Raw genomic sequence first — 576,716 nt, 5'->3', positions numbered from 1 at the left:
TCCTTCTCATGCTAACTTTTATGTGACCTAAGAAAGAATGACCAAGATAAAGCTGAAAAAACAACACATGTTTAGTGATGAGTAAGAAAAACTCTTCAAAATCAAGACATTTAAGCTCAACAACTCAAGAAACAGAAATAATTTTATGAGTCCTTATGCCATATCAAACCATATTATTTTCTTTCAAAGCTATAAGCACTCTTCAAAAGTGTCAGGTAAGAAGTACTCATAATAAGGAAAACAAGTCTACTTGGAAAATCCCATTAGTTAAGTTAATGGTGAAGTTAATAATGTAGCTAGATTTGAAGTATCCCTAAAGAATACACTTCCTGAGCCAGATTGCAGCACATAGAAGGCAGATTATTCAAAAGAGCAGACACCAGCAAACACAAGTAGTGACAAAGTGAAAAGGATTCTCTGTCAATAGATTTTATAACTGCTTGGTCACGTCTGGTTTACAAGAATAGTATTGATTACAATGTAAGTAGTCATCATGGTGCCATTTTCTGGCTCCTTCTGAAATCTGCTTTTCTTACACCTATATTTCTCCCCTTCTTTCATTTAAAAACCATCTGGGTTAATGTAGTAAAATTGAATGATAATTTCAAACATGATCCAAATTTTCTTTCATGTGATCTATGAAATGAAAAGTGCACATCTTAGTTAAGAAGTCATACTTCACCTGTGATGTATGTACTGAATGAAGAGGCAATGCTTTTCCCTTTGGAGATGGCTGATGATTTATTAAAAAGCAGTGTGCTCATGGCTGCCTTCCAAATTTAGCATGGTTTTTTCACAAGCTCTTGTAAAACTAAACTTTAGGAGAGGGCACATTTCATCATCATCATCATCATCATCATCCAGCCTTCTCTCACATCCTCCCCCTGGATTGAGAAAATAAGCAGAAGCCTAGTATTTGACATTCTCTTCCGCCTCCTTCCCCTTGCCACCAACAAACTGTGCTGGCAGCTCTTGCTGTTGCCAACAGAATTGGAACTCAGTGATAGGATAAGGATATGTGAATAGCCCCATGACCCTGGACAAGAAAAATTGCCCATGACCCTGGGGGAAAAAAGCTTGTAACTCAGGGCCATCCTTGCCAAAATAAAACATTCAGAGAAAACTATCTGGCGTGTGAGCTATAAGCTCTTTGTTAATAAAAGCTATTGAGAGACTGCATTTGATAGTATACCCAGAACACCTTTCTTGTGCTGTACAAGTTCTAAATAATAAGTCTATCACATTGTTCTACATAGATTTCTGGAACTGCATAATCCTGTCTCTTAGTTTGCAGTGAAAGTACATAATGAGGAGGAACAGAGAGAGAGAGAGGGAGGGAGGGAGGGAGAGAGAAAGAGAGAGAAAGAGAGAGAGAGAGAGAGAGAGAGAGAGAGAGAGAGAGAGAGAGAGAGAGAGAAAGGAAGGAAGGAAGGAGGAAGGAAGGAAGGAAGGAAGGAAGGAAGGAAGGAAGGAAGGAAGGAAGGAAGGAAGGAAGGAAAGAAAGAAAGAAAGAAAGAAAGAAAGAAAGAAAGAAAGAAAGAAAGAAAGAAAGAGGGAAGGAAGGCAGGAAGGAAAGAAAGAAAGAAAGGCAGGAAGGTCAGAAAGTACAACATAAAAGTGAACAGTGATGAAAAATGAAGCCTTATTGTTGCCCTCTTGTTCACATTTGGATTTTTAAAACTACTTTCTTCCTCATTTTCTTGGCCCCAATTCACTCTTCACACTAATTCCCAAGTCGCCTTTTTTTAGTGGTTAAACTTCTTTTTATCTTAAAGACTTGTACTTCTCTGATATTTACTTGAAAATTATCAATGGCTTCTCACTGGTTGCCATGTATGTATGTATGTGTATGTGTGTATAGATATGTATCTATGTGTATACATATGTATGTATGTATATATTTCTGATTCTGTCATCCAAGGATTCCATACTTTACAACTCAGCTTAATTCTTCTGCATTTCACTCATATACTCCAGTCCTCCTTTTGTTCTGCTTTATGTCATGTGGAATGAAATATATTTAAAATGATAAGTCCCTCTAAAGAGATACAGAAAAGTACCTTGAGGGTTCACAGAAATGAGAGGTTTAATCCTATTCCTTAAATTTTTTAGTGATTAGAAAAAGTTTGGTGTAAAAGATGGCATTAAAGGAAAGCTTTGCAGGATAGGTAGGGTTTCATTAGTTGAAGCTTCTCTAGGAAAGGCATTACAGGCAAAAAGTGTATCATGAACAAATGCATGGAGGTAGGAAAGCAAGGATTCAGCAAGAAAGTATATGTATGGAAGTAATAAGAAAAAAAGATGGAAAGGCATATTGGGGAATATTGTGGAAATTAGGTCCTTAAGGATTAACTACATTTAGGAGCAGAAATAATTTATACTGGACTAACTCCTGAAATTTAGACTTGAGTGGCAGGTGTGTACATAAAATGTTGATAAATCATATACATACATATATAATATATACATTTATAGAGAGACAGAGGGATCTCACCACCTACCCCAATCATTTCTCTGATTTCTATCCATCCAAATTACATTCCAATTAAAAGAGCCAGGTAAGGACATAATTCCCACTTAGTTATGAATGTCCATATGTCATGCCAGCTTTGTTATGACTGTCCACATGAACTGTCTGTCTTATCTGATAATTCTTCATATGAATATTTCATCCTCTCTTGTGTTGTGATTTTGATAAATCCTGTCAATATTAAATATTGTCAATATTTCTCACTTTGTCAATATTAAATATTGTCAATATTCGATATCAATATCAATTAAATATCAATGCTTTTACAGTGAGTAAGTCAGTTGTTATAAGTGAACTCTTAATCACATCCTCCTGCAAGGTTTCAGATCATAGGATCACAGATTTAGCAATAAAAGGGCTTTTAGAAGCCACCAAATTCAAGTGCCTCATAATACACATGAGGAGACTGCAGCATAAATGGCTGATTGTATGGGATCACATAGCTAGTAAGTACCCATTTCAGAATTCGGACTCAAGTTTTCTTGATTCCAAGTCCAACATTCTATCTAGTATATCACCTGGCTGTCTCACTGTAATGAAGTACACATCCTATGAAAGAAATTTACAACTTATAATCAATATTATAGGGAGATAAAAGAAAATTATTTGCATTTAGTATTATTTTAAACTCTAGGTAAAGAAAAATACAAAATGAAAATACTGTGTCAAAAATAGAAGTGTTGGCCAATCTCCCTTTAGCATTATATGTTAAGTTAGCAAAATATAAAGATTTTTAGAAAAGAAAAAGGAGGCTGTTTTTGAAAGTGACAACACAGGTTTTTTTGCATGTTTTTTTAACGATACCATATCCCATCCAATAAACATCCCCTTTTAACAGAGAAAAACAGTTAGTTAAAAATGAATCAATACAGCAACCATGACAACGTTTGCAAATTCCTGTACCCATAGTCCCCCACCTCTCCAGCAAAAGCACAAGGTACTTAAATGTTTTAGTAAATAATTTTCTTAGTCCAGCAATATCAAAAGTTTTCCTAAAATATTTGTAAAAGTCAAAGAACATTCATTCCAAACCATCATGTATGTAAACCACGTAGACTCTAACTCACTTCCTATGAGCATGATGCTCAATAACCACACAATCAAAATGAGCAAATTGGGTTAGCAATAGTCATGCCTACACAGCAATCCTAGAAGTTAATTATCTTAGGTACATTTTATGACCCAAGACTATTCTTCAGCTTCCCTCTTTACGCTAGAGTCCTACATGTTTCAAAGTAGATAGGATGATATTAGATCAAATCTAATTGCTAGAAATATGCTCAGTACACATGCTATTCCAGGAAAGCAAAGAAAGGTCAATGCAGTCTACACATGAGAAATATCAGACTCACCCTCCCATTAATTAAACCCAGAAAAAGTTGACTCTTCCCAAGCTGTTGCTAAAGTTTCCCTAGAGGATGGAGTGAGAGTTACTCTCCTCTTCAGTAATAAAATGTAGATGTGTTTCAAAATGTCAAACTTCAGGTGTATAATCAAAAATTCTATTAGATCATTTACAACAAATGTGTTTATTCAGTCAGCTTCAACAGAGTCCCCAAATTATAATCTATTGATCATCTGAAGTTTTATAAGCTGCCAATGTGCATTTCAACGCACCAAAGTCTATATGCAGTTTTTCTTTTTCTTGAAAGAAGTTTCCACAGGTTACGAAGTAGGGTCTGACTAGATCATAAATGAAAGAGAAGCAATTTTTGATAACAGATTATGAGCTTCCTCCAAAGCCTTTATGTGACTAAGACCTGAAAGGCTATGTGACTAGCACTAAACAAAAATCTGTGCAGCTTCCTCTATAGGGGTTGACCTTTGGTGGTCTAGAATCTTCTGGATTGTATCTTAAAGAGCTTGTACAACAATTTGCTTCTGTAGGTGCTTCCAGCCCTTTCATCTATAATTGTTCCCATATCAGGGAGAATTCTTAGAAGCATAACACTGTCTCTAATTATGGGTTAGCATTGCATGACCAACATTCATTGAAGAATGGGAACTATTGCCAGCTTTTGAATACCTTCTCCTAGACATTTTCAATTTGTTTAAAGTAAGGAAACTGAAGGCTCGATACATGTGCATATATTTTTTTTGGAGAATAAGAAAGACCTCTTCAAGATTCCCATACTACAGGCTATGCTTAAGTAACTGTATTCAAGAAATCCCTTGGCACATACCACAGATCACTGTTGACATTGTTCATTTGTGTTTGATTCTTCATGACCCCATTTGAGGTTTTCTTGGCAAAGATACTGGAGCGGTTTTCTATTTCCTTCTCCAGCTCATTTTACAGATGAGAAAACTGAGGCAAGCAGGGTTACATGACTTGTTCAGGGTCACACAGCTAGAAAGTATCTGGGATTGGATTTTAACTCATAAAGATGAATCCTCCTGACTCCAGGCCCAGTGCTCTATCCACTGTGCCACCTAGTTTCTCCCATAACTCATATACATATATTCATATATTTATATATTCATATTTTATATATTTATATCTATGTACACACATATATACATACATATCTTGAATTCAAATTGATTTAATAGGCATTTGTTAAGCATTTACCATATACAAGGTACTGTAGTAGGCTACCTGGGATACAAATGAAAAGACTTCCTGCCCTCAAGGAGCTTGCATTCTCTTGGAGGGGAAAAAAACCTTATCCATTAATGTTATTAACAGATAAATCAATAGAAAATATATACAAAGTAAACATCAGGTAATTTTTTGAGAGGTGGAGAGCGTGATAAGTGCTAACAACTAAGAGCATGGGAAAAAGCCACCTGAGGAAAGTTGTATTTGAGAGGACCCTTAAAGGAAGCAAAGTTTTCAGAGGCAGAGGGGGGGTGAGCATTACAGACATGAGGAAAGACGGTGGACAGTTATGCAGGGATGGGGATGGGGAAAGCAGCAAGTAGTTTAGTTGGACAGGGAGGAAGAGTAATGTAAAATGAAGGTTTTTAGATTCCAGACTGAGGAAGCATTTAGAACTTTAGTTTTCTTTCTAGCCACTCAGGATCCACAGTTATCAATTACAATTATAGAGAATAACTTGGTAAAGGAATCCCTTTTTCATTTATCTGACAACAAAGATGCTGAGGAAAGGGATAGAGAAAAGATGCTTACATCATCAGTCACTCTACCAAACTCAAACTTTTCCTTAAGTTGAGTTCTGATTGCTAGCTATAAAGCAATGAGTAAAATGTCATCAGGGAACCATGTCCGATATAAACAAATTTAAAATGTTTTATTACACTTAGCACTCATCAGTCTGCCCCCCGGAAACAAAAGTAATTACAACTGGAAGATAAAACTTTAAGTACACTGATATTTTAAGTATAGTGCTCCTTTTCATTGCACTATCGCCCCTGAGAAGAAAGCTTTCCTAAACGCACCAGAAACTATATAAACCACACACACGCAAGCATCAAAAAGAATGTTAAATAGAAAAGCCAATCTGCTACAGAACACATAATTCCACTTTTGCATGGTCATACCACCAAAAAGCAGATTAAGAAAAACTGTTAAACTTTTTTTTTTTACTGCATTAAAGCCATTTCAAATAACAGATAGACTCATGGAACTATTGCAAATGTTGTAAAATCCCATGAAAGCCTGGTAAATAAGGAAGTTTTAAATTACTGCTCACATAAAACTAAGTGATACAGTTCATCATTGCTCCAGTTGGGTAATGTGTTGCATAAAGAACACTGAAAAGAAAAAAAACACAAGCAAACAAACCAATGACATCAATCCAAAATCTAGATTGTTTTTAAAATACAATTTATTTGTTTGAATACCTTCAAATCTGTTTCAGTGACCCTAAACTCTTTTTTTAAAAAAATGTTTATTCCATTATTTCCCAATTACATGTAAAACATTTAACATTTTTTCTCTCCCTCCCTTTCCTCTTCTTGAAAAGGCAAGTAATTTGATATCAATTACATATGTGAGTTCATGAAAAGCATATCTATATTATCCATGATGAAAAAGAAAACCCAGACCAAAAAAAAGAAAATAGAGAATTTTTTAAAAAGTATGCTTCAATCTCATTCAGAGTTCATCAGTTCTCTAGAGGTAGATAGCATTTTTCGTGGTGGGTCCTTTGGAATTGTCTTAGATTGTTGTCTTGATTGGAGTAGACAAGTCTTTCATAATTGATCATCTTTAGAATATTATTTTGGGGCAGCTAGGTGGTGCAGTGAGTAGAGATCCAGCCCTGGAGTCCAGAGGACCTGAGTTCAAATCTGGCCTCAGACACTTGACATGGACTAGCTGTGTGACCTTGGGCAAGTCACTTAACCCCAATTGCCTGGCCCTGCCCCCTCCAAAAAAACCCAAAAAACAAACAAACAAAAAAAAGAATATTATTTTAACTTTTTAAAATGTTCCACTGATTCTACTTTCTTCATTTTACAGGATTTCATACAAGTCTTCTCATTTTTTTTTCTGAAACGCTCTGCTCATCATTTATCAAACAATGGTTTTCCACTGCAATCATATATCGCAACTTGTTTAGCCACTCACCAACTGATGTGTATCCCCTCAACTTCCAATTCTTTGCTAACACAAAAAAGAGCTGTTATGAATATTTTTATACAAATAGATGCTCTTCCCTTTTTTTAAATCTCTTTGGGATACAGATCCAGTTGTGGTATGGCTGGGTCAAAGAGTATGCATAGTTCTTTAGCCTTTTGGGCATAGTTTCAAATTCTATAGAATAGTTAAAATAGTTCACAACTCTAACAACAATGCATTAGAGTCTAATTTTTTCCACATCCCCTCAAGCATTTGTCATTTTCTTTTTCTGTCACATTAGTCAATCTTTTATGTGTAAGATGGTACCTCAGAGTTCTTTTATTTCTTCAATCAGTAGAGATTTAGAGTATTTTTATTTGACTACTGATAGCATTGATTTCTTCTTCTGAAAACTGCCTGTTAATTTAACCATTTTAAAATAAGGAATAGCTCTTATTTTCATAAATTTGACACAGTCCGCTATATATTTGGGAAAAGAAGCCTTTATCAGAGAAACTTCCTGTAATTTTTTTTCTCAGTTTTCTGTTTCCCTTCTAACTTTGGCTGTATTAGTTTTGTTTGTTCAAATGCTCTCTCTCTCTCTCTCTCTCTCTCTCTCTCTCTCTCTCTCTCTCTCTCTCTCTTTCTCTTTGTGTGTGTGTGTGTCTCCATTTCAAGTATGTTTCTCATAAATAACATATTGTTGGAATCTGGTTTCTAATCCATTCTGCTATCTGCTTCCATTTTATGGGTGAGTTTATCCCATTCACATTCAGTTATGATTGTGAACTGTGCATTTCCCTCCATCCTATTTTCTTCTGTTTATCTGTCTCTTTTTCTTTTTATCCCATCCTTCCTCTAATATCTGTTTTGCTTCTGATTACTACTTTCTTTTATCTGCCATCTCTTTTATCACTATCATCTTCCCTTATTCCCTTCCCATCCAATTCTCCTGTTGGGTAAGATAGATTTCTATTACTAACTGAGTATGTGTGTATGTATATATGTATGCATACTTATACAAACATACACACTTATACATGCACACATGTGTATGCACATATGTGTGTATATCTATATCTATCTATATCTATATAGTGTGTGTGTATAATTTTCACTTAGGCAAGTGGAACATTTTCTTCGAGAGAATTTAGTATATGCAGTCTCCCTTTGCTCTAGACTAAAATCAGGCAATTCTGAACTTGATCTTAAGTTATATAGTTATTGTTGTGTATTCTAGGACAGAGTCAGCTATAATTCTTGTATCTATTGAAATATAATGAGTTCTCATTCAACAACAAAGTTACTTTTAAGAAGTATAATAGTTTTGTAAATGGAGGCATTCATCCAATCCTCTTGCTTGAAGTTTCTGTTGTTATATATCTCAATTAGCAAAATATTTGCTGCTTGTCACCTACCAACATGAAGCAAGAAAAAAGTCTCCTATGTATCCATACTATTATACTAAAATCTTCAAAAATAAAAAAAAGCAAAAACTGATAAGGAAAGAGAGTTGTGTGACAGGAGTATTATGTATATAGAGAATTCAGTTAAATTTAATGCAATTCAAGAAATATTTTTAAAATACCTATTTGCCATTTTTTAGTAATATAAATATTAAAAGAGATACAAAGGATGAATTAGGAGTAAGTAGACATTAGAATTATTTAGAACTGAATATAAGCTAATTAATGAATTGGAGATTCACTAGGAGGAAGGGAGGGAGGAAGGGAGAGACAGAGACAGAGAGACAGAGAGAGAGACAGAGAGAGAGAGAGAGAGAGAGAGAGAGAGAGAGAGAGAGAGAGAGAGAGAGACAGAGGCAAAGACAGAAAGAGAGAGAGGATGAGAATATGAGTTTCTGTTCTCAAGGAATTCACATTCTCCTGACATAATAAGGTAATGGAAGAAAAAACTTGTCATAGAAGTTATCTAATTGAATTTAAAAGATGAAGGTTGAATGTAACATATGATCTGCCCAAGCTCATACAGGTAGAAGAGACAGGATTCAAATTCATGGTGTTTGGCTTCAAATCTATTCTTCATTCCTCCACTTTGTGTGACTTTTTCTTTTTTAGGTACCTGAACAGTTAAATTGTTACAGAAAGAAATTGTAGGATTTAGTTGAACACCTATGTGGTCTGGTAGAAAGATCAGTTCTAGTCCAAGTTCTGCCATTAACTGTGTGAGAGTACACCAACTTCTCTAACCTTCAGTAATTTCCTCAATTAAAAAATGAAGGGTGTGGACCCCAGACAGACTTTAAGTCCCAGTTCTATATTTTTATTTGAATAACCAAATCTGAAACAACTGTTCAGTGTTATATGATTGTATTCTGATGAAAAAGTCAAATAGTGTGTTTTTCAATGAATTGAATCCAGTACTTTTTCACTCTGCTTTGATAAAATACAACTCTATAATAGCACACTATTATGTTTTGAATTCCTCTCATTCTTTTCTAAAGAAAAGTATTAGTTCTACTTACCTCTTATGTCAAATGTACAAAAAGAAAGTTAAACAACAGGTGCATGTATGGGTGTGTGTTTTCCCCCAAGAATTTTATCAGAACAATTAAAAGTGAATATAAGCTAATTAATGAATAGGGAATTAACCACCTAAAAAAACTAAGAGACAAAAACTTGCTACTTTCATGTATTGAAATGGCAAAGACAAATCAAAATCGAATTACCAAATCACTGTAACTATATAAATGTTATTCATCTTAGAATAGTTTATATTTTTGAAATAGTCTTGCCTTCAACTTGCTTCTTGTGATTTCATTAAGGGTCCCTCTTGTCTGCTTTTCATTTCACTTCCCTGACATCTAGACATCTAATCTTTCTTTTACTCTTCTTTATATAATTCCAAAATTTTAGGGAATTTAAGTTTTAAAAATCACAGGAAGAAATGTAGCATGATATCTTCAGACACACTAAATATGTAAACCAGAGACTGTTATTCTCACTTGCCTGAGAATCAATGTATATCCAAGTAGGAAAATTATAGCAGCCTCCAAGATGTACCAACAGAGCTGGGAAAAATCGCACAAAGAAGGGGATAGTGAGTGTTTTACATTCAGTGTTATGGAATATGAATATGTACTTTTCATTTAGCAAATTGTTATAGATCCCAAAAGACCCTCTGTTAACCATGCCATGTTTCAGAGAAGGCTCAGCAAAATTTCCATAGTGGGACTCCTGGCAGTTGGGAAATAAGAAATGTCAGAACGAGGATAGTCGATCACCAGGGAGAAGCACCTTTGCTTTTCTGTGATGTATTCTGGAAGCAGCTCTAGATTCTCCATGGGAAGTTAGTATTAGCTATTATTTAACAATTGCAAGTTTTGCTTTTTAGTTATCTTTCATAGTTAGCACTTACTATCTTTAACATTTTCTTGGCACCCCCAAACCTTATTTATTAGCACTTAGAATTTGCTCTTGTCACTCAGTGAAGAGTTTTTCAAACAAAGAACCACATTTTTCAAGCTTTAAAGCCAAAATGAGAGAATATAGAAAAACTAAAAATGAAATAGAAGAGAGGAAATAACATAGCTTGCTGCTTCTTTCTCAGATGGATCTTCAAAGTGTGGCTTAATTTTTTGTTTAAAATATTATAAATTCCAAAATCACTGGACCCATTAATATCCTAGAAATTCCTAACCTCTCATCCCAGCTCTAATCTCAAGGATTCAAAGACTACTGACATTTTGACCAGCATTTCTCAATGTCATTTCAATATGTTTATAAATGAACTTGTGGGTTCTTGCTTTCAGTGTCTCTAGCTCTATCAAGAACACCATAAACAAATGTCCAAAATGCTAAAGTCTAGTAAGGGGTCGGAGACATCTTCAACTTCATTTATTTCTTTAATTTCATGTACCTCAGAGAGGCACTTGTTTTGACAAATTTGTACTTTTAATCCCAGGGCCTAGCACATAGCAGATGCCTAAGAAATTTGTTAATTCTTTAATTCCCTCCACTAGAAAAGATTTTTTATATCTATTCCTTTCTTTTGCTTTCAATCTGATCAAGTGATTTTCTACCTCAAACCTAAGGATACTTCAGTAACATCTTAAGTGGTTTCCCTGACTCCAAACTGTCCTTCTAAGCTACTATGTTGTACAGTGGATAGAGCACTAGAGCCAGGAAAATGTGAATTCAAATCTGACTTCAGACACTTAGTAGCTATCTGACCCTGGAAAAGTTATTTAACCTCTGTTTGACTCAGTTTCTTCAAATGTAAAATTTACTAAGCATGGAGGAAGGGACCACATTGATGAAATCATTGATACATTGTATTATTAAGTATCAGTTGCACAAAAATCTATAAAGACTTTGCATTGTTATCACATTAGATCCCAACTCATAGTATCATATATCAAGAGCTGGAAAAGTTCTCAGGGACCATCTAGTGCAACCCCTTCATTTTATACATCGAAAAACTGAGATTCAGGGCATTTGACTGATTTGCCTAACATGAGACAAGGGGTCAGCTTCAAAGTTGGGATTTGAACCAAGACCCTTTGATTCCAGTGCCAGTGCTGTAGCAATTATCCCACATTAACTCCTTTGTTTACCTTTCTAGATTTTTCATAATATGGTATAAATCTAAATATTCAACTTATTTCTTCCTATATCCCTTATCATATCACCTTAGTTTCTGTATGACTTAAAGCAACCCATTTCATTTCCAACTCTATGCCATCATGCTTTTAGCTCCCATTTCAGGAAACCAAGAAGGAAAAGTTGAGCAATGCACATGAGTGTCCAGAAAATTAGGGTCAGGGGGATGAAGAAAGGAGTCTAGGCATTCCCAGTTTACCAGTCTGCAATTAAAAACATAGAAATCAGGATCTGGATTATTTTTATTGGGAAAACAGAAATATAAGTAAGAGACAAAGATGGTTCATATAAGGAAGGACCAAGGAAAATATCATGGCTCAGGTCCATAGGTAGATTCAGAAAGGTAGATTTCTAGTAGAGAATAAAGTGCCTGAGGACCCAAGAACCTTAAATATCTAGCCATCCCAAGCATCATTTCATTTTACACCTAACGCAGACTCCCAATTTAACCTCACCCCATCTATTTCTTAGAAGGACTGACATCCCATCCTTCACTAGGTTGATCCAAATTTTCCTTGCAAGACCCAACACAATTCTGATCTCCATAAACTCTTCCTTATTCTTCCTAGCCCGCAAAGATCTTCTCTTTCTCTGAATTCTTACAATGCTTATAGCTCATACGTCCCAATTTTTTTTTACTTAATTTGCTGCCATAGATATTTGCTGTTGGTGATGCTATTGGTTTTGTCTTAAACTTCTCTATTCTCCACTGTGTTGAATATATCATATGTACACAATACAATTTCAACATTTTGTAGCTTATCTTCCTAATCAGTGTCATGAAGCTCTCATTCATTTTTCACATCTCTGCTCATATAATCCTCCTAATGCACTTTTTGATGAAATTATTTTACTTAAAAAATTCTAGAGAGCTTCCCATTATCTAGAGTAACTTATAAATTCCTCATCTTAATATTCAAGGAAAAGGAATGCCTCTACAATCTGACTCTCACTGCTTTTTTAGCCTTATCTCATATTTTCACCTTCAACATGCTGAAATATACTTCAATCAAGCTGGACAGCTATCTACCATGCTTGTCTTGTCCTTTCCTGTTCCCATGTCTTTACTCAGGCTTATCCACCATTCTTTCCCAATTTCTGTCTTAAAAAACTCCTATTTTCAAGGATGAATTCAGGTATTCCCTCACCTTGATAAGTGTTATCCCTTCTCAAAAACTCAGAGTTCTTTGCCTGGTTCTCCCATTTGCATTTCTAATGTTTTACACTGTGCCTGTTATTTGTATATTTGGTTGAGAAATGAGTGGGTCTTATTTCATCTTTGTGTCTCTAGAGGCTGATGTGGTGGCTTGAACATAGTAGATACTTAATATTTTTTTAAAAAATTAGTTGTATTCGAATGCAAATAAAAGGAAAATTCCAAAGTCAAATTATGCAAGATTTTTTGGCTTAGATAAGATAGTTTTTCAAATTATCTGGATTGTTCCATTTTCAAGGAAATATGTTTTAGCTCCTAGGTCCCCATTGTACACCTCTAAAAACTTATTGACCAAATATTTGAGAGGGAAAGAGAACCACTTATAAGAGATGATAATATGGGAGCACACATATTCACATTTGGAAATACTTCAGCAATGGTTGAGTCCTATTCATATCAGTGCTAGTCATTTATAAGCAGGATGGAAACAATAGATTCCATAAAGGATTCTGTTCCAATGTCATTCAGTTAACCAGTGATTTGCTAAGAGGTCTCTCATCAACAGAATTTCTGCATCTATCCCTTACCCCTTATATTTAACAAGAACTAGATAAATAGAGGCAATATGCACATAAGCAATGAAAGCTCTTTGTGTGTTTAACTAACAGTTTGATAACTGGAAAATAATGCCATGTGAATCAAACTAAAAGGCCAATTAAGGAGGTGCCTAGATATAAAACAATGCATTCTTCATCAGTTTGAATTCTAGATTTGAAAACATGAATTCTAAAACTCTGGTTTATTGCTGTTTTATGCTTATTCCATTGGATAATAAATGTGAATTGAATTGCTGTACAAAAAAAATCACAGACAACAAGTATGGATTTCCTAAACCAATGTTATGTGGCAATATAAAATATTCAGAATTAAATGGTAATGGACATATTCAGGACACTCTTTAAGTTCCTTCTCTACTTCCCCTCCAGCCCACATAGAAAATGGGCCAGCAAACTGCAACACTCAGTCAAATTGTGAGATAAGCAAAGTTGTTCCTTCAGTGCTCCTCCCTTCCACAGGCCTTCTTTTAAAAAGAATAAAAGCATGCATTTATATAACACTTTGTATACATTCTCTCACCTGATTTTCATAATAACCCTGTAAGGTAGGCAGTGCAGGTGTTATTATCATTTAATAGTTAGGTGAACTGAGACTCAATGAGGTCGCGTGGCTTGCACTATTAGTGCCAGTACTCAGTCTCTGGCTAGAATCCCAAACTCTGCCTGCATTAAGTAACTTTTACACTACTTACACGCTGGTCTCCAGTAGCCCATAATTCTGCATTAAGCCCTCCCCACACTAAACACCAGGACGAATGGTATATGGGATCTAACTAGGTCTTTCCTTCCGGTTTCCTTATCAAAAGAGAATTATCCAGTGTCTCATTCTATCAAGTCCCTACTTTCCACTCAAAATGTATTAATTTGAGCTAAATTGTTTACGGCTGCACAATGCTTATTGCTTTGATTTACTATGAGTGTTATTATCTTTCCTCTTTTACATTTGAGGAAATTAAGGCTTATAGATTTTTAGTAACTTAACCATGGTCATATAATAGTTGGCTTCAGAGATCAGATTCGAGTCCACATTTTCTTTACTCCAAATCCAACAATCTATTCCCCAGTGTTACACTTCCACCCCTACAAGTTGTTCAATATGTAAGAAGACAACAGGTTATCCCAATTTAGACATGCAACTTTCCTTTCTCAAAGGATCATCCAAAGGACCACAACTTGTTTACAAAATACTTTCCTTTGAGTAAGTCATTTGCATATTCAACCACAGAAACTTATTACTACTAATTTCTACCAACTTTGTCATTGATATGTACATGAAAGTCTATCTAAGCTACTCTAATTCTATGAGAACCAATCACACATTCAATACTTGCTGTAAAGAGAATTGGTAGAACAATATTGAGTAAAAAGCAGACAAACGATCATCTGAAGAATACAAAGTGAATACTTCACCAAAAAAAACAATGAGGCCTTTGGTTGTGAGTTCCTTCTTTCCTCCAACACTATCTTCCAAATGATCTTAATTACACTCTACTTTTGCAGAAGATGTGACTGTCCTAATCTCTCTACCTGTGCTACTCATTCCATTCCATCTCATCTCCTCTGGGAGCTTTCCCCTTCAATTTCATTTTTTTCTTCTCTCATCTTCGAATTATCCTTATCCATTATTTCTTTTCCTACTATTTACAAATATTCCCACATTCTCACCATTAAAAAAATTCTTTCTCCTAGGAAGAATTTTCTACACTCATGGCCTCTCACTTCTGACCTCATACTTACTTCTCAAGCCCCTGGAATACAATCCAAACTTGCCTCCACCATTAAAAACTCATCCATGAAGTTTACCTTGAGAAGTAGCTAGGTAATGCAGTGAATAGAGCACTGGTCCTGGAGTCAGGAAGATCTTAGTTCAAATCTGGTCTTAGACAGTTAATAACTCTCTGACCCGCACTGCATGCTCTAGCATTCTCATCTACAAAAAGGGGATAATAATAGTACCTCCCTCACCAGGCAGTTGTGAAGAGAATCAAAAGAAATACTATTTGCAAAGCATTTTGCAAACCATAAATTGCCATATAAATGCTAGTTATTATTATCTCTGGCCCCCTCCCAGTTACTTGTAAACTATCTTCTCCACCCACCAATTACTTCATATTAATCAAAACTGCTGCATCTAAGGTTATCAGTGATCTCTTATTCTTTTTAAAATTATATTATCTTTTTAAATTTTGAATTTAACAATTGATAAAATTCTTTTTTTAAATTTTTTAAAATTTACTTTCTATTTTTAGTTTACAACACTCAGTTCCACAAGTTTTTGAGTTCCAAATTTTCTCCCCCTCCATCTCCCCCCCGCCAAGATTATGTGTAATCCAATATAGGTTCTACATACACCTTCATGTTAAACTTATTTACACAATAGTCAAGCTGTAAAGAAGAATTATAAACAATAGAATGAACCATGGATCTCTTCATTCTTAAACCCAATTTCCTTTTTCTCAGTCATTACTCTACTTAACCTCTCTGCAGCAACTGACATGGTTGACACCTCTTTCCAGGTTTGGCTGATCCTACTGTCTTCTGATTCTACTCCTATTTGTCTGGTACCTCCTCAGTCTCCTTTGCTAGGTCATCATTCTTCTCCTATCCTCTATGTAGGTGTACCCCAGGGTCATCTTCTTTCTTCTCTTCCCTACATTCACTCTTTTTGTGGCATATTCCATATGATCTATCATTCCCCTGATTCTCAGGTCTATAGATCAAAGTTTCACTTTGCTCCAATACTCCAATCCCAGATTACTGATTATAAAACCTCTCTCAAAGAATGACTCATAGGCATCTCAAACTCAACATGTGTAAAATGAGTATATATACATAGATTCATATATACATACATACATATATGTATATATCAGTGTGTGTGTGTGTGTGTGTGTTTGTGTGTGAACTTCTCATTTTCCTAATTCCAGTTCTATTTCTAGAAGGGTACTTTCCAAGTTTTCATCCACCTATGTTTACAACCTAAGAATCATCCCCAACTCCTCTCTCTGCCTCTTACCTTTAACATCTAATCAATTCCTAAGGCTTGTCAATTTTATCTCCACTGTAAACAGTATCCTCAAAATTTTGAGGCAGTTTTCGATTGTAATAATTTAAAATTGCTCTAAGACTTAGGGACCACCCTATATATTCTCGTACCTTCATTTCTCCACTTAAACAGGCCCTCATAAACCATTGCCTCACTTATTTCAATGGGTCTTCCATCCTCTACTCTGTCTTGTCATCAATCCATAAAACTTCCACATATAGATATTTCTAAAGTACAAATCTAACCATGCCATTCTCCTGCTCAAGAAGCTCCTCTGGATCTCACTTGTGTCTAAGATAAAATAAAAACTTCTCCGTTTCTATTTTTAACCCCTTCATGACCTGACTCCAACCAACTTTTCTAGACATTGCCTATTACTCTTCTTCATATCAGCTACATTCCAGCTAAACTGGCCATGCCATCTCAAAGGCTTGAGGATTGAATATACTTCCTTCTTGATTGTGACTCATAGAATCCCCAGTTTCCTTCAAAGTTTAGTTGCTTCAGGAAGTCTACCCTGGTTGCTAATACATTCTCCAATCTCCAAAAATTACTTTTTATTTACTTTGTATTTTATTTTCTATGCACATGTTGTGTCTCCACAGTAGAAGCTAAAATGTTTGAAGGCAAACTCAGTTTCTTTTCATCTCTCTGTCCCTAGTAACTCATCTCAGTGCCTGGCACAAAGTAAGAGTTAATGAATGAATGCTTATGAAATTTAAATGTTGAACTTAAGCCAAATAATATAAGTATCTTTTTTGTTCATAGAACTCATTTAGGTATTTCCTACTGGTCTAAAGTCATTAGAACAATTCAAGTTGAGTAAAGAAGAATGCATCATCCTTTTATATGGTAAAATACATTGGATTTAGATGCAGAGAACCTAGTGATTCCTAGGTCCATTAGCTGTATGTGCATGACATTAAACAAGCCACTTAACTTCACTGGGCCTCAGTTTCTTCATTTGAAAATTAGGATGATTGACTAGATGGCCTATACAATTTTTTTATGATCAGAATTTATAATTATATGATCCTAGAATCCATTAAGCAAAGAAACAAAAACAAAACAAAGGGGGATTATAGGTAGGGCTATAATCATTGCACAAATATGAGGACATTTTTAATCTCCATGGAAGAGACTTTAGGATATACATACACACATGTGTGTATGTGTGTGTACATACATTGATGTATGTACAGATGTGTGTGTATATTCATTTAAATTTCCCAACATCCAAGTATCTTTGTGTAAGACACAGACTACAATATTGTAATGTTAGAAACAGAAGGAATCTTAAAACTCATTTGGTTCCCATCTTACAGATGAGGAAACTGAAGTTCATAAACGTTAAGTAACTTAGATATTAAAGGAGAATGTAAAAGGCCAGGTCAAAACCCCAAGTCTCCTGACTCTGAGGCCTTTACTTTTCCATGACAATAAGCTGTTTCAATATAATTCCAAGGGAAGACCTGGGATTTACTTTATTTTTGTGAACATTTATTTTCTCCAAGTCTCAGCATTTTTAACTGGCAAATAAAGATAACACCATTATATTGAAGACAAACTAGATGGCACTTATTTTGACCTTTTTCCAGTGAGGTGTAAATAATCAACTATACACAAACATCACAGGGCTTTGAAAGAATCTTGCCTTGCATGTGGACAAAACATCCTACAGTTTTAGTGACAACTTCCTCCTCCGCACTCCCCACAAATAAGCTTGTTAGTATACACTAAATAAAGAAAAATGTTATTAGCTAAATTTCACAAGGAGTGAAGTTTAAGTCAAATATTTTAAACATTTTTCCTTCTCTGTTCACTTCTATGAACATTCGATAGAGATGCTGAAGTAGGTTTATATGCTCTGCCACACAGAAGAGAAATGTAGCATATTCCTTTTTAATGTCCATTCTAAGACCATGAGTCAATGGTCTTATCACTTATATATAATTCAAATACCAAGTCCAGAGTTCTACTTCAGACCTAAATAAACCATTATTTAATCATTTAACTCAAATAGTCAATTATGTAGAGTTTTGGTTACAATTATATTTCTGAGGATTAATCCTTTTTCCCCCATTGTGGTAGAAAACAAAACACACCATTAGTTTTCTTAACTACTACAGACTAAATGACCATTTAAATTGTTGTGTTCATCCTTAGTTTTTGAAGAGGACCATGGCATCAGGAAAATTGGGGTTTACTGACTAGATTCCTTCCTTCCTTCCTTTCTTCCTTCCTTCCTTCCTCCAGCCAGGTAGGTAGGTAACTCAGCTTCACCTTTCCCTCTCCTTCTCCTCTCCAAAGGGAGGTAAATTTTGATGCCCCTGAAGCTCTCCAGTTAACTTGGGATTTACTGGCTAGATTCCTTCCTTCCATCCTTCCTTCCTTCCTTCCTTCCTCTCTTTCCTTCTCTCTCTTTCTTTCTTTCTTCCTCTCTTCTTCCCTCTCTTTCTCTTCCTTCCTCTTTCTTTCTTCCTTCCTCTCTCTCTTTCTGTCTCTTTCTTTCTTTGTCTCTTCTTCCCTTTCTTTCTCTCTTCCTTCCTTTCTTTCTTGCTTGCTTTCTTTTTCTGACCCATTTCACTCTGAAGCTCATAGATTGGACCACAAAAGGTCTTTGCCCAAGCTCTACTTAATGGCTGTATTTTGGGCCATCCTGGCTTAGAGTGAATGCCAATTGTAACTGTTTCTCTTTGGAACAGCAACCATGAGGATCTTCCCCTCTCAGTTTGATTTTTTTTCTCTTTCTCCTCATTTTAAAGGGGCCATCCATTGACTAATTTCTTTAAAAGGACTGTTCACTGAATGGGTGTTACCTCACTCAAAATGACAGTTTAAATATTATGGGAGTTAAGAACATCCTAGGAGCAGCCCAAGAGTGAGAGTCCTTCAGAGCCAGTGTGATATGCTACATAACGTACTGGACTTAACGTAAAGAAAATGTGTGTTGAAATTCTACCTTTGTCTATTTTTTTAGCTAGGCAACCTTGTAACCTCTTTGAGCCTCAGGTTCTTTACACACAAAATGGGTATATTAATAAATACAATACCAACTTTACAGTGTGGCTGTGATATTCAAGTAAAGTAATGTATTAAATTGCTTTACAACCCTTAAAGGTTTATTAAAAAGTCAGCTTTATAACGGTAAGAAAAACTAGGCCTGCATTTATGGAGATATGATTAATCAAATTATTTTTCAAAGCATAATCATGCAAATTTTGCTCGAGAAATTAAAATTAACCAGATAAATGTAGAAGAATAAAAAGTATTATTTGAAAACTAATCTTTCATCTCCTTAACTTACACTTCTTTGGGGTATATACTATTTAATCCAATGCACCAATTTGAAAAAAAATAAATTGAGACTTTTTTCTCAATATCATGAAAAGTAACCATTACGACATAGAAAAATAAAGTGTGGAAAGTATAAAGGTTAATACTTGAGTTTCATCCTATCTGAACATTACTTTAGTTGTTTTCTTACCATCATTTGAGGCAGCTGATCATTTTGTTTAATGGAATTCAGTACAGGAAAGAAATGTTAATTTTTTCATACTAATTCATTTATACAAAGAGGACAGTATGTTAGAACTGCTGTGCCATGAAATGAGAGGCGTTCAATATCGGACTGCAATGATTCTAAGGGCAATTGCATCATGATGTACCATATAAGATAAGAGTTGAACATCTGATAAATTCTTGCCTCTCCTTGCTCACAACTTCATTCCATATAAAATGAATAGAGAGATTGATTCTGCTACGATACAATTCTGATAAGGGAATGGCAGGAGGGAATGAACCTTTCCACAGTACCCATTATGTGCCAGGCACTGTACTAGGTTCTTTTTAACCAATATTTTCTCATTTGATCTTTACAACAATCCTACAAAGTAGGTCCTATTATTATCCCCATTTTACAGTTGAGGAAACTGGGGTAAGTAGGAAGAAATGGTAGAGTCATATAAAGAAATGGTAGAGTCATATAAAGATACTGATAGGCTTCAGGGGGGCTCTTTGAGTTCATATTTTTTAAGTAACTCAGAAAATATGAAAGGATGGAAACACAAATTAGAGAAATTGTCCTGCAGGAATAGTCTTAGAAGATAAAAACTCAGAAGGTACTGAGAAATCCTCCCCTAAAATATGTGTGGGTGCATGTGTGAGCACAAGTGTATGGTTGTCCTTTGTTCTCAAAGAATACCAAAATGACATCACTATGTTAGAGTCAAGTTACAGTGTGTCTGACTATGGATAATCAGACCAATAAAAACTCATAAGGCTCTACCATAGGATGTGTACAAATAGCACATATGAACAACTGTAACAACAATGCTGCTTGCCGCTACTGTGGCTGTGTATGATCAACACCACCAACACACAGGAAGGCTGCTAGCACAGCAACTTTAAGGGGTTAACAATCTCACTTTAATCAAACATAAATATATCATTCATTTAGTTCAAGAGGAAAAGCCAGCACCGTGAACTTCAGAGAAAACAGAAATTACAAGCATACTATTATATAAACAGAGCAAATAACACACAGAGATCAAAAGACAGGCCTCTTATCTGTCTGACCAAATTACAATAGTTACCAGAGAGAGAAAGGCACCATCATCTGGGTTTCAAAGCTGGAAGGCTCAGACAGCTATTGCCCAGAGTCTCTTCTGGCCAAATCACAGGGTACTCTTCCAGTGAGTGAGAGCCCCAAACAAAAGGCTAATCTCTGAGTTTATATACCTTTCTTAGGGCCAGAAGGCTTCACACCTAATCAGCACAAGGGTGTGGGCCTGTAGCTTCCCACCTAGTAAGACTTAATCAAAGGCTCTTGATTATTTCATCATTCTAAAAGAGAAAACAGTAAAAAAAAAAAAAAGTCCCAGCCTTAATTACCATTACCACATTTGGGATGGATTTTCTAAATTTGCACATCTCCCATTTATTTTCAGCTATTGTGTTTTCCTCATAGAGCACAGCACCTTCTCTGATGAGGGCACTTCATGCTGGGCAGTGCTGTTGCCAGTGTCTCTCATGTCATGCAATCAATTCCAAAGTTCTTAAAAGAGATCTTGAGAGTGTCCTTGTATTGCTTTTTAAAAAAAAAAGACTAAAAGATAATTCCCCTAAAATGCTAAGTAGGACAAAGAAGAGTTTTTAAAGCTAGAATTGGTGCAAGAATAACAAATAATGGGTGCGTTGCCTGGGGTATAAGATAGGAAATAATGACAAAACAGAATTACATAATCTCAATTTTGCTCCCATATTAATTGTCCATAAGAATGATTGTCACATTAGAAAGAGTAAAATAAATAAAATTTGAGAAGAAATTTAAATCCAGTAAAAATAGAGAGGCACTGTGGTATTCTGGAAGGAGAACTGGTCTCTAAGGAAGAAGTGAATTCAAGTCCTACCTATTACACATATTGGTTGTGTGGACCTGGGCAAGTCACTTAACATCTTAGAGACCTAGGTAATTCTCTATTGGAATTAATATGTTTGGAAGGGGTAATCAATATACTTAGTTTCAGAGTAAGAATTTTAAAAGATTGAACAGTCTGAAATTTAACAGACAATATAATAAGATGTAATCAGAATAATATGATTTCTTATACTAATGTTTAGAAATCAATTACATAAATACAAGGGGGAAGTCTGGCCAAATAGCAATTCTTTTAAGAAACAGGTGATTTAACGGATTGAAAGTTATTTAACAGTGAGTGATATGAAGTCACCAAAAAATAAAAGATCATTATGAGTATTATGCTGCACTAATAGAAGACTGTTGCCAATGATGATGATGAGGAAGATAACTATCTATTTTAGATGGTGCTTTTATAATTTCCTTATGAGGTATATAATAGTAAAAAATATTATGATTTCTATTTTACATCTGAGGACAATTAGACTCATAGTTGTTTAGTGATATGCCAATTATGACCCAGATAGGAAGATGTGGATGTGGCATACTAATTGGAACAATAGAGGTAACAGTTTCACTGTACTCTGCACAAATCAGACAACATTTGGAATATTATGTTAAATCCTAAATGTCAAATACTAAGAGAAGCATTGGTAAGCTGGAGTATGTAGAAGGTACTCAACGTTATGAGGGTACTCACATGATGATCTCTTGAAGATACTGGGCATGTTATGCCTACAGTACAGAACATTTCAGCTGGGGGGTTGGGGGAGAAGCAATAGCTATCTTCATATCTTTGAAAGGCTTTCATAGAGAAGAGAAATTAGATTTTTCTATGGGACTCCAAAATAACAGAGCTAAAGCCAATGGGTAGAAGAAAGTCTCAGAATGTAGATTTTGGTTCAACATAATGAAGGGCTTGCTAACAATTAGAGGTACTGGAAAATGAATAGGGTGCACCATGAATTGATTAATTTTCCAGCATTCAAGGTTTTAAAGTAGAGGGCAGATTAAAAATTTGTGAAGAAAGTTTTAGAGGATATTCATGTACTAGGCAGAGAAACAAATGAGAAGATTGTGATGACTTCCAAATATCAAATTCTATGTTTCTGTCTTAATGGCAATTTATTTATAGCCTATGTACTCTACAAATGAGAAAACTAATCTTTTTCAGTACTTCAAGATCAATCTGTACAAGAAAGTACTCCTGAAATAAACCAATCACTCTTCTAGAATGTTTCAGTTCCTCTACACTGGAGGTGGGGGGGCGGTAAGGAATGGATGGGAGTGGACAAAAGTAACAAAAAGTAATCTATTTTTCAGCCTCATCTCTATTTCTCCATGGAAGGATGTTTCTAGCTGACCCTCTTCCAGAAATATCGGCCAACGTGATGATAAAAGGTCATTTCACAACTTCACACATTCCAGATGGCATCTCTTCAGAAATAATCACTCTCTCTGGCAATAACTGGAATAGAAGAGGCCTCTTGCTACTTACTACAGTTAATCTTTCATATCCTGCCAACAAACAATCAAGTTCTGACATTGTAACAAGGTATTTGTTTCCCGGGTTACCAGACCAACACAGATACACAATATAGCATATACAAGGGGGAGGCGAACTGTGGTTTAGTGAAGAGGGACTCAGGAAATCTGGTTTCTAGTCCTAACTTTGTCACTCTCTTTGGGACATGGGCTAAGCCATATAATCATGTAATTGTGTACAACTCATTGAAGATTTAAGAGAATTTTTTTTAGTTGCTCAGCCACTAATATGGAGATAGTAGTGTTATCCTTGCCCACCTAGCAGAACTGTTTTAAGGATTCAACAAATAACAGACATTTATTATGCACTTACTTTGTTCAAGGCAGTATACTGTAGTAGAAATGGAGCTAGGTTCAAGTTCAGTCCCAGAAACATATTGGCTATAGAACCATAGATGAGTCATAATTTCTCAGTACTACCAAAAAACTCCTTAAGAATATATATTGCAAAGGAAATGCTGATATGTATTATTACAGAAAGTTCATACTCAAAAGCTTCCAACTCCCATGAAATCACAGGTTTAGTTAAAAAAGAGGAAATATGTTAGGCATTGAGACTATAAAGACAAAACTGAATCATTCCCCAACTTCAAGGAACTTACATTCTGTATTTCCCAAAGAAGAAATATATATATGAGTGTCAAAGAACTTTGAAAAGTATAGAATATCTATAGAATTATTTATACATATCATATAAAAATGATAAAAATGCCACAAAGTATCACCAAAAGCCATTTCTTTTGTAGCTAATTTTTTGCATTAAATTTCTTTTACGTTTAGAAAGTTCCTGTTAGAGAAATCCTTAGAATATTATGAGTTATGACAAATATTCTGGGCACTGGGATCTTGGGCAGGCAGGAAAAAATTCTGTCAGTTGAGGTAAATAAAATCATCTATGTAATCTTTCCCTAACTCTACCCCCAACCACTGTATCTTCACCTCTGCCATCACCAAGGCAAAGTGGGTCACATAGTTCTTTCACACGGACCCCTTCATATCTTACACTTTTTCAGTTGCCTCTGTGTCTCCTCTTCCCCTTTAAGGATGTCCTTAAGGTTCATATTATCGTTTTACCTCTACAAAAATGCCAACGAAGGAGAACGCTAATGCTTTTCCCCAGGTTGCATAAACCTCTCAGAGTGGATATAAGCCTGGTGTTCTACCATCTAAGCAAAATGCACTATATCCTTATAAAAGACATTGAGACAGCATAATGAAACAGGAGTAGAAGATATTCACATTCTACATTGGTTTAGGACACGTTCACTTCAGAGATAAAAGGGATGGGGGTTAGCACATATAATAAAATCCAAATTAGGTATTACCCATCCAACCAGAACCCTCAAATAAGTAGATTGGAGAATACACGATGTGTTTAGTAGAGAATCATTTACAATAAATTAAGGCCATATCAGTGGTTTAGTTAATAAGCAACTTGTGGAGAGTGGCATTGAAATTAGCATATATTCAACTCAATAACCTATGATTTTTGCATGTACAGTGCAGATTGATGAATTTTAACCCTAGGGAGGAACAGGATGCTGAAACATCAAATAATAGCTTATGTTCATAAAATATTACTGCCTAAAATTAAAATGTGGACTAAGCTATTTTAAAAGGGTTTCAATAGGAATTAAAACCAAAAGGGTTTTCCGAGAACTCTCAGTTAATCACAAAATGTTTATACACACACATATATATATGTTTGTATGTATGTACATATAGTGTGTATATACATATAAATATATATACACACACATACATACATATACACACACATGTGAAAACTCTATTCCCTAGAGTCTTCTGTTTACTGGGTGCTTTTCTTTTATTCTATCATCAGGGTCACAACTCAGTAGCAGGAAGACCTAAAGATGCATGAGATCAAAGCAGAAAAGCTAGAATGGATTTCAGAAGTTATTTATTCCTCACTTTAGAGATGAGTGAACTGAGGCCTGGGGAGGTTAAATGAATTGCGCAGGATCATATGGGTAATAAGGTTAGGCTTTGCTCTCTATTTTAATTAATGTGAATATACTTCTTGATATATGAGACTACACTTAGCTGCTAGAGCAATTTGCAGGAGTAAAATTTGCTGTTGGTTGTTTAAGGCAAAGAAAGGTTAACCTGCAATTATTACCTGTAGCACTTGGAAAGAGAGGCTGAAAAACGTGTGGTGCCACTGTCTGAATAAAATACAAAAAGGGGGGGGGCATAATTATATTGATTAGTCACTTGGTTTATCCCAAAGATCCAGAATGTTTGAGGTATTACTCAGAATTTACAGCACACACAAAAGCTGTCTTCTTTTTAGTACATTACATTCAAAGATAACATGCTTATAATATGCAAATTTGTCACTTTTTAAAACTTTATTTTCGTGTGTTCTTATTGGTTTTTGTTATTGCTTTTGTTAAATCATTTTCAGTTGTAAAGCTTCAAAAATTATTTTAGTTTGGGAAGGGGTGTGTATTGGGACACAAGAAAGTTGCACAAAATCCTTTTCTAAGGGCATTAGTAATTTTTCCTAAAGATATTTAACGGTCAAGGTGAGGGGCTGGGGAAAGGAGAGATCAGAGAAAGAACAAGAGTACGGTTGTATTAGGGGGCTATATGGAATATGGAGGAGTTTTAAAAGAGTAAATAAATGGGGGAAATTACTTCCCAATGGCATGATAAACTGAAGATGGTATGTTCTGTCCAAGATTTTCTTGTGTCTGCTTTATATATGTTATATATGGACATATATGTATAAATACACACACCCAAATATGTGTTTTGTACATAACTACAAATGTGCATGTTATCTCCCCCGTTAGAATTCAAGTCCTTTGAAGGCATGGAGTGCTTTATTTGAAGTCATTGTATCCTTAGCACCTAGAACATTACCTGGAATATAGTAGTCACATTAAAAAAAGTTTGATTTGAATGAATGATGGGTCACAAGTATAACTGTACACTATATTACTCTCCTTTAAGCATTCTATATTCCCAGGAAACTGCCTTACTATATAGTTCCTAGATGTGAAATTCTATCGTCTGCCGTCACTTGCACAGATCATTGCCCATAGCTGGCATGCTCACTGGTCATATATCTCCCTTGCAGAATCTTAATATCTTTTCAAGGCTCAGGTAACATCTTCTCTGTGAAGCCTCCTTTCCTATTTCCTCTCAAGTGCTACTGCAGTTTTCTCTCTTTGAATTACTTTGTCTTTACTTACTCGTATACATGCTGTATCACTCAAACAGAATACAATAAGTGGTGCTTATTAAATGTTTGTTGAATTAAATTGAACATTCTATGAAGAATGGCACTATGAATATTATAAGTCATATTAAGTGACACCTGGAGCATTATAAGAATATCATATTAAAAAAGCACTATGGTCCTAAGTTATGTGTGCATGCAATTTTATTTAAAATATATTTTATTTTTGTTAAATATTTCCCAACTACATGTAAAAATTTTACATTCTTTTTTTAAAAAAAAATTAATTCCAAATTCTCTCCCTCCCTCCTACCACTACCCCATTCTTTGAGAAGGCAAACAATATATTGATTATACATGTGAAGTCATGCTAAACATTTACATATTAGCCACGTTGCAAAAGAAAACACATCCAAAAATATCCAAGAAAAATTAAGATAGTTTAGAAACAAGTATGTTTGTATTTGTACCCATAGTTCATCAGTTCTCTCTCTCTGGAGATGGATAGTATTTTTCATCTTGGGTCTTTTGCAATTGTCTTGGATCATTGTCTCGATCATAGTAACAAAATTTTTCACAGCTGATCAAACTTACAATATTGCTCTTACTGTGTATGATATTGTCCTGGTTCTGCTCATTTCAATTTCATCAGTTATATAAGTCTTCCTAGGTTTTTCTGAAACCATCCTGCTCATTTCTTGCAGCACAATAATATTCCTTCAAAATCATTTACCACAACTTGTTCAGTCATTCCCCAGTTGATGGGCAGCCCCATAATTTCCAATTCTTTGACATCACACATAGAGCTGCTATAAATATTTTTGCATACATAGACCTTTTCCCCTTTTTCTTTGATCTCTTTGAGATACAGACCTAGTAGTGGTATTGCTGTGTCAAAGAGTGTGCACAGTTTTATAGCCCGTTAGGGATATGCCTATGCAATTCTTAACAGAAACAAAATATCATTATGATTAGAGAAGATTTTTTGCCTTTAATTTTTTTGCTCTTTCTTAACAGTAGCCTGGAACTAGGTTAATTGCTGGATTTTCCCAAAAAGGGGGGGGGGGCAAAAGGGAAGGAAGTAGAGTCTACAAAGTATATGACAGCTGATTCATCTTTAGCTCCTCCAAAATTCTGAGATGTAATATTAAAAGTATGGTTTGTAGATACTTGAAAAAAGGGAAACAGTGATCACTGAGGGTCAGGATTAGTTTACCAAGAAAAGCTCATGACATGACATACTAAACGCATTTCACTTTTTGCAGTGTTATAAGACTAAAAGAGCACAGGAATGCCATTGATAAAATATTCCTGAATTTCAACAATGAATTTAATAAAAATCCTCATGATATCCATACGAAAAAGATGAAAAAGTGAGCTAGACAATAGCATAGGATTTAAGAACTGATTGAACGACTTGCCCTAAAAAAATTAATAGTTTGAGGTCAATCTGCAGGGAGATTCTTAGCATAGGGTCCTTTACTTGGGTCTATTCTGGATTACATTTCCTCCAATGACTTGGATGAAGGATTGTTTGGAATGTTTACCAAATTTACAAGGGATATAAAGCTGGGAAGGGTAGCTTGCTGAATGGCAAAATCAAGATCCCAAAATATCTTAATATGTTAGAATGGTGGGTCAAAGCTAATAATAAGAAATGTTATGAGCAAATTTCAAATATCAGTACTACATACAAGTTCAAATTATCAATGGCACAAGTATGGTATCCTTACCAGGTAAGTATAGATAGATAACAGTCCACTTGGAAAAGCACTGGCAGCGTGGACTGCAAACTAAGATGAAATAATGATTTGACACTGAAAAGAATTTGGGTGTCCAGAATATGGGAGGTGATAGTCCCACTCTATGAAACCAAATGATATTGTATCTGAAGTACTATATTGAGTATCTAGCACATTTAAGAAACACATTAACAAACAGGGTCTATATCTATATTTTGGCTATATCTGGGGATATAAACTGGAAAAAATCCAGAAGAGAATAACTAAGATTACTAGAGGAAATAGAAAACATGATAAATGAAAATCTTTTTGAAGGAGGTAGTGCTCCACAAATTGGAGGAAAGAAAAGACTGAGGACATGAAAGCCATTTTCAATTATTTGAAAAGCTGTCTTTTAGAAGAATTATTAGAGTTTGGTGCCACCTATCACCACAATTAGAAAAGAATGGTTTGATGGTGGGGCAAGAAGGCATTTGTTGTTGCCAAAATAATAACAAGAAGCACAGATTGCCTCTCATTTTAATACTTGTAATAAATAGTAAATAAAAGAAGATATTCTCCAGCTTTTTAGCTGGTGTTTATATTGGACCTTTACACTGCAGTGATAGGGCTGAGTGTTTCAGAAGGAAGAACAAGAGACTAAAGTGTTATTTTTTGTTGTTGTTAAAAGGGCAGTGTGGCTCTGAAGGCTCTGGTAACTTAGGTGGTTTTTTTGTGTGTCTGACTGTGTTTACCTGGTCTTGGGTATCTTCCATGGAAAAGTTATACACTGTACTATCCAATAATTTGATTGAATTCTTGAGCATAGTGTACATTCAGAGTCTGGTCAACAAATCTGTCTCAAGCTCAGCAATAATGGATTCATTAACCAGCTCCTGAGCTCATCTCTATTCTACTCACATGCCTGTGTTAGAGGTCCTGGGACTTGGATAGCAAAAGGTAGAACAGTTAATAAGGGGTAGGAGTTGCAGAGAGACACACATGAGCTCATTAAAAGCCAAAATTCCCTAACAATGAAGGTTGCCTCCAATTGCAATGGGATACGTCTCATGGCAATGGGGAACTCATCACTGGAGAACACCAACAAAATTCTGATGCTCATTTTTTCAGGATACTTTAGGAGGAATTCCTGTTCTAAATGACTAGAAAATCTCTGAGGTCCCTTGCAGTGCTGAGGTTGTGACTGAATGTGGCATGTGTTTGACTTTTGATACTGTTCAACATTTGGGGTTGAGTTAAACCCTTTGTTTCTTCCTAAAATCAACATTTCCAAGAACAGAAATGGTCCTTCACATGAAAGAACTCATCTGACTGCTCCAGAACATGGCAGTTCTGGTATTATTGGTGGACATTCTGGAAGAGTTCAATTCACTCATAATGGAGCCCTGGAGAATATCAAAGGAGGAGAAGTTATGTATCCCACACTCCTTGGTACATTATTATTTCATAATACCTTGATAGCTTCTCTCCCTCTCTCCTCTCCTTTCATGCCCTTACTTAGGGGCATCCAGAACATCCACCTGTCTCTTCATCTTGAAAACCTGCAAGAGCTCCAATGGCTTCTAGGCACCAGGAGAGGAGAGGAAGTTGCTCACTTTAGGAACTGCACTGATGGTAATAAATCCCATTATTAATAAATTAAGAACCTCCTTAAAAGCTGAAAATGGGAGAAAGAAAGGAGGGAGAGAGAAAGAACTCTAGATTCATTGAAAAGAAGATTCCCTAACAATTGTAGCTGTGAAAAGCAGAGTGGTGTGCCTTGGAATGTAATGAGTTTCTCATCATCAGAGATTTTCAAATGGAAACTAGGTGGCCACTTATTAGGCATGGAAATTTGTTTCAGGAAGGGGTTGGGCTAGATGACCCCTGACATGTCTTCCAGCTCTAAGATTTTATGATTCTAGGAGCCATCTCCGGTGCTAAGATATGGAAGTTGTCACAGTTTGATCTAATGGCTCCTGTGAGTCTCAATGGTCTACTCTTTAATTGTGTAATTACAAACAGTTAAAAATGCATGATATGTAGTGGAGAGAAAATAGCTGGTGCTCTGGGAGCCATTATAGATTATGGTTTATGAAAATTTAAAACTCTGCAATATTTATGTGAAGCTGGCTATAGTTGGTTAATGTGGAAGAGATACACCCTAATTTCAAGGATGTCTTTACAACCACTTTCCCCAAAGCCAAGAAATGTTCCTTGAAACACCACTGGGCCAGTACTGGAATGGGGGTCATTATGATGTCAGGGTCTAGAGACAGAGCTAAACATTCTGAATTCTTTCCTTCCAGGTGCCATTTTATGACTTCATGATTCTAAATCTATATCTTCTAGCAAATTAGATCTAGCAAATTAGAAATTTATATCTTCTAGCAAATTAGAAATTAGATCAAGAAGACTGTAAAATTTTAATTCACTAGTCACATTCCTTTGACAATGAATACAATGATACATGTACGGATGACCATGGGTATTTGCAAAATTATCATCTCTTATATTAGGCTAATCCATTGTGTATAGATTGCGACTTCACATTAAACTGCCATAGTTGTCATGTATAGAGTGCTATATTTGAGGTGCAATAATTGAACACCTGATTTCCAATCACCCCAGCAGACTAGCAATGTGATCATTAACGTTAACAAACTGAAGTACCCCCAGAAGAGCATAATTAAAATTAATAGAGGAAATGAAAACTATGATAAATGTGGAACTATTTGAAGGAAGTAGAGATATGTAGGCCAGAAAAAAGAAAGTCACTTAACCATCCTTAGACTCAGTTTCTCAATCTGTAAAATGTACATCAGTGTTTGTGTAAAATAGGGATCCTACATGTAGCATTCACATCAAATGGCTGTTGTGGAATCAAATGTGATAAGATATCAAAGAACTATATGAACCTTAACATTTTGTTTAAGTGTCAGTTATCAGTTTTATTTGGGAGCCAATCCTGTTATTTCATGGGTGGAGATCTTATCTTACAGTACAAGTTATATGTTTTGTGAGGTTGCAATTTGTCCAGGGTAATACATCCAGTTTGTGTTAGAGAAAGAGTCTGAGTCAGAGAATTCCTAACGCTGAAACCAGTTCCGTATCCACTATGGCACACTGCCTGTCAATATCATCATCATTATCTCCATCATCAACACTACTCCTCCTTACTCAACTGCTATTACTACAGGGTTTCCATGTTAGTTAAATACAATTCAGGAATGATCAAACATTGCCATTTTAGCAAAGGACCAGATATCCGCATGAACATACTGGGATTGGGAAAGGAAGGAGTAACAAAGGAATGTGAGTATGTAAGAGACCTTTGGTCTCTTGACATTACTTTGTTACAAATGTAGCACACTGAACATCCATCTCTTAGGCTCCCCACTCGCTACATGAACCGGCTTATTTCTTTTCCATTCATAAATCTTTTTGATGATATCATTTATCCCTCTTCCTCAATATAAATCTTCATTGGTAATAAGGGCAAGTCACAAACTCCCTAGGCCTGTTTCCCCATCTGTGAAATGAGAGGGATTTCTTAAAGTCCCTTCTCGTTTTGACATTCTATGAGTCTATGGTTAACACCACTCTATTTGCATTTTTAACAACTGAAAATATTATCACATGCATATTATTATATTGAAATGAGAACATACTAATCTAATTTTCATAGACATAGTAGTATTTTAAATCATTACTAATGAGGTAGAAAGTGATTAGTGTTGGGGGATAAGAAGTGAGTAGATTTTGAGATGACCATCTAAAGAATCCAAATGCATCATCTCTAATGTATGTTTTCATTAATAAGATGACTCTAGCATTATGTTGTTATCGCTTGAATAGGCTAAAAAAATCTGTAGAATACCTCTTTAAAAGTATGTGGTAAAAAACAATTAAAAAGTAAATCAAGGAGAAGAACCCTTGACTATCCCATTTGTAAAAATGGTTCATCTCGGCTCTCCTTTATCTCTGATTTCAATTACAAGTTCTGAATGAACAAACTGCTATTTTATCTTATGTGTGGCCCCATTCTGTTTTCTTTCTGATACAAAAAGAGATTCCTCAAACTTTCTCACCAATTTACTTCTATTTATTTCAACAGTTAATCAACTGGGAGGGCTGATTGTCTAACAGGAGCTGTACTTGTGTGTTCCATTACAAAACCCAAGCTACTGCTAAAGGAGACTACAAATTCAATGACAAAGTAAAGCAAAGACAAAAAGGAACAGGGGGAAAATGGCTTGTTTGTTTTTTATCAGTCCTGAGAATTAAAGGCAGAATATATTGATGAAGAGAGAAAAGTAGCCCTCTGATAAAGTGAGATGATATATCAGTGTTTTCCATGGTCATCAATTAATAGACGTGACTGTATGTAAACACTGATAAATGGTGGGAATGTGTGATTCCTTAATGACCTAATCTGTATTCTAGAAGAATGTGAGTTGAGCCACACATTTTCCTTGGACATTTTACCCCCAAAATGTTTAGGCTGCAGAATGTGTTATTTATTTTGACAGTAAAGAATGATACACATCTCAGTTATTAATTGCTTGTAAGACATTTACAATGGAAATAACACTTTCTAACACAGCTAGAACCGAACCTCATTATTTTCTAAATTAATCAGAGTAACAGAAATGGAAGATGATTAGGTCATAGAATGGAGATGTATGCATGAGTGATGGAGATAAGGAAGAACACTTATGATTTGAGGTTCTTCCTTATGAATGACATCCATAAAATCAACAAAATTACTTACTGAATGCCTACTAGGTTCCAGGCACTGTGCTAAGTACTGAGAACAAAAAGATGGAAACCACTACAGCCTTTGACCATGTACATGATGACACGTACACAGGTAAGGGTGGTAGGGTGTAATGGGAGCAAAATCCCAAACAAAATAGTCTGGGAAACTTTGATGAATAAGAGATGACTTTCAGCTGGGAGTGGGGCTATGGGAGATCAGAGAAGCCTTCTTAGAGAATGTGCCAAGGCTCAGAAGGAAGAGAAGAGATATTATGATAAATGGATGGAAGGAAGGAAAGAAAGGAGGGAGGGAGGAAGGAAGGAATGCATTCCAGGCATGGGTGCTACCTTGCATGTATATACAGAAATGTGAAATACTATACAATAGTGATAGAAATAAGGACTGAATCTGTAATGCCACTGGTAAAGGGAACTCCTTTGTGTTCCTTTACTATGCAGGTTGATCCTTTCCCTGCAACTCACAATCCTAGAAAGTTGACTACAGTACTGAGAGTTTAAGTGTCTTTCTCAAGGTAACACAAGCAGGATACATGAGAAGAGATACTGGTTAAGAGGCTGGTTCTCTATCCATCATGCCATGCCTACTTATCATACCGTAATAGGTTGTAACTGGGGAACAGGTGGTCATTGAATTTGACTAGAATTCACAACACAAGAACAGTAGTAGTACTTCAGAAAAATAAAGTTGAAGCCAGGTTACAGAGTGGCTTAAATGGCAGGCAAAGGAGTTTGGATTTTACAACTGTTGGCAATAGGAAGCCACTGAAGGTTTTTGAGCAGAAGAGTAGTGTGATTGACACAGTACATTAATAAGATTCTGAACTTCTTTTCCCTGTAGACCTTAATTCCCTACCATCATTGCCACATCTTCATCTCTGTATACCTACCATCAAACCCCTGTCTACTGATTTCTTCTAATCAGAGTTCTTCCCCTTCCACCATTGATTGTTTTTGGTCAGTTGTTTCAATTGTGTCTGGCTCTTCTTGACCTCATTTGGCATTTTCTTGGCAAAGATGCTGGAGTGGTTTGTTACTTCCTTGTCCAGAAAGAAACTAAGGCAAACAGGGCTAAATGACTTGCCAAGGACACACAGCTAGGAAGTGTCTGAGACAAGATTTGAACTCAGAAAGATGAGCCTCCCTGACAGCAAGCCCAGCACTCTATCCACTGTACCACCTAGCTGCCCTTTTTACCATTTGGTCTACCTTAAAATGGCAAACTGTTTGCAGATTGTTCGAGTTAGCTTCATGCTGAAAAATTAACTACTTGGCACTTAAGGCCACAATTATCCACAAAGAGAATGTTGTAAATAGTAAGTAGTTTAGAAAAGTCTACATGGCTTAGGATAACAGGTACTCAAAAATTCTATCCAATGACTAAAATTGCCAATAACAAGTCACTTTGCCAGATTATTTCCCAGACCTTCCTCCTTTTGTGACATCATCATGGTGAATAGAAATTCTCATGGGGATGTTCATGTATGCCAGTCCAGTATACACATCATGCACCCAAAGCTAAGCAATCAAGACTTAGAGAGATCTGTGCTCAAATCCAGCCTTAAAGATACCTCACTGATTTGTAGCAGCTAAACCTATGCTTGATTTCCAGTCCCTAAAGCTGATCATCCAACATCAGCATGAGACATTTGACAAGCAAAAGTACAAAATGATGTGTGTAACATGGTTGTGAATTCTGTTTACAATGAATTGTCTTTGTGGGATTTTTCTTCATTATGTCCCTCAAGATTTCACAGCAAATAAGTTCAGGGCCAGTTTTAGGGGTGTACACATACAGTCTTAGATAATAACATATTAAATATACTGATTTTAGTTAGTGGGCTAATGTTTCTCTGTACAGAAACCTTCAATTTAGTCATTTCCTCTCCCAAAGTGATCTTTAAATGCATATATACTACATTTCTAAATAGGAAAACTTAAATGTGTGTTATTGTTACCTTAACTTATTTGTATTATAACTTGGAATACTTGATGGAGAGCAACTATTTCCTAATGAACTAAAAAGCTGTAAAGCATTGTTAGAATGTGTGACTTGGAGGGAAAAAAAATCTTTTCTCATGGTTTTTTAATACAGTACAATGACATCTAATGATGTGGCCAAGCCACTTCTAATGTACAGAATTTACATCTCATAGAAATACATTATAATGCTCTATGCTTTCTTTTCCCTTTCTTAAGGGTAAAGAAAAGAATCTGGAGATTATTGGAATGAAGGCTCTGTCATATAGTATTAAACACACCCATGCAACCCCACCACTACACCACTACAAAAGAAAAAGAAAAAAAAAAGGTTCAGGGTTGATAGACTCATAAACCCTAGAGCTTTGAGCCTAACAGGCAGCTGAAATCTTCCATTTCAGACATACTAGCATGATGTTTCAGTTTGGTTTGTATAACCCAAATTTTCCATATCCTGCACTGGCAGATCCATTCACTGGACAACCCTAGGACACCAGCTCAGTTTACTAACATCTTCAATCTCAGTTTCTTGAACTTTGTCTGCTTTATTTCATGGCATTTAGATCTGGCTAGAAACTTGATCCAGTTCATCATTCTATACTGTTTGTTGTCACTACTGTTGTAGATTCCACATTGTTGTTTTGAATCATTTCCATCATGTCTGACTCTTAATGTCCCCATTGGGAGTTTTCTTGGCAAAGATATTAGAGTGGTTTGCCATTTCCTACTCCAGTTCACTTGCAGTTCAGTTAAGATGAGGAACTGAGGCAAACATGGTTAAGTGACTTACCCAGGGTCACACAGCTAGTAAGTGTCTGAGGCTGGATTTGAAGTCAGGTCCTCCTGACTCCTGGCCTGGCCCTCTACATACTGCAATGTTGCTCCTCTTCCCCTGAGCTACAATTAGGAATTCTGTCATATGAAATAGAGTAGATGCTTATACAAGGGAAGACAGGCTATCCTGATTGACCACAGTCATAGTGGTACAAGAGAAGCCTCCCACCTCCCTAAGAAAGTGCAGACACAGATGCCAAGGTATGGTCAGCAATCATCTTGCTCCCAAATCCCAGGGTACAGATGGGGAAAGATGAACTCCAGAAGAGAAATGAGATGATTGGGAAAATGCTTCATGTTAAAGATAGCAGGTCTTCAGACACAATAGGGAGAAAGCATGTCCCCTTAATGTGGGCACATTGGTATAAAGCACCAATAACTCTACCCCAGTTACGTTTCTGTCTCCTGTCAAGTTTCTTCTCTAACAAATGAGTTTCCCATTTTTTGACTATGTTTTTAAGTGCTTCATTGAAATAAAGCTTTCATCTGAGTGCTATCTTGCCTAACTAACTTGGGATTTGTGTCATCACACAGGTTGATCACATAATTGGGCTATAACATATATGCCCCCAGATACCTCACTACTAGGTATCATGGTGAAATGGAAAGTATGCTTCAGTTAAGATCGAAGAACTTGAGCTCAAATCCTAGCAAGTCACATAAATTTTATGGCTTTCTCTGCAAAGTGAGAGGAATTGGACTAGAAGATTTTAAAGTTTCTTTTCACACAGAAATGTCATCCTTCAGGTGGGGCAACTGCTGATCAGCTGAATCAGTCCACTTAACACTACTTAATTACTTTAATAAGGTGAGAATAACTTTATTGAACCAATTCAAGACATTAAACTAGATTTGAAAAGTTCTCAATCAATTGGGAAGAAATAGAAATCATACAATGAAATGAAATGAAATGATACTACATAGGAAGTATATTGGGATTTACTAAAGAGACTCAGTCATGGTTTGTGGGTCTTGAATAAAATAGGAAGCCAGCTGAGAACCTGGACATTCCCATACCTTGTCAGTTCAGGAGTAGAAACCATTTCTAGATAAGACACTGAGAGGAAGTTTCTTGGGGGTAGAGACAAGAGCTTCTATTTCCTCCCTACTTCTCCCTACCAAAATATGATTTTGTGAACTTCAAAGGTTGAAGGATTTTGGATTTTCCCCCAGAACTATAGCAGTATGTGTTGAACAGCTCTGGGCAGTGTCTGCACTGGAAACAGAAGAAAACCTAACCCCCCCGATGAAAAGCAACCTCACGACTTTACAAGAAGCCTAGCAGAAGAATAGGATACTGAAGAGAAATTTTATGAGTGTTCTTCAAAGGGACTTACAGTAAGTAGGAGTTGGGAGCTGCATGGGCTCTATAAACTTGAGCCATCTTTCCACTGGCCTCTATATGTACTTGTGGGTGAGGGTGCCCCAGAATTTGGGGGAATATTTTTGTATCATCTGTTTTTACTACACCACTCAATTCTAACAGCTAATTAAATATTGCTTGCTAATTGATATTAACTGATAATCACTAGAAGAAGTGTTATCAGTGGTGGCTGGAGAGTAGTAATAGTGAAAGTACTCCTTAGGATCCTCTAGAACCCTTGGGGAGAATGAGCAGCTGCCTTCTGGGAACTTAACATGGTGCCATGAATGGGGGTTTAGGACAGTGATCCCAGAGCCTCTGCTAAAATTCTACAGCTTTGAGACCTTAATTCAGGAATCCCTGGGAACCTCTGACAACCTCATACAGAGTAAAAGCATGAACTGAAAACCCAGAAGACTTCATCAGTGTTTAATCAATCACCTCTGCAACTTTGCCAGATCATTGCAAAAAGCCCTCTGAGGGCTTTTTTTAAGGAGATATCATCCCACAAAGATGCCTATATACTAAACTGTTTAGTCATTGCCTTTTACTTCAGAAAAAAACAAAACATTAGAGATAGAGTGCAAATATTTGAGAAAATATTTCATCAAAAAAGTTTTTGAAGCATAGTGATATCAAATAAAGGAGACTCAAAGTCATACATGCATCCATACTGCCCACTGGGATTTAGAACATTTGAGTCTTGTTATGCATGTACATGTATGTATGATTATTTATATGTGAATTTGAAAATCAAATTTCAACATGGAAACCAGAACCAACGAGCAGATATGCTACCCAAAGAGCTAGAATCCAAAGGTCCTTGGGAGAGAAAAGCTCTCAAAATCCTCTTCTCAAATAAGAATCTCATGATCACTCATATACACCTTAACTAACTGCTTTTATCTGCCCACAAAAGCTATAGGACCCATATATCCAAGCTAAACTCATGACCCTACCCACCAAACTCTACTTCTGTTCCCAAGAGAAAGAATTCTTCTTACACAGGCTTCTCTGTCAGTAAGGTCTTTGTGGTGACAGGCAAGTAGCTACATTTCAATTATACCATAACAGGGAAGCAGATAGAAAAACTTGGAATAATTTAGTCCAGGATTGTTTGAACACTTTTGAAATAGACCCTTTTGGCAATCTTATAAATAATGCTTTTAATTGCATAAGTGGATTTATTTTGCTTGACAATGCTTATTTTTGTGGGGTATTTTGGTCATTATCTTAATTATTAGAGGGAAAAGTATAAGAGAGAGACTAGGAATAGTTATACAGATCTAGGAGTCAACCACATAGTCCCTTTAGATTACCAGTTTCTTGCACTATTAATCATATAGTAGAAGAATCCCTGGCTTGGGAGTCAGAAATCTTGACTATGAAAACTTGGATCTGCAGTTCACTACCTGTATGTCCTTGAGCATAACATTTCTGCAGTGAAATATCTTCAGTTGTAAAATGAAATGGCTAGATTAGATGTTTCCTGTGTCCCTATTTCTAAAGCCTATGCTCCTTTAAAATAAAAATGACTATTTTTTACATCATCTGTCATGTATGTCCAGCAACACTTACATGTGGGACTTGGCAGATATAACAACTTGTAAGAGTTGTAAACTCTTTGGAGAGTGTATGGGTACCAAGGAAAGCCTGGGTCATGCTAAGTGTTTTAAGCATGAATTCATTTATCAGATTCATTCTTGATAATAGGTTTTGATAGGCACAAGTGAGCAGAGTAACACTGATCTAAAACTAACGGGACAGAAAAGAGGTCACTTATTTCCTGTGAATCTTATATAAGCCACTTAAACCCTCTGAGCCTCAGTTTCCTCATCTAAAAAATAGTGGACAAGACTAAATTATCTCTAGCATTCCTTTGAGCTCTAAAACTACAATCTCCTAGTTGTATGAATGTTGGAAACAAAATAGGGCCATCATGTGAGTAAGAATCTGTTGAGGTGTTACAAAGACAGCTTCCTTGGATAATTGTTCTAATTTAAACTGGCAGTATATTAGAAGATAATTATTAAAGAAAATGTGTTGAGAAACACAGGGTAACCAATATCACTTCACAAGGGACTTGTCAGAAACCATGTTCTTCACAGTTCATTGTTAAAAGAACATCCATTTTCTGCACTTATTTGAACTATGCTACCTGATGTAGGTACCTTGTCACTAACTCCCAATGGAAAAACTCCATGGCAATAAGCAATACCACTTTTTTATAAGTCTTTAGGCATTGTCAAAGATTTGTTCTGGAAAATATAAATGTTAATTTCCCAAACTGTTTAATCAAAATGTTTGCTCAAGAAAGCACCAGAGTGAGTTAAAGCTATCCCTAAATGATGCTGTTTGTGTCTACCAAAATATCCCCATAAACACTTCAAATGAAATTATTTCAATTTGTAATGTGGTTTTAATCAGCTGCATCAATCTTCATTTTGGCAACATCTGCAATCTTGCATAATATTGTACAATGTGAGCAAATAGCATTAAAAATTAATTGCATCAGGTTTAAGGGCAACACTTTACGATAAGTGGACAGTTATTGTTGCTAAATTACAGAAGACTCTCTGCTGCATTAGATATTACATCTGTATTAGGAACAAGTGACTTTATCATGATTAATGATACTACAAAGAATTCCAAGGGAATTAAGATGATTAACTATTTATTCTGTCATTGACATTTTTCCCCCATTTCAAGCAAAACTTTGTAATTAAGCTCGGGCTTTCTAAGTTACACTTAAAAATAAATATATTTCTTAAAATAAGGTAAATTGTTTTGATGTGTGAGCATGGAAAGAAATCCACTCAATTTAACTCCCCCTTTCAGGAAAGTGACAACAAATGAAATACACAATGGTCCAGTTACGTTAAACAATACAACAGGGTAATTAAAACACTTAAGCATAATTAAAATCTTCATAATACTTCTTTTGTAAAACAAGCTAGGCAATACAGACTGTGGTAAGCAGGAAATTATGCAATTTTCATTAAATTTTGTAGCTGCTTAAGAGATTATGAAGAATAAAAAAGATAAACTGAGGGTTATAAAATTTACCTTGGCTATATATTTTGCTTTCAAATACTACCAAGTAGGAAACTAAGAGGTACAGTTGAATCATTATAGGGACTTTGAATATGTCTGACAGTTTTCAATGAAACAAACTTTCACTGAAACTGAACTAGCTTCTTTTACTATTTCAATTTTGAAGTGTATCAGCTTGTAAGACAGGTACAGTCCTGTGGAAGTCAAGACTTTGCCAGTTGGGACACTTGCTATCCTTAACCTTGAGAGTTACTATGACATTACTAAATAACAAAAGTATTAGGAAAGAAAGCATCTCCTGATAGAAGAATAGCCTCTGACTAGGAGTTAACAAACCTGGTTTCAAATAATCACTATGCTATTGACTCACTCTAACTTGGCTACTTTACTGTGACCTTCTATATTTATTTTGGCTTTGGTTTTCCCTTGCCTTAGCTCTGTTTAGAATAATTGACTCTCAGGGTAATATCAAAAACCTGCAGGTCTATTTAACTTTTTAACTCCATAGTTTCTGGAATTCTGAATTTTGATGTTTTATCCATCAGTTTTTTCCGTACTCATGAAAGCAAGGCCAGGAAACATGCTAAAAAATTTCATCCTAGCCTCCAATTTCAAGTTGGCATTTTGTAGTCCTCTTTTCCAGAGTACCTTGAAATTAGAATCCAGTTGTCAAGGAAAAATTGTCAGAGGGACCACTGACTACCATTTCTGAAACCAGTCTTGGAGAGGTCCATTATCTCTACCTAACATTGAGGCAAGAGTCCAGCTATCTATACCATTGTTTCAGATGATCAGAGCTTCCATACTAAACATATTTTGAATGGTACGTGGATGACTGTATCTTGATCAGCTCATAACTACTGAGGGCTAGTCCCTCACTCACTACAATTCCAAGTGATAAGGAGTTCTAAACTTGAGGCAGTGACCAAAAAATGCCCAATATTATGAACCTTGAGAAACCTGCCATTGTCAGCTAACCCCTAGATATATGGCCTTAGAGCTCTCACCCTATCACTCAGTGGCTACTCCTCATTCCTCTTGGTCCCAAATGTGCTTTCTATTCTGGTGTTCCAGTTTGTCACTGAGCTGAATGAGTATATCCATTGGGCCCAACAGATTACCCAGAAAAGGATGCCCTGAGAGTAAATCCCGGAGTACTTCATTCTTAAACATTTCTATTAAGTCTGGGGATGGGTAATTAGGAATCAGTAAAGGTAGCAAAATTAAGAAAAATAGCTCTAAAATGAATTGGAGCAGAGCTTCTATCATCATTTACTCTTCTCATTGTAAGGCATGCTATTTATAAGTACTAAAACATCATAAACATCAAGTCTGGAATAAATGAGAAACCTGGTAATGTCCATATGGAAGCTAGATGGTAACACAAGGGTCAAACAACTGAGAAACAAAAATCACAAGTGTGGCAGCTTCATTGCTCCTCACAGCCTCAACTGGCCTCTCTTCACTTGCTCCACTCAATCTCATCGAGTGTTGTTGGACTATCACCTTCATACTGGTTTTATCCAACTTGTACTGACTCCTTTCCCATTATCTGAATCCCCTAAAAATTTCAGCAGAAAAGCTTATGCTTGCCTGTCAATAATCTGGCCTGTCCACAAAATTCCATGTTCTTCTATCTCTGTGGACCACAATGTCTGATTCTCTCAGAAGAGGATTTTGAGAGCTTTTCTCTCCCAAGGACCTTTGGATTCTAGCTCTTTGGGTAGTAGTAGGAAAGGTTGGCAGAGCTTATAACTGATAGATATATTGCAAAAGGTGATAAAATAATTCATGTCTCACTTTGCTCTACTAGGCTTTTATTTCTCTTTTGATCAAAATGTAAATAATAATGATCATTTTAGCAGTTCAAATACCTGTGATTCTGTATCTCAGAAATATAAACAAAATGCTGTCTCAAGAAAATTATTTACAATAAATTCCTTGGCACAGGTTTGTGATTAGAATCACATTCTCCCATTTATCTTCTTCTTAATATTATTTTGGACATATAAAGGTGCCAAAAACAAATGACCATTTACAAAGATAAAGTAAGGTATTAATTATGGTCAAGAAAATAAAACTTGAAGCCTACAATAGATCACTGAGAAAATAACTTCCATAATTAAAATTACAATAATTATTAATAATATCTAGCATTTATATAGTACTTTAAGATTTGCAGAATGCTTTGCAAATGCTATCTTCTTTTATCTTCACAACAACCTCAAGAGGTAGGTGCTATTATTACTCTCATGTAACATAAAAGGATACAGAAGAAAATGGAGATTAAGTGACTTAACCAGCAATAAGGATAGATTTGAACACAATTATTCCTGACACCAGGTCTAGTTCTCTATTCACTGTGTCACATACTTGCCTATCATATAGCTAGGAGCTCCTTTTGATAGAATATTACGTTTAGTGTTGCATATGTTATACCCTTCCCCATTTTATACAATAAGAAACTCAGACTCTCAGGTTAAATGAGTTTTCCAAGGTCACATGAGCAAATCAAGCATTTGAACCCCGGTCCTCTAATGAAAAACTAGGTTTTTCTGCACAGCACCAAGCTTTTAAGTCTTTACATCTGTAATGTTAATCAGGGCAGGCTTTTTTTGCTATTTTCCCCTTAAGTGTCTTTAATGAGTCTGGCCTTTGTTTGAATGGGGCAGTTAAAGTGGCATCTTTTTTGCCTTAGAATGTTTCTCAGCACTAAGTCACAGCCTAGTCATCTAGAGTCATTGAATTGTATATGATGTGGTGCTGGTGGTTGGAGCTTCTCCACACTCTGGTGTTAGTGATTTCTCACACCTTAAATGGTGAGCCTGGAGCCCTTAGGGCCCTGTACACCATTATATGCACTGGAAGGTTAGCTTTTCACTTTGGGGAGTACACTCATTGAAAGAATGTGGATGAAGAGACTCTGGGCAAGTCGTCAAAGCCACCCCCTGGCTTTGTAACCTAGATGCTGGTGCTTCTCTGGTATCTATGAATTGTTGTTTGAATCAGACAAGGTCTGTCTCTTGATGTTTGTAATTTTTGTTTGTATTTGCCCTGAAGTTCAGGGGGCTGATCTTTTCCCCCTGAACTAAGTGAATGATATATGTATGTTTAATTAAACTGAGATTGTTAACCCCTTTAAGTTGCTTTCCTTAGAAAAACAGATCAAAAACCTTTGTTGCCAGCCCTTCTGCATGCTGTTCTTGTTGGTCTTACATAGCCTCAGTAGCTGCTAGCAACATTGTTGTTACAACATCACATTCTGGGAGTATTTCAGTCTACACTTGCGTAGTAAGACCAAGTAGAACATGATTGAAAATAGTCTATGTTGCTCTCGACCCAAGAAGCAAGTCCTCATCAGTAACATGGTATGTCACAGTTATGAAAAAGCAGTATCAGTCATTAAGATCTATACCAGATAACTACTTGGGAAACTGCAACTTTTATCTTGATTCTTTTCAAAGAGAAAGTGAATACTATAAATTAGAGATGAGCAATCTTCATGTTAATCTCTGGCACAATTTGAGACCTGTTAATTAAATAGATTGTTTATGAGTAGGTCAGAAGAATATGGTAATAACTAGGTCCTATTATGAATTCACTAAGAATGTCATGACAGACTAATCTCATTTAGTTGTTTTTTTTAATAGCTCTTAGGCTGATAGATTGAAAGTCCTCCACTGAAACAGAGTATAAGGATTTTAGTTTCCTAGCATCACTTATATTATCAGTATATATAAGATGGATGAATGTTGCCTGGAAGATAGTAGAGTTTTCGGGATTTCTGATTGATGAAACCTCTTAATCCAAAGTCAGATTTAGGGATCTTTGTGACTAATTGAATCATTTTATTCTCTCCTCTCTCAGAGAATTAGTCACCCATTTGGATAAAACTAAGCCCCCTGACTTGACCCCCTTACCTTTAGAAGATCATCTCCTCTAGGACTTAACTCCATTGGTCAACTCCTTTCTTTCATCTTCAGTCTTTCCTTTTCTACTGTCTTCCTCTCCTATATCTACAAGTATGCTTAGATTTCACACATACTTTAAAAGTAATTGCCAAAAAACAAAAGCTCACTTAAATCCAATTTTCTTTAGCATTTTCTCTCTCTCTTCTTTCCTTCTTGACATTGCTACTGCATTTGACAATGTAGATTGTCTTTTTCTTCTAGATACTTCGTCCTTCTGGTTTTTATAAACACTGATCTGTCCCATTCTTCTTTTTTTTTTTTTAACCAGGAATACAGAACCCTCTTGGTCTATTTTCTAGGATCAACATCAATGTACCGCCTCTTATGTGTGTACCCCAGACTTAATCTGTAATGTCATTAACTTAAATAGACTCAATCATCATCTCTTTTAGATTAGTCCTAAATCTTCTTGGCCAGCCCTGCTTTCTCTTCTGAGCTTTAGTCGCACAACTTCAACTGCCTGTTAGACATCTCTACCTGGATGTCTCATATGCATCTAAAAGTCATGTCTGAATCAGAATTCCTTACCTTTCCTCTTAAGACTACCTCTCACCCAACCTTCTTTATTATTCCAGTCTCCCATATTCATGATGTAGGAGGCATACTCAACCCTTTACTCTTACTTACCACCCCTCCTCCATTACTTGTCAAGACTTGTTGATTCTACCTCTTCAGCATCTCTTACATCCCTCCCTCCCTTCATTCACTCTAAAACCATCTTTTCTTCTATTAATTGATTTTTAGTTTTCAACATTCACTTCCACAAGATTTTGAGTGCCAAATTTTCTCCCCATCTCTCCCCTCCCCCACCCCAAGACAGCATGCATTCTGATTATTACTTGCCCCAATCTACTCTCCCTTCGATCAGCCCTCCCCCCTTCTCTTATCCTCTTCCCTTCTATCTCCCTGTAGGGCAAGATAGATTTCTATACCCCATTACCTGTATATCTTATTGCCCAGTTGCATGTAAAGACAATTTTAACATTCATTTTTAAAGCTTAGAGTTCCATATTCTCTCCCTGCCCACTCACTCTCATCGAGATGGCAAGCAATTCAATATAGGTTGTGCATGCGCAGTCATGCAAAACACTTGCATAGCAATCATGTTATAAAAGACTAAGTATATTTCCGTCCATCCTATCCCTCCTCCCATTTAATCTATTCTCTCGTTTGAGCCTACATAAGTAAGTATGCTTAAAATATTTGCAGAATAATTACAAGATGAATTTTTAGAAAGGGGAGACACAGTGTTTGCTTCTGATTACCCCCATCCTCCTATTTGCCCTCTCTTCCATCACCCCCACCCTTCTCTTATCCCCTCCCCCCATACTTTCCTGTACAGTAAATAGATTTTCAAAAATCAATTGAGTTTGTATGTTATTCCCTCCTTAAGCCAAATCTGATGAGAGTAAGGTTCACTCATTCCCTCTCCCCTCCCCCCACTTCCCTTCCATTATAATAGCTTTTTCTTGCCTCTTTTATGTGAGATAATTTACCAAATTCTACCTCTCCCTTTCTCCTTCTCCCAGTACATTCCCTCTCTTACCCTTTGATTTTATTTTTTAGATATCATCCCTTCATATTCAACTCACCTTGTGCCCTCTGTCATATATATTCCCTTCAACTACCCTAATACTGACAAAGGTCTCATGAGTTACAAATATCATCTTTCCATATAGGAATATAAACAGTTTGACTTTAATAAGTCCCTTATGAGTTCTCTTTCCTGTTTACCTTTTCATGCTTCTCTTGAGTCTTGTATTTGAAACTCAAAATTTTCTATTCAGCTCTGGTCTTTTCATGAAGAATGCTTGAAAGTCCTCTATTTCACTGGATGTCCATTTTTCCCCTGAGGGTTTATACTCAGTTTTGCTATGTAGGTGATTCTTGGTTTTAATCCTAGCTCCTTTGACCTCTGGAATATCATATTCTAAGTGCTCCGATCCCTTAATATAGAAATTACTAAATCTTGTATTATCCTGATTGTATTTCCACAATACTTGAATTGTTTCTTTCTGGCTGCTTGCAATATTTTCTCTTTATCCTAGGAACTCTGGAATTTGGTGACAATATTCCTAGGAGTTTTCATTTTGGAATCTCTTTCAGGAGGTGACTTGGTGGGTCCTGTCAATTTCTATTTTCCCCTCTGGTTCTATAATATCAGGACAGTTTTCCTTGATAATTTCTTGAAAGATGATGTCTAGGTTCTTTTTTTGATCATGGTTTTCAGGGAGTCCAATAATTTTTAAATGATTTCTCCTGGATCTATTTTCTAGATCAGTTCTTTTTCCAATAAGATATTTCACATTGTCTTCTATTTTTTCATTCTTTTGGTTTTGTTTTATAATTTCTTGATTTCTCATAAAGTCATTAGATTCCATTTGCTCCATTCTAACTTTTAAAGAATTATTTTCTTTGGAGAGTTTTTGGACCTTCTTTCCCATTTGGCCAATTCTGCTTTTTAAAGCATTCTTCTCCTCTGACTTTTTGGACCTCTTCTGCCATTTGAGTTAGTTTATTTTTAAAGTGTTGTTTTCTTCAGCATTTTTTGGGTCTCCTTTAGCAAGCTGTTGGCTCATTTTTCTTGCATCACTCTCATTTCTCTTCCCATTTTTTCCTCCACTTCTCTTACATGATTTCAAAATCCTTTTTTGAGCTCTTCCATGGCCTGTGACCAATTTGTGTTGTTCTAGGAAGCTTTGGATTCTACAACCACCTTAATCCAAGCCCTCATCAGCTTTCACCTTGATTACTATAATAGCTTCCTAACTGGTCTCCCTGAATGCAGCCTCTCCCCTCTCTAATTCAGTCTTTAAACAGCTGTCACATTTGTGCAGAGTAGATCTGACTATGACCTTCCCCTGCTCAAGAGTCTATAATGCCTCTCCATGCCTTTGAGATACAAACTCCTTTGACTTTTAAAGTCTTCTTCTGTATAATATAAATATATAATCATTAATAAATTAATGTTGCCTTGGTGAGAGAGTGCAATGGTGTACCCTAGGGATTAATTCTTGGCCTTGGACTGTTCAACACATTTATCAGTACTTTAAATGAAGGCTTAGATTGCATACTTATCACATTCCAAATAATAAAAAGTGGGGAATGGGGTTAATAGAAGATAAACATACTTGCTAGAAGGGAGAGTCAGGATCTAAAAAGATATTGCTGGGTTTGAATTACCAGTTAATGTAGTAAAATCAAATTTAATAGCAATAAATGTAGAGGATATAGTTTGGATTGGAAGTATCCATGACTCAAGTACAAGAAAGAGGTAGAGAAGCTAAATATAACTCAATGAAAAAGAGATCTGTGCTTTTTGGTGGACTGAATAATCAACATACCTCAACAACGTATCATGTCATTCCCCCCAAAAAGTCCTGATATACATTTAAGCTCTATTTTAAGTGGCATAGTGTTCAGAATAAGGAATTCCTTTTATTCTGTCCTGGCCACATCATACCTGGAGTATTGTATTTAGTTACGGGAACCACATTTTAGGAAGGAAATCAACAAAATAGAGTACATCTAAATGTGGGTTAACAGAATGATGAAAGGATTCAACAGTATGCCAATTCAGACGAGGATTGGTTGAAGGAACTGAGGATTTGTAGTCTTAAAAAGAATGAAATTGGCAAACAGAACAGGAGAACTGTATTCAAGTATTTGAAAAGATGTTTCCTGTCCTTTTGAGTCTCATATGGCAGAAGTAGTAGAATGGGGAAAAAAAAAAGCTTCAGAGGCATATTTCAGCTTGATGTAAGGAAAAGCTATTTAAAAGTTAATGTTGTCCCAAATTGTAAAAAGAGCTGCCTTGATAATTAATCATTTGCCTATTACTACAAGACCTGACTAAATGATTATTTGTTAGGTACTTGAGGAGAGGATTCCTAATAGGATACTAGCCTGGATCTTCTCTGAAGTAACTTCCACATATTCTATGAATCCTCTGTCATGAGTTTTTCCTATAATTCCCATTGGCCTTTGATGCTTTTGACTATCACACTATTAAATTCAAACCAGTTAATGTCTATATATTGAGCATCTTGGAGGGAAAAAGCACTTTACTAGGCACTAGTGCCAATATCAAACTGTGCACAGTCCCTGACTTCAGGGGCTTTACATATTGAAGGGAGATACAAGCTGGACAAAGCATGTAATCAAACCTATATCAATAAATAAAATCAACTCAGATTAATAAAAATAATTGCTAATCTAAACAACCCCAATTTTCCTTATAATTATGTGAAACTGCTTCAGTCCCACCTCTTATAATCCCTAATTTCCCTTAAAACTCAGCTCAAGCAATATCTTCTACAAGAAGCATTTCCTGAACCTTACTGCTGTTAGTGGTTTCCTTGCCATGGTAACTGCCTTTTCTTTATTATGGAATAATTTGGTATATACTTACCTATATACATGTTGTCTCCCTCAATAAAATATTAGGGGAGGAAAGAGAGAAATTTTTTCGTGCCATCAGCAGCTAACACAGTGCCTAGTACAGAGTAGGCATTTACTGAATGCTTGTGGATTGATTCTTCCTCAAGAAGAATTGATTTATGCCTGTTTCTCACCTTCTGGGAGCTTGCTAACTGATTTTTTTTTATTATACTTACTTGTAATTTTCTCTTCATTCAATTACATTTCCTTTGAATTTATCAGGATAAGTTACTTTAATCTTCATAAATTCTATCATCATATTTTATCATGTCTTTTTCAGCTTCCTCATAAACTTATGAAATTGTTTCTTTTCTACTTCCTTTCCTCTATTACCTCTCTACTGCACATTGGTCATCCAACTGAAAACTAACACATTCAACAGAATTTGCCCCTAAGAAACCTAAACAAGATCAGACAAAATTAATGTCATCCTTCTGAAATGCCACAGCACTTATTCATTTAGTTAAAAGTGATTCATACATCTTCTTTTCCCATCACCCTCTTACTTGACCTCAGGAATATCCTAGGCTCTCTGCGTCAGAGTTTAACTTCCACAGTAGTTATGAAAATTACTCTCTGCACAAGGGCAGAATAATTTAATATTTAACAAGGAAGAAGAATGCTATAGATAGGTGCAAAATGGAAGCGAAAAGTATAATTTCTTCTTGACTGACATGGGTGAATTTTTCTGCCCTCATATCACTTTTGTGGTTGAATTATTCTGTGTATGAATGAAGAAAAAAAGGAATATGATGGACATGCCTCTCCAAAAATTCTCAGTTTTTTAATTGTTTTTTTTTTCCATTTTGGTGTGCACAAATGAATTTTTGTTCTGTTGTTTTCCCAATAAGTAACCTAGTGATACTCAGAAATTTGAAGAAGCAATCACTGTCTTAATTTCCAGTCTATTCCTTCATTTCAAGTTATTTAACACATTAAACCAGTGGGACTGGTAGATTAAGACATTTCAAATTCTGGACATTTTTTAGACAGATGTTTAATCCCACCACACTAGTACTGCAGATCATTTAGCACTATGAACCTCTAGAAGCATAGCAGTGCCATAGGGCCCTATTTTCCACTCTGATTCAAATTTTCCTTTGCTAAATTTCTTTTTGGATCAGGACCTATGATCATTTACAAGTCTGTACTAATCTATCCTTCCCAGCAGCTTCTTTCCACTTGTCCCATTATTGAGCATCACAGTTACCTTTCTTTATCTTTACTTGTCCTTCATAAATTCTCAAAGATAATTGACACTGGTTCTAGTAAGAGTTTTAGCACATGCATGAATTTCATCAGGGCCTGATGATTTCCATGCATTGCAATTATTTAAATATCCCTTAACCTGTTTCCTCCAGATGTGAACTCACCCACTTCCTTGTTAACTATTACTGTGTTAGAACCCTTTTATTAGTAACCTTTGTAGTGAAAGCTGAAACACAGAGCTATTAAGGATTTCATAGCTTTCCTATTGGATTCCCTGTTCTCTCCATATTAAGTAGTAGATTTATTATTCTGATGTTCTTCTCTTCTGTCTTATGGACACATAGAAAGACTTCTATTTCACCTCGTTATCTAGTTAAGAATCCATTATGTACTCTTGCATTTCTAGCTCTCCTTTTGCTTTTTCTTCTGATTAACCCTTGACTAACCCCACCCAACGCCAAATATAATTATCCCTTTATTTTCTCACCAAAACATATTTGTGCACTTGATTTTTTTTCCTTATAGACATTAGAAATTACTGGAATGTTTCATTCCATTGGTTATCATTCTTCTTTACAACTTGACTATTATGTAAATAAGTTCAATGGGAAGGTATATGTAGAATCTAAACGGGATTATATGCTGTCTTGGGGGGAAGGAGGGAGGTGAGGGAGGGAGAGAAAATTTGGAACTCAAAAACTTGTGAAACTGAGTGTTGTAAACTAAAAATAAAAAAAAATTAAAAAAGAAATTGGAGCTAGACAAAAAAAGAAATTATTGGAGGCTTAGAATCTGCTCTTGACATAGCAATAAATGAAAAATCGCTTCTTAGCTCTATGTTTTTGGAAGAAAATTAAAAATCAAATACTACATTCTTATTTCATTCTAGTCTTAGAATTCTGAATGCTAAAGACTTAAGGTAATTCATGGGCTAAATACATGTTTTCAACCAAATCTTTCCTGTTGAATTCATGGCCATGCTTTTTCACCCAGTTCCTCTTTATTCACCTTTGCGTGTTTACCTCCTCTTCCCAAATCGTGTCTATTCTTATGTTGACAGAATCAAATGTTCAGTTCTCATATAGAATTGGTCATATTATCCCAGACCTGGAACTGGAAGAGAATTCTGAGGCCCTCTAGTCCAAACCCCCCATTTTAAAGATGAGGAAACTGAGGCCCAAATAGGGTGACTTGCCTCAGGTCACACAGGTACTAAGTAAGTATGAGGTGAGATTTGACCTCATGCATTCTGGATCCAGAATCAACATTGCTTCCATTGTAACAATAGGGAAGGGGAAGGGAATGTACATTTATATAATGCCTAATATCTGTCAAGGGCTGTGCTAAGTACTGTTTACAAATATTAGCTCATTTAAACCTGACAACCACCCTGTGAGGTAGGTAGCCACTGTTATTATCCCAGTTTCGCAGTTGAGGAATCTCAAACAATCAGATGTTAAATGACTTGTCCAAGGGCATAAAAAAGTGTCTGAGGGCAGCTTTGAACCAAGGTCTTCCTGACTATAGGCCAAGTATTCCATCCATTGTGTCACCTAACTAATATAATTGACTCTTTCACCAAGTTGACAGATTGTTTGACTAATGTGACTAAACAGACTGAGCTTTTTCTATTGTTAGACACAACCTAGTTTCACTCAGCCGATAATCCCCAAAGTATGTGAGCATGTGGGCAGAAGGTTCTAAGTGAAGATTTAATTAACACTTTTTCCCCTCTTAAATTTGGATATGCTGCTAATGCTAAATCTAAAGTTCTTCTTATTTTAAAAAGATTTTCAATATCTTTATATTAAGTTTTCACAGCAGTAGAAACAAAATATAAATCATATTTACCCAGACTACAGCCCTATTTGTGATTTTGTCACCTGTATGCATCTCATGTCCTTTCTTCCCCTTAATAACTGCTCCCCCACTAATTTTTTTCTCTTTAGCAAAAAAAAGGAAAATATTCAGGGGCAGTCATTGTGGGAGAAAGAAAACATAATCTCACTAGTGCATCCTAAATATGACATTCTTAAATACGAGGATGGACTCAGCCCATCCTGAGAAATCTTTCAGATGATACTGGAAGAAAGTTGGCGGCTTCTTGAGTCCAATGTTAGCAGTTACCTGGTTCTATTCCTCTTAGTCACAGAGCAGAAATAACATTGGGAAGGCTTCAACATTCATGTTATTTTCAGTCAATCTCTGGAGGGTAGAAAAGTACACTGCTCCATGCATGTGGAGCTTTTCTCTACTTGATGACTAGAGTTCATCTGGTTTCCGGAAATATGACAAGTAATATTTAGATGATCATTTCTTATTATAAATCCTTGTTGATCTTTTATAGCAAATCCTTTGTTAATTTTTTCCCTGGTGCTTTGTGATATCAGCAGATTTCATGATGCTGAAATTTCAAAGTTGGTTAGAGACAGAATAAATAATGCAGCAGAAAATATCACTGAGCCTGGAGTAAGAACACCTAAATCTGAACTCTATCCCTACTACCTACGTGTCCTTGGTCAATTCCCTTTACTTCTCTGATCCTTAGTTACACCATCTCTAAAATGAAGGGATTGAAATAAATAGCACCTAAGGTCCTTATTAACTCTATATTGGTGATCTTAAAATTCTATGAGTTACAAGAACAGCTGTATTTAGCTAAAAAGGATCATTAGGATAGGAGAAGTCTCAATTCTTAATTCAAGTAGTGGTAGAAGAGAGAATAGGATGGGAAGAGAACCTCTGGAATAATGTAGGTAGTTGCCTTGCAAAAGTTTCCCCCCCCAAAAAAAGCTATTATATAGCCATGTAATTTAGATATTTAAAGATCTTAGAAGCCAATTTGTTCAGCCTTTTCATTTAATGGATGCCAAAACTGAGGCTCAGAAAGCTTAACTGACTTCCTTGAGAGTAGATATTTACCTAGGGGCAGTACTACAGTTTGGGAGTAGATCTTCTGGTCTTTAAACTACACCACAGGGTCCCCTTTCCTTTACCTCAAAATCAATTCCTTTGCCACTTAGCCTTAGAATGTGTTTTTCAAGTTGATTTTTGATTACCAACTTCACAGAATCACTGTCTACATACAATTGGCATAAATTGAATCCTTACTCAAATATATCTGTGGAGCTGACTATTTAAAGGAATGGGAAAATCTTTTATGAAATGAATGATCTCAGCTGAATTGTATGTGTATAAACCAAGATTTTGTAAAATTGGACCTTTGTGTACATTTTTCCTTTCTATGCAAAGGTGGGAAACCATGGGTATGAAATATTGTTTATGGTAGATTTGGTAGATATGTTGGTAAGTTTTGCTTCTCCCACAATTTTGTCTTTGTTCTTTAGTAAAATGAAAAGTTCACTAGGTTGGGGAGGATAGAGGAATACAGACAACATGTAAACTAAAGATATCAATTTTTTTTTAAACTTAAAGTAGACTTTTAAGGAACTCCATATGCATGTGTGCAAAGTATTATGGATCATACAGTTAATATTTCAAACACAGGTATTAGCTAATTCTGGGGATACCATAACTGGGTCAACACCATTATCTTAGGATATGCTAACAATAAGTATTTTGAAATATGATAGACACAACAATCTTCACCGTGCCTTATCTAACAAGACTCTTCCTGGGGTCACTAACCATCTCTTCACATCATGGATATGGTTTCTGTGGAAAATTTCTATTTCTGAAGCTGGAAGGGACCTTCTGGGTAAGCTAGGGCTAGGCTATCTTTAGGTTACAGGAAAGAATAAAATAAAATTATGACACATTAAAAAAAAAACAACCTCAACTCCTCCCTCCCCCATAACTCACATTCTCATGTTAATTCATCTATCTGGGCTGGAGTTTCCACACCCATAAAATAAGAGGATTGTACTATGTGTTCTGTAAGGTCTCTTCTAATTTTAATATTTTATTATTTTACATTAGGCCACCTTCACCATCAGAATATGTGTGTTTTATATCTAACATGAATCCTTTGTGCTCATTTAATTTAGTCCCCACCTGTTCAGTTTTCAAAAGATATGAACAATTAGTCATCCTCTTTTAAAAAAAATAATTTAAAAACAATATTAAAAAAATAATTACTTTGAAGACAACCTCAGTGGATATAGCTCTGTATCTGGAGTCAAGTACTTAAGTTCAAATCCAGCCTCTGATACTTCCTTATTATGTAATGTCAGGCAAGTCATTAATCTCTATTTGCCTCAGTTTTCTTAACTGAAAAGTAGGGCCAACCCTACCTCAGAGTTGTTTTGAGGATCAAATGAGATATGTGTAAAAAGCTTAGTACAACTCCTGGCACATAGTAGACAATCTGATTCCCTTCCCTTCCTTCCCATCCCCTTCCCAACTGAGTTTCTCCTTTACCTTCCCTAGGCCACACAATTCATTTTCAGACAATCTAATAACCAATATCTCTCAAGTTGGAAATTACTGACACTTGGTTAGAGAACCATTGTGGGTGGTAATGGTGAGAGATATCCAGTTCCAATTTAAAAAAAATAGAGAGGGAGACTTAAAAGACAGAATCGATCTCATAGGGCTATGTACAAAAACACTCAAGTGCTAGAAGGAAACTGAATGCAGTAAACTGAGGAAACTTTGTCAGATTCATGCTTCAATTTTACATCTTCTTAGCAAAACAATGAAGCCTAGATTACAGTTTTTTTATGTATTCTAATCTTAAACCTGATACTCATCTTGCCTCACAGTTCAACCATTCTTTTCCTAGTTTTTGACCATGAATTATCATACAGCATTCCTGACCCCCCAATTATGAGGGAGCACAGTGATCGCAGTTTTCTTTTGTTCTCCTATTAGGAAAATCCACTTTGCTCAATTTTAGTGCATGTCAGGTCTTGGCCCTCCAGGGGGAATAATAAAAGGATCTTGGTTTCGATTTTAAGAGAGACCTGAATGGTCCTGAAAGTTAAGTTGCCACAACAGGTTCAAATATGATAATCTCCTATTTATAAATGTCAGGATTGCATCTATCTTTAAAATCACTGATGTTCATTAAAGGAGACCAAGGCAATGGAGATAGGGACAGGATGTATGATTTCTTTACTATAAGGAACTCCCAGACTAAGTGATTTGCCATGGGTCATGCAAGAAGTATATTGTTAGAAGTGGAACTTGAACCAAGGGCCTCTGACTCTACCATTAGTCTTTTATCAACTATGTCTTGCTGCCTCCTCTACCTGCTCTTCTGAAGGACACCAAATTTTGTTTTTATAACCCTTTTCATTGTCTATTTTTTAAAAGGTCATTTCAGTCTTTCTTAAATTGCACCATTTTATAGACTTGAGATAAATTTTGCTTCATTTTTCTATATTCACCTCCTTTCCTAAATTTCTAATAACCTAATAACTTTCAACTGCTTATTCTTACATTAAGATTTAATGTAAGAAATTTCTTTATAGTAGAATTTCCCTGGCTGTATATAAAAAAATTAACTAAATGCCTATTTAAGTAAAATAAGATTTTAAGGGTTTTTTTTAGTAAAAAGACTCAAAATCAAACTATTGTTTAGCTTTCCATTATATGATCTGATATATTTAGCCTCATGATTAAGATTTTAAATTCAGACATCAATATATATTTAAGAGCTGACCAACACATTCTACCGAGTTATTCTGAAGTACTGGTCACCTAATTTTATTTTTCAAAAACGAAAATAACCCTAGTCATTCAAAACTGTTTTGAATGACACTGAATCAGCAAACCTGAACCACTAAAAAGTTTTGTGGTGGAGAGAGGAGGGGAATTCACTCTTGCAGTTAATCTCTCTCTCTCTCTCTCTCTCTCTCTCTCTCTCTCTCTCTCTCTCTCTCTCTCTCTCCCTCCCTCCCTCCCTCTCTCTCCCCCTGCCTCTCTCTCTTTCTCTGTCTCCATCTCTGCTCTCTCTCTCTCTCTCTCTCTCTCTCTCTCTCAGAATTTTGCAAATATATAGATAGTAGCAAACTACAATACTTTAAATTCATGCTGTCGCTCTGTTTTAATTTGTAATAAAACTGTAGAGGCTTCAAATCTATGTATTATTTTAAGCACCTATGCCATATGTACTGAAACACCCAAGGACAACAAGATGACTTTAGGGGCTGTCTTTTTTAAAATCTCTTTCAAACTTTGCTTTTTTTTGGTCAAGTGATTATGAGATTTAAAAGTGACTAACATTATTTCTATTAAGCATCCTCTATGGAGCTAAATTAAGGGCACTTTTTTGTCTGGAAAGAAAAAATTACAATATTTCTAGCCAAATAGACAATGAAGAACCCTAAAATAGAGCTCAGGAGAAAAACAACAAAACCCAGCTTCACAAATTCAATTACTGTACCAAGTAGCCACATACTCATACATGCAAATGTAAGCATTAAAGTAAATAAATTATTCTAGTCTTCCCTGTGGCTGAATCAAATTACTCATTTCTTTGGACCTGATACAAGGAGATTTCAAAGCAAATAAGAAATGCACCCAAAAAGCAATATTCATTACTCATCTCTCTGTCAAGAACCAGAGCTTCCTATTAGCTTAAACCAACCATACCCCTGCAGGTGTTTACGAAACGAAATCATGTTGGTTGAAATATCATCAACCAAAGAACTTGGTTGTTCTCTTTGTGCTAAGGAACCCGAAATCTAAATCCCATCTCCACCCCTGGGCAGACAGAAAACCACTTTCCTCACCCTGTTCTCCCCTTTACCCAGGATTACTCCTAGCTGAAGGGGAGAACTATTTGGCTGCCTAGGTGAATGCCAACTGACAAGCATCTGAGATATCTTTCTAAATTAGGACAATGATTCCAATATAACAGAAGGCTTATATGTTCATCCTTAGCATGCTCTCTATATAACCAGCCTGACTCCATACTCAGTCAATCTACTTCTTTATTAGCCATAAAAATCAATCCACAGAGTACCTATTATATGCTCAGTCTTGTATTAGGAAATGGCAGGAATATACAAGACATCATTTCTCCCTCTAGAAAATAATCTCATTGAGAAAACAAATTATGCATATGTAACAATTAGGGCAGCATAGCATAATGAGGGCAGCTAGGGGGCACAATGGATAGAGTACCAGGCCTGGAGTCAGAAGAGCTGAGTTCAAATCTGACCTCATGCACTTACTAATTGTGTGACCCTAGACAAGGAACTTAATCTTATTTGCCTCAGTTTCCTCACCTATAAAATGAACTGGAGAAGGAAATGGCAAACCATTACAGTATCTTTGTCAAGAAAACCCAAAATGGCAGTCACAGAGAGTCGGATACAACTGAAATAACTGAACAAAGCAGAGTGAGGAAAGGAACAACATAAGAGTCAATTAAAGAGATCATGCTATTAGTAACTAACTCTATGACCTTAGTTTGACTTCTATTTCCTTATATGTAAAATAATGTCATCTGAATTAGATGATGTATGGATCACCTCTCATCTCCAACATATAGGATTCTAGGAATTAGAGGCAACATAAAATTGCAAAAGATCAGATAAACTAGGAGCATTTAACCTGAAAGAGGATACAATAGTTATCTTTAAGCATTTAAATTTCTCCTGGAGAAGAAGAATTTGCTTGGTTCCAGAGGATAGAATTAGGAGGGTGCAGAAAAGCATATATCAGTTGACATAATGAAAAATTTTGTAGCAATCAAAGCTGTCCCAAAGGTAAATGAGGTCCCCTGCAAGACAGGAGGCCCTCCATCACTGCAGATCTTGAAGCCAAGGATGGATTAGTACTTGTCACAAATACTGCATGGAATATGAGTTAGACTGAGCTCTTTAGTATGGAGTATTGGACTTTAAAACAATAAATTGCATAATAAATATTTGTTAATGTGTTAGGCACTATACAAGGTATTGTAGATGCAATGGAAAAAAAGCAAGAAAACAGTCCCTGTCCTCAAATAACTTACAGTCTAATGAAGTATATAGGATGTAAAGGGTGTCCCAAAGGTCTTAGCTTAGGATTTTTTGGGTTTTTTTTTTTAGCTTTAATGGCTTTATACTGACTATTTGGATATCCTGTATATAAATTGGTGGAAAAGAAGAAAATATACATATGGAATATATGGAAGGTAACTATAAAGGGTAAATAATAAGCAGCTGGGGTAGGGGGTGGTAAATGGGAAAGACCTCCTGAAGAAAGAAGTATTTAAGTTGAATCAGGAAAACCCCCTCAGACACTTTTAAGCTTTGAGATGAGAATAATACATTTAACTTCTCTGAATCTCAGGTTCTGCTTCTGGAAAATGAGGATAATGATGCCAGCAGTATCTACTACAGAGTTCTCTGTAAGAATAAAATGACCTCAGTGGATAGAGCACAATATTGAATAACAGGGTGATAATGGGCATCCTTGTTTCACCCTTGATCTTACTGGAAATGTTTCTAGTTTATCGCCACTCCATATAATACTTACTGGTGGTTTTAGTTAGATGCTACTTATTATTTAAGGAAAACTCCATTTATTCTTATGTTCTCTAGTATTTTTAATGGGAATCAGTGATGTATTTTGTCAGAAGCTTTTTCTGCATCATATGATTTTTGTTTATTTGGTTGTTGATATAGTCAATTATGCTGATAGTTTTCCTAATAATGAACCATCCCCGCATTCCTTGTAATATTCCCACCGGGTCATAGTGTATTATCCTCATGATAAGTGGATGTAATTTCTTTGCTAAAATTTTATTTAAAATTTTTGCATCTATATTCGTTAGGGAAATTGTTCCATGATTTTCTTTCTCTCTTTTGGCTCTTCCAAGGTTAGGTTTCAGCATGATATTTGTATCATAAAAAGACTTTGGTAGGACTCCTTCTTCACCTATTTCCCCAAATAGCTTAGATAGTGTTGGAATTAATTGTTCTTTAAATGTTTGGGAGAATTCACTTGTGAATCCATCTGGCCCTGGAGATTTTTCTTCTTAGGGAGTTCATTGATGGCTTGTTCAATTTCTTTTTCTAAGCGGGGTTATTTAAGTATTTTATTTCCTCTCCTATTAATCTGGGCAATTTATATTTTTGTAAGTATTCATTCATTTCACTAAGATTGTCAAATTCATTGGCATACACTTGGGCAAAATAGCTCCCAATTATTGTCTTAATTTCCTTTTCATTGGTAGTGAATTCACTCTTTTCATTTTTAATACTGGCAATTTGCTTTTCTTCTTTTTTTAATCAAATTAGCCAAACGTTTATCTATTTTATTATTTTTTTCATAAAACCAGTTTTATTTACTACTTCAAAAGTTTCCTTACCTTCAATTTTATTAATCTCTCCTTTGATTTTCAGAATTTCTAATTTGGTATTGTAGTCATAATGTGATTGAAGATCTTTCCCACCTATTCAATAGGCCTCAGGTGGGCCAGTTAAGACAGGCAGACCCATACCTTTATGATGCCAATCAGTGATTAAAGATCTTTCCCACACTCTTTTGCCTATTGGGCAGAAAGCCCTTGGGCCCTAAAAATAACATATACACCCAGAAGGTAGCTATTGAGAATCATGAGAATTCAGAAGTCAGAAGAGAAGCCACACTTCAGAATTCAGCCCAAGGAGAAGGAGTAAGAACCCCCGAGTCCACAGAGCTGCAGAAGAGAGTGCTGAGAGGATAGTGGAGACCAGAGAGCTGTAGACTGAAGGACTGAGGGGAGAGAGGACACAGGCAAGCAAACAGGATTCATGAGTGATTGTTTATGGGAAGGCCCTGGGGGAGGGGGAGAAGGTTACAGAATGACTTGGCTCTTTGCTGTAATACTGTGTTTTAATTTCCTTGTTGCTACATTGACATGGGCTTACTGATTCTGGAATGCAAGTACTGCTATATCGAATTGGAATTACTGGTTCTGAGATTTGATTCTTTGGTTCCTAAATAAATATTATACTTCCTCTGCCTTCTACCTAGAGAGTTTTTCATACTTTGCAATTCTGAACCATACAGGCATGTTCATGGTCATCCTCCAGGTCATGACTCTTCCCTTACTGATATAGGTATTGCATGGGGTGGATAATTGTGAAGACTTCACAGGGTATGTCTAATGGAGAGGTTTGGGGATTTGGCCTTGTAATTTTGGGAAGGGAAGGCATGCCCTTCCCTCTCTCTCTCAGATGTTAGAAGATAATGAACTTCCTGTGAGCTATTTGTTCTCTGCTCCGGGAAGGGTCTCTCCTTCCCCCATCCCATTTCTCCTCCTAGACTTTCAGACGCCACCCTGGCAGTTGAGTTCTGACAGGGAAAAACCTGAACGAACCGGATCAATCTTGGTCCCCTGTGTAGTTTTCACGCCTAGATTGTAAGCCCGCCTCTCAGCCAATGGTGAGAAGGGAGAGAGGTGGGTGGGAATCTTTCTCATTAAGACTATAAATTAAGGCAGGTACCCTTTTACCTCGCCTCCTTCCTTATGGAGGTGTGCCCAAGTCTTGCAAGGTTTGTATGATAAATTTACTTTGTTTCTCTTAAAGATGTCTCTCCTGTTATTTAAAGATTCTGTCCCATACAGTATTTAATTGAGGATTTTTAATTTGTTCATCTTCTAATTTTTTTTTAGTTTCATGCCCAATTTATTAGTTTCCTCTTTCTCTATTTTACTCATGTAAGCATTTAGAGATATAAAATTTCCCCTAAGAATTGCTTTTGCTGCATCCCATAAGTTTTGGTATGTTGTCTCATTATTGTCACTGTCTTAGATGAAATTATTGATTATTTCTGTAATTTGTTATTTGACCCACTTATTCTTTAGGACTAGATTATTTCATTTCCAATTAATCTTTAGTTTATCTTTCCATGGCCCTTTATTACCTGTAATTTTTATTGCATCATGATCCGAAAAGGATGCATTTAATATTTCTGCCTTTCTGCATTGTATTGTGAGGTTTTTATGCTCAATGTCAATTTGGTCAATTTTTGTGTAAGTGCCACATACCATGGAGAAAAAGATATACTCCTTTCTATCCCCATTCAATTTTCTCCAGAGGTCTACCATATTTAATTTTTCTAAATTCTATTCACCTCCTTAACTTCTTTCTTATTTATTTGGTGATTAGATTTATGTAGTTCTGAGAGGGTGAAGTTGAGATCCCCCACTGGTTCAGTCTTGCTGTCTATTTTTTCCTGTCACTTAATTTCTTCTCTAAGAATATGGATGCTATAAAACTTGGTGCATATATATTTGGTATTGATATTACTTCATTGTCTATGGTACCTTTTAGCAGGATGTAGTTTCCTTCCTCTCTTTTAATTAGATTTATTTTTTTGTTTTTGTTTGGTCTGAGATCAGGATTGTTACCCCTGCTTTTTTTTTTTTTTTTTTTTTGCTTTAGCTGAAGCATAATATATTTTGCTTCGGCCTTTTACCTTTACTCTATGTGTATCTCTCTGCTTCAAATGTATTTCTTGAAAACAGCATATTGTAGGATAATAGTTTTTAGTCTATTCTGTTATCCACTTCCATTTTATTGGATAGTTCATTCCATTCACATTAACAGTTATGATAAATAACTGTTTCTTTCTCTATATCTTATTTCCCCCCATTTATGCTTTTCTCTCTCCTTTTTCCCTTTCTTTCCTCACAAATGTTTTGCTTCTGATCACTACCTCCCTCAATCTGCCCTCCCTTCTATCAGTGCCCCTCCCTTTTCTTTCCCCTTTCCCTTGCTACTTCTTCCCTCCCTTCTTCTTTCCCTTTCCTCTCCTACCTATTATAGGATAAGACACATTTCTATACCCAAGTGACTGTGTATGTTTTTCCCTCTTTGAGTAAAATCCAATGAGAGTAAGGTTCAAACAATGCTTGCCTCCCTCCCATCTTTTTCTCTACTGTAATAGGTCTTGGCACCTTTTTCTGTCTCCTTCTTTCCTCTTTTCCCAGTACAATCTTTTTTTATCCCTTAATTAAATTTTTTATCATCACATCAAAGTCAACTTATACCCATGTCCTTTGTCTATGTATGCCCCTTCAAAATGTCATAATAAAGATATAGTTCTCAAGAGTTACAAGTATCATCTTCTGATGTGGGGATCACACATATTCTTTTAGAAACAGGATTTTAACCCCTATGCTGGCTGTGCACGTGAATGGACAGCAAGATAAGAGCATCAGAAGCTTTTGGTTGTCAACACCTAATTATACTTAGGTGTTTCATACATATGGTGCTTTGACAGATCATTTAATTAATGTAATAATATCCAGCATGGTGTAATGAGTAGAATGTTGGGCTAAGAGGCTAGATGGTCTGATTTCAAACTCTACTCTGGGCACCTACCCACTGTACAACCACGGGAAAGTCTCCTTAATGTACCTGAATGTCAGGCAAAGGTCTAAGACCTGATCCACTAAATTATAGATGAGTTGAAACTTTCATGGGTAGAGAGTTTCCAAAGTGAGAAAATCACAGGTAATTAATGTATTGACATAAAGTTTCTTTTTTGCATAGAAAAATAATTTTTCCCTCATAAAAACTTAGAGATAGTCATGGACAGTAATAGGTTGCTGGTTAGACAAGTTACCCCAAAGGATATTATATAAAGTGAGTGGTCAAGGACTAGTTTCATTTGTGTGAGACTTGAATAAAATTTTTTTAAAGAAAAAAGGAAGAAAAGAAGCCATTTAGAATTAATTTAAAGCACATGTCAGCTACCAATCGCTCTGTTTCAAGTTGCTGGATATTCTACCAGTGGTGCAGCTATCAGGTAAAAACATATATCTTCTTTATAATATAGTGATCCCAAGTTAAAAACATCACAGAAAGGAAATAAATAACCTAGCTCAAGAAATATAGTAGAAAGCAAAACTATACGAAGTGAACAAAGATATTTTTGCAGGTATAGCTATAACATTTCACATGACTTTTGTCTTCCATCAGATGAGAAGTGAAAGAGTAAATATTCACTAGGGGAAAAAAACAAATTAAATAAACAAAAAAATATGAAATTTTGACAGTTACAGACAAAACCAGCAGGGGTAGGCCATTCTACACAAGGATGATCTGTACCCTAGAAGGTTAACCATGCCACTTTTGGCATTTGAATCTCTATAAATGACAGGAACCACTGAAATATCTTACAATCCTAGTATCTCAGTGACTCAGACTCCTCTCTTTTATATAAATCTCACCCCATCCTAATTTTACTTAAATTATCCTTAGAAATTTGTAACTATAACATAGGAAGAAAAAGAAAACACTCATAGTCCATTTCCTTCGGCTAAATAAGATTTTAGAGACGGGATTGTTCATAAAAAAATTCTTGGAAAAAATAAATATGGGTCTGTGACTCTGCTGAGTAAAGCCCTTCCCTCAACAATCACAGTTAATCGTTAGCAATTATTAACTTTCTGTATTAACAGGCACCTATAGAAAAATGTCTGGACAAAAAAAGTCTGCCTCTAAAGCAGCATTGAATCAATCTCAGTTGGGGAAGAAAGGGGAATCTAAAAATCAGCACTGGTACAGATATGTCTAAAACCCCTGTACCTCTGGATCCACACTTCCTTCAGGCTTCATCTTTTTACATGTTCTCAGCCATCTGCCACACTTGCATGATATTGTCTTCTAATACAGAACAAATAACTGAAGGTTCATTGGGCTTCCAGGAGAAATTAGATATCTTGGTAGTGTAACCACCATGAATAAATAACATTTCTGGTGGCCTATCTTCTGCATCTTCAGGGAACTGCTCCTATCCAATTTTACTCCAGTTCCAGACTTGAGCCAGTGGTCAATGCCACTGGAAGCCAAGATGGTTTCATTGTGAAGAGACCACTGAACCTGGAATACCTCATCCTTATATGACTTAATGGAATGCAACTTCAGCTATAGATTTCTCATCTCACACAATGCAAGTGTCTTCTCAGTTTATCCGGTGGTAAGAATGAACTCCCTATAAGGACTGAAAGACAATTTACTTCAGCAGGTGGACATCCACTGAGTGGCTTGGTTTAGAAGTATTGTTTCCCAGAGCATAGGCTTCTGATCATCAGCAACTGATCCAAAGAGAGATACATTTAGTAGGTACCAAGAAATATCTTAGACTACTGCTGTGTGTCCTATGAATATGGTCTTTGCATCCACTACTATACCTTCCTTGGAACTTCACTGATGTCCCATAAGAAGATGGCAGAGTCATCTGATGCACTAAGCATGTATCCACTGAGATTTGGGTTCAACCACAGCCTACAGCCCTCCTTTTGATGTTCACAGAGATGCAAATCTGGGTTACATTTCCCAGAAGAATCTGGTTTTGAAGGGTACTTAGTATATTCAAAAACAAGGACATTGTTGGATGGAGCCTTTGTTGCAATGAAGCAAAGATTCTAGGGTACATAACAGGCCCCATTCACTTTTCCTTCATGGCTAATCTTGACTGCAATTTTAATTTCCCCACCAATGAGCCAAAGCCTCCAAACTATTTTTTCTCACTGTCATCCTGAGAGGGATCAAACTGAGCACCATCGTTGGTCAGCTGCACACTAGCTATCACAAGATGATACTTTTAATCTGATATGTATAGCCAGGAGAAGTCAATGAATGCTGAAATCTTTCACTTCAGGTCTGGTTGCATCTGGGAGCCACAGTGCAGTCAGACTGGGCTACTCTAGGGCACAGCTCATTACTAAGTCTTGGAGAAATGGAGCATTTTTCCCATATATATATATAATATGTAATATATATATATATACATAATATATACATATATATGAAAGTACAGATGGAAAGTCAACCTATTGGTATGATTTTGAAGACAGAAAAAAACTGAAAGAAAAAATTTTAATTCGGTAGCAGGAATTTGTCCTTTTAATTTTGTAGATAGAAAAGTACTTGGCAGTTTTTTCATGATTGCTGAAAACAATCCTGTCATTTTAGTTGGATTTCATATTTTCCTCTATTCTGCCATCACTTACCCAGGCTGCCAGCAATGATTCTCCTCTTCACATAGAGATGAAAATATTCAATAACAGAGCAGGGAAGTAGGTTTCCAGAGGTATGTGATGAGTTGCCCAATAGTGCTAAGAATTCAGCACCTTTGAATTTCCACTTGGTTGATTTTATCTTCCTGCAAACTCCATCTCTCCTTACACAAACACTTGCTCACACAGCATAGTCTTATGTTTTATTTTATTAAAAATGGAAAATATTGGCTCTCTGAGGATCATAGACAGTATTTATTATACCAGTATTTATGGTAATCAGAAAAAATGAGTTATTTTATAGAATTTTTCAGAGCAGAAAGGAAACTTAAAGACGGTCAAACTCTGTCTCCTTATTTAACACACGAAAAGCTACAACCTGAGACGGTAAGTGGCTTGCCTGTGGTCCCATATCTAGTTAGTAGCAAACCAGAAACTTGCGCTTATGTACCTATTATGTGCCAGGCACCGGGCTAAGCATTTTAAAAATACCTTGTTTGATCCTCACCTCACCCTTGACTGGTAGGTGCTATTATTATCCCTACTTTATATTTGAGGAAATGGGCACACAGAAGTGAAGTAACTTGTTCAGGTTTACATAGGAAGTACCATCTCCAAATCCAGATCCAATGCACTAATAACTTTGCAACCTAGATGTCTCAGACTAAATGGAGAATTGATCCAAATTTATTTTCAAAGAGTGTCATAATATGAATAAACAGCTTTCAAAGGAAAAAGTTAATTTCTTAATAACAAACATATAAAAACACGTTACAAATCATTAAAAAATTAGAGAAATTCAAATTAAAGCAACACTCACATTTTGCCTCCTACCTATCAGAATGTCAAAGATAGCAAAAAAAGGAAAATAACATTTGTTGAAGGAGCTGCCAGAAATCAGGAACATTAGTGCATGTTTGGCAGATATGGAAACTGGTTCAGTCATTATAGAATACAATTTAGAACTATGGCCCAAGAGTCACTAAACTGCATTTATCCATTGAGCCAGTGATATAACTTACTGGACTTGTTCACTAAAGAACTCAAAGAAAAAGGAAAATGACTTAGATGTACAAAAAATTTATATAAAATTCATTTGTCATGATAAAGAATAGGAAAGTAAGTAACAATAAATTGGATCATTACTGAACAAATCATCTTCTATGAATATAATGAATTATTATTGTACTATAAGAAATGGTAAAGGAGATAGTTTCAGAAAGACCTAGAAAAATTTGCAAGAAATGTTGCAAAATGAGTTGAACATAGCCCACAAAATAATTTATATAATATTAATGAATAAGTTAAAAACAAAAACAACTTTGAAAGATTTAAGAATTTTGAGCAATGCAGTGACTAACTCCAATTCCAGAGGCCCAATGGTGAAGCGTGCTACTAGGTGGCAACCTCACAGAGCTGACAGACTTCCACTGCAGAATCAAGTGTGCAGTTTTGGACAAAATAATCATGAGAATTTGTTTTGCTTGACTCTGCATTTTGTTAGAAGGGATTCCTTTTTTATCTTTTATTTTCAATAATAGGCAACAAATGCCTATTTTATTGAATTAATGGATCAAACTACGGAATAAGCATTTATGCTGAGCCTACTATGTGCTAGGCATTGTGTTCAGTGCTTTTTTACACATATCATTTCAATTGAATTGGGAATGGAGGAAGGAGAAAAAAAGAAGTGCTTGTTAACTAAAAATAGGCAGGTAGGTGGTATAGTGAATAGAGTGCTGGGCCTGGAGTCAGGAAGACTTCTGTCTTCATGAGTGCAAATCTAGCCTCAGACACTTACTAACTGTATGACCCTGGGCAAGTCACTTAACACAGTTTGCCTCAGTTCCTTATCTGTAAAATAAACTGGAGAAAGAAATGGCAAACCACTGAAGTATCTTTGCCTAGAAAATCCTAAAAGCTATCATGAAGAGCCAGACACAACAGAAAAATGACTCAACGACAACAAAACTGACAATAAATTTTTATCTATGCTACTTACTACCCTTGTAAATTAAGCAAGTCATTAAATCTTTCTGGGATTCAGTTCCTTCATCTCTAAAATAAGAGCATTGGACTAATATTCCATATACCTCTAAATATAGGATCCTTAATCTTAAGGGTTGATTCTACTTTATAGTAGATCTGACCTATTGCAGTGATCTTTGATTCAATTCAGGCTGTTTATAGACCATGAGGCATTCAACACAGAACCTATGGGTCAAACATGACCCAACTCACTTTGGATCTATTCCTATCCAATCTTCTTAGTTTGAAAATAGTTTTATATAATTAGGTTACATATATGACCTGTTCAGCCTGTAAGGCCTTGCCCACATAAAATTTCTTGATATCCAGCCAAATTCTTGGTCCTGCTTAGAACTACTGAGTTTTGTGAAAGTGACGAACAGCCCGATATGTTACAAAGAGTATTATATTGGTATCAGAAAAGACCTACATTTGAATCTCGCCTCCAATTTATTAATTCTGTGAACAGAAGTAAACTTTTGAAACACTTTAAGCCCATTTGCTCATCTATAAACCAAATCATAACAACAGCAACAACAAACTGTTACAAAGTTTTAAAGTTTACCAAGCTCTTTACGTACATAATCTAATTTTTTTGTAAAGATCAATTAAGACCATGCTTATGAGCCCTTTGCAGACAGTGAGGTGCTTTACAAATGCAAATTATTATATCACTCTCTAAAACTGTTGAAATTCAAATTGATAGCAACTATTAAGTATTTTGAGACTGAACACTCTCTCCAATTCCCAAAGAACTATTAAAAAGCAGTTTTCTCATTGACTTGATGACGCTTGATCAATGCCTCGCACTAGGCTTATCACTGGTCACTTCTTGTATGAATAGAGTAGGTTAAAGAGTTTTATAACTCCTTTTGGAATACCTACCAAGAACCCTACTTCAACATTGTTATCAACAAATCCAGCCAGGCCTGAGCATGTAATTTTTTTTTTCTAATCATGCAGCCTAGTGCTAGAGAAAAAAAAAAGAAAAGTATATGCCTCTTGACTAGACACATAGCATTTAAAAATTATAGCAAAGTTTTGACAACATTAGGTTAGGTTATAGGCATAAAGTCTTCCACAGAGGTTTCAGGTTTATGCTACAAGCAGTTGCTAGAACTCTGGGGACCCTATTGTTAAATTTTCTACGGGAGCATTTGCTCCTCAGACATCAGCTAATTCAAGCTGATCAACTGGTTAATCAAGCCCTACGAATCAGGGCCCAAGTTACTTCTTTGTTGTTATTGTTATTTTAATAGACTGATGAAAGTGATGAGGATTAGGGTAATATTAATAATGCATATTAAATTTAAGACTATATCTGGGTGCATTTTTTTCTCAGAGAGCCAGTTAAACTTTTACCAGAATACTGCCTTTCTATAGATACAATAGTTTATATGTCTTATGAAGGCAGAGACTGTTTCATCTTGGCATCCTCAGTACCTACTGCTCAACATTATTTATAGTAGGTTCTTAATAAATGCCTACTTTATTGAATTAATAGGTCAAAATATGGAATAAGCATTTATGTTAAGCCTACTATGGGCTAGGCACTGTGCTGAGTGCTTTTTTACAAGTGTCATTTCATTTGATCCTCACAACAACCTTTCAGGTTAGGTGCTGTTATTATCCCCATTTTACAATTGAAGAAACTGAGGCAAACAGGTTTCATGACTTGCTCAGGGTCACAGACTTTAAGGCATATCAGTTTCACTCGTGTAACAGTTCTCAATTATTCTCTCTTCTCTCCTGTGACACTGCTACCATTCTAGCGCAGGTCTTTGTCATCTCACGCCTAGACAATTGCAAAAGCTTGGTGGTGGTTCTGCCTCTCTCAGGTCTATCCCTGCTCCAATCCATCCTCCATTCAACCACTAAAGTGATTTTCCTAAAGCACAGGTCCAATCATGTCACCCACTATTCGGTAAAATCCAGTGGCTCCCTATCACCTCCAGGAGCAAATACAAAATGCTCTGTTTGATATTCAAAATCTTTCATAACCTAATTCCCTCCTATCTTTCCAGTCTTCTTACACCTTATTTTCCAATATATGTTTTTGATCCAGTAACACTGATCTTCTGGCTGTTCCATGAACAAGACATACCATGTCTTGGCTCCATGCATTTTCTCTGGCTATTCTTCCATGCCTGAAATGGTCTCCCTCCTCAATTCCACCTACTAAATTTGTAGGCTTCCCTTAAATCCCGACAAAAAAAAAATCCATCTTTAACTGGGAGCTTTCCTTGACCTTTCTTAGTTCTTAATTCTTTTGTAATTCCTTCCTTCTAGTAATTATTTCCCATTTGTCCTATATATAACTTGCTTTGTATATTTTTGTTTGCATGTTCTCTCCCCCATTTGATTGTAAGCTCTTGAGGGCAAGGACTACCCCTTGCTTCTTTTAGAATCCCTAGCACTTAACACAGTGTTTAGCACATAGTAAGCGGTTAATAAATATTAGTGGCTGAGATTGGATTTGTACTCAGGTCTTTGGGACTGCCAGCCCAGCACTCTATCCAATGAGCTATTGGGGGTCTCTCTAAAATACCATGTATGTGGGCCATAATTAATGGATTTAACCAAAAATTACTATCAAAATCATGAGCATAAACCAATCAATTAGTGAAGTTTCTGCCAGACCAACTCATCCATTCACTTACCAAATATTTATTAAGTACCTACAGGCACTATGCTAGGTGCTGGGGATATAGAGGAAAAATAACAAAACAAACAATCCTGCTCTCAAAGAGTCAGAATTTTTTAAGATGAAAACAACATGGCCATAGAAAAATTAGCACACAATTTTATACTATGTAATTTCTGGGGAAAGGATACTAGCAACTGGAAAGATTCACAGTATCTTCCTGTTTGGGGTGGAAATTGAAATGAGCTTTAAAGGGAGGCAGAATTAAGAAGGGGGTGTATTTGAGGGATGGGGAATACCTGAACAAAGGTATAGAGAAAGGAAATGGAATGTGTGCATGAGGAACATCAAACAGATCAGTTTGACTGGGAGAGAGAAAAAAAATAAAAGAGAATAATGTATTTGTGAGCCTAAATAGGAGGCTAGAGCCAGACTGTAAATGTCTTCAAAAATCAAAAAGAGAATTTAGTGGTTATTCTAAAGGAGAGGGAGAGAAAGAGAGAGAGGGAAGGAGAGGGGAGGGGGGAAAGAAGGAGGGGGAGAAAGAGAGAGAGAGAGAGAGAGAGAGAGAGAGAGAGAGAGAGAGAGAGAGAGAGAGAAAGAAATAGATAAGACAGATAGATAGAGACACAGAGACAGACAGACAGAGAAAAGGACAGAGACAGACACTGGACTTTCTTGCGATGTAGACAGGTGGTTGGCTGTGGGATTGCGAAGATCAGACTTATGCTTTAGGAATGTAAATCTAGTATCTGGGTAGAAAATGGACTGGGTAGGGAAAGAGACCCACTAGGGGCTGGAAGACCAACTAAGAGGTGATGAGGTTCTATGTTAGGGCAATGACTGTGTGAGTGGAAAAAAGGGACAGATATGAAGAATTATAGAAGTAGAAATGATAAGATTTGGCAATGATTGCATATAAGTCAGGAATCATATTACAAGGGGATACAAAGTTGGTTTCCTATCTAGTATGCATGGCTCTTCTATATAAACAGTTTTTAAGAAGTTTTATCAGAAACATGTAAGTTTCCTTCATCTTCCATATACACAAAATATTCATTTCAGCTAAATTGTCTGTACATTTGTTTGAGTAAATGCTTGCTGAAGACTCATTACTTTACTTTTTAAAAAGCCATTCACTTATTTCACTTTGGAATAAAAAGAGATCATGAGGTTTGGAACTAAGAGGAACCTTACCGATCACATGATCCTACCCCCTCATTTTACAGATGATGAAACTGAGGGTAAAGCAGGGGGAATGAGCTATCTACACTCACATAGGCAGTAAGTGTCAATTCCTGAATTCAAACTAAGATTTTCATTCCTCTCTGCATTCCACTCCTGACTCTTCCAATATCTTTGATGTGCCAGAGTAGCTTTCTTATCCTAGAAGTTCACTCTACTCCTGTGGCTCCTCCTGATTGGTCAGGTTCTCTTAGAACCTTTTTTTTTTCCTTATGATCTTTGGATTTGACTTATTCACACTGAGGGCATAAGACCTTTATTAATAAATTATTCCATGAATGTAAGCCTATGAGTAAAAAGGTACAGTACCTAATTTCCACAGAAAATTCCAGCTAGAGAACTGGTATACATAAAGTTCAAGTTAAGAGGGATGGAGGACATTCTGGTTAGCAAGCATTATACCGAAGGAGATTCATTGAAAATGAAGGTATGTCAATTGTATGACTTTCAAAGGACAACAGGTCCCTTCTTAATTTTTTTTTTCCTTCAGGGCTCAAAAGAACTACAATACTTGGGAGTTCTGGGTCAGAATTCTTCCTTCAATACATTAGCTATATGACTACGGACAATAGACTTACTTCTGAGCTTGTTTCCTCATTGGTAAAAACAGGCATAATAATACTTGCATTCAGTTTGTCAGTCAAAAAACATTCATAAGCACCTCCTATATGCCAGGAACTGCACAAGACTCAGAATTCTATATAAATTTCACCTATGATTATTATTAAACTATCAGAATTAAATAGGTGTGTCACTGAGAATGTAGACACTATCCTTGATTTATCTCAACTCCATCAGACTACAGATGTACTAGCAATAGTCAGAACTTCCAATATATTAACAATAAATTAGGTTTCTAGCTGCAGTGGGGAAGTCTCTCTAGCCATTTTCCTCACTAAATCAGGCCTACCTAAAAAATCAGGGTCTGTAGAATCTACGAGCAGTTCAAATCTAATCTATTAGACTAACCTGTAGTGTATTGCCTGATAACATCTCATGCACTTTTGGTGATTGTTTGTGAAAAGGCAATAGACTTGTAAGCATTATGTATGTCATGCATATTGGAATTATACTAAATATATTACTGTTCCACCAGGGACTCTCTTGACAATATCGTGAATTGCTAGGGGAATGAGAATCAATTCTTGCCGCGTTCCCCCTAGGCCTCTTCCTGGGCCGGGGGTCGCGGGCAGTCCTCCCCGGGGGACCTCTTCTGCTCCTACACCGAGCCTTCGGTCGTCACCGGCCGGCCTGGCCTCCACCCAGACCGGAATTCACCAGACAGAACGCCAGAGGATCTCGCTCACGGTCTTTATTGGTACATCTTCCACGGCGACTGCTCGACTCTCACTCCCTTCCCCTATCCCCGTACATTATATAACCTATTGCAGCCAATCCAGTGGCGAGAGCTATAACATTGCCTTATATGGACGGGCTTCATCCTAAGCCGGCACCGCCCAGCGATATACCCGGAAAAGCGTTATACCCGGAAAGCTGTAGTCCCTGCCCCACCCTCCACCCAGCCCTAAGCGGCGTCCCACCCCCACCCAAATCCCAACAATTCACCCCTTAAACTAAAATTAAAAGGAGATGGCAGAGAGAACGCAAACTTGGGGGTGTCTTTCGGGTGGAGGGGAATGGAGAAAAAGCAGTCCTTTATGTCCACCACGGCCAAAGGCCATCCAGCCGGAATGGCCGTGGGAGAAGGAAGCCCGGGCTGGAGCTTCCCCATTGGTAACATAATACGGTTGATGGCCCGCAAGTCCACCAGGAGTCTCCAGCGGCCTTTTCCACCGCGTTTTTTAATGACAAAGGCAGGAGAATTGTAAGGGCTAGTGGAGGGCCTAATTTGGCCCTGAAGGAGCAGACCCTGGACAATCTCCTCCATTACGACGAGCTTGTGCAACGGGAGGGGCCACTGGTCTACCCACACTGGCGTGGTAGATGTCGGGGTGTGGGGGTGCCCGTGTCACGATCAGTGGCCCTCAAGAGTTTAAAGTATCCGGGCCGGACAAGGTAACCTCGAGCTGTGCAAGGATGTCACGACCCCATAGTGCATAGGTGAGACCGGGAACGCACAAAGGGCTAAACTGGCCCTCAAGCGCGTCCCGTCTCCAAGTCATAGGCCTGGCGGCCTCCCATGCCTCCACTACTCCTCCCACTCCCTTTACTGGCTTGCCAGCTCGTCGGCGTGGAATTTGAGGAGGCCACTGGTTGCGGGGCAGCGCGGAGCGATCGGCTCCCGTGTCTACGAGACCCCGCACTGGCTGTCCCTCCACCAGGAGGATCATCATGGGGCGGTCCATTGTGATCTTCTCCATCCAAAGGCAAGAATCAGCCTCTGTGTCCTGGAACGGCACTGCCTGAGCGAGGACCTCACCTGGAAAAATATCAACTAGAATAGGGTGTGGGTTAACTACCAGTAACGGGTCACCGGGGGCCAGCACCTGGGTGGGAACGGTATAGCGGGACTGAAAAGGGTTCCCCGTGGCCAGGAGCACTCCTGCTGGCCCTTGGACCGGGATTTCTATTGCCCCCCACGAGGGAAGGGTGGTTGAGTCTCGGGCCGTAAGGACTGGACCCGGGGGGGGCGAGTTGCCCGCTTTCTCGGCCCCCCGTGCTCGTTTCCCGACTCCTGGGTGGGGTTCCTTTGGTCGGAGCAGCAAAATTTCGCCATATGGCCAGGCTTTCCGCAGCGGAAGCAATTTGGGGTGCCTCGTCCCGACCCGCAGCTTTGTGGACACTGGGCCCGAAAGTGACCCAGCTGACCACATTTAAAGCACCGACGGTCGGATCCGGAGTCCCGGGAGACCGCGAGGCGGTTCAAAGCCTCTACCAGGGCGTCATTTCTCGCGGCCTCCTCTTTCAAGCGATCCCTCCGGTCCCGTTCTATGGCCGTCGCCAAGACTTCCATGGGACAGGGAGGAGCGAGGGACATCACCTTTTCTATCATTTGGTCCGGGGTGGCGTCGGGGGGCAAGGCCGCCAGAGCTGTCTTCGCCTCCCCCCGGAACCCCTCTCGGAGGATCTGCTTAATGATGAGTTCCCGGCCCGGCCCTGCAAACGTGCTGTCCACGTATCTCCGCACTCGCGTGGCAAACTCAAGTGTGCTCTCCCCTGGCTTCTGGCGCATATCGGCCAGGCCAGCTGGGGTTCCTGCAGAGGTACGCCCCAGCCTTTGCCATGCCTGTTGATGCACTACCCGCACATCCTCCAGCTCCTGGTTACTAAAAGTGGCCTGTACCCGGGGATCACTGTATTGTCCCCGGCCCAACAACAGGTCTACCCGCCCCGGGGGCCCCTCGGTGCGCGCTTGGAGCGCTCTAGCCTCCGATTCTTTGATAGCCTGGAACGCCGTGTAGTCCACAGGGCTCAGGACCCCCAACGCGAGGTCATCGAAATCACGCGGGGTCCAGACTGTGGAGACAGTCATATTAGAAAGAAGGCGCTGTGCCAACGGGGAAGCGGGGCCATTCTCCTGCACCGCCTGCTTAAATTCCCTAATGGTCTTCAGCGGCAGGGGCTGAAAAACTCGGGTACCATTATCCAGAAATAATGGAAATGCCTCAGAGATTTCTGAGTCCACCACCTCTCCGGACCGCATAGCTTCGCGGATCGCGCGAGGTATCAGAGGAAGGTACCCGCCTGATCTATCCCCCGGGCTGAGCCGCTCATAGCGGCTTTCGCTTTCGCCGTCAGAGTGGGGAAAAGAGGAAGTAGATCTGCGTTCCTGTTCTGGAGGGCGGGGCAGTGGGCGGCCCTCTGGCACACCACCCCTCCCTCGCGCCTCCCCTTCCCCGCAGGAGGGAACCGCCCGCGACTCCTCCCTCAGCCGGAAACCGGCGCCATCTTTGCTGGGTGCGCCCACCGCTCCAAAAAGTCGAACTGCACCTGAAGCGTGGTAGCAGTTCTCCGAGACTAGTCTTTTCGTCCCTAAAAGGGGCCATTGTCCTGTATGTTCCGCCTGAGGCCGCTCATTTCCCGCCTCCTGCATATCCTCCCAAGGGTACAACGGGGGAGCAGAGGCCGCGGGCCTTGGCCCAGTTACCACCACCTCAGTCAGATCAGTCTCCCCTCCCGGGCCCCCACCGAGCGGCCGGGTCTCCGTCTGAGTCTCTGCCGTGCTGGTGTCCGGAGGAGGCCTGGGGTCGAGCAACCCCTTATGGCGGCCATCAAGCCAAAGTCCTCCGGAAGAAGAAAACCCGGGCACTGTTTTTGATAAGACAGCATTTGCTGCTGTAAGACCGGAAAACGGTCCGGCTGAAACCCCGAGTGTATGAGCCACGGAGCCACCACCAGCAACTTTTCCACGAGCCGCTTTAGCTGCTCCGTGGAGGCGGACAACCCCCGTTTAGACAAAGCAGTTCTGACCTGTAAAGTTAATAAGTCCCGATCCTCTGGCCGCAGCAAAGGGAGGCTGCGCGCTTGCCCCATCTCCGGGCCTTTCCCCCGTTACCTGCACGGAGAAGCTGTCTGGTCCGCCCTAGTCGGGCTAGTCCCCCCTATCACCGGGGCTCTTCCGGAACTCTGCAACGGTCCAGCCGTCCTAGGCCGGTCCCTGTTCAGGCGCCAACCTGCCGCGTTCCCCCTAGGCCTCTTCCTGGGCCGGGGGTCGCGGGCAGTACTCCCCGGGGGACCTCTTCTGCTCCTACACCGAGCCTTCGGTCGTCACCGGCCGGCCTGGCCTCCACCCAGACCGGAATTCACCAGACAGAACGCCAGAGGATCTCGCTCACGGTCTTTATTGGTACATCTTCCACGGCGACTGCTCGACTCTACTCCCTTCCCCTATCCCCGTACATTATATAACCTATTGCAGCCAATCCAGTGGCGAGAGCTATAACATTGCCTTATATGGACGGGCTTCATCCTAAGCCGGCACCGCCCAGCGATATACCCGGAAAAGCGTTATACCCGGAAAGCTGTAGTCCCTGCCCCACCCTCCACCCAGCCCTAAGCGGCGTCCCACCCCCACCCAAATCCCAACAAATTCTCAAAGTGCTCTTGACACGAAAGGTGACCGCTAGCCTTCAGGAAAAGGGTTCAAAGAAAAACTAGCTCATTTAATCTAGATATTCGTAATAACAATAGTGAAAAAGGCAAGGCATTCTTCCCCTTTCAATGATACCAGGGAATGATGGAAGCCAGATTGAAGCAAGGTAAGCTGTATATGAACTTGCCCCTTGAAGATGGATTGGGAGTGAAATCAATTTTGTCATTTTGTGTTCCCCCCCCCCCCATCAAACTTAGGTCCCTACAAGGCTAGTGGAAAAAATTGACTTTTATAAAGAAGAGCAAAAGTGTCTAGGTGGAAAGATTATTAAAAATGTTAACCTCTTAGGCTTTCTCTGCACCAGTACAAAGGGAATTCAAGTCCTGTGTGTTATCTGGCAGATCTCATCAATATCTGGTCAAACTGGATATACCAGAAACTTCACACTTAGTTCAGGATACCTTCATTTGGTTGTCTGTGGAGACTGACCAACTGTATAATTCAAAAATCTCCATTTCATACTGGGAAAAGATAAAATCAAAAGATATGGATGTAGCCCATGGTCTCTCTAGACCCTACTGTGTTCCCTGGCCCCAAGACTCCAGCATCAAATTGGCCTGGATTCAATCCTAGAGGATGATCTCTGAAGCATAATTTTCTCTCTTGGGATATTTGGCCAGTTATTCTAGGAAATCTCCAAAATACATAAAGGTTTTCCCCATATGGGGTAGAGTTCCTAGCTCAAGTTAGCAAGTGTAAATTAGGTATGGGGTACTTTTTTTTTGTCCAAATGGAGAAGATACACAGGACCCTCAAAATCCCAGAAAATGCATTAAAACCTATAAATACCTGCTAGTTTCACAGACACATGCATGGGCTCATGCATGTATGCATGAATGTACATACACACACGCACGCACGCGCGCGCGCGCACACACACACACACACACACACACACTTGCCAGAATAAAACTTAGGATTTGCCAGCATGGCAACTGGAAATTTTTTCCCAATTTTCCCAATGTCTTTTCTACATATTCCCTACACATTCTTTCCATTTCCAAAAACTAATAGCATTTTAAACTGATTTAGACTACTCCTGGAAGGATAACATATTCTAGGTGCTACTGAATAAGTTATCATCATTATCATCATCATCATCATCATCGTCTAGCATTTGCATATTGCTTTGAGTTTTGCAAAGATCTTTAAAAAATTGTCATTTCCTCTTTTTTAAAATTACTATTTATTTAATATTTTTAGTTTTCAGCACTGATTTCCACAAGAGTTTGAATTACAAATTTTCTCCCCATTTCTACCCTCCCCCCACTCCAAGATGGCATATATTCTGATTGCCCCATTCCCCACTCAGGCCTCCCTTCTGTCAGCCCACTTCCCCCCATTCCCTTTTCTCTTTCTTGTAGGGCAAGATAGATTTCTATACCCCACTGTCTGCATATCTTATTTCCTAGCTGCATGTAAAAACTTTATTTTGAACATCTGCTTTTAAAAATCTGAGTTCCAAATTCTCTCCCCTCTTCCCTCCCCACCCACCCTCCCTAAAAAGGCAAGCAATTCAACATAGGCCACATGTGTATCATTATGCAAAACCCTTCCACAATACTCATGTTGTGAAAGACTCAACTATATCTTGCTCCTTCCTATCCTATCCCCCTTTATTCAGTTTTCTCCCTTGACCCTGTCCCTTTTCAAAAGTGTTTGCTTTTCATTACCTCCTCGCCCTATCTGCCTTCCTTTCTAACATGCCCCCTTTTTATCTCCTTCTTCTTTCTTTCCTGTGGGGTAATAAACCCAACTGAGTGTGTATGCTATTCCCCCCTCAGATCAAATCTGATGAGAGCAAGATTCACTCATTCCCCCTCACCTGCCCCCTCTTCCCTTCCAACAGAGCTGCTTTTTCTTGCCACTTTTATGTGAGATAATTTACCCCATTCTATCTCTCCCTTTCTCCCTTTCTCAATATATTCCTCTCTCATCCCTTAATTTGATTTTTTTTAGATATCATCCCTTCATATGCAACTCACCCTATGCCCTCTCTCTCTCTCTCTCTCTCTCTCTCTCTCTCTCTATATATATATATATATATATATATATATATATATATATATGTGTGTGTGTGTGTGTGTGTGTGTGTGTGTGTGTATTCCCTTCAGCTACCCTAATACTGAGGTCTCATGAATAATACACATCATCTTTCCATGTAGGAATGTAAACAAAACAGTTCAACTTTAGTTGAACTTTAGTCCCTTATGATTTCTCTTTCTTGTTTACCCTCTCATGCTTCTCTTGATTCTTGTGTTTGAAAGTCAAATTTTCTATTCAACTCTGGTCTTTTCACTGACAAAGCTCAAAAGTCCTCTATTTTATTGAAAATCTATATTTTGCCTTGGACCATTATACTCAGTTTTGCTGGGTAGGTGATTCTTGGTTTTAATCCTAGCTCCAATGACCTCCTGAATACCATATTCCAAGCTCTTTGATCCCTTAATGTAGAAGCTGCTAGATCTTGTGTTATTCTCATTGTGTTTTCACAGTACTGGAATTGTTTCTTTCTGGCTGGTTGTAGTCTTTTCTCCTTGATCTGAGAGCTCTGGAATTTGGTAACAATATTCCTAGAAGTTTTCTTTTTGGGATCTTTTTCAAGAGGCAATCAGTGGATTCTTTCAATTTCTATTTTACCCTCTGGCTCTAGAATATCAGGGCAGTTTTCCTTGATAATTTCCTGAAAGATTATGTCGAGGGTCTTTTTTTGATCATGGCTTTCAGGTAGTCCAATAATTTTTAAATTATCTCTCCTGGATCTATTCTCCAGGTCACTGCTTTTCCCAATGTGATATTTCACACTGTCTTCCATTTTTTCATTCCTTTGATTCTGTTTCATGATATCTTGATTTCCCATAAAGTCACTAGCTTCCACTTGCTCCAATCTAATTTTTAAGGTGGTATTTTCTTCAGTAGTCTTTTGGACTTCCTTTTCTATTTGGCTAATTCTGCCTTTCAAGGCATACTTCTCCTCATTGGCTTTTTGGCATTCTTTTGACATTTGGGTTAGTCTATTTTTTAAGGTATTATTTTCTTCCGTATTTTTTGGGTCTCCTTTAGCAAGTCCTTGACTTGTTTTTCATGGTTTTCTTGCATTACTCTCATTTCTCTTCCCATTTTTCCTCTACTTCTTTTACTTGCTTTTCCAAATCCTTTTTGAGCTCTTCCATGGCCTGAGACCAGTTCATGTTTTTCTTGGAGGCTTTTGATGTAGGCTCTTTGCCTTTGTTGACTTCTTCTGTCTGTATGTTTTGATCTTCTTTGTCATCAAAAAAGATTCTAGAGTATGAGCCTGAGTACTTTTTCCCTGCCTGTTCATGTTCCCAGCCAACTACTTGACCTTTGAGCTTTTTGTCAGGATGTGCCTGCTTGTAGAGAGTACTTTGTCCCAAGCTTTAGGGGCTGCGCTGCTGTTTTCAGAGCTACTTCTACACAGCATGCTCTGCCACAGCAGCACTCCTACTCCCCCAAGAACCACCAACCAGGACCGCGACCAATATCCAACAGGGCACAGCAAGAGAACCTGCCTCTGCACCAGCAAAGCACTCCCTGCACTCCCACTCTCATCTGCTGCTTGATTCCTCCCACCATGTGAGCCTGGGACTCCAGAAGCATCTGATGCTGGAGCTCTGGAAGCAGCCGCAGGAGCTTTCTGCTGCTGCTGCTGTCACAACTGTGCCAAGTCAGCAACCCCCAGGGCTGGGGCTCGACCACTGTCACCCCTATATAGCAGTTTTCCCACTAACCTGTTCTGTGATCTTTGGCGTTTGTGGCTTGAGAAGTCTGGTAACTGCCACTGCTCAATGATCCCTCAGGCCTGCTCCGCCCCACTCCAGGTATGGTTGGTCTTGGCGTGGCCCATGCTGGGCTGTGCTTCGCTCCCAGCACCATGTGATAGACTCTTCCCATTGACCATCCAGGCTGTCCTTGTCTGGAGACCTGCTTCCCTCTGCTATTCTGTGGGTTCCACAGCTCTAGAATTTGCTCAGAGCCATTTTTACAGGTGTTTGGAGGGATTTGGGGGAGAGCTTAAGTAAGTCCCTGCTTTCCTGCTGCCATATTGGCTCTTCCCCCTCTTTAGGACTTTTTAACTGACTCTGTTATGATCATATTTCGATTGAGGAAGCCAATAATACCTGGCTCGTGCTTAGAAAAATTTTAAGCCAAGGAAGTCCCCTTTCAGACCTTACAAGAAGCATGTATAAGAAGCATAAATCCTTATGCTGTATATTGTCATTAATTCCCCCATTACTAAGTCACAGGTCTGCTTTAAACCACTTAAGATAAGTTAAGATAAGGTTACAAGAGAAGGAAGAAGAAAAGGGAGAGGCAAAAAGACTGAGAAAGAGAGAATGGGGGACAGAATAAGATAGAGAAAGAAGAAGAGAGAAAGAAAAAGGGGGGAGAAAAGCAAAGTGGGAAGAAGGAGGGAATTAGAAGCAGGAAGAGATGGCATGAATAGAAATGTGTTGGTGTCCAGACCCCCTTGAAAGACTTACCTAGTGAGGTGGCTTTTCTGACAAAGGTCTAATTCCCTGAGTCTGAATCTTAGACACAATTTGAATAAGTTGTCTATGTGCTCCAAGCAGGGTACCATTAGGCCTGCTGTCCTTCATGAGAAGGTGCCCTTCAGATATCACCACAGTATCACATCCTTTATCCTAAAGTAGATTGTAGTAGTTACCAGACTGATCAAGGACTCCTTATCAATCAATCAAGTACTTATTAGTATATATGTGTCATACTTTTAGGGATATAAAGACACAAATGGAATAGTGCCTCCCCCAAAGGAGTTTACTTCCCAATGGAGGAGTACATATTTTTGAGAAAAATTCACTAGCATGGCTCATCTAGCATCTCTGACTGAAGCCAACACCTAGAACAGTGCCTGGCCCATAATGGCCATGAACAAGCATTCATTAAAATGAAGGTATTGAACTTGATTGTCACATAGTCCATCTGATCAATTCCAGTCAACTGGTTGGTTAAGATGCCTGCAAAGTTATATACTGATCTCCCTCAACACTGATTATCTAATATTACAAGACTATGTTTGTTAGCTGCTGAAAGTAGAAATAGACTCTATAGAGACAGCTTGACCTTCAAAAACTTTGCAGAATCAGGATGAATATCACCACATTCCCTATTACTCTGAGATGGCCATTATTTATGGCTTTTGTCTATTCTAGGCAATATAAACTTCTCTCAGATATAGTCTGATATGTTGACATAATTCAGCTTTTCGATGGAAGATCTGGTTTAAGAAATTCTTCTGATGACATTCTGTTACTGTATCTGATTAGGATTAAATTGAAACAAAACTTTTAAATGTCCAAGGAGTGTACATCAAATATGCTATCGCATGATGACAACTCTTAAATTGTTAAAACTATTGGTATATTGAACAGAACACTGATCTGGTCATCATAGGAGCTGGTATCAATTATTAATTCTTTGCCCTCTTATTTTATACTAGTTTAATAGGTGACAAAATCCTCTCAATTTCTACTTCCTCATTTGTAAAATGGGAATAGTATTTCCTTCCCTGCATACTTCAGTGAGATATTGTGAGGAGCTGTTCAAATGTGGATGCGTATCATAAACAGTTATGTGCTTATGCTAATTCAAGTTATCAACATCGATTTTTATGGCTCTTATCAAGAATAAAATATTCATTATTAAATAAATTATATGAAATATCTTTATGAATTCAAGACAGAATGACAGAACAAGTAGACCAACTTTGGAAGCAGAAAAACTAGGGTTCAAGTCCTTTGTCTTACATATATTAGTTGTAGACTCCTTGAAGAAAGGAGCTGTTTGATTTTGATTTTTCATATTCCCATTCACTAAGAAAATACCTAGAAAATGGAAGGTACTTACTAAGTGCTAATTATATGAATTATTTGTGAGTGACTCTGCTCCAGTCACTTGACCTGTTGGTGCCACCACGGAACTCTCTAATATCACGAATAGGAAATTACTTACAAATGGGCAATGATGGACTGAGTTTTCATGCTGAGAGTTCCCTACATTGATGAATTCACAGTTCTGCTTCAGGTACCCTCCATCCCTTCCCAAAAATGAAGTAAGTATTTAAGAACCAAACTCATATTGAACTTAGAATTTACACCACTGTATTCGTGTTAATCACAGAAGCAATACTCATTATTTTATATATTGCAAATGGCAGGTGAAATCTCTGGTCAAGAGAAGATAATGCAATTTAATAAAAATTATAACACATTTCCTTCATCAGATCCCTATAGCTAAAATAAGGCTAATTCTCCACTTCCTTTCCATCAAGTATCTTTAACAATCTGAAGCAGTTTGTTAGCAACAGAAGTAAGAATATATGAACAAAAATATCTTAACTGAATTGTTTTTCAGTATTTAAACAAAGTGTTTCAAAGAATGTTTCTTTCTAGTATTTACAATCAGTACCCAGAGATGTACTCTACAGGAACACATTTATTAAATGTACTGCCAATGGACCAAAATAATAATCAAAACAACAATCTACACTGCTTGGATTGCTGCTCTTAGATTTATCCCCTATACATTCATAGACAGACTGATAAAAACACTATCTAAGAGTCATAAAATACTCTGAAAGTGAACTTCTCCTAAAGAGAAGTACTCTTTCAAATGAACCCAACTCCACTTACTGTCCTCAAGGAGGGATTCTTTCAAAGACTACTCTGAATAGGTAACTCATCTTTTATGGGTGAAAACTGTACCACAGATTGACAGAGTAAGACCTCTAGGCTCCTCTCTTTCTCAACCATCTCCCTTCAGAGAAAGCCTAGCTCTTCTGAAAGGTATGTTAAAAGACACTCCTAAGATGTTAATTCCCATCTCCTAAGGAACTCCATCACTATGTATAACCCCCACTGTTAGGAAATCTTTCAAATTTTCTAACAAACAAAAATAAACACATATAAACAAATGTCTTTGTGTTGCAGTTTAAGACACTTGCCCAGCAAAAATAGAGAATTGTTTATTAATTCACAAGATACTTATTGAGTGCCTACTATATACAAAGTATTTATTTGCTAGGTACTATAGGAGTTACAAAGTCATATATTTTCATAGCCCATTAGCTCATTATCAGTCTTTCTATGATAATCTTTATAAATGCATCATTAACAATGATTTTTTGGTATATATGGAATGCATCATTTTCATACTCTGCATATTCAGATTCTTCAGATTGAGGAAAAACACAACAAAAAGGAAAATTTATTTTATTTTTAAAAAGAAAATTAAATCAACTCCCTATATATTCATCAACCAATTTAGTCAACCAAAGAGAGCAATTACTATGAATGATATCCTCTGGTTGGATTGTTATTGGAAACCTAGACACAGTTCTAAATCACTATCATCATCATTAATGAATATTTATTGGGTACTCACAAGTTGCTAAGCACTGTACAGTTTTGCAGAGCCATCAAGTGTGTAGGGGTATAGGCTGTTTATGAGTCTATTCCAGCACAACCGACTCTGACTGTGCAGCAGTCTTATAGCTCATGATAAACATTTCAAAAAAAATACAATTTATGATCCTCAGCAAAGGATATGAAGTGTAGACCACTATATGGTCAGTGAGTTGAGTCCTAGCCCACACCCTTTGTCTTTGTTGACTCCAGAAACTGGGTAAAATCAAATCAATTCTCAATGTTTTAGTTGTCTCACTGAAAAGACTAATGAATAGCCAATTATATTCATTAGCCTCATAGGAATATTTTATTAATTAGTTAACCTGATAATAGTTTCACTGAAAGAGCATGTGCAAACTTGGATATGAAAATTTCATCAGAGTTATTTTTATGGGGTGTCTTGAGTGCAAAAAACAAAAAAACAGCAACTCACTTTTCATGAAAAATGATGGTACAATTTGGAAAGGCACATGACCCAGCATATAAGAGGCAGAATAGGGTTGTGCATAGAAGGTTAGTGTTTTAATTAAAAAGACATGGGTTCAAATCCTCTCTGGCATATACTACCTATATGAGAGTATAACTTATCTTTTTGGTACTGCCAGACAACTCTGCAGAACTATACATTATATATAAGTTGGTGATCTGCATTAGCAAGAAGAGGAAACACCAGGTTTGTCTAAACTGATGATATCACATCACCACATCACCAAATTCACCAGATTAACCAAAAATAATAGAAAAAGCAGTCACATATAATAGTGGAAATAGTGCTAGATTTAGAATCAAGAAAGTCTTACTATCTAGAAGATCCCTGCTAAGACACCTAACCTCTGTACAACTCAGGTAACTCCCTTAGAGTTCCCAAACTTGGATTCCCCTACAATGACAATATCACAGATCTTTTATGTATTTGCATAATTAAGTTTGGAGGTTCATATACATATATTCTACAGTCTTCTATAATATATATCTATATACATATATTATAGATATATACACATATGTGTCTAAGTGTCTTTGTTATATTAATCATGGGATCTGAAAGTGAACCATAGTAGAGAATGCAGGATGGTGGTAGAATGAAAGGCTGTATCCAGAGTCTAAGTGCCTTTGTTTGAATCTTGGCTTGCTATGTACTTCCTCTGCAAATTGAGTGGAGCAAGCCATTTAACTGCTCTGTATTTCTAGATCTTCATCTCTGAAAAGGAAGAGTTTTCTACTATGTCATTAAATATAATATTTACTATTAAAAACAAGCTATATGCATCAGAAATTGTTTCATCTGTGATTCTCTTTCTGTTCTTTGTATTTAGAAATGTTTGTGGATATATTCACATTTGTTGATGTTTGTAAAGTTCAGAATTAAAATAAAAATTAAATTAAAAGAAACTAACTTTAGAAAAAAAGGAATTAAAATAGATTATTTCTAAGGGCATGCCAGCTCTAAATCAATGATAAGAATTCCAACTTAAAATGCATGGCATCTAGAACAAAAAAAACACTCCCATATTTAAAGCCTACCTTTACTACTAAGGTATAGGTTCAGACTAATTCCTAAAAGATGAATAATTAATGACTAAGATATGGTTTTTAATTCATAAACTAGTTACATGGAGGAGAATTTATTTATTGGAGTCACAATGAACAATTTTGCAACCATTTTAACCTGAGGCACTGTACCACATATACACCAGATTAACAAAGAACTGAAGAATGACCTCTGCCAATACTATTTAGAGAAAACAAAAACCAGCAAGGACAACACTAAAAAAAATTATACTTACTGGTTTAATTGTACACCTACTTGTTATTCCTCAAAACTGATAACTGTGCATCTGAATAGGCTATATTCCTGGTATACTAGTACCTTCTCATCTTCACCTTAAGTATCCCTTCCGTTAAGACAACTCATGCAGGGCAGCTAGGTGGTACAGTGAGTAGCGCACCAGCCCTGGAATCAGGAGGACTTGAGTTCAAATCTAGCCTCTGACACATGACATGCTTGTTAGCTCTGTGATTAGTGGGCAAGGCATTTAATCCCAGTTGTCTTGGAAGGCTTCTCCTGATTCCCTTATATATAAGTTTTCAGATGATTTATATGGTTTATGGATCTCCCCTCCCCCATTGGAATGTAAATTCCTTGAGGGCAAGAATCATTTTTTACTTATTTTTCACATATTCACAGCACCTAACATAGCATCTTGGGTATAGTGGAAATGTTTGTTAAGTTCAATTGGATTTAATATTGGTAATTTGCTGTGGAAGCAAAGTTTGTTTGTGTTTTGTCATTGCTTATGCCATGCATATTTACTTACATAGGTGATTTTTAAATAAAAGCAAAGCTTTAAGTTATAACATTCTGTTTGTTCTGGATTTCTTCCCCCATGAGTTTAGGGTGAGCCAAATTTGGGGCAAAGCTGGTAATAGAGGAACCTGTATGATTATATTCACATCTGGAATTTTTAAAGTCCCTTTTGATAGTCAAGCTTCCCTGAATTTTATTTTGGTGTTTCACAACAAGAATCTACTTTGCTTCTGACAATCTTTCAATCTCAATGTTTCCAGGTCCTCAGTGACCAAAATAAAATAGTGTCAAAAAACCACCAAAAATATGGCCTTTGAAGCATGGATGACATAGCATTATGGGAAGGCTCCCAAGTGCTTTTTTTTTTCTTCAATCATGGAACAACAGTACTTGGAGCAAAAAGAGAAATAAGGCAGATTCCATCTAGTACATAAATTCTACATATTAGGATATTGAGACCTAGAGACATTGAGGGACTTGCCTGAGGTGACACATCTTCTACTTCATGCCTAGAGCTATAACCTAGGACTCTTATATCCTATTCAAGAATATCTTGGAACAATTTTGAAAATAAAAGGAAACTACATGGTACAGTGGATAGAGCTCTGGATCTGGAGTCAAGAACATTTGAATCCAAATACTGCCTCAGAAACTTTCTGGCAATATGACCCTGGGCAAGTCATTTAATATATATTTGCCTTGAACTCTTTGTCCGTAGTATGAGGATAATATTTATACCTACTTCTCAGGGTTGTTGTGAGGATAAAATAAGATACTATTTGTAAATCACTTTGCAAGGCCTAAAGCATAAGAATACTAGCTATGGTTATTATAAGCACCCTTCTTGTGCTGATTAACATAAGGTATTTGCTTAAATATCACCTTAATGAATTATTTCTTCAAATGAAATAATGTAATATAAAGTGCTTTGCAAACTTTAAAAGTATTATGTGTATTTCATCTCATATTAGTAGTAACTACCTGTAAGTAAGGTGGATTTTAGTGTGTGTAAAGTAGATTTTTGTTATTATTTCTTAAGAGTTCAGTTTCCCAGGATCTATGGCTATAACAACCTCAGTTTCCCAGGATCTGTGGCCATGACAACCTCTGTTTCCCAGGTATTAGATATGAGTTCCCAGGCTCATGGTTCAAAACACCTTCACCACACTTGTGCAGCATTATATAAGGATAAATATTATAAACGTGTGCTGAAGCTGTAAACATCCACTGTGACTGCACAGTGAGATATAGGGGATGAGGTGATGTAAACTTGTGAGGCTATTGCTGGCAATATGCTTTCTTTATCTGATGCCCTATAAAACAAGTGGTCAGTGTTCAGTGAGTTGGGGAACCGTTATGGTTGAATGAAGGAGCTGGGATGCTGTGTGCCTTGATTGGTCCCATCAAGGGTTGGGAGGGGGAAATCTGTGTTTGCCTCAACCAGCCCCCATTGAGGCTTGAGGGGATTTAGGGAAACCCTTAAGGGTTGGATGCACAAGTTGTGCCTGTCTCAACCGACCCCACCGAGACGTTAGGGTTAGTTGCCTCCTCTTCTTGCTGGCCTCAGTAAGAAGGGTGATTAGGGAGTACTGTAGGAGTTTGTGGTGCCTGTGTACTTTCTCCATTTCTCAATCTAACTGGCCTTCCCACACCACCCCTCCAAAGTGCTACATATAAACTGGACTCTAAGCACTGGAGTGCTAAGAAAAATACTTATGACAATGAAACATAGGCTCAGTTACATTAACTAGGTAAGAAAAAATTGCAATTAAAAAAAACTCTTCCATCTGCTGTATTTTTAAAACAATTTATCATAAAACCAACCCCACTCTGTCATTTTAAAGCTCTGAGAGATTTACACAGATGTAGAGAGGAGAGGTCTCAGTTTATAAGGCACCTCAGCCAGAAATGTTGCTGACACCGTAAAAACTGCAATTCCAAATCAATATGAAATTGCCCTCCAGATTCATTGAGAGGAACAAGGCACTCAGGAGAGGAGGCTCTCCATAGAGGTGAAAGTTGGTGAACATTCTGAGATATGAATGAAGTAGAACACCACAACCACTGACTGTCCAAAGGTCAATTGTGACCACATTGTCCATCTTCTCATGTTCTAGCCTTATAAAGACAGAAAAAATGTCATTTTAATATGGCATACAGGACCAGAGGAAGGAAAATGTATGTGGCTAGAACTGGTAGGTACAGATTATCTTCTTTAGTTTACACATAGACACATATAGACACCCTCCATTCCCCCCAAATACACAGAAAACGATTCTGATATCAAGTGCTCACAGCTTCAAAACAACAGGAGAAAATAAACCCTCGGTTTCCATAAAATCTTACTGAGTCAGTAATGGAAGCAGCAACCATTAAGTGAGTCCAGCAGTAAAAAACCATCTCCTTTTAAGTCTCCTTGAGGCTTAGCATACAGCAGACTGCACTTAGCTATAGCAATCAACTGTGATATGAGAAATCCCTGTAAGCAAAGAAATAGCTGCAAGGCAGTGAGTAACATTGCAAGAGTAGAAGGTCAGAGCAGCTTTGGAGAAGGGCTGCATGCGTGGGGAGGAAAAGTGTGAATTCCATTCAATTAATTTTTAACATCTGAGGTCAATTAGTAATGACAAAGTAACTTCACTAAGTTGCTTTACTTAGCTTTGCATCAAATGCTTGTGTGCAGAAATAAATGACATTTAACATTTCTAGACAGCAAGTAATATGCTTAACTCTATTGCATTTGATAGGTTGATCACTGATGTGTTTTTTTTTTACAGAATAAAATATTTTCATTGGCTCTGATTTATATCTGGTATACTACTGGATAGGCTGATGATAGACAAAACATATATCAATGGTCAATTATGTATATATCAAGCAACATTTATTTGCCAGATACCATGCTAGGTATTGAAAATACAAAATTAAAAATGAAACTGTCCCTGCCCTCAAGGAGCTTATACTTTAGTATGGAGATGACACATCAATATATGAGAGTAAAAGTGGTAAGGAAAGGGATAAGAACTGGAACTTTGATTTCCCCAATAAGAACTCACTGCCTTACCAGTGTAGGCCTGCACCTTCTCTGCAACCGGTACTCTTACACATGCCTATAGCACTGAAGGCTGAAGTGGCTTACCTGGGGTCACACAGCCAGCATATGTTAGAGGTGGGATTTGAAACAAGGGTTTATTGGCACAGCTCTCTAACAATTAAGGCTATGCTTTTTAGTATATTTTCAATGTGCACAAAACAAATATAAGGAAGTTTTAGGAGAGAGGGTAGTGGCAACTGGAATGAGGGAAAGCTTCATGTAGAACTTGGCACTTGAGTTGTGTTTTGAATAAGGCAAGGGATTCTGGGGGGGGGGGGGAGCGAGGGGGAGAGGGAGAGGGAGAGAGAGAGAGGGAGAGAGAGAGAGGGAGAGAGGGAGAGAGAGAGAGAGAGAGAGAGAGAGAGAGAGAGAGAGAGAGAGAGAGAGAGAGAGAGAGAGAGAGTTGTTACTATCATCAATGATGAAGATGATAATGACGAGCAGAAGCAGCAGGGTGGCATGATGAAGACTCGATCCTTGAGTCACGATAATCTAGGTTTGAGTTTCACCTCTGATACATAATGGTTGTATGAACCTGGGCAAGTCACTTAATCTTGCAATTTAACCTAGGCAACTCTTGAAGACTCTAACTTGTAGAGAAGTTGCAGGTATGCTCTGGTAAATGGAATTTCCTCATCAAGGAACTCTTTTTACCCATAAAATAACAGGGTGTGTCATTAAGACATACATACATACTTGCACACATATGTGTGTATACACAAACAGGCATGCGTTTATACAAACAATAATATCCTATGATTCATCCCACTTATTTATGATTCTCCTAGGTCCTAGAACATCTATAGACCTAGGGGATATTGAGTTAATGTTAAATTATTATTTATTATATTGTTATGTAAATCTCTTTGTAGAGTATATAAACCATGTGTGGGGCCAAGGATGCCAAATCCTGAGGTTACTAGCTGACTTTTCATACATTATCTTCCCATCCCATGTGGGAAGTACCTGGTTTGGTCCTCAGTTTCTTTCTTTATTTCAGATAATTAATTTTAACAGTACAGTAATCTGGACACATTCACTGAATGGTAAGATTGCAAGGCTTTCTTGTGGTTTGGGAATCTCTCTTCTACTGATAATCTCAGTGTGGATTACCGCTTCATCAGAAGAGTCCAGCTGTAACATGACAAAAATGTAAATGTATTTTTCTGGTAAAACTTTCAACAGGATGGAAATTAGAATGCAAATCAAGTTTTTATATCATCTGTTTATCTATGCTATTCAAGGTCTCCTCTTTCCTAGATGTACTAAGAATGACATGCATATCTTGTCCCATGTATTGGTATAGTACCTGCTGCCCAACTTGGAAGAACTTATAAGGAATATAAAGTTCTTTTTGATCAACCACATGCCATTTGGAAAGGTGCAGTTCTATTTTACTAATAGGGAGGAAAGGTGGCATAATGGATAGAGTGTCAACTGTAGAATCAGGAGGATCAGAGTTCAAATCTGACCTCAGACATTTACTAGCTATGTGACTCTGGGCAAGTCACTTAATGCTGTTTGCCTCAGTTTTCTAATCTGGAAAATGATGTAGAGAAGGAAATGACAAACCACTCCAGTATCTTTGCCAAGAAAACCCCCAAATGGGGTCAGAAAAGGTCAGACCTGACTAATTGACTAAACAACAACAAAATTTTATTTATAGGGACTCTCAGTAAGAGAAGGTTTAAGTTGTTTGACACTGTAGTCACTGTATTTTATTACCCACAGTTGGTCTCACTACTTGCTCAGTCCTCTGTTGAACAGGCATTGTCAATGCTTAGAAAACAGAGCTACACCAACCACCACACATGCACCAAAAAAGGAGAACTGTGAAGTTCGCCGTCTGAATGTTATCTTCAGTGATCATTTCAAAGTTGTCTGTTTCTGACAGGGATGTACTATCTTCATGTTCTGTGATCACGAGCCTTTCATGAAGGCTTTAATTATAATAGACTGTTTAAACAAGCATTGCTAGAAATAGTCTAATAATCTGAGATTAAAATGGGAAAGGGTATCCAAAATGGTTCACTGGCTATGCTCAAATTATTATATAATTATCTGATCTGTTATATATACTTTTTAAAAATTCTTTTACTGAATTACTCCAGTTTCTGAATGTAATTGGCCTTGAACTTTCCACTTTAATGAAACTCTACATAAGAAAAATTCCTACATTAAAAAGTATTTTCAAGAACAGTATGTTCAACTAACAACTCTCTTTTTTTCTTTTCTGAACGTGTGATTATTTCCCCTACTAGGGAAGGCACAGGTCTTTTCTTTTGTGTACCTTAAATCTGTGTGGAATTGGAACATGATTTACAGCAGATGACCCTGTAGCATATAAAAATAATTTACTGTGCTGTGTGTCTCAGGCCCTTTAAATCAATAAAGGAACTATAGAGACATCTCAATTAGACAAGTGCTGGCATGGTAAGATCTGCCCTCGCCTTGCCTATATTCTCAAACTGACAACTATTTTGAAGAAATGCTTGGTTTGAAGTCACCTAAAAATGCCCACATTATTTTAAGTTGCTGATATAACATGATCGTTCCCATCAAACTCACTGAAAAATAGAACATGGCCTTGTATAAGTAATGGCCTGGGAGGGCTTAGACACACATTTGTTAAAGTATTGATCTCTGCATTTCTATAACACCTCTCATTACCTTGGGTGTACCAGGTGCTTTGACAGCATGTTAAATGACCATACTGAGCACCATGGCATAAGTTAAACCTTCTAGCACTGTGCATTCCAATCAGCCCCTAAGCCAAGTCAACTAAGGGTGCAGATTTTTGACCTGAATGAAACCAAGGCCAGATAGTCTAGCCCTGATCTTTGCTTTTTCTTGAACTCATGTTAGGAGGCTTCAGCCATTCTGGAATAATATAGCCTTATCTTCCTTTTGTCACCAGAGAAGGATAGCATGGCTCTGTTGATTTACAGTTTCCTTGTAAGCTTCAAAACAGCTCTTTATACTTTGGCATTAGAAATACTCTCAAGAGGGGGAATGAAACAGGTTATAATTTTCCTAATTTTACAAGTGGTAAAGATGAGACATGGAATGGTGAGTAGCCTGTCTAAGGTAACACAACAAGAGAATCCAAGTGTGTTAAATCACAGGAAAGTTTGTACTCTCATTTTAAGGTAAGAAATACAAGCAATATATTGTAGGATAAAAAGTGCAGCATTTAGAGTAAGAAGTCTAGAGTTCAGATCCTATTTCTAATGTGTAATATGTGTTTGATTTCTCACATGGCACTTTAACTTTCTGGTACTTTCATTTTCTCATTGTTAAAATTAGCTGATTAGAGGTATTATGGCATAGTGAGTACAGCATTGGACGGGGAGTCAGAAAGACCTCAGTTTGAATCCTATCTCAGACATTTACTAGATGTGTGATACACAAGTCACCTAATCTCTTTGATGCTTAGTTTCCCCATGTTTAAAACTGCTAAGATCCCTTCCATCTCTAATTCTATGATATTTATGAAAGGGTTGCTATAATAGATGTCATATCCTAGACCTTTCCCCCACGCAAGGTTTTTGTTTTTTTCTTCCTTAAAAAGTATCAAAAACATCCCCAAGACTTTCTTTTCCTTAGGCTAGTTTTTTTCCCCTAAAAAGTTTTGAAAATATCATCACGACTTAGTTGGATTGAGGACTAAAGGCTCAGGGTATTGGTATCATTTCTTGGTTGTCTGAGCAGAAATAGACAAAAGAAATTCTCATTCTCTCTCTCTCTCTCTCTCTCTCTCTCTCTCTCTCTCTCTCTCTCTCTCTCTCTCTCTCTCTCTCTATCTATCTCTATCTCTCTCTCTGTCTCTCTGTCTCTCTCTCATTTGGCTGCCAGACCACCATGGATAACTCAACAGCAGGAGAGCTTCAATTAGCTGAAAACACATAGTAACCTCAATGAATATCCCTGATGAAGATCCTTCCCCTGTTATGACTCAATACCTCCTTTTGTTAACTGCCGAATTACCAACAGGTGTCTCATTTTACAGCACTATCAATTCTAATCTACCAGTCACTCCCAATCCAAAATAATTTAGACAATCTCTAAGGTCCCTTCCATCTCTATATCCTATAATTCCCTTTTCATCTTGTCCTTTCCCAGCCATGTATTATCAAGGATGGGAAGCCTAACATTTTTTATGACAAGAGAATGAAATGTAAAACATAGTTAAATATTCAACACTCTTTCAAATTAGTGTTATCTCTTATAAAGAGGGCAACTCTGAGATTTTGCTTCCCTCTCCTACATAAATTAGCCTTCTATGCTTTGAGTAATGTAACTCCCAAAATGACAGGACCTATTCTTTCATACCTTGTCTGAAAGCATTAGCAGTCTAGACTGTGATATCATGCCCAAATTGCTATCTTCACATAAAGTCTTGCAAAATTTGGAAATTGTTCAAACAAAAAAAAAAACATCAGATGAAGCAAAATCAATCAGCATCAGTGAGGTACCAGGCTCCATATTAGAGTTATAACTTAAGGCCTACGTCAAATGCAAATGAATGGTACTAGAAAGATGGTCCTAAGTAGCCAGAACAACAGAGGGGTGGGTGAGAAAAGATCTGCCCTGGTAAGAAATGATCTCAAATGAAATAAGAGATTTCATAACAATATATACAGATATAAACTTGTAATTCAAATGACCCATTTCATTGGGAACACACGCTTTTTCCCTTCTCCCTCAAATTAGTCACCTCATAGACCCCGACACCTTGTGATATGATCTATCCATATTGCACATAAAGTATACCTTGAAAACTGCTGCTGCAGGCCACGCATTTGAACTCTACTTCGCTCAGACTCCAATGTCACCTCGCGTAAACGTTTTTCACTTTGAAGTCTTAAGTGTCTCTCTTCCTCCAATTCATGTATCAGCTTCTCATGCTGGAATAGCATAAAACAAAGGGTTTTAGATGATGAAGAATTTCTTGAGACATATGGCAAGGTGAGACAATATATGTCATTAAACAACAATCACACATCAAATGCATCAGTGATTAAAGTGACGTTTGTAAATGGTTTAGAACTGTATGACTTTTAGAGCCATCTAAAAGTGGATCTAGATGGACAGATTCTGCTCTGGCAGTACCGCATAAAACATGAAAAGAACTTCCACTTAATTTGACCTATGAAGGATCCACTGAACCACATGGACAAGTATTACAGAGGATAAGTACATTCATTGATGTGTTCTGATGTGTACCAGGGGAGGTAGTACTGAACCAAATGTTTGAAAACATGAAAAAAGTGTTGACTCAGCAAACTAAAATCCGTAGAGCAAAATTTGCCAATGATTTCATAGTATTGTTACGTGGATTAGCATGGGATATTATTGGCAAAAAATTATCGAACATGCTCTAGACCTCTTATACTCGCTCAGCATTTCAACATTTAAAAAGGAAAATTACTCATTATAACATATGGACCAGTTACTTCAGATGGCTAGTCTACAATGCTAATGAGGTATGAGTCCTAGATTAAATCCTTCTAAGGTCCATTAAGGTTAATACAGAGAAAATAATGAATTACATAACCATACATTATACAAGTAAGTCTAGCTTTCTGTCTCCTCCTGCAGGATGCCAAGAGTTACAAGAGGAATTAGGAAAAGCATGAATGATTCAACATAAATCTATTCATACAATAAAAAAATCAGCATACTGTTTTTCTGTTTTGAATGATGAGTTAATGATGTCACCTTCCTTTACGAAGGGCAGTGAATTGCTATCATCTTGAGTTTTAGTAAGTGAAGAAGTCCTATTTCCCATTATGTACAGCAAAGACGTAACACCTAATTATGATGAGCTGACATTTGAAACATCAGAGAAAAAAGGGAAAAACATAGAGGTCAGAAAACCAGTAGCCTATACATTAGGTTATCTATGATGGGGCAACTCATATCAAATAGATCCACAGACTACCAGGATGCCAGGTCAATATGCAAATTCTCAGCTTTCTACATTGTAGAAAAATGCTGTCCTAAGAGCTAGCTAAGTAATACAAGAATATCTTGATATCAGAAAGAACACTGGGCTTAAAGTCCCAAGTCTGATTTCTGATACTGGTTGTGTGACCCTAGCTAATTTGCTTAATCTGTCTATGCCTCAGTTTCTTCATCTGTAAAAAGATGATACTATTTGCACTATTTCATAAGATTACTGTCAAAAAAGGCATTTGAAGACCTTAAATCAGTATACGTAGTGTCCCAAACGACTTAGTAGTTTTAAGCTACTAAGGCATATGAAAGCTATTAAAACATGAAATAGCACTGACTTTTGCAACATCCTGTATATTATTATTGTTTTCTAAGATGACCCCCTGCCTTTTGAACATGACACTCAGGCATTTCTACTGCTGCCCCTTGCTCACAGCATTCTTCCTGCTTGGCAAGAACCTCTCATCCAAATCCTTCAAGAAAAAGCACAAATCCTACTTCTTTCATGAGTCCTCCCTTATATCATAGCTGAAAAAGATTTCTCTATCCTTTGTATTCTACTAACGCTTCCTGTTTATAATACTCTTCAGTGACACCTAATTTACTGCTTTAAGTATCTTTTTTTAAGTTTATATTTTGGATTACAAGCTTTTGACAGCCAATGTTTCATACTTCCCTCTATCACTTAGGCTACTCTGCACAGAGCCTTTTATATAGCGAATGTTCAAAATACATTTGTGGGTGTGACTCAGTTCTGGGGATAATCTTTCCCTAACCCAGACTTCCCACCCACACACTCATCCTTCAAATGCAGCAGCATCTTTTCACACTGACTACTTTCATCATAAATAGAGTAAGGGGGTCACACTTACATCCTGTTACTTACAAGTTTTGGTTTAATAAAAAAAAAATTGGAAAAGAAAGCTGTAAAAAAGAAAGATGGAAATTTTAAGAAATCTAATAGCTAATATATGGATTTCAATTTTCAGTGCTGCCCTGGTCCATTCCCATTAGTTCAGATTATAAAGTCTTTGATACACACACAGACATACTCAATGGCATTTGCTTACAAATAATTTTTAGTGGTCTTTATATGGCTATAGCAGGACAGGTAGCAAAACGCAGGCAATCAGCCAAGTCAAATACAAATCCTATGAATGATGGAGAATCCAGCACAAGAAGTATTGACATTTCTTTTGATAGTAAAAGATAGCATATAGATCTATTCAGTAAGTACAATGCAAAGACACTTCCTTCCAACCTGATTCAAATTTTAAATTTCTAATATACTCCCATAGGGAAAGTACTTTCTGTTCAATTATTTAATGATAATTCAAAATACAAAAGTATTGTAAACAAACTACATCAGGGCACACTTTGAGGATTATAGGATTTGTTGAGACCATAAAGGCCAAGGCAATTCCCTAAAGCAGGTTCCCTGAAAACTTTAGCAGATTTGCTGTCATCATTGCAGTTGGCTGATAATCATGCAATTATCTACATTTTCCTTCCATCTTCTAGGTTCTTTTTTTCAAAATATAAGCCATGACTTAAAATCCCAAGTGAAGTACTAATTGTTTCACCAAAATGGTGCTAGCCAAAAGGGCAGACAAATTCTGAATAATTGCAATGACTGATTTTGTTCCTAGGGAACAGATGATAAAACACATTTCTCTATTCTTAGTAGACAAAGGGGACTGTGGATGTGCAATGTCACATATACTGTCAGATATTGTCAATTTGTTTGAATGCTTCTCTTTGCTAATAGGGAGAATTGGAATGGGTGGGTGTATCAAAAAATTCTTGTATTAGAAAACAAAATGTACAGTCAATCAGCAATGATAAGGCATTTAATATATGCCAGGGAACTTACTGGGTACTGTAGAGTCAAAGAAGGCAGAGAAAGAGTCCTTACCCTAAAAACCTTACATGCCAACTGGAGAGACAACATGAATACATATGGGCATATACAAAAATTTTGCAAAACACATGTGGTAATGAAACTTTTTTAAACATGGTGTTTTCAGAAGTCATATCATGATATTAAATAATATTCCCTATTTCATCTAGAATGTAATTCGTGAGAGAATACATATGTGGGTGTATATATATATATATATATATATATGTGTGTGTGTGTGTGTGTGTGTGTGTGTCTATGTCTGTGTCTGTGTATGTATACGCATGTATGTATGTATATATATGTATATACATATATATGCTTGAGTATTGATGTACTGTATTAATTTATAACCATAATGCTCTAAAGAGAAAAGTAAAACATGTCATAGAGACCTGGGCTGCACATTTCAAAGGGTCATATTCCAAGCACTGGGCTACAAGAGATATTCAGAAGCTATCTAGTATAGCCTTAAAATGATTCATTTAAATATCATGTCTACAATATCCCTACTATATTTGCCAAGATAACGACTTAGCATCCTTCTTCAGTTGTCTTTCTCCTCTTGGATTCCTATATCACTAGGCTATATGTATTGACATTATCCAATAGGCTGTTTCCGTGAGGTGACAGGAAAGTAATGTATGCAGGAAGAACTCATCATTATCTTAAGGTTAACTTATCATTATACTCTTTCTAAGCATTTGCTTCCACTTTGGTTTACAAATGCTTGTTTGGGGTATTTTCTGGTCAAAAGTCCCCTACCATTGGATATTTCCCATTCTATGCTGGTGTTAAAAAAATACATATTTTATTGATGCCTTTTGCCTAATGTCAGTAATTTCCCGGTATTCATTCTCATGCCAAATAATTTTCTTTAAGTGAAGATCTGACCATTTTACTATCACATTCAACCAACTCCTGTGGCTTCCCATTATCTCTAGTATAAAGTATAACCTACTTTATTTAGCTCTATAAAGACCTATACAGTCTGGCCTTAATCTATTTTTTCCAGCCTGTTTGGATATTACTCTCTTTGCAATACTTCAAATCCAACCAAACTGGCATTTTCTTTGTTCCTCACATGTAGGGCTCTAACTCTCATCTCTGTCTCTTTGTATTGGCTAATCCACATCTCTGGAATGCATTCCATTCTTATTTCTGCTTCACTAAATCCCTCTTTTCCTTTAAGATTCTGCTCAGGAACCATGTTCTGCATGAACGCTGAACTACTAGTATCCTCCTTCAAAACTTCCTTTTTTAAATACTTGTATATATTTGTTCTTAGTAATTAGCAAATAAACATTAAATATTTACTAAGAACCAAGTACTGTGCTAAGAACTAGAAATACAAAGAAAAGAAGAAGACAATCACTCCTAACAAGGCACTCCCAATCTAAAGGGGGACACAAGATACAAACAAACTATTCAGGGAATAAATTGGAATGATCCACAGAAGGCTGTAGAGTTAAGAGGGATGAATGTGATTGTGTATACACACATGCACATACGTATTTCTATTTACTTGTCTCCTGCATAAGAAGGTAAGCCAATTCAGAGCAGGGATTGCCATTATTCTTTGTACTTTTATCCCTGCACCTAGTAGGTGCTTTAGGAAAAAAAAAAACTTGATTAATTGATTTGATTGATTGATTTAATTTAACTAATTGATTAATTTATTAATCCAGACCAAAACCTCTCCTATAAAAAAAGTTAGGCAAAAATAATTAAGGAACCATGCCTATAAGTGTATACAATATTTTATCCACAGACCTACCTCTCTATTAAGAGGAAGTGTGATTGACAGTTCTCCAATGCCTTAATTTTTCACTGATCTTCTGCATGTCATGTAAAAGACCTGTGATTTCACTGGTGAGGATATTCTATCTGCTGTAGATTATAAACTATCAGTACTTTAGCATAGCTGCCTGCAACCTTTTTGATTTTGTAAATAATCAGCAAAATAGTTGACCATATCCCCATATTTGTATATTTATGTATAAATTATATACATGTAATATTTGTTTTAAATAGTATTTTATTTTTTCCAATTTTAGCATTCATATTTTTATAAAATTTTAAGTTCCAAATTTTCTCCCTCCTCTCTAAAATAGTAAGCAATTTTATATAGGTTATATATGTGCAATCTAAATGTAATATTGTGTAACAATACTATATCATAGTGAGGGGGTGCTTGTGCTTGGACCCTAATTCTAACAGCCTCTGCTTGGGTACCTGTGCCAGAATCCCAATTCCAAAACACATCTAGTTCTCAAAACATATTCCCTCCCAGGCTCTCTCTCTCTAGCTAAAGGGCAGCATGCCCCAACTAACTTATCTCTGCTTCTTGTAAGCAGCTTTGCGCAACTATAGATTGATTTCCAGATGCTGATAACTGACCATACACTGAGTCATAATCATATTTACTATTTACTGACCTTTCTAACATGCATCCCAGACATAGTATTTTGTATAACAAAACACTAGATGAGAAAGTATTCCCCTTTATCCCAGACCAACACTGAACTTAGTGACATTTCACAGTGAAGACCACACCCCTAGTAAACCTGCTGTGGGCTATTTCCTAGAGGATTCTGGGTAATATGCCTGCACAGTAGATACTATATGTGCATGTTCCTTTAAGAACTAACCACTCCCCAATCCCACCCCCAAATACCAAACTGACATGTTTCCCCCTTTAATCTTTTATAAAATCTCTCCCTATACCCCTCTATGGTTGCAGGTTCCTTAAGAACTCTTGCCCACTGAAAAGCGTAATAAATCTTCACCTCCTTGACTTAAAGAATGCTTGGGTCTGCGAATTCATTCCAGGCAGCCTCGCCCTGGGAACTTTGGTTTGGGATCCCTGCATCCCTGGGTTTCTTCTCCCCCTCTACAATAGAGCTTAACAGAAATTTTTTTAAAATGACATAAAGATAAAATAATATTTGTTTCTCAAGTCAATAGGGAATCAAGAGTGTTTATTGAATAAGAGAGTGACATAATTAGACTGAGCTTGAGGAAAATAATAGTGGCAGCTGTGTGGAGAATGGATCAGAGAGCACAGAAATTTGAGGAAGAGAGTTCAATTAGAAGGCTATTGCAATAGTCCACGTGAAAGATTGTGAGGCCCTGAACTAAGGTGGTGGCTGCATGAGTAGTGAGTAGAGACAGGGAGAGCAAAGGGAGACACGTAGAGCTAAAAATAATTTGGGTCAACTGATCAGATATGTAGGGTAAGAGAGAAGGAGAAATAGGTAAAGGTGACATTGAGGTTGTGAACATGAGTGACTAGAACAATGGTGGTGCTTCAACAGCAGTGGGGAAACTCCATCCATGTGTGTTTGTCCCATGCTATTCTGTCCTATTCAAAAAGAAAAGAAGTCAAGCAGGGCTCTTTCTAACTGGACACAGACCAAAAGAGTGGAACTCCATAAACAAAAAAAATCATTTGAATAGGAGAGGAACCTTCCAAGGTGCTACTGTATATATTCAGTGTTGGTTAGGTTGCCCCTTAGAGACAGTATATGTTTAATGACTCTTTGTCTGTTGACTGCTTCCAAACTGCCTACAAACAATTCCAAGTCATCCTCCATCATCAAAAACTTCTCACTTGATCTGCCCATTCCTGTTATTTACCATTCCATATCATTCTACCCTTTGTCATTAAACTCTTTGAAAAGGTCATATTCAACCAAGATTTCCATTTTCTTCCCTCTCACTAATTCTTAATTCTCTATGGTAGGGCTTCTGACTTCATCATTTGACCAAAACTGATTTCTCCAACATTATTAACAATCTCTAAATTGCCAAATCTAATTGCTTTTCTCAACCTTCTTCCTTCTTGACCTGTCTGCACTCTATTCTTATTGATAATCTCCTCTCTAGGTTTTTGTGGCACAACTCCCTCCTGGATGTCCTCCTAACTCTGTGATTGCTCCTTCTCAGTTATCTTTGCTAGCTCTCTGTTCCTGTCCTAACTGTTAGCCCTGGGTGTCCCCCAGGGCTCTGTCCTAAATCCTTTTATCATCCTCCTTCATGCTATATCATTTAATGATCTCATCAGCTCTGGAGGATTTGATGATCATTTCTATGATCGATGATTTATTTTCTATGATAATTCTATGCTAATGATTCTTAAATCAGTTTTTCCAGCTAACCTCTCTCCTAATTTCCAAAATTCATCTCCAGCCATCTCTTAGACAATCCAAATTGGATCTCCTCTACATATTTAAACTCAATGAATCCAGAACTAACTTTCCCCTCAAACCATTCCTTCTTCCTAACTTCCCTATTAAGTTCAAGGGCACCACTATCCTTCCAGGCATTCAACCTTGCAAAATAGGTGTCATCCTCATTCTTTTGCAAACTGCTCTCCCCTGCCCATATCCAATCTGTTCCCAAAGAGACCTTTGTAAAGTCTCTTTTCTATGTCCCCTTCACTCCTCTAACACTGCCACCACCCTTGCACAGGCCTTTATCACCTCATGTCTGGACTACTGCAATAGTCTTTCAGTTGGTCTTCCTGTCTTAAGTATTTTTCCCCCTCTAGTCCATTTTAACCAGAGCTGTCAAATGGATTTTCTTAAACCATAGGTTTGACCAAGTCAGCCCTTTCTCCTGTTCACTAAACTCCAGACTCCCTAACAGTATCAAATATAAAAATCCTGTTTTGCATTCAAAGCACATCACAATCTGACCTCTTCCTATCTTTAGACTTCTTAAAACTCACTTACTACCATAGATTCTGTGATCCAATAACACTTGCCTTGCTGTTCCTGACACACAATAACCCATCTCCTGACAGGCATTTTCACCAGCTATTCTTCAAACCTGGAATGATCTTCCTCTTCAACTCCACCCATGGCTTCCCTGGCCTCTTTCAAGTCCTAGCTAAAATTTAACCTTCTACAGGATCTTTCATGATCCTACTTAATATCAATTCCTTCTTTCATTATCTCCCATTTGTTCTGTTCTATAGCTTGTTGGTACATAGTTATTTACAAATCATCTCTCTCTTAGATTATGAGTTCCTTGGGGGGCAGGGACTTTTTTTTTTTACCTTTCTTTACCTCCCCAGCACTTAGCAAAATGTCTGGCACATAATAGGCACTTGTGGGACCACATAATACATGCTTCCTGACTTTCTAATTGTTGGTCAATTGGCTGTTGCTATAAGCCTCTCTGAACTTAGCTAAGCTATTCTTCATATAACAAACAAATAATAAATAAGTTTCTTGCTGGGTCCATGCTCTTAATTTTTTTTTAATGTAAGAGATAGAAAGGATTTTGGAGATAATCAAGTTCCACTTCTTATTTTGAATACAAGGAAACTGAGGCTCAGAGAGGTAAAAAAGATTTTGTTTATGGTCATAAAGGGTATGAATGGAAGAAATCAAGTTTGAACTCAGGTCTCCTGATTCCAGATCTAATGACAGTTCTACTGTAACTCCTGAAAGAATATACCTAAGTCATTACAAAATAAGATTCTATAATCTCTATGCCAACACGTATTCTTTATGCCTAGGGACCCTCTCCCATTTTTGTCTTTCCTTTTCTCCAAGTTAAATCCCTTGTATTACTTCATAAATTTATTTCTTATTGTTCTCTTCTTAGCAGGAACATAAAATAGTGTGTGCCCTTCCTTTTCCCATCATTACCCAGAGTTCTGGTTGAGAAGAATACTGGGGGACTGAAATAATCCAGCCCATGGTCATATATTTATTTTCAGTGGTTTTAAAGGTAAGAGAGCAAACTTCTTATAAGGTTTCCTTAAGCCAACATATTATTAGAATTTGTCTTTACCAATTATTGAACACTGAATAAAATACTGCATATCCATAATTTAAAGAAGCAAACAAATTGTCATTTTACTAGTTTGGATTTCATAGTACATACTTTAATGCAAGAATAGCCAGGCTAATTTAATCATAAATGTGGCCTATATCACATGTATCACCATGTAGGCTTTCAAAAGGCCATTTTTAAATATTTCCACCACCATTTGACTTTATTTAAATGGATAGCTTTACATACCCTGCACCAAAGACTAATTGAAAGCCTTCAAAACATTAATATATTATTTTGCAATGCAATGGATGTAATGACTCACCTCTAGGTTCTAATTGTATTGGATTGTTCTGAAAGTATCAGCGTGAGATGGCATTGACCAAGCCAATTAAAAAGTGACCAAGCAACTTAGTCAGAACATGGTTTCCCCCTTGTAAAAGCTCAGCCTCTGTCTCAAGTGCCCAAAGATAAAGAGAACTGCACATCATAATGTTAACAATATTGCATGCCTGTTTTACAAATACGGTAGATGTGACAGTTAGATTTGTGTTCTGACATATTATTTTGATGTGTCTTGTAGCTGATTTTAGGACTTGAGATATATATTCCAAAAAAAAATGAAAAGAGGAATTCCCCAAATGGTTCTGACACAAAATCACAGAAGTTTCCAAATGTTAGACCAATAAGTAGATATGATTATTTGTTCTGGTATTGCCACTATAAATCTCATTGGATAACAATTTATAACCAATAAAATGCAGGGAATGAATATGTGGATATTCCAAATGTGGGGGAGGCCCTTAAAGACAGCAATAAATAAGCAAGTGTCATGAGGGAAGGCTACATAAGATTAAAGAACATTTCCATACACTAGCGTAGAATATACAGATTCCCCAAAACTATCATATAAGTATATATAATAGGGAATTTCTGAGAAGTTGAACAGATCTATATTATATGATTATATTATATTTGCAATATATGCAATATATGCAATATATTTTTTATATATATTTTTATGCAATATATAATATATTATATATATATATATTATATATTAATGATATGGAAATAAAGCAAACTAATAGGATATGATTACTATTCTAGTACTTTTCTATCTCTGTTCATTCAAAATAAATTACTAATTGATATTTTTAAATCTCAATTCTGGACAATATACTGCCTCCAAGATCTAATATACACTGAAGTACATTAAGTAAACATATGCAGACCTACAACATTCATATTATTTCCCACGCACAACAGAATTATGCCCAAAAGAGAAAACACATTTTATTCCTTCAGAGATCTACAAACTAAGGATATATATATCAACAGTAACATTAGATTGCAACTTTTCATAATTGTTTATCTCCTCCAAAGAACTATATATTTTATATCAATTTTATAGCAAATCAGTATAAAATGAATCTAAATTAATCTCAGCTATTACTGCTAATTATAGCCTCATCTAAATTTTTTATTCAGATCTCAATATTTTACCCCTCATGAAGGCTACAATCTTCCCATTAGTTATGAGAGATTGAACTATACTGGAAACAAGGAGTTGTGTAGGAACTTCTGGAGTTGCTAAAAACAAGTCAATGTTGTAGGCAGAAGTGGAGGAATACAAATCAGAATAAAGACTGGACAACAGAGACAACTATGTGTGTCTCAGCAGTACCGATAACATCATTCACAAGGGGCAAAGCTTTTATAGAAACAAAAAAAAAGTAACATACTCAAAAATGGAGAAAAAGAGAGAGGAAAGAGGAAAGCAATGGTAAATAAACTGGTAAAGATAGAGAGGTACAGAAAATCAAATAACTAAACAGATGGACAAACTGATGCTCCTCAGTGTATAAACAGACCTTGAAAATGAATGCTAGATTACAGGAAAAGTTACACTGGTGAATCACTTTCTCCGATATAGTGATTTTCTTTATGCAAAGATTATGTATATATTTATTACTTAGTAGAAGAAGACAGATATGGGCTTTATGGGATTAATACTTTTAGGGCAGATTGTGCAGAAAAGCATGACAGAACTAAGGCTTGGCAAGTCAGGATTGATATGGATTGTAAAGGCATGTTCAGAATAAACATAATAGGCTATCTGGGTTCCTAACAAGAAAGAAACAAAGGAAGAGGGAATGCATTGTTTGTTAGTAGCCAATGATTAGGGTAATTTATTTACCAGAGAAAAAGAAAAGCAATATTATGGTACCTTAGAGACTCTGGAATATAAATTTAAAACTCAAAGACCAGGAGTAGTAGTATACAACACTTCACAGTAGGGAAAGGCAAAGAGGGGTGATACACTCTACCAAATCTGCATTTTTCACGAATTGAAGATTTCCATCATTTTCCTTATCACCTTTTATTAAGCGCCTACTTTGCATTGTGGAAAAAACACAAGAAATCAAGAGGTATGGCTCTCAACAAACAATAATTAGCTGAGTGACCTTGGACAGACACAACAACAAACACAACAACATATTGCATTTACATGACCTTTTAAGGTTTGCAAAGACTTTACAGTGATTGTCCCATTTGAAATATTTTAATTTCTATCTCTTATTTCTTTTATATCATAAAGACTTTCAATTCACTCCTTCTCCTCACTGCCAGAGAACTGTCCTGTTTGACAAATAATACTTTCTCTCTTTATTTATTTTAGCTTTATCTGCTTTAAGGCAACTCTTCTCACCCTCAAACCACACATCCCATTTGTCACCCACTTTCCAAGCTTTGAAGTTTTGCTTAGCTTATCAATTCTTTTTTTTTTCTTCCTTTTACCTAGCTATGTAATTCTTACCCTCTTTTTTCTCTCATTAAGTAGTGTAGTGAACTCCCTCTTCCTTTTTTGCTTTTCAACTTGTTTTCTTTGTTAGTTTTATTTTAATTTCATTTTCTGCGCCTTCAAAAATATTGCTTTCATTCTTCATTATTTTTCTTCTCTTTCTATCTATTCTAGACTTTCAAAATTTGCTACATAGGCCTTATAATTATTTATAATATCTCTAGTCCCAGTATCATCATGAAATTTAAGATTTTAAGTTCCTTATTTTAGTTTCTTCTTCTTCTAAAGAGTTTCTATGTTTTTGCCTTGAGGATTTCATACCTGTCTCTCCATTTTGTTGTATCTCTCTCTTAGAAGTGCCAGTTGCTACAGGAGATAGAGAAAATAGAAGTGTTGTCCCATGTTAGGAATTTTCACTTGTATATGACTGTCCATTTCATTACTATCCACTTGGCCTTTCCCATAACTGTTTTTTTTTTCTCCCAGTTTTCATGAAATTTCCTCTCTGGGTTCAGGCCTTCACATGCTAGTAGGAGTTCCACTGAAATTAGATTTTTTCCCCTTGCTTTCCATCAATTTCTCAATTCACCCATTCTCCTATAATTGTTGTTTCTAAGAAATCATAGATGTCATTTTCCCTTCATTGTTAAACTCTGACTTGATTAGGGTCACATATTCCCCTCCATCTTCTTCCTTCTCTCTCATGCACTCACCAATTCTATAGTTTATTCTCACAAAAATACTATAAGCAGTGCATTATGAAATTTAATCCATGATTTTTCAGGCATGTTTCTACACCATCACTCCTATTTAATTTCTGCTTTCACCCTTATCTCCTTGTATACTCATTTCTCATGTAACCAAGAGATTTCTTAATGGTCTCTGTTATGTCATTGCTTTGTTAAATACATAAATAGCTTTCTCTTTATGATTTTTCCCCTTTTCTGGGTGTAGAAGGAATGAGTAACTTATCTCATTGTTGTCACTTGGATTATTAACCTTAACTACTCTGTGTCTTAAGAGTTTGTAGCATGTTTTGACTTTTTATGGAGTTTTTTATTTATTAATTTTTTCATTTGGTACTTTGTTTCTGTGTTCAGAAAATCTGAACAGTATTCTTGTATTATTTCTTATATAATGGTTGTGCTCTTCTAAGAGCCCTATGATCCTTAAGTTGTGTCTATATATTCTGTCCTCAAGATCATTATATTTTGCTTCTTTAGAGATTGTATTTTCTTTTAACACCAGTACTTTTTTTAATTCTCTTCTTCCAAACTGCCCTTCGCGTCGTTGTATTTTCATTCCCAATCAATTTTCTCTTTTGTTTCTTGCGTGAAGTTTGCCACTGTGGATTCAAGTTGCTGTTTTTCTATTCTGCTGATTATTTCTGATGTGCAGATCATAAATTCTGCTTTTACCAATCTAATTTTTCTCTTAAATCACTTAGAAATATCCTGCTGAGGTGCCATTCTCTTTTGGAAATCCACAGTGTGGATTCATTTCCATTGGTCTTGCAATATATATTTAGAGGTGTCTGAACTCATTTAGATTTTCTGAAGACCATATTACCTTCTATTATTGATGTCTTCACTGTTGGCTAATCTGCTTATATTTAAAATCTTTAATAGAATTTTCTTCTTCTTGAGATCTTTGGCAATTCATTACATTCCCATATTGCTTAATTTCTGACTCATTCCAATTTGATGGCAGTTTCCCTGGAGGCTGTACCTCAGAGCTGTCTCAGTCTCCTACCGTGCCCAAGAATTCACTTTTCACTGGCCGCAGTCTCTGTCTCATGTGACATCTGGACAACAAAGTGGCCACAGCTATGTGCCACTTCCCTTTACTTTGGGGCTGGTGGAATTCCCCTTCCCCCTCCACACACACATATTGGCATTGCATCTCAGTTGTCTCCATTCATTAGGTCTCAAATCCATAGTGTCAGGCAAAACAAACAAAATTTAAAAACTTAGACAAATATATCCATAATAAAAATTATGGCTACCATTTGTGTAGCACTTTAACATTTAAAAATAACTCTATATATATGCTATCTAACTATCTTCCTCTGTGAGGTAGATATTGTTTCTCCCATATCACACATGAAGAAATAGAGGCTGAGAGGTAAAGTGACTTGCCCAAGGTGACACAGCTAAATATATCTAAGTCAGGATGTGAAAACAAGTCCTTTCAAACTATGCCCTAAGTGACACAATACTATCTTGATAATCTCTATACTTAGGCTTGACTAGAAAAGCTGGAGATGAGGCCCTTTCAAGGAAATGTGGAAGTTTTTCAGTAAATAGAAATCCGCTTTAGAATATCACTAATTGCCATTACTTACTTATATTCCACCCTGATTCTGTACTTTTGAGGAGGTCTATTCATAGGATTCACTGGCCCCCTGATTCTTTGTCATCAACAAGATTCTACAGAAAAGATCTTCCAAGTACTAACACCAATGCCTCCTGAAGAAACTGATGGTATGAATACTTTCCACTTAGTGATTGCCTTCACTGCATTTACACTGCCAAAAGGAAGTGGAACTCTTAGTAATTAAGCAGATATTGTAATATGATCCATGTAGGCAGCTAAATGGTTTAATTTCACACCAAGCCTTCTCCTCAACTCTAACCTTTCCAATGAACTATCTGAGTAATAAAAAGAGCTCTCCATTTTACTTACCAAGTGTGGTTATAGCCTCATTTCATGAGCCAGGGGGCACTTTTACAAGAAATCAATGACTCATCCCTTTCCCATGGTCACAGATTCTTCTCTGTTGTCATGTTAATTGATCACGATTAACAGTAGCTATTAATTATTCTATCCCCTAGAGGATGTTTGGAAGTCAATTTAATTAAGTATCTTCCCACTTGATTGAAACCTTACCTATAGGTTTTTCCCCAATTGAGAGAAGATTTTAAACTGAGAAAAGGGGCTGACTTTTCATTTCTGTTTTACTTTGAGTGACTTCCATTTCCCTGATTATTAGGAGTACCCCACTGCAAGAGCCCTTTCTATCTCCAGCAGCAGTCCACCCTTTCCTTCTTTTGCACTCTTTTTTTCTTCTTCTTCCTTATCCACCAAATGGCAGAGATTTGGGGGATATTTGTATGGGTTAAGAAATGAGAGGGAGTCTACTTCTTTTCCTGTACTAACTCTCATCCTGAAATACTTTATTTCCCCCCTTTCTTCTGTTCTACATTCAGTCACAATCTGGAGATATCTCTATCTATCTATCTATCTATCTATGATATAGATATACCTATATCTATATCTATCTATATGTAGATAGACAGAAATAGATATACATATAGATATATTCTCCAGCATATCTGGAGATGGTTGTCATGCAAAAAACAAAAGGTATCAATAAACTGATTTTAAAAAACCACAACAAACCAAGTTGAATTAGACTCAGGGTGTGGTACATGAGTTTTAGCCATAAACACTCATATTTTTGCAGAATGTTTATATACAATTGAATTATCCAAATTACTCTGTATCCCACTACTGGTCTGGGTAAGATGGGACACCAACACATTAAGTCCTATTTGGTGACTTTGAGAGTGATCATATTTCAAAGAAGTGAACTTCTGTTATAATTCTCTATCATTTCATTTCTTCCCTCCCTCTCTTTCTCTCCTTTATCCTCATGCATTTGGAGTTGACCATCCATTTGAAGCGAAAACTCACTAACTCACTTTCTCCTGTTAAAACCCACCTAAAATCATATTTGGAGGGTTAAATGATTTCTTTAAAGAGTGACCAAGATATGATTAAGTAGAACAATATAGCTTGCTATTTTCTGTTTGTTTAGTGGTTTTTCTGGCACATCCGAATCTTTGTGATCCCATTCAGGTTTTTTTCAGCAAAGATCCTTGGAGTAGTTTGCCATTACCTTCTTCAGATCATTTTACAGATAAGAAATTGAGGAAAAAATGGTTAAGTGACTTGCCCAGAGTCACATAGCTAGTAAGTGTCTGATGCCAGATTTGAACTCAGAAAGATGATTCTTCTTGCTTCCAGTTCTAGAACTCTATCATTGTGCTTTCTCTTTACCCATCAACTAAGAGTTCATAGAATAATAAAGGGAAATGCTTATGCAAATTAAGAATTTTTTCTCATGATTAGGATTCCTGTATCTCTATCCTTCTTTACTGAATATGTGTAATTATATGTATTGGAAATTAGAGGATTTGCTATGGTAATTATCCACTCTTCTAAAATAGAAGAATAATTATCATGTCAACAACAGAATATACAGAGTACTGGAGCTGAAATTCTAAACCTGTTAGATAGATGGTTTCTGGACCTTAGTAATTAATATTAATTTCTCTCAAAAGCTTTATAATTATTGGTAAAACATACCAGAATGTCATCATGATCCCTATTTCATTTTGGAGTGTCCTATTTGAACATCTATTTAAATCATGGCTCTATGATAATATCTGGATTCTTTTATCATATTTAAGTGAAGCTTATATACTTTTACAACAAAGGCTTAATTAAAAATCTGCTATTTCAAGCTCATTTATGTATTCTAATAATCTTACTTATCCTCATTAGTACATGTGTACTCTCACCTCTTAATAGTCTATGAATTATAAGAAGCATTTTTTAAATTGATGTGAAGTTGATCACAGGAGTTAACTGGAAACTTAGTATTTTTTTCAGACAAGACTCAAAGTTGGAGGAAGTGTAAAGTACTATATGAAATATTTTTTTAAATTTTGATGGATAGGGCAGAAAATAAATCACTTTAGGAGAAATAGAGGTTTTTAATGAAAATACTACATATTCTAGATAAGTGTCAGAAGTACCATCAAACATACATGAAGACATCTTTTAAAATGTCAAGGTCATCACTCCCTCTAAAAAGGAAGCAAGGGGAAAAGTAAGTTAAGGCAATTAAATTTCAGGAAAGAGTAAATGAGGAACAAAATATGGCTTCAGACTATAGATAATCCATATGAAAATAGTCAAATGCTAGTGTGGCAAATAAGAGTCAGCATCAGAGTCGTGAAGCCCAGACTGGGGTTCAAGTTTTGTCTCTGATACACACAAGCAGTATGACGTTACCTAGTAAGGTCTCTTAACTTTTCTGAGACTGAGTTTACATGTGCTAAATGGAGAAGTTAGAAAAAATGAATTGCCTCCACTGACTGTCAGCTCTAAAATGATTATTTTGTGATACTAAGATCACAAAAATGGAAGAGATAATGAAGGTAAAAAATATAAAATGCTAGATATTCCTCTGATCTTGTAGGATAGATACCAAGGAGAAAGGGAATTAAGGCAGTTAAATTTCAGGAAATGGTGAATGAGGAAAAATATATATAGTCCCATACTACAGATAATCCATATGCAAACAGTCAAATGCTAACTGTAATTAAGGAAAGTGATGCTAACAATGGTAACCCACTATTTGTAAGACATTTAAGTGCCTTTTAAATGGATTTCAGTTTGCTGAATTCTAGGAACTATTGCTCTCATTCTCTTGTTCCCCTGCATTTCTGACTAATGTTTAAATCTTAACTCATTTGCAACTTGATTAATCTACTTTGAATGACTTTAAAATTTTGTAATAATTAACCTCTCCCTCCCCCCAAAAAAAGGTAGGGATGGGATCAGATGTTCTCAGGAGATTCTAATCAATTTATGAATCTTCACTGATACAGACACATATTTATATATTGTTGATATCATGATCACATTATATTTTCATAGGTCTTTTTTAAAGATAAGTACAGTGAAAAAGGTGCTGAATTCAGAGTCAGAAGACCTTGGCTTGAATTCTGAATTTGCCACTTACTCCCTATGTGACCTGGAGCAAATCAGGTAATGTCCCTAGACATCAGTTTCGCCATCTGTACATTGATGGGGTTGATCTAGATCTGTGGTATAAAACTTGATTCTTGTAGGCTCTATATTGACATAGAAAACCACAAATTATTACATATGTTGTATTATACTTTTATTTATTTTGTCAACATTTTTCAACCATATTTTAATCTGTCCTGGGGAAGCCCTGAATCTGGGCTTCTTAAACTTTTTCCACCCACGACATCTTTAGTGCTTGTTAAACTGTGGGTCACAACCCTATCACTAATAAGGTCATTTCCATTTCTAAATATATGATCCCATTACCCTCTCACCATCTCCATGAAGCTTCTCTTCACCAAAAGAGATGTTGAAACTTCCAAGTGCAAAGTAAAGGGAGCAGACCCAGGAGAATAATTAATGCAATATTAACAATAATGTAAAAATGAACAAATCTGAAAGACTTAGGAGCTCTGATCAACACAATAACCAATTCCAATCCCAGAGAAGTCCTGGTGAAATACCCTACCCATTTCCTGATTGAGAGGTGGACTCAGAGTATAAATTGAGACATACTTGGATGAGAGGATATGGCTAATACATTTGTTTGCTTACCTATAAATGCATATAATACAGGAAAAAAAGAAACTTCCAAGTAAACAAGTAGACAGCTACACTTGGCTTGGTGAAGGTCCTCCTTTCTAAAAATCTTGATAAATAAATGAGTTCCCTTTTCCAATTATATTAACTGAAAATTAAGCCACTCAAGAAAATCCATAAGGTTGGAAAATCCATTAGCCCTACTATGAATTTTTTTCATACTAACCTATGGTATTAAAGTCCCATCAAGTGTCCTTTTCCCCCACGCATTTTTAGAGGCAATTTTGAAAAGTGTTTCTTCTGGGAGACAAAGTCAAGATGGAAAAGTAGAGAAAGTACTAATATGAGCTATCTCAACATTCCACTCCAAACAAACTTAAAAATAGTCAAATCAAATTCTGGAGTGGTAGCGCCAACAAAAGTTCAGAGGGAGATACTCTTCCAGGCTAATAAAACATAGGAAGCAAGAAAAAGAGATCTGACATGGGGGAAGACACTGACTGGGAACACTCTGACCTGGAGCCATCTATTCATGTGGATAAAACACTAGTAGTGGGAGTGGGTGGTGGTAATAGAAGTAGCAACAACTTTGAAAGTTCTCAAACTTGAGACAATAAGGGGACCTGGGAAGGGGTCAGTCAGAAAGAGACTACAGAGAATTCTTGTGCTAGCACTCCACACAGTACCAAAAGCTGTTTGGAAGTCCATTGCCAATACCTATTTCTGGCTCATAGCTCAAGGGCAGAAAGGAGCATATTTGGTCAAGAGGGAGTGGAAGCCCCGAGGGACAGTATTAGTTCGTGCTCTAAAGAATCAGAAACCCTGAAGAAACCCTGGTCCCAAGGGAGCAGGAGTCCCCAGGAATACGATTGTTTGCAATCTCAAGGGATCGGGGACTCTTCCTGGGTAAAGACAAAGTGCAGAACAGGAGGGCAGTGACCATACCTTTCCCAGGATCATACCACCTAGGAAATACCAAAAACTCTCAAATCCCTAGAACTAGCTCTGAAAGTACCAGAATGAAAAAGCCTAAAACTTGAGACAGGAGCCTCCCTTGTTCCCCATGGAAACAAAGCCCAAAGGAAAAAGTTCCAAATCAAGACATAGGATGGAAAATGAGGAAATGACCAAAAAGAATATAAAAAGCTACTATGGTGAGAAGAAAGATGAAGATGAACTCAGAAGAGAATGAAGTCAAAACATCTTCAAGCAAAGCCTCAAAGGAAAAAAAAGTGTCAATTGGACACAAGTCCTACAAGAATTTCTGGAAGAGCTAAAAATGATTCTCAAAATCAAATAAGAGTGGTACAGGAAAAAAACAGGTAAAGAAATTAAAGTAAAGGAAGAACATTATAAAGATAATTAACAACTTGGTAAAAGAGGTGCAAAAATTCAATGATGAAAATAACTCCTTAAAAAGCAGAATTGACGAAGTGGAAAAGAGGTACAAAAGATAACTGAAGAAAATAATTTCTTAAAAATTAGAATTGGGCAACTGGAAACTAATAACTCCACAAGGTATAAAGAAAAAATAAAAAGTCAAAAGAATGAAAAAAGTAGAAGAAAATATGAAACATTTCATTAGAAAAACAACTGACCTGGAAATGGATTGAGGAAAGATAATTTAAGAATTATTGGATTGCCTGAAAGTCATGATCAAATAAAAAGTCTATCTTTTTTAGGATAGGAAAACTATATTGATACCTGTAAACCAAATAGTTAAAGAGAAATTGAAAGAATCTACCTATCCCTACCTAAAAGAGATCTCAAAATAAAATCTCCCAAGAATAACATAGCCAAATTTTAGGTTTCCAAGGTCAAAGAGTAAATACTTCAAGCAGCCAGAAAGAAACCATTCAAATATTATAGAACCACATTCAGGATCAAAGAGGTTGAGCAGCTAGCACATTAAAGGAGCAGAGGTTTTGGAATATGATATTGCAGAGGCCAAAAGAGCTGGGATTACAATGAAGAATAACCCACCCAAAAAACTGGGTATAATCCTTTAAGAGAAAAATTGGATATTTAATGAAATAGAGGACTTTCAAGTATTCCTGATCAAAAGACCAGAGGTGAACAGAAATTCTGACTTTCAAATAAAAAACTCAAGAGAAGCATGAAAAAGTAAACATGAAACAGAAATCTTAATGGAATCAATAAGGTTGAACTGTTTACTTTATATATGGGAAAATGATCCATGTATCTTCTAAGAACTTTACCATTATTAGGGCAGCCTGAAGAATTCTATATAGAAAGAGGGTTTAGGAATGAGTCTATTATGTTGAGATGATGTAAAAAAAATAGACAAGCAAGAAAATGGATACCCTGAGAGAAAGGGAAGAGACAGAAAGAAAAGTGAAAGTTATATAAGATAAAAATACATAAGCAAGAAAATGGAATACCCTGGGAGAAAGAAAGAATGGTGAAAGTTATCTCACATAAAAAAGGTGTGTACAGACAAGTTTTTTACAGTGGAGGAATAAATGGGGAACAGACAATGAATATCCCTCATTCGCATCTAAATTGGTTCAAAGAGGGATATATACATATATATGTACATATATATAAATATATACACACACACATATGTGTATGTGTGTGTGTGTGTGCGCGCAGAGATGCATGCACTCTCTCTCTGTCTCTGTGTCTGTCTGTCTCTCTCTCTCTCTCTTCCCCCACCCCTTCCTTCCCTCTCTCCCTCCCTTGGTAATAGACATCTGTTTGACCCATCAGGGAAGTAAGAGGGTAAAGGGTGTAACAACTTTATCTGCAGCTGCTGTGGAGCTATAAGGCCAATAACACTAGTACACAGGAGGGCTGCTAGCACAGGTATTTTGATCTGCTTTTCTAAGAAAAGCAACTTTAAGGGGTTTACTATCTCACTTGAAATAAACATACATATATCATTCACTTAGTTCAGGGGGAAAAGTCAGCACCCTGAACTTCAGAGGAAACACAAACAGAAATTATATAAACAGAGCAAATAACACAAATCAGCAGATATGGCTTCTAAGTGTCTGTCCATAGCAGTACATACATAGTTACCAGAGAGAGAAGCACCAACATCTGGGTTTTCAAAGCTGGGAGGGCTCCTTAACAGCTACTCAGAGTCTTATCTGGCCAAATCACACAAACACTCTTCCAATGAGTGAGCCCTCCCAAAGCAAAATACTAACCTCAGCATATATATATACACTGCTTCAGAGTCAGAGGGCTTCATAACTATGTGACTCAAACTCATGTGACTTACGCTTTCTTGTGACTTAAGCTTGATTGCCTTAATGCTGAGAAGCACTCCAAAAGGAAAAAAAAAACAGCAATAAGTTCCACTTTGCTTGCCATTACAGAAGCACTTCAAAAGAAAAAACAGCAAAAAGTCCCATTTTGCTTTCCATTACAAAGGGAAAGTGGGGAATGATAAAAGGTAGGGTGGAAAAAGAAGGCAGTGGTCAGAAGAAAAACATACTTGAGAAAAGAGACAGGATAAAAAGAGAGATAAAGATAAATAGAAGAAAACAATATGGAAGGAAATGTACAGTTAGTAATCATAACTGTGAATGTGAATGGGATAAACTCAAACATAAAACAGAATAGCTTAGAACCCAGAATCTACCAATATATTATTTCCAAGAAACACACTAGAAACAGAGGCACACAAAGAATTAAAATAAAGAGGTAGAACAGAATCTATTATGTATCAGCTGAAGTGAAAAGGCATGCGTAGCAATCTTGATCTCAGACAAAGCAAAAGCAAAAGCAAAAACATTGTTTTTGCTGTTGCTCAGTCATTTTTCAGTTGCACCTTAATTTCTGTGAGCCCATTTGTAGTTGTCTTGGCAAAGGTACTGAAGTGGTTTGCCATTTTCTTCTCCATCTCATTTTACAGATGAGGAAACTGAGGTAAACCAGGATAAGTGACTTGTCCAGGGTCACACAGCTAGTAACTGTCTGAGGCTAGATTTGAAGTCAGGGAGATGATTTTCCTACTCCAGCACCAGCATTCTATCCACTTCAATCCACAGATGCCAAAAAGGCAAAAAGAGACTTAATTGAAAGGGATAAGCAGGCATTTTGCTAAAAGGAACCATAGACAATGAAGTAAATCAACACTAAACATCTATACAAGAAATGGCATAGCATCCAAATTCTTAAGAGAATAGTTAAATTAATTACAATTGGAAATAGATAGTAACACTATACTAGTAAGAACCTCAACTTTCCCCTATCAGAGCTAGATAAATCTAACCATAAAATAAATAAGAAATAAGTCAAAGAGAGGAATTAAGACTTAGAAAACATATATGAGAGACCTCTGGAGAAAACTGAATTGGAAAAAAAAGGATTCTACTTTTCTCTCAGCTGTAAATGGTACTTTCACAGAAAAGAATGACCAACTATCAGGGCATAACAATCTCACATCCAAATGCAAAAAAATCAGAAATATTAAATGCACTCTTTTCAGAACACAATGCAATGAAAATTACATTTAATAGAGAGCTGTGGAAGCATAGAACAAAAGTTAATTGGAAAGTAAACAATTTAATCCTCAAGTATGAATGGATCAAAGAACCAGTCATAGAAACAATCCATAATTTTATTAAAGAGAATGACAACAATGAGACAACATTCTAGAATTTGTGGGATTCATACAAAGCAGTACTTAGAGGAAAATTTATATCTCTAAATTCATACATAAATAAAAGAAGAACCAGATTAATGAATTGACAATGCAACTAAAATGTAGAAAGAGAACAAATAAAAAATCTCCAATTAAACACCAAAATGGCAATCCTGAAAATAAAAGAAGAGAGTAATAAAGTTGAAAGTACAAAAAAGAAATCAAACTAATAAATACAAGTAGGAGCTGGTTTTTGTGGGAAAAAAATTAAAATAGACAAACCATTGATTAATTTGATTTTAAAAAGAAGAAAACTAAATTGCTGGTATCAAAAATGAAAAGCGTGAGTATACCACCAATGAAGATGAAATTAAATCAAGTATTACAAAGTGGTAAGTAATGAAACAATCTGGTATTGGCTAAGAAATAGAGTGGTGGGTCTGTAGAAGAGGTTAGGTACACAATACACATACTAAAAGACCATTGTAATCTAAGATTTGACAAAACCAAACATCCAGTATTTGGGGGGTAAGAACTCAAAACGTTTAAGAAAAATTTGTGGGGAAAATTGGCAGAAACCATGATGAAAAATGCCATTCACCTCCAAAGAGAACTGATGAACTATGAATGCAGACTGTTTTGAACTTTATTTTATTCTTTTCTTTTATTGGCATTTTGTTTTGTGTCATGGCTAATATGGAAATATATTTTTTATGACTTCAAAAAAAAAGAAAAGTGAGTTTTCTGCTAGTCTTTGAAGGGCAAGAAACATTGCCTTTTCGTCAATCCTCATCAACAATAGTATAATGCCACCTGAGAAAATATTTACATATATAATATCTATTAGGTCTCCTCTCTAAATTAGGGAGAAACTAAGGTTTAACAACTGAATAAAGTAATGGTAACTTATTGTTAATAATCATCCTCAAAAACTCATGCATAAAATTATAGGTATAACAGGCATACTTAATTAAAAACCACAGTGAAAACCATAACAGATCTTGACATCAGCTAGACAGAAAAAGAAAAAAAATAATATTGGCCAGTGTAAACAATATGGTGGTATATCATTAACAATGATGGAATAAGCAGTAGATTTTGGCACTGTAAGAACAAAACTCAAATTCATATTGCTGTTATTAGATGGATGTTTTAGGCCATTGTTATTTAACTCCTCTGGACATCAATTTTCTCTTCTGTAAAATGAGGCACTTAGATTAGATAAAGTCTAAGGTTATTTCCAACTCTAACACTACGTGATTCTACTCTGTCAATCAAAGAGATATGATATACAAGAAAGTTTCCCATTTAGAATTAGTGGACCTGGGTTATAAGCTCAGATATGCTGTTAACTACCTGTGTGACCTTGGAAAGAACACCTTAACCTTACTTCTCTGGGGCTAGCTCTTCTACTTGGTAAAATGAAGGGTTTGAGTACATAGATCATTTTTAAGGTCCCTTCTGGCTCTAAAATTCTAGGATTCTATTATCCTTAAGTATTTCAGCAGCTTCAAAGAAGTCAAGGCAAGGTTTTCACCTTCAAGGAATTTACAATCCAGTTGGATAGACAAGATTAATATCAATTAAACAATTAGAAGTGTGAACAATTCTTCCTTTTCCCCCCACTCTTTAAATGTTGGTATCTCATTAAGAGGAATCTGTCTTAATGGCACAGTTCTCTAGAACATGATTTTTTTGCTTAATTTCATATTCTTACCAAGTTTTACTGGGTAAGAGAGATATTATTAAGAATCCTAGATGTCACAACTTTTGCTCATAATGACAAACATCCCCTGCATTTGTGGAAAAGAATGAGTTCCAATAATCTCTGGAAAATAAGTCTTGGTTAAGAATGTTACTAGGAATAGGAATAAATCTCATGCCTGAGACACCCATTGTCAACTCCATGTTATAGTTATATAAGACTTTTTTTTTCTTTGCTCTACTATTGATGATGAATCTTTAGCTTCTTTGGTATTATGGAAAGATTCTTTTCCTGTTTGTGTTACATGAAATTTCCATTTTTAGCTGCCAGTGTTTATTACCATGGGAGATAATTTAATTTAAAAATTATCTGTAAGATGCCAATGCTATAACAATGTTATTAGATTATTTCAGAGAGCTTTTTATATCTACATATAGAAAAGCACCATATAGGCTTATTTTTGTATTGTTTTTGTATGTGATTTATAGTAAGTCACTTAATGTCTCTGGTTCTCAATTTCCTCAATTATAAAATAAAGGATTTGCACTAGATTACATTGAAAGTTTCTCCAATCTCTAAATGTGTTATTCTATAATTCCACAATAGGTTTACATTCTTGGCCAAACAAAACTTTGTTGGTGATGATTTTAAACTATATAATCCAAATATAAATATTCCAAAATTGTAATGCAACCAAATGAGGTAGAGATGAACAAAAACTTCAAGGATTTTTCATCATTTTAGATGACCAAGTTATTAAGCCTTACTATTAAAAAAATAACAGCAGATGAAGAAAGGTACTTACTCTAAATTGTAAGAGAAAAGTGAAATCCTTCCCCAAAATAATCTTATATTTATTGCCGATCTTATTTTAATTAAGTTTTTTTTGCTAAATATTGCTAATATGTATTTCTCTAAATCTGTGACAGGACGGAGACAATGGAAGATTGGAAAAGTTTCAATCATATCATGCTTTGCCACTTCTCAATAATTTAATTTTACGGATTGTGCCTTTAGTTTGATTTTAAATATTCCAAATGTTGGACCATCCTTTTGTCTATTATTCATTGATTGCTGTTAAACTAAATGTTTCTCATTCCTTAATCAATACTCTTTTGCAAAAATAAACCCAGGCATTGACAAACAACTGCAGTATAATGCTGCTTTCCTGATAGTGGGCTTTGACAGCATGAAGAACTACTACCCCAAAGAATTAAAAAAGATGGCATTGACTTCAGTGCTTATTACAATTTTTACAAGCTGCTTACAGCTGAATCATTCCACTGTAACAAGACTTTATTAAATTAGACAGCTATTGAATCGTGAGCTTTCTGAGAATAACAATTAATATGCCTTTGTCCTTTATTACTGTTTCCATCCATACTGCTGACATTCATTTTTAAAGTTTCTTCACTGATGAAGTTATTGAAAGGCAGTATCTAAATAAGTATCAGATGATAGAACATAAATAATAATGTTCTCCATGAAGTTAGCTTTCCAGGTCATTTTTCTAAACTGAATTTCTTATGTATCTTTTACAAAATAACACCAAAATGAGTTTGACTGGCTGGAAGGTGAAACTGAGACTTTATTTCACACACTGTAAGCAGAAACTTCCTGGCCCCTTACAAATATTTCTCATGTTATTTTCTCCCTGGATGTTTCTCTGTTTTAATGCCAATTCTCCTAAGAATCCATGATGGACACAAAATAGAAGCAACAAGCAACATCTATAAGCTCCCCCACTCCCCGAATGAAACATTCTGTTTCTCATTCTAATAGCCTTTCTTGAGAAGGTCAGTTTCCTAAAAGCATAATCCTAATGCCATAACTGGAAGTCTTATTCTGGGAAAGCGTTTAAAGAATAGCATCAAATGAATTTCTAAGCACCTATAGCAAACAGCAAAACAAGCACTTTAAACTCATGCATCCTAAGTAAGTTGTGGCATATCCTTGTCTTTTCCATGTTTATAAGCAACAAATTACTCAATGATCAACAATCGCAAATCATTTGAACCTTGCATATATTTATCTATGACAAACAGCAACAAAGCAATTTACAATTTTTGTTTGCAGCAGCTGATGTTCCCTGCCAAGAGAGATGGTTTTGCATTTCGGTGAAGCAATTCAAGCAAACTCCAAGGTTTTTCAAAAGGTATTTACTGTGCCTGGGATACTGTATACTACCTCTAGCTATGCAATAGCTCAAAATTGCCACCAAGTGGCAGGACTGTCACTAATATTCACTCTTTATAGCTTAGGCTGTTCTGTATATAGGTAATTCTACTTTGGGAGAGGGGAGGATAAAAAAAATCAACCTGCAAAATTTACTGATCACACACTGTGTGCAAAGCACTATTGTAGGTGCTATGGTTCTTACATTCTCACAATGAGTGTTAGTACTCATTGTTAGAGCTATTCCTTCTGCGGTGCTACAGGTGCCAATATTCTATGGGTTTTAAAATGCAAATTATTTCAATTACATAAAAATATCCCCCAAGAAAGAAGTAAATATTAACACCCAGTAAGAGTGTTACACATCTTGTAGAAAGCTTTCTCCCTGCCAAATAGCTGTTTAATTATGTGAAGCTGGAAGCCCAGCACACATAAAACTAGAATCTCCTGTAAAATCACTCATAGTATTCTAGAGACTAATAAATTGGAGGCTACTATATGGACCTTTTTTTACAGTCTTTCATGGAGACACAACTCCAGACAGAATGGTGGTAATATACAGCCCGTAATAGGAATATAAACTATTTCCAGACAGACCACATGGATGAGAAACATTTGCATTTACTGCTCCAAAGGTAGGTGTCTTTCTGTTGGCATTTCCTAACCTTCCAAGTATCAAAATATATTGTATTTTCACTAGCAATGGAAGGGAATCTACAAACACATTTGATAGTATGATTCCTTTAATGAAATATCTAACTTATGCAAATATATTGTTCAGGGTCTTATTCAGATTGATACTAACCTTCTAGCATGATTCATTTTGTCCCATAAAACATATATTCTCTTTGAAGCATAGGCACCAAAAGGAGGAAAAAAAACCTTCTTATGGGTATAGTTGGATCTTGGAATTTTTATCTGAAAACCATAAAGCTTTTAAAAATGAATTTGCAAATGTAATTGAGCTTCTAATAGCTTCTACTGATAGTAATTAAAGAAATCTCGTTTCCCTAAATTAAACATAATGAAATGTTTTTTAAGATCAAATAAAACTAAAAATGATACCAGAGCAGAGTTAATTTGTATTTGAATCTGGCATTCTAAAGTTTGCAGAATAAGCCTAAACTACTGGCAGAAAGCATTGACTTCTAGTAATAATGAGTTATGTGAAAATCATTTTCACTACATCATGTCAAATTTTATTGGTTGGCAACAAATTTGATAGTCAATATACTGGATGACTTCACATCTCAATGATCGTGTGAGTGTGAAAAAATTCTTAAAAAGCAATTCCATTAGCTCTTTTAAAGGGTTTATATTTAATTAAATGTTGCCAGAATGCTCTCATTTTCATTTGTGGGTTTTAGGAGTCTAGCTAAGTGCTAAAATTGCCTTAAGTTTTTGTGCAAGTCAAAGTTGGAACATTAAGGTATTTTCCATTCAATCATGGAACGTTGGAACTGGAAAGATGTCTTCAAAGGCCTTCTGGCTCAACCCTCTGCCTATAGGTAAGTGAATACACAAACTTTTCAGGAGTTATACATCTACTTCTTTCTGAGAATCCCTCCTTGTCTGGGTAAATTTGAGCAGGGCATCTCAAATATAATAAAAACATCAACAACGAAAACAAGAATGTGAAAAACAAGAACTGTACAATATCAGGCTTAGTGCACATTTTCTGGACTGTGCTATTGGTCCAAAACAGATTTGGAAAGTTATCTTTAAAATCTTGCCTGATATTAACAAAATAGAGCCTGTCATCCTAAAATAGTTAAAGAAAGATTGACATGACTTTACCAATTGAGAAGAGGATTGATATAGATTAAAATCCTATAGAAATTGTTTTGCAACAGGAAGATATCATATCCATGGGCAACAGACAAGGCTGATAATAGGTATGAAGTATTAGATACGTTAAATATAACTGAAAGGGATTTTATATATATATATATATATATATATATACATATATATATACACACACACACACACACACATATATATACATATACATACACATATATATATATATAAAATTTATTTTAAACTTTCTTTTCTTTTTAAATTTTAAATTCCAGATTCTCTCAAACCCCTCTCCAGCTCACTGAGAAAGCAAACAATATGATAGCAATTATGCATGTGAAATCATATGAAATATATTTCCATATTAGCCATATCACACAAAAAAACCAAATAGTGAGAAAATTAAACTTCAATTTGCATTCAGAGTTCATCAGTTCTCTCTCTGGAGGAGGATAGTATTTTTTTCCTTGTAAGTCCTTTAAAATTGTCACTAATCATTGTAGCCAAGTCTTTCACATTTGATGGATACAATATTGCTGTTACTGTGCACAATAATCTTCTGGCTCTCACTTTACTTTCCATCAGTTAATATGTCTTGCCATGTTTTTTTTTTTCCTGAGACCATCTCTTCATTGTTTCTCACAGCACAATAGCATTCTATTACAATCATATGCCACAACTTGTTCAGCCATGCCCCAACTGATAAACACACTCAATTTCCAATTCTTTGCCACCGCAAAAAGAGCTGCTATAAATATTTTTATACTTATAGATCCTTTTACTCTTCGAGGTTCAAACCGAGAAGTGGTATTGCTAGATCAGAGGATATGCAGTTTTATAGCCCTTTGGGCATTGTTCCAGATTGTTCTCCAGAAGTTGGACCAGTTCACTACTCCAGCAACAATTCATTAATGTATCTATTTTTCTTCACCCGCTCCAGCAATTGTCATTTCTGATAAGTGTGAGGTGGTACTTTGCCTTTTTCTAATCAATAGTGATTTAGAACATTTTTTTAAATATGAATATAGATAGATTTGATTTCTTCTTCTGAAAACTGCCTGTTACTATCCACTGACCACTTATCGGAATGGGTCTTATTTTTATAAAGTTGACTCAGTTCCTTACATAACTTAGAAATGAGGTTTTATGACTTGCTGCAAATTTAATATTACTTCATTGTCTATGATATCTTTTAGCAAAATGCGTTCTCTCTATCTCTTTTAATTAGGTCTATTTTTACTTTTGCTTGTTTGAGTTCCTGATTGCTACCCCTGCCTTTTTTACTTCAATTGAAGCCATTCCCTTTATTTTAACTTTATCTGTGTCTTCTATTTCAAGTGCATCTCTTGTAGAGAACATACTGTGAGATTCTGGTTTCTAATTCAGTCTAAATCTGCTTCCATTTTATAGGTTAGTTCATACTATTCACATTCACAGTTATGATTATTAACTGTCTATTTCTCTCCATCCTATTTTTTTCTGTTTTTTTCCTTCTCTCTCGTTTTATCCTGTCTCTCCTCAAAAGTGTATTTTGCTTCTTACTGCTACCCTCCTTTTGTCACCCCCCCACATATCTTATCCTCTTCTCCTCCCTCCTATTTCTCTACTGTGTAAGATTTATTTCTATACCTAACTGAAATGTACATATATGTATGTATATATGTATATGTATATATTACTCCTTTTTTGAGACAATTCTGATGAGTGAGGTTCAAGCATTACCTGCCACCCCCTCCCATTTTCCCATCCACTATAAAAGTTCTTGCTTACACAACTCTTTTATGTGAGAAAATGTTTGCCATTCTACCTTTCTCTTCCCTCTTCTCCCAGTGCATCCTTCATTCTCACCCCTACATTTCTGGGGAGAGATCATCCCAACATCATCAACTCACACCCAGACCCTCTATCTATGTAGACTACTGGGAGGCAGCTAGGTAGTTAAATGGATGGATCACTGGACCAGAAGTCAAGTAAGCCCTGAGTTCAAATCTGCCCTCAGACACTTACTAGCTATGTGACCCTGGACAAATCACTTGAGCTCTGTTTGCCTTAATCCAGTGGAGATGAAAATGGCAAATCACTACAGTATCTTTTGCCAAGAAAACATCCACAGGGTCATGAAGAGTTGGATACAACTGAATGACTAAACACCAACAAAAACTGCCCCAACAATGATAAAGTTCTTAGGAGTTACATGTATCATCTTCTCATATATAAATAGTTTAATTTTATTGATTCCTTTATGACTCCTTTTTTCACCTTTACAATTTTATTATTCCCTTGAGTCTTTTTTTTTTGAATGTAAAATTTTCTATTCAGCTCTGGTCATTTCATCAGGAATGCTTGGAAGTCCTCTATTTCATTAAATTCCCCCCAAAGGATTATACTTAGTTTTGCTTGGTAGGTTATTTTTGGTTGTAATTCTAGTTCCTTTGCCTTCCAGGATATCATATTCCAAGTCCTCTGCTCCTTTAATGTGAAAGCTACTAAATCTTGTGTGATCCTGACTGTGGTTCCAAGATATTTAAATTGCTCTTTTTTTCCTCTGGCTGCTTGCAACATTTTCTCATTGACCTGGGAGCTCTGGAATTCAACTGTAATATTCCTAAAAATATTAATTTTGGTGATCTCTTTCAGGAGGTGATCAATAGATTCTTTTAATTTCTGTTTTGCTCTCTAGATTTAAGATACTAACAATTTCTTGAAATATGATTCTCTTTGTGTATCATCAAAAAAGATGACAACCAGACAATAACAACTCCCCCTAAATTCCAACTAATATTGCATGTCATAGAGAGATAAAATATGGAAGTTCTAGTGTGAATGTTTAAAAGGAATGCTGTCCAATTGGCCTCTGGAAATAACACTGATTAATACACTGACAGTTATAATAAAATTCCTCCTCTACATCTAAAAAGTTGGCAGCGTAGCTTGGAGTTGCAGGCTAGCCGCATTTGAAATTGTTGTGATGATCACTTTGACTGTGAAAATAGCAAGATGGTGTCCCTTTGTGTTCTCATACCATGAAGACAAGATACGACTGAAGAAAAATGATAAATACAAATATACAACCTGCCAGAAATGTTTGGGATGATACCAGTATCTTGAACAATTTTAAAAAGATGATGGAAGTACTTAGACTGGCATTATCATATGCCCTTATTGAATTTGATATCATAAATACCTCCAACCAGACACAATATAGCAAAACAGATTAATTTTTAAAAACTGACACCTGCTTTAATCATCACAAATAAATGCATTTACCCATAGTATTTTGCAGGAAGTTCACAGATATTGTAGGATAACAGTATGTGTGGCACCCACTGCCATGGTAAGAACCAAAGAAGAGAAAACATAACTGTCAAAGGTTATCTCCTAGTGACAGGCATGAAACACTGCCATGGTGCAGTAACATAAATTAATAAATATCATAATAACAATAATTCATATATAATCTACTCTATGCCAGGCACTCTGCACTTTACAAATACTATCTCATTTGCTCCTCACAACACCTTGGGGGGGGTAGGTACTTTTATTATTCCCATTTTTCAGCTGAGGAAACTGAGTTTATACATGCAAGATCACACAACTAGTAAATGGCTCAGGCTAGATTTGAACACAGGTCTCCCTAATGCCAGATCCACCACGATATCAACCGTACCACATACCTGTCTCTGTCAATCTTTATAAATCTATTGAAGATCCCCAGAAAGGCTTTTGAATATTATATTAATATCTAGATATAACATGCAGCAGAAAACCTGAATACTATATTAAATATTTAAAGGCACCAAAAAAAGATGGAAAGGGATATAGAAAAAAAATATGTCAGATGTCAGGAAGTCTACTCTTCATTAATCAGACTACAAGGAGGGAGTTTATATTCAAATATTTTTATCCAAATATAATAAGCAATTATTTTATATATTCACATAATAATAGAACTATATATATACATATATATGAGTATTTTTAAACATAAATTTATTTTTCACTTTTAGTTTACAACACTCATTTCCGCAACTTTTTGGGTTCCAAATTTTCTCTCCGTCCCTCTACTCCCCTCTTGCCCCCCAAGATGGCATGTAATCCAATGGAGGTTCTACATATACCATCACATTGAACTTATTTACATAATAGTCCAGTTGTAAAGAAGAATTATAACCAATGGAATGAATTATGGGAAAGAAGAAATGAAACAAAAAAGATGGGGTAAAAAGGAGAGCAAATAGTTTGCCTCAATCTGCATTCAGACTGCATCATTCTTTCTCTGGATGTGCATAGCTTTTTTCCATCATGAGTCTTTTGGAGCTGTCTTTAAGCCTTGCATTGATGAGAGGAGTCAAGTCTACCAAAGTTAGTCCTTACAGATACCGTGTGTCTGTAATCATGTATAATGATCTCCTGGTTCTGCTCCCCTCACTCAGCATCAGTTCATATAAGTCTTTCCAGGTTATAATGAAGTCCATCTGCTCCTCATTTCTTATTGGAAAATAGTATTCCATTACAACCATATAGCACAATTTATTTAGCCATTCCCCAATTGATAGGCATCCTCTTGATTTCCAATTCTCTGCCATCACATAAAGAGCTGCTATAAATATTTTTATACATACCAGTCCATTTCCCACTTGTGTGATTTGGGATATAGCCCTAGAAGTGGTATTGCTGGGTCAAAGGGTTTGCACATTTTTTGCCCTTTGGGCATAGTTCCACTCTCCAGAATGGCTGGATCAGTTCACAACTCCACCAACAATGTAGCAATGTTCCAATTTCCCTACATCCTCTCCACCATTTATCATTTTCCTGTTTTGTCATGTTAGCCAATCTGCCAGGAGAGATGTGGTACCCTGAGAGTTGTTTTTATTTGCATGTCTCTAATCCATAGTGATTTAGAATATTTTTCTATGTGTGTTTAAAGCCATGGAGTAACTTTTGTCAGTATTCTCTCTATCTGAACCTTCCTAAAGGGTGAGGTTATAATGAACTGCTGAAAAATATGAAAATTAAGTGAATAATAATAAATATTTACATAGTGCATAAGGTTTCTAAACTGCTTTACATTTAATATTTTATAGGATATATAATATTTATACATCCATCACTCTATGACATAATATTATCATTATCCTCATTTTACATATAAAGAAGCTGATGCTAAGAGAAGTTAAGTTACTTGTCTACAATTACTCAGCGAATGCTAATCATAGGTGAGATTTGAATAAAGATCTTTCTGACTTCAAGATGAGCACTCTATACCATTCCACTCTGCCTCTCTTATCAGATTTATATTTAAAAAATCAGCATAGACTAGTGTGCATTAGCCTAATTAACATGTTCTTAATTTGATTTAGAATTTACTTCTAGTATTCAAGTCACTCCCCTGAATAAAATCCTTCCAAACGTGGCAGGGAAACCATATAACAGAAAGATAACAAATAAGGCTTTGAGTTCTTCATTTTTCCCAAATGGGCAGTTTCTTTTTGGAAAGGTGGACCTGTGGTACCACTAAATTTTGCCAAATATTTAGTACAGATATATGTGTTTGTGTACAGTCTATAAACATAAGTAGATTTCAGAACCTGCATAGCAGTTTCCGGTGACCTTACTAATTCAGAACCATAGACAACACCAAATTACTTATACTACAATAAAATGTCTATTCATTTTGTGAGACTCTGCAGGGACAGAGAATCCACAACTTGCCATGTAATTAGTCACACAGACAGTAAAGGATTTCTTCTAAATGTCTGGCTGAAATAGTTCTCATCTTAATTTAAGCTTCTCATCAATTTGTGATCTTGTGGACATAGAGAACTATGACTCATCATCAGATTTATTTGTACAAATTTTGCATCTATTTGAATGGAAGGCTTAACACCTTTTAGCCTAAGCTACCTTTTTGAAATATTATTTTCACATATTTAAAATTATATTCAATTCATAAGGTAAAATAGATCCATATACAACTTTTTAAAATAATGTTAACACATATCTTCAAGTGTGACTTCTTTGTTGATGGCTCCAAAATTAAAAACATTATCCTTGATCTAAAATTCCAGTTGTATATCTTTAATCACCTGCTTTGATGTCCTGCAGTTTCTTTAAACTTGGGATGCCCCAAACTGAAGCCATCATCTTCTCCAGATTTCAACTCCTGTATTTCCTTATTTCTGTCATCAAAGTTCAAATGCTCAGTCATATTTTTCTCTTCTTCATTCATATTTAATATCACTAAGTTATATTGATTATTTTTAATCCTATTCATATTCACCCCTTTGAATTCCCATCACCAATATCCTAGTGGCTTAGCCTATGCCCTAATCAAATTATATCCAAGTTATTCCATTACCCTGTTAACTGCCCTCCCTCCCTCTAGTTTATTCCTTGACAATCCATGACATATGGTGGCACTAGAATTATCTTCCTAAAATGTCATTGTCATCATGCTGTTTTCCAGCTCAAAAATTTTATATACCTCCCATATTTCCAAAGGCAGTATTTTTAAAACTTGCATGAAATTTTCTGCACCAAACACATAAGCATTCTGTATTTTTATCCAAATGCTACTGATATTTTTCCCTATAAAATAAAAAAGAATTAAAATGAAATTCTATGCATATTAAATATTACTCAACTATTTTTCAGCATGAAAATGGGCTCATTTTCTTCTATTTTGTTCCAAAATGTTCCTAATACCCTGAGGATATTATCCTATAAGACAACATCTGTCAGTATATTTTAAGCCACAAAGTGTGAAATAATCTCTGAGACCCTGTTACTTCAAACTTCTGATGTCCTTTGTTCTACGGTCAAATTAGTTTTGGAAGAACCGGCCTATAGGATATCATTTTACTTTGCTAGCCTATCATTTCAAGCCTTTTGTAATGTAGTCTAAATAGCTTTTAAAACTTTATCTCTCAGCATTCTACAACATGAATTCCCAGGTCCAATCAGAATGATCTTTCTACCAAGGGCTGTCCCACCTATGACTTGATTATTCTGATCTTCTTGACCTTAGTGATGTTTTATATCTTCATAACGCCTTCATATTCCTCTTCTACTATCAAAACCTTACACAGACTTCAAGGCCCCATCTTAGTTCTTATCTGTTATATAAAATATTCCCTTACCACCATGGTCCATGATGATTTTCATTTCTTTTGAACTTCTAAATTATTTATTCTCTATTCCATTTAATTGGCATTTAAAATTATAATACCTACTGTCATAACACAATATCTATATATCTATATCTATCTATCTATATATATATATATCTATATCTATCTATATATATATATATATATATATATATATATATATATATATATATATCATGTCTTTAATGTTACCACATGCTCTCTGAAGGACTGTTTTTAAGTTTTTATCATGCATTACACTATTACAACCCCTGTCAATGTATCAGAATAAGAAGCAAGTAACTCAGAGCAAACTGTCAAGGATTTAATCTTAACCAACTCTAGGTCACAGATTTCTCAGAGTGCTTTGCACACAGTAGTTACTCAATAAATACTTAATGAACTGAAATGAATCATAACAACCCATTTTTGAGAGCCTACATACCTAAAGCCTAGAGATGATCATTTAACAAGAAAACAATCTGAGTAAACACACACATTTCACACAACTTCCCCATAATCTATCTTGAAGGGAGAGAAAAAAAATCTAGGCTGATCATGGCTAAGAAACAAAAGGATAAATATCTAAATAATTCCCTAACCACATTTTTCTCACAGTATTGCTATATCACTGTCTTCCTCAGACATATTTTTTATTCCCAGTAACATTCTTTGATGGGAGCAGAATAATTAATGAGCTAGTCTCAAGATCAAATGCTCAACTCCAGCACTTTAGACTGATCATTGAATTATGATATGCTTACTGATTATAACCAAGGAGAAGCATTGGGACATTTCTGGTACAAGAGCACTCATTCCTTCCTATATTCAAATTTAAGCTGTGCTGCTTTCTTTATTAAGCTAAGAACATTTTTATATCTGCTATAGTACCTAGTGCAATGCTATACCCACAGGAGAAACATGTAACAAATGAACTGAATGTGAAAAGATCTATAAAATTAAATTAAATTCAACAAATGTTTATAAAACATCTACAGTTTGCCAGGTGCTGTGCCAGGCAATGAGTATATAAGGACAAAAAGGAAACAGTCCTTGCCTTCAAGGTATTTACATTATGCAAGGGAATATATATGCACAAGAAAATATAAAGTAATGCAATTAAATTTTCAAGGGAGTATGCTAATAACTGGGGAGTAAGGAACTAAGTTGGCTTTACATAGGAGGTGACACCTTCAAAGCAAGCTAGGAGTACTAAAATTCTATAGAGATTCCATTATGTGCAACAAGTTATACCTACATTACTCAAAATGTCCTCCAACTAGACATCATGAATAAAAAAAATTATTGACATGTGAAACTCAACATGTCCAAAATTTAACTCACTATCTTCCTCTTCAAGTCCTCCCTTTTTCCTATTTTTCCTATTATTGTCAAGGTCACTGCCATCCTCCCATTCACCCAAGGCTTGTAACCTAGATTTCATCATTGACACTTTGTTCTTCCTTGACTCTCTGCATATTGAATCAATGTCTAAGTCTTTAAGTCCCATCTTCATAACATCTCTCATATACACCCCCTTCTCTACTCTGGCACTGCTACCACTTTGGTGTAGACACTTATTACTTCACACCTGGTCTACTGCAATAGACTGCTGATTGGTTTCCCTGCCTCAAGTCTCTTTCCCCTCCAGTCCCTCCTTCAGTCAATTGTAAAAATGATCTTCACAAAACATAAATTTGACCAAATCATTGCCTCTACTCAATAAATTTCAGTGGCTCCCTATTAACTCCAGGATCACACCTAACATCCCCTATTTTACTTTTAAAGCCCTTAGCAAACTAGTTCTTCCCCACCTTTCATATCTTCTTACACTTCACTTATTTCCACATACTCTGTAATCCACTGGCACTGACCTTGCTGTTCCTCACACACAACACTCCATTTCCTGACTCCAGACATTTTAACTAGCTGTCCCCCATGCAAAGAATGGATAGATGCCTTTCCATTCCATGGATTCCAAATGGATGCATATTCATCTCCATTTCCTGGCTTCTCTGGCTTTCTTCAAGACCTACATAAAAAAGCACCTTCTACACGAAACCTTTCTTGATTCCTCTTAGTGCCATCTCTGTGCAATTATAGCTGATTTATCCTGTATACAGCTTGTTTCTACCTAGTTGTTTACATGTCGTCCCTCCCATTAACTGTTTTTTTTTTGCCTTCTTTGTATCCCTAACACTTAGCAGAGTGCCTGGCACATAGTGGGAACTTAAAAAATTCTTGTTAGCTTGACTTGAACAAGTAATCATTAAGTGTAGATTATGTGCTTAACCCTGAGACAGAGATCATAGGAGATAGAACAGTAGAAGACATAGTCTTTGAGGCCGCTTTGTCAAGAGATAAGAAAGCACCATAGTAGGTTTAAAGTATTTAATTATATTCCCCTATGTGTAAAACACAAAGCATGTTGGGAATGTAGGGGAAAGAGAACAATAGAAGTCTTGGTCCCTGTTCTAAAATCACTTACAATCTAATCATAAAAAAATGGTGGTTGTATTCTCTGGAATTAAATGCTTACTTGTGATTGTTTAACATTTCTGTTTTGCTAAAAAGTCTATATTAATCCAATGCGCAAAATATTTTCCAGTTGAGTAAAACATTACCAAGTTCCTTAACTAAATGACAATTATAACCTCTGGTTTGCTTGCTCTTCACATCTCAACGAAACAAAGGGTGGTTGTTTAAAAAATACAATAAAAATATTTTATGCCATTTACCCAATGGTTCACGTCCTCCTAAACAAAATAGTTTATAGGTAGTAGAAGAGATAAGCACAGACCCATGTACCTAAAGCCTAACAGAAATCAGGCAACAGAGGGAATTTGAAAATTCCTCTATCTCCCTTTTCTTTCCTCTTAGGGAGGTTTTTATTGGAACTTTCATTGTTTGGGAACTGGAAGTATATTCGTCACTAACATCCTTTCATCCTATGCTATAAGAAGACTTATAGGAAATGGGTAGAATGGGCAAATGATAGTCAACCCCCCAAATTCTGATGGTTGTATTTTTTCTGGTTAACCATAAAGGAAGTCTCAGGTAATTATAAATTTTACTTTATTTTTAAGAATCTGTACATCAGCCAATGGGGATTTCATTATTTTCATTTTACTTGTCAGCTATATATTATTGGAATTCATTGTATTTACGAAATATTTACTTTAATAAAACCATGCCAGGATGGGGTTTTTTTCCTTTTCACATTAAGAGGAAGGATATTTTCTTTCACTCCATATTTACAGGAGCAATGTAGTACATTACCCTGTCAATTCATTCTTGTCTTTTTGAGATAGTCTTTTTGAGACAGTCTCCCTGCTTCTGTTTTCTTACTGCTTGAATTAGCTGCATACAGAGTTACAAGGATAATCTTTCTGCATATTTTTAAATCATCATTAGTCAAGAAGCTATACTGAGTACCTATTAACTCCATATTAGTTACTCATCAATTTGATTTACCAAACATTTCCCAAGTACCTGCCTTGTATGAAACACTGATACTGGGAGATACAGGGGTATAAAATATAAATGAAATCATCAACAATTTTAGTACTGTTGAAAGAGCCACACTGTCACACATGAAGCAGAAGCAGTGACATAAGGAAGTTTTTAAAATAATAAGTATTATTAAATTATTATTAAAAATATTATGGTGGACAGGATATGTTGTGAAGAAGATAGAAGACAGATGACAGACAAAGGAGGCTTTGTGAAGCAAGAAGGACTTTAACTGTACTGTGAAGATTTAAGTAAGTGGGAGGAAGAAGAGAAAACATATGAGAAGAATTTTTTAAAATGCAGAAAGGCAAGAGAGGGTATATATTCCATGGCTATGAAACACTGAGTAAATTAGCCTAACTGGGGCCTATTTTGGTAAACTCAACTATCACAATCTGTCTATTATTGACTAGAGAAGTCTTATGGAGTTATCTCAGGTTGTTACTGACTTGCTCAATATCACAAATCCAATTAAAAGTGATAAGTGGCATGTAAACCCACGAATTCTAGGTCCAGGATTCTATTTCAAAGTTTCACTGTCTCTATATTACTAAAAAAAAAGTTTACTTCAACGTATAAATTATATATAATATTCAAATGCCTCAATTCATTGTCTTTTAAATCTAGTAAATCTTTAACATCTTTTTTTTACTATGTTCCAAATCAGTTTTTTATCCTAATGATTGCTTGCAATCATTTTGAAAAATATCACTTCTCCTTAGCAGCATTCCTCTTCTCTCTCCCCACTTCAAAAAAGATAAAAATCATCTCTTTTTGGAAATCTTCCTGAATTAGCATAATCCCCATTCTGACCACTCTTTTACTCTATATCACATCAGCATCAGTTATTCAATACACTACGTATTTGTGTTAGCTTTGGTGACCTGTTCCTTAGAACCTTTTCAAATTACTCCACATAAGAATTAGCCAATTTCAGATAATTTCTTTAAGCATCAATCATCTTCTAATGGCTTGATTTCTCTCATATCTAGTACATTATTTTTACATCCAGGAGGAACATCATACATGCTTATTAAATAACTAGATTGGCTTGTCAACATTTAATTCAGCTTGTAAATAATTAAAATCAATGAATATAAAGATGTTGGTCAGCTACAGACCTAGCCTTCACCAAGTAGAAAGGAAAGCATTATATTCTTGATTTCAAGTGTTTTTAGTTTAATCTCAACATTTTATTCAGTGGTGTTGGTTTATGGTTCTGAACATCAACTGCTGCTTCCTTTGCCTGGTAAACATTTTATACTCTATAATACAATCTCGTATTGTTTATGCTCAGGCTGTTTGGCTGAAAGTCAAAATACCAACCAAAGCCTTATAGGCTCCATCTAGTGCTAAAATGTTATCAGTGTTGACACACTGAAGTATCAGTATGCCACTTCACAAGACCTCCACAAGAGTCTATCTTAATGCAAACAAGTTTTTCAAGTGGGAATTTTAAGATGCAAACATTTTTTTTTTAAATCTAGGCCTGATACACAGACAAGGGAGTCAGTTTCTCAAAATTAATTGAATCCATAAGTCCAACCTTGCCTTGAAGAATGTAATGTGTTTTAATTTACACCAGCACACTAGACAATCTACACGGCTATTGTGCTCCATTCAAGAAAAATGCGTCATCCAAAGACAGAGTCTGCAAAATCCTAAAATTGCAGACATGTCCTTTTTCCTTCCCAATCTCATTTTCGATTTAGTTGCACAAGCACAACAATGTTACACATGCACATGTATTGTTCTGAGCTTTCTAAAAATCTGCAACACAGCAGTTAGAAGCAGAGCTTGTACTAGCTTGTACTCCCTTCATATTCTTATCTTGGGTATGTATGCATGGTTCACCTGAAGAAATTATAATAAAGCCATAAACAACTTTGAAAGCAGATTTTTTTGTGTGCCTGTATCTGAAGGTTCCTCAGAGAGGACATTCTATGTTAGAAGCAAAATGCCAAGGAGGACTAGTTCATTAGGCCTAGATAACTCCTACTAAAGTCAGAGTCATGATGGCAAAGGAGTATGTTTTTTAAAAATATGGGGCATTTGATTACTCATGGCTTAAAACTGGCAAATAGCCTACCATGTTGCAGCTGGGAGTTTTTCCATGGAGAACTGTTTCAGAAACTAACAGACAAACAAAAAAAACTACTGAAAAGGCATTTGCAAGACTTATGGCATTTTCAAGTATGGAACCGAAATGAAAAATCTGTAAATAGCAACATCATATTTATCTTCTGAAAAGATACATAGTAATTAATTTTTTATTAAGTTAAATGGCTTACTTGTAACAAGGAAACAAAAAAAAAGAGAGATCTATGTAACCATAATGACACATAAACCTTCAATGAATTCTTCAGTTTCTTTAGATTCTTTACCTATTTATCAAGACAGCCTTAGATTTGTAAAGGAAAAGCTGATAGAAACACAACCATGGTCCTGTCATAATGGGCTCTGCTTCATGATGTAAAAACACTTTAATATTCGCTTTTTTAAAATGTTGAGTTAAAAATTCTCTCTCCTTCCTTTCCCTCACCCCTTCATGGAGAAGGCAAGCAATTTTTTTGCAGGGGGGAAGACAGGGCAATTGGGATTAAGTGATCTGCCCAAGGTCACACAGCTACTAAGTGTGTCAAGTGTTTGGGGTTGGATTTGAACTCAGGTCTTCCTGACTCTAGGGCAGGGGCTCACTGTGCCACCTAGCTGCCCTGAGAAGGAAAGCAATTTGATATAGGTTATACATATTCAGTCATGCAAAACATTTTTCCATGTTACTCACGTTGTGAAAGAAAACACAGACAAAAAAGAAGAAAAATAAATTTTAAAAAAAGTATGCTCCAATCTGCATTCAGACTCGATCAGTTCTTAACCTGAAGATGGATAGCATTTTTCATCATAAAGCCTTTGGAATTGTTTTGGATCATTATATTGCTAAGAATAGCTAAGTCATTCTCTTAATCATCGTACAGTATTGCTGTTACTATGTACGATGGTCTCTTGGTTATGTTCACTTCACTTTGCATGGGTTCAAGTAAATCTTTACAGGTTTTTCTGAGAGCATCCTATTCATCATTTCTTAGACAGTAGTATGTAATACTATAGTATTATTAGTATAGTGCAATGCTTTAGTATTATTAGCATAGCACAAACCTATAATTACTATACTGTATACAATACTATAGTATTATTAGTATAGTACAATAGCATTCCATAATAATCATATACTGCAACTTTTTCAGACGTCCCTCAGTTTATGAGAATCCCCCTCAATTTCCAATTCTTTGCCACCTCTAAAAGAGTTGCTGCAAATATTTGTGTACATATAAGTCCTTTTCCTTTTTATCTCTTTGGAATATAAACCTAGTAATGGTATTGCTGGGTCAAAGGGTATATATGGTTTTACAGTCCTTTAGGTATACTTCCAAGTTGTTCTCCAGAATGGCTGGATCAGTCCACAACTCCACCAACAGTTCATTAGTGCCCCATCTTTTTTCCACATTCCCTCCAACATTTGTTAGAATAGCCATATTTTCTATCACATTAACCAATCTGATAGGTGTGGAGTGGTACCTTAGAGTTGTTTCTCTAAATGATAGTAATTTAGAAGATTTTTTTCATATGATTATAGATGGCTTCAATGACTTCATCTGAAAACAACCTGTTCGTACTTTTTGACCATTTATCAACTGAGAAATGATTCTTATTTTTATAAGTTTGATTGAAGTCTTCGAAAAATTGAGGAATAAGGCCTTTATTGAAAAACTTTCTGTAAACATTTTTCCACAGTTATGATTACTGTGTATGTCCCTCTGTCCTACTTTCTCCCTGTTTATCTTACTTTATCTCTCCTTTCAGCCTGTCTATCCTCAAAAGTATTTTGCTTCTGACAACCAACTCCCCCCAGTCTGCCCTCCCTTCAATCAGCACCCTCTTTTTCTTTTCCCCTTCCCCTTCTACTTTTCTGTATGATAAGACAGATTTCTAAACCCAACTTAGTGTGTATGTTATTCCCTCTTTGAGCAAATTCTGATGAGCATAAGGTTCTCATGCCCCACTCCCACCTCCACCATCATCCCCTCTATTGCAAAAGCTCTTTTGCACGTATTTTATGTAAAATAATTTACCCCATTCTACCTCTCCTTTTCTCCTTCCAGTGCATTCCTCTGTTTCACCCCCTTCATATTTGACTCACACCCATGCCCTCTATGTATACTCCTTTTAACTGCCCTAATAATGAGAAAGCTCTTAGGAGTTACAAGTATCATCTTTCCACATAGGAATATAAACAGTTTAACCTTATGGAATGCCTTAGAAATCATTTAGTGTTCCCAAATTTTCATGCCCTGTTATGTTAAACTTAGGAATCAAGAACCTCAATATAACTTGTGACTATTCTTAAAATACACTACTTAGCATAAACATAGATGTACTACATTGTATGTGTGTATATATATATATATATGTATATATATAATGCACATGTACAAGTATACATATATTGCATTCATACATGTATGTTTATATAGACATGTTTTACATGTATACACAATGCAGATATATGCATACACATATAATTATCCATACATATGCACACAAATGTGTGTATGTGTGTGCATATGCCAAGTACACTTCAAGGGCAAAGCCCCCCCCGCCAAAAGAGTCAGACATTACTTTCCATCATGGGAAAAAATAGGTATTATTATAGTTTTAGCTGGTGAACCAAAGAAAGACTAAAGGCAGGGGTTTGACTTCCATAAGAGAAGTGGTTAAAAAAAATCATTGCCCATCATGTCATGTCACATCTTGGCTGTGTGTAAAAATGCTTTAAAATACTCTATTTGATATCGTTTTTAAAAAAAATAAAAAGAGGTAAGATTAAACTGTAAGAAATGAGAAGTCGAAAGAAAACACCAACAACAGCACTTTGAACCCACTTGAGAGAAATTAAAGTGCTATCACTTCAGATGAAAAAATCTTAGCACTTTCCTGGCTGTATTGTGCTATTGCTTGATTGGTCCTACAGGTGCCATAGAGATAAGTCCTCCAGGAGAAGGATCATTTCTTGTGGTTCAGTTAGATTGTCTCTATTTGTAGAAGCATAGTGCAGGGGGCTCAATTCATCATTTATCTGAGGCTCAAACTCCCACTGACGTCATCTGTGGTTAAGATCTTTGTAGGCCTAAGGCAAGTAATAAACTAGGCCCGTAGGAAAGAAACAGAACTTTGCTCTGTTAAATATTTATTTTGCCTCAATTTCTCAACCCTGTTTAAAAAAAAAATATATATATATATATTATTGCATAAATTTAATCTTGGTTTTGTCCATCAAAATAAGATGGATATATCATTTGGCCTAGATTTGAGAAGGTAAAATAGTTTTGCAATGTAAATCCAAAATGCTTATTACCTTATGAAGAAGATATCTAACTTAAAGATCCTGAGATTTCATTTCTCTCTGCAAGCATACTTCACTTTAGAAAACACATATGCCAGTTCGGCACTTTTGCCAAGAAAATCCCAAATGGGGTTATAGAGATTTGGACATGACCGAATGACAAACAACAACAATAGGATGCCTTCTGCCTAATCAGCTCTTCTACCTAGCACCTTGCTTTATTCTCCAATATCTCTGCTCATTTAGTTCCTGATAATCTGGCTGATTTATACAATATCTTGATTTATCCTCCAGTGCTCCAGAATCTGGAGCTTCTGGATTTCTATTTAGCTGGTTTGACTGACTACTTTCCTAGAACTGATTCCAGTGTGCCTAATGATTGTTGATTACCTATTATTTCCTTATCTTGCCTTGACTTCTATTATCAAGGTACTCTTTTATTCCTGTCAGCTAGTATCTGATCTACTGCTTCCCTGTGATCTAGAAACAGCCTGGCTCCCAATTTATTTGTCTAATTCCTGGCTTACTGCTTTGTTCGACCTACAGTATCTTCCAGAACTTTGCTGTGTGCTCTGACCCACACAGTGCCTGTTTAACTTCATATTTCTAATTCCTCCTTTGATCTTCCCCATTTTTATGCCTGGTATTCTTGTTGTTCCTTCATTCCCTGACATTTCTCCCAGTCTTCAATGCCCACTTTGTTTGCAATCAGTTGCTTCCCAGTGTCTCGATATGACAATAAGTCAACACTCAAAGTAGAAGTAAGCACTCTGAGGGCCAGGATCATGTCTTGCCCTTCTTTTATACATCTGATATCAATTACCATGGTACTGAGCACATAGTAGGCACAAAATAACAACAGTAATGACAAAAGGTAGTATTTATATTAAACTTAAAAGGTTGCAAAACACTTTTTATGTGTTACCTCACTTCATCCTCAGGGCAATATAATAACCCCATTTTACAGATAAAAATAAATGGAAGCCCTGAGAGGTTAAGTAACTTGCCCCCTTGTCCAGTTAGTATCTGAGGTAGGATTTAAATAGAGCTTTCCTAGATTCCAAGACCTGAACTCCATCCATTGCACCATATAGCTGCTTATTAAATTCTCTCTGAATTCAATAGATATATAAAAAGAAGAAAAAAATGAAGTGCTGTACCATACCACAGGGCTGGAAGTTAGAGGCATCGTATCTGTTTCTCTTCCATCATACCCTACTTTAATGTTTTTGTGTGCTTCCTAAGCCATTTAAGAACAGAAAATATGTTAATATTTATTTTCTGTCAAGTATTTAATATATTCCTATGTACCCAGTCCTGATCTTAGTAGAAAGGAGCTCACATACCAGGATTTTTTTAAAAAATAAAACTAATATGATTTTTGGCTGCATTGTGAGGCATAATGTTCAGGACTAAGGAGGTGACAGTGCCATTCTACTCTTACTTAGAACACAACTGGAAAATTATATTTAACTCTGAGCAACATATTTTTGGAAGAATACTAAATCTGACTAGAATATAGATGATGGAAACAAGAATAGTGAAGGACTTTAAAACCATGCTATATGAGGATCAGTTGAAAAAACTGGCATTGTTTAGCCTGAAGAAGTGAAAACGGGTTGGGAGCATGATAGCCGGCTGAAAGCATGTGAAAGACAGTCATATAACAGCACTTCAACTTCTTTCTGTTCCAAAAAAAAAAAAAATGACAGCGAGCAATGGGTAGAAGGTGCAAAGCAGCAAATCTGGGCTGGATAAAGGGAAAATTTCCATTAACAAATAGAGTTTTCCATTAAATGGATTTCTTTGGAAGGTAGAGGGTCTCCTCTCTTACTGTGGCTCCTTAAGTAAAGACTTGAAAACATTGAAAAGAGGATTCTTATTCATGAGCATATTGGATTAGATGGCCTCTGAGAGTCTATCATTTCAAGGATACAGGGAAGATCTTGTCTCCTCAAATAACTTACTCCCCACAATTAGTAATTCATCCTCTTTAGCTTATGTCTTTTTGCCAGCTAAAATGAAAACATCCCTTGTACAGGTAACCCATCAAATTTTTATTGGTCATTTAATTGCTTGTGTGGAAGAATTTATTAGTTCTTTCGCTAAGAACAAGTTTTTTTTTTTTTATTATAGATGAAGTGGGAATGGACAAAGAGATGAGGATTAAAGAGGTAGCATGAGGACACTGTGCACCATGAAAAAAGGCTTTGAGCACTGCCCATCCAGTGTTGGAAAGCAACATACACCTAACCAGAAACTTTCTGAGGACCATCTTGGGTAATAAAGCCCAGAGGAATAGAACAAGTTTGTTGATCACATAGATAACAGTGTGGTAGTGTTGCATGAGAAGGATCCGGAGAAACATAATTTTATAGGCAGAGACTGGAGCAAGGTGGAGTGTTGAAGCTGTATGAGTCAAGTGAGACAGTGGAGGAGAAGGAAACCAATCATTAGAGATTTTAGGTAAAACCAAAGAGCACAAATTTGAATGGAAGGGTAAAGGGTAAAACAGAGTATTTGGGGTGGAGTGGGATAACAACAGGGAGTGGGATTCAAATAACAGAATAAGAGGAGCTAGATTTTATTCTTCTAAGTATTGGTGGTTCAGCATGGTTTTTACATAGGGTGGGGAGAAAAAAGGTAGAGCAGAGACTAGGAAGCTAAGTAGTTAGTTGTATTGTTATACTAACCCATAAAAATTATATGCATGTTACTATTATAATGATTATTATTATTATTATTATCAATCTGAAAAGGTAGAATAGTTACTACAGAGGAAGGAAAGTACAGAAAACGAATACCAAGGGTACCAAAGACAAAGGGTGGATTCTTTCCATTTTTATCTCAGCCTATCCCTGTAAGCATTTTATGGACAATTGGTCTACTTGTTCGATGCTTAATCCTCTAGCCAATCATGTTCCCTATAAAAGGGTTGTTGTTGTTGCTGTTGTTTTTAATCAATGATCATACTGGAGCTTGGGAAATTTCCCAAAGTATTTTTCCCCAAGACCTTTATGTATGTATGGAAGGGAGAAACAGATGCCATGGATAATCATTTTCATTAAATGGCTGGCATGAAAAGCTCTATTCTGTCCTGTTTTTTACATTAACCTATGCTTAATAGCAGATTCACCACATTTCCGCCCAAATTTACCTCTTACTCAGGACTTCCCTATTTATGTTCATTGATGGAATCATCACTCTCCCAGTCACACAGCCTCAACATGCTGAATTTCTTGACCCAAGTCATTCACTTATCAGATCAACAGCCAAATCCTATCATTCTTTTGTAACACAATTCACATCCATCACCATGGAGGAGTTGAAATATTAGTGCATCTGGGAGTCAGAGAACCTAGATTGAAATTCCAGCTTTGCAACTTGCTAGCTATATGACCTTGAAAAAGTCACTTTACTTTTCTGAGCCCCCATTTATTCATCTGTATAACAAAATTTGAAGTGAGGAAGACCTGGGTTCAAATGCCACCTTATACACAGTAGTTAGATGACTCTGAACAAGTCACTTAAACCATTTTGTGTGTCAATTAAATCATCCATAACATATATGAGGTGAATTTGATGACCCGAAAGGGCCTTTTCAAATCTATAACCTATGATCCTATGACTAGACAACCTTGATCTCTCTATCAGAATACTGACATGTATCCTATTCCTGATTGCCTACAGGGAGATTTGGGTATGTTTCTGTGCACATACGCAAGCCTACCAAAAAACAGTTTGAATATAAAGCATATTTATACAAGCATAAAAGGAAATAAATGAGACTTACTCCTGAATCTAGTAGCAGGGTTAATAGGGCTATATTCCTCTTCCCTCTGCAAAGAATGAACTCCATGACCTTGATATAAACGAATCCACAAAACCAATAGGCAAAATCTCAGGTATGTGAATAGATGAATAATGTGTTTCTATGCTGTATCATAGCCTGCTTCTCCTAGTCTTATCTTCTTTGCTGCAGGTCCCATGTGCCAAATTTGGAGGCTCTCTGCTTCAGTCCTGCTTCTGCCACTTCTGATGGCCACAATAATCCTGGATGCCTCTCTCCTTACACTGTGTGGCTGCTTACCCCTTGCTCTTAATAATCACAGTTCTCCCCTAATTACAACCTGAGATATATATTTGTGGCATCTTGAGAAAGTGCATCCTTATTCTCATATATTAAACAGCCCACTTTGGGCCCAGGAGATTACAAGACAGTGAATTGTTTTCTATAGGTGTCAGACCTCAGGCCTAAGGCATTACAGGAAAGTGAATTGTGTCTTTTCACTTCCATTGTTAATGCACACTACATCAGTTTATTTTATTATTTTAAAATTTTAAGTCTATTATATTTATAAACTAACCTACAGGATAATGTTTGATTTCACAAAAAAATGTTTAAAAAATCTTGGATGGATCTCTCAGAATGAATTTATATTTCTGTGAAGCCATAGCTTCTCTCTGATGAATCCCAAGTAGAATTCTTGAAAATGATGATTGGAAATTGAGAATAAATAAAATACTTCTTACCCCACCTGCTGACAAAACATTTGAGTCACTAAGTTCACAAATACTTGGCCTGGGACTGAGATCCACAAAACTACTTTATCTGCTCTCATTCCAGAAAATAAGCAGTTTTCTGTTATTGTTCACCTTAATCAGTTTCATCTTTAGAACTCTATGGACAATTTCAAGTTAAGCAAACAGCTCACGTCATATGTGCCATAAAATGGCATCCCATTCAGGATATTCTCAAATTCTGCTTAAAATTCTCCTCACTTGAATTGAGAGGGGGGGACAAACTGAACTAGAGATACTGAAAAGACTTTGAAACTTGAAATCTGGTTTTAGGGAACTGACATTTCTCCAGCCTATGATTTAAAACATGTTTTTCTTCTTTGTAATCTCTGGCAGTCAACCTCACATATTTTTCTTTTGAGATGGTTTATGATCACTGACATCAGGCCACCGTATATATTACAAGATTACCTGGGACAGTCTCTGAATTAAGCACTGCTACCCTGAATCATGACCAAATGTCAAACTTCAATATAAAACTATTATTATAACTACGACACCCTTCAAGCCTTGGGGTTAGCTAGCTGTTGTCTGTGATGGGAATTCCCCTAATCTTCATAGTCTCCCAGAAATCCACTTGGGGCATAAAAAGAAAGGACAGACACAGAATGAAAGTAAATCTAAGTCCTTACTTTATGACCACCAATGATTATAGTGACAAAAATCATTGCCACTGATGACAAGAAGGGACCTATGAGTTAGTATTCACACCCTTGATCTGCTGCCCCTGGAGTTCTATAAATCAGTGAAGATGTCCTTGACGCTTAACTGACATTTAACAATTATAACTTCCAGAGTAAACTACTTCCATTGATAACTATCATAATATAAAGCATTTTGAAAATGCCTTATTGTTATTAGGGCCAGGTCTCTAAAGTGAAGCTTATTTTAGAGTAAGTTGTAATACAAGAACAAAAGGACTGAGAGCTAAGAGACTAGAGTTGTAGAATCAACTCAGACAATAAATAAGTAACCTCGGGAATGTCAATTAACAACTCCAGGCCTCAGTCTCTTCATCTGTAAAATGATGAATTAGTGTAATTAAATTCCAAGTTTTGACCCAAACATTTCATGGATTTGTGAAATGGATTTGTCTCTTTACATGGAAACACAAATATATTATCAACTTCAAATACAGATGAAGAAAATATCCCCAATTCAATCTGGTTTTAGCTCAATTGAACCCTGAACTCAGGTAAATTTTTTCTTTCCTTCTTTCTTTCTCATCTTTCCATCTCTGTTAATGTGCATGAGCCACACTGGATTAGTAACATCTGTCTTTATATTCTTTCTGGGGGATGAGCTGTACGAGTATTAGACAAATGGACATTCTGGGTAGCAATAAACCTACTTCAAAATCACATCTTATTTATCACTTGAGGTGAAGATCAATTTGACAACATTTTAAGACTGATCTTAAATGGAGAAAGGTTCTTATCCATTGATCTAACCTTGATTCAATTATCTAGACCAGTGGCATAAATATATATTATAGGCCTCTTAGGAGGCTGCCTACTTGGCAATATCATAGTAATCAATTAATTATTGACATGTTATTATCTTCCAGCATCAAGAATGGGGGAAGGAAAAATAATGTATCTCTCTTCTACTTGATTTAAACCAAAATGATAGGTCTCAGAAAAACTGTTTAAAGACATGTAACATGTATACCACATTCCATGTTCCACCTCCATCCCTCTTCACAGGCTGCCTCCCATTCTTGAAATGTTCTCTCTTCCTCACCTCTGCCACTTGGAATGCCTAGATCTCCAGATACCTAGTTAAAGTGCCACTTCCTATATAGCACTTTTATGGCCACCCCTAATTGTTAGGGCCCTAAGTCTTTCCATTATGCACATCATGCCCCTTACTCTCTGCCACCTAGTAAAACACATAATCTCCTTTAGGAAAGGAGGATTTCCTTCTTGGTCATTGTATTCCCAGCCTCTTGCATAGTGCCTGGCACATGGTAGGCACTTAATATATGCTTATTGAATGGAACTGAGGAGATGACTTTCTGACACTAACAGGGACTGACATGTACTTTTTAAAAAAAAAGGAAAGCAACCTCAATATGCCATCTAATATGGCAAAAAAAAAAGGCAGTGGCAGGGAGACACAGGGTAAAATGGAAAATGAGTAATTTTGGCCTCTAATCTTCAGAGGGAATTAACCCACATTCCACAAAAATTCTAACACAAAGTAATCAAGAGCCAAACTATCAAGAACAATGGAGGAAAACTGTATATTGTACTTGTACTATATCCTTCAATGCCATCTCCTCTTTAAGAGCCTTGTTAGGTTACAAAATCATAAGATCATGGATCTAGAAATGGAAGGGGTCTTAAACACTATCTAGCCCAACCCCCTCAACTTAAACATGAGAAAATTAAGGCCCAGAGAGGTTATATTACTTGTTCAAGGCCACAAAAGTAGTTGATATTAGAGGAGGGATTAGAACTTACATCCTATGATTCCAGAGCCAGCATTTCCCACTGTTAAGAGGAAATAGCTTTTTCTTCCTTTCCCTTTTCTTTTTTTTTCTTTTTTCTTTTTTCTTTTCTTTTCTTTGTGTTTTCCTTTCTTTTCTTGTGTTCTTTTTCTCTGAGATGTTAGGCAGTTTCAAGTTCCTGTCTATACGACAGAGTTTATGACAAATATCAATTGTAATCACCCTACATTCTATTTTCAGGAATCTTTGTGAATCCATATTTTTAGGATTATTTTCAAGAATTACATTCTTAAACAACAGACATCACCTTAGATTGATTTGCATGTTTGTACTCAGATAGAAAATTAACTCGAATCCACATTCCTAGAAGTTCTCAGTAAATAGCCCTCTCCCTAGCAAATCTGTTTTTTTTTATTATTTTGAGTGTGTGATCATCAAACCACAATTTCCTATCTTCTACTAGTTAAAGATTCTGAGTTCTGTTGGCTGAAAAGAATCCCAAAATCCCTTCCCAGAGTAGTGGTCATAATAGGACACCAAATGAAATTGTGCCAAGGATCTGAAATCTTGAATGGGGAAAATGGGATTTCTTTAATGATCTCCCAAGTAACACAGGAACTCCTTGGACAGGGGCTCTACCTATGGAAAGCAATTTATAGAAGAGATAGAAAAAAAGTCCACACGATTTTTCACATGGGTTTTTCTATCTGTGGAAATGAGTACTATGGTTAAAGAAACATCATCACTGCATCTTCCTCCATCATGCCATTATGCACTTAAAAATCTCATCACTAGGAATCCCAGCATCCTACAATAACCACTTGGTCTTGGTTCTTGCACTTCATCTGTACCTTCTGCTCCTCTGGTTGAAGTGCAAAGCTATAAATTCCAAAACCTCCATTTTAAGAGGAGGCCCAAGCCAGCCATCCCTTAATTTCCCACCTGGTTGTGCTCGTTTGAATTTCTTTCAACTTCTCAATCATGCCCCCTCGCTGGATACCTTCTCCACCCTTCCCTTTTTGTCATATATTGTCTTTACCCTTTACATTGAGAGCTCTGTTAGGGCATTTGTATTTGTATTTCTACCCCCAGCACTAAGTTCAGTTACAGTGCCTGGCTCTTATTACGCACTTAATAAATACTTATTGGCTAACTGGACAGCTACTCTAATATCTAATTTTCAGGTTCCTTTTGGGGTAGTTTCACTATATGAGACTATACAGATCACACCACTAACACAAAAAGGTACATAGATCTTGATTCCACAAACACGATAGCAAAAAATTTCTGAGTCATTATTTATAAAAGGAAACAATAGTTAATATTTAGTATCAATTTCTTTCTCAGTGGGTAAGAAAGGAAAAATATTCTCATTCAGACATTGAAATACAGTAAGTATTTAGTGATACAGTCTTGCTGATATCTAAGTAGCTTTATTTATGTTACTAACTGGACTTTTGAGAAAGCTTACTTCTTCTTGCAGGTCTGTAAATATTCCATGCATGCAGTGCTCCTCAAACCTTAAAAGGGATGGAAAGGTAAACTCAGTGAAGATTTACTAGAACCAACAATTAAAATTGTCTTCCTTCTCATTAACCAAGAAGGAAACTGGCACAGAAAATTAACTGTGATTACCTTTTATAAGTAGCAACTCAGCACTTTTTTCCTCTCATGTTTGTGAGATACTCGTTTCCACAGACAGGAAAAGCCTCTTTTGAAAATCGCTTTACAAATTTCTAGGCTGCATAGGTCTTTCAGAAAATGCTGGGATGAGGGTATGGATGAAGTCATTTACTTACCATGAGTAAGGCTTAGGCTTTGAATTCCTTTTCTAGGAACAAGTATGGACCTGAAATCAGCCTGGTGTCCCTTGTGAATAATGACATGGGATCATGAGATGGCTAACTGAGGTTAGGGCTTTGGCATATGGCCCAGGACCACAACGTAACTCAAATCTACATTTATATTCACACCAAACCCTAAACAATTGGCGTACACAACAATAACCAATCAAGGGATGGATGTAACAAATGTTATACACTTTAAACCCTAAGACACAGATACGACCTTTTCACAAAATCTACCAAGACTCCACAATCTTCCTTGACCTTGGCCTGGCAAAGATCATCACACACAAAAAAAAATCAAAGACTGACACACCAAACACTCTATATATTTAATGCTGCTTCCCTGAACCCTGATACTAGTTTGAATTTAGAATTTGCAATAGAGATTACCACAGTAAATCTCCCTTTCACTAATCAGGATGGAAATCTTTTCTTTTCCAATTAGGTCCAATGGCACAGGCTAAGCTGTACATCTGTTTGTCTTTCAAGAGAGCTCACCCAGGGAGTCATGGTGCTTTATTGGCATGTCTGCTGGATTGTTTATCGTATATCTTTTCCTCTCAGCACATTTCTGCTATTTTCTTTGGATGTGTAGTTATTTGAAGTTTCTGTTTTGTGACAATATTAACCCAGTACTGCTGCTGTAAGCATTCACCCTCCTTTTGCTGCCTTGAGGGAGCTCTGATGAGGCTTTATCAGGATTGCTGAGCTCAACCCTTTACATTAAAGTGGCCACTACTCACTATTATTAGTGTGTGTATGTGTGCGCGCGCGCACGTGCACGTGTGTGCGCCTGCGTGCATCATTCCAGTTAACCACTGGAGTGCTACCCAAGGCAATGGAAATCTGTTTCCAGCCAGCAAATAGGATTTGCTTCATAGTGAATTTGAGTAACTAATCTGACATGAAATGAATCTGGTTGGGTTGGAAGCAAACTGCATATTCCTTGGTTTTGCTGTCATTGCCTGTAGGGTTTTTACCTGAGGCTACTTTTGATTTTTCCACCTTTGGGCACTTGATTAAAAAAAATACTAAGTACCAAAACCAAGGAATGCTGTAGCCTCCACATATAACATAAGGAACCTGTAGTTACCTTAACCTGCCTCTTTGGCTCATGCTTTCCTTCTGGTGGTTTGGCCTCATTTAATTTCCCTGTGAGTCAAGCTACTCCTATTTCTTCCTATCCCACAGTTGGAGGGAATTCTTACTAAAATAGGACAGGTCCCTCAAAAGTACAGAAACTAGCGGAAGATGTTGAAGTTGGACTTGTTTTCTATGGGAAATGAGAAATTGCCTAACAATTGGGTTGTACTTTCTTCTCTCCTCAAGCAGAAATCTGACCCAGATGGTAAATATGTTTTGTGGGAGAACTGATAATTATTCATTTTTTCAGTTGGTAATATTTTCTTTGTAACCCAGAAATGCAGTCATTATGCACTGTTCTATATTACTTATCTAAACCATTTCTTATCCCCCTTCTAAGGTGTGTTTCATCAATCATCATCTTAACAAAAGTGATCATAACTAATACTGATATAGCATTTTAAGGTTTGCAATGCTCTCTCTATGTTGGTTGATCCTGAGTCATTTTTCAGTCATGTTTGACTCTTTGTGACCCCGTTTAGGGTTTTCTTGGCAAAGATTCTGGAGTAGTTTGCCATTTCCTTCTCCAGCTCACTTTACAAATGAGGAACTGAGGCAAACAGGGTTAAGTGATTTGCTCAGGGTCACAAGCTAGTAAATGTCTGAGGCTGGATTTGAACTTAGGAAGATGAGTCTTTCTGACTCCAGGCCTGGCATTCTATCTCCTGTACCACCAAGCTGATTCCTTTCTCTATACACACATACATATATACATACGTATGCATATGTACATATGTATGTATGTGGGAACATTAAAACTGTACATTTTAATGTGGTACATTAAAAAGTAAAACACCATATATGTGATGTCATGTGTATATATATATATATATATGATTGATATTGAAAGTTCATGCATATATATCCTACATATATATGACACTTTCAGGTTTACAATGCACTACACAGCCATATATGGATGGGTGGGTGGATGGATGTGTACATATACCACACATATGTGTATATACGTGTGTATCTGTGTCTGTGTAGAGAAAGACATAGACAGAGACAGAAACAGAGACAGAGAGAGAGAATGATTTGATCTTTGCAAAAATATTCTGAGCACATGGTGTTTTTAACCCCTTTCTACAGATGAGGAAACGTATAGGAAACTAGATGGTTCAATGGATAGAGTGCTGGGCCTGAAGTTAGTAAGATCTGAGTTCAAGTCTAGGCTCAGATACTTAGTGTCTGTGTGACTCTGGGCAAATTGGCAAACTTCTGTCTGTCTCAGTTTTCTCAGCTGTAACTTGGGGTTAATAATAGCACCTAACTCCTAATGTTGTTGTAAGATCAAATGAGATCATATTTGTAAAGCATTTAATACAATGCCTAGAATATGGTAAAAGCTTAATAAATGCTTGTTTCCTTCCTTTTTTACTTCCTTCCTGAATCCTGAAGTAATTAAGTCACTTGCTCAGGTCACATGTGAGAGGCAGAATTCAATCTCATTTCTTCCTGTCTGCCTCATGAGGACAGGGGCTATGTTTTTCATAAACTTTGCATCTCTACCAGTGTCTAGCTATGCTCTACAAAAAACAGATGTTTAATAAAGGGTTGCCAAAATAAAGTAATAAGAAAAGGCTGTAAATATAGTCATAAGACTTTAATTGGACTCTCAGATTCAAAGTTTATTGGATGTGTGACACTGGACTTAACCTTAACCTCTTTCAGTCTCAGTTTGCTCATCTGTCAAAGAGGATAATGATGTTCACACTGGCTACCTCAAAGGACTGTTGTGAATGAAAATGTTTTACAGCTTTAGAAATATATTATTACAAGTTGTTGTCTGGTATGTGTAATTTTTTTTGTAAGAAGGACAATGGCAAAAACAAAAGTAACTATCATCCAGAGTCTCTGGCAGCTCCATCCAATTATTTGGTAATGATACAGATTTGTCTTACCCGATTTGTAGGAAGAAGTCTCTGCACTTAGGGCTGAAAAATGGAAATGGACAAGGAAAACTTAGGCAAAACTATGAAGCAGATGGAATTCCTCGAACCATTTTGTCTGTTAACATCTCTTCTTTTTATCTCTAACCATACACTAGGCCACAGGGCCCTTATGTTGCACCTTAATTGCAGAAGGCCTTACTAAGGAAATGGAGTCAGTTCTATCCTTCTGAGCATGCTCTGAAACAGCATCTTTTCTTCTCATTTATGGACAATTACTTGCATTGTCACACTCATTTTCAATGATGAAAATAGGGAAGATAACAAACTAATTTGCTATAAAGTGTTAAATAAGTATAAATGGTTAATATCTTTCAAGGGACATATGCATTTTAACAGTCAGGCTCATAGAGGTAAAATGTATTCTTTCAAAGAAATTTGTTATTGATATCGGAAGTTTCATAAACCCTGAAAGGTAGATGGAAGACATGGGTATTTATGTGTGGCCTGGTTTGCCTGTTTCTACTGCAAAGTTAAATTTAATGAATGTGGTTTGTTCTGCATTACCATTTAGGCTGCACCATTACTTAATCAAAATTAGATTATCAAATGCTCAATTAAAGATGTACAACCTCCTTTCTTACCCACATGCGTTTCCCAACAGGGTATATACTTAGGTTCTATAGAATCAGGTACTGTACTTTGAGAATGACTAACATCTTAATTTCCACAGGATTATTCATTCTTATATTCATAAGAATCAGCAGCTCACCTCAAAGAAAGTTTTACTCCTGCATCTAAAGACAGAATCATCCCTCTTCTGTTTCACAAATATAACATCTGAAATAAACTGTGCAAAGGATAAACTGAGTTTTGATTATGTGTTATTTTAAATGAATATGGCTCCCTCTTCTGGTAGAAAGGCTGAAACCAATAATATGAACCACAGAGAAGGAAGAGCAGGGGTATAGTACACAGAAACACGGAATATCTGAAATGAAAGGAACCTCAAAAACTATCTAACACAATAGCCCCAGCTTGTGATCAATTAGCCTTTGTTAGAAGACATTTAATGACGAGGATACCCAGCATCTTCCATGTCAGTCCAATCCACATTTAAATGGTTCTAAATGCTAGAAAGTTGATGCTTACATCAGGTCCAGGTCTGCTTCTCTAATTGCCACAAAGCTTGGCTTACTGCATTCCATCCACAGTCCCAATTCAACTATAATCTTTGGTACTTGTGGTACAACCAACTCATTGCAACTAATTTAATTTGATGTGAGTCATGCATTTTGCTATCTGGTTGGGTGACCATATTGAACACTTGAAAAGAGAAGGTGGAAGAAAATATTGCTCTGAAAGAGGGGCAGAATAGACAGCTCAATGGAAAGGAACTTACTAGAATCTATATCTAAAAGAAGGCATATGGGGTGAAAATATTTGAAATCTTTCTTTAGACCACAAGGAAAAGTCTTTTGGTCTCTGTGGGGTAATATACATATAAATATACACACATATAAACACATGTGTGTATATATATATACTTTCAAAATAATGTTGCTGGTGGTGTAGTTCCTTTATGGGGTAAATAGAGTTTGGAAACATAAGATGCAGAGATAACTAATAGGCTTCTTGCTCTGGAATTTGTCCAAATAAACATCATTAATTTATTCCATTTTCTAACATTTTTAATCCTTTAAGATTTGTGGAGGAAAGCTTCCCATCAACTTGAAAAAGAAAATTTCTTGGTCTGAAATGAAGGGAAGATCCCTAGATACATAATAACTCACTAATATACTCTCCAAATGCCAAAAATCTAAAAAAGAGTGGTACTTCAATATCTAAATTAAAAATAAATTTTAGTATGAACTTCAAGTCAGGAAACATTAATGATGCAGGGATGATGTACAGCCTGTGCCATTTCTTAATTAAGCACAAATAGTTAGCTTCATTACTGCAGAGACATAAGAAATGGTTAGAGACTAGAAGAGCCATTTAGACTCTCGAGTTTCATCTTTTAACACTTCATTTATTGCTAAATAACATCCATTCCTGAATGACCCCAACGCTTCTACATTGCCCGTCTCGCCACTTGCTGGAGTCTACTGTACAGATTTATACTTCTAGATAAAAGTGTCTCAAGCTGAAGGCTGTGCATTGTGCTGCCATGCATGAGATTTAAGATCAAGGAGGACTGCAGACAGTGTACTCCCTAGTGGAGAACCAGAATGGCCCAGATGTCACAGGCTTGATCTCTGCTGGCTGACCATACTGTGTGGATGAACTCTAACATTATTAAAGGGGACATGGGGGAGGGCATTATCAGGAGCAACTTGGGTTGAAGCCATACTGTCTGTCCTTCCATATGGAGGAGAATGTTTGGATGGTAGAGCTGGAAAAAAGGGAGAAAATGAGTATAGGGAAGTTAAGAATTCTTTCTCTCTTCAAATGATATATTTGCCTAAGCAATGGAAACAAGAGAGAGGGGAGAGTAGAAGAAAGAAATAGGTATATCTGAAGATGATTTTACTTGAGTGATGCTAAGGTTCGCTAGGGCACATATAGGATATTTTCAGAGAAACAAGACCTTCTTCAGGAGATTTCCAGTGATTTGGATCTTCTACTGAGATTCAGAACACTTCCAAAATTGCCTTGATTTTTCCTGTTCTGAACTAGACCAAGAATTGCTTTTTTGAGGCAAAATAAAAGACAGTTAAACATTTCCAAGCTCAAGTAACTGATTCTTGCATCACAAAAGCTTTTGTTAGAGCTTTATATAACTCCAACAGATTTGAGGGTCCCTAGGATACACATACACATAATAGTGAGCATGCACGTGTTCATGTGCTCACTCACATACACACACATGCACAAACAGATGGGAAGCTGGAACCTAAATGATAAACAATTGAGTTAAGAGTAACAACTGAGTGATTTACTGCCAGGCCCATCCTTTATTTCAAGGAAACGTCTACACTTCCACATACCCAAGCCTCTTTGTAAAGCACTAATGCTGTGACCATGTTGAAACCCATTAATACAACTTGCTTTCCCATTATTAGCACCATCTGAGCCTGTTGAAAATCTTAACTAGGAGTTTAATTTCTCCATAGAGGGCTTTAAATTAATTAGGGGGTTGCATGCTAACAAAGAGTCTGAGATGTTCATAAATCAATCTAGTGGAGAAGGATTACTGAGGGTGTAAGTCTATTCTCTGAGGACCTCACATCCAGTTCTCATGGTGTGCCCCTAACAAAAGGGTGCAGGTGTGAAATAGGCCTCCACTCCAAGGAAGCCACAATAATCGTTTTGCATCACTTAAGCCACAGCAGGTAACACAGCAAATCAAAGTCTTTGGCCTCTGTAAGTGAAACTCATGTAAATGTGAAAGGCCATATCTTATCATGTTAGCCTTCATAAGCAAATTGCTGGGACAGTATGATTTATTTTCAACAAAGTCAAAGAATTTTTTTTAAATGATGGGAATGATTTATTTTTGTTAAGATGTGGAAGTAACAGATGGAAACTTTTTAAATTAAATATACAGAAATATCTTTGTAAGAACCTTTGAAACTGTCCATGCATTTGAATTAAATGTGCTAATTTCCAGGTTTACTCATTCTTATGATCTTCTGCGTCTGTAGGGTCTACACAACTGTGCCATCTAAAATAATATTCAGATTTTTTAAATTAGTGGGATAAATGATACCAATACCCTGAACTCATGACCATTTTCATTCTTTACAACTTAAAAAAAAAACAATTCATCTTCTGACTAAAAATTTGATTGGCCTTAGTTAAATTTGAGACAGTTTCTTTAACCATCCTTTTAAAATAAAGAAATGATTTTTAAAAGCATGCTTTACTGTGCAATGCTAATTCAAGAATGATAGCCAAAACATTTCATAAACATAAAATGGACATATCTATCAAAATTTCAGTGAATGTGTATAAGAATTGGCTAAAAAATAAGGAAGTGAAAATACGCATTTTTCTCTAAACATTGTTCCTGATACAAACAGTAGGTATTTTTCCCCTGAATATATCACATTTGTGTACCTACACAAATTAAGGCTTCAACAGCCAACATTTGATCACTAGCACATACTTCATGCCCTATCCTCTCTGACATGGTAGTCGACAAAAGTAGTGAGCTTTTCTGAAAACCCCCTTGGCCTGAATTGTAAATACAGAATTAAGGACAACATATTGAGAGGAGGGAGCATGCCAGTGTGGATTAAATGTGTATGGGTGGCAAGTTTCAGGCAGTTTTTAGGTCTAGCTACTCAGAAGACTTTCTGTTCCTTCTAGGTCCTCCAAAATTCACTATCACCAACCCTCATCCTTTAAATTGCATACATGCTTTCATGAAACCTTTCATGATATATTGCCAAGATGTGCACCAGCCCATGCCATACCAAAACAATTGTTCACCATCATGAAGACAGTCTCTCAAAGTGGAACTAGAAATGCATCTACTAAGAAGTTATCTTCTTCATGACTATCCCAACTCTGCTGCTTACTAGTTGCATGACCCTGGTTAAGTCACTTAAGCTCCCAGAATCTCAGTGTCCCAATCTACAATGCAAAAGAACAATGGTTCATGGGATCACTTCACAGATAAGAATACCAACACTCACAAAAGTGAAGTAACTCACCTAAAGTTTACATATTAGGAAGAAGCAGGGATGGAAATCAAACCTGGCTACTCAGACTCCAAGTCTAGAGCTCTTTCCACTGTAGAAATTTATGTATACTACCTACTTCATGAAAACATTATGTGTAATGTACTTTGTAAACCTGTAAGTGCTATATCAAAGCCCGTTAGGGTGATTTTTTACTGAATGCCCTAGAATTCAGTCCACATAATTATACTTTTTTCAATGACTAGGCACTTAAATTGCATTTGCATTTATAAATGTTATAAATATCTAATGGCAATAATATTAAATGTGAATTTTAGCACATGCAGTCCTCTCATGTTTTAGACTTCATTTTCTCTTTTAAGAGGATAAGAGAAATTAAAAAAAATCTAAAGAAAAATAAATCAGTATAATGGGGGAAAGGGCAGAAAAGGAAAGGGAAAAGTAACTGAGGTAGAAACAGAACAAGAAGTTTATATATATTTAAAGTGTCTCTGTTAAAGGCAACCTGACTTTGAAGTTCCAATTTTCATATTAAATACCTGTTTAAGAAATAGTTCATTAGAGGTGTTTTAAGCCTATATATCCTTCTGATAACAAAATACTTTTGAAGTCTCAGTACTTATAATATGCATAGAAGTTGCTTAATATATAGCTAATTCACTCACAGCCATTTCTCTTCCTGAGTTCCACTTTTATGTTGCAGATATTGAGGGTGCCACTATCCTTCTAGTCCACTGGATTTGTAACACCCTAGTCATTTTGAAGTCTTCATTTGTCCAACACACACACACACACACACACACACACACACACACACACAATCAGATGTCAAGTCAGATTGATTCAGTTGACAAGACAGATTCTTCCTCCATACATCTAACTTCCATCCCTTTCTCTCCACTCAAATGGCCCTGAGCACAATGTTTGCTTGTTCAAAAAAGTCCCTGTTACTTCTAGGATAAAATATAATTGTTTCTATTTGTCATTTACAGCTCTTTACATTTGAAACCTGTCTACCTTTCCAGGTCTCTTGTATGTTACTGTTCTTCCCACCCACTGTGTTCCAACCAAACCAGCCTACTTGCTATTCTTCATTCATTACATTCCAATTCTTATCTTTAAGTCTTAGCAAAGGCTATTTGCCAGGCCTGGACTGCTCTCCCACCTTTTAAGCTCCCCACCTCTATTTGAAGCTCTGAAAAAATGCTACCTTATGTATGAGAATTTTCCTGATTTCCTGTAGTTGATAGAATTCTTCCTCCAAATTAATGTGAATTTATTTTGTGCCAGAACCAGCACAGTATCTGGCACATAGTAGGCACTTAATAAATATTGACTGATTGACTTTTTTTTAACATAATCTATATTTATTTAGGTTGTACAGTGGATAGAATGTCAGGCTTGAGGTCAGGAAGACCTGTGTTCAAATACAGCCTCACATACTTATTAACCATGTGACCCAGGGCAAGTCATTTAACTCTGTTTACAAGCCTGTTTCCTCACCATAAAGTGAGCTGGAGAAGGACATGGCAAACCACTCTAGTATCTTTGCCAAGAAAACTCCAAATGGGGTCATGAAGAGTCAAACACAACTGAAAGGATTGAATTACAACAATATATTTACATGGGTATTACTTCTTTTAGAAATGGAGCTCCTTGGGGGTAATGACAATTTCATTTTTGTCTTAGTATCCCTAGCACCTACATAGCTGGTACAAAGCAGGTATTAATTAAATGTTTTTAACACATTCGAACTACACATTCCTCACCCTCCCATGGTCCTCAGAGATTACCAGGTCTTTGAGTAGCTAAGGTCTAGCTAGAACAGAAAGCTGTTGTAGCAGAGTAGTAGGGGAGAAGACTGAAAAGTTAGGCAGGGGCTAATTTTCTAGAAACTCAAATGCAACGATAAGGAAGCTTCATACATTGGAGAGCACTTAACATTTTTTCCAACAGGAAAGGGACACAACATGAACAGAGTTTTAGAAAGATAAACTTACGAGCAACAAAATAGATACCTCAGACCAAGGAGAATCTAGAGGCAAGGGAACAGAGCAGGTAAATCAAGTAAAATCAGTAAATCAAGGATAATAATAATAATAATACAGCCTTTTAAGGTTTGTTAAGCATTTTGCATATATTATTTCATTTATATATTCATATCATTTGTGTTTATATATTTATATCATTTATTTATTTAAGGATATTCATCCTTACTCTGGGAAGTATATGCTATAATCTCTATTTTAACACCATGGGAACTGAGGCTGAGAAAGATTAAGTAATTAATTTGGGATCACACAACTAGGAAGTACCTGAAGCAGGATTTGAACTCAGGTCTTCCAGACTCCAAATCCAATATTCTAATCACTGTGCCACCAGGTTGCCTATGTATATTGTTTGTCCTTTGCTCTCAAAGAGGAACAATGACATCAGGAAGATTATATGCAAGTGAATTAAATTTAAGTGGGACAGGGTGTGCAAAGTCACCAGCCTCACTCTCCTCCACACTCATCTGGGTCCAATGGCAAGACAGAGACCAAGATGACTGGAGATGGCCCTTCCATGGAGATGGCAAAGGCAACTCTGGCCTTTTTTTGGCCTATGTATGAAGTGATGAGGGAAGAAGCCATGTGGTATAATGACTGACACACACTGGAATATGACCCTGGGCAAGGTATGTAACCTCTCAGTCCTTCTCCTCTTTTGGAACACCCACCTCTAACTCTCAAAGACTATAAGTCATAAAGATGCCAATCCACATTTGGAAAGGAAATTTCTATTAGAGAGATCCATACATCAATGAAATCAATTATGTGGTTAAAATAGGGGCATTTATTCATATTGTGGCAGCAGGAATATACAAAAAAAAATGAATGGATGTGAGGAATATTATGCAGGGTTCATTACAATGTGACAAGGCACTAGAGGTACAGTGGATGGAACACTGGACCTAAAACCAAGAAGACCCGAGTGTATATCTGGCCTCAGATACCAGCTGTGTGAGCCCGAGCAAGTCACTTTAACTCTCTCTGATTTAGTTTCTTCAACTATAAAATGGGATGATCACAGCATCTACCTCTCAGAGTTGTTGTGAAAATCAAGAGATAATATTTGTAAAGCAACTATTATAGTGCCTGGCACATAGTAGATGCTATAGTGTCTGCTGTTCCTTGTTCCTCTCACAATGTAGTGACTGATTGTGGAGAGCAAGAAGGGGTAGTCAAAAAGATACACCTGAGGTTTGGAGTGCACACTTTAGGATCAAAACATTGAGAGATGTAAGGGATGTTGGAGAGAATCCAACACTTTCATTTTATAGATGAAGAAACTAAGGTCCAGAGAGAGGATATAACCTGTCCAAGATTACACATGTAATGGTAAAGCTAGATTTCCAAGCCTGTTATTTTTGACCACCAATGAATATATACGAATAAATAGAAGGATTCTACCATATTCCCTGACAGATAGTTTCCATCGAGGAGATGTTAAAGTAAGCTGGAACCTATAAAAGAAGTATTCCATCATGGAGAACTGGATAGGGACAGCTCTGTTGCAACCCAGCTTAAAAGGTACTCAATCCCAGCAAGATCTCCAGACAAAAGTAGTAAAAAGCTACATGGAGTCAGAAATGGGGAGTAACTCAGCTGACTATGAAGAGGTTTTCAAACAGCTGCTTTAGTAAGATACATAATAATTCCTCTGCTTAGAATGATGTACTCTCCATTCCCACCATTTGAGTCCATGAATGTCCTTTTCTTACTTGAAGGCCTAACAGCTACAAGAAGATTTCTCTAAATACTGCAAAAGTGAATGTTCTCCCCTCCCCCTGAATCTTCAAGCATATTATGCTCCTCTTAAAAGTTATCATGTATGGCTTTACTGTATATCAACATGTCAATAAGCATTTCTTATATGCTTTGTACTCTATGGAACTGTATAATTAGGAATATAATTAGAATAAAAGAAACTTGGCACTGAAAGGGACCTCAGAAAACAATTCATATGACTCTTACTTAAAGCACAAACTACATCCATAATGCTTCTAACAACTGGTCATTCATTTAAATAATTCAGCTCCACATTTCCAAACAGCTCAACTCATTAGGAAGTTTTCCTTATTTTAAGCAGTAATTCTTTCTCCACTGGCACTAGTTCTAACCATTCCAGTTCAAATACTATCTAATCCCACTTCAGCCCTTCAAATCTTTGAAGAAAGCTGACAGTGCTATCAGTTGCCCTTTCCCTAAGTTTTCTTTTACACAGGCTAAAATATCTCAGTTTCTGCTGCAGATCTTTATATGCCATGGTTTCCAGTTCTATTATTATCCTAGTCAACCTATTCTGAATACACCATGATTTGCCAGGCTTCCTCCTATATACTGTTGACTAGAACTAAATGTGATTATTGTAAATATTATCTGACTAGAGCAGAGTACAACGAGACCATCAATCTCTCATTATGCATATCCTGATTGCTTAGGGTAATGCTTAAACCAACCCATCTTAAAAATATCTTTAAAGTAAAGTGGTTAATCATGGAGAATAATAAAGTCAAATCAATTTTTTTAATTCAAAAGGTAAAAGATTGCATTATATCTGGCACATTCTACCACTAAACCCAGCAGCTGCAGGAAGAGCATCATACAAATAATACATTTAAAAAATAAAACATCTTAAAATAGAGCGAGGATAATATCAAAAGCAGTTCATACAGTCTTTCTAGGCATGAAAGAGTAATGAGAACCAGGATAAGCACCGGGAACATCAGGATCCACCAAACAGATAATGGTATTTCTAATGCTACCATTGGATTCCAACATAGAAATTAAAATACCTAAAATATCATAGGCCACTTGCATACAATTATTTAAATTTACTATGTGAATATTAGGACTCATCTCATACTGCAATACATTCAGTGTATTGGCCCATCAGCCAACACCTCGTCTCCCTGAAAAACTCATCAGAAGGATGGCACCAATTTTTGACCCCTTGAGAAGGCTCTGTTGATGAGCTACCCTTTTCTTTAATTGAGGTTTGATGAATATTCCCCTTCACTTTCACTCAAAACTAAAAATTCCATCCAAGTAGGCTAAAAGGTCCTCTTTTTTTCAGAAGATTCCTTATCACCCTTGTTATAGATAATTTCACCTCCATTGTATCGTTAAAAGCAAATGCACCTTCCTAAAATTCCATCCCTTGATCCCTCAAATTCTTTCCAGAAAGGAAATATCTGAACCTGGCAATTAGGGTGATTTGAAATGTTTTCCTAAGTTGTACAGAACTCTTTGAGGGGGAAGAAATATTGAGGCCTAGGTGACTTTGGACAGAGGATGGAATAAGGAAGGGAGAGAGAAGATTAAATGACACTATATCCAATAGTAGTCCATCTTGATCAGGAAAGTCTCCCTGAAAGCCATATCCAAGATACTTAGACTACAGATATGACCTTGAGCTATCCATTCAATAGCAACACATAGCAACAGTAGCCCAGTAACATACAAATAATTCTTCAAAATATAGTATATATAGTGACTGCTTCAAACACTTACAGATCCAACCATTAGAAGCCTAATGTTCTACCACCACATTGGTTCTTGTCAAAGGCTCTATTTAGACTGGTGTTTATTAACAGAGACCTCTGAGAACACAGGCCCCAAACTACTGGGAATATTACAAAGCAGCCTGGGAGAAATTAGTTATGGATTAGCATATTCACACCATAAACCAAGAAAAGCTCCAAATGGCTCCATGAATTAGATATAAAATGTCACATTAAATTAGAGGAGTAAGTAAGAAATTATCTTTTGAATCTACGGGGAAGAGTTCATGACCAAATAAATGAAGAAAAAATGACCAATTTTTATCATGCCAATGTAGCTGAAATTAGAAAGAAAGCAGGTAACTGGGGAAAAGCTTTAATGCAAATTTCTTTAGGTCTTAAATGCAAGATGCATGAGGAACTGATTTGAATTTTTAAGAACTGGAGCTATTGCCTAATAGATAAATAGTCAAAGGATATAAATAAGCAGTTTTTAAAGGATGAAATGCAAGCTATCAGGAACTGTATGAAAATGTTGCATATCATTGATAATTACAGAAATGCAAATTAAAGTTAACTACAAGGTTCTACCTCATTCCTATCAAACTGACAAAAGTTACCAAAAAAAAAAATGACAACTGTTAGTAGGACTACAGGAAAACATTCACATTAACGGACTCCTGGTGGGGCTGTGAATTGGTATAAGCCATTCTGCAAGGTAATATGGAACTCTATGTAAAAACTCACCAAATCTTACATATCATGTAACACACAAATAAGCCTATTGTCCAAAGATATCAAAGAAAGAGGAAAATGTTGATATGTGTAAAAATATTTATAGCAGCCTTTTTGTAGTAGCAAGCAAGAAAAAAACTTGAAACTATGGAGGAGTCTATCTATTGGAAAATGGCTAAACAAATTATAGTATATGAATATAAAAGAATATCATTGCCGCCCCTCTTTCCTGCCCTCCCCACAAATAAAAAACTTGAGGACATGGATGGTTTCAAAAAATAGACCTGTATGAACTGATACATAGTAAAGAGAGCAGAACCAGGAGAACAATTTATTCAGTAACTTTTTTGAGAGACACAACTTTAAAAGACTGACTAACCAATGAAATGACAAACCATAATTCTAGAGAATTAAACATGAAATATACTACCCACTTTCTGACAAACATATGATAGAATCCATGCAGAATAAGAAACATTTCAGAACTGGGCAATAAGGAATTTACTTTGCTTGACAATGCATATTTGTTGTGAAAGTATTTTTGTTGTCCAATTAGATGGGGATTGGGAGAAAGAGAAAACAAAAGCTTGTTAGTTGAAAAAAGGAATTTAAAAACCCCTAAGCCCCAAAGTATCATAAGAACCAAAGAGGAGAGATCACAAAATAGGCTGTGTTGGTTCTCTCAAGGGCTACTCTGAACACCACTGAAAAGAAGCACATTTTCAAATGACTCATTAAATAGTGGCCATCAAAATACCCAGATGTGGATGACAGATTCTCCAGAACTGGAAGAGTCCAGTGAGCCTCTGGGCTTCCTTCTTAGTCTGGAAGAAGGGAAAGGGAGACATTACATGTTAATAGATCAATATGGAATGAATTAGGAGTATTCCTTTCAGATTCCTCCCCAAACCTCTCTAGGCCATCTTAAAAGGTATCCAGAGTATAAACCTTTGGGGCTAAGCAAAAATCTCTAGCTACAATTATTACAACTTTGGAAGCATAAGCATGATATTGCTCTGAACGTGACTAAACGTCCATCCGAAATGATGGCCAAGCTTCTACAACAGTTTGAGTTAATCTGAGGGGCTCATTAACATCCCTGGGTCTTTTCCATCTAAATCACAGTCTAATACAGAGTTTCAATTATGTAGCCTACAACACTCCCAACTACAATCTGAACCACATTAAAATGTAATTGGTAAATATTTAACAAAATAAAGTACAATAAAATATGGAGATTATTCTATTTTAAAACTGAGTCAACATGTAGCCCACAGAGATTCTTATGTACAGAGTAGCGGCCTTATTGTTATTTGCATTTGATACCTCTGTATGTAGATATACCTCTCTTATCTTGTGCTTGAACAGTTTGCATTTTTTTGACTCAAGAATAAGATTTTCCTTTAATACCTATTGAAAATTATTAATTTTATTAGTTTTACCTCTATCACTCTAGCTTGTTGAAAACGTTTTTTAGGTTCCAACTCTGTTATCCTATGTTATAGCTATCCCTCCCAGCTATGGGTATTAGAAAATTTGATAAGTATTTCATCATATATGCATTCATCCAAGTCATGGAATAAATATTGAACACCACAGCATGAAGGACAGAACATTTGGATCCTCTATTAGAGATCTCCTTCCAGAGTAACAAGAATGTATTTATTACCACTCTTAGGGTTTGTTCCATCAATCACTAAACCATCTAAATGATAGATTTTCTTCTTAAATTAGAGAATAACACAAGGCTTAGCTCTTTTCTATTCTATTATTTCAATTCAGAGCTTGATAGTTTTTCTTATGCTTACAGAATGTAAACATGGAATGGTTAATGTCAAATTGGGATGTTCATCCACATCTTCATTTTCAAAGTTTGAATGAGTCCTTCTCTTCCAACTCTTTATTTATTTATTTAGGTAATCCAGACCTGTGATATTATTTGTTTGGGGAATTTTCAGTGTAGAAACTCATTCAACCTATGGATTTCTACTACTCTTCTACATCTCATCACTTTAGAGAGTTGCCCAGGGCATCAATATGAAATATGTGTAAAAGCAAGAATTTAATACAAGATTTTTCTAGTTCTAAGGTCAGTCCTCTATGTAATATGCTATACCACTCCTTCTGCAATAATTCTTAGAGGTCGCTTAATTTAGTTTTATTTTACAGATGAAGTAGCTGAGACCCACAGACTAAAGTATACTGACTTCTCCAAGGTCATGTAGCATAGCTAGTGAGTAGCCTAGAATCTAGATTTTAACTCCCCCTGTTGAGTGTTTTTTTCTATTATATTAGAAACATACCTTAAATAGCTGAATGGCAAACTTCAAAACAATTGACTGTGAAGCATGTGAGCACTTACCAATTTCTGGGGCATGGGTTATCCATGTGGTTGTCTTTCCAAATGCTTTCAGGGGTGGGGAACCTGAGGCCTCAATGCCATATGTGGCCTTCTAAGGTCTTGGAAGCAGCTTTTTGACTGAGTCCAAGCTTTATAGAACAATTTTTTTATTAGGGATATTTGTTCTGTGAGGGCCAAACTTGAGGACCTAGAGGGCCACATATGGCCTCAAGGCTGCAGATTCCCCATCCCTGGGCCTCAGCTTATAGCGATCTACCTGCTCATTTGTACCTTTTTCAGAGGGAAGACTAGAGGATACTCAATTCTGTTCATTTTTCTTTCACTTTGTTACTGTTAAGTGACCAGAGTTGGGAGGTGGAATGGAGACAAAGGAAGAGGAAACCATAACTCTTGGCAAAGGGAGCATTTAGCTTGTGTTGCATTTAGATTCATTTAGCTAGGCATTCTCAAACTTTCCTTAATTTGGATCATCATGAATTAATTTTATTGAAAATGACATCTTTTAGAAAATTCAAGAAAAGAACTTCTTTAGTATAAAGGCCTCTTCACACAATTACATTATTTTAAATTCTAATTTCGCCGACCTCCAATAAAGCCCTACTTTCTTGCTTTACCAAGGAATGTGGACATGCATCTGAGTTCTTGAATGCCAACTATACTGGGGAACACAGTATACTACTAAGCTGGAAGGATTTCACATAAAGAAGTCCAGTAATGAAGTGTGCATCTGTCACTCTGGAACCAGTCCTACTAAGTTTAGAAAGGCTCATTACCGGAAAGTTGGACAATGGGTGATGGATTTCTCCTTTAAAAGCAACTCTTAAAGAGTGTCTACCAAGTCTTAGAGGGGTTGTGATATGCTTCAGTGGAAGAAGAATTCATATCAACCATGTCATAGATCCTTAAATTACCCATGTATCAGAGTGGTCTAGTGGAAAGTGATCTAGAATGGAAGTTAAAAGACTTGGGTTAGAATCTTGGCTTGACCACTTACTGTGTGACCTTGTGCAAGACATTTAACTAATTTCTTTAAACTTCAGTAACCTCATCTATAAAATGAGAGACTCAGGCTAGAGGATCTTTAAATTCCTTTTGAGCTTTAGATCCTAGGAAGTATTCATTCAACTAATCACATAATCAAATGAAAATTGAATCTGGTTACGAAGGTTAAAAATTTTGATGGAAAATATTCATATAAAATCAGAATGCTACTTGTTCCTGATATGTGTGACTCTGTAAAGTAACGAGATTGACTTCATAAGTACAAATGGCAGGTTCATTTCCTTACTACATTCATATCTGTTCAAGCCTTAGTCTGACCGAATTCTTTTTGTGTGTGTGTGTGTGTGAGTGTGTGTGTGTGAAATGTTCCAAGACACTGGAGGAAAGAAAGTATGGAACTGAACTCTCTCTCTCACGCTCTCTCTCTCTCTAACTCTTCGCCATTACTTCAATTGTCATCCACATACAGAGATGATTCCCAAGTCAAACTCTCATCTTATACCATGAAACCCATTTCCACACTTCTGCTACTTGAAGAACATCTTCACCTGCACATCCCACCAGTAGCTTGAACTTATGATATTCATATTTGAATTAATCATTTCCCCTAAATTTACTCTTCTTCCCAACTTTATCACCCTTGTACGTAGCACCACCATCCTTTCAGTTACCCGGGTTTGAAACTAAACAGTCCACTTTGACTATCAATTCACTCACCCCCCCACATACAATTAGTTGCCAAGATTCTGATTCCATATCTTCTATACCTACCCCTTCTCTCTAATTATACAATCACCTTTTTCGTTTTGGCCCTCACCTCCTGAGATGAGCATATTAAAATGACTTCCTAAAGAATCTATATACCTTGAGAACTAGCCTAGTTCTACAATACGTGTCAAATCCCTTTCCTCATTATTCCTCAAATTCTGATCCTTTAAAGGTGCCTGAAGGACAAAGAGGTTAAATGACTCACTCACTGTCACCCAGCTAGTGCTGGTCAGAAGCAAGACCTCAACAAAAGTCTTACTGACAATGAGGTCAGTTCTCTATCCATTATACTACGATTCATTATTAGCAACATTGTCATAGGACCCAAAATAAAGATGACCATTTGCAAATCCATGGTACCTTTAAATGAAAAGTATATATTTTTAAAGATACATTTTGTTTCCCTAAATTCCTGCTTTAATTTAAATGGTCAGTTTTCTTTTTTAATTTTTGTTTTCTGTAAGGTAACCTAAGCACTTTGATTGTTTCTATGAGGGATTCTATTAGTGGGGTATTAAATTGGTCCAAAGTAGAAGTGCACCCTTTATTGTTAGAAAGATCTTTTTGTTTGTTTCTTTGTTTTAATACCAAGAAACAGTAGCATAGAAACATACCTAAATACTATTTGAGGAAAAATAACACTTATAAGTCCTATATTTTCTCTTGGTCCATGGCGCTGACTACACCAATCTCTTTAATAAACCACTGAAATCAAAGGTTCAGTCACTATCTCTGCCCCTTTCATCAATATATCTATTTTTCTTTGGACTAGACCTTTGAATTCATTGGTGTAGAGAAATCCCACAAAGGAAACTCTCTCTATCAATGCTGAGCAGCTTATACTGTTACAGGCTTGCCTAGGGCACTGAGATGTTAAGTGACCTGGTGGGTCACATAGATAATATGTGTCAGAGACAGGACTCAAGTGCATTTATTCCTCAATCCGAGGCCAATTCTCTATCTAATCTGCCTCTACCACATCAATGTGAGAAGGAAAAACAAAAACAAACCCTTTTTTCCCTTTTATGCCAGATTAAGGTTACAACCACCACAGTAATAGGAACAGCCGCAGAGGTGGTGGCAGTACTATTGGTCTTAACGACAACGATAAGAACAGCTAGCATTTATAAAGGGCTTTACAAATATTTATCTCATTTGATTCTCACATGAACCTTGAGAATTAACGCTCTTATTACCTCCATTTTACAGATCAGGAAACTGGAACAAACAGGGGCTAAGTGACTTCCCAGCATCACACATATAGTAAATAGCAAAGAATGGCTTTTAAATCAGGTCTTCCTGACTCCAGATCCAATGCTCCAACCACTGCATATGAAGCATTGTGGAATAAGTACTGAATCTGGAGTCAGAAACCTGCCTTCAAAGTTGGGTTTTTCTAGTCACATCATCTCCGGTCCTCTATTCACTCATCTATAAGATGAAATGGGCTGAACTGGATCTCATAAATCCCTAAGGTCCTTTCCAGCTCTAATTCTAAAATCCCATGATCATTCAGGATTGCTACTTTATATAGAAGGACTGAATATGCTGAAATGCCTGAACCCAACAAGCAAATATTACTATTTTAACATTATATCAGTATCACACCATGAGAGCCACTGAATGCTATAGAACTTAATAGTACAAATGCTTTATTGAGATCCCTGCCAAATAGATATATAATCCTCTCCTTTATATCATCACAGAAAACATATATTTCCCAATAATCAACCATTTATCAACATATTCAGCTGTACTCAATTTAACATAGAAGGCATGATTAGCTTTTATAGATCATCATATAAGTTTCATATTTGCAAATCTTAATTTTCCCTCCATTTATTAGAAGGAAATCTATAGAAACCCAACTTAAACTTCTTGCATTCCAAAGAACACTTTACTTTTTTTCTCATTCACTTCACAACATGAAACCTCTTGCCAGAGTCCTGTACATTTTCAGTGGAATAAAAAGAAATTAGACATTTTCTCTCTATTCTTTCCATTTCTTTCTCTACTCCTTCTAATAGCCAATATTACGCCACAATTCTCTCAAAGCTTCTCCTGACTTTCACTTTTGGATTCTAATTTAAATGTTTTCACCATTTGCATTTTCTCCCTCTTTTTCAAGTTAATAAAACCTTACATTTGTATAATTGTCTCATAATTTCTAAAACATTTTCTGATCGATTACTTTATTCTCACTAGAATCTCATACAGTTTTATGAAGAAAGTAAAACTAACATTATTACCCCTATTCTACATGTTAGAAAATCGAGGCCCAGCGATGTTAAGTGACTTGCATAAAGTCACAGAGATCTTTAAGATCAAAGTTGTTATAAAATGTAACTCTCGTAACTTAATGCACTTGCTATACATCATACTGCCCTGATTCTCTGAATGTTTGATTTATTGAAAAGAAAATACTCCTTTATTTGAAAATGTAGCTCTACAATAGAGACTCTTCCTACTATTTCTTCTATGCTACTTCTCTACATTCAGAGGAAGAAAGGGGAAAGATGTAATCATAAATAATCTTCATATATAAGAAGTGATCTTTAGCAATTGGGTAGTTAGCAAGCAATTCTCTATTTTTATTGGACACGTCCAAAGGAATTGGATTTAAACAGAACAAATTAAGATAATGTTATCCAACTGATCATATCATAACTCTGAAAGTATAAAAAATGTTGCAAACAACAAAAACCAAAACGCTTTTTCCCCTTTTACACAGATTAAGGTAACAACAACCATGACAGTAGGAGGAGTAGCAGCAGCAGCAGTACTATTGATCATAACAACAACAATAAGAATAGCCAGCATTTATAAAGCACTTCACAAATATTTATGTCATTTGATAATGAAATATCTCATTTGATCTAAAGATAAATACAAGTTTTTCATAGCTGCCTATATGGAGCTATCAACTCTTACTCAGCCCTTCACTATCCACTGCCATATATACCTCCCTAGTGTTGTAGATCCCCCACCCCCACTTGGCTCTCTGCAACCCAGGGTCTTAAGCCCCACTGATTTTCCACCTCCCCCCTGGTGCACAATGATCATGATGTCCACACAGCCACACCTGGAGTGAAGTAAGAACAGCAAACACCTGACTGGGACTCTGTGGGAATTGTGCACTTCTCTCCCTCCCCCTGGGGACAAACCCTGATCTACACTTGGATGGGGGAGGGGTATGTGTTAGTGACAGAGAGGGAGGGAGAGAGGGAGAGTGAGAGAGAGAGAGAGAGAGAGAGAGAGAGAGAGAGAGAGAGAGAGAGAGAGAGAGAGAGACAGAGAGAGAGAGAGAGAGAGAGAGAGAGAGAGAGAGAGAGAGAGAGAGAGAGAGAGAGAGAGAGAGAGAGACAGAGAGAGAGATACATACGGAGCATGAACTTGCCTGCTAGCCAGGGAATGGTTGCCTTTCTATCCTACCAGGCTGTTGTTCAGATAATTCCATCACCTTCAAGAGGACTCAGCCTCTGACAGGTGTTCTTGCTTATCTCCCCAAAGGACTCTGACAGCCTTCAAGTCAATTGGTCTACATCTGGGGAGTTTTCTAAAATACCAAGAAGAACGTTTGCTCTCTATGCCTCTGGACCTGGACTCTGTCACGCTTTTGCCTCTTCTCTATACTGTTACTTAAAAGTGATAAGAATAGTGAGAACGGAAGAGGATACCATGAAAATGAAGTTAAGAAGCCTGGCATCAACAGGATTCTGGTCTTGATAAATCAAATCAAGTAGGTGGCTTCAGCTGAGTCACCATGGGGGAAAGGGAGAGGCAGGATTACTGGGATCTAAATCATGGATGGATTTAGAAGTTTGTTCTCCCTCATATGGAAAACCTCAGAGCCCTTTCAGGATTAGATTTGGCTTCTGGAACAAAAAAGTAAAGGAAAAACTCTTGCCTTCACTGAGGCTGAAAACATTCTACTCACTTGCCATTACCAGTGGATCTACCATCATCCACTTCCACTCCACCTGAACTTAGGGCCCTGGGACTAACAAATTTCCATCTCACCTTCAAGGATAGACATATCTCTTAGGTTGTCTCTATTACTTAGACTTATGGACTTTAATACTCATTGTTCCTTCTTACCACCTGTCATCTTCCTGTGCTGATACTACTTAGCAACCTGGTGGCTATTTACTAGCCTCATCTCAGGTACACTATATAGTCATATATTCTCTGCCAATAATCACCAAGGCATCACTGACCAGAATCTAGTCTAGGACAATCACTGTTAGGTATGCATTTGGGTTATGAAACCCATTATGATGACACTTTACCATTCATTTTTATTTGAAATAGTTTTCTAAGAATTTTTGAAATTGAGAATGTAGCATCCTATAAAAATGTTTTTAAAATGTTGAATGTTCCTAGTACAGTCCACAAAAACCTACTTTGACCCATAATAAGTTGTATTAATGACAATGTTTCTATTGAAAATAAATTTCATAATGTTTAGAAAGCACCATGACATTACTGTGGACTCCATTGTTCTTTAAAAAATAGTTTATATGTATATGTATGAATGGCTCCAAGCTTCCAGGGCAATGAGTACAGCTGGTACAATCTTTAAGTTAACCATAATTACCAGAAATAGCAAGCTAAGGTATTTGTGGGACATCACAACTGGAAGTGGTTGTACTGGGTTTTTTAGTACTATGCTGGAGGGTAAACAGTGGCCATCCTGGATACTTACTAGCTTCATTTCCAATAACGTTGATAATGTAAAACAAGTCATTCCCATATTAGTAGCTATTGCCCTACAATACTCAATACTGGGTTGAAGTTACATGTTTTTAAAAGGTAGGCTTTAAATGTTTCCACAAATGTTTTTAGTTATATAGAACAAAAAAGTTTCTTGGAGGTGAAAACCAAAAATTCAAATGGCTTATTAATAATAACTGATACCAATTAAGACATACAAGGCATAAAGACGTATAAAGTATAAAGAACTCGCCTTAAAATATTTTTAAAACAAAGCAAAGATAAAAACAAGAGAAATAAATATTCAATCATGGTGAGGGTGGGAGGAACAAGCCAAATACAGGGTGTTCTTAAAGTCTGGACATAGAGGCAAAAATGCATATTTTCAATAAATGAAATGAATGAAATTTTCAACAACATTTTATTTAATTGGAATATTAACAAATAACATCTTCAATATGTTTCCATCATTTGTGATGCAAAGCTTGATGCACTTTGCAAGATTCATGTAATTCATGTGAACTCAATGCAATGAACTCAACTCCACATTACCACCAATTTCAGCACATTCACTCTTTACACGTGCAACCAAGCATGTTGCATCTGTGATTTTCATTGAGTACACCTTTCCTTCCTCAGAAAAAGAAGTTGCTGAACAACACAGAGTCTTCGGTGAAAGGGTTAATGAGATGTTAATGAAATTTCCTATGTGTCCAGACTTTAGGGACACCCTGTACAATGCACAGATATTAGAAAAAGAATAAAAAAACTCACTTATTATAAACCGGTTAATTTCTTGTGAGATTTTTCTTTTCAAGTGGGAGAAAGGAGCTTTTTCAATTAAAATAATGAAAGTGTTTTTTTTTCCCTCTATGCCTGTTTTTTTTTCTTTTTTTTTTTAAAGAATGGATAGACACTGCCTCTCAGACCATTTAGGTTCAGTCCCTCTAGAAGCCAGAGCCAGACTCTTTTAAGGTTTGTTCTAAGACTCTGAATCTCTAATGAACACAATGAATAGGTTAGCTGCACTGAATGCTCTTCTCTGGCTGTATTTAGATATTGACAGAACAAGCTGCACATCACAGATAACTGTGAGTGTAAGTGACTATAAAACCTTAATTCAATAAAAGAGAGTTTCAGAGCCATACAATGGTAGAGGCAGATGGGATCTTAGAGGTTATGTAATGTAACCCCTTCATTTTAAAGATGAGGAATCTGAAATCCAGTAGAGATAAGTGACTTATTTGAGTGAATAATGATATTTAAATATTATGATAATAGCCTGATTTAATGTATTTCTTACTACATTGAAATATAAAGTCCAATCTGAAAATTCCCCATGCAATGTATTTGATTAATCAATTGACTAGCTTAATTTCTGCCCCACTCTTTTAAAACTAATTTTTCCAAGATATTAGTGAAGTTTGGCTGTGTTTTGTTTTTGTTTTATATTCACAACTCCATTTGTCTTATAGAAAACATCTAATTAAAGAAAATTAGATTAAAGAATGTCATTACTAACAGCTTGTCATCCAACCTGTAGACATCTGAGTGTATATGTTAGGTCATATTTACATTTGTAAACATTCTTCATGAGTTACTATATCTCCAAAATTTGGAACAATCATTCCTCTGTATTTGGCCTTTTGTTTTAGCCCTTTGCTTACTAGCAGTCAGGCAAGTTTATCTCACAAAATTTCTGCCTTTTAAACAGTGGATTTCTAATTAGCATTCATGAAATCACATGATTATGACATTAAAGATCTGAAAATATCACTTTGAAAAAGGAATTTCACCCCTAGAAACTTTCATAGACCCTAGTTTTGTCATATATGGAAGAAAAAAAAAGGCCCCAGGGTCTGTTGTCTCCGGGTAGCAGTAGCAGTTAATCCACAAAAGAACATTTTGTAGGTCCCAGGAGAAACATCTTTAATGTTATTAGTGTACAAACAGCTACTTTGGCAAAAGACATGATATAAAGTGAAGATTCTGTGAACCAAAACAATCTCATCGATTTTAGAGCAATTCAAAACAAAGAAACATCAGTTTTCTAAATGGTACAAGAGGCAAAGGAAAGGGAAACCAATGAAATAATGGAAAGTGAGGAAGCATGCAGGATTATAACATTATCAAGCACCTTACTCTCTCTTTGCATACATACCCACCCAGCCCTCTTCTCTGAGCTTGGAAAACAGGAATAATTGTTACATATCCTAATTTGGAAGTTGGATATTGCTCATTTGTGACCATGGTGTTCCTAGAGTTTGTGGACTGGGGATCCAACAAACCATCACAAAATGAGGCAGAATGACCCTACAATTGAGGGGAGGGGGAGAGAACCTTTCCAAAGTGGTTGACTTTTTTGGCAAACAGCAGAATTGTCGAAGCTACATTATAAACACATCATTTACCAAAACATCATTAAGTTTGACGCAAGACAAATCATTTCCTGAGCTCTCCGTAATTAGACAAAATGCTTTCTGAGCCACAAACCCTTGAATGGGAAGCATCAAATCAGAATTTGGAAAGAGAACAGTTAAGGCTCACCATTGTTCCTTCCCTTCTACTTCGGGCAACTTCCCGCTGCAGGCGAGCCACAGCCAACTTCTCCCTGGGAGGAAGAAAAGACCATGAATAGTTGCTCATTTTCTTCAGGGGAGACAAAATGAAACATTTACATGGCACTGTTACATTTGTCTGAGATCTCCAGGGTTACTCCCTCCTTGGCAAAGCTCTCCTCCCTGATCATGTTTGTTTTACAAAACTTTTGAGGGGCTATATAGAACTATTGTTTCCATTTGACGATCATGAAATGTAAAATCACCTCCCCTTCCTGATCAGAAGGTTACAAAGTAGTATTAAATATATCCCATGTGATTCTTGCTTTATATTAATGTTGGCATATCATTCATAAATTGTTTTTCTTTGTCATGTTTCAATTTTCCTTTGTTCAGCAAACCTTGCTGATATCTTTTTTTAAAACACTTAGATTTCTCCAGTTATTCCCCTACTTCTATTCCATCAACAAATAAAAGAATGCACATTCTGTTCCATTCATAAAAATGTGATGTGTTACATTCCAGCATGCATGAAATATGAAAATGTGTATTTGCAAAATAGCATATTTGTAATACAACAGTTTACATCATATGATTGAAATCCTTGAGTTTATTTAAAGTACTCAAGTTATAACAATTGTTTTTGCATTTGACATTTTAGGAACCCATTCAGTGCATAAACTGATGTCCACCTGTATTTTCAGAATATATCAATTATAATCAACACTCCAACAATATTTAGTAAAAAGTAGCCTTGGAGGAAAGAGCCTTGGACTAGGAATTAGCCATTGACTATTCCAGGTCTAATACTGGCCTTCTCAATAGCTAATTTTATGTATGCCTTTAAGCAAATTACAATATGTTGCCTCTCTGGGTCTTAGTTGGCTCGGTTCTAAAATGAAGTGAAAATAATTTTATTCGTGTTATTTATATTAATACCATGTTGAAGATAATACTGAATACTACAGAGAAGCTATAGATTTGTCAGTGCTATTCTGGTTGTTCTAGAATTGTTAAATTATTTATTTATAACTGAGATTATTCAGGAAGAGATCCCCACATGCCATACTCATCTAGAATTATTCATTAGAGAGGGAGAAGAAAAGAGGCAGTATTTCATAGTAGATAGAGCACTGGACTTGGGGTCAGAAAGACCTGGGTCCAAGTCCTACCTCAAGTATTTATTAGCTATTAGATCCCAGAAAATTTACTAAACCTCTGTACCTTAAAGATGTCAACTTTGTCTAGGGCTATTGTCATATATTCTATATTTCAGTCCTAAAATCAAGCATAGGGAGCTTCAGGCCTACTGTCTGGATACACACCAATCTAATTTCATCTAGTTTATGGACTAAGTCACTTGAAACAGTATCCCCATTTGCATTTATCATTACAAAAGTGAAACTTATTTTTAATCCCCAGGAGAAATAGCCTAAAAAGTTACAAAGATGGATTATGCCATGAAATCTGATTCTGTGACTCTTTTTCTCTATGTACCTGCTTCATTGTGCCTGGCCAAGTCATACACAAACATCAATACACACAAATCAATTTTTAAAAATATATATTTATATTACATTATATTTGTATGTATATATGTGCATATATATACATATACACATTATATATATGCACAGACATATGTGTGTATATATGAATATACCAATTTACATATACACATACACATGTATACATACATACACTCTCAAAGTATTCCATGGACCAGGAAAATGTCCAAATTCTCTGCAGAGGGTTATTCTAACCTCCCCATCTTTACTGTGATTGATCTCTGCAGGTTCAGGGAACAAGGATCAGGAGCCTTGAGAAAGAGAAAATTGGTCCTAAGAAGAGCACACTTAGGAGCAGTGGCATTTAGTACTCCTTAAATGCTAGTTGATTGAACTCTTTAATTTTAATCAGTTTGAGTATTGCTGACATCTTATCAGGAAGGTATCAGCTAAAGTGAGTACCAGCATGCCCAGTAATGTGGAGGCACAGTTAGATTACTTGTGTTAATTAAGTAAACCAGAAGAAGTCATAAGATAGTTACCATGAGGCAGAGTTTCTGGGCCTACTAGGAGATAACCTCTATCCCCTCTTCTAAGAGTTATTTTTGTTTTGTTTTGTCTTGTTTTAGAACAAGGTCTGAAGGGCAAGGCCTGAATTTGACCCATGTAAAAATATGATAAGGGACATATATTTTAAAACCTAGAAACTGAGGGAAGAACTATATTTTTTTTCCTTTGGCCACAATATCAATTAAACTATAGTCAAATAAAAAAAGGATAGTCTAGTGATAGACTCGAAATGAGTTGTACATAACTCTTTAACTTAAATTAGAAATGTCTAGGGTAAAAGACCTTGCTAAAATTATGTGTGTGTGTGTTTGTGTGTGTGTGTACACACATATATATAAAGTATATGTGTTTATATATACATATATATTTAGTGTTTTAAAGGTTAATTAGAAGACACTATTCAGCTTTTATAGGAGCTAGCCCAAATGATGGCCAATTCTTGTACTAGCTATTTTCACATTGAGTTGATATCAGTCATCTGCTAATATAGGCCAGGGGAAAAGACATTTTTTGCAGGGGGGAAGGCAGGGCAATTGGCATTAAGTGTCTTGCCCAAGGTCACACAGCTAGTAAGTGCGTCAAGTGTCTGAGGCCAAATTTGAACTCAGGTCCTCCTGATTCCAGGGCCGGTGCTCTACTCACTGTGCCACCTAGCTGCCCCAAGACATTTTTTTAGAATAATTTCAATTGTTCTGAAGTTTTTAGTGAGAAAATTAGTTAATAAAATATAAAAATTACTGGTTCTTACCCTCCCATCCCAACTATACCTTTTTAAATTTTAGAGTTTGGGAAGATGCCAATCCCTTTAAAGTTGTTATTCATTAAAGTGACAACATTAATGAATCATTGATTTTGTGAAATATCAGACAGGTAAAACACAAGTAGGAACTGTAAAATTACAATGTAAAATTACAATTCCTTGAATCAGGAAGAGCTGAGTTCAAATCCCATCTCAGCCACTTAGCTATGCAATTATGTGTTTTTTAATATCTTTGAACCTTACCTTCTTCATTCATAAAATGAACACGATAATCCCCACAGTTACTATTTCACAGAAGTATTGTAAGGCCAAACACAGAAAATCAATGGAATGTGCTATACTGATATCATTACTGTTGACATAATATGAACAGAGACAGAAAAGTCCAAAACTATAATTATGTAGTGTGCGAACACCGAATGCCCTAGGAAGGCATGCATTCCTGGAAAAGATACCCTTGTCTCCCAAAGTTAACACACACACACACACCATAGACACACTGTTCAGTTGTTTAGGAACTATACCATTCTTACATAGGTTTTGAAGTTAATGAGCACAAACTAGTAGTCTCAAGCAGAAATTTATTGAAAAAATAAACATTTTGCCAAATGGATTTAAACTATAATTTCTAAGGAAACAGGAATATTAATTGAATCTTGCCTATGTCCAACATTCTGTTTTCTCCAAATGCTTTTCCTGGAACTCTTTCCCTGTCTCTCCGTCTCTCTGTCTCTGTTTCTCTCAGTGTCTCTGTGTTTATCTCACTCAATGTCTGCGCACGTCTGCCTCTCTGTATGTCTCTTTCTGTATTATGTGTCGGTGGTGTTTTAAGGAATCTTTTCTTCTATACTGATATTCTGGCACTTTTGGTTTAACATGGAAGAATGGATTGAAGTTGCTGAGTAGAAAATGGCGCCTGCTGTCATATTTTCAGGTTTGTAGGTTTTGCCATCTTTATGTTCCCTCCATCAGCGAAACCAAGTGTTCCTTTTTTTTTTAAATGACACCTTTGTATTTGAGTCTAATCATTTCCTTACATTTGGCTCCACTGGTCCTTCTAAGATTCTTCTATTTTTAAGAGCTATGTATAAGACTGGATTACTAACTAAACTTTTTCATGCACATCCAAAATTCTTCAGCACTGTTATGTGAAAAAGTAAGACACTTGACTCTTATGCTACCAAAGGTAAATGACACAAAAATGTCTAATCCTTTTTTAAGACCTTATTTCACATGCTGGAAAGTGTCAATTGCCACTTAGCTTTGTTAAGATGTTTTAGTAGAAGCTGGAATGGTATATTACAATGTGGGGGAGTGACTTTTAATTACAAGGCTTAAGGTTGTTTCAGGAGGGACAGGTACAAGAGTTTTTTGTTTTTCTTTATAGTAGTAGAAAAGGAATAAAAACTTTCACATGGTAGAACAAAAGTGATCATGACAAGATCAACCTTTTGTCAATAAAAATATGAAAATCTCTCTTTTCTCCCCACAGAAGACCCTTTAAATAGGGTTCCTATCCCCATTCAATTTTACACCTAAATGGAGTTATACAAAGGTTTATCAAATCCTTCAAGATGGAGAAATCCCCATTTAAGCATTACTTAAATATAAAAACCTTTCTTCTTGTGATTCAGGAATTTTCAAGCACCAGTCACTTGCCTAAAATCAAAGACGATATTTTTTGTCCATGTTTCCTTGTGGTGTGTGTAAGCCAAGGATGTTGGCAACATATAAAATCCTCCAAATGCCAGTATCAGAAAGATTTGTGCATGGGAGGGAAAAAAAAAAAACTTTCTCCAAGGAGAAAACAGCTTTTGAATTGGAATATACTCAGTTCTTGATGTGTGGAGACCTCAAAGTTAAGGGCACTACGTAGCCATCTGTTGCATGAGTGTCGAAAGCCAGGCCTGTCTGGAGACAAATCAATTTTATGTTACCACTTTAAATGAGCCCTGCCAGCTCATCCACCCAACCTCTGAATGAAACTACTGTGTACTCAAGTCTTGCGCCAGGCAGATGGTTACCCTCAGTTAAGATGCCCCCGATGGAAGAACAGAAATGTCACTCTGTTTAAGTGTGACAAATAAGGTTTTCTACTATCAATCTCCGTTTGTGAAGAATTGTTTCTACACATTTTAAATCTGATTACCTCAAAATACAGGAGATGAACAATTCCTATGTAAAAAGTTGGCTTATGTGTGAATGTGTGCCTCACTTTAAGTAAACTGAACATAGTGAATTCTCATTTCTATGTAATCTAAGCAACTTGAAACTACTAATCTCTGCCATATATTTTATGGCCAATCTATATATTTCTCCATTATTTTGTAAGAAAGAGACAAATGATAACTAAACAACTTGATGTAAAAACAAAATAATCACGGATTATTATTTGTTTAATTGGCATTCAAAATCTTCTAAAATGAGAATTCTTAATGTGGGATCTGTGAATGGTTTACAATGATTTAAAATTATATTTTGATAAACTTAATATAATTGGTTACCTTTGAAATGTTATATGTTTTATGTATGTAAATAATTTTGGTTTTTGTGAAGGCATCCTTAGGTTTTAGAAGACTTCTAAAGGGGACCATGACATAAAAAAAGGTTAAGAATATTTGCTCTATAATCTTCCACCAGCCTACCTTTCCATCTTCAGCTGCTATTACTGGACTCTATCCCCTTTCTACTCCGGGCAAAGCACACTGTCAAGCTTCCTGAAAATGGTGCTATGCTTTCCCAACTCTTTGTCCTCTACACCTGGAAAACTCTCCCTCCCTCTCTTCACCCAATGAATTTCTGCTCATTCTTTATATACCAACTTAGATGCCACTTCCTTGATGGCACCTTCCCTGACTACTCTTCCTTCCCCATTGACAATTACATTCCCTGAAAAAACATAGTACTTTTTGAGGCACCTCTCTATAACAGCAATCATAGAATAGGAGGTATTACAGATAACTGTTTTTATTTCCACCTGCTATACTATAAGTTGTATGACACCAGGGACCATGCCATAGACTGAACTTTATATCTCCTTCATTTCCTAGGAGATGACTCTGTATATATTAGGACCTTTAATAATTATCTCTTGGATGAATAAACAAATTAATAATATTGTTAAATATTTAGTCAATGTCTTTCATCTTATAGAAACCTAGATTTTTAGATATGGAAAGAAACTTAAGAGTTCCTCTAGGCCCACTTTTTATATTTATAACCTTTGACAAAAATAACTGATGATGTTAACCAGGATGACCCTGAGGCACTGAAAGAGCTAAAGAACCTTCTAAATCAATGAAAGATTAAATTATGCTTGCATAGTTTTAGTTTTATTAATGGAAGTTATATGTCTTTTATGTGTGGTGATATTAATACAATCATATTCAAATAGCCAGAACATTCAATTATTCTGGACCAATAGGAGTTTAATATATAGGAAAGCCTATAATTATAAAAAATATATGGCAAAAGGATAATTTTTAGCAAAGTATTTGCCTTAGAATGTCTTTCACTGGTAAATTCTGTTAGTTAAATTTTCATTTCATTTTAGGGAGAGATGTAAAGTTATTCAAAGACATTAAGTTATGATCCCTCACACACTTTCAAGCCACTATTTACCACATAAAGTATAGTAATCTTACATATTTATTGAAGACCAAAAACATTTCCTCAGGCTCTCTTCTAGCTACTATAGGCATGTTATTCTTCTACCTTATAAAACAGTGCTATGGAAAGGGATTTGGAAGAGCAAATGACAGCCTTTCCCACCAGCAAATCCTAGGATCCTTTAAAAACAGATGGACACTAAGAAGCTAAACAGAATATTTGCTCAAAATAAAAAGAGAAAGGTGTGTATAATGGATGTTTGTAAGCACATGGACTCTGAGGGAAAGATCAGCATAGAGATGAAAGGTCTAGGTCAGCATATGGATGAAAATCTATCAAAGTACGTCTTCTATTGAGCTTGTGATTTTTGATATCCCCAAAGATGGACACATAATTGTTTTAATTATTTTTCTTTGTTAAAAGAAATGGTTCTATGGTAGGATAGGAGTGACTATCAGAAAATGACTATGCAGAAAACAACAGACATCAGTAAAACTAATAAAAATGTTTTAACACAAACACATTTGCAAAAGGGGGATGATATTAGATAACAGATCAATATCTGTCCAGGCCCAGGTTGAGTATTTTTTGAGAAAAGGCCACCAGAAAAGAATCCAGAGAAGAAAAGAGAGGAATCACTTTGTCTCTTTACACACTAGAGAAGAGACACAAACCTGAGGCCTTTAACATACATACCAAAGGAAAAAGAAATAATCCTTCAAACTAGATCGGAGTTCTGTTCTAGCCATTTCATGGTTTTATATCAGATAACTGAGTCCCACCCCACTTACCTTCTCCCCATATTATCTTGCCCACTCTCTGTTCTTCTCAGGCTGACTTTTGTATCATCCCCTTTGTCTGTGTTTCCCATGCCCCTCCTTGCCTTTTTCCGTGTACTACGACCAGGCTAGAGCAGCAGATTTCACCAAATACCAAATGAACTATGGGATCACAGAATTAAAACCTGAAGATAAATTAGAGATTATCTAATTCAACCTTTCTATATTTTACAAATTAGGAAATTAAGACTTATAGAAGTCCTAAATCACATGCCAGTGACAGAGCTAAAAAGTCCTCCATCTGTGAATAAAGTGCAAGGTTCCTGAAACATTTCATTCCTTCAAAGACCTCCTGAAATCCCATCTCTGCTTCATAAAGCCTCCATTGACTTTAGAAGAAAGAAGGTAATGTTTTGTTTTCTCTCAGCCAAATTCATTTCGACCCCATCTTTTCTCTATATTTGTAGCTTATTTATTCCACTACATTTCTGCACACCTCAGGAACTTCATTAATTTTGTTATTACCTTTGCTGCTTGAACCTTATCAAAGATACTACCACATGATGTGATCCTAGGTAGATATTTACAGATCATTCACATATCACATTTCACTTTCACAGCCAATTTTGAAAGGGCTATGGAAAGACACAGTAATATAATATTGGAATTACATTAGAAAAGTAGCTATAGGAGAGGATTCAGGCAAGATGGCAGAGTGGGTCACAAAATTCCAAGCTCTCCAGAATTCCCCAACAAACAAGACAAAATAGCACCTCAGGGAGAATGTAGAGTGGTAAAAAATAAAGAAGAGTTGGAGCAGAACAGTGGTCCTCGTGGGACAACTGGAGAAGAATGGAAGAAAAATCTCAGGACTGAGGTTTGGTTCCCGTGAAGTCTGAACACCTCCAGGCTAGTTCCACTGAAACAATAAGCAGAGAGCCCTAGGGCTAGCTGGCTTGGGAGGTAGCCTCTGTCCCAGCCACAGGAATTTTCACCTCCCAGGCCTGAGCAGGGGAAGATTGAAGGAACCTCTGCTGATAAGGGACACCAGGCCCAGCAGTGCTGCCCAGATGCTCCCCCGAGTGAGAAGGAACCAGCAGAAGCCCAGCAAGTGCAGAAGCAGTAGTGAGACACCACTGGCTGTGGACACTTACAGGAGTTCTCAGTTTCAGTTCCAGGCCACAGGGGAAAACTGAAAGAGGACCTAAGGCCAGAGGCATCATCCCCCACACACAAGGACTAGAGGTGAATAGAAGAAGTTGCTACAAATTAAAGCAAAAAAAGGGTAGGCAAAGGAAAAAGAACCCAACCACAGAAAGTTACTATGGGAATAGAGAAGACTGGGGTTCATCTTTAGAGGAGGATACCGAAACAAACAAAAAAACTCTCCTACCCCAAAGAATAATATCAAATGGTCACCTGCCCAAAAAGAATTCATAGAAGAACTTTTAAAAGACCTTAAAAATCAAATGAGATTGAGGAAAATTTTAAAAAAAGATCAAAAAAACCCAAGATCATGAAAATAAAGTTAACAAAATGGAAAAGGAGATCCAGAATCTTAAGAAAGAAAACAACTCTTTGAAAATTAGAATTGGGGGAGGGGGAGCCAGCAAAATTATAAGAGACCAAGAAATAATAAAACAAAATATAAAAAAATGAAAAAAATAGAAGAGAATGCAAAATATTTCATAAGAAAAACAATTGAACTGGAGAATAGATCAAGCAGAGAAAACACAAGAATAACTACCTGAAAGCTACAATAAAAAAAGAATCTTGATACAATAATAATAGAAATAATTAAAGAATATTGTCCTGAAATGTTAGAACAAGACGGTAAGGTAGAAATAAAAAAAATACACCAATCACCACCTGAAAGAAATCCTACAGGGAAAAACTACAGGAATATCATAGCTAAATTCTGAAACCCCCAGCTCAAGGAGAAAATATTATAACGAACAAACAAAAAAGAAACAATTCAAATATGGCAGAGCCACAACTAGAATCACACAAGACGTAGCAGTGGCTACACTAAAAGACTGCAGGTCTTGCAACATTATATACTGAAGAGCAAAAGAACTGAGGTTGCTGCTGAAAATATCATACCCAGCAAAACAGCAAAATGCTGAATGAAAAAAAAAAGGACATTCAATGAATTGCCAGACTTTCAGGATTTTATTCCAAAAAGACCTGAACTTAATAGAAAAGTTGACATACTAGATCCAAGAGAAATATAAGGTAAACATCAAAGACTAATTACAAGGGATTCAATAAGGGCAGACTGTTTACTTTTTACATGAGAAAATGTAAACTGTATGTCTACGATTGCAATTAGTAATTGGGTAGTTTGAAAGAAAGACTGGGGTAGAGCTGAGTATGATGTGATTCTTAAAAGTAATATCACCTAGGAAAAGGTTAAAAGAGTTATTATCTTATGCAAATGAAGGGCAAGAGGAAGGATAGACACAGGAATTAGATGGGGAGGAGAGCTAGTAGGTGGAAACCTACTCACATCAGGAATGGGTTAAAGAGGGAACAATATGTGTGTGTGTGTGTGTGTGTGTGTGTGTATGAGGGTGAGGGATTTTTAGAGGGAACCCCACTCATATCAGATCTCAGTTAAAGAGAGAAAAATATATACATTTCAAAGGGAATAAATGTCCTTTAAATTTACAAAGAAATAAGAGGGTGAGGAAATAGAATGGGTGGGTGGGGGGGACAAAAGTGTGTTTAGATGCACGGGAATGGGATAAATAGGGAACCCCATATATATATGAAAGGTTACAAAAGTCTAAATTCAGATAGAAACAAGAGGGCAAGATAAAAGGGTCGGGGTGGGGGGGTGGGAAATAAGGAAGGGATCCTTGGAGGCAGGGTAGGTTAAGTAATAGGATGCAAGGTAGAAGGTAGAAGTAAAGTAGAGGAGGTAGGAGAGATAGGAAATAAAAGATACAAACATAAAATAAAGATCAAGAGAAGAATTTATTGGAAGAAAAAAAACCAGGGATAGTAATCATGATCCCGACGAAGTTAAAGCTAAAATACAAAAGGATACAAAAAATGAAGCTAATCTCTGGGAAATTGTTATATGTAATCTTGGTTCTGAAGAACAAACAATGAAACATACCTCCCTCTTCTCAGTAGGGAGTCAGGAAATCAGGCAGAAAGTTGTAGGCATCATCAGACATCAGGAACTGTTATTCTTTATTTTTTTGCTTAACAGTTTATCTTTGTTGCAAGAGAAGGTTCACGCTCATGCACAGGACAGGGTAGAGGATAATTCAGAAAGGTTGTATTGTAAAAACAAGACGTCAATAAAACTTTTTAAAATTTATTTTACTTCTGCTGTTTCAGACAAAATCACTGTATTTCAGTGGAAAGAGCACTGAACTTGGGGACAAAGAGCATTGAATTGAGTTCAAATCATTATTATTTTACAGATGAATAAATGAGGCTTAAAGGAGTTGAGTGATATGATTTAGCATGACATAGTGCCTAGAGATCTGCTGTTGCAGTCAGAAAGGCCTGGATTGAAATTCTACCTCAGACACTTATTAGCTGTGTTACCTTCGGCAAGTCACTCAATTTATTTGGGACTCAATTTACCTATCTATACAATGGAGAGGTTGGATTAGATGACTTAAAAAGTCCCTTCATGCTTTAAGCTTATGATCCTATGATTCATTCCAGCTCTAGACACAGGATCCTATAAAATGTAGGTGGAGTTTTCTTTGTTGCTAGAAGGAATGTTACTATGGTTGCTACTATTATTCAAGGGGTAGTCACAGAGAGAAGTCAGTAATGTTTGAAATCCCCAAAGACAGAGACACACCTCCATTTTTTAAATGTCAAATTGATAAAGTTATATAGTGTTTGTCATACTTGATTTTATTTCATGGATACCTTTTTATCTATCCCATGCAAAAGACACATTTTAATTCACTGAATAGTGATTCTAATTCATGTCATTGTTACTGTTACTGTTTCATAATTTTATTAAATTTAAGATCAAAAGAGATCTCAGGGTGCATGCGATCTAATGCTCCAACTTTACAAATTATAAAAAAAATCTGAAACACAGACACATTCACAGAGGTGCAGAGTGCGCCCCAGTTCCTTTGGGGCTATTTTTTTTATTTGACACTGGTAAATGTATTTTTTCCTCCTTTGTATTAAATAGACTGATCTAGTAGTAGGGGTGGTAAAAGGAGAGGTAGAAACTATCAATATCATCCATACAATAGCATCAGCTTTCCACTTTGCTTTTATAGTCAGAAGTCTAACAAGAATGATCTCATGTTAAGCCTTCTCCTGGCTCAGTGAATTTCTTTTCTTGGGTCTGTGGGAATCAGTGCTCTTTTCCCATACAGATACGTATTATTACCTACAGCAGTATCTATGGCATGAAGACTTCTAGGGAAGCTTTCTCTGCCAAGATATCTCCATACAACACAATTATTTCGTAGGTTTGTTGAATTTTAGATCTGGAAGGGACAAGAGAGAGGATATAGTTTGACTTCTATTTTATAGATGAGGAAACTGAAGTTCAAAGCCATGGTGGTGATGCAACTCCATAGTAATTTTGGCTTTAATTATAATTTGTGGAACTTTGTCTTTCTCCACATTGGCTAGAAAAACCAAAAGATGTCTTATATAGAACAAATTGGTTTTTATCCACATTTCTTGTGTTTCTAAAAATCAAAAAGAAAACTGTGGCTGACACATTTAGAGTATTATCATGTCTGTTTCCACTTATCATTGTTTCAACTCTTCTCCAAGGCATTCCTTATTTGATACGATACACCTGTTCTTGAAAAGAGTTGTGTAAATCATTTATTTTATGTATGTTTTTGTAAATCAGATGCCACAAACGTAGCCTGTGAGACACTGTCCCAGACAACATTGTCTCACGCTAACTTTATTAATACCTTGTAGCCAACACCCCCAGTTTGAGTTCATGAAATCATATTGTAACATTTGGCAATCATATAAGGATAGACTTGTAAGTCTAGTGATGATCAGAGCTAGGATTCAGTTCATAGTGGCAAGATTCTCATGAAGGTCAGTTAGCTTATAGCTATCATGCTGGTTAGGTTTTGTACAAAAACACTGCTCCTATGAAACTGACTGCTACGTGTAACATCTCTCCCAAAGTCAAGTTTTTATGTAACCAATTATTTGGGGATATACAAGTATATCAAAAGCACTGATTATCTCATGCATAGGCCTTTAGTAATATGAAAAGTTCTCGCAAATAACCATCTTTCCATTTATCCTTTAAAAAAATAAAAGTCCCAATGTCCATATTCTTTCCTAACTATGGGGGTATGATCAGAATGTATCTGACTTAGTTTCTGCTTAGGTCAAAATCCTTGAGGAAAATAGAAGGAAAACTACCCAATCTATTTATTTGAGAGAATTGTGTTCTTTGAATTCTCTGTTCAATACAGTAGTACAGTGGAAAAGAGCATTAGATGGGGAGTCAAAAGCCCCAGGTCTTAATTTTGTAATTTCTGCATATAATTTGTTTAACTTAGGGCAAGCAACTTCCACTTTCTCAATTTTAATTTCTTCATTTCTAAAATGAAGTCATTGTACAAGAGAGTTTCAAAAGCCGTTGTCCTTCTCCCATCCCCACCCCAGCTCCCAATACTATGAACCTGTGATCTCTAACATGTTGTTCACACAAAAATGGCAAAAGGAAATCTAAATTTTAATAACTATTAATTTCACATGTCAGGGACCTTTAGGAGCACCCTGAAAGGTTGATGAATGGGGAAGCCAAGATTAAAAAGAAAACATCATCATTCCAATTTCTACCATGAGCCAAAAGAAGAACAGTAAGGCTGTAATCTATAACTGATGCAAGACCATGGCTGAATGAGTGGTTACAAGCCATTCTCTTCTCACACTAAGGCCTACTGGGGAGCCAGACACGCCAGAGGGTACAGCAATGCTTAGCGCCAATTGCACCTGTCAAATGTGCAGATGGAAGAACCGGTGGCATAATGCTTAAATTAATTAGCCTTTCCTAAGCACATCATTTAATTACTAGTCCCCTCTGATATCCAGTCTGTGTGGAGATTTGAGAGAAACTTCAGGCAGGAGTTGGATTAGCACAATTTTCTCCAAACTTTTTTTCCAACAAATAATGCTAGTGTTGTCCTAAAACTTTAAAATACCAAAAATTACACTTTTATTACATGCTTTAGGGAAAGCTATTAACTTCAGCAATGTATAAAAGTCAGTGGGTTTATAGTGCTTTCTAAATTGTTGACCTTTACACAATTTTGCTCAGCAATAACCAATAGTCAGCATGAAACAAAACGGGGTTGACATATACACCCCACTGACTTCAAGACCTGTAACTTTAATAATGTTGTGTTGTGCTGATTAAGAAATAAAAGAAAGGATTAACATGGAGGCTGTTTTTAAAAATCCATGTGTCAGAACACAAGACTAATAACTTGAAAAAGGAATCCAGAAAATGAAATTCATCTCAATTGCCTGCCTTTTAACCATAGCTAAAGGCCACTTTTCCACATCTTCATCCTTCTTGACCTTTCTGTTGCTTCTAACACAGTAACTAATCTATTTCACTTTTGTCCCCTGCCCATTATACAATTATAAGTGCTCGTCCTATCCTGGTTTTTATCCCATTTTTTGAGAGGTAGTTATTCTCTTTTTTGCCAGATGTCATGAGCATGTTTCAGGGTAGATGCAGCTCTATAGATTTCAGGGCCAAAAGCAAGGTGGCATGGTGGGGAACCATGAGAATAGCGGGTAGGGCTAATTAGGAGGGAGGGTCACCAGCTGCTCTAGCTCCATAAGGGTAATCAGAATTGGCTGAGCCAAAGTCATAGTCAAGTGACTGAACCCAAAGCCTAGCCAAAAGATTGAATTGGAAGCTGTAACCAAGCAGAGAAAATGAACCTTTGAAGATATGAATGAAAGGATGTTCCAAGAGGTTCCCCTGAGTGCAACACTACAAGAAACTATGTTCTATCTATTTTTATCACCATAGGAGACAATACAGGTGTTGTCATACAGATATTGTAGGCCATAGTAGATAAAATGATGGAATTGTAGTCAGGAAGGACTAGGCTCAAATTCCATTTCTGACACTTACTAGCTGTGTGACCATAGGCATGTATGGAGCCTCAAGTGTTCATCTGTAAAATTGGAATAATCATATCTAGAGCACCTACCTATTTTTTGTTAGGATCAAAGGAGATAAAGTACTTTGTAAGCTCTAGGACATGGCAATGTCATTATTATAATCACATGATAGGTACAGAATCAATATTTGTTGGTTAAATAGACAAATAAATGAATGTGTCCTATGGTTTCCTTGACCTTCTTTGCTTCTTCTCTGAAACTTACATTTTTTCACTAGCTTAGTTCCAATTAACTGAGCAAGTTAACTTTATCTGGGTCAAAACAGACTATTTCTGCATGTGTTTATTGCAGAGAATGTGTTTCTTTTATATGCTCACATTCAAAGCAGCGAAAAAATGAATGAGGTTCTCACCTTTATTCTTTCTTATTTGAGTCACTGCAACGTACTAAACTTTTTCCTTCAAAATCCTTCCAAATGGATCCTACAGAACCAAAAAAATAAATAAAGCCTTTCTCCGTAATTTGGTTATTTGGGTTTTAATTACTACAACACCATTGTCTTTCTTAGTTTCAAAATCTGTTCAAAATATTCCTTCTAATTCCGTGTTCTCTTTGATTTACTCAAGAACCTCTTAAAAGAATAAGCATGATGCTATTGAACAACTCAGACCTCAGAACAAAAACCATCTAGTATTTGTCTAACATTTCCTTCTTCCATCTGTCTTTTCTTATTTTTAGATTAAAATCCCACTAGAGAAATATGGTCCTCCCAGAGAATTTATGGAATGCAATAGAATTTTCTTAATAAAGAAGCCTACCATCTTTCACTACTAATGCTTCATTACAAGTATGTACTCTCTACACTTAGATAAAAAAGGAGATTCTTCATAAAAAAAAGTAAATCATTGCTTTGATCAAGTCTCTAGCCACCTCACAAGGAGCATCACATACCTGTGGCAGCAGTCCTTATATAGCAACTAACCAGAGTCCTCAGCTTTCTATTGTCAGTGGCCCAGAAATTTCATTCTGGCTGTATTTTGATAATGAAGGCCCCAAGATACTAGCTGTGAGCTGTATCAGGCCATCTGTCCAGAGGAAAAAAAAACAGATTTCTGATTTTTATTGAAATGAATTAGTGATATCTAGTGAATGGGAATTTGGCAAAATGAAAACATATCAAATATAATTTAATTCATTTGACATTTAATAAATACTCTGGGTAAGTCACTATTAAAGTAGATAATAAAATAAAAATACTCTCTAAAAATATCCTCCCTGGTGTAGAATAAGTCACAAATTCTAGAGATAAATTCTATTGCCAAAACTTTTCTTTTTTTATTTGAAGATATTGTTTCAGGAGCCAAAAAGCATCAACTAACATATTACTTCATAGTTACAAAGTTCTAAACTAACATTATCAAATTTAATCCTTATGGCCACTCTGCCAGGCATATAGGATAATTCTACAGAGGTTAAATGATTAGCTCAAGATTAAACAGCTGGTAAGTGCCAAAGCCAGAACTTGAAGCTTGGTCTTTTTCCATATGACTGTCCCTTGAGTTAAATGATTTCTTACTACAAATTACCTTGAATATCAAGGGAATTTACTTTTTAAATATTGTGTGTTTTATTCAACAAATGTTTTGAAATCTACTATGTATAACAGCATTGGGCTATGAGCTAAGTGCTGAGTAGGTCACAAACATGATTAAGATCTACTAACTCTCATTCAGAGCTTCTCATAAGCTTATTTGAATAATGCAAATGGAATCATTAATACTGAAAAACCTACATGTGCCTAGCACCATATCAGTGCCATAAATTATTCTGATATTTGTATAATCTATAACATTTGGTTAAATTTAATATGATGTCTGCAGAACTCTCACTTATGACCCACAGTAGTAGCTAATATACTTCTTCCCCCACCCCCTCACCTTTGTGGGAACTATTTAAACTGACTTATCCATGAGCACTCTTCTACCCAGTACCGCTTAGGATAAAGATATGTATTTGTCATGAAACTAGTGAGGAAAAGTGATGTGATCAAACCAACCTGTTTACATAGAAACTGAACCTGTGGCTATAGTCTCATGACCACAATATTCTCCCAACCATGCATTTACACACACAACTGAATGCTGGGAATGAAAAATAAAATCCTAAACTTCCTCCAAGGCTCAACTCAGGTGCTACCTACTACCAAAAACATTTGTGTTCTCAAATTCTCTTGCATGTAGTAATCTGTGGAAAAGGCATATCCCTACCTTACAGAATTTAGCACCTTGAATCCAGGAAGTATTTTTCTTCTTGCCTTTTTATCCCCATATTTAACACAATGCTTGGCACATAGTAGATAATTAATACTGATTGAATTAAGCTGAATTGGGGCAAAAAGAAAGGTGCCATTACTTGTTCCTAGAAAATAGGCCTCAAAGCCAGGAAGAGCTCCAGTTTTGCTTCTGACACAAACTATGTGACCCTAGGCAAATCACTTAATCTATCAGTGCTCAAGGCAAATCTCTAAACCTATAAATAACAGAGAATGGGCCTATGGCATTGCTAGAAACACTTTTCCCAATTAGTTCTCTCTTTATCAATGAACTCGGAGCCAGTCCCCATCCCTGCTGTTCTTCAATCATTTCAGCCATGTCCAACCCTTTGTGACTCCATTTGGCGTTTTCTTGGCTTGGTGGTTTGCCATTTCCTCCGTCAACTCATTTTACAGATGAGGAAACTGAGGCACACAGGGGTACATGATTTGCCCAAGGTCACACAGCTAGTAAGTGTCTGAGGTCAGCTTTGACCTCAGGAAAATGAGTCTTCCTCACCTCAGGCCCAGCACTCTATCCACTGTGCCATCAAGCTGTCCAAAAGACTCAGACGTGTAAGTCTACAATTTCCTAGGTCTTCAGAAGAACTTATAGGATATAAAAGCAATAGATTTTTCTCTCTTTTTTCCTCCTTTCAGAATTTCTCATTTCTTTGGGCTTTGTTTTACTCATTTATACACTTATTTTCTTATTTTTGTTATGATTGAGACACTTTTATATTCTACAGAATCTTTTTTAAGATTGACATTCTGACATCCTAATTAATTTTCATTTAATATCACATCAAAGAGTGCATGTACTTATAAACCAGCTACTTTCTAAAAAAAATATTTTATATTCCATTTTTAGCCTTTTTAAAACATTTTTATGTACAAAGCATTTTATTATATAACTATTTATTTTCTACCTCTATTTCCTCACATTTTCAGTAGACATTCTCTTTCCTACCTATATCTTATATGTTATAAGATTATAGATTTAGAACTGAAAGAGACATCAGAAACAATCTTATTCAATCCTTTCATTTTATAGATGAGAAAATGAAACTAAGAGAAGGTAAATGACTTGCCAAAGTAATAGTTAGCAAAAGTAAGCTTTTTTTTTTTGGAGGGGGGAATGCAAGGCAATCAGGGTTAAGTGACTTGCCAAAGTAATAGTTAGCAAAAGTAAGCTTTTTTTTTTTGGAGGGGGGAATGCAAGGCAATCAGGGTTAAGTGACTTGCCCAAGGTCACACAGCTCATAAGTGTCAAGTGTTGGATTTGAACTCATGTCCTCCTGACTCCAGGGCTGGTGCTCTATTCACTGCTCCACCTAGTTGCCCCCAAAAGTAAAATTTTAATCAGTGCTTCCAACTCCATATCCAGCACCATTTTCATACTGTCTCATACTCTGCATAATCTTTTTTTCTTAGTGTTAGTACTATGCGCCTCCCACATAGGAAGTTAATAATAAATGCTACATTTTCTTCATTCCTTCCTAATGCTGACTTTATCACCTCAATATAATATGTATAATACGTTATATGCTCAAATACACATTTTAGCGTACACAACTATCAACCTGAAAAAATATTTATTTTTACTCGATATTCTCACTTGATTTCATCATCAGATAAAAGGCTAACACTATAAGTTTCATGTGGTATAGCCTCTTCTAAAAATACCCATATTTAATTTAGAGAGGATGGGAAAAAAGGAAAATCCTCTGTCTTCTTTAAAAAAAAAATCAAATCTTTTTCAAAGACAGGTGAAATACAATTAGCACCTAGCTTGAATGTTGGCTGAAAAGCAACAAAACAGGTCAATGATGGGAACCTCAGAGGGAGAAGTGAAAGTACCTGATAAGAAAACAAAGGTCCTAATGTCAAATAGATGATTCATGAATTGAAATCAGACTGTGAAATAGATTAATGTACATTACACTAGATGAGATCCTAAGAGGAGGAGAAAAATTACAAAGAAACAAAAAGCATCAAAATATGTCATGGTCTAGGATATTCTCAAGGTGGAGAGAAAAGGGAATTTACAGAAGATGGAAAAAGTAACTTGTAATGAAACAACAGCAGATGTTTTCTTAAGATAATAAGAGCACAACAGCCAGGCAGAAAAAAAAAATGAATTCTCTTGAAAGGAGATCATTGTAAACTTTCTATTTATACATAAGTACATCTAAGCATTCTTGAAAATTATCATCTGTTTTAGGGACGTGGTGTGAAGAAACAAAACCAAATAAAGGCATCCTTTATGTATTGGAAAGGGGAAGAGAAATGAACCCAGTGGATTAAACAAAGAGATAACAGAAAGGCTGTTTAATGATAGTAGTCCAACTGCCTACGGAAAAGTGGTGGCTAGAAATGTGAACAGTGGTGTTTGGGAGAAAAGGTTTTGGCCTGGAAAGGTATTTCAGTCAACATATGCTATGGAGGATGAAGATGGTCTCTTAAGACATACTTGAGTATCTTTCTAAATAGATTTGATTGTTCAGGCTATAATGTGGACAATGAACTGTTTCCAAAAATTTCATGTAATTTCTTTGTTTTTTAAACACTCACTCTGATGACTGGTGGCTTCAAGTTCTAATTTTTTTTCCTCAATATTCCAAAGAGAAAGGGTAGAGAAGCCCACATAGTATAGCAGATAGGCACTGTGGTTTAGTGGATAAAGATTTGAACTTGGCATCAAGAATATCTGGGCTGTAATACCACTTTGGATACTGACTAGCTGTGTGACCCCATGAAAGTCACTTAAGCTCCATTTCTTCATTTGTAGTTACCTTATAGAATGTCATGAAGATTAAACAAAGCATATTTAAAGTGCTTTGCAAGGCTTAAGGAGTAATATAAATGTGAAATACAATTTGATTGAAAGCAGGGCAGCCATCATGGTGAAGGAGAAAATTAAAAAAAAAGGGAATGTCTATAACGCTAATCATACTTTTCCTGGCTTCCTGGTTCCTTTCAGATTCAATCTCTTTATTTAACTAGATGCCCTACTTATCACATTACTCCCACTTTTATCTACCCAGTTACCTCTTCTCATTCTAACAATTCTATCTCAGTGGCAGTAATCTGGGGCTCCCATACTGCTGACTTAAAACACTTTACCAAGAATTTCATATTAAAAGACCCAGTTAGAGTAAATGCAACCATGAAAATACTGCCACCCATTATTGTGGATGTTCATTCCCCATCTGCCACATATAGAAGATGGAAACCATGAATATGAAATCAAGGAACTATTTTCTAAGAGAAGTCATGGATTACAGTAGTCTCAGTAGAATTAGAATCAAAGACCACGTATTAGAAAAGGAAGAATGCTATGATATTATACCAAGACACCTCAGAAATCATAAGAGCTATAGAAACCATTTACTATAATACCTTAATTTATAAAAGAGGAAACTAAAGTCCAAAAACAGTAACATATTTAAGGTCATACAACTATGTCGTGGCAAAACTAAGATTATAAGCCAGTTCTCCTAAATCATGTTCAGTAGTCTGTCAACCTGACAGATTCAATAATCACTTATGGATTAACTACTCTAGGAAGGCCTTAGGTACAAAAGGGCTATAAAGACAAATAATACATGATCTTTGTCATCAAGACACTGGAAATTTAGTACAGGAGATAAAATGTATAGAGAAAATAAAACAAAATGGACGAAGCATTCAGAGAAAGAAATCAGGAAAGGTTTCATGGAATAAGTGACATGAATGGATCTTTAAAGAATAGATAGAATTTCCAGGAAGAAAGAGGTAGAAATAGAGAGAATTCATTCAATGTAGCACGATATGACACAGAGGCAAGGCACAAGAGTACAGCGTTTAGTAGAGTGTTGATCAAGGAGACCTCTGATCAACTGAGTCCTCCTAATCTACTTGAGAAAGTTGTAGGGCATGGGCTTTCATCAGAGGAAGATGCTTGCCAGGAACCATACTTGTACTCTGGCCACTTGCTGAAGGACATGGCTGTTATAGAAAAGAACATGATGTTTGCTCAGTTTACATAAAAACTCCAGGCTGGTTTCTGTGGACCTCCATGATTAGGGACATTAATCAGGGGGATTTCCTTAAAGATGAGTTAGAACAGGATAGATTCATTCATGAATTTCTTCCCTTCAGTAGTTTATTACAGTGAAGCTCTACCACTCAGTTCTTTCCCTTTGGGGTGTTTCACTCTTTAGATTTCCAACAAGGCAGACACAAAGTTTCTTTCCTCCTTCCGCCAACACAGCTATAAGCACATGGCAGCCAGAACTTGGAACTCGGTGAACCTAAGCTCCTGGCTACCATTTTCTTTCTGCCTTTGTTTTCTTCTCTAAGAACAGTTCAGATATTGTTGATCAGTTTTGGCAGCTATTTTGTGAACTTGCATGTCCTTCATTTGGAGATTTAGTCATCAGCCAACCAGAGAGTGGGGAGTTTCTCAGAGTAGGAGATGACCCCCACTAGCTCATCTTGCTGCCAAAGGCCTAAAGAAAGCCATGCCCAGGCCAGTCAGAGGTTGAGACCTTGTGAGCTGCTCAGCCAGCACAGATCCATTATTTTTCTCCAGTCCCTCAAAATTGTTTTTATCTTCTAGGGGAAGTAAAAAGTCTAGTCACTATTTCAGGTGTTTTATATTTTCATATTTACCATGACATTGCCAAATACTTTCTGTTTGGGGTAGTTTATATGAGTGGAGGGAATAAAGAGCTGTCTAAAATCTGCAGTTTATATGAGTGGAGGGAATAAAAAGCTGTCTAGAATTTTCATTGTACTTTTATGCCTTTCCTGAAAGAGATCCTGCTATCAACATTTCAGTGAGACTCTAGACATGAGCCATCGTAAGTTTAAGGTTAGAGAGTTCCTTAGAACTTTACAATGGGATGGGGACAATGAGTGAGATATAAAAAGAAATCCCTCTGACATCAGCCCCCACTCACCCCAGAATCAGTCTTGGTCAGTGTAAGTGTCTGTGGGAAGAAGCCTGTTGAGCTGTGGGTCAAACAAATAGTTCACTTTGGTGGAATATGGCATACGTGAAAAGGATTCGCCATCATATAGGCTTCATATGGATTGAGGAGGTCCCCGAAAATCAGATTAAGTTGTAACTACAGCAATTCCACACTATATTTTCTTGGATTTCTATTGTGGCTAAAGGAGACAGAGTGAGAAAAATAGGGAGAGGGAGAGGGTGGAGAGAGAGAGAGAGAGAGAGAGAGAGAGAGAGAGAGAGAGAGATGGATGGGCAGGGGGGAAAAGGACAAGGAGAGGGAGAGGGAGAGGAAGAGAGAGAGAGAGCAATATCATCCTTATGGGAGTCCCACTGCATCTAGCTCTCATCATTTTGAAAACTTATTGTCCAAAAGAGAGGGAAGCATGTAGAATACGTCATGTCAGATCTTGACTTCTTTTCATTTGAACCACTGAAAAGTTGGTGAACTCTAACCTAGGCATTACAAACTACAGTAAAATGATCAAGGCTAAATAGTCTTGGTCCCCTAAAGTCCATAATAATGTTCTTAATAATAAAGTCCATAAAAAGTTAGCTTACTGTGAGCACTCTTCCTGGGCATTTTTTGTGGCTTATCTAGATTGATAAGTTTGATGGGGACAATGTAATTCCAATTTACCATCACTTCAGGAAAGCACACACACACACACACACACACACACACACACACCCCATATTTGCTATGTGCCAAAGCAAACAAGATAAATGTCTCAATACCATCAAACTTGAAGTCATTATAATGCTAGAATTGAGAACTACAGGCACCTTGGAGATCACCTGATCCAAAGTCTCTCTTTTTAAAAATGTGGAACTGAGGTGCAAAGAACTTGTGACTTGCCCAAAAAGTGAATCCATACTGTCTTTAGGAAGGAGATTATTAAAATAACAGCTATTAATTTGACTTCTCATGGATAGTAAAGAAAATGTGGGAAAGGATGGGGAAGGCACAGTTTCTAGGGTTAGTGACTATAATGAGCTCCAAATTCACTTCTCAGAAAAGAATCAGCTTTTTAAGATTTTCACAGCACCTACTACCCACATAGTAAATAAATCTCAAGATAAATAGAAGCTATCCTTATTTGAGGGATTTATTCACTTAGGTTTTGATTCCAGTCTTTTCCACAAAGACAGGGAGAAAGAAATTCTCCAAAGCCCTTTGTGCCCTAGACCTAGATTGTCTCCCCAGTAACTAGATAGGAAAGAAAAAGAATGGACTTGTAGTGGATAATGGCGAAACTGAGATTTGTAGCTAACGCCATCCTTGAGCACAGTTCACAAAAGCATCGTGTGTTTTCTCTCATCTTTGCCTTTTCCTAAGTTCTCATTTTCTAAAAGAAAAATAGAAAAGAAAAAGATTTAGCAGGTATCTATACACAACAGGGTCTGATCATTTAAAGTCTGAAAAAAAGGTTGATTGTCATAGATGGGAATTCCATTAAAGAAGGAGAATCTATCTATTTTGAAGAACTGCTCAATCAAGAAGAAACCTACCTAGAAGAGACCAGGGGCAGAAACAAATTCAAAATGTCAATGGCAGAATAATAAGCAGTGTCCTTGCTAGCCCAAGAGAAAAGAAACCTCGTTCAAATAGTCTCTCACAAACAAAATAGAGAGGTCCCTTGAAAATGTCTTCAGGACAATACAATAAGCCTGTTGTATGTGAAAACTTGCTTAGTTACAAAAACAGAAACAACTTCACAAAAGGAAAAGAAAGGAAGGAAAATTCACAACCAGAATAAATAAAAGATTGATAAGAAAGTTTCAAGTGAATAGCAATGCTGATTAAACCTGACCAAGGAAAACAAGATAGCTGTTATATCTAGAACACTAGCTGCCAAGCAGATGCATACTGCATTGTCTATTGTTGGAAAAACTGAATTAAACTGAATTGGCATTGTCCTGTTTGGCACTGTGATTGCAAGAGATTCTTGTGCTACTTTTAATATTAAAATGATTTATATAAGAAGAAAGTGATCTCCGGGTTAAAAGTCTGTGTGTGTGTGTGTGTACCTCATAAGCAAAGAGAATTTTTTGTGCACTATCTAGTTTTTACAGGAAAAAAAAAGAAATTCTCTATAGTAATGGTAATTTCAATGTATTCAGTGAAGATAAATATTTTCTTAAGGAGTCTCCATTCAATCACTTCCTGACAATAGTATTTCTATCGTGTGAATCCAACAGCAGCAAATAAATGCTGCACTCTGATTAAAAAACAAACTACTACTCTAGACATCCACCAAAAAAGACTATACAGGTGGGTAAAAGCTTTCATTATACAATATTCATCACTGAAGAAGAGGAAGGTCATTGTTGAAAAGAAACAGCTTTCATATAACTATCACATTTTTTGAAACGTTAAACCAATTCAAGCCTTTGCTATGCATTCTCTATATGCAAGGCACTGTGCTAGATGATGAAGAAAAAAGTCACTGAGGAAGGGCAGTCATGGACAGGTTATGATTTGTATTACTGAATAGAATATTCATATTAGTGAGATCACAGATACAATGGAGGAATGGTGTCCATGTCTTCACTGAGCTTAATAATATCAACTGGGGGAGTCATGATATAAACAAATATAACAGACATAGTAGCCCATATGAGATTCTTGAACCCAGTTAAATACAAACAAATGGAATATAAGGTAGAAGTCAATGCAGCTAAAGGAGAGATTCAAAGTGTCGTGACAAGGGGAAAAAAATTAGTATGGAGAATGGACAGATCTCCAAAGTAAGAAGGAATAGTTGGGGATACTAAAGTGGAAAAAGTCTTGAGCTGAACATTGTAAGATGAGAAAATTCCACAAATAGAACGGAGGAGGTAGTGGACTGAAGGCAAAAGTGATGACCTGTATTTAGTATCTAATGAATGCAAGGCACAGTCCTACTAGATTCTCTAGGAGATTCAATTTTAAAAATGAATAATTACTATTTTGGTTCATCTATTTGCCAGTAATTTAAAAAATAAATACTATTATGTTCATTTCATTACTGATGCTTGCTTTTATAAGTACTTGTCTATTTATTAGTTAATTTATTGAATTCTTACAGTTAGTCACCAAATATTTATTTAGCTTTATGTCTGAGGCATAGTGGTAGGCACAAGAAGAGGTACAAAAAGAAGTAGGACAATAAGCTCGACCCTCAAGGAGTACATTATCTATTATGCACAAAAATAAAAATATCACAATACTGATTGAGTTATCAATGTATGGGAAAAGAGCAACCGAATTTCCACAATAGTACAGAGAAAGGAGAAATCTCTTCAAGCTGAGGCTACTATTACAAAAGTGTAGATGAAGGTTAGACAAATACATTTCAAGACCAAGATAAAGGGTGAATGCAGAAAGCAGATAATAAAGGACAAGTTTGGAAACTACTAAGTCGTCCAGATTACTTAGAATATTTCAAAATATATGAAAAGGTTAGAATGGGGTATTGGCTAAGAGGCATAATTCCTTTGGGGAGCCACCATGGGGCAGCGGAAAGGGCATTAGAATCGGCACCATTCCCAGGTGCCAAGCCTTGCATCTGCCTTCAAGGCCTTAGGCAAGTCACCAGAACTCTCTGGGCCTCGGTTTTTAAGTGTAAGATGAGTGTCTTGAATTAGATGATTTAAATGATCCCTTTAAACTCTCAGTTTATAATCCTATGACCCTTAATATGTTCTGTCCTCAATATAACTCACAATAAAGATATTCCCATTCTCAGCAGCCAATAAAAAATTGTTGATTACTTCCTCTTTACCAAGAGGCTCACTTAGCTCTCTTGTACAGGAAATTTAGTTTATGTTTTTTGAATTACCCTCGGTAAAATGCATAAATTACATTGCTTGTGCAAAAGTCTACAGTGAGTGAGAACAAGGGCAACATCCTTTTTATCTTCTTAAACTCCCAGTTGTATTGGGATTATTTTGTCTTTCAATGAAGAGAATGTGATCAATAAACTGACATGCTTAAATTCAAAATGTAACTGTGTTGAATCTCTTGCCTTTTATCCAAGGGATAAAATCTGTTGTCTGAAGTAATTTATACTCTCTGAAACACTCTAAGAGCCCTCTTTGTTCATGTGCCTTTTTGCTGAAACCTCTTTAACAAGTGTCTAGATCACTTGGCAATGTACCAAGGCATCATTTTAATATATCCCATGTCTTTATCCCTATCAATGTGATGGCATATGAGAACAGAAACTTCATCTTAGAACAAAGACCCAATCATAGTCACCAATCCTTCAGTTCCCAAGGGCAATATATCAATGAAAAGTGATTAAAACTCTCCATTAACCTCTAAAATTCAGCAAATTGCCTACATGGAATTCTTTTTAAATTTTTTATTGATGTTGTCTGTTTCTTCATCACCATAGTATCCCATACATCCTTTCCTTTCCCCCTCAGAGAGCCATCCCATGTGACAAAAAGTGGGTGGTTTTGTTGTTTTCATTTTTTTAAAGAGAGAGGAAAAAGTCAGTACAACTGATTGATACATTGAGAAAATCTAAAATATGTGCAATGTGTAGATCTGCTACCTCCATGAAGGGGTAAGTTTGGGATGTTTTCTCATCTCTTCATTTGAGTCCTGATTTATCTTCGTAATTTTGTTACATTTACTTTTGATTGTTTGGCATGTGGTGGTTCTTTCCACTTACATTGTTGTAGTTAATATGTGTATTGTTTTCTTGGCTCTGCTTATTTCATTTTGTATCAGTTTATATAGATCATTCTGTGCTTTTCTGTATTCATCACACATCATTTCTTATAACACAGTAGTATTCCATTACATTCATGTACCACAATTTGTTTAGCCATTTCCCAATTGATGGGCATCTACTTTGCTTCCCATTTTTAGCTCTCACGGAAAGTGCTGCTATAAATATTTTGGAGTATACACAGACTTTTTTCTTATTGATAGCGTTCTTGGGATATAAGTCCACTAATGGAATGTTTTATTCAAAGGATATCAATATTTTAATCACTTTATTTGCATAATTCCAAATTGCTTTGTAAAATGGTTCTACCTTTTCACAGTTCCACCAATAACATACCCACATAACATGCTGTAGAACTTAACAAATTTTATTACATCTAATCCAACACTAGTCCTCTCCTTTCCTTCTCTACCCACCAATAAATGGCAAAAAGAGTGGGGGACCGACATCAGAGATAGTGGAAAACTGTGTTAATAAAGAAAGAAATTGTCTTGCTTGGATTCTATCCATTTTGGAATCTCCTTTTTTCCTAAGGGGCTGACAAGGACTTTTGAATTACCAAGAATTTCCATCAAATCATTCCCATTGAATACTCTTTTCAACCTTCTACTCAGCCTCTTCCTACTCTGCCCTATTAGCCTCATGATTCAGACATCCAGACCTCAGACACTTACTGTGCTTCCAGTTGATTATGGGAAAATTCTAAGAATGAAAATTATGTTGGAGAACCAAAACTCCTATACAGCTAACAGCCTTCCAATTCTCAGAGAATACATATTTAACAAGAAATAGGCAAGTATTTTTAAAAACCTTTTCCCTCCAAATCAGCAATTCATTTCAAAATTTGTCAATTATTATAAAAGTAACAGAAGGAACCGTGAAGTATTGATGATTATAGTTGCCATTGTCACCAGCTAAAGTCCCCTTTTGTACAGTGGTTTGTTGTTGTTGTTGTTTGCCATGTTCTCAGGTAGTGAAAATTTGAAAATGCATTATACAATAAACACTTGCTTTATGTGTGCAATAAGCACTTGCTTTATGTGAATGTAAGCTTAGAAAGTTAATAAGCAATGCAGCATACCCACACATTATACTATAATAAAATATATTCACTTAAAGAAGATTTGAAAACAACACCCATTTCTTTTTGTCACTCCACCCCAATCTAAACTCCTTATATTAAAAGAAAGGTTTTTTTTTTTTCCAGGAGATATATTATGTACCATGATTTAATTGCTGGATTTTGTGTAATATGTAGTCTTTTGTTAAGTTTCTTTCTACACATAAAAGATACCTAGAAATAAACACAAAAAGCGTCCTGCATGCTTGGCTACTTTTGAATCTGCTCTCAGCTAAACTAGTCTAGGGCAGTTGGAGGAAGGTAAGAAAGGACCAGTTTCAAGTTATTCCATCTCTGGAAATATTCGAGCTCAGTTGAAATGAATGAATTGGGTTTTTAGAAGCATTATAGTAAAACCAAAATAAAATGATCCCGCATCCACATTAGGCAGTATATGTTGCTAAGTTAATCTTCAAGCCTATGTTCATATAGTCTCAAACATTAAAAATAATTGCAAGCTAATGGCATGTAATAATTGTTTATCCCACCACTATGCATAAGTCAGCGAGACAAAGTCAAAGTCGGTGTCCTTTAGATCACTACATGCTTTGACAAATTAGGTGTTCAATTAAAAATATCAAACTCAGAAACACCAAAATTTGTTAGAAGGGGATGAATGAGGTGGGGGTGGGGTGGGAGAAGGAATTGTTTGAAATAGCTTATTGTCTATGACTGCCTCAAAGCAAAGAAGCTGAGTGAGGAAGGCAATAAAGTATATTATTTAGAGTTAATCAAAGAGTATCTGAATTACAAGCTGGGCTATTGTTAGCTGAAAATATGCTGTCAACCCCGCTAATTAGAAAATCATGGAGTCCTTTATGTAAAACCTTTGTTTTTATGCCTACCCAATTAAAATAATGAAACAAACTATAGCACATCAGTAACAACTTTATCACAGACATATAGCCACGTAACAAAGCTTGTCTGAAAAGTAACTAATGCTTCTTTTCAACATGAAAGGTTCTCATAGCATGAAATACACCAAACACAGTTTCCTGCCTAGTGTACTGATAACAATATTCTGTGTTCAATGTAAACGTAACTGTTCGGTAAAGCAAAACAAAACAAAATCTTCCCCCCTTAGCAAATCTAACGAGCTCTATATAAGCAGAGAAGCTGCTGTCATCGTTGCTTCTGTGTGTAGGCGTTGATATTACAATTAAGATTTATGGGATCATAGGATTATACACATAAATCTGAAAGGGACCTCAGAGGCTATCTAATCCAATACCCTCATTTTACAACTAAAAAAAACAGGCTCAGGAAAATCAAGTGTTTTGCCCAAAGTCACAGAAGTAATAAGTACTTTTTGAAAATTTTATATTTTATTTTTTCATACTTATATGTAAAAAAACACATTTCAATGTTCATTTAAAAAATTTCATTTCCAAATCCTTTCCCTCCTTCCCTTCATTCCCCCTCCTTGAGAAGGCAAGTAATTTGATACAGATTATATATATGTAGTCACGCAAAACATATTTCCACATTATCCATGTTGCAAAAGAAAACACATACAAAAAAATACCAAGAAAGGTTTTTAAAAAAGTGTTTTGATCTGCATTCAGACTCTATTTTTTTTTCCTCTGGAGGTGGATACCATTTTTTTCATCATAAGTCTTTTGGAACTATCTTGGATCATTTTATTTCTGAGAATAGCTAAGCTGTTCACAATTGATCATCACACAAATAGCTTTGACTATATACAATGTTCTTCTGGTTCTGCTCACTGCATTTTACATCAGTTTATATAAGTCTCCCCAGGTTTTTCTAAAAGCAAAGTATGATCACAATCATATACCACAACTTGTTCAACCATTCTCTAACTGATGGGTATGCCCTCAATTTCTAATTCTTTGCTGTTACAAAGAGTTGCTATAAATACTTTTGTACATAATAGGTCTTTTTCCTGTAAGTTTTTGGTTCTTCCAAGGTGGTATGATCTGAGGAAAGGTGTGGTCACTGCTCTCCTGCTCTGTGCTTTGATCTGTGAGTGACCACAGGCACTCTTCTCTACCCTGGAACTGTGACCAGGGCTCCTGCTCTCCTGCAGCCACAAGCACTAGTGTTCCTTGGACTTGAAACCAGGGCCCCAGCTCCCTTGAGAGCAGTCACAAACACTCTTCTCCGAACTGGAACTATGTCTAGGGCACCCCATGTTGTCACAAGCCCTAGTACACTAGTGTCCCTCCTTACCCTGAGACTTCTACCTGGAACTGCATGTGGACAATGCAACAGGGTCCTGCATCCATTGCCAGCAAAGGGCACCCTACAACCTCCTTCTGTCCAGATGTCCAACTGCCTTGTCATCTGTAGACTGGGAGATCCTGAAGCTGTTGCTGCAGCCACCTCCAAGGCCTGCTGCTGGATCGCCAGGCATAGCCTGAGTTACACTGTGCTCCAGGCCTGACCACCACCCTGGTGAAACAGACATTTCCGGTTGACCTCCCCAGTTGTCTTGGGCTGGAAAATTGTTTCACCCTGCTCTTTTGTTACTTCTGTAGCTCCAGATTTTTGTTTTGTCCTTCAGTCTTGAAGAGGACCATGGCATTGGGACAGTGATATCATGACTTGCAAGTGAATTGGATTTAAATAAGGCAGGGCTGTGCAAAGTCAACAACTTCACTCTCTGCTCCAGAGCCATCTGGGTCCAGGGGCAAGACATAGGTCAGGATGACTGAAGATATCCCTAGATGCAGTGGGAGACCTTGGCCCTTTTTTTGCCTGTGTATGAAGTAACAAGGAAAGAAGCCATGTGGTATGGTGACTAGAGAGCTAGCCTCAGAATCAAGAAGCATGAATTCAAGTCTTGCCTCTGACACATACTAGGTATGTGACCCTGGGCAAGGCATTTAACCTCTCAGTCTTTCTCCTCTTCTCCATCACCAACCTTTAACTCTCTAAGATTGTAAGTCATAAAGAAGATACCAATCTACACTGGGGAAGGAAATTCCTCTTAGAGAGATCCATTCATTAATGAAATCAATGATGTGGTGGTTAAAATAATGTAATAAGGGCACTTACTCATATGGTGGAACAGGAGTACATCAACAGCCACCATACCAGATAACAAAGTGGATAGAGCACTGGGCCTGAATTCAAATTGCCACAGATACGTGTTGTGTGTGACCTTGGGCAAGTCACTTTACCCCTGTTTGCCTCAGTTTCTTCATTTGTAAAATGGGTATATTGACAATGCCTACCTCTCAGGATTGTTGTGAGGATCAAATATGATAATAATTTTAAAACACTTTAGCACAGTGCCTGGCACACAATAAGTGCTACCTAAATATTAGCCATTGCTATCATTATCATTATCATCATCATCATCATCATCATCATACTGGTTACCCCATTAATTTATGCTCAGCTATTTTATTTTTAAGCTAATTTATGCTAGCTTAGACAAGCTAGATTGGAGCTTCCATCTGTTCAGGCCATGGACCAAGGAATATTGCTGAGAAAACGTTTAATGTAAAAGACCCTGAGAGAAAGTAATGTTTATCTACTTGATATTATTTCATGACTTAAAGGATATTTGATTTTGTAGGTGTGGGTACTCCCTACACCCACACATATACTAGTATTCCATACTTAGTTCTCCATTAGAAGTGTCTTCACTATTCCATGGCCAGTTTGATGATCAATATCTACTCACTCAGCTAGGATGGTCCTCATATAACAAACATATAAGCTCTCACCAAGCCCATATTCACAACTTTTTCAGGTTGGTATAACCTGGCAAAACTTTCACAGTCTTAATGAGCCCAAGACCACCTCTGTACTCTATGATTCCAGAGGAAGGCCCACATTTACAAAATACATATTTTTCTTATTTAATCTAAACAACCCTATTATGTTTTGACTGTGAACATTATTATCTTCATCTTAAAGATGAGAAAGCAGAGGTTCAGAAAAGTTGTTTTTCCAAAGTCAGAGAATTACTGATAAGCTTAGACTCCAGACCAAACACCTCTGACTCCAAATTCTCTATTCTTTCACCTAGACCATCCAGTTTCTCGAAAAAAGAACAAAATATTATTAAATCTTTGAAAATATAGTTTACATAGAAGCAAATGAACCAAAATTATGAGTTGGCAAATTTCTTTAAATGTTAATTGCAAAACATTCTTTACCCATTACTTAGGAGAAAAACTTCTACTAATGGGGTTCTTAACCTGAGGTCTAAGATTGGTTTTTCAAATATTTTGATCATTGTATTTCAATGTAATTGGCTTCCTCTGTAATCCTATTGATTTTATTTTACACATTTAAAAGCATTCTGAAAAGATGTCCATAATAAGCTTTGCCAAAAGCCAGAGAGGTCTATGAGACAAAAAAATTAAGATGTCCTGCAATTGCTTTGCTAACCTAGTTCTAGTTACTGTGTGTCCTTAAAAGCAATGCATTTCATGTTTTTAAGGAAGAAAGGCATGTTTCACTAACTCAGATGCTCCCACTGCATCCAGGGCTATCTCCAGTCATCCTGATCTATGTCTTGCCACTGGACCCAGATGGCTCCAGAGCACAGAGTAAGGCTGTTGACTTTGCACAGCCCTGCCTTATTGAAACCCAATTCACTTGCAAGTCATGACATCACTGTCCCAATGCCATGGTCCTCTTCAGTCTACAGTTAGTATGAATTTTGGAGATTTTACTATCTTAGTAGGCCTGAGATTTCTTCTTAACCATACTTCAGCAGCTTTTTCCCAGTAGAGTTCTTCCTGTTCCTTCCATTGTGGGGAAGAGCCCAGGTAGGCAGTCCGTCATTCTCTAGGCTCTACCAGAGCCAGTACCAGAGCCCTACCCCTTCACACCACTTACCAATTTTCAGTTATCTTTTATGCTTTGTCTTTCCCAGATTAAGGTCTGAGACTCTCGTGGCAGGGGACTGTTTCTTTTTTGCTTGTATTTGTATCCCCAGTGCTTAGCACAGTGTCTGACACATAGCAAGTGTTTAATAAACGTACTACTTGCTAATGCATACTGATTTAGAGTGCTAAAGGACCTTCAAAAGTCATCTAGTCCTTCTGTTTCATTGTATAGATGAGTTTACCCTGAGGTCCAGAGAAATTAAATGACTTGCCTAAAATGACAAAAGTAACAAGAAGCAGAGACAGGATGTAAACCTGGTTGTCTCATTACCACAATGTTCTGCCATCCCACTCAGAAGGCATCTCCTAATACCTCTTTTCTGCTCCACACCATCAATGATAAATTTTTAGGGCAGTATATATTCTTTGGAGCAGGTATATGACTTTGGTAATCTCAAGGCAGCAAATCAACTAAATCTAATCTTATAAAAGCTAACATTTCAATTTAATCAGTATGTACCGGAGTCCTGACACTTTATCTTTTCATGCAATAGCATTATTTAGGTGTGCATTTCCTTTTATGGGATCGAGTATCTGCATCAGTCAGCTACTTTTGACTTTGAGCTCCTAAAATAGGAGTCATCAACTTAGTAGATCAGGAAGTCAAATACTTACATGGAATGAATAAAAAAGGGGGATAGGAAGAAGCATTTATATAGTCCCTGCTATTTTCCAGGCACCAAGCTTTTTACAAATACTTTCTCATTTACAAATACTATTACAAATATATTTACAAATACAAATACTATTTCATTTTATCTTCACAACAACTCTGCGAGGTAGGTTCTGTTATTAGCCCCATCTTATAGATAAGGAAACTGAGGCAAAGAAAGATTATGTGACTTGCCTAGGGATAGCTAGCTAGTAAGTGTCTGAGGCAGGATATGAACTCAGGCTTTCCTGACTCTAGTCCCATCCCTCTCAATCCACCATGGCTCCTAGGTAGGACAGTGGCATAATCCTTGAATTCCCAGAAATCAGGGCTCAAGTCCTGATTCTGCCCCACATTTTGTGTATGAATTTGGGCAAGTCACTGAATTTCTTTGATTCTTATTTTTCTGCTCACTAAAATTAGAATAAGACTTACCTATGCAATCTACCTCACAGGATTGACATGGGAAGCATACAACAGAATGCATGGAATAGTGCTTTGTAACCACAATATAAATATAATAAAAATTATATAGAAATATATATTAGAATATAAATTATATAATATTAATTAGAATTCTTGTTTCCCAAAGCTATTTCCTGATGGCCACACATCCCTCTCAACAATTTACAAAATTTACCATTTAGGAAGGCCTCCTGTCCTGATTTATTCAGGTATTCCATGGTCAGCTACATAATTCAACCCCCCAATCCCAGTTAATTTAAGGCTTAGGAAAAATGTAATTTAATTCATTCACACCCCAAAATTGTGAACTTCTATTCTAGAAGACAAAGCTTCTTTTAACTTCTTTTACATATTGCCTAATGGAAATATAATGAGGGTAGAGTAACCAATCCTTTGAGCTGACATTCAGACGGTGCTGGAGTACCTGTGTACTTTTACTCAAAGGCAAGAGCCATTATATATGGAAATTCACCATCTTGTCAACTGTCAACATACCAAAAGCACACTGAGTTCTTTTTTGTGACACTTTAGTATGTATAAAGCATTTTCTTCACAACATTAATGATGTAGGCAGTGCTAGGGTTATCTTTACTTTAATAATAAAGAAACACAGAATCAAAGAGGTAAATTGGCTTGCCAGTCCTAAAATCCATGATGTAAACTTAAACTCAGCCCTCACTAACTCTGAGCCTCATATTCTTTCAGTTTCTTGGGGACTCTTACTATTGGCATAACAAAGAAATGACAAATCAGACTCATTTTCTCTTGACTAACAAATACAGTAGATCAGTCAACTAAAAATATCCTTAAGCTCTCCTCTTTGGTTAGACACAGCAATTAGGGGTGTGCATTACTAAGCCAATTTCTGGGGTTTATCCACCTAAACTGAGCAGCCACAAACATCATAAGGCTGGAGGGTGGATTATAAGGATTTGGATCAGGAAAGTAGAATAGACAAGTAGTTCTGATGTCTTTGGGCAATAAGCTTGGTTAATGGAGAACCCCAATGCTAGTACTTTACAAACTTTAATGTGCTATATATAAAGGTTAGCAGATTCATCAGAAGTACTCAGGTTTTTCCAAGGCACAAACATGACTTTGTGATTTGTAAATGACTTTGTGCTTACCACTTGAGTGCTCGTTTTCTCCCATAACTTGTTAGTGTGTTCTGAGGACAAAGAATCTGTCTTCCTTCAAATGTAGTTGCTAGTCACTGATGGAAATGGGGAGGGAGTGGAATTTATGCCTCCCCGTGCTCTGGGAAGTATAGGGAAGATTGAATATAACAATGATCAACCCTTCCTAGTGACCCTAGCTTGCCTAGAGTGTCTGGGTAAGCTGGACACCCTGAATCTCATTTCACTGACTCTCAGGGTAATTGGGGTAGAAAGTACCCTAATTCTTCCTCATTCACAAGCATGGTAGGTTCTCATGAGGCTGAACCCAGTGACTACCCCTCAACCTAATGATAAGGTATAAAATTATAGAATCAGAGGGTGTTAGAACTTAAAAGGTCCTTAAAGGTCATTTAGCTCTATAATTTTATAGATATATGAGAAAATGTGACAAGCCCAAGGTCACATAGTGACAAGAAATATACCGAAGATATCTTCTGTTACAGGGCTACTAACTATTTGATAACTGAAGTATTACTGGTGACGCATTTTCAAAGGAATATACTCAGCACCTTAGAACACAAGCTCACAATATTTTATTACTATGTGCTTTTTTTCTAATCGTTCTTTATTTACTATTCCCCAGTTTACCAAATTATTAGGATATAGATCTGCCTATATAAAATATACCTAATTTTCTGAGAACCACAAATTCCCAAACCAAAATGAGACTAGAAAAGAGATGCAGAGTATAATTGGTTTTAGGCCAGTTGCCTAATTTTTGTTAGTTTCTACTGCCTTATTTCTTTAGGCTTTGCTTGGTCATGAGCTAATTTTCAAGGTAGTTTTGAAGAAATGGAACTTTATGCTGTCTTGGAACATTGCTTATCCAAATTGGTTGTGACTACTAGAAAATTATTATACATTGCATTGACACTTTTCCAGTTACTGAGACAATGTACACACACACACACACACACACACACACGCATGCATGCACACATCCTTAACAATGTTTCCATATGGTATTCTCTTTCAGTTTCTGCTCACGAGATTTAATTATTATATGTTGCCAAAACAATCTCTATCTTGCCACATTAAGATGAATCAGTCCTGACACATTTTCCTTAATCATCCTCTACCAAAAATAAAGTCAGATTGCCCTATAACGGAATAGCCAACCTATAAAACATCAATAGAAGAGCCCTTCTAATCAACAGCTGAGAAAGGAAAACCCCATTATTGTCTTAAAAAGTATCTATTAAAAGTTTAATTTTGCCTAGCACTGAGTTAAGCATCATATAAAGGGAACCATATAGTCTTCATCCTCTAGGAATTTGATATTAGAGAAATAAAGCCAACATACTTAAAAAAAATACAGACAACAGAATGAAAATATTTAACCAGTGTACCATGAGCAGTGAGTACACACGTGCTCACACGCTCACACACATGCACACATACACACATGCATACACAGGTTTGTGTATGTATATATGTTTGTGTATTTATGTATGTATATAGGACAAGGATAAATCTTAAAGTTGTAGGAAGGGGTGAAAGATTGTTGTTGCTTGTCTGATTAGTACATAATTGAAATGGAAGTTGCAGAAAATACAGTATGAGTTCCAGATCTGGTTGGCAGGGGCAATTGACTTTAAGGAAATGTCTTCCTGCAATCATATGAATCAGTGAAAGACAAAAAATTAAGTTTAATATCTTGCATTCTTTCCATACAACATCCAACATTTGGACTATGGAAGTAGGTACATCACTAAAAGTATATTTCATTTTCACCCAGATTGCTGGCATCTTAAAGAAGCAGGCTTTGATTGCCACTTGGTCATGCTTGTTATTTTTGTTGTCTTCTAATCTTCAGTTGATCTCAAAAGTCATGATTAACTTGTTTAATGAGGAAATTAAATATGATAGCCAATTGTGTATAGATTAGCTTAGCCATTTACCATTGGCAATACTTTAAGGATCTCTAATTTCATTGGCAAGCTCTGCAGCTATGTAGATCTCAACCCTTCTACATCTTAAAAGACAATTTTAATTAACTGTCAATGTGCTGGGGTGAAAAAAACTATCACTTAATGGCCATCTTTCTAGTAATGATCATTTGTAAGGTGAGCTATTCTGGTCATGGTACGGCGATAACTAGAAACGTTTTCACTTGAGGCAGAAATATTTGAAGAGGGAGAAGGAATCTGCATTGAACAAAAGACAATTCATTTACTGGCAGAGTCATGGTGACAGAGGAGGGTAATATTGTGTTCACCCCTAAAATGGGGATCAGTGAATGTAAGGACTGTAGTTGCTACAAGAAGGATATATAGACACAAATATCCCTGGGAGGGATGGTCTTCTACACTAAGCCCCTAGTTCCCTTCCTGGCCCCATTCCGAGCTTCTGGACGTCAAAACCACACTTCTGCTTCTGTTTCACAGTGGAACTTCCTTCAGCACCTAGGGCCTCCACATGCAGGGACATTCAACCACCCCTACGGGCTTCAATAGTCCTGGGAAAGACCCAGTACTTTCTTCTCTTGGTGAGTTCCTCCTGCAGCTTCCATTTCCTCCATTTCTGCAGAAGCTTAGGCTGGCCTTCAATCTTACCTCCCGCTCTGGCTCCACACATCACATTCTCCCTCACCAAACCTTGCTCCCCACCCTGATTTTCAGCTTCCTTTTGCGTTTTATCTTTTCAGATTAAAGTGTAAGTTCCTTGAGGGCAGAGACCACATTTTTGTTTTGCTTGTATTTCTGTCCCTAACACTCAGCACAATACCTGGCATATAATAAGCACTTAATAAATATTTGTTTCCTTATTTTTGTTCCTGTCTTCATTTTCCATATGAAGGCATCAAGGTCCAGATAGGTAAAGGGATCTATTCCTTAGAATGTTACTGGTAGAATGGTAGCTAAACTTTAAATATCCTAACTCTTCATTCAACTCTTCAATCACAGAAGTATATTTAATTACAAATGAAGAAAATATGTGGTAAGAATGCTTGGAAGGAGTGGTTCGAAATAAGAAAAAAACTAACTCTGTCTTGATTTCACTTGTCTTCACTCCCAAACAAGCCCCAAAATTTAGATAACATCCATGAATATTATAGATAGAAGTTGTCTGTGCACACTGGGAAATAGTCCTTCTATACTTCCTTCTGTTTAGACTCATCCTGGAGTCAATCTTGAACCACTGCATCATAAAAGGATGCCAATAAGCACTCAGATAAAGGCAAACAAATTAACTTAAGTGTAGAAAGTAGTATAATATTCATACATACCCCCAAACTCCAAAATTTCAAAATTCAAACAATGAAAATAAGAAAATTGATTCTCTCCTCCCAGGCATCTATTTGTAGCTGTCCAATGTACCCTTTAAACTATAAAATTCACTGGATAGGACCCACGTGGCACTGGCCTGAAAGTTAGGAGACCTAGGATCTTATCACAGTTCCAGCCTTCACTTGCTGAGTGACCTGGAAAGTAATGTCCTATCTCTGGCTCCCACAGTCTTTATCTGCAAAAGGAAATTGGAGCGACATGAAACAACATTAAACAACCTCTGAGTTACTTTTCCAGGTGGTGAATTCTATGTCTTTATATGATCCTTTGTTGTGCCTAATGGTTTTAACCTCTCTTCATGTTAAATGGTGAATGACTGTAATACCCAACTTCATGATACAAACAGAATTCTCTGTAGGCTAATGAAGGGGATAATCAACTAATCAACATGTTTAATACCTCCCTGTAAATTAATTTGAACAAAGCTGACTACTACCTAGCGATGTTCCTTTCATGTTTCTCTCATGTAGTAGATGTATGGTGCTCTTACTTTTGAAATGTAGTGAAAAAGCAAGAAAAATCATTTTTAAGATGTACTACTAGTATCTTTTTAAAATCCCCTGAGCTTTAAACTCTTCCATAGGAGAACAGGTCAGAGCATCCTAGAGCCAGATTCTTTGGTAATTTAAGTAGAATACTTTTTTAAATAAAAAAATAGTATCCCTATTTTGGGAGAGCTCAATGGATACATTTAGTGAGAACCATCCCAATTGTCTCTTCTGAATGGATTGACAGCAGCAGTCATAGGCAGCATGCATGATGTGAGGATCACAACAAAGGAATTGTCTAGATTGAAGCTTTTCACAGAATTTCAGCTACCCACAACTACTGAATCTACTGAAAAGTACATGCCTTGATGGCTAGCTCAAAACTATAAAGGTACCAATGGGGAAAAAATGCTGCCACAGCATTTTCTTTTGATTCAGTGTGGTAGCTATGGAAACCATCTTTTAAAGGCCAATTGGCCCTCATCCCAGTACCACATAAAAATAAAACTACTACTTACTCTTACTGATATAATGTTAGGTACCTTCATTTGTTCTCAACCAGTCCAACTTATATTAGCCCTTTTTCTCCTTCAGCTCAGGTCTTTGCAAGCTAAGACTATGATATCAGCTTGATCCTCTAGAGTGATATTAGAAAGCCTGTTAGGGTGTTTACACATAAGGATGCTAGAATTCAGAATGCCCATATAGAAGAACCAAATATTTCTGAGATCTTCTCAAGGGGTCCTCGCCAGCTTTTTGCATTTATATTTGTTTACTAACCCATTTTTCCAAAATGAAATTCATTTTGTTAATTCCTATTCTCTAATCACAATGGTCCACATAGATCATTCGCATTGAAGAGGGTCTACCAATTCAATGTTGAGGTTTGACAGTGATTCTTCCCTTGTAATAACTAAGTAGGGAAATGGGGGTGGGGGAAAATGAAGAGAGTGGTTCTATATTTTATCTAGCCATTTGCATCTGTTCCTTTCAGACTATCATTCCAAAAATAAATTCCTAGTCTCATGGCTTTAACCTTCAACTTCATTCATATAATAGGCATTTTATTAAGCACTGTCATAAGTACTGGGATAGATACAAGATACAAAGATAAGAAACACTTCCTGCCCTCATCAAGTTTACAAAATTGTCCCATTCATTTCCCCCCTTTACTCTTCCTTATGTCCCTTTTTGTTACCTTGTTTGATAGAAGCATCTATTCATTCTAGGTTGTTGGGTTTTTCTTTCCTACTCCAAACACAAGAGGTATGATATCCCAATTTCATGACTTCTTTGCCTCATTCAAACCCTATCTCAAAACCGACTTTTGTAAAGACTTTATCTGAACATTCAAAATCCTCAGTTCATGAAAATTCCATAGAATATCAACAATATGATTGACAGCAATAGTTATATCCTCCCAGTACATATAAAGCACCTCTTTTCTTAGTGTCTATACTTATGCTATTTTGCATACACATTCAAAGTTAGGCAGCTAATATAGAGTCCCTTTTTATAGCTTTATATTACTCATGATCCAGAAATAAACAACATAATCCCTGGTCTCAAAGAATTAGGTGTCTAACGTGAGAGACAGAATACACACACACACACACACACACACACACACACACACACACACACAAAATAACCTAAGAATATCAGTAAGACATATCAGTAAAGTCCAAGGAAAGTTCATCTATTAAGAATCTACTTTGATGATGTCAATCAATTGGGAAATAGCTACATTAATGAAATGGAATATTATTATGCTAGACAATGATAAAGAATTAAAAGCATAGGAAGGCATATGAACCCACGAATAATAAAATAAATAGAATAAAATATACACACATATACACATATGACTACAAAAATGTAAATTGGAACAACACAATAAGAAAAATGAAACTAAATGCTGAGTAACCTTGGTTTCAGTGAATGGTTGAAGAAATATTCTTCCTTCCCTTTGGAGAGATGGGAGAATAAAGAATAGAAACATGGAATGAAAATTATGGAAAAAAGAGAAAGAAATATGGAATATTGCATATTCTATAATACATGGTTAATGTAATAATTGGTTTTGCTGTACTGCTTTTTTCTTCTCTTTATTCAGGTCTTTGTTACCAGAGTTGGCTTACTGAGTAAGGAAAGAAGAATGGTTCTATTTTGGATTAAAAAAATAAGGAATAAGGACTGGACCTGTGGTTTCCTTGGCATAAGGAACTCCTACATGAGGACATTCCATCTACCCATGCAAAGTGCCACTGCCACTTCCATATATATGGTTAGAGGCTTGTTCTAGGGCACAGAGAGATCAAGTCACTTGCCCAAGAGTCACACAGTAGTATGTTTTAGAGGGACTTAAACCAAAGCATTCCCAGATCTGGGGAGACTCCCTAGCCATAGTCACACAGCCTCTCCTTGGGAATAAAGGTAATATATAAGTGAAAGATATCTACTTTTAAAGAGTGTACTTTGGAACCAATATTATATTTGGAAATATGGGAAATAAAAAAGGTTGAAGAAACTATCACTCCTCTTAAGGATCTTGAAATTCCCTTGGATAGATAAGAAATTACAAGGAAACATATAAATACACACACATGTGTATAACTATATGTAGGTATATGTAAATATATGCAAATGTGCACATACGTATGTATTTACATGTATATGCACATACATATGTGTATAGGTGTCTGTACATATACACATGTGTATGTCTATGTCCAGAAAATAAAACCAATTTTTTTCAGTTCCTTGCTTCCAAAATGACCAAGAAAAGGAGGAACAATGGGCACACCAAGAAGGGCCATGGCCATATGCAATCCAACTGCTAAACTAATTGTGCCCCTGTGTGCCCAAAGACAAAGCCATCAAGAAGTTTGTCATCTGCAACATCATAGAAGCTGTAGCCATCAGGGATATCTCAGAGGCTAGCATCTTTGACTCCTATGTGCTGCCCAAACTGTATGTGAAACTACATTACTGTGTGAGCTGTGCGACTCACAGCAAAGTAGTGAGGAATAGCTCCCATGAGGCATGAAAGGATTGGATACTCCCAACACAATTCAGACCTGCAGTGCTACCCCCAGACACCCTCCAAAGCTCATGTAAAGAGCTATCTGCCCATCAACATTCCTGAACCAATCAGAGGAAAATAAAATGGTTGGTCTATCTTTTAAAAAAAAAGAAAGAAAAGAAAAAAGAGAAAATAATACCAAAGCTCAAATAAGGAAATAATGTGCTAGACTGTGTGTATCTTAAGGGAGGAGAATCAGCATTTCTTTTTTTGTTCTCTTCCAACCTGTACCTAGTACAATCCCACTGTCTTATACCTCAATAAATGTTCTTTAAATAGTTTGATACAATCAGGTATGTGGTTGTAGGCTGCAATAATCAGAGGTAGTCTAATTAAGGAGATGGGATGTGAGCTGAGCTTCCAGGAGATTCTGAATTGACAGAGCAGGGTCACGTGGAATCAGTACAGATTTTTGAACATGAGAGTCATAGGATGAAAACAATGTTTTTGGATCAATCTTTTTTTTCCTTTGAAGCAATCAAGTTAAATTACTTTCCCAAGGTCACACAGCTAGTAAGTGTCTAAGGCCAAATTTGAACTCAGGTCCTCCTGACTCCAGAGCCAGTGTTCTATCCATTGTGCCACCTTGCTGTCCCTGTTTTCAGATTAATCTTTCAACATTTCATAAAATGAATTAGAATAGATACTTATAGTAGTCTAAACAATATAGTAAAAACTGATTGAATAAGCATTGCTACAATGCAGAGTAAATGAATGATCAGTGAACTAGAGTTAATAGACTTAGATTAAAGGATACATCTAAAGAAAGGATTCTCTTGTGCCCTGTTCAGGGCAAAAGGACATCAGACTATTCTATTCCTTAAGCATCTTATTGCCACATATATCTTTAAGGATTTGTCAGGGTCCACACACACACAAAAATAAACTCTCATACATACAACGTTAATAGTAAAATAGGTTTTTAAATTAGGGGAGGATTAGGCAGATTACATATACGAATATAAATATAAATATGTGTATATCTATGTATGTCAAGAACCAGTTATGCTTCTTTTACCCAAATACATGGGGAAAACCTGTGACAAGAGCAAATTGATCACAGGCTTTGAAAATCAAAGTCTGAGGAATCATCTAATGAAGTGGAGCAGGGTAAATAGGTTATAACGGTAATTTCACTTCATGTTGGGGTTCAACAATTTGGCTTAATTGTCTATGTTGTTCAAATTAACTGATTAGTATTGTGTGTCCACCTCATTTTTTTTTATCCCTGGAACTTAGCACAGTGCTTTGGATACAATAAATGTTTAATAAATATTTCATTCACTCACTCGCTCATTTGTTTTTCCCAATCCAACTGTGCTTTGGGGACAACCAACGACTGATTTACATCATTATTCATTATGTTGTTAGCAATCTTACTAATGTCCCATTCTGAAGTCTCACTGAGACCTGGCAAGAACCTTTGTCTCTCAGTTCACCACAAGGCAATGATTTTTTTTTTTGGAGGGGCTGGAGTTCAGTTCAGCGATTCAGAAAATTTTCTACTCATATATACAGGGGTTGTGATCTATTCCTCTGGAAGGTGTGCATACACTGATTAAATCTTGGAACTTTAAAAGTGGTGAGACATTGGGCTGGATTTGTGTTTAATTCCACTGGTGTAGAGAATTTCCTGGTGAGGAAATTCCCTCTATCAATGCAACTCAGCATCTTCTTTATAGCATATTCCTAAAGAGTTGTGAAGAGCACTGAGAGATTAAAAGACTTGCCCAGAGTCGCACAGCCTATATGTTTCAGAAATAAAATCCAGTTCCTTATGGCCCTGTAGCCAGTTACACTATGCTGCCTCTCACGTTAAGGAATATATTGGGGGCAGCTAGGTGGTGCAGTGAGGCAGGAGGACCTGAGTTCTAATCCTACCACAGACACTTGACACATGTACTAACTGTGTGACCTTAACCCCAATTGCCCTGTCCCCCCCAAAAAAAAGAAATATATTGTTAGTTCTTTGTTGTTGTTCAGTCATTTTTTCAGTCACGTCTGATTCTTTGTGATATCATTAGGATTTTCTTCGCAAAGACACCAGAGTGATTTGCCATTTCTTTCTCCAGCTCACTTTACAGATGAGTTACTGAGGCAAACAGGGTAAAACAACTTTCCTAGGGTCACATAACTAGTAAGCGTCTGAAGCCAGATCTGAAGTCAGGAAGATGAGTCTTCCTGACTCCAGGCCCAGTACTCTATCCATTGCACCACCTAGCTGCCTCATTGTTATATTTGTGAGTTTGTAATACTTCTTCTAAAGATACTGATGCAATAAAAACCAAGCATTCACAAATATATAAAGACTTTCTTATGATAAAATCATTTCTATAAAGCATTTCTGTCTGGATTCACTGTAATCCTCCAAAATCCTTTAATTTGTTCAAACTTGGCAATATTAAGCTGCAAACCCGCAATAGAAATAATATTGATCTTTCCCCACTCACACAAAGCGAAGGAAAGAATATAAACCTGAAGTCTACAGAGGTAAAAAAAAAAACACCTAGGAATGCTAAACTGTTGTACCAAACATTTATATAACAATGTTTCAGCATTAGAAGTATGATGCCTCACCTATGGTAGAGTATTCTGAAACTGGTGATGCTCTCCATTCATCATGAAACCTAGTTTGGCATAGAATGTCTGAACTCTATCTGCAATTGCTTCTCTGTGTAGGTTTCTCTTCTGCCAGAATGTGCTCTCTCTCCAGACATGACTGCAATGTTTCATGTCATACTTGCTTGGTGATGCTGTGATACTACCTGAATCCAAAGGAGTTTCACATAGGTTATGACTGCATTAGCAAAGGAAACTGCTAACACTCAGTTTACATGAAGTTTCTTTGGCAGCAAAGTCTTGTGTCATTCACTACCAAATTGATTAATCATATTACTGCTGAGGTGTTCAAAACAGTCAAGGGATTCTGTCCAGATGACAGCACCATATGTTTCTTCTGGCAAAACCAACATGCTACATGAGCTATTGTTCTTTTGTTAAGGAAAATGATTTCAAATCATTAAAATGAAGGGCAGCATGATATAGTGAAGAGAGGGCCAACCTTTAGATAAGGTAGATCTGGGTTTTTCTCATGACTGACACATACTGGCTGTGTGACCACTGGCAAATCATTTAACTTCTCAATACCCCAAGGAAGCTATGAATATAAATTACAGATGGTTTGCTGATAGAAATTGGTGGAGAAAGTTTCTGCACTGATAAAATCATAGGTCTAGACCTGTCCTAATGCTCCAAGATCAGACATAAAAATGAAATTCTGAATTCAGTATCTATGAAAAATAATACATTGTTCAGCCATTATGTTTTTCTTCCTAGAATAAAAACCAAGAAGAAATGGACTTATTTACAACATAAAAGTATCTTCATCAATTGAATGATGGAGTAGAAAGAATATCAGAGACCCAAAGATTTAAGTTCTAATGAATTCTGGCTCTGCCACTAGCTAGCTGTGTCACATGGGGACAAATCACAGTTTACCTCTTTGGGCACCAGTTTCTGTGTAAAAAAGCCCCATACCTGCATAGCCACAGACTCTCCTAACTACACTTCTCCATGAAGTTTTTAAGGCACAGAGTGGTGCCCTCTGAGCATAGGACCTGAATATTACACCCCAAAGGTCATGTGTAAGAGAAGAAGAATAGGGTAGTATCTAAGCATTGAAGGCTTTTTAAGAGAGAGCTGGGATGGAAAAAAAAAAACCCTGAAGATTATTACATCTGTGTCTAATTCCTGCAAAGACTTTTGCAGGATCAAATGAGATCATTCAATCTGACTAAAAACATTCTCATGATGTGAATAAGAAAACTTCAGGGGTCAGGGACTGGACTTGTAATTGGGAAATCAGGAGTTAGTTTATGGGTGTGAGAAAGGGAATCTATGGGATATTGTGCCCTTGTAGGTATGGATTGTTTTGCTAGTTAATTATTTTACCACAATCTCTGTATTTTGCTTTGAGCTATTCTTGGTCTGGTGGTAAAAGTAGCTGCGTAGGGATTCATGAGCTGTGATATTTAGTCCACAGTGCCCCAAAGAATGCTGGGAACCTGGGGGTGACTTTGGGGAACTGTAGGATGTGTGAAAATTAAGGAGTCAAACCATATGACCTCTATAATCGTCTTAGCTCTTAAATTCTAAAACTATAAATGTAAAACTTTTTAAGTACAAGCTTTTTCCTATATAGGAACAGCTCTCTGAACTTTGATATACAGCTAGATTCTCAATGTTTAGAAGATCATAGATTTAGAACAGGAAAGAACTTTTAGAAATCACTGAGTCCAATCCCATCAGTTTACAGATAAAGAAATTGGGGCCCAAAGAGGTTAAATGACTTGCACAGTGTCACACAGCTGGCTGTAAAGTCAAATTTCACATTCCTCAGAAACAACTGTCAAAAAAACTAAATAATAAATAGATAGATAGATAGATAGATAAATGAATAAGGCTGATCTCCATTCCTAAGCACCATAGAGGTGAGAAACTAAGTTGATACAATATTTCCTGTCCTGTCAGTAATAATTAAAAATGACATTCTACATATTTCTAAATGGACTTACGTAATCATGTCTCACTTTCTCCAAACTGATTAAAATATTAAAATGCTTCACCTGCCCTCTATGTACAATGCAATGAAATACCTAGAGTGAAATTTAAATACCCTAACAGGACCCAAATTCATAGCTTCACCAATTTATGAGCTTTAGAACTGGAAATTACCTTGGAGGGCATCTAGGTCAACTCATTCATTCTTCAGATGAGGAAACTGGGGCCAAGAGAGTTTAATCATCCTGCCCAATGTTTTATAGATGGCACAGGGAAGATAAAAAGCCCCAGTATGTTTTGTTAATTTACCAACATTTTTGATGAATAAGGCTGAAATTGAAATGGATTTCTTGAAATGCTTATTGAAGGGACATTTGTACCTTTTCTTTTTAATCCAAATTGAGTAGAAAAATATTTGAAATATCAGCATTATGTGGATTTTTAATGAAAATTTCATATATTTTACCAGATAATAGGATCTATATTTTTTAATCATCCTATAAAATTGGGACTATTAATGCTTAATGGTAATGAGAAGTGTTTTGTAGTGCTGAGCTTTGTGACTTAAGGGACAAATTGTCAGCTTTTCCTCTGTGAACTGAATGAATGTTGTCTACAATTAGACATAATGACAAAATTCAACAACAAACAATATGTACAAATGGTTAGTTAGGAGTGCATTTCAGTCTGCAGGTGCAATCAGCCATTTCCTCCTTGTTTACAGGGTATAAGTGGCCAATTAAGGGCAAAATTAACCATTTGTATGTGCAGAAACAAAATAAGGATGTCCACCAATTTGATGGAGTCTGGTCAATAGGTAGTTGTCTTTGTGTGCTGAACATATCAACAAACAACTGCATCTCACATAATTGTCATTTTATTAGCCTCATTTAGAAAAGGTGGTAAGGAATATAATTTATAAAATACACCAAGTTTTGTGGATTCATCACTAAAGCACTGTATATGTTTTGAACTGTTTATCCCTGTAGAGGAGCAGATTTAGTTGTTCTTTATTATATTCTGAAAGAATGTTCCTTTGATCCATATGCTACAATAGTTACATCATCCTGGGTAGTACCTTCAAATAGTACATGCAGTAGAAGAGATTAAAACAATTTAAACCTGGAATGGTCCTTAGAGATAATCTAGTTCAGTGAGTGGATAGAGCACCACGCCTGGGAAGACTCATCTTCCTAATTTTAAATCTGGCCTCAGACACTATCTGTGTGACCCTGACAAGTCACTTAACCCTGTTTGCCTTAGTTGCTCAGCTGTTAAATGAAAGGGAGAAGGAAATGCAAACCACTCCAGTATCTTTGCCAAGAAAACCCCAGATGGGGTCAGTAAGAGTCAGAAACAACTGAAATGACTGAACAACAGCAAGAGGAAACGGGTCCCAAAATGTTAAGCAACTTACTCAAAATTGCAAGTAGTTGTCAAGACTTGAACCTAACTCTTTTATAACTCCAAATTTTTGGCACTTCTTACTGCACCGCTCTTCAAGTATACCAATATTGGCCTCTGATTAATATCAACAATATAAGATAAAACCATTTTCTCCCCCTCATTAGACTAAATAACATGGCTACTTCTACTCTTCTATTGAATCTTTCTTAGAGAGGAGGTCGTTACCACATTTTATATTCTGTGAGATATCCAGAGTAATATGCTAATTTGACTGTGTGAGAAAAAGGTGTGAGAAAACCACAAGCAAAAAGTATAAAACATGATGTAGTAGAAAACCAAAACAACTACACGAGAACTTATCAGTTAGTTTGGACTCTAGTCTGGAAACTGCCTTTAAATGGTTATGTCACTTTTATTGAGTCATTTTCTTCTTTGTGAAATAAAGGGATTATAATAAACAAACTAGAGTATCTCCTGGCCCCCTTCCCTCCAGAAACTTCATTAATACCCTACAGAAGAGTTTTTGGGGTGTTGTGTGGGCTTCTGGACAATCTATCCAGCCTACTTCTGATATAAAATATCTGGTCAGTTAAGAAAATGGTTCTGGTGATTATTTAAAATACCTGGGAAAATTATACCCCTCTGGAAACCTTAAGCACTGGAAATATTTTGGTGGAGGTCTTAAAATTAAGGCCTTACAATAGCAATGTAAGTGTAAGTTAGTGACCTAACCTGGAGAGGCCAGGTTGATAGAGACATAGATTATCTTGGTGAAGAAAAGTCTGAGTAAAAATGTGATCTCTGAGCAACAATGGATGCTGCGTATATGGGTTTTTTATTTGTTTTATCAACATCCTACCAATCATTATAGAGTAGGAAGGAAGTTGAGAAATCACAGGATCTTAGATTTACAGCTAAAAAGGAACTTAGGGACCCTATTGGCCCAGTGGGTAGAATGCCATGCCTAGAGTAAGGCTCATCTTCCTGAGTTCAAATGTGACCTCAAACAGCTACTAGCTGTGTGACTTTTTAGGTAAGTCACCTTTTCTCCTCAGTTTCCTCATCTGTAAAGTGACTTAGAAAAGAAAATGACAAGCCACACCAGTATTTTTGCAAAGAAAGCCTCATATAGGGTCACAAAGTGTCAGACATGACTGAAACGACTCAACAACAATACAGATCCCTCAATTTACTCGTGAAAAAGGAATGAAGTGACTTGCTCTAAGTAACACAAAGGCAGAATCTGAAACCAAGACCTCTGCTTCCAGAATTAGTCCACTTTTCACTGTACATTCAGCCTGAATCAGCAAATCTTTAGTAAATGCAGAAAGGGAAGAATAAGCACTTATTAAATTCCCACTGTGTGCTGGGGATTATGCTAAGTGATTTACAAACATCTAATTTGATTCTTGCAACAATACTGGGAGGTAGGTGCTATTACTGAGGAAGGTGAGGCACAGAGAGGTCAAGTCATTTGTCCAGAATCATAGAGCTAGGAAGTATCACAGAGCTCGGAGGCTGGTTCTGAACTCAGGTCTTCCTGATTCTAGGCTCAACCTTCTATTTACTGTACCATTTAGCTGCTTTAATTTATACAACATTTATTGTATGCAAGGCACAAGGGGAAGAAATATATCTATCCATCCATCCATCCATCTCTCAATCTATCTATCAAGTTGCTACCCTCAAAGTGGCCAAAATCTACCATACAAGGTTACATCTAAACCAGCTGAAGCAAATTAATAGAGTTCTTATTTTCAAAGACTTTGCAGGAAGGAAATGGGAAAAAGAAACTTCCATCACTGCTACTGACCTTCATCCTTATGGCAAGGGTCTCCAATATTAGGATTAGAATTATTCCCTCTTGTTTTCCCATCTGTAGGCATGGAGGTGAGATCTCCAGAGCCTCTAACGACTTTTTAATGTATTTAGAGGGCTTTATTGGATCATACTTCATACTTCTCATCACTAATCTTGATAGTCCCAAGTCTTGAACTAGAATTTTATAAAAAGAAATCATTTTGGAGTTCTTTTTTCTTGCTGAAATAAAAAATGATGTAAGTGAGAGTTAAGTCTAAATACTAGGCATGTGTGAGCTACATATCTCTTCACCAGGTTGCCCAACATTTAGCATTTTAAATCATTTAAATAACTAGACCTTGGAATATATTTTATTCAGTTATGAAAATGATATTAATGGAAAGGGAAACAATAACCTGAAATGTGTCCAGAAGAAGGCAACCAAAATGGCAAAGGGGCTAGAACTCATCCTATATGATAATTAGTTGAAGTAGCTGGAGATGATTAACTTGGAAAAGAGAAGACTTAGAGGGCACGTGATCCCTGTCTTCAAATATCTCAAAGGCTGTCATAAAGAAGAGGAATTAAATGTGCTGTTTGGCCATGCAAGGAAGAATGTAGATCAAGCAGTGAAAGTTAAAAGAAAAACACTGAGTTTGATTCAAGGAAAAGCTTTCTACCAGAGCTATCTTATATTGGCATGGATTGTCTTAGAGGGCTGTAAAGTCACCAAATATATATAAGCCTTCAAGCAGAGACCAGTTGACTGAGTATTGATTATGTTATAGTGAAGAATTACTATTTGAGTATATGTCAGACTAGATGGCCACTCTGGTCCCTTCAAACTGAAATTATGACACTTTGTAAAAAAAACAACTCCTTCTTAACAAAAATAGCCGTCCAAAAGTGGCTGAAACGGGTTTAGTCTCCGTTGAGACCTTCCAGCAAAAGCTAAATTACCATTTATAAGACATGTGATAGAGGGAATTCTTTGTCAGGTACTGGTTGGACTAGATAATTGGATAACTGATTCCATGAATGGCTATGGTTTATGATTTATGTAGCAGAGATACACATTTCCATTATGACCTGTCTATACTATTTTTTTAAATGTAGTGACTTCATCTACATTTTCTAAAATCCTAGACCTAAATTCTTATTGGGTAGAACCTCCTGACATTCCCTTAAAATTTGGGAGAATATTTTCTGCATTAGCTTTCCAAATTGATGTTTGTACATTACCTGATCATAGTGAAGGACCCAGATCATTGCTGGTGCTGAATTACATCAATGCAGGTGAGTGGTTCAGAACTATCTGGTGTGGTGTATTTTTTCAAGCAGATGTTTTCATTGACAATACACAAAGCAAGGTTCAGAGTTACTTTGTTTTAAACCTCTGATACTCTTTCACTGTAAGTGAGGGAAAAATCAAGTGAGTTGACTCTCACTTTTGGATTTGCATGAACTAGATTCAGAAGCTTCTGAAACAAATTCATCCTAATGGTAAATGAAAGGGTCCCAGTAGGGAAGCTTCAACTAAGTATTAGGTAGATGGATCTCTTCATCATGGGCTAATTCACTTCAATGTCTGTTCTGCCTGAGTCTCTCCATACTTCTTGCCTACAACCCTAGAAAGATGAGACAAGGGTTTCTTCTATGATAAGAAAGGAGGCACATAAAGGATGGGTGCTTCCATATTCTTTCTGATGGAGAGTCTCTGTGTAAAGAGGCAGAGAATTTCTATAGAGGGAAATAAATCTATGATTTGAAGGCCTACCCTGAGTATTGGCAGCCTAACTACCTGAGAGCCCTTCCAAATCTCTCACAATAAATTGTACTTCACCTCACCTCTCAAAGATCCTGCAACTTATGACACAGGCACACTTAAAAAGGAAGAGGAAAGACTGAGAAGTTTTCATGAAAGACATAGCTGGCTATTACTGACTTCTTGTCGGTCACCATCACAATCCTTTTCATTGTACTCTTTGCCCAACCCCTTGGTTATCATTCAGTATGTCTGCTGCACGAGACTGAGGATCTTAGAGCTTGACATGGAAAGAACCTTAGAGGTCATTTCATTCATCCTAATCACTTTAAAAATGAGGAAAATAAGAGCCATGGACATGAAGTAATGTGCCCAAATCCTCACACATGACTAATCAAGGGTACATTTTGACCCGACATTTGGTTATTCTTGAGCAAGCTCTTCTGCCTCTGTGCCATGCTGTTTCCTTCAAAGACATATACAACACACGAGAATGGAACACACAAATAAAAAAGCAAAAACACCCTGCGATATCTGGTATCCAATGTTGCATTGCCATGCCATAAATAGATCTCACTTGGTTCTTTTGGTCTCCTTCCTTCCTACATAGTTCTACAACTACAATCTAGCAGACTATCTTATAGCAAGGCACTGATCCCTGTGGTCCTGGATCTCTCTGCTTTTTTGTTGTTGTTGTTTGCATATAGCCTCTAAATGCAAGTACTGTTTCTTTATTAGGACTGTCGGCAGAAGCCTGCCCGCCTGTCTTTGTATATCCAGGGCCTTTTTTCTCTGATTGTGATAGCATCATCTGGATGGCAAAATGGGGTCACCCAGTTTTAGATAACATCAGTAGCTTATGGCTGCTAAAGCTCTTCCTTTAATAACCCCTGGTTAATAATCCCCACTCCAAAGGCACAGACTTGTCAGATGATGTTCCCTGAGCAATGACTCTGAGTTTGCTCTCTGTCCAACCTTTGCTGTGTCCATTCAATAGCTGCTCCTGAAAACTAAGTTCTTTTGGGCCCATCCCTGGGAGAGTGGATCTTGTGGAAGGCAGGACAACTTAGCAATACATCCCCTTGACATGTAGCTGTCTGGTTCTTGCCATGCCATTTTGCTCTGATGTATTCTCATTTGTTCCTCTTTATTCTCTCTAGTGAGACAGTAAGTACATAAAAAGAAAAAGATTATTGTTTTTTTTTTGCCTTCCCCCATAGTATAGGCTTCTACATACAACTGCTGCTCGGGCAGAGACTAGGTGAAATGATAAAAGAGACTTTCCATCCCTCTGCAATGTGGTACAATGGAAAGATCAAAGGAATTGAAATCAGAAGATCTGGACTTATGTCTAGGCTATGAGGTGTAACAGTTCTTTGCCTAAACTTCAATTTCTCATGTGTAAAAATAGTTCCCTTGTGTGAGAAAACTACTTAGTAAATTCCTTAACACTTTGGCCTCTGCCTCAGGCTACCCCCACCAGTAGGCATACTGTTATGGGAGCCCATATTCCTCTTCTTGTCCTGAAAGAACCGGTAGATGTCACTACTAAATATCAGTGATAGTTAAAAGATCATGGAAAACAATTGGTGGTAGCACAAGACTGGAGAAGGAAAAAGGTTCTTCTGATTTTCATAGAATACATTATGAAAACTATAGTGCAGTGAGATTAACTTTAGTTCCTAGAAAATTCTAGACTTTTAAAGAAATGGTTAGTGAATAATTGGAGAGGGAGATGGTGATGATGATGAGCTAGCATAACTTCAGCAAGAGCAGAACATGCCAGACTAACTTAATTTCTTTTTTTTTTGACAAGATTACTATACTTCTGGATGGAGGTGGGGAGAGAAAATCATGGCTATAGTTTACCCAGACCTTAGAAGAAAGCTTTTGAAAACTTATCCCACACTATTCTTGTGCAGAATATGCAGAGATCTGGATTAGATGATAATGCAATCAGATGGATTCACACCTGGTTGGAAGGAGAGATTCAAAGAGTAGTTGTTAATGGTATTAGAATAGCCATTTTTCAGGTGGTAGCCTGTGAGGGGCCAGGTTACAGCCTGGGAGCTTTTCTCGGCTCCTCACCTTAGGGTCCTAGCAAAATTACCTACTACCATCTACAGTTGAGAGGAACTTGAGAAAGATGAGACATGGGACAGGAACAAACCCATCTTGATAGACTTTGTGTTTCCCTCTGTGTGAGGAAAGGTCCCACTGACCGTTCTCTTTAACATCCCTTCCCCCTGGGCTTCCAGTCAAGACTTTGAGTAGCCACTTCTTCCCTAGACTTTTTTAGTCCTAGGAACTGCAATGGGCCCAAGATACTGCATGGTTCAAGGGACTCTCTTCCCTTTGCTGTTTTGCTTTTGGGACCACCCAAGGAGCACCTGTACTGGGATGCCATGTAGTGGAGATCACTACATAATCTACAGATAGTGATGACTACTAGGTGAATTCACAGCCCTTGGGTGTTTACCTCTTTCTCCCCCAACCTCTCCCCACCCCCAATAAATTGAAGATCAGGAAGACTAAGTGATTTGCTCACATTCACAATGCAAATTTTATGCAATCTTCTGGAAAACACTATAAGACAAATCTTGCAAGGCATCTTCCTCTCTAATTTGCATAAATACATGCTGTCCTAATAGAAACATAGATAAGACTATAGCCCCTCCCCTACTTTTTACTCCCAACTTTACAGTTTAAAAACCCAGAAATAACATAAATCAAAATAAGAATCTGTTAAGGACCAAATCCCAACATTTTATGGGCTGCCATTACAAAGCTAAGTCCTAGATTTAGTTTGAAATCAGCTATCAAGTAGACCTTAGCACTGTCTTCCATTCTTCTGTCCTATAGAAATACAGGAGCCAGTTTTAATACTGGTGCTTCAGTGTCAGGTTAAGTGAAGATGGTTTGGATGACTAACTTGTATACCTTTAAGTTCATCAACAGCATCAGGGGTATAAGGGTAAATATTTAACAAGTGTCTTTCAAGAAATGTGTACAGGATATACTTTTAAATTTAATCTATCTTATTAACATTTCTCTCTATCACTTTCTTAAGTCTAGCCAATCAACAAAATAATGAAGGAAGCCCTGAGTTTTGGCATTTGCTGATTTCCAAGGTTTCAATGCTCACAATGAAAATTTAACAATAGTCTCACTTGAGGTCATTGAGCTGGCTCTAGCATGCTAGAGAGAAGGTGAGGAGAGGAGGAGATAGAGAGGAAGAGGGAATGAAGAAGAGAGCCAGGTTAAAGTTCTTTACAGTGATTCAAAAGACTTGCAGGGGTCTTAGATTCCTGGGTGACTTTCCCTGTCTGCTTTTACTTGTATTTTCCCTTTCCCTTGAGGAAGACATGTGTTAGGCTGTTCTATAAAGCTTCCTGAAGTCCTGGTCACTGTGAACCCTGAAAGTTTTGGTGGCTGATGATCTTTAGGTTACAAAGTCAGTAAAAGCTGTCACCCAGACAACCCTTTCTGAACTTATTCTCACTTCTCCCAACTATGTAAGAGGTTATAGGATGCTGAGAGTTCTTGGAATAGAGCACAAAACCTAAAATCACTCCTTATAGTTTTGGACAAGAAGTGATAACAAACATGAATTTAGTGTTCTCATAAGCATGGTGACTTAAGATTTGTGGATTCTAAACTCATTTCCTTCTAACAATTATCCAAATTCCTTTTTGCAGCTATTATTTTCTGTTAGCAACCATGCCATCTGAATCAGTGTCAATGTCCATCATGTTGAAAATACAAGCCAGTAGCTATCTGAAGAAATAAACTCTCTGAAAGGCCAACCTTAAAATATAATTCTACTAAAGAGCAACCTACACACCAGCTTTCGGGCCACAGAGATGAGAGAACATAACAGAAGCTGTTTTGTTTTTTAAAAAAAAATTAATGATAACCTGAAAAATTTCCAAGAGTACAAAGTATATTCATTACCACATGTAAATTCAAAAATACTTACTGATCTCCCTCCCTTCCCCCCAGGATGATTTCATAAGATTTTACAACAGAATAAGAACATGGTTCAATTAATTTTTTTAGTTATGTCCAACTCCTCACAAACTCTTTTGGGGTTTTATTGGCAGAGATGCTACAGTGGGTTGTCATTTCCTTTTTCAGCTTATTTTTTAACAGGTGAGACAAACAGGGTAAGTGACTTGCCCAGGGTCACACAGCCAGTAATTGTTTGAGGCCAGATTCGAACTCATGAAGATGAGTCTTCGTAACTCCAGGTCTAGCATTCTATCCACTGAACCACCCTAACTGCCTAGGAACATAGTAGGGGTTCATGGACGAGAGGGAAAAATGGCTGCCCTGACAGAGAATCAGAATGACTTATCTACAGTTTTATATATAGAGAAGAGTTAATGTTGGGAAAATGATCCAGGTCTCCTTACCTTGTACATATGGCTCAGTCATTGAGGTAAAGTACTATTCCTACATCATGCATAACAGATACATGTTTATACCTATATGGAACATCTTAGACTCAATTATGTAATAGATGAGAGATATATTCCTATAAGATATCACATATGAGTTTTAGTACGTGATACCCAAAATGAACCATTAATTTAAATACTAACAATGAATTAACTTCCTGGAACCAGATTGTGAAGGGCTTTTAATGCCAAACAAAGGAGTTTGTATTTTATCCTATTGGCCGCCTTTTGCTTCTAGGGTAAAAGACAATTTCATATGTTTGGAATTAAAAGCCCTTCACAATCTGGCTCTGCCTATCTTTCCAGACTTCTACGTGTTATTCTTTCATATATAGTGTGAAAAGTTCATTGAAAATTGACCTATTTGCCTTTCCCTGTTTCTGAAAATCCACCTCCCATCTAGTTGTCTTTGTTCAGGCTTTTTTCCATGCCTGGAATGTCCTCTCTCCTTGCCTCCATCTCTTAGTTTCCTTCCAAGCTCACCTCAAGTGCCTCCATCTACATGAATCCTTTCTGATGTCCCCAGAAGCTAATGCTGCCTCACCCCCCCCAAAAAACATCTTGCATTTATTTTGTATATGTTTGCTTCCACCAATTGAATGTTAGTTCCTTAAAAGGAGGAATTTTGGTTTTCGTTTTGGTTTTACACTCCCAGTATCTAATAGTGTCTGACACGGTACAAGTGTTTAACAAATTGTTATTGGGTTATTAGTACTGAGCACCCTATGCAAGAAGACATGCTCAATGTCATTTAAAATGAGTTGTTCAATCTTTTGGGCTTCTTTTTTTTTGAAAAAGGAAAGAAATAAAGAATACAAATTATTTTATACATAATATATTTATTAAATTGTCTTATTAGGGAAAACATATGAATGTGGCTCAAAATAAATTGGTGAAGACATTTAATTACAACTCAGGCATTGATTATTACTGTGTAATTATTGGGGATAATGAAGCAAAAACATAGCAAGTCAATTAAAGACAAATAAAATTTCTGATTTAGCTCTAAACCATTAGGAGTCATTTAAAGGCACCTGTGCCACACATCCCTGGGAGAAACAGATGTATCCTCTTCTCTCTCCCCTGCCCATTATTTTTTCTCTCATGATACTAGTCACCTCCACTTAGGTTTACTTGGGGACTGAGGAACCAGGTAGTTGCAGTTAATCATTTATTGAGCATTAATTACATGGTGGGTATTATAACTTGACAGACCTCGAAAGGAATTTTTTTTTGCCCTCTGTAGTCAACAAACAACATCTATTAAGTACCTACTGTCACTCTGCGTATGAAGCACAAAAGGAAGGGGAAAACTGGTAATTATATGATTGATTTAACCACTATGGACAACCAATATGAATAATACCCACCCCAACTGATTTTTCAGTGGAGACCTATATTTTCCTATCTAGCTGTCAACACTGACAAATCCATGCTATGTAGACATGGTATGAGGATATTCACATGCTACAAGACACAAATTTGTAGAATCTTCCAAAGAAAGAAAAGCACAATACAAATCACTAAAAGATTTCTGGGCCATGTAGAACTGTTAAGAAAAGAAAATGGAATCTAACTGGTCCAGCCAAATCATTTTAAACAACTAAAAGAAAGTGTAAATAATCAGAAATATCAACACTATTAACAGAATCAACTCTGTTTCATTTATAAGTTACAGGAAACTATAAAAGAATACAATTGTCACAAATAGAAGGAAGCAAATTCAGAGGAATGAAAAAAATGTTGAAGTGTAACTAATATTAAGGTGAATAAATACATGCATGAAACGGCTAGACTATCCGAAATGACCTTAAATTAAGATTTCAAGATTATGCGCTCTAAAAAATGGTTTATATAAGACCATGAAATAGACAAAGTAATTTATTGGGGATTCATTTTATATGTATGTCTGTGGCATCTTCTTTTAAAAGAACATTTCCTAATAAAATAGAATAAAGATGATCTCCATTATTTAGGACTCACAAAAAGAAGAATTATCATTTTTTATGGTCCTATGGGACTCAGTCCATAGACAACAGGAAAACTGGATAAATTAACAGAGATTATGTCAAATGAGGTGCTGGAGACCAAATATGCATGGGATCCTTAGGGATTCTGCACATACATAATCTGGCCCACACAAATTGGCTGGTCCTATTATAATGGGTTATAAGCTCCACACCTCTAGGGAAGGAATGGATTTGATACTAATGGAAACAACATTTGAATGATCTTCCCAGTATGCCAATTGCCATTCTCAATGAGGTTCCTGATTTAGGAAACTGTGAAGGTGCCAATGTGTGCGATGACATAAACTTTGATCTAGCCCCCCAGAGTCAGCACTGCAATCAAAATTCTTGGAGAATTATAAAAATCCTAGTTTCATTATCATACAAGCCCAGTTTTACAGGCAGGGAGATACTGAGTCACTTTAGCATTTCCACAGGCCCAAGGTGTTGGAGTAGGTAGATAGTGCAATGAGTCTGGAATCAGGAAGACCTGAGTCCAAATATGGTCTTAGATAATTTACAAGCTATGCAACCCTGGTCAAGTCACTTAATCTCTGCCTTAGTTTCCCTAATTGTAAAAAGGGGATAAAAGTAATGCATACCTCACATGGTTGTTATAAGGATCAAACAAGATAATATTTGTAAAGCGCTCAACACAGTGCCTTACCAAAAGAAAGCACTTAAAAAATGCTCGTTTCCTTCCTTCCTTCCTTAGCAGGCATGCACGAGACAAATATCATTAACATGGACTTTAAGTGGATATGGTAGTTCTTTTGTTGACAATATGATACAGTAGAAAGAATAGTTGATTTTTAGTCAGAGAATATGGGTCCAAAAACTATATTTATTATTTATTATCTGTGTAACATTAAGAAAGCCTTTTTCTTCAACTGAGCCTTATTTTGTTTGTCTGTAAAATGACAGGTTTAGCCTAGATGACTTTAAGGTCCTTTGCAGCCTTATACCTATGACTTTATGAATACAACAGAGGCAGCATGCCATATTTGAAAGAGCAGAGTTCAAATATTTCCGTTGGCCCTTATTGGTAATATGAGCACTTGAATTCTATATTGGGCTAATTTACAGGACTTACTTATTAAGTCATCAAGAAAGTGCCATTTATATTCATAGAAGGGGTTTCTATACCCAAAGTTCTTCTGAGTATTCCATTTTGAAATCATGTTGTATCCATTATATTACTTGAAATAAGAGGATCAAACATTTGTTTTATGGTGATTGCAAGAGAAGTGATTTCATTCTACAAATATGGTGCATATAGTTTCTAAGCAAAACAAAGACAATTTGCTTAATTTCTGCAGTTGTTCAAGCTTTGTTATGAAACCATGCAACATGGTGCTTGAATGCTTCATTAATAAGAAACAGCATAGACAAAGATCCCAAGCACTGTATGTCCCGTGACACATCCATACGTACGACATACACATATATCAGATAATATATCACATGCCTCCTTTGAGGGGGTCAATGCTTTGTGACCCAATTTTTTTATCCAGAGTCATTTGGCTATTTGCCTATGGATCCACAGATTTAGAGGGAGAAAATGAGACAGAATATTTGAAATGTGGCTGTTGCAAAAAACCTATTATGTATGGTCAATGGACCTATAGAATACCAAGAAACAGACTGTCCTTCAAAAATACTCCAATCTAATCGACAACATGGCTATGTTCCTGGTACCATAATTATTTTTATACATGTTATATTTTCCCCATGCACTCCATCAATGTGAGGGACAACCATGTCTTATACCTTCATCAAAAAGAGAATATATTATTAAGTAATTAATATTTATAGCAAGATGAGGGGAATCAACCAAGAACAACTTGATTTATTTATTTTCAGAGAACTGTTACCCCACGTGTTAGAATGAAATGAACTAGAGTTAATACATCTTGATTTCACTAAAAATATGGGGTAAAGTCGATTGAAATTATGAAATTATCAATGATGTATCTAGGAAGATTTTCACATAGGTAGAAGGTTTATAAAAAGGGCAAGAATACCAGGCTGCTAAGTATCTGACATGGTCAAAAGCATGCAGCAGGGATCAATGTTAAGTTGGTGGCATTGTTTGACATCTTCATTAACTAGCTGGAATTCAGTCTACACACTACTTTAATGAACTCTGCTGGTCACTGCACTGCAAAATCTGGACATATTTCAAAGATAATTCAGGATTACAGAGAGTGATATGTGCAAGAAATGATTGTGAAAATGATAGGCTAATAACAAATGTATTTCTTTTTCTTGCATATAGTAATTTCCACTTTTTAAAATGGCATACCATACATTGTTCCATTTTATTCCCATAACAGCCCTGTTGTACATGTCCTATTTCAATTTTGTAAATGATGAAGATGAGATACAAAGAGTCAAAGTTATCATTTCACATAATTACTTAGTGAGAAAGCTAGGAAAAAATTCAGGCCATATGAATCTCTCTCTGTCAAAATATTTTGTATTTACTTATCCATGTAGAAGCTGCATTCATTAGTAGAATGCAAGTTCCTTGAAGGCAGGGGCTGTTTTTCATGTTGTCTTTTACATTTCCAGTGTTTAGTACAAATATTACCATCAATAATTTTTGCTGAATGAATAGATAATTTATTAGTTAGTGTTCTTTCCACTATACCATGCTACCCCTGTTACATTTAGAATTATATGCAAATTTAGTAAGCAATACCTTAGCATAACTTAGCATAATGGGCAAAACCTGAGGTTGATTCTCCATGAGAGCTATAAAAATTATATTGTGTGTATGGAAGTTATCAATTGGCATGTTGACTTAAAACATCATATATTGAATTTTACGACTGACTAGCAATTGTCACCTAAACTTAGAACGACATACTCATCTCCCTTCAGTCCCAAGAACAGTAGTACTCAATTTTTTTTTTGGTCTCAGGACCTCTTTATGTTCTTAAAAAATACTGAAGACCACCCTCAAGAAATTTTGTTCGTATAGGTTATATCAATTGATTTTTATTATAGTAGAAATTAAAATGTTTTAGTATTATTAGGAAAATAGTTTTGATATTGTGGACACTTAGAAAGACTCTTAGAGATCCTCAGGGGTCTTCAGATCACACTTTGAGAACCACTGCTGGGCACTGTGACTTCTGTGCCAACCAAATATATGTGTTTCTCCTCACTCTTACTTTCCAACTATTAAGCACACTGACCACCTACTCTCTCAGGATTCTAAGCAGAGTAAACAAGGTACAGAAGGGTGAGAAAGTCCAAAACAATGATGATATTGACTTTGCAATGATGAAGAAATTTGCCTTGTGGCAAAAAAACAAAACAAAACAAAAAACTGGAATATCATCTCCAGAAAGTCTTCTGATAATATCCGCGACCTAACCTAACTCTCTCACTCAAATCATTCTATCATTTCTATTTTGTTTGGCTTGATAATATTTATAGAATTGTGGTTTTAAGCTGAAGTAATTTTATTTTGTTTCCCTTACAACACTGTTATATAATCAACTTCAGTCTGTTAATTCCTTCATAACCCCTTTGTATAATGCTCTGATTATAAGCTAATTCTGTTCATGGACAGAATTTTAGAGATCATACTACAAAGAAGTGCCCAGCTGTACTTGGTATGCAAGAAATTTTCAATTCCATTTTTAAGATACTTATTAAATACTTATGAGATATTATGTTGCTCTTTGGTTCAATTAAGTTGCTAATGTAGAAACTTGCTAAATAGCGTTGAAGATAATAATCATTGGCCCCATAGAGTTTCCAAGTCTACAAATTGGTCCTGGAAATCACTGATTCACAAGGTAGAAGGAGAGGTATAATTAGTCTGAAGAATAGTGATAATTATTTCTTCAATACTTCAAAAGATTTGTGATTTCATAAGTATGAGAATTCACTCAACTCTGCACCTGAGGAGATGGTTCCATATGTTGCTATGGCCAAAAGACAAACAAAGAGTAAATTACTGGCCAACCTCTTGGCACATAGTAAATACAAGAGTATAGCTATAGTTTTGAGAGGAAATGGAAAAGTATTTCAACCGGAGGAAGAGATAATTGTAGATATCCATTTCTCTCCTTCTCTCACCTTAGATGCAGGTATTACAAGACTAGGGCAGGATTTTTGGTAAAAAGGCATGAAGGGGTTAAAATATCAGTGGCTCTAGAACTCATCTAGGCTATTGAGATACAGCAACCCTTTTGAATCAGGGGGACCATTGAGTCTCTGTAGCATTAGAGGTCAAGGGCATGAGGCTTTTCTCTTACTCTGGAGGGCTGGAGTACTGGCAAGATGAAAGCAAGGAGTTATTGAATTGCTTAGGATCACTCTAGGCTCTAGCCCTACTGGATAGAAGTAAAGAGAATACCTTGAGGATGTCTAGCCCAGTTTAATAGGACAAAATAAAAAAGAAAAGGATTTCAGATAGATACTTTATCCAGTACTGAAAACTGAGACCCAGATAGGTGAAATAAATTGTCTTCTGGTTGTGCATTTAGCCAGAATTTTTAAAAATGGTGCATCCATCCTAGTAGACTGGATGGGATATAACAGAATGAGGCAGAACATGTTATGGTGGAGACTATGATGATGAAAATAACATTTTCATTTAGATAGTTTTGATTATATAATTTTCATGGTAGGCATGCATGCATTCAAACATGTAGCCCATGCTATTATTAACCCTAAGATATAAATTTCCTTGGGGAAATAAAACATATTCTTTAACTCTATGGCTGTCCATAAAAGATTCAAGTCTGATATCACATATCATTGTTACAGCATTGGAATTTGGAAAAATTTATAACTTTAATCAAAAGCATAATTTATAAAAATTAGGAAAACAGGAATTAATTGCTCAATGACTCAAAAAGGAAGGAGAGGAATACACATAGTTTAATCTTAGTGTTTTTAATTCATTGTTAAAATAGAACTATAATAATAGGATTATATAGAGTTCAATAAAATAAAATTCCAGAGGAAAAAAAAGAAATGAGATAAAGAAAAATAAGAATGAGACTGGGAAAGGGTAAAGTTCTCTTGTAAATTAAAATCAATTGCCTTCTGTGGGATGTGGATGATATATTAGCTTTTAATAGAATTTCACTCTTATACATATATACACATGTGTATGTATGTATACACATGTGTATATATGTATACATATGTGTATATATGTATATATGTGTGTCTATATATGAGAAAAATAATTGGAAAAGAAATTAACAGCTTCACTCAAGGTACAAAATCTTGACTAAGCAACAAACTCTCTAAAAATTAGAATGAATCAAATAGAAACTAATGACTCTATAAAACAACGAGAAATATTAAAATAATGTCAAAAGTCTAAAAAAGAAGAAAATGTACAACTGACAGAGGAAATAGATCAAGAAGAAAAAAATAATTAAGAATCAGTGGACTACCTGAAAGTCATGTCCAAACAAAAGAATCTAGTTATAATATTTCAAGAAATATTAAAAGAAAATGGCCCACATCTGTCAGAACCAGAGGACAAAAACGGAACTACAAAGAATCTAACTGTCACCTCCTGAAAGAAACCCCAAAATAAAAACCTTCAGGAAAGTTCTGAGCAAAATTCAGAGGTTTTCCCGGAGGAAAAAAAAATACTTTAAGCATCTGGAGAGAATTCAAGTATTGGAAATATAGATTCATATATGATTTAGCAACCACTACTCTAAAGGAAAGCCTGAAATTAAATATTCTAGAAGGCACATGATATAGACTTAAAATCAAGAATTATTTAGCCAGTAAAACTGAATATAATCCTAAAAAGGAAAAAAAAATAGATCTTTAATGAAATAGAGGACTTCTAAGCAATCCTGATGAAAAGACCAGAGTTATATATAAGTCTTCAAGTACAAACAGAGGAGTCAAGAGAAACATAAAAAAGGTAAACATGAATGATCATAATAGATTAAATAAGGATAAATTGTTTAATTTCTAATATGGGGAGATGGTACATGTGGCCTCTGAACCCTATCCTCATCAAGGGTCTGAGGGAAAGGTTATTTGGAGAGAAAACCTGGCAATAGTAGGTCTTGATGATCTTAAAAGAATAATGGGAAGAGAAAGGAATCAATCAATCAATATTTATTAAGGCCTATTACGTATTGAATTCTCCTAATTTGTACTAGGCACAATTTTAAGTGCTCTACAACTATTATCTCTATTGATCCTCACAACAATCCTGAGTGACAGGTGCTATTACTATCCCCATTTTACAGATGAGCAAGCTGAGGCAAACAGAGCTTAAGTGATTAGGCAAGGGTCACACATCTAATAAGTGTCTGAGGTCAAATTTGAACTCAGGTCTTCCTGATTCCAGGACAGCCATCCTATCCAATGCACCACCTAGCTTCTCAAATACTATTGTTTTATAAGACATTATGAAGAGGGTAATTTTTAAGAGACTCCTGGCGAGGTTTATGTGATCTGATACAGAGTAAAGTGAGCAGAATTAGAACAATTTGTCCTACAATAGCATAACGACAATTTTGGAAGACTTTAGAACTGTGACCACACATGATGACCAACCAGTAGTCTAGAGGATCTACAATGACATGTGTTATCCACTGCCTTGTAAGAGAGATGAATGATAGAGATTCTTTTTGGGGGGGGGGTGAGGGAAGATGATGCATTGTTAATGCATAAGGTTGTTTTGTTTGAGTGAAGTTTTTTTTTTTCTTTCTTTCTCAATTGGGGTGGGATGGGAGGGAGAGAAGACAATTTATTGCCGATTAAAAAAGTAAAAATTTAATCTAAAAACTGGTAAGCAAAAACAGAGGCTGTGTGGATACTGGCAGTGTTGGGGAATCCTTCTTTTCATTAGCAAATTCCTATATTTTTTTTTCCAAAAGCTGCTTTTACCCATTTATTACCCAACATTTCTCAATCCCTTACGATCTGGCTTCTGACTTGACCTATCTACCAAAACTGATTTACCTGTTCTTACCGAATATCTCTTTACTGATAAATCAAATGGCCTTTTCTTAGTTCTCATCCTTTTTCATGATTACCCTTACCATATGCCGCTTAGAAGAGGTCATTCTGATGCCTGTTCCGATGCTGCGCTTAGCCATCCAAGCTTAGCTCAGATACCATTGCCTATAGTAAGCTTTTCATTATACTATAGTGCAACCTAATCCATCAAGAAGACCCTTATTAAGTAGCTAATATATGTAAAGAACTGTGCTGAGCAATGAGGGATACAAAGACAAGTTACCTTATATTTATATACTTGTATCTAACTTGTCTCTCCCATAGTACTGTAAGTTCCTCAAGCAAAGGGACAGCTTTTTTTATTTCCATCTCCTAGCATTATGCCTTCTGCAAAGTAGGCATTTGATAAGAATTTACTGAACTGAATTGAATTTAACCATCAGTGACCAGGAAACAGTTCAGTGATGACAACTTAGGTTTAGATGTCCTAATGAAGAATCTTGAAAAGGTAGCAGTCCCAATCTATCCTTCTGGAACCCTATTCCACACCCTGGATTGATAGGGGATGGCCTAGTCCTCCTTAAACCAGGTCATGATTTTACACTAATGTGGAAGGACTAATCTCAATAAGTGCCATTTCTACTGAAGGCAATATTAAGTTCTCCTATAAATATAATTTGGTTTTATTTATCTTACAATTCCTCATTTATAAGCCTTTTTTGTTCTTTTATCTTTTGGTTGTTCTGAATGTGAAGGGCAATAGAGACAGTGGGAAGATTGTTTTACAGGCGTTAAAGGAAACTGGGAAATCTCAATCAGGGGAAGAATCAAACCTTCACTATACAACTGAGTTTTGTTTTCTCTTTTTCAACTAGGTTATTTTAAACATGTTTTATTGATGTCTTTGTTTTTATATCATTCAGTTTTTGGTCTGTTTCTCCCACTTAGTCCTCCCTTCAAACAGTGAAAAAGTTATTTTGGAAACAAAAGACAAAGTAACCAAATTTGATAGTATATGCGATATTCTACACCTATATTCCTCCACCTCTTTTGAGAGTTGGAAGGTATGTCTCATTATCTGCTTCCCAGGATTGAGACTATTATAATTAATAAGAATTCACTTACTTTTACTGATACAACAATAACTTTCAGGGATGCTATGCAGTACAGAAAGTCTTTCTTCTCTTAAGGGTCACAGGAGAGGGAAGGTTAGGAGCATGGGACATGCTGTCCATGTGGTAGAACCTAGATTAAGGCATCCTGGAAACTAGGGTGTACTCTTTGCTCTAGAAGAAATATCTGTGCCACTGCCTAACCACTATAGCTCCTGTGTGGTTTGCCAAGAAATCTTCCCTCCAGAAAATTACTGCCCTATAGGAGGAAGAGGAAGAGAAGAAGGAAGAAGGAGAAGGAGAAGGAGGAAGAGTTACAAGAAGGAGGAAGAGGAGGTGGAAGAGGAAGAGGAGAAGAAGGAGGAGAAGGAGAAGAAGGAGGAAGAGAAGGAGAAGGAGAAGAAGAAGGAGGAGGAGAAGGAGGAGGAGGAGGAAGAGGAGGAGGAGGAGAAGGAGGAGGAGGAGGAAGAGGAGGAGGAGGAGAAAAAGGAGAAGGAGAAGGAGAAGGAGAAGAAGAAGAAGAAGAAGGAGAAGAAGAAGAAGGAGAAGGAGAAGGAGAAGGAGAAGGAGAAGGAGAAGGAGAAGAAGGAGAAGAAGAAGAAGAAGAAGAAGAAGAAGAAGAAGAGGAGGAGGAGGAGGAGGAGGAGGAGGAGGAGGAGGAGGAGGAGGAGGAGGAGGAGGAGGAGGAGGAGGAGGAGGAGGAGGAGGAGGAGGAGGAGGAGGAGGAGGAGGAGGAGGAGGGGGAGAAGAAGAAGAAAAAGGAGAAGAAGAAGAAAAAGGAGAAGAAGAAGAAAAAAAAGAAGGAGGAGGAGGAGGCAGAGGAGGAGGAGGAGGAGTGGTAATAATAATAGATATTTTTATATAGCACTTACTATGTGCCTGGGCACTGTGCTAAGCACTTTACAATTATCTCATTTGATCCTTACAACAACCTTGGGAGGTAGGTGCTATTATTATTCCCATTTACAGTTAAGGAAACTGAGAAAAACAGAGGTTAAGTGAATACCCATGGTTGTGCAGGTAGTATGTGTTTGAAGCTGAATTTGAACTGAATCCAAGCCCAGTGATCTGTTTATTGAGTGACCTAGCTGCCTCTAAGAAGAAGGGAGATTGTTGGAAAGATCCCTTCACCATCCTCTGACCACGTCTGAAAACTCCATATTAGATCTGACAGCTCAAATATATTTTCATTAACTTGACACTAGTCCTTACTCTTAAGCCTAGCGATAAATGAAAACAAACCAGTTAGCAAATATGAAGTCTCCAAGTAAAGTTCAATGACATAAGTAAACTTCTGCCAAGCAAAAAAGACAATAAAGAAAAACTACAGCTCCAAAATTTCCCACGTTGCCTAATGGTATGTAGCAGTGGAAAGGTCCCTCGCTCCATAGTCTCCCACAATAACAGACCATGCCCCTATGTTTACTTTTACAGCTCATCTATAATCTAGCAATGTATATAGCCATATCTCATAATGTAAATCACTTTTTCTGAAATGTTACCTTTCTTTAAAATTCCTTTAGTAAACTTTTCAAAATGATAAACAAGGGTATTAGTATTCCACCTCTTTCTCTCCAACCCTCATTTATGAACCAAAATTCATAATCGTCAGCTGGTATTCTGCAAACCATTTGCAAAGTAAAGCTAAGAGTGGTATTCAAAGCTATGGGAGTCCAAGAAGGAACTGAAATGCATGAATGCTGAAGAACAGAACAGAAGTAAAGCTATGGGAAGGCCTTCTGTAGATTCTTTTTCTGAAGAGCAAGCATGTACCCTTTTAGGAGATCCTGTCAAATAAGACAGATGTCCTATTTTTGATGCAATGGAGAAAAATTGTCCTCACCATGCCTCTCTTCTTTATATCTCATAGACAGTGCATTCTCTCATTTTTTTAAGCTATGAAGTACTGAAAATTGTTACATTTTTCAAATGCTATGTATCCTGCTTTGCAAATTCCACAAGAAGGCCTTGTGACTAAAGACAGATACACCATGGCCTACTCATTTTGTTTCATTTGCCAGGGCTCAAAGGATCTTCAGTATAATGTTTTATTCCATGTTAGTGCCACCGATGGATCCAAAAGCCCAGATTTCTCTACTGTAAACTGGGGCAGGGGATCTTAATGCAGTGATTTATAAATATGGGAAAGCTTTCTGGATCACATCTTGGTCTTTTATGGATGTCATCTCTGCCCATGATGTTTTTCTGATAATGTGCCTTTTACATGCCTGTTCAGTAACTTACTCCCAGCTGCATTCCTCAAACTGTCCCATAATCTGCTTCAGAAAATCATATTCTTCGTTTTAATACCATTATGGTGACTTGAAATCTCAACCCTCTCCCCTTTTCTTTTTAGTTAAATAGGAATGATAACAAAATAATCTGTTTTGTGGATTCTCTACTATAATTTTTTAAAAGAAAACAGCAAAATACTCTGGCTGATTCAGATGCTACACATGGGGTTAAAATGTTTACCAACATGATTTTCCAAGTTCTTCCCCAAAGCAGAAAGAACTTGATAGGTTAATTTACATGACTGACAGGCAGTATAGAAGTTGGGGGAAGGGGAGATAAAAGATTCACAACACCACTTCTTCCTACTAGTTCTAAAAAAATCTGTTCTTGAGGTTTTCCAAAAGTAGCAATGATTACTAAGCTGCTATGGATTGGGGAAGGGCTGTTTTTATCATTATAGCTCAGACATGAATCCCACAAAAGATAAGGAGGGGAGAAGAGCACACACAAAAATTAAGGGAGAAAAAAACATCAGGACACTTAGCATTTTCATCAAGCATCTTCTTACATGAACTGTACACCTCACAGGGGTATGAGCGCAGAAAAAAGAAGTTACTAACTAGAGTAAAGGAAATGGGGGGGGGAAGAGGACAGAAAATAGTATATTTTCTGCAATAACTTTATTTCTGGGAAATAGTTTCCAGAAAGGTTGAAAAAATCTTTCTGGGTCAGTAGAGGGTAGATCTATTTCAGTAACCACGCAATCAGAAACACAGAAGTCAAATTACAAGGGGAAGAGAAAGAACGGGAGGGGGGAGAAAGGAAAGGAGTGGGGTGAGGAAAAGCCACATTTATCTGACTCAACAGAAGCAGTTATGATCAAGAGTGGGAAAGGAAGCTCAGGGGCTGCAGACTGTCACTGAGAGAGAAACCAGTCAGATAACAAACGAAGACACTGGGTTTAATCTGAGAGATTAAAACATTCTAATCGGTCCCTTCTCTGCATAAAACGGAATGGGGGAGGAATAAAACTGAGGGGTAGGAGATGGGAAGGCTAGTGGGCTACCACGGAGGTCTCTATCACTCCTCGGCAGCGAAGCCAGAGCACTGACTGCTCCTGGCTCTCCCTCTCTCTCTCTCAAAAAAAAAAAAAGAAAAAAAGAAAAGATCATATTTCTGGGCCATCAATCAGCATTAAGCTGCTTAGGGGTGCAGAGCAATTCGGTACATGCAGTTGCCAGTAGCAACAGGGCACACACTCATTACGGGGTGAGGAGGGAAGTAGGAGAGAGAAGGCCTGAGGTGGGGGGCGGCAGAGAGTAGAGCCCAGGAAGTGACAGGTCAATGGGTAAAGTGAAGGTGCAGGAGGTGCCCATTAGAAGAAATGGATTAGATGCAGCAGGCGCTTCAGCATCTGGGCAGGGAGTTCCCAGGTCCTTTACTCCACAGAGAGCTCTGCACCGGCCTCCAACCACAGTCAGTCAAGTCTCCCTACTCTCCATCTCCCCATCGTCTAAAGTCCTCATAAAACAAGGGCAATGCCAAGGGGAAGGAGCAGCCCACTGCTTTGCTTGGGTGGCACCAGAGTCACCGGGAGAGTTCCCAGGCTAAGGATCTGACTCTCCTCCCCGCCCCCTTTCTGTTGTATGGGATGTGCCCCGTGAGGGAAGGTTCATGTGTGAATGCGTGAGAGCACTCTCTCTCTCTCTCTCTCTCTCTCTCTCTCTCTCTCTCTCTCTCTCTCTCTCTCTCTCTCTCTCTCTCTCTCTCTCTCTCACACACACACACACACACACACACACAGACACGTGTGTGTTTGTTTCCATTTGTGTTTCCAGATTTTTTAGCAGGTTTCCTGTATCAAAGCAAGGACCCACAGGTGGAGGACGGGGGAAGGGCAACTGCTGCCTGGGCAGATCTGAAAGGAAATGACTCCCTGGAATGGGGTCTTGGGAAAAGAACACTCAAGAGCGCACACACACACACACACACACACACACACACACACACAGAGCCATCACGACCCTCAAATCACGAAGGCAAAGACTGGGCACCTCAGGCCATCTCTCAACTTCTCCCCCTTGCGTGGTAAGAGGGAAAGGAGTCTGGCATCGGTAGATGGAGTGGAGATGAGAAGATCTGGCTGGTCTTCGACAGGGAGGGAAGGAGGAGAGACTAGAGAGAGAGGGAGGAGGGGAGGAGAGAGAGGAGGGAGGGGAGGGGACTCTGCAAAGAAAAGTGGAAACGAAAGGGATCAAGGGATGGGGGCAAGAGAGGACGCGGGGACCGGTGAGGAGGGGGGCCGGTGGAAAGGAGAGGAAGGCCACAAGGCAGAAGGGAGAGAAGGAAGGAAGATGGAGGGCTGGGGGCAGAAAGAAAGGGGGAGAGAGCCTTAGGTAGGATGAAGGAAGGTAGAGGGACAAGGATCTAGCTCCTTACCTGGCCTGTGCTGAAACATTTTGAAGCCGGGAGTGGAGTGGGGGAGCTTCCCAGCCCAGGGCAGACACTGTAATCCTATAAAGTCTGGGGAGGCAAGGCGCTGGCCGGAGAGCCGGGAGTTGCCAAACTTCCCATGTCCAGAGCGCACGGCCGCAAGCAGCAGCGGCGGCGGCGGCGGCGGCAGCAGCCTGAGCGAGCCCTGGCAGCAGCTGCCCAGCCTGGCCCGGCCCTAGCCCCCCTCGCTCTCTCCGCCGCCACCGCAGACAGGGAAACCTCTCACTCTCTCTCGCTCCCTCTCGCCTCTTCCGCTTTGTTGTGCTTCACTGGCTCTTTTTTTTTCTCCCCCCCCCCCCTTTTCTCCTCTCCCTCTCAGGCTGTGGGACGTTTAACATGTGTTTGGGGAGGGCCACTCGGCTTTGAGGTGCCACTTTCCTTGGGGACGAGAGCTTAAAGAGCAGATCAAGAGAGCGCCCGGCTGGGGATGCTCCGTGTGTGATCCTGCTCTGTGACTCCGGCCCATTAATTCCCGCCCCCTACCCCCTTCCCCTCCCCTCCTGTCCCCAGCCCCCGCATAAGAAACTGCTTAGGATCGGGGCTGTCAAATCCAGCCCATCTGCTGCAATCATAATCAGTCTCAACTGAATGGTTCTGACAAATCTGTGCCTGCAGCCGGAGTTAGGAAAACCAGTGTGAGATAGTAGCAAGGAGGAGGAGGAAGAGGAGGGAGGTGGGGGAGAGAGGAGAGGAGCTCAGGGAAAGGGTCTGTATGGGTTTCTATTGTCTGCTGTGAACTGAGGAACTGAAGGGGTAAGACAGGAATTGGGAGGGGAAGTAGAGTTTTCCTCTCTCTATTTCTAGTAGGAAAAATAAATACATCCTCCCTAAACCTTCAGCCTTGGTTGAACAGATCTCTGGTAATGAAGGAAAGGAATGGTTCCCTTAATCTGATTATCAGTGTGTCTATCCTGTAGGCTTCAGCAATCCTTTGAAGTCCTATCCTTGGCAGGTAGGGGCTGAAAGGACTTTAGTTTTATAGCACTCTAGTGTGGGCTTGGGAATAATACTTACAACAGGAAAATTAGGCATGTGATTGGAGATGTCTGGCCATTTGCCAACTGTTGGCATTCTTTTAGGGAGCATGGACCAGCTTGTAGGTGAGAAAAGAGGAAGAATACCTACCTACTATAAATATCAGAGTCCTTCAGGGTGTTTCTTTTTGTCTGCTATGTTAGCTTTTTATGTATTTATTTTAAATTCAATTAGCAAGCAATAAAACCACATTTAAAACTAATTTTCCCTTCTCATACATAAAGTTTTTTATTGTACATAAAATATTGCTCTATTTTTAAAGTAGTATGCTCTAATCAACCACTACTATAACCTGCTGCTTTTATATAACTATTTCTCATCTTTAAAGAATTGATGGAAAATTTAAAAGCATAGTAAACAAATATAATGGTCCTTTTAAAAACTTTACTCATCTTAGAGCTGGGAAGAATAAAACCAATGGAATCTTGGCTATTTGTGTATGTTTCTTTAATGATGGTAAAAATAATATTTAATTATCATGAATGGCAATCTATGCTAGTGAAATAGTTTATATGGTAAAATATCAGTTATTGAAAGCTGAAGGGGAAAATATTCTTGGGTATTCAACCAATTCATTCTTAGAGGTATATAAGTTCTGCAAAAATGTATTACACCATGAAGACTGAATAGCATTTTAAAATAGTGTTCAAATGACTCTTTTGCTTCATATGTGAAGAATATATGCAAGCCACATTAAGCTCTCACATATCTAGGCAGGAACTGTTTCTTTTCCTTATTTTATAAGTCAGTGGTGCCTAAAAGAATGTCATGCACTCAATGCCTAATGACAACAGGAAGATATTATTGAGGTGTTTTGAGTAAAATTGCGTACTCCTATCACAGTGGATAGGTGAGGGCAAAACAGGGATTAATTGTTCATTTCCCAAAACATAACCAAGCACAGAATAGTTATATTGCTCATCGTCAAATGTTTTTTGTTTGTTTGACTAATGTTGGAGAAAGATAAAGAAACCTGGTTAAAAAATAAATTCTCTGACCACTTTTTTTAAACTTTGTCTGCCTTACAGAGAAAGTATCCACTGAAAACTCTTTCTAAAAATATGTACTTTTTTGATAAAGTACCTTTGTACTTTAGCATTTTCATAGACACTGAAATCTGGTAGAAAGAGGGTCATGTCAGGATAAGAAGTACTTTCCACAATTCTATTACTCTGATGAACATGATCAATTCACATTAACCTCTCAGGGACTCAGTTTTCCCATCTGTAAAAGGAGGATAGTAATACCAGACCTAGGGATAAATGTGGTTAATAAAATATAATGTGACCATAGAGAGGTATATAATGCCTATAATATCTGTTTTCAGATGTATCTTCTCTTGTACATGTATACCAGATATTCAGCATGGCAGAACAGATAGCTAACTTTAAAGTGAGAAAAGCCCCAGTTAAAAACCTGAATATGAGGCCTGCCTCTGTCAAATACTAACCTCATTGGCTGTGTGACCATGAGTAAGTCATAATCTCTCAATGCCCTATAAAACCCTAAAACTGAGTTGCTAATTTGCATCAGTAGAGGGAGTTTCCACACTGGGGGTTACCTACTCTGAGGAAATCTCAGGTCTAAATCAATCCCCCCAATATAAGTTGAAATTATTTTAGAAGGCAAATAGTACTACATAAAATGCAAGCTAGTATTACTTCTAATCTACTTAATCAGTAAAACTAGACTTACATGAGTTTTTAATCATACCATTTTTAGCTTATATCCTGAGATTCACCAATTATTGTTGTTCAGTGATGTTTGACTCTTCATGACCTCATTTGCAGTTTTCTTGACAAAGATACTGGAGTGGTTTGCCATTTCCTTCTCCAGCTCATTTTACAGATGAGAAAATTAAGGCAAACAGGGTTAAGTGACTTGCCCAGGGTCACATAGCTAGTAAGTGTCTGAGGTCAGATTTGAACTCAGGAAGATGAGGCTTTCTGATTCTAGGACTGGTGGTCTAACCACTGTGTCACCTAGCTGCATTAAAAAAAAATCACCAATAAAGGTTATAAAAATGTTTGACGATAAAGGGGAGTGAGTGAAATAAACGTGTGTAGTGAGATGTAAAAGGTGTTGTTTTTTTTTTAACACATAATAATGTAAGGCAATCTTTCTGAGGTAAAAAATAGACATATCTGATCCTGGGAGACAGTGTTCTGTTGATTTTACTAATATTGTCAATATACCAAAGCTTCATATATTCAAATTCATTTCTATTAAAACAAATAATATAGTGTAAGAACATTCAGGAAAATAACAAACCAGTGACCAAGGAGAAGAAATCCATCATCCAATCCTTTTTACTCTTTCACACTATTGCTTTTCAAATTTGGAAAAACCCTTTCATGGATAAATTTCTGAATGGTCTTTTTATTGGTAGAACATTAATCAATCAACATGAATTCATTAAGGGTTGTCTATATTTCAGGAACTACGTGAAGCACAGAGGATATGAAGACAAAAGTGAAAATAGTCCATGACCTCAACGAGCTTACAATCTAGCCAGCCATGAAAATGCATGTGTATATAGGTATAGAAAGATAAAGAATAAATACAAGATGATTTGAGGGAAGGCACTAACATCTGGGGAGAGCAGGAAAGTTGAAGGTGGGGCTTAAGCTGATCCTTGAAGTATACTAGGAATTCTGAGAGACAGAGATGAGGTAGGAGTGCCAATTGAAAGATCAGGAGGCTAGAGATGAAGTATGGTGAACATAGATATAATGTGCAACAAGGTAACATGAAGCTAGGTTGAGAAAGCTTTAAATACCTTAAGGGAGTTTGAAAGAAAAGTAGTTGTTGGTTTGGAGGTAATCACAAAAGGGAAGTCAAGGAAGCTATCTATGCAGAATTGCTACCAAAAGATCAAGTAAATGATAGCAGAGGAAGAGGTGGGGTCATCCTGCTAATTTATCTGCCATAAGATCAGTAGTAAAAGAAACAGAGAAAGACCACTTTTCCTTAAATCTAAGATTAGAGACAATTTAAATCTCTAGGATCTTGCTGAGTTACTAAAGTGAAGTTAGCAAGGAAAAACTCTTTGTGACTTTGCAGTGAGAATCTGATAGTGAAAAGCAGCTTGAAACTAAATTATAGGCCATTACAGACATAATTAAAGGTGAGAACATGAATATAGGGCTCCTACAAGAGGTGCTGAATTCAGGGAAAGTAAGTGAAAAGAGCAAGAAGATGGCTAATAAGCCAGTCTGGAGTGTTACAGACATTGTTATGAAGAAGCAGCTGTATTTGCTGAGGAGTTTTTTTTTTTAAGTGTAAATGACATCATCTCAGTATCTTGAAGATAGCTGCTATTCCCTTATTTCTAACTCTACAAAAAGAAGTCAAAATTTACTCCTTCCAATAGGATTTTCCTGAAGCACTCTGAACATGGTCTGGGTTACTTTAGGGCTGTTAAAGACTTATAATTCAAGAGTTCTGCATCTCATTTCAATTCATAATATATTTCCCCTTCCCTTGCTTCATGGCTTATCTAATCTGTCAGTTTTGACTCTGAAGCCCCTGGGGACTGGAACAATACTTTGCACATAATGCCACATATCATGGGGGCTAAATACTTATTATGCTGTAGGGAAATAAGTTTATGGGAAAATATTATTACATGATCAATATCCCTTGCTTTGAGAAAACATTTCAGATTCAACTCATATTATTTCCTAGTATACTGTACTCTCACCATTAAACTATCCTCAAGAGACCATATTCTAGCAAAGACTATCTTATTGTGAGATCTTTGTGGTACTTCAGTAATTAAATCCTTTGGCTACCACACCAAATATTCCCACCTTTTACTATTTTCTGCTCTGTAGAATTAAAGTCAGATGCCAATGTATTTTCTACATTTCTTCAGTAAAGATGTTGCAGTCTATTATTTTATTATAGCTTTCATTCACTCATAAAATTATTATTTATTGGGCACCTGCAAGGCAGCACAAGCTATTGTAATGGGGCTAGAAAATGAATTATGAAGGGACACAATCCTAGCTATGCCACTCACTCAGTAGTATTGACTGAATGATGAATAAAAATTAGTTCATTGCCTCTAAATGTCTTTTTTTAGCAGACTAAATTCTTTGAATTTGTTCTCCAATCTCATACCCTAAGGAGATGGTATTTAACTTTGAACACATATGAAACTAAGAGGGGAAAATAAAGTATATTCTCTTTGGTACCCAAACAGCACAACGGAGAGAATGCAGATCTTATAGTCAGGAAGTCCTGTGTTAAAATTTTGTTTCAGGTAACTACAAGCTGTGTAATCCTGGGTGAGTCACTTAACTTCTCTATGCCTTAGTTTCCTTAATTGTAAAATGGAGATGGTAACAGCACCTAACCCACAGCATTGTAGTGAGCATCAGGTGAGTTAATATAGGTAAAGCATTTTGTAAACATCATTGTTGTCGTACAGAATACCATTATGCTCATTTTACCAATGGGAAAATCCCCCCATATTATTTTTTCTTTTACCTCTCTTGCCATGCTTTCCCCATTCTACATTTTCTTATAATTATTTCTATATAGTATATGTCATATCTCTCTGATTAGATCATAAACTATATAGAACAGAGACAATATTTCTGTGTCTAATACTTCTTTGGCATTCCCTAGTAGTTTCTCAACAAGCAGTTGACAGTAAATATATATTGTTTGAATGAATGAGAGAGAGAGAGAGAGAGAGAGAGAGAGATCCAGTGACATCTAAAACCACAAGGAACCACTTGCGCAGGTGAAAATTGTTATCCAACTTTCCTCCAGGGGCTCTTCTTGCAAAAGTAATCTACTTCTGAACCTCAAGTTTTTTTCCAGGTATAAGCAGTGTTGCCTTGTGTGGTTACACAGAATGTGTCTGCCACCTGATCATCAAATTCTACCCAACATTCCATCAGATGTTAGGAATACAGGACTTGAAAAACAATGAAATTTGGAAAACCTTAGGTTAGACCATACCACTTCCCAAAATCCTAACAATAGTTGAAATATATACATTTAAAAAACTATTAATGATTAAAATGCTAAATAACATTTCGCAACAAAATATTCTAGTTATATCTACTTAATTATAATGAGTTCAGGTTCTAATTGTATATAATATATATGGCTAAGGAAGTCATAAATATTCTATTCTTAACATAAAGAATGATACTCTGTTAATTAACTTTAAAAATTAAACTGAAATTGCTTTTTTTATAGGCAGCAATAACTGCAACCAAAATTATTTTCTGATCATTAAAAAAAAGCAATACTCCTGATGAATAGTTTTTCTCCAAAGCTTTCTAATTTGAGACTACTGGAATTATAGTTTCTTGACTTATTTTCTCTAAAATCAGGTGAAGACTACCAGAATTGACCCTCTATTTACCATATTTCATGTGTTCATGGATTTGAAAAGAAATCATTTCCCCATAATTTGAACATATTTCATTTTCATATACATCAAGTTTATAGCCTATCCTTTATAGTATCCTTTATTTTTAACAACTGAACAAATAAAGTCAACCCAGGCCTTTAATATAGGACACAAAAGATTACTTATAAAGGAATAAAATTTGAGAAATTCAGTTATGGATACACACACATGCATACATGCACACATATGTAGGCTCTTTAGTTTTAAGAGTCAGTTTAGGTTGGAGTTAGATTTTCTTCAAGAGAAAAAATGATCAAACCACCTCAAATCAGAGAGTATACTGGAGATATCCTCTTCAGTAATCAATGCCTCCACTTAAAGGCAGAATCAAATATGCTAATACTTTTATTGAAATGCTGCTTAACATAATAAGAATAATAACAGCTAACACATTCATGGCATTTTATCTATGGTAAAATTCAATACTGTCAAGTGATAGAAAATTCTTTAGTGGCAGTGAAATGCCAAGGCATTGACAAATTTCAGAAAATTCTTTCTAGACAGAAAAGTGGTGGATCATTGTTAATGTGGATTATCACACACACACACACACACACACACACACTTAGCAAAAAAGTAATCCAAACTCCACCAAAATATGATGGACTTGGAACTATTAGTTAGAACTTTTGAGAAAGAAATGGAGGTAATTGTAGACAATTTCTTGAAAAACTAAACCCAATGTACTTCTATATTCAAAAAGACTAGTAAAATACTGGAGTAATGGAAATAAAAGGGCAAATCTTATTTTATCCGATGAAATCACAATGATTCCATTTGCCCTTATGATCATCTTAAAAAAGACATAAAGTAGGTGAAGAAGATTTACATAGGACAAGCAAATTGACGAATGGAATGAGGAAAGGATGTTATCATTTGAGGAGATAATTGAGATATTTTAATAGTTTATCCAAAACATGGGTTCATGTGGAGCGCATAAAATTATTAAATATGATAACTATATTTCAACATAATTGGCTTCATTTATAATTCTATGTATTTTATTTTATACATTCAGAATATTCTGAGGAGTCCAAATTGCCAAAGGGGTCCATGACAAACAAAGGTTAAGAATTCCTAGTCTAGAAAAACTAAAATGAAGGGATTATTTGGTATCTTCAAAAATCACAAAAAAAAAGTAGAAAAAAATTAACCAAATTCCAGAATACTTAAATAAGAGGCCATTCCTTGAAGACTGAAAGAATTTAGGACTAAGAAAAGAAGAGGCTATTACTCAGAGTAAATAGGAGTCTTGTGGAACACTTAAGAATTGCCCAAGAGGTGACAACACTCTATACATAAACTAAAAATGGCTTGATTTAAAAATTAATGCACCAAAATAGTGACCTAGGGAAATATGTGTGTTGGGATAAATCACTAGCCTTTGAAATTGACCTTAAAGAGCACCAGCATGTGCTTCTACAGCACATCAACGGATAATTCTGCCAGACCTACGGGTCTGCTCCTGTGGGAAAATTCTTAGCTTCTTACACAGCACTGTGGAAAGCAGACATGACCTGGAATGCTCCTCTCTCCCCAAAGCACAACACATTGGAAACTATGAGAAATGAGTAGAGTTCATATAGAGTAAGATAGAGTAAGAGGATGACCTAAGAAACTGACCAATTCCCTACCAAAAGTCCAACCAGAATGATAATTTTTCAAGTATCAAAATGTCACTTCTTGTTTCCAAACAGAAACAGAAGTGATGCTTCCAGTTTTCTATCTCAGCAGAAGGAACTAAGGCTTTGAAATCCCATGAGAAAGTTTGCATAAGAATTTATTCAGGCTTTGTACTTAGGGTTGTTAAGATGAGAGTCAGGAAAGCTTCCAGATACTATGAACCTCTGAACTTTTTGTGGTTTGTTTATCAATATATATACAAACATTTCAGAATTGTATTAGCATACTTCCTTGTAACATATCTGAACAGCTTGAGCAGTTTCACCAGAGACACATTATAGGCAATGAGCCTAGCTGCCTGCTTCTTGGGCCAGACTCCTACCTCCTCTTACCCCTCCCCAAAACTAGTTTATATTTATTGTTTTCCAGAATCCATGGTCATAAATAGTAACCTTACTTCTAAAAAGATCATTTCAGCCCCTCTTCACCTAGTCAATTTCGCCCTCAGAGTATCACCCTGCTAAAGTGTGACTGAATTTCTTCCTTTAATCTCTGTGAATGTCAGCACAAGTCTTCACAAGGCTAATATGCAGGGCATAGATCTCTTATAATGATGCCTGCTAATTAATCCACTCCAGTCCCATAGCCATTTGACAGGAATAATAATAGATCCTATACTTATGGTGAAGTGATCGCCCGCATGACAAGGATATATATGAACTTTACATATAATCATTTTTCTACTGTTATAAGTTTAAAGTGATTTTCAAATGTTAACTTTAAAAATATGTAGGGTAAGATAGTAGCTGCACTTTAATTCTTTCTAGAAATAGATCTTCTGCCCTTATAATGGCTTCCCACTGAGTCAGAAAAATAAATATGTAAAATGTTTTAAATAATGTTGTGGACATTAGAAACAAATCTCTAGTTTTTTTTAAAGCTTTTCTTGGCTCACCAAATTAAGTGATCTACAACATAAATCATCTTCAAAAGGTAAAATGCTCCTTTCTATAAAATGCAAAATTATTCCATGATATCACAATGTAGATGAAAATACAAAAAATCTCCATGTAAGCAACAGCAAATCAGTTGATCATGACATAAAGGATGCCTGTCCCTAATAAGAATCACCTACTCTGAATAAATTTTATCTCAAGGCTTTAATATTTTCCCCTTTCTGGCATTATCCTCATTTTTTCTGTTGCTATTATTTACCCTTCCTGCTCTAGCCATATCCTTTCACCTTATCATGTTAAGTGAAATTAACTTTTACACTTTTTCAGTGATAATGTAGAATTCTTCTCTTTCTTCCTTCAGGGGGCTAAATTGTTTCACAAGTAGAATAACATAAACTTGCGCCAATAACAGGAATGATCTAATTCACTTGTAATTATAAATTCCACTATGATCTCTTAATCATAATTAACATCTGAACATTACAGATAAAGTAGATCTGAAACAGTATACCATTAGTAAAAAGAATCCAATGGAGACAGGGAAGAGTGAGGTATATTTTAAATTTAAAACACTCCTTGCCATTTCTTGAAATAATGATTTATATACTCTGTGTACACAAAGGGGTTATTGGATATGGATGATGTAATAATGGAATTTCAGGTATTTTGCCTAAAGGATATTAATACTTGCTACCAAAAACTTGGATTCAGGGTGTAAGAGAAATTTAAAATAAGAATAATAGATCTTTCTTATGGTTACTTTTGTCATAGAACAGTATCATAATAGGCTTACTATAAACATATACTCATACATACATGTATATGTATATATGTATGCACATAATATATGCATATACATATGTGTATATATGTGTTCAGTATAAAGACTTACATTTTAATAGAAGTGTTGATACTCCAGGGGTGTCTAGACATAGGCAACCAGTGTAGCGATGATTTTGGAAACCATGTCAAATAAAGTATAGTGCAAGGAAGTAGGCATCCTTAGGCTGGAGAAGAAAACATTAAGGATGGACATGGTCTTCAAGTATTGAAACTTTTAACTGGAAATGACCTTAGAGGTTATCTAGCTCAAAGTTCTATACAACACAATGAGTGTAGTGTAGTCTTGGTAAGTGATAACAACAACAATAGCAAGTAGTAGTAGTAGCAGCAGCAACAGCAGTAGAAGCAGCAGCAGCAGTAGTAATAGTGGAGGTAGTGGTGGTAGTGGTGGTAGTGGTAGCGGTGGTGACGGTGGTGGCGGTGGCGGTGGTAATCATCAATACCATTTCTATGGTGTTTAGAGGTCTGCAAACTGATCATTAGTAGATGGCCATTGAGCCCCCACTTGTAACAGTCACAGTATCATACAGATATATGTATGTACATATAGAATATATAAAATTATGTAATTGCCAGGAAACTCAGAGGCAATCTAGCTTAATCTTTATTCAAATCAAGAATCCTCTTTTATGAACTGATGCTGAGTGAGGAGAGCAGAACCAGGAGAACATTATGTATGATCAACAGACACACGGTATCTGTAAGGACTAACTTTGATAGACTTGGCTCTTCTTATTAATGCCAGGTTCAAAGACAGCTCCAAAAGACTCATGATGGAAAAAGCCATGCACATCCAGAGAAAGAATTAGAGTCTGAATACAGACTAAGGCAAACTATTTGCTCTCTCTCTTTTTTTCATTCCCTTTTGATTTTGTTTCTTCTTTCTCATGATTCATTCCATTGGTTATGATTCTTCTTTACAACTTGACTATTATGTAAATAAGTTTAATGCAAAGGTATATGTAGAAACTATGTTGGATTAGATGTCATTTGGAAAGGGGAGGGAGGAGAGGAAGGGAGAGAAAATTTGGAACTTGTGGAACTGAGTGTTGTAAACTAAAAATAAAAAATAAATAAAAAAAAAAAAGAATCCCATCTACAAGATCTGTCGAATCGTCTAGACACAGAAGTCATTGTTACATTGTTGGATAGTTTTTATAATTTAAAAATAAAAACAACCTCTGTTAGTCGAGCTCCTTGTTTCTACCCAACTATCCTAGTTCTGCCCTCTGGAACAATAAAGAAAAGTTATTTGCCTCTTATACAGGGAAGTATTTCAAATATTCAAGAGTCCATTAACTTGTGTAAGATTTACACATGTTTTATTTTAACATATTATTTACCTACTAAAGTACTAATTCAGGTTTCATATAAGGCCATGGAAACAAAAACTATTCAAATAAAACATAAGCTAAGATGTCCCATTAAACTCAAAGAAATTCCCACACAGTCCCAGTGATACTTTCTGATGCCTGAGACCCAGACTTGCTAAATGCAGAGAGATTCATCAACAGAAAATTGGAAACCACATAATGATTTGGGGGAAGCACTTCAACTCATGAAATGGACAAAAATTTTAAAAAAAGTGGGTAGTGTTTTGTGTGTTCTTCATGGAGTCACAAATACAGGCACTGATAGAATTGGTTTCATTTTGAGCTCAAGAGCAACAGAAAATAGACCTCTCATGTGACACTTGGCCATTTTTGCTTTGGAATGCTTTCGAATGGTGATGATAAGAATCATCAAAGAGAAGAAAATACTAAGAACATTTAAAGGCATCATAGAGAAAGAGGTAGAGAAATTCTATCATGAACTTGATAAAATACTTCAAATTAAATTAGGTATACTTAATTGAATTATGTATACCATGAAAATACTTAGTGGCACTAGCAAAAAGTTGGCACAAAAAAGGATGATGAAAATTTTGTTAGAAAATATGGCTCAGGATCCAAGAATGAAAGCTACCAGAAGGCTGGATGCTCCTCAGAAACCTTATACTTGTGGACATCATGAATACTTTCTTCAAGAAATGGGAAGTCAAAAAAACACCAAATAACATGACAAAAATTCAAGTGACTATATTGTAACAGGAAATTCTTGGTCACAGAAAAAGCTTTCATTTTAGAATAAGCATTCTATTTGCATGCAGCCTGTTGATTGAGTAGAACAAAGGTCAAAGTAAATTGGAAATAAGAAGAAAGGTTAAATATAAGAAGACACCATATATGATTATAGCAGCTTCAAGCCAACCCAGCTTACACAAAATACTAACTCTGAAAAATGGAAATAGACAAAAGTAAATGCAATGACTTTAAGTATCACTATTTGTGTAAGAATTTTATTGCTAAATAATTGCTTCAACAAGGAGGCCAAAAGAAACTAGGCCCTGCAATTATGAGCAAACACTTCTTATTTTTTGTGAAGTTGAGAGTCATGGAAGCCAAGGGTAAGTTCAGTATTAAGTCATTTGATAAGAAGTGGCAGTATGATGATGGAAGATATAGATAGACGATAGATGGAAATACATCAGTATAGCTGCACATATGTATATCTACCTCAGCTGGTCTCCAATCTTGCTCATTATCTTTCTCCCTAAGCCTTCTATCAGTCCCACCTTGCATTTTACTGTAGAGGGCAACCCCATCCTCTCAGACTCTCAGGCTCGAAATCTAGGATTCCTCCTTGATTTCCTATTATCTATTATCTTCTACATCCAATCTATTGCTAAGGCTTATTTGATTTCACTCTTGCAACATCCCCCTTCTCTCCTCTGACACTACTACCACTCTAGTACAGGCCCTCATCACCTGACACCAGGATTGCTGCAGTAGTTTGCTGGTAAGTCTGTTGACCTCAAGTTTCTCCTTATTCCAACCCATCCTCCATTCAGTCACTGACATGATTTTCCTGAAGTGAGGATCCCAGTCATATCATCCTCCTACTCAATAAACCCAAGCGGCTTCCTATTGTCTCTAGGATCAAATACAAAATACTTTGTTTAGTACTCAAAGCTCTTTATAATCTAGCTCCATGGCTGCTTTTCCAGCCTTCTTACACTATACTCCCTGACACATAGTCTTCAGTCCTGTGATACTGGCCTCCTTTCTGTTCCTCAAACAAGACACTCCATCTTTCCGCTCCAGGTATTTCCTCTGGCTATGCCCCATGGCTGGAATGCTCTCCCCTTCACTCCAACTACTGACCTGCTTGACTTTCCCAACTAAAATCCCACATTCTATAGGAAACCTTCCCCAAGCCTTCTTAATTCCAATGCCTTCCCTCTGTTAATTATCTCCTTCCTTCTCAAAGAGGACTATAATATCAGGGAGGTGATGATATGACTTGCAGTTGACTTTGATTTGAGTGAGGGAGGGCTGTGCAAAGTCTCCAGCCTCACTTTCTCCTGCAGAGACATCTGGGCCCAGAGGCCAAATATTCATCATGATAACTGGAAATGGCCCAGGATGCAATGGCCCTTTTAAGCTAAGATCTTTTCAGGTTCTCACTTTGAGTGAGGTAAAGCCCCTTCAGTGAATAGGTCTCTTTAAGAAGTGAGTCAAGGGATGGCCCCTTAAAAAAAAAATCAAACTGGGAGGGGAAGACCCTCAGTGTTGCTGGCCAAAAGAGAAACAGTTAGTATTTGGGATTTACATTCACTCTGTCCTAGGAAGGCAGGAACCTATTATCCAATCTATGAGGTCCAGAGTTCTTTGAGAAACAAATCAAGGCAGAAAACCTCAAGTTAAGGAGGCAGCTTTCAGCTATCAAAATGTAACTTCCTTGGGGCAGTGCCCCCTCAGGTAAGGGTAAAAGAGAGGATTGGGGGGGGGGGAGGAGAGGGGAGGAGGGGAGGGGAGGAGGGGAAGAGGGGAGGGGAGATTTAGTTTGCATTGCTTGTATTTCTTTTTATGTTATCTCCCCCTTTAGATTGTAATCTGCTTGAGGGGAGGGATGCTCTTTTGCCTCTTTTTGTATCCCCACCACTTAGTACTAATAGCACATGGTAAATACTTAACTTTAATTGATTGGCTGAAATGTTTCTTGTGAATAGTAATCTAGGCCTCAAATTGAGGAGTGGGAAGACATTAAGCCAGGCTGCACTTGGGAAACCACTGCTCTCTAAATTCTTGTCACTACAAAAGCCTATCACATGCAAAAATACAAATATTCTCCATCTGATGCTACATCGTGATACAAATTATGGAACACTATAATTTCTGGGGAGAATTATAAGCAGACCCAAAGAGGATGAAAAAAAAAATACATGCTAGACTTAAGCAAGAGCCGATAGGTTATTCAATATTATTTTCATGCATGAAGTAGCATAGGCCATATATATGTAATGAAAATGAAAGTGAACAGATAGATATCAGCAACACCTCCAAAAGATACAAAAAGAGCAAGAGATAGATGATAAATAGAAAGCTAGACAGATAGAGACACATAGATAGATCATTTATTAAGGACATACTATGTGCCAGTTATTTTGCTAAGTGTTGGCAATAAATCCAAGCAAGTGAAAACAGCCCCTGACCTCAAGAGGCTTAAATTCTAATGGGGGAAAAAAAAAGCAATATATAAAATCAAGCTAGAAAGTTGAGACTGGGGAGGAGAGAACCAAATACCTGGAGGAATGTCACAGAAATGGCCTGAAAGTATACTGTGGAGGCATGGATCTGAGCAAGTTAAGTTCAAAAGAGGTTTATCAGAGTCCAATGAATTTCCAAGGTTTCTTAAGGTTTCAGAGGTAGAGATGATGGTCCAAGTGAACAGTGCAGTGATGGCTAGGAAGATGTCAAAAGCAAGACCTTCATTTTATTGAGAAAAAGAAGGCCTTCATTTTGTGGAAAATTAATGTAAAACCTGGATATAACTTTCATTGTATAAGGCAGCATGAAGAATTTGCAATGTTCATTGGTAGAAGGGGATAGACTAATTAAACCACAGATCTGCCAAAGTACCAAAATATTAGAGAACCTACAGAAGTGTGCTAAATTGCACACAAAAAGGAAATCACTGAGAGCCAAAGGAATCAAGGGAGATATCAGACAGAAGTCAGTGTTTGTTGTTGTTTGCTTGTTTCAAACTCTTCACCATCCCATTTGGGATTTTCTTGGCAGAGATACTGGAGTGGTTTTATATTTCCCTTCTCTAGCTCATCTTACAAATGAGTCAAACAGGTTAAGTGACTTGTCCAGGGTCACACAATTAATAAGTGTCTGGCGCCAGATTTAAACTCAGGAAGATGAGTCTTCCTGATTTCATATGCAGCACTTTATCTACTGTGGCCACCTAGCTACCCTATGCATGTGTTTTGAATATCTAGAGGGAAGAGAGGAGTGACTGGAGAACCTCAGGGACAAAGACAGGACCCCCTAAATAGATAAGAGGGTTCATGGTAGGAAGAAGTGAAGAATAATGTTGAATACATCTTACAATGGCCTTGCATGTTAAGCAAGGTTTGAATTAGATGTGGTAGGAAAAGGATAGCTATTGAAGGTTGTAGTTTTTTTTTTAACTTCTCCATAAAAATTTACTCATTTCTCTCCCTTAGGGGCATATTCTGCAAGACAAGCCACATTTTAAGGGGTGCTAATAGGGTAGCATGCTCTCTTTCTTAGGTATCATGTATCTATTTTAACAGAATCACCTGAGAGTTATCTATAATAAAAGGGTAGTCATTTTGGGTATTGTAAGCAGATGAGATGGGATTTCTATTTTATTTTTTAAGGGTGGCGGGCTTTTTGGTAACCCAACATTAGAACATAGATCACACCACTTACCGTTCCTTTACTCTGGCCCTGTTCTTAGACTGGAATTCTTAAACTACAAGGACAGTGCCCTATTATATGAATCTCACCCAAATGCTAAGAGACATTGTTCTATTTTGACAGTAGATCTTTTAATTCTAAGCCAAACCTATTTCAGTGGTGTCTCTCCTAATCAAACCTGTTCATGTTTTCATTTCCAAAGCTGGGGACTATGACAATTAGGTAGCACCAAATACTTAATAAAGACATGTAAATAAACATGGTTAGCTTTCAATTAGCCACTGAGAGTCACTAGTCTCCAGAGAACCCCGAAGTCATCACTAGACAATGCAATTACCCTGAAGAAAGAGTATCGCCCAAGCGCTACATGGGTTTTATATTGTGCAATTGGCTTTCTCCACCATGCTGTGCTCATAGCGTCTGTAGAAAATTAAACATTATTCAATCGAATGCTTTCCTGGACAACTGTTTGCAAGTGGTTATAAACTCCAGCCTTGCACTGGTGCTCTGTGTCTGCCAGCAAGTCATTTAATTACCATTGAATGGATCTTTTCCAAGAGACAAAGGGCTGATCATAGTCTTCAAGACAACTATGTACCAAAATATTACTGGTTTGTTAGATCGACTTGCCAAATTACCATGCTACAAGAGGATGACTGCCTCTTGTCACTATAAAGAGTAATACGTCTGTCTCTGTGTTTCTCTGTCTGTATTACTGTCTCTTCTGTCTGTCTCTCTGTCTCTGTCTCTCTCTCTCACATCATCTCATTCACCTAGCAATATAATCATCAAGATTATTTGTAGAATTCATAAAGGAAAAGAAAAAAACTGCCAGGGACTTTGAATATCATTCAGTCCACCCCCTTCATATAATGCATAACCCAGGGAGGCGCAGGACTAAAGTCACTCAGCTTATTAATGACACAACAGAATTAGACTAAGTCTTCTGCCCCATACTCCAGTGTTTTTATTTTTCTCACTATATGACCAGAATTCAACTATATTTTATATCAACAGATGATGTAGCCACTTGCGTTTTAGTAAAATAGTTTATTTGTGTCCTTTAGTCATTTGTAGCTTATATAAAGCAAAGCAAACAATACTAGCTCTGACCTTGCAATTTTAGAAGCTTTAGTAGGTTGTCTATTATCCCTCCATTTGAAAAGGGACCAGAAGTCTTTGTTTTAATTCTGTGTCGCTAAGGAGCTAAGTGAGTTAGTCTAGAAGTATACGCCAGAAGGCAAAACTTAGGCTCCCTCAGACTATTACTCCCACTCTGTTAAGGACATCACTTCATATTTCCCTGAAAAAAAATGAGGCTAGTCACTGAAAGCTTCCTCTTCTCTCCTTCTCTTTACCTCATGTCATTCAGACATTCTTCACCCATCCCTATATCCTCCTTCACTCACTCAATTTTTGAATGAAGATGAAGCCTTTCTTGCCACAACCATCCTCTCTACATGAACTCTTGATCCCTTCACCTCCTTTATTCTACAGACTAAGAATCTCCTCTACAATTTTCCCCAGTGAGTCATCAACCTTTCTTTACTTGAAGACATTCAAGAAAAGATAATGTATTTCATCAAAAATTTGTATCCAAGTTCAGATATCCTGCTTTAACAAACTGACTGATGACACAAAACCTCTGATTTCACCCATCCTACTTCGGAATTACTCATATTATAAATCTTTAAATGAAGATGAAACCTTCCTTTCTGTACCTTCTACACAATGCTCCTGGTTCTCTCCCTCTGGCATTGAGCAAAATAAGGCTTTTCCCTATATGACATCATTTCAAGTATATGAAGAAATTCTTATGTCTCCTCCCCTCTAGACTCAACATCTTAAGTTTCTTCAATTAACTGTACAGTATATGTGAGGCCCAGCTTATCAATGTCCTTATTTGTTTTTAATATGGCACCCAAAACTGAGTACAATTTTCTAGATGCTGTCCAACCAGGTCAGAATCCAATATGACTATTACATCCTGCTTCTGCAAACTACTGTATATTTTTTGATGTAACCTGACTGCATTTTTTTCACTTTTTTTTTTGGAAGGGGGGTGGGCAGGGCAATTGGGGTTAAGTTACTCGCCCAAGGTCATACAGCTAGTGTGTCAAGTGTCTGAGGCCAAATTTGAACTCAGGTCCTCCTGACTCCAGGGCTGGTGCTCTACTCACTGCACCACCTAGTTGCCCCCATTTTTTTTCACTTCTATAGCACAATCAACTTGGATTGAACTTGCAGTCTACACAACTGTCCAAATTTTTTTTTTCCAGAGTAACTATTTGCTCACCCTCTCCCATTTTGTTTTTCTGAAATTTTTTACCCAAATATTCAATATCATAGCTGTTCCTACTAAATTCCATCTTATTTGAGTCATCTCAATGTTCTAGCCCAGGAGTGGGGAACCTGTGGCCTTGAGGCCACATGTGGCTTTCTAAGTCCTTGGGTTCAAAATTTTGACTGAGTCCAAGTTTCACAGAACAAATTCTTTTATTAAAGGGATTTGTTCTGTGAAGTTAGGATTCAGTCAAAGGGCTGCATTTGAAGATTTAGAGGGCCACCTGTTCTAGCCTACTAAGACTTTTCTCCCCCAAACCTTACTTTGTCATCCAATTTATTAGCTCTCCATTCCAACTCTTTATCAACTGCCTCCTATTAGCAGGGGCAGGGCCTGTGCCCACCATGTCAGCTGCTGTGGGGGCAATTCCTAGGCTCAGTTCAGGGGAGAACCAGTAGTTAATTCATTTGAATTCCACCACTGCTGATAAGCAGTACAGGACAAAGAACAAACCCTTGGGAGACTCCACTTGATACCTCCCTCTGAGGTGACAGTGGCCTATTAAAAACTATTCTTTGGATCCACTCATTCCATTAAATCCAAATCTACCTAAGTCTACAACTGTTTAGCCCATAGCAACACAACCTGTCCATGAGGATATCATGAAAGACTTAGTCAAATGCTTTGCTAAAATCAAGATAATTTATATTCCTCTGATCTGCAATTCTAATAGACCTGTTCAGCAAAACAAAACAAAACAAAAAACCAAGGAAATGAGATCACATCTTACACTTACACGAATCTTCTGCAATTAGCTGGGCATAGTCCTTGAACATACATCTGTTGCTCAGCCTGTCCTTGAAATTTTTCTCACTGAGGAAGACATTCCAGAGTTGGTGCTCTACTGGCATAACTTTTAATGACCATAACTTTACCCTCATGATATGAACACTAGAGTAGGAGTTGATGGAGATAACCAAATTAAAATATACTGAATAATAAATAGAAGTATCTCCAAATGGAGCAGGATGGGATTAGGGGATCATCCTCCATATTTTTTAAAATGTGTCCAAAGATTTTACTTAGGTCTGATAGTACAATTAAATTTGGGCCTTACCCATAAGATGTATTATAAACCATGTGACTTTGAGTATAAGAGATGGAATTTCAAGACACTACTCAGAAGGAATTGACAAGTATTTGCATATTCTTTGTCTAGTCCTGATTTAGACATTATAAAAGACATTGAAAATTTAAAAGATACATTCACAAAGCTTAGAGAAATTATATGTGAGAATTAAACATGTCTATTTATATTTATGTGTACATTTACATGTGTGTATATACACGTGTGTATATATGTATATGTACACACCTGTGAAGCAGAGAGATTGCAGAAGTGATACAGAACTGGTCTTAGAGTCAGCAAGACCAAGGTACAATTCCTCACTTGAAGCTTCCAAAACTGATGAAATCATGTCTTCTTCCTCACTCCTAAAAAAAATGAAACTAAGGCAACACAGTAAATGAGGCCTGCACAACGGCCCAGAGGTGGTATGTTGTGCAGGCCTGTATCTGCAACCTCCAAATTTTTCGCAGTCCTCCTGAAATCCTTTGGCAGGCCATAAGCGGCATGCAGGCCAAATGTTGTGCAGGCCTGCAGTAAATGAAAAAGGCTAAATTTATTATAAAGGGAATAAATACCCAGGGGGTTAGAGAACTGAAATCAATGTGGGCTGGAAAGAAAGACTTCAAGGAAAGGAAAGGGGAATTTATCCAGAAATGATTGTGATATAAAAGAGGGAGCTAAGTGGCACAACGTATAGAAAGCTAGGCTTGATGTCATGAAAATCTGAGTGCGAGCCAGATTCAGACACTTCAAAGCTATGCCACCCTGATAAAGTTATTTAACCTCTGTCTATCTCAGTTTCCTCATCTATACCACGGGGACAATAATAGCACCTATGTCTCAAGATTGTTGTGAGGATCAAGCAAGTTAATATTTGTAAAGTACTTAAAACAGTGCCTGGTATATAGTAGCTGTGTAATAGAGGTTTGTTTCCTTCCATAAAAAAGGCAACACTAGGGTGGAGCCAAGATGGCAGCTGGAAAGCAGGGACTTGCTTAAGCTCTCCCCCAGGACCCTCCAAACACTTATAAAAAATGGCTCGGAACAAATTCTAGAGCTGCAGAACCCATGAAATAACAGAGGGAAGCAGGGCTCCAGCATAGGAAAGCCTGGATGGTTGCTGGGAAGGATCTATCGCATGGAGCTGGGAGTGGAACAGAGCACAGCCCAATGTGGGCTGCACCAGGACCAACCAGACGGGGAGCTGGGTGGAACAGGCTGTAGGGCCCGGAATCATTGAGCTGTGGCAGTTCCCAGACTTCTTGACCCATAAACACCAAAGACAACAGAGAAGGTTAGTGGGAAAAACTCCTGGAACACAGTGAAAGAAGTGCGCAGTTGGCCTCAGCCCCAGGGGCATGGAAGTGGTACAGCTCTGAGGCTGCTTCCAGAGCTCCAGCTGCAGTTGCTTCTGGCCCCAGGGCCCACGCTGTGAGAGGAATTAAGCTGCAGATCAGAGCTGGAGTGCAGAGTCTGCTTGGATCTGAATCCAGGTCCCGGTTGGTGGTTCTTAGGGGAGGAGGAGCACTGGTGTGGCACAGCTTTCTGTAAAGAAACAGCTCTGAAAACAGCAGTGCAATCCCTAAAGCTTGGGACAAAGGACTCTCTACTCTACAAGCAGTCATATCCGGAGAAAAAGCTCAAGGGTCAAATAGTTGGCTGGGAACATGGCCACGCAGCGAAAACAGACTCAGATTCAGACTCAGACTTTGGAATCTTTTTTTGTTGGTGACAAAGAAGAGCAAAACATACAGCCAGGAAAAGTAAACAAAGTCAAAGAGCCTACATCAAAATCCTCTAAGAAAAATATGAATTGGTCTCAGGCCATGGAAGAGCTCAAAAAGGATTTGGAAAAGCAAGTAAGAGAAGTAGAGGAAAAATTGGGAAGAGAAATAAGAGTGATATGAGAAAACCATGAAAAACAAGTCAATGACTTGCTAAAGGAGACCCAAAAAAATACTGAAGAAAATAACACCTTAAAAAATAGACTAACTCAAATGGCAAGAGCTCCAAAAAGCCAATGAAGGGAAGAATGCCTTGAAAAAGCAGAATTAGCCAAATGGAAAAGGAGGTCCAAAAGACCACTAAAGAAAATGCTACCTTAAAAATTAGATTGGAGCAAGTGGAAGCTAGTGAGTTTATGAGAAATCAAGGTATTATAAAACAGAATCAAAAGAATGAAAAAATGGAAGACAATGTGAAATATCTCATTGGAAAAACCACTGACCTGGAGAATAGATCCAGGAGAGATGAGTTAAAAATTATTGGACTACCTGAAAGCCATGATCAAAAAAAGAGTCTAGACATCATCTTTCAAGAAATTATCAAGGAAAATTGCCCTGACATTCTAGAGGCAGAGGGTGAAATAGAAATTGAAAGAATCCACCAATCACCTCTTGAAAAAGATCCCAAAAAGAAAATTCTGAGGCATATTGTAGCCAAATTCCAGAGTTCCTAGGTCAAGGAGAAAATATTGTAAGCAGCCAGAAAGAAACAATTTGAGTATTGTGGAAACACAATCAGGATAATACAAGATCTAGCAACTTCTACATTAAGGGATCAAAGGGCTTGGAATATTATATTCCAGAGGTCAAAGGAGCTAGGATTAAAATCAAGAATCACCTATCCAGCAAAACTGAGTATAATAGTACTCAGGGCAAAATATGGATTATCAATGAAATAGAGGAATTTCAAGCATTCTTGATGAAAAAAATACAAACACAAGAATCAAGAGAAGCATGAAAAGGTAAACAGGAAAGAGAAATCATAAGGAACTTAATAAAGTTGAACTGTTTTGTTTACATTCCTACATGGAAAGGTCTATAGCTCATAAGACCTTTCTCAGTATTAGGGTAGTTGAAGGGAATATACATATCTATATAGACAGAAGGCACAGGGTGAGTTGAATATGAAGGTATGATAGCTAAAAAAAATAAAATTAAGGGGTGAGAGAGGAATATATTGGGAGAAGGAGAAAGGGAAACATAGAATGAGGTAAATTTTCTCACATTAAAATGGCAAGAAAAAACTGTTATAATGAAAGGGAAGACAGTGTAGGTGAGAGGGAATGAGTGAATCTTGCTCTCATTGGATTTGGCTAAAAGAAGGAATAACATACGCACTCAATTGGATATCTTACCCTACAGGAAAGTAGGGGGGGAAGAGGATAAGAGAGGGGATGATAGAAAGGAGGTCAGATTGGGGGAGGAGGTAGTCAAAAGCAAACACTTTTGAAAAGGTAGAGGGTCAAAGGGGAAAACTGAACAAAGGGGGACAGGATAGGATGGAGAAAAATATAGTTAGTCTTTCACAACATGACTATTATGGAAGTGTTTTGCATAATGATACATGTATAACCTATATTGAATTACTTGCCTTCTCAAGGAGGGTGGGTGGGGAGGGAAAAAGGGAGAGAATTTGGAACTCAAAATTCTAAAAACAAATGTTAAAAAATTGTTCTTATGTGCAACTGGGAAATAAGATATATAGGCAATGGGGTATAGAGATCTATCTTGCCCTACAAGAAAATAAGGGGAAAAGGGATGGGGGGGGAGGGGGGAGTGGAGTGACAGAAGGGAGGACAAACTGGGGAAAGGGGCAACCAGAATACATGCCATTTTGGGGTGGGGTGGAGGGTAGAGATGGGGAGAAAATTTGTAACTCAAAATCTTGTGGAAATGAATGTTGAAAACTAAAGGTAAATTTTAAAAAAGAATAGGCCAGTTTAAACACATCTGACAGGAAGCAGTACAAACAGGACACACCACCTCACAGGCAGCAGTTGGGATGCAATGTCCAGTCAGGAGTACACCCAAGAGAATGCAGTGCCTAAGAAAGAGCAGGCTCAGCACAGTAGAGAGATGACAACAATAGAAGCCATCACAGTAGCCCTACAATATCAAAGAACTGAGTTACTTATTCATTCATCGGTGTTGGCCATGTATCTGCCCAGACCACATGTATGCATGATCCCTATCCACTCTTCCCACTGATAGTGCAAATTATTTGTGTGAGAGTGTGCCCTAGATTTATGAGTGAAAACAGACTATTACCACTTTCCTTTTTATGCTATTTTATTAAATGCTTTTGCTTTGCAAAAAAAAAGGCTTGTATTTCGAACTCCCAGCTCTTTCAAACTAGATGTTCTCTATCGTCTTCAACTCGAAAGTTTAAAAACCCACTCATTTCTTAACATTTCTCCATTTCTCCCTAGGGTACCACCATTCTTCCAGTCACTCAGGTTTACAACCAGGGTATGATGTTTGAGGCCTCATTCTTACTCATGCCTTGTATTAAATCAATTCTAAAATCTCATTTTTATTTTCACAATATATCTTTCATCTATTCCCATGTCTATTTTATAATTCATTATGTTACTGTGAACATAATATATTATATATAAAATTATAAACCAATTTAGGCCCTCATCACACCATTTTTATGGCCTCCTACTAGCTATTCCTGGCTGGCTCAAGTCTCTCTCCACTCTAATCCAACCTCAGGATACTTACTTAAGAGAGCTTTCTAAAATAAAGTTTGGATTATGTCATTCCCCTTCTCAATAAATTCCATTGCTCTTTCTTATAGGACTGCAGGATCAAATGTAAACTTCTCTGTTTTTTAATTCCTTCATAACCAGGCTTTATCTTGCCTTTCCAAACTTATTATAAATTACTTCCCATCCTGCACTAGGTAGTCCAGTAAGACTATCATTCTTGCTGTTTCTCACATAAGTCACCTCATCTTCCACCTCCAACATCTGTGCTTTGCATTGCTTGCACTCGTACCTGAAATGCACTGTTTCTGAGAATCCCATGTTTTCTTCAAAACTCCCAAATACCAGACTGCTCATTAAAGCTCTGCTACTCTTCCCAGAACCTAGCACCTTCTCTAAATCCTTTCCCTTAAACCTTGACATTATTTTATTAATTCATGTATACATGCATGCATACTTATATAGATACGTGTTATTTCCCCCAAAAGACTGTTACCTGTTTTAGATTGGTATTGCTTTTTTTTTTAATTTGTACTTTGGTACCTAGAACAGTGCCAGTCAGATGTAGCAAATGAAGAATTCCTTGTTGATTGATTTCTTTGATATAAGAATTCTTTGCACAAGCACACATATCTACCACTAGGATTTTATAGCACATTTTGAAAAAAAAAGTTCTGTAGAAAAATATAAGAACAGTTTAAAAAATATAAATTAAATTTAAATACATTTGGGGGGGGGATGGTTGCTGTTTTGAGAATTTTGTGCCATCCTCTGCGTGGTATAAACTGACGATGAAGAATCATAGAGCCACTGTTATTCTATGACTGAGACCTGGAAGGGACCCAGGAATAGTCACCATAATACCCTCAGCAAGTGGTTGTCTAGTCTCTGTCTGAAGATCTTCAGTTAAGGGGAGTCTCCCACCTCTCTGGACAGCCATTCCTCCTTTCCTAATTATTAGGAAGCTTTTCCAAACATCAAGACTCAACTTGCCTCCTTGCAGTTTTTCTTTTTTTTTTTTTGTCCAAGGACAAAAAGAACAAGTCTAATATTGTTCTTCCACATGATGGTCTTGAAGACAGCTATTATGTCCTTCCCAAGTTTTCTCTTTTCCAGGTTAAAATTTCCCAGTTGCTTCAACTGATCATAATATGAAATAGAATTAAGAACATTTACCATTCTGGTGGCCCTCTTCTGGATATATTTGAACATATCAATTCACTTCTTAATCCATGGAACCCACAACTAAACACAATACTTGAAATGAAGTGGGAAAGGGTAGAATACAGTAAGTCACTCACCTCCCTACTCCTGAAAGCTCTGCCCTTTACAATGGAGCCCAAGATCACGTTACTGTTTTTGGCCCCCTCATCCTACTACTGACTCATATTGAGCTTGTAATTCACTAAAACCCCCAGAACTTTTTCAGATCAGCTACTCTTTATCCATGTCTACTTGCAAAGTTCGTATTTTGTACCCCAGGACAAAACTTTTTTTTTACATCTATCTCTATTGAATTTCATCTTGTTATATTCAGCCTGATGCTAGCCTAGGCCTGTCAAGATCAGCCTTTTGGATTCTGATTCTGTCATCCACTGTGTTAGCTATCTCTCTTATCTTTGTGTCATCTGCAAATTTAATTAAGCATGTTATCTATGCCTGTATCTAAACCATTGATAAAAATCTCAAAGCCATACAAGGCCAAACATAGATCTTAGTGTACTTTACTGGAAACATCCTGCCAGGTCAACCTTGAACCATTAACAACTATGTTGTGAAGTCTGGCCATCCAACCAGGTTTGAATCCAGTTGTTTGTATCATATCTAGTCTATATCTCTTCATCTTCTGCAAAAGAATAGCATGAGATACTGTATCATTGGATCAGAGACAGAATGTCATGGAATCAATTTGATCTGTCCTTATCACTGCTTTTTATTAAAATGAAGCTGCCTCACATCAGAAAATACAACACTTGTAGCAATGCCATACACACCAGGTGTTTCCAAATGATAGTTTCTGACTGAGCAGTCAATCTTTCAAGTGTGACCCAGTTAACTTTAGTATGTCAGCCATGAACACAGATCTTTACCCATGGCTTACAGGAATTTCCAGTGGGATTACATATACTTATAGGCAATGTGCCCTTCCTTTCCTGCCAGAAAATGCCTCTGAGCTGCAGGAATGGATATGTCAAACCAGCAACATCTTTTCCACTGTCTCCACCCTCCTCCATCTTCTCTGCTCATATATTCTGTTTCCTGCCACACTAGCGATTGGATTCCTGGCAATCTTTGCAATTAGAGGAAGTGAAATGTAGATCCACTACTGCTGGAAGATTGGCGGTCCTTACCACAGGTTCTTGTTTTGGAAATTCTATGATTTCTGTATTTGGATCTAAAGAAGAGTGTGTGGGAGAAAGAAAAAAGGAAGATTAGAGATCCGTTCATTTTTCATGTGAAGACTCAAGTCCAAAACAGATTCTCCAGGAGCAGAATAAAAATAGCATCCAAGTGTTTATTTTTATAGTACATTTTTCATTTGACTTTAGTTAAGCTTGAAGAGCTGAAGCTATTTAAAACACAGAAAGGCCATCCAAATCTTTATTCCCTCAAACACGTGCACACACACAAACTCACTCACTCCACCATTTTTTTCTTTATGTTTACATATTCTACTGTAGTATGTGGGGTCCTAGGGTCAGTACTATCCTTATTCTCTTAGGAAAATCCAAGGCATGTTGGAAATCATATTGTGTTTCACTATATGCCCAAATCTCCCCAAATGCCCCACCTCATCCTAATTCTTAACACATAAACTTTTTTGTATAGGGGTAGGAATAAGGACTGGGTCTATGACTTCACTGACATAGGGAACCACAAGGTGAAGAAATTCTCTCTAACAATGAATGTTAATACCTTCTTGGTAATTAATAGTGTATAGACTAGAGGCAACTATTTGCAACTTATAGGTAGTCCCTGAGTGGACTGTCTGAGAGTTTAAAGTGACTTGCTTAGGATCACACAGATTACATGTGTCAGAGGTAGGACCTGAACTGAGTTCTTCCGAGCTTCAAGGTCAGATCTCAGTCCACTATGCCACAAACCATCTCAGGATAAAGGGGGCTTAAAATGAACATGATGAGCAGTCTTAAAAGGAAACATAAAGGCTGAAGAGTGAGGATGGGAATAAAGAAAGGGGCATATGTGTCAGGAGGGCAGAAAAAAGGAGACCTCTTTAAGGTTGATTTTATTAATATGTTATGATCTTCACAGTTTTTTTTTTTGTTTTTGATTTTGTTTTTCCTTTTTTAAGCATCAGTTGAAAGAGCTACTACCTGACTATTCTGTTGTTGTTGTTGTTAAGATGTTTCAGTCATTTCTGAGTCTCCATGACCCCATTTGGGGTTTTCTTGGCAGATACTGGAATGGTCTGCCATTGCCTTCTCCAGCTCATTTTATAAATGAGGCAACTAAGGCAAGAAAAATTAAATGACTTGCCAAGGGTCACACCGCTATTAAATGTTGAAGGGCAAATTTGAACTTGGGTCTATCCACTGCACCACCTAGCAGCCTATGGCTATTCTTTTGAATCATGATCACTAGATAGTATAGCAGGGGTGGGGAATTGTGGCCTCAAGGCCACAGGTGGCGCTCTAGATCCTCAAGTGTGGCCCTTTGACTGAATTCAAACTTCACAGAACGAACCCCCTTAATAAAAGGATTTGTTCCGTAAAACTTGGACTCAGTCAAAAGGCTGCACCCAAGGAACTAGAAGGCCACATGTGGCCCTCGAGGCTGCAGGTTCCCCACCCCTGGTAAGGTATTCCAAAACAGGTCACAGGAAGACTGTCTGGATTTATAGCGCCCCAAGAACAAATTTAATTGGAGAGAGAACATGCTTATGTAAAAACCAGCATCCACATTGTCAAGCATTCTCATTAAGAAATTCTTTTCTGCTTGTTAACTCCATGGTTCTTTCAATCACTTTCCTAAACTATGGAGATTTTCAGTGTAATGCTTATACTCTGAAGCATAAAGCTTTTCAATTCCATGACTTAAGGAACTCAGTTCAGCTTTTCTGGATTTATTCAAAAAAGAGTAAAGCATGCAGTTTCCTATTTTTTCCCTGGTGGTAACTGAGAGAAAAGTGACTGCCTTCATTTTTGTTCTCCTTTTAGAAGAACCAAAATAACTGAACTCAAAAACTTTAAACTTAAAGTTAATGTATTCCTAACTGGGGATTGCCTGATGTACCTTAAGGTTCATCTAAAAATAGAAGTGTTTCTTGAATTAAATAGCACCAGCCAAACCCAAGGCCCAGATGATTGTTTTTCCCTAGTGGGCAATCCTCTGGCTCAACTATACCTTCAGTCAGAAGCCATGGGGCTTCTGGCTTTCCCAATGGGTGGGAGAGGAATGGAAAGTAGGAAGGGGGGAGGGGAAAGAAGACAGGAAGCAATAGAAAATCGTAGCTCTTAATTTAGGCCCATATTATATCTCACTTATGAAAATAAATACAAAGCTGCACAATTATTCTTATGGGATACATATATATGTATTACATGCATACACGTGTGCACACACATACATATTTACATACATGTGTATCTAATATAATTAGGCTACGTGCCCACAAGTGTGTTTGACTATTTATATACATGTATTTGCATGTAATACATGTGTATAAATATATCTCATAGGAACAATTGTTGAGCTTTACATTCATTTTCATAAATGAGATAAGATATTTTCATAAATTGTACATACATATATCAGAAGAAGAGAGTTAAGAGTCTTTTAGCAAGATTAACTTTTTCATGTTGTACACATTGATTCTCCTGGATTGTTAACACAACAATGGGTGTTTAGGTCTCTGAGAGAATATGAAATTTTATGTATCTTCATTTTGGAAGCCCATGTATATTGCTGACCAAAGAAAATCTGAACATAGAAGGCTCAGAGAGATCCATATTTTCTTAAATAAGAGCACATGTTAAAGAACAGATGGGCCTTCTTCTTAACTCCATGCTCGCCCATGTTGGGACACAGTCCCACACATATGCTGGGCAGAGTGCCCTCATGCTGCACTGTTGTGTAGAATTCAAAGACTGAAAACTGTTTACCATTGGTTTTGTGTTAAAGACAGCCCCAGTTAATTATTGTATCCACTTTTCTACATTTTAAAACTCTCGCTATCCCCCAAGTTACAAGTATCTCCATGCACAAACAACTTAGTGGATTTTCCTCCATTTAAATTAAAATTAAATAGTTGGCTATGGTAGATTACACTTTTCATGTCTTCTCCTAGAATAAGGTACTTATTCATTCTTTACTGTGGATACACTTCAGCTTTAATAAATGCATTTATGTCAGGAAGGTCATTTATACTGTTGCCTGCTGGAGCTTTTCTTCTTTCAACTTAGTAGGGAATATTTGTGATCTTTATTACCCCAAATAAATCTAAGAAATGACTTTTGCTTGAGGCTCTTTATTTCAATTTCAGAGAAATAAATCATTTTAGGCTTCAGGCCATATTAAGACATGGAGTGATCTAAAAACAACCCTGCATATACATTTTAGGTACATGTTTTCAGTTTTAGTGGTGGCTAATGTCTATAGGTTTTCTCAAATCCTATTCGAGCTAAATTTTTGGAGACATGAGACAAGTTTTTAAGGAACAGAGACTTTCAAGGACAAAGAGGAATAAACTTAGTTGGTTGATGGACTTGTTTGTTTAGCCATACCTAAGTTATAGAATTGAAGATCTAGAGGTGGAAGGGACTTGAGAGGTCATCTCATCCTCATTTTACCAGTGAAAAACTGAAGGCCATAGAGGTTAAGCAGCTTCTCTATAGTCACATGGGTAGTATCAAGGCAGAATTTGAACCCAAGTCCTCTAATTTCAAAATAAGTGTTCTTTGCTCTGTGTTGCTGCTTACATCAATCACCTCTCTATTACTACTTTTATATTTAAACTTCTCAGTTTCATTATGGTAAACTTTATAAATTTTTCAGAGTAATGGCAAGGTTTTCCACTGTGATATAATAATACTTGTTAAACGAGATTTTACAATAGAGACAGAGAAACATAGACCTATAAGGCTTTAGTGCTCTTCAGATGGCCACGGAGTTTTGTCAATATTCTTGGGCATATGGCAGTGTTTGAGTAACTGGCTCTGATTATTTACATCATTGATTTATAGACTACGAAACCCTTATGGATCAGGGGCCCTGTTATTTTCTGTTCCCTATCCTCAGCATATAAGTGTTCAATCTATGTTTGTTGACTCAAGTCAAGATAACTAGACAACCTGTCCACTGCTTTGCCCCAGACTATTTTCATCATGAAATTATAATAGCTATCCGTATCAAATCTGAAATCCCTGACCAGATATTCAAAACTTTTCAAATAACATGAATAATGATAATAATAATAATTAATAATAAAATTGCTTACATTTTATAAAGGCGCTAAATGGTATAGTGGATACAATGCTAGACTAGGAATCAGGAAATTTTTGATTCCTTCCAAAAACACTTATCTAATTCTGTTATCACTTGATCTATCTTAGCCCCAGTTTGCTCTTCTATAAAATGGAAATAAATTATAATAACTGTAGAATATACCTCACAGGATTATCTTGAGGAGAAAGTGGGGTATGATATATGACTTTTTTCAAAATTTATATAAATATTATTATTATATTGTTTTACAGTCTATAAAATGTTTTCCTCTCAACAACCCTGCAAAGTAGATAGTAGCAGTGATATGATCTTTGTTCTAAATATAAAGAAACTATGCATTGGTGAGATAAACTGTAGCAACTCAAATCTCATAATTATTTGTTTTTTGGGGGTTTTTTTGGAATAGGGGAAGGCAGGGCAATTGGAGTTAAGTGACTTGCCCAAGGTCACACAGCTAGTACATGTGTCAAGTGTCTGAGGCTGGATTTGAACTCAGGTCCTCCTGACTCCAGGGCCAGTGCTCTACTTGCTGCACCACCTAGCTGCCCCTAAATCCCATAATTATTAAGAGCCAGACTCAAATCCAGGTCTTCAACCCTCAAGTCCAGTAGTTTTTCTACAGTACTATACCACCCTCTCCAGACTGAACCTTCTTCCCCTGTGATAAAGAAAGTTAAGAAAAAAATATCTGATATAGTGATATCATACCTAGACATTTATACAATATTTTGTCCTAATAGTCCCTCATCTCTGCTGTGAATCAAAAGATACGTTTTAATTTCTATTTTCTCTGATGATTATTGGTTTTTCAGTTACTCATAATTTAACCCCCCTTCTCTGGTCTTTTAGCTTATATTGTAATCATTATGTATATTATTTTCTTAGTTGTGCATCAGTTCTAACAAATCTTTCTCTTTTATTCTGAATTTCTCATAATCATCATTTCTTAATATTTAATAATATTCCAGTATATTCAAATAACACAGTTTATTTTTCCAGCTACTCCCAAACTAAAGGAAAGCCATGTAGTTTCCAGTTTCTTATGAGCATAAAAAGTGTTGCTATAAATATTTTGAGATATATGCCTAGTAATGGATCTGTGGACCAAAGAGTATGGTCACCTTTCTTGTGTAATTCCAAGGTGACATACAAAACTACTAAACCACTTCACATCTCTGCTCACTGTACATTATTGTGCTCATCTTCCCACAATCCCTCCAAAACTATTTCTAATTTATGACATCCCTATTAATGTACAGAGCATAAGATGAAGCCTCAGAGTTGTCTTTATTTATTATTAGTGATCTGGAGTCTGATTCCATGTGGTTATTTTTAATTTGCAATGCTTCTTTTTAAAAACCATTTATATCCTTGGATGACATCTGTTGAGGAAATTCCTTTTAGTGTTATACTTTCATGTTATTTTTCTAGTGTAGCACCACCCTCTGGTACCCCTTTAAAACATTTGAGTAACGGTTATGGACTCCTCCTAACTCCCTTTCCAACCACGTACTTACGTTCTCTGTCTGTCCCTGAGGACTGTATAAAATACTTTGGCATATGTGGACATCTTCTGTGTAATTTGGAGTGTGATACTTTTGAGAAAAGAGAGCTTCTGTCCAGCAAATCTCTATGTATTTTTCTTCCTATCAGTGATTTGAAGCCTATATTTATAGTTTACAATGTTAAATAGACCACCAATGAGAAGACAAGATGTTATTCTAGTCGAAAGTAGAGGAAGGAAGGGCTCTTCCTTACCTTGGTATAATGGAAGATCCAGATCCCTCTGGGAAACTTACACTTCCTTGTAAAATATTAACTCAACCACCTGACTTATCTCTCTCTGCCTCCCCTCTCCCCCCTACCCCAGCCCTGCCCCTGCCTCTCTATCTCTTTGTCTCTCCTTGTCTGTCTCGGTTTTGGTCTCCTTCCCTGTGTCTATGTCACTGTCTCTGTCACTGTCTTTGCCTCTCTCTGTGTCTTTTTCCTCTAGCATCCACTTTGTCATATTAAAAGGTACTGGAAAGCCTGTGAGTGCCAGCACCATGGCAGCATCTATTGGAGTATATGCAGTGGCAGCCTAAGTAATAGGATCAGGCATGTGACAAGGAAGCATTGGTATCACAGAAGAATACCTCTAAAAGACAATCCCACTGGGTACTTAATCAGACTGTGCTTCGTGGAAGTAAAGTGCAGAATTGATAAGAAGCTTTGAAATGAAACTATTTGCATCCCAAACAGGTTTGAATATTTCACTCCCAAATGACTGTAGTAGTAGTTAATAACTTCCTGGATTCTGTTCTAATCATTTTAAGATTGTGCAGCATTCCCTTTTCTGTATGAGAATAACTATCTTTTCCACACCTGATTTATATTGTTCACTGAATACTTCCTTTACTTCCCCATTTGTAGCAGGTTCCTTTGAACAGAGTCAAAGATAGATTTGTTCCTTAGGGATCCAGGTACAGTGCAATGAAGCACTTGGGGAGGCCAATTTTCCTAATAAGAAGTCAGGGATCTCTAGGTCAATGAACCCAGGGCAGATAAAGTCCACAGATTAGTTGACACAAATTGCCAGCCTCTGTGACCTCAGCTAATAAGTTTCCTCTGGCCAATATGCTAGAATATGTATTATAAACATCAGATTTTTATTGGTGGTATTCTATGCAAATATTTTTCCACTCTGCTTTTTCACTTCTATATTTTCATTGATTTTAACTATGAGAAAGATGAATTTTATAAAGTCATAATGTTTGATTTTTGTATTTAATTCTTCATTTCTCTTTTGTTTAGCTAAGGATTCTCCTCCTAGGTACAGTTATGAAAAAGATCTCTATTTCTGAAGAATAACATTCTCTATTTCTAAAAATAGTATGACCTGTTATAATCAAATTGAATATCCATTTTCTGATAATTGTGGTATAAAGTGTAAGATGGCAGTCTAAGCTAAATTTTTGCCAAATGCTATCTAGTTTTCCCAAAAAGTTTTTCCAGAATGGGAGTCTTTTTTTTTTTTTTGGAGGGGGGAAGGCAGGGCAATTGGGTTTAAGTGACTTGCCCAAGGTCACACAGCTAGTGAATGTGTCAAGTGTCTGAGGCTGAATTTCAACTCAGGTCCTCCTGACTTCAGGGCTGGTGCTCTACTCACTGTGCCACCTAGCTGCCCCGGAGTCTTTCCATCAATAATTTATGTTCTTTGGTTAATTGCATCCTGAGTTTCTGCTATTATTCACTTCTGTTTCTTCTTTATGTAATCGTTTCTATTGATCTATTTTTTTTATTTTAATGAGCATTGAATAATTTTAATGACTATTGTACTCTAATATAGTAAAGATCTAGCAATACTATGCCCTTTTGTTATTTTCATCATTTCCTTCAAGATTCTAAAACTTGTATTTGTCCAAATGAGCTCTACTATAACTGCTGTTATTTTGCTAATTTTATAAAGTATTTTCTAGGTAATTTGAGTGTTAAAGCATTAAATCTATAAATTAATTTTGATATCATTTTATCATATTGGCATGGCCTAATCATGAACAGGGAGCACCAGTTCCTCAAGAGTAACATCTTAGTCTGCTTCCTCATTTGTATTATTTAAGATCTCCTGTCCCTAACACTTTGCACAGAGCTTATTAATCAATACTTGTGAAAAGAATTATGTGCTAATTTCTTCCAATAACAAATTCTATCTTAAACCAGTCGAATTGGTGGAATGACATAGAAATGCCTTCTATTATTTCAAATTGAGATACCTTTATATCTGCTGATTGTGGGATCTCTGAAAAAGACCATGGATAATAGATGTGAAGAATTCTGTTGCTGGCTCAGGTGAAGTCTATCATTCTCTGTGTACTAAATTTTTAAGGCTAAGAAGAAAGAGTAACTTTTATTGATCTTGGTTTTTCCTTTACCAGAAGATAGCTTAATAAGCTGCTTGTTTACAATAGGCACTAAATGAAATAGTCTGTTGATAACAATAAGTCAAATTACATAGGTTTGAATATTGCTCTGCCACCTTAGCTGTATGAGTTTGATCAAGTCACCTAATATCTCAGGACTTCAGATAACTCATTTATAAATGGTACATGCAAAAGAGTAGGGGAGGGTAGAGTTGGGACAGCATGTCCTCTAAAGAACCTCCCAGCTGTAAATCTATGATCCTGAATCTGTTGGTAGTGACTACGATGATGACGACAATGATGATGATGATGATATGGCAAAGCAACACTAATACATTAATCTGAATAGTTGGAAATTGTGAGGATTGATAATATTTTCATTGCTTGCTCAACTAATCATATTTTTCTCATTTTGCTTTATTTTCCAAAATTCTCTACACAAACCCTCCCCTCTAATCTGCTCACTTTCCTGACAAACCTTGTACTTTCCTATCTCTGTGTCCTTGCCCAAGTTATTCCTTTTTTTTCTCCTATCCTTTTATGCTGATCTGTACTTTTCCTTCCTTTCCTTTTCATCTCTCAAAACTCTACTCATTGTTTAAAACATAACCACTTTTAGGAAGTCTTTCCAGTCCAAAGCTCCCCATCTTCTGTCTTCATTAGTGGGTAATATCTATACCACTCACTTAGAAATTCATTATGTACTACTTTGTGCTACCTCTTCTCACACAAAATTACTTAATTTATACTTGTTACTTAATTTTTAATTTACTCTCTTTCCAACTAGATTGGAAGTTCCTTAAGTAAAGTACTCTGCCTTATATTTCTTTGTATTTCTTACAGTGCCTAGTACAATGCAGTCTTATAAATAGTAGATGTTCAGCAAATATTAAGGGAATGATTGATTTTTCTCATAATGTTGACATAGTTATCTTTGATTCTGTGGGTATGGGGAAGCAAAATGCAAGAGAAGAGATACTGCCATATTCTACTTCCTTTCCTGGAAGTGCTTAGTGCTACCTGCTTATTTTTATGTTCTATTGGATGGGAGGCAACATTATATGTACAGTTGTGTATTTTGTATGTGTTTACATGAGCATGTGTGTGCATGCATATATATACCTGTGTGGGTGTGTTATCCAACAATGTAAAGCATATGCAAATTGTGAAAAAAACACTTGGCCTTGCACATTACCAGGGTTGACCTTTATCATAAATCTTGAAATCTCCCTCATGTGCCCCTAAGTTATACTGAACAGAAATAAGATGGTTTCCTTTGTGAATAATCTAATGGTACTGTTTTTTTTTCTTTTCTTTCTTTTTCTTCCTTTCTTTCTTTTTCTTTCCTTCTTTCCTTCTTTCTTTCTTTCTTTCACATATCAAGGGCTCTAAACTGCCCTATTCAATGCCAAATTTATGTTGACCTAACTTGTTTGTAATTATGATAAAATGTAAAATATACTCTCTATGGCTTTTTTTCTGGGAAGCCTGGGTTCAAATATTGGTTAATTCCCCATGTTGAAATATCCATGGATCAGAGTGGTATGTCTTTGCTAAAATTGCAGGGTTCAATCTCTGAGTTGAAAAAGGGTGGCTCTGTTGTATTCACTCAATTCAGAGAACTGTATTCTATTATATCCCCTCTTTTGTTTCAATGGCCAGTGGAATCACACACAAGGGAGTGATATTACTTAATCAGTGGCTTATTATCTATCAGAAGTGGTTTTAATGATATCCTCCTTTAAAAGCGTGTTGTCAATGTACAGTATTGTTTGGGTTTTTAACTACAATTCATACTTGGTTTCTCATTGTCAAGGGATTACTGAGTCAAGACTACAGAAGCCTATGTTAATGCCCCATTTTAAGAGCACTGATTTATTCTTTTTTTTTTCCTGAGAGGAAGGCATAGCCTTAGAGGTAGGGTACTTATCCTGGTTGGGGGGCTGGAGAATGTCTGTTACTCTTTGGAAAAACCCCTGATGGGTGATTGAAGAGTGGCATTGATGGGTTTTAAAGGAAGTCCCATTTAGTTGAACTTGCCTGAGGCTATAACTATAATTTAGAAAAACTGAGTCAGGATTAAAATGAGGGTAACATAGTGGATGCCCAGTAACCCCTATCTCTTCTGATCTTAGTTCACCTGTCAAGGAGTGGGCAGAGAGGAAAACAGTACTTTCTATGATGGCATCAAATAAAGTCCCCCCCCCCCAACATTTTTTACTTTTATTATAGAGCATCAAGCTCCCCATTTGTTTGCTACATTTTAATTCCCCAGAGTTGACTCTTTTACTCTCCTAACGGTTCAAAAAACAAACCTCAGTTGTTATTTTAATCTGTATCCATCATTAAGAATTTGTGCAGAATAATTTTACTTATTACCAACTACAACTCCCAAGGGAAGTGTATGATTACAGCGAAGGCAACCTGTTCGATGCTTAGTACCTCCTTCATCAGGATATATTGACCCTTTGAGGATAAATATATGCTAACACTTGAGATGTGTGGATAACATACATATACAAAACAGTATGTTTAAAAATCTGCACTTAAGAAAAGACTAGGCTTCACTGAAGGAAGCCTATGTTGTAAATTCATGGTATTTCTTACCATAGCTTTGCTTTTGAAAGAATTAATCTATGCTAGACAGCACAAAGAACAAGGGTGTTCTTCTCCCTAGGCAGAAAACTGCACCTACAATTGCTAAAATTGTAAAGTATTTTGTGTATTTCTTAGAATCAGAGTCTTCAAATTGGATGAGTCCTCAGAGACTTGGCCCAATAGTTTCACCCAAGGATTGCTAAATACATCAAAACAATGTAGAAAATGAATGGGTTCATCACTAGCGTGTATAATTTTTCAAACTACAACTACTCAAAGTTTCCTCTGTTCATGATAACAAACATTTTGAATCACATTACACATTCTGGCAAAATATGCATACTTCAGGCAGAGGATGTTTGGACAGTGTCATAAGAAGGAATACAAATAAATCAATTTAGGAGCCCATTGGTTTTTTTTTCCATTTCTTCCTATATATTCACAAGCAAATGCATGGTTTCAGAAACTTTAGGGCATCAATGAAAGTTGCTTTTAAGGCCTCTGGAAATAAAAAGCATGATCTAAGTTTTAAGCTGAAAGGAACATTAGAAGGGCCTGTTACTCCTTTTATGTAAAGATGTATACATGGTTTATAATTATACAAGAATCTATAAATGCTTTACATTTTACTATCTAACTTCCTTTGGGGATGCAGGGAATCATTAGTTACCTCCTTAAGGAAACTAAAGAGATAGTGCCTTATCTGAATTCTCATAGAAAGAAATTAATACTTCTAGATTTTTTTATGGAGTTAGTCCTGAGGGGTAGCTTGGGGAGGGATGGGAAGGGCTGCTGCTAGGAAAATTATGCAGGTCAAATTCATTTTCTGCACCTGCCTACTTTCCTGTTTTGGTAATTCATCCCATATTCTCCCCCACTCTCAACCACCACCATCTTTAATAATGAGTACCTTGTCTACTCCTGCTGTTATACAGGAACCCACCACAATTATAGAATCCACTTAGGTCACTATTTCCTTATAAGGTCTCTTTGATTCTCTACATCTAAAATTTGTTTTCTCAATATTATTCCTTACTTGTTCTATTCTAAAATTTGTCTCCTGTTCTATCCTGGCTATTCTCAGCCTCACTGAGGTTGATCAGTCCTTATATGAACAAAATATCTATGCTACAATGTTAAAAGGAAATCTCTCTCTCTCTCTCTCTCTCTCTCTCTCTCTCTCTCTCTCTCTCTCTCTCTCTCTCTTTCTCTCCCTCTCTCCTCCTCCTCGCCCTCCCTCTCTTTGCTTCCTTTCCCCTTTCCTCCCTCTCTCTCTTTTTCTCCCTCCCTCTCTCTCCCTTTCTCTCTCTTCTCTCTGTCTTCTTTCTCTCTCTCCCTCCAGCCTTGCCTTTGGAAGATATGAATATATGAATGGAAACCTTCTAGAGACAATGATCCCCATCTGTCTTGGCTGTCTCAAAGAGATAGTTCTGTTATTGGAAACTTCAAGTCAGATAAGAGTTGAGGATGAAACTATGGCAGATGAATGAGGAGATTATTTGAAGACAGGTAAAATTGTGAGGTTTTTCAATGATAATATACAACTTTCTCTTTTAGCACTATCTCTAAGTCAGGCCAGCCCTGAAGGACTCCATAGAGAAATTATTTCCTTCAAATTATTACCAGATAAACTGACCAAAGGCAAGTGTTATTTCACCTTTTCAAGCCTTTTGAAAACAAATATAGACAACCAATCTGAGGAATTCAGGTCCAAGGAAGAGTTTGGGTTACGTGTATTATTTGGATTGGCAATACACACCCCTTGATTTCACTCAATTATTTCACTCCTTTTTGGCTGTAACTGCTTTTGTCCAAGGTGTTTATACTTTCTGTCTTCTTTGGTATGAGAATATGAAATTAATACTTTGACATTGGAGGCTTAGGCTTTGTAAGCAACAAAGTCACAGAGCTATTAACTCATATTATTTAAGTCATGTATTATTTAAACCCATGAGAAACTAAAATTACAGTCATAGGTTTCTTTATGTTTGTAGTATAGAGGAATGATAAAAATGCAACACATATCACACTCATATAATAATACACATGATAGAAAACAAAATTTAATTCTAGCTGTCAAATGAATGTTGTTTATATTTTTCAAGTGTTTGTTCTTCTAAACAATTTGAGGTTGCATGTGGATAAAGATACCTGTCAAATGTTAAGAAAGAAGCTCTCAGCTGTTGTTTCTTTTCAATTTGTCTTGTCACTCATAGATATATTTAGTAAAATTGTAAAGTATCAGATGATATAAGAAAGTAACAAGGGTAGGAGGAGCGGGAAAGTCCCTTTTTGCTCTTCTAACTTCCCATGCTTAAGCACATAAACATGCAGACAATTAGAATAATCTCAAATGAATCTGTGCCAACTGGTACATGACCATGTGTTTATTTCTCATTATCCATCAGAGAGAGAAAGAACACAATAAAAACAAATGGGTTTCCAGCCAACCTCTGGATAACCTTCTGAACTTGGCTTCTACTCTTTCAATACTCCAGATGAATTTCAAAACATTTTCCTTTTGAAGGGAATTTGTTGTTGTCAGTGAAATCAGTCAGTTTCAGATGAATTCTCATTGACAGGCAACCATATTTGATCACTACAAGTTCCTTTCTAAAAAACCTTTAGTTATAGGCCTATTATGGTCAAAACTCAAGATTACTCCAGAGTAGCTACTCATCTTAAGACTGTGATTACAACAGCATATTTCTTTGTTGTACAACAGATGGTTATGCCATATGAAGTAAACCCTATTAAGCACTGCAAAATAAGGAAGGAAATTTTAAATCCTTGCAACTAAATTTCTGCTACTAGCCCAGTTTTCTTGTGATTCTATGTATAACAATGAAGATGTGATATATGTGTGCCATACTTTTGGTTTTTGCCATCAAAACTGGCAATCATAAGTCCATATTGATTTGTAATTAGTAATAAAAAAGTTACATTGTCAGATCTTGTTAGAATTTATATATTCCATTTTTAAAAGTCACTAACTGCTTAAGAAAAGATGGCAGGTATAAGGCCCTGCATAACATACTCACTATAGGTAAAAACGGTAGCATCCACAATTCAATAAGATAACAAAGTCAGACCACTGGTCTATACTAGTTTTCTGGTACATGGTTATAATTGCAAAAAACCAAACTGCGTTCAAGTGCACGACTAGCTATTCTCATGATCCTTTGCAGATTAAAAATCCCATCCTTAGTCATGAAGAAAGCATTCTAAACATCTATTCCAATTGACAAAATATTTTCCATACTGCTCACTGTTGCTCATGTATCATTCACCAAAAACAATTCTGTTGTAGTTCTAATAATGATGCTATAAAAAACAATCATGATGCATATTTCTTTAAGTCAGTCAAGTTGAATACTGTTTGCAAAATATAATCAAATGTAATTTCATGATTCAGTAAATAGTATATAAATCTGCTATTATTAGCTTTCATTTTATTTTCAATACTACCAATTTCCATTTGCTCACTGCTGGTTACTTAAAGTATTCAAATATCATAATTGCCCTTGATTGTTATTCAAATAGGGCTTATTTCTGCTGTCCTTTACTACAACACATAAAACTTCATTCCTCCTACTGTAGTAATTCCATTTCTGAAGCAAAAATGGAAGCCATTACACAGAAAGATTTGAGCTTTTGTTTTAAATGAGGTTAAGTCCATGTCTGAAATGAGATTTTAATTTAATCATATGCCAGAGAACAAAAAGGGTCATTTGGGTTATTTCAGGGAACTAGAAAACATAGTTTTTCTGTATTTCATTTTTTCTATTAAAAATCAAATTGAATATTTAATATATATCAAATTAGGTCAAAGATATGCTCACTTTCTCCCTTGTAGCTAATAAGACTTTTAAAAAAAATTAGTTTTGTGTGGTTCCAGTGGCCAAAGACCCCCGTTTTATGTTGAAAGGAACATAAAAATAAAAAGTCCACTTGAGAGAAATAATTATTTTACTCTGTCTTTGAATTTCTAGTGCTTAGGGCAGTGCCTAGCACAGAGTAGGTGTTTAATAAGTGCTTGTTGATAGATCAGTGAAATATTCCATGTACACCATAATTGATGCAAACATGTCCAAAGACTGATGGCAACAAATTCTTTAAAATGCATAATAACCAATATGTCAGTGGAAGGGATAAGTAAACCATATGTCTATAAAATAATTTTGTTGATTTAATTAACATAATACACTGAGTTACAATATTAATCTGTAGCTGAATGATATGAGCCAGATCATATATACTAGAAACCAAAAGGAAAATCTACAAGGTTATCTAAAAGCAACTAGGATTTCAATTAATAGCATACTATGTTAAAATTCTTTGGGTTACAGAACTTTAGCACTAGAAAGGACCTCAAAGATCATCTCATCCAATCCTTTCTCTTTTTTTGTTGTTTTAGGTTGTACTATACTAAGCACTATAAATGTCTAAGGTTAAACAGCTAACGAGGAGGTAGAACCAAGACTAGAAATGAGGTATTCTGGCTCACTGCCTAATGATTTTTTCAAAATATAAAAATAAGATGAATACATTAGAGAAGTGCTACAGATGGATGTATGCAGATATATACACACACGTGTATAGATCTGTACACATATTCACATATCCATATATCTGTATATACACCTATGTGTATATAATATAACACTCCTTTGATGTAGTTGTCTTATTTTTGTTTAGTGGGGGAAAAAAAGACTAGACTGATACACACACACACATAGATGTTTGGGTATACATATAAATACAATTTCTGCATAAGAAATGACAACATATTGTCTCTCATGATAAAAGACAATTCTTTCAGTTAAAATGGCAATGCAAAAGAAACAATACCTGATAGAGTACACTTTAGGCAGAATTTGCTTACTAGTTATTACATTATTATATTACTCATTTTACTAGATTATTTTAGGAAGTTATTTATAGGAATATGTTATGTAGGAAGTTATCCTAACTGGTATATAAAGTAGGAATGATATTGCCTGACATAATGACAAGTATCCGATTTGGATACATTTACACCGTGTTCAGTCTTGTGTGTGTTTGTGGGGGAGGTGGAGTTGTTACAAAAAATAAAAGGTCTAATCCTTGCTCTTCAACAGTTTACGGTCTTGTTGGAGAGATAGCACCAATATACGAAACTATGCTTATACTCCCTGGCACCATATAATTGGGTGCTTAAGTTATGTAGTTAAGATGGTAAGTACTATAGGAGTTCAGAAAATTCAATGATCAATTTCCCAGCAGCTACCTGAACCCACCATGGTCATATTGACCCAAGACTTTAGACTGTGATTTCACAGCCAGTGTCTCTGCCCCTACACCACAAGTTTCATCTGATTTTGGAGCCCTGTGAGATGCTTGCAGACTTGGGAATCTGAGGCTGATTATTTTATCCTCTTGTCACCAATATATTATTCTTCTGTGTCCTTAACTGTAATCAATACCCTCTTTCTAAAAATTCAATATCACATATTTATGATAACATTTTTTCTTAAAAAATATTCGAACATTCATAGACTCAAAAGAAAACCAGTGCAAGAAACATCTCAAAATAGTTATATAAGAGGAAAGATGGTGACACTGAAGTCAGAAAAGCCTGAATCCAATTTGTGTTACTGGTACATATCGGCTGTGTGACCCAGGGAGAGTCACTTCAGTTCTCAGTATCCCAAGCAACTCTCAAAAATTATAGCTACAGCAAGGAGCAAATCTGCATTGGTAAAGCTCCCTACAAAGATTAAGTCACAGTTCTAGTCAAAATAAAGCTACCTGTGATGGAAGAGATGTAGAAAAAGAATAAATTCTCATGAAATTGTCAATGGTGGAAAACCTCGAAGAAAACTTCATTTACTTTTGAAATATCCAGAGCCAGAGGTTTCTAGAAGGGTAATAAGTATCTGGCAGGAAACATAGTAAATAGAGCATTGAACTCAACTCTGCATTCTTTGATAGGCCACTTCACCTCTCTAGAACTCAGTTTCCTCATTTGTCAAATTGAGGGATCACAAAAGTAGAACTAGGAAGGACCACAGAATCTAAGTCTAACTCCTCATTATACAAGTGAGAAAAATGATGCCACAGAAGGTTAATTGACTTGAGATCATGAAGAGTCAGACACAGGTGAAAACAATTGAACGTGAACAAAGTTACACAGATAGAAACGCATCAGGAGTAAGATTTAAACCAAAGAACTCAGACTCTAGAGCCAGTGGCTTTTTTCCCACTGAATCATCCTGGACAAGGTAAACACTGTGGTCTATTCTGACTACTTCATTCTATAATTGTACTCATGACCAACCCATGCATATGGATTCATGGAAAACAATTTTTAATTGTACAGTCATGTTGTAAGTGAATAATATCTTCTACCTCAGTTCCAATAATTGGTTCAACTATACTATTTTTCTCTGGGGGGGGGGGGGGAAGGTGTATTGTATTTCAAATAAGGATAAAAGCAGTCCATACATTACCACAGAAGTCAAACAGGATATTAACTCAACTTACCTCCAGAGATTCCGATGTTGTTCCTCCAGTTGTGTCAGCAAATGCTCAATATATTTATTTGAATCCATGTATTCCTATGGGGAGAAAAAAAAAAGTAGTCATCAGAATTGTACTAATTATTTAATTATCTGTAAAATGGTGAGTTTGGCTAGATAATCACTAAGTTGCCTTCAAGGAATTTACATTTTAGTATGGAAGAAAAGATAGGTATACCAATAGCAATAATATAAAATAGATCATAAGTGCACGAGAAAGTTCAAGTAGTCATTTGGTAAGGTAAAATAAATTTTTTCACATCATGATATATTCTATTATTGAAAACCTCAAGTCAGATAAGAGGAAAGGATAGAACTGTGGCAGATGAGTGAGGAATAATTTGAGGACAGGTAAAACTATGAAGTTTTTCAATGATAATGTACAACATTGTCTTTTAGAGCTGCCTCCAAGTCAGACCAGCCCTGAGGGGCTACATAGGGAATTAGTTTCCTCAAATTATAAGCAGATAAAGTGACCAAAAGAGTTTTTTCCACATTTCTTTATCTCATGGCAAATTCATCTTTTTGTTTCTGATATAACATGCCAAAGAGGGGTATCTTGTTTTGTTTTCATGAAAAGTTTTCCTACACAGTTGTGTAATTTGAATTTTCATAAATTGAACTCTATTTTAAAGGATTTCAGTGATGAATGTTTTTCTAATGTAAATAACTTCTATTAATTCCTAAAATAATACATATTAAAGGTTTTGTATTTTCATGATTTCTTCAAGTATTGTGTGCCTACAGTTGTATTTTGCTTTCTTGCTGTAGATTAATGTAAAAATGTCACGAAAGAGGTAACAGAAATTCCTTTCCTTACTTAAAATCAGTCTGGAAGAAATTAGGTTCAAATCAATGTTTTCTACTATATACCACAATAAAAAAAATGAATACATGACCTTAATATTAAAAATTATAAAAATATTAAAAGAGATCAAGATTAGATTCACTTCCCAAGTATATCTAGTGAGTAAATTCTTAACCCAACAAGAGACAGAAACAATGTATTGGGGATGCTTGAAGAGTTTGACCTTTGTTTCCTTTGATTAATTCAGTGTCTTCAATTGAGTCTTACTAGATGCTAAGCCCCAGGCCCAAACCTCTATCTAGGTGCTAAGCCTATGTGGGTGTGAACTGGTAACTAAGGTGGGGCTCCAGGTGGGGCCAATGAAGGGAGGTGCTAACACCAGAGCCAATCATAGGAGTCTAAGTTCTGGTAGCTCAGATGATGTTTGATGACGTCTGAAACTGTATAAAAAGGGAGAACAGAGCTATTTGCTTAAGGCTATCACTCCTGGAGGCATGGACTCTGGGAAGCTGCTGTAAGGGCCTTTGGGTTGAACTCAGATGTTGATCATTTTCTTGGTAACTATGAATTGTATTGGGTCTGTTTGTAATTTGATTGTATTTGCTCTGAATTTCAGGGTGCTGGCTTTTTCCCCTGAACTAAGTGAATGATATTTGTATGCTGGATTAAATTGAGATTGTTAACCCCTCAACATTGCTTTCCTTAGTAAAGCAGATCAAAAGACCCTGGGCTTGCAGCATTCTGTGAGCTGGTTGTTGTTGGTTTTATACTGCCCCCCCACCCCCACAGCAGCTGCTAGACAGATGGTTGAAACAAGAGATTAAAGAAAGATAACTGACTACATGGAATTGGAAAGCTTCTGCACGAACAAAAATAATGCAATAGGGATAGGAAGGGAAATGGTAAAATGATAAAAGAAATCTTTGTATAAAATGTCTCTCATAAGTATTATATATCTAAGATATGTAGATGACTAATAGAAATACAAAGACCAAAAGTGATTCTCAAATAGATAAATGGTCAAAATATATGAACAAATACTTCTCAAAAACGTTTGTAATTAGTGAATTGTAATTATGATAAGAAAGGGCTTAAATGTCTATCCTTTGTCGGAGAGATTCTAATCCTGTGCATATACCACAAGGAAGTCAGTGATAAAAAGAAAGTCCCCATATATACCAGCACCTTTTTATATTTATATTTATAACAGTACTTTTTTGTAGAAAGACGCAAAGTACATGCAGATCAACTGATGAAGGGCTAAACAACTTGTTTTATGCAATGTGATAAAACATTGGTATCCTGTAAGAAATGAGGAAAGATAAATTTATTCAAAGTCAAGTAAACACAAACAACAAGATTCTCTCTCTCTCTCTCTCTCTCTCTCTCTCTCCCCCTCCCTCCCCTACCCTCCCATCCCCTCCCTCTCCTCTTCTTCCTCTCTCTCCCTCTCTCCATATATATATATATATATATATATATGTGTGTGTATATATATATATATATACACACACACACATATATATATAAATACATATATGTATACATATATATGTATGCACACACATATATATTTATATATACCTATATATGCCACAATGATGTCAACAGAAAGAATAAAAACTAATGAATTAAAACTAAATGCTGTGAAATTATAATGAGTAAGCTTTATCCCAAAGAATAGATATGATAAGGCACCTTTTTTTTCAGATAGTGGGGTAGTCTATGAATGTGGAACACCAGAGGTAATGTTAGATATTTTGGATATATTGGTTAACTTTGTTGGGCTGCTTTTCCCTCTCTTTTTTATTCTTTGTTTTAAGAAATACCTCTTTGGAAAGGTTGGGGGAAGGGTATATTGGAAAATGAAGGTGACAAAAATATCAATATAATTTATTTTTTAAATAATTTCCTTTTGATTTTTAAGATCTAGTCAGTCAGCCATTGCCTTTTTTTAATTCAACTGCTTTAGCTGGAAAAGAATGTAATGATGTCAATGTGCCCATGCAAGTTACCATGACATTTCATGAGGATTTGAAAAAAAAAAGATAGCCCTACTTCCAATTGATTTTTTTTCCTTTCTGAAATATTGATTTCTTATGCTTGAATACTGTAGATTATCTATTTCTGGCACACTAATGTGTATTCTAATAGAAAAAAAAATCAGTATTTCAAAGGAAGCCTGGCATCGTGGAAAAAAACACTGCCCTAGAGGTCTACACCTTCTGACAGTGACTAGACATTCAACCTTGTGCAAATTGCACAAGCTCTTTGAGACTTAGTTTTCTCATCTGCCAACTGATAAGGCTGAATTCAGTGATTTCCAATATGTTCTCAACTCTAACATCCTATAATTCATTCAACAAATTTTTTTGAGAATTTACTATAAGGTGCTCAACTAAGTGTTAGGATAAATCTATGATCTAATCCCACAGAAGTAAATGACTTTGACCTTGGAGAGGGGAATCTCAGGACCTCAGAAAAAGACTCATAGAGTAGAAGAGGGCCATAATCCTGAAGAACGGATTTCAAAGACAGCCTGGGGAGCAGAAGAAGGTCATGAAGCTGTCACTTTGAACCAGCAGGAGGACACCAGATAAGACCAGCTAGCAGCACACAAGGCTGCAAAATTCCTGCCTGAAGTCTACAAAATCCTAATCTGGAATGAAAGGTTGATAAGGTTGATGATAAGGTTGGAGGGAGGGAGGGGAGGTGATGTACCTAAGACATAAATCCAGAAAAGGAGAATATCTCCCCAAATCCTTCAAGCAAAGCCTCAAAGAAAAACAAAGCTTGTCTGCAAGATCAATTAGAATTCCTAGAAGAGATGAAGTGGGAAGTTTTGGTTTTTTAAGGGTTAAAATGATATAAATAAAACAAGAGCATTAGAGGGAATTAACAAAGAAATGAAAACAACAGAGGAGAGATTTGGGAAGAGAATTAATGACTCAGCACAAGATTTGTAAATCTATTATAATAATAATAATAGTCACTTTACTTCTTAGCCCCTCATTTTCTTTATTTTTAAAATGAACTAGATTAAATTATAATTTGCATACTTTCTGGTTTATGCTTCCCTGTTGATTCAAAACATATTCCAGTCCCAGCTTTGCTGGTCTTTGTAGTGTTATAAAGCATGGATATGGCCTATAAAAGACTCAGTAAGAGTAAAAAAAAAAAAGCCCATGGAAATGAAAGAGACCACAGAGATCATTAAGTTCAATTGTTTAATTTTTTAGATGAAGGAAGAGAGGCAAAATGAAGTGACTTGCTTAAGGTCACACAACTAATTAGTGGCCTAATTCATTTAAGTTTCCTGGCTCTCAGATTAATTTTATTGCCACTGTTGTAGAAGGATGTGTTTTATAACACATTTTCATCCAACTGGTGCTGAAGAAAAAAAATTATTAGAACTGAATTACTACAGCTCCAATCTTGTTATAATCAACTCCCAGGAAATTTATTTTGTTTTATTAGAATTTTATTATACAGATATTTTGTGAATATATTTGTCAAAAGGGAATTGAGCCGCACTGACATATAAGAATGATATGGAATCTTCAGCGTACATGGTTGAATCATTTATACTATTTCTGGCCACACAATTAGGAGTTCGACTTGCAAATACCCTAACACTCCAATTTTTGCTTAATCTGCTTGGAAGCATTTGTCTTCATAGCTAGTTTGGGTCAAGCATTGCCAATTAAACTAGATGATAAAACTCATTATCTTTTCTCTCTCCCAGTAAGGGTAAATCACCAAAGAAAACGTACATTGTCTCTTCTCCCAGGGATTTATAAGGCTGTTCGAAGGTTACAGGTGTTTTAACATTAAAGAAGCCTTTAATGCAGAAGTGAAGCATAATGATTTTCAACCTGATGAGAATATATGTAAGCTTATATGTAATTCTCTTGTGTTATGACACTGTATTTAAACTAAAACTCTATGTCCAGAAAACCAATACTGTAATTAAAATGTTCATACACACATTATCCTGACAAGTACCTGTAGCAAACATTGAGGATATTTTTGGAAACAAGGTAGAAAATTTTGTTTTGAGATTTACATTTGAGGTTTTCTCTTTCTAAGACATGCATTTATGACAAGTATGTTTATTATAGGTTAAAGGTCAAATGGCTATTTCCTTTACTAATGCAGATCACAATACCTTTAGAGCTTATAAATTATTCTAGCTGGGGAAAAACTTCTCATCAGGTAGCTAGCCTTCTTGTGATAATCCTTTTATCACAAAATGCTCTTTTATTTCTAGTGTCTGCCATAGTGCCTTACATATGGAATCCCAGGATCATAGACCTTAGAACTGTCTAGTCCAACTCTTTCTTTTCACAGTGAGGAACCTGAGGCACAGGAGGTTAAACAGCCTGCCAAAGGTCATACAAGCAATACGTGGTAGAGCCAATGATTCAAACCCAGGGCCAATGACTTTAAATCCAGCATTCTACAGCATCCTGTTGTTGACATCTTTCAGTTGTTTACTCATGTCTGTCTCCATGTGATCCCATGGATTTCGTCCATGGAGTTTTCTTGGCAAAGATACTAGAGTGGCTTGCCATTTCCTTCTCCAGCATGTCCCCATTACATAGATGAGGAACTGAGGAAAATAGGGATTAAATGACTTCCCCAAGGTCACACAGCCAGCAAGTGCCCAAGGTCAAATTTGAACTCAGATCTTCCTGACTCCAGGGATGATAATCTATCCACCTTTTCCCTCTACTCTCTACTGCCTCATTAACAAATGCTTTTTGGATTCCATTTAATTAGCTAAACTGGTCCTCAGAGGACAAACACCTTGTCATTGAGCCAGTATCTGAGCACATTCTAGCTTGGTAGAACCTTGTGCTCTGCTGGCATAACCTTCAAGAAGTTAAGGTCCCTTCTCCACAATGTGGCACTGGAATGGGAAAAAAATATGTAAGAGATATTTACCACCTACAAATTTTACTGTCCCTTAGCATTCCTACATTACATTGGGCAAGTAGGTGGAACTGTAAATTGAGAGCTGGGCCTGAAGTCAGGAAGTTAAATTCTAGCCTCTAGCCTGAGTTAAAATCTAGCCTCGGACATTTACTAGCTTTATGACTCTAGGCAGGTCATTTGACTTCTCTTTTCCTCAGTTTCCCCAAGGGTAAAATGGGGATCATAATAGCCCCTATCTTGCAGGGTTGTTGTGAGGATGAAATGAAATAACATTTGTAAAGTGTCTGGAACATAAGAGGTGCTTATAAATGCTTATTTCCTTCCCCCTAATAATAATTATACATTGGCATTTATAGAATACTTTAAAGTTTTTAAGGCATTTTACATACATTTTCTCATTTGAGCTTTACAACAATTCTATTAGGCAGGTAAAACAAATATTATTTTCATTTAATAGATGAGAAAACTAAAAGAGCAATTTGTCTAGGGTCACACAGTTAGTAAATATCTAAGACTGAATTTGGCCTCTGATCTTCCTGACCTAAATCCAGTACTCTATTATATCCATATATCTATATATCTATATCTATCTATATTATACCTATCTATATATCGATCTATATTCATATCTATCTATCTATCCAGTAATCCAGTTCGCTATGATGCCTCTTTGTCACAATTGTGGCTGCTCTTAGAATTGGTGCTGGCCTGCTTTGACTAGAGACTTTTTACACACATTGATGATAGTGATCTCTGATAGTCTGCTATGGTAGTTAACATGAACAGTCAACCAGTGATCCCACTCACATAAAAAATGTACGATTTGTCATAAATGAATTTTTACTAAGGTACAAAATTAAAAAGACATCTGTTCCTTTGCTAAAACTTATGCAAATTGGAATCATTTTGGAAATATATTTTAGGAAATGTGCTATTCCCTTAGCTTAATGCATACCTTTCAAGATGATTAACATAAAACACTTAAAGCGATTAAAGGTTTATAAATATTCTGAACCTTGCATACCTATGCAGTATAAGCCTACTTAAAATGCTTTTCCTATTATCTGAAACAAATCAGTTTGAAGAGTAATGGTAGAGCAATAAATGTCCAAAAGTCCATTTCATGTACTGTCTGATGTACTGTCTGACAAAAATAGAGGGTTAAAGCAAGACTGGTTTGGCAGCAGCTTGAAATATAATAAATAATTACAACACAGCTTACAGAATCCCCAAAGATAATCTCCACATTGTAATCATGGTAATTTATGGTAGAGCTTGTGAAGTTCTGTCAACAAGTCTGTCATCACTAATGCAGGGTCCCCAATTCACCTCTGGGCCATGGAACACCACTGCTGGGGCCAGCTGTTCAACTCAACTAGAATATTATTAGATGCAGGAATTTCTACAATTAGGAAACAACAAAACACCCTAACATATGTTTTTGCCCTCAGAAATTATTTTGTCATCCTAATCAAAAGGTATATTTACACTGGAAAAGGTCTACTCCTCTCTTTCTCTCTTCATCTTTCTGTCTCTGTTTCTTTCTCTCTCTCATATATATATGCATATGTGTGTACATAAATATATATATATATATATATATATATATATGTAATCGTCCTTTATCAAAATTACACAAATGAGTTGATAAATAGGACATTGTCTGTTGCACAACCGGCACACGTGAAATCTTTAAGTAATTTTTTTCTAATGTTATATCATTACAAAGACAATTCAGGCAATTGTTCTTTTGTTCAATTGTCTGTTACAGAACTGGAATCTCAGCACATCAGAATCTTTCAGTAACATTTACCTAACTCACTTGAACAATTCCTATCTCAATATATTTAATGCAGTCGTTCAGAGATGCAAGAGACCTAGGTGTTGGTGTGAAACCTCCAGGAAAGTCTTTCAACCTTAAAGGATACAAATATCATTAAAAATCACAATATTGGAAGGGTTGTGGAGAAATAAGCATATGACTTCACTGTTTATGGGGTCAATATACAGTTTATCTAGATTTTAGCAAAGCATTTCCTAAAGACATGAATATTTTTTGGATGGGTGGAAAAGAGCAACATAGACTACATAATAGTATAATTACTTTCCAGCTCTGTAATTCTGACAGTCTGTGATTTTGGACTCAACTGTCCTGGTCACAGGCATCAGCTCCATTCAGTGATTCCCCCAAATAAGTGTAATTCTCTCGTGCTCAATCTCTCACCTCTCTCTTATTTTTATTATGTTCACGTTATTAATGCACATTAATATTCCTCCTACTGGATTACAAACTCCTTGAGATTAGGGATTATGTCATTTCTCTTCTTTGTATTCTCTTTATCTAGCACAGGCCTTGCCCATACTTGGGACTTGACAAATGGGGACTGAGTTGTTGAAGTCAACTTGAGTCAACTGTCATCGGGGCAAATAGTATTTTCTCCTCAATCTCCAACTCACCCTTCCCCAAATTCACAGACCTCAAGGGAAGGTTCACTGGGGGTCAAGGCAGAAATTAAGTTATATTTTGGCATTCTACTGTCTTTTATTCCAACAGGAGTAAGTTCATTTCTAGGGAACACCTATTACATTCAGCTTGGCAAAAGGACTACTATTGGTACTATTGCTCTGCTTATGAATGAAAGAGAAAAAAAATTCTTTTTAACCTTCCTCTTTTAAATTTTTAAATGTTTATTTTGTAGTCATTTCAGGCATAACTATATAATGGTCAAATTCATTTAGGAAAAGAAAAAAATATTTTATTTTGTTTTTCTTTTTATTATCAAGTCCTCCACACAGGTGAAGCTGACAAAAAAATTTATTTGTTCTAAAGTTCTATAAGTCATTAGAATCAACCACTAAAGAAAATACAAATATTAATATGGCAAAGACCATTTCAACTTCTAATTTTACTTTGCTAAGCAAAAACTGATGTCATCTTATATTAGCACAAAGGGATTGATAAGATTGATACTATTACAATTTTGTGAAAACCACAAAGATGTAAACCTTCATCCAAGTACTCCACTAATAATATAAGAAGGATTCCCTTGCACAACATTCCAGCTATACACTCATAGGAATCCCCTTGTATTACCAACACAAATGTATTCAACATAGGAATACACTTTTGTTGTGTTCCCCACCCCCATGCTCAGAAGTACCCTTCTATGTCCATCACTGACTATAGAATTACATCATATTATATACAATATCTCTAATACTACTTTACCTGGCACTCCTGGCACATTCTACTATGGCTTCAATTACCTTTCTAAACTTATTTCTCCATTTTCCCAAAAGTGCAGCTCTGCTCCCTCTAAGTCTATCACCTTTCTGGCCCCAGAATCTGCCATGTTTGTTCATATGCCGTTGCTCATGGATAATATACACACTTAGAGCTCCTTCTTGGTTTATGCAAATCCTAGGCCTCTTTCATGGTGCAGCTTTGTCTCTTTCCTTCAGAAAGTCTTCTCTAAAACCATGGAAAAGAAATAGAACTCTTCTCTGAATTCAGATAGCAATTTCTTTCTATCCTCTTACTTCGATATTTTGAAAAATTCATAATGTCTCTGTTGTCGGTACTCCCTCCACCAACATAGATCACAAGCTTTCCACATTTCAAGAGCTGCTGTAGGTTGAAAAATCTGTACTAAATTGGTCATCTTTCTCATGTTAAGTCTAGCCTCTCTGCATGTAGCTTGCAAGTCTTGGGGCAATAAAGAAACCATCATTTGGCCAATAGTCAAAGCCATTCCAGCCAATCCAGGTCCTCCTTTGTACTTTCCTCACAGAGCCTTGCAGATCTCAGGTCAGCCTCATACTATAAAGAGGCATCAAAACAAGCATTTAGGAGAGAGAGACCAAGGTAGCCTTAGGGTGAGCTGGTCAAGTTTGGGTGGGGGGGGGCTAGGAGGGGCAGACATTTTTCCATTGGAAACTCACAGATGACAGAATTGGCCTAGGGCCAAGTAACCTCATTGGTGATTTTTTTAATTGTCTTATATTGTTTTTGCAATATATTTTCTATCCAAATCTCTGGATGTGCCTCCACACACACATTGCCACTCACTCATACACTTTAACACAATACCATTTAGATATTTTCTGTGTATTTTCTTTCTCTAGTTAAGATTTCTTGAGGATACAATTGATGTTTATATTGTATCCTAACAGACAGAATGTCTTATATACAACAATTACTTAGTTTTTCCATCTCTAAACTGAGGGGATTTGGACTTGCTGACCTCAAAGGCTTTTCTTGTCCTATCTTCAATGACTCAAATATTTCCTTCAATTAAAACATGAGGTAAATATGTACAAGTATAAGTCTAGCCAAAGTACACACTCACAGTATAACTTGAGAGTGGCAAATGATCTTAACCAATGATATATTCCATATCAGCTGGCACAGGTGCCATGGATTTCCAACAAGTAAAGTTATTCCTTATGAGGATTTCTAGAGGCAATTACAATTTCATGGCATTGAGGTATTAAGTTAAAAGAGAAAGTTAATATGTTAGATATTTAACATTAGCAAGGATATGATCATGTATAGTGGTTCAGAAGAGCCTTGATTTATGTATGTATGTATGTATGTATGTGTGTGTGTGTGTGCATGTAAGACTGTGTATTTATGTGTTTGGGTAAATTCCCTAGTGAAGAAATGGAAGGTACTGATGGTTATTACCTGGGGACAAGTAGTAGATGAAGTCTCTTAGAAGGGAAGATGAAGATTATGAGGAAAGGCACTGATAGTCAAGTTTATGAGAGAGGGTAGAATAGGATGAGGTGATTTCTGAGCATTCAACCTCTACCACCCACTCTCCTCATACATGCCCTCAGATTATAGGATCTTATAGTAGTAACTGACATGTTTTAGTTAGCAAAAAGGTAGACATTATAAGTATTAACTATCTTCATTTTACAAATATGGAAAGTAAGGCTCAGAGAGGATGACTTAGGGTCACATAGCTGACAAGTATTGTGTCAAGTCAGGATTTGATTCCAAGTTTTCCTGAACCTGAACTGACCATACCACATCAGCCACGCTATCTTGGGGGCTTCTTCCCAACAAATAAGGTTAGACTTTACAACTGAAAGTGGTGATATTCATTTGGCACTTTTTGCAAAATATCATATTTAGTGAACTTAAAAGACAACATATTCTTACGACAGCCTATAATTTTGGAAGGAAGCATGGTACAGTGTAAAGGGTGCAAGACTTGTTGTCAGAGGTCCTGAGTTCAAATTCCTGCACTAACTAGTTGTCTGACCTTAGACAAATCATTTAAACTCACTGGGCCTCAGTTTCTTCATCTGCGAAATGAGGGGGGCTGCACTAGATGGCCTCTAAGGCCTGTTCTAGCTTTAAATCGATGTTCCTATTATATTCTCTCTATATATTTATTTAAATGATAAAATACATCAAATGAATTATAATTAACCTATGATTCACAATCACTGGAAACTGAGATCAATAGTTTAATGAGTTATTCACATTCATGTGCACATCTATAAGGCAGACAAGAAGAAATACAGCATATGTGTCACGATAAGCGTATTGTACATATAGTCACAATATCAAGTGAAAGCCATTTCAAAACACCTCTCCTCCTGCACCAAACTCAGTACAAAAATGCACATTAAAAAGGAAAACATCTAATGCTTAGTGGAAATGGGTGTGAGACTTTTATTGTTTTATCTGGGAAAACAGTAAATTTATGTCATTCATTTCACATGTAGATAATCACCTACTTGGTGAGGATTGACAGAAAGATCCTGCTGCCCAAACATCTCTCCCATCCCAGAATTAAAGTACTGTATTTATGTCCTTACAACAATTCAGAGCTCTAATAGAAGGGTAACAATAAAAGAGAAGGGAGAGAAAAAAACAAGCATTTATTAAGCACCAACTATGTACCAGGGATTGTACTAAGTGATTGACAAATATGTCATTTGATCCTCCCAACGGCTCTGGGTGAGAAAATGCTATTATTATCCTCATTTTACAAGTTACTTATGTTCTTAAAGTACACAAGATTCCAGAATTTATACATGGGGGCTGGGGCTGGGGATTGACTTCAGCATTAACCTTAATCTTCTCCAGGGATCATGTTTTAAAGTGTAAATTTCCATGAGATTCCTAACATTAACCCAGCAATGTTTTAGCACAACTGAGTTTTTCAAAACTTTCCTGCAGTGAGTGAAGAGAATGGCAGCCAGGGAAGAAAGCACAAAGAAGGGTTAGAAGGGTGACACCCAAGTAGGGGTGACAAATACATGCTTTGCCTAATTGACAATTTTGCCCAGGGCCAGCCCATTAATATTGAATGAATTTCACTGAATGTATGAACAGCATTTGAATAACACGCTTACCATAAAGAAAACTGTATTCAGAGGGACTAAGGAGGCAATTTGGGCTAATACAAAAAGCAGTAGGCCAGGGATTGGGTAAATGGGCCTTAACCTTAGGTCTGCTGCTAATCACTTGCCTGACCTTGTGTAAAACACTTCATTTCTCTGGACCTTAAATTACTCATGTGTAAAATGGGAAAGAAGGTTTGGATTAGATGGAATCTAAGATAATTCAGTGAGAACGAAGTTCTGAATTTGAAGTTGGCAGACTCAGATTTCAGTTCTAGCTCTGCTACTCATGACCTGTGTGACAACAGACAAGTCAAATATTAATTTTATTTAACCTCTCTGGGCCTTAGTTTCATTATCTGTAATAATAACAACAGTAATAAAAATTTTCTTATCTATAATAATCATTATTAGTTGCCTTATTGATAATAATTATAGAAATATTATTATTACATAACTAGAATTTATGTAGCTCTTTAAGGGCTGCTATATGGTACAGTAGATAGAATGCCTGGGCTGGAGTCAAGAAGACTCATCTTCCTGAGTTCAAATATGGCCTCAGACACTTACTAGCTGTATGACCCTAGGCAAGTCACTTAAACCTGTTTGCCTCAGTTTCCTCATCTACAAAAGGAACTGGAGAAGGAAATTGCAAATCACTCCAGTATCTTTGTCAAGAAAACCCCAAATGGAGTCATGAAGAGTTAGATATGACTGAAGCAATTCAACAGCAACAAGATATGAAAAATGCCTTACAAATATAATCCCATTTGATTCTCACAAAAGTTTTGGGATGTAGGTGCACTATTTCAGATGAGGAAACTAAGACTGAGTGAGGTTAAGTGACTTACCCAGAGTCACATAGCTAAGTGTCTGAGATTGAACTTGAACTTGGGTCTTCCTGACCTAGGTCTAGCACCCTATCCACTGCCTCAATAAGGAGGTTGGAAATTTCCAACCTGAATGACCTTAGGCAACTTGCCTAGTTTTCCTGGGCCCCAGTTTCCTCCATTGTAAAATGAAGAAGTTGAATGAGATGGCCATTGCAGTCCTTTTCCAGCTTTAAATCTAAATCTGATTCTCCCAAATTAGGTAGCAATATCTTGAACCTAGAGGCAGCTGGGTGGAATAGTGGGTAGAGTGCTAGGCCTATAGTCAGGAAAACGTGAGTTCAAATTCAACTTCAAAACACTTGCTAGCTGTGTGATCTTGGTCAAGTCACTTAATTATTGTCTCAGTTTTATCAATTGTAAAATAAAGATAATAACAACATTTCTAACCCTGGGTTGTTTGGAGGATCAAATGAGATAATATTTGTCAAGCCCTTAGTGTAATCCCTGGCACACAGTAGGTGCTTAATAAATGCTTGTTTCTTTATCTCCCTTGTTTTTCATTAAGCTACCTTTCTATTAGAGCTCTGAATTGTAAGGAAGGTCAGACTGATAAAACTGTCACCCTCTTTTTCAGAGGTAGAATTTCAAGATAATTCTAGAAGGGAACATCTCTCAAAAAAAAAGACAAATTATAATTAGACTCTCCTTAGCATAAACAAGGATGGAATTGTGATTCTTTGTACAGAACAAAGCTATTGTATACCACAACCTCCCACAAGACACTCTCCCCACCCAGGGTCCTATCCCCCTGCCCAAACTCTTTGAACCTCAAGTCTTTTGCCCAGGGTGAAAATATTCCAAATTATGGCTCTGTTCTTGTTTAGAGAAACACAAGGAAGGGTCCCAGAGTGTGCAGTGATTCCAAATGTCCATGATCACTCAGACTCAAATAGCACTTTAAAGCTTGTAGAGAACTTTTGCCCTAATATCTTTGGCGAGTCATACCATTATTCTTCCTATCTTACAAAAGATAACACTGTGTCCATGACCATGCTTGTAGTATCAAAGGTGTGTTACCAATGGGGTCTCATGGCTCTAACTTCAGACTCCATAGCTTTTAATATAATCAGGTCATTTCATCGAGCTCCTTCCTAAAGCATCATTCTACAATGAAGTTGTCAAATTGATAGCCCCAAAAACTCTGGTGTGGCCAGAACCAAACTAAAGTGTAATTGGGAAGTGTTTAATAGAATAAACAACAATATGATAAAACACAGATAATGTGAATTTGTGGTTTTCTAAGTCAATTTGCCACTGTTGTGATCAGTTTTTATTTGACTTTGCAACATTGATCTATAACATCCCCAATGAATTGAAACTGCTTTCAAATCTTCTGTGATAGGGAACTCATATTTTTTTCTCGGCCACCAAAGTTAGCCCATTCATTTTTTTTTTGGACAGCTCTAGTTGTTAGTTTCTCCACCTGTTGGGAGTTAAATTCTCACTTTCAGTAACTTCCAACATTGGTTCTAGTTTCTCGGGCTCAGTAAAAGAAATACAATATTTCTTATACACAACAATGCTTCAAATATCTGGAGAAAGTCATGATAACTACCCCTAATACTTTTCTTCTCAGCCAAAACATTCTCAAGTCCTTTAACCAATCCTAGCATCTAATCCCCACAGATCATTAATGTCACAGTTGAGATTGTTAATGTCTTTTCTGAATAGTGGGGTCCAGAGCTGAATATTAAACTTTGAATGTAGTCTGAACTTCCTTACTTAGACACCGTATTTCTATTAATGCAGTCTAAGATCACATTTGCTCCCCATTGGTCGCCCCAGCTCATTGCTGAATAATACTGTGTTTGCTATCTATTGGACCCTCCGGGTCTTTTCTACTTGGTTTTCAGGGAACAAGGTTAAAAATTGGAAGCAATGGCAGGAAAAGAGTAGATTGCCATGCTGACTTGAGGGACTAAGAATAAAGTCGTGAGTCAATGCAGGAAGCCAATAACTTATCTCTGGAGAACCTGAGCAAGCTATCCCAGAATAATGTCTTTCAGGCAATGAGCACTTTAAGTAATTTTATCTTTCTTTAAAAATATATATTTTTTTTTCTGAATGCAAGTCCTTCTCTCAAAAAAAGTTTTCTCTAAGGAAGATGGCTATTTCCAACTGTATTAGAAGATTATATATTTACACATGAATGCAAACCCTGTTTGGACTTTATTTTACAAGTGTGAAATCATTAGGAGAATTGAGGATGTGAACATGTCCTCTCTTATACTACATTACTCAGCCATGTACAGAAAAGTAAATCACAGCAAAGAATGAAGACCCTTCTGGAATAAGATATATTGGTCACTACTTTTCTTAGGGTTTATACTTGGAATTAGGTCACAATTATGCCTTGATTATAAAATATTAATTAGAAAATTCCATTCACTTGATCTCTTGAAAGGTTCACTTTTATGGGACTGCATGTTATTTTTATTAAGTACTAAACCTTTTTAGTCTTGTTTTAAGGAACTTAAATGCTCACTCTGACTAATTCTCATTATAATAAGCAGGCAGGAAATATTAGGAACAAGAATAGTAGTCTCTGGGTCAGATTTGAGATTCACATCCAACCAAAATTCTGTGTCTGATATACTAAAGGGCATGATGCAGAGCATGATTTTTTTTCCTCCCAACATTAAGTAGTGGAGGTGGGAGAGGAGGGAGCATGAGGAAAAAATCTAAATGTACCAAAATGTGTATAGTCACACTTTTGTGAGAAAAAACAACCTGGCAAAAAAGTGGGTACTACATAATTGGGAAATGGTTCGACAAATGAGTATATGAGTGTAATGGGATACTGTTAATATTATAATGGAATATAAGAAATGAAGAATATGAAGAATTTGGAGAAACATATGAAATATGTTATTTCCTATGAAATAACACAGGGTGAAAAAAACTGAACCAAAAGAAAGTTATTCACAAGGGCTACAATAATTTACATAAAAACAACACAAAAAGCTGCTGAACTTAGGATAAATGAAATAAGTAACACAATCCTAAAGTCAAATGGATTTAAGATGCTGACTGTGATTGACAAGGGCAATGCAGTTCCTCTTTTGGTTGATGTTTTCATTGTATATGGTAGTGTGCAGAGAATAAAGAAAAGAATTTATAGGAAAATTATTGGGATATAAAATCAAATACATATTTTTTTAAATTAATATTCTATATAAGTCTATATCCTACCTCTGAAAATACTCTAGTTTTCCATAAAAGCTTACTAAAGAATTTCAGTTTATTGACATTCATTCAATTTGTCAAAATCCTTCTTGAACCTATATCTCCCCATTGAGGTGTTTAGGTGGTAGAGTAGAAACAGCACTGTGTCTGGAGTCAGGAAGACCTGAGTTCAAATTTGACCTCAGATACTTACAAGTTGTATGACCCTGGGCAAGTCAATCAAGCTCTGCTTCAGTTTCCTCGATAATAAGACCTGCTTCTCAGGGTTGTCATGTAGACCAAATAAGATAACATTTGTAAAGGGCTTAGCGTAGTACCTGGCACATAGTACACACACACGCACACACACACACGCACACACACACACACATGTATTTGTTCCTATTATTACTACTCCTCTGTTTCCCTTGGTCTCTTCAAGTATAATATGAGAAAAATAACAGCACCGCCTCCCAGGGTTGTTGTGAGGATCCAAGGAGATAATATTTGTAGGAGGGCTTATCACAGTGCCTGATACATAGTAGGCCCTATAGAAATATTTATTTCCTTTCCTTTTCCATGGGCGTATAAAGAGACTGAAGAGTAATCAGACATGTAGCAGAGAAGCAAGAGAGAGAGACAAGTATCTATCAGACAATCCAAGTGAGGAAAGATATTTGAGGGGGTGAGTTTCAAGTGTTAAAATATGAAAAATGAAGATGAATGGAGACTGAGAAAAGATCATCAATTAAGAAAAAAAGCAATTAAGAAATCATCTGAGAAAACAGTTTCAGTTTGGTGGTAGAGTCAGAAGTGAGATAGGCTGAACAGATGAATGGGACTTGAGAAAGTCGAGATAATGGAGACATTTCTAGGTGTTTGACTAAGAAAGGTATGAAAGATACAGGATGAGACCTTTGCCTCTTTGCGGTCAGATGGGAAAAAGCAGGCGTAGAAGGAAAATTTGAAGACCCAGCAGGATGGTTGAAGGAACAAGTTACCAGGAGAGATGAGCTGGGGGAGGGGATAGAAGAGCTACCTTTTCAATACTGACTGGAGCAAAGGCAGAGACAATATGGAATGACACCAGGGGCCTTTAAGGTGCAGAACAGAGGAAAAGAGGAAGGGAAAAAGAGATGGTGTCTGTTTTGTTATTAAGTCAGAAGTCTGATTTGAGAGAGAAGTGTGGTGTAAGGAGATAGAGGACTGGAGCAGCCACTGTGAGGAATGCGACTGAAAGTGAATGAGGGAAAATAAAGGGATTCTCATCCTCTGGAGCAATGAGACCCGAGCAGATTCTGTTGTTGTTCACTTCTTTTTCAGTCACGTCTGACTCTTTGTGACAAAGATACCAGAGTGGTTTGGCATTTTCTTCTCTAGCTCATTTCACAGATGAGGAAACTGAGGCAAACAGGGTTAAGTGACTTGCCCAAGGTCACACAGCTAGTAAGTATCTGAGGCCAGAGTTGAACTTAGGAAGATGTGTTTTCCTGACTCCAGGCCTTGTGCTCTGTCCACTGCACCACCCAGCTACCTACTTTGTTGAGATTAGAAGACATGAATTTGAGTTGGACTCAGAGAGTTGTTAAGCTTTTCTGCTTGGCACATTCCACTCAGTGATGACTTTCCTTCTCATAACACACTATTGTGTGCCTCTCTGACTCCCTTTTCAAGTAATATTGTGTACTGTCATTATAATGTTTGTGTCTTATATACTTCCTATAGTATTAGTTTCATGGGGGCAAGAATAACCTCTATCTAAATTTCACATCTCTCCTAAGACCTAGCATGGTGCTCTGCATACAGTCAGTATTTAATAAAGGTTTGGTTAATGAATGGGATTGATGAGGGCAGAACTGGCAGCAACTGTTATAAGCTGGGGAGAGTCAACTTTTCCTTCCAGACAATGGAAAATGTCCTAATAAAGCTTTCTACAAGATAAGAAGTCTGCCTTAGGAGCTAGGGTGTTTAATCTCAATGCAATTCTTCTAAGGAAGTCTGATCATGGATCAGATTGAGAAACAGCTAGGTGGGGTAATAGTCCTGGACCGGGAGCCAAGAAGACCTGAGTTTTAATCTATATCCAGACCTTTACTTGTTGTATGACTGTGGGTAAGTCACTTAACTTCTGTCTCTCTCAGTTTCTTCATTTGTAAATTGGAAAAAGAGGGAAAAATTCTCCAACCCCTCTTCAGGTTATTAATAAAATTATGTGTGTGTTTAATGTATATGTGTATGTATTATATATATACATACATATACATACATATACATATGTGTATATGTTAAGTACTTTGCAACCCTTAAAACATCATAAATGTTAATTATTGTTGTTGTTTTTCAGTTCTATTGTTATAGGGGTTCCTGTTGAGCTGAGCTACAAGTTGGTCTAGAATGATCTCCAAGGTCCTTAGTCTAAGATTCTGATATTCCGTAATAAAATTAGGCTAGAACTAGGACTGCTCAGACTTTCCCTAGCATAATTCCTTCTAGGTGGCCAATTAAGTTAATTTTTGTAAGCATGAGTCATGAAGAAGGAAAAGTACAGAACAGGAAAAAGATTACCTCCCTTACACATACATTTTATGTCTTCTTGGTCTGGCCCCAGAACCTCTGAACCTGTATTAATGGACTCTGGAATGAATCAGCCTCCTATCTGAAGAAATCTTGTCAAAGCTGTTCAGAGTAGGTCCTAAAACAGATATGGGTGGGGGGATGGAGAGGAAAAGAAGTCTTCAAGGAGAATTAAATGGGGTAGAGGAAATTGGGTAAAAGAAAATATGAAATTGGTAGCAAATATTTTTAATGAATATTGGGGAAAGTGCCTCAAAGCCAACAATCTCTTCAATCCAGTCTCTAATCTTGATGAATGCGAGGAGAATACCCTATAAGGCGTCTGAAACGTCAGTGGCACAAATAATTGCCACTCCTTTTGATTAAAAAATCCCTTTTTTATATGTGGTGATCTAGAGAGCTTACATAGCTTCAAGTAAATAACGTGCTTTCTTGTCTAAACAGTAATTAGATATAGTTTGCTCTGATGGGGAGAAATGTTCTTTATGGCAGGAGAGGCTCTCTGGAATGAGAAGAAAAATTAAACATGAATTGGCAAGTGGTTAGAGAATTCTTTGAAATCTCCCTTTGGTTAATGTGAAATGAGGGGTACATTACATGGCCATTTTTACATGCCTAGAGCTCCCTTATCCATGCCAATTAATATATTGAAAAGGAAGCGATGATGTAAAATGGAGACATCTATGTGTTCTCATGACTGGGGTCACATGCTATCATCTATCTGGAGACTATGATCAGGCCAAGATGGCTCCTACAGTACCAAATGGATATCCATTTTATAAGAACAGATCTTTTAATAATATAATTAAGTGAAACCCATGGGAGCTATTTATTTTTGTGGTTTCTTTCACACACCTCCATTCTATTTAGATTAATCTAATTATTTAGGCACATATCATTTTGCATTGAGTGGCAGGCAGTTTAAAAAATCATATTTATCATTTCCTTTAGGAGAAATGGAACATTATTGGCCTTGCCTTTTCTGTTCCCTTTGAAAAATCCAACTTTAATTAAAATAATACAAAACCAGCTGTTTGCCCTGCTGTGAGGAAGACATTAATACCAACCATGTAGGTGCCATTTTTTAATCAGCATGTCTGTGAAACTCATGGCAAATATACCCCCAGCATGTGCACCTGTGCTGACATTCTTTTTAATTATACCCTCTTGGAGTGGAAGTGGCTGTTCAGTCTATACGATGAGGACCAATTAGAACTGGATTGACACTTTCACTGATTGAATCACTTCATATTGAGCCAGTATCACAAATGACAGAACCTGATATCTCTGTTTTAGTTAGCCACCCCAACAGTTCAGCAGTATAGAGACAAAATGAGTCTGAGAAAAGAACACTGGCTCTGGAGTCGGAGTGGAACTAGGTTCAAATTCCACCTTTGATACTACTTCCTGAGAAAACATGGGGCTCAGTTTCCTCATATGTAAAATGAGATGATTGTGGGTTTGTCTCCTGAGGTCCCTCCCAGATCTAGAACTATAATCCTAGGACTTCTAAGGTCCATTTCAACTAGAGTTGAAATGTGTGTCATCAGGTAGAAAATGCAAGTAATCAACAATTTAGAAAAGGACTGTGGTCAAAACATTCACTCTTAAATCTTTTTTTTTTTGTTAATTCAAATCTCCTTTTTCCCATAAGAAACAGTGATATACTTGGTAGTTAGGTTCTCAGGAGGGCCCACAGATGCTACTTAATTCATTGCTTCAGGACCTGAAGTAAAGAATTGTGCCCCTTTTTCTGCAAACCCTAGGATTAAACTTCCTATTGTCTGGACCAGGATTTTTCTCTTTCCTAAGCAAACCATAATCTCACCCATCATATTTTAAAAGATTTTCTAAGGATATTTTTGGTTCATTTTTTTCTTGCTTGAAAATAAAGGAGAAAAGGTGGTTTCTCTTATTTTCCTCCTGTACTTATCTGAAAACTAAGATGCCAACCTCTCCTTTCTATTCCAAAGGCAAAGACAAAATCATACATGGGGTGGGGGCATGATGGATTTGCTTCTTATTCAAAAGATTGAAATGATATTCATCAGTATTCATAGGAAAACCACACTTAGACTATCCTGGTTTTCCAGTCCCCAAAGCTAGTAAACATGAAAGGAACTCAACAGAATTGAGGAGACAGAACTACGAATGCATGTCCCACAATGTATGCACTAGGATGTATTCACATTTTAGGCAGCCAGTGGGGCTGGGGTGAGGAAGCAGAAGAAGCCAAGAATGGGAAAGAAGGATCAGATGTGAGGATTTAGAATCTTCCTCTTCTCATAGATACCATCAGTCAAGCTACCACAAACCCAAATTTGACTAACTCCCTAGGGCAAGGTAAAAAGAGGTGCCATAAATAGGAATGAAAGGGCCTGGGGGAGGAAAAGAAGTAATGGGCATAGGAACAGCTGGCAAAGGAGGAAAAGAGAGTATATGTATATGGGTGGAGGAGGTCTCAATTGGTACAGTGAAGGGGGCTGGGGAGTATCTATGGCTATTGTCCCATCCAGGTGGCCCTGGGCAAGGACTGAATGTCAACCAAACGTAAGCAAGATGGGAGGTTGCCTGCAATTTAATATCTTAATATCTATGTGTCATGAAAAATGACTATACCTAGGCAAGAGCAAATTTTAATACCAATTAAGAAAGGCAATTTACTGCCATAAGGTTCTTAGTTAGTCAAAAAGAACATATGATAAATTATGCAAACATTTTGTGAATTTCCTTCCAGTATGCAAATTTTATGTAATTAGCTATCATGTTTTTCATGCAAAATTAAATTTGCTATAATAATGAATCACAATCAAGAATAAGAATATTCAATGGGAAAGATAACCTATTTTTATTTTCATTTTTATAATTGGGAAGATGCAAATGGAGGATGAAAGTGATTTAGGAGTAACTCCTGCATTAGGTACTGTCACTTATATGGAGCAACCAAAACCTACTTCGACAAAAAGAGGAAGGCACCTTAGTCTAACTCTGTAGACATATTTGCATGTTCTTCATGTTTGCAATGGCCCAGAGACTGTTTTCGCAGTCTTCCACAGGAAGTAGAAACAGTGGAATGTTCCTCCTACCTATAATTTATTCAGAAGGTTGGAGGAAGTATGCTAATGATGGGTCTGCAACCAAAATAGGTATACACTGTTAGACAGGATTGTCTAACTATTGTCAGACAGGCAGAAAAACCGCTTTGGCCCATTCATTCATTTGGACTAGTGTAGCTTTTGTGTTTAATCTCTATAAATCTGATGAGCAGAGCTATTAATTACTTTTGTAATCTCTTTCTTATTGATCTCCTGACATTGAAGATCCATGCTGAATATCTCAAAAGCGCAGTTCCATTTTTTTAAGATGGCCTAATAAAAAGTCCTTTACCTATGTGCGGCCTTTCTCATATGACCATCAAACTGATAATCTAAATAGGATGGGAAGCAGCAACTCACTTGGGAAGTGCAAGAAGGGAGGATTCTTACAATTCCCTCTTCCTACTCTTCCAAGACTTTCATATGAAGAAGAGTGTTTTGAGGACTATCTAAAGAAGAAAGCTTTGGGAAAAAAGAGGTTTGTCCTTTAAGACGTAAGACAGCTTTCCAGACTCTTCCCTATACGATCCAGTGTTCCTGAACTAATCCCCTGGGAAAGGTAACAAGTGCCTTCTGCTGAGAGATGGAGAGTGATTGACAAAATATCAAGGAACGAAAGGAGTGAGAATTAAGTGATAGAAAGCAAAGGATAGTGAGTATCTCCTGCTACAAAAGAAGAGAAATGAGGAACAGAAGAATGCAGCAAGCAGAGCCAGGGGCAGAGGAGAGTACATAGGAAGAGAAATGAACATTAGGAAACAGGGCCTACAGACAACACTGTAGACAAAGGGCTGAACCCAGATTGTTGGGAAAAGAGACCTGTAGCACAACACTAGAGGCAACTGGTGATGGGAAGCAGAATTTTGGATTTTTCCAAAAGGAGTAGGAGGTGAGAGCTTTTGGAAGGAAGTAATGTAGTAAAGTTAGAAGAGCAAGGATCATTGATGTCAAAAATAGAAACCCTAACCATGTCTGGCTGAGGTCCTAAACAAGGCAATACTATAAGTCACAAAAACATCAAAGTTTATGTTTGAAGGTTGCTCAATATAGCAAGGAGGAATATTAATACTTTCTAGCGACTCAGCATCAAATACAAAGCAAAATGGTGACCAGTTATGTGTAATTCTTAGATATAAGACAGGTTTCTAGGGAAGCCCTACTCATTGGACTGAGGCACGGAGTATCATTATTTTCTAAGGACTCAATGGTGAGGTTTATCTGCTTTCATTAAGTGGTAAATGCAAATGTCTGTGTTAACTTTTTTTAGTTTCTGTACTTATAAAGATCTGGTGACTACTCTCCAGAGTACATACTCCGGGGAATGCCAAGTACTGGAATTTATAGATTATCTAGGTAGGGGCAATGAACCAGAAAAGTGAGAAGTCCCCAAAGCATTTACAGACCCTGTATGTCAAAAGGTAAACTTTGACATCAGGATTACAAATACATTTGATAAATAATATTAATCAATATTTATTGAGGCATTCTATAGTATAAGATGTTCTATTGGGAAATGCATAGATGCATGAGAGACCATTTTTGCTCACAAGGCAACTACAGCCTAACTAGGAAGACATGATTGACGCAAATAAAGTTAAAGGACACAAAGTTTAAGTAACAATGCTACAAGATGACAAAAGAAACAATAGCATAAGGTAAATCATGATGAATTTTCAAAAAATTTAAGCAATCATTATTATAGAAGTTTGGAGACCTGTGAGAAATATCTGTTAAATTGAATTTAATTCAGTACAGATAGAATCATACTATTTTCACTTTTTTTTCATTTTTTAACCTTTTGGCCTGTTTCTTCTTTTACAACATGGCTAATAAGTAAATATGTCTTATGCGAGTGCACATATATGATCTATATCAAATTGCTTACCATTTTAGGGAGCAGGGAGGGGAAGGAAGGAGAAAATTTGGAAGTCAAAAAAATTTTAAATGAATATTAAAATTGTCTTTACATGTAACTGAAATAAATGAAATACTATTTATAAAAAATTAAAAAGCTGAATTTGGGCTGAAGTAGAAAAAGAAAGTTTCAGAGATCATATGGTTTCTTGCATTTGTATCACCTCTTTAAAGCACTTTCACCCAGATTAACTCATTTAATTCTCACAATAATTCAGTAAAGCAGGCACTGTTATCCTCATTTGCAGATGAGGAAAGTAAGGCTCAGAGAGGTTTATTAGCTTGTCAAAGGTCATATAGCTAATTGTAGAAAGTGTCGAGACTAAAACTTGGGCATTTTGATTCCCATTAACTGCTCCTTCTACTATATATACCATGATATTATTTAAAACTATAAAAGATTAGAGTTGAAAATTTAGCAATATTCTAAATGCTTTTCATTTTTCAAGTGGCAAATGGCATATCCCATCAATATATTCCGTTTGGCATTTATTCCCAACTTTACCTCAAACTAGCTCTGTGGCTTGCTCAAGTCATTTCCCTTCTCTGAGCCTTAATTTCCTCTCCTTGAAAAGATGGAGATGAGACTAGAATCAGACATCCCAGTTCTTGAAAGGTCCTCACGCTATCTAGTCAAACCCTTTATTTTTTTCAGAAGAAACTGAGAGATTTGGTCTGCAGCCAACACACTTTTAGGCTATTTTACAAGGTTTTCCTCTGGAGAGGTTAAATAATTTGTCCCAGGTCATACTGGCAATAAGGGTCAAGATGAAGACCCTTTGAGCATTATGAGATCTGAATTGCTTAAAATACTACCTCTCTGATTACTGGAAGAGATCATTGATTTAGAGCTAGAAAGAATCTTAGAAGTTATTTTAGAGGTTACCTCTTTATTTTTCCAGTGAGGAACTGAGACTCAGACAAGCTAAAGGTCTTGGCTATTGTCCCAATAATAAATAGTAAAGAGCAAAAAATGTGATTTGAACTAAGGTTATCTGACTCTGAAGCCAGGGCTCTTTCAACATAAACACAAACATAAACATCTAATTTGGATTTTTATATCTGCAATTATTACAAATAAGCATCTTTAACACTAGAAAAACTTGAAGCATGTGCTTTTAAATCAGGCTGGCATTTCTATTTAATTCATGCTGCTTGTGATCATGGGAAATAAGAACATGAATCCTCCACTGATAATCAAAGTATTGAATTTATGTCTGCACAGTGGATAGAGCACTGGGCCTAGAGTCAAGAAGACCCAGCTTCAAATCGGCCTCAGTTTCCTCATCTGTAAAATCAGCTGGAGAAGGACATGGCAAAGCACTCCAGTATCTTTGCCAAGAAAACCCCAGGAAGGGGTCATGGACAATTGGATGAGACTGAAAAAAAGTGACTGGACTACAGCAAATTTCTGTCAATACATTCAGCCTGCTTCTCAGAGCAAAGCATTCGTTACAGCTGTAATGAAATATAAAAATGCCTTAAAATGCCTTTAAATGCCTTAAAAAAAGTTGGAGCTCTTTTGTCTACTTTTGCCCAATCTCTCCTAGAGGTACTTCTGAGCTATGAAAGGGTCATATTAAGTCCCACTAAGGAAAGAGGGACAGGGAGAGAAATGACATCTCTGGAGTATCCGCAAGCCAAATCATCAGCATTTGAAACACTAGTGAGTCAGTTGGAATTGAAAAGAAAAAAAAAATTACTGGTCCACAAAATATTTACTAGCCTTCATTAAGGGTAACCTTGCCTTAAAGGCATACATTTAACTGAAATGCTGCCTCACTCATGGAATATATTTGATGAGTAAATTCATCAGCAAAATAATTGGACAGAACCAGTTCAATCACAGAGATAGTCAACATAATTATCTATTTTTCCCAGGCCAAATCATATTTTTATAGGGCTGGGGATTAGTGCATAGAACTTTTGAAATCAGGGCAGGGGGAGGGGGGGAAGTGGTGGGGCTGGGAGTGAGAGGAAAGGGTTGCTTCAATGCTGGGATTTTTGGCTGGCCTAGGCCTGACATTTTGAGTGGCATTCATACCAATTCAATAGCCCCAACCTGAAAATATAGTCTTAGAATGTCCATTAAGTGATGACAGCAAGCAGCTACTCTTAGCACGAAAAAACAAAACGCAAGCTACCAAAGGGGAAGAAAACTTCTCAGAGACAGCTACCCGAACCTTTACGTGCTTTCCTATCTGTCCTTTCCCCCACAATCCAAAAGCCAGCCTCCCCAAAAGTGGTTGATTTTAATATATTAATCTTACCTTAGCCCCACGAAAGTCAGACATGGAGCAAAGTATGCCTGTTGTATAAATAGATGAATCCTACCTCTAGTGAAGAATCATATGAATAGTAAGAATACAGATGATGGAAAAAGACAACCTACTTTTAAAGAGCAATGAGCAAACAGCCTTTCCGGTGTACATAAATTCACTTTGCAATAGAACACTGACTCACCAAGAGATTTAAAAAAAATTACTTGGATTACACAACATTTTAAAGGTTTTTGTCATAAGGCACTGGAAAATCTACTTCACCACCTTGTGAGTCAGATTGAACCTTTGAAACAGCGTCAGGAAAAGATCCATTGACTCAGATGCTCCTGGGTTGTGGGTTGCCTAGAACTTTATTGTCTTTTAAACAAGGTGCATCCCTGCTACCATTTTGAAAACAAGGTAAGGCAGCAAAACTGAAAGAAAAGCTCTTTGAACTTTTTTTTTTTGAGAATCTCACTTTTCTGCACTAAAAGTCACTTTCCTATTAATCAGATAACAGAGGATTTAGTGAATCTTGACTTGTATAGCTCTTAACAATGAACTCCCTTTGTTACCACATAAAAATAAAATCTATATATCTAGGCAAATATAGTTCAGAAAGAAAGACAACTTAGCACCCCAAGGTAATAGCTTGGAGAGACCGGGGCCAATCATGAATCAGTGGCCCACAAATCATAATTCTTTGGCCTGTTATGCCTCCACACAGTTTTCTTTGGAAAATCTCAGAATATAGTTCAAATATATCTCATGTGTAGGTCTCTACTGATATGACTTAAGGGCCTCACAGCTTTCCCAGCTTTCCTCTAAACATTCAAAGTAACAAAGAATATTGGGTATAGATCAGTCATTACTAATGTTTTAGCTGATCTAAAAATCATGATTCTTATCACTCTACATGCCCCTTAATGTCATTTTTACCACTGCCACTATCATGGTGAAAGAGGCCTGCAGAGTATTGACAGAAATTTTTATTTATATTTCTTTCATGTGTTACCATGGCCAAAGAATGTCATTACTCATTGGCTATCTTTCTGCTGGAGAGGTTGATATATATATACGTTTATTGATTGCCAGCTTTGTATAAAATCTTTCACTAGGTGTTGAGTCTTTACTATCTCCATTAATCAAGTCTGAATTAAAGTTCTGCCTTCCACATGAGGCCTTTCAAAGTGCTTCTTAAAGTTATTGTCTTCCCTCTTTGATTTTGATAGATGAAATAAATTATACTTCAGGCACGAATTATGGACAAGGCAGGGTGAAGATAATATATGACTACTACCACTATTACTACCACTACTACTGCTACTGCTACTACTTTTGCCGTTGCTTAACACTACCACCACCACCAATAAAAACAATAATGTCGACGATACCTGACATAGGTAATGTGGTTTAGTGGAAAAACAATTCTGAATTTGGAGTCACAGGAGGAAGATGCCCTTCTTTGCCACTTAATAGTATGAGCAATGTGTATTCTTTGTCCAAAACCTAATAAGGTGACATATAACTGGAGAAGTAGAACTGTGTGTGTATAATGCAGATTACATTGTCACTATAAATGAAACCACAAGTCATAAAGAATTTGTGTATATAGATATAAAATTTAAATATGTATATACATACATCTGTGTGTATGTGTATCCCAAAGTCTAATTGATTGAATTATCTTTATGGTATATCGAAAAAAATCAAGAGACGTCATTTCAGGGATTTCTGGTTATCTCCTCTCACATAAGCAAGTGGGCTAATCTTCATGAAGATTATAATAATAAGAAGTAAAGAAATTCTATTTTTAAAAGACACGATGCTCTAAAATAAGTCAATGTGTACTCTGATAGGTGTTGACAGTCATAACGGTGAATAGTGAAAACTACTTTGGAAAATATAACTACATTGTTCATAGTTCAAAGGCTTTGTGTCCATTTCTCATGAATGTTTTTCAAGAAGAGAGCTGGAATGCATTGCACAATCAGCAATGACTATCATAAAATGAGGTAGTAGACTACCAAATTAGACAAGAAATAACTAGTTGTAGGTGTAGCAGTCATTGAAGATTGAGCTCATGGACCAATTAGAGCAAAGATCAATGTAAACAGTAAATAGAAGAAAAAATAAAAATGAAAAAAAATGACATTGAATTCAGTTCTAGTAAAAACAACCTGACCTGCCTAAATAAATTGTCACATGAACAAAAGGATGAAAGTTTAAAAAAGTAAAAGTATTATAATTCCATAGAAAAGTTTAGGTAATCCAGGAATTACTACAAAGAGGAAGACAAAAAAAGATGACACAAATTATTTCATTTAGAAAATATTCAATTTCCTCACTAAGCAGGGAGACATAGTAAGTAAAAACAACACCAATTTAGAGTACAAGTTCATTTGCAAAACTTTCTGAAATAACATGGTAGAAAATATGTCATTGTCTGAGCAATTAGTGGAAAGTAGCTGAAGGGAATAGAAGCTGCAGGAACCTTGTTATGACATCCAGTTAAGTCAAATTATCCTGAGAACATTTGTAGAAGAAACTGGCAGGAGAACAACAAAGAAAATGAAACAGAAATTTTTATAGTGTTCTCTTTTCACTGACAGTGAGAAGACAACCATAAATGGATGCTACCCTCTCAATATCCAATGTACCAAGAGAAGAAGTGAAAGGTATAGAATAGAAAATGAAGTTAGGAAGAGTAACTGTACCTGAACAAATATATAAAAAAGAAAATCTGTGCTCGAGGCCCTCTGATATTAATTTTTCAGATACTGTAAAGTGGAGGAAAATTCTAAAAGGTCACAGAGAATATAAGTGACTAAGAAGATACTAATAACAACTACCCATCAGGAGTGTAGACTATTCATGCCTGATCTGTAGTAGAACCTTGTAAGATCATATTGGTCTGATCAGCCAGAGTCAGACATACTGTACCTTACCTTCAACATGGTGATATCATTTTAGTCGTCTTTGAGAACAAAGGACAATGACCATCCATTAGGACAGTGTACCACTGCAGGGCTGAGAAAGGAAGATAGAGATAGAGATAGATAGATAGATAGATAGATAGATAGATAGATAGATAGATAGACAGATAGATAGATAGTTAGATAGGATAGATAAATAGATCTGATGACTCTCTCCCATCCTCTGCCCTTTGGGAGTAGAGAAAGGGAGAAGGTTGAAGAAGAAAAGAGTGCTTGACTACATTTCCATTGGGGGCAGGGAGGGAGGCATTTAGGGGCAGCAAAAAGTATGTGATAGGGGTGTGTGGAAGCCAATGTACGAACCTAACATGTAGGAGAGGCACTAGCTATGGTTCATTCTAGGTATGCATTTTAGCATGACAAATAAGCACGAATATAATTAAATGTACAAGCTAGGTATCCTTGGATATAGTCATCATGATGTGTAGGAGTATGTACAGGCATGAGTATTTGCCTTGTTGCAGCTAGGGCATGTAGCTTGGTGACTAATAGCTCCCACACAAAATAAACCAATACTGAATGACCAATAATGAGAGTCAGATTGGCATTCTGTCCAATACAACATATCTGATCCATGGAGAGTTGAGCTGACCTCCAAGTTTATCTGAAGGAGAGAAGGAGAGTATGAGTTGTAAGGATAGGAAAGGGGATGATAGAACCTAACACTGTCATATGTCAATTTTTCATCTCTATATTACCTTTATGAGAAAAATTTATCAATGCATAATTAATTAAAAAGAGGAATGATGCAGGGTTTTGCTGGTATGTCCTAAAGCATCCAACAGTGGTCACAAAATCGACTTGATGAGCATAGAGAAAATATAATGCTGCTGCTCTAACAGTTGATTTTAAATATAGATGTGAATATATATATATGAAATCATATGTATGTTTATATATATGTTCATGAATATATACGTACATATACATATGTATGTATATATATGTATATGTATATATGAAACAAAACCAAAAGCTCTCCTCCAAAAAAAAGAATTCCATACATATTAGATTCTTGTAAGAGATGGGGCTATAGAGGTAAGTTCACTGGATCATCTGCTGGTTATTGATGTCAAGTGAGGTATAAAACAGGGAGACAAACACAGAAGTTGCTCATTAGAGTCATGGAAAATATTCTGGACAGAGTTTGAACTGAAGAACAGATCTGTATTGGGGCAAAGTGTTACTAATGCAACTATTATCAGATAATATCGTGCTAATTGTGTTGTCCCTAGGAACACTACCAAGTCATGAAATTGCAATGAAATTCACAGCAGTGTGGGGGAAAATGATGTCTCTAATCAATTGCATGAGAAAAGCAGAATGTATGAAAAATGTAAATTTATAATAAGTACAATAATAACATATATAAGCACTTTGTGTTTCAAAGTACCATATATATACACACATAGAGAGACGTATGTATTATAGACAGATAGATGTGTTTGTACAGAAATATACTCATACTTCTCTCTCCCTTCTTCTTCTTATCTCCTTCTCTTTCTCTGTCTCTCTCTCTCTCTTTGACCCAGGTCTTCTTGCTCCACTCTCAGTCCATTATGCCACTCTGTCTCTCTAGGGAACTTATCTAGTTATAATTTACTAATATCAAAAGAAAGAATACAATAACAGCATATGCCAGGCTATACCATAGCTACCTGGGTATCTTTTGTTTTAATTCCAGGGCATTCTATCAAATATATAAGGTCCAACTAGGAAATAATCAGTTCTTTTTTTCAGAACTATCAGCTTAACTGAGTAGTCCAGAATTTGGGGCCTTACCCTGTTTTATACTCAAGAGTAAACAAAGAAATCTGTAACCTTTTATAAATGCACCTGTCTAGGGTAAACAACCCTAGGCAACCTTTGTCACTAAACCAATCAAGAGCAAGCTAGATAAAAATGTGCACATGGGCTCAAACAATTCCTAGGGTGTTTAGTACTTTTAGTACCTTTGGATTCATCAATCATTCCGACTACCCCTGTCCACGTACCCACCTCCCTTCCCTCTGGGGCAAGGAGCCAAGTCTGACCTGGTTGCCTCACTAACTCTTGAGTCTGAAATTGCAGAGAAAATTCCCAATGAAATTACCAGCTGATGATAATAGAGAAGACTAAGTGTAGCTCAGTTACAATTTGATGAGTGTGGTGATGTATTAAGAATTGATAATGTGACAGAAGGCCATAGTTTTGAGGTTGGTGTTGTAAATTTTCTCTGCATATCAGAAACAGAGATATTGTGAGGGCTAAGATGTTTAACATGTATATATTGGACAAATCAAAAATATCCTGTGTACCTACACAGAAAATGATTTACAAATTAGCCTTGTCCTGTACCCACTGGACAGAGACTTTGTTACATTTGTAGTTTGCACAGTGCTTGACATAGGCTGACAATCAAAGAATGTTAAGTAATCTGAGAACATTAAATAATAAAAGCATAAAAGAAACATGGAAAACCACCAGCCACTGTGAAATTGATGATAGTATCTTGCTAACGGAATGCAAAGCCTCTATCTCACCCGGCTGCAAAACAATATGTGAGTGAAAAAAAATATCATTTGAAAGATAGATACAGTACTTAATCTTTAATTTAAAATGAACTTGCATTTCAACTTCAAATGAGTAGCCCTGAAAAATTATTAAAGGTTAGAACTTCCATAGAAAGAAAAACTTGCAGTAATCATAACTTTAGAATTACTTTTCCCTTAGGGTTTTGATAATCTTTAGAGGAATGATCAAATTTATCTTTCATTGTGATAATACCCAGTGGTCACTGAGAATGTGTCATTATACAGGAAAAGAAAGGCCATAAAAATAAACTAATTTTTAAAGATCTTAGATCATTTCTTCTAACTTTCTTTTTATCACATACCAAGAATATGTATAAAATTATTTATTTTTGCCAATAATCTTTAGTTCAGAGCACCCAAAAGAGAATAGAAAGAGGAGCAGGACAAAACTTGATCTACTTTGCAATGTTGCCAAAGGGGTCAGCACTGCTAGGAAGAGAAAATCAAGAAAGATGTGGGTTTCTGCCCTCTAACCCTACTCCACACAACAGCATAAGATCTTGAACAGTGGGAAATTGTCTAGGGAAGTCTGGGTAGACTTTAACTACCAAAACCAAAATCAATTTAAAGTGACAGGTATGTGAATGTGCCCTAAAGAAAACTGAGAAGGGTCATAAGACTCCCTAGGAAGTCTGTGTTGGGGGAGGTGAGGGGAGGGAGGGTAAAAGCAGTGGAGTAGGGATAAATAATGGTTACTTATTGACCATAAAAATACACCAGAAGATAAAAATTATGGGTTCAAATGTCTATAAAGTAAATTCAGATTAAGCGTGAAGAAAATTATTTTCATAATGGGGTCAACTGAACAATGCAACAGTTTATATAGGACCACTGAGGTTGAGGACAGAGAATATAAGAAGTCAAGTCAACAAGCATTTATTAGGCTCCTACTAACTGCCAGATGTGCTTGGAATACAAAGAAACGTAAAAACAGTCTCTGCTCTCAGGTCTTCGGTATAGAACAAAGATTTTTATTGGGGGGAGGGAAGAGGGGAAAGAAGCTTGCTAAAGACAGTTATATGTACGTAAGGTGAGAACAAGTCCCTCCCTTGACAGTGTTAAGCATTCAGGGGTTTGTGTTCCCTCTTAGGGGCCACTAGGGGCTTACTGAGTTCAGAAATAGACCCCCTGGAAGAATACACAGAAAACAGACTCTGCACTTCCTAAATGCAGAATTTTATGTATGTGGGAAACATGTTTTGCGCCTGTGGGCATATTGATGCCTTTGGAATGTAGCAAAAATTAGCTTTTAAGTTAAAGTGGGGGTGGGAAGGGGAGAAAAAAGTATCCTCATTGTCCTTGCCTGATATAGCTTTTGTTAATGCCCTAATTAATATGCTTTCGCAGTATAGATTAAGACTTTCATTAGTTCTAAGACTGGATATAAATATTTATGCATTTTTTACTTTTTTTTTTTGCTGGCAGAGTACAGTAGTTAAGGCACCTTTGTATAAAGAGAAGAAAGATGAATGGCAAACAATTGATAGATTTTTCTGAAAGTTTTACATTAATGATTAAATAGTATCAATTCGATGACTTTACTCAGCAGCTCACAGACAATAAAACATAGCTAAATCTGTCAATTAGCATTTTCATATTCTCTCCTGACAGAGCCTAATGGCATCTGCAAGATACAATTTCCAATACCTAGCTCTTTGACATTTTCCATTTCTCTGCACATTTTTCTCCTGTTGCTCCCTGTTATGATTAAAAAGCAGCAGGATGTTGTGCTCCTTGGTGGGAAATGCATCACCTGCTGTTGAAAGCAAACCAATTATTGTGTCCCCGCTAAATCTTGGGGACTCCTTGTGTATGGGTTTCCCCACTTAAATATATCAACAGCATACTCTGGACCCATTTAAAGTGGCTAAACACTTTGGAACACCAGCTGGCCTCTAAGTTGATGTCACCTGAGGTGCCCATTAAGGGTCTGGATAGCTGCCAGGCCTCTGAGAGCCCTTCCGGTAACGGCAATGCATCAATCAAAAGTCATAGAGAACAATGCACTCCACGTTTCTACACGCGTAGCTCCAGACAATGATGGGAAAATGAATGTATTGGCTTTCTCCTCCCCAGGCCCTCTGTTGCAGGGGAGTAACCCTCCTCAACAACCTTGGACAGTTTCTCTGGTGGATTTCCAGCTGGCAGGGAGATAGATGCTGTTTTCACAACTGTCAGAAATCAGGTTTCTCAATTCTCACTGTCTATTTTTAGCCAGTGTTTGTAAATGTTCTTAGAATATTTTTATCTTGGTCTTTCCAGATCAAGGAGGACCAAGATACCAACTCTTGCCAGTCCTGACTGCCTCATGAGAAGCAAAGAAAACACGAATTCCAGTTAAAAAGGAAAGTTTTGTCCACTAACCCCCAAGGAAACTTCAGAGTAGCGACTTAGAATTTTTTGTCTTTGAGGGACACCTTAATTATTTTCAAGCTGTTTTGGAAGTGCCAACCAAATCTCATCCTATGTAACATTTTCTCTCCTGGTTTATGTCACATTGCTCATATATCTGAAAGTTGCTCTAAAGAAATTGTCCCACTAAATGACATAAATCTCCCTCAAACTCAAAATTCATGTTCCCTTTAATATGCCAAAATCTTAATTAACCTGAATTCAGTTAATTGGGACTCTCAATTTACCCAAATCCTTTGCCATGTTTCATTGATTTGGGTGCTGTGGTTGTTAGAGAAAGAGGTGAAACACCCCCCAAAAGAAGCTTGCATTGTTGTAGTGGTCTGCATCTATGGCCTTGTGGAGCAAAAAGTTACCCCAAAATCATAATTCTGAGGCACTTCAAGAGTTATAAATACCACAGAAAAATGTAGCTATACTCACTTAGGCAGGAAGATAAACATAAGATATTTAAAAAGGCTTTTAATGGTTGAATTTTTTTTTAAAAAAAGGGGTTTTGATTTAACCCTCAGTTAAATGGAAAATTCCTTGCCCCCAAAATTGTCTAGAACACCTTGGTTAAATAAAGTTTTACTGTCCTAACTAGAACTATAAGTTGAAATTTCTTCATCTCAGACAAAAGTAGCTGAGGCAAGGGGAGGCACTCCCAGAAGATCCCAGAAGGTAGTTGCTATAGGGAGGAAGTGTCTTTCCCCCTAAGTTGTCAGCATCCGTGATAAAGCCCCATTTGCCCCATTCCAGTTATAGTTTCAGACCTTACAAAATATCTTTGTTCATTACACAGAAATCGGTCTTATTTCAATTTGAAAGATGTAATATTTCCTTCACCTTATGGATAGGCAATCTGGGCTCAAGAGGTTAAATGCCTTGCCCAAAGCTAGACAGTCTGTCAATACACGATTAGAAATATGAGCTCTTGATCGACGGTCTTATGAGCAGCATTTATCATGAAGGAGGGTGGTTACTTGACATTAGTTCTGTAACAGTGTCCTCTTTGATGGAAAATCCTGGATAAAGACAAAGGGGTCTACATAACACAGCACCATGCTTCTTTGGAACTCCCTTGAAGAATTAAAAAGACTTTCTTCTCTCAAACATCTCAGCTTTTAAACGATTGCAGCCTATGATATTTACTATCGATTTTTTCCCCTCTTCCATTGTTCACTGCCAGGCCAAACACAAAGGTCACTGCAAAACTAAATCTTCAATGAGTAATTACTGAAGGGCGACTTTCATGATGCTGGCCAGCAGCTACTTCATGGGTTTTCCAGGCGCTAGGTAATTAATTCATCTCAAAGCAGGCTTGGACATTTGGACAGGGTATACTATCTCTAAAGACATTTTTCAGGTGAGAAAATTTCAGATGCTAGGTGTGAATTAGATTACAAGCCAGCTCTCCAGCAGACAGTAAGAGGACTCACAGAGCAGAGTACCATGGCCAGTATGATTTGCCTTGGCCAGGTTCCATAATCAAATAGAGCACGGCATTCAACTTAACTAAGATGGGTGCAGGGAGTTATTGTCATTATGGGGTTTTAGGACAATGGTAGCAACAGTAGTAACGATAAACAATTGACATGTGATACTTATAAGTTTCTAATTCTAAATCCATGATCCTAGGATCCCATGAGCCACACAATATACCTAGGAAGTTGGTATTATTATCATCCCTATTTCTCAGAGAAAACAGAGCCTCAGTGAGGTTAAGTGACTTATCTAGTATCACACCACTAGTGAGTACATGAGACAGGATTTGAATCCAGGTCTTTCTGGCTTTAGCCAAAAAGCTAGAATAATTAGATAGACAGATAGATAGTAGATAGATATACTGGGGTATAGGTTCTGGGAACCCCCTTGACACAATGCATAAATTGAATATAAAAACCAACTACATAAATCTATACATATAATAAGATACAAATTAAATATATATTAAACATAAATATATTATAATCAAACATGTATACTCACATACATAGCTTACATAAATGTATATATACATATATGCATATATAATGACAATACATATGTAATATATATCACATTTGTGATATATTCATTTCTGAAGTTAGCATGTATGTGGGGAGTAAAGGAGGGATTGGGGGAAGAAGGAGGCAAATCTATTTACTCACTGTCCTGAGGGTTTTTTTTTGTTTTTCCTCCATCAGACCACTTTGTCTATAAATTATTTTTCCTGAACAAACTAATAGAGCAAATTCACAGGTTGTCCAATACAGAAGGAGCCTTTGAATGTTCTTTATGATGTTAAGACATAGGGTGAGGTACACAGAATGCTGAATTTGAATTTAGGACATCCTGTTTCCTATTCCAGTTCTTACACTTACCAGCTACAGAGTACAATTTCTGGTTTGGTTCTTGCCAGTCTGCAAAGTATTGTAGTACAGGCCCAGTGGTAGATGATATTTCTGTCATCCTAGAAGAACCAGGCTAGATAAATTCCAAGAGACTCATCACAGAAGGGCTGGCTACCGGATGATGAATTTTTCCAAACATGGCAACTCACAAATACTATTTATTAAAGAGGTGAAGGGGTTAGAGTCTTCGTCAATGGAAAGGGTACTCACGCTTTTAAAATCATGGACCCTTCAAATAACAAAGTAAGTAGCATAAATGATTAAACCAAGGTTTCTCTAAGAGTGTTTTTTTAATTGCTGTTCTTGCTTCCCACCCAGCCCCTACAGGGGAGTTGTCAGATTCTACAGCCCATAAAACTGCTTGTGGCCAGAACCAAATTAAGATGTAATTGGGAAATATTTAAGAAAATGAATAAAAATGCAAGAAAACATAGATAATGTTAATAGGAAGTTTTCTAAGTCAATATGGAACTGAGGGGATATTTACGCATGGTTTAATGGCCTCCTTCTATTTGACTTTGACACCACTACTTTAGATAATGAAGTGTTCATCCCATTCATTATCTTATTAAAAAAAAAAAAGGAAGAACAAGAAATCTGGAACACAGAAAGGCAAGTTTCTCTGTGCCCCTTCTCTATTTCCTTTTGAGATGATTCCTGCAACAACATTCCTCTGAGAATTCTACCTAAGCTATGCATAACAGTTTCAACTCACTTGAAATATCAACTGGCACTAATATTTCTCAGGGCTTGCATATAGTGATGGTTTTCTTTTCCCTAGTGATACTTTTCTTTAATCAAACGCCATATAGCTGTGGCTTAGTTATCAAGCTTCCCCTCCATATTGATTGTCCTTTCCAGTAAGATTGTTGTACTTTTAAAAGACAGATATTGGTGTTACTCCAACTAAATGTTAGATTCTTTATAGGGAAGAACAATTCCCAAGTTCCTGCATTAATGCACTACAAAACTCCTAGGATAAAAAAAAATCCTTCACAAGTATAAGGATTTATATGTAAATATGCCAGTATTTGTCTAAATGGGGAAGCGTTCCTGAGCCTAGCTCCTCGTGGTAAAATGCATGCTGTAAAGAAATTCAAACTCATTCTCCTTTCTTCAGGGTCATTAATGTCCTTAATCAAAGAGTATTTTACTGATAGCAAGCACTAGGCTTGACTAGGCTTGACAGTAAGAATAATATATAGAAAGAATGCAGGATTTGGAATCAGAAGAAATGGGTTCAAAATCTGATTTTTCAACTTAACTAGCTAAGTCACTGTGGGAAAGGCACAAAATCTCTCAGGATTTCAGTTACCCTGTCCGAATGGGTTTCCCAAAATGAGCAGGTTGAATTAAGTGCCTTCTATGCCTTCTAGTTCTCAATCTATGATACCAGGATCTCTAAGGTCCCTCCCAGTTCTGACCATTTATAATTCTGTGTTTCTATGAAGTAAAAAAAAAAGCAGAACCCCAGTTCCTGGTTTTCCCTACTAGGTCATGGTGAAGAATCATCAGTTCAAATTGAAATGGACTATTCCCTCTTTCAAATGACTATAGCAACAATGTTGAGATTTTATTTTTTCTCCACATCTTAATCACTTGCATGACCACAAAGATGTGGCCTCTTGTAGAAGGTCATTTATGAAAGCCATCTTGTTCCTGACATGTTTTTATCAAGAAACATGAAACAAATGATAACTAATATTTATACATTGCTTTGCCTCTATAAATTATGATGGTATAATATCTCATTTGATATTCATAACAATCCAGGGAGACAGGATTCACTTTAAAATCCACATTTTTTAAGATGAGGAACTGAAGCACTAAGAGGTTAAATCTGATCTCAAGTTCAATATTCTGTCTGCCACACCACATTGCGGATATAGTCTTTTCTTTATTTAGTCAATGACTGGCTGAGGGGAGAATATTTATAATGAAGCCCATCTGTTCGATACTATCTTCCTTTAAGCGAAAAGGAGAAGAGGACTTATTTCTGAGCAGTAACATGGACTGGACTAGAAGTCAAGAGATATAGGATCGAATTCTGTTTCTGACATTGATTGATTAAGTCAATGACCCTGGACAACTCAGTGGAACTCTGGGAAACTCAATATTATTTGTCTGTAAAATAGGTGTAATGAAATGTGTGCCATCTACACCACAGGGATATGTGGGAAATGTGCTTCATAAACCTAGAGGAGTCATAGAAATGTGACATAATTTTCTCTCGTAATGGTGGTGGTGGTGAGGGGGAATTGAATTTTTGCCCAAAGAAAGGCAACTACATCATTAAATCTGTCATTCAGCCTTCAACACCTAAAGCCTAAGAAGTCATAAAAGTTAAACAAAAATTATACTATAAGGATATATTGATCTTGCATACATATCTTTGCTTGTGCATATTTTGTATTATGGTAAGAGTGAGCATTAATCCTTATTTTAAATAATTCACTTCTCCCATTATTACTATAATCAATATAATATTAAAATTATGGCAGTCTTTAAGAATTACTATACTAAGTGAAGACATTAGAATATGTACTATATATCCTATTCCATTTCCAAAAATGGATTTTATGTGCTAATGGGCACCACGAGAAATCTGATCTGAATCTTTTACTACACATTGAAGACTAACTACTCAAGCTTCAAGTCTGTAGATTAATAATTGTTTTTATTTCTAGTTAGATTTCTCTACTGAGATAATGAATAGAGAAATAGGATCAGGAGATCTGGGTTTGATCCAGCCCTAGCCAGTTATTAGATGTTATATCTTGTGCAAATTATTTCATCTTGCAAAGTCTGTTTCTTATTTGCAAAATTTGCACACTATCTACTTTTTCAGTTGTTGCAAGGAAAGTGCTTTACGAATATTAAAGTACTATATAAATTTGAATTATTGTTTTTTTAATTAATGTTGGACTGTATGTGATATACACAGCATGGTGCATGAAGGAAAATACTGGGCATGAAGTTAAGAGGGAATGATCTGGTTTCAGATCCTGGCTCTACCCTGATACCTATTAGCTCTTTTGGCTTGGTGTAGCCTTGCTTTTCTCATCTGTAAAAATGGGGGAAAGAATACTTGTACAATCTACTTCACAGAGTAGCTATGAGGAGAGCACCAATTACGCAAACTTTAAAAGGCACTATAAATTTAACTTATTATAATAGTATTAATACTTCTATTTCATTGCCTCATAGATCTGATGCCATTTTGAGGCATTTACAAGGTGAAGGTAAATGGGCCTAGCAATAGAATCTTGGCACCAACATACGTTGCCTTTGAGTCACCATTCAGTCACACCTAATATGACAGTAAGAAAAGGAAAAGCACAAAGTCATTAAGGGAAATGAAATCTGTTTTTGGACATGTTATAATAAAATTCACATCTATAGAGTACTTTAAGGTATATACAACATTGTCTTCACAAAAAAATCTCATCAGGTGGATAGCACAGATACCATTTGTCTGTTTTACAAATGAGGACACTGAGGCTCAGAAGAGGCTCAGTGATTTGTCCATGTTCATACAATCAACCTGAGTGTTGGAGTTAGCACTGAAACTTATTTTTTCTAACTGTGAGACAAGTGCTTACAACCACCTCATCACATTTATATCATAAGGTTACAATTACAAGAGCCTGATTTGGGGCTTATCAAATTCACATAAAATTTGAGACTTGTCAAAGTCACATTTCAAACCAGAGTGGATGCCATAACATTGATGCTGCAAAATTGTTAGGCTGGGCAAAACTACTTAGCACTGGCTAAGAAAAAGAGTGGTCAATCAGTGGAATAGGTTAGGTACACAAGACAAAATAGCCAATGACTATAGCAATGGACTGTTTGATAAACCTAAAGATTACAGCTTGTGGGATAAGAATTCATTATTTAACAAATACTGTTGGGAAAACTGGAAAATGGTATGGTAGAAACGAGGCATAGACCAATTTCTTATACCATATACCAAGATAAGGTAAAAATGGGTACGTGATTTAGATAGACAGACATAAAGGGTGAGACTATAAGCAAACTGGGAGAGCAAGGAATAGTTTACCTGTTAGATCTATGGAGAAAGGAAGAACACTATGAAGTGCAAAATGGATAATTTTGATTATACTAAATTAAAAAGGTTTTACACAAACAAATCCAATGTAGCAAAGATTGGAAGGGAAGCAGAAAGCTGGGATTTTTTTTTTACTTCCAGTGCCTCTGATAAAGGCCTCATTTCTAAAATATATAAAGAACTGAGTCAAAGTCTTTCCCAATTGATAAATGGTCAAGAGATATGAGCAGGCAGTTTTCAGATGAAGAAACTAAAACTATCTATAGTCATATGAAAAAATGCAATAAATCACTATTGATTAGAGAAATGCAAATTAAAACAACTCTGAGGTACCACATCACACCTATAAGATTGGCTAATGTGACAAAACAGGAAAATGATAAATGTTGGAGAAGATGTGGGAAAATCAGAACACTAATGTTGGTGGAGTTGTGAACTGATCCAATCATTCTAGGGAGCAATTTGGAACTCTGCCCGAAGGCCTACAAAACCGTGCATACCCTTTGATCCAGCAATAATACTTCTAGGTCTGTATTCCAAAGAAGTCATAAAAATGGGGAAAGAATTCACATGTACAAAAATATTGATAGCAGCTTTTTTGTGGTCACCAAGAATTAGAAATTGAGGGATGCCCATCAATTGGGGAATGGCTGAACAAGTGGTGGTATGTGAATGTAATGGAATACTATTTTTCCATACAAAATGATGAGCAGGTGGATTTCAGAAAATCCTGGAAAGACTCACATAAACTGATGCTGAGTGAAATGAGAAGAACTAGCAGAACATTGTACATAATAACAGCCACATTGTGCGATGACCGACTTTGATAGACTTAACTCTTCTCAGCAATATACAAGGATCTAAGACAATTCCAAAAGACTTATGATAGAAAATGCTATCCACAACCAGAGAAAGAATTATGGAGTCTGAAAGCAGATGGAAGCATACTATTCTCTCTCCCTCTCTCTCTCTCTCTCTCTCTCTCTCTCTCTCTCCCCCCCTCTTTCTTGTGGTTTTTCCCTTTGGTTCTAATTCTTCTCTACAACACGACTAATATGGAAATATATTTAATATGAGTGTACATGTATATATGTACACGTAGGCACGACATCTTGGGGAGGTGGAAATGGAGAGAAGAGGAGAAAATTTAAAACTCAAAATCTTATGGAAGCAAATGCTGAAAACTAAAAACAAATAAATTTTTAAAAAAATTTAAAAGAACATCAACAAAAATTTTTAGGCTGGGACCCTCACCTAAGGACCACAGATGGAAAAGCAAGTAGGAAAATTCAAATCAAGTCAATAAGTATTAAGTACTTACAATGGGCTAAGTATTATGCTAAATTAGGTCCTGGAGATGCAAATACAAATTTAAAAGCAGTCCCTTAAGTAGCTTACTTTCTATGGGGAGATGACTATACTGAAAAGGGAGCTTATATACCAGAGAGGTATCTGAATGAACGCATGGTAATGATGGCTGGAAAATAATTTTTTTTTCTCAAAAAGAGGATTTAGAAGGAAGCCACCAATGGCAGAAGAGGGCCATGAGGAAGAAGGAAATTCTAGGGGAAGGAGAGACACAGGCTCTCAGGAAACCTTCGGGGTGAGAAGGCAGCTCAGGCATAGTGGTGAAATCCAGAGAGTCAGAAGCAGGTGCAGGGTAGGATAGAAAGGTTGGAAATCTTGGATATCTCTCAAGGGAAATAGTGAGAAATATGGTGAAAATAATCAATATAGGGAATCAAGAGAACCAGGATCTTCATGGCTCTGTCCTTGACTGACAACGTCATTTCAGGAAACCACTTATCTTCCTGGGCCTCAGCATCCTCATCTGTTAAATGCGGATGTTAGATTCTAACATTCTATGATAAATTATATAAATTCGTTGGGAAAAAGAACCTTTAGTATGAGACCCATATCAGTGCTGTCCTCATGGTCATAGAATAAAAGAAACTAGCATCACAAGGGTCATCCAATAACCATCATTCTTAGATAATCTTAGTGGTTTAGAGGCCATGTGACTTACATAAACTCATATAGGCCATGACAGATGCAGCATTAACATTAGACTCTCTTCTCTTTCCTTTCACAACTTTTTCTTTGTCCCAAAAAATGAGAGTTGTATAATTGAGATGCTTAATTTAGCACAGCTCTTCTTTTTGGAGATCCTAGAATCTTCACACAGAGGGCATAGCTGAGGTACGTCCATATACTCACTGTTGTTTCTTCAGCACCTGATAGTCTTTTTAAAGTTTCATTCTTTTTTTTCCTCTAAGGCTCTAAGACAGTTTCACTAATTTGACCTCAGAGCTTTGAGGTATATAGATGACCAGAAATTGGGTAATCCTTTAAACAAAAGCCTGCCTGTAGATAAGTATATATGTATGTGTACATATATATGTATATGTGTATATGTATGTGCATGTGTACATGTATATACACTACGTATATATACTATGTATGTGTGTATGTACACATACACACATGTTTATATACACATACACACATATATGTGTATATATACATATATATGCATGAATGTATGTATACGTATTGCCTTTAAATAGAACCCTTAAGGCTTAAATCATTAGGGGCAAGAGTGAGGGTGATAGAATATGTCCAATGTTACGAATCAACAAGGAGGAGAATCAGTGCTGCTGGGCTATTTGTTTAGTGAATGTAAACAGTGGGGTGACTTTTGTCTTTGGAGTCCTGTATTCTGGAGCTAAGAGGAAAAGTACTCCATGATTTTGAACATCCGAGGATTTAATAATAGCTAGACTTAGACAGTACTTCAAGGTTTGCAAAGCCCTTTACACATACATAATTTTATTCTCATAAGAAGCCTGGGAGGTAGAGGCTATTATTATCCCTATTTTACAGATGAGAAGACTGTAGCAGACAACCGAGGGTCATATAGCTAGTAATGTCTGGGGTTGGAACTGAACTCATGTCCTCCTGATTTCAGGCCTAAAGCTTTGTCCACTGAGTTAACTGAACACTTAGGCCCTACAGAGATTCAAAGCCAAATTGCCCATATACACACAGTAATAATTTCAATCATTCTGTAACCACTAATTCTTTCTGAGACAGATGGGTTTCTGGCCTTGATACCAATAGAAGAAATAATTACCAAAAACTGGAGAGTAGAGTTGAGATAGGATAAGTGTAACAAAATGATTCTGTGGTTTGAATTTACCATCATGATAAAAGTGCAAAGTTTTGAAATAGAGCCAGTTTTTTTTAAAATACTAATCCCACTTCATTTATAACCTGCATTTCTCTGACACTTCATGCTACCCACCCCATCCCATGAGTAGGCCATATGTCTAATGGGAACCATTCTTTAATTTGATGGCAATGGAAGCAGACATAAGCCACCTTCTGAGAACACTTTAAGCAATGCTTCAGGAAATGTTGTGGTCTTTTTATTTAAAACTGAGGTTATCAGAACTGAGCCCAGCACTCCATTATGACAGAGGTCTGGTTATGTCACCTCTTTGGTGCTAGAAAGCTGACAACCACCAAAACCCTCAACAATGTCTGTTGCCTGGGATTGCCCGAGCATTCTTTCCATGGTTCTAAAAAATAATTATGTTTCAGAATAAAACCATCAAAAAGGGAGTGTCACACGGTAAAAACAAGATGACAACATCTTCCTGGGTAGACAAGGTGATCTTTCTCTTCATTAAGGGATACATTCTTTTTTTTTTTCTGGTACATGTTTTAAAAGACCGATTCTGAGTGATCAATTAGAAGCAAGAAAAAGAACCCACACTTCCTTTGTCCATAGGAAGAACTACCTTAAGGAATCATCCTAGATTGAGAGTTCTTCCTTTTGCCCAACTCATTACCGTCAATTCATTTATCAACCACATATTAAGCACCTACTATGTGTTCTCCATCTCAAACAATTTACTGTGAATGCATGATTTTCAAATCCGATTTGACTCCATCTCAATGACCCAATCTCTTTCCATAATCATGTTTGTATTTGATTTTTTGACATTACTTTTAATAACCTCATTCACTTGAGGAATTGCATTTACTGCAAGAATCCTATACATTGTCATAGGCTATTATTATCCCAGTTTTACAGTTGAGGAAGCCAAAGCAGGCAGGGATGAGGTGACTTGCCCAGGGTCATACATCGAGGAAGTATCTAAAGCTGGATTTAAATTCAGGTCTTTCTGACTCCTGGCCCAGTGCTCTACTTGCTATGTCACCTAGCTGCCTCTAGAAGGGGAAGTACTTTAGGGTCAATCAATGATTGAGACTAAAAAGAAAACAACACAAATTCATCTGCTTCAAAATTGAGCTTTGGGACTGGCTCTGTTTTGCTGAATTTAGTAGAGATTATCTAGGGTCAATCTGGTTCATATTACAGATTAAAAAAAAAAACTGGGGCACAGAGAAATAAAATGACTTGCCCAGAGTCACATAGCCAGTAAGAAGCAGAGTCAGACTGGAGTCCATGTCCTCCTCCAACTCAAGTCCAGTGGTCTTTCAAGACTAAACTATTTCTCTCCTTATATGATTCACAGAAAATGTACCCTGGTTTTAAAACTAGCCACAAAAATCCTATATCAAAAAATCCATTAAAAGAAATGGCAAATGATAGTTCTCTCCAGTCACTGAGTCTAAATCCTCTGATACTTCAGAGAGAATTAGTTTTTGATTACTGTCAGGTAGCTATTTTGGGGGAGGACAAAGTTGGAATGATCTTAATTAGCAAGTGTCAGGCTACCCTTTAAAAGGAGATTGGCCCTCTCACTCAAGGGAAAATAAAACCAAAGTTCTCATATATACTGTCAAAACAATTCTGTGTTCCCATTTTAATGCTTAATTCTCATTTCTGGCATCAAGTTTCATATTACTTGGTTTTATTACAATTTTTAAGGAGCATTACACAAAACTTCTTGAACGCCCACCCCTGTCCAAAATAAAAATAAAAATACACTAAATAAATTGTCATTTTGAAAATGGTTTTTCTTGAAACAAAATATTTTAATTAATTATGAGAGAAATCTGGAAAATCTGTCTTGCAGCTAGAATCCCACTCTCACCCTAGTCAGGTGACTAGAAAACAGTTTGTCACAAAAGGGGTTTAGAGGGTAGGGTAGACAGTGGAAGGAACAGTACAATTATCTTCAGGCCACTTAAAAAAATAGCAAATACTGGCCAAGACTGCCACCAAGCCTACGCTCAGGGTAGGCAGGTTCCTAGGAAGCAATACAAACTGGTGATGGGGGTGGGGGTGGCAGGAATGGCACAGTACCATATTGTGAGAGGCAGTGTGGAATAGTGGAAGGGACACTGGATAATATCAAGTCTGGAGATTTGGCTTTAAGTCATACCTCTGATTCTTACTTACCACCTATGTGGTCTTGCCTGAGTGTTTCATTTCATCTCCCTATATTCCTGAAGGTTTGCTCACCTGTAAAATGAGGGAATTGGCTAGACGACCTCTGGAGTTCCTTTTCAATTCTCCATGATCTTTTCTTCCCTTACTTGTCACCTGTGGGATTTTGGGCAAGTCATTTACACTCCCTGATTCTCAGTTTCCTCACTTGTAAACAGAAGGAATTGGATTAGGTCGGTTCTGAGATCTTTTCCAGCCCTAGTATATGATACTAAGGATGTTGCTTTCCATAAATGTACATATTATTAACACAAAATTTTTGCGCTTATACCTGCCATGAGAGGGATATGTGTGTGTGTGTGTGTGTGCCTGTGTCTGTGTCTGTAACTTGGAAGCTATCCTTTTGATAATAAGCCTCTTTGAACTTAGGCTGTTCCAGTTTGGTTTAAAATGCAGAGGCATAAACAAGGAAAGTTTGACCCTACTTGACATAAAGTACGCTTTCAGGTCAGCTTTTGCAAACCAAATCAACTGAGCATTGTTGGAGATCCTGAGTCATAAGGTCTCCTTTAGAATTGGAAAGGGACACAAGGATACCATTTCAGGGAATCTGTCTGCTATCAGACTGTTATCAATTTCCATGTCAAGGACTGAAGTCTTAGTTGCTATGCCCTAGTTATAGCTCTAGGAGTACTTGATATAGATTTCACTTCACTGACATAGGAATCCGGGGTTGGTTCCATGGCATGACACAACACCTGAGTAGGGCATGGCTTAGAATCACAGATCAATATTATTTTGGATGACCCAAAATTATAATAGGCACTGGACGGATATGAAATGGAAATGAGCAGTCTACAGCATGTCTCAAGTAGCTGCCCATGCAAAATGGCATGAAAGGCATCATCAAGGCTATGTATAACCAGAAAAGGGGGTATCTAGACAATAGAAGGAGTTAAACGCAACAATTAGACATTGAAGATTGGCATATGGGTACTCTTGAGACAGTAAAAGAACCAGACAAGATTCATGGAAAGACAGGGACTATAATCTCACAGGATAAGAAATGATCCCCATGGGTGGAGCAAGTATCAGGAAAAAGAAACCATGAGTCTATCAAAGTAAGTCCATACTTTTAATTCCTGGGAAGCCTAACAGGCAGTGTTCTAACACCATTGTGCTAATGTCCTGGGTCTATGTCTCCTGAAGACTGTTAGCTTTACTCTGTTTCATTGGCAGGAAATGTGCCATCAATACCCCCACCAATCATCCCATAATGTGAGTATTATGACTCATAGGTAGGACCTGTTTTAAGGATACGAATGATTTGGAAAAAATCACTGGAAAAGCAGTGTGAAGAATAAAAGGTTCAGTGGCATAATGGAAAGAAAGCTGGCCTCCTGGTCAAGAAGACCTAGGTTCAAGTCCCATCTCTGACACATATTGGTAATGTTGTTTTTCAGTCGTTTTCCATTGTGTCCAACTCTTTGTGACCCCATTTGGGGTTTTCTTGTGATATGCCATTTCCTTCTCCAGCTTATTTTATAGATGAAGAAATGAAGGCAAACAGGGTTAAGTGACTTTCCCAAGGTGACACAGCCAGTAAGTATCTGAGGCAATATTTGAACTCAGGAAGATGAGTCTTCCTGACTTCACCAGCACTCTATCCACTTCACCACCTAGATGCTTTGAACACTGGTAATGTAATGAAGGGCAAATCACTTACTTTCTTAGTGTACCCCCCACAATTCTTTGAGACTGAAAATGGAAGAACTGTATTGTTAGACACAGTTTCCTCACTGGGTGGTCCCTAAACTGATGAAATCACATTTTTTATATATATACACCCACATATATGTATGTATGCATGTATGTATATATACATACACGTGTGCATATATGTCTATGTATGTGTATATATGTGCACATACATATACACATACATATAGTGAGAGAGAAGAAGAAGGAGAAGGAGGAGGAAGACTAAAAATGTTTATTTTTTAGCACAAAGCCTCTTATCTCTCCTTAGAAATCTAAAAATGCCTTGTCCACACTTTCCCTTTTACTGTCCTTCCCAACTTCAAAAACAAAGCATTTAATTCTTTGTCACTCCCCCCATCCCCATGAAAAATCCAAGCCTCTTCCCCTCTTGTTCTCTGCTTCTTAGTCTTCAGTTGTCAAGAACTTTCCTTTTGACTTCACAGAAATAAGGGTATTGATAACGACAGCATGACAAATGAACCTCTCTCTGTCTCTGTCTCCCTCTTTAAACTCTCTCTTCTCTCTGTGTCTCTGTCTTTCTGTCTCTGTCTCATTGTGCCTGTCTGTCTCTCTGTATCTCTCTTGGTCTCTCTCTGTCTCTCTGTCTCCCTCTGTCTCTCTCTCTCTCTCTGTCTCCCTCTGTCTCTCTCTGTCTCTGTCTGATTCTGTCACTCTCTCTCTCTCTCTCTCTCTCTCTCTCTCTCTCTCTCACACACACACACACACACACACACACACACACACACACACACACACATCCTAACCTTTTACAGTTGAAGCAGGCTGGATTTAAAGACAGAAAAAGAACTAGATGGAGATGATATAAGCCTGTTGCTTAAGAAAAACTTAGAACCAATGGCAAAAAGTTTCCTGAGCTCCTGAGGATACGATGAACCATTTTGAGAATGTAGAGGAAGTTTTCTTAAAGCAAAGGGCTGGTGTCAAGCCTGATCTGCAAATTGCCAGCTCTGAAAGTTAATGTCCTACTGGGTTTCCCTCCTGGCCCACAAGGAAAGAAAGTCTTAAATCTTATCCTATGAGTAGGAACACTATTGCATCCTAACTGTGGAATGCTATTCTTAGGGTTGCTTCTTAGCTTAAGGCTCCTCTTTGTAGGACCTGTCATAGAACACAAAGACCTTTAGAAATAGCTTGGTAAGCAGGAATTTCTAATCAGCTATTTACACCAACAATGTGTGACTTTTAATAAGACAACAAGGAAAACTTCAGATAACAGGTTCCTTTAACCTTACTGTTATTGACTCTAAAACCAAAATGTTTAGCAGACTCTGGAAAATTTAAATACTTTAGGTGATTTATATTTAACTGACTACATTTCTAAAAGCTAATATCTTTCAGATATCTATACCGGTCTGAAAATGAGGCATTCTCTAGAATATAGGCTGAACTCTTGAAATAGGAATTCTTTTAAAGGGAAATATACCTACCTATATGCATGTATAATTATTATAAACATATATAGATATGTACTAAAACAATAAAATTTATAATATTAAAATCTATATTTACTAGAAAAGTTTTTAAAGCATTTCTTAGCATTCTTCGAATGAATTTTTTATTGAAATTATCATTGGTTTCTTTGTCTTTATGATCATTTTTGCCATTCCCTTAACAATGATGTTCCACACTCGTGTTTTGGACAAGCCAGACTGGGGGAAAAGTGCAACTTAGAACATGTTGCTATGGGAAGAGTGGGACATACGAAGTTAGATGACCTGGGTTCAAATCATGGATCTGTTCATATCAGCCATGCAATCTCGGACAAGTCATAACCTTTCTGGGGCTCAGTTTTTTCACATGCAAAATAAGGTGCTTGGACTAAATCAATTATGTTAAACTCAAATGGAATGAGGGGCTACTATCCCTTAGAAAACTGTACATATTTATTCTTTTTTATTAATACATCAACACATTAAAAACAGATAGGAATTACATTTTAATCTGGTTCAGGCCACACTCGGGAATGTTGTGGGTTGCAAGTCAATGTGTAAGGTCCTTTCTAGATCTAAATGTATGCTTTTCTATTTGTACCAACGTGGGCATTTTTATGAGTTGTATCATTATTGTTTTTGCTGATGATTGTTGGGAATCTTTACAGAATCTTTACAGAAGTAGATCTCTTGCTCCCTGCCCTGGGCAGAAATTCCTATAATATACTGCAGATTATAGAATTCCTGTATGCCCAAGCTGTGACCAACTTTCTTCATATTCCCATGTAGCACTTCAGTAAAATAACTGAAGTTTCCTTAAAAGGGCATACTTAGTTAGATAAGAGTGATAAAAATAAAGGTTAAATCTGTGCTTGAAAAATAATTTATGATCCCTAGGATTCTTGACTCTGGCACAAATGGATGGCTGGCTGCTTTACTGAACTTAGCCCATGATCATTTTAGCTTGGTCCCAAAAAGGAGACCACAGTCATGTTGTTCCGTTCTGTGGATTCCACATGGCAAAAGTTCCATATGTTCAGATTTCAGGAAACCTAGTATCCGGCTGGTCCTCCAAACAGTGATTGATACTGACTGACCGAATTCAACACAGCAACCACAAGGGAAGGATCTACTGGTCAGCAACCCCTACCATTTGGGAGGGCAGAGTGAGACACTTTCTGCACCAGCCAAATTCATTTCCCAGTTTCATTTTGGTTGAAATTTCTAGAGGGGCATATGCAGAGAAATTGGCCCAGGATATGTAGTCCAGATGTTGGTGAAATAGAAGCCAAAAAGAAACATTTAAAGTCAGATCTCATCATTCTCACCATGTGCACATTTTGGTGACTAAGTAAGCATACAACCCTCAAACGAAAATTAAACCTCTAAAGTGGTAAGGTCCACAAATGGAACCAACCTGGTTCACTATGGATGGAGGCAAATGAAATCACAGTAATATTTCAGACAAATCTGGGGTGAACGGGGGGAGTAATGTTTTTTTTTCAACTAGAGTTTGGGAATTTGTAAACTCAAAAAGAGAGATCCCTGATGAAATGAATTAAGTACATTGGGATTTAATTTTATGAAACTTTTTAAAAAAAACCCCAATACTTATATTTATTTCCTTTACATATTATACATTTCAGGCAAATTGGTCTGCTTGCTGTTTCCTTGACCTCAGCATCCTATCTCCCACCTCCCTGTCTTTGTACTGGCAGTCTTTCAGCCTAGAATGTCTTCCTTCTTCACTTTCCCTTGGAATCTCTAGCTTCATTTAAAACTCAGCTCACATATTTTTATGACCCCTCTAGCATCTAATTGTAAAGGCTTCTATATCCTCAAATATTCATGTATAGCCATATGTGTTTATGGATTGTATCTTCCCAGATGAACGCAAGATCTGATGGCAAAGGCTGTTCTTCTTTGTGTCTCACACACTGTTTTCTAAAGAGCAATGACGATTCAATGCTTGTGGGATTAGAATTAGATCATGGAATCACAGAACTGTGTAACCTTAGAAATCATTTGAGCAATAGGAGAGGTCCTCAAGAAGTTGAGTGATTTGCCCAAAACAATACAGTTTGTTCGTGGCAGAGCCTGGACTAAAAGTACTTGGATGCCCTGTTTCTGAGTCCTCCATCCTTTCCATTCTAATACTCCCTATGTAAAATAGGGAGTAGAAAGGGAAGCTTCCTTTGATTTTTTTTTCCTCTTGTGACAGACTAACTTCTTTTTATTTTGGAGGAAGGGAAGGCAGGGCAATTGGAGTTAAGTGACTTGCCCAAAGTCACACAGCTAGCAAGTGTCAAGTGTCTGAGGCCAGATTTGACCTCATGTCCTCCTGACTCCAGGGCCGGTGCTCTATTCACTGCACCACCTAGCTGCCCCAACAGATTAACTTCTAATTCCAAAAATATCAAAGTATTAGAACTATCAAGGAAAAATATGTCATAAAATTTAAGGAAATAGCACTGAGTCAGATGAGCTCAGAAGCATTCAATGCAGGTATCAGAGTCCACTTAAAAGTCTGCTTTGAATCTTTAGATTCATTAACTGGTTATATTATAATCAGCTCCTATATAATGTCATCATAACACTTAAAAATATAGCAGCGCCAGGGTGGTTCATAGGATGTGGAATAAAACAATCATGATTCCTAATGTTTGCAGTTAAAATGATTGTTCGGGGCCATGACATAGAGGCAGAAATAAAAATTGGATAGCTCATTGACCTTTATGTTTATAACTCCTAAAATGGTTGATAAGTGAAAACGGGTACTTTACTTAGATGAAATCATAATATTTTTGCAGTTTAAATCTTCCCTAATTCAGTTGTGTAATAGGCAGGTAATTTACATGACTGATGATGAGGCTAGCCTAAACTGTTGCCCATTCCCCTAAAGAAAATGTTTATGGCCTGACTGGAATAATTGTGTTCTTCTATTAAATATAGCTCCTTCAGGGCTAGTTATTGTTGAGTGTAAATGTGCCACTTTATATGCAAATAAAATTGCTGAGAGTTGAATAAAAAAGTTCTGCATATATCTACTGACAAATCATCTTATTATGCTTCACACTAAAAGACAGAATATCTTGGAGTATGAAATGTTAATACCACATCACAATAGGCAATGTTTCCATTGTTTTCTTGCTTATGAAACATGTTTAGCAAAGGCTAGAATTCCTTTCTTTTATCATATCTGCACCTAATTATTAGTTTGTCATTTTAATAAATGAATCAATATGATTAGTTTGATTGTTAGCCTCAAATATTTTACTTTTTCAATAACAATTATCATCTGTTTTCTATCTCTGGGGCTGCCTTCATTCACTTTCTTGCACAATTTTATACACCTAGAAGAGTGATCCTCTTTTTAGCTTCTCAACCACAAAAGCACAACTCAAGGTCCAACTCTTGATACTTCCTAGAGACAAACGATTCGTATTGACAGAGGTGCTACAAAGCACTTCCCTCATGATAAAGCTCAGATTAAGTTAGAGTATAATTATCCCTCTTCCACAAATGAGGAAACTGAGGCTCAGCTTCTAAGGCTTCAAATTACATAGCTAGGAAACTCCTGGGCCTGAGATTAGGAGTTATTGGACCTGGTTTTTCTTCTAGCAAAATTAAAGTAGACCCTGGCCATTTACCATAGCATTAATTTTTAGGATAATCCATAAATAGCAGTAAATGTATCTGTAGACCCTTATCCCAAGACATGGTATGGAAACTACGTAGATTGTTCAAATGACTTAGAGAAATTCTGCTATGTATATATTCTTTCCAGATGCAGTCATCAACCGTGTGTGTGTCCAGGTAGATTTAATAAATATGTATCGATCAGTTATGTGCAAAGGCCTATGCTAGGCACTAAGGAAGCTATAAAGATAAATGAGGCGTGTTTCCAAAGAGCTTTAAACCAATGGGCTTGATCCTTTAAAGATAGAGATGATTTTATTAAGGCAGCAAAGCACAGGACAGGTTTGGATGAGTAGTTCATTTTTAACTGGAACGAGAGTTATAGGAATTAATTTGAAAGAGTTAAAGGTGAAGTTACTCCTTTGGAAGGCATAAATATCAAATGTTAAATAATATTTAGAAGGCTTAAATAAGGAATTTGGACTTTATGGGAAAAAGGGTACTGCAACTATAGGAAAATGTGTGCTAAATAAACGTTATTCTCCCTGCTTGACAAGAAGGGGGAAAGCATTCAAGGAATACCTTTCTATGTTATGTCTTCTTACATTGTATGAAGAGTTCTTAGTGTGAAAGAAATAAGATGATGGGAGACAGTAATGAAATAATTCTTTGGAGGTGAAAAATTGAAATCAGAACTTGGTGAGCGGGAGAATATGACACAAAAGGGAAGAGAAGGGAGAAGGAATTCTGTGTCACTGGGATTCTTCCAGATGGGTATGGACACTCTATAGAGGAAGAAACATTCCATGCTCCATGGACAAATAAGGAGGATTCCTATGTATCAGGACACTGGAGGAAAATGTTGCCATCACCTGGAAGATGCGCTACATCATTGTGGCTATAAAATTCCTGCTCAGGGATACAGAGATAGCTAGCTACATCTAATATGAATATAGTCAACTGAGAAATGTCCAAGTTACAACTGAGAGACTGTTAATGTATACCAAATGCAGCAATCACTACTTACTACTTTTGATTTATGTAGGGACAAGCAATACCTGAAGAAGAATCATGGAAAACAATCCTCGTGACAGAGAAAAGTAGGAAAATGAAGGATTTGAGGGCTGAGATGGTATTTTTAATCTCTTTAGATCACTGGTGGTGCACCTTTAGAAATAAAGAGGAACATATGAAAAGTCAACAGGACTTATTCAGAAAGTGCTAGAGATAATTACTTTGATATTTGGATGATGGTTTAATATAACATGATAATGGGTTACTTGCTAGAGATACATTTCATGGGTGCTGGAAAGAAAATATTGGGTTACAAAATTATTGACTTGCTATGTTTATGAAAATATACAAATAATAATAAAATGAACCAGAGTTGGGATTCCTTTTTAGTCTCTTCTTCCCATTCAGAATTTGTGGATCACATGAGGATAGAGGATCAGGCATGCACATGATCACATCATATGACAGATGGAAGTTTGACTAGTTTCAATGAAATCTAAGGTAAAATTAATCACTCATTTAACCCAGCACAAACTAAACCACAAAACTAAGCTTTAAACTTAATAGAGAAATCCCCAGTCCTTTAGGGTAGAAAAGAAAAACCTGAAAAGTATAGCTTTCAATTGTCGTTTGAGGTCAACGGATGGTAGCCATACTTAAATCATAGCTCAAATGTGGGGTATGATTGAAGGAGAGCTAGCAGTCCTGAGATCCAGGGAGCCAAATTCATTTTCAACATTCTTGATTCTTGTCCAACACTAATGATTATTAAAAATCTCCTAAGAAAGAGTATGTAACCAAGTACAACTCAAGCCAATGAAACTTAGACACGTGTAGTTAAGGGAAATATATAAAACAAGACTTTTATCAGCTTGCTCAGGTTTTCTTGCCACTAACTGATATACCCAACACTGTAGCTGCCTAGAATTTACTTCTATTGATGAAAGCAGCAAATAGGAGCTGGGTGGCATAGTGGATAGAGTGCTAAGACTCATCTTCCCGAGCTCAAATGTGCCTTAGATACTGCCTGACTGGCTTATCCTAGGCAAGTCATTTAACCCTATGTGCCTCAGTTTCCCGATCTGCAAATTTAGCTGAAGAAGGAAATGGCAAAACACTTCAGTATCTCTGCCAAGAAGACCCAAAATGAGGTCATGAAGAGTCACACATGACTGAAAAAAGTGACAACATACAGAAAAGTGATGCTTTTACTCACGAAATACAGTTTTAGAGCAATATGAGTAAGATTACACTATCACAAATTTAGGGCTGGAAGGGGCCTCAAAGACCAACCCTCAGTTCTTATAAATGAGGAAACTGAGACCCAGAGATAAGTGACTTGTGCAAGTCACAGAAGTACTAGATAACAGAGAATTTGAATTTAGATCTTCTTATTCAAAAAAATCAATTATTGCTCTTTCCTGAACCAAATCATAGACAAGTTAGAAGATGGGAGCCTTTTGCATTATTCTCTTTCCTGAACAGAGAGAAAAATGCCTCCTCATATTTATAGGGTGGAATAGATCAAAAACAAGACCTTTCCAGTTGAATAAGATAGTTGAACTTCAGAACAAGATAATAAAGGATATAATAAAAATCTTACCCCCTTGGATGGCCTTTAAATTGAAACAAGTTCTGTTTTGTCAAACAAACTTCCTTCCTAAGAGCTAGCGAATTGACTAAATCAGTCCAATGGATTCAGTATTTTGCTTTTATATATCCATTGAAACAGCATATTAAAATGGCCTGTACAACATTAATTTATCTTGCAAATGTGTGGTGGCTAAACAGCTTTTTTTAAAAAGGATTTTTACTTGCATGTTATCAAATTACCTCAAAAACATTTTTTGTTAAAAAATGCCTTCTTGCTCATGACATTGCATTAGAGCCATACAGAGCACATTAATCATATTTGGGTCCTGCCTACTGGGTGCTTATAGTCTAATCAGATAACACTGATTGTTACAAAGAAAATAAAAAGAGAAAACCCCATGTTGCATACACACTTACTTGAACTGCAGAGTCAATTTCTTTAGCAGGCTGAGTTCCCATGAACTCAAGTGAAAATCCTTCATGCACAGGATGGGCAGTAATGGGCTTACATGAGCTTTCACCCACTGACTCTGCAGTGGCTGGGGGCGAAGGGGCCAGGCATTGGAATGTTCATGTTTTAAACATAAGCCTGCTGCATTATCTATCCATGGTGCTCACAAATAGCATTTCATTTCTGAATTTCATATCATGGCATGGGAGTTTCACAGTTTGATTTCCTTTATTGATGTGAATGGTTTAGTTAAGTTACTGTATAACATTCTTCAAAATTATAGGGGGCAAAATTCCTTGTGAAAGACTGTCAGCATGCAGTAGCCTGCTTTGTGACTCTAATATATTACTACATTATATCAGGAGGCCCAGGAGGCAAAAAAACCCCACAAGTCTGAGTCAGCTTAACAGGCTAACTTTTGCAAGATTTAATTGTTTAAACCTCAAAGAGTCTTTGAGTTATAATATCTTAGCTACAGTTGGTACTTACCAAAATTTACATTACTCATATATTTTAGACACATCTGTAGCTTTTTTTAAGTGGCCAAGTAAATTTTTTAATAATCCAGAAAAAAAGCATTTCTCAACTTAGATGTGCATAGCAACACATAGCCTGCAGAGAATTTTTATAGCTGTTATAAACCCATGGAAATAAGATTTATAATGGAAATGCTGACATTCCTTTAACTAGAGCAGTGCTAGCAGGCACCTCTGTATTACAGGTAGATATTTCAGCTCCTGGTCTCTAATTTCCAGATAATATAGTAACTTAGTCATTACTCTCCAAAATACAATGCTGGAAACCTTTTTTTTTTGGTCTTTTGTGCAGTTTGTCACATCTTAGGACCGATGCTTTTCAATCTTCTTACATGCTATCTATCCCCACATCTGTCTCACCCTATATTGCTATTCTTCACAATTCCTTCCATGCTTAGTTTTGTTGCTACATTGAAATCTTATGCATAATTATGTGGGGTTGCTATGGTGATTATGTGTGATTTGTCATGAGGAAAATCTATTGTGCTTGAGATCATTCTCCACACTAATGACTAGGGAATCTTTCTTCTCCTCTCCTTCATTTTTTTCCCTTTTCACCCAATTCAGGGATTATAACAAACTCCTTGCATCACTTTTAATACCAGTAAGTAAAATACATTTTATAAACAGCATAGCTAGAAGAAGTATCGAATTCACCTCTAATGTGAGAAGCATTCAATTTCTTGGAACTCAGCGGAACTTCTAATAATGTACCATTTGAGAAAAGCAACTGAATTCTGTCGTGGATTCTTAAGGAGAAGATTTGCAAACTATTAAGATTTCATTTGGGGTACTCTTACTAGAAGGGTATGGATCAAACAGCTATTATGTAAGCTTTAGTGTTGGAGAATGCATATACCCAAACGCAGTTAAGAAAAAATAAGCCAACAGCCTTGCACTGGAAACAAATGCATAGTTGTACTTCCCCTATGGCACTGCCTTGCATTTTGGAAAAAAAACCGATTAGGATGTGATTGATTACGTTATGTCACTCACAAGCAATTCAGGGTACTGAGTTTGGACTGAACAATTGCTGGGAGTCTAGCCTGAATAGCCAACAAGATCATGGATTTATTTCTTTCTCACTCCAGCTCACTCTCCTGGTCTAAGAAGGGTGAGACTAAAATATCACATAATTTTCTAAGGACAGCTCACATGGATCTCCTTTTCACTACCCAGTCAGGGAAGACTTCAGGGCACTGATAGATTTGAAAACATGCATGGCCAATGTCAATGGTTAGAAATGGGAACATTTCCAAGAAAGAGAAAGAAAATGAAGATTAAACCACTAAAGAAATGCACTTAAAAATAAGCATACCAATGTAGCTTATTTCAAGTTAGCTGCTCTGTTGACCATATAGGAATCACATTTGCTAGATGTCCCAATATGTAAAGAGTACATAATTTTTGAGTCACAATCATTTGATACAGTCAAATCTAGGTAAATATGGAAGAGAAAAAAAGAATAAAATACAGTGTGAATTCAGATCAGGAGCCAGCATTAGAAAATTCAAGAGAAATATTTTGAAATATAGCACCCAAGGGTTTTTGTACCTACTTAGTATAAATTGGTCCAAATTACCAAAAGCTAACAAACTTCCAAGGTGAGGGGAACTGGGAGAACAAGATTAAAGACAGTTACACGTGAGCAGGAATAGTAAAAACACATACATTACAGGAGAAGTTTTCTAATGAGATTAACAAAGGATTGTAGTTCAACTTGTGATCCAGGGGAGAAAGACGCAGAAAGAACTGTTTCAGTGACTTGGGTAGTATATGCTATATTTGTCTTCCTGCCTAAAGTAATTATCAACTACATGTGCTATAAATGAAAGCTGCTCTCTCAGTGAGAGAAGCTAAAATGACCTATGACAAATGCTTCTATATGACTGAATTCATTAGAGAGAACAAGTTTATGAAACTGGATGGAATAAATAATCTAGGAAGAAAGTTTAAAGAAAAGAAACCCAGGAGGCCTAGGGAAAACAAACCTAGTGTCAAGGGGTTGGTAAGTGGAAGGATGTGACAAGGAAGAAAAAGGAAAGGAGAAAAATATGACCCCAGTCTAGCTATGCCAAAGATATGAGAAGCAAGGTACAGGGGCAGCTAGATAGTGTAGTTAGTAGGGCAGTGGCCCTGGAGGCAGGATGACCTGAGTTCCAATCCGGCCTCAGACACTTGACATACTTACTAGCTGTGTGACCTTGGGCAAGTCACTTAACCCCAATTGCCTTGCCTTCCCCCCTCAAAAAAAGAAGCAAGGTATAAATATTAAGCCAGAGTCCACATTTCACAAAGGTGGACTAGGCATTTCCTACTTTGTATTATTTGAGGGGCAACAAGAGCTTCTTGCCTTAAAATATATTCTTGTACTAGAGTGTTAAAAAGGGGCATGAGGCTCATTGTCCAAAGGGTAGCTGGAGATCTGCTGAAAAAGTGACAGAGGAAGCTAGATGGTGTAAGAGATAGAGTGTTAGACTTGGGGTCATGAAAAACTGAGTTCAAATTTAGCCTTAGGCTTTTACTAATAGATCCAAGGCTTTCACTCCTTCCTGGGGCATATGCAGACTTGCCTGGCATCATGCTAACCAAAAGATGCGCCATTTTCTTTTCCTTAAATTTATTTTACAATTATCATTTTATGAAGATATTCTGTTTCTATATTGGGGCAGCTAGTTGGTTGTCATGGCTAGAGTACTAGACTAGATTCAGGAAGACTCATCTTCTTAAGTTGAAATCCAGTCTCAGACACTTAATAGTTGTGTGACCCTGGGCACGCTATTTTATCCAGTTTGTCTTAGTTTTCTCACTTGGAAATTGAGCTGGAGAATGAAATGTCCGACTACTCCTGTATATTTACCAAGAAACTCTAAACAGGATCACGAAGAGACGGATACAACTGAAAAGAACTGAACAATGAAGTCAATATTCTACTACAAGCAAGTACCACAATTTGCTTAGCCATTCCCCAGTTGATGACTGCTGTCTCTCTTTTCAATTATTCCTACTATTCATAGTTATTCATATTCATAAAACAATACTATTCAGTAGTGTTTTAAAAATTTTATTGTATATGGGGGCCTTTCTTTTTTTTCACTTACCTCCTTGGACTATATGCCTAGTAGTGGAATCTCTGGGTCAAAGAGTATAGACATTTTAGTCACTCTCTTTCTATAATTTGAAATTGCATTTCAGAATGCTCAGACCAATTTATACTTCTGAGATGTCATTTTCCTGAAGGAACAAGCATCCGATAAAGGATGGAGAGCCTGATCAGACTTGTCATACCCACTGACTACTACTCACTACTACAGATTCATATAGTAACAGGTCATATTATAAGAAGAAACTTGGGGAGTATGTTTAATGGCAATGCATTAGTGAGAAGGAAACAGAAGGACTTAAGTTTACAGGTAGCATTTGCATCTATTCTTCCAATAAAGGTTGTGAGTTTGGAAACTGTAACCTTCATCCTTCAAAATGTGGAAACAAGACAAGTGTGTTAGCACACATTTATCCCTGCTCTTAGGGGAAACTGATGTTCACAGATCTCTTAGTTCATGGATCTCAAGAGTTCTCAGCATGTGTATGTGTACATACCTTATGTGTAATACATATGTATATATGTACACATACATATTACACACACACACACACACACACACACACACACACACTCAGAACTCCTGAGATCCGTGTATCTGTATTTTTTAGGGCCAATGCCAAGGGGTATTCAGACAAAGTCAGCTATCAATATGATGAGTTCCCAGAAATATGGCAGTCACTAGGTGGCCTATGGAGGGGCAAACCAGCAGAGGTAAGAAATAGAACTGGGTAAGCTCCTGAGCTAATCAATAATGGACTCAGGTGCACAGGTGCCCCCTATACTGATAGCCTGGGCAAGTTAGGGTGAACTAGTCTCAAAAAAGAAAAGTAAAGATGATGAGAGGACAAGAATAATAAGTGCGATCTCAGATATCTATATCCCAATTCCTAAACATGAATGATAAAAATATACTTGAAATTTTAATAAATTATAATAAATCTGTTTTCAAAGCTAGTTATCAAGAAATGGTGGGTTAGGATTCATGAGTGAAATATAGTAATGGAAAAATTCAAAAGAAACAATTTAGAAGGGTAAGAGTATGGGGGAGGAGGAACACTACACAATATATAAAGAAATAATAATCCTATATGGAATGTCAGTGACTAGAAGGTGAAAGCCTGGTGAAAGGCTTCTGGGAGGATAAAAGCAGAGAAGCAGAAATGATGCCATTTTGCTGAAAGAAGAACATCTGAAATTTCTGACTTGTCTTGCTGATCGTTTCCTTCCTCTGAAAGCAGAGGAAGCAATATAGGGAAGTCTTGTTCTGGACTTAATTCTGCCCCAAAAGGAAACAAACTGGTTAGTGAATATGGAATTAGTAGAAATTGTCATTCTGGTTCCTGCCTCTGCTGCACACATGTAGATGTTGTAGAGGGTATTCTATCATTGGGTCAGGGACTGAAGCAGAGCATCTCAAGGCTACCTTTCTAATTGAGAAAGTCCAAGATTCTGCATCTTGAATTCTCTTCAGGGCATATTGTTAAAGCATTCATTTTTACACCCAATATACAACCATGTCATGCCCTCATTAACATGCCAACAATCTCATTATTCTTGACCTTTGATGACTTAAGGGATTGTTGCATACTTGTGTAAAGAAACTGCATGGCGGGGGTGCAGCGAGGTAGGATGAAAACTAATGATTATAGCAAATTCCCCTTCCTACTCCCCCCACCCTGAGCTCCCATAGGCTCTGCCTCTCTTCAGATTTTCTAGGCTCTGAAAGTAGTCTCGTCTACTTGTACTTCTTTAGGTCCCTAAGTGCACGCTGTACCCCCAACTAACTTTTCAAAAGGAACTTGTACTGAAGAAAGATTAAATCGTAGACTCGTATAAATATCAAATGATAGAAAAGTACAAGTTTATTAACTATATACTCCTGATCCAAGTTTCACTAAAGAATAAAACCTTATGGAGAGCACAGTTCTCACTTCCTTTTTTTTTTTTGCTTTAACTCTGTTTATTGGCCACCTGATCTCAAAAGTGGGCACCTTATTGCCTTGAGCCTGTCAGGATATCACATTACTTAAACCACCAGAAGCTGCCTAATCATGGCTTTATGGTTGGCCATTTTTGCTGCACCTCTAAGTTCCTCTTTCTTGCCTTAGGAATTATTTTTGCTCTTAGTTCACTGTCATAACAGAGATGATTGAGTTGGCCTGAACTCATGACAGTTAAGTGACCTCTTGAGAACTGACCACTTTTCTAGTTCTCTCTGGAAACACCCAAAGACATGTATTTCTAGAATCTTAACATTATAATGTCACGGTATCAAAAATAAACACATGTGAAAAGTGACATACATTTTCTCAACTAAGGAAAAAAGAATATTATTCCCTTACAATTTGCTTATGCTAATGATCTTCAGAGCAGTGAATGGGTACAGAGCAGGGGTTCTTGCCTTTTTTGTTGTGATATACTCTTTTGGCAGTCTGGTGAAACCTATGAACTACTTCATATAATGTTTTTAAATGTGTAAAACCAACTATCAACTAGATAGAATTACAAAGGAAGCCAGTTATATTAAAATATAGTTATTATAATATTTTAGAAGATCACAGACCCCAGGTTGAGACCACAGTAAGGCATTTATTACAGATCAATTACTCACATTCCCATCTTCTTGCCATGGAGATATAGATTTTAAATATTGCTTTTTTATTTATTGCCATTGTTTCTAGGGGTATTCCGTATTTCAACATTTCACCCTCATTCTTTCGGTTAGATGTATGTTTCCCAAAAATGAATGTTTTATTCAATTTGAAATGTGCTGACTATACATAGGGTTCTCATGAAAAGAAGCTTTAATAATTAAAGAAGTATAGGTGTGCCATGTTGGCACTAAAAACCCATCTAGTAAGTTAGCCATCAATATTTCTACAGAAAATGCCTTATTCAACAACTCTCTTTTCTTTTTTTCAGTTATAGGCACTTTCCTGATAGCACATAATCAAAATTGCATTATAAAAAAAATAGGTTCTCATAAAACAAAATCTGCAGGCTGGAAAACAAGATTTTGGTGAGACTCAGATTTATCCAGAGAGCTGCTTTTTATAATAGCTCTAGGCACTCTTAGCTATGCTTTCTACAACTTTTCAACTGCAAAAAATATATAGCATTTTGAGTTCTCTCATTCTCTCTCTCTCTCTCTCTCTCTCTCTCTCTCTCTCTCTCTCTCTCTCTCAACCAAATAGTTGAAAACATCTCTGAAGCAACAGATGGTAGTATATTTGAAACATACAGCATTTGGACAATATTTGTGATGTTAAACAGAGGAGAAACAACAGCAAGCAATGAGAAAAAGGGGGGACAATAAGCATTTGCTTAATAGATGATTAAATATTATCATCTGAATGAATTAAACAATGGCTATGATGACATTCTATGATGACTACCAAGACAGTTGGCATAGAAAAGAATACAAATCAAATCAACCAACCTGCAAATACTTGTGAATGTCTCTACATGCAAAGCAAAGAACCAAATATATTTGGGGAATATAAAAAAGCAATATTAGAGTTGAAGGGCAATCTACAGATTATGTAATCCAAATTCCACATTTTACAGATTAAGAAAATAAGGACCAAAGAGGTAAAATAATTATTTATGGTCACAAGGTAGTCTACTATAGTCAGGTCTAGAACCCAAGTCTCTTTATTACTGAAATATTTTTGCTCATTCACCAAGAAATACAAGACAAGGTCTATACCAAAAAGAGGCAGAAGAAGGAGAGAGAGGGAGAGGGAGAGAAGGAAGGAAGGAAGGAAAGAATTGGAAAGAAGAGAGGAAGGAGGGAGGAAAGGACGGAAGGAAGGAAGGGTAGCAGTTATACGGTGCTTCACTATTTGCAAAACTCTTTGTATACATTAGCCCATTTGATCCTCAAAATAACCCTACAAGTTGTTGGGAAATGATATTATCATTCCTGATTTTCAGATGAGGCCCAAGGCCACACAGCTTATTGTTGTCTGTGGAAGAATTTGAACTCTGTTTTCCTTGACTCCAAGTCTAGTGATCTTTTCATTTAGTATGCCAGTACGTAAACACTGAAATATATCAGCAAATAATATTTATACCAGTCATTTTTCAGTTGTGTCTATCTTTTCATGACCCCATTTGAGGTTCTCTTGGCAGAGATACTAAAGTGTTTTGCCATTTCCTTCTCCAGTTCATTTAATAGGTGAGGAAACTGAGGCAAACAGGACTAAGTAAAATGCCTAGGGTCACACAGATATCCGAGGCCAGATTTGAGTTCAGGAAGATGAGTCTTCCTGACTCTAAACACTGTGCTACCTAGCTGCACTTATATATTTAATTAGTAAATTTTGTAATGTAGACTAAAATTATTAGAGGAAGTCAGAGGAAATACTACTTGAGGAAGGAGGGAATACTACTTGAAGCAGGGCTTGATCTGACCTTCTAAGTATCAATAGGATAAAAATATTTCCTATCTCAAGGGGAGATCATTTGGAGGAAACAGAGTAGCATAAGCAAAAGTTTGGAAGGGGACATACCTATGCATCTGTGGGAGAGTGGAGACTGTGAGTGACTGAACAGGTGCAATAAGTCCAGATGAGGAGGTTGAGGGTAAGGCTAGAGGTCTTCAAAGCCAAGCACAGGTAAATGGATTGGATATGATTAGAAGTAGGGAGTCTTGCGTTTTTAAGATGTGTGGATGAAAGCAAAATTTAAGCTAATAGCTGGCGTTAACAGACCACTTTAAGATTTGCGAAGTACTTTACATGTGTTATGTCATTTGCTCTTCATGATAACCTTGTGAGGCAAGTCTGTTATTATTCCCATTTAACAGATGAAAAAACTGAGACAGACAGGGGGTAAGTGACTTACCTGCCTGGAGTCCCACAGCTAGTAGATGTTTGAGGAAGGATTTGAACCACTGTACCACCTAGCTGCTTATACTTTTTATCAATTCGTTATCAGCATACTATACATTGAAGAGGTAAGAGGCACTGATATAAAAACTGTCTGCATGAAGGCCTGTCTAGTAACATGTAGGGGCACGGGGGTGGGGGGCATGATAAAACTTGATCTGGAGAGGTAGCAATAGGAATGAGGAAAAAAATTTAAAAAGATGACTTTAAGAGAGATTCAGTTCTGGAGCCAAGATAGGAGTAAGTGTAACTCTCCCATATTCATTTCCAAACAACCATAAAATAGTGTCACCAAACAAATTATGGATAGCAGAACCAGCAAAAAGATGGCATATAGCAATTTTGAGCCCTAGAAACTTGGAGGATCGGCAGGAAAGGTCTGTCACACTTGGATAAAAGGAGAGTGCAGTCCAGAACAGGAAGCATCCCAACAAGCAAGCTGCACGCCAACCTCAGCAAACCAGCAGGAGATCCTGAGCCCCACTGTGGTGGAGCAGGCAAACGCCAACACCAGGACCCACCACATGCCTCTGCATAACCAGGGGAACAGGCAGACTCCAGCTCTGAGAACAGCCAAGTGCTTCAGCATAGCACCTGGGAAAGAGGCAACCTCAGTCAGAACTCCATGTGCTTCAGTGTAGTCCTGGGGAAATGCAGAAACACCCCAACAGCCTCAGCACACACCACACACTAGCACTAGGACCGCAGTTCAATACCAGGTAAGCTGCCAGACCCCTATGGCCTCCAGCAGTGCCAGCCACCCCACCACTTCACGCCCTCAGCAAAGCACCAGACACCAGAATCCCTGGTGGGCCTCAGGAGACAGGGGAAGAGTAGTACAGCACTAGGTAAACAGCCATGGCTTATAACCCCTGGCACAAGAAGCCTGAGACAGTGCCCCTTCCACCCCAGAAGAAGAGCTCAAATTTGGAAGAAAGGGAAAAGGCCAAAAAAGATGAGCAAAAAAAAAAAAAACAAAAAACAAAAAAAAACCACACACACACACACACACACACACACACACACACACACACACAGCAAAATAAATAAATACATAATATTCTGACCATAGAAAGGTATTATGGTGACAGGGATGATCAAGGCACAAACTCAGAAGAGGACAATATCAAAACCCCAAAGTAAAATGGGAAATTGTCTCAGGCCCAGAAAGAACTCATGGAAGAGCTCAAAAGGGAGTTTAAAAATCATATAAGAAAGATATAGAAAGGGGGCATATATATACATATATATACATACATATATATGGGTATAGAAATCTATCTTGTCCTACAAGAAAGTAAGGGGAAATGGGATGGAGGGGGAGTGGGGTGATAGAAGGGAGGGCAGACTGGGGAAAGCGGAAATCAGAATACATGCCATCTTGGGGTGGGGGGAAGGTAGAGAAAATTTGTAATTAAAAATCTTATGGAAATGAAAGTTGAAAATTTTCTTAAAAAAATAATAAAATACTAATCCACCCAAAAAATGACAAGAAAAAAAATCATATAAAAGAGGCAGAAGAAAATTGGGGAAAAGAAAGGAGTGATGCAAGAGAATTATGAACAAAAAACGTCAACAGCTTGGAAAAAAGAAAACAACTGCTTAAAAATACAATTGGCAAAATAGAAAAGAAAGCAAAAAAGCTAGCTGAGGAAAACAATTCCTTAAAAGCTAGGATTGGGCAAGTGAAAGCTAGTAACTCTGTGAGACATCAAGAATCAATCAAATAAATTCAAAAGAATGAAAAATAGAAAAAAATCTAAAATACCTCATGGGAAAAAAAAATGACTGACCTGGAAAACAGATCGAGGAGAGGCAATGTCAGAATCACTGGACTACCTAACTGCCATAATTAAAAGGAGGACCTGGACAGCATCTTTCAAGAAATTATCAAGGAAAACTACCCCAGGGAAGGAAAACTACCAGAGGGCAAAATAGGCATTGAAAGAATCCATCAATCACCTCAGGAAGGAGATCTCAAAATAAAAACTCCCAGGAACACTATAGCCACATTATAGACCTCTCAGGTCAAGGAAAAATGTACTGCAAGTGGACATAAAGAAACAATTCAAATATTGGGAACCCACAGTTAAGATTACACAGGACTTAGCAGCTGCAACATTAAAAGATCAGAAGGCATGGAACATGAAAGACCCAAGAGAAGCATAAACAGGTAAAAAGAGAAAAAGAAAACATAAGAGATTCAAAAGAGTTAAACTGTTTACATCCCTATATGGGAAGATGACACTTGTATTTCTTAAAAATTGTATCACCTATAGTACAGTAGAAGGAACATGCATAGACAGAGGGTATGGGTATAAGGTGAATTTGAGTGAATAACATGCAAACATTACAAGATGAGAAAGAGGGGGTCACTGGGTACAGAAGGAATGGAGAGGAAGAATGAGGTAAATTATTTCAAATAAAGAGGTGCAAAAGACCTATTACAATGGAGGGGAAGATAGGAGGGTGGACAATAGGCATCACTTGAACCTTACTCTCATCAATATTGGTTCAAAGAAGGAATAATATGCACAATCAGTCGAATATGGAAATCCATCTTAACTGACAAGGAAATAGGAGGGGAGGAGATTAAGTAAAGGGAGGGGGACTGTTAGAAGCGAGGACAGATAAGGGGAGGTGGTAGACAGAAGCAAAACACTGATGAGGAGGGAAATAGTGAAAAAAGAGAGAGGGTGAGCAGGAGATAAAAAATAGAATGGAGGGACATGGACAGTTAGTAATCATAACTGTGAATGTGAATGGGATGAACTATCCCATAAAACAGAAGCAGATAGCAGAGTGTATCAAAAGCCAGAATCCTACAATATGTTGCTTACAAGAAACACACTTGAAACAGAGAGACACATACAGGGTAAAGGTAAGGGGCTGGAACAGAATCTATTATGTTTCATCGGAAGTTAAAAAAAGGAGGAGAAGCAATCCCGATCTCAGAGCAAAAGCAAAAATAGACCAGATTAAAAGAGATAAGGAAGGGGACAATATTTTACTAAAGGCATAGACAACGAAGCAATATCAATACTAAATATATATGCACCAGATGGTATAGCATCCAAATTCTTCAAGGAGAAGTTAAGTGAGTCACAGGAAGAAATAGACAGCAAACCTATACAAGTGGGGGACCTCAGCTGTTTCCTCTCAGAACTCAGTAAGTCCAACCAAAAGAAACTAAGAAGGTAAATAGAATATGAGAAAAGTTAGATATGACAGACTCTTGGAGAAAACTGAATGGGAACAGAAAGCAATATACTTTTTTCTCAGCAGCATATGGCACCTACACAAAAACTGACCATGTATTAGGGAATAAAAACCTCAAAGTCAAATGTAGAAAAGCAGAAATATTAAATGTATCCTTTTAAAATTAACTGGGAACTAAATAATCTAATCCTAAAGAATGAGTGGAAGAACAAAATCTGAAACAATTTCATTAAAGAGAATCAGAACAATGAGACAACATAATAAAATTAATGGGATGCAGCCAAAGCAGTACGTAGGGGAAATCTTATTTCTCTAAAATCTTCATCAACAAAATAGAAAAGGAAAAGATCAATGAATTATGCAGTTAACTAAAAAAAACCTAGAAAAAGAACAAATTTTAAATCATCAATTGAGCACCAAATTGGAAATCCTGAAAATCCAAGTTGAGCTTAATAAGACTGAGAGTGAAAAAAAAAAATCAGTTGAACCAATAAATAAATTGAGATGCTGGTTTTATGAAAAAAACAATAAGATAGAGAAGCCATTCATTAAGTTGATTTAAAAAAGAAAGAAGAAACCAAATATCCAGTATCAAAAATGAAAAGGGTGAAATTGCCACCAGGGAAGAAGAGATTAAAGCAATTATTAGGACATATTTTGCCCGACTATATACCAACAAATATGAAAATCAATAATCATTCATGAAAAAATAAATTACCCAGATTAACAGATCAGGAAATAGAAAGCCATATAACCCCTTCTTAGAAAAAGAAATTGAACAAGCCATTAATGAAATACCTAAGAAAAAATCCCCAGAGCCAGATGAGTTCACGAGTGAATTCTACTAAACATTTAAAGACAACTATTTCCAATATTATATAAACTATTTGGAAAAATAGGTGAGGAAAGAGTTCTACTAAACTCATTTTGTGACATAAATATGGTGCTGATACCTTAACCAGGAAGAGTTAAAACAGAGAAAGGAATTTAAAGACAAATTCCCCAATGAATATCAACGCAAAAATGTGAACAAAATACAAGGCGATTATAGCAGTACATCACAAAGATTATACACTATGACTAGATGGGATTTTTACCAAGAATGCAGGGTGGTTCAATTTTTAAAAAAACTATAAATATAACTGACCATATCAGTAACAAAACTAACAGAAACCATATGATTATCTCAATAAAAGTTGAAGAAGCTTTTGACAAAATACAGCATCCATCCCTATTAAAAACAATAGAAAACATAGGAATAAAGGGGAGTATTCCTTAAAATGATTAGCAGTATCTATCTAAAACCATCAGCTAGTATTATCTGTAATGGGGATAAGCTAGAAGCCTTCCTAATAAGTTCAGGGGTGAAACAAGGATGCCCATTACCACCACTATTATTCAATATAGTACTAGAAATGTTAACTAAAGAAATAAGAGAAGAAAAAGAAATCAAAGGAATTAGAATAGGCAACGAGGAAGCAAAACTATCATCTTGGCAGATGATATGATGGTATACTTAGAGAATCCTAGAGAATCAACTAAAATTTTATTTGAAATAACTAACAACTTCAGCAAATTTGTGGGATATAAGATAAACCCACATAAATCATTAGCATTTCTTTATATGACTAACAAAGCCCAGCAGCAAAAGATCGAAAGAGAAATTCCATTTAAAATAACTGTAAACAATATAAAATACTTGGGAGTCTATCTCCCAGGACAAACACAGGAACTATATGAATGCAATTACAGAATACTTTTCATAAAGCAGTTGGAGTCATAAAATGAGACAGTTGTTCACTGTTGAAGATTCTGATAAAGATACGAAGATGAATAAAAAGACATGGCATGGTTTCTACTCATAATAATAATAATTCAATCTTGCTTTAAGTTTTGCAAAATTTCATGTAGATATTGGGATAATCTTAGTTTCTAAATGGTAATTAAGAAAATAGTTTAAAAAGTGTAATATACTATAGAACACACGGTCAGCTGGAAGGAGACACAAATCCAATTTCCATCCAAACTACTTACTAGCCATGCACCCCAGGTTAATTCATACAATCACACTGGGCCTCAGTTTCCCCATCTATAACAAAAGTGTGTTGTTCTGGATTGTCTCAAAGTTTCCTTGCAACTCAAATACCTTTTAATTTCTGTCACATCTTCTGTAATTCCAATGAACTATTAAATGCTTTTAATTATATTTAGGAAATAATTAAATATAGGAAATAATTTTTAATCTATTCCATCACAGACATACACATTGGTCCAGAAGGACTTGTTTCAATTAGCCTACACTGCTTAACATGAACAGGGGCTTCTAACAACAGATTCTATGTTAAATTCCATCTCTGAGATCAAGTGACATTCAAATCCACTTAATGTTTGACTGACATGGGTTTTGATGTCATCTAAGTCCTTGATGAAATTAAAATCCTATTAGTCACAACTGGGGAACATGTGACTTAGGTTGCTAATGTTCCATTCATAATAAAGAAGAGATATTCAGCATTTGTGAAGTGCATTGATTTTCTTTATCATTCCAAGACTCAAGTGAGGAAATAGGACCTGAGAGAGCTATGGGAAAGAGACTGTGGAAAAGCCAAGGTTGTATTTACCCAAATAACTTTGCTCTATGTATCCCTCTGTAATTTTCATTGAGCTAAAATAATTAAGTATTCATGTAAGTACTGGTGGGAGGAGGGTACAGGGGAACAGAGAGAACACAGGAATTCATGCATAACTGTGCTGAGGTTCTGTTACTAAGAAAATCTGGGAAATTACACTGTGTCCTTGATTGATGTCAAAGAGGCACACCAAATATAAAGGGTGAATGGAGGTTATAGAGAAAGGGCTTTTAATCTGGGTGATAAATTGCCAAATTCCATTATGCTTAATGAGTCTCATCAATGCATAGTTAGAATCAAGAAAATAATAAGACCCTTCTCAAAGGCTGGTATAAACAAATTAGAGGAATTAATAATAAAAATCCTATTAATCTGTATGTGTAATTTCAAGGAGTTAATGAAGTCAATTTAGAAAGTTTGGCTAATGCATTTTTAGCATTTTAAAATGCTAGATCATCAAAACTGATTTCATCTTTCCTTAGTTTTTCCCTAAAGTACATTCTCTTGAATATCTGCAGAATTATATTTTTGGTTAATGGCTCTCCAAGAGGATACTATTTGGAAGCTGTGGGATATGACAAAGAGAGTGTTGTAAGCTTTAGAATGCTAGGCTGCAAAGTGAGATGCCTATTGACCTGAAAGTAACAAATGAGATTCTGTCAAGGAAATTCCCCTCTAGTATTGCAATATGGAGTTTGACTATAAGGAGACTACAAGAAGACACAGGCCTTCTGTCACCAGACCATTAAACTATAAAGCTCCTACTTTTCAATAGAAAGTCACCAGCGGCAAACAAGAGATGTGACCTAGAAATATTCATGTTTCTTTAAAAATAAAGATATTTAGTCAACTCCAATTCCATTGGTATGGGTACGCCCTCCATTGGCATAGCTTACAACCTTTCCATATTTTCTCATTCTGGGCAGTATTTATTCATATTTTGTTATAATCCTTCTATAAATGTTTTACTCAGCAATCTGCAGACCTTTCCCCTGTTCTTTTAATCTCTTAGAGGCTATGCAGCCATAATATCTTATTCTTATTAATGTGACCAATCTATCTCCTACTCCACCTTCTCAGTAATATCTTTGATGCCTCTTCTTCCATGGTAGTTATTGTTGATAACATGCAGCCTACTTACCCCTAAAATGTATCTCTCTATTGCAATGATCTAAGACAATTGCAAGGGACTTATGATGGAAAATGTTGTCCACATCTGGAGAAAGAACTATGGAGTTTGAATGGAGATCGAAGCATACTACTTTGTCCTTTTTTCCCTTTTTTGTTTTTTTCCCCTTTTTCATGGTTTTTCCCTTTTGTTTTGATTCTTCTTTTACAATGTGACTAATGTGAAAATATGTTTAGTATGATTGTACATGTATAGTCTATACTAGATTTCATGTCATCTTTACGAGGGAGGGAGAAAAAAATGGAACTCAAAAATCTTGTAAAACTGAATGTTGAAAGTGATCTTTGCAAGTAATTGGAAAAAATAAAATAGTATTAAATGGAAAAAAGGACTAAGTGCAAATGAGGGGAACAAACATAAGTGTTCAGAAAAAGGTGAAATCATTCTGGTTTGGAATAGTTATGGGAGGTTTCAGGGAGGGGGAAAGCTTGATCCTGGATAAGAGAGGTAAGTTTTGGGTAGTTAGAGAAAAAGGTAAAGGGCATTACATTAGAAGAGAAATAGTTAACTAGGAAAAATAAATCTTTGCAACAAGATTCTGATAAAGGTATCATTTAAAAGATATGCAAAAAACTTGTTCAAATTTATAAGAAGAGCCGTTCCCTATTGATCCATGGTCTAAGGATATGAACAAAAAAAATTTAAGGGAAGAAACTTATCTATAGATTTGTGAAAAAATGCTCTAAATCATGAATAATTAGAGAAATATAAATCAAAGCAATTCTGAGGTTTCATCTCATATCTTCAGATTGGCAAAGGTGACAATAAGAAGGAAAATAACCAATGTTTCAGAAGATGCAGGAAAACAAGCACATATTGATTCAACCATTATGGAAAAAAGTTGTAATGATGCATAAAAGGTTAATAAACAGTACATGCCCTTTGCCCTAGTGATAACACTGCTAAGTCTAAACCCTAAGAGATCAGAGAATACACACACACACACACACACACACACACACACACACACGCACATGCACACGCACACACACAAATTAATTACAGCAGCTCTTTTTGTGGTGGCAAAAAAACTGGAAACTAATGGGCTGCCAATCAATAGGGCAATGGCCAAACAAACTGTACTATGAATGTAATGGAATACTATTGTGCTGTAAAAAATGAGGGGAAAAAAGACAATTTGAAAGAGACAGGGAACGACTTGTATGGACTGATGCAGAGTGAAATGAGTAGAACAAGAGCAATTTATACTCTAACATCAATAATGCAAAAATAAAGAATTCTGAAATATTTAAAAACTCAGATCAATGAAATAATCAACCATGATTACAAAAGATAGATAAAGAAAGAATGCTGCTGAGCCCATAACAGAGAAATGATGTACTTACGTGCAGAATAAGAATTGTATTTCTGGACATGACCAAAGCTGAATTTGTTTTGTTTCACTGGGCTTATGTGGTCCAGGAGTTCTATACTACTTTATTTATATTACTTTTTCATTGGATGGGGGAGATAAGATGGAGAAATAAACAGTTAATAAGTGAAAAAAAATCAAAACAAAGATATGGCAGTCACAATTTATATCATTTTTTTGAGGGACAAAGCAATTTATTTGAAGAGAAAAGTTTATGTTATGGAATAACAGGAGATAAAGTTGGAATTATAGGATAGAATCAGAATATGGAGGGCCTTAAACTTCAGATTAAGGAATATGAACTTCATATTATATAGATAAGGGGGAAGGGTTGATGTCTTGAAGGTGTGTGGGTACAGAAGTAATATAACCAAAGTGACTTTGTTACTATCCCCCTCCCTTCAATTTCTATCTGCATATCTCACCATTACATTAAAATTAACATGTCCCCAATCACATTCATCTGTAAAATGGGGATAATACCTCCTTCCTGGGGTTGCTATGAAAGTTAGAAGAGATCATGTATATAAAGCACTTTATAAACCCCAAAGTGCTATATAATGTAAGCTTTTATCATCATCATTTTTATTATTGCTATTACTCTTAACCTATCAAGTTCTTGTTTCTTCCTGACAAACGGCTTTTTTTTTATTTACCCTTCCTCTATTTCTTCTATCAGCACCCTATTCTAAACTATCATTTTATCATTGTACCACGAATGAATCTCCATTTCCATATTTGTATGTTAATAGGTTTGGACTAAATGCTCTCTAAAGTCCCTTTCAGGCCTAACATCTTTGGATGTTATCATTTCACTTATCCAGAATCCACTAGCACTCCCTCCCTATTGCTGGCTGCACTGAATCTATACTCTACTCAATTTACAAAACCCTTCATAATCTGGCTCCCTCTTCTCTCTCCCTCCCCCCCACCTCTCTCTTTCTCTCTCTCTCTCTCTCTCTCTCTCTCTCTCTCTCTCTCTCTCTCTCTCTCTCTCTCTCTCTCTCCATTGTTAGTATTTTTGTCAAACCTGGCTGTACTCTATCTTCTTTTTTTAAAAAAACTAGACCTATGATTTCATTGATCTAGGGAACTCCCAGTGTGGAAAATCCTATACCAATGAAAATTTATATATTCTCTATAATTTATAGTCTTAGAGGGTTGACTCGTGCCTGAACAGTTAAGTGACCTAAATGACTTAGCCAGCATGTGTGAGAAGTAGGACCCGAAATCAGATCTTCTTGATGCTGAGAAAAGAATTCTATCCACTATGGCACACTGCCTTATGTAACCGAGATTTGTTCCTGACTTATCATCTGATTCATGTACACTGCATGCCCCAACCTTTCTCCAGGATGAACATGGTCCCAAAATATGAGCAATGCATCTGCTAAAGTACTACAAAACAAAAGAAAAAAAACAACCCCCCCACAAAAATATAAAACAGTTCCTACTAGTCAATCTGTTGATATTCAGCACAGAAGTCCATATGGTGGCAAGATCCACCAACCTACCTATCAAACTTTAATTACAACTACTCCCCCATAACATTATAATATCCCTGAACAGAAAGATATACTATAACTTTCCAGTCTTTGTGTATGCATTTAACCAATCTGAAATACATTCTACCCTTCTCTCCAATTTCAATACATCTTATAAGCAATGTTTCTTCTTTTTACATGAAATCTCCTATAACCACAGTTTTCTTTCTTCTCTGAACTCTAACTATTATATAAATTTAACACCGTATAGTTCAACATTTAATTAAACACTTTTAAGATTATTAGTAATGTATTATCAAAAGAACCTAGTTCCACACAGTGGAGAGACAGCTTGGGACCATGACAAGAGTGTTGGACTAAAAGATGGAAAATTCTCATCTTAAATGACTTTATGACCTTGAACAATTCACTTCATTTTCCTGGGGATTAGTTATCTCATCTGCAGAATGTATTGAATAATATTTAAAATCTCATCCAAATCTGAGGTGATGCCCATAAATTGGAGAATAGATGAATAAGTTATGGTATATAAATGTGATGGAATACTACTGCATTATAAGAAATGATGAAGAAGAGGGTTTCAGAGAAACCTGGGAAGAATAGTATGAACTGATGCAGAGGAAGTAAACAGAACCAGGGTAACAATTTATACAATGATAACAATATGACAAAGACACACAACTTTGACAGAATTAGGAACTTATTAGTGTAATGACTAAACATGATTCCAGAGAGCTAATAATGAAACATGCTACTCACACTCCCACACTCCCCAATAGATAGATGAAAAACTTGTAGTGAAAAATTAGACAAATTTTTTTTAGACGTGGTCAGTGTGGAAATATGTTTTGTTGACTATACATATTTGTAATGGATTCTATTTTTCTTCTTGTTCTCAATTGAGGGATTGTGTGCATGAATAGGGTTTTTGCTGATTGAAACATAAATTTAAAAAAAAAGGCCCATTCAGATATAGAATTCTGTGATCCTAATGCAATATATGTATACTTATTGAGAATTATGTGATAAATAGAAGGGAGGTCAAAAGCATAATTCGATGTTCACCCCAGACATCTCTAGTAGACTTTAATCTTCTTAACTTTCTTATATTATATTATATTATTAACTTAACTTCTTAACTTTCATATTGTCAAACTAAACGTCTCTAAACAGACATGGTACTGAGGTGATTTTTACCTCATAACAATTAACACATTTACTTTAAGTCTCTGTCCATCTTTCACTGGTATATTTCTTCTACATTTTCAGTAATGGTTATTTCCCTATTAGAAACCTTAATGATCCTAAACTTTAGTGGCTGAGGTCAGCTACCTGGTTTTCCAGATTATGCCTGTTTTGGGGCAATTTAACATACATGACTTGCTTGTGTCCTTAGCATCATTATCCCAAGCATTGTAACATGAAACCAGCTGAAATGTTGTCTCATGTACAGGGGTAGAAGAGTATCTATACTAATTGATTTGAGAATGGGATATACCTTGGCAATCTAGAACCTTCCACACTTCTTTTCACCTTCCTGAAGTCTTTATGAAGCACTCATCTACATGTGATATATGCAGATAACATCCTGAAACCCACACAATGCTAGACGGGACCTTTTGGTTTTCTCGCTCAATCTCCCTATTTTATATCTGAGGAAACTGAGACCAAGAGAGGTAAAATGCCTTGCCCAAAATCCCACAGCCAGTTAGTTTTAGGGACACATACTATTTAAGACAGCCAAGAATAAAACTTGTTCATCATTATAATGACTATTTTATTGGGACTGGAAAAAAGAATGACTTTTAGAAAATTTAGTGATGTCCTCAAAGTTCAGTCAGGCCTTTGGGGATTGTTTGCTTTTAAACTGCAGACTGATGCACTTCTAAAGTTATTTTTGTCTGCTTTTTAAGGTTATGAATAGGCAGATTAACTATCTTGACTTTAGACTCTCTCTTCTGTTAAGAGCTAAGTGTCCCAGGGAGAGCTAATAAATTAAGCCTTAGTAATATTTACCCATTAGTGTGATGGAATTTATAAGATTCTTTCCTGGAAACAAGCCTAGATAAGTAGTAGTAGTAGTACTAGTAGTAGTAGTAGTAGTAGTAGTAGTAGTAGAAGTAGTAGTAGTAGTAGCAGTAGTAGTAACAACATAACAATGTTAACAATTATTGCTCGCTCTTAGAATAGTATGCAATCATATCATTCCCTGATCCCTCTCAATTAATGGTTTCAGATGGGCTTATTCCACTGAAAATTGTGAAGTATGTCTTTAGTAACCAGAGGGGATACAGTGGAAAGTTCTTTACTGTATAACAAGTAATTTGATCCTTGTTACAAGTTTTGAGGTGAGTTCTAATATTATTCCCCATTTTATATATGAGAACTCTGAAGATGATAGGGTAAGGAACTTTTCCAGAGTCACATAGATAATAAAAGTCTGTGGTAAGACTCAAACTCAGGCATTCTTGCTTCAAACTCAACAGGAAAAATATGAAGACACTAGACACTTAAGCTGGTTTAAGGGGAAATCATCAAGAATCAATGATGGCATAGCAAAGAATGTCTGAGTAGAGTGGAGACATACTACACAATCTTCTGTAGGACAGGCCCATCTGAAACCATTGCTGGAGAGGAATCAGGAATAGAAGAGGTGGCACACTAATGTATCCTAAGAGCACTTCATAAAGTTCACTAAGAAAATGAGAAACTGTTGAGAAAGATTGGTTTAAAACCAAAATGAAGGAGCCCATAAGATAAAATGAGGAAACCTGGCCAATACTAGACTTAATGATATGTCACTGAAGGGAAACGGGGCATGGTTAAAAGATTTTTAGGAAGCTTATTTATTTTTAGCACATTTTAAAAAACTGCAGACGACCTCAAAAATTGTAAGAGTACAGCATTAGCTCTGCTTTGAATTCCTTATCTTTCACTTCAGCCATGCTTCATATTCTTTTGCTTTCCATCCAATAGAGAATATTAATATTCTCTTAATAGCTACATACGAGGTCTCACTTTTATGGCAAATATAGACTATCCAGGGGAGCAAGTGCCTAAAGTTATCCTGTGTTGCAGGCATCTGAACATCCACATTCAGCTTCTTATGGAAATAAACTTATTTCCTTGATGTTTCTAACTGCATATTTATTATTTCAATAAAGCAAAAGATATATTTCATATATTTATATGAAAAAATAAACTACATTGCCAAATGCTGCCTCCATAACAAATGCTAAAGAATAAAAAAAATTCACAAAATAAACTAAATGTCAGGATGATGCAATTTTGTATAAAATGATGGGTACAGTTGATGTTTCAGTTGCCTACATTATCATAATATGTAGGTCTTGGACTGTGTAAGAACATCCTGCATCTGCTTAGAAACATGGGACATGAGGACAAAAAGAGGACTTATCACATACCAAATAGCACTTTTTGAAAGAATTGCAAACATGGTATCAAGAAAAAAATGCAGAGCATGAAAAATATAGGGGTGGGAGGGTGGGAAAAAGAGTTAACAGTTTACTTTGTTTCCAAGTAAATGTTAAATGCTGCTCTCCCTTTGCTTCTAAACAATAGAGTCAATTTAATAACACACAAATATTGTTGTACCTCTCTACAATCTATTTTCTTTACATACACATACCTGTCCCTACTCCCACTTATCCCTACACAGTGGGGAAGGGCTAGTGGAGACAGCCTAGGGGCCAGGAAGGGGAGAGTGCTGAGGTCTCCCAGTTAGACTTGGTGAAGAGAATATAGCCCTGTGAGGGATGTGCAATGACTGTCTCCATTTTACAGATGAGGAAATGAGGCTAAGGTTATGAAACTTACTCATGGTCCTACAGCTAGTAAGTGTGTTAGGATTTGAACTAGGGCTTTCTCGTCTCCGACTCTAGCACTTTAGCAGCTAGCCTACTTACCTGCCTCTACAGCTCCCTTACAGTGAAAAGCTTGTTTTTTTCCCACTCTCCCACCTCTTCCCCCATTTCCAGCAAACAGCATGCTACTGATCTCCTCAGCATTTTAAAAGGGGAGTTATTTTTAAAAAGAAAAACATTAAATGAGAAGGGGAAAGAGAAGGAAAATGCCATAACAGAACGAGAGTAAAATTTACATGCTTTAAAAATTCCTGATCCTAGTTTCAAGCTCACCCAAGTGGTTTTGGCATTTAATTGCATTCATCTGCATAGAAACTGTTCTGCAGTACACCTCATACGAAAAGTTCTATTTCTTTGAATTTGTGACTCAGTCTACCTAAGCGCCAACCATGGGCATACGCACTTTTTCCTTTCCCTCCTACTTCTAGTCTTCCCTTGATATTAGCAAAGATACGTAAACATACATATGTGTATGTATGTGTATATATATATATATGTTGTTGCTGTTTGGTCATTTTCAGTCATATCTTACTGTTTGTGACCCTTTTGGGGGGTTTTCTTAGTGAAGATGCTACAGTAGTTTGTCATTTTCTTCTCCAACTTATTTTACAGTTAAGATACTAAGGTAAAAGGGTTAAGTGACTTGTCCAGGGTCACACTGCTGGTAAGTGTCGTAGGCAAGATTTGAACTTATGAAGATGAGTCTTCCTGATTTCAAGCCCAGTGCTTTCTATCCACTGCTTTATCTAGCTCTGTATGTATATATGCATTCACGTACACTCACACACATGCACATGCATATATATACACACATGCATATACATATATATGGCATGTATATGGTATAATATATGGAAGAATAAATACAATTATATCATATACAATACATAACATAATACTAATTCTTCTACCTACCCTCACAAAGATATTAGGAAGAGCAAATGAGATAATTGTGTGAAAATTATTTTTTAAATATAAAACATAAATATAGGTATAAGGTATAACTTGGTTTTCATTTAAGATTCTGGGCTGAATCATCACTGATAAGGACAAGTGTGCATTAAGCCCAAAACATTTTACCAACTCAAATTTGGATTGGGCAGCTTGGTTAAGGAAGTCCTGAATTCACACTACTCCCTCAGTGGAGCCATTTCCAATTAATCTGACCTCGAACTCTTTTCATTGTGTTAAAATTTAACTCTCTCTCCTCCACTTTCACTTTTCAATTTTGTTTTCATCTCATCTTCTGAAGCAAGGTTTGGAAAGGGTGACTTCCATATAGTAAATGTAAATTGTAAGCCACAGGGTGTGGAACTTACTAGCTGCAAGTACAATTAACCTTCCTGGCCTCTTTTTGGGAACTGATCAGCTCAGCAATCAGGTGACAGCAACTTTTTCTACCTCAGGAATTTAATTGAAAAGGATGAAATCTTCTTTCCATTCCATCTCAGCCTAATTCAGAATGGTTTAATTGCAGGCAGTCTAAGCTCATTATGTGGTACCCAACTGTTGTCAGAAGATTATCAAGTATTACATTTAAAACCCAATATTGTCTTTTTTCTTCCTGATAAAGTTTTTCAGGAGACCAAGCTGGAATGATCGTAGAGTAGCAATTTGTAAAGGAGATTATCCTGCCAGAGTGGATCTGAGCAATTTGTTTCTAATTATTTCAATAAATGAGGTATATAGGAAGTCTTAATAATAAAGCAACAAATGCCACACAAGAAAAATAAGTCCTGGTATTCTCAAGATCCAGATACTGAAACCAAGCTATTAAGACCTGTCTTGTCAATAATAAGAATCCATGTATAATAATAGTACTTTATTTGCATAATATGCAAATAGCACCTAGCTCAAATTAGTTTTTTTCAAAATATCAGTTGAACGTGGCATTCATTCACCCCAATCTTTCCATTTGTCATAAAACATGATTTCACACTTCAGTGCTCTAAAAATAAATAAATAAAGCCTGTGTTTTTGTTTTTTACAATACATCTAGATATGCATATCACTCAGTTCTACATCAGGAATCCTCTTAATCACACACTTCTAGGGCACTGGAATAGACAAGCAACTGTACTAGGAGAGTAGATAAAATTTTTTTCTGGACCTTCCTACCTAGTAAATAAACTCTATATAACGTTCCTTGTTGGAGTTGTGTCCGATAATGGTAAAACTAAATGATATCATTCTGTTTGCATTTATTGATGGCAAATAGTTCATGTTGGATTAGGGGAATGGTGAAGAAGGAAACTTACAAAAACTAGGCCCTAATCTTTTTAAGACTGAAAGCAGATAGGGCACTAGGATCTTTGTGGCTTTTCTTTCTTTGTTCATCACTTTCATAGCAACACTTTCATGTTGCTCTATAATATGTACAATATTTCATTTGATATTCTCAAGAACTCTGAGAGGTAGGCAGTATCAATAAGAAAATTATGGTTCAGAGAGGCTAAGTGATTTGCCCATAGTAACAAAGTCAGTAAAAGTCAGAGTTGAGATTTAAATCAAGGCCTTCCTGAATCCAGGTTCAAAACCCCTTTGCATTATGTCAAATAGAGACCAGAAAGCTATAAATAATGTAATCATTCAGCACCTAATGAAACCAATGCTATGCTAAGCATTGTAAAGGAGAGAGAAGATGTAGTCCCTATCCTCAAATTACCCCCTTATTTTCAAAGTGGAACACCTTTTTATTAAACACCACAAAATAAGGTATAGTTAGTTACTGCTTTTGTGAGTTGACTAGATGCTTTGAGTCTATTTGTAAATAAATAAATAAAACAAAAAAAAAATGGCGGGTCTACAATCCAGTTCGGGAAACAAGAACGACACATACAAAACAATAACATTTAATCATGGTATATAATTAAGTGTAAAATTGTTTAATCCATACTGTTGGTACAGTATCTGCTGACAGGAGGTCAGTAAAACTTTAACTTAAGATACCTTATCCACTGGAAATTGTTTGGGTTTTTTTTGTACTTTATTCAATTTTTGTAGAAAAAAATAAGCAACAAGGAAATAAACTCCTAACAAGAATCTAGGTGCTAAGTTTTGTCTTTAATCCACATTCAGAAAATGGTCTGTTCACTCAACATTTGGTCCAAATTCCTTCACTGTCTATAGTTATCTACATCTCTTTTCCAGTATAGCGATGATTGATAGAATATTTAGAACTTTAATATCTTGAAAGTAGCATTTAGTGGAAAGAACTCTGGACTTGGAGTAGAAGACATGAGCTCAGGATCTTTCTCTGACATTTATGTATAACTGCATGACCCTGAATACATGGATATGCATATGAACATGAACCGGCCCTAGAACTAACTGAAAGAAGGCCAGAGGTTGCCATTGGGAAACTGTGCAGGCCTTTCAATGACGCTGAGATTCTGTCTGATACAAATGCCTCTCTCTCTCTCTCTCTCTCTCTCTCTCTCTCTCTCTCTCTCTCTCTCTCTCTCTCTTTTTAAACAATTTCTAATAGTGCTTTATCAGTCTAAGAAGCATTAGATAAGTTGAGAGTCACCCAAAGCGCAACAAAGTAATGCATGGTGAATGTGAATAGGCTACTTTACCTAGTAAGGCCCCTGTGTCATTGAGAGGTGCATAATGAGAAGAGAAGGATGACTGGAGTGAGGACAACAGAAGAGCAAACTAAAAGCCCCCCTGATAATCTATGTGGGAGCAAGAAACCTAGAAGAAGGTCCTAAGCACTTTGGTGTACTTCCTGTGGAAATATGATGAGGCCTACCTGAGAAGACACGGATTCAGTATCCATTACTGGAGGAATTACCCATGTGCATGATATCACAGAAACATTGACATAATACCCTGAACAAGACATTTACCTTCCTGATCCTTACTTTCTCTATTTATTAAATAAGGAAAATAATATTTGCATTCCCTACTTCATAGAGTTGTTATGAGGAAAACAAACCTTAAAACGCTATATGAAAATGAGCTATGCTTACCTTAAAACATTTCAGGTACATTTATATTCACAGAATTATGCTTATTAGGATAGGAAAGTAGACATTGTAGAAATATTTTAAACAACAGATAAAATAAAAAGTTAAAAAGACGATTCAAATATCTTCGAATATTGTGGGGCTAGACCTACTTTTTTTTTTGCCATTTCCTAATCCAACAATCATATGTTAAGCACCTATAATGTGCAAAGCATTTTGCTAACTGATGCGGACAGAAAGAAAAAAAGATCAAAAAGGCCCTGCCACAAGGAACCAACATTCCTCTGAATTCATGAATTCTAGAAATTCACAGAAATCACATCAGAAAAGAGAGAACAAAATAGAAATGATTTTAAAAAGACGATTTTAAACCTTGAAATGGTATTTTGGTTAAGTCTAAACCTCTGATCATCTTTTTTATGCCACCAGATGGTTCATAGGCACAAATCAGGTGACATAGTAACTTCGGCTATGTTCCAAAGATATATGTATGTGCTATGTTTATTTTTAGAGATGAGGGGAACTGAAAAACAAAGTGGCTTAAAATAATTTTAAATTAAACAGAAGTGACCTTGAGGTACAATGTGATGAGTAAGTTGTTGAAATTTAAAGTGGCAAAAAAGCAGAAACTGTCTCTACCTAGAAGTTTTGACATTTCTATCTTCATGGCATTCTGGATTAAGGAAGCTAGATAGTTGTAACAAACCACAGAACTGTAGAATCATTGAATTTTAGAACTCTAGAAGAAACATTAAAGATGATTTGCCCCAATTTCCTGATTTTGAAGGTGAAAAACAGTGGTCTGGACAGGGTAAGTGACATACCCAATATCACAGTGACAGAAAATTGATCACAAAATAAGTCCTGCCTTCCATACCATTGCCTGTGTATCCAACCTTCTGTCTCCGTTTTCCTCTCTCTTCCTCTTAAAATGTATGTTTTGCTGATGATTTTTATTTATATCACTGTCACTTCTCATTGACTGTAGCCCCACATTAGAACTATCCTGTCCTTCAAAGAAAGGCAGCTTAAGAAAAGAAATCTACACATTCCATTTCTTTTCCTTTATACCTGTTGCCTCCCAAGAAAATCTGTTTAGCTTAGTCATTATGGTAAGTAGAAAACAAAATCATAACACCCCTTGTTCTAGATAAAATGCTAGGATGATCTCAGCATTAGAAAGAGGCTCAAGGCTTCTTACCTACTGGCTTGGACTTTGTCTTTCTACATCTTGGAGTCTCTAGCACATATAGCGTAGTGCCATACACATGGTAGTAAGTTTTTAAGGTCTGCTGAATTAAACTCAGAAATTCAGCTACCATGTACAATCTGGTACCAATCTACATTTCCAGGCTTACCTCGAATACTTCCATTGCAGTCCACCATTCCTGTTTCATACCAGTCCACCTCCATGTCTTTGCTCACTCTATTACTTATGCCTAGATTGCCCTCACTAGACATAAGCTGTTTGATATCAACTGTGTTCCAGAGATAGATGCATGCACTGTGCTAATATATGATGATGAGGGAAACTGACCAAACAGCAGATTAATGAAATGTGAAGAGCATTGTTCTAACGATGTTTATTACAGCCTGTTCCTGTTCAACTTTTTAAACCCATGAGTATATCTCTAGTAAACAAAACTAAGTATTTAAAAGCTATGTATACTTCAAAAGGAACATTCAATCTGGATACAGACTTGAGTGCCATTAAGTAAGGAATTATTACCTCTGACTAATTTCTCAACACGAGTTTTCAACATCATGGTCTGAGGTAATTATCCAGGACAGTCACATAATTAAATTGGTAGTTATCATCTTGATGATAGCATATATAAAACATAAGGCAAGATCTAATGCAATGATTCTTAAAATTTGAGTTCATGAACCCCTTTCCCAGTCTGGAGAAACATAGAGATCCTTTTTCAGAACGTTTTTAAATGCATTAAAAATACATAGGATTACAAAGTATGGAAATATAGTTATCAAAACAATAATAAAAAGGTCAGTGACCTCATGTTAAGAACTCCTGCTCTACTGAACACTAATTTCTTAGAACACACACACACACACACACACACACATGAAATGAATATAGACAAAAAAAACTTCAGAGTATCAGGTTTTCTTGTTCTATATTGCTATCTCAGAGTAATTCCTATTATTAAATGATGAGAATTAAATTTACTGAGAATTAAATTTACTGATGAAATTAAATTTACTAATTCACTTATTTCTTTTTTTTTGCAGGGGGAAGGCAAGGCAATTGGGGTTAAGTGACTTGCCCATGGTCACACAGCTTTTAAGTGTGTCAAGTGTCTGAGGCCAGATTTGAACTCAGGTCCTCCTGACTCCAGGGCTGGTGCTCTACTCACTGCACCACCTAGCTGCCCCTAATCCACTTATTTCTAAAGCATTCTATCCCCCTCCTCAATTCATTTATAGCAATGCTTTCAAGACAGGTTTAAATAGTTAGAAGGACTGATCTCATGCTCCTTTACCTGTAATACTCTCTGTGGCACTCCCTCCTCTCCAGAGGAAAAAACCTTGGAAGATTTATTCCAGATCCCTTCCTTAATTTTAAAGTCTCTGATCACTTCTCTTCATCTGAACCTTTTTTCTCTTTCAAAATGATAGTCAAATGATCATTATCAATTGATCATAGAGAAGCCATTCTGCCGCCTATTTCTAGGTAAAATACTTTCACCTAATTCAGTAATAACTTTAGAATAGTCCCCCTAACTCAGGAGACACTACCAAGTTGAATCAGGTTTCCCCAAGTTTTAAGCTAAATCCTTTCAGCAGTGGACACTTCTGGAAGCCGCATCAAGTCTAGATGTGAAGTGAATCTGTATCTACTATGTCATTTCTCTAAGAGTTGTCCTTCAGGACTCTGAAGAGTGAATGCTACTTCCTACCACACCATGGATCACAGGACCATCAATCTAATGCTGGGAAAGACTTTGGAAGCCATGAAGTCCAAGCTTTTCATCTAGAGGTGAAGTTGCCCGGGTTGCTCAAAGTCACAAAAGTAATAAGTGGCAAAGCTGGAATTCATATTCAGATCCCATGACTCTCTGTTTGGTTCCATTTCCACTGTATAACATATAGCTACAAAATAGCCAATTGACCAATCCTACGACCTTCTGAAGGGCCTAAGGAGTGCATCCTAGTCTCTCCACCTCCTTTTTCATTCATTTGGCATGTGAGCAACGCACACTCAGGCCAATTTTTTAAAAAGTATAATAGGATCTCTACTGTGAGGCAGAAGGGGGGCATGAAAATATAGAGGAAATAAAGAGTCTAGCTTGCAGACAGTTCTTTTTTATTTTTTTCTGTACAGTTCTCCAAGTTACACCATGATTCTTTACTGTTTCTCAGAGACAGTTGTATTAATATTTTACATAGTTCTATTAATATTTTACCTCTCCTAAAACTCTCTGGCCTTCTAAATTGTCCTGTTGGCTCCTTTTATATCCCTTTTCTTCTAACCTGGCTGGGGGATTTCCTTACTACTTAGGTCTTGATAGTTTCTCTTTTTCTTCCTCATTTTTTTCCTCTTGAACAGGACCTATATGGTGAGCTCTCCACAACAAACTTCCTCTTCCAGTGCAAACAATTGTGTTCTGGGAAATTTCTAGCCTTAGTGAGCTGCATGGGGGCAAGTGAGAGCTTAAATGACTTTCCCAGGGTCAAATAGCCAGTGTACACCAGAGATGGATTTGAAGTCTGGTCTGCCTGACCCACAGATCAACTAACTCACTATTCACTTCCATATATTCCCTCAATAGAAGACAGATTTAATAAGAATTTTTTTTATTGTTTTATACCTAAAGAGACATTAGCTTTAATTGCCCCTCTTCTGGAACATTTATTTCCTTTTATACTTCACATCTATTTACACAAGTCACACCTTTTCTCCTCAAGCCATTAACTTACTCAATAGAAGCCACAACTCATTCAAATATGTTACAATAGAGGTCAATTCACTACCAAGACAGTGTGGCTCAACATAAATGTCCAGTTACATAGATGAAGTCCCTCTCTATAATTTAACTATGCCTATTTTATAAGTGGAAATCTGTGGTACAGAACTTTCCCCCAAAACACCATGGACAGAAGGTAACAGAGCCAAAAACTGAATGTGGAAATTCCCCAGCAGATGAGTTTGTATTGATAATCGCCCACTATGGACAGTATTAAGCTAATGCCAGAGGTCAGCAATGTTCATCTTTCTTATGTGAAGAGCAATTGATTTGTGGTCTCTTGCAGGACTTGGACTCAGGAGATTATGTTCTGATAAATCATTTATTGTATCTAGAACACTGTATACTGTACAAAGGATGCAAATAAATAGAATATTAATTATTTTAAAAGAGAGATTACCCATAATGCTCACTTTATTAGCAACTGAGCTGTTAACTCAATCCGACCTAGTCAAAATCCTAACATTCAGGAAAATTTCATGAATTGGTTAGTTCCACCCCATTGCTATAGCTGACAACTGAGCTTTTACTTTTTTTAAGCTTAGATATGCAGTTTATTTCACATTCACACAGTGGCCTCATTTGTACCTGAATCACATCCTACCTAGTATTCAACAGCAGAAGTGTTCCAAGACCAATTGAAGCATGCGCCATAGCTAAATTTAAAGTTTTCGCAATTTGGGCTGTGAACTATATAAGAACTCATTTTTTCTTCCTAATGAATTAGCACTATCCTGTGAATTGTTGTTGTTTCTAACAGTTTCAAAAATGATTAAACAAATTCATGGATGAAAGCTCTATAATGGGTCATTGAAGCAAATTTGAATCTCCTGGGACTATGTCAGGATGAATGCCAAACCCTTCAAAAACTGCCACTTAGTGTCACTGTTAGAAATAAAATCCCAGATTCGAAAGTTCATAGGTTTAACACATAAGGACACCTTTAAAAACTTGAGAGCCAAGACGGAGGAGAAGAATCATTACATCTGAGTTTTCCCAACATTCCCTTGCAAAAAAATTTTAAATAACACCTCTGAATGAGTTCTGGGAGAGAGATTCTTTCGCCCATCCAAGAAAACTCCAAAAGGAAAGGTCTGTGACAATGAGGTGAGGGCTGGCCTGGCACCCATGTGTCTCCAAATTCAGCAGTGGGCCTTGGAGGTTGTGATAGCAGCAGCAGCAGCTCTGGCAGCTCTCAAGCCAGAGATAGTAAAGAGAACAAGCAACTGGTCAGAAAGAGATTACAGCGGAGCCTATGCTAGCAGGGTGCAGGAAAAGGGACTGTTGGGCAATTCCATTGTCTTTACGCATTTCTGGGTTACAGTTTCAGGGCAGAGAGGAGCTCTTGCAGTCAAAGGGAATCAAGAGACCTAAGAAGCAGAATCAATTTTGGCTGCATAGGATATTGGACCCTTCCTGGGTAGAGACCAGAGCATAGACCAAGAGAGCAGTGACCGCATCTCTCCCTATACCTTGGAAGCACTAAAAATTTCCAAATACCCAGAACTAGCTCTGAAAACTGTAGTGCAAAAAATCCTGAAGCTTGAGACAGTGCTCCAATTGACAAATGGACAAAGGATATGACCAGGCAGTTTTCAGACAGAGAAATCAAAGTTATCATAGTTATGTGAAAATATCTCCTTTATAATTATCTAAATTATCATTGATTATTTAAATTATTATTTATTAGAGAAATGCAAATAAAAACAACTCTGAGGTACTACCTCATACCTATCAGATTGGCTAATATGATAGAAAAGGAAACAGATAAATGCTGGTAAGCATGTGGAAAAATAGGGACACTGATGTACAGTTAGTAGAGTTAGGAATTGGTCCAACTATTTGGGAGAGCAATTTGTAATTATGTGCAAAAGGCTATTAAAATGGTCCATACCCTTTGACCCAGCAATATACTGCTCCTTGATCTGTATCACAAAAAGATAAAAGAAAAGGGAAATGGATCTGTTTGTGCTAAATTTTTATGGTAGCTTTTTTTGTGGTTGCAAAGAATCTGAAATTGAAAGGATTTCCATCAATTAGGGAACGGTTGAACAAGTTGTAGTATATGATTATGATGGAATATTATTGTGCTATAAGAGATGATGAGCAGGATGATTTCAGAACAACCTGGGAAGATTTGTGTGAACTTACACAAAGGGAATGAGCAGAACCAGGAGAACATTGTACACAGTAATAGTAATATTATAAAGATGAAAGACTGTGAAGGACTTAACTACTCTCATTAAAACAATGATCCAAGACAATTCCAATGGACCCATCGTGAAAAATGCTATCCAGCTCCAGTGAGAAAACTGATGGAGTCTGAGTAAAAATGGAAAGTATGCTTTCTCACTTAATTTGAATTTTTTCAACATAGCAATATAGAAATATGTTTTGCTTGACAAAAAATGGAAAAAAGAAACACTTTCTAACATACTCAAAAGGAGTGGAGGTTTTTAGTATCTTTTTAGAAACCAGATAAACAGAGCTTGTTCCTGTGGCAGTAGACAAAGCCTTTCTGATGAACTTAGTCCAAGAAGTATTTTCTGACTTGTTGGTACTCCAGGGAACACTGGATGGAATGTATAACAAAGTTTTGGGGTAATTTTTTAGTTATATTACAGTTACTTCTTGGTCATGTGAACAACAAAATGATGGACTAGATTTTTTCTGATCTCCATGACCTTTCAAACCTTTCCAAAATAGGAATTATGCCCAAAAGATAAAAACAATTTTAGCTGTCTTCACAGTCTAGGGCACCAAGAACCCAAACAAGGTAAAAACCTTATGAACACAGCCCCTAATGTATTTACTCAGCACTACCTTCCCTACCACCTACCACTATGATGGCAGGACTAGCCAAGCAGACCCATAAGATTACAACAGAAATCAACCCCTCCCTGCACACATACAACCATATCGCTGGGAAAACCAGAAGGCAGAAACTTGCTACAGCTGTATGTCAGCACTCTGCCTGCACCAGGGCTCAGTCACAGAACTGAAGAATAGAGAGAATTAGAGCAAGACAAATGGGTGCATGTGTGGGGGTACATATGTCACCAAGCAGGAGGGAAAGAGCCTAGCATCTACCTGGGGCCAATTCTGTTCTCCTAGAAATCATTTGTGGAAGACAGAGACTGAGTCTCAGGAAATGTGAATCGCCAAACATGGGAAGAAGTTGAGTCAGATTTGAGGTCCAGCCCCCAGGGAAATCACTATTGAAGGGGAAGAAGTAAAAAAGTGACCAAGAGAAAAAATTAAGGGAATTTACCAAAGATCTCAGGAGAAAGAAATTCATTAGAGTTTGAGAGTAAGCAGATAAACCAATCTCAAAGATGCTAATAACAGAGGGAATATAGCTTACAGACAAGCTAAAAGAGTCTAGACAGTTCTGGATAAATATTATAAGACAATAGAAAATGAATCAACACCTGATGAGGCAGATAAAACTATGAATCCCTAAAACAGTATAAAACTATAGCACAAAGTCCCTTGGTGGTTTAAAAGAGAAATAAGAAATGTCAAAGAAGAACTTTTGACCTGCACAGTAGAAACAGTAGCAAAATCAGAAAACTCAAATCTGTAGTGTCAAATGTCCCCCAAAAAAACAAAAAAGACAATAACTGTTTGATTACATTATAATCCTTAGGTGTTGGTTATTGTGCAATGTTTTCTTGGGACCTCTAGGACCACTAGCTCAATTAACATTTACTAGGCATCTTCCATAGCATATGCAAGACACTGAGCATTTCCCACAGATACAAAGCTGTAAAGGCCATATGATACGACCTCAAGTTGTTAGCAGCCTAGTAAACATTTACTTGACAGTGGACACTATGAATTTTCTGGAAAATGATCCTGTCAGAATCAAGAAGACTTCTCCTCTAAATCTTTCTTCTCTTAAAACCTAGGTCTCTTGTATACAACCAAGATGGTTATTCTATCCAACATGTACTATTAGTACTTTATTTCTCCTTTCTTTTTTCACTTATCTTCCTACTCCAACTCCCAATACATGCTCACACACATGCATACACAAAGACTTTCCTAACTTTGGTAGTTATTGCCCACGATCACAATGCAGAATGGCAATTTTTGAATTATAAAGATCCATAAACTCAAATGGAGCTGACCAGCAATGCCGACGAGCTAACACAAGTCTTAAAATGTCTGCTTCGCGTTTAACCAGCATAAAGTTCAGGGATTTTATGCAGTTCTTATAAAATGGGTAAGCTAGAAGTATAATTGCAATATCGAAAGAACAGCCATAAAAGTAGTTCCAAAAATGATTTGCTCACAAACTCTCATGTAAAGTGCCACTTCCTCCCCCATCTCTATCCCCACTACCCACCCCAGTCTCGGATTGGAGATGGAAAGAGTGTAGTCCTGGGATTCATAAAACCTGTTCTCAACAACCAGGTTTGCCACTTGGTAGCTAAATAACATTGAAGTCATCTTGCCTTTCTCATCTTAGTTTTCTTAAAGGATATTTTATCCCTGAGATATCTCAATTCCATTCAATTAGATAACGATTTATTAAGTGCCAGCTATGTATAAGACATTCTACTAGGAGTGGGGATATTTTAAAAAAAAAGTCCTCAAACTTATTACATTCCACTGAAGGATGTGTGTGTGGGAGGATGTGATATATTGTGTACAAAATATATTGAAAGTATTTGAGGTGCTGAGAATGCTAACATCTAAAGAGCCTGTTGAATGTCACCAAAAAGGCAGCCTTCAACATTGAGCCTGAGGATATCCATCTCAATCAGATAATTAGCTAACCAGTGGTAAATTTATTTATTTGTTGATTTGTTTGTTTGTTTGATACCTATTATGTGCCCATCCCTCATTGTGGAAAATAAAAAATGCTTTTATATACATATATATATGTGTATAATACACACACACATAAATATGTGTGTATGTGTGTGTATATGTACGTGTATTTTGTGAGTGTGTGTATAAATGTATGCATGCATAGTATTTGCTCCCAAGAGGTAGGGGAAGATAAGAACAATACAGACGAAATGACAGTGAATGATTCTAAATATTTTTTCAGAGATGCTAAAATGTGGAATCTTGACAATGTTACAGGAATTCAGAGGAAAGGGACATCAAGGTAAGAGTAGCTCATAAATAACTACCATTTATATAGCATTTCTGTGCCAGTCAGGTGCTATGATAAACACTTTACAATTACTATTTTATCTGATCTTCGTAACAACCCTGGGAAGTAGATGCTATTATTATCACCATTTTACAGATGAGGAAACTGAGGTAGATAGAGAATAAGTGACTCACCCAGGATCACACCGCTAGTAAGAGTCTGAGCTAATTTCGAACTCAGGCTTTCAGAGTAGTGAGAGATTCTATAGATAATGCGGGCTGTTTAAGTGTAAGGTTCTGGATAGTAAGATAAGATTCAAATAGTTAGAAAGGAAGGCATTCCAATTTAATCTATACCCTTATGATGTATTAATAGGACAATGAGGACATCAGCCTCTGATTACAGCAAAAGGTACAGAATTAGAGAGTGGAGGGGAAAAAGGTCATAAGAAAAGGTTGGGTCAGATTACAGAGGCCCTTGGATATGTCATATAGCTAATGAATGAATTGTGGGAAAAGGACAGCAAACATTTAAATTTAAAATGGAGCTGGGGGAATCCTGAAGTCCTGCAAATGTTGCCTTAATAGACAGAGGATCAAATTAGGAGAGCTCATCAAAAAACTTTTATAGCATTTATTTTATTTGCTAAATGCTTTTCCCCAAAATCCTGAAAGAAAAAGAGCCCCACCCCTCAACAGAACAGCTTTTGTATAAAATTAAAAGGGACAGTGTGAAACTACTAATAACGTTTACAAATGTAAAGGCCACTCAGACCATCATTCACATTTTAAAGCAGCCAGTGTGAGCTTCTAAGCACAGACTTCTGAATGCTAAAAGAAAAAATGATGAAAAGGGGAGATGGGGGCGGGGGTTGGAGGACCTCGGTAGATCTCTCAGTTTAAATAGATTAAACTAACTGAAAATTGGTTGGCTTATACATGGACATTCCAAATGAAAATAGAAAAGTTCCATTGATATCAATCCATTTTCAACTCCTATAGAATTGCTACATAAATATATAAAGCATTTCTCTAACACTGCACGTCTGCAAAGACATGTTTTTGGCAAACACAAGTCTTTCCATTTTTTAATCTACACTATGGGTCTCCTTTCATTCTTATATGAATTCTATCAAGATATGGAGATAGTAAATCTGATAAATATCTCATATTAATTCTTGTTCCTGCCATCCTAATTTTCTCTATTTCAACTTCTTGTCTCTGATCCTTTCTTATACAAATGGTTATACAATACTTTTGGGGATTGAGGACCATAACTTCCAAGTCCTAAAATTCTGACAGTTCTGAGCTTCAACACACCAGTATGTGGAAATTTTAAAGTTGCATAATCAATGGTCAAATGGATCAACTCATTCATTTTGACTTTCCTTAAGGTAGCAACCACTTAGAGGTGTTCTAAAATATTGAAATATTTTACACTTTAATCTTTACATTTGGCTAGGAATAAGGTTATTAAAATAAAATGCTGCTCATTAAATTAGGAACCAAAGCAATTTCTTTCTCTCACTAGAGAATTATTTATTACAAATATTAGAAACAGCTGTAAATGGAAATATGTCAGAAACTCTTTGCAAAACTATTTCTTTGCATTAATGTTGCTGGTCACCATGACAACAGAACAAAATCTTCAAGACCATTGAGTCAATCAGAATTCTAATTCTCATATCCAATGAAGGTACCCATGTGAGTCAACAACAAAAATAATCAATGAACAACATCATACTATGTGCTCAAGAACTAAAGGAATCCAATGTATGGTATGTTTTATGCCTTTGGAACCAGAATTATGAAACAATCATCTAAGTTCTGGGGCATTTAAAGTAATTAGAATATTTTGGAGGAAACCTTAAATTTAATGCATTCCTTGGTGGTTGTAAGTTATAGGCATTTTCAGAGGATTAGAAACTAATTTCAATAATCAATTTGTACTAAAAAACTTTTTCATGTATTCATACTAAACTCGGCGACAGATTTAAAATCTGTGATTTGTACAGATTGCTAAAGACTAGAACACTTTAAGAAAAAAAAAAGAACCGCACTAAAAATGACATTTGCAATTCATTTAGGACTATTTACCCCACCCCCAAAAAAGAAATTGTTTCTTATTTAGAAGATATAAAAGCATCATTTTATATCATCTGAAAATATAAATAGCTCTACCTTAATTTTAATCAGTCAATATTGGTCTAATATCATATGCTCAAAGATACCTAATATATAATATTTACAGATACATTCTCTAAGCAACATGTATCTCAAGTGGTGAAAAGTAACCACTTAAAAACATGTCTTTAAGAGAATCCTGAAATCTCACGATTAAAAGACTTATGCTTTCATTTCCTATTTGATTCAAAAAACCCTGGTGGCCATAATATCCATGCATCTATTCTATAAATATTTCCTGAAAATTCGTTATGTGTGAAGCTCTATTCTAGAGTCTATCGACAAAGATAAAGTGCAATGTTATTGTCCTCTAAGGAGCTTATAAATTAGTTTTTAAAAAATAAGCGTTGTCAATCATTTGTAATTTAATATATGACTTGAGGATATTGGAGCCTTCTCAAAAAGTAGAAAAAGGGAAAGAGGAGAGAATAGGAACCTATTGCTCATGTGGTAAGCTTGGGAAGAATGGAGGAATAGAATGAGGGGAAGACACCAGGGCCACCAAAATAAATTTTATAGACATCGATCACAATTAATAACAACAGCTGCTGTTTATATAGCACTTTAAGAGGTTTGCAATGTGCTTTACAAATGTTATTTTATCCTCACAACCGTGGGGGGTATTATTATTATCATAGATGAGGAAATTAAGGCTGAGAAAGGTTAAGCGATGTGTCTGAGGCTGGATTTGAAATCAGGTCTTACTAACTCTAGTTCTAGCACTCTATTTACTCTGTCACCTAGCTGCCTAAATCCTCACCTCACCCCCACCCCCCATGTGTATGTGTGTGTGTGTGTGTGTGTGTGTCTTCCTTCCTCCCTGCTCCCTCCCTCTCTTTCCCTTCTTCTCCACATATATGTATACATATAAGTATGTATGTGTTGTATGTGTATGTATACAATGTACACAAGAGGCAGTATGGCATGGTACGTATGATAAAGAGTATGTCGCAGAGCCATAAAAACTTGGGTTCAAGTCCAGTTTCAAACCTTCAGCCAACTCTCAAGCAAGTAAACTACAGAACAGTTTCAGAGCTCTACCACCACCAGTAGACTTAATTTCCTACATGTTTTATAGGCATGTTTATCATTTCTTTTATACCCTTACATAGAATGTAATGAGTCTAATGTACACTAAAATTACACACACCCTTTTTTTCACTGATAGGTATTACCTTTGAGCATAATTTGATGACTAGGCCAGATGTGCATTTCTTTCTTTTTTTTTTTTTTTGCTTTTCGGCAGGGCAACTGGGGTTAAGTGACTTGCCCAAGGTCACACAGCTAGTACATGTATCAAGTGTCTGAGGCCGGATTTGAACTCAGGTCCTCCTGACTCCAGGGCCAGTGCTCTACTCACTGCGCCACCTAGCTGCCCCCTGTACATTTATTTTCACTTAATATTTTGAGAAGTATTTAAGTTTATTAATTATAAGTAATTTAATAATAATAATAATTTAATGGGAAATCATTTCAAATGAAAAGGAAAACTATTAGTGTTATGGTTTTATCCATTTACTTTCCTTAGAAGTAGCAATTTAAAATGAACCTGAGTTTTTACCATTTTCTCTTTCATTCTTGAGTACTTAAAGTTAGGGTAATTGCAAATGATGAATCTTCATATTCATAGTTGCATTTAATTTAAGCACATAAAGTTGGCTTTGCTTTGAAGAATCATAATATTTGAGAAGCCTTGAAAATAAACCAGAATAAAAGAGATGTCAATGCTTAATCCATTTGCTATTTTTCACTCTTCTATGTGATCCAAATCTTTTTACTGATCTACCATATCTTATTCAACATGGTTGAGTGCAAAATAGACTTGTGCATGTGCCCCTTCCTCAATAGAATGTTAATTCCTTTAAGGCAGGGATTATTCAGCTGTTGCTCTGTGTTCTCCATGCCTCAATGCCATTCACGTAGTAGGCGCTTACTAAATGTCCATGAGGTTGAATTTAAAGGATCATTTCTTTTTTATCCAGCTCTAAATTTCTCCTGTATATAAAGGAAGAAAGTGCATTATTAAGCTACTTAACAAAGTTATTTTTCCATTTCCCAATAAAGAAAATTTTCACAGAATGGGGAAGCCTTTAACTTTTGAGTGGTTTCCAAAAAAATTGTAAATCAAACACAGAAAATACACAGTAGCAAAATTACTTGTGGTCTAGTTATGCTTCCGGCAGCTTAGAAAGTATGAAGGTCATCACTAACAAAATGCTTCTATAAGAATTCATTTCTAAAACAAACAAAACATGCCTAAACCCATTAGAAACACACCATTCATTTATAAAAGGAACAAATGATGGGTGATTATAATGCCCTGCATCAATGATTATGAATGACAAATAATGTCACCATAGTATTTACAAAAAGCATGAATACTGAAATGGATTTAAGTAAAATTCATTTTGTCCAGAATATCACAAGAATATAGTAAAGGATCTTTTGCATAGTATTGAAATTAATTTTGTTTCTATTCCTTTCACATACTCTATACTGCGTGTAGCTCATTGATTCTTAAACTTTTTAGTCTCTAGGCTCTTAAAAATTATTGAGGACACCAAAGAGCTTTTGTCTATGTGGGTTATATCTATCAATATATACCATATTAGAGATGAAAACATTTTGGTATTATTATTAAAACACGCTCGAATGGGTCTTCCTTGATGTTTCTCTATCTAAATTAACCCCATGTCCATCTGTTTCTCTGCCTTTTTCCTCATTCCTTTTTGATGCCCCATTTAGAGTCTTCACTCATTGAATTCTCCATGATACTTCACTCATCCCCTCCTACATGCTTAATCATATATTAATTGTGTAATTATTTGGATACCTGTATTATTCCATCTCCACTCAGATTTGATCTTCTAAAGAGCCAAGATTATGCCATGTTGGCATTTGTTTTCAACTTTGTACTTCCATCAGCTAGCATATGTACATGGAAAGAGTTTAATAAATGTCTGATGAATTGACTCAAAGATGAAAATCATCTTCTACTGGCTTAACAGGTAGTTTTGTTAATGATTCTGCTCAGCTCCGAGGATCTAGAGCTTAGATGGAATCCTCCACTCTAGTAGTTTTCACCTACACCACTGGGTGGAAGTGTTGAGTACATGCCACACTTTCTACTATACTTCTATGCCTGTGGTATCAAACTGAAATATAAGGATCCCTGCAGCCACATATTGACCTAGAAATACATTGACATTATCTATATTCTATTGTATTTTTATTTTGTTAAATATTTCCCAATTATATTTTAAGCTAGTTGAAACTTCACAATGAAGTCTGGGATCCATATTTGACCCTCTGTCCTAAAAGAGTTAGTAACCTATGGAAGGGGACATGGTATAATGGAAAATAGCACTGGTGCTGAAATAAGAGGACTTGTGTTCAAATTCCACCTCTGATACTTAACACTTTTATGACCTTGGACTTAATCTTTTGTGACCTCAGCTTCTGCATCTCTAAGGTGAGGGATTTGAACTAAATGACCTCTGTGGTCCCTTTAGGCTCCAGGTTTATAATATTATAATTTTTTCTATCATTTAGTTCCAATTCTTTTCAGGTTAGTGCTAATCTGTTTTTAAAAGGTGTCTGAATTTATGGCTTTATTCAATCAGAAACTAGCTCAGAGCCCCCACCTAGTAGCTAAACCTTACTTTCTTCTTAAACTTGTCATGTTGCAGTAAACACTTAGCATGTGACTTTCACATAATGGTGTTGGCTTTCCAAAGAAGCAGATAAGCATGTTAGATGCTATAAATAGTTCTTATTACTCTTACCACTGAAATAGTAATCAAATTAATAATGAAAATGATATACAATAGCAAGAAAATAATGAATAATAAACATCTACCAAGTGGTGCAAGCCCCGCCCCCCCAACTCTTATAGTTCTCAGAATTCCACAGCAGCCATGTCCAGTAATGAATATAACTGCCAATTTGGGGCTGGTACCTTCAGTGTAGTATCCCCTGGCTCCTGAAGCTGTGTTTCACCACAGTCTATGACCACTACCTCTCTCCTTAGCCCAAACTCCTTGTAACAGGAAAAGAGGACAGCAATAGAAAGAGAGATACTGTACCTGATGATCTTCTTAAAAAAATTAACTGAACATCTGATAGATTCACAGAGAGTTGTTGGGATACTTTTTCCAACCTTTATAGGATAGACCTGATTTTAGATCTTGGCACAGCAAACACTATCATCAAAAGATGGCAGAGAACTATGTTTAACTTGTCCCTGCGCCTTTCTGGTATAGGGAGTTTGGGAGTATTTTGTCTCTGTAGCATTCTTCCATCTGCCATCTGCCACATGGTAAATGGGTGTTGATTGATTTTTTCTTTATCTTGATGTCTTTATCTTAAATATAACACTTCACGCCTATTGTGAGCTTCAATAGATCTCTTATTCAAAATGGAGGAAGCCTCAGAATAGATTCATGCTGGGAATGGAGGATTCAACTCACTTCACCTTAGCATACTCACCTAGAACTACTCACCAGGAGCCATTTCATACTAGCTAAACCAGAGAGATCCCATCATAGACCAGCATCCCTAAGGGAAACATTGATTCACTTGTCCTATGATAAGAAATTATGTACTTGGGGACTGAAAATAAAATAAGATTTCCTAGAGTCTCTACTTAACTTGCCAATAAAGATGAATCTATTGTTTAGATATCAGTTTACTGAAGTTTCCCAGGGTTACTTGGAAATTTAATAATAGCATTTATTTTCAGGGGAACTAAGTTTTTTTTTATTTGGGTTTTGTTTGAATGCATCAAAACTGTGAAACAAAACTCACCCAAAGTTCTCTGACTTTCTCTAAAGTTCTGTACCCTTTCCAATAAAACTTTATTTTGCCAGGGTTCAATTAACCACAATTTACAACAACATTTAAAATGTTCTAAAACATCTAATAATAACAAAAATAACCAACATTCATATAGCACCTACCATGTTCAAGGCATTTTACTGAGTACTTTGACAAATATTATCTTGTTTGATCCTCAGGACAATACCGTGAAGTAAGCGCTATTATTATCCCCATTTTACAGTTGAGGAAACTGAGACAAGCAGAGGTCAAATGACTTGCCTAAGATCATACAGCTACCAAGCGTATGAGGCCTAATTTGAACTCAGATCTTCTTAATTCCAGGCCCAGTTCTCTGGGCCTACGCCAGCTAGCTCCCTCTAGGCAGATGTCCTACTTCTCTCCCTCCCTTCCTTCATTTATTCACAAATACTAATTGATGATAATTTGCTAAGTACAAGGCCCTGTGTTAGATGCTGCAAGGTATTACAATGAAGAATAATAAAACATGATCTTTGTCTTCATGGAGCCTAAAGTCTGGTAGGAGAAACATGAAACAACCACCAAAAAATTGCTACAGGGTGTAATTTAAAAGTACAGAAAGTAGGGAAAGAGGTGAAAAGGATTCTGAAAATTCAGAGGAATATCTCATGGAGATGGAGTAACTGATCTGTGGGGTACAAAGGTAGCAACTGTCGCTAACAGGTCCAACCAGCCTCCTCCCCACTCTGAGGCTGCCTTACTAGCTGCACAGTGAAATTCTGATTAAAATTCCGATTGGTCTGCTGTTTTTCAGTTGTTTCAGCTGTGCCTGACACTTCATGCCCTGGTTTGGGGTTTTCTTGGCAAAGATACTGGAGTGCTAAGCCAATTCCCTTTCCAACTAATTTTACAGATAAGGAAAGTGAGGCAAACAGGGTTAAGTGACTTGCACAGGGTCACACAGCCAGTAAATGTCTAAGGTCAAATGCAAACTCAGGTCTTCCTGACTTCAGGCCCAGCACTCTATTACTGTGCTACCAAGCTGCCCCTGATCAGTTAGGCTGGCCCGTTACTGAAACTGCAGTCATATCAGCCAGCCAGTCAATAAGCATTTAAGTACTTTCTACATGTTCTTAATAGGAATCAGAAAGGAGACGAGGGGTGCTTTCCCTGCAGTGCAGTACAGAGCTAAGTGTCTCCTATGTCTGGGTAGCTTGCTCTAGATTTGAATTCCTGTGAGTTGTGTGTATCCTTGAGGAAGTCTTATGTACTTCACTGTGCTATAAGCTGCCTGAAGTCCTGAGCAAAAAGAATACCAAAGGATTGAGTGACAACGACCACCTAAGGTCAGCTACATCTTCGACAACATTCTCAGATTGCTTCTCCATAGCTTCTACTTCTATTTGTGTCAGAAATCCTAGGATCTTTCTAGTCAGGAATCTCAAGTCCTTTAAAGAAGAGTTATTTGAGAATTAAGGATATAAAATTGAAGGAAATTTTCTGGAGTTAGACTTTTTTTTAAACCAGTCCTCAAATGACTTCAGCCAGGTATTCCAAATCTACTTTACACTATAGCGTTTATTGTCTCCTTATCTGAATCTTCTCACCAATGGGAATTGGATTCACAGAGTCTGCAGTTCTGAATATGCTTCCCTGGAGCTCCATCCCACTAGTTTTTATTGAAATCTCTTTCATGTTATTACTATCTTGAACAAAAGCCTCCCAAAGATGCAAACTGTATCAAAGTAAAATGTAAAAATCCAAATTAAAACAGACCCAAAAAAGCTCTTAAATTTCTAGTGAGGAAGATATTTTGTTTTGTTTTGACTCCCAGATAATATAATTTTATTTTTTTGGTTTCTGGCCACACACACACACACACACACACAAACACATCCTCCTTCATCCCCCTATATGGCTATTTCTGGTAATATTCTTCAGCAATGTAATGGGAAGGGATTCTATAATGAGAAAAGAGGAAGTGCTCAGAGTCCTTGGGTCTCCTAAAATGTAGAATTTTGCAAGAAAGCCAAATTTGTCCTCACACATGACCCACACTCTCCTATCTCTGGGCCTGTGCATGGGCCTCTCACCTATCTCTGCCCTTCTCAGCTCCAACTTAGATATCCTTTGACTTCTTTTTTTTTGGAGGGGGAAAGGCAGGGCAATTGGGGTTTAGTGACTTGCCCAAGGTCACAGCTAGTAAGTGTGTCAAGTACCTGAGGCTGGATTTGAATTCAGGTCCTCCTGACTCCAGGGCTGGTGCTCTACTCACTGCACCACCTAGCTGCCCCATGCTTTGACTTCTTCAAAACTCAGCATAGATGTCACTTTTACTGGGCACTTTTCCTAATCTCTGCTATTGCTAAAGTCCTCTCCACAAAATTTTTTTTAAAAATCTAATTTGCATAGACTTATATGTGTGCATGTTATTTCCACCAATAGAATGTGTGTGTGTGTGTGTGTGTGTGTGTATGTGTGTGTGTGTGTTCCTAGTATCTAGTATAGTGCCTGGCACATAGAAGGTGCTTAATAAATGTTTATTGATTGATAATAACCCAAATCACATTTAAGATTAAGAAGAGCCATAACTATGTTTCTCCAAATGGAAGTGTGCAAACTAACCAATGTCACTTATGATTACCTTAAAGCAGGCATAAGTGTGTGCTGAGTAGAAAATACAAGGAGCAGCAGGGATAGGAATTGAGTGGTCTATCTTTTCCATACCTGAAGGTACTAAAGGTGCCCTCATAGATCAGAATGTATAGAACACAATTGAATATTACTAATATTACAATAGCAAATTAATGGATTATATTGGATAACATGTTTTAATATCTTTGCTTTAGATTATAAACTACAGATATAATTTGATAACATGTTTTTAATCCACTTTCTTCATTATTTTCATTTGTGCCTGCCCTTTCTCTTCCAGAAGATAAGCTCTTTGCTAATGGCAATCACATGTTCTAATCTACCTTCAGATGGGAAACAAACATAGTGAAATGAAGCTGAAAATAAAAGATGAGAATACATGACATATACAAATTATATCCCATGAATAGATATTTGATCGTTGACCTACGATATCTATGGGGAATTTGGTAGAGTGTTAAATGCCAGAAGACCAGAAGCTTACACATACTCTCTTGATTTGCAAAAAGGGAAACAATATGGATTTTGTGTACTGCAGAGCAATGAACTTTACCCTGATCCCTGGCAAAGCTCTAGAATGGATTATTTAATAAAAAGTTTATGACCACTTAGAAAAGGAAAACTGATTGTCATAAAATAACTTGTGTTTACTAAAAAACAAGTCATTCTTGAATAACCCTGTTGATAGAGATGAGAAGATTGTAGAAAAAAGTTATTACATAATTGCCTGTACTTTTCCTTAACCTTCTTGGGTATGCCTGCATTGTCTCACCATTGTGAGTTTCTCAAGGGCAGGGATATTTTTTTTCACCCATCATCATCATCATCATCATCATCATCATCATCATCATCATCATTGTTGTTATTGTAATATGAGCAGGTGAACATGTATAGTATGCATAGCTGAAATATTCTCCTTTTGGAAGGGGCTGAGGAATCTGCTTCCAGAAATGTACAGTTGTTTCGGTCATATTCAACTCTTCATGACCCTGTTTGGAGATTTCTTGACAAAGATATTGGACTGATTTGCTGTTTCCTTCTCCAGCTTATTTTATACATGAGGAAACTGAGGCAATCAGGGTTAAGTGACTTGCCCAAGGTCATACAACTAGTGTCTGAGACCAGATTTGAGCTCAGGAAGAGGAGTTTTCCTGATTCTGGGCTTGGCACTCTATCTACTGTGCCACCTAACAGATAAATGGAGTTTATTACACTCCAGGAGTTTCTCACAACAACATCAATGAAATCAGAGGTCTAGAGCCACCCTCTGACTCCCCCCACCAAAACCCAAGATGTATTAGAATTGTACAATGACAAGACAAACAAATAAAAACAGAGTTACAATCTGCATCATGGACTGAAAATCCACACTCTTGAGATCACAGACCCATAAATGTATATAATTATAAGCAAGGTGGTAAAAATTATAATAGTGCATTACAGAGCCTAAATCATGGTAGCTATGACAATTATGATTATACAAAGCCTAACTCAAAAGCCCAAACTGTCTAGAGTGTAATAGTCAAGAAGACTCAGCTGGCAAGGGTAACACAGAGGGAAACATTCACAAACAAATGAAAAAAACACAAGTCCCATTAAAAGAAGTCTTGGTAAAAACAGGATAAATAATAGCACCCTCTCAGTCTCTCAGGACAATCGCATGATGGTTTTCTATGGATATGAGATTATCCTTTCTCACAAATCACACATAGTTGAATGGAAGTATGCTTATTGGGGGGAAGGGTCATTTCACAAGGCACTACTGTGTCCAACTATATATGCACAGTGGGAAATTAGCTTTCTTGTTTTCACTTTGTCTTTTACCATCTGCATTAGAGGACAATGAAGATTTGTGTTTATTCAAGCTTGACTTGGATAATTTCACATTAAGCGATTCTCAAAAATAAATGCTTGCTTGTTTAATTTTAAAACAATAATCGTAAAAAAGAAAAGGAATATTCTGATTATCCTTTCATCTGTGAAGATAAGTGGCTCATGGAATCACACTTTCAGATTTGGAAGACTCCCCAGTTGGAAGAGATCTATTCCTAACCATGCCCAGCAAGAAATATTTACTACAGGGTGTCAGAAGAGTGGTCATCCAGACTTTCTATAAGAACTCTAATGAGAGGAAAGCCACTATCTAAGTTAGCCCATTTCATTTAGGGATAGCTCCAAAAGTTGGAAAGACTTTTCTTTATGTGAAGTCTAAATTTGCCTTCCACCCATTGCTCCTAGCTCTGCCTTCTGGGGTCAAATAGAAATAAGTCTAGCACTCTCTAGTTAAAGACTGCTATCTTGTCTGCCCTGAGTCTTCTCCAGGTTCTTCAAACAGCTTGCATATGGCTTGGACTTGAGGCCCTTTCATGAACTGAACCAGATCAAGGTTTCTTAACCTTTTATACGTTTGGACCCCTTTGGCAGTTTGGTGTAGCCAATGGCCTGCTTAGGAAACAAACAAACAAAAAAAGAAAGTACACAGGATTCCAAAGGAAACCAAAGATTAGAGAATATAAAGATGTAATTCTTTCCACTCAAGTCCATGGACCTCTTGAAATCTAGGGGTCCATGCACCCTAGGTTAACCCCTATACTAGATGAACAACAAGGTCCCTTCCAGATGTATTATTCTATGACACTCTATGTTAAGTATTGACTAAATCAGTAGAAAAGAGGACCAGGTTTGGGGAGAACAATAAAGAAGGCACATTTTGCTCTGTGTTCCTCCTTCCTCACCTCTGTTTGCTTCATCATTTTTGACGTGCCTGTTGCCAACCAGCAGCAAGCTTATGAGCCAAGACCACTCAGGAATGATTCAAAAGGTTATAGAAGCGGGGACAACAAAATAACCTTGGGCTCAACAGCCCTTGTTCAAGCTTATCCCTAAATCTGTTTCTCTGCTTCTTCTGTCCAAGGAAGCCAGACAGTGCAGTACAGTGGATAGAGTGCTGGACTAAGAGTCAGGAAGCCCCAAGTTCAAATCTTGCCTTAAATATTTCTTAGCTGTGTGACTCTGGGCACTTAACTTCTCTCTACCTTAGTTGCTTCCTCATAAAATGAGTATAATAATATTACCTATCTTCCAGAATTGTTGTGCGGATTAAATGAAATAACATCTGAAAAGTGCTTTGTAAATCTTAAGACATTATTTAAGTGCTAGCTATTATATTTGCATTCCTTTGGGTCTTTCTCATTGCTTTTTGCCTACCTACATCACCTTGCAAGATTATCACCCCTGGAATTAATTCATACCTCATCAATACTTCTACACTGGGCCCCGGAGTCCCTCCCTCTGATTGGAGAGGGCAGAGTTGGAGAGCTACTCCTAGAACTTCCATTTAAGAAAAGTGCCAGGCCAGCCATTACTTAATTTCCCATTCAGCCCCACTCTTCCGGAATTCACTATTATGTCCCTTTGTTGGGTGCCTCTCCCCACTTTTCAGCTTCCTGTTGAATACTGTCTTCTCTAATTAGATTATAAGCTCCTTGAGGACAGAGGCTGTCTTTCTTTTTCCTTTTTTTATTTCCAGCATTTCTTTTATTGTTCCTTGCTCTGCACAGGGCCATAGTAGGCACTAGCAGGCAGGCTTATCAATTGACTTAATAAATGCTTTTTGACTTCCCTAACTTTGTCTCCACTAGAAAATGGAGTTGTACAGTGGAAATATTAATTTAGAATTAGAGGACTCTGTTTTGAATCTTTGCTGCTGTCCTATCTGTGTGATCTTGGACAAGATATAACACTTCTGGATCTCAGTCCCTCAATCACAAATTGAAATGGTTGGACTAGAGATGATCTTTGAGTTTGAGGTCCTTTCAACTTCTAAATCTATAACTCTACGACCCTTCTTCTAGATGTTTCCCAGTTCCTACATGTGAGAACTTAAACACTGCTTTTCCTGTTTCCCAAGTCCTATTATCCTACCCCTTTTCCTCAGTCTTTTGCTGCCCACAATCCAGGTGGATTTAAAGCTAAGATCAACTTTAGGGGTGATTTATCCCAACTATCATTTTACAGATAAGGAAACTGAGGCCCAGTGTGCTTATGTGATTTGCTTAAGGACACACAGGCATGCAATTTCTCCAAATCCAGTGTTATTTTCAGTATGCCACACTATCCTTCCCATGCCACTATCTCATAACACCTCAATAACACAACAGGGGGCAACTTCTTATTCAGTATCAAAGGCTAAGCATGACAGAAGGATTGGTCTAGAGTTAGAGTGCTGCCCTACTAGGTAAGGTTTAGAAAAGGGGCTCGGCAAATGTATAGAATAAGAGTAGCATGCTGGGCACTAAAGACAAATTTTGCTTCCTCTACAATTTGGAGACAGCTAGCCACAGAGAGCTCATATGGTGATGCTTCTGTCTGCCTCATTTTCTTCATCTCTAAGATGGGGACAGTAACATCTACCACCCAGGGTTGTGGTAAGGATAAAATGAGACAATATCTATGAAGTGCTCTGCAAACCTTTAAATGCTATTTACTACGACTATTTTCATTATTAATAAACCAGTTCCATGTCCATGAAATTGGTCTAAGCACCAGCAAAAGAAGAAATACTATACATACGTTGTTTCATTTGCCTGACAGAGGGAATAACACGACAACAACAACTAGAATTTACGTAGAACTTTAAAGTGCTATATACATATATATGTGTGTGTGTGTGTGTGTGTGTGTGTGTGTGTGTGTGTGTGTATGAATATGCAGATGTCTAAATATTTGCCTATGTGTATTTGGATATATACTACACATATATGTATATTTTTTCACCTAAATTTAGTACCCCAAAGCTAAATTCAAGCTTTCTTGAGATACCATGACAATGAATTTTAAGGCTGGCTTACATGAAACAAATGGAAGAAGCAATCTTGCTCCCCCAGGTAGAAGCAGTAGCCCAGGTAATCTTGCCACAAGTTCTTTCCTTATTGCAATTTGCACAATGGAGTTATTGCATTCAACTACAAAGGTAAAAAATAAGTAAGGTTATTTGCCTTCCTATCAGAGGAAAGAGCTCCTTTGTTGTTGTTGTTTACTATGTTGCGTACTATGTTACTTAAATGCATGCTTCTCCTTACTTTTGTTAGAGTGGTATCTAATTTGCTTGGTACAGCCTGACCATGAGTAAGGCAATCTCTTAGCCATTTTAAAAACCACCCTTTTGTCCCTATAATGTCATTCCATCAAATATCATTTTCTGTGGTTCAGTTATGGAGGAAGGTCTGATGTGGCAACTGCTTCCTTGCAAAGAAACAGTCATGAATGAATACAACGGATTGTAAATGAATCACACCAATATAAAGTTTCTTTGGAATAGCTCAAGTTATAGCATGCACTATCTTGAGACTCTAATTCAAAATGTCTCATTAACAGGGAAATGATTGAACCTAGAAGACTTTGATAAGTTAATTGTGCAAAGGTATCCAGCTAGCCAGGGTCCTATCTGATTTTATCAGTGTTAAAGTAATTATTGCATCATAAAATCTTAGAATTGGAAGGAACTTCAGAGGTCATTCAGTCTGATCTTACACCAAAATCACGAATCCCATTTACAACAACTAGTAGTCATTTGAGGACTCTACTTCCAGACTTCTCCCTCCTAATTTGTGCTATCTTTTGGACAGGAACCCCACCTTGCATATGCAGAATAAAACTATCTTGTTCTTTTTGGCCCACATTATTCCAACTGTATTTCCTACAGTACATGATCTCTTGAGTACTACCCTTGGCCAAATGGTGCTTCGTAATCCATTCTACTCACTCACCCCTAATTCAAATTCTATTCTGGGTCTGTTCGATCTTCTCCAATATTATGGAGGCCTGCCTGCCTTTTGCCCTGGTTTAGTCAGTCCCCTTTGGGGCTGGGAGAAAGAAGGAAAAAGAGATCCAAGATCAGCAGGTATGTACTCCTTCATGGAGCTTTCCTGCTGATGCTAGTCTTCTTGGGATTCCTCACCATTTTCCTACTTTGCCTTATAGTTAATATTACGGTATTAACAGAAGACGGTGAAACTTCATGTTTGGGCTGGAGGAATATATTACTGTTGTGATCATGGTCTAACACTCCCCCAAATTATTCCATGTTATGCCAAATTTTATACTATAAGTACATCATGTTGCTATGAGTCCACCATGTGAAAGAGATTAAGATCCAGATGTCATGAGGCTTCTGAAATTATTCATGGAATACAAGTCACATCAGGACTCATGTAGCTTTTGCATATGTCACAACAGAATCAGAAATGCCTGGACACTTGCTGAGTTGGAATTCTCAGTAAGCATCCATCATTGTCTACGGACAAGTTGAGTCATTCCAAATAGGGCCTGCCTTTTGATTTTTCTGAGCTTAACACGTTTCTCCTATAATAAACTGTCGTCTTCAGTTTCCACATGGTGAATTATCCAAGTGGAATTGTTCACCCTAAAGGCAGTGCAATGTTGGCATTATCACCAGGCATAAAGGGCAAAACCAATAAGGCAAAAAAAAGTAGAGAGATGAATTCAGGTCATTGCCCTAACAGAAATAATGAAATTACATTTGCCACCATCATTATGCCCTTCCTTTTTCCTTTTCACAAGGTATTACCTCCTGCACTATTTATATGACTGAGTAAACTGCTATCCTAACAAGTCTATTTGTTTATGACAGAGTTCTGGCTGCGTTTTGTGATTCCCAAGAGAGACCCAAATGCTGAGACTACAACAGAGAAGCTGATGTTTTTGGTGAAACTCCTCTAGCATGAATCCTAGATTTCTTATGATTCAAGTTATGAAAAGCAGAGAAGGAATTAGTTTGAAGGTAGGCCTACCCCATTTTTAAAAATACTAGCAGAGAGTATATCTTATATGTGCTTTCTTTAATGTCAGAAGTTGGATTATACTTAAAATTCAGAGACAGATGCATTTTCTTGCTAATGGTCCCTCAAGTGTTCAGCAGTGTCAACAATCGGTTACTACTATTCTCCCTTTAGTCTGCTCAGACACTGACCTCTGACCCTCAATACGAACCTTGTGTATTTAGTTGTTTTTTAAATGGATAAACCTAATTGATCTATGGATTTATCCATTATTCTTTCTTGACATTACTCTTTTCTCTCCTTCCCGAAGTGTATTTGCTAATGTCCTCATTCTTGAGGGGAATCACGGATAAACACTGTGTACTTGGGTACTTTTATGAAAATGCATTGTGTAGACTATGTTTGGGGTCCTCGTGAGAAGTACCTCCACTGTCCACATGTTATTCATTTAGAAAGTGGGTCTGGAAATGAATATTCCTGCTTCATCTGGACTTGGAGCAATGCCTACAACACACACACACACACACACACACACACACACACACACACCCATTTTCTCTGAAATGTGGAATCATTTGTACTGATTTGGGGATCATCTGGACACTTCTATGGGGCATCTGGTGAGACTAAGAGCAGCCTCCAAGTTGTCCCCAGCATGTATGTGTCAGCCAGCTGGCAGACCAGATGCAGCCACAGCTTACTTAGCCAGATGACCATCACAGCCTCCAATAATACATTTAAAGGTCAAAGGAGCTTTGGCTCCTATTTAGAACAAGTGAATTTTGCCATCAGGGGTCTCATTGACCATTGGTTTGTAAAACATTCAAATAATTTGCTGCTTCCTTAATTAAGGTAAACTAACGCTCCCACACAAAAGCTAAACTTCAAAGTGACAGTTATTGTCTATGCCCTTTGTCCAATTTTCCCAGGAAACCACTGTTCTCTACCTTTATGGGGCCACAGAAAATGGTTTTGTTATCTCTTCACTACAATGTTTATGTATGTTGGGAACAAGCAATCCGTGTTAGATACTTAGGCAACCTCTAAAACCTTTCCTAAAACATCATTTTACTGGTGAAGATAAAATACTCCTGCCATGGGGAGCATGAGAGATTCTTAGGTTGATTTTGAAAACCTAATAGTATAAGTTGAAATCTGATTTAATAATCAGATTTAGTAAAAATAAACATTTTCATTTGGTGATTTTAGAATCTATGATCACCATTTTAGATTTAGAGTTATAATGTATTGTCAGAAGTTATCAAGTCCAAATCTCTTACTTCACAAATACAGAAAATGAGGCCAAGAGAGGCAAAGTGATTTCCCTGAGTCACATAAGTGTGTCAGAGGGTGGGATTGTGAAGGAAGATTTGCTAACTCCAGAGCCAGGAAAACTGTCCTCATTGAGAAAATCCTCACCAAATGTCTCTCTCTTAAGAAGGTCCATAATGACTCAGGAGATGGGGTTTAGTCTGAATCTGTCAAGTAGTTTTATGACCTTCTACACAGCATTTTAAAACTTAGGCTTCAATTTGCTTATCTGTAAAACGAAGAATTTGAATACAATGATCTTCAAGATATGTTATAGTTTTAATATTCAATGAACTGGTGAACCATTCTGCTCCAGAAAAGAAAAAAAAAATCAGTTGTCAGAATTCCACAGGATGGGGTGATTCCTGAATAGCTTGAATAGAAAATTCCTTTGTTAATAACTTGTCTTTGTAGTTTCAGTGTCTCACAAAAAATAATAAATAGCTATTGAATTAAGTTGAGAATGAGGTTGGGCCTTTACGACTGTCCAGATGAGTCTGTGTAAGTCTCTTTTTTTGCTACTATGGGAAGGGAAATGATAAGCATCTTTGGATTTTATGTAATACTTAAGAGCTAAGAGAAAAGAGGAAGAAAAATGAATGAATGAATGAAATTAGTAAGCAGTTACTATGCCAAACATTGTGCTGAGCAAGTAGAAAATGGATACAATGTCTTTTCAAGCAGCTCATAGTCTAATAATTTGAGGAAACAGAACATTTAATTGGGGTGGAGTTGGCCACCACAATCTGAGAGAGCATTGAAAGGTGACAGGAGAGGGTACTGAAAATTATTTGAAGGAACAAAAGATGTTTAACATGAAAACAAGAAGGCTTCCAGGAATCACAATAGCCCTCTTCTAGTGTTTGAAGGGCTTTCACATGGAAGATGGATTAGATTTGCTTTGCTTAGACCCCCGAGGACAAAACTGATGCACTAGATATGGTACAGCAGATTTCAGCGTCATGTAAGAAAATCATATCCTAACAACTAAAGATGTCCCAAAATGAAATGAGATGTCTTGGGGAGTAGTGGATTCCACCTCATTAGAGCTCTTTAATCAAAGGCTAGATGGCATTTTATGTAGTGATTTTTCTAAAAACAAATCTAACCACATCATCCCCCTACTCAAATTATAGTGGCTCCCTACTTGCTCCAACTTTACATGTAAATCCCCTGATGTTTAAAGTCCTTCCTGTCCTAAGCCATTCTTACACATCCAGTCTTCTTACGCTTTAGTCCACCTTCATGCATTCTACAATCCCACTATACTGGACTTTGCTGTTTCTCAAACACAGCATTCTATATCCTGACACTATATTTACTCTGACTGTTTGTTGCCTATACCTGAAATGCTCTCCCTCCTCACGTTTTGCTAGAGGCCTTTCCCAGTCCTTCTCAAAGCTAGAGCCTTCCCTTTGAGATTACTTTTCATTTATTTTATATATCCTTCATATATACACACAGCTACTTGTATAGTGTCTCTCTCATTAAAACATAAGCTCCTAGAGGACAGAGACTGTGGGGTTATATCTTTGTTTTGCCTCTCCTTCTGTCATTGGCACAGAGTGTTTACAATGGTAAGGGTTATGAGGAACATTCTTGTTCTGATTTGAATTAGACCAGATAACTACTGGGGTTCCTTCCACCAGTAAAATTCCAGGTCTTTTTATGATTTTGTGAGCAGTTAAACCCTGTATCATGGGAATGAGTATCTACATAGATAAAATCCTTAAAATATTGAAGCATTAGATGTAAAAAACAGAACTTGTACATTAGTTTGATGAGTTCTAGCATGAGAAGCTTATAAAACAGACACACACACAATGAATTCCTTGCAGATGTCATGGCCACTATTTGTTGGGTAACAACATTCTGGAGATGTGGAATCACCTCATACAGTAAACCTAATTACTTAATTAAGGAACATTTCCTTGGTTTCAACATTATGTTTTTTTTTGTCATGTGGAAAAAGTAGAATCATTGTCCTTAGGTGACGAGGATGATCTAGTCCTATAGGCCTTTTCTGGGCTATTTTCCTATTTTTAACCACCTCATGGGAGATTCAACCCAGAATGATCCCCTCTCCACTCTGTGCTAGAAATCTTTCATTAAATGACCATCTCTTTAATAAAACAACAACAACCAAAAAAAAAAACTTCTTTCCAAAACAAAATACATTTTTTCAGGCTAAAGGGAAACAGAATTCCTAGAGAAGTATAGTCTAATTTTATCAAACCTCTTTCTTGTGTCTGATATTTGGTTTTTATGATTCGAATGGTAGAGAAGAATTTGGATATATAGAGAGAAACACTAGTTTTTGGATATAATTACAGTTTAAAGTGTTTGAAACATTAACCTGTTATATGGAAACTGGGGGAAAATCACATTTTGCTCTGAATATAGGAATTGATGAAGAAAATGTTTTGTTGTTACTTCCCCTCCCTCCTAGAACTACTGATGATTCACTGCCGCTTCTCCCATCATGTGTTATGATTTTTCAGTCAATGACAACCAAATCTCTGATCAGCACTCCCAGACCCTTAGAGGATCAGTGCTTTTGGCATCTCATGATTTGTGAAAATCACAAATGGTAATTTCCCATTAACCCCTCATTGCTTTGACCCTAAGCATCACACACATGCTTTCCCAAAGGTGAGACCTCCGTTTTCATAAAGATGTCACAACCTGTAATCAAACACCAATCCATATTCCCAGGTTAATTTTTTAAGCTCACCAGGGTCAAAGCCTGGGAGCTATTGGAAGGACTGCAGGTGACTGTTCTTTCCACTCTGAACCAAAGGCCCAGAATGGTGTAGGAAATATGCTAATAGCTGTGAGTGAGATGTAAAATCCAGGCACTCTGTGACCTCTCTCTTTTAAAAGGTTCCAGTGCACTTTTTTTTCACAAGATAGAACAATTATCCCTCTGGGCCTCCAACTAGAGTGTTGAGAGCAGCCACGAAATGGATGAAAGGGATGGAAGACAGGATCAATGAATAAAGACTAAATATGGCACTTGGATTATTTTGCCTGGAGAAGAGAAGATGTGAGGGGGTCAGAGAATGGGGAGAGGAGTAGAAGATGGGGGAGGAGAGGAGACCATGAGCAAATGAATGCAGAAAGGACCTTCCACAGTATTTAGGCCCAGCTGTTCTACATTGTGAGCACAAACAGAGCTGAAGAAAATGAATTTGAATTACAACACGGTCAACTGATGCTGGACAAAAATAAAAACTCTCTGACACAAGGGTAGTTAAACACTGAAGTGGATAGCTGAGGAACAAAGTTGTTTGTTTTCTTCCCAGGCCCACCCCAACCTTTTAGCAGTTACATAAAAACTGACTCCCTTTATCAGTCTGAGATTTTATTTGAAAGGAAATCTATTGGAAGGGAAGGCAAGGATACAGGCAGGAAGAATTCATATGATCCTCTTGAGCTTTAAAATGTATCAAGAGTATGTTTTCTCCAATTTCTTAGAATAAATTTTTCTAATATACTTTAGATGTGTAATGAATTTTGTTTCTTTAGATTGCATGTAAATAACTTTGATAGATTAAAAGCCTTTGGGGTTCTAAAGACAGTTTTTCTCCAGTATCACCCATTTTCTTGGACGATAAACTCTAAGAGGTCAGGGACCAGGATTGGCTTTATCTAATATGCATCTCTCTGTTTGTAGAAAAATACAGTATTTTTCACACAAGAGGCACTAAAATTAATGTCTTTGGAATAATAATACAATCTTTGACCTTCAATTTAATCACTGATTAAATAGGGAGAAGAGCTCCAATTTATCTCCCAGTATTGCTATGAGGAATAAGAAATAAAAGAGATTATAAAGCAAAGGGAGGAAAATAATATGCGAATCTATATTTATGAATCTCTAAATGTTTTATTATTTTTTCCAAATCATTTTAGAACAGAAGGTGCATCCTTCTACCTTCTAGCTGCATCTGAGGAAAAAGCAGGACAAAGAAGTGAGATGAATAGTTGAGGAAAATTGTATGCAGCCAAAGGAAAACTGGGATTATTTCTGACCTTTTAAGGGAGGAGAACCTTTAAAAAAAGTAATTCTTAGAATAAAATGTATTCAAAATCTATATTAAATATACATATGTGTATATGTATATGTATTTATATGTGTATATGCACTCACAAACACATTGATAGAGAGGTTTTTCCTAATCTCATTTGTATTGGTTTATCATTTGTTCATAGTTTTATATTAATTATAAAAACATATTACAAAGGGGATGCCAAAATAATAATTATTTATTGCCTCTGGAAGGCCTTTGTATCAAGGCCCAGGAACTCCAATCGCTTTCTCCCATTAGCACATTTGTAAATAGAATTTGTCAGGTGATTTAATCCTTATCTTTGAAGACAAGTAGAGCCTAGCCTTGAGGAAATGAGGTTGGAGACCTCAGTGGTATGGAGCAAGTAAGGAGGACATCATGGCAGCAAGGAGGCCTCTTAGGGAGGGAAAGGGTATTAGGCTGAATGGAGACAAGAAGCTAAGGAGAGGAGAACCAAACTGGGTGCCTTGGGTGGGGGATCTGGAGGATCCCCCTGGAGGAACAAGATAGGGGAGGGTGGAGTATAACCATTCTAGACCTAACCTGCACCTAGCCTATAAAATTAGCAATTTAATCATTCCAAAGTACAGGAGCCACTGGTGCCTACTGGGCTGTAGTGGGAAGAGCATTTATCCAGGTGTTAGGAAACCTAAATTCCAGTTGCTAAATAGCCATGAAACCTTTGGCATATCATTTAAGTGGACCCTGGTTTCCTCATTTGTAAAGATAACTTACCCAGGGTACTGCCCAGTAGATTGGTGTCAGAGCCAGAACTAGAATACAGATGTCCTAATTCCCAGCCTCTGTTGTTGTGTTTATTTGCTTGTTTTTAAATTTTCACACATGGGGCAATGGTGTATTAACAGAAGGACATGGTGGATACCAGGAGGCTGCAAAATAAAATCAGCGATGAAGTCCAAAAAACATTTCATCAGGGAAATGTATAAAAGGAAAAAAAGATGGGTGGCGGGTCATGGTATGACAAACAAACAGTGACAATGCCCCACCGGTAACTTTGAAATATCGGGGAAAATTGATGAAATCCTCTTACACATTGGGTAGACCAGCTGGGGTGTACTTACAGGACAAAATGGACAATACTGTACGTGCACACAGCATGGACAGCCGTGGATGGGTGGTGATCTGCTTCATTTGAGGGAACATCCACACATAGATCTATGTGATTATTTGAGAATTCTGAAGGCTCTACTTAATAGAAACCCCCACATTTCCTAGCTATGTGGCCCTGTGCTTGACCTTATAATGATTCTATGCTGAGGAGAGTTCTTTTTAGAAGCTGGTAGGTAATATAAACAATATATTCCAGTGCAGAAAATCCATGTCTTCTTGACACTAAGGAAAAAAGTAAGAATCTGAACAGAGCCAACTGATCTACAAATGAGTTTTAGCTCTCGTGGTCCCATATTCACAAGGTGATCTTTGGTTTTTTTTTTTTTTTTTCTTCAATTTATAGTAAGCTAAGGTTTTTTTACAGGTACCAGTTATTGTAAATGCAGTTACTGCTTATAGTTTCTCAAGAAGAGAGAGAAAAAAAAGAGAGAAAACCTTTTGTTCTCAACCACATGAAGATGAAAAGTTAGAATAAGCTCAATACTATTCAATTTGCATTTTATTAAGAGGTGCTTGGAAATGTGTGTACTTTAGAAAGCTTCTAGCTGGAAATCAGTACTGGGGAATACTACTCCTGGGTTTAATTTCCAGCTACATTAATCACTAGCAATGGGGCTTAGGGCTAGGAATCTAACCTTTCTATGCCTGAGCTTTTCTAGCATTAGAGTATTATCCTCATAGAGGATTCATTAGCTATTCACTAATTTCCCAGGATAGAATGTTGATAACTCATATTTATACAGTCCCTTAGCCTTTACAACAATGTAAATGTCTTCACAACTACACTCTGCAATAGAGAATGAGTATTATTAAGTCCTTTGTATAGAACAGGAAACTGAGGCTCATTAAGTAATTGCCCAGTTTACTTACACAGCTTGCTAATCTCACAACTGGGGTTTAAACACTTTTCACTATTCTATTTTATTCAATTAAAAGACAATTCTTAAGCATCTACTATGTGCTAGGCACTATGTTAGGTGGTAGGGATATGAAGAAAAAAATGACACTGTCCCCTGTCCTCAAGGAACTTGTACTCTCTAGAGACAGGGGAAGACTTAATACACAGATTTACAAAATAATGTTTAAGGAGAGAGCATTAGCAACTTGATTTTCTAGGAGATGGCCCTTGAACCGGTATTTGAAGGGAGTCAAGAATTCCAAGAGGAAGAAATGAAGAGGGAGTGCATTCCAGGCATGTCGACCAGCCAGCCGAGATAGGAGATGGAATGACTTGCATGGGGAACAGCAAACATGACTGGTAAACTGGAACATACTTAAAATGCATAAGGGAAAGTAACATATGATAAGCTCAGAAAAGTATGCAAGATGTAATTGTGAAGCAGCTTCTGTTGCTTCTTTATGTATATAGTCCAGAAGCAATGCTCCAGGTTCCATATTGCAAAGACATGTAATGGAAGCCTACAATATGTTCAGTGAAAGGACTACTCACCATCTACATTCTTCTATCACCATCTACATTCTTCTATCCATTCAAAGGAATGTTCCCCTCTCCACACAATGCACAATTGGGCACAATTATAGGGGAAAGGAAGGAAAGGTAGGTGAATAAGAATTTTTATAAAATATCTACTAGGTGCCAGGTACTGTGCTACATGCTTTATAAATATCTCTTTTGATATAAGGAAGGCACTACCTGCATCAAGAAAGAACTAAGAAATAGAAGTATGTATAGAATGATTTTACATACATACATACATACATACATATACATATTTATTTCTAATGGTAGCCATTTCTAGGGAGGGGGAAAGAGAAGGGACAAAAAGAAATTGACATGATAATTTTATCATAGACTTAAAAGGAATAGCATGTTTTATATAAAATAGATTTGTAGTTTCATGTGCAATCATATTTTTATTCTACTTTGTTATGGAAATGCTTGTTTTATTTCATAAATTAAAAATAAAATGAACAAGATTAAAAAAAGAAAATGGAAAACTTTGATCCTCACAACAACCCTGTCTGCTGTTATTATCCCCATTTTACAGTTGAAGAAACTGAGGCAAACAGAGGTTAAGTGATTTCCCCAGAGTCCTATAGCTGGTCTGAGGCTGGATTTGAACTCAGATCTTCCTGACTCCAGTTCTAGCACTCTATTCATTGTGCCACCTAGATGCCTAGAGGAATAAGGCCTCTGAGTAACTGTACACCACAACAATGAAAAAAAGTGGGTTTTTTTATTTGTTTGTTTGTTTTGTCATCTCCATGGCCATAAGGAACAGCACAAGAATGGAAACAGAGAGAGTGAGAAGAATGAAGTCTATTAAGCATGAATGAGGCAGAAACATATCAGAAGTTAATATGCTTTGTTCAATCATCCCAGTAAAATCTCTGAAAATATCCTAATGGTGGTTGGCCAGCCACCAGATCTGCAGGGAGAAATGTAAAATTGACAAAACAAACCCTGAGTTCGTGTTTGTCGATTCACTAGAGACAGCAAAAACGACATGGGCTGGGGTCCAGGAAACCTTGGCACTCGTCTCTAGCTACATGACTCCAGGCACACTGCTGCATCTCTTAGGGCCCCACTTTTCTCTCTCTCACAGGCCAAGGAGCTCTCAGAGCCCTGACCTGGGTTCATGGAACTTGAGTTCAAATCCCTCTCCCACTTGCCATCTGTGTGACATTGGATAAGCCACTTGACCTCCTTGAGACTCAGGTTCCTCATCTGTAAAAACAGAAGCTCGGATGAGAGATAGTCTGTCTCTTCAGGTGCTTTCTAGCTCTAGATACATGATCTTATGATCAAAAAGGGATAACAATACCTGTCCAACCTATATCTTAATCTGGGCTGGGATTGTGGGGTTGTTGCTGTTGTTTGGGGGATGAGTGGAAGAGAAGTCAACCAATTATTTCATCCTGGTTGGAAACTCCCAGGGCAGAAACTCCACCCCTAGGCAAGCTCTGCAATTGAGATTCTTAGAGAGTTGTCCCAAGGTCACTGATAATTTAAATGACTTGCTCCTAGTCATACCACTGATGGTATGTATCAGAGATAAGACTTGAACCTCCAGCTGTTGTTCACTTGTTTCAGTCCTGTCTGACTCTTTGGTACTCCATTTGGGCTTTTCATGGCCAAGATACTGAAGTGGTTTGCTATTTCCTTCTCTAGCTCATTTTACAGATGTGGGAACTGAGGCAAAGAGGATTAAATGATTTTCCCTGGGTCACACAGCTAGTAAATGTCTGAATTCAGATGTGAACTCACGAGCTGAGTTTTCCTGACTCCAGGCCCAGTGCTCTATCTACTGCGCCACCCAGCTGTCCTCTTGAATCTCCAGGCTGGCCCTCTATTCCATTGGTGGCCAGTCAGGTATGATTAAAAATAGGACAGGATTATAGATTTAGAACTCTGTGATCTGAGAGGTCATAAAGTTCAACTTTCTTATTTTACCGATGAGAAAACTGGCCCAGAGTGGTAAAGCGAGGTGCTTAAGGTCACACCTCTAGTCTAGTCTGGGTGAGACAGAATTCGAACATATCTCCCTGATTCCAAGTCTACATACACTTCATACACTACACCATGCTACCTTTCTATGTTCTCTGTCCCCTAACACACTCTGCTTTTGTCTATCCAAGTTACATGAGCATGACTTGTGTCATAATGTCTTGTTCATCTTAAAAAAAAGTAATAATAATTTAGAGCCCTGCTGAGTAAATGAGATACATCAGAAACTACTAAGGAGACCTGGAGTACAATATCTTCCTTAAACAACCCATATTGAGCTATTAATTCTCACAGGGATACTTTGTTATTTATTATCTGGGGCAGAAAATTTCTGGGAAATTGTACACATCTTTGTTTTATTTTCAAGCCTCTAAAAATTAAAAAAAAATGTTAACAATACCTCACATTTTTACAGTGCTCTCAGGCGTACAAAATAATTTCCTAACAACTATCCTATGAGGTATAGTGTTAATATGATCATACCCATTTTACAGACGAGGGAGCTAAGGCTCAGAGATGTAAAATGTCTTGGCCTTGATCTTGTGTTTTGTGGTGGAACCACTTCTCCAGACTTCAAGTGAAGGCTCCTTTCTCTATATTCAGTTTTCTCAATGATTGTTTATTTAGAATAAAGATCTCCCTCGTAGAGAATTGCAAGGGGTTATTTATTTCTTACCACCTTCCTGCTACTATTTGAAGGTGAGTGAGTGAAAGACTATAATGAAAGCAGAATGCTATCTCCTTTTTAACAGTAGCCTGTGATAAGCTGGCTGCTTAAGCAGTCTTTCTAAATCTAAAGCCAAACGTGGCACTTTTCTCACAATGATATTTATTCATTTCTAAACACAGTCTGACAACACCTTAAGCCTATTTCTCTATCTATCAGCATTGGTTCAGCTTCTCAATATTCCCCTTGAATTAAGTTTCGCTTGCTTCTTCATTAAGGATCAAAGCTAAAAATATTGAATGTGGCATTAAGCACCCTTCCCCCACTTCTGCTCTTACGCATAGGGACCTGTTGCTGGCATAACATTACCCATGAAGTTACACGAAGATCTCCTTATTCAATTGATGTGCATGTCTCTAACCATTAGCAAAATCTTCATTGCAAATGAATTCTTGTGGGTATCCTCTCCAGCTAAGCATTTAAAAATAAAATATACCTGTTCCCAGACCCAATCATTTGAAGCGGACAGTTTCCAGCACAGATAAAACTAAGCCATCTTTCTCCACATTAGTTTGTCCATGCTCTGTGCTTAAATCAGGACCAGCCTAGACTATACAATTAGGCTCTCTGAAGGAAGCAGCTCTCTGGGATTAACCCATCTCCAAGACACATGAACATTTTATGGCTGTCAATGCCTTCAGCCAGCAATGTGATTTTTCTCAGCAGGGCAAAAAGCCTTACCTCTTAACGACGGAAGGAAAGCCAAGGTGACCCCAGTTGTGTTATTAGAACCACTGCAGCGATTCGCTTTGGTCTCCTCCAGCGTCTGTTCTCTGATCTGAATCATACAATCAGACCTTGCCTTCCTCCTTCAGTCTGAATGCCCATGTGCTTCTATCTGCTTGTCAATATTTAACTAGTTTGTCAAGTTAGATTACATCACCTGCTCTCAATCCCACCCCTGTGATATCAAGAGGGTGTGTGTGCCTGCTGCATGTTGGCCAAATATTATAACCCTCTCAAATAGAGTTAACATTGGTTATTCAGCCATCCTACCTCTATTGCCCCTGGAATACCAATTATTTACAGTTCTTGTGAAAATCCTTTAAGCCATTATACATGGGATAAAAGTGAATTAAGTCAAAAGGTCACAAAATATTCTTTATTCTAAAAATGACATCCAGATCACACTGATGCTTTGATTAAACCCTACCACGGCTATTTGGTTGCTTGCTGGTCTTTTGGTTGTCACAGAGTACTTTACACATGGGCAGAGGATGATCAGACCAAGAAGTATAGGGATGGTTATCTAAGTAATTAGAAAAGAAATGAGCGACAACGAGGATGTCCTTGTCCCCTAAGGGTTGGCTCAAGTTTCCTAAGAATTTGGCTTGGAGTGAAGTGGAATGGTGATGGTGTTTGTTTCTTTAGAAGACTATTATCATACTTCATTTTTGAGAATGTAGTTTACATTCTTAGAATGCTCTCCATTTTCAGTAGGCTTCTTTTTCTCCTTCAGTCACACTTCCCTCTCCTTCGCTTCTTTTGCTTTTCTTTTTCATGCACTGCTTCCAGCACATGAGTTGGGTTACCCAGCACTGTGACACAGTGACTTCCACAAAGTAGCAGCTCAATAAATATTCTATAATTCTAAGATGCTCAATAAATATTTGTTAAATAAACAGATGACTCCTTTTGGATGACTTACTTTGTCTTTAATTAGTCCTCAACCTTGTCTTTATGGGCTATAGAGTATCTGTAAGTCAAATCAAGTCAATCAACAAGCATTCATTAAGCACTGTTCCAGGTGCTGTGGATTCAAAGAAAGGCAGAAGCAGTCCCTGTACTATAGGAGACCCTAGTTATCGCAAAGAACTAAAGGAGCCAACAGCTAGCTCTATGGGAAAGAAGAGGGACTTAACACAGACACTGCCTTTGTGGGGAGTCTCTTCTTCGCTCCTGATCTACCCAAATAACTGACAAGAGTTTGAGGAGGTAGAGAGAAAGCCTGAATTCTTTTGCCTTGCTTTGTATCCCTGATACTTAGCATAGTATGTGGCACACAGGGCACACTTGCCCCTGTGAGAACCTTTAAATCAGATATGCAAGATGAAGTAGAAAGACTACTGGTCTATTAGTATGGAGACCTGGGTCAGCATCCCAACTTCATCCCTCAATAGGAATGGAGTAAGCCAATTCCCCATGAACAACTTCGGTTTTCTCATCTGTAAAATGAGTAGATTGAATGTAAAATTCTATAATTCTAAGTATTCATTGAAAATAATGGTTTAACTATGCTCAGGGACCTGGAATTTCTGGCGGTCTAACTATGAAGATACAAAAATTTCCATGCATGTAATATAAACTCAACACAGAGAAGATCTTGTTGCCAAAAACTAGTTTGGGCCTTGTCTTCCTGATCTAAATTGACCAACAACCCAGAATACAAAAGAGATTGCCTGGGGCCCATGATCAAGTCCAGGGAAAGGAAGGATCATTAAAACAATCTTTCCAGGTCAAGTGAAGTAAATTGGGGAAGAAAAAAGCTTGGTCAAAGGTAAACATGGTTCTATCACATAATCCCTTAATCTCTCCATGGATTTTCTACCATAATATCCAGACTCTTAATGAACTATTGATGAGAATCACAAGTAACAAGTATAGGTCTCTGGAGCTGCTGGACAATACTGAATAGTTAAACAATCCAATAAAATTGTAAATTATAATCTATACAGAGTTTTTGAAGTTTTAAAAAAGATCCCAGCGATATTAAATTTTACCATGTGAACTAACAGTGTTGCTCTCAACAATATGCATTCCATTCTTTTCTCCTCACTCTCCCTTACCTCTTACAACAGTTTTATTCACAGTAGAACAAAGACCACAGCTCATTTTAAGCATTCTTTGGACACCACTTCTAGGAGTCTGAGAGGCTGCCATCAAAAGTGACGGTGTATCTGAATTGCAAAACAAAAGTCTGAGATCTCCACGTGACCAATTTGGGAGGCTTTCCAAAGCTCAGAAACATCTCTGTGTTGTAGGAGCTGTGATTAGTCAGTTTCTTAGGTAATTTTCCAGTGCTGATTACATGTTTTCACAAGTGTTTTTAAGACTACTTTTTGCAGAAAGCAGTGATATATTACAATGTATTTGGGGCTTTGACAAACACTAAACTGGTATTCCATAATTTGAATGAAAACAAGTGATCCATAGCTAATGCCTACTCCTCAGTTATAGCTTGAGAGGAAGGTCTTTCAATAAACAGCTATCAGAGGCAGAGCATAGTTCCCACTTTCCATTCACATCCATCCTGCCCAGGTTAATTTCATTCTTGAAATAATGTGCTTAACACACACTGAATCATCTGGACATTTCACTTAAAGCCACGTCTTAACTTGAGGATTTTCTGTTTTGGTCCAAGAGTTTTCTGAACCCTCTCTTTAATTTCACATTTAGCACTAGGGATATTATACATTATTAATGGTGTACAATTGCTACAACTAATCACCAAATGCCCAGGGATTCCTTGGGTCCAATTATAATGGATTTATGTCATTAATATTGTGATTCTGATGGGAAGACAAGGTGGCATCTGACCTTTGTTTGCATTTGTAAGCATTTTTAGTGGATCTCAATTCAATTTCACAAATACTGTCAGTGTCTAGTTGGATGTTAGGATAATCCTGTCTTGTAAAGCAGGAGAATAAAAGGGGGAGGCAATAACTACAAAAGTGACTGGCATATAAAAAGCAAATCATAGATGCAAACAAATTCAGTGCCCAGAGCCTTCAGAATTTTTCCCTTGTGTACTACTGTAGATCTTTTTTTTTCTTTTCCATGAATGGTAGAAAGGAGGGAGAATTGAGAAGCAAGAACATCTCAGTGAGAAGTTACAAAGCAGGGATTTATTTTGTGAATTGAATCACTGCAACAGATATCCTTTCATATTAGAAAACAGGATACACAATTTACATATAATAAACATATAATTCATATCACCTCAATGAATGTTGATTAAATGCAGATTGAAGAATATTAAATCCCATCAAACCCATAGATTTCATTTATGCATAATTGTGTAACTTTGGTTGATTTATTTTAACCTTCCTATATCTTAATTTTCACGTGTTTAAAGTGAGATTAATACCTGCCTTCTCAGCTCATTGAATGATTGTGCTGATAAACATATAACTTTAAATAATGAATGATTTTTTTTAAAAATTAGGTAGAACTGATAAATCCCAATGAATGTTGGGGGCCAGAGTGGCACTGAGCACTTATTTCATAATGTTGGCTTTGCTCAAAACATTTCAGCAACTCTATTAAATATCTTTATTATATTGATGAAGCATAGAAGTTTCACAGTGCAAGACAGAAAATCTTTTGTGGGTGAATATGACTTTTGGAGGGAGTTAAGAGTCATTGCAGCTAAATCTAGTGACTTAGGAGCTAGATCAAGCTAGACAACAATGGCTTTGTTAAGAAAAGATGAAATAAGGAGAATAATTTCCTTGTACAACTTTTAAGTTGCCTCCTTATATTTCATATCACAGAGGAACCATGGCACAGAGAGTGAGTTCTTTTTTGTTGTTGCTGTTGATGTTTTTCAGTCACATACAACTTTTTATGACCCTATTTTGGGTTTTCTTGGCAAAGAAAATAAATAAATCCTACCTGTGATGCTGGACGGCACAGTGGATAGAGCACTGAACCTAGAGTCAGAAAGACCTGGGTTCAAATCAAACCTCAGATATTTACTAGCCATGTTACCCTGGGCAAGTCATTTAACTCCATCTGCCTCCATTTCCTGATCTGCAAAATGAGGCGGAGAAGGAAATGGCAATTCACTCCAGTAATCTTTGCAAAGAAAATCCCAAATGGGGTCATGAAGAATAGAACATAACTGAAAAATGACTGAGAGGGAAAGAAAAAAAACACAAACCTCGGATACTGACTGTGTGAAATTGGGCCAGTCACTTAACCTCTCTTTACCCTAGAGAAAAAAGTTACTCTGAATTGCAAACATTAGTAAATAGAGGTTACTCACCAGAAATTCACTATTCAAATGAAATCACTGGTCTTCTTGTATTTCAAACCTCTCCCCCCAATAAGCTATAATCTCGTAGGATTTTATATTTAGAAATGGAAGAGATTTTAGTAGCCATTGACCTTAATTTTACAGATGAGGTTAAAAATTCACTGAAAAGTTCTCAGACAAAGCCCGGATTACTACTTGCTAGAGATGTTATAGGGCAGATTCTGTTTAAAGGCTTTATTGGGGACCTACATGTGCAAAAATATTCATAGCAGCCCTTTTGTGGTGGCAAAATACTGGAAATTGAGGGGATACCCATCCATTGGGGAATGACTGAACAAACTGGTATATGAATGTAATGGAATACTATTGTGCAATAAGAAATGATGAACAGGCAGATTTCAGAAAATCCTGGAACTGTACGAACTGGTGCAAAGTGAAATGAGAAAAACTAGAAGAATGTCATACACAGTATCAGCAACATTGCGTGATGATCAACTATGAATGACTCATCTCTCCTCATCAACACGATGATCCAAGACAAGTACAAAGGACTCACGAAAGAAAATGATATCCATATCCAGATAAAGAAATGATGGACTCTGAACACAGATCGAAGCATATTTTTTTCACTTACTTTATTCTTTCCTGTGCTTTTAAAAATCTGTTTCTTCTTCATGGAAATACTTTTTTACGTGATAGTACATATATAAACTATATCAAACAGTCTACCATTTTCAGAAGAGGAGAGGGGAGGGAGAGAGGAAGGGAGAAAAGCTTGAAACTCGAAATCTTGTAAAAATGAATGCTAAAATTTTTCTTGACATGTAACTGGGGAAAAATAACATATTATAAAAATAGTCTTTGTTGGACTAGATGGATGCTGAGATCCTTTCCAATGCTGAAGTTTCTGTGAATGTTTTGATTTATTTACTTAAAAACTAAATCTCCCTATCTTACCTACATTGGAAGTGTAGCAGCCACTCATGGACCAAACTCACTACTGAGGGACACTGGAGCTTTGACCTGTTCCATTTTCTGACGTGGGTCAGTCTGCCCTCCCTATCTTAGTTGCTCCCTCTACTCCTGGAGACTCATGATATTGGTGCCAGGCTTAGTTTGAACATCCAAATGACTTAGCCTTACTACAGTTCAGAAATCTTGAGCTCAAACAATCTACCAATTTTACTTCCCCTGCAGGAAGGTTTACAGGCATGTATGCACCACCACAGCATGGTGATTCTGTGAAACTAAAAGCAATGCCAAAAGAGAAGTTCCAGGCGTGCTTTGAACAACAGCAATATCTTTATAATAAGTAATTCCCCAAATTAACTACTTTGAAGGGAGCATTCTCATTTAGCTGTCCTCATGTTTGTTAAAAGAAGCAAAGGAACCATGCCATCCCATTATCTAGTTTGACCATCTATGCGACAGTGCATTGAAAAATTAAAAGCTACCCCAAATTTATGACATTTTATTATCCTTATTATTATTGTCATTTATCTTTCTTGGCACTCTTGATTTTAGCTATATGATTTAGAAGGTGACTAATCTAGTTGGCATAGCCAGTGATTGGATGGCCTCCTGGGTAATATAGTCAAGAGATTCTTGGAGGATATAGGCAGTAATTTCAAATCAAGTATACCCTTTATACCCTCTCCTCAGCCACAATGGATTATGCTAAAACATTGACATCCATTCTCATTTTGGTTGCTGCCTCTTAGTAAAACAGAAACATTTTTGGAACTGTTGGCCTATATGTAGACTATGTGGACAGGGTGAAGTATTTCACAGGGTGAAATTTTTTTTAAGTTCCCATGTAGTCACAGATAGAAAGACTTGACCAGTGGTTCTTAACCTCTGGTCCAAGGATAGGGAGTCTGTCAACTTGCATCAGGAAAAAAATGCATCTTTATTTTCACTAACCTTCGTTTGTTTTTGTTTGTTCGTCTGTAATTTGATAAATTTTATTTTATGCATTGAAAACATTATTCTGAAAAGGGCTCCACACACTTAAACAGACTGCCAATAGGTCCCATGACCCAAAAGGTTTAAGAACCCCTGGCCTTGACCTAGCTGATAATCTTCAAATAAACAAGAGCTTTTGAGTTAGTGAAATAATGTTTTCCATGGCAGGTGTGCTGGCAGTTTTCTTAAATGTCCTATCCATTCAAATCAATCCAAGAAGTATTCATTAAATACCTACTTATTGTATGTACAAGGCTGTGTACAGGCGACTGTGGATATAAAAACATAAAAAAATAGTTCTTGTCGTCAAGGAGTTTCAATTCTACTGGAGCTATATTCTGCTTCTAGAGGTTATTATGAAGCTCAGGAAAGATGTTTCATCAGAAGGCCCAGAAGAGGCTCTTTTACCATAAGACTTTCACTTTCTTAGCTACCATGGAGATCAAGTCCACTCAGTCATGGAAATACTGCTTAGTCTCATAGAAAGATAAGGAAGAGTTGGGAAAATATCATAAAATCAGAGTCATAGATTGATGGACCCTTGGAGTGGAAAATTGAGATATCTGTTTCTGGGATGATAAGAAACAGATGAAATGGATACATGAAAGGGCTTACATTGATATATGGGAAGAGCCTAAAATAATTATGCCAAATACAGGTATCAACAGGCCTGGATTTTTAGCTCTCTCTTAAATTTGACAATCAAACCCACCAAGTCTCATAACTGGGCATTTTTTTTCAACTTGTTCACTGAATCCCATTTCAAATTAATTTACTGAAAGCTGATAAGACATTTTAAGTCCCAAGCAGAGGAAAAGGAAAATACAGAACTCAAGACCCCTTCATGTTGTTTTCCATGGGCTATTTCTTTTTCACTTTTTTTGTTTGAAGAACAGAATTTTGAACCTGCTAAAACACCATTTGGTATTGTTGTATTTGTAAGTATAAAGAGGTTGCTTAAAATGTATATATCCACATTAAAAATTCAGAGAAAGCCAATGTTAATGGCAGTTTGAGTTTTTATTTATTGTATTTTAATGTCAGAATTAGGGTTTTTTGGTGGGGGGGGTGTTTTGTGGTTTAATCAGGTAACACTTAAGCACGATGATACAGGGGAAAAAGCACTCTGCTTAGAGTTAGAGGAGCTGGGTTCAAGTGCTGGTTCTGCCACTTGTTAGTTGTGTGACATCAGGCAAGTCCCTTAACTTCTCTGGATTCATTTTCCTCATTTATTAAATGAGGGAGGTCCCTTTTGGCTGTCAAACTATGAAATTACAAAGTCCTGGAGACACATATTTCATTCAAGCAGCTGCTATACAAAGAGATTCTGATTTTCTTTTAAGTGGTTGATGATTTTAGAAAAACATGGGCAGATCTACATGAAATAATGATGAGCAAAATGAATAGAACTAAGGGAATGTTGTCTACAGTTAACAACAATATTATATTAAGAACAACTTTAATCACTAAATTATTTTGATTATTATAAATACCCAAATTAACTACAAAGGACATATGAAGGAAGATACTACCTGCATCCAGACAAACTGATAAATAGAACTATGTACATAATGGTTTTACACACACACACACACACACACACACACACACACACGTGTGTGTGTGTGTGTGTGTGTGTGTGTGTGTGTGTGTGTGTGTGTGTCTCTAATGGTAGCCATGGGGGGGGGGAGAAAAAAAGGAAAAAATTGCATGACAACATTATTATATCTTTAAAAGAAATAGCAAGTTGTATATGATAGATTTGCAGTCTCATGTGCAATCATCTTTTTTTTTTTTTGCTATTCCAACATGCTGTGGAAATGCTTGTTTTATTTAACTTCAGAATAAAATAAATAAAATTAAGGGAAAATGTTTTGCAGATGCCTTTTGTTGCTATGTTACATTAATTTTCAGACATACTTCTCACCCATCCATTTCCTCTCTCTTGTAGCAAAGAACATAAAACCAATGACACAGTAATCATGTCTATTCATGTAACATTCCACACCCATAGGCCCCTATCTTTCTCTTGAAAGGAAAGAGCAACTTCCTTGCCTGCTCTCTCAGACCAAAGTTGGTCATTAAAATTACTCAGAATTCAGTTTCATTTTAGTGTTTGTCAAATTTACTTTTTTCTAAGCAATTTAATATAACTCAGTTATAAAATGTTACTTTATCATTAAAAGAATAATCTGGAGGCTATGTTTAAATTTAAATAGTCCATAAGCATTTATTAAGTGTTTATTATGTAGCAGGCACTTTGCTAAGTATTAGATTTATAAAGAAAAGCAAAAGCAGCCCCTGCCCTCAAGGAGTTTATAGTCTAATGGAAATGTAAATAAGATAAAAATCTACTTTCAATCATACAGAAAAATAGAGAGAAGTAAGAACTCAAAAGATGATATTGATACATGAGAACATTTTCAGAGGCACACTTGAAAGAAAAAACACAATTTAGGAACAAATGACTCTAAGAAATGCACATGTTCACTAAACACCCGAGTCAGATAACAATCCAACGCATGTAATCTCTCATCACCCTTTGATCCCAGCCTCAACATCTGCAAATTGGGTAGAAAAGCTGATTTTTCTTTAAGTTCCCAATGTTGTCCTTTGTCACAGCAAGAGCTCATTAAACTTTGAATACTGAACATCATGGAGTTTACAGTCAAACTGCAGGACTAATGGTACCATATTATTGGTATCACGCAACAAACTTAACATCATTATATTTTCATGAGGAACAATAAAAAGTGTTCATCAATTATTCACATACTCTTCTCAGCCCATAGGATTTAAAGAAAGAAAAAAAAAACTTAAACCAGAGAAATAGAAATGGCGCCTTAACCTAAATAATGAGTTTGGTCAAGAAATGCCTAACAGGGACTATAAATCTTAACTTTCAGATCTTCTGAGTGAGAAGTAGCTAGAATGCTCTATGGCCTTTATGGCACCCTTCCATATGTTATTAGAGACATTACCAATGCCTGCAGCTACTATTACAGACAGAAGTCTTGACCAATTAATACTCTTAAGAACAAGACTTTCCACTCTTCATTTGAACTAAGACTAAGACATTGAGTCAGCTCCAAACACACACATTTGACCAACTTATTCAAAGAAAATAGATGAGAAAAGGGCCTGGCACACTACCTATGATAACTCAGGGTAATCCCTTCCAAGTATGGAAGAGATGGCTTACTTTGCTGCTCTTTATTGCAAAGGGAACATAGGGGGTTGTCTAATTGAAAAGCAATCATTCTGTAAGAGAATAAGACCAGATAATGGTGATGGAGTTACTCTTATGGAAGGCACTGGCAAATACAAAGTTGATCTCCTCTGCTTCCTTCCTTCCTCAATTGTTCATTTTTGGTTATTTGGAGAAGGAAGCTAATGGAAGTCAATATGAAACTATACAGTGTTTTGTTTTGCTTTGTTTTGGTTTTAAAGAAAAGAAACTTCAAAATGCTGCCTCTGTTAATGTAAAGCATGGCAAACTGGGTAAGAGACCTGGGTTCGAATCGGATCACAGATAGTACCTTCACTCTCTGAACCTTAATTTGCTCAATCTGTAAAAGGTAGATAGTAATAGTAATATCTCACAGGAATGTTTTGAGGATCAAATGAGATGATGTATATGAAGTGCATTATAAACTTTAAATCACTATATAAATGAGTCATTACTGTAAGTATCATCATCACAAGTGCCACCATTATTAGTATTAATGGATTCTCTGTTACGGTTCTCCATAGAGTCGCTAGATTTTCTTGCCCTGAACACTCAATAGAGGTCTGCTACAATATCTATTACTTCAACACTGAAAAAGATTACATTGTAAGGTGCTCTTCTCTGGACATAGCTATTGAATATTGAATATATCCTGCAAACCATGCTAGTTCAATACCATTCAATTAATTCAATTCAATATAATTAGCCAAATATTTCTAGAGATGCATTTGCTTTCTAGCAATACACTAGGTATAGTAGATGCAATCGAAATGTGAGACGTAGTTCATGCCTTCAGAATTTACCATTTTATAAGACTCTGAGTGAATGGTATTTTGGCTATTATAAATACCCAAATTAACTATAAAAGACATATGAAGAAAGATGCCATCTGCATCCAGAGAAAGAACTGATAAATAGAAGTATGTATAGAATAATTATACACACACACACACGCACACACACACATATATATATATATATACATATACATATATACACATATATATTATATGTGGCTATTTGTGGGGAGGGAAGAAAAAAAGAAATTTACATGATAATTTTGTTGTATATTTGAAAAGAGTAGCGAGTTGTGCATAGTGGATTTGCAGTTTTACATGCAAGCATCTTTTTATTGCACTGTATCATGGAGATGCTTGTTTTATTCCATAAATTAAAAATATTTTTTTAAAAAAATAATAGATGTAGAACCAGATGGGACATTGGATGCCATCTGGTCCAACTCCTTTTACAGATGGAGACTAGAGGAAATGAGTGTCTTGTCCACAGTTGACATAAGTAGTGAGAGATTCAGGATTTGAACACAGAACCTGTGATTCTAAACCCAATGCTTTTTCTATAGCACAATGCTAGACACATATGATACAATGAAAATAATAATGAGCCAGTATATGATTAAGTGATTGGCAGTAGAAATGATAAATATATAAATGAGACAGGAGATCAAAACAGGGAGAGTTCAGTGTGGGCTGGAGTTATTAGGCAAGGGATCACCAGGGAAATGAGACTTGAGGTGAGTCTTAAAGAACAATAAGATTCCATCAGGCTGAGAAGAAAGGAGATGCCATTTCAGGTAGAAGAAATAGCAGGCGTGTTAAAGTAGGTCAGTAGAGATGAACTTGGGTTTGTGTAGAGGAGAAATTAGAGCTGAGGCTCATTCACATGAATGAAATGTCAGAGCCACAAAGAGTATTAGACATGATGAGTACCAACCTTTTTACTTTCCTTTCAATCTTTTTATCTTGCTTTGACAACTGATATCCTATGGACACCAGACTTTATTGACCAGGTTCAATTGGTCTATTTTGGAGGATATTCTCTCTGGTTCAAGAAGACATTTGGAAACTGGTTTAGATTAAACTTCTAGTCTTCTAGTAACCTCTATTATATAGTGGGCTACAAGACCATCAGACAGCCATTGAGGAACTCACAGATGCTGATGACTGGTTTTTAGAAGTGTACAGATGCAATAAGACATACATGAGTTATTTTGAAGAATTGGGCCAGGTCTGCAAGCAAATGATTAACCTAGAGAGACCAGGGTCTTATGTCAGTCTATACCAGAGAAATCCTACACTTACAAAAGCTTAACGAGTAATACCAGAGATGAAAGATTCCACTAAATTCTGCTATCTGAGCAGTACCACATCTAAAAATGTACTAATAGATCAAGAGGAAGGAAATTGAATTAAGGCCAACAAAACCTTTGAGAGACTGGAAGATGTGAAACAATGTCTGTGTGATAATAAACTTTCCCAGAAACCTAAGTCCTAAGAAAATTGTTCCTTAGGTGCCTTCGGGCCACCAGTCCATCCAATCTCTTTACAATTTCAGATCCAAAAGATATTTGGCTTTTACTAACACATTTAAAGGTATAAAAGCAATCTAGGAAAGTCTTTATAAACTCCAAGCTAGAATCTAGTTTGTACAGTGAACCCAAGTTTGTAATTCTTACATAAATGTTAAAAGTTCCATCCTGTAAACTGGGCAGCTCTTCGAGAGGCTCATGTTTCCATTATTTCAGAGAATCCTTTGGGACAATTTCCTAAAGCTACTCTTTCTGAAATTTCTGCATGAGGAAAGGGGCCAGAATATATAGAAATGGGGGGGGGTAAGAGGTGGAGAAGAGATAGCACAGTACAATGGAAATATTATTGGCTGTTGTTCAATTCATACACTTATAGAATCATTAGATTTAGAACTAAAAGTGACTTTGAGTCCAGCACCCTTATTTTTCAGACAAGAAACTGAGGTCTGCTGACGTTAAATGACTAGGCAACTAGATGGTATGGTGGCTAGAGCACCAATCCTGGAGTCAGGAAGATCTGAGTTCAAATCCCACCCCAGAGGCTCACTAGCTATAGTAACCCTAGGCAAATCATTTACACTCTGTTTGCCACTGTTTCCTCACATTTCCTCATATGTAAAATGAGGAGCATTAGACTAGGTAACTTCTAAAGTCCCTTCTAGTCCTAAATTTATGATTGTATAATTACTAAAGAAATGGATTTTTTTCTTCTTTCTACAGCATGTGAAGCAATCTTTTTTCTATAATATATGTATATAAAATGATCATTTTAAATATTTTGTCTTAAAAGTTCTCGATTTTGAGAAAATTTGACATATGAAAATCCTGACATACACAAAATCATGAAAAAGGTGTCTATTGCTTATCAAATAGTAAATTCTTTTAAATACCTATCTTTGTTAATTATATCCACATTTTAAAGTATTTTTTCTCCTATGCAAGCATAAATAATGTCTGAATAGCAATGGTACAGTGGATAGAGTACCAGGCCTGGAGTCAGGAGGACCTGATTCAAATCTGGCCTCAGACACTTACTAGCCATGTGACCCTGGGCACCCCTTTGTCTCAGTTTCTTCATCTGTAAAATGAGCTGGAGAAGGAAATGGCAAACTACTCCACTATCTTTGCCAAAAGAAAAAATCCAAATGGGGTCATGCAGAGTCAGACATGACTGAAATGACTGAATTATAACAACAACAAGAAAAGCATTACTTGACTGTGCCAACATGGACTTTTAAGAGAGGGAGTAGAGATCTAACTTAATTTTAATGCAAATATTAATTGCTTAATATAGACCTGCCCTGCCCTCCATATGACCCTGCAATTTATCTTTATTGTTGGCACTGTTACTGGGATAGCCTCTAGGTAGGTCAGCATGAAATTAAAAATTCTGATATCATCTTTAGTATTTTTTCATTTTGTAATTATCTAGAAAGGAAATGCTAGGGAAGAGTAGAAAGGATGTGTGGAAAGATCTTGGAACGAGTTTCTCTAGCACAATGTTCTAAGGAATATTTATGCTTATTTGATCTCTAGCAGCATTTAAATTGACACCTCATAAGTAACTACCTCTTATACACAAAAATCTCAAAGTGCTTTGGAAAAAAAAAACAAACGCACATTTAGAAATCACCTCATTCACCAACGAAATGGAGCTGTCATCTCTAGTGTACAAGAGAGCAATGCTTTCAAAAAACACAGTAAGACAACAGGATAATGAATGGAAATACTTGTTTGGTTTCTTTATTTTAATTTTTCCCAACTGAAAGAACTCAAAGAACTTGAACCAGAAAGACTTACTGAAATGGAACATGGCAGGAAAAGGAAAGGAACACATTTATTGCATGCCCACTATGTGTCAGGCGTGGTACTAATCACATTACAAATATTATCTCATAGCCAAGAACTCCAGGGTTAACAGAATTTGGGTCCCTCTCTCATGTCTTGGTCATTGAATGAAAATAAGCTAAGGTATAAGGAAATTACCCTCCTGAGAATCAAAGAATCTTTGATCTTCCCCATAGGGCAGAGACTCAAATAAAATCAATATTTATTGAACAGTGTCTGTGTGCAAGACATTGTACTAGCTTCTGTGGAGGATACAAGGATTAGGTTAAGATTTGATTTCTGACTTGAAGGAACTTAGATGCGATAAAGCATTCCCTATTAACTACATTCATTGAAGAATTGCTCAGCTTAGTCTCTCTCTCTCTCTCTCTCTCTCTCTCACACACACACACACACACACACACACACACACATTTATGGTCACACAGCCAGGATATGTAGAGGCTGGACTTAAATCCAGGTCTTCCTTACTCAGAGGCCTCCTTTCTATCCACCATGAGACAGTTTCATAGTCATAGGATACAATGGTGATTTCAAAATCCCCACAAATATCTCCCCTAAGTATGGAGGATAAGGGAGAGGCTGGCAGCCAGCAGAATATCATTCAGTCCCCAGAGGCTTACGTTAGCAGATAAGAAAGCATGTTTAATAAGCTGATGTAGGAGAGAAATTGACAACATATATGCTTCTTGAAAACAGTCTCGTGCTTTTTTCTCAGGATATTCATGAAATAGTGTTGATCTGCATAAATTTAGTATTAGCTATGGATAGTATTGTTCTTGTTAATTTCTTAGTGCTCTCCCACCCCAAACCTAGTGCTTGACATAGTGGTTTACACAAAGTATCCTCCATAAATATATCTGCTTCATTAGAATAAGCCTAATACAACACACCCAAATTCATGCACAGCATTTAAGAATCCTCTTTTCAGTTGTTTGGTAAGTGGTCACTTTGGTGGCATTCATTAGAAAGCACATATTTTCTTAAATGAGATTTCCCATCTTCCAGGTTGCTGCCAAGTCTTTAAATTCCATTTCAGTTTTCTCCCAGGAATTTTGTACTTGTTTGCAGAGGCAAAATAGCTCCTGATTTGAGAAGGGAGTCCCTATTACTCCCTTACTCACTAGCTTTCTTCATTGTAATTCAAGAACCAGTGAATGCACTGGCTGTTCACTGGTACCTTTCAGTGGTAACGAAAATACCAACTAGACCTCAAATTTCAGTGTGTGCTATGGACAGTGGTAGATGCCAGCTCCTGTTGGCATGGCAGAAAGGGGGATGCATGCTGATAATATTCATGCAGCATGTCGGTCACAAATATTTACTTTTTCCCCCCACAGAAATGCCAGGGGACACTAGTGTTTCTGTTTGAACAGTGCTGTGAAGCAAGGTTCCCTGAACAAGCATGAAAAGCTTTGCATAAATAAGCTCTTTTATGATTAACTCTGCCATACATCAGGCCATAGAGGCTTTAAAAAGAATAATGTTTTGGAGGTAAAATATACCAAGCTATTTAAATGTAACTCTAGCCCCAAATACAGGTCTGTATTTCCCCAATTGTAAAAACATCCTTGAACTGATTTCATCTTTGGTGGAACGTACTTATTAGCCAGCAATAGCCTTTGGGAATAGTTGGAAGTCTTTCCAAAAAATTGAGTGAGCGGACTCACTCTCTCTCTCTCTCTCTCTCTCTCTCTCTCTCTCTCTCTCTCTCTCTCTCTCTCTCTCTCATTGCTACCACCCCTAACTTAAAAAAAAAGATACGTGTCCAGGGCAGAACTTTGGCTTCAGTACCATTGATTTACTACTGAGAGTTCAGATGACTGATGCACATCTCAAGCAAATGAATCGAAGGTATCTTCATCTGAAGCCTGGGGACTAGTCTCATTGCCTTTTAATCTTGTTACCATTTTTGCTGAATGTTTCGTGCCAGGCAAGAGTATAGAATGCCTTTTATTCAAAAGTCTCTAAATCATAGATTGCATCAACAGAAATTCTGAGCCAGCAGCTCAGAGGTTTTATTAATCCAAATCCAGGGGCAGTCTACAAAACATTTGACCGGACTTCAACCAAGAAGATAATCTTTCATAATTTTAACAGTGAAAGGGGAGGACTTAGATCTCTAGAATGGAAAGGGCACTCCTAATTCAATTTCCTTCTTTGGTTTCTTATTAAAGATGCTACCAGATTGAATTATCCAATTAATGGTTGCATTTAGATACATTTCTGTGTTCAGAGCTTGAAAATGAGGTTAACAAAACTAGAAAAAGGTGGAGAAAATGCTGAACCAAGTGCACATGTGAGCTTCAAGTTGTGTCCTGACATACAGGGTTTCTTTTTCCAATGTTTGTTCTGTTGTTTTCAAAGCTCAAACTGGGACCTGCAAGCTTTCCATACTCCCCAAGTGAGGTGATCTGGAGCAAAGTCTGAGCACTAGACACCTCTTCTGAACTCTGCAATTTCCTGACCCAGGTGTGAGGGCATTAGCTTGTCTGTGATTAGGCATTCTAGCAGACTGTTGCTGGATTCAGCCACTATTACCTGACTAAGAGGTTCTGTACATTCTGACCAACTGGCTGGATCTGCTAGCTTCCTTTGGTCTAGGACTCCTTCTCTGCTAATTCTACTGCAGGCTTTCACCCTGGGCTGAAAGCAAGAACTGAATCCCCACTTTGATCCTGGTCTTAGAGCCACACAGCTACTGTTTGCTACTGAACGTGTTCCTTGATCACAACATAGTTAGGACCTGTTAGCTATCACTCTTCATAGACAGACAGACAGACAGACAGACAGATAGATAGACAGATAGACATATAGACAGACAGACATATAGATAGATAGACAGACAGATGGATAGATAGATAGATAGATAGACAGACAGACAGACAGACAGATAGATAGACAGATAGATAGATAGATATGTGCATTTGTCATCCTTCCTATGTCTGACCTGGAACTGAGTAAAGGGTGATGGAGCTAAAAAATGGTAACTATTCCTACACATTGGATTAGTTCAGGGGTCTCCTGGGGTTTCTTCCTGCCCAGTAGCTTCCTGCCCTGGTGTTCAGTCTCAGCTCTCTCTCAGTTCCTAGGTATTAGCACATAACTCCTGGCTAGTCCTATCCCAAGTAACTGCCTCCCTGCAGACCTCTCTGTGGGTCTCCCTCAGCTGCCGCTGGCTGGAAAAAAAGACTCACTACGGCTTTTTCTTGGTTTTCCCAATCAGAATTCAGTGATACATTTTCTAGACTCTAGAGCTTTGTGCAGGGAGTCTAGTGGGGAAGCCAGGCCATATTTCTCCCTCCTGCTCCATCATCTTGACTGTGCTCAATTATTTTAAGAGTCTAAAGAGGTCCTGAGATAAAAAAGTTTGAGTACCATCCTCAGTCATCACAACAGAGAACAATTTTTGCTGAGGTATGACCTGGTCACTGTCTTTACAGTTGGTGTAGCGTCCACCTGCTTAGTAGCTCTAGTTATAATGCCAAAGACACAGAAAAGAAAATTTTTTGCTAATAAAAGTTCTTGATACTGTCAAATGGTTTGAAATCAGAAACAAATATCATTTTATCAATGGAAATGACATTAAAGAAAGTGCGTAAGCCAAGAGGCCTTCCCATCTGACCTGCAGCCAAAACCTCTGTTATGCATTTCTTTCCCTTATAGAAACAGGGCTTCTAGAGAACAGGGACTGTTTTAATTTTCTACTTCTATCGCCTGTACTTAGCAATACTGCTTTATACATAATTAGTAAGCACAAAATAAATGTTTTTTCTTCCATTCATTAAGTAATTTGCCTACAGTCAGAGAAGTAACAAGTGGCAGAGCTAGGATCTGAACACAATCAAGGCAACAAGCATTTATTAAGTACTTACTAGATACCACATACCATGCTAAGCACCGGGGTGGCAAATGCAAGCAAAATGGAAAAGGGGGAGACAGCACAGAGAAGGGAGCTGAAAAGGGTAGGGAAAAGGTACCCATGTACACAGCAGGACTGTGATATAATCCTGAAAATCAAAAGTAAAGTTAGAGAGGAACAACCTTTGCATGGGCATGGCATGGACCCTTCTTAAAAATGGAAGTTCTGGGGAGAATTCATACGGAAGTTCTGACTACAAGGCCAGTAACAATGGCCAACACTTAATCTCTCAAAACACTAAGAAAAAAATGGGCAACCTGAATTTACACAGTAAATGCCTTTGCTCATGTTATTCTATATGCCTTGGAATACCCTCCACTTCCATCTAACTCATACACATTCTGTTAGTCCAAATTTAAGGTTTATTGCCAAGAAATTTTTCAATGTACGTGTTTTGGTATTGGGTTCTGTACCATTTGGGATAATTTTTCATTATTTCATATGTGTATATATGAATGTTTCATGTGGCCATTTCTCTCTATCTCTCATGTTTCTTCCCTCCTCCCTCTCTTTCTCTGTCTCTCTGCCTCCATCTGCCTCTCTCCGTTTCTGCCTCCATCTCTGTCTCTGTCTCTCTCCTTCTCTGTTTCTCTCTGTCTCTTTCTCTCTTCTGCCTCCCTCCCTCTCTTTTTCTCTCTTTCTCTCTCTCTCTCTCTCCCCTCTCTTCCCCTCTCTTCCCCCCCCTCTCTTTTTCACATTTCTTCCCTCCTCTGTCTCTTTCTTTCTGTGTCTCTCTGCCTCCATCTGTCTCTCTCTCCATCTCTGTCTCTCTCTCCATCTCTGTCTCTCTCTCTCCATCTGTCTGTCTGTCTCTCTGTCTCTCTCTCTCGGTGGCACAGTAGATAGTGCACTGGGCCCCAAAGTCAAGAAAGCCTCAGTTCAGATCCAGCCTGAGATATTTGCTAACATTTAGTAGCTGTGTGAACCTGGTCAAGTGACTTAACTTCTGTCTCCCTCAGTATCTTCCACTTTAAAATGGATGTAATAAGAGCACCCACCTCATAGGACTGTTGGGAACATCAAGTGAAATAATTTATAAAGCACTCAGCACAATGCCTAGCACATTTTGTGGTTGTTCCTTCATTCACTCATGTCCAACTCTTCATGACACCATGGACCACAGCATGCCAGGCCCTTCTATCCTCCACTATCTCCCAAAGTCTGTCCAAGTTCATATGCATTGCTTCTGTGACACTATCTATCATTCAATCCTCTGCCATCCCCTTCTCCTTTTGCCTTCAATCTTTCCCAACATCAGAGTCTTTTCCAATGAGTCCTATATTCTCATTGTGTGGTCAAAATATTTAAGCTTCAGCTTCAGTATTTGACCTTTCAGTGAATAGTGTAAATTACTTTCTTAAGTATACATTGGTTTGAGCTCCCTGAATACTTGTTTCCTCCCCTCCTCCCCCCAGGTTGGCAGGAATTTAAGGCCTCAGGTAGGGAGTGAAGGGATTATCTTGAGTTTAAGTCTATGTGTCTACTCACCTAAAACTGCAGCTCATAAAGCACCACCACTGACCTTCCCTTTAATAGTCAGGCAAGAAAAAGTAAGCTCAAAGCAAAAGTATTTATTAAGATGGTGTAAGAAAAGTAGCTGCAAAATACTCCCCTTAACAAACTAGGTCTGCACGAATCATCTGTAGGAAGGTTGGGCAAACTTTTATAGTACACTATTAGTGAGGCACACACAGAGGGGACACGTGAGACCAATACATCTCACAAATCTGGAGCTAGAGTTTCCCAGTGTTCTTTTTCTTCTCACGGAGTCCTAATGTTACTCCCTTACAGGCAAAGCATCTCAGCTTCACGACTTGGGCTCCCTGGGTCTGCTTTTCTTCACTGATCATCTCTCAATCGCCAGGACCAATTCTCTCTCTGTAAATGTGGTTAACTATCTTCTCTTCTGCCAGGGTTCATGATGCTTAAATCTTCACATGCTGCCACTTTGTGACTGTCTGGATCTATCCATGTCTGTATCTATCTGTAGAATGTCTCAGCTCTTTGGTGACTATAGTGTCTTCTACCTGGTGAGAAATTTTGCTGACAGATACCATGGCCAATGGGTGGGTGAGGCAAGGAGAGAAAATATTGGCCTTCCTTCCCCCAACTCCCACCTCCAGCCTTTAGTAGAGATTCAAGGGGTCACCCTCAAAAAAGCTGTTTCCTGCCTCAAGCCTTTGAAATCTAAATTGTCACCAGGGTTTTGCAGACTTAATTTTCTAAAGGTCTCCAAGGGTGTGGTGAATCTCACCCAGGCAATGGCCAGCTATCCTTCCAATTTAATCAGAGAATAATTCTTAGGGGGATGACAAGGTGATGCGTGCATGCGCGCGTGCGCACACACACACTCTTTGTTAACATATAAAGACCTTGGTATTTATGTTATCTAGACCTTACTTTCTATGATTACAACAGTGGGGTGGGGGATCTTCTTTACTATATAACACAGTATGTTATATGTGTATGTTCTCTATGTATGTTGAGAAGCTACTTGGTATAGGTTATATAGTCATCCTTGCAGTTAGAAAGACATGTTTAAATCTATCTCTAACATATATTGTGTGAGCCCAGGAAAGGCAATTAATATCTCAGTGTCTTAGGCAACTAACTAAGAAGCCAAATTGTGTAAGTTTCCCATGTGCAAGAGTAGAAGTCATTTCATCACCAGGGCATCCCTACACTGATGAAATCACATAATCACATTCCTGGACAAAGAATACAGTGTATGAGTGAGTGACTGATTGTGTGTGTGTGTGTGTGTGTGTGTGTGTGTGTGAGAGAGAGAGAGAGAGAGAGAGAGAGAGAGAGAGATGGTGATGGTGCTAGGTAAAATTGTCCACTTAAAAACAACAACAACAAAAAAAAAAACTCAAGCCTACAGAGTCCTGCAGACAGCCAAGAGTTCCTGGGATTTCTCCTATACCCCTATCAAAAGATATAGTTGTACCTGTGAATTTTCTCTCCTCGCTTCCTTTCCCCTTTGGCCATGACATCTTGCAGCAGAGCTACTCATCCAGTAGGGGGCACTGCATCCAAGAGGGAGTAGGGGCATAATCTACAGATGTACACTGGCACATAATGGCAACATTGAAGGCTAGAAGCACCTTCAAGGGGCATAATTCATGGAGACAGATATTCATACATATATACATGCATACACATACATGTGCGTCAGTGTATTTAAAGATGTTTCGCTGGAAGGGTAGCAACTTTTATTCTATTGAGATTTTTCTACAATTCTTAAGCTGTTCAAAGTATATTATAATAGAGTCACAGTGCAATATTTTTCCTTAGACCTAGGTTACTTAAGGGGCTTATTAAGTTCTAGTTGAATCCAATTAATTTTTTAAAGAGTGAACTTGTTTAAGGCAAATGGATAGACAGTGTACCGTTTGAAAATGCTTTTCTCTTCCACCGGGTTTTTGTAATTCTTTGAACAAAGAAAAGATGTCCCTTATGTGCAAATGCATAGCACTAGTAAGTGGAAGGGTGGGCTACCATTCACTGGAGGTCTTCAAACAAAAGCTGGATAATCACTTATCTTTCAGTGGGGGACTCCTTTCTTGAATACCTTGGACTAAATGGCTACTGAGGGACCTTTCAACTCTAAAATTTTCTGATTTAATTATCCTGAAATTCCATAGTATCTTTTCCACTTGGTCACATCTGAATTATCTCTGAGGTCTTCCCTTCCTTCACTCCCTTTCACTGCTCATTGTACTTATGTCTTCAGATTAACCACTGGGCAATGCCATTGGATACACAGACTTAAAAACTGGGGGCATGAAAGTATTGAAGCTAACCCAATATTAATTTGATATTTTCCATATTCTGCCCTGGGGAAGATTGAAAACAAGAAGGTATAAATAACTTATGTTAGAATAAGCTTCTGAGAAAGAAGGGTTAGGATGTAGGGTCCTGCATTAGATGAAATTTTAAAAGGAACTTCCAATATAAGGTGTCAGCTCCTCAAAATGAAAGCCAGTCCAGACGATGCTATTCCATTGATCACAGCATACATGCAATACTGGGCCAGCCAGAAGTCAGACTAGAATTTGGATATAAGGTATTTGCCAAGTAAGACTAAGCACAAAGAGCCAACAGAGCATCATCTTAGATCAATTCACTAATCAGGCTACTTTATATGCAAAACAATTTTATTCTTCAAAGAGGGAGGAAAGATGAAGTTCAGTGAGAGAAAGTTAAAAAATATGCAGAGAAAATTTTAAAAAATGATGTAGTCAGATTTAATTTTGTTGAAACAAATTGCCCACATAATGTCTATGATCATCACTATTACAAATCACATTCACTTTAATGCCTCCTTATTTCTTTTTCTCTACACCTGCTCCTAATGTCACCTTTATCATGTGACCACTTGCCTTCAGCCTTCCTCAAATTTACTCTGTTGTCTACAGATTCTGATTCAAAGATTTGTAGCATTTCCTTCTTTTGGCAGCATTCTTACATTCTATCCTGCTGTAATAACTTTATCATGTATCATTCATATCTTGCCTCCAAATATAATTCAGATACATTTGAAATTGAGGAAAATGTGAGATACATACACAGTGTGTAGAATGGAAAAATTGAAAGAAAGAATAATTATAACATAGAATGTAATGTCTCAGAAAAGACCAAGTAATATTTATATGGAGGCAGAAAGCCAGAGGGCAACCTGAAGGCTTTTATGCTAACATCAAACAAGTAACAGTTTGAGGCATAAAATGTGGGAATAAACATTATTTTGATCGTCCTTAAAGGATATGTCTCTTATACTCCTGCCCTGTCACTCTAGAACACAAAAGAAGCAGGGAAAGGGAATAAGAAAAGAATTTTCTTCTGGTTTTTGAGTCTGAAATGTTGAATGTTGATAAAGTTATTAGCAATTTATATAATAATATCCATGTTCTAAAGACAAAAACCACTTTGAATCATGACTCCAAGAAATGATGATGATGCATGCTACCTCCCCCTCTCAAGAGACGTGGTGGACTCTAGATGAATAATGAGACATATTTCTGGACATGTACAATGTGGGTATTTTTGTTTTGCTTGAATATGCATATTTGCTGTGAGGATTCCCTTTTTTCTTTTTTTTTAATAGGATGTGGAAGAGAACACAAACGTTTACTCATTAAAAAAAAAACAATTTAAGATGAGTTACAAAAGGAGCAGTAGATTGTTTTCAGGTATGCGTTTGTTCCATCTGTATCTACACCATCTTTCCCACCTTCTCTCCTACTACTCCTTTACACCATTGATATGTTCTTATCATATAGGACTTCTCATTGACCACCACACATGTTGTATTTCCTGCCTCCATGCTAGGATGGGTTGTTTTCTCCTCCTTTAAGTCAACCACAGGATTAGGATTACATAGTCAAACGATTAGGATTTAGAGCTGGAAGAGATCAAATCCCTACATTTTACAGAAGCAGATACTGAGCCACAGAGAGTTTAAGTGGCTTGCCCAAGGACATACAGGGAGTAAATTGCAGAGCTTTGATTTAAAACCCAATCCTCTGACTCTTTCCTGAACTCTTTCCATTGCAAAGCTTTTAAAAATAAAGTTCTTTAAACCCTTGATTCCTCCTACCCTGACCTCCCCCACCTACCTTCCCTTCCTAGTTTGAATTGTCCACACCCTCTGGTTTGATGTACATCATACTATGTACACTGTCCTTTCACCTAGATTTTAAACATTCTAAATGTAGGGGTATGCCCTCTTGTATGCCCTGAATTGTTCGGCACAGTATAGAACATACCAGTCACCAACTAAAATATTTGTTGATTGATTTGCTCATTCATCAAGTAGGTGCCATGGGAGATGGTGGAAAAGGTGGAGCTTTATTTTGTAGGAAAAAAAAAGAAAAATGAACTTATATTTCTCTACAGCTATTTGGACCTGATGAAAGCAGGCCTTCCTGCTCCTTCGTGGCAGCTCTGGTTGCCAAAATGTGCTTTACACAGAACTTGATGGGCATAAGTGTTATCTTAATTCTAAGCAAATCCACTTGGGGCAAGCTGTGAGCTGCTCATTTAGGACCCTATGGAAATGAGTAAGAAAAGTGGGGCAGTTACGAATAATAATGAAGGAACTGGAGAGAAGAGACTGACCCAAGGCAGAAAAGAAAAACTGATGTTTTGTTTTTTAAAGAGCTACTTTGTAATATAATGTAGAGAAAAGTTGGATGTTCAGTAACCTCATTAAAAATGCACCCAAAATGAGTAAAAATAGATGTCTGGCTTAAAGCACATTACTGCCCACAGTGCTGCTGGTTTGTCCGAATTTAATTGGCTTTAAAAGAAAACTGGCTTGCTGAAGAGAAACTATATGTATCCCACTCCTTTCTTTCCTTTACTAACTCTAGCCAGAAAAAGCAACACATTTAAGGTCACCGGTCCACATTCTGACTGCTCATGCTCCAGAAGGGCAGGCCTGTCTCTTTCTTGGAGCTGAGACAAAAAAGTTGCTACCTTCCTCTGAGACCTCTTTGTTATACCAAATAGTAAAGTCAGCAATATGGCAAGCCAGAGTAGGCAGCCACTAAGAGTGAAAGTTCCTCCTCTCATGGCCCAATCCCCAACTCATCCCCAAAGTTTTATCTCTTCTACTGCCTGAAATTCCATCATTAGAGACTCTTTCTCTCCCTCTCCCTCTCCCTCTCTCCCTCCTTTCCTCTCTTTGAAAGGGGGCACATCTTCTGGAGTTCCCTGCTAAAATACAAATACATCACAAAATTAACAAAGCCTGACATTAAACACCTTAGTCTAGATTATTCTTTCATTAGCTTCCACTAGCAAAGAACAGAAACTGAGGCTCTGAAGAGATATAATATGGAACAGAGAGAAGGGAAAGAAAAAGAAAAAAAATTGATAAATGTGATGCTTCCCTAGAAGTCAGGTTCCAGGTGGGGCCTACATGGAAAGGCTATGCATGCCCTGACAGTTGCTAGAGGGTTTTTGTGCCTTTTTTGTAGTTGAGGTTTGACCTGTTCTCACACATGCCATCAGAGTTAAAAGGCTTTATCCTTTCTTCCGAGCAAGTGCCTTCGTTCCTCACATCTTATGGCAAGAGCATCTTCTCCATTCATGTAGTATAGTCCGGATGAGACATCTAAACATTTAGGGGGTCAGGAGAGAGGACCTAAGCAAATTAGGGTTACTAGGACCAACCCTGGAGGCTCAAACAGAGACTCCAGTTGCAGAAGGATGGGTGGTCCTTGATTCAGCTAGGGCACAATAAGGTAACTCTGAGTTGCATCTTCAGGGAGAGGGAAACTCTTTTGAAAAGTTCCTCTCTCCACTGTTCACTTCAATTTCCTCAAACTTAAAATAAATATCATTCTATATTTTTGGTAGTATTTTATACTTTTCAAAATGCTTCCACATAGATCTGATGGACTATACAAAAACAAAATAAAACAAAAACATCCTGTTAAGCTTTTAATTTCAATGAGCATTTTCTTTTCATTGTTGTTCAGTTGTTTGGCTGTGTCTGACTATTCTTGACCCCATGGACCATACTGTCCATGAGTTGTTCTTTGCAAAAATACTGGAACAGTCAGCCATTTCTTTCTCCAGTTCACTTTACCGATGAAGAACTGAGGTAAATGGGGTTAAGTGGTTTGCCCAGGGACACATAGCTAATAGGTGTCTCAGATCAAATTTGAACTCTTCCTAACTCCAGGCCCAGCACTCTATCCACTGAGCTATCTAGCTGCCCCAAGATTCATAGCTATTGAGTAACTTGCCTGAGTTCCCAAAATATGGGGGGTGGGGCAGTCTGACTTAGATCTTCAATGAACTCCAGGGATTCCTATCACTTAGAGGATCAAGTACAAAATAATCTGTTTGGTATTTAAAGCCATTCAAAATCTTGATCCAATCTATTTTCCAGCTTTATTATACATTACACACAGTTTGCACATTCTGTTGTTCAACCAAACTGACCCGCTTGTCAATCCTCACACCTGATGGTGACTCTATCCTCTGTTCTCTTGCCTTTGCATTCTGTACTTCGGAATGAACTACCCTAATCACCTCTGCCTCTTACAATCCCTGGGTTACTTTACAATTCAGCTCAAATGTCATCTACTCAAGTCTGTTCCTGATCCTTTTAGCTGCTAGTGCTTCCTTTTCAGTTACCTTGCATTCCTTTTTTTCTATATTTTATAAACTTTCTTCAGACACACTTTTACACGTTGTCTTTTCCCATAGAATGTAAGCTGCTTGAGGGCAGAGATTATTTCATTTATTTCTTTATATTCTCAAAACCTAGGCCAATGCCTAGAACACTTAATAATGATTGTTGATGGAAAGAGGCATCATGGTTTAGTTTGCATTCAAATCCCACTTCTATCACTTACAAACTTTGAGATATTAAGCAAGTTATTTTATGTCTCTGGGCCTCAGTTTCTTCATTTGTCAAATGAAGAAGTTAGATTGTATAGCCTATATTATCCTTAACAGCTCATTGAACCTAGTCCTACTGACTCTTACACCAGTGCCTTTCTATTATTGCTTCCTATAAAATTGTGAGACCCATGAAATATGATCCAGCCTAGTCAGTCAGGAGAAAGTATACTGGCCATTGATGAAGGTTTAGAAAGCTCAAAGTGACTTATTTCTAAGAGGAAGGAAATAAAGCTTGTTGGTTTAATTGACTGAGCAGGGAGAAAGAGCATCTCTTCTTTGGGCCTTCCATCTCTCCAGTTTATATGAACTCGAAGCCATCCATAACCTATTTACTTTTTGGGCAAAGATAATGGAAATATCCTCTTCAAAGAATTCATTTGCCAGGTTTTCAGGGTCCTTTTGAAAAGAGAAAGGTTTTCCATCTGGCTTTACACAAATCAAAGTATCCCTGGAGTCACTGAGTGTACGTTATATACCAAAAACATTGACTCAGTCTACTGCAAGAAATATTTGGCTTGAAGTCAGAAGACCTGAGTCCCTGGGCTGCCTTTACCATTAACTGTCTATATGACCCTGGATCAGTCAAAGAACCCTTGTACTTCCATATCCTCATTTTGAGAGGATAATAATAAACCCTACTCTCCCTCCCCCTAACAAGGTGTGATAAAAATAAATGAAGAAGGCAGCTTCAAGAGTACAGGCTGTGGTAGTGGATATTCTGGGTAATGCTCACTATCTAAGTGCATAAGACCATCAAAGAGAGGCCAGTCTACACTAGTTATCTGTACTGCACTGTAGGTGTTTATTTGTGTTCTAATCCTTCCAATAACTCTCTACCGGAATCAGATACAGAAGGGTCAGTGCTCCTTCTGTCATGACTGCAGCCTTTTAAATTCATTTCCTTATACCTACTGACATCTATCCCTTGGCCCCACCTTGCTACACCCTTGAACTCACTTGTAAGCAGTCACTTGACTGATATCTTTAGGTTCCCCTTTATGTACTGCTAAGTTTGTTTTTATTAATCAGCTTTTAAAAGGATTTATTGGAGATGACCTGAAATAACCCATAGAAAGAGTGCTGACTTTGGAGTCAGAAGGCCTTAGTTCATATCTAGGTTTTATCGTGTTTTATCTTTGTGACTGGGCAAATCATGTGGGATGTTAATTTCTTCATCAGCCAAATGAAAGGTTGAGTGTGACGAAAGATAAAGTTCCTTCAACCCCTAGACCTGCTCATATAATTCTAACCTTCCATAGCATCTATAGGCCCCATATGAGGTTCTAGACATTGTCTTGTGATTTAGTCACTTAGGTGTGAAAAGAAAGTGTCATCCCTAAAGCTCTTCCCCTTTATGTTAAGGTATGGGTTCTTTCCTGGGCAGGGGAACTATTTCATCTTTGTGTCCTCATTACCTAGCACAGTATCTTCTGCATGGCATGTAAATAACAAGAGTTTGTTGAATTAAACTGAATTCGCATAGAAAAACAGTTAAATCTAATCCAATCCAATAAACACTGATTAAGCAACTGCTATGTGCCAGGGGTAGCTGGGTGGCACAGTGAATAGAGCACTGGGTTTGGAATCAGGAAGAGATATCATCCTTAGTTGAAATCCAGCCTCAGACACTTACTAGCTGTGTGACCCTGGGCAAGTCACTTAACCCTGTTGGCCTCAGTTTCTTCATCTGTAAAATGAGCTGGAGAAGGAAATGACAAACCACTCCAGGATCTTGGCCAAGAAAACCCAAAATGGTGTCACTAAGGGTTGGACACAACTAAACAACAATAGAAAGTATATGCCAGGGGACTGTACGTACTAAGTGCTATGGATACAACTGACAAAAAGAAAGACAGTCTCTGCCTGCAAGGAACTTACAATCTAATCAGGGAAGACAGCACACAAAAAGGGGTGGAAAAGTCAGGGGTGGGGTGGAGACCAAGACCAAGACCAAAGGGTATCCTGTTCCATGGAGTTGAAACCAGGCAGAACAGCAGATGCGAAGTAGAATAGGCTGAGTCTAGTTTCCACCCTCTATAAAAGAAGACTGTGAGAAGTTTGGTACTCTACCCTCCAGCCCTGCAAACAGAGTGGGAAGGAGGCTGAGACAGTATCAATCAAGGCTTGAGTTAGCAGCAAGATGATGAGATTAGAAGGGATGAGCTTATCCTGGGAGGGGTATCTTGTTCCCAGAGTTGGAACCTGGCAGAGCAGCAGTTGCAAAGTGGAATAAGTAATCAGATTTAATCAAACGGGGGTGTTGTGAGGAAAAGTGTGTGTATGTGTATTTGCATGCATATATTTTAAATATATATGTACACACGTATATAATATACATAAATAAAACACTGTATAAGTGTGAACTTACAATGATAGATCCTTTACCTTCTTCACTCACATTACATTGTCTAAAGATAATGTTAGATGTGGGTTTGTCTAAATTTGTATAAGATGACAAAATGACTTCCTGAACACGATGTCTATGCAGTCTTTTTTTGGTAAGCGTAATTAGAATCTTATTCATTCATTCATCAAATATTTATTGATTTATTGCTACATTTAAAGTACTGTGGTAGGTGTTGTGAAGGATGCAAAACCAATATAGGGCTAGATGGAACATGATTAATCTTCTTGTCCACCTCCCTCATTTTATAGATGAGGAAATGGCAGTCCATCTTCAGACACTTAGTGGTTGTACAATCCTAGGGAAGGAATATATAACTTAGCCTTTGTGCCTCTGTTATTGTAGTGGGGGTGGAATCAATGGCCTCTTAAGTCTTAGTCAACTCAAAATCCTATAAATCTATGAAATGACTTGCCCAAAGGCATATAGTGAGTCATTGGTAGAACCAAGCCTAGGACTCTTAATATTATACATATTTAGGGACCTTTGAGGTCATCTAGTCCAAAACAGCTAGGTGGCGCACTGGATAGAGAGCTATAGACATGGAGTCAAGAAGATCTGAGTTCAAATCCAGCCTCAGACACTTACTAATTATAGGACTCTAGCTAAATCAGTTAACTTCTCTCACTTTCAGTTTCCTCTTCTGTAAAACAGATGAGCAGGCAGCTTGGTGGCACAATGGATACAGTGCCAGGCCTGAAGCAAGACGACTCCTCTTCCTGAGTTCAAATCCAGCCTCAGACTAGCTATGTGACTCTGGGCAAGTTATTTAACCCTGTGTGCCTCAGTTTCCTCATCTGTAAAATGAGCTAAAGAAGGAAATATCAAACTATTCCAGTATCTTTGCTAAGAAATCTCGAAATGGGGTAACAAAGAGTCAGACATGACTGAAAAACAACAAAAATAGCACCTACCTCCCAGGGTTGTGGTGAGGATCAAATATATAACACATATTTGGTAACATATGTGAAGTGTTCTGCAAACATCAAAGCACTAAATAAATGGCACCTATTATTATTTTTAGCCTTTTCATTTTACAGATAAAGAAACTGAGACTCAGATTAATTGACTTGCTCAAGGTTACATAGATGATAAGAGGCAGAATCAGGATTTGCATGCAGATCCTGTGACTCCCAATTCAACACTATTCTTGTTATACCATGCTGTGTTCCTGGAAACTCCAGGCTTCTAGACCAACGATTTTTTTCCTCCATGAACCTGAAGAAGGCATAATTTCTGTTTTTAGACTATACTTTTATTAGCAGAGATAAAAATATTCATGTCATTATGGTAAAAAAAAAATGGGATGTGATAGGTGCCATAAGGAAGCTCTGAACCAACAGCTATCAATCAACAAGCGTCCTCGAGGCCAGTAGAGGAAAGATTTCAACAAGTGGAGATGAAGGCAAAGTTGGAGAAACACTATGAACAAAGGCAGAAAATTTTAAAAGTGCAAGCTATGTACAGGGAGCAGCAAATAGCCCAGAGTAATTGGAATGTAAGTTGATGTAAGGCTGTAATGGGAAATATTGTAAATCAGATTATGGAAACGGTTGAATGCTAATCTAAGAAATTTGAACTTAATTTGATAATGGATAAAGAAGGTAATGAAAGGATTCCGAATCAGACAGTTACATGATCAGAGATGTGGCTTACTTCCTACCTTCCATTACTGTTAAGGGCAGCACCATGCCCCTAGTCCCTCAGGGTCAACACCTATAAGTCATCCTTGACTCCTCACTATTGCTTACCTCTTACATCCAATTTGTTGCCAAAGGTTCCTGACTTCATCTTGGAACATCCCTGGAATATAACCCTTCTCTACTCTTACACTGCCTTACACTACTCTTACACTCTAGTACTGCAGGTACTCATGCACTGTTAATGGGAATGGGAAGATCTTTCCCATCCATTAATAGGCCCGTGTGACCTGCTTCAAGCCTGGGTCACAAGGAGCCTATGGTGGGAGGAGCAGGAAGTGTGAGTGAGGTAGAGCTGGGAGAGAGAGAGAGAGTGGGGGTGGGGTGGAGTGGGGAGAGAGAGAGAGAGAGAGAGAGAGAGAGAGAGAGAGAGAGAGAGAAAGGAGGGAGGGAGAGACAGAGACACAGACAGAGAGACAGAGTGATAGAAAGAGAGAGAGAGGGAAAGAGAGAAAGAGAGAGAGAGAAAGAGAGAGGGAGAAAGAGAGAGGGGAGAAAGAGAAAATAGAAACACAAGCACAGCAGCTAGTGTGAGCGGGAGAGGGAGTGATTTTGCTTAAGAGAGCTTGTTTGTGGGGAGGCCTGATGGAGGGAAGGCTTGGGGATGGTGGTGCTGCGTGCATTGACAATATGTATAGACTTGTTTATTATAATGATGGCTTTGGCTTTCTGGTATTTGAATAGATGTCTTGGTTTCATTTTTGAGCAAGAGAGTGTGTTATACCTTGTGATTCAAACCTGGAAATACACCTGCATATTCATAGCAGCTGCTGTGCTATCACATTGGCCATATACCTCATCACCTCACACTGGGACTCATCTGCACTAGCCTGTGGGTGGGTCAGCCTGCATCAAGCATCTCCTGTTTCCAATCAGTCCTCCATCCAGGAACTAAAGTGATTTTTCTAATACCACGTCACCTTCCAACTCAATAAACTCCAGTGAATCTCTATCATCTCCAGAATCAAATACAAAATCCCATGTTTGATATTCAAAGCCCTTCATACCTAGGTTCCTCCTTTCTTTCTAGTCTTACACTTTACTTTCAACCACATACCCTTCAATCCGGTGACACTGACCTCCTTGCCATTGCTTGTACAAGAATTTCCAGATATTTTCTCCTCTTCATCATCTTTTTCTTTTTCTCAAAAAAAAAAAAAACCTGGGACAATTTACTTTTTGCCCTTCACACTCATTTTTTTGTTTGTCTGTTTGCTGTTGTTTTCTTGAAATATAGCTCTCCAAAAACAGGCTTAGGGAAAAAAAAGCACATTCTGTTTTAAGTGGAGCAACTTGACTACACTTTTAAACCTAAATCATTCTGGCTTTCAGTGAATGGCCAATAACAGCCCTAGAGCAGGCCCCAGAGGCTCATGGTTTAGGTTATGATGGCTTGAATGAGTGTAAATGGCAATTGTTTTCTGTACCATCCAGAAACTTAGAGGATCTTCCCCCTCCTAGTTTGATATCTTTGTGATGGTATTTTCCACCATCTTTTGTTTCAATTCTTACCTAGCCCTTAGTCATTTAATGGAAAAGGCCTCAGAGAAATGAGACCTTAATTTAGAAAGACTATGTAACCTGGACCATTACCAGCCTTGACCTTTGTCTTGCCTCTGGACTCTGATGACTTTGGAGGAGAGAGCAAGGCTGATGACTTTGTACAGCTATGCCTCACTCAAATCCAATTTATACACAAGTCAAGACATCACTCTCTAAATGCCATTGATTCTCTTCCAGAAAGGACAAACAACAAACAAGAAGTTGAATAAAAGGCTGCAAAGTTAAGATGATTAAATTGCAAGTATGATTGACTGCTTAAAGTAAGGATTTGAGAGTCATAGAGAGTAGATAGAAAAAAATCATTGCATGAATAAGTTCATGGCAGGATAAAAAACACATGGAGAAAACAAAATCTTGAGGAATATCTATATATTAAAGAAAGAAAGAAATGGAACCAATGAACGAAATGAGGTCAAAGAAGTAGGAATGTTATTAGAAGAATGCACTGTCCCCAAAGTCAAAAGATGAAAATGTTTCAACAAAGGGAGGGTCATCAAGATTTTCAGATACTGTTTAGTAAAGGAAAATGAAGACCTCCTTGAAAAGACCATAGTGCTGGGTGCTAAGCAGGTCAATCATGACCTTTGAGATGACAATTTCATTAGAGAGGTTTGGGTGGTAGCTTAATTCATTAACAAGCAGTGGATGGTGCATGAGTAGGCCAAAGCAATATAATGAAAAATGACAATTCTACCTAAGTTAATTTACTTATTCAGTGCCATACCAATCAAACTACCAAAAAGTTATTTTATAGAGCTAGAAAAAAAAGTAACCATAAAATTCATCTGGAAGTACAAAAAGTCAAAAATATCAAGGGAATTAATAGAAAAAAAAATGCAAAGGAAGGTGGCCTAGCAATACTAGATCTCAAACTATATAAAGCAGCAATCATCAAAACTATTTGCTACTGGCTAAGGAATAGAGTGGTGGATCAGTAGAATAGAGTAGGTACATAAGACACAGTAGTAAACAACCATAGTAACCTAGTGTTTGATAAACTCAAAGACCCCAGCCTTTGGGATGAGAACTCACTATCTGGAAAAAGTAGAAAATAATAGGGCACAAACTATATATAGACCAACATCTCACACCCTATACCAAAAAAGGTCAAAAAGGGTACAGGATTTAGACATAAAGGGTGACACCACAAGCAAATTAGATGAACAAGGAATAGTCCACCTATCAGATCTATAGAGAAGGGAAGAATTCATGACCAAACAAGAGATAGAGAGCATTATAAAATGCAAAATGTATCATTTAGATGATATCAAATTTAAAGAGCTATGCAGCCAAGATTAGAAGGAAAGTAGAAAGCTGAGAAACAATGTTTACCACAGGTGTCTCTGATAAAGGCCTCATTTCTCAAATATACAGAGAGCTGAGACCGCGGCAAGATGGTAAAGTGAAGGGGAGCACTCACCTGACCTCTCTCATAAACCCCTCCAAATACCTCTAAACAATGAAACTAAACACATTCTAGAGAGGCAGAACTTACAAAAAAAAAAGAGTGAAACAATTTTCCAGCCCCAGACAGCTTAGAAGGTCAGCAGGAAAAGTCTGTTGCAAGGGGGTGAGAGAGGAGTGCAATCCAGGGCAGATCATAGCAGTGCAGATGGGGCCCCAGCAAACTAGGGGCAACTGAATTGGTGGTAGCAGCAGTGGTTTCCAGACCTCTTGGGCCACAGATGGTAAGGGGATCAGACAACAGGCCAGAAAGACATTTAAGGGGGTCCCTTTGCTGGTACCTGGAGCAAGACTCTGTTGCATTACCTATTCTTGGATCTGGGTCATGGTCCTGGTTCTTAGTCCCAGTGTGAGGAAGAGCACTAGCACAGCAGAACTTGTGGCTGCAGGGGAGCGGGGACCCTGGTCACAGTTCTAGAGCTGAAAAGAATAATTATGGTCACTCACAAACCAGGGCATAGTACAGGAGAGTAGTAAACACAATTCTCCCTACCTATCATACCACCCTGAAAGAGGCAAAAACTTACAGGTCCCCAGAATTACCTCTGAAAAAAGCTGAACAAAAATCCAGAAGCTTGAGACAATGCCCCTTCTACTTCGGAAGCAGAGCCCCACCGAAGCATAGCATTAAAGGTCAAGAAATAGGCTGGAAAATGAGCAAACAACAGAAAAAATCTGACCATAGAAAGTTACTATGGTGACAAGGAAGATCAAAGCACACACTCATAAGAAGACAACAAAGTCAAAATTCCTGCATCCAAAGCCTCAAATTAAAATATACGTTGGTCTCAGGCCATGGAAGAGTTTAATAAGGATTTTAAAAATCAAGTAAGAGAGGTAGAGGAAAACTTGGGAAGAGAAATGAGTGATGCCAGAAAATAATGGAAAATAAGTTAACAGCTTGGTAGAGAAGACACAAATAAATACTGGAGAAAATAACAGCTTAAAAATAAAATAGGCCAAATGAGGCCTAAAAGAGTCATAAAAATCCACTGAAGAAAAGAATGCATTGAAAAGGCCAAATGGAAAAAGATATACAAAAAGTCATTGAAGAGAACTACTTAAAAAGTAGAATTGGCCAAATGGAAAAGGAGGTACAAAAGTTCACTGAAGAAAATAATTCCTTGAGTGGAAATTAAAAACTTTGAGACATCAAGAAACAACCAAACAAAATGAAAAGAACGGAAAAAGTAGAAAGAAATGTGAAATATCTCATTGAGAAAACAACTGACCTGGAAAATAGTTCCAGGAGACAGAAGTTAAGAATTATTGGACTACCTGAAAGTCATGATCAAAAAAAGAGCCTAGACATCTTTCAAGAAACTATCAAGGAAAACTACCCTGATATTCTGGAACCAGAAGATAAAACAGAAATTTAAAGAACTCACCAAGAACACTGTACTTAATGAGTTTAGACTAACTTACATGTGCTATCTTACATAATAGTTTTAGAGCCTTATCTTGTTTCTTAACTAAATGTTTCTGTTCTTCTCTATGTACCTTTACTCAAGGAATTAAAGGGAACCTTGCATAAATCCTACAGCAAATGTAATGTAAATAAACACTCCCTACTTTATCTCTAATGTAAATTTAGATTACTTTTAAATTGAATGCATTTCTAACAGCCCAGGGCCAAGAGACCTCCTGTAACTGGATCCCCAGGATTACTACTTAGAGTGTCCTCCAATTCTGCTGAGATGGGATATCATGCCCTGCTGATCATGCTTCTTCTATTTCTTCTTTTTTAAGCACTTTACACTTAAAAATCCAAATGCCTCTTTCAGAAAATATATTTATAATTCTCATAATGATAAACCAAAAAGCAGTTGTTGACCATTAAAAAAAAAAGATTCTTAAAGGTTGGAATGAAACAATAGGCCTGATAACTAAGAAAAAACAACATATAACTGACAAGTGGTAGTTCAAATAGGAGGAGACCCCTTGTTTTGAACCACTGTTCACAGTGCTGACTGATGTAGAATAGTACAGTGGAGATGGAAGACTTGGGTTCAAATGTAACCTCTGACATTCATTACCTTTGCAACCTTAAGCACATCATTTAAATTTCCTGGACCTCACTTTATTAACCCCTAAAGCTCCTTCCAACTCTTGATCTCTGATCCCATGATACTAAAATGTTATCTCGGAAATTTGATTCTCTATTAAAGGCATCACACTGTCCAAGCCCTTATATTTTAGAATAAATATGGATGCATGATTATCCAATTACCTCTCTTGTGCCAGGATAGCATTCTTACCCAGAAGAGGTTTCATTTGCTCTTCTCTTTATTCCTTTTCTTTAAAAGGAGGCCTAGCTTGAAGCAGCTGCAGACTGGATGCCACCAGCCTGTCTTTGCATCACTCGTTATGGGGAACTCATGAATTTAGTTCACTTAGGAGGAAGAACAAGCCCACGTTTAACTAATCCATTATTTATAGAGTCATGTCAAGTAATCCAATTGTGTTTCCTGCCCAGTGAAGAAGAAAGACTTAAGTCCAAAACAAAAGTAGCACATGTAACTGCTTGATTTGGTTTTCTTGAAGATTTCTCTATTGCCTTCAAATTAAGCTCAATTTAGGATTGCATGTTTCGACAGTTTTGATTTAAATAATGATGTACTCTCTCCTGCAAAAAAAAATCTTACTGACAAAACAGAGGGCAAAAAATATGGATCCAAGGCATTGTTTCAGTGTATACTGAGCTATTCAGTATTAAAATATTCCACAATGAAACAATTGGTCATGTAGCAGATAGAACAATGTACCAGGAGTCAGGAAGACCTGAGTTCAAATTTGACCTCAGATACTTAATAGCTATGTGACCCTGGGCAACTCACTTAATCAGCCTCAGTTTCCTCCTCCATAAAATCAGGATGGTTATGGGAATAAAATCAGGTGATATTTGTAAAGAACATTGTCAATATTAAAGAACCATATAAATACTAGCTATCACCATCACCACCATCATCATTATTATAGTTTGTCATTGTTCTTACCCAATGTACACATAACAACTGGGTCCTGAATTATTACATGGCATGAATGATGCTAGAAATTTAACTCATCTAGATAGAAAGATAACAGACATAAGAAAAGCTATGAAGTCTAATGAAGATTTCAGAAGACCTAGGGTCCAATCCCATCTTTGCCACTCACTTGTTGTTTGGCCTGAGGCAGGTTACTTAACCATTCTGGTCCTCAGTTGTCTTATCTGTAAAATAAGGAGTTGGGTTGATGATCTCTAAGGTGCCTTCTGGCTCTAACATAATGTGAGTCTTGCACATCTGGCATATGTGTGTATGTATATGTATATGATATGGATGTGTGTGTGTGTGTGTGTGTGTGTGTGTGTGTGTAGTTTATAAATACACAGAAAGCCAGAAGCTTTTTCTTTTCTTTTTTTAATCCTGGCCTGATGTTTCCAGATTATCTACATTTTCTCTGAATTCTAACAGATTACAAAACAATAATTTATATTCTCTCAAGTACCTTAGGTTCTTATTCTCTTTGTGTTATTCCTTAAATCAGAGCTGCAGCTACTTGTGCTCTAACTGCTTTTACTGTAAAAACAGTCTTATTCATTCATTCAAAGTTTCTTTAATTCCTGCTACGTGCCAGGCTCCACAGGGTGCTAAGTATGTAAAGACCAAAAAGACAGCAATCTCTGCTCTGAAGAACTGTACAAAAATAGAGAAGTTAGGGGAAAGGGTGGGATTTGGGGAAAAGAGAATGAGTTTTGTTTGGGACCCATTGAGCTTGAAGCCTGGCTACTGGGCAAGATTTCTTTCTGTCTTCAAGGAGCTTATTTGGCCTAGCTTCAAGGAATTCATTGTCATAATATGACAGTAAGAATCTCTAGCAACAATGAGGTTTTATAGGTTGGATTGGGCTGAGGCAGCCTTTCTTGACATAGAAAACTTGAACCAAAGTCACTGAAATATAGAAACATACTCAGGCTCAGTCATTCCATTCTGTTATATATCTGTCTAGCTCTCCACATGCTCCAGGAGTCCATCCCTCAGATTATCTGAATCTCTTTGAGGCCATCTCATGTCAAGGCTGAGCTCATAGATATTTAGGAGTTAACTTTACTATCCTCATTTTACAGTCCATATTCATTTGAATTAGAGAGTCAGTTTAAATGTATAATAAACATTGCTTTCTATCCTCTAAAATTAATATAGCTTTATACCATTTTCTTTTAGAAATCAGATTTCTACCAAGCCAAGGAATATTCCAGCACTATTTTAATATAATATTATATAATAATATATTTTATATAATATTATATAATATTTAATATAATATTGCCCTAGGTTATTCATTATGCTGCTTAGAATGTCTCTACCATTCCCTCCCTATCTATTTGAATTATTCCCACACAATAAGGATCATTTCACCTACTGTATCTATGAAGCCTTCACAGACTACTGTGTCCCCCATCCTCTGAACTGCCATGAGCATTTATGATTGTAGGCTCATAAGAATTTGAGCTGGAATACAAGTCAGAGATTCTGTAGTTCAACACCCCTTCTTTACAGATGAGGAAACTGAGGCTTAGACAGCTCAAATAACTTCCCTGAGATCACAGAGGAACTGAATAGCAGAGCTAAGATCTGAACCAAAGTTCTCTGACTCCAAAACCACTGTAAAATGAGGATTCTAGCCCATTATTTTGCTATGCTTTTAGAGAACTTGACATTAGTGCACAGTACTAAAGGCAAACTAGATATTGATATTTTTAAGGACTATGGGAAATTGTCCTTCCTTTGGGGAATTTTGTTGGTTTTAGGTAGGAAATCCTTGATCAACTTTCTATACATATATCCTATTCATAGGTTACTTGTTCTCAAAACATCACAGTCACAACTTACTGTGCACCTCTGACTCAAAGTTATTCTCCTATCAACTGGATTCCAACTTTCTACTACATGATTTTTGCCTTAGAAATCACATTCAAAAGACCCTTAAATATTCTCTTTTAGTCAGATTGCTGAAGAGCTTCGTTATGATACCCAGTAGTATATGGGTATTCTGGTTCTTTCCTTGCCACTCCCCCCAAAACTGAATGTGGTAACCAAACAAGAAAATACTCAGAGCTCTGAATACATTTTTCAACATAGAGATCTTCCTGCTCCACATTTTGGCACCTAGGTGTACTTTGTTTTATATGACTTTCCAATTGTTTCTTGTATTTTTGTTTTGTTTTTTTGAAGTAGATTACAAATTCCTTGAGGGTAAGAATGAGCATTTTTGGCACCACACTAGTCATACAGCAGATGCTCATTAAATATTAGACTCACTGACTGTACCAAGACTGATTTGGATCCTAGAAATTTGGATGGATTTGACCGAGCTACCTATTAGAAGGAAGACTAAAAAAAGTCTGACTAGACTGGGTTCTTTATCTAGAAAAGACCTATAGAAAGAAAACAGCTACAGTAACTGAACAATCCATTGGTGTCAACATTGACAATTGAGAGAATTATGACAAACTGGGCAAGAGTATGTATTCAAAGGTGCCTACTTATCATAGAATGGTGTTATATTTAATAAAAGGTTAATTCTCTTTGTTTACTCCCATGTATCAAACAAGATGAATCCTGAGGTTCAAGACCAATTGATATCATATATATATATATATATATATATACATATATACACATATATAAATATATATGTGTATATATATACACATATATAAATATATATGTGTATATATATATATACACATATATAAATATATGTGTGTGTGTGTATATATATATACATACATACACACACACACATATACATAATAGTCCCAGTAGTACCATTAAGCTTCTGGTTTGACCTCAGAATTGTGGCAGCATGCCCCATGGCAGGACACACAGACCATAGATTTAGAAATGAAAGAGGGCTTAGTGGGTCACTGCTCCAATCCTATCCCCCGACCCCATTATACAAGTGAAGAAATTTAGGTCCAGAAAGGGTAACTGACAGAGCTAAAGGTCAAACAGGTGGTAAGTTGCACAGTCAGGTTCCAGTCTGAGTTGACTGTTTCTAAATTCAGTTCTCTTCCCTCTTCAACATGCTGTCTTTCCGAGACTTGGGTGTATATATCATAGATGTCACATGTCTATATGGAATCCTTTTTTGGAACTATAACAAATTAGTACTAGGTAAATTATCTGTGACCATAAGCTGTCCCATCCTTAAATACAAATGGACCATGATGGACATCTTGGGGGAGGGGGGTTGATTTCTCCACAAAATTGTTGTTGTTGTTGTTGTTTTTAATGCAATAATTAGGCTTCTCTAATCAGTGATGGTTAATAAAAGAAATACACAACACGGAGTCCCTGGTTCTGGGAACACCACTGAATCTGTTCCTGGCATAGAAGTCCTTCTTGTATAGCCTCAACCAGAATGAAGTATTTTGCCCTAGTGAAACTACATTAAAATCATTGATGTTTTTAGGGATGTGGTGCAATGGACACTGGAGGGAGAGTAATAAAAAGTGGTAAAGTATCAGAAGAATTTTCACTAAAATAAATATTACAATTAATCATGCTCCTTCCTAGGGGTTTAAAAAAACTCATTTAATATTTCCTACTTCCCAATTCATTACAATTTTACTATTCATTTTGATCATTCCATCTACAGTATGAATAAACTCCTGCTAGACTTTATGGTATATAATTGGTCCCTGCTCTCCAAGACGGCAGGAAACTTTGCAAAACTGACTGCCCAAATGAAGAGCACAGGGGCTGAGCAGGTGAGATGTGAAAGCCACCTTTATCTAGGCCTACATAAACCTTATTTTAATTGGAATTTTTTCGTTTCCTTTACATAATCATCACTAGCCCAAATGATCTATCAGCAGAGATTGTTCAGTAGAAATGATCTCCACATTCTTGTTTTAAATTGCAAAGGGACAGAAGGATATAAAAACTTGCTACCCATCTTTCATCTTTTTGTGCCCCACAGTGTCTTGTATATAGCTGGTGCTTAGAAAATACTGGTTGAATTGAATTTTACATTCATTGAAAGCAGGAGGCCTATCTCTCAGTTGAAAAGGACAGTCCTCCCCAGTAGTCAATTTCATCTGTAAAAGTCGAGATGTTCCCTAAGGAGGTGAGTTGTGATGCCTTGACTGGCTTTGAAATGATGTTTTTCACCATTCAGAATGCCACACACAATCCCATAACAATCACTCAAAGGTGCAGCACTTACCTTTTCCCCCCAAGGTAATATACCACTTGTACTTCAACAAACTTGCTTCAACCTGATTTTAAGGTAGGTCCTTCCTCCCCAGAGCAGATCAAAAGCGGTTACCCAATTAACATTTATCAACAACATATACCGAAGGCTGAATGATACAAAAGAGGCCCAAAGTCTTTGCATCTTATGCAATCTTTGGCTTCCCTCAAAACTAACCTTAAGTGCCAACTATTACACAGTTTTACTGATCTCTCCAGTTTTTAGTTCTTTCTCAACCCACAAAATGACTTTGTGTTTACTTGTTTCTTTCCCTGTTGTTTCTCCCCAATAGAATACAAGCTCCATGAGGCCAGGGACTACTTAATTTTTGTTAGAAACATGCCAATGCTGAAATTTGATTTCCTAGACTGTTCATATTTGTCACAAATATTTCATTTTTATTTTCTTTTTTCTCCCCAATTGGGGAGAAGAGGTAGGAAGGGAAGAAAATAAAATGTGAATTAATTGAAAAAGCATTATTTTTTTGAAAATCATCTTTACATCTAAGCACCTAGCATAGTGTGTTTCACACAGGGCACTTTAGTAAATGCATAACTAATTAAATTCAGTTAGCCTGAAAATGGCTCTTTACTCTGGACCTGATCTGATGTTCTTTAGGCCAGCAGTAAATGATAGAGTATTAGAATTGTAGAGGACCTCCCAGATCATCTAGACCAGCACTTCTTTAACTGTGGGTCACGACCCCGTATGGGCTTGTGTAACTGAATGTGGGGGAGTCTCAAAAAATTTGGTAACAATAAAAGGTTTCTGAATGTGTAATGACCAAAAATTAATTTGAAATCAAACATGTAATGAATCCAAGGTGTTTCTGGCAGTGCTTGCCCATGTTAGATTGAGAAACTTCACTGCAGCCTTGGTTCTGAACACAAAGCATGCACACAATGCACTGTGCATCCCATCCTGTCGCACAGCATCAACAAATCCTGCCAGAAACACCTCAGCTCAGATTCAAGACTATTGCATGTTATGAATTACAGCATTTTTACTGTACAGACAAAGTTGTTAAATGAATTTTAGTTTGGGATTAGGACAGATTTTCTAACAATTTTTGAAATGGCCCTAAACATACTTCTGCCATTTTGTACTATGTATTTATGCAAAGTGGTATTCTCAGAATTGATGATTGCACAATCAAAATATTGATCAACCTTGAAAAGCTTTGAAGATGCTCTACACTATCAAATGTTCTGCCAAGATTTAATTCTTTATGTAAGAATAAACAAGCACGTCCATCTTTTTAGCATGCAAATTTGCCTTCGTCTATTAATAAATGGTAAAATTATATGTATACCAAAGAATTGCTTTAAAATAAATTTCCTTATGATCTATTATCAGTAAATTTCTGATTTGTATACGTATTTTATACACCTATATACTTGGGATTGTGTAAAAATTTCTTGGGTAGGGAGGGGACACAAGTGGAAGAAATTTAAGAAGCCCTGATCTAGATTCTAGCCAAATGCTCTGGTTTTCCATGTGAGGAAGTTGAGGCTCAAAGAGGTGGCAGAGTTTGCTGGAGGTTAGATAGCTAATTAGTTAGTTGTAGAGTCAGAATTAGAAGCCCCATGTTACCTGGCCTAGTGCTCTCTCCTTTCTCTCTTGCTGTCTGAGCTTTAGAATACCAAGGCTTGAGGCTTCAGGGCCTTGAGGGGACAAAAGGAGCATCAACTCTAGCTCTTTCTTCTGCAACAGGTTCTGTCAACATAGATGTGAATTTGGCCTGCTCATTAATAGCCTCTGTGCATGTAAAATCAAGGCACTGCAAAGAAAGAACTCCGTTTAGTATTCTTCAGGGTAGGTGATCTGACAAATTAGTCCCCTGAGACAGAGCTACCGAGCTCACTCCACTGCATTAATATTTCAGCTCTATGAGACACAGAAGAAAACATCTTGCTGGCCAAAAATAATACAACGCTTGGCTCAAAAACAATGCTACATTAAGTGTGGATGCTTCTTCTTGAGCAGCCTGCTTCCTGTTTATGTGAGTGCCTCCTGTCCACTGCTGAAAGTATATCCCTGTTCCTAGGACAAGAAGACATTGGGAAAACAAAGGTGTAAAATACATCCTGCAAGGTAGAGAAGGGATGTTCTAGGCATCCAAAGTATTCTAGGATTTGTGGAGTTAGGGTATCTGTTTTGGGTGGAGGGAGGCTAAAATTTAAAAGGAGAGGGTATAACATCAATGTAAGTCCCATACTCTCTCTACCCCCCCAAAACAAAAAACAACCCCCCAAAAAACAACCTCAAAAAAGCACCCCAATAGCAAGGCAAAACTCAGGCTGCTGTCCAATATGTGCCAACATGAGGTACAATTTGTTTGCCACCTCCCCCAACCCAAAATAAAACTGTTACGCATAAAAAGCTGGAAATTGTCACTTAACCTCGACAGAAGCTGTTTTTACATAAAGTTTAGGAAATTCATGTTTTTCACATAAAATCACCTAGTGGACAATATAATGAATATGGTATAACCAGAGGACACTGTTCTACTACAATTCAGGTAAATATTACTAGCTCTTTCACCTTGAGAAAATGACTTAATCTTTTTGAGCCTCAGATTACTCATCCTTAAAATGGAGAATGGCGAAAATAATAGCACCTGCCACTGTACAAGGTTGCTGTGAGGATCACACGAGATAATGTAACTGAAATGTTTCATAAATCTTAAAGCCCTGAACAGATTATTAATTATAATCACCAGCATCGTCATCATCATCAGGTTTACCTGTGTATATGTCTTACTTCCCATTCACTAGAGCTGTAAACTTTTTGAAGGCAGGCTCCGTCCCCATCTTTGTCATCTTTGTATGGAACCAAAAACATTACACTGCGGCTTTTCTATCGGGTTATCTTTATAAAGCTAGTTATGTAGCTCAGATTTATAGTAGAAGATAGATCACTTAAAAATAAAAGAAAAAATTTGATTAGACTAATTTAAATAAGACCTTAAACTTTGAGGCATAAATAATGTAAAATGATAATAAGAGTCAGACTGGGAAAAACAGAAAATTGTGAACTGAGCCACAGATTCCAGCCTCAAGGTAAAGAAGCCAAGGCCAGGGAGGCCACCACCGAGCAAAGCACAAAGTAAAGAGGAAGGACTGAGAAAAATGCTGAAAATAATGAAGCAATATTGAATACAAAGGCCAGTTCTCAGAACTACCTCTATTTTCTTGCAACAAACTTACTTCACAGAGAATAATGTGACTCTTGGAACTTGTCTCATATTCTTAATTTATTCTGGCAATTATCCCATAAACACCAATAATTTTCTGTTAATTAAACTGCTTTTTTTTCACTCTGTATTGTAAATCAATAGAAGGGACATTTATGTGTACATTTTTAGTGACCTGAATGAAAACACCTGAAGAAATTAAGGTACATATCCTATAAAAACTCCTTATAAATTTACCTCTAAATCATATCAACTATGGAGGCATTTAAAAAAAACACACATATATAGATATACATACACACACACACACACATATATATATATATATATATATATATATACATACATACATATTTGTGACATGAGAAGGGGGAATAAGGATGAAGGAGAAAATATACCATATAATGCAATTTGAGTAGGTAGATCCAATGTGGAATTTGAATGAATTTCCTATAACTAGTGCCTATACGTGTGTTCTGTGACTCAATTCCACAAACATTTATTATATACCTATAGTATATAGTTGGGTAACTAGGTGGCACAGTGAATGAATGATCGACCTAGAGTCAAGAAGATTCATCTTCCTAAGTCCAAATCTGAACTCAGACACTTACTAGCTATGTAAGCCTGGGCAAATCACTTAACCCTGTTTGCCTCAGTTTCCTCATCTGTAAAAAATGAGTTGGAGAAGGAAATAGCAAGCCACTCCAGTATCTTTGCCAAGAAAACTTCAAAAGGAGTCACCCAGAGTCAGTCCTGACTGAAACATGATTGAACATGATATATAGTTATGCTGTACAAAATTTAGAAAATATACATAAAAGATGCTTAATAGAAATCTGCAATTGAATCAGCACATGGCAAAGTTCTTTTTGGAATAATACATATGCAACATATATATGCATTTCAATATGTTAAAATGCTGACAGAGATCTAATGCCATGTATATGTAGCATATCATCTGGGTCAGGACCTCAGACAAAATTGGGTAACTGCTTTCTCTTTCTTTAGAGATGTCATTTTGGAGCCTGTAAAAAATGCTTTGAACACTCCCAAGATGGGCACTTTATCACATAGTGCTTATTATTTCAACAAATACCATTTCTTAAATGTCTACTTGTGCCAAGATTAGCTATCAGTGCTATAGATCAAACTATGAGATAATTAACTCATATCTGCCTAAGCAAAATAATATGTTCTGTACCTTATACTTGGGTTCCAGTTTTCTTTTAAGGACATTTGTTGAGGGTAAGCTTCCTGAAACATACATGCCATAGCAGCATGGTCCAATTAGATATAAACATTTTTACATTCTGTACTTTAGCAAATGAGTTGAATTTTTTTGGGGGGGGTGGCTCAAATTGTTTTAACTGAGATCATCTCAGAGGATTAAGACTGGCTTTATACAAAGTCAACATATCCTGCTAGATTTGTTTACTCAGTCATACATGGAGTCAATCTAGTTATTGGGCATTGAGGGTACAAAATCCATCTGGATGCATGACTATATTTTTGATTGAAGGGTTTTAGTTGGGCAAACATGTTGAGATTATGTCCTCAGTCTTCATATATTATTTTCAGCTTTGGTGGAAAAATTTTTGCAATGTAACAGATTACAGATGATTATAAACAGAGGTTCCATTTTGGACTGGTCAGCCAACCAGATTTTTCAGAATACATTTCCTTTGAAATTTCATAAAGGGAATAATGCTACTAGAAAGATTTGAATACATTTTTACCTCCTCAGTTTTGGACTACTATGACAAAGTCATGGCATTCATTGGCTAGAAGTGAGTCAAGATATTGGAAGATTGAAATGATTTATCTTTCTTGCAAAGCTTGCTTTGCCATGATAGCCATACCACTCTGAAGAGGGGATATTATCTTTTCATTCAAAAGTAGGAAATTCTATTGCCTGAAAGTAAAGATGGAAATGAAAATAGCCATAAAGGCAGGGAGTAAGGTATAGGAAAACTGGAAAGTTAGAAGAGAATAAGTTTATTAAAGAGCTTTGAACATCAAACTGGATTTTATATTTGATCCTGTAGTAAAATGTAAGAATGGAAAGGTAGGAATGGCCAGGTTATGAAGAGCTTTAAAGACAAAGCAGAAGATTTTATAATTGATGCTGAAAGTGATAGGGAACCATTGGAGTTGATTAATTGGGGGGGGGGGAGGGTGAGACAGTCAGACCTGTACTTTAGGAAAATCACTTTGGTGGCTGAACAGAGGGTGGATTGTAATGGGCGGGGGGAGACTTGAGGTAGCAGACACACCAACAGTTGTTGCAATGGTTCAGTTCTAAAGCGATGAAGGTCTGTGCCAGAGCGGTGGCAGTGTCAGAGAAGGGAAGGGGGCACATTCAAGATGTTGTAAAAATGAAATAGACAGGCCTGAGCAATAGGTTGGATGGGGTTGGGGTGAAATATAAAGAGGAGATGAAGATGATATCTAGGTTGCAAGCCTAAAGGACTAGGAGAATGGTATTGCCTCAACAGTAATAGGAAAGCTAGGAGAGAGGGAGGGTTTTGGAGAAAGATAATGAGCTCTGTCTTGGACATGATGAATTTAAGATGTTATTGGATGTCCACTTCAAAATGTCTGAAAAATAGTTGGAGATGTGATATTGGTGGTCAGCAGAGAGGTTAGGGAAAGATAGGTAGATTTGAGAATCATCAGCATAAAGATGGTAATTAAATCCCCGTGAGATCACCAAGTGAAGTAGTACAAGAGAAGAGAAGAGACCCCAGGTCAGAACCCTATGGGAAACCTGAGGCTAGAAGGAGTGATCTGGGTGAGGATTCAACACACATTTACATTTTTTTGGGTATTGGAAGAGGAATAATATGTTCATAGACAAATGATTACAAAATAAATTCAAAGTAATTATCTTCACTCCTCTTACAGAATCCACAATATGTATGTAGCAAAGTGGTAGCCACATACAGACATTCAATAAATAGTTGTAAGTGTATTGAGTTTAGTCAGTACCGACAGAGATAGCAACAGCATCTGTGATATCAAAGATCATTACACTTAGATCTCAGGTACATGAACATAGGATTAACAACTTGCATATCTATGCATATTATTCATTTGCTAATTGTTGTCTTCTTTGGAGATGTCTAAAAACTGGAGAGGTTCCATTTAAGCTAGTGATGCCTGTCTAGAGACTGAAGAAATTGTATTAAATGGCCTCTGACTAGCTCATCTGGTCTAAGGATTCTGTGATCTTTATTAACCTCCATTAATCATATAATAGGCTTTCCATTTCATAACTGAATTTACATCATTTTAAAATAATAGCCTTTCTAGTCTGTGAAGCTCATTCTTTAATATTATCCCCTAATATTTCTTGGTTAGGGATCAAGAAGCATCACTGATAATTCCTGCCTACTTGATGGGTACTTATAGATGTCCACATCTGTAGAACAAGGCTAAGCAAAAGGGCAGTGAAGCTCTAACATTCATTTTTTTTAAAGAAGCATCTAAGCACTAGGAACGATTCAAGGAGAATAGACAGGTTTTTAAAAGAGGAAGATAAATAGATAATAATTCTCTCTAAACTGCCTGGAAATAACAAAATGTTATGAAAATAATTTAATTTAGAACAATCGATAACATGGATCAAAGATAACATTTATGAGTTGTTCTATGAAGGGGAATACCAGAAATATGGGGTGAGATGTAAAATAATTGAATTCCTCTTCAACAGCATTTATTCATGTTGTTTTGTTTGAAAGACAAATCAAAAACTCCATTTTTAAAGAATGAGGTTGTCCACTCCGTTTTATTAAGGTATTAGGTAAACACTAATTATTTTCTACAAGTTTTTCTATGAAGCAGCCAAGCAGCCGGCCATCTGATGGCCAAAAAAAAAAAAAAAAAAAATTAACTCAAGGTTGCTGTAATTTATATGAGGCACAAAACTAAACATATTTTTCCTTCCTTTTTCCCTCTTTCCTTTTCCCTATCCTAGAATCAATGGGTAGGAGTGTGTGTGTATAATACACACACATGCCTACACACACATTTTCCACCACTTCCTATGATCTCGCTTTAATGTCACTCATCCATTCCATTTGCTGCTAGCTAATAAATCTGTGTAATAAGTTTAACTTGGGTGTGCAACTGTGTGTACTGGCTAGCAGTGTAAATATTCTTAGTTCCGTGGGCATCAATAAAGTTTTTGTTTCGTTTAAGCTAAACAAATAGGGTTAAAGAGAACCTCTATTGAATCTGGAGCATGCCTATCCATTGCTGCTGAAGTGTACACTGACATGCCATCAGCCTGGGTTATATTTGCCAGATTAGTACAAGTTTCCTTGTCTCTAGGGAGGAAAAGAGGTAGCTGGGATTAAGTAGGAGATGAGAAGATGAAACTCTTCAACAATGAAAGAAAAGCCCCCTTCCCCTGAAGGCTTTTTTTCCTTCTAGTTTTAACAGGCCACGTCCTGAGCCTCAAGAGCTATGAAAAAAATGCAAACAACATTTTCTGTCAGGCAGCCAGAAATTTCAGATGCATTGAGCTAGTGAAGACTTGAATTGTCTCCAGTCTTCTGGCCTCCATCCATCTAAAACATATGAAGTAGGAATTTAGAGATAGGCTATTCCTCTCCAGCTTTTGCCTCCCTTCTGCCACCCACCCCCCAAATAAATGTCCACCTCCAAAATTAGCAGTTTGCAAATCTCACTGTGAATGCAAATTAAAGTGTCACACAGACCTTTGTGGATTTTGTGTACCATCTTTGATATGAACTTACTGGGAAGAAAAAAAAAATGTGCCTCCAGGCACATGCAAATGTTTCTTTCTTTTCCGTTAAGGATAATATCTAAATCACTCAGGGCTGAATCAGGAAAGTAGAAAGAAAGGGCCTAATAGTGGAAAGTCAAGTTTCACCTGTTCAAATAGCCAACTCATCAATGTTGACAAATTGAGATGCTAAGATTATCTCCTGAACTATATAGGCTTTATCTCCAGTTTTATAAAAGTTGAATAGTGAAATCTTTATTCTAAAAGAAATCCCATAACAGTACTTTCTACTATTACTTGCTCAAATCCTTTTTAAGAAAACCATATACAAATAGATCAGTTACTGTATTCTGGCAAATCTAAGGATACATGCATTTTATTTTATTGATTCATGAATTTTACCTTCAGCTCAGTCTTGCAGTTGTTGAGGATTTCTTTGCTTTCATCTAGCAAGCCAATTTGAAAAAAGCTAAGGTTCTTTGACACATAACAGCAACATAATCCTGAACGTAGTACCTGACTGGCATGGCCGAGTCAGATGGGAGCACAGCGGACACAGTCCATGATTGTGGTAACATTGGTTCAGGGTAGGGGTAACAAAGTCATATAGCCTTTCCAAAGATGTAAAATTTTGGGGATACAGCTTTGCGAGACTTTTTGGGATATAGAGTTTAATTAGCCATTCTGACATTAAGGGCACATAACACAACTCTGCCTTCACATCAAGCTTCTCACAAATGAATTCAGTTGAGTTGGCCTTGGAGAGAAAGATTTCAGACCACAAGGCATCAGACCCAAAGAAATCAGAGGGCATCCAAGAGACTTTGCTAGGGAGGTTACTACCAAGGGTCAGTCTAGGCCAGGAAAGAGCCTCCCTTGGCAGTGGTTGCCTGGAGGGCAGAAGTAATTTGCTAGTTTTCTATTTTAACTTTTACTAACTGGGTAATAGCTCAGGTTTTTTTTGGTTGTTTGCTTTTTTGTTTGTTTATTTGTTTGTTTTGTCTGTTGTTTCTGTTTGTTTGCTTTTTTCATTTGTTTGTTTGAACTGTGTAAATTGCTGACAGAATCTTCTAAATTTCAGCACTCTGAATAGCCCTCTTCACCCACCCTAGTTCTAGCTATGAGTGAGTCAGTTTGCAGATAGTGAACTCTTGAAAGCCTCTAAATTTTGCTTCTTGATCCAGTAATGACCTACCAACCTATATCTATATTCCTGAAATCTTTTTCCCCCCTCTTCTCAACTCTTTAGATTTTAGTAATACAAAAAAATCCTGATAGATAACAAACCAACCTGGTCATCTAGATTATGCTTGCTTGGATCCCAACTCAGAATCTGTCTTACCTAAGAGGAGATAACTCTTCCCTTACCATGCCTCAGTCACCAATATGTCATCCCCTCTAGGAGATGGAATCCAGATATTCCTGGCTGATTATTTCTCCAGATTAAACTAATTTATTTTACAAATTACCCTCAGCAAGCTGAAGCCCTCACCATGTACTTATTTTTATATCTTATCGGTGAATACAGACCACTGACCATGTGCCTTATAAAATTCTAGAAAAGCAACATGTTGCATTGGGAAGAACATAGGATTTGGAACTGGAAGACCACAGTGTGAATCCCAACTTCATTTGTAAGTTGTGTTCTGGAACAAGTGTCTTAACTTCTTTAATCCTGTTACTTCATCTACAAAAAGAGGATCATTATGATTATACTATACACCCACCCACCCGCCCACCCACACCCACACCTGTGGATTTGCTATAAAGATCAAATTAGATAATAGATGTGAAAGTACTTGATAACTACGAGGTGGGTGATATATAAATTAGATTCTATTCTAGGAACTTTTGGCAAATAAGCCTAAGGAATAGTTCCATGCATATGGGAAGCTTAACAATCTTCTGTTCTATTAGTCATTCTTGGTCCATTTATGTAATCATAAGTACTTTTTATGCTGGAGGTTGACCAGCAACATAGAAACTCACATTAGCCAGTTCTTTGATGGGAAAAAGAGGAAGGATATAAAGGAAACTGAAATTTTTTAGCTGTTAGAGTTTTATCGTCATGCTGTCCTCAGTTTCCATTTGAGAGGAGTAGAATTAGAAAAAACTCAGCGTTGAAAGGACTTTAGGGTTATCTAATCTAATGTCTCATCTATGGAGGAATCCTTAGGGATGGATAGTGAACATCTGGGTTCTGTTTTAACACAGCCAGTGGAAAGGGAACTCACTAGCTTACAGAGGAGCTCATTCTGTTGTCGGAGAGCTCAGATTGCTAGCAAGTTCTTCCTTGTAGGAAATGGAAATCTCCCTCCTTGTCACTTCTCTCCATCTCACCAGTCTAATCTCATTTCTAATTCAGCCCTCTGGACATAATCAGACATAGAAGTTGAATCAATCTTTCTTGTGATAGCTCTTCAAATATTTGAAGATAGTAATCAAATCATCCCTGTACTCCCCTCCAAAAAAAGAAAAAAAAAACAACTCACTACAATCTCTTCTTCAAGCTAAAAATAACCATTTTCTTGAACCATTTACTTATAATATGGCTTCCAAAACCCCCATCAATCTGTTCACCCATCTCTGTTCATGCTCCAGTTTGTCAATGTTTCTTTTAAATTGTGACATGGAACACTGAACATAGTACTCCATATGTGGTCTGATCATTTCAGAGTACAGTGAAACTATTACCTCCCTGATTTTGGACAGTGGACGTCTATAAATGCAGCCAAAGATTACATTTGCTTTTTTGGCTGCCACAATCCACTGTTGACTGAGATTGAATTTGCAGCCAACTAAGCTTTTCATTTGAATGAGTGTTAAGCCAAGAGTCCTCCATCCTGTACTTACTCACTGGATTTTTTTAAACCCAACTGAAGAACTTCACATACCTACTAAGGTGGGGGGCGGGGAAGGCAGGAAGGGAGAGATAAATCCCAGGGGGAAAAAAGCTATTAAATGAGATATTTTACAAAAGAGTAAGGAAGTCATACAAAGAATAATCACAGCCAGGATAACTAATAATTAATTCACAGGAGAAAACAATGAGGAACAGGAGCAGAAATTACAGTAATGTTCTTTGCTGTCTATATACTAATGCATGGAGTATAGACAATAAAGAAAATGAACCAGAAATTGATGGGATGCAACTCATGCCTGGAATACAACCACGAAACTATGCAGCATACTCATGAGTCAAAGATTTGGCAGAAAGGAAAGCATAGTAGCTTCATATATGAAGAAAATATTCATACACATTACAACTCAAAAATCTTTTGGGGGAAGAATGGTAGAGACCATTTCAATGAACACCACAGGAGAAATAAGCAGTTTTAAAAGAATTTGGTCAGAACTCTTACCAAAGCAAATGGCCAATTATAATTCAAGAGGACTAATAATGAAGCATGTTACCCATCTCTTGACAGAGAGGGAAACAACTCAGAGTGAAGAATAAGTGTGTGTGTGTGTGTGTGTGTGCACATGTGTGTGTGTGTGTAAGTGTGTGTGTGTGCGCGCACGCGTGTGTTTGTGTTTGTCTGCGGAAATGACCAATGCAAGAATTTGTTTTGCTTGACTACCCATATCTGCAACAAGGGAGTTATTTTTCTTTCTTTTTTTTTCATTGATGGGGAGTAGGATGGAGAGGATTATTTTGTTAAAATAAAATTTAATTTAAAAAAAATCAAATAAGAGAGAAATAGAGGCTTTGTCATGGTAGTATCATATTATAGATTACAGGGCCAAAATGGATGAAGAGTTCTTAATGCAGATTAATATGGTATGGAAGCAGGACATAGTTGTTATAGCAAAATTCAACAACTTGACCTTGAAAAACAAAAATACAATGTGACATTTTTAAAGTGCTTAGTATAAAGAGAGCATTTGTAATAGGCAGTGGAAGATTTTTTTAAATCAATAAGAAAATACATCTAGGAGAGAAATTAGACAGTAACACAAATGAACTATTAGGATAGTGTTTAGAAACGTGAAAAGTCAGAAGACATTTTTTAAGGACTGGTGAGAATTAGGCATGTTTGTAGGTGGAAGGGAAGGATCTGATGTGGAGGAAGTTTTTGATGATATGTGAATGATGTGTGCTTAAGCAAGCCTTGAGGGAGGAGGGAGAGCATAGGATCCAGAACACAGGTATATGGCTTAGCTTTATGGAAGAGTAAGGATAGCTATTTTTCTGCAACTAAAGAGAAGGAAGAGAGAATTGGTGATGATTCTAAGGACCTTTAATGACTAGAGGATGCGCACTGAAGGAGCTCACATCAGACGTTGTCAACCTTTCTAGTAAAATAGGAATCCGCATTATCTGTAGTAAGGTATGGTTGTGGGTGAACATGTACTTCAAGGCAAGCAAAGAAAGGTCACTGAAGTTGAGAAATGGTGCAGCCAGGTTTTCATCAAGTTAACCATCAAGATGAATATTTAAGTCCCTGGGTTTGAAGATACCTATGTTTTTTACACACAGTCCTTTCATATATTTGACAATAAATTATGTGACCACTTAAGGTCTCCAGGTTCTACCATAAATAGTAGATTATGTCTTAAGATAAAAACTAACAGTACCTGCTTTAAGCAACATATTATACCATCATTTTGCTCTAAAATTTTCATTACCTAGTGCAGCAGTCAAGAATACATATAATGACATTTCCATTATATAACCACAGAAAAAATAAACTCTATGTATTTGTTTGGGGATTGTAATTATTGAGACTCTTGTTAGAATAATACTTAACATGAGTAGATCTAGCTTATAATGCTTATAAAACATAAAAATTTTGCTTTTAAGTACAAGAGCCACATTTAACAACTAAAGACATTTTCTTAATGATTAGCCTCTAAAGCAAGTTGCAATAGCCAAGAAATCCTATTTAGAAAAGAAACATCTTCATTAGGTTTAATATTAGTCTTCAAATCTGGATGATAGTAGATAATAATGGTCACACATCAATTCCTCTCCCCCCCCTCAAGAAGTCTGTGCTTATAATGTCTAAGCCAAATCTAATTCATTGGCCTGATGGGGGAGTGGAGGAAGAAAAATACCATCAGTGATATTATTTTTGTTTGTTTCTTCCATTCTGAAGATTTAAGTAAGTCTGATTGCAAAAAAAAAGCCCAAATGATCACATATCCCTATAATATTAATCCATACAAGAAGTGTGAATGACTAAAAAAAAAAAAAACTAAGTGCTTGTTATGTGTGAAGCACAGAGGTTTGAAATAGAATTAGAAGCTGAAACTTTAAGAGGAGGAGATATGGAGGAGGCTTCAGCCTCGAGTCAAATGCAAAGGACCGCATTCAGCTCAAGGTCAGAGGCAAAGCAAATGGCAAAGTATCTTCTGCAACATCATTTCCATTAACAAAATTACATCAACTTCAGATGGTGAACCATTTGACTGTGCCAAAGACTTCCAAGGCAGCAGCTTCTTTTCCAGGTCTTCAGTAATTGTGGCAGCTGCAGAAACAGGGATGCAACGTGCACAGAAGTTGGCCAGTCACTGCTCTACAAGATTTGCTTTCCTGCAGTATAGGTTCAGGGCCAGGCTGAAAGTAATATGTTCAGTCCTCAATTTTACAGTTATTAAAATATCACATAGAAACATGTAAGGTCTATATTGCCCATGCAGGTTATGTGTAGGTTATGTATATCTACGTGGGTGGTCTAAATGCAGATCACAGAAAAGCATCATTGGAAACTCTGAAATCTTGTCCTCTGCAAGAGTTTATTCCTGCCTGGAGCAGGAGAAGGGGTCTTGCAGCTAGCCACTGTGTTCCCTCTGAGAAAAAAAGAGAGGGATAATAGACTGAAATTATATCTTTCTGCCCATCTATTACTTCTTTTTTCCCATTCAAGTAAATATTATAGTCAAACCTCTTGAAGGAGAAGAGGGAACCTCAAGCTTACACAAATAGATTTAACTCCTTTCTACCAAATATTAGTTACAGACACACACACACACACACACACACACACACACACACACACCTTTCACAAATTATAGCCAGTAAATCCATTAATGCAAGTAGATAACAAACTAGAGAAGTTTTATAGATTATAATATACCAGAAAATACATGCAGTATATGACATTTCCACCTCTGGTAAGAAGGAGATAATTAAATTAAAAGAAAAAATCCAGGTGAAATTCCTCAAAGTTTCTAGGGAGGTTAGCCAGAAATACAGGACTTGTTGAGAAGTTGGCTTTCCACATGGGTCAACTAATTGCCAAATTCCTTCCCCTCTCCCTCCCCCTTTCTCTCCTTCTCCCTGGAGTTGGTCCTGTAGCCAGGCTGGAGGCCGCCCGTCCGCCTGCCCCGCCCCCTCTCAATGTAGAGAGCTGTCTCTACTTGACAAAAAGTTCTCATAAACTCCACCCCCTGCACAGTGACATAGTCATTAATCATGCTCACCACCAATCAGGAATCCTGCCTAAGTAACAGCATGCAAAATGTCCCTAAGCATGATGAAACTGAGGTTACAAGCAACATAAAGAACTGAATTTATTAAAAACTATTTCCGGCCACTTATTTAACTCAATTCTTTTCTCCTCATGCTACTTCCCTTCTCTGGAATCCCTCTGACCAGAAATCAGAGAACAAAGGATTCTGTTTTGTTTTATTTTTTTTTTCGTCCTGCAGGACCTTTGACTCTTGTTAAGTATTACATTCTTAGCAAGTTTCCATGATTGTCTTAACTATGGTTCATTAACCCTAAACCCAGCCTCAACTCCTTCATTCCCAACAATACTAGAGGAGCAGCATGGACTACTGAATAGATTATTGGACTTGGAACAAACAAGACTTGAGTTCAAATCCTACCTCTAAGACTTAATTAACTCTGAACTTGCTCAAGTTACTTAAGCACTCTATGCCTTAGTTACTCATCTGTTAAATGGGAATTATAACATCTGTGGTACTTAGTTCCACGGGTTGTTTTGAGGCTCAGATATGATGATGGGAAACATTCTTCAAATTTTAAGAAATATATAAATGACTTTTATTTTTATTATGCAAATTCTCAAAGCTTAATGCTAATTTAACTCAACATATTACTTACATTTTTGTCTTCTTATAGCTTTAATTTCAACAATTATTCAATTACTTCTATGAGTTACAGCATTTTTATATATTTTTGTAGATAATTTTTTTGGAGGCCATTAGTGTTAAGTGACTTGCCCACAGTCAGACAGCTAGTGTCAAGTGTCTGAGGCCTAATTTGAATTCATGTCCTCTGGACTCCAGGGCCCATGCTCTATCTACTCTGCCATTTAGCAGCCCCCTGGATAAATACTATAAAGATATTTACATATGAATATATGTATCATGAGTTATGAATCTACTATCATGCACCTAGAACACATTTTACCCAAACATTCTATTTTGTAGACATAACATACATTTTCATGTTTCTATTTTTTCATCACTTTCCTCAACTATAAGAGGGGGTTAGACTAGATGGTTTCTCTGGTGCTTTCCAGATCTCAATCTATAATACTATGTTCCTTTGATCTGACTATAGACTCCTATATAATACCATTTGGTAACTTGGCTACCTTTCACTCAACCAATCAACAAATATTTTTAAGTGCCTACTATGTGTTAGACACACAGGGAATGAAACAAAGACAAAAATAAGATGGTCTCTGCATTCAAAAACATATAATCTGGGGAGAATATATATACATACATATAATATATGTGTATATAATACACACAATTTTGTGTGTATGCATACACATACCATATCACTTAGGTGAAGGAGAGACTTATTAAGAAACAATGGGAACATAGATTTAGAGTTGGAAAAGACCTTAGAGGCCATCAAGTACAATTCTCCATTTTTAGAGACGTAGAAATGGAGCCAGAATAGTTGAGTGATTTGCCCAGGATCGTAACTAGTAAATATCTGGGGCAGCTTTTGAACTCTGGTCTTTCTGTCTCCAAGTCTTCTTCTCCATGATGTTCCTCTAATGTCCTGACTTAGTACCATTGGAAATGAGTGAAAAGAAGTGGTGGAAGTGATGGTGCAGACCTGGAGTTAGGAAGACCTGAATTCAAATATAATGTAGGATACTTCCCAGCTGTGTGACCCTGGGCAAGTCACTTAACCCTGTTTGTCTCAGTTTCCTCATCTGTAAAATCCAGTATCTTTGCCAAGAAAACCCCAGATGGGGTCACAAATAGTAGAACACAACTGAAATGACAGAACAACAATTAGGATCAATGAACCATAATTAAGGACAATCTTAGAAGCTTGCTGAAGAACGTAATATTTTACAGTTAAAAGCACTGGATGTTCTCTGCTTTCATAAGGAAGGATTTCATGCTGAAGGTGATGCTTACCTGAGCCTTGAAGGAAGTTACTGATTATACTAGTCAGAGGTGAGGAAGGCACACATTCTAGGCACCATTGGGGGGGGGTGGTAGGGCAGAAATGCCAAAGGCCCTATTGTTGTTCTTCAGAAAATCAGAGAGGCAAGTCTTGTGCCCTGATTGCTGGTGCATATGCCAGTGGAGGGGACAAGAGTGAAATCTGCCCCCAATTTTTTTCCTAGTATTACTTAATTGAACTCTGAGCAGCTGAGCCCACCTCACCATTCTCTTTTGGAAGGAGATTGGGGGGAAGGGCTGAAGGGAGAGGGACAGCTTTACCTTGAGCAAAGGAGCTCCTTGCAAAGCCAAAGGAAGGCTTCCAGAAGGATGTAATTAAGTATCAAAAAGAAGCTCCCTAGCTTAAGTAAACATACCTGGCAGTGGATACAAGCCCAGGGAGATGAAGTGATTTACCCAGTTCCTTTCTTGATGTCTTTCACAGAAGCTGCCTCTGCTGTGTCTGCCCTCTCGTCAGTGGTTTCACCTGTAAACAGTTCACTACCACTGCTGACTGTACTAAACATCTTCTTTGTAGTTCAATCTGCATTTTATGTGAACTCTGAAGCTATTAACCACTAATATCAACAGCATTGCACAGTCTAGGGACGTTTATTGCTCCCCTGCTTAGTTTAATGTTTCTGACTTGGTACCATAATATTATTAATAGTCACACAGTACAATAAAAGAAAATTAAGTGTTTATTTTGTTTAGGTTTTAGCCACTTTACCTAGAGCCTTTTTCCATTACATTTGCACATAAATGAGCATGCACTACATTTTTTAGATGCAAATCAGTCTTTGCCTCCTCTAATCATATAGTTTCCTTTCTGGTAGTCTTCCAGACCAGTTTGAATGTGACTCCCAATGCATGTATATTGGAGCAAATGAAGACATGGCCATGTGGTAGATGTTTGTCCTTTTGTGATTCATTAATATTTGCTTTTACAAAGAAATTGCTTTTAAAACAGTGTTGCTTCAAATATCCTCTTGTATTATTGGGGGCACATCTGTTAAGTTCCAATGATCAAGTTTGACATTCAGTTCCAAATTATTTGCTTATACTTGCTTGGATATAATAGCTACTGCACATGAAATTAAAAGCTGAACCATCAGGAAATAGCTTTTTAAATAAAATGTTTTGCCTACTTTGAAAATACAAATTGACCTAAGGCAAACCACTTGTTCTGAGTCTTCATTTCCCCATCTGTAAATTGGAAATAATTATATGTGCCCTGTCTATCTTTGAGCCTTCTTATGAAGTACTAATGAGATAAAAGGCATAAAAGCATTTTGTATTCTACCAAATGCTAAATTAATGCAAGGTATTCTTATTATTAAATTAACATTTTATTCCCTATTCCCTACTGGACTTTTTCCAACTTGATTTATTTTCTATTTTAGATTTTTCAAGCTTTTGAAAGACGGGCAATTGCTTAATTAAGAATGTAGAATTTTGGTTCACAAAGATTCCAGGTATCTCAAAAGAAGTTTCAGGAGAATTGTAATCATCATGGTAATGTCTTATCTTCATGAACATCACCCTTGGGCCAAAACTTGGTGAGATCAGAATACATATTTGCAGAATTAACTAAAAAGGAAAGAAAGTTTTTACTGCCACTTTCTATCAAAAGTATATGGGACCATTGAGGCCTAGGAAGCATATTTATGCTTCTGGAGACTCACTTTAACCATGTCTCAAGACACTCAAAAAAGTATGTCTTAGATAAAAATCAACAAAGCAAAACTCAAAGGCTCATAATCTGGGAAGGACCTTAGAGATCATCTATGGGTAGTCAATGGAACTCATGTTTGTGTGTATGCATGGGGGTTGCTGGGAACTGAAATCTAGTTAGTCCCTTCTACAGCAGTTTAATGTGGGGAAAAGAGTGTAGAATCAGTAAATATGAGTTAGTGTTTCAGCTCTTCCACTACTATGTGCCAATCATTGTGCTGAGTGCTGGGGGTACAAAACAACCACGACAACAAAAGGGCACAGGGACACAATAACAAAGGCACACAGGTCTTCTAAATCTCCTTCATGAGCAGAATGGAAGCTCCTTGATGGGGGATTTTATCTATGTTTAATGCATCCTAAAAGATTGGCATGGTACCTGGCATATAGTTGGTACTTAAATAATGCTTTTTGATTGACCAATGCATCTAAAGTTGTTTCAGAGTAGACGAAACAGACACTTGAACAAGGTCAAGAAGGACATGAACTCCCCTTAGCTTATGATACTTTTGTTAAATTGGTCAGAACTTCCCCTTTCACAGAAATCTCCTGAGAATCATTGTTTTGTTGTCTACATTTAGAGAAACTCATAGCTGAGCCATGTTTCCAACAGATGTAAAGTACAAAAATTGTTCCAAACCCAGGAATTAGATTCACACCCAGTACAAATATTGAAAAGAATTTGCATCAAGTTGTATTTTCTTGGCCTGTCTCTCAAAGAGGAAATGATGGCTGTGATTTATTACCATGACTAAGGGAATCACTATGTCCTTATCATAAACCACAGGTGATCCCTCATATGTGTTTAATTAATCACAGCATTAAGAAATTGGAAGTTACACACGCCATCCCCAGAGGCGGCCATCTTCTCTCACATAGCTAATCCAAACAGCAGATCTAAACGCTCTGTGGAAGAACTATAGCCAGCCAGATTACTAAATTCTTCATTGTCCTGATTCTTTCTATTTTTAAATTTATTCAATCTTATCAACTTACATGTGATTTGAATATAGACAGACCTCTATGACTGAAAATATCCAAATTCATTACCTACGGAGACCAAAGTACCAACGGACCCTGTCTCTCTAATAATGAAACAGTATTGTCAATGGTGCCCTTTGCATCATGCCTAAATAAAACCCTTTGCAGGATGGAATGTAAAGTCAGATTTCCCTTTCATCTTTTACTGAGCAATAAAGTACAGGGAGAGAGAAAAAAAACTTTTTTAGATAATTGAGATTCTCTTCAATTATATAATACAACCTCATAACCTGTAGGGCTTTTCATTAACCAAGGTTCATCAATTCTAATCAAGCAGTCTTCACATTCAAGGCTCATGCCAATGTAATTAAAGCTGCCCATTCTGCTGACAGCATTCTTAAGTTAAAAGAGCTCTTATCAAGGGTAGATAAGTAATCAAATAGCACATGAGCTTCCAAGATACTATCCATCTGTGCCTTTACTTTTCAGTAGTGGAGACTAATCTCAAAATTCTCAATTTATTCTGAAAACTAATTTTTTACCCCTCAGAAGCAAGGATATGCATCAGATGGGGAAACAACAGGCTAAACATTATGGTTCGTATTGTTTAAAAGGAATAAGTTTTCTTTGGTTCTTTTCTTCCCATCTTCAATCAACTCCTTTCATGCTGTTATTTCACACTGATGATTTTTTAGGTTTATAGATTAATATTTTCTTTAGGAAAAGACATGTGATTTCCCGGATCCTCCAATAGAACGTCTTTCAGTCAATAAGGTCTTTGTTGATGTGGCTGCTATAATTGCGTGAGCCTGTTTCAAAAAACTTTCCCACTGTACCCTAGGCATGAGATCTGAATTTGTGGACAATTCTCTTCCTGTTTCTAATGGCCTTGTGTTCTCTAACTGGTTAACAGTCTCCTGGTCCATTTCTCTGACTGCCACTTCACTTTCTCCTTCCCCAGCACCCATTTCCCAAAATGCCATTTGGATGATGTCAATCAAAATCTTCCCCTCTGCTTTGCATTACCCAAGGCGGTGAGCGAGCATTTTCCCATTGGCCTCTGGGTGTGCAGTGGACAGGAACTGCTCCTGTCTACTTTTCTAGAAGTGGAAAGGGAGGCAAGCAATAGTCCCGTTAGCCCTGGAATTATGGGAACCCTTAAAAGGTAGTGTGCTACAGTGGAATGAGTACTGGACTTGGAGTCAGAAGACCTGGGTTCTGTGGATACTTTGCTCAAGTCACTTAACCACCCTGAGAACAGATATCTTCATTTCTAAAATAGGGATGATCATATTTCACTACATATATCACGAGGTTGTTGTGATGATAAAAACAGAAAATGTACATGGAAGTGCTTTGGAACCATAAAGCACTATAAATATATGTTGTAATGATTATTGTTTTCAATTTCAAGTAGTCCAGGCCTTCTAGGAGAGGTTCTTAATTCTCCACTGCCTGTACTTTAGGTCCCTCCTGTAATCAAATAATTTCCTCGTGTGATATGACAGCCCCAAAAGACAATCAAATCTTGGGTTGCCTTAAAAGAGGCAGAGTTTCTAGGAATAGGAAGGCAACTGTTCTTCTCTACTTGTTTTCCTCAGATGTCATCTGCAGTAGTAGGTTCAATTCTGGATGTTCCCGTTTAAGAAAGGAGAATAAGCATCTATATAGTGCCCACTGTGTACCAGGCACTGTGCTAAGCACTTTACCTATATCTCCTTTGATCAAGAAGGATATTGCTAAGTTGAAGAATCTTTGTCATATGATGATACATTGCAGGAACCGGGCACATTTAACATGAGGAACAGAAGATTTAGGAGAGAGGTAAGAGCTATCTTCAAGTATTTGAAGGACTGTCACCTGGATGAGGGAGTAGATGGGCTCTGTTTGACCCCAGAGGGCAGATCCAGCAGCAATGGGGAACGTTGCAGAGATGCCAATTGAGGCTCGATGTCAGGAATGATTTCTTAATATTAAAAACTGCCCAAAGGTAGAATGAGCTACATAGAGAGGAGGCAAATTTATTTTTCTAATAGGTCTTCAAGCAAAGGCTAGATGATTCCTTGCCAGTTATGTTATCAGGAAGATTTCTTCCAAGTGTGGCTTGGACAAGACATCTCCCGAAGTTCCTTCCAACTCTCAGTTGCTGTTGTCTTACCTCTTCCTACACCTGATTTGGAACTGTCTACTTTGTTCAGCTCAATTCTCTTGCTCTTTCCTGCATATTTCTGGCTTGCTTTTCACCTATCATCTTTCCACCTGGATACCACATGTTCTCACTAAATTCTTTCTGTCACCACCTTCATACCAAACTTCCTTCTTCCAGGAAGCTTATAGTCATTCACCTCATACCAATTATAGCATCACCCCTGATATTGTTTCCCATCTTCCTAAGGATATGTATTTCTCCTTTTTCACTAAATTGAAATTCCCTACTAAGATGAGATTTTGTATTCCATTTTCTCTATATTTTCCCCATTAGCTTTGTAGAGTCCTCTGTATAGGTTGGCAAATATTGACAGATGATTGTGGGTTGAAAAAGAGATGATCAGAGTAAAAGCTTAACTATCTTTTAAGAACAAGAATTAGCAAACATCTTAGCCCAACCCTTCATTTTTGGGAGGAAGATTCTGAGGTGAAGGGTGGTTGTGATTTGTTTGTTGTTCAGTTATCTATTGGTATCTGACTCTTTGTGGTCCTGCGGAGCATACTGTCCAAGGAGTTTTCTTGTTAAAGACAATGAAGTGGCTTGCCATTTGCTTCTCTCATGCCTTTTTACAGATGAGGAAACTGAGACAAAGAGGGTTGAGTTATTTGCCCAGGGTCACATGGCTTGTAAGTGTCTGAGGCTGAATTTGAACTCAGGTCTTCCTGACTCCAGGCCCAATGCTCTATCTACTGAGCCATCTAGCTACCTCCTGTGACTTGTTTAGAATTACACAAATAATAATCAGAAGAGATGGGATTTAAAATCATGTGCTCTGATATTAAACCTGACATTATTACTGCAGGTAACTCTCAAACTCATATGCCAAGCTCAAGAATCTTCAGTGGATCCCTATTGCCACTAAAATAAAATAAAAACTCATTTTTTGTTGTTGTTCAGTCACAAACCACTCTTTGTGACCACATTTGGGGTTTTCTTGGCAAAGATGCTGGAGTGGTTTGTCATTTCCTTCTCCAACTCATTTTACAGATGAGAAACTCAGGAAAAGAGCATTAATTGACTTGCCCAGGGTCACACAGCTAGTAAATGTCTGAAGCCATATTTAAATTCAGGTCCTCCTGATTCCAGGGCCAGGACTCTATCCACTGGGCCACCTCGATGCCCTTTAAATTCCTTTACAGGGTCTTTATAACTCTTCACATTCTATTGTTTTCCACATTCTGTCATTTTCCACACTGCCTTTTCCTACTATAAGATAAAACGTATTTCATGGGCAGAAGTTTGGTGCTGGATTTCCAAGGCCAAAAAACATTTGGACGATTATTCAATAAACCAATAGGTATTTACTGAGTATCTACCATTCCTCTAGTTCTGTGCTGTGATGAAAGAGGGCATATATGCCTTTTCCTTCAATAAGTTTATAATCTAACTAAAGATAAAGAGGAAACTTCCACGAAGAACAACTAAATATTAAACTGGGTGTTCCTGATTGTTAGTGCAAGAGCACTTAAGAAAAGGGAAGCATTGGTGTAGCCTGGAATATAGGAGAATAGCTCATATTTCCATAGCACTTTGGAGTTTGCCAAGTTTTCTACTCATAATAATACTGCAAGGTCAATAGTATGGGCATTGTTGAAAAGAGGCAAAGGACTATTGATCATGCAACTCCGTGGCTCTGAAACAATTCTAGGTAAGGCATTCGACAAGCATTTGTAAAACACCAGCTATGTGCCAAACATGATGCAGACCCCTTGTGATACAAAGAGAAATGCTGTAGAGTCCACTCTTCAAGGACCTTCCAATTTATTGATGAGGAATCTGAGAAGTAGAGAGCCTTTGTGAACTGTCCATAGGCAAACAGCTAGAAAGCAGAACTGAGACACTTAGGCCTCTGACTCTAAGCCAGCACTCTTCTTACTATATGAAGTTGTTGCTAGTGCTAAAAAAGAACTAATTGGGTATTACCACAGACTAAGTCACAGATGAGGAAAATGAAGCTCAGAGAGCATACTAACGAGGTCATGTAGCTACTCAGATGCAGAGCCAGGTCTAGAACCCAGGAACCTCACTACCAGACCATTGCTTTCTCCTGTGCCATGCTTTGATCCAGGAAGATCAGATTTGTACTGGCTAGAATTTGGCCAAGGGGTGGTGGTGAAGGAATAACATTCCAAGCATTCCAAGGGGAAGGGTGGGTGAAGGAGAACTGTATAAGCAAAGTCATGGAGGAAAGAATGAGCATAATTGTCTTTCTTGTTGCCTAATGAATATTTTCTTTTTTATTTCCCAAATAAAAGTCATCAGAGTCAGTTCCTTACTATATCCCAGTGACGGCCTACAATACACCTTTAAGCAATAGAAGAAATCTATGGACACCTGCGTACTTGGGGAGAACAAAGACACCACAAAAACCTGCTAGGGACTGTGATTGTTGGTTTGGAATGGACAAAGCTCTGAGCCATCTGACAGCATTAACAAATGACTCTTGAGAAACAAATGTTATAGATGAGCTATGTTGTCATCTGGAAGCAAAATACAGTGCTTTTGCCAATGATCACACCTGACATGAACAAAGTGCTGAAACCCAACATTTCCTTTGATAGCTGCTTAGGCACCCCAGTTGAATTTACCATTCTTCAACTTGAAAAGGCTCCAAGCCAAAACCAAAGTGGAGGGAGTGTTGGTGTATGATTTTCTGTTTGCAGATGATTGTGCACTCAATGCAGCCTCTGAAGGTAAAGTACAGCAAACTATGGATCAATTCTCTGCTGCTTGTGCTAATTTTGGACTAACAGTTATCACCATGAAAACACAGGTGCTCCATCAGCTATCACCACACCATCCATACACAGAACCATCAGTTACAGCAAATGGAGAAGTTTTGAAAGCTGTGGATAAGTTCACTTACCTTGGTAGTGTACTTTCTAGGGATGTACATATTGATAATGAGGTTGACACATGCATTACCAGAGCTAGCTCAGTATTTGGGAGGCTCCAAACGAAAGTATGCAAGAGAAGAGGTATTAGACTGACTCCCAAACTGAAGGTCTACAGAGCCATTGTGCTGACCTCATTATTGTGTGCCTGTGAAATCTGGACAGTCTACCAGCTCCATGCCAGGAAACTGAATCGCTTCCATTTGAATTGTCTTAGGAAGATTCTGAAGATCACCTGGCAGGATAAGATACCAGACACTGAGGTCCTTACTCGAACTAAACTGCCAAGCGTTCAAACTCTGCTTCAGAGATTGCAACTCTGATGAGCTGGCCACATTGTTTGAATGCAAAACACACTTTTGCCAAATAGACTATTTTATGGAGAACTCACACAGGACAAGCATTCACATGGTGGTCAGAAGAAGCAAAGCAAGGTCTCTCTTAAGAACTTTGGAACTGACTGTGTGACATGGGAGACATTGGCACAGGACCACTCAGCATGGTGCACCCACATCAGAGAAAGTGCTGTGTTCTATGAGCAAAGCAGAATTAAAACAACTCAAAGGAAATGCAGGATGCACAAATTTAGAGAATCCACCCCAAATGTTCACCTGAACTATTTGTGCCCAACTTGTGATAGAGTATTCCGAGCTCATATTGGTCTGATCAGCCACAGTCAGACACATTGAAACTTGCCTCTAGCATAGTGATGTTATTTTGTTCCTCTAAGAACAAAGGACAACAACCAGGCACCCCAGATTCCATATGACTACACCTCCAATTTTAATTTCTTCTACCACCTCTCAGGTAAACGGTTACTCTTGGTAGTGTTCTCAGAGTATTCCTTCCATTATGGCAAGTCTACAAATAGAGGAGGTGCAATGTCCATCTCTTTCACAGATGAAAGACTGGAAGAAGCAAAGAGATGGATTCAAACCAAAGGACACTACCTAGATCAGTCTAGTTTTTTTTTTAAATGAGCATGATTCCTATTCCTTCTAAGAAGTATAGAGTTCACTATGAGAGTTCTCTACATAATCTCTAAGCTACCCCCACATATAATCCTATAATTAGACTGTTCTTTTATTCTTGAAAACTGCTTCATCAGCTATACTATATTACTTTACATCTGTTCTTGGGGAATCCTTAATTCTGCCACTGTTTTTTTTCTGTGGGTTTTTTTATATCGGTAAATATTTTCTATATGATAATAAAAACTAATTTGAGACTGGTTGGTTTTCAGCAATTTCTATAACCTAGGACCATCAAAGTCTGCCTAACAGTAATCCAGAGTGATTATGAAATGAAGTGTGATATTACTATTGATATGATATTGATATGATATTAATGATATTATAAATATGGTATTATAATTATAAAAACTACAAATTATAAATATCAATCAATTAATAATCATTTATTAAGTACATACTGTGTGCCAGGCACTGTGCTAAATGCTATTAATGCAAGGAAAAGGCAAAAAGCAGCCTTTGTCTTCAAAGATCTTACATTCTAATAGGGGAGATAACATTTGCCCATCCAAGATACATTTGTTTAGCTTTGTAATGTGAAAAATTACTAAAAATAATCAAGCATATCATTAAGGATTAATAAATATTATTTTCAAAACTTTAATAAAATTCTGATCCACCCAGGTTTGCAAACTTGAAATCATCCTTTCTTTTCATTATTTAACTGTTCAACAAATATCTATTTCTTTAAAATGTTATTTTTTTATTCTGAACTTAAGAAATAAACTCTAATTTCTATAACATAGTAGAATAGAAAAAAAGATGATTGTCCATGAAATGGCAAATCTATCATATGCAACTTGCTAAACCTTTTAAATATGTTTTCATGTAACGTTTTTCTTTTGCTTTTTTTCTTCTCTTCCTCCTCCCCGCCCTAGAGATGGCTACCATTAGATACAGCTATATACATATGTATGTATGTATGTATGTATGTATGTATGTATGTATGCTCCTTGAAGGCAAGGAATATTTTTTTTTGCTTTTAGATTCATAGTAGCATGGTGCCAGGAACATATTAAGTGCTTAATAAATGCTTATTGATTGAGTGAGTGATGCACCAGGATATGCGGGTTTAGTTCCTGATACTAGCTGTACAACCATAATCACTTCTCCTGAGTAACAGGGAAACTAAGGACTGTTTCCTAAACTCAAGGAGCTACAGTGGCTCCTTAGTCCCTCTAAGATAAAGTACAAATGTCTCTGGCATTTAAAGTCTTTCATAATCTGGCTTTCAAACTGACTTTCTAGATACTTTTAACATAATTCCCTGAATTCACACTATATTCCAGCCAAACTGGCCAAATTACTGTCTCCCATACGTGACACGCCCATCTCTATTGTCTCTATGCCTTTGCACACCAATAATACCAACCAATATCTTCTATAGTATAGATTTGGACTTCTTGTGATGTCAAAACCTTGTGAGACATTGATTTATCTTGGAACCAAAAGACTGATAAAAAAAGTTAAGATCTGTGACCTGTAAAACTTCCCACCATTCTCTTGACATTAAATAATTTAAACAGCCAATGAATTCATTATAATTACATTCAATCATTGCCCTTGTAATATTAACAGACCTAAATTTAGAAAAGGAGAAGTCTATAAGGATAAATATGTGTATGTATGCATGCATGTATTTATTTACCTCAAGCACATCAAATGATGGGTTTGTTTTCAACTGTTGCTCCTTCTTGATTACACTTTTCTGGGTACTATTTTATGAAGCATGACAATGATTCAAGAGGTAGGTAGGGAGTCATTTCATACCACATTGGATCATAGTCAGAGAGCTGGAAATGACCCCAAGAGGTCACCTGCTTTAGTGTCCTGCTTCCAGGCAGGACTTTCCTTGATAGATGGATATCCATTTGCTTCTTAGAAATTTCCAAGGAGAGAAATATACTGTCCATTCCAGTGTTTTATAACACCAATGACAATGAAATTCTCTGCTATGCCCATTCTGTTATATCTAGCAGGATAGCAGGTCTAGCTCCCAGCCTGGGTATCACTTCAATACTGACGTGAGAGAGGAGGCCGTTCCCCTTGAGTCTGCTAACACAAAAGCCATCACTGTCTAATAAAAAACTATTTGCAGCAGTACTGGTGATTTATTGACAACATCTTGTGACCTCTAAAGCCAGGCCAGATAGATTGTAAGTGAAGTCCGCCTGAGGAAATGGAGATTAAATTTAATATCATCATCAACTTGGGCTAATATTCTACTAATATTCTGTCTAATACATCTACTCTCTATTAACTGCCGAAAAGCAGAGTCGGTGATGACAATCTTCTCATTCATTTCAAAGGCACTAGAAGGGCCACTTCTTTAACACTTGTCCAAATTCTTAGATTCCTTAAATAGCCATGGAAATGAGAAACATTTTTCAACTGAGGATGAATTTAACATACATTTATTAAGCAACAACTATGTGCCAGGCGCTATGCTAATTGCTAGAGATACAAAGACACAGATCGAAACAGTACCTGCCCTCAAGGAGCTTACAGTCTACTGGGAGGCATCTACACATAGATAAATCAACATAAAGCATATGTAAAATAATTTCAGAACCACTGTGGAGTGGTAATCTCATATAGGTCTCATATAGGTGGCACTTGAGTTGATACTTACATGTATCAACACACATTTTTTTTCTTTCATCAGAGACATAGTGGCTAGAGCACTGAACTTGAAGTCAAGAGAGCTGGGTTCAAATCCTGCCTTGGACACCTACTAGCTGATTTGGCCATTTCATTTAACTTCTCAATTCTCCTTATCTTCTTCTATAAAAATGAGAATATTGGGCTAGATGGCTTCTAAGTTCCCTTCTAGCTCTAAATCTACAATCATTTGATCCTATCCTGCTGCTCCTTCCTATTCACCATCATCATCATATTGAAGAGAAAATACATTAAAACTTACAGTACCTGTGAAAGATATTTCCTGACTTTTGACAGAATTGTAGAATCTTGGTTAGTATCCAGTTCAAGGGCTTGATTTCAAGGCATAGCTATTTTTTTCCTTGATAAAACAGAACCTTACATGCAATATAATATTATTCATCATTACATGAGATTGAAGACACTGTAGTTTCCAACAAATCTTCCAAAACATATCAAGTTCATAGAATAGAAGCTTGATATGCCCCAGGTAGGCTGAGGCCCAGATTTGATGCCTGTCCCTTTATACCACTATTATAAAGAATTACCACTGGGTTCTTTAATTTGGATTCTGGATGAGAGATTTGTTTATACAGCGAGTTATGAACCATTTATTAAATGAATAATGGTCAAATTCCAGCATAGCAAGGGGAGGAAACCTATTTATTTAACTGTGTCTATTTTGGCAAGAGTAATGACAAATGTCATTTGTGTAAATTCTCATGGACAATAACACATTTAGTAGTAAGCCTCTAACCTCGTGCATATTTTTTAAACCACTTGGTTAGCAGCTCAAGGATGAGTCATTATAGATTAACACCAAAAGACAGAAGCATTTATGAATCATTTAGAGTAGTGCCTTTCCTTTCCTACTACAGCACAACTGTCATTTTAAGTCAGTGTAGCATAGAAAGGCAGATGATCAAGTTTTTCAACTGTTTCAAGAATTCCCTAAATAATTTCCTCACTAGGATGTAACCTCAACCAATCTTATTAGACACTGCTAGTTTTCAGGTGAAAACTTTTTATCAGAAGGGTCTGTAGATATCTATATCTAGACCAATAATTCCTAAGAAAATCTGCAGACTAACTAGGGAAGAGGCTCAAATATTACTATTGGCATTACATCAGCTCAGTTGCCTGGAATCTAATGCTCAGAGAGATCAAAATCATAGGGACAAACTCTACATGCCTGTTAATTTCAAACAGAAAAATTCTAAATAGCCCCAGGCCACAGTACAGATTTTGTCATTGGTCAGAATATGGAAAACTCAGTTTAAATCCACAACAATTAGTGGAAAAACATTTGTTGAAGTAGGTTCATGTCATTTCTCTCTCCCAAATTTCTTTTGTATGTAATGCCTCCTTGATATTCACACATCCAAAACCCTAGTTCAGGCCCTCATTGCCTCTTACCTAGACTACTACAATAGCCTGTTAATTGGTCTCCCTATCTCAAGTCTCTCCCAACTCTAATCTATTCTCTATTCAGATGCCCGAATAATTTTGCTAAAGTACAAGTCTGACCATTTCATCCCACTTTACAATCAACTCCAGTAGCTCCCTATTACCTCCAGGATCAAATATAAAGCCCTTCATTTGGCATTTAAAGCTGTTCATAATCTGGCCCTTTCTACTTTTCTATTCTTCTTAAATTTTGCTCCCTTCCATAATGGCCTATTGACCGCTCCACATATGATATTCCTTCTCATATTTGCATGCCTTCTCATTCATTGGTTTTTTCCCCACACCTGAAATATTTTTCCTCTGTACCTCTATCTCCTATCTTCCTGCAAGAGAGCTCAAATCCCACCTTCTGCAGAGACATTTCCTGTCTACCCCACCTCCCACAGTGCCTCCCCCTTTGAGGTTACCTAACGTGTGTGGGCATCTTGCTTGTACCTAGTTATTTACATATTATATCTCCATTTAAAATATGATCTCCTTGAGGGCCAGGACAATTTCTGCCTTTATTTGAATTCCTAGTGCTTAACACAGTATCAGGAGCATAATCATTTAATAAATGCTTGATGACTTGAACTAATATTGCTTAATTAAGCCTATTTTGGGATAAAAAAATACTGTATATTCCAACTGCACTCAACTTTTCAAGACACTTATATATCCGATACTTTACTTGATCCTCCCAACAACCTTATTAGGATATAAGATTGGTTATTATTATGCCTATTGGAAAAACTTCACTTCCCCCAAAATTTAAGTGTCTTTCCTGAAAACAATTGTTTATGAATGCTATATTTACCATACTATGGCAAGTATAGAATTCTGGGTAAGCAAATTTATATAAAACAAAATTTTACACATTTTATTTTGATCCATAATAACATAATAACCTAAACTTTACAGCACACCTAGAAAAACTAATGACACACCCTTTGAGAGCCACTATCTAACAACCAGGACAGTTTAAAAAGTATTGTATTGAAATATATACTTAAAAACAAATATAATTGAAAAGAGAGTCACAGTTTCATTCACAGTCACCTTTTTCTAAAATTTTTCTTTTATATAGAAATGTTCCCTATTTGGGGTGGGAGGAGAGGGAGAGAGACAGAGAGACAGAGAGAGCGAGAGACAGAGAGACAGAGAGAGTGAGAGACAGAGAGAGAGAAAGAGAGAGTGAGAGACAGAGAGAGAGAAAGAGAGAGGGAGAGAGGGAGAGGGGGAGAGAGAGGGGGGAGAGACAGAGGCTACTTAAACTAGTTTGAATCAATGAAATGATTTGCTTGGGATCACACAGCTAATTTGTTACGCAGGACTGGAATGCAGGTCTTTGTTATTCCAAGGCTAATTTCTGCACACTGCCTCTCATCTCTCATTTTGTACTTAGCAGGTAAAGAATAAAAATTGTTTGTTGAATTAAAATGAAGAAAGCCAGTGAATCCACATGTTGACAGAAAAGCTTTGACATTGGGCAATTTCCATTAGAGAAATCTCTGTCACACGGGCAGAAATGACAAAAATAAGTCACCAGAGATTTTTTTTTCTTTTTATTAAAGTATGGTGAACCTGTGGGATTTTTTTTTGGTATTCTGCAGTTAGGTGAAAGAGTAAGAAATGATGCAGCTAAATGGTCTTGCAATTTTGAACAGCAACTTACTGCTGTCTCTCAAACAGTAAAACTTAGCTTTTTGTTCACCAAAATCATAGATGTAATCTATGAAAAAGTCAGTTTTTGAAGAGTTTATTGGTTTTCCTGCAAAGTAATCCTCAGATACTCTTTAAAGAAGGATGTTGACTTATTATGTCCTTTACTCAGGAATATAAGTACTTTATAAAATAATCACCCATCACTGAAGAGATTCCTTTGTGATATTGAATTTTTCTTGATAAAACTAAAAATAATGAAATGGTTAGTCAAATTAAAAACTTGTAAATTGAGAATTTATAAATTGAGAAATGGGTCTATACTGAAAAAAAAAGATGGGGAGAAAAGCAACATGAGTTTTAGCCTTGGTTCTATTTGACCTGGATAAGTCCTTTGATATCTGGGTCTCAGTTTCCTCATCTAGAAAGTAAAGGGATTAGAATCTAAGATGATCTACCTCTAAGGTCCCTTCCATGTCTAACATACTGCAATTCCATCATGGAATAAATACATGGACTACATGGTTAGAAAGTCAAAACCTTTCAAAAGTCATAATTCTTTTATTAGAAAAACCACAAATTGTGCAGTTACTGTTCCCTAAGGCAAAGTGAATGAATTGAAAGTTTTGTGCATGGAATAAAAATGGAAGTTAGTTAAACAACCTAACAGAAGAAATATTTCGTTCCATTAATATTTGTGCTGAGTTTCACTGACACCTTAACCTACCTCAAGAATAATGAAAAAATATTAAATTTATCAGATCAGATGCACTTTCATCTGAAATATATAAATCTGTTATGAAGACACCACTAATATTTTCTTCTTTGATTCCATCATAGATAAACACCACTGAGAAATTAGCAATGTATTCAAATGGAAAGCCAACAATAGATGGAAACATTTGAATCATCTGTTATCCTGTAGCCAGGGGCCTGAAAGAAATTTCAGCAGCTCATGATGATGTTAAATTATGTGTGGAGGATAGATCAAGGGGAAATCAGCTTAAATTACAGCTAGAGAATGAGAAATTTATTGGTCTTTGCGGGCTAAAATTCTGGAATAAATTACCGAAGGAAGCTATGGTATCGTAGTCACTTGAGATTTTGGAGAACCATTGGCCATTTGTCCTGGATGGTTTAAAGGCAGCCTAAAGGCTTTATAGGCAGCCACTGGTTTGAATGATCTCTAGACATTATCTTCAACTCTGGAACTTTATCATCAAAATCAAATGTTCTTGTTCTTCAGTTGTTTTTAAGACCTGTCCAACTCTTCATGACCCCATTTGGGGTTTTCTTGGCAAAGATACTGGAGTAGTTTGCCATTTCCTTCTCCAGCTTTTTTACAGATGAGGAAACTGAGACAAATAGGGTTAAGTGATTTGCCCAGGATCACACAGCTAGTAAGTATCTGTGGCCACATTTGAATCCAGAAAGATGAGTGTTTCTGACTCCAGGCCTAGCACTCTATCCTCTTTCCCATCTAGCTGCCCCCAAATCAAATAGTCTTTTCTCAGTCCCACGTCAAAGCATTGATTTTTAGCAAGAGAAGGAGATTAAACACTATCTAGTTCAATCCCTTCATTTTATGGCTGAAGAAATCAAGGCCCAGTGGGAAAGAACGGTTTTCCCAAGGATATTTAGCTAGTTAGTGACAGAATTGGAACCTGGAACTCCTATCTCATGGTTTGATGCAATTTTTGTTATCTCAGTTGGCTCTTTGTGCAAGATGTGTTGAGAACACACAAGAACGCAAAGGATTTTTTTTTAAAATTACTTGTTTTCAATTAACAAATATCTACCTTCTGTCTCTCCTCCCTCCCTCCTTATCTCTCATCCTGACTAGGAAAAAAAATTAAAGTCCTTGTAACAAATACGTATAGTCAAAGAAACCATATTACAACATTGACTGTGTCTTAAAAGACCTGTGTCTCAATTTGCGGTCAGAGCTCATTACCTCTTTGTCTAAGGAGGTGGGTACCATGATACAAAGGCATTTAAATAAACGGTCTCTTGTCTCTGGGGGCTTTAAGTTAAAAACTGACAACACCAGCATAGTTGAATACAAGCGCATACCAGGTTAAGTGAGAGAAATAAGAAACATATAAAGGTAAATAAAAGAAGGGGTAGCGAGGTGGTTCAGTGGATAGAGTGCTGGACCTAGAGTCAGGAAAACCCTGTGTTCCAATCCAGCCTCAAATACTAGCTCTGTGACCCTGGGCAAATGACTTAACCCTCTTTGCCTCAACTTCCTTTTCTGTAAAATGAACTGGAGAAGGAAATGGTAAACTCTTCCAGTACTTTGCCAAGAAAACCCCAAATGGGGTCAAAGAGTCAGATACAACTAAGACAACTAAACAACAAAAAATTAAAAAAAGAAAATGTCAATGGAAAAGCCCCTGTACATTGAGTGTTCAGGGTTTATGGGCTGGGAATAGATGAGTAAAGAGAAGAAATGAGAGGAAAATCCATTGTATCACCTTCAAGTGGGTCATGAGTGGTTTCCTGAAAGAAATGGGTTTTTTTAAAGAAGATGGAAGATAAAGATCTGGGGGAAACTCAAAGAAAGGGTTGGAAAAAAAGAACAAGAACTCATAAAATGAAAAGGTAGGGAAACTGAATGAAGAAAACATCAAAAGAAATGTGACTCGGAGGGCAGAAGATAAAGAGGGATGCTTTTTAGTTGATCATGGTCTTTGTAACAGAAGGTGAGAATGAACTGGAAGGGATCTCAGAGAATAGGTTTTTTTTTTCCTTTTTAAAAATTTATTATTATTTTTTTAGTTTATGACACTCATTTCCACAAGTTTTTGAGTTCCAAATTTTCTCTCCCTCCCTCTCCTCCCCCTCCCCCCCCAAGATGGTATGTAATCTGATATAGGTTCTACATATACCTTCACATTAAACTTATTTTCCCAATAATCAAGTTGTAAAGAAGAATTATACCCAATGAAATGAACCACGAGAAAGATGAAACAAAATAAAAAATAAAATAAAATAAAGAGAGAGCAGATAGTTTGCTTCCATCTGCATTCAGATTCCATAATTCTTTCTCTGGATGTGGATAGCCTTTTCCATCATGAGTCTTTTGGGGCTGTCTTAGAACCTTGTATTGCTGAGAAGAGCCAAATCTATCAAAGTTAGTCATCACAGAAGCAATGCATCTGTGGTTGTATACAATGTTCTCCTGGTTCTGCTTCCCTCACTCATCATCAGATCATATATGTCTCTCCAGGTTCTTATGAAGTCTGTCTGCTCCTCATTTCTTATAGCACAATAGTTTTCCATTACATTCATATACCACAATTTGTTTAGCCATTCCCCAATTGATGGGCATCCCCTTGATTTCCAATTCTTTGCCACCACAAAAAAGTTGCTATAAATATTTCTGTACATACGGGTCATTTTCCCCCTTGTATGATCTCTTTGGGATACAGCCCTAGAAGTGGTATTGCTGGGTTAAAGGGTATGCACATTTTTACAGCCCTTTGGGCATAATTCCAAATTGCTCTCCAGAATGGTTGGATCAGTTCACAACTCCACCGTGTTCCAATTTTCCCACATCTTCTCCAGCATTTATCATTTTCCTGTTTTGTCATTTTAGCCAATCTAACAGGAGAGATGTTGTACCTGAGAGTTGTTTTGATTGCATTTCTCTAATCAATAGTGATTTAGAGCATTTTTTCATATGACTATAGATGTCTTTAATTTCTTCTCAGAGAATAGTCTTAAAGTTGGCTAAAGATTTAATGCTGAAGAAAAGGGAGAAAAAGTCAAATTAGTTGTCCAACAATAAATAACAATTTTGTAGACAGAAATGAGACAGACCTATGGTGCCTTTTGTTCTTGTCCTGTTTTGCTATACAAATTCTGTCTGTAGTCTTCATTAGTGTGTGTTAGCATAATCAGGGTGTTTTTTTTGAGTAAGGGAGATAAAATGTGCCATATCCTCAACTTATCATTGTATGAATATGCCATTTGTTTGATGTGCTAATGGTCCCTAAAGAGAACAAATCTGTTCTAAATCAGAAGTTCCTTTGTAAATTAGTTGTTTAAAACTTGAAATATATTTCATCATGAAAAAAATAATACAGTTGGGAGGCTCAGTCTCCCACAGTCCTCCTCCCCAAGAAAATCCACACAGAGTATTTGAAATGTTCTATATTTACAATGAAAAAAAATCAGCAAACAGTACTGTTGCAATGCTAGTAATTAAACAGGACAGAAAAACAAAATTAAACAAGATTTACTTTTAATTTTTCTTGCATGTGAGAGCTTAAATAAAATCAGATTTAATCAAAGAAAGCTGTAGAGATAAATAAGAGACTTCTGTAGAAATTTTGAAGGGGATTTCTGAACAGTTTCAAGGGCTTTTGAGGCTGATTACAATGATAATTATGTTTAATTTCATTTCAGAATTTATGGTTTTCCTCAAAACAGGTGTTTCACCAACACTACTCTTACACATCAATCATAATTAGAGTTTTTCTTTTCATTTTAAAATCATGAATTTGAATGAGAAAGGAAAAGGGAAAGTGTGTGGATTGAAATAAAAAGAGGACTGAAAGAGAAAATAGAAGTGGGAATGGAAAGAAACTACATAAAGGAAACAGAGAAGGAGATATTCTCCTGAGGTAAATGGAAGAGAGGAGAAAAATAAGAATGGGGATCCTTGCATACAACTGAGGGGGACCATAGAATTGTTGGGAAAAGATAGGGAAAATAGGTTTAGGAGGTAGAGAGGGGTTGGACTATGTATATTTTAAGATTGAGGGAGAAGAAAGCATGTGTTAGAAAAGTGATTTTGAGTTAGAAAATTTGTTGTTGCCAGTCTCTGGATAGGATAGCCAGACTGTCCTCTGGAATATCAGAGACCCATAGAATTTCAGGTTTGGAAGGAACATCATCAAGCATTTAGGCCAAACCGCTCTCAAAAAAAATTTCCACTACAGAATATCCAGTAAATGACTAAATGATTTATCATCATCATTATTATTAATTATTATTGTAACTGAATATATCAGGACATAAACTTTCTCTAGGCTCAGTGAAAGCATGGACAGGACAACTCAAGTAACAGACAGGATGTATATCTCATCTTATTGCCACTTCCACTAGGTCTTCATACTTTGAGAGCTAGAAAGAGGCCATCTAGCCTAACTCCTTCACTTTATAAATGGAGCTTTTAAGGCCTATACATATAAAGTGTCTTGTCCAAAGATATAGAAGTAATAAATAGCAGCACCAAGATTCAAACTCGGGTCTTCTGACTCCAGATCAAGTTTGCTTTCTATTCTACCACACTATCCCCTTCTACAGAAAAAAGGGGAAAGGTAAGAAACAACACCACAGATTAATTTATTTAATTTTTTAAAATAAAAAGTACTTAGACTATTTTGAAGATTTTTGTGTCTCTAAGTCTGATGGCCATAGTAGAGAAAAAAAAATCTGACCCCACTAAAGTAAATATAAAATACACAGATTTTAGAAGTTAAATAGTGACAGATGCCTTGTCTCACTTGGCTACTAATACAGCAATAACTAAGGTACCTGGGATTGGAATATGAATATTCAAATTCTTCTTCTAGTGAGAATGATAGAATATGAAAAGTTAAGGGATCCTGAATCAAAGTGTAGCTCAGTGGAAAATGAATATTCAAATTCTTCTTCTAGTGAGAATGATAGAATATGAAAAGTTAAGGGATCCTGAATTAAAGTGTAGCTCAGTGGTATTCTCAAACCTAGATAATGAAAAGGGGAAAATGCTAAAATAGAGGCAAATCCCATCTTGGGCTTCACAATTGCTTTTCACCATTTCACGCAGGAGGAGGTGATGGATGGAGACTTTTTTTCAGGATAATAATAAGGTATACATGCAGATAATAGACAAGGGAGAGTTAACAACATCATTACTAAATCATAGAGCATTGCAGCAAGCATGTGAAAGAGTATCACTTGGTACCACAAGCCCTGCATGTAGGAGAGAGATGAAACTTGGAAAAGAGGTCACATGAAAAAGTCAACTCCCTGTGAAAGCCACTGTCAGGGGCACAGTTTGCATCATCAACATAATCATGGCATAGGTGGATCTGGGAGCCTCCAGTTTGGCTTGGTTTAAAGGTCATGAAATCAGTGGGATAGAAGTACCATTGTGTGCCATCATCCAACAGAAGCCAACATCACTAATACCACCAGTAACAACCTAGACTGTTAGCCCAGGGAAAACAGGGCCAAGTGAGTTGACTACAAGTCTTTCTCGTGTTGGCATTCCAGAGAAGCTTTCCATTTCATCAAAGGCTCCTTTGTGGACCAAAGCTCTGGCTGCTTGCTTTGTATTCTCTGGGTTCGTAATTTGGGTTTTATGGTTCCTGTTAAGACCCAAATGTTTTCCTCTGGGGGCATTCTAAATTGAGCCTGCTTCTTTTTTCAAGTAAAGTCATGGTTTTCAGCAGACTCTCAAAAACTCAGTGCTGGGGGAAAGCTCTGGGAAAATGAAATGCCTTGGATATAGGAAAGGATTTAACTTTGGAGAGAATGAGAGATCAAGAGAAGTTCTCTTTCTCCTACTATCTACAATTCAAACTTTCCTTGGGGTTTGATTAGTGGATGACTATTCACTGTGCCCTCAGGGTTTATGCGATGAATACTACTTTATGACATTGGTTTATCCATCTTTTTATAGTTTTCATGACTCATTTTCATGTGTTTACTCCATATTCTTTGTAGGGTAGGGATAGTGTATTCTGCTTCTTTTGTACTTCATTCCAGTCAAAATCAACTTATTCCTCCAGGCAAGAACATGACATAGTGTGTAAAGTAGGGGACTTATACTCTCGAACCCTGGATTTGAATCATACCTCAGCCATTTATAAGCTATGAGCAAGTCCTTTAACCTCCCAGAAGCTTGGCCTCCTCACCTGTTAAATGGTGTCCAGCTTATCAAAGTTCTTACCAAAATGAGATACCTAGCAATGCAAAAAAAACTTTAGATGTGGTCTAGCCAGGTCAATCAATCATTCTGTCAAGTACTTATTAAATGCCTACTATGTGTTAGGCACTGGGCTAAGCACTGGAGGTACAAATACAATAAATGAAATAATCCATACTGGAAAGGGACCATCACCTCCTTATTCCTGGAGTCTGTCACTTTCTTAATATCACCTAAAATCACGTTAGCTTTTCTGTTTATAAGATGATGTTGTTGACTCATGCTGAAGTTGGGGCCTACTGAAACCACCATGTTTTTTTAGATGAAATACCTCACGCTTATACATGAAAAGTCATGCCTCCACCTTGCCTATGTGAAGTTAAATCTTCTTTTTTCAAGTATAGGATGTTACATTAGGACATGACAAAAACGTTTTGAAGGAGGCAAAACAATTATCATTATTTCCACATTAAAGATGAGAAAATTGTCTCAAAGAGCTAATGTGATTGATCCAAGGTCACCTGGCTACCAGGGCTCAAACTCTGAGTCCAGGATCCTCCCTACTTCCCCACTCTCATATAAGAAAACCAATTACAGGTAAGTAATAAATGCAATTAAAACTTCAGTTATACATGACTAATGTGAAAATAGGTTTAATATGAATATATATGCAGAGCCTATATCAATTACATGCTGTCTTGGGGTGGGGATGAGGAGAAAATTTGGAACTCAAAATCTTATGGAAGTGAATGCTGAAAACTAAAAATAAATAAATTTAATAAATAAAAAGTCAGTTGTAGTCCATTTTAAAATCATTCAAGCCCACTAGTATCAAAGGTATCTTCATTATGATATTAAAATGTTTGAGAAGAGCTGGTGAAAATCACTGAAACATTCTAAAATCTAATTTGAAAGACTAATGAAAAATCATCTTTTCATTCATTAATTTTCTAAGAGTTCTAAGTTTAATTAGTACATATGAATGTAATAGAATGCATGATGAATACAAAGAAGCATGAAAAGACTTATGTGAACTGATGCAAAGTGAAGTAAGCTGAGCCAGAAAAACAATATATACAATAACTATTACAATAAAAATGGAAAAAAATATGACCCCAAGACAATTTAATATGGCTATTATGAATGATAAAGATTAGGCTTGGCCTCAAAGAAGAAATATGAGAAGACCTCGTCTTTGAAGAAGTGGGGGGGCAGAGATGTGAAAAGCTGTATAATATAAAATTTGGGGGTTTTCTATATATTGGTAAGTTTATTTTATTTAAAATTGTTTTCTTCCTCTTTTAAAAATTATTTGTTATAAGGGATGACTACCTTGGAGAGGAGGAGAGATATATAGGCAATGCAAAAACAAAAGATAAAAGTAACAGGCCATCCTTCCAATTTAACTTTAATCATCCCTTATTTTCATAGAGTCCTCTTGTGCAGAAGTGAAAATTTATCCAGCATGTTCACATCAGACATCAAGTCTTTTTACCTCCCTAGAGTACAGAGATCAGCTATAAAGCTATACAGACCAGGTAGTGGCAGATCTAAGTGACTATGAAATAGCTTGGATAGTATCAGTTGATCAAATAGGGGTAGGACTAATCTAGGAACCATGTCTTACTAGGAAGAAAATTTTGCCCAAAGGAGAAGGTGAATTGGAATGTACAAAAATGGAGATGCAGAGACTATAAACAGGAATTGACACCAGGGAAATCTAGACATATAGGAGGCATTGGGAATCAGAGCTGCTGGGTCAGAGAGAGATTGATAAGGAGGACCCAAGATTAGGAAGACAAACCAGAGCCAAGAAATCATAGGATTTAAAGCTGAATGAATTTTATCTCTTCCAAATCCCTCATTTTACAGATGAGTAATTTAGCACCCATAAAGGTTTGGGGATTTGCCCAAGGTCATACAGCAAACACATGGCAAAGTCATGATTTCAACTGTAGTCCTCTAGCCCTAAATACAGTGCTCTTTACTCTGTAACATGGAGAGTTACACTGGGCTAAAGAATGGGTGCTAATACTACCAGTGCCTAATTTTCAGGCCTAGAGTTTAGTTGGATGGGAGGCATTTTTTATGAATAAGAACCATCTTTAACCATCTCCCCAACTCAGAAGCCTCAGTGATAAAAAAAAAAGTATATCTTTACTTATATCTTATACTAAGGTATTCAATCCATTGATCACATTTATTACACATATTATATGTGTCAGGTATAGTGCTAAGAGAGTCAAAACAAAAAGCAAAATAGTCACACCTCTCAAAGAGCTTACATTCTGATGTCTGAGATGGACAGAGAGCTTCATGATGGGCCAAAGTCATAGGATCTAGACCCAGAAAAATCCTTACAGGTCATTTCGTTCAGCCTCCTCATGTTTGCTGCTCAGGAAGTTGAGGTCTGGGGAAATTAAGTGACTTGCTCCAAAATTATACAGGGAATAAGAAGCAAAGGAGAGATTCAAACCCAGATCCGTCAATTCCAAGGCCAGGACTGCTTGCACTTTATGATGCTAGTCAGAAAGTGATAGCCTTTGTGACTCCATGTGCTGCAACAATCCCTACGGGCATGTTTGCTCATTTTCTGGGAAACATTAAAATAAAAGACATCAGGTTTGGCTTCCTGTCTGCTTGTTCGAGAAATGGTTGAAACATCTGGCTGTGTCCCTTTCAAATCAAGGAAACCATTACTGTACTTTGACTTGCCTTACATGAATATTCAATCACTGGCTTCCTGTTTGGCAATGACAGTCCTGATAGTGATTGATCTCTCTGTTTAGGGTGTAGTTGATGAGACCCATTGAGGAATTTTTTCCACATTGGACACATGCAAAGTTTAGCTTTTGCTATTTGCACCTCTCTGCATCATCTCAACTTCAGGTTTTTGATTGGAAACAGCCAGGACCTGTTCCCATTGCTGCCTAAAGATCAGCTTATTGACTCCTTCCTCCTTCCCTCAACCCCAAATGGCTGGATTATAATTTTTGTTGTGCACATAGATGAGGATTTCCAGTTATCCTTTGTCTTCTCTGCTTATAGCTGCCCATCTCCCATGGATCAGGCAATAACCATTCCTATTATTCACTTTGAAATTTGGGTCATTTAAAAAATGAATTAAAAATTACTACAATAAGTTTAGGCAAGTCATTTAACTCATGTCTCAATTTCCTCATGTGAAAAATGAGGGAGTTGGACTAGAGCATTTCTAAGGACCCTTTAGAAAGTCTGTGAGTCTGAGGTTCTATGAAGTTTTTCTAAATATTACCAGACTCATCATACTACAAGTGTGCCTGTGTAAGAGGGAAGGAAGGGAAATGGGGCTTGGGGGGAATGGTGAGTATCAGGGGAAAGCCTGCTTATTACATTTGGAGCGAATGCTTAATAACACAAGACTGAGCAGTCAGTTCTGCCAGTGTAATATACTATCCTTCAGGGGTCTCAGAGGGAAGAACCAGAATGCAGTGAAAGGATTCAGAATTAGTGAGTGTGGGCTAGAAACCTGACTCTATCATGAGCTACTTGTGAGATTCTGAGCAAGTCCCATTAACTCCCTGGGTTTCACTTTCCTCCTATGTAGTAGTAATAATAATAGTGGAGATTTATATAATCATTATCCACGTACTTTTTTAAAACAATTTTTTTTAAATGAAAATAAATTTATCTTCTCTCTATCTGCCATTCTATTGTGGGGGTGGCATGGTAGAAGAAAAACAATTTCCTTGTAATAAATATTCATAGTCAGCAAAACAAATTCCCTCGGTTATAGATGTGTTTATATACATATATATGTATACATACACATATATATGTGTATACATATATGCACACATATACACATTTATATATATGTGCATACAAACACACACACACACACATATGACTCATTCTAATGCCTGAATCCATTACTTCTGAGTCAGGAGATAGCATGTTTCATCATCGGTCTGATGGAATTTTGGATGGTCTTTTTATTGATCAGAGTTCTTATAGCTCTCAGCATTGTTTCTCTTTACAGTGTTAAAAGGTGGTAGCAGAAACATTCCAGATGTGAAATGATCCAGGCAAAACAAAGCAAGAAGTTTTAAGAGTTTTTTACATTTTTTTAATTTGATCATCAAAACATTACGGGGTATGTGTTCTTATTATCATCATTTTACAGATGAGGAAACTAAGGCAAAGACGTTATGTGATTTGCCTAGGTTCACACAAAAAGTAAATGTGAAAGATGGAATTTGAACTCAGGTCTTTCTGACTCCAAGTTTGGCAGTCCTTTCTGCTACATTCCTATGGCTCCTCTAAAAGAATGGGTTTAATATCAAGGGTGGAGAACCCATGGCCCTCTAGGTCCTCAAGTGTGGCCGTTTGATTGAATCCAAACTTCACAGAACAAATCCCCTTAATAAAAGGATTTGTTATATAAAACTTGGATTCAGTCAAAAGGCCTCACCCAAGGACCTAGAAGGCCACATGTGGCCTCAAGGCCGTGGGTTCCCCACCCCTGGATTATTAGACAATCTTCAAGGTCTCTTTTAGCTCTAATTTCTATGTTCCAATACTAAAAAGCACGCAGACAGAAAAACAAACCAGCATATAATAAGTTACAATAATATTGAGAAAACAGTTCTTTACATAGTCTTTTACACATGAATAGAAATGACCCATTGGAACATTTTCCCTACTATGCCCAACCAATAAGAACCTAATCTCAAATACTTGGCCAAAACTTGAAGTCCAACAACAGTCATTCTGCTACGTTTTCAGGAACAACTGCTGATTCTCTCTGTCACTTTTGACAGTTCAACCAGTCATCTGAAGGCTAGAATGACTTCTGTGTAGGTTGAACATAGTATATTAAGGTTACCCTATAACAACACTGATGGCCAAGCCTAGTCAGCTCCTGCCTAGAAAGATCTGATACTTCAACTGCTGAAATTTTAAGGAAAAAAAAAAGCCAAGAAAAACAATGCAACTTAATCAAAAGCAAGGTTTGAACCAGCTATCAGTTTGGGGATTAAAAGAGATTAGGATCAAAGAATCACATATTGCAAGGTGGAGGAGACCATGGAGGGCAAACTCTTTCATTTGTCAATGAGGCAATTGAGGACCGGTGACATGAGAAGACTTGCCCAAGATCATATAGACAGTAAATGGTAGTGCTGAGATTTGAACCCAGTTCCTCAAACATCAAATCCTGCACCATGCTGATTACACTACAGCTGAGCCAGCTGATTGCTGCTTTCCAGTAACAGACACTGTAATATCATTTCTTGCAGGCTGTAACGAGAAAAAGTTTTAAGCATGCCTTATATCATGGTTTTGTGACATCTCAAGAATTGAATTAGGTTAAATAACACATTTGCTCTGACAGATCATGGGATTGTTTGGAGTTCATAAAAGCAAGGAGCACACTCTAAATCTGACAGTAGCAAAAGCTAGAGAAATGGTTTTGCCCAATGTCTCATTCAAACAAAGTGCTTTCTCAGGATGGCAATATTAGGAATCAAGCTCAGTTATCCAACATTACATACAATCAAATAGACATTATTTACCCATCATTAAACCTATTTATCAAGGCAATGAAATGTTTTGTGGGACAGAGAAGGGCATGGCCACAAATGTGAAATGATTATCATAAGGGGTGACAAATATAGCATGTGGCAAAACTCCAAACTGTTGCAGTCTTGTAGACGGCTAAAAAGTTTTTTTTTTTTGTATTCTACACAAATCACGTTCAAGGCCCAGTTCAAGTCTTCTTTCCTTGATCATTTTCCCTATCTATTAATTATTTCCTTCTCTGGACTCCTTACCTTACAGACAGTCTGATAGAGTGAAAGAACTTTGGATTTAGAATAAAATACCCTAGTTTCAAATCCTGACTTACTAGCTGTGTGAATTGCATTAATCATTTCCAAATTTCTGGGTCTCCATTTCCTCTTAGACAGTATGAGAGGTTTGGATCAGCAAAAAGGAAACAAAATCACCCATATTTGCAGACAAGATAATAAGTTTGTTAGATAAATTCAAAGAAGCATCAAAAAATTAACTGATATGATTAATAGCTTCCGAAAAGTTACCTCTCTTAGTAATTAAAAGTATACTCTGGATTGTCCTGTTAGAACAATGCTTCCCTACTTTGTTTTTCTTTCTTTTTTTAATGGTTAATCTCATTTTGCCTATTTCTTGCAAGGAATTAGTTTAGGAAGCAATAAGAAAAATAAATAGAAAATTTATCCCAGTACATCAGGAAATTTAAATGTTTTAATTATTAAGGAAAGAAAATAAATCTACAAAAATTATCAGAGATGTCAAAAAGATACAGTGATGTACATAGAAATAATATAAAAAACTATACTGACTACAATAATATAAATAAAAAGACAAAAATGGAGAAAATCATTGTGTAAATGTAATGACTAATCTTGAACATGAAATACTGCTGAGGTAACATGCCTGCCTATCACTGGAGGGATGAGGTTTGCACATGGACCATATCAAACATAGTTGTTCTGTCAGACAGTCAACAAGTATTAATTAAGCCAGGCAGTATACTAAGCAATGGAGATAAAGGATGTAAGAGACAGTTTCTGCTCTCAAGGAGGTCAAATTCTAATGAGAGAGAAAACTTGCAAATTGCTATGTTCAAACATGTTATATAGAAGATAAATTTGGAATAGTCTCAGAGGGACATCACTAAGATTAGGAGAGTCTAAGAAAGGCATCTAGCAGAAGGTGAGTCTTTAGCTGAGACTTGAAGGAAACCATGGAAATAAGGAGGGAGAGAGTTCCAGATAATGAAGGAGAGTCAACAAAAATGCTTGGAATTAGGTTAGAAAGTGTCTTCTGTAAAGAATAGCAATGAGGCTGGTGTCAACGGATACCAGAGTTACATGGAAGGTTTTAAGGTATGAGAAGATTGGAAAAGTAAGAAGGGACAAAGAACTTTAACATCCAAACGTAGTTCTGTATCTGATCCTGGAGGTAACTGAAAGCCACTGGACTTTGTTTAATTGAGGATAGGGTAACATGGTCAGATTCATGCTTTAGGAAAATTCACTTGATTGCTAAATGAAGGATAGGCTGTAGTGGGAAGAGATTTAAGGTGGCACTGGGTGGAGGGGGACAAACAAATGTTACTTAAATAGTCCAGCATGAGGTGGTAAGGCCCTGTATCAGGATGGCACAGTGTCAGAGGAGAGAAGGGGGCATATATGAGAGATGTTATGAAGGTAGAAATGGCAATAGTTGAAAACTGACTGGATATGGAGTATGAAAGAGTAAGAGACAAGGATGACATCTAGATTATGAGCTTGGTTGGCTGGAAAAATGGTGATGCCCTTGACCAAAATAGGGAGGTTAGGAAGAAGGGAGGGTCTGGGGGAAAGATGATGAGTTCAGTTTTGGATATGTTGACTGTCAATTGGTTTTGTTTGATCAATTTTCCCAGGAATATCTGAAATGGTTGATATGTAAAAAAAGTTATGCAGGAAACACTAAACAAATTTAATAAGTGAGAGGATCGGAGAAGAAGAAGAAGGAGGAGGAGGAGGAGGGAAAGAAGGAGAAGGAGAACGAGGAGTAGGAGAAGGAGTAGTAGAAGAAGAAGAAGAAGAAGAAGAAGAAGAAGAAGAAGAAGAAGAAGAAGAAGAAGAAGAAGAAGAAGAAGAAGAAGAAGGAGGAGGAGGAGGAGGGAAAGAAGGAGAAGGAGAATGAGGAGGAGGAGAAGGAGAAGGAGAAGGAGAAGAAGGAGAAGGAGAAGAAGAAGAAGAAGAAAAAGAAGAAGAAGAAGGAGGAGGAGGAGGAGGAGGAGGAAAAGGAGGAGGAGGAGGAGGAGAAGGAGGAGGAGGAGGAGGAGGAAGAGGAGGAGGGAAAGAAGGAGAAGGAGAACGAGGAGAAGGAGAAGGAGAAGAAGAAGAAGAAGAAGAAGAAGAAGAAGAAGAAGAAGGAGAACAACAACAACAAGGTAAAGAAGAGCAGCAGCAGCAACTAGCATTTATATAGCATTTTAAGGTTTGCAATATGTGTTATGAATATTAACTCATTTTGTCCTCACAACAACCCTAAGATATGATGTTATAGACATTATAGCATGTTATCTGTTACATGGGTATATCCTGTATCATATAGTATATCTTGACTTGATGATCATAATCTTTCATGTTTATGTACTGCATCTCTCCAACCAGAAAGTAAATCTCCCAAGGTAAAAGGATATATATGTGTGTGTATTTATGAATTTGGAGAATAAAGTAATCAAAATTCTAATGTACATAAGGAAAATCCTAACAAAGGTGATGTTTATAAGGTATGTTTCCTGCTGGACTAGGACAGGTTTTCTATTTACTTTTCTTGTAATTCTCTAGAAAAACAAATTCCTTGCAAGAAATAGGCAAAGTGAAATTAGATATTTGCAAAAAAAATAATAAGGAAATATTGTTCTAACAAGACAATCCAGAGTATACTTTTAATTACCAAGAGAGACAGCCAATATTGACTCTCAAAGTAACTGCAAATTGCTAGATTAATTCATATTCAGTGCTGAATGAATGTGTAGCACATATTCCCATGGTAACTGGAGTGCTATCCAGTTTGATTGGTTTATAGAGGATATATTGGAACAAAGGCAATAGACAATTTCAAAAGATTAGCATTAACAACACGTCTAAATTTATTTTCCAAATATCAAAAGTGCTTCATCTACATTGGAGAATAAAAGATTGTCAAAATTTTCATTAAGAAAAAATACATACGCAGAGACCACACAATCTAGCCATTTTTGAGCTCTGGCCAAACCGATAGTAGAGCTCAATTTTCTTAATACTCCCCTAATTACAACGGGATTATTTTGAACACTGGGTAATAAGCCTGGTTGCTATGGCATCAAGTCTGAGATTTCAGTGTGCCAGATTTCAGTCAAAAGCAAGTGGTGAATGGTGCTGAAATTGGCCTACACACAAATAAGGTTTCACCCAGGAAACACTGACCGCAAAATACCAAGTTAGGCAGCAATTACTGCAAAGGCAAAAAGAGAGTTAGCAGTGGCCTAGGATCACTTCATGTCCCTAGGCCCTTCTTCTCTGGCTTTTCCTAATTTGCCATGTCATTTAGTATACTTTTTCTAAATAAACAAGGACAGCTTCAAACAGCATATCTTTGCCCACAGTTACTGTGTTGTGTACTCAGAACCACATGGAAATATGTTTAGAGCTAAAAAGGATGTCCCTCCCTCTGCGCTCCGAGCATTTTCAGTGATCCCAAATTTTATCTATGACTGTGACTGAGTAGAAAGAAGGAAAACAAGAGTTCAAAGCTGAGCCGAGGGAACTCAGATGCAGGCCCTTGTCTCTGGTGAATACCAGAAAAGTAACCATAGGGAATTTCATCTGTAAGTCCTCAGCGGGGTAGGAAGAAATGCAGGTATCACTATCCTAAACACTGAAAAAAGAGGTAAACATCGGCTCCAAGAGCCGTGTTTATGCTTTGTATCTATTTTGACTTCTAATGGTCCCTTCCAGCTACAAAATGCTATGCTTTCAACATATCTCAACAGAAATGTGGGAATTTTGAGCCTTTGTAATTTTGTGCCAGTTTGGTCAGTCTGGGATCTTTCAGGGAAGAAGATAACAATAACCAAACAGACACTGAAGTCAAAGCATACTCATCTAGCAAATTAAGCAATCAACAAGCAATTATTAAACCAGTCGTTGTGCTAGCAAATAAAGAAATATAAAATAAAATAATGCCTACCCTCAAGGAATTTACATTCTAGTGGAAGGAAACAGCATTTATACAGATAGATACATCAATAAAAAACACAAAAGGAATCCACAGATAATTTCAGGAGGAGGAAGAAGTGCTAATAGGGAATTAATTTCAAAGGGACCTTAAGATCTGTGCTTTAGGTACCATGGAACATTGAATCAGTTGCCAGCACAGAATATGTTAGAGAATAACTGCATATGAGCTTCACAGACACCAGGCATCCTCTTTTAATGCTTCTGACTAACATATCAACCAGTGTCTATCATTGTTACAAGTCCAAATGTATGATGGATTAAGTTAAATGCCATTTGATTTAACAAACTTTTATTAAGTGCCTACTCAGTGCCAGGCACTACGCTAGGTTTAGGGGATACTGTGACAAAAAAATTTTCTAGAAGCCTTTCCCTCAAGGAGCTTATATTCTGCTTGGAATGGGGGGGATAAAAATATACACAAATAAGTCAATATAACATATAGATAAAATAAATATTATGTTTTAGGGAAAACACCGACAATTTGGATCAGGAAAGGCCTGTATAGAAGGTGATGCCTGAATTGAGAAAGGTGAAGCCAGGGATTTCTAAGAGGAAAGGGGAGATAGAGAGGAAAGGGGAGGAAAGAGCTCATTCCAAGTACAGGGAAAGGGCAAATACGTATGTGAGAAATACTGAGAGGACAAATGGACAAAAGAGCAGGAAAAAAAATCAGATTAGAGTTAAGTCACCTTAATTTAGTAACTAGGACTTCTTATTGGAGGAAAAAAGGAATTATCTCCATTGAAAGTTCAGAAGTCAGCTATGGCAGAGGAGGAGTATAAGAAAGAAGAAAAAAATCATTAAGCAATACTATGTCAAATCAACAAGTATTTAAGTGCCTACTATGTGCCAGACACTATGCAAATATTGGGGATATGAAGGCAATAGTGAAGCAGTCCATACCAGCTAGGAATTTACATTCTAGAAAGGGAGACAAAATGAACACAAGCATACATATGGTCAGGTATAAGGGCACACACCTCTAATCCTGGCTATGGGAGGGAATGGTAGATCACTTCTGTTGGGAGTTCTGAGCTGCAGCAGGAGAAAAATCAATCAGATGTTTGCACTAGTATGGTGTAAATCTGGTGAAATCCTGTGAACCATGATGGGGGGTAAGGGGAAAGTGTCACCAGAATACCTAAAAAGGGGCTTACCACCCAAACTGGAAATAGAGCAGGTCAAAAAGTGATAATAAAATTGGGCCATGTCTAGGTGAGATAGAGAGACACAATCTGAAATAATAAGAACGTATATAATGATATAAAGCTAGTACAAAGTAGTTTTGAGATGGAGTGCATTAGTCACTGGGATAAGGGAAGGAGTAGGGAAATTAAGATAGACTTCATGCAGAAGCTAGTGCTTGAACTGAATATTAAAAAAAAAGACCAGGGCTTTCAAGAGTTGGAGGTAAGCAGGTAATGTATTTCAGGTATGTGAAGTACAAAGATATGCGTTGAAGAGTTGGCTATTTAAAACAAGGAATGTGTTCATATAACTGGACTGCAAAGTGAGGGAATAATATACAAGACTAGAAAGGAAGAAAGAGGCCATTTGTTTCTAAAGAAACAAATGCCAAAACAAAAGCTATTCCACGATAAGCAATTTACATCTGGAAGCTTGAAATGACGTCTTTACAAGCCTTGATGATTGATTATGAAAGTATGACTATGACTATGCATGGGAGCCATAAAACAATTCATTCCTTCCCAGAATGCGGCCACCATAACCTTATCAGTGAACTCCACTGGTGACTATGTGATTCTGCCTCTAGGTGTGGTGCTAAGACTAGTGGACAGTACCCAGCTGCCTTGAGTAAAAAAAAAAAATTACACATAGTAGAACTAATTCTGAAGTTATCACTTAAAATAATAGCTCCATTTACATAGCACTTTAAGGTTTGCAAAGCACTCTCTATATATTGTCTTGTTTGACCCTCACAACAATCCTGTGAGGTAGGTACTAGTATCTCCATTTTTATAGATGAGGAACTGACTTGACTAAGGTCACACAGCTAGAAGATGAGGAAGGATTTGAATTCAGCTCTTCCTGGCTCCAAGTCTTCACTGCCAATTAACACTCCAAATATTAGTTTGGACTGCCAGGCCTTAGTGGTCTTGCCTTATTAAGACCATTAGTTACATTCCTGCTGTTGTAGGGCCCGGCTACCTTGTCAGTAGAACTGGCTTCATTCTGGTCATTGTGTTTCTATGCATGGTACTTTGGAAAGAACCTTAGCTCTGAAGTCAAAGGACCAGGATTCAGATTTCATCCCTGACTTTTACTACCTGTGTAAGTTTGGACTTGTGACTTAACCTCCCCGGGCCTCAGTTTTCTTATCTGTAAAAGGAAGGGTTTAAAGTACTAAATGGTCTCTGATTTTTTTCATCTCTACAGCTATGATCTTATGATGAAATCATATAACCTTATTTGGCTCTCACAGCATTGATCCTTCTTGTGTCTGTTGTTCTTTGTTGCTGAGTCATTTCAGTCAGGTCCAACTCTTTGTGACCCCATTTGGGGTCTTCTTGGTTCATTTTACAGATGAGGAACTGAGGCAAACAAGGTTGAGTGACTTGACCAGGGTCACACAGATAGTAAGTGTCTGAGGCCAGGTTTGAACTCAGGAAGGTGAGTCTTCCTGGTTTCCGGCCCTGCACCACTGTGCCACCTAGTTGTCCGTTTTGTCCATACTCCACTCAAACCCACCAGAGTTGCTTCTTTTTTCTCAACATAAACTGCTTACTAACCAAATCTATACCTATGCTATTATATTAATATAGTTTATTTTTAACTAAATATCAAGACTTCACATTTATATTTGGCTCTATTGAGTTTTATTTACCCAGCCAATATCTTCCCAAGACTGTCATCCAATATATTGGCTAGCTATCCCTCCAGGCTTCACATCTTCCACAAATTTGATAAGTATACCAAATATATTTTCATTTAAGTCACTGATAAAGTATGAAAATGGATCAAAAACCAAGGAGATAGCCCTGAAGCACTCTACTAGTGATGCCCCTTCAGATAAATAGCATTGTCTTCTTGGGATCCTGTAATTAAACAATTTTATACAACTGTAGAATCATAGCCATAACAACCTCACCTCTTTCTAACTGCTACTGTCTCATTGCCTTATTCATTCTCTGCCTAGGTTCTGGCAAGGCAAAGGGTATATCTCCTTATCGCCCAAAGACAGCAAACAAACAAGAAAGGGTTGTATATTGTCCTGATATATCCTAGTTCATACTTTCTATACTCATTTTACAGGACTTATTTTTTTTGGTACTTGTTCTCAGTTATCTGTCATCACTTCTAGCTCTTAAATGTGAACTTTTAAAATTTGGACTTATCAATAAACTATGTAGCCAAACTGTTTCTTCAGATAAATTCCTTCCACCTCCCCCCATTTGAATTATTTGGGATTACCTGGTCAGTATTTTGTTTAAGAACTGCCTTTTAATTCAGCGGCCCATTTAGAGGCTAAGGTCATGACATCCATCAGACCTATCTCTCCTCTAAGCCTCTTGAAATCTACCGCTCCAATGTCTTGTGTACACGTTAGATCATGCTCAATGTTCCCTTCCTTATGTAGTCAGAACTCTTAGGACAACACATTTATTTTATTCCAAAATTCCAATCATTTCTACTTCTTCCTCTTAATTGGTCAGTATCAGATTCCATTTATCATGTATTCTGCCTTCTAAAAATTGACATGATCAACACGTTAAAAAAAGTATTAGATGCACTGTTTCTATCAGTGAGACCTCAAGCAGATGTTTATACAGTGGAAGTCCCCTATTACAACTATATGCTTCCTGTATTCATGCCACATTTGGTTGTATATTAGGAACCTACCGTCATCTTTTTCCTTTTCCTTCTCTCGTGGTCTAAAAGTACTCTGGCCACTTTATCTTTTCTATTTAACATACTCTGCACCATGTTTCCCATTCCCACACATTCATGAATTCCCATATAACTGGCTTTCTTTGTTGTGTCTAATGCCTTTCTGCTACCCCTTCTAATCTAATCTATTCCTTTTAAACAAAATGTATTCTTCTACTGCAACATTCCACGTAAATGTATCCCGCAAGTCTCCATGTTCCCTATGTGTTCAAATCTACTTTTTCTACATTAAAATCTCTAGTTTATGGAAACAAAGTAGTTGTGCCTAGATTAAGGAAGGGCTGAACATATTATGGTTCATGAAAATAATGGAAAATAATTGATCTGTAGGAGAGATTCAAAAAACCACAGTAAGAGCTGCATTAACTGAAGTAGAGCAAAGAAAACAGAATTAAATAATATACAATGACTATGACGACAAAAACGAAAACAACACACTTTAGCCCTGTTAAAGATGTGAGGACTACAGGTATGGAATGCGGTACTGTCTCAGATACTGTCTGTTTTACTTAACTGTTTCACTTATTCACAAGAGAGGGTTAAATGGAGAGGAATAGGAATTTAGGGAACTGGGAATATATAGGGCATATGGGAAATGAATGAATATTTTATTAAATAAAAATGCAGTAATTAACCATGCAAAAAATCTCATTTATTTTATTTTCCATTCTTTGAGCATATGTGTGTATATGTATGTATAGCTATTTGAGGCTATGAATGTATGTATGTATGTATGCAGAACAGGAAAGGACTTTGGAGATTAACTAGTTCATTACCTCATGTGATTTATTAAGTATTTAAATATTAATTAAGCACCTACTAAGTGCAAGGCATCATACTGATCTTTGAGGACAAAGATATAAAACAAAAATCAATCCCTGTCCTCAGTAAGCTTACATTCTATATCCTGGTCACAAAACCTTTTTTTTTAAATTAGTAGAATGATAGGATTGTTGCTTGGATAGCAATGATCAAATGTCTACTAAGCAGCTATAACTATTCCTGAATAATGAATATCAAACCTAGGAAACCAAAAAATCTCTTTTAATTTTAAGGTAGATATCTATGAAACAATATGGTTGTTCATTGGGATGAAATGTTCAAATTCCCCTACTTGAATAAAATAATCTTTATAAATAAATCACAAATTGGGCTTTGTATCATCACATCTTAAACATTTTAACAAAACCATTTTCATTTAATGGATTCGATTCATATCACTTAAACCTTTTATTTCTTAGAGATGGAGCAACTGAGCCAAAAATTGACATGCATTTCCAAGGTCACGCAGTTAATAAGCAGTAGAGCCAGATATGGGGCCCAGGCATCTGATTCAAATCCAGTACTCATTCCCCTCTTTCGTGTTACTCTTCTTCCATATTATTACTTCCTGTGAATTTTTGGGCAAATCCACTGCTAGTCTTCTTTGTATTTTATACTCACTTCTCTGCATGGTATCTGGTTTAGCATTTGTTTCTGGGCAGTTTTCTCCCTCCCCCTTCATTTTCAGTTTAAAGTCTTTTTGATCAGCTCAGTAAGTCTCCAGGCAAATACACATATGGGTTCTGAAAGTGAAACAGGCCAGGTGGAGTCTGTCCAACAAATGGTTTCAATCCTATGCAACAGGAATGCCTGCCAGATGGACAGACGTGGTCTTATCTCTCAACATTCATCCAACCTTTGATTTTACATCGCCCTTTCTGCAGCAACACCAGAGAACATGCCACACCAACCAAAAGGGACACACTTCCAGGAAAGAGAGTCACAAAAGCTAATGAAGTCATACGTGCCAGGTCAATTCATTTATGATCAGATGCCAATTCATTTCTGACCCAGGTCTGATTATTTTTCACAAACTTCCACCAATGGTTTACAGGGCATTAGAGAAGCAAATGCATTAAGACAGCATTAATTTGGAATAGACTAATTTAGAGTTTATGTTCATTTCACATAATGGTAGCTGACATTTATACAGCTTTAAGGTTGACAATGAACTTTAAATCTATTGACTCATTTGATCTTTACAGTAACTCTCTGATATAAATACCCTTTTATCCCTGTTTTTCAGATGAGGAAGCAGAGAGGGCTTAAGGGGTTAAATACTTTGCCCATAGTCACGTGACTAATAATAATAGGAGACAGAATTTGAACTCAGGTCTCTGCTGATTTACAAGTCCACAGCACTTTTCACTCAATCTAGGGATCTGAAGTATGTGTGTGTGTGTGTGTGTGTGTGTGTGTGTGTGTGTGTGTGTATGTGTATGATGGATTTCTTTGGCAGTCTGGTAAAGTCTTTGAGCCTCTTCTCTGGAATGATATTTTAAAATTATATATATATAATATCATATATATCATACCATATATACCATATACTTATATTTGTCATATAATATATAGTTATATATGATATACCACATATTATATATGTATGTAGACATATGTGTATATACACACTCAAAGGAAAGCAATTATACTGAAATACAATTATATATACATACATACATATATACATATATATGTATACATAGAAAGAGAAAGAGAGGGAGAGGGGGAAGATGAGGAGAGGAGAAGAGGGGGAAAGACAGGGAATGGGGGACGGGGGAGAGAGATTTAAAGTTCACACTCAGGTGAAGACGTCTTCCACTAAATAATCCTTTTTCTTAGTAGACTAAAATTTATCTTTGTACTATCTATTTAAAAAAGAAAATAATAAATGAATGAATAGTTTAAATCAGATCTTAGGTAACATTTTACTTACTTTAAAGTATAAACCTTTCAAGAATGTCAGTGTAATATTTTTTAATAATTAAACAAATGCTATTTTCAAGTAATTGATGTTTATTCATTTATTAAAGCTGGTCCTAAGAAATTTCTTCTCAGAAATTCTTCCTTAGTTGTTAGTTCAAATTACTATATGTACTGAAAAATTGATAAAATCCCATCTAGAAAATATTCAATCATTTAGTCTAGCTGTCAACCCCAATTAGTTCAAATTAGTGAGGCTTTCTCCTATAGTCAAAACTTCTAAAGTTTATATAGTCATAACATTTGACAGAAATGCATGTTATAACCTATAGCACAAACGTGATGTGATCACAGTTAGGATGCCATATGTCTTTTGACTGTTGAATCCTGTAAAGCAAAACAGTTATATTAAGCAAGAAATGTGGGAGGTCTGCAAACCGGATTCCACAATAATTCATCTCTGATATTATCAAAGCATAAATCAGAAGGGCTGTAGCCTAATGAGACAACAATGTTGTGAACTTTCCATCATTCATTCTCTGGGTGATCGTAAAGCTAACAAGGAAGCTCTGAGGAAGCGGGAAGAAAAAAAATTGCAAATTAGTCAGAAAGGTCTATCTTGACAACAGAAAAGGTGACTTACAAGTAAATGCAATCAGCTCTCAATTATCTGTATTTATAAGCTACTTTGTGACTTTTCCATTAAGTCCAACCTCAGAGGGGATATAATTTCAGGAAGCATCTATTGCTTCCTAAAATACAATGCCAATAACTGTGCTGATACCGGAGAATCAACCATTAAAGCTTTACTCTTCGGCAAGAGGATGAGTTTATAGGTTATTTGCCAAAGAGCAGAATTTGAGGGGGTGGAGAGAAAGTAGCTAATGACAGTAAAAGGCAGTATTTATATAGCACTTTAGGATTTTAGAAGTACCTAACATATATCATCTATTTTGATTTCAGAGGGTAGAAAATATAAGTGCATAGGGCCCCAAGGGGAAAGGATTGGAGAGGCCACTGGAAAGGTAGCCTTAGAGGAGTCACCAGAAAGTTAGAACAAAGAGGGGGATAATATAAATGGCCTCCTTTGTGCACTCCTTAATTTTTTTTACACAATGTCTCTGTTGTTGCTGTTGTTCAGTCATTTCAGTTGTGTCCAACTCTTTGTGACATCATTTGGGGTTTTCTTGGCAAAGATAATGGAGTGGTTTGCCATTTCCTTCTCCAAATCATTTTACAGATGAGAAAACTGAGGCAAACAGGGTTAAGTGACTTGCCCAGGTACACACAATTAGAAAGTGTCTGAGGCCAAATTTGAACTCAGGTCTTCCTCACTCCAGGCCTGGCACTCTATTCACTGGATCACCTAGCTACCCCTCTCTACCAGTATAAGGGATAATTGAAAGATGGCAAGCCATTCAGCATTAATAAATCATAGATTCAGAATTGCAATTTCCAAGTACTTAATTCAGGCAATATTCACTAATTTGGATCTCAGAGGCTATCTAGTCCAAAACAAACTAAATGGGTTAGTCCCATTTAGTTTAATTAGATAGAGGGAGGAAGAATGGAGACAGGAGCATGAAAGCTATGCTTGGAAAGTCACAAAATCCTGCAGAGGACCAAAAGTGCTTTATAGATATGATTGACATGTAGCTCGTTCTCAATGTTGTGTCTCACTAGTGTTCTTTCCTCTCTCTTCCTAGGACGCCCTCTTTTCTCTTAACCCCTGTCCAAAATGTATTGTTGCTTTTAGGTCCAGGTCAAATCCCATCTTTTCCAAAGATCCTTCCTTGACAGTCAAACCCACACAGATTTCTTCTAGTTAGGAAAGCCTAAAATACTTGGAGTCTGCACTTTCATCATAGCACATTATTATGGTTTTTTATTGCCTTTATCTAATTACATTCTGGCTCCTTTGGGATCAATCTATCTGTTTAACTATTAGGTGATGGTATGATTGATCTAAGGCTGACATTCGCACAAACAATTCTCCTCCCCATATTGCTATAATACTGTTCCCTATAGAAATCTGGAAAAAGAGGATTGGTCTTGAAGCTTAAGAGCTACCTTCTTCATAAAGGCCAATACACAAATGTCTCATTGCTCTGATAATATGTGTCTGTCCTTCCTTCCTCCCTCCCTTCCTTTCTCTCTCCCTTCCTTCCTCTCTTCCTTTCTCCCTTCCTTCCTTCCTCCCTTCCTCCCTCCCTCCCTCCTCTCCTTCCTTCCTTCCATCTTTCCTTTCTTCTTTCCTTCCTTTCTTCCTTCCTTCCCTCCCTCCTTCCTTCCTTCCTTCTTTTCTATGCCCTTCACAATACCTTGAATATTACAGTGCCAGCAAATAAATCACAGAATTTTATACCTAAATGGAAGACTAGGAAAGATCTTTTTCCAACACTTACCTCATTCCTATTCCCCATTTTATAGATGAGGAAACTCAGGTTCATTGATGATAGTAATTTCTCTGATATCACACTGTAAGTTGCAGAGCTAAGACTAGAACACATATATTTCAGTTCCAGTCTAGAGATTCTTCTATCTATTATGCCATTTCCCCCATCCCATTAAAGTCTAGGGGGTAATTAATCAATATGTTGAATGAATCAAACAGGATTTAATTACTGAAGTACTTAAAGGATTTTCTTACATGATTGCTTTACCTGGGACAGGGTGGGTTTCCTATACAATAAGTCCTGGAGATGGCCTTATGGTAAGCCTTCAGGATATTCAATTTCACTTTACTGTTAAAGGAAGTCATAATAATGCTAATTACGATTTATCTTTACATTTGCTAAAAACCTAATAAAGGCTAAAACTTCTGTCTTTATTCCTGAAGTAACCTTTTTCAAATCACATAAGCAAATAGCTTAGAATTTCTCAAGGAGAGAGTTGGAATGACACAGTATACAGAGTGTTAGGCCTGGAGTCAAGAAGATGAGTTCAAATCCTTCTTCTGACACTAGCTAAATGACTCTAGGTAAGTTATTTAATCCCTCTATGCCTAAATTGATTCACTAAGACCTAGCTACTAAATTATAGCATCTTGTGATTTGGGGAAGAAAGATTGGTCACATCGGGAATTCTTGACTTTGATAAGATCACAGGGCCTTCCAACATTCCTATATACACATGGAAATCTCATTTGTTCCCTGCTACAATTCAAGCTGTAACCAAGCCAAAGTTAATTATCGTTTTAGTGCCAATTGGCATACTGTTGTGCATCAAGTCTCATTTTCTGAAAGTCTTAAATAAATATATACAGACATACATATGTATGTATGAATGTTTGGATGATTCCTTAGTTATTTCAAGTAATCCCACATTATTTCCCTGAATAAACTATATTTATCTTTCTGGGATACCCTGAACCTATATAGCCAGTATGAACAATTCAGTGTCCACACCTAGAGTCACCCACCAAGACTTTGCTGTAGCCCTCTAGGGCTAAACTGGAAATCACAGAAACAAAAGGATGGAAAAGAAGAGGGAGGAACATTCTATTCAGTAACAAGTGAACAAAATAGAGAAGTCATAGTTACTGGTCTTGGATAAATGCTAAGTATTAAATGAATACATATTGAATTGAATGGAGGAAGTATAGGTGGCAACAGTTGGGTGGGTGTTATGGGGGGGGCATTATTGATCAGGTAACTCAATCCTTTTGTTCTCTAATTCAGAAGCATTAAGGGATAATATTAGATGACACCTATGACAAGCCAGCTTGCTTCCAGGACATTTGGGAGCAGAAAATATTTATTCTAGGGCTCAGATTTCTTAGAAACTTAGTTAATGACATCTGTGGATCACATACAATTAGTAGAGACTTGGAATTGGAAAGACAGGTTTGAACACAGTCTTAGGCACTTAATTAGCTGTGTTACCATGGAGAAGTCACTTAATCATTCTAAATTTTAGTTTTCTCATTTGCAAAATGGGGATGATAATAAAACCTAAAATTATTATATTTATTTTGTTCACATTTAATATATATTTAGTTACATATATGTTATTTTTCCTGATAGAATGTAAGCTCCTTGAGGGCAGGGATGGTGTCACTTCTACTTTTGTATTCCCAGCACATAGTAGGACATAGTAAGTGCTTAAAAATTACTTAATTGAATATCCCTTTTCATAAAGGTAGAAAAGTGACTATTTCTGTTTTGCATTGGAAAAAACCCAAGGCTCAGAGAGATGAAGTGATTTACGTATGTCCAAAGAGCTAGTGGTCTACTTCAGGCTCTTTTCACAAAAATGTTTCTTCCTTTTTTGAAATGTAGGAGCCAGTGCCTAGAACTGGTACCAACTACACTTACTGATATATACTACCATCCTTGGCTGTAACTTCTCTTGGAGAAGATCACAAAATAGAACCGATTTCACCCAATATAAATTTAGGCTGCTCACTTCGGCTGAGACCCTATTGCAGTTTAACAATCTTTCTCTTCTATACCTATTGATTTCCTAGCTTATTCTCCAAAACAACTGTTTGAAACAGTTTTTTTTCTCTCTGCAATCCTCCAGCTAAGTTCCAATATGTTACACACAAAAAAAGATCTAACTTCCTACTCTGTGGAAAGACAGGCTGTTAGAAGCTCCACTAAATTCCTTCTGCAAAACTTTAAGGCAAATCCCCTCAACTTGTGCCCTTTATCTCACCTTCTCTAATAATCTGTTCTAGTATTTGTCTCTTTTCTCATGCATTTCATTTCATGCCTTCTTCTTGCCTCTCCCTTTGCACCTATCTTTCAGTCTCCAAGAATCCTCAAGTCTCTCCAATCATAATCTCCAATCACTTTTTTTTAATTTTTCTATCTCATCAAACTATAATCTTTCTCACCATGGCTAAACTTCTCAAAAACATCCTTGCAGTATTTTCACTTATTCATCCTAGGTCCTCAACCCTATGTTGTCCAGCTTCTATTCCCAACATTGTAGTCTATGAATTCTTTCAATTGGTGTTTCATTTTCTATATTTAGAAGTTCTGGGCAGTATTGTATTTCTTCTTGCACTATTGTGTTTATGATGTTCATCTTGTCATGTTCTTCTGGGAAATGTATGATCCTCAGGTTATCTCTACACATCCTGTCTTTGAGATCAGTATGTTTTGTTTGGGTAATAGCATGTTTCCTTTTAGTGGTTTAGTTTTTCAGCTTCTTTCCTTCTAGATTGTCCTTTACTCTTGTGTATTTGCATTCCTAATTTATTATTCTTCCTTTTAAACAAATACTTAATACTTTACCAAATTAAACAAATACTTTAAACAATACTTCCCATAGCAAACTCTAATTTGTATGTTTTTATTATATATGTACATGTATTTGTACATGTATATTCTATGTAGGCCATATACTCTTTCATAATTCCCATTTCTCTTTTAAACCACTCAGGTACAACTTATTGTGGTTCCATGTTCTTATAATCCACAGTGTCCTCTGTCTCATCAAATATGTTCAATATTTTTTCTTTGCTTTGTGGCATTTATTCATAGATACCTGAACTCATTTACTAGATCTGGATGCCCTATTTCCATCTGTTGCTAATAATTTCCCTGTTGAATTATCTGCTTATGTTCAAGGTCTTTGAATTTTCTTTCTCCTGAGATCTTCGGTAATTTCAGGCTCCCCCTCTAACCCTCTTATTTTCTCTTACTGCTCACTTTCTGACTTTCTCCCCTCTGATGGTGATTTCCTTGTAGGCTGGATCTCAAAGTCTTTTAGCCTCTTGCTATACAGTGCAATTCGTGGTTCACCAGCCTAGGTCTCTGCCCCAAGTGACTTTGGGGTAGATAGAACTGGTGCCAGCTGGATACTGAGCTCTTTCCCTCAGGCTTAATGGAGTGCTACACAAACTCCACCTTCAAGCACAGTGTCCTGTCCTGATATCCTGTTTAGCTTCCTCTGTTTCTCAGTTCTTTCACCTAGCATGGGCAGTTCCAAATACTGCTGCATTGGTGCTATGGGATTGATTTCTGTAGTTGCGGTTTCTAAGGCTAAGAGAGGAGGGGGCGCTGGGGTATGGCATGAAGCTCTATTTCAAACCCTGACATGTGTCCTGCCCCTTTCCCTTTCTTCTGCTCTCCTGCAGAGATCTTTTGCAGCACAGATCCCTGCCTGCCACCACACTGTCTGGCACAGCTCCAGCAAGTTTCTACCCTTAGAGTACCTCCCTAACACTGGCTGTCTGTCTAGGCCCCAACAAGCTTCCAAAGATTAGAGCATTCATAGAGTGTCAATGGAGCAATAAAAAGGGAGAGGGGACAGAGTGTGGGATTGGCTTTTGTTGCAAGTCTGTAAGCCAGGTCCTTGGGTGGGTGAGTGGAGCCTCACTGCCCATTGAGTGGGAAATGGGGGAGGGGTGCTGAGTGAGTTCATGGATTTTGTTTTGTGCGTTTTTTTAACATTCTTTCAGACTCTAAATATTCTAGACCACGGATACAGCTAAAGTTGTTTTATCTGTGCTGCATAATTTGTTTTGAAGAGGCTTGAGAGGTCACAGGTATGAGAGAAAATGTCTGTCTAGTCCTCCATCTAGTTGCACCCATGACCTCATATTCCTGATTCTCATTCATTCTCATTGCTTCAACCATGACCATTTTACAAATCCAAAGATACACATCCACATTTCTAATGGCTCATAGTATATCTATCTATCTATCTATCTATCTATCTATCTATCTATCTGTCTGTCTATCTGTCTGTCCATCCATCTATCTCTCTATCTATTTAGACCTGTCTTCTAACCAGAATAACACATCCACATCACTAATGACTCCTAGTCTATTTCCACCTGTATCATCTGCCAGAACCTCAAATTCAACAACTCTAAAACTGATTGTACAAGTGACAGGATTTGGAAGATTACTTGGACATCAATGAGAAAGGTAGATTGAAGAAAATATAAGACGAAGTCAGGAAGACTACCTAAGATTTCACTTAAAGCAGGGGTGAGACCAAGCGTGATTACAGAACAGAAGATACAGAGGACAGAGATTGCAGAGATAAAATCTATATTTTTCTCACATGTAAAAAGGATGCATTTGGACTAAATGGTCCAAGATCTCTTCTAGTTCTAGTTCTGTGCTTAACTTGTACTATACAGCTTATCATCTTTCTTTTAAAATGTTTCTTCTCTTGACTTCATTCTCCCCCCTGGGACATACCATCCACCCAATCTCCAGTGTTCAAAACCTTAGTATTAGTTTTAACTATTCCCTCCTTCTCATCTTTATCACCTCAAACCCTTACACTTCCTAACTTTACTATCATGTTTGAGGGCATCAACCACCATTTTCCCAGACACCAGGGACCATAGCACTGGTGTTACTCTTGACTCCTCACTTGGACTTCCCTCACACATCCAATCTGTTGTCAAATCTAGTCAGTTCACTCCTAATACAGACCTTTATCACCTAACAGCTATATTACTGAAATAACCCTCTAAATAGTCTCCCTGACTTAAGTTCCTACCCGTTCCCCTCCATTATCCAGTAAAGTGGCAAAGTGATTCTCCTAAAGCTCAGCTCTAACCAGGTAACTGATTCCCTACCCCATTCAATAAACCCCCGTGGTTCCCCATTATCTCCCTAATCAAACATAACCTCAACGATTTAGCATTCAAAGCCCTTCACAAACTGGCCACTTCTTATATACATGGTAATAATTCCTTAACTCTTAGTTTTTGTTCTTCTGTGGTTTTTATTCTTTTCATTTACATAAGCTGACATATATTTACAACCTACTTTTCACACCACTACCAAGTTAATTTTCCTCATTGATGGAAGATGATGAGCCCAGTCTAAAACCTTCAATCCACATTTTCCCTAAACTCTACTACTAGGTGTTCCCTGAACTCCCCATTTTCATGTATATTATCCATGACTTTGCATAAACCATCACTCAACATCCTCCCCCCTAATTTGTGTCTTCTAGATTCTCAATCCTCCTTCAATATGCAACCAAATTTTTCCCATCTCTATGAAGCCTTCTCATCAGATATGTCCAGCTATTAGGTCTGTCTCCCTATTCAGAAATTTCTTTAGCAATTTGTTTGATGTCTCCTTTGACCAAGTCATTCTCTTCCTTGCATTATATTTATTTGTGTACATGTTAGATCTACCATGTGATAAGGACAGTATGAACTTTACATGAGCTGGGATGATTTTTTTTTTTGTTTACGGAGGCCAAGAGACCATCTTCAGTATTTTGTAGTTCTCTAGAGGATGAGGATTTTAAAAGCCCAGAGCAGATGAAAGTAGACCAGTTCCTGAGGTCTGACCTGATCCTCATTGCCCTAAGGGATATCTTTTTGATCCAGGGTTGGTGTCCTGAAGAAAGTAAATGAAGAGTGGTATAACATTGGTTTTGTGGGCATCCATATTTTCCTGGACAGCTGGGACTGTTTCAGTCTCCCATTCAAAATTCATTTGTTGGTCTGCCCAGGGTTTATTATGGTGTGGTGGGAGACACCCATAACTAAAATCTGATTTCTGCCCAGAACAGGGAATCTCTATGACACAAAATGGTCATAAAGGGTATGGGGAAACAACATAAATCCAATTCATCAAACCTATCTCTTTTAGGAATCCCGTCCTCTTCCCTGCTGATCCATATTGGAAAAACAGTTTTAGAGGAAATTCATCCTTTTGAGAGAAGATATTTAAAGCTCCTGATATTAGCCACTTACAAACAGACAAAGAACAGTCCTGATATATAGCCATTAACTTTTTAATTTGCTACAAAAGTAAATATTTTCTAAGCAAAATATTATTTATACTTCTCCTAAAAACTCCTAAGTTACTTGGGGGTGAAAGTCTCCCATTTTGATACTCCTGTGGAGGCAATCACATACCTGGGAGTAATAATAAGGCAAATCTGAGGCTCTCTTGCCACCAGAGATAGATTCAAATTCTTAGTCTCACCTCTGCTACGATTTTCTTCCCTTATAGCAATGATCTCAGTAGGATTCAATACATTCTCCAGTGAGACCTCTGGATGACAGCCCCTAGTTCCCACCTTTAGTTTATTAGTCCCCAGCCCTATAGGCATAGCCTCTTTTATCCGCGTGGGATCTAAATTCATAAAACAGCTCAATATTTACAAAGCATGATCTTTAAAACAAGAGTGCATTCTCTCTGTACATCTCTGCCTCAGATTATATCACATGAAAAGCCAATGAATTTTCATTTTCTTTACACTTATAATACAGCTTTTCTAAACTGTTAGTAAAAGTGGGGGAATATTTCTTTTTATAGTAATGTTATTATCCCTTTTAAATTTCTTAAGATACTAGAAGGAACAGGCATATCAGTTGATGCAAAAAATATGCTTGGACCTTCAAGATATTCTTAAATTCTTGTCTTGTCAAGCACCAATCATGCTAATCTTACAGGGTCAGTGTGGGTTCCCTTCAAATCCCATGGAAAGAGCTCCCAAAATGTGGCTAAAATTAATGCAGCCACAGGGTAGCAGGTGCCTACATCTCACCATCTAATTACCCAAGACTTCCTTTTACCATATAGTCCTTCCCCAACACTTCAGCCACAAGAACCACAAAGTCACTGCAATCCATTCCTGCCTAGTATGCCAAAATGTTCTGGGTCAGGCCCAAGTCAGGCTACTCCAGTGAGTATGACTCAGGTTTGGAATGCAAAAAAACACTTGTGGACCACAGGATGCAATAAAAATATCTTTACCCTCAATAAAGGATTAAAGGATATAATGAACAAAAATAGATGTTGCTCTTTTCTACCTTGGCTTTCACCAGGCAGCAATGGCGGGTCAAAGAACCACCTTGAAGGTAAGTGTGAATTTCACCAGATCTTCCAATCATTAGCTCTTCAGAGGCTGTGCTTTTCGTACTCCTAATATTCTTGACCAATCAAATACTGATTATGGCTACCTAGCCATCCTTAAAGAAAAAACATCAAAGACTATGCAAAATTTAGGCCATATCTACTATACCCCTAATAGAAGATAAGCTTCCTGAGGAAAGGTACTCTTCTGTTTTTTATCCCAAGTGTTTTGCATAGTACCTTTCACATAAGGAAGAAGAAAGTATTTATTAAGTATACATCATGTGTCAGGCATATCTTGTTTTTATTTTCACAACAATCCTGGGAGGTAGATTTATTATCCCTATTTTACAATTGAGGAAACTGAGGCAGACATTAACTGTCTTGCCTAGGGTCACAAGTTTAGTATCTCAGGCCAGTTTTGAACTGTTCCTGACTCCAAGTCCAGCATTCTATTCATTGTACCAACTAGCTATCTCATTATGTTTACTTGATAAATGTTTTTTTTAATTTCTTAGAGATTCCTTCACATAGAGGAGGTATAACATAGAGGAAAGAGTGCTAGACCTGGAGTTAGAAGAAAGGAGAGTTGAAATCTTACTTTCATCAGTTCCCAGCTTTTGAGGAAATTCACTTATCACCTCTGCATCTTAATTTCCAAATGGTAGTACCTTCATTTGAGTAACAAATGTAACCTTCAAACCTTAAGGCACTAATAAATATCATTAATTATCATCATGTTACTCCTATATTCAAAATCTGTCAATGATTTCCTATTATTTACTGAATAAAGTTTAAATCAGCCAGGCATCTAAAAATGTCCAAAATTTGGTAGCACTGTTCCCAATTTCTCATCCTATACTCGAGCCAAACTGGATGACTCAGAATTACAAAATGTCAGATTTAGTTAGAGATCATCAAACCTAGCCCCCTTGATTTTACTGATTAGGAAACTGAGGACCTAAAAGATCCAGACTTTCCTGAGGTTACATGGCTACTAAGAAACCAAGTAAGGATTTGAATACTTTTTTCCCTAACTCCAAGTCCAGCACTTGTGCCCCATATACCCTAAACATCCTGCACTTTCTCACATTTGTATCTTTGTTAATCTGTTCTCAACATAGAATTTCCTATCCCCAACTCCCTTTCCTCTCCTACCAATCTTTTAAAATCTAGTTGAAATGAAATTGTCTTCCACGAAACCTTACATGATTCTCCAAGTTAGCAGTGTCGTTTTCTGTTGAATTTCATATAACTTTATTGCCTACTTCTAGGCACCTACAATGCACTGTTTCATAATATTCTTACTTATGGTTTTAAGTAGCAATATAGTATCATGGATAGAGCTCCAGACTTGGAGTCAAGAAAAGTTATACCTGTCCAAGTCACTGAATCTCTGTTACCAGAATAATAGTATCAACCTATTACAGATGCTCAAGTGAGATAATGTATATAAAGAATGGTATTACTATTTTACAAATTACTATATTAATTTATTATTAAATCATCTAAAATGTTAAAAATCAAAAATGTAGGACATATGTGGCTACAATTGAAAAGTTCCTATGATCGCTGCTGGGAGATCATGGAATCAAGGTCTGGAATGAACATGTTGCAAATGTTGTGGCCAAAGTAGGGTATGTGTCCTATCCACATAATAGACTATAAAATCCATGAGATTAGGTGCCATATCATATCTAATGTTGTATTTCTCAGAATCTCTAGAGGAGAGTTCTTTGCCCATAGTGGATTGATGCTATAAACATGTCTGCTGAATTAGAAAGACAAATGCCAATGAAAAGCAGACATGTGACTTGGACCACTGAGTTTTCATTGGTGATCACTTCACTCAATTGGCCAATTTGTCACAGGGACATTGAACCCACACGGAAAACTGTGAGTAATTACAATTTCCTCATGAAGTAACCTTGTCACAATTTCAGAGATGACTGAGAAGACCTTTATGAACTGATGCAGAACAAAGTAAGCAGAACTAGAAGAACAATTTATACAATGCTATCAACATTCTAGAGAAAAACGACTTTAGAAGAAGTCTTTAGAGCTCTATCAATACAATGATAAATTCTAAGTTCAAAAGAAAAAAAATGAATTATGCCCCTTACCTCATGACAGAGAGGTCATGAATTTAAAATACAGGAAGAGGCATACATTTTCAGATAGTATTAACATGGGAATTTGTTTTTGCTAAACTAGATAGACGTATTGAGAGATTTGAAAAAAAAACCTGTTCAATAATTTGGGTTAACAAGACAGATTAATTTTTAAAAGGCTTTTTACTTGAAAAAATAAAACACAAATGTTGCTGTTGTTCAGTTGAGTCTGACTCTTCCTGATCCCATTTGGCATTTTCTTGGCAACAATACAAGAGTGGTTTACCATTTCCTTCTCCAGCTCATTTTACAGATGAGGAAATTGAGGCAAACAGGGTTAAGTGATTTGGCCAGGGTCACAGCTAGTATATCTGAGGCTAAGTCTGAACTCAGAAAGGTGAGTGTTCTTGACTCCAAGGCCAGTACTCTATCCACTGTGCCACCTAGCTACCTAGCACAAATACCAGACCTTAAAAACATAAAAGAAAAGAGTGAATAAGAAAAAGAGGTAATAGCACCTCATTAAACAATGTCTTTCTACTTTATTACATACCTCAGATTGCATTCAATTACCAAATTAAAAAAAACTGATCCTTAGCTGAATATGACAAATGACACAGGAAGAAGAAATCCAGACACAAACATTTAAGGGAAGTAGTTTATTTCGTTGTTGAATCATTTTTAATCATGTCTGACTCTTCATGACCCCATTTGGGGTTTTCTTGGCAAAGATACTAGAGTAGTTTGCCATTTCCTTCTCCTGCTAATTTTACAGATGAGGAAACTGAGGGAAACAGAGTTAAGTGACTTCTCTAGTGTCACACAGATAGTCACTGTCTGAGGTCAAATTTGAACTCAGGTCTTCCTGACTCCAGGCCCAGCACTCTATCCACTGCACCACCTAGCTGCCCTGTAGTTTATATACCCAGTGAAAATAAGCCCAGGGACACATTATGTATTCTGACAAGAAAGGAAACACATAGAAGAAAGTATATGTAAAAGAAATATCTTGCAATAATGGAAGCTTTTCCACTGACCCACATGCAATAACTGTCCCTTGCTGCTTATGAAGATGTATGAATTGCTTTGGAATTAACTTGAAAATGTCAGTAACCCTGAACTGTAGAACACACTGTCAATCAGCCCAGCCAGAGCTGTCAAAACTGACACAAAGGAGAAAGACATGGACAGTCAAATACCAATGCTCAAGAGCTCTGGCTGAATCTCTTTACCTCTATTTCCCCTCCACATCACTGGATCCTTAAATGAAACCTCTTTAGCACTACAGTGACAAGCTGCCTAGGCTTCTTAAGACCCCAGGGGACACACTGCAAGTCAGAAACATCACCTGTAAACTGTTTTCTGCTACAGAGAAAATAGTGTGTGTGTGTGTGTGTGTGTGTGTGTGTGTGTGTGTGTATACACATGTACATACACACATACAGGTTGGAATATCTATTCTATGAGGAACTGTTGGATTTTTGTTAGGTAAAGATGTGCCTCTTTTTATACAGAGGAGAGATTCCTAAAAAAGTTGCATGGAAATTGCATTTCTACACCCCAAATCAAACCCTGTTTTAAATTTTCTAGGTGAGCTGAGTAATTAAAGAAATATTACAGTGAGTGCTTTTGCAAGAAAAGAAACCTGGAGTTTGAGTATACACAGTATTAGACATATGAGACCAGAGCCTTGACTGGAGAGAGGATAGACTCAGGGTTTACTCCATGCGTCGATTACTTTTGGTGAAGTGAATTATCTTGTGAATTTCCTGATTTATACCTTTTTGTTGTAAATTTGAGTTTCCATACGTAAGATATTTTTAAATCTAGGTATATCTGTATTCAACCTCATGGGCAGTGGAGGTTCTAAGGCCTCCCTGGGTTTCAGGTTCTTTCTTTTCCCCTCTTCCTCCTTCCCTTTCTTTTACATTTTGTTGATATTAACAACAAGATATAACCATTATTTCCTACTACTATGCCAATAAAACTCTTTCTTACATGAAGGAACTACAATTTAGAAAAGAAGAACACATTGATCCAGATATTAATGATATCTAGCATGAAATATTGCAGCCACCACTTTGCTATAAAGAGGAAGAAGATATGCCTCTATCATCTCTCATGGATTGGTCCATGCACTGATCTGACTTCTGATGTCTTCCTTTCCATAACTGAGGAAGTCACAATAGTTGTTTATTTGGTTCACATTACTAGTTCATATAATTTTCCCTCTCTCTGAATTCTTAATATTATTCCATGTGGTATAACAACATTCCACTACATTCTTATGCCACAACTTTTTCAGATGTTCCCAAATATACGGGCACCCACTTCTTTTTATTTTCATCTTTTTGCAACCTCCAAAAGCATAAATACAATAAATATTTTATAAGATGAGGCATTTTATTTTATTGCTGATCTTCCTCAGGATAAAAACAGTCATCAGTATTGGCTCTGGGTAAAAGGCCATAAACAGTATTATAACTTTTGCACTATAGTCCTAAATTGCCTTCCATTTTACAGCTCCACCAACAGTGTATCAGCATACTTCTAAGTAGCTTCCTACTTACAATGCTTATTTCTGCTTTGTCATCTTTGCTAATTTGTTGGATATGAGGTAAAAATTCAGAATTGTTTTATATGTATTTTACCAATTAGTTATGTTTAAGAGTGTTTTATATGGTTGACGATTGAATGATGGAGGATTAGGCATTTTCTTCTATTCTCATGACCTCTCAAATAAGAATTATGCATGAAAGAAAAAAACAATTTCAGTTGTCTCCATGAACACTAGGAATTCTAACAAGGTAAAATCAATGAACTACCAATAAAGAAGACCAATACTCAACTCCTAACCTGTTCACTCAGCATCCCTTTCTCCATCACCCACCAAACTCCTGTACCTATAGACTTGCAACAGAACTCAAATCTAATGCACCGTCTTTGGGTACTTCAGTAACTGAGCCCCTTTTGATTCATTCAAAATAACAATTAATCTTCTCCTGGTCTTTAATAAGATGGTAGGGGCATGATATAGTAGAATGATCACAAAACTGGATGTTATAATATATGTCTTTTAGTTACAGTTCTTCTTGCTGACCTTCAACAAGTCAATACTCACCATGACCCTGAGTTTCCTCATTTCTAAAATGCTGGTGGATGTGGAAGAGATGTTGGAAAAGACAATAAATAGTGTTCCTTCTGGGAAAATAATTTTATGTTTTATGTGTTGGAATTGTGTTCCCAGCATTATGCTAGGTATTGAAAAGAAGAAAGGAAGGAAGGAAAAGAGGGAGAGAAGAAGGAAAGGAGTAAAGTGATTCAGTTAGGAAAGGTAGCTAGGTAGCACAGTGGATAGAGAGCCAGGAAGACTCATCTTCCAAGTTCAAATCTAGCCTCAGACCCTTACTAGCTGTGTGTCCCTGGGCAAGTCACTTAACCCTGTTCGCCTCAGTTTCTTCATCTGTAAAATGAGAAGGAAATGACAAACCACTCCAATATCTCTGCCAAGAAAACCCGAAATAGGTTTACAAAGAGTTGGATGTGACTGGAAATGACTGAACACAAAGAAGGAAGAAGGGAGGAAAAAGAAGGGAAAGGGGAAGTGGGTGACATAATAATACAACAGTGGCAGGAGATATCAATGACTCTCAATTTTGGATAACTCTAACATAAATAAAAGCAAAAGGAAAAATATAAAATTGGATGACTTGCTGGAGAAACTAGAGATAACAGATCTACATAATCTTCTAAATAGAGCTACTAAAGGACAAATACAAACATACATATATACATATTATATAATAAAAATTGACCACTGGGGCACAGAAATTTTTAAGACAAATGTCTTTTAAATGTTTGTTGATTATTTTGTTTAAAACCTTTGCACAATTATCAATTGGGTTATCCAGTTTGCCTTCAAAGAAACTACTTTTAGTTCTCACTCTGGATTTTCTCCTGTTCATATAGCAGCGAGGGTATCAGTTACTTCCCATGGGAGAAATTTCATAATTTTGAATATCTGTGTGACCCTAAGCAAAGCAAGTTGCTTCATCTCTCTAGGCCTCAATTACCTTATATATAAAATTAAGGACCTCCAAGGTCAATTCTAGCTCTAAATCTCACGATTCAGCTAGATAAATCAGTTCTCTTAATTGATAGGGCAAAAAGAGAAGGAGTAAATTGTTATCTTAAAAGGGATTGTGGTAAAATGGAATTGTCAGTTCTATCCCTGTCACTGATGTGACTCTGCATGAATCCAAACACCTTCAGTGAGTACTTATCAGAAGCTAAAGGACTCAAAATATCAAATCCCAGGGAGAAATGTCTCTTCTCAACCCTCACTTCTTGAAAGCATTTTATACTTATTAACTCTCCCTCTTTCTTAAAGGACTGAATGACAGGAAAACTAAGTACTGAGGGCCTTGAGTAATCAAATCTTACTTTTCATCAAGTACACTGCATATTCCTATATGGGAAGGTCTGAAGATGAAACACTGTTTGACTCCTTTGTTGAGAACAGATGGAATGGCCACCAACCTTTACTTCTTGATTACAGAGGCAAGCTCAGGGAACCTTTGTACTATTGTTTAGTCATTCACCACCATCATTCTCTCTCTCTCTCTCTGTCTCTCCACTAAACATTCATGAGGTAAATGACCCCATAATGTCATTAGAATAAGTTTCCCAGAAGGGTTAGAACAGTGTTGAATTCATACTTAATGACTTTACTCAGGGAAACATAGCTAGTTCATAGATGGAATTTCTATATTCTTCACTTGCACGAGAATACTGAGTACCTGCCCTCAGAAGGCACGTGCTGTCCTCTGGTTCTCATGGCTTACACTTACACACACACACACACACACACACACACACACTGCAGATTCCAAACATTTGTTCTTAATCTTTCTGGCACCAGAATTTACCTTCTTCCCTCAGAATTCTTCTGCTTTCCATTTCATGGCAACAGGTACTAAAGGACTGGCCCAAGGGTGGGGAGCCTGTGGCCTCCAGGCTACAGGCTCCCCACCCCGAGGACAAACCCATTCCTGCCATTGGCTTGCTAGATAATATTTTACCCTTCCCAGATAAGAAAATTGCATGTAACAGCCATTTAAGGAGTGACGTATTACTTAGGATTCCAGATAGACTTGAGAGGGGGTGGAGTGTAGAGGAAGCTTTCTTCATGATTCTTAAATTACATCAGATAGATACCCATCTAAAATTAAGGCCCTGATTGGAGTCTGTAAATTAATTTGAGGACTGTGGCATTTATGCATAATTCATGAAGTGCCATTGGTTTCTTCCCATAGAGCCATGCATCATAGGTGTTCAATAAATGTTACTCTTGAAGATGATAAAAAAACAAAAGCAATACCATCAAAAGAAGTACATCCAAAAGGATGCTGCAAAAATTCCTGGCAGCAGCCAGAGAGCCTGTTTTCCCAAGCAACAAACTTATGAGGTTGGATCTGGACCAATTCCCAGGCTTGGCATGGTCCTGGGGATTGGCAAAAGGCCACTTGTCTCTATTGCTTCCTCTTTCCTTCTCTGCTATTTGTAGCAGCTAATAATCAATCCCATTTAGCCCATTCTAGGTTTTGTCTCACTAGGCAGTGAGAATAGAAGGAAAAAGGAGGGGTTTTTTTCTCCTTAAGTTCCTTTCCTATAATTAATCAACAACTGCTTATTGTGGGTGCACAATTGACACACACAAGGCAAATAACGAAAGGCCATCCTTACTATCACTTTATCACCTTTACTGAGTTATAGAAACAATCAGAAAGTCAACAGGAAAATTCATAAGCTGAATATAGGGTCAGTCCCTGGCTTATTTAATAATTTGGACCATGTCATATACTCCTTGGAGACTATGAAATAAAATTGTCCCTTCTCAAATAGGTATTTGGGTGTGTCCTCTCATGTGGGTTGGACTGGTAGGAAATTTTGACACAATATAACACTGATGTAAGAAAGACTGGCATACTGCAAAGTTAATAGTAGACAATCATAAGCAAGTTAGAACAAAGAAAAAATGAATCAAAGGTTCTGTGAATCAGACTTGAAATAAAATGACTTAGGTCTTGATTTCATCAAGATAACTGATAGAATGACCAATCCTGGTTATGGTTACTGGCAGGTCATAAAAAAGGATTTCTTAAGTATTATTTTTAGATGACTGATTATATGTACAAATAAAGATGATTATACGGCTATAACCTTTTACCCCTAGGAAAAATGAATTACAATTAAAGACTGAAAATTCTAATGGTTAAGACTACAAGCAGTGGAATAACAATGCTATAACAACCTAAGAATGGAATGTGAAGGTTTAAACATCTTTTACAGGTATTAGCCAAATTCAGCATGAATTTAAAAGGATGGGTAGCCCTTAAAACTGGGAGAAAAAAAATGTACCCTCTATTGCAGCAACTGTAAACAATGATAGTGTCGAAAGCTGACAGACCAACGGTATGCATACTCAGTTTGGAAGGGACTACTGGTCTTTCATGACCTTTCAGTGCCTGCCAGACCAGTAATTAGGAACAGCAGGATTCATAAGTTTGAACAAAGAGACCAAGTAGATCAAACATTATGAATAAAGTTCTCAAAAAATAATAAATAACTACGTGAAAGGGTCTTCCACATCACTGATAATAAAAGTAATGCAAATCCAGAAAACTCTGAGGTTTCACCATATACCCAGAAAATTGGCAAAGATGACAAAAGATGGGAAAAGTCAATATTGGAAGGATTGTGGGACACAGACACAGTTGTGAATTATTGGTGGAGCTGTGAATCAGTACAAACATTACAGAAAGCAATTTGGAATTATGCATACAAAATGACAAAATATTCAACTCCTTTTCCCAGAAATTCCAATAACAGGCTTATACCAACAAGGAGGTAATTGATAAGAAGAAAGTACCCATATAGTTAAAAATATTTATAGCAGCAAATGGGGTAGCAAATGAACTGGAAACAAAAGATTTGCCCAATCCACTGGGGAACCGCTGAACAAATTGCAGTACGTGACCATAATGGAATATGAATGTGCTCAAAACAAAAATGGATTTGTTGAGTATAGAGAAGCATGGAAAAACCTAATTAAACTGATGCAAAGTGAAACAGAGTCAAGAAAATGATAGACATAATGAATGCCTACAACATAAACAGAAAAGACAATTACAATATAAATGAAAGTTAATGTTACAAAATTACAAAGAACAAGCACGGTACCAAAGTAGACATATGAGAAGACACCTCTTCCACCCCTATTCCTTTACAGAGGTGGGAGGCCCATGAGAGTGAGAAGTTCCACATATTTTCGGACTTTTTCAATGTATTGATAAGTTTTTGCTAATTCTTTTTTTTTTTACATTTTTAAAACAAAGCTTTGCTAAATTATATGGCTTTCTAGGAGAGGGAGGAGGAGAAAAACTGGGAGAAATTTAGGTAATATTAAAAATTAATCAAAGTTTATTTTATTTTAAAAATGATACCAAGTAGGTATGTATCTGTTGTGATCTCTTATAGTTACTCAGAAAGCAGTAAATTCAGTTCATTTTGACAAACATTTATTGATCACCTACAAAATCAACCAAAGGGATATAACTCAAATAAATGGCTTACAGCTTAGTAGATAAACACCAGAGAGTTGCACAATGAAGTAGAAAGAGCTCTACATATGAAATCAGAGAACTTAGGGAACAATGAGTCACTACTTATTATTTGCCTTGCCACATAGTCTGTATGACTTTAAACAAGTCGCTTCATCTCCATGGAACTCACAATCATTTGAGCCATCTTTTTTTTAATGAAAGAGTTGAACTAGTGCCTCATACAGTCTTTTTCAACCTTAAATTTAGGAATCTATAAATTTCTTGAGACACAAAGAGGTCAAGCAGTAACCCATGGCAATCCAGTTAATCAGTGTCCAGAGAAGCATGGAAAAACCTACTTTAACTGATGCAAAGAGAAGCAGAGTCAAGAAAATGATAGACATAACAAATGATTACAACAACACAAATAGAAAAGACAATTATAATACAAATGAAAGTTAATGTCACAAAATTTGTGACAAACATTTATTGACTGGAATCCAGATCTTCCTCACTGACAGCTCACTCAGCAGTCTATCCACAATGCCTTCACTGCCTCTACCACTATTATTCAGGCAAATAAGTGAATGGAAATTTGAGATAGGAATAAATATTAACATAGGAGGTGGGAGCAAAGCTGAGTTTTGAAAAAACAGTTAAGGATCCTAAGAAGCAAAATGAATCTGGAATACTTGCATGAGCAGGATGGGCCAAGGAGTTGAGGGAGGCAAGAAATTAAATGACAAGTTCAGGAAAACACTAGTAGACTGATGTGGTTAGAATGTCTAGTACCTTTAGGACAATTATCATTAAAGACTGGACAGGCAGGAGGAAGCCAAATTGTGTAAGATCTTAAATCAGGCTAAAGAATTTGTATTTTATTCTAGAGTAAATGAAATTTAAATAAGGAGGTAAATGGCCAGATTTGTGTCTCATGAAGATTATTTTAGAAGCCATGTGGATAATAAAGAGGCTAGAAGGAAGGGGACTGATTAAGATGTATATTACCCTAAGCCAGGCAGATATGATGCCAGACTAAACTACAATATTGGCCATCAGAAGGAAAAGAAAGAGAAAGGGCCTTAAATGTCTGTTGATGCTGATAGTATATTTTATAACAAGGCTTTAAGTGTACAGTGGGTTCCATTATCACCATCATTAACTCATATCCCCTAAATGCATGTCCTTATGGTAGGCAAAGAGATACAGAGACTAATTGAAGAAAAGCCTTATACATTGTACTTCAATTAGACCACGTTGACTTGGATATGCCAAGGAGAAAAATAACATTATGATGCAGCTTTTTCTTACGAGTTCAATTTACTAATTCAAAAGGCAAGGAAAAGAGACTGACCTCAGGAGAGAGAGTCAGGAAGGCCTTGAAGCATATTGGGAACAACCCCTGTGGTGAATAATTGGAGGACATGGACAAGAGTCACACAGCAGTCGTGGATGAATCCCAATCTTCATCATTTAAGGGGAATGTTCCATCTGACTAAGAATTCAGTTTCTAATTCTTGTTTCTGTTTCTTATTTTTCTTTGTATATTGAAATAATTATATTTTTTGATAATCAAGTTACCAAGGAAAAAAAAGAAAATTAAATACAAACACGCCCTATACTATACTATACTGACCAAGGATGATACACATTGACCTCAATAAAGACAAGGAGAAGCAAATCATCATTAGAGAAATAAGAGAATGGGATAATTTGTTATATATAGTCTTTTTTTTTAAAGAAAGGGTGCCATACTTAGGGCCTTTTCTGACAAAAGAAGGGAGAGCCTTTTAAATAATAGGATTTATTATTTATGTTACTTATCACCTGTTATTCATTAGTATAAGGAAATCTTAGACAAGGAAACTTAGCAATGTAGGTTGGCACCTTATTAGCAATTCATAATCTGAGAGTTGCCAAGAGAACTAAGAGGTTAAATGATCCACTCATGATCACATAGTAGGATGTGAACCAAAGTCCTCTTGGCTTTGTGGCCAGTTGCCTCCCTACTATGTCATGATATATAACATAGGCACCTAATAAATCATTAACTTACATGTAATTGATGGTGTTTCACTTATCTCTAACACTGTATAACTCACCCAAATGGGTAACGGACCCTAGATTATGCTTCAATTGTCTCTTACGTGTAGATCAGATATAAAAAACCCTTACAAATTCCCTTGCTTCAATTCTTCTCTCTGCAAAGCCAGATTCACCAGAGCTTTCCAGGAATTCCCAGTAGAGAGAGACAGTACATTCCCAGCAGACCAGTTGTGTCTCCCACAGGAAACTTTGACTTTTAGCAGCATCCCTTGTGATACTCAGAAATTTGACCATTCAATGACTTCAAGGAATGAAAAGGTAGTCCCTTTTCTCCAAACCTCTAAGCTAGGGACTCTGTCCTACCTAACAGTAAGATCAGAGTGAGGTAGGTCCATTCTTGTACAACTAGAATACTTGGTTTCTCTCAAGGCTTTTCTGTGGTTATGGGTGACCAATGAATTCTATTTAGGAACCTGACATGCTACAAGGGAGAAGTGAGCAAGGAAACCAAAGAAGTGTTAAAAGACATCATGGAAGCAAACACAAACATGGGTGTCTTCAGGAAGGACAATTATATAGGATAGATTTCATCTTTTAAGTTAAAGGAACAGAATTCTATGAATGAATAAACCAATCAATGAGCATGTGTCGAGCACCTACTCTAGCATGTGCCAGGTACTGCGCTAGGTGCTGAAGATACAAACACAAAAGTAAAACAGTCCTTACCCTCACAGAGCTTATATAAAAACCTATGCATTTGGGGTATGTTAGTTGATGGTGTGGACATAATGGAAAAGACAACACACACACACACACATAAGCACACACAAAGAAGATACATCATTAACTTTGGTGGGGGGAACAGTGGGGGAGAGGGATGTGCCAGCATTTGAGAGAACCAGGAAAAGTATCTTGTATAAATACTTGAGCTCAGTCTTGAGGGAAACTAGGGATTTTCAGAGGTAGAGAAGTGCAGGGTCTTCTAGGCAGTTGAGACAGCTAGAGAAAACGTATAGAAACAGGAAATGGACAATCATTTCTGAGGAACAGGCCAAAAAGTCAATTTACCTTGACCCCAGAATGCAGGGATGAAATTAATGTACTAAGGCGGAAATGTAGAAATGAGACATATTTAGAAGAGTTTTAAAAGCTAAACAGAGGGGTTTATTTTTCTGCTAAAGGTAATAGGGAGCCACTGAAACTTATTAAGATGTGAGAAGGTCTTTGTAAGAGTCAAGCCTGCACTGTAGAAAAATTACTTTGGGGGCTGCTGGAAGACAGGCCAGAGGATTAAAGTAGGGAGATACAATCCAGGAAACCAACTGGGAGATATTTCAATAGTACAGATGTAGGGCATTAAGAAAACATCTCTTAGTAGAGCTAGGTGCTGCAACTGTTTATGTTTATAGAAAGAAAATCAGACAAATTTGGTTCCTTATTATAGCAGAATTACAAAATTAGCGCATAAGAGAGACATGGCAGCAATAACGTATCTGGAGTTAAGTGAAGCATTTGATGCAATGTGTCTTGGAATTATCCTTGAAATATTAATTCGAATTGGGTTAGAAATAAACTCTGTCACATGTACTGAAAAGTGGAAGAAGCATTGTAAACATGGGAAAGCCAGGGCCAGCGCATTATAACAAAAAGGAACATAAAGCAATGAGAAATGCTGCTTAATGCATGACTACAGACCCTGTGGGCACCTAATAAATATTAATTGATAATAATGAACTACAATACAGGGCAGTAAACTAGGAAAATATCTCCAGGCTGCTCAGATACAGCTAATAGATATAGCTTGTGGACTACAAAGTGATAGGAAAGCTTATAGGAAAGAAAACAAAAGTAATTTGAAAGGTGATGCTTCCAGCATTTGGTCTGCAAATAAGGGAGAGATGTCATTAACAGAGTCTGGAAAGCAAGAAAATGGATAAATCAGATGTATGTGCTGGTGACTATACTGGAAACGCAATGAGCCAGATTCTTCCAGGTCTAAAATTGGACACCTTTGGAGGCTCCATTGATCCACCCTGGACATCAGAAGACTATTTAGAAAATAAATGCTTCAGTAAACTGAGTGACATCCTGGTTTAAAATTGAGAAAATTCTTACTCAATATCTATAGCATGTCTAAGGTGTGCTAAAAGGAGAAGCTTTTGAAGCCAGTGTTCTTAGTTTGAGGTCTGTGGACTTGCCTTTTGTTTGTTTGGTTGGTTGAGTTATTTTTAAATATTTCAATAAGTGTATTTCAATGTAATCAATTTCCTTCACAACCTTAAGTATTTTACTTTATGCCTTTAAAAGGATTATACTGGAGGAGGGGTCTATAGACTTTAACAAATCACTAAAGAGATCTATGACATTAAAAAGGTTTTAAAACCCTCTTTTAAAATTTACCTTCTCTATGAGGCCTTCCTTGATCACTCATCTTTTCATTTTCTGAACTTCTAGAGCCCTCACTACTTAAACTCGTCATAAGAGCAACAATTTAAAGCTAGTTGGGACCTCAAAGGTCATCTAGTTTAATCTTTACACTGAAGGAAAATGAGTCCCATGGAAGTCAAGTAACATTTAAATCAGAATTTGAACCCAAGACCACTGATTCCAAATCCAATGTTCTCTCAGTTGGACCAAACTGCCTCAAGAGATGAGGCAAATGAGACTCAATAAGGTAAAATGATTTACCCAATGTCACATAAATAATAGTCCTGTGTAGCAAATTTTCTAACTCCAAAGTCAGGGCTCTTTCTACTATATGTGCCACCTTAGCTCTAAATCTTATAACTCAATTTAAATTGTAGTCATGTGCTTATTTCCCTAACTGGATTGTAACAATGTTGCTATTGTTTATTTCTTTTATTTGGGGGGGGGCCAGGAAAGAAAACCATATTCCTTTTTATATTCCATAGGGTCATGGGCAGAAGAGATGCTCAATACATTTCTATTGATAGGCAATCTAGGGGGAGTGGAGAGAGAGAGGGAGAGACGGAGAGAGGAAGAGAAGGGGAGGGGGAGAGGGAGAGGGAGAGGGAGAGGGAGAGAGGGAGGGGAGGGAGGGAGGAAGGAAGGAAGGAAGGGAAGGGAGGGAGGAAGGAAGGAAGGAAGGAAGGAAAGAAGGAAAGAAGGAAGGCAGGAAGAAAAGAGGGAGGGAGGGAAGGCAAGAAAAGAAAAACAGTACAGAGGAAAAGTATCTGAGACAACTCTCTGGCTTCTAGTTTAAGGATCAACTTCTAAGGGAAGTGATGAAAGCTCCACCTCTTGATGTGGACAAAGCACAAGCAAAGAAATATTCTCATGAGAATGATTCTGAGCTGTCAGAGGGATAGAGTGGAAAACTCGTCAGTAACCATAGAAACTCCTATGATCTGATGATTCTCATTTTTGAAGGATGGTGAAACACTGAGAGAATAACAACCAAATCTTGGCATCACAAGAAAATACAGACAGTAAAACAAATGTCGTTGATCATTTGCACTTGTTTCCATTTTAGTGGTTTTGGTATTTTTATATCTTCTTTCTGTAACATTGCATTTGTAAAGGCATGTACAATAGCTCTCATTCATCCCTTTTATTATTCTTTGAGACAACAAGAACTGAACAGAACAAGAGGTTACAGAAAATGACAGCAAGGTTACCTGAGATCACAGCAGAATCAAGGACAACCTAAGTGAATATAAGTAATTCAGGGGGAGCAGGTCTCCTTCAGGTCACGGGCCAGCGACCCACACACTGCACGTGTGCCAAAGGTGACTCATATTATTTCTTCTAGTGACCCAGCAACCAGGGCTATGAAGGAGGAGGTTTGCATGATCATCAGGAGCAGCTCTAAGCAAAATCATAAAGAAAATGGAGTTTTTCATTGATACCTTCTCATTCCCACTACTAATGTTCCTCCTCAGTAGCTATCTTCTGTCCCATTTCTCCAAAGGAACTATGGCTTAAACTGACATCAAAGCTGATAACTTGGAACCATGGTAATAAGCTGATAAAGGATTAAAGTGTGATTCAGAAGCCTTGACCTTTGAAACCTCCTAAAATTGTCCTTGGCCATTGTGTGTACATAAATGGGAATCCACCCTATCATCTTCCATCTCCCAAATATCTGCTTCAAGGCTAATGAGCACCAATGCCCCAGGTTTCCCTGAATTCTGTAGACAAGACTTCCCTATGCTCATATGCATGAATAATCACAATTTCTCCCATTATCTGTGCCCCACTTACTCGGGAATAAACAAAGATTTGGCATGCCACTTCAAAAATGTAGCCAACCATTCCCTAGCTTAAGGTTTCTAAATGTAATCCCCTGCCTGTGTCTCGTTAGTTGTGGAGACCTGAACACAGCTGAAATTTTCTATCCCTAGCTCTACTCCAGACCTTCTGAGTTTACCTGAACTTAGAGATAAAGCTGGGATACGTACCATGATGGAACAAGATTAGTCAGAGGGACTGAAGACTACTGCATCTACCATTAGAGCATCCTCTCACTATCATGAACCATACTGGGGGCATTTTAACTCTGGATTCAAGAAGGTTGAACTCTCCCTGAAGACTGGGTATTTGCCAATAACCTATACTTCTTTTATGTTTTTTTTTTCCAAGTATGGATGGAAAAGGGAAAGAGGAGTTCCAACTTGAGTACTCACTAAGGTTAGTCATGCATACTCAAAATTTGCATGGTGAGGGTTGCTTAGAACATCATCAAATCACCTCTCAGACATTTCTAGTATCTAAAGTAATGTAGTAAAGTTAGGTGACATGACACGAATCATAAAATGATATCATATTAGAAAAGCACTAATTTTTCGAGTATTCACAGCATGAATTGACAATTATTAATAATGCCATTTTTTTTTCTTCTTGAGAATAGGTTCAGTGAGACTTGTGCTTTCCAAAATTTAACTTGGTTGCCTAAATTACTATCACTTTAAAGGATAGATTCACCTTCATGAGAAGATATCTAGAGAAGAAGAAAACTTAGCTTTTGGTCAAAAAATTGGAACAGCCCTTTCCCATAAGGAGCTTACATTGTACATTGCATGAGAACTGGGACCACCTCTAATATTTCTTACATAACTACCCCTAGTTCAGTTCTGGGGATGTAGTAGGTAAATATTATTGATTACTTTATTGAAATATAAAGACAGGGGACATATGGCTACAATGATTTTGATGAAACTTGCCCAGAAGGAGAACACAGACTAGGTGACCCCTAGGGGTCTTTTCCAGCCTCAGTGTCTCTAATTCAAATTATTCTTCATGAATAATAGTGATGTCTGTGCAGCCGACACAGTGGACAGCTCTAGAGTTCTGCAGAACTGGGAGGAATCCATCAATCACCAAGGTAACAATTACTGCCATCTGCACTTAAAAGTGAAAGCTCCCTTTCTTTCAAATTAAGAGGAAATGTTTGCTGTTGAAATGAGAGTTGTTCACTTCCTCACCTCCTGACGGCTCAATGCTATCACAGCTTCCAAGTGTCAAATCTCTGAGTGTACAGCATGGGAATGATTCTTGCAAATAAAAAGCACAGCTTGAAACACCGACTTTTTCTGATCAAAAAGTATCCTGGGGACAGCTGAACAGTCTAGGGTCAAGAAAAGGCCTCAATTTCTAGTGTGATCTTTATTATCATCAGAGAGAGGACTGTACTTGCCCCGAATTTACAGCTACTCCACAGACTCCTACTGATAGTGGTGGCTTTGCAGTCAGAGATTTCTGTGTATTGAACTTCCTCCTTTTACTTCTCCTCTCCACTCCCCCCCCAACTAGATCTTTTTATTTTTAATTTTAGTTTCACTCACAGGATACTTTCTTCTGTAAAAGAATGATTTATAAAGCAAAACATGGTCAGCTGCAAAGACCACATCATTTCCTACGTGTGTTGTGCACGTGCATGCAGAGATACACACACAGCCACACACATAAATTCCAAAGCGTAAATTCAGATTAAGAACCACTGGCTCAAATTCCCAAATGGGAGCAATTTCATCACATGTACAGCAAGGTTCTTCATTTTGTGGTTTCCTGTGTCTGAAGAATGTAATTACATCAAAATACACTTCCGACACAGCCCTTTGCAATTTGATTATGTGTTAAATGTAATGAAGCTAATGGTGCCCTTGTTCATAGGCAAAACAGTATGTTATAGGTTTGGACTACAAGCTGTAAAGGAAAATCACTGGTTCCTCCTGATACTCTGAAATTTGGTCTAAGATCTCTAAAGCGATGGAAATTCAAGGCAGTTTCTGTAACAGGATTTAGATCTGAAAAGAAGTCTTTGTGATTAATCAATCAATAAACATTTATTAAGCACCTACTATGTGCCAGGCACTGTAGTAATCACTTGGTCACCCTCTCAGTTTATGAAGGGTGAAAATCAAAGATATATAGCGACTTGTCCAATCTCCATAAGCTAGTGAGTATCTGAATCAGAACTTGAAATCAGATCTTCTGACTTCAAATCCAGAGCAGACCCCCAACCCAGTGACACCAAATGAATGACTTTAGTGTAAGTAGATCAGTAACGGGATCATGAGCACCATGAGCAACAGCGTAGCACCATCACCTAACATTAAGTGGTCATATAGCAATCTGACTTCCGGTCTTATCATTCAGCTGAAACTACTCTTTCTTTAAATCTCTTAATTAACCAATTTATGGTCTTTTCTCAATCCTCACCCTTCTTGACTTCTCTGTAGCATTTAGCACTGCTAACTACCACACTCTCCTGGTTACTCTCTCCTCTAGGATTTCCTGACAGTATGTTCAGATGGTTCTCCTCCTACCTCTCTGACCATTCCTCCATCTCCTTTGCTAGAACCTCATTCACATTACATGTCTTAACTTTGAGTGTTCCCCAAGGCTCTTTCCTGGGCTCTCTTTGGTTTTCTCTATATACACTCTCTTGAAGATCTCATCAGCTCCCGTAAGTTTATCATGTCTATGCAGATGATTCACAGATCTATATACCCAGATTCCATCTCTCACCTGAGCTCCTTTCCTGCATCAGAAATCACCTATCAGGCATTTCAAACTAGATGTCCCACAGACTTATCAAATGCAACAGGATGAAGACAGAACTCATTTTTCTCCCAAACCCCTCACTCTTCCAAACTTCCTCATTTCAGCAAAAAAGAAAACCAAAAAACTGTCATTATCCTTCCAGCTTCCCAAGTTCACAATGCTGGCATCTGTCACTTCCTTCACCTCACAGATCCAACTAGTTGCCAAATTTGGTCATTTCTACCTTTATATCTCTTGAATCCATCCCTTCTCAATACTCACATAGTCACCAACTTAGATTATGCCCCCTTCACTTTTTTCTCAGACCTTTTCAATGACCTCTTTATTAGCCACCCTGTCTCAAGTCTTTCCCTACACCAATCCATCCTTCTCACAGCTGCCTAAGTGATTTTCCTCAAGTACAGGTCTGATCACATTACTTCCTTCCTTCCCCCTCCCCCCCCCCCACCCCAAAAGCTCCAGTGGTTCTGTATTGCCTCTAGAATAAAATAAAAAATTCTCTGGCACTTAAAGTCTTTCGCAAATTCTCCTCAAACTACCTTTCCAGCTTCACATATATTACTTGCCTTCCCCCTCTATTGTCCAGCCAAATTGTGCTTGCTGTTGTGTCGAAGCTGGTACTCCATCTCTTATCTCCATGAGCTCAGTCAACATTGTGTTGAAAGAGAAGCACTGACTAACTAAATCACACGGATTTGTTTACAGAAGCATAGGACTTCATGATGGTGAAGCAAGACCAGGTCAAAAATTGCAGAAAGTTTATTGCTGAGGAGCCCAGACTTATTGATTGGTGCAATTTACAACAGGAAACAGGGGAAATAATTTCATCCTGGTATAATTTAACACCATGGACTATGAAACGAGTTAGAATTTACTTAATAATTAGAAATACACAACCAAGTAGACAACCAGCATGGCACTATCATTCATAAACTGAGATACCAAATTCTTGTCTTAAGATCCTTGACATAAGAAATCCCAAAACATCCTTGATAATTCCACAAATAAGTGGCAATCAAACTGAACAATTGTTGCCTACGTTGAAGCTGACATGACACTGATCCATGAAAAATAAGATACGCAAATATTCATAATTTTCAATTGATATGTAACAATAAATATTTAAAAGCTAGAGACCAGTCCCTGTGGGAATAGGACAAAGTATTTATCATGCCATCCAATCTGCTCCTTGAATTGTCTCAGAGAGGCTTTCTGTGTACCTGCAGAAGATGAGTGTCTATCTCAATAGAATTCTAATTCAACAAGTGGATATTTTATCAATTTTGGCAACAGGCAGTAGAATTTAAGGTTAGGCCTGTGTCTTCATTAATACAAGGAATTGCCTGTGAGGATACAATTCTACCTGGACAGACGGGCATCAGTTCTGCAGTTTAAACTCTTCAAGAGTTACCCAGGGCACGCTTGACTGATTGACCCATGATGACACACCAGTATCTGTCAGAAGCAGGAGTTAAACTCTATACGGCTGGACTCCAAGGCTCGGTCTCTATCCACTATCCACTGTGACACACTGCCTCTCCACAGAACAGTAAATATTAAAGAATAATAACAGCAGAGCAGTCTCTTCTGAGACATTTCTATCCAAAAGCCAATGATAACAAAACCAACAGCAACAATAATATAGTAAAGCAGAGAAAAAGCCAGCCTTAGAGTCAGGAAGATTCATTGACATAGAATTCCTGTATGGCCGTGGGCAAGTCTCTTAACTTCTTCGTTCCCCCCAGCAGCCATCTAATGATGCTATGGCACAGTTGTAAGTCTGCAGATCTGTTATCTGTAAGAGGAAAGGTTTTCCACACCAGAAGTTCCCCACACCAGTGAAATCGTTATCAGTCATGTCCGGCTCTTTGTGATACCATGTGGGGTTTTCTTGGCAAAGATACTGGTTTGTCATTTCCTTTTGGCACTTATTTTACAGATGAGGAAACTGAGGCAAATGAGATTAAGTGACTTGTCAGGGTCACAGAGCTAGTATGTATATGAGACCAGATCTGAACTCAGGTCTTCCTGACTCCAGGCCTGTTTCTCTAGCTGCCTTAATGAAATGGAATCATAGGTCTGGACAATAACCAACAAAAATAGATAACATGAAGGCACAGGTTTAGTCTCTTTCTGTTTGTCTATCTATCTGGCTTTAGGATTCATAGAGCAATACACGCACATACACATACCTATATCTATCTGTCTATATGGAAAATATCTTGAGTCTCAAAATAACCCAGTGGTTAGAAAGGGGAGGTATTTTAGGTATTTATTATTATTATTAATTATTATTATTATTATTATATTGAGAAAGAAACTGAGTAACAGAGAATTTAAATGAATTGTCCAAGGAGACAAAGCAAATGTCAGAAGAAAGATTCAAACCCGGATCTTTTCTCTGCTCCCGATCCTGGCATTCATTCTGCTATGCCACATGACCCTTTCCTACATGAAGGGCAACACGTAACATGAAGGATCGTGTTAAATTTACTCAATATAAGCTGTATTACAGCAAGTGATTTTCCCCATTATTAGTAGCTATTAAGCACCCACCATATACCAATGAAGGCACACAGCCATGTGTGAACATGTTTTATCTCAGGGTTTCCCACTCTCGTGGAGTAAAGGTGGCACTGACAGAATCTGATTCTAGATAACCAAAGGAAAATAGAATGGTGTTTAAAAAAAATCTCCTATACATGATATCATGGGTTTTTAGAGAATCTGTTCTTTCAAGTCAGAGCTAAGCAACACATTCTTATTGTCATGGAAGTTTGAAATGATGACAAGCCATGAAAGTCAACTAAATGACATTCATTTTCCAAAAGCAAGAGATAAGTAGGAACCCAGAATCCCTAGACCTGTTCAGTGGGCTTGTATGAACAACATCCTAGACCTTAAGTAATAGCTGGCAGTAGTAAATCAAATTTTGTGCACAAACTTACAAAAGGCTGATCATCTACAAAGTGGGGAAGTTTGGCATCAATCACCAGGCATTCATTAAATACTTGCAGAATCTCAAAGACATCAGGCACCTTGAAGTCAGGTAGTACAACCCATACATGGAGTCAAGGCAAGAAATACTTATTAAGTGCTTGGTATGTGCTAAGTGCTAGCAATACAAAGAAAGGGAAAACCAGTCTCTGCCTTTAAGGGGCTCACAATTTTTCTAATGGAGGAGCTGGGCATGTTAGCACAAAGCTGTGAACCCTGCTACTTGGGAGGCTGGGCTTGTTGACCTCTTCGGTTTGGAAGTTCCAGCCCGCAGTAGGCTAAGTGGATTGGCACAGTATATATCCAGCACCAAGATGGGGAATCTCTGAGAGCAGAGGACCATCAGGATCCCTAGGGTATGGAGAACTTGTCTAGGCCCTCAATGATGCAGGCCCCAACTCCCATGACAATGAGCAGAGAGATTAGTTTCGTGAGTGGCTATACTCTTCCAGCTTGGGTGAGACAGAGAAACCTAGTTTCAAAAGAAAAAAATTATGATGTAATGTGGGAGAAAATATGCAAATAAGATGTATATAGGACAACCTGGAGGTAATTTCAGAGGGAAAGCCCTAGTATTAAGTGGGACTGGGAAAAAGCTTCTTACAGAAGGTAGGATTTTAGTGGAGAGGTGGCTTAGATTTTAGCTTTGATGACTTGAACAGAATTAAGAAGAAAGAAGGTGGAGACAGGGAGGGAGAGCATTCCAGGTATGGGGGTGGGGGTGGGGCAGCCAGGGAAAAAGTTTGGAGTCAAGAAATGGAGGAATGAACAAGAATTTCCACAACAACATATCCAGTAAGGAACCATCCAGCTCTTGTTTGAATACCTTCAGTGGGAGGGAAATTTTTGTCCCACAAACCAGTCTAATGCCTTTGGGGATAGGTCTAATTGTTAAAGATTTTTTTTTTTTATATCATAGAAAGCTTTATTACACCACAACTCTTGCAGAAGAAAACACAGTAAATCTTTTGTTTCAATATGGTGTCACCTCAGGCTTCTTCCAATTTCTGCTGAGCCTTCTTCAATTCTTCCTCTTTCTTTTTTTGCTCTGCCACTAGCTTCCATTCTTTTTCTGCCCTTGGCTTTAGATAAGCATAGCGCTTCCATAGACCATGCCCAAGAGCAAGGCCCAATACCATCCCGCCTTGATGAGCGGGTAGACATTCATGGGTGGCACCATTTTTTTCCGCTGACCCTCAACCCGGAAGCAGAAAGAGGTGCAGCTGAGCAGTGATGGTGAAGGGAAGGTGAATTTTTCCTTTTTTTTAAGTAGAATCTCTCTCTCTCTCTCTCTCTCTCTCTGCAACTTGTATCCATTGCTCCTAGTTTTGATGTTTGAAGCCATGCGGAATAAATTTAATCCCTCTTCAAATACCTAAAGATAGCCATACCAAGTCCCTGCCCTGAAGTCTTTGCTTTTCCAAACTCAACATCCTCAGTTCAGGACCCTTTCACCACCACCACCACCACCCCTTTTCAGTGTCCTCTCCCCATCTGTGGTCCAACTCCCTTGACTTTTAGGCACATAGTGCTTTCATACTGCAATACTGTGGGCTGGCTAATAAACGTGCCCTTTCTAGACTTCCCATCCCAAACCACATGGTTTGGATTTGTCTTTCCAAGGCATGCTTTCACCTGTCACTTGAAAAAGCTCAAGACAGGGTTCTTAAGCATGCTCTCTCTCTCTCGCTCGCTCTCTCTCTCTCTTGCTCTCGCTCTCTCTCTCTTGCTCTCGCTCTCTCTCTCTCTCTTCCCCTCCCTCCTTCCCTCCCTCCTTCCCTCCCTTCATCTCAGACAAAGAGGCAGAGACAAGACATAAAGAGAAAGAGACAGACACACGGAAGCATAAACAGAGACAAAGAGGAGAGGACAGGGGAAGAGAGGAGAGGTCAGGAGAGGAGAGGCCAGATGTACCATTTCCACAGTGTGGTAAAGACTAACTACTGCTTCTCAGAATAATGTTTTGCTGCCTACATTCATAACTGAAGTAAATGCTAAATTTCAGTAAACATTTAGTGGAAAAAAGATGTAATTTTTTTCTCATCCCAGTTCATAGAGCCCTTAAAATCTATGCATGTGGTCCATTATGAACTCCTGCTAGAAGACCTTTAACTGAGGGACATTATATACCTTATCTATGACTGATGATGAGGTAGATGATGATGGCATCTCCTCACTCTATGGTTTACAACGTACTCTCGTATTTTTTAAATCCCATTTGATCCTCACAACACAGTCCTATGAGGTAGGTAAAGCAGGTGTCATTATCCCTAATTGACAAATGAGGAAAGCCAGATATATAAAGCTGGCTTGAGGTCGCCTGAACCCACATCTGCTGATTCTAAGTAGAATAAGCTTTCTTGCCTTGCTTTCTTCCAGAAGCTTATTAAGAAGAGACAATGCCATAATCTTAAGGTCAACCAAAGTCATCAATGCCAAACTTTCTAGGGAGCTATATGGAGGCAAGGAGACCTTCCTTGTGACAAGTCGAATCAAATGTTATGGGCAGTTATCAATTCTTCCTATGCATAATACAGTTCCTATGATTATATTTGCATACCAAGACTACTTCACATTTCTATTTTTGATTGATGGTGACAAGGAGATAAGTGAAAGCATCTTTGAACATCTACCCTTTGCTCCCACCCAGTCCTCCCAAATGCCCTATACAAACACACACGCTTTTTACCTATTTTCTATGTTGAGACAGAAACAACTAGGAAACAAACTAGAGACAGTGCATCACATTGGGAAAAGAATTTAGACTAAAACAATGAACTTGTGCACTGGCAAGGTGTTGCTTAATGTATAATTCACATGTACCCGCACATCTGTGTGCACATTCAGAGCTTGAACCTAATATTCAGAAAAGATCTGACCTGATGCTGGGCTCTATGCTAATACCTTTTACAATTCCCAGAAATTCCCTTCTTTGACTGGTCGGAGAGGTGAAGCCCACACCACCTGGAGAGGGCACTACTATTCTGGAGACTCAGAATACAACAATTCTGTCTGCAGTGTCTGGAAATTGAGATTTACAAAATCTAATCCTGGAAGAGGAAAAAAAATAGAGCCACATCTCTGTTTCACTATCTGGGTCCACAGAGAAAGCAATAATCCACTTCATTCCATTAACTCTTTCTCCCCATGAGTAGTGAATTGGCAAAGAATAGCTGATACAATGTGGCGCAAAGAGGGAGACAGAGTTGGTGAACCTCTGAATGAGAAATAGCTTAGTCTCTTTCCACAGACAGGCTCAATCTCCATGACTGTAAATATCCAACCAGATGGTGGGTTTTCAAAAACAACTCACATCTGCACAGAAACTTGGAAAGAAAAAGCATAATATTCCATTAAACTAACCAACATACCCACCTCCAAATTTCAGGAGTCAAATTGGCTCTTTCAGAATTGTAACTACACAGATTCTTATTAGTCTGGTCTATAACACGAGGATAAATTTGTGATGGGAGAACTATATAGAGGCCTTATATTTAGCAATAACCGTACAGTGGTGTTTTTGTGTAAGGTGATGTCTCCTTTAGATGGAATTACAGTAATTATATATAATGTTGACAGATTATGACATTCACCTATTAAGATACTAGACAAACATTCCTATAATTTGCTGCCTTTTGAGTTTGTAAAAAATAAATGAAAGGAAATCCCCAGGGACGCTGCTAATGGGGTATCTGGAATGGTAGTTTCAAAGGCACAGGGTTCAGGAAGTAACAGTCAAAGAATAATGCTTTTTAAGCCAAAACATATAGAGCAGTAAATGAATATTTTAGTACTTACCACAAGACTGCTGTCTAGAGACAACCTTTTTCCAAAGTCCCTTTTCTCGAGCTGTCTTTTCCCCTCCATGGATGAAGGTATTTATTTTCCTTTGTGATTTATAAGAAATCTCAGGCTGTTTCCAGGGTCACTGCAAAAAGGGAACATGTGTTTTACTATCCATGTTAACATTTCTCGGACGTTCGTTATTAACTCTCTAACCAGACACAAATGGTAGGTGTAGAGAACTGGGGCTTTTGCAACCCCCACACCCTTGAGGGGTTGCTAACATTGGTGGCTGTCTTTATGGAGGCCCCAGTGTTTTTATAGGTTTTGCTAACAGAGCTGGGGAATGGGTTTGCGGGGCTAATCAGCAGACTGTGGAAAAAAACAAACAGTCCATTTCATGCCATACTTGTTCCACGCCAGCCTCTTTCTATTGGTATGACTCACTCTGTTACTATGTACATAGATGCTTTCTGCAAATTCCATGAAACCAAATTGACAAAACTGTCCCCTACAACTGATATTTACTGAGCTCAGATTACCTGAGACTCATTGAAAAGAGAAGCAAAATACTCCCATCCACGCCCAGATGTTAAATTTATCATAAAATTCAAGTTTCCAAATTCCATTCTTTGTAATTATTTGATGAGTGTCATCAGATACGTTCCCTTTGGAACCGCTAGATTGAGAAGGAAAAAAAAAAAACAGACCATATCATTAGCAACAAAAGACTTCTTCCTGAACTTGGTATCAGGAGAGTCCTGGGTTCAAATCTTGACTCCACCACTTACTGAATATATGACCATGGATAAGTCGCTTAACCTCTTTCAGCCTCGGTTTCCTCACTTGTAAAATCAGGATAATCACACATGCAACAACCTACCTCAGGGGGTTGTTGTGAGGAAAGAATTTTGCAAACCTGGAATGGCTAGATGAGTTTAATGTTATCATCATGTTACCAATTTTCAAAGATTAGACTAAATTAAAATTCACTTCACATTAAAACTCTACAAAATATAATCTAATCTCTCTTATCTAAAAGGCACCTCCAGATCTTGCAGTAGTCACAAACTTGAATCATTATGATATTGTTGATAGAAGCATATAGCCAGTTAACAGATATTTCATGTTGAGTGCCAGATAAATGGATTTTATTGAAAATTTAAGTGGATTATAATAAATTAATAATAATGTTGCCATCTTCAATGTATACAGCACTTGACTATGTACACCTGGATTTATTTACATCATTTTATTTGATTGTCCCACCTGGAACAGATAGTTAGTGTTAATGCTAAATGGTATGCTCCCTTTGGGACAAAGTCTGTTTTTCATATTTATATTGCCAGCACCTAGTTTGGCACACACTGAGTACTTAATTGAGGTTTGCTGAATTGAAATATTTGTTAAACTCTCATTTTACAAGACAGATTAAATGAACGACCCAAAGTCAAATAGCAAGTGGTAGTCTCTAATCCAGGCCTTGTGATTCTCTTTATGCTTATTCTCAAAGGGCTTCCATTCGAAACACAAATGTTGGCTCATTCTCTTTCCTTCTTTCCTACTATTTGCTTGCACAAGCAAAGATATTGAAGATAACCAAGGGAAGGACCAATTATAAGCAGCCTGGTAAAAATGTTAACATGGTTAAAACAAAAGAAAACCAAACCTCCTGCCTGATTGCTCTCCCTGATTATAGTGTGTCCACCTTCCAATCAATTCTAAATACCATTCCCAGACTGGTTTTTCTTAAACAACTATTTCATTGTGCTGCTGTCCTGCTCGGGCTCCCATGGTTCCCCATTGCCTGTAAAACAAAAACCCAAATTCTTTATCCTAATATTCAAGTCCATTTCTTCCTTATTCATTCCAACCAGGGCAGTTTCCTTAATGGTTGATTCCAGGTAAGAATGTTTTAATCCTTAAGGACTGATTCTAATGGTAGAATGTCATAACAGTTTAGAAAGAAGAATACTTGGGAGCAGGGGAACCTCTCAGCATCCCATAAATCATGACTCCTGCCTACATATAAGGCAGGTTCTTTACCACCTCCACTGGTGGTTGATTCTTTTTGTGGCACATTTATTTGCTGCCTACAGTTAGCCACATGAACAAAGAGAGAGTCTACCAGCAACAAGGGACGGGGCAACCAAATACATACACGTTTATCTACAGTGAGTGGTTTCTTTCAAAGAAACTGACAAGCATTCTCAACACAAAACACATACATTCCTGATACTGGGAAATGCATCCAGGAGTTTTTTACTCTAGACTTTAATTCTGTGATTAGTTCAAGTACAACTGCAGTGGGATTTCAGAAACTGAAAGGCTGCACCAACGTCATTTGGTGAAAAAGACAATTTCCAGGTCTTTGACAACTTATCCAGCATCACAATCATCCCTTGTCTTTCTCTAATACCTCATCATCTCTTTGTCCCTCTCCCCATGGGTTCAGAAACATCCTCCCAAACTCTAGCTTATGAGGTACTATATCAGTAAGGCAGAATTCATGACTTCAAAGATAACCATGAATATGCCTGAATGGTCCAGAATCGCAGGATATAAGGAATTCTCTAAGTAGAAGGCAGAAAAGTTAAAGCATTTATTGAAACTCAAAAGTAGCAGACCCATGGACCAGTGTCCCCAATTCGACATTCTGGCAAGAACCTTCCAACACCAGTATGCCCATCTCACAATAGTGACCAAGAGGCCACAGAAAAAACATTATGGCAGCAAGCCAAGCCATACTGGTGCTTCCCCCCCACCCCCAGTGCCAGGACCCTCCAGCAAGAAGACCACCCACTGGCCTCAAGCCCCTGCTCGGCACTCTCTGGTCTCCACGAGGGTCAGTCCTGCCTTTTTGTAGGCCCTGCTGCCATCAACGCTGCTTCTGCGGCAATCTCCAAGCTGTATTGCAGCTAGCTGACTGCTTCCTCTCTCCTTCAGCTCTCAACTGCCTCTTATCTCTGCTCTAACCGTTCAGCAAGCTCCTCCCACCATAGGCTTCCATTGGCTGCAGTCCTAGCCACTCCCCCAGGACCCTGAGAACCCTGACCCCAAAGCCCAGTGAATGGGCAGGAAAGATCTTCCCATTACTGATTGCCTTTACAAGTACTTACTTATAACAATACAAAATTAAGATGGAAAAATAAAGCAACCCCTCCCAAACAGTGTGATAACATTTGAATTTTTTATTTAACAAATCCGCCAACAAATAAGTATTAAGCAGCTCCCATATGCAAGAACTATGTTAGGTACTAGTGACACAAAGGCAACAAAGAAACCCTGTCCTTAAGTAGCTTATAATATATTGAGGGGAAAAAACACATAAACATATAAATATGTTTTAAAATGTAATCATAGAAATTTTGCCTGTGATATCATTGGTGTAAGGCAGGGGTTGTGCCTGAGGGGCAGATCTAGCCTATTGCCTTCTTAGCCCCTGAGTTGAGAATGCGTTTTATATTTTTAAATACATTATTGCATTTAAAAATGTAAGAACCTTGCTTATATTCCATTACATCATAGCTTAGGTAGTCCAAAAAAAAAAAACTGGGCATGCAAATGATCACCTTGTCTGCCCTTTAGCATTAGAGAGTTGCCTCGAGCACTGAAAGATTAAGAGACTTAGCCAGGGTCACACAGCTAAAAAGCATTACAGGCAAGACACATGGGTCTTCCTTGCTGCAAGGTCAGCTCTCTCCACTGCACAATGATGCCTCACTATTAAAAATGAATACAAAATAAATATAAGTCATTATGGGGGGAAGGCATGAGCAGTTAGAAGGATCAAGGAAGGCCTCAGGAGAACTGGGCTGGGAAAGTAACAAGCTCAGGTTTTTTCATTTAAGAAATTTTCCCTAACATTTTCTAGGAAAACACACTAATTATTAACAGAGAGACTATCTTTTTATTCAATTTCACAGTCGATACTCTTTTGCTCATCAATGAATTTGAGGACCTGGTTGACCTTGAGGTCTCGGATAAGTAGCCCATTTGATTCTCTCCCATTCTCCTTTCTAAGTCAACCTTGCTACTTTTCATCAGCTATTTTCCTATAAATTTTCACTACTTGACAGTTAACCTCCTTGAGAAAGCAGTCTACAACTGGTACCTCCACTTCCTCTCCTTTCATTTCCTCCTAAACCTTCTACATTCTGGCTTCTGACCCTTTCATTCCACTGAAAATGCCCTTTCCAAAAGCTGGCAACGAACTCTTCATTGTTCATTCTAATGACCTTTTCTCAGTCTTTAACCTTTACCCTGCAGTTGACATTGGCTCAGACCTTTTCATACGTCTTACTCCCCACCTCATACACTGTGATTCAGCTACTTTCTCTTCCCCTAAAACACCACTTTATCTCCTGTCTCCATGATTTTGCCCTAATGCCTAAAATGCTTTGACCCAGTACTTCTGCCTCTTTGTTTCTGTCGCTTCTTTAAAACTCAAATCTCATCTTGCATAGTCCTTTCCCAATCCTTCCGGCTACGAATACCTTCTTCTTTCAGATTACCTCCATCTACTCAGTATGTCTTATGTCTTACTTCATATGTCTTATTATATACTACTCAGCATATGTATCGTATTACTTACATTTTTTCTGCTACTAGAATCTATTGTTCTGAAGAACAAAGAGTATTTTATTTTATTTATCTGTCTTCCTTTGTTTCCCTATAGAGTATGTATTTAGCAAATATTTATTAAAGAACTGTCTCCCTATACCATTACATTAAAGGGAAAATAAATGTATGACTAATTCAAATATGCCTGGAAAGTTCACCTCACCCATTGCTAGTGATGAGAATGGAAGTGGTCAGCAACCTGATAAAAAGCAGGAAATTAAGCTTTCTTTTAATAGACAATGACTTTAGATTATTTTCTTTACAATTCTATTGCCAGCTAATGAAACTTTCACTTCCAGATATTTAAAACTCTGAGTTGGTCTAAATAAACTCCCTGGTAATTTTCCTTGCAGTTTAAATGGTCCAAAGTATTAGATGGGCCTTTTTAACATTTCTAATGATACCAATAATTCCTATTTGCACTTAAATTTTATTAACAGGCAGCAAAGTATTCGAAGAACAGTAATTGAATAATACTATTAAAGGAAACCTTCAAGGCATATTTTCCACCCTATATTCTACATGTGCACATTTTGATTATAAAATAAAGACAAATCTTCTATCCAAATTGATTTCCACCACCCTGATTTATGTTTCCTCCCCGGCTTTGAAATATCAATTGGATAGCCAGGAGATTCTTTAGGAAAACCTACTTTGACCCTACCAGGACAGACCAGATTAAATCAAAGGAAGAACTAGCTTCTGGATGGTGACTCAGAAAGAACAAGGTAAGAACTAATCTACTTTTAATCCTCTACCCTTCACTCAATCTCCTTCCCCCCATCCTTTTTGTGAGTCTTGAAATATGCCTGTGGGGGAAAAAGTGTCAGTTAGTTTAGGCTACACTGTAGGTTAAGCTGTGTGACTGGTCCTCATTCCCCTATAAAAGCTACTTAAAAACCCAAACTCAAAACCTGAAAGGAAAGGATATCCTGAATGTAAATATTGCCTCTTAATTACTTACAGATCCCCTCTTTTTCTTTAATGTTATTCTCTCAAAAATATATGAAGCCATGTTTAAAAACAAGACCAAAACAAACCCTTTATGAATCAGTGGAAAAAAAATCTTAGATCTACATTCTAAATAGTTTTTCTATGAATTTTGGTATCCCTCAGGATGAATGATTGTTCTGTCATAAACAGGGGCTCAAAGGTCAAAGATTAATATAGATTCCAAAGTGCTATAAAAGACCAGGGTTCATCATTTACAAAATTCATTCTCCATTCCCCTGTCTCTCATATGTAACACTCTTTCCTCAAATTAAAGAGTGAAAATATTTTAAGGGAAAGAATTCTGGGTTTGAAGAGAAGAGTGGTATGTGTGTGTATGTGTGTGTGTGTGTGTGTGTGTGTGTGTGTGTGTGAATAATTTAGATGTGTTTTAGTTTTGTTCCCTATTACTTACAATAACTAATGACTATCTGAGACCTAAATTCACTTTTGACAAACTGTTCCATTCCACTCAAATGAACATGTATGAGCACTGTTTTATTTATATATTCATGTGGGTTTTTATGAGAAGACACATTGGATGGTTTAGGCTTCTGAAACTGATGTCATGGGTGGAGTGCATATGTTTAAGTACAATGAAGCAATGATATCAGAAATGAATGGAAAAGAGAATTGTCTGGATTTAAGAACTAGACATAAGTGAACAGATTCAAATTCATGTATTTTTCAATACTGAAGCGCCTTCTGCAATCAGCAAAAGCATCCTGAAGCAGATTGACCACTAGAAAACTGAATGGTAATAGTTCTGAAAGACAGATTTCCCAAATGTGCGTTCTTCATCCTTGTCAGAGAGTTTAGCAGTTGGAAACAGTCTCAGAGGGATATCACAATAGCCCATCACTGTGAAGTGGGAGAAAATTCTGCATGATGATAAAAATTGGTTTGTGAAAATGGTTTCATGGGTACATCCACATTAAACTCCCTGCTCAGGATACTCAACAACCCCAGGTTGATGATTTAAATGCTAAACAATTCCAAAGTAGCATTGCCTTATGGGCTCACTGTTTCGATAGACATCTGACCTCATACATTTGGAGACTGGAAAACTCAAACAAGATCTAATTCCAAAGCACTTAACTCCTGTTTTGCCTGCAGAATCTTTGCCAGAGAAATATAAAAAGTGTTGCCTACTAAAGGCCAGTACAGCAACATAGGAAAAGAACTATGATTGTCCTGAAGAGAAGTTTCTGAGAGGTTGAGAAAAAGGAAGCCTGCTACCCTTAAGAAGCTCCTTCAAATTTATCAAAGATTAAACACCAACTATGTAATAAGCACTGTCTTAGGTACTAGGAGAGACATAAAGATTAAATCAGAAGTTGCTGCCTACATGAAGCTCACAAACTAAGAGAGATTTGTGACCTGTACAAAAATCACTCAAACACAAGAAAAGTGTTTGTGAGAGTTTCAAAGTGCACTGGGAAGTTGGGGGTGGAGTGAGGGGAAATCATTGTAGACAAGAAAGATTAGCAATGATCCCAAAAGATCACTTTGCCAGAATTCAACAGCATAAGGTGGGAAGGGCTGCTCTCATCTCCCCTTTGTCCAAGTGCTCATGAACTTGACCAGTCACCAAAGACAGGTGATCACTCCCCCCAATTCTAAGTGAGCCTTCATTACACTGCCCTACATTAAACTGGCAAGATCAAAGAGATTCATCTTCTTCATTCAGCATTTAGTAAATAGTGACTGAGTACTTATTGTGACCAATAGTAGTATGTATTAAGCACTATTGGGGACACAGATATAGAACACTAATTTCTCTTAGAATGTAAGCTCCTTAAGGGTAAAGATCTCTTCCTTTGGGCCCATTGTATCTCCAGCAACTAGCACAGCACCATGCCTACACTATAAGAACTTAATAAATGTTCATTGAGTTGAATATTAAAATTGCCTTCAAAGAACCTACAATCTCATAGGAAAGAAAAGCCATGTACAAATAACATAATCCAGTGTATTGTAAATGCCATATTTGTACATAGATAACAGGCATAAGATAGAGCAGTCTTGTTGAATGAACTGAATTAACTGAAGAATGAATTTAACTGAATAAATTAATGAAAAATAAATTAATGTGTTTGGAGAAAGGAAAGATTGCTCCAGCTGAGGTTCTCAGAGAAGGTGTCCTCATATTGCTCTGTTATGATGCCTTGCTAAGTCAGGGTGTCAAATGTTCATCAGACAAATTCCATTGGTATCTAATTATACTGCATGGCCTAAAACACAAGGGACTGTAAATAAGAGACTTCTGCTAGAGCATACACATTGCCTTTTTCTGTGCTTCTCACCTCTTCTTCATTTTCCTTCCTCTGTTTTTCTTTTCCTTTGTGTTTTTATTTCTTCCTGCTTTGCTCTTTTTGTCTTTTTTTCCCATTTAGTTGGTTTACAAAATGTTTCTGATTCATTATAAGAAGGGTCTATACACAGCCTTTAAGCCCTTCAGGGGAAAGTCACTGTAGAAATCTAATAAATAAATAAGATGCGCCTATAACCCCAGTGGATTAGAGGAATATTTAGATAAGCAATTGAGGAAGGAGAATCTTAACACTGTGTCATCTGCTAACGTTAATGAGTTAATTAAATTAGAAAAATTCCACTGCCAAAAGCTAAAACACTCAGTTAAGTAGGATGCTAGGGGAATTAAATGACAGTGTTATTCAATGCATTCTGCTCAGGCTTATGATTTTTTTTCCTTGTAGGCTGTAGAGTGCTACACTTAAAAAGCCATCTAATTTCAAGAGAGTATTTTCCATCTGGGGCCAGTTGGGTAGAGTGTGCTGCCTACTCTGCAAAACCTGCTGGAGGAAAATACTTGTTAAAGAAACTGTTTAAAAAAATTATGAAAAAAATAATCCAACAAAGACTTTATAGTGACATCCTCTCTAAGCACAGTTATATCTATTATTTTCTCCTAAAACAGCTTTGCACATAAATGAGGAATTAAAATTATTCTGGATATGGATACAATAAAATAAATTGGTAGTTGTTACATCTCTGCTAAAGCCTTGTCATAGTTTTGAAACATTCTTCTTTACCTGGAAGTTTTCTTAAGATAAGTTTTCTGCTCTCCTTTTTTGGGAAAGTTCTCCAATGACCTACCTGATGTGAACAATTCAAAGAGCCATACAAATCAAATCAAGATTAAGGGATTAAGCCTATGAAAGCCATTACCGTGCTCAAAACAATACAAGGAATTTCAATAAACCATAAAATGGCAGAATATGGCATTAGAGATATTCTTAGTAATAACAGCTGTCAAAATGAAATGCATGAGAAAAGTTTCTAAGATGTTTATCTTGCCCTCTCCTTGTTTAATTAAATGAAGAAGACTATTCATTCATGAGGAAGGGGGTAGGTTAGAAACTCATAAAAGGACATAACACTGAGCAACCACCCACCTAAATGGGTATCTTATCCTCAAAGAAGTTTAGACTACTTCCCTTCTTAAAAATAACTATGGCAATTTCTTTGTTAGGCTGCTTACTCCTCTTGCTATCATCTTTGCCTATTATGAGCTGGGAGGATTTAATGACCAAAGCCTCTAATAACTTTGACATTTTAATGATTTTGATTAGCCATTCATTTTTGTCCTGGATAAAGGCCAAGGTTGGAGGAGGTCAAGGGGACAAGAAATAGACCAAGGATGCAAAAAAGGCCAAAGTATCTAGCTCTAGTGTGATAGATACTAGTAAAACTGCAAGATTTCTTCATTGACTTATACAAACAAGAGGACTTTTATAATGTCTTTGGTGTTGTAGAGATATGAGATATACAAAGACAGTAGGAGCTTCATGAGTTGTGTCTTGGACCTTGTACAACTCTCGGACTAACCTTACCTTGGGGTACTAGAAATGAGAGAATCATAATTGGAAGGAACCTTATCCATCAACTAATCCAAGCTCCTACTCAATACAGACATTTTTTCTATAATATGGCTGACATAGAATTATCATATTCTGCAACTTCTTTTGGTTGAAAATTACCTACGATGGCGATCTTGCTAACTTAGGAGGCAGCCCATTCTGTTACTGGAAAACTCTAGTTAACAATGAGCTTTTAATTACTTGGCATTTTGAGGTTTGCAAAATACTGTATTTACACTAATATATGTATTACCTCATTTAACATTTACAAGAATTCTGTCAGGTAGGCAGTATTAATTCAGTTATTTCCATTTTGCATGTGAGGAAAGTGAGGCATAAAGTTAAAGAACTTGACTAAGGTCATGACTAGTAAATGGCAAAGGTAAAAATTTTGACTCTATATCCAGTATTTTTTTTAGGCAAACAGGGTTAAATGATTTGTCTAGTGTCACAAAATCAGTAAATATCTGAAGCTGAATTTGAACCCAGGTCCTCCTGATTCCACGGCCGGTGATCTATCTCCTATACCACTAGATGCCCCAATATCAAGTATTCTTTAGTGTGTACCACCATCCAGCCTCTAAAGAAATTTACAAATGCCATCATGAAAAGAAATTGGTATGTAGTGTTTCCTTATATTGAGCTGAAATCAGCCCCCCTATAATTTCTATCCATTTCTAGTTCTGACTTTTGTTTGTTTTCCTTTAAGATCTCTTCCTTTTTCCACAGATGATACATAAAATATCTGAGGACAGTTACTATTTTCTCCTCTATCTTCTGAAGGGCTAGCATTGTTACTTCTCCCAAAAATCCTTCATATGATATGGTTTTCAGCCCTCCATCCATCCTTCCTTCCAGTCACTTTCTCATTTGATACTCTCTTTTGATATGTGGTTCCCAGAATTGAACATATGTAGTCTGTGTGGTCTTACAAAAATAAACTGAGATGACTGCTAATCTTGATGAAGATTCTATGTTTATTTTAATGCTTAGCAAATAAAGTACGAGGCATCATGTGATATATCATGTAAGTGGTCTAGATACATACTTTAGTATATAGCATAGAGTAGGTACTTTAAAAATCTTCATTTTCATTAGTATCATAATATCATACATATATCATACATAGTATCATACATATTCATAGTATCATACAAAGCTTTTACCAAGCCAACTTTTTTCATATGAACTTCTTTTAAATCTATTTAGCCCAGAACCAGCAACTCTTTGATGTATTTTTTCAATTTTAAGTGCAGGAGTATTCTTTCTTATTTTGATTCCAACTTAATCATTATCACATGCTAAGATTTTCTGGACACAGAGAATTGAACATGTCATCATTTGTTATTGTTCAGTCTTTTCAGTCATGTCTGACTCTCAGTGATCCCATGTGGAGATTTCTTGGTAAAGATACTGGAGTGGTTTTCCATTGCCTTCTCTAGCTCATTTTATAGATAAGGAAACTGAGGCAAACAAAGTTAAGTGATTAACTTAAAGGTCACATAGCTAGTAAGTGTCTGAGGCCACATTTGAATTCAGGAAAATGAGTCTTCATGATTCCAGGCCCTGGCTCACTAGCCACTGAGCCACCTAGCTGCTCTATATACAAAACTTAATGATGACAAACATCTTTGTAATTGAGAACCATCTTCTTCTTCTAAACTAAAAAAGTCAAATAGTGAACTTGTATTGCCATGAAAACTACATTCCACTGATAGTTAATTCTCTAGACTTGATTAGCTGCCATAGATCTGCCTGGTGAAAGTCATCTGCAGGCTTTTTGGTAGGAAAAAAAATAGTTGGCCACCTCTATAAACAGATTAGACAACATCCTTTGAAATTGGATTAGAAACACCATCTCTTCTTCCACTCAATTTATGGATTTCTTTGTCCTTTTCTGACAGTCTTAACATTGAATGGAACCACATCTGATAATGGAAATCTGGACATGCAACTAAACTCTCTGAGTTCTCACTCTGCATGGTCAGATATTTGCCCAATGTTTTCAGTTGAGGTAGGAGAAATTTTTTCTGACTTTAACTATTTCTCATATGTATATACAATTCAAACCGTCTGGGTAATCAACATGTCTTAGCTAAATCCTCAAATTCAATTCATTAAAAAGGCACAGTGAACTCCAATTTGTTGAAGTGCTTTATGGAAAAAGCACAGAACTTTGGACTAGAATCTAGTCTAGCTTCTTAAACTATGGGTCTTGACCCCATATGGGGTTAGGAAAAATTTGTCAAGAGTAAAAAGTTTCTGAATGCACAACAATCAAAAGTGAATTAAAACTCAAACACGGAATGAATCCAACGTGGTTCTGACAGTGCTTGCCCATGTTCTATCATACAACCTCACTGCAACCTTGGTTCTGAACACAAAGGCAATCTTTGTACTGTGCATACTAGAACACCATGCAACCCCAATGAACACTGCTAATATGAGAAAAGGGGTGGTGAGGGGAAAAAATTTTAGAAGTCCTGGGATGATCTAAATTGCCTCCCAGCTCTACAATTTTGGTTCTGTGCTTGTCAATATAAAATATATTAAAGCATCCAAGAAATGCCCACGTGTATATATATATATATATATATATATATATATATATACATATATATATATATATATGTATATATATATATATATACATATATATATATGTGTGTGTGTGTGTGTGTGTGTGTGTGTGTGTGTGTGTATGTGTGCATGTTTATATATATATACTTTGATGTTGTACCAGAGACTACTGTCATTTTACCTCATCTTTCCACATCAATAGGAAAAATTAGATTATTCTACTGAAAATGAACCTGTTCATTTTTGGCATGAAGTAATATGATGTTAGCAAATAGTGTAGGATTAGGAGAAAAAATTATCAAGGTAGATAGTAACATTTTATTCCTCAGACCCAAGTGGATACATTTCCTGAGATGCTAAATAGAATCGGAGATAGAAAGTATGTTAGCAGCTAAATGATTCTACCACTGCTGAGCTGATTTAAGAGGTCAGCTAGCCTTAGATTGAAGACCTCCAGTGAGGGAGAATCCTACCTCCCAAGAGAGCCCATTGTAATTTAGGACACCTCTATTTATTGGAAGCAGTTAACTGTTGGGAAGTTTTGGGTTTTTTCCCCTTACACCAAACATAAATCCGCCACTTTCAGCTGTTGTTCCTAGTTCTGTCTGCAGGGACTAAGCAAAAAAGGCTGATGCTACCTCCACCTGGACACACATCAAATATTTGAAGAGAGCATCATGTCTCCCCCTGTGCCTTCTGTTCTCCAGGCTAAACACTCAAAAACATTCCCTATCTTGGTTACCCCACTCAGGATGCTCTCCACATTAACATGAAAATCAGAACTAAACACAACACTCCAGATGTGGGCTGATAGGACAGATTGTAATGGGATTACAACCTCTCTTTACCTGGAAGGTCTATCTCTCTTAATGCAGGCTAAGACTGCTTTAGCTTTTTTGGATGCTGTAGCATACTCCTATCAGATACCCTAATTCCCCATAAAAAATCCCAAGAGTTTTCTCTTCCTCAGGACCAATTCTAATTACTAGCATTGCCATCTTTTTAAATGTCACAGCCAATAGTTTATTTTAAAAAATAGAAAGTAAAAATGTTTATTTATGAAAAGCAACATAAAAAAACACTTTAACAGAAAAATTTAAATGCGTGAACATGAAGAACTATGAGCAATTTCCCTAATTACTGATGTTAATTAAACCTTTGATTTTATTTTACAAATTACCCTGCAGTGGTATAAAATACTTTTTGAGATTGGGAATATAACCAACAAAATAAGAAAACTCTTAGATAATAAAATATTTATAAGTGCATTTTTAGGGAAGTGTATCAGCTTCATATAAATTGAAATTATGAAGCTTTTTAAATAAAAGTAACCAATTCAATTCAATTAAATAATCATGTACTAGTCCTTGACTGTGTGCTAGGAACTGTGCTAAGCACTAGGGACAGAAATAACAGTCCCTGCCCTCAAGAAGCTTACCATCTAATGGGAGTAGACAAAAAAGGAAACTGAAAAGTGAAGGAAGCATGGTGTTCCTATGCAGTCAAAACCAAGAAGAGATGTTCATGGAAAATGGAGTTTACCAGGGAGGATATATTTATAAAGGAAGGTTTTGGCAGGTGATAAATGCTCTGCCTTTGAGTGTTACTCCAATCAGAGGGGAGAGACAAATGCGATATGTTGTTCTTTATCCATGATCATAAACTATGATGTTAAAACTTCATGTCATCATAATAAAAAACAAACATCTTGTCATCCATATTTTACATTTATACTAACAAGCTAATATTTGCAAATGAAGATCCTCTTCTGACTCATCCTCTTTCTTCTTAATATCTTTGCCTTCTGAACAAAGAATTCTGGTTTACAGGGAGTCATTCCATCATTTCTTGGTTGCATTTAGTAGATACTTTCATGGTAGTTTTGGAGTTTCTTACAATTACTAATCATTATTGGAAAGTAGATAGTTTAGCTCTTAGATATCAAGTTAATTGATAATTATAAAATCTACACTTACTTTTTGTTCGTTTAGACATAACCCCTGTAGGCCTTAGTGAATTTTAATAAAATCTAGATCATAAAATATTTAAGTCAGAACTATATTAGAAACCAAGAGATTCTTGTACCCTCATCTCTGCCCCTTGTTCATTTTAGGCAAGTAACATCCCATCTCTTGACTTTCTTTTGTGAGGCAGTGGGGTGTAGTGGAAAGAATGATATATTCAACAGAAGACAATCTGGGTTCAAATCCTGTTTTGCCACTGACTATCTGAATCATTTCAGAAAATCACTTGACTCTCTGGGCTTCAATTTTTTCAATGGTGAAATGAGAGGGTTGGATTTAATGACCTGAAAGAAACCTTCTAGCTCTCTATCTATTGTCTTATAATCTTTTTACATATGTAACATGTAATATGAAATATTTTAAGGATATCTGATCATTTCTTATCTCTATTATTTAATTAAATTAAACCCATTCATTAAGTCATTAGATTGCCAAATTTCTTCAATTAAAACCGTATTGTCATATTAACACATTTGCAATTTCAATTTTGTAGTTTGAACCTGGAATGTATAGATACTACAATGAATAGAACTTGCAACCTGGAACAAGAAGCCCTGAGTTCAAATTTCACCTCAAACACTGCCTGCTGTGTGACCTTGGGCAAGTCATTGAATCTTTCTTTGCTTCTATTTCCTCATCTGTAAAATGGATATAATAATGCTTCCCAGCATTGTTGTGAGGTCAAAACTAGATAATATTTTAAAGCACTTTGCAAATCTTAAAGAACTATATAAATGCTAGCTATTTTATTAAGTTTTTATTAAGATAAATGTCTACATTTTCTATTTTTAAAATTAAATCAGGAAAGTCCTTCTAAAGTATGGTACACATATAATTATATAACTAAGGTCGTCCAACTATTTTCTTTGAAGGGGAACACAAAATTTTATAGCTTGTACAATACGGCTTGTGATCATTATCCATTATCATTAATTTGCATTCATTGAGAATCTAACACATGCATAATCCTGCCCTTAACCTTCCAGGCCTGGATCACCTATACGTTTATTCAGAAGAAATTAATGTCCAGCAAACTCAACTATAGCAATAGCACTAAAAATTCACTCGTAATAGAGAGATCTAAAAAAAAAAACATGCCTCTACTAGGATTTTCTCAAGGCTCTGTTCTGATGTCTGAATAGTTAGAAGACCTGTGGTTAAATTTGCATGTGTTGTGCATAGTTTGGTAGACTGAAAGTTTATATTCACGTAACTTCATTATACCTATCCCTGAAGTTCATAATTTCTTACTGCATAAAATTAATTTTCACTGCTTATGTCAGTCTCATCTCTTTTAGTTCCACTAATTCAGAATCATTTTCTAAAACAGCTGTCAGATTGTTCCCTTTCCCCCACCCCATTTTTTAGTTCCTGCATCACCACCAATGTCCAGGTGCCTTAAGACTTTGCCATTAAGTAAATTTCTCTATTGCTCAAAGCTTCTTCACTAGATCAAATATTTGCATTCCACTCCATCTTTGCTCCCTGACACCTGACAAAAAGCAAGCAAGCCTTTCATTTATTTCCAACAAATAGAAAACTCTTCCAGTGAAGAAACAGTACTGTGAACAAGGGATTCTGTTTTACTTCGGCATGGTGGAAATCCTTCAAATCTTTTTGCCCACTTTGTTTTTTTTTAAATAAACATTTTAATGAGTCTGAAGTTAAGTTAAAGGTGATTCAATAGCTAGTAAAGGGAAAGAGAAATACATTAAATAATAGCGTTTGTTAGTTCTTTTCTTTGGCAACATAAGATGTATTCAAACTGAAAGAGAGTCACTTTGGGTTCAATTTAAAAAGGATGTTCTCCAATCACTGACCATCTTCCCCCAGGCATATGGCTCTGGCCACATGCAAAATTCAAGTTCAAGAAAATTGGACATGCTTAGCAAAGGACATTCACCCAGAAAAATGGGGTGGGGGAGAGGGAACAATCTGACAGCTGTTTTAGAAAATGATTCTGAATTAGTGGAACTAAAAGAGATGAGACTGACATAAGCAGTGAAAACTAATTTTATGCAGTAAGAAATTATGAACTTCAGGGATAGGTATAATGAAGTTACGTGAATATAAACTTTCAGTCTACCAAGCTACGCACAACACATGCAAATTTAACCACAGGTCTTCTAACTATTCAGACATCAGAACAGAGCCTTGAGAAAATCCTAGTAGAGACAAGATTTTTTTTTTAGATCTCTCTATTACGAGATAGTTTGAGGGGAAGGCAAGAGAGAAAAAAGTAAATACATAAATTGTGCCTGGACTTTTTTTAAGTAGCAGTGCTCACATATCTAATTGTCTGATGTCACTTTGTCATGATAAACCTTTGTCCTAAGCATACTTCTGTCATTTAAAATATTTCTGGAACTCTACTTTGGGAATTACCCTTAGAATCCATGTTACCTTCTTTTTCATATAATTTCTGCTTGTAGTTTCTGTTTGTCTTTTCTCTGAAGTTTAGGGTGCTGACTTTTTCCCCTGAACTAAGTGAATGATACATGTATGTTTAATTAAAGTGAGATTGTAAACCCCTTAAAGTTGCTTTCCTTAGAAAAACAGATCAAAGAACCTGTGCTAGCAGCCCTCCTGTGTGCTGGTGTTGTTGGCCTTACACCTCCACAACAGCTGCAAGCAGCATTGTTGTTATACCTCAGAGGTAAAGAAACTTGCCGAAAAATCACACAACTAGTATGTGTCTAAGGCAGGACTTGAACCCAGGTCTTTCTGACTTGGAAGATAGCTTTGTATCCATTACATCCAGGGCTATACCTTTGTATTTTAATTTTCTCATGAGTACAATGTTCTTCCAATAAGCATTTATTAAGTGCCCATTATGTTCCAGGCTCTGTGCTAGGTGCTTTTCATATTTGGCAGTTGGGAAGGGAGCATGTGTATATCATGCAAATCATTCATATTTTCATTTTCTAATCTCTTCAATCCTTGATTCCACTGTTTTCCTTAAGTCTCACCTCCTCTGTGAAGCCCTGTACAACTGATGAGAAACAATGTGTTACTCCTTTCTCCCACCAACCACATTATTCCCCATACAGTATGACATACAATATTTATTATGCCAGTCCCCATGTTTGTCTAAAATAATGTGATCCTCATTCTTCTCCATATGAATTCGGAGTTAAATTTTGAAGTCTGTGATTGTAAACAATTAGAGCAGGGGTGGGGAACCTGCAGCCTTGAGGCCACATGAGGCCACCACATTAGGTGCGGCCTTTTGACTGGGTCCGAGTTTTACAGAACAAATCTTTTATTAAGGAGATTTGTTCTGTGAAGTTTGGATTCAGTGAAAGAGCTGAACATGAGGACCTAGAGGGCCACATCTGGCCTTGAGACCACAGGTCCCCCACCCCTGAACTACAGAATGAGCATCCTGAAACTTTCGGCAGTTCCTGAATCTTGATGAATAGCTGAGGCATGGGAGAATTGATCTAATGCTTATACATTGGACAGCAACAATACAAAGGGTTTGCCCCAATCCTTTGAAGCTATTTCCTCTGCTTATATCAACAATGAACAAGGGCAGCCAGGTGATACAGTGGATAGAGTACTGGCCCTGGAGTCAAGATGACCTGAGTTCAAAGCTGGCTGCAGACACTTACTACCTGTGTTACCTTGGGCAAATCATTTAACCCAGGTTGCCCCCCCCACCCTGCCCTGCCCAAAAGAAATAAACAAAAAACAAGCAAACAGAAACCAACGAACTAAGTTTAGAGAAGTCATGAAAATATATTAAGCTACTGAAATTAAATTAGGCAACATTTCCTCCCAGCTTCAGGTAAGTCGTTCTGCTTTCTGGAGCAATCAAACAATGTCTATCTTTCCAGGCAATTATGATTCTTCACACCTCTTTGGAAGCATCTAGTTAGTCCCTTACTTTGTACGATCACCAGAAGATTATTGTGACTGGCACCTTAAACCACATGTAAAGCTGCTATGATTTCATCCATCTCACAGTTTACCTCTGAGTTATTATCTCTTTGGGGAAGCGTTCATTCCTCCCAATCTCACAGTCTACCCGCAGAAGTTTCCCTGCTGCTTTGCAATGCACCGTATCACTGAGCAGCTGCTTTCTGTCCCCCTGGCTGCCCCTATTCTGTTCTATGGATGGTTTGTGCTCTAACTCAGAAATGCAGACAGTGGCATCTGCAGCTTCCCTGCAATGCATCCCAGACTGTCTTCCCTCCTTGGAATTCAGAAACAAATCAGAGTCTCATTGAAGAATGAACATGTCAGGGATCTAGTTCTTTCTATTTGATTATTTGATATTATTCTTGGTGGTTAACATGCAGAGCTGTAGAGTCCTTAACCAAGACAGCTTTCCAAAAATGAATTTTGGTACTGTTGGCTTATCTCGTTAGCCTAACTGCCCAATCAAGCAATCAGGAAACAATTAAGCAGCTTTGTACTGGGCAGTGTTCTAGGGGATCAGGACATAAAAACAAAACATGAAGTAGTCCTTGCCCTCAAGAAGTCCACATTCTACTAGGGCTTACAACATGTTCACAAATAAATACGAGGATGTATGCAAAATAATTGCAAAGTAATTCAGGGGAGTTGGGAATCAACACTTGAGATCAAAAAAGGGCTCTTGAAGGACACTGCCTGAGTTAAGCCTTGAAGGGAATTAACATTTGAAGAGGTAGAAGGAAAGAGGGAAAGCATAAATCCTTTCCACAATATGTCCAACAAGTGGCCTTTAGGCCCCTGATTGAATAATTGAATACTTCCAACAATGGGAAGCCCATTACTTTGGTTTATTTATTTTCAATAATCATTTTACTTATTTTTTTCAATTATTAAGCATCACTACTTCTCAAGTTCCCATATGATATTGTATTAATCAGTTATTTACCTACAAGTCACATTAAAAAAGTATGGCTGTGAATTATGTAAGTTATAACTAATGTGAGTTCTTAAAGTACAAGGATTTTTAGGACTGGGGAAGAGAAAAGCTAGCTGGGGGCAGGTAGGTGTCACAGTGGATAGAATACCAGATCTAGAGTCAGGAAGACCTGAGTTCAAATCTAGTATCAGACACTTACTAACTGTGTGACACTAGGCAAGTCACTTAAATTTGATTGCCTTAGTTTTCTCATCAGTAAAATGAGCTGGAGAAGAAAATGACAAAACATTCCAGTACCTTTGCTAAGAAAACTCCAAATGGGGGTCATGAAGAGTAGGGCATGACTGAAACAACTAAACAACAGAAAGGACTAGCTGGCCAAAACAAAGATTATTTTCTCATAGATTCACATTACTTTATAATCACAAAGTATATAATATGGCATACTTTATAATATAATCAATGATATATAATTAGTGATTATCTGGTTCAATCCCTGGATTTTACCAATTGGGAAATCAAGTCCCAAAGAAGATAGATAGCTGATATTTATATAAGACTTTAAGCTTTGCAAATCACTTCACAAAGCTTTGCTCATTTGAGCCTCACATGAACCTAGTGAAGTGACTACTTCAGGTGCGATTATCATCATTTTAAAGGTGGTGAAAGTGACATTTATAAAGAATAAAGGACTTGCTGATATTAACAAAGGTGGGATTCACACTCAGGTCCCTCCTCACACCAAGTCTAACCCTCTTCCAACTATGCCCAAGAATGCATGTCTAATCAATGCTAAAGTTGGAATTCAAAACCAGATCATCTGACTCCAAATCCAGCATTTTTTTTAACTACATCAGGCATCAGAGACACTCTCTTAGCATAAGTCTGTGGATCTACTGTTCTCCTTTGTCTCCTAGCAGTTGACTGAACTCTTCTTCCTCTTAGGATGCTCCAGTACCTTACCCTACTCTTCAATATCCCTCTCCCTGAATCATGGCTTCTTTGTTCCCAACCCCGCCCTGATATGTTTGCTTTTGATTTCCCAAATTCTGCCTCTATTCATCCCTGGGAACTTGACCCAAGATCACATACTTGATGAAGCCTACTGTTGCTTCCAGGGAAATAGCTCCTCCTCTGGAAAATTCTTCAGAATGGCAGTCTTCTATTGTACCTAACACCTTTTGAGTCAACTACATTTCCTTCCACACTGGGTACTGGTGCTAGCTCTCTAAGCTGTTCTCATTTTCACACAATGAATAAGCATTAGACAGATGGCTCCAGAGAACAGTCTTCTTTAACACAGTGTAATTAGAAAGTGTGGCAACAACTCAGCTATTTCCAGACTCTGGGTCAAGATGGCTACAATTAACAGATAATAAGTGGAACACTGCTCACTAGATTTTATTTGGATTTCAAAAACTGTAGACTAAATTGCCTCTCAGGTCTAGACGGCCGGTGTTGTGCATATTTTAAATGGCATTACAGACCAAGAAGGGGCAGGGCAGCATTTAGAATGATTTTCTGCTCAAGATGAGAGCAAATAGGTACTAAGTTTGTGTTAGCAAAGCTGGATCAGTTAAGGAGCCCCTCCTCCATGCCGTCTGCTGCTTTCAAAGCTAGAGCAGGCTAGCTCACATTCTTACCATCTGCCCCAGATCTAATATAAATGGAAATCTAAGAAATGCCACATTGTAGCTCTTGTTTGTATATTTTGTTATCCCACCAATGCCTTTTGTTATCCCACCAATGCCAAATTACCTTCAGGTAGACAAAAGCATACTGTGCAGTCAAATGGGAAAGCATACACACATACATGAAAAGCGTAAAGTGGATAAAAGAGCATCCAATTAATATAGGCTGGCCAACATGGAAAATCTAAGCCTCCAAATCGCAAGCCCATTTCCCCCACTAAGCCAATTTCTTTCATTGTCGTTGGGGAATTTTGTTGTAATAGTTTCCTGATCATTTTGAAACGCAATCTGGCAAAGTGGGTGGAGGGCCAACTTTTAAGTAAAGAAGGCCTGCATTCAAGTCCTAACAGTTACATATACTAGCTGTATGACCTTGGGCAAAATCAGTCAACCTTTTGGTGCCACAGGCAACTTCCTAGTACTATAAGTTACAGATGAGCTGCCAGCTGTATCAGAAGAAGGAGCTTTTACGTGAGGATTTCCCTACAATAAGGAAATGACAGGTTTGGAATAAAACAAAAGGACACGCAAAAACATTGCATTTTGATTTGCATCATGTTTTACATACATACATTTTAAACAAGCCAAAAGGAAACATTGGCAAGTGATGAGTTAATAACAGATTTTGGGTCTGGTACTGTAAGGCTATTGACAAAGTGGTACACAATAAACATAGAGAACCTATTGGCTCAAATCCTCACTTCAACCTATGGCAAACCCAAGTTTAAAGAAAACAGATGAAAAATGACACAGAGGCAAAGTAAGAAGGATATTTTCAACAAATACCTAGGCTTACTTCAATCAATAGGCATCATAATGTAGTAGAAAGTGCTCAGAACTGGGAATCTGAAGATCTGAAGCTCTTTAAGTGGAGCGGGACTGACCGCTTTGTTAAAGATGTCGTGGAGAGGGTTCTTATTTCAAGTACAGGTTAGATTCGAATCAAGATGGCCTCTGAGGTCCAGCCCAACTATGAGTCTCCATGATTCAGGGATCTTAGTGCTAGTGCTGTCATGAACTAGCTGTGTGATCTTTGGAAAGCCCCTTGACCTCTCTATGTTTATTAGTTAATTGGATTAGAAGACCTCTAAAATCCAGTTCTCAAGATCCTTTGTCTTAACTATATGGTATAGTTGAAAGAGCATCATACTGAGAATAGGGAGACTTGGGATTCTATTACAAACCCTGCCTCTAATTAGGAATGTGACCTTAAGCATATCACTTAACCCCCTTTGTTTTGTCATCATTAAAATGGGAAGATTTGACTTCTGGGTCACATAAACAACAAGGTGGCAGATTGGCTGCTTCCTCCAGACTCCTTTTACTTTCTAACCATTCAAAAAGAAGAATTATATACCAGATGTAGAGTATCTACAGCTGAATCCAAAGGATTAAGTAAAGGGAATTAAATGTTGCTACAAGGTAAAAGCCTTATGAATTAATACTAGATTATTCCAATCCTTAAAGCAGTAACTCAGAACCCCTTTCCCTACCAGGCTGCACACTATCACAGAAAAGATATGACATGACTTAAAAGCCTCTGCTTGTGACAGATTTAAGGGCACTTGCCCCTCTCCCCAGTGGCAGAGACTCTGCCAGCACATGCTCCTCATTCTTCTATCCTGCAATAAGGGGCAGATACTAACTCTGCCTAGCCTAGGGAGGAAGAAGAGGGGTAGGGAAGTGAGCTGATAAGTGGGTCCTTCTGATTGGGGTTGGCCTAAGTTTAGGAATCACCATGACCAAGGCTGAAGCATCCTTGCTGCTATACCTTCACACTGCAAAGAAGGGTATAGACTATTTTGGCCTTGCCATAAGAAGGAAAATGGTCTGCTGATGGAGATGAATTTATCCAATTTTTCTGGAAAGCAATTGGGAACTGTTAAGAAAGTGGCCACAATGTCTATACTCTATGGCCCATAGATTCTATTGTTAGGCATACACAAGGAGAAAAATGGTTAAAAAATAGTAAAAACCTCATAGATAACAACAAGTATTTATGACAGCATTTTCCACAACTGAAAACAAGGTAAACACTGAAAATTTGAGGAATGACTAAACCAACTGTACTATATAAATACGATGGTATATTACTGCTCTTGAGAAACAGTGAATATACTGAATACAGAGAAGGGAGAACTTCAGTGGATTGATACAAAATGAAGTAAGCAGAACCAGAACCAGGAAAACAAAATACACACCATCCAAAACAATGTAAATGGAAAGACCAACAACAAAATGATTGAGCTTGAATGCTACAGAATTATAATAACCAAATATGGCTTCAGAGGAGAGATAGAAGAAGTCATCTCCTTCCTTTATTAGCACTGTAGACTAAAGTTTGTCAAGGAAAGTTACAATGAGAAAATAGAACTTGGACTGAGCCTTAAAGGATGAATATATTTCAAAGTAGAAAAGAAGGAAGATCCATAAGGCGGACCTCTCAACCACGATTTCAAAAGTCTATATTCTGCGTATTCTGCTAATTAGTCAAGAGACACTAAACCACTATGAAGAAGATAAGTGATTTAACTGCTATAGGTGCCCTTTACAATCCCTTGAAACCCTAAGATCCTAGGTTAATTATTTGTATATTCATTGGGTTTTATGTCAGCTTTGCCTAAGAAATGATACACTGACCTTGCAAAGCAGAGGCAAAACATTTTTATATAGCTTGTTAGGAGGAAAGAGGGAAGGATGAAAAGGTAAGAAGCACTTATCTTAAAAAGATTTATAGCAGCTTAGAAATAACCACACTAAATTGGAGAATATAGCATGAAAACCTCTCAATCAAGCATGGGCCACTTTCACGTTTAAGAGGATGGAAGATTAATATCAGTACTTAAAATTCCCTGGAATTATTTTGGTTTGATATAGTGTTTTCCAACATCAATTAGTTTAATTTGGAAGTCTAATGATGAAGGATGAAAGTTTATAAATCTAAGCCTATGGGATTCTGGGGAAAAACATAAACCCCAAGGAAAAACCTGAACTCACTGTGCCAGGAACCTTTGGTTTGGGTTCAAAGCATCAGTGATGATAGCCAAATAAAGCAGAGCGAGGAGCTAACTGTGAGGACAGGGTAACTACTGGACAAAACTGAAATGGAAAGGAGACTGACATAAAAGAAAACACATGATAAAGAGCCAGAGGCAGATCATTTTCCATGTCCTGTCTTTGAAACATTTAAAAATGTTGAAAAGAAAGCAATGGGGGATTCATAGGCCATGTATCACAAGATATGGATCCCAGTTCCAGTCATTTAGTGTCCACATGTTCTTGGGCAAGTCACTCTCTGGTTCCAGTTTCCTTTTCTCTAAACTAGACTGTCATGGAAGGAAATACATGGGGCAGCTAGGTGGCGAAGTGAGTGGAGCACCAGCCCTGGAGTCAGGAGGACCAGAGTTCAAATCCAGCCTCAGACACTTGATACACTTACTAGCTGTGTGACCTTGGGCAAGTCATTTAACCTCAATTGCCCTGCCATCCCTCTCCAAAGAAAAAAAAGAAAATACAAAGTGGTAGGGCTCTGGTCCAACTCTGGGCATCTGGGAAATATTCTTCATCCCAAAAATTAGTGCAGTGACCAAATGGACCAAATTCCATTCTAGCTCAAAATATTTCGATAAGCACACTATCCCATTTAATATTCTGCTTACCACATTTTCACCTTCACTAAAATATTTCAAGCAATCCCACAATGTTGCTGCTTTCGAAGCATGGTAGGAGTATAGTACTTTTAATTCAGTGCATTGAAAAGGACTTTTGAATGGTCTGAGAGGGAGATAGATGGAGAAACACCAGGCCTTCCTATCTACTCTGACACAATATCTCAAGGCCCTCTGGACCATGCCCTACAGCTGAACTCTCTGTTGCTTCCACAAATTATAGCATTGTCTCTTTGACAGTAAGGGCTGTCTTGCCTTCCCCTCCCCCCATGCAATGCCAGGATTTAACACAGTGCTTGGCACATAGCAAGCACTTATCGAATGATTTTTCATTCATTCATTGATTTGTTATTTCAAAGACAGGTGAGAATAGTGAGGGCTGAATTAGTAATTGAAAGATTCATTGGCATTTGACTTGGGCCTTAAAGTATTATGAAACGTGCCACTGACTTACCTTTGCGACACCTTATCTAAGGACCTTCATCTCCAACCAAACCAGTCCTCTCCACCTATCCAAATTTCAACTGTACCTCAAGGATCAGATCAAGACCCAACTTCTCCATTATAATTCCCCTGACAGCTTGAGCCTTTATAGATCTGTATCTTTTTTTCTGAATTAAAATATTACCTACTGATGAACCCACATAATTAATATCCTCTCATCTCTAATGCTCTGTTCTTTAGCTCCCAATTTTCTCAACTAATCATCCAAATATTCTAGTCCATTAAAATCTCTCCCTACTTGATACAGCCATAATATCTGTCACAGAAAACTAGAATTCTGAAGCTGTTAAGACTGCTGATCATGTGATCCAACCTCTATCCAAAGTAGATATTCACTATACAGCACCTCTGAACTTTCATTATGTTGTATTGGGCAGAAAATTTCTAGTTACAGAGATCTCAATATTTAGGTAGTCCGTCATGTATTTGACACATCTTAACTTTTTGAAATGCTTCTTTTTATTCAGCCACAATCTTCCTCCCTGTGACTTCTACCTATCATTTTCTAACTGTTACATCTATGAAATGTCTACTCACTCTTCCATCTTTTAGTTTATCAACTATTTGAAAAACAACTAGCCTGCTTATTCCTACCATTTTCCCCACCAAAGTCTTTTCTTCAAGTTAAACACAACCATTCCTCATATGGCTTCATGTCTGTTTTTTTTAATGTTTTATTGATGCTTTTAAAAAATAAACATCATTCTCACTTCCCAATAATATCCACCCCATCCATAAAACCCTCACTCATAACAAAGTACATAGTTAAGCAAAACAAACAGACTCACTGACCATTCCTGAAAACATATGCCTGGTTCCACATTGGTATTTCACCAACTCTACGAAGAGGAAAAGAAGCATGTTTCATCGACAGGGATCTGGAATCAAAAATATGACCTTGTTTCCAATCCCCTCACCATTCTGGTCACTTTTCTCTAAACATTCTCTTGTGACACTGACTTCAGTTTACTTTAATAAACTTCAGTTTATTATACTGTTGATGGTTTCCATGTATATGCCTGCTCTGCCCCATTGGATTGTATTGCCCTCAGAGAGCAGTGGCTGTATCTTACTTAGACTTCTCTTCTAACACCTAGAACAGTGCTATTCATGTGGGTGGCAGTCAGTAAATATTTGTGGAGTGAATAAATGTTTGAGAAGGGGAAGAAAAAGGAGCTCAAACTTTTTGGCAATTTTAACTGAACTTCCTTTGTAATGAACTGATGCAAATCTGAAACCCTTCTAGGGTTTTCTTTCCCTTTCCTGGTAAGCAGAATAGGTTTCCTTGGGTGAAAGCTGGCATGAAAATGGATCTATTTATTCTTCTTCCTCATATTAATCCCTGTAAATAATTACATTCTCATTGTCACAGAGCCTCCAGAGTTGGAAGGGACTACCTTATCTGAGCCACGTTGTTGTTTGCCCTTCTCTCTTGAAGAAGACCATGATATTAGAAGCTGATGCCATGACTTGCAAGTGAATTGGACTTAAGTGAAGGAGGGCTATGCAAAGTCACCAGCCTCACTCTCAAGTCTGGACCTACCTGGGTCCAGTGGCAAGATATAGATCAGGACGACTGGAGATGGCCTGGGATGCAGTGGGAGACCTTGGCCTTTTTAAGCCACACTTGAAAAAGATATCCCCTCTACTATGTGATTAATAATTTCCCGTGAGGGGGGGAAATGTGCTGCTTAAAATTTTAAGGATTTTTTTTCAAGCTGAAATCTGCTGCAACTTCTGTCCGTTGCTTCCAGTTTTGTCCTCTAGGGCCATGCAGAATAAGTACAATTCATCTTCAATGTTCAAAGTTGAAGAAAACTATTAGGCCCCTCTTAAATCTTCTCTTCCCTAGGCCAAGCATCCTTAGGTCCTACAAATGATTTTTCAATGGTCTCTTGCCTCCCTTTCAGTGTTCTATCCACTTGTGGTGACCAGTTCTACCTCACTTATATGTGCCATCTCCTCATACTACAGTGTGAGCTCCCTGAGAGCAGGGGCTATCTCAATTTTCTTTTTTGTAGCCTCAGAACGTAACATAGTACTTGGCACATACCAAATGTTTAGTAAATGCTTTTTCATTCATTCATTAATTTATTCATTCATTCGCCTTCACACACCCAAGAACTTCAGGCTATATGATGGATGTTCAAGATGTCCCATCTACACCTGTCTTCATAGTCATGCCATTTGCTCTAAATTTTTTGTCCATCCTTTTGCCTAGGAAAAGATGCTCTCACCTTTCAATTAGAAATGAATGCTCTAAGGATGTTACTTAAGAGATATAGTATAATTCATGTTACCTCTCTGAGCCTCTATCGGTACAGTAAAAAAAGTACATGGAAAAGGGGACAAAAGGATCTCTAAGGCTCCTGTGTTTATATAAGTTCCTCATTGCCCTGAAGCTAATTTGATCTTGACCACAATCCTGGGAGGTAGGTGCTATTATTATCCGCATTTTACGGTTGAGGAAACTGAGACGGGGTGAAGTGATTTCCCCAGAGTCACTTAGTAAGTATCTGAGGCTGGATTTGAAGTCGGGTCTTCCTGTCTCCAGGCCCAGGGCTCTATCCGCTGGTCACCTAGCTGCCCCTTAGAGATCTTCTAGAATAATCTCCTCACTGCACAGATAAGAAAATACCCTAGCAAGGCTAAGTGACTGGCTCTCAGTTACACAGGGAGTCAGCCAAGTTAGTGGAATGAAAATAATTCTTTGTGTGCTAAGAAGGTCTCTAGCTGATTTCTTATCTTTCTAGAACAAACACTAACTGGAGAAACCTAGAGACAACTTGCTCCTTCAAGGCTGTTTTGTCTTGTTTTGTTTTGTTTTTTCTCTCTGTGTTTGCACATTCATTCTTAAGCTTGGCATCTGAAAGCCTGCTCCATTGCACAAGCTCTCTTGAATGCCTCCTCTGGCATTTGCAGGTCTTTCCCCAGACACTGTCCATAAGGAGCAGTCACCTGTATAGGCAAATGACAGAGAACTATTGAACTGTTCAGTCATCTGTACACTGTTAATTTCACAGGCAGCCTGCCTTTGTCACTACTCAGTCCATAAAAAACCTGCTAATATTTAACATTTTTTTAAAAAAGAGAGCCAGTGAGAGAAAGAAATTGCAAATCTGTCAAAGAACTTACCAGACCTGTTAAGAAACTCTCTCCAGAAAATTGAAGACACATGTCAAGCCTTCATAAAAACCTTACAAATGGCAAAGAAAAATCTAAAGCAGCAACTCATGCAGAAACTATTTAATCAAAGAATAAAGACAATTATAACATCTGTTAATCTTTTGTGTAGGTTATAATTAGATGCTTCGGAGAAACACCCTTTCAAGGGTGATCCTTTAACATCTGTTATGAGGATCAGCAGCACCGAGAAGCTCCTAACACCACTGCTGCGCTTAATCGAGAATATCTTCAGCACAATAGGTTGGCAGAGGACTCCTGAAGGTGCCAGGAATGATGCAAAAATAAGGCAGGGCATCCCCTGACTCTGACTCAAGCAGTTAATGGAAGAAACTTGTTTTTAAAGCAACCATGTGAAAGGCACTCTGCAAAGCACAAGGGATACAAAAATATAAAGAGAGTGGTCTTTGCCCTGAAGTAGCTTACATTCTACTGGGGAGCCACAAAACTCCCACAAATACAGTGCCAGAAAAATGAGGAGGGGAAGAACATTGACAAATGTTCAGGGAAGGCTTTCGCTCGGAGGGGTGAGTCCTGGATTACAGCTCTTGTGACTGCTTGAAGGCAAGAAAATACAGATGACAGATTTAAAGCAGGAAGAGACCTGAGAAGTCATCAGTACTAATTCCCTCATCCTACAGGTGAGGAAACTGAGTGTGGCACTACATTCAGCCAATGTCTAGTCATTCAGTTTGAGGGGAACTCTATGACTCTCTTCTTCCTCTCTTATATCAGAGATCCACTCCAACCACAGTTACCACCATTCCTTCTGAAAGGAGAGGAAAAAAAAATAAGGGGGATTGGTAGAGGAAGAAAGAACCAAAGGTGGAGGAGAGGGACAGGTAGAGATCCAAGTAAACATATCATCATAGTATCATAGATTTAGACTTGAAGGAGAATTCAGATATTGTCAAATCCAATGCCTTCATTTTACAGATGAAGAAACTGAGGCCCAGAAAATTTAAATGACTTGCCCAGGATCACATAGCTAGAAAAATGTGTGAGGGAGATTGAAACATGAAACAAAAGGACAACCAAGTCATAGAGTGGAAGAGGCAAGGGAGGAAGGCAGATAAGAGGAGTAGAATGAAATTCAGCACTGCCATTGATCTCACCCTACCTCATCTCAATCTCTCATTCTCCTGCTGATGCCAGGGACCATTCATTGCAAACTGCAGAATTTTGCATTTTTGCCAAAAAGATATGCATAGAGGACAAAGCTAAGGGCAACCTATAAACAGATGTAATTTGTTGCACAATGAAGAGCCTCCACATATGGGGATAATATAACAGAAAGCACTCACTGCCCAGGAGGGCAGGGCAGCTTCCCAAATGGTTAGTTCATGCTAAAGAGATTGGTTTATGCCAAAGTTGTAGTGAATCACTGTAGTTCTTTGACAAATTGAAGAAGTGATTCACAAAGGGATTAACAATCACTCTGTCCTAACAACTGGAAACCACATTTCTAGCATTATCAGCCCTCAGTTCTCTAAAGCTGTCCCCTTGGGTATTGGCACCCCTCAATAGTAACAGATGGGCTCCAAAATTTGGACAGCTTCTTCAGTGCCTCCAAGTGAATCGTCATGACGTTCTTGGTGATATAGGATCCAGCTTCTACAGCAAAGGTTATTCTATGATTCAAAGGACTGGTATTTCTCTGGTCCATCTGGGAACAATCAAGGGTTTTTAACCTTTTTTGTTAAGGTCTAGATCCCTCTGACACTCTCAGCAAGCCTATGGACTCATCAAAATAATGTTTTAAATGCACAAAATAAAAATTCATAGAACTATAAGTGAAACCACTTATATTCAAATAGTCATTACCATTTTTTTAAAAAAGATAAATTGACCTGAGGTTAAGAGCCCTTTATCATGGTCAACTACTATCTTGTTTTCTATGTGCTTTTCTTAACTTTCATATAAAAATATTATTTTGCCAGCAAATAAAAATGCATTTCATATTTCCTTCTTTCTTTTCTTTTGTTCTTTCTCCTCTTTTGTTTCTTTCATTCACTTCATTCCTACAACTCATTCAACAAGTATTGATTGAGCTCCTATTTGGCAGTCTTCACAAATATGGGCACTAAAGCATCCCTGAAAGTAAACAGGCTCTCTCCAATTCACAAGATAACGTGGGTAGCTTGCTGAAAACAATGCCAATTACCCTTTTGATATAATTCCATGAGAACTGGTAGGATGTTAGCTCTCCAACAGTGTTTGATATAAGTGATAGTGTTTGATATAAGAATATAAACTAGTGTTTGATATAAGGGAGCATACCCATGTGTGGAAAGACAGTGTGGTACAGTGGAGAAAGCAGTGAATGGGACTTCAGTTCTGGTCCCAGCTGTCAATAACTACCTCTATAACCTTGGGTAAGTCACTTTACTTCTCTGGACCTCATATTTCCATGCCTGTAAAATGGGTGAATTGGAGTAGATGATCTCTAAGGTCTGTCTAGCTCTCAGATGCTATGATAATTATTCATCATTAAGTGCATGCCCAAGAGAAGAAAAATTCATGGTAAATCTCTTATAGCACTAAGGAAGGGAAAATAAATCTCTATTTAGAGTGAGGCTCACAGAAATTTTGTGGGCAGATACTTTCATAACCTGCCCCTTCCTGCCTTACTGGTCTTCTTACATCTTACACCTTCCACATCCTCTTCAAAAGTAATGAACCTGACTGCCTTGCAGTTCCTTGAATGAGACACTCCATCTCTAGACTACAAGAATTTTCACAGGCTGTCCATCACCCTTGGAACGCTCTCCCTCCTCATCTCTGCCTCCTGGATTCCCTGACTTTCTTCAGATCTCAGCTATAATCTCACCTTCCAGAGAAAGCTTTTTTTTTTAATTCCCCTTAATACTAAAGCTTTCCCTTTGTGAACTGCCCCCAACTTAACCTGTAGGTGCGTGTATGTATGTAAGTATTATTATTGTTTGTCCTTCATTCTCAAAGAGGACCGCTGATGTCAGGAAAGTGATTCATGACTTGCAAGTGAATTGGATTTAAGTGAGGCAGAGTTGTGCAAAGTCACTAACCTCACTCTCTCTTCTAAGAATCATCTGGGTCCAGTGGCAAGATATAGATCAGTACGACTGGAGATACAGAGATAGATAGACATAGATCTTATTTGTTGATACTTGTTTTCATGTTGTCTACATCATCAGACTGTAAGGTCCTTGAAAGCAGGACTATCTTTTGCCTTTCTTTGAATCCTAGCACAGGATCTGGTGTATAGTAGGTGCTTAATAAATGTTCATTGACCAAATGGCCAATAAATGGAAGCTGATGTAGATGGAGCCAGAGCGGGTTTTTTGTTGTTATTTATCTTGGTTTCATTTGTTTCAGCTGTTGTGGTAGTTGAGGGATAGTATCATCTTTGCATTTCTTAGCTGATAATAAACTACCTAGAACCTTAGAGCTCAGGGTTCAAATTAAAACTAATTAATAGATTTTAGTGAAGGCCCAAAGCCTCCTTTAGGGACCTTGGCTCTTAATGACCCATCCAGGTTCTTTAGCTGCTTCTAAGAAAACTGAGCCTGGAGAGGAAAGGGTAGAATTTCCCATTTTACCCTACTGTAAGAGGGAGAAAACTATTTTAAAAGGTTGAGTTTGTGGGTTCTCTTTTTCTTTTTGTAAGTTTCACTATAACTCATCAGGAATATTAGAAAATGACTTAACCAGCAGGACTTTTAACTCATTGGTCCTAGAATTTGAAATGGAACATAACTCAGTTTAATAAGGCCCTCTGCTGACCATCTCTATAATGACATCTTATAAAGATGACGTACTCGGACTTCCAAGAGACTTTATTGTAAGTACATTTAATAAATAGTAAGCTATCTTGCATTTTTGATTATATAAATCAGGGAAGAAAGAACTAGTGAAATGAAAATGAAATGGGAGAAGGAAAAAATGTCATTCTGTGGTGGCTGCTTATTTATCTATTCATAAAGTCACATTGCATTATTACTTGCTTTTTTCTGATAAACTATACTAGGATATCAATAGTATACTGAAATAAAGGTGAATTGCATTTATTTTTACTTAAAAATGACCTAAACATTGATGGAGCCACACAAGATCAAATTATGAATACTATTTACTAGCTTGCTATATCTCCGCATTGGTAATTAACTATAATTAGAGTTAGAGAAAAATTGTACATCGGCATCCAAATTGCAATAATAATTAACTCTTTCTGCCTATGTGGTATGATGACTGACAAAGAAATGGAGTACATGGTTAACTGCAGAACTGAACAATTTGGAGAAGAATGAATTATTAAGAATCAATTAGTCCTAACGACAGGACATTGTTTGAGGTATGTCTTTTGGGATAGCCTGTGTTAGGCTCTTCAGTTGCAGAATCAGGTTAAATCAATCCTGTAGCATTGCATAAAAAGCCTATCAGAGCCCCAGCTCAAGAGTAGTGTTTTTGTGCACCGGGCTAGCATTTCAGGATTAACAGCTATGTTTTCAACTCCTAATGTTTATCTGTCCTTTTTATTATCCAAGCTGCCATTCACAAGATCCAAATCATTTCCAGCCCATGCAAACAAAATTGGTTTGGGATTTCCCTCTTGAACCCAGCCTACTGGGCTCACCCAAGCCATCTAAATTTTACTCAAAGAAATCATTATTACCAAAAAAAGTTACTTTCTAGCATGAGAGACTTGTTTTCTTGCCTTGAAAATATAGATTAATTTATGTAACAACTAAGAAGGATCTCATGTAATTGAGGCTTCCAAAGCCTACATGATACACTTCATTAGACAAGTATGTATTGGGGCATTGTAACTGCTATGGGTAATGTTCTACATATCCTGGAGATTTATTATTTCATCTGTAAAGAAAGCACATTTGGGAATCCTGAATTCCACAGGCATCAACTTTGTAGGTTTAGGGAACCAGGCTAAAACAGGGCTATGAGGTCCCTCGCATTCCACTGGTTGAATGCCTTGCCACAAACAAACTTAAACAGACCCTTTCCCTTTATCCTGCTCTTTATATCTATGAACAGAAAAATTCTAGCTCTTTCCCTCGGAAGGCTATTCTGGAGGTTAAGAAAACAACCAACCAATGTTTCCAATTGTTTTCACCTAAATCCCCTGAATCCCTGAATTATAATCTTCTTCTACTCTGAGCTCTGTTTACAAATGCCGAGGCCTGCAATGCTAGTGTACTTACTTGTTCATGTTTATCCATAAACTTCAGCTAATTTACATAAAGTTTCATGTCTGATTTTTTTTAAGTATCAAAGAGGAGAGCTTTATTCTTCTTTACTCTTAGGAGAGAGGTGGGAGGAGTGAAGAGCAAATGGACTGGACTTTAGGTATTACTGAAGGACTCAAGAATCTGGATCGTTGGCTCAGTGCCAGCTCATGAATTTCAGTCTGATTCTTAGAGGTGAGCCAAGGTCAGGTGATCCTGCTAGTACGGCACTGAAATTATATAGGGGCTGAAACCTGGGAATATCAGTGAATCATAGTGCATTAGGAATGAAAGAGACCTCACCACGCATCTAGTCCAACACCCACACCTTATCCTCCTTTTACAGATGAGCAACCTGAGGGCGAAGGAAGTTAAGTGACTTTGCCAGGGTCAAATGGCTGGCAGATCTAGGGCTACAATTCAGTTCTCCTTATTTTAACTGCAATTTCTTTGGACATCACTGCCATTCTTCTCATGCATAAAATATCCTGTTTTCCAGACACTAAAAATTTGGAGTTTTATGTATATATCTTGGATTCAACACTGTGAATATACATAAGTTCAATCAACTGGCACTCAAGAAGCATTTATTAAGTGTCTGTTATTGCCCAAGCACAGTGGAAGGCTTCTATCCTAGGTGCATACACTCCATAGAGGAAGACGTATATACATATATGTGTATATGTATTATACATATAATATTATATTATATATGTATTATATATAATACATATGCACATATATACATATACACACACATGTGTGTATATACACACACAAAATATAGACAAGGTCATAGGATGGGGTGGGAGGAGAAAAATGCAGCTTCTGCTGATAGGCAAGCCAGTGGAAAAATAAAAGTGGGGAAAACCTTTCCTTTACATAGACTTTTATGTAAAGAAAGGAAAAGGGGGTAGTTGGCATGGGACTAGATATTAGTCACTGAGTTTTGCTACTACAGAAACTCAGTTTATAAACAATATAAACTATGTGGTTCAAAACTAGAGTGTGATAATACATCAGAGCCTCACTAAAATGCCTTCCCCTGGGGCCATGCCATAGACTACCTGATAGGTGAGACCACCAAGAAACAAACTCCTTTTGATACTTCAGTAACTAAGATCCCTTGGATTGGGCCCAAAACAAAGCTACCTTATACCCACTGGAATTCTGCTCAATAACAAAGAATGCTATACTGAGGGGCACCAGTGTGAAAGTTTTGCATTTAGGATGCCTGTCATTTGAGTGCCTAAAACCACTCACTTGCTCATTTTGTACCCTATCAAATTTGAAGGGTAAGAACAGAGGTATCCCACTGGTTGGCTGAAAACACAGAGAAGGACAAAAGTTACATGTCAGTGACCCTATAAAAGGGTCCAGAGTAAAGCTTCCTCATTAAAGAGGCTGAAGAGTGCAATAGAAAGGATGCTGGGTTTGGACTTCAAGAACCTGAGTTTGAACTCCAGCCCTATCATGGATTACCCATGTGGCCTTAGGAAAGGACACACAAACTCCCTGGGGATTCCTTCATCGGTAAAATGAAAGGGCTGTGCTAACTGACCTCCAAGGTCCCTTCTCACTTCAAATCCACAGTCTCATGATCTTCTGTGTAATATAATGGATACATTTTTTTTTTTACAAAGGAGGCAATATTAAGTTACAGGCAGGTCCCATACACCTACCCATCACACTTTTTTCTGAATTTCAAATGCAAAAAAAAGACTTAACTGACAGCCAAAAGAAGGGGAATCTAGATAAACTCAGGTCACTCACTCTGCTCAATCACTAAAAGCAGAGAAGGGACGATCTCAGAGCTCCTTTCCAGCTCTCACATTCTATGAGTCTGTAATAGAGAAGGTAGCACGTGAGTACTTTAACTTTTGTGCTGGCTTGACTTAGCAGCTGGTTTCAGGAGCCAGCTTATGTCTTAGGGAATGAGTCATGGAGATAACATGCTGAAGGTAACAGGCATAACTACTTCTTGCCAGTCCACACAGTAATGTTGGCAGACCTTGATCTAAATTTTAGTTAAGTGATGATTTGCTACTGTGTGCAAATGATAGGATTGTGGGGGATAAGGGACAAACACTGCAGCCTAGAGAAAGAAGGGGGACACCCTTGCATCTCCATTTAACAGAACTGACAGAATTTCAGTCCACATGAGTTACAAGAGAACACCCTTGTCAAAGAGCCGTGGCGTTCATTCAACAATAAACACTCCTTAGCTGGCTGACACACACCTTCCCACTCTCTATAGATCAGGTCACCTTGGGTGTGGGGGTGGCATGTGGAGAAAATGAAAGCATATTTAAGAGAAAGAAAGGTCTTAGCCCATGTGGATTTTGCACTTCTAAAGTGTGTAACTTTTCAGAGACACAATAACAGCTAACTAATCCAGAGGATGAAAAGACCATTTAAAATTACACTAGAAGCCCAGGGAAGAAGGAGGGGGAGGGGGGAAGAAACAACTCAGTTCTTACAGGAATGGTTTCCATTTCAAGACATTATTTATATCCTACCAGAAATTCCCTGAGTTCATGAGGGTGAAAAACAACATCAGCAACAACCAATATAGATCTCTGGATGGTTCATCATAGCAAAACTCCCTTATGAAGGGATTCTTTCCAAAACAGAGTAACTCACTCACAAGGACCCAAGCTAAAAGGTTATGTTTTCCCAGTAGAGAAACTAAAAGATCATCTTCCCATTTTCTCTGGTTATACTTTAGAGGTCAATCTAACAATATTTTGGAGTGGGTTTCCCTCCTCCCCTCCAAGCCACCGTTCTGATGGGAAACGTAGCTATCTGCCATCCTATTAGCATGTGTTCTCTGTTATGCCAGTTATAAGAGACAATGAGTATCCCCACACCTAAATCCCGTTCAACTTTAATGCTGTAATTACTGAGAACAACTGCATACTTGCTGTGGCAGCGAGGGAAAGCCTGGAGAAATTCGCTAACCTAATCATATCACTTTAAAAGGAAAGCAAGCTGTACAAATAAGATAAACTGTAAGAACAGGGGTTAGGATTGGGGGGGGGGGAGTGAAGAGAGAGAAAAAATCCTTACTTGTAGTTAGTTCTTCAGTCAACACATGTCACAGTCCTGGAGATATTAGAATTGCAAGGGCTCTCACCAGCTTAAAAATTCTCCGGAGTTTATCCTCTGTTTATTTGTGAAACTTTAAGAGGCTGTGGTTATAGCAGAGTAGAATGAGTTCCCCAGAACATCCAAAGCACCCACCAAGTTCTCCAGAATGTGCAGAGCAAGTTTGCTGAGAGTTAGTTCCTTCTGCTCTTCTGTAGTTGTTCCGTACTTGTAAATACAAGCTCTGTGGACAAAGTCCCAAATGACATCACTGGCAGCTGCATATTGTTGAGTCTTTATTAACTGACTGTCAAAAAGAAAGAGGGGAGAGAGAGAGAGAGAGAGAGAGAGAGAAGAGAGAAGAACAACCCATGTGTATCTTTCCTGCAACAGCAAAACCGACATCATGGTGTGGATTCCAGTTATACATATGTAAATAATTCTATTGATTCCATCTATCAGGGAGCTGCTTTTCTTAGGTCAAACCCATTTTCATGAGAAAGAAAAGGATAATTGCCTCCTCCAATTTACAAGCTATGAGCCCAAGACTGAGAAGAAAAAGTTTGAAAGCTTAAGCAGCAACCTGACAACTTATTTGCCTCCATATTTTGGACATTCTATTTCTTTAAAAAAAATTGTAGATTTACAAATACACGAATTTCTTTTTGTTATTTGCTTAGAAGACATACCCCACATGCTTCTAATGGATGAATGGGAATTTATGATCCATCTATGTCTTCTAGAATTCATAGTTTGCTGACTGATGGTCAGATTCATTTTCATACAATTTTGACTTGGAAGGGACTTGGAGATCACAAGATCATAAGCCTAAAGGGACCTTAGAGGTCATGTAGTCTGATTTCTTTATTTTACAAATGTGGAAAATGAGACCTAAAGAGGTTAAACAATTTAGTCAAGGTTACACAGGGTATACATCGCAGAACCAGGATCAGAACCTAGCTTCAAAGTGCTGTACACATAGTAGGTTGCTTAAGAATAAATCTTTTTTGGAATTGTATGAAAGTTCGTCTAACCCCCTCCTCTTACTGGTGAGGAAACATATCCAGAGAGTGGAAGCAACTTTGTTCACAGTTACACAGCTAATAAGTAACAGAGTCAGGATTTGAACCCTAGTATTTGGATTTTAAATCCAGAATTCTGCCCTCTACAACACTTTTTTTTAAAGAATTAGCAGCTGGTTTGATGTGTTATATCCATTGCTATATCCATGTTACATCCATTCTGTTTCTTTTTTATCCCATATTCACTTGCTGATAGCCCCCTATCCGCCCCAATGGAACTGTCCCTTGTGACAAATAAAAACAACAATTTAAGCTAAAACAACTGACACAGTCCTGAGTGACATAGCGTTCTGAACCTATAGTCTCCCATTTCTCCATTGAAGGGGTATAATCAGTGCATCAATACAACAACTCTCCTTATCAATGTGACTGCTAATCTAATGCTTCCTTCTAGGTAACTAACCATCCCTGGTCCCTAATTCCTGTTGGCTGAAACTCCAAAGTACTACAGTTGTCTGCAAGGCATCACAAAGTTTGCTTTGTTTTTTCACCCAAATATTTAATTCATTTTAATGAAGAGGAAAAAAAATCACCAAATGTATTAATAAGCTCAATCTTATACCCCTTCCAGACAGCCTGTCTATATCCTGTCTTCCAAACAAGATAAACACATTTCCACTTCCATACTTTTATTCACAGTAGCCTCCTCCTGGAATGCCTTCTTCTATTCCTTTCTCTCCACAAAGATCCCAAATGACCTATAGCCTATGTCAATCCCCTTCTACCAAGAAGCCTTTCTTGATTCCCCACCCCACAATGATTCCCCTCCACTTTAGAGAACTTAACGATTCTATAATTATCATTTCACACATCATATACTGCCTTGTAGCATATTCTCTCTGTCTCTGTCTCTGTCTCTGTCTCTCTCTCTCTCTCTCTCTGTCTCTCTGTCTCTCTCACTGACACTCTTTGTCTCTCTGTCTCTCTCTCTCCCCAATTAGTTTATTAGAAGCTATGTCCTGGACTTCTGTATTTGCAGGAATCATAGCTTTAGAGCTGCAAGCACAGAAGCAATCTAATTCAACCTCCCCTTTTCTCTGGAAACTGGTCAATAAAGGCAAAATGATTTGTCCAAGGTCACACAGATAGCAAGAAGTACAGCTAAGAAGGGAAGCTATGTCCTCCAACTGCAAAGTAAGCACTTTCCCAATGCACTATGCTCTCATAGCCTCTAGCACAGTGCCTTTCACATAGTAGATATTTGTGGATCATTTAATTAGAGACTGATTTAATGAAAACTTTGAGTTTATTACAATGTTTTCACTAGACAATTGATAAGGTAAGAGAGTAAGATCTTAAAGACAACTTGCAAATGAATTGTCATTCATCTATAGAGTGAGAGTTGAAATAGATGGCTCTAAGGTTCCTTCCAATTCCATAAAATCTATGATTTTATATTTATAGGAATAGGAATTAGACCTATGATTTTATTTGTGTCAGGAAATTTTGGATGAAAAAACTCAAGTAAGGAAGGTTGGCACCTTTTCTGCAACTTGAGGTCTTAGAGATTGCCTTGGGCACTGAGAGATTAATAAGTTTGCTCAGTGTCATATAACAGCTATGTGTCAGAAGCGGTTCTTGAACTCAGGTCTCCCTGGCTTCCAGACCAGCTATTTAGCCACTATGCCCTACTGCTTCATGTGATCTGATAATTGTAGAAATCCTGGTTACACTTTTTGGGGTTATGTTCAGGACAAAAAAAATCACCCACTCATTTACTGAATGCCTACTATATGTAAGTCCATCCCTCTTTTATGCTAATTGAGAGATCATTTGAGAAATCTTTTAGATTCTACTTCCCCCCAACCTTAAAGTTTGATTAAAATTGCTATAAGAACATAAAGGAATTCATTTCAGGGATTGCTGCCGGATAAGCAGAGATTTAAGATGAGACTAGCTCATACTGCTTTAGTCCACTTCACTGAAAGTTAACAAACAGTGGAGCAGATGTCAGAGAACTTAAGAATGTCACACATTTGGTTTGTTATCAGACATTAAGGAAAAGCTCACAGAGAAGATAGTGAGGGAGCCAATGTACTCCAATGATGAATTTTCATTCAAGGGGAACTTGGGTCAGTTGAAGGTCAGTGATTGAGAGTCAATGAAATGTTGTCTTGGTATACTCCTCCACTCTTGAGAAGGCTTTCTGTAGTGGGAACCACAGGCATAACTATGGGTGTGATCTTATGTTTCTTCTAAGAAAATGAATACCAACAGACACAGACAAAAACTGTAGGTTTCACCCAAGGAAAGGTGATTTTTCAGGAGGAATTTTAATTCATTTAGAGAAAACATCATAACAAATCCTTATCTTGCTTCGCAGTGAAAACATATGTTTTGTCTATTAACCTTTTTAAGAAAAAGAACACGGGGCAGCTAGGTGGCGCAGTGAGTAGAGCACCGGCCCTGGAGTCAGGAGGACCTGAATTCAAATTCGGCCTCAAACACTTGACACATGTACTAGCTGTGTGACCTTGGGCAAGTCACTTCACCCCAATTGCCCTGCCAAAAACCAAAAAAAAAAAAAAAAGAAAACTAACACAGAGCCCATATCACTTGCATGCTTTCATAGGAAGATGTCTCTCCTGCATTCTATTTCAATACAGATTTGTGGCCCTTTATGTATGATCAAGATTGGGCTTTTTGAAGTGAAAGTTATATACTCATACTTCAAGGTAATAGACGTCTCAACATTAAAAATTTGGTGTAAAAGGTATGGAAGTAAGAATAATTGGTGTGGGAGCACCTTTACCTTGTTTGAGGTGATCATTAAAGGTCTCACCCAAATTATCTTCACCTCCTGTTAGGATCCCTAAGCCCCAACCTTTCCCTTTTCTTTTCCAAGTTCCTTCATTTCCCTTATTCTGATTGCTTTCATAACACTCTCTGGAGCCTTTCCAGACCACAGAGCATGCATAGTCTGCTGGTCTGAAGCTCAGGATCATAAAACAAGAAACTAGAGCATCCATTGTCCAAAGTTCTCTCATTTTGAGATGGGATACTCCAAAAGTACAATCACTGAGATCCCTTTCAGCACTCACTGTCTCTCCTTCTGCAATTCTGACATGGGCCGTGACTTGATCTGTACAGTTATCCCTGCCACATTGCTACTTTTTGCACCACAGTTTTGATAAATCATGCATGGGTCAGCATAAGAAACTTAATGGGAATTTGGGGGGGGGGAGCTTTACAAAAGCTGCAGCTGACACAAGAAGACCAGCAGATGAAAGAAAAAGTTCAGAAACTCAGAAATTCTTAAAATATATGCATAGTATTATATAATATTAACACATTTTATCTTTTAATACCATAATAATTCAGACTTCTTCTCTGGTACAAAAGGAGGGTCAAAAAACTTTATGAGGATTTTGGATTGCCACACCCCTTAACCCCAGTGATGTGGAAGGGATAACTGTACAGTGGTCAAGGTCTTGCTGAGAAGGGGCTGAATAAAATACATGACCAGGATGACCACCATTGGGGAAAATTATCTCCAATTGCTGGAGGCCAGTCCTAGGCATGAATTCTAGCTAGATCTCTTCACACTTCTATGTGCTAATTTATTTATTGTTCCTCCCCCTAAATGTGGTATTTTATAGGGAGAGGCTCTATGAGACTCCAAGGATTATAAATGCTGAAATGCAGACTGTAGACCTTTAAAGTGAGTTGAATAGCAGCAAATAGTAATTAAAACCATGTGGCCGTCATGAAAATATTCTGTTCTGATTCAAGTGTACAAATAGTATAGCACATCAGCAGGCATTCAACAAGGATTTAAGCTTCAAACCTTTCCCCTTACCCCCTAAATATGGCTTGTTACTACACCCTCCTCTCTTTCTGGTATCCTGCAAAGTTTTTCCACGAAGGTCTCTGCCTTTGGCTTCAAACTATGGGGCAATGAAAATGGGAATCAAACCCATGGGATTTATCTGGATGCATCGGTACGGATGAAGCATAGGGATACTTTCCTATGTCTCAGAACGAAGACCAGACCTATTAGGATCAGGTAAAAGGGCTGGAAGTCCAAAATTCCATATGGTGAAAAGAGAATATTGGATTTGGAGTTAGAGTTAGAATTTTAACTCTATTACTTATTACCTATGTGACCCTGGGTAAGTCTGTTGGGGATTGGACTAGAAACCATTGGAACCAATGGACTTTGAAATGTGTTTTAACTCTAAAGCTATGATTCTCTGAGGCAGTGTGATTTAGATAGAGTGATGGATTACTGTGTGATCATGGGCAAATTGTTGTAAAACTCTTACCTCTCACTTTTCATCTATAAAATAAGAATGGAAAGCTAGCTTCAGCATCAGGAGGACCTTGGTTCATGCCTTGTCCTGCACACATACTGGCTGGGCAACTCTGGGCAACTCCCTTAACCTCCCAGTGCCCAAGGCAACCCTCTAATATTGTATGTTTTCGAGAAGCTGCCAGTCTCCCTTGGTACAGGGAGTTCATCACTGGGAAATCTCTACAGAGATGAAATCATAGAGCCTACAAACAGACAAAACTAAGTGGAGATAACAAACCTGGAATGTTCTTATAGAGATGAAATGAGATATTTAAAGTGACCTGCAAAACTCAGTGTAGAAATGTCTGTTACTGTTATTTGCCTCCCAATTACATGAGAAGCAGCACAGTGTAGTGAAAAGAAT

General features: G+C 37.1%; 1 protein-coding gene and 1 pseudogene across 1 annotated transcript; both read right to left on the bottom strand.

Annotated features, from left to right (window-relative positions):
• Positions 1–63,534: 63,534 nt before the first annotated feature.
• LOC118837042 lies at positions 63,535–65,345 on the bottom strand (annotated as a pseudogene).
• A 28,123-nt stretch (positions 65,346–93,468) lies between these two features.
• On the bottom strand, positions 93,469–571,171 carry LOC118837041 (nck-associated protein 5-like). Its single transcript, XM_036744067.1, has 5 exons — positions 570,959–571,171; positions 534,684–534,813; positions 285,621–285,694; positions 172,224–172,287; positions 93,469–93,657 (listed from the first exon to the last, which is right to left on the bottom strand). Exons 2-5 carry the CDS (start codon positions 534,750–534,752, stop codon positions 93,469–93,471), a joined length of 396 nt encoding a protein of 131 aa, XP_036599962.1. The 5' UTR covers positions 534,753–534,813; positions 570,959–571,171.
• Between the last annotated feature and the right edge of the window lie 5,545 nt (positions 571,172–576,716).

This window comes from Trichosurus vulpecula, chromosome 2 (genome assembly GCF_011100635.1).
Source record: "Trichosurus vulpecula isolate mTriVul1 chromosome 2, mTriVul1.pri, whole genome shotgun sequence".
NCBI classification, from domain to species: domain Eukaryota; kingdom Metazoa; phylum Chordata; class Mammalia; order Diprotodontia; family Phalangeridae; genus Trichosurus; species Trichosurus vulpecula.
The sequence above is the reverse complement of the archived record's forward strand: the minus strand, read 5'-3'. Positions and strand labels throughout refer to the sequence as shown.

Coding starts and splice junctions, on each gene's coding strand:
- LOC118837041 (XM_036744067.1), bottom strand. CDS start 534,752: ATGGAGGGGAAAAGACAGCTCGAGAAAAGGGACTTTGGAAAAAGGTTG. Junction 172,288..285,620: donor CAACATCGGAATCTCTGGAG/GTAAGTTGAGTT, acceptor TCTTCCTCCCAG/GGAGAAGTTGGCTGTGGCTC. Junction 93,658..172,223: donor GTAGAAGGGAAGGAACAATG/GTGAGCCTTAAC, acceptor ATGCTATTCCAG/CATGAGAAGCTGATACATGA.